General features: G+C 44.0%; 7 protein-coding genes across 14 annotated transcripts; 3 read left to right on the forward strand and 4 right to left on the reverse strand.

Annotated features, from left to right (window-relative positions):
- The first annotated feature begins 4,331 nt into the window (after positions 1–4,331).
- LOC137310398 (protein spire homolog 1-like) lies at positions 4,332–285,281 on the forward strand. Of its 5 annotated transcripts, XM_067978235.1 has the most exons (18): positions 4,332–4,818; positions 38,492–38,526; positions 116,840–117,070; positions 164,461–164,586; positions 177,379–177,462; positions 189,281–189,445; positions 202,595–202,681; positions 207,521–207,650; positions 222,376–222,417; positions 226,957–227,120; positions 243,028–243,118; positions 245,024–245,166; positions 248,267–248,440; positions 255,850–255,987; positions 279,217–279,287; positions 281,030–281,057; positions 281,173–281,318; positions 283,951–285,281. In XM_067978235.1, exons 1-18 carry the CDS (start codon positions 4,530–4,532, stop codon positions 284,216–284,218), a joined length of 2,412 nt encoding a protein of 803 aa, XP_067834336.1. In that variant the 5' UTR covers positions 4,332–4,529; the 3' UTR covers positions 284,219–285,281. The 5 variants fall into 5 exon arrangements, with proteins under 5 accessions (XP_067834336.1, XP_067834347.1, XP_067834344.1 ...); XM_067978246.1 differs by lacking the exon at positions 248,267–248,440; XM_067978243.1 differs by lacking the exon at positions 222,376–222,417.
- Positions 285,282–290,767: 5,486 nt separating this feature from the next.
- On the reverse strand, positions 290,768–312,897 carry si:dkey-29h14.10 (uncharacterized). Its single transcript, XM_067974980.1, has 7 exons — positions 312,765–312,897; positions 310,475–310,732; positions 306,040–306,096; positions 304,152–304,205; positions 299,590–299,751; positions 298,552–298,851; positions 290,768–291,927 (listed from the first exon to the last, which is right to left on the reverse strand). The coding sequence occupies exons 1-6, from the start codon at positions 312,805–312,807 to the stop codon at positions 298,574–298,576; spliced, it is 852 nt and encodes a 283-aa protein (XP_067831081.1). The 5' UTR covers positions 312,808–312,897; the 3' UTR covers positions 290,768–291,927; positions 298,552–298,573.
- Positions 312,898–338,781: 25,884 nt separating this feature from the next.
- Positions 338,782–355,451, reverse strand: prelid3a (PRELI domain containing 3A). Of its 3 annotated transcripts, none has more exons than XM_067974999.1 (6): positions 355,177–355,451; positions 350,410–350,578; positions 349,018–349,107; positions 344,955–345,025; positions 344,058–344,160; positions 338,782–339,131 (listed from the first exon to the last, which is right to left on the reverse strand). In XM_067974999.1, exons 1-6 carry the CDS (start codon positions 355,206–355,208, stop codon positions 339,060–339,062), a joined length of 537 nt encoding a protein of 178 aa, XP_067831100.1. In that variant the 5' UTR covers positions 355,209–355,451; the 3' UTR covers positions 338,782–339,059. The 3 variants fall into 3 exon arrangements, with proteins under 3 accessions (XP_067831100.1, XP_067831109.1, XP_067831090.1); XM_067975008.1 differs by lacking the exon at positions 355,177–355,451 and adding an exon at positions 352,492–352,601; XM_067974989.1 differs by lacking the exon at positions 355,177–355,451 and adding an exon at positions 352,288–352,467.
- An 8,030-nt stretch (positions 355,452–363,481) lies between these two features.
- Positions 363,482–429,820, forward strand: afg3l2 (AFG3-like AAA ATPase 2). Of its 2 annotated transcripts, none has more exons than XM_067978248.1 (17): positions 363,482–363,715; positions 367,819–367,918; positions 369,275–369,349; positions 370,847–370,959; positions 374,902–375,054; positions 381,518–381,592; positions 383,830–383,954; positions 386,660–386,933; positions 389,780–389,917; positions 398,629–398,782; positions 408,517–408,624; positions 409,780–409,905; positions 415,784–415,894; positions 418,242–418,357; positions 423,956–424,156; positions 428,213–428,407; positions 429,005–429,820. In XM_067978248.1, exons 1-17 carry the CDS (start codon positions 363,626–363,628, stop codon positions 429,248–429,250), a joined length of 2,400 nt encoding a protein of 799 aa, XP_067834349.1. In that variant the 5' UTR covers positions 363,482–363,625; the 3' UTR covers positions 429,251–429,820. The 2 variants fall into 2 exon arrangements, with proteins under 2 accessions (XP_067834349.1, XP_067834350.1); XM_067978249.1 differs by having other exon boundaries at positions 383,833–383,954.
- Positions 429,821–454,279: 24,459 nt separating this feature from the next.
- On the reverse strand, positions 454,280–461,279 carry LOC137310473 (tubulin beta-6 chain-like). Its single transcript, XM_067978251.1, has 4 exons — positions 461,148–461,279; positions 460,418–460,526; positions 460,100–460,210; positions 454,280–455,602 (listed from the first exon to the last, which is right to left on the reverse strand). The coding sequence occupies exons 1-4, from the start codon at positions 461,202–461,204 to the stop codon at positions 454,536–454,538; spliced, it is 1,344 nt and encodes a 447-aa protein (XP_067834352.1). The 5' UTR covers positions 461,205–461,279; the 3' UTR covers positions 454,280–454,535.
- A 43,368-nt stretch (positions 461,280–504,647) lies between these two features.
- Positions 504,648–527,783, forward strand: LOC137310489 (cathepsin Z-like). Its single transcript, XM_067978252.1, has 6 exons — positions 504,648–504,869; positions 513,237–513,400; positions 513,899–514,078; positions 519,149–519,299; positions 520,073–520,238; positions 522,332–527,783. The coding sequence occupies exons 1-6, from the start codon at positions 504,730–504,732 to the stop codon at positions 522,443–522,445; spliced, it is 915 nt and encodes a 304-aa protein (XP_067834353.1). The 5' UTR covers positions 504,648–504,729; the 3' UTR covers positions 522,446–527,783.
- Positions 527,684–562,541, reverse strand: LOC137310505 (inositol monophosphatase 2-like). Its single transcript, XM_067978255.1, has 8 exons — positions 562,122–562,541; positions 555,770–555,903; positions 543,175–543,279; positions 541,744–541,789; positions 536,636–536,744; positions 533,148–533,256; positions 530,006–530,157; positions 527,684–528,993 (listed from the first exon to the last, which is right to left on the reverse strand). The coding sequence occupies exons 1-8, from the start codon at positions 562,206–562,208 to the stop codon at positions 528,851–528,853; spliced, it is 885 nt and encodes a 294-aa protein (XP_067834356.1). The 5' UTR covers positions 562,209–562,541; the 3' UTR covers positions 527,684–528,850.
- Positions 562,542–563,670: the final 1,129 nt, after the last annotated feature.

The raw sequence follows: 563,670 nt of genomic DNA on the forward strand, positions 1-563,670 counted from the left end.
CTTAGGTTAGGAAATAGTTTAGATTTGGTCAGTGCTCAGGGATAGGAGGATGTGACTGCGCGTCAGGCAGATAAAGGGACCCCAGATGCAGTGGTGGAGGAGCCTCAGCCTTTGTCCTTGTCCAACAGATATGAGGTACTTGCTACCTGTATGGATGAGAATAAAGACTGCAGGGAGGATGGGCAAATTGACCACGGCACAGTCATACTGGAGGCCATTTAAGTGGGGGGAGCGAAAAGGAATGTGGTAGTGTTAGGGGATAGTACAGTCAGGGGGATAGATACTGTTCTCTGCAGCCATGACTGGGAGTCCCAAAGGCTGTGTTGCCTGCCTGGTGCCAGAGTTAGGGACATCTCCTCACAGCTGGAGAAGAACTTGGAGCAGGAGGGGAAGGAATCAGTTGTCGTGGTCCATGTAGGAACCAACGACATAGGTAGAACTAGGAATGAGGTTCTGCTGAGGGAATTTGAGGAGCTAGGGTCCAAATTAAAAAGCAGAACCTCAAAGGTAATAATCTCTGGATTACTACCTGAGCCATTGGCATTGGGACAAACAGATTAGATGTTAAATGCATGGGTGAAAGAGTGGTGTAGGAAGCAAGGGTTTCAATTCATGGGGCACTGGCACCAGCACTGGGGAAAGAGGGAGCTGTTCCGTTGGGACAGGCTCCACTTAAACCAGACTGGGACCAGTGTCCTGGTGAATCGAATAACTAGGGCGGTAGATAGGGTTTTATAATAATAATAGGGTGGGTGGAGGGTTCAGGTAAGGGTAAATTTATGAGTCTAAAGAGAAAGATCAAGACTGTAGAGCAGAGTAGCGTTTTGGGTAAAAACAAGCAGAGTGTGTCAGGAAGGGACAGAGAGTTTAACAAAGGTAATAGGGAATTAGTGACTGAGGTCACATCAGGGAAAAATAGAAAAAAGTTAAAATTATACGCGCTATATTTGAATGCATGAAGCATTCGTAACAAGATAAATGAATAAAAGGCACAAATAGAGATAAATGGGTTTGATCTAGTAGCCATTACTGAGACGTGTTTTCAGGATGACCAAGGTTGGGAACTAAATATTCCAGGGTACATGACTTCTAGAAAAAATAGGCAAAATGGAAAAGGGAGGTGGGGTGGGGTGGGGTAGCCCTGATAACAAAGGAACAGACAAAGGCAGTAATGAGAAAGGATCTTAGCTCAGAAAATCAGGATGTAGAACCAGTATGGGTGGAGCTAAGAAATAACAAGGGGCAGAAAACACTGGTGGGAGTATTTACAGGTCCCCTAACAGTAGCTATAGTGATGGACAGAGTATAAATCAGGATATTAGAGGAGCATGTAACAAGGGTAATGCAATAATCATGGGGGACTTTAATCTTCAGATAGGCTGGGTAAACCAAATTGGCAAAAGTAGTTTGGAGGATGAGTTCATGGAATGCATTTGAGACAGTTTCTAGAACAATATGTTGAGGAACCAACTAGGGAACAGGCTATTTTAGATCTAGTATTGTGTGATGAGACAGGGTTAATTAGTAATCTTATAGTTAAGGATCCTCTGTGGAAGAGTGACCATAATATGATAGAATTTCATATTGAGTTTGAGAATGATGCAGTTAAGTCCGAAACTAAGGTCTTAAATTTAAACAAAGCCAATTATGTAGGTATGAGGGGTGAGTTGGTTAAGATAGATTGGGAAATTAGATTAAAAGATATGATGGTAGATGAGCAATGGTGAACATTTAAAGAAATAATTCATAATTCTCAATGAATATACATTCCCTTGAGGAATAAAAACTCCATGGAAAAAGTGGTCCAATCATGGCTAACTAGAGAAGTTAAGGATAGTATTAGATTAAAAGAAGAGGCTTACAATGTTGCCAAGAAGAGTAGTAAGCCTGAGGATTGGGAGGGTTTTAGAAATCAACAAAGGATGACCAAGAAATTGATAAAGAGAAATAAAATTGAATATGAGAATAAACTAGCAAAAAATATAAAAACAGATTCTACAGGTATGTAAAAAGGAAGAGATCAGCAAAAGTAAACGTGGGTCCCTTAGAGGCAAAGACAGGTGAAATTATAATGGGGAATAAGGAAATGGCAGAGACATTAAACAAATATTTTGTATCTGTATTCACATTAGAAGACACAAAAAAATATCAGAAATAGTGGGGAATCAAGGGTCTAATGAGAGTGAGGAACTTAAAGTAATTAAGATTAGTAAAGAAAAAGTACAGGAGAAATTAATGGGACTAAAAGCCAACAAATCCCCTGGACCTGATGGCCTACATCCTAGGGTTTTAAAAGAGGTGGCTGCAGAGATAGTGGATGCATTAGTTTTGATCTTCCAGAATTCCCTAAATTCTAGAACGGTCCCCATGGATTGGAAGGTAGCAATTGTAACCCCGCTATTCAAGAAAGGAGGGAGAGAAAAAGCAGGGAACTACAGGCCAGTTAGTCTGACATCAATAGTAGGGAAAATGCTGGAATCTATTATTAAGGACATAGTAACAGGACACTTAGAAAATCATATGGCCTACTTCTGCTCCTATGTCTTACGTTCTTATGTTCTCTTCTGACTGACCTCTCATCTTCTACCCTCCATAAACTTAAGCTCATCCAAACCTCTGCTGCCCATATCCTGACTCACACAAAGTCCCGTTCACCCATTACCCCTTGCATTGGCTTCCTGTCCAACAGCACATTGATTTTAAAATTCTCATCTTTGTGTTCAAATCCCTCCATGACCTCACCCCTCCCTATCTCTGAAACCCCCTCTTTTCCTACAACCCTCCGGGAACTCTACGTTCTTCCATCTCTGGCCTCTTGTTCATCCCCCACTTCCTTCACCGCACCATTGGCAGCTGTGCTTTCAGTCGTCTAGGCCCTAAGCTCTGGAATTCCCTTCCTAAACCTTTCTGTCTCTCCACCGTTCTCTCCTCCTTCAGGACTCTCCTTAAAACTTACCTCTTTGACCAATCTTTTAGTCACCTGGCCTAATTGTTCCTTTTTTGGCTCTGTGTCAATTTTTGTCTTATTACTTACCTGTGAAGCACCTTAGGAAATTTTACTATGTTAAAGGCGCTATATAAATGCAAGTTGTTGTTGCTAATGCAATAATCATTACACTTACCTCCACACCTTAAATAAAATGGGAAAGTACATTTTTCCACAATATAATATACTCTCACTTTGTTCATAGCAGAGCCTTTCATTTCTGCATCTTGAAAGCTGTGTCTGAGTCTTTAATTCAGCAGATTGTCAGCACCCGAAAGAAAAAAACAATTTAATCCCTCTCATGTCCTGATGGGCCTGCCAACTATTTCCAGTATTTGCAGGTTTTTTACTAAGGATTTCTAACAACAACTTGCATTTATATAGTGTCTTTAATGTAGTAAAACTTCCTAAGGTGCTAAACAGTAGCATTATTAGACAAAATTGGACATCGAGCCACATAAGGAAGTATTAGGACAGGTGACTTAAAGCTTGGTCAAAGAGGTAGGTTTTAAGGAGCGTCTTAAAGGAAATAAAGAACTTGCATTTATATAGCGCCTATCATGGCCACAGGATATCCCAAAGCACTTTACAGCCAATTATTTTTAAAGTGTAGTCACTGTTGTAATGTAGGAAATGTGGCAGCCAATTTGTGCTCAACAAGCTACCACAAACAGCAATGTGATAATGATGAGATAATCTGTTTTAGTGATGTTAGTTGAGGGATAAGCATTGGCCAGGACACCAGGGAGAACTCCCCTGCTCTTCTTCGAAATAGTTCCATGGGATCTTTTACATCCACCTGAGAGGGCAGTCAGTGCCTCGGTTTAACATCTCATCCAAAAAACGGCACCTCCGACTGTGCAGCACTCCCTCAGTACTGCACTGAAGTGTCAGCCTGGATTATGTGCTTAAGTCTCTGGAGTGGGACTTGAAGCACAACCTACTGACTCAGACGTGAGAGTGCTACCACTGAGCCAAGGCTGACAGGATGGGAGAGTAGCTTGTTTGACCCGCGTCCCCTTTTTGCTCTCATGTTGCCTCCTTAATCCAGGGGCGAGAAGTTACTTTTTACATATTACATAGAATGTTACAATGTAGCAAATGATGCAGTGTATCAAAAAGTCTAGAGAGAATGTAGCAAATTATGCTGTGTATCAAAAAATCATGAGAGAATGTAGCAAATGATGCAGCGTATCAATAAGTCATGAGAGAATGTAGCAAATTACGTTGTGTATCAAAAAGTCATGAGGGAACTCGGCAGGCGTTTGGACCACGCGGTTTGATCGCTCTCTGTGTCCTAGGCGTTAAGAAGCGAGTCATATGATTGGATTTAAGAAGGAGCCGCTGGAAGAGGCTGGTGTGTCTGTGTAGGTGGATCGGGTGGAAGTGAGGAGATTGCAGCGTGGCGGCGGCGGCGGCGGCGGGGATGATGATGATGCGGCTGGAGAAGATGATGCTCGCCTTGTTCCTTCTCCCGATGGTTTAGGGTTGATCTTGTGTTATCATTTCCTATCCCTCGCACCGTTGCCCTCCGTTGGACCCGATGGCAGAGCGATGCGCCGAGACCCCGGCGGCGGAGCGCGATGCCCAGGCGGACTCGGACTCCCAGGAGCTGTCCCTGGAGCAGATCCTGAAGCTCTACAACCAGCCGCTGAACGAGGAGCAGGCGTGGGCCGTCTGCTACCAGTGCTGCAGCACTCTCAGGCGGCAGCGGCGGCGGCGTCCCCCTCCCGAGTCCGCCGGGGACTGGCACCCGTACTGGGGCAGGCTGAGCGGGGCCAGGGCGGCTATCCTGCACCGGGACGGCAGCATCAGCATCCGCATCGATTCAGGTATGAAAATGCAGCAAACCAAACAAATTACAGATCGTGTGACAGAGGGCAGGGTAAGGGTCAGCATCCCAGGCGCGTACTTCCACAAGAAATCCATGATACAGCACTGTGTGGAAATAAATTAATAAATATTTATAGAAAGCACAAGAGGAATCAGCATCAATGTAAGAAAGGGTTGATTTAAAATCAAATAAAACAGACAAAAGTGTCAATAAATTAGGATAACATACTGCACGAAATGGATTCTATATATCCATATATTTAAATATTGATTATAAAAATGGTGAGTAGTTGGAGGTGTTCAGTAAAGGGGCGAATCGGATGGGCGGCAGAGTCAGCAGTACAAGAGGCCTCTGAAAATAACACGGTGCCCGATCGGGAGAAAAAAAAAATCATCAAATTACAGGGAGGTGAAATTATATTAAAAAAATACTCGTTCCGTGAAGAAATTTAAACAAAAACTAAAAGAAAAAACAACAAAGCCGGAATAAGCAGCTCACAGCGCAAGGGAAAGTCAACATGCAGCCAGCTTCATTGTGACAGCAAGATTATTACTGAGACAGCGAGAGCAAGGTCAGTCAGCCTCGGGTAAACAAACTGCAAACATGAGAGGTGGGCAGAGAATCCAGTAAATATAATAATCATTAATACAGAAAGACTGATGAATGGACCAGTAATAAGCAAGGCAACGTATAGGTGAAAGTGGGGAAAATACCAATCACACAATAAACGCATCAATTCAATTTATAAGCAAAAAAGAATAATTAGACCATAAGCAAAGCCATCGTTTTACGTCGAAGAACGGACGGAATCGACAAATCACAGAATATCATGAAATAAAAATTGACTGTTCAGTCATTCTGATTGTAGGTAACAACAGCCCCTTTGTGTTTTATGGGCAAAGCCACTAATTTTGATGGGAAAAACAAACAGAATCCAGGAATGGGTCTCCCCCCAAACACCGGAATTCCCTGTAATAAAACCGAAATTTGACTGACTCAGTAAATGACTGGCTCTGATCATAATTATTAACAGCGGGGCTACAAGGCAGCCGGAAATCCAGCCAGAAATAGGGAAATAATAGCTACAACCTGTATGTTTATTGCATCTTTAACATGATAAAATGTTGCTGAAAAAAAATAACTGGGCAAGGTGCAGTCTTTGGGATGGAGAAGAATTGGGTGGAGGTGGGGGGGATGAGGGGGTTGGTGACTGAAGCCAAAATCAAAGAGGTAGGTTTTAAGGAGGCTTTTTTAAGGAAGGCAGCAAGGCAGAGGGAGAGATTTCCAGGGTGCGCGTGGGTCCTAGATGGCCAAAGACTCGGCCATCAAAGGTGCAGTGAAGGGAGAAGGGATGTAAAGGAGGCCAGAGTTGGAAGAGCAGAATTTGAATATAGGAACAGTAGCTATTCAACTCCATGAGCCTGTTCCGCTATTCATTTACCTCAACTCAATTTACCTGTCTTTGTTCCATATATCTTGATGCCCTTACCAAACAAAAATCTTTCAATCTCAGTCTTGAAAATTTCAATTGACCCATCATCCACAGTGTTTTTCAGATTTCCAATACCCTTTATGTGAAAAATTGTTTCCTGATTTCACTCCTAAATGACCTAGCTCTAATTTTAAGATTATGTCCTCTTGTTCTGGATAGTTTGTCTGTGTGTACCCTATCAAATCCCTTAATCAGATCACTCTCAACCTTTTAAACTCAAGACAAATCAAGTTTATGCAACCTGTCCTCATAATTTAACCCTTAAAACCCTGGTATCATTCTGGTGAATCTTCACTGTATTCTTTTTAACAGAAACCACCAAGTCCTGGAGCTTTGTCTATCTGAAGTCCCATTATTTTCTTCATTACCATTTTTTTTTCATATTAAATCCACTAAGTTGACGACTTATTTTTTTGGTGTCAGCCATGGCTCAGTGGGTAACACTCTCGCATCTGAGTCAGAAGGTTGCAGGTTCAAGCTCCACTCCAGAGACTTGAGCACATCATTTAGGCTGGCGCTACAGTGTCAGAGGTGTCGTCTTTCGGATAAGATGTTAAACTGAGGCCCCGTCTGCCCTCTCAGGCCGACGTAAACGATCCCACGGCACTATTCGAAGAAGAGCAGGTGAGTTCTCTCGCTGTTCTGCCCAATATTTATCCCTCAACCAACACCTAAAATACAGATGATCTGATTATTTATTTCATTGCTGTTTGTGGAACCTTGCTGCATGCAAATTAGCTGCTGTGTTTCTTACATTACAACAGTGACTATACTTGTATTTCATTGGCTGTAAATCACTTTGGGACATCCTGAGGACATGAAAGGTGCTATATAAATACAATTCTTTCTTTCTTTCTTTGTTCCCTTGTGCCGCTGGTATTTTGTCCTTTTCCTCCCCTGTGGAAACGGATACAAAGTACTCGTTTAACAAGCCTGCCATTTTCTTATTATCCATTTGAATCTTGCCTGCATCAGTCTTTAATGGGCCCACATTCCACTTTACCACTCTCTTTCTCTTAATATATTTATAAACGAGTACTTTGTATCCGTTTCCACAGGGGAGGAAAAGGACAATATACCAGCGGTACAGGGGAACAAAGAAAGAAAGAATTGTATTTATATAGCACCTTTTGCTGTTAGCTTTGATATCCCTTGCGAGTTTTTTTTCTATATTACTTTCTTTGTATCCCTTTGTTGCTTTTTAAGGCTGTCCCAGTCTGCTGGATCTCCACTTTTACTTGCATTTGTGTACGTCTTTTCATTTAGGTTGATACAGTTGCTTACCTCATTTGTTGACCATGGTTGCTTAACTACACAAGTTGAGCCTTTGCCTTTTAGGGGTATGTACTGGTTTTGTATTGTACCAAATACGTCTTTGAATACTTCCCACTGTTTGTCTGTAAGTTAACAACTCAGGCCAGTTTACTGTGGTTATTTTATTTCTCGACCCTTCACAGTTTGCCTTCCTTAAATTTATAACCTTGGTTTATGACTTTCCCTTCTCACTCTCGACCCTAATATTAAATTCAATAATTTTATGGTAACTATTTGTAAGATGCTCCCTTACCGTCGGATTGCTAAATAATTCTATTTTGTTAACTCATCGCTAAATCCAGTATGGCCTGTTCCCTTGTTGGTTCTAAAACATATTGTTCTAGAAAACTATTTGGAATACATTCAAGAAATTCAAATGTGTTAGCTGTGGCTCAGTGATAGTACTCTTGTCTGTGAGTCAGAAGGCTGTAGGTTCAAGTCCCACTCCAGAGACTTGAGCACATAATCTAGGCTCACATTCCAGTCCAGTACTGAGGGAGTGCTGCTGTATTTAAGATGAGACATACATAAGAAATTGGAGCAGGAGTAGGCCAATCGGCCCCTCGAGCCTGCTCCGCCATTCAATAAGATCATGGCTGATCTGATCCCAACCACAAATCTAAAGAACACAAGAAGTCGAAGCAGGACCCGGCCACATAGCCCCTGGGCCCTCTCCGCCACCCACAGGGCATTGACCGATCCGAACTCAGCTTCATGTCCAATTTCCTGCCCGCTCCCCATAACCCCTAATTCCCTTTACTTCTAGGAAACTGTCTATTTCTGTTTTAAATTTATCTAATGATGTAGCTTCCACAGCTTCCTGGGGCAGCAAATTCCACAGACCGACCACCCTCTGAGTGAAGAAGTTTCTCCTCATCTCAGTTTTGAAAGAGCAGCCCCTTATTCTAAGATTATGCCCCCTAGTTCTAGTTTCACCCATCTTTGGGAACATTCTTACTGCATCCACCCGATCAAGACCCTTCACAATCTTATATGTTTCAATAAGATCGCCTCTCATTCTTCTGAACTCCAATGAGTAGAGTCCCAATCTACTCAACCTCTCCTCATATGTCCGCCCCCTCATCCCCGGGATTAACCGAGTGAACCTTCTTTGTACTGCCTCGAGAGCAAGTATGTCTTTTCTTAAGTATGGAGACCAAAACTGTATGCAGTATTCCAGGTGCGGTCTCACCAATACCTTATATAACTGCAGCAATACCTCCTTGTTTTTATATTCTATCCCCCTAGCAATAAAAGCCAACATTCCGTTGGCTTTCTTGATCACCTGCTGCACCTGCATACCAACTTTTTGATTTTCTTGCACTAGGACCCCCAGATCCCTTTGTACTGCAGTACTTTCCAGTCTCTCGCCATTAAGAAATTAACTTGCTCTCTGATTTTTCCTGCCAAAGTGCATAACCTCACATTTTCCAATATTATATTGCATCTGCCAAATCTCCGCCCACTCACCCAGCCTGTCTATATCCCCTTGCAGGTTTTTTATGTCCTCCTCACTCTCTACTTTCCCTCCCATCTTTGTATCATCTGCAAATTTTGATATGTTGCACTCGGTCCCCTCCTCCAAATCGTTAATATAGATTGTAAAGAGTTGGGGACCCAGCACCGACCCCTGTGGAACACCACTGGTTACTGGTTGCCAGTCCGAAAATGAACCATTTATCCCAACTCTCTGCTTCCTGTTTGATAACCAATCCTCCACCCATGCCAGAATATTACCCCCAATCCCGTGATTTTTTATCTTAAGTAATAATCTTTTATGTGGCACCTTGTCGAATGCCTTCTGGAAGTCTAAATACACTATGTCCACTGGTTCCCCTTTATCCACCCTATACGTTATATCCTCGAAGAACTCAAGCAAATTTGTCAGACATGACTTCCCCTTCATAAAGCCATGCTGACTTTGTCCTATTAAATTATGCTTATCTAAATGTTCCGTTACTGTCTCCTTAATAATAGACTCCAAAATTTTACCCACCACAGATGTTAAGCTAACTGGCCTATAATTTCCAGCCTTCTGCCTACTACCCTTTTTAAATAACGGTGTTACATTAGCAGTTTTCCAATCTGCCGGGACCTCTCCTGAGTCCAGGGAATTCTGGAAAACTATCACCAAAGCATCCACAATCCCTACTGCCACTTCCCTCAAGACCCTAGGATGGAAGCCATCAGGTCCAGGGGATTTATCCGCCTTGAGTCCCATTATTTTACTGAGTACCATCTCCTGAGTGATTTTAATCGTATTTAGCTCCTCCCCCCCGAGAGTCCCCTGTTTGTCCAGTGTTGGGATATTCTTAGTGTCCTCTACCGTAAAGACTGAAACAAAATATTTGTTCAGCATTTTTGCCATCTCCATGTTTCCCACCATTAATTTCCCGGTCTCATCCTCTAAGGGACCTATGTTTGCCTTAGCCACCCTTTTTCTTTTTATATAACGATAGAAACTCTTGCTATCTGTTTTTATATTTTTTGCTAATTTCTTTTCATAATCTAACTTCCCTTTCTTAATCAATCCTTTAGTTACTTTTTGCTGTCTTTTGAAGAATTCCCAATCTTCTATCCTCCCACTAAGTTTGGCTACCTTATATGTCCTTGTTTTTAGTCGGATACTATCCTTGATTTCTTTACTTAGCCACGGATGGCTGTCATTTCTTTTACACCCTTTTTTCCTCAGTGGAATATATTTATTTTGAAAGTTTTAAAATAACTCCCTAAATGAACACCACTGCTCATGTACCGTCTTACCCTTTAATCTATTTTCCCAGTCCACTTTAATCAATTCCGCTCTCATACCATCATAGTCTCCTTTATTCAAGCTCAGTACGCTTGTTTGAGAATCAACCTTCTCACCCTCTAATTGGATATGGAATTCAACCATGTTGTGGTTGCTCGTTCCAAGGGGATCCTTAACTAGGACATTATTAATTAATCCTGACTCATTACACAGGACCAGGTCCAAGGTTGCCTGCCCCCTTGTAGGATCAGTTACATACTGCTCAAGAAATCCATCCCTGATGCACTCAATGAACTCGTCCTCAAGGCTGCTCTGCCCAATTTGATTTGTCCAGTTAATATGATAATTAAAATCCCCCATAATTATGGCTGTTCCCTTATTACATGCCCCGACTATCTCCTGATTAATACTTCTTCCAGCAGAGTTGCAACTATTAGGAGGCCTATATACTACGCCCACTAATGTTTTTTTTCCCTTATTATTCCTTATCTCCACCCAAACTGTTTCATTATCTTGATGCTTTGTCCCAATATCATTTCTCTGTATTACAGTGATTCCTTCCTTTATTAACATAGCCACCCCACCTCCCCTTCCTTCCTGCCTGTCCTTCCTGATTGTTAAATACCCTGGCATATTTAATTCCCAGTCGTTGTCACCCTGCAGCCATGTTTCTGTAATGGCCACAAGATCATACCCATACGTAGTTATTTGTGCCGTTAACTCGTCCATTTTATTACGAATGCTACGTGCATTCAGATAAAGAACTTTCAAATCTGTTTTGTGACGCTTAGTTCCTGCTTTTTCCTTTTTTAACACTTTACCTATTACTCCATACCTTCTGTCCCTTCCTGTTACGCTTTCCTCTCTCTCCCTGCTCAGGTTCCCAACCCCCTGCCACTTTAGTTTAAACCCTCCCCAACAGCACTAGCAAACACTCCTCCTAGGACAGCAGTCCCGGCCCTGCCCAGGTGCAGACCGTCCGGTTTGTACTGGTCCCACCTCCCCCAGAACCGTTTCCAGTGTCCCAGGAATTTGAATCCCTCCCCCTTGCACCATTCCTCTAGCCACGTATTCATTTGAAATATCCTCCTATTTCTACTCTGACTAGCACGTGGCACTGGCAGCAATCCTGAGATTACTACCTTTGAGGTCCTATTTTTTAATTTACCTCCTAACTCCCTATATTCTGCTTTTAGGACCTCATCCCCTTTTTTACCTATATCGTTGGTGCCTATGTGCACCACGACAGCTGGCTGTTCGCCCTCCCCCTCCAAGGCCCCATCTGCCCTCTCAGTTGGGTGTAAAAGATCCCACGGCAATATTTGAAGAAGAGCAGGGGAGTTCTCCCTGGTGTTCTGGCCAATATTTATCCCTCAACCAACATCACTAAAACAGATTATCTGGTCGTTATCTCATTGCTGTTTGTGGGAGCTTGTGCGCAAATTAGCTGCCACATTTCCTACATTACAACAGTGACTACACGTCCCGAAGTCGTGAAAGATGCAATTTCTTTGTTTTTATTGGCTTTACTACTTCTGCTATTCTGCATCTCCAGTCTATTTGAAAATTAAAATCTTCCATTATACCCACTTTGTTTTTTCTACATGCTTCCCTGATCTCTGTATTTATACATTCCTCCCCCACTACACTACACCTGTCAGGAGGTCTGTAGACTACTACTACCGGAGTCCTGCACCCTTTGCTCTTCCTTAACTCTACCCATACTGTTACCATTGCCCGATTACCCTTACTGAAATCCCTTCTTTCTAGTGGGGTAATTGTACCTTTTATCAATATTGCTACTCCCCTTCCTTTCCAAATTTCCCTATCCTTTCTAAAGATCTGAAAGCCTGGAACATTTAGCTCCCAATCATGCTCAGGTTGGAGCCAGGTCTCTGGAATGGCTACTACATCATACCCTGTAAGCTGAATTTGTGCTTCTGACTTACTTGTTTTATTTCTAATGCTACGTGCATTTGTGTATAGAACTCTTATTTGGGTAACTGTCCCCACCCTGCACATATGTCCTGCTGGTCTTTTTCTCACACTTTTTGACTTAAAGTGTGGATTTTCCACTCCCTCCCCTCCCCCAACTAGTTTAATTCTTTCCCCACTGCCTTATTCGCCCTTGCAGGGAATGGAGGTTGCAGAAGTAAGGAAGGGCAAGGCCATGGAGGGACTTGTTGATGAGGATGAGGATTTTGAAATTGATGTTGAACCAATGAAGGATGGTAAGGATAGGGTGATCAGGTAATGGGACTTAGTATTGGAGTACTGGATAAGATGCAGAGAGTGGAGTTTTGAACAAGTTGGAGTTTGTGAATGCTGGCAAGGAGAGTTTTGGAGTAAACAAGCCTGGAGAAGACAAAGGCAGCAGTCGGACACAGTTAAACAAATAATTGACAGAGGCCCAGATTACTGGTCCCCCGAATGCCTCCATTTTAAAATTCTCATCCTCGTATTTAAATCCCTCCATGGCTTCGCCCCTCCCTATCTCGGTATCCTCCTTCAGCCCTACAACCCTACGAGAACTCTGCATTCCTCCAGCTCTGGCCTCTTGTCCGTTCCCCACTTCCTTCACCCCACCATTGGCGGCCGTGCTATCAGCTGCCTAGGCCCTAAGTGCTGGAATTCCCTCCCTAAACCTCTCTGCCTCTCTACCTCTCTCTCCTCACTTAAGACCCTCCTGAAGAACATAAGAATATAAGCAATAGGAGCAGGAGTAGGCCATACGGTCCCTCGAGCCTGAACTGCCATTCAGTAAGATTATGGCTGATCTTCTACCTCAACTCCACTTTCCCGCCCGATCCCCATATCCCTTGATTTCCTTAGTGTCCAAAAGTCTATGGATCTCACTTTTGAATATACTCAACGACTGAGCATCCACAGCTCTCTGGGGTAGAGAATTCCAAAGATTCACAGCCTCTGAGTGAAGAAATTTTTCATCATCTCAGTCCTAAATGGCTGACCCCTGATTCTAAGACTATGCCCCCTAGTTCTAGACTCTCCAGCCAGGGGAAACAGCCTCTCAGCATCTACCCTATCAAGCCATCTAAGAATTTTATACGTTTCAATGAGATCACGTCTCATTCTTCCAAACTCCAGAGAGTATAGGCCCATTCTACTCAATCTGTCCTCACAGGACAACCCTCTCATCCCAGGAATCAATCTAGTGAACCTTCGCTGCATCCCCCTCTTAGGCAAAAACAGTACACAGCACTCCAGATGTGGTCTCACAAAAGCCTTACATAATTGTAGCAAGAGTTCCTTACTCATGTACTCCAACCCTCTTGCAATAAAGGCCAACATACCATTTGCTTTCCTAATTGCTTGCTGTACCTGCATGTTAACTTTCTGTGATTCATGTACAAGGACACCCAAATCCCTCTGATTACCAACATTTACTAGTCTCTCACCTTTTAAAAAATATACTGCTTTTCTGTTCTTCCTACCAAAGTGAATAACCTCACATTTCCTCACATTATACTCCATCTGCCACCTTCTTGCCCACTCACTTAACCTGTCTATATCCTTTTGCAGCCTCCTTGCATCCTCCTCACAGCTTACTTTCCCACCTAACTTTGTATCGTCAGCAAACTTGGATACATTACACTCGGTCCCCTCATCCAAGCCATTGATATAGATTGTAAATAGCTGAGGCCCAAGCACTGATCCTTGCGGCACCCCACTAGTTACAACCAGCCAACCCGAAAATGACCCGTTTATTCCTACTCTCTGTTTTCTGTCCATCAACCAATCCTCAATCCATGATAATATATTACTCCCAATCCCATAAGCCCTAATCTTGTGTAACAGCCTCTTGCACCTTATCGAATGCCTTTTGAAAATCCAAATATTCGACGTCCACTGGTTCCCCCTTATCTACCCTGCTAGTTATATCCTCAAAAAACTCTTAATAAATTTGTCAAACACAATTTCCCTTTCATAAAACCGTCTTGTCTCTGCCTAATCATATTATGATTTTCTAAGTGCCCTGTTACCACGTCCTTATTAATAAATTCTAGTATTTTCCGTACTACTGATGTCAGGCTAACAGGCCTATAGAATCATAGAATCATAGATGTTTACAACATGGAAACAGGCCCTTCGGCCCAACATGTCCATGTCGCCCAGTTTATACCACTAAGCTAGTCCCAGTTGCCTGCACTTGGCCCATATCCCTCTATACCCATCTTACCCATGTAACTGTCCAAATGCTTTTTAAAATACAAAATTGTACCCGCCTCTACTACTGCCTCTGGCAGCTCGTTCCAGACACTCACCATCCTTTGAGTGGAAAAAATTGCCCCTCTGAACCCTTTTGTATCTCTCCCCTCTCACCTTAAATCTATGCCCCCTCGTTATAGACTCCCCTACCTTTGGGAAAAGATTTTGACTATCTACCTTATCTATGCCCCTCATTATTTTATAGACTTCTATAAGATCACCCCTAAACCTCCTACTCACCAGGGAAAAAAAGTCTCAGTCTATGGTTCCCTGTTTTCTCTCTCCCTTCTTTCTTGAATAGTGGGGTTATATTTGCTATCTTCCAATCCACGGGGACAGTTCTAGAATCTAGGGAACTCTGGAATATCAAAACCAATGCATTGACTATCTCTGCAGCCACCTCTTTGGCCATGCGCTTGGTCCCCTATCCTAATGTCTCCGTCTTTGGCTCGATGTGAATTTTTGTCTGATTACGCTCCTGTGAAGCGCCTTGGGATGTTTTACCATGATAAAGGCGCTGTATAAATGCAATTTGCTCTTGTTGTGGGCACAATCTTATAGGTAAGAGTGGAACCAAGTGAGGGCATTCCCACCAAGCATTGGAAGTGGATGGTGGGCTTGAACGGGTCAAAGGATGTAGAGAGATCGAGGAGGACAAGGAAGAATAGGGCACCTCGGTCACACTCACAGAGAATGTTGCTTGTGACTTTGTTTAGGGCCATTTCAGTGCAGGGGAGGGGAGGAAACCTCATTGGAGGGATTCACACAGAGAATTAGACGTGGACCTGGCAGGTGACAGCACACTCTTGGAGAGGGAAGGGAGACTGGAGTTAGCAAGGGCAGAGGAGTTGAAGGTTGGTTTTTTGAGGGCCAAAGGCAGGTATATGGAGTTAGATCACAGATCAGCCATGATCTTATCAAATGGCGGAGCAGGCACAAGGGGCTGAATGGCCTACTCCTGTTCCTATGTTCCTATGTCCTAAGTTCCTAGGGGTGATAGCAGCGGTTTTGAAAGAAAGGGGGACAGAGGGGAGGGAACCATTTTGAATGTTGGTCGTCATGGGGAGCAGGAAGGGAAATTCAGTGGTCAGGCATTTAGTGGGAAAGGGGTCAAAGGAGCAGGAGACCTGTCTCGTAGCTAAGATGCTATTGAAGAGCTCTTAGGCCTCTTCTTGTCACTTTCCCCTGAGTTGTGCACATAGATTCTGTTTTGTTATGGTAGCCAGTTTAAAATGCCATGTGGCAGCTTCTTTTATATGGAGGCTCTTAGCTAAATGAGCATTGCTTGACCACTAAAATTGCATACTTGATTTATATAGAACACTAAGGTTAGGACCAGATTTAAGATAATTGGCAAAAGAACCTGGGGAGAGATGAGGAAAATTTTTTTTAAGCAGCGAGTTGTTAAGATCTGGAATGCACTGCTTGAAAGGGTGATGGAAGCAGATTCAATAGTAATTTTCAAAAGGGAATTGAAAAGGAAAAGTTAGCAGTGCGATGGGGGAAAAGCAGGGGAGTGGGACTAATTGGATAGCTCTTTCAAAGAGCCGGCACAGGCACAATGGACCGAATGGCCTCCTCCTGTGCTGTAACATTTTATGATTCTATAGATCTGTTACTGTTACACAGCTGAGTATGTAATTCACCAAACGTCTGCCATGCCAATTGACACATTGGGCCCAATTTTTGAAATGGTGATGGGGTGGGGGTGGGGGGGTGAGGGTGAGGGTGCGCCTGGCAAACTCGAGTAAAAAAAAAACTTAGCTTTTCTGATGTGATTGCGATGTAATTGATGGTGATTAAAATTGTTTCTGGGTTTCGTGCCCGGCAACCCCTGATTGACAGGCCGGCCGCCGACAGGAGCTGCAACGCCGGGGGGGGGATGATAGAGAGAGAGAGAGAGAGAGAGAGGTCATCCAGCACTGGAATGGAGAGTGGAGGGCGCTGAAGATCGGAGAGGGGGAGAGGGAAAGATCGGGGGGCAGAAGGGGAGATTAGGAGGGAGAGGGGGAAATCGGGGGGGGAGAGAGGGAGATTGGGTGGGGAGAGGAGGAAATCAGGGGGGAGATTGGGTGGGGAGAGGGGGAAATCGGGGGGGGGGGGGAGACACCGGGTGCTGAGAGGGACATCAGAGAACGGGACATCAGGGGGAGACATTGGACATCGGAGCAGGGTGGAAAAGTAGGTTTATTTTGTTTTTTTAACTCTGTGCAATGGTTTTTTATTTAATTTATTTTGTTTATTTTTGCCTGATCCGGCCCTTCACGTCTGGTTTCATCAGGCATGAATCGGAAGCCGTGGGAAAGCTGCCCAGGTAAGTTTAAGATCGTTTTAACGATCTACTACGTCAGAAATAAAGTACCTTAAGTACCTCTATGAGGTACATTTGGTTCTTTAACTATCAATTAAAGCCGGCGGGACTTCTGGATTTGTGAACCGCGCGCGTACACAGGTGCATCAATGGCAACCCCGGAAGCCGGCGGGTTGGAGCCGGCTTCTGAACCCGCTCGGGATTTTTGCCATTTTTGCAGCCCCCCTGCCCCGAACGCACCCGCAATTTGATTTTAAAATTGAGCCCATTGTTTGGTTTTTGTCATACATCAGGACCATGCATGTGCTACATCTCAAGAGTGTTTCATTATTTTCCTCTCTCCCGAAGATGCTGTTTACTGGGTTATAACTCCACAGGAAACGGCGGCCTCTACAGTTTGTTTTACCCAAATGGTTATTCCTTGTTCATGAATCTAGATGGTGTCTTTTGGTGGGCTATTTGACCACAGAGGGCATCATATTCAAACCTGATCCCGCCCTCCTGCAACATCCACACACATACATTTTCTGGCATGAGTAACCCCAGCTGATTTTTCCCAACCCGGGGCATGAAAGGCCAACTCTATGTAGTTCCCCAGCTGAGATCAACTATCTCATTATAGACCAAGGAATGAACCTGGGACCACTGTTCTATATAGTCCCACACCACATCATATCACACCACACCACAACAAAACACACCACATCACACCACAACACACCACAACACACCACAACACACCACACCACATCACAACAAAACACACCACACCACATCACACCACAACACACCACACCACATCACATCACATCACAACAAAACACACCACATCACACCACACCACATCACACCACATCACACCACACCACATCACACCACAACACACCACAACACACCACAACACACCACAACACACCACATCACACCACAACACACCACAACACACCACACCACATCACACCACAACACACCACACCACATCACATCACATCACAACAAAACACACCACACCACATCACACCACATCACACCACATCACACCACAACACACCACACCACATCACACCACAACACACCACATCACACCACATCACAACAAAACACACCACACCACATCACACCACATCACACCACATCACAACAAAACACACCACATCACACCACATCACAACAAAACACACCACACCACATCACACCACATCACACCACATCACAACAAAACACATCACACCACATCACACCACATCACAACAAAACACACCACATCACAACAAAACACACCACATCACAACAAAACACATCACACCACATCACACCACATCACACCACATCACACCACATCACACCACATCACACCACATCACAACAAAACACACCACACCACATCACACCACATCACAACAAAACACACCACATCACATCACACCACATCACACCACATCACAACAAAACACACCACATCACAACAAAACACACCACATCACAACAAAACACACCACATCACAACAAAACACACCACACCACATCACACCACATCACAACAAAACACACCACATCACAACAAAACACACCACATCACAACAAAACACATCACACCACATCACACCACATCACAACAAAACACACCACATCACACCACAACACATCACAACAAAACACACCACATCACATCACACCACAACACACCACATCACACCACATCACAACAAAACACACTACACCACATCACATCACAACAAAACACACCACATCACACCACATCACAACAAAACACACCACACCACACCACATCACAACAAAACACACCACACCACATCACATCACAACAAAACACACCACATCACATCACATCACAACAAAACACACCACATCACACCACATCACAACAAAACACACCACACCACATCACATCACAACAAAACACACCACATCACACCACATCACAACAAAACACACCACACCACACCACATCACAACAAAACACACCACACCACATCACATCACAACAAAACACACCACACCACATCACATCACAACAAAACACACCACATCACACCACATCACAACAAAACACACCACACCACACCACATCACAACAAAACACACCACATCACATCACATCACACCACATCACATCACAACAAAACACACCACATCACAACAAAACACACCACATCACAACAAAACACACCACATCACAACAAAACACACCACATCACACCACAACACATCACATCACACCACATCACAACAAAACACACCACATCACAACAAAACACACCACATCACACCACACCACACCACATCACACCACATCACAACAAAACACACCACATCACAACAAAACACACCACATCACACCACAACACATCACAACAAAACACACCACATCACATCACACCACAACACACCACATCACACCACATCACAACAAAACACACCACACCACTTCACAACAAAACACACCACACCACATCACATCACAACAAAACACACCACATCACAACAAAACACACCACACCACATCACACCACATCACAACAAAACACACCACATCACATCACACCACAACACACCACATCACACCACATCACAACAAAACACACCACATCACATCACAACAAAACACACCACACCACATCACATCACAACAAAACACACCACATCACAACAAAACACACCACACCACATCACACCACATCACAACAAAACACACCACATCACAACAAAACACATCACATCACAACAAAACACATCACACCACATCACATCACAACAAAACACACCACATCACAACAAAACACACCACATCACATCACACCACAACACACCACATCACACCACATCACAACAAAACACACCACACCACATCACAACAAAACACACCACACCACATCACATCACAACAAAACACACCACACCACATCACAACAAAACACACCACACCACATCACAACAAAACACACCACACCACATCACATCACAACAAAACACACCACACCACACCACATCACAACAAAACACACCACACCACATCACATCACAACAAAACACATCACACCACATCACATCACAACAAAACACACCACATCACAACAAAACACACCACATCACAACAAAACACACCACACCACATCACACCACATCACAACAAAACACACCACATCACAACAAAACACACCACATCACAACAAAACACATCACACCACATCACACCACATCACAACAAAACACACCACACCACATCACAACAAAACACATCACAACAAAACACACCACATCACATCACATCACAACAAAACACACCACACCACATCACACCACAACACATCACAACAAAACACACCACATCACATCACACCACAACACACCACATCACAACAAAACACAACAAAACACACCACACCACATCACAACAAAACACACCACATCACATCACAACAAAACACACCACATCACACCACATCACAACAAAACACACCACACCACACCACATCACAACAAAACACACCACATCACAACAAAACACATCACAACAAAACACACCACACCACATCACATCACAACAAAACACACCACATCACACCACATCACAACAAAACACACCACACCACACCACATCACAACAAAACACACCACATCACAACAAAACACACCACATCACACCACATCACACCACATCACAACAAAACACACCACATCACAACAAAACACACCACATCACACCACACCACATCACATCACAACAAAACACACCACATCACACCACACCACACCACATCACAACAAAACACACCACATCACAACAAAACACACCACATCACACCACACCACATCACAACAAAACACACCACATCACAACAAAACACACCACATCACACCACACCACATCACAACAAAACACACCACATCACAACAAAACACACCACATCACAACAAAACACACCACATCACAACAAAACACACCACACCACATCACACCACATCACAACAAAACACACCACATCACAACAAAACACACCACATCACAACAAAACACATCACACCACATCACAACAAAACACACCACACCACATCACAACAAAACACACCACATCACATCACATCACAACAAAACACACCACACCACATCACAACAAAACACATCACAACAAAACACATCACATCACATCACAACAAAACACACCACACCACATCACACCACAACACATCACAACAAAACACACCACATCACATCACATCACAACAAAACACACCACACCACATCACAACAAAACACACCACACCACACCACATCACAACAAAACACACCACATCACACCACAACACATCACAACAAAACACACCACATCACATCACACCACAACACACCACATCACACCACATCACAACAAAACACACCACACCACATCACAACAAAACACATCACACCACATCACATCACAACAAAACACACCACATCACACCACATCACAACAAAACACATCACACCACATCACAACAAAACACACCACACCACATCACATCACAACAAAACACACCACATCACACCACATCACAACAAAACACACCACACCACACCACATCACAACAAAACACACCACATCACAACAAAACACACCACATCACACCACATCACACCACATCACAACAAAACACACCACATCACAACAAAACACATCACACCACAACACACCACATCACACCACAACACACCACATCACAACAAAACACACCACACCACATCACACCACATCACACCACACCACATCACACCACAACAGAACACAACAGAACACAACACATCACATCACACCACAACAAAACACACCACACCACAACAAAACACACCACATCACACCACACCACATCACACCACATCACAACAAAACACACCACATCACAACAAAACACACCACAACACACCACATCACAACAAAACACACCACATCACACCACATCACACCACATCACACCACAACACACCACATCACAACAAAACACACCACATCACACCACATCACACCACAACACACCACATCACACCACAACACACCACATCACAACAAAACACACCACATCACACCACATCACACCACATCACACCACAACACACCACATCACACCACAACACACCACATCACAACAAAACACACCACATCACACCACAACACACCACATCACAACAAAACACACCACATCACACCACAACACACCACAACAAATCACACCACATCACACCACATCACACCACAACACACCACATCACAACAAAACACACCACATCACACCACACCACACCACAACAAAACACACCACATCACACCACATCACACCACAACACACCACATCACACCACAACACACCACATCACAACAAAACACACCACATCACACCACAACACACCACAACACACCACAACAGAACACAACAATACACACCACAATACACCACAATACACCACAATACAACAAAATACACCACAATACACCACAATACAACAAAATACACCACAATACACCACAATACACCACATCATACCACAACACCTGCAACACGCCACAATACACCACAACACAATACATCGCTCCAACACCACAATACACCAGCAGATTTGTATTCCAGCACAATCTGTAACCTCATGGCCCGGCATATTCCTCACTCTACCATTACCAACAAGCCAGGGGATCAATCCTGGTTCAATGAGGAGTGTAGAAGAGCATGCCAGGAGCAGCACCAGGCGTACCTAAAAATGAGGTGCCAACCTGGTGAAGCGACAACACAGGACTACATGCATGCTAAACAGCGGAAGCAACATGCTATAGACAGAGCTAAGCGATTCCACAACCAACAGATCAGATCAAAGCACTGCAGTCCTGCCACATCCAGTCGTGAATGGTGGTGGACAATTAAACAACTAACGGGAGGAGGAGGCTCTGTAAACATCCCCATCCTCAATGATGGCAGAGTCCAGCACATGAGCGCAAAAGACAAGGCTGAAGTGTTTGCAACCATCTTCAGCCAGAAGTGCCGAGTGGATGATCCATCTCGGCCTCCTCCTGATATCCCCACCATCACAGAAGCCAGTCTTCAGCCAATTTGATTCACTCCACGTGATATCAAGAAACGGCTGAGTGCACGGGATACAGCAAAGGCTATGGGCCCCGACAACATCCCGGCTGTAGTGCTGAAGACTTGTGCTCCAGAACTAGCTGCACCTCTAGCCAAACTGTTCCAGTACGGCTACAACACTGGCATCTACCCGACAATGAGGAAAATTGCCCAGGTATGTCCTGTCCACAAAAAGCAGGACAAATCTAATTCGGCTAATTACCGCCCCATCAGTCTACTCTCAATCATCAGCAAAGTGATGGAAGGTGTTGTCGACCGTGCTATCAAGCAGCACTTACTCACCAATAACCTGCTCACCGATGCTCAGTTTGGGTTCCGCCAGGACCACTCGGCTCCTGACCTCATTACAGCCTTGGTCCAAACATGGACAAAAGAAAGAATTCCAGAGGTGAGGTGAGAGTAACTGCCCTTGACATCAAGGCAGCATTTGACAGAGTGTGACACCAAGGAGCCCTAGTAAATTTGAAGTCAATGGGAATCAGGGGGAAAACTCTCCAGTGGCTGGAGTCATACCTAGCACAAAGGAAGATGGTAGTGGTTGTTGGAGGCCAATCATCTCAGCCCCAGGACATTGCTGCAGGAGTTCCTCAGGGCAGTGTCCCATGCCCAACCATCTTCAGCTGCTTCTCAATGACCTTCCCTCCATCATAAGGTCAGAAGTGGGGATGTTCGCTGATGATTGCACAGTGTTCAGTTCCATTCGCAATCCCTCAGATAATGAAGCAGTCCGTGCCCGCATGCAGCAAGACCTGGACAACATCCAGGCTTGGGCTGATAAGTGGCAAGTAACATTTGCTCCAGACAAGTGCCAGGCAATGACCATCTCTAACGGGAGAGAATCTAACCACCTCCCCTTGACATTCAACGGCATTACCATCTCCGAATCCCCCACCATCAACATCCTGGAGGTCACCATTGACCAGAAACTTAACTGGACCAGCCACATAGATACTGTGGCTACAAGAGCAGATCGGAGGCTGGGTATTTTGCGGCGAGTGACTCACCTCCTGACTCCCCAGAGCCTTTCCTCCATCTACAAGGCACAAGTCAGGAGTGTGATGGAATACTTTCCACTTGCCTGGATGAGTGCAACTCCAACAACACTCAAGAAGCTCAACACCATCCAGGACAAAGCAGCCCGCTTGATTGGCACCCCATCCATCATCCTAAACATTCACTTCCTTCACCACCGGTGCACTGTGGCTGCAGTGTGTACCATGCATAGGATGCACTGCAGCAACTCGCCAAGGCTTTTTTGACAGCACCTCCCAAACCCACGACCTCTACCACCTAGATGGACAAGGGCAGTAGGCACATGGGAACAACACCACCTGCACCTTCCCCTCCAAGTCACACACCATCCCGACTTGGAAATATATCGCCGTTCCTTCATCGTCGCTGGAACTCCCTTCCTAACAGCACTGTGGGAGAACCTTCACCACACGGACTGCAGCGGTTGAAGGAGGCGGCTCACCACCACCTTCTCAAGGGCAATTAGGGATGGGCAATAAATGCTGGCCTTGCCAGCGACGCCCACATCCCATGAACAAATAAAAAAAATAACACAATACACTGCAACAATACCATTACATCACACCACAATACACCGCACCATCACTACACCAACACCACATCACACCAACATCACACCACACCGCACCACACCGTACATTTATTCCCAGGCCATTGTAGGAGTTCCAGATAATGTGTTTAATGGTTAAATTGTTAAATCCTGAATGAGATGCAGATAGTTATAAAGCCAGCTCTGGACTATGAACAGCAGGTACATTGTCATGTTATCTGATCTGCTTAAAGTCTAAAACAGGATTGCAGACAGTGATGGTAATTGTAAAGGAGACGAAAGAACCTAGATTTTATGTGATTTTGTTCATCCAGTGTGTTACAGTTTCAGCCATTAATCACAGAAGCAGCAGACTAATAATATACTGACAGTATGTGCTGAATCACTGATGTGTGATGGGAGGAGCTGTAAATCATTTGTGATGATTGGTCATGCATTTATCATTATTAATTAAATCTGTAATGGGAAGTCCAGTGAATCATCAGTGACTTTAAAATCAATGGGCTGGATTTTGCTGTGAGCAGTGAAGGAACAGCACCTTCCTCTCATTAGTCTTGGACTCGGCCATAGACTTTTCATGGGCTTTTGCACGGCAAGTTCCTCTCATGAGGCCCTCAATCCAGCACGGCCCCCTCTGCAGGGCATCGGGGACCTGTGTGAACGGGACCCGCCGCTGTGTATCTCCTTAACCAAACAGATTGAAGCATGTTGATAAGCCACGCGGAGTCAGAACCAGGAAGTGTAAGTTTCAATAGTCAATTCAATGTCAGATCAGGTACAGAAATCGAAATAAAGAGGGAGTAAGAGACAGAGATAAAAGAGACAGAGATAAAAGAGACAGAAAGAAAAAGTAAAAAAAAAATGTACAAATTTTAAAAAAAAATGTCCAACAACAATTAAAAGCTAAAGGAATGAGACTCCACACTTGTAAAAGTTAATTTTCACTGCCAAAGAGGTTGTTTGGCAGTAATTAACACTTACCACGCCGTTAAAAGGGTGCTTAGACTTAAATAACTCGCCGAACCTTTTTTTGGTGAGATTAGTTCATATCCATCAGGTCAGTGCAGGAACTTCACGCTGTTCCATTCATTTGAACGGTGAGTCAGCCGGCGAGATCTCCTTCCTGCGAAACATACGGAGGAGCAGGGCATCAGGTACAGCAACTTCCCGATTCCCTGCGCGTGTGCAGGCGCCAGAAGTTGCTGTACCATTTGCACTGAAATAACGGTGAGCCCTGTTAGCCTCGCCATTATTTTCAGAGCAAAATCCGGGCCACTGTCCCATTTCTGCAGGCCGTCATTTTAAGAACATTGCCCTTTTTGCAAGGGAGTTGTTTGCGTGTTCAGTTGGATGTTAAAAAGCTGTAATGTGAAGACCGCTGCACTGGCGTTCTGGAAGGATGAGATCAGAAGGGCTGAAGGGCCTTCTTCATTCGAACGTCCCTTGTCGCCAGTGATTTCAATGGAACTAACAGCGCTTTCAGCAAATGAATCCCATCATCTGTGCTGCACAAAACACAGCTGATATATGGCGCAGACTGATGGGACGTGCCTTGTCAGTGGCATCAGAGAATATGACGGAAGAATCAGAGTGCCACTTGGCACGCGCATACATATACAGGCAAAATCCCCCTAATCCAAGTAATCAGGCTGAGACCTCCTTCTCTGTATTGCTTAGGGCTAAACTGCACTTGAGTACATAATCTAGGCAGAAACGTCAGTGTAGTACTGAGGGAGTGCTGCATTGTCAGAGGTTCCAGCTTTTGGATAAGACATTACACGGAGGCCCCGATTTACCTGTTCAGATGGATGTCAAAGATTCCGTGGCACTTTTTTTTTGAAGGAGAGCAGGGGAGTCCTTCCGATGTCCTGGTCCAAGGAGAGTGTGCACGGCACAAGATCCGCCCAGTTCTCCCCCTAAATTGCATGGGGGGTGATACGTACGTCATTGGACCCCAATTTATATACAGTAATGAGGCTTCTCCCTGAGTTGGCCCAGTAAATATGGTGGTGGAGCGGTAACAGGACTGTAAGTAGTGCACAGCGATTTTAACACCGCTACTGCTCCGTTTCCGCCAGTGTGGCCCGACTTAAAATTGTCTCTTCTGCTTCGTAATCTAACTCTTCTTTCAGGATCTGACTTTTGGCCAAACCCCCACCTTCCACTAAGAGCTTCTGCACTCATTCCATGTTATCTCTTATCCCTGGCACATTGAGGCAGCACACCATTCATGATTCAACTATACAACTATAGAAGCCACTGGCGAATCTCCCACCACCACTGCACTCCTACACTGAACTCTTTTCTCCCACCCCCTTATAAAATTACTTTTTTTTTTCTACGACTGCCCTCCCCAAGTTATCATCCTTAGAACAAGTATTCAGTACTGAAAACTTATGTGCCCTGAGGGGATTGTTGCACTTCTTAGTATCATAGTAGGTACAGCACAGGAGGAGGCCATTCGACCCACCGTGCCTGTGCCGGCTCTTCGAAAGAGATATCCAATTAGTCCCATTCTGCTGCTCTTTCCCCATTGCTCTGTGAATTTTTTCCCTTCAAGTATTTATCCAATTCCCTTTTGAAAGTTACTATTGAATCTGCTTCCATCACCCTTTCAGACAGTGCATTCCAGATCATTACCACTCGCTGTGTAAACAAATGATTCCTCATGTCGCCTCTGGATCTTTTGCCGATCACCTTAAATCTGTGTCCTTTGGTTACCGACCCTTCTGCAACTGGAAACGGATTCTCCCTATTTATTCTATCAAAACCGTACATGATTTTTAACACTTCTATCAAATCTCCTCCTAAACTTCTCTGTTCCTAGGAGAACAACCCCAGCTTTTAGGTACATCAAGTTCTCTTACCCAGGAGTGGACTTAGTCCCCCCGAATTCTTTGGGATTCTCTCAGAAAAGAGGGAGGGGGATGCTGATAACACAGTGCTATGGAATCATTCATGGGGACGCTTGGGATGTCTCGCGATTTGTCATATAGCCGGTCTGCCCCGCTCTTACTTCTGTTCTCACTGAGATCGGCTAAATCAGCAGAGACCAGGGAATCTAAACCAGGGACCAGCATTCGTTTTGAATGGCTCAATTCCACATTGGGCAGTGGAATTTTTAATTAAACCAAAGTAATATTGGTAATGAATTGAGTAGCATTTAGATGTTTGCGGAGAGTAAAAGGTTTGAAGAAATAGTAGCTGCCTGTTTGATTTACCACTCCTCCGAGTTCCTGATCTCTGTGGTGTCCATCAAAATAAAAGAAAGATATTGCTGATAAGAATTTGTGTCTTGCAAGCCAAAAGTTCCTGTACAAACAGCAACAACAACTTGCATTTATATAGTGCCTTTAACGTAGTAAAACCAAGGTGCTTCACAGGAGCGTTATCAGACAAAATTTGACACTGAGCCACAGTATTAGGACAGGTGACCAAAAGCTTGGTCAAAGAGGTAGGTTTTAAGGAGCATCTTAAAGGAGGAGAGAGAGGTAGAGAGGCGGAGAGGTTTAGGGAGGGAACTCCAGAGCTTAGGGCCGAGACAGCTGAAGGCAGTATCAGAGGAACGCAGCAATCTCGGAGGGTTGTCGGGCTGGAGGAGGTTACAGAGATAGGGAGGGGCGAGGCCATGGAGGGATTTGAAAACAAGGATGAGAATTTTAAATTTGAGGCTTTCCTGGACCGGGAGCCAATTTAGGTCAGCGAGCACAGGGGTGATGGGAGAACAAAAAAATTGTATGCTGAGCCAAAGAAGGAGATATTAGGAGGAGTGACCAAAAGCTTGATCAAAGAGATTAAGGAGGGTCTTAAAGGAGGAGAGAGAAGTGGAGAGGCAGATGGTTTTAAGAAGGGTTTTCCAGAGCTTAGGGCCTTTGTGGCTGAAGGCACGGCCTCCAATGGTAGGGTAAATGGAGTGGGGTGGGAAGGCACAAGAAGAGGTGGTAGTTTATTATGTTTGTTCTAAATAAACCTGACTCTGGCAATACACAGTAGTATTGTCACTGGATTTCAGTAAAGCATAATAATGGGGGCATGTGAAATTTTTATGCTACATACCGCTGAGCTTATAATTTGTCCCTCCAAACTTGTTTTATTTGGAGTGAGCATTTTTGCACTCTCTAATACTATGGTGAAGTACTGGTGATGGTGGTAGTAGAAACAGTTTGAAGGCATGAGACTTCCTGGGGTCCGGAGTCAATGTTGAGGACGCTCGGGCTACTGCCACCTGACTGTATACCACTGGGCCCCCCCTTCTAGTGGGTCTGTCCAGCCAGTTGGACGGGACTTGCCCAGGGATGGCGATGGAGGAGTTTGGGACATTGGCTGATGGATATGATTCTGTGAGTATCACTATATCAGGCTGTTGCTTGACTAGTCAGTGGGACAACTCCCCCAACATAGGCACCAGTCCCCAGATGTTCATGATGAGGACTGGGCTGGGTCGACCGGGCTGGGTGTGCCTTCGCCGTGTCCTGATTTGATGCCTAGGTTTATTTTTCCAATTTCCCTAAATACATCTGTGCTTGGGTGTACCCTCCAAACCAGTACACTGTAAATCACCGTCAGCTGCACTATGGTTCAGGACCCCATTGCTCTCATCTCCATTCTGTTCTAATGAACAAATACCAATCTGCGATCTTGTTAACCTGCTGTGAAGATGCAATCTCAGTCCTCTCCAACAGGTAAATTGTTATTCGGTACAGTAACTTGACCTGACATACAGGTGTGCCTCAGGTGTTTTACAATCCTGTGACCTTAGCTGTAAACATTAGGGTAGATTTGTACCTCACAATCAGTGCCTGGAATGTACTAGTGGAACCTGGTAGAAATGCTATTTACTGACAGTCAACACGAGCCAAATACCAGCTGCAGATGGAATCTTGTAAAATCTGCATAATTTTTTCGGGGTGTGATGCACCTTACGAGCTAGTGAGTTAGGAGCCAACCAGAGCTTTGGATCTCCGTGTCCTTGTGTTCTGTCATGATATTTTAATTCGGAGCTACCAAATACCTTCAAGAAAGGAAAGAAAGAATAAATTTATTCTTTCATATAGCACCTTTCACGACCTCAGGACGTCCCAAAGCGCTTTACAGCCGAAGAAGTACTTTTTGAAGTGTACTCACTGTTGTAATGTAGGAAACGTGGCATTCAATTTGTGCACAGCAAGGTTCCACAGACAGCAGTTTGATAAGGCCAGATAATCCTTTTTTTTTAGCGATGAAAGGATGAAGTGCTTTGTTTCAGGAAGGCAGAAATCCACTTTGGGAAATCCCCCAAAAAGCTTGCAAAGTAGTATCTCGCCCTAAAACATTTCATGATTCCTGGAAAATGTTGAGGGCTCCAGTGAACGTAGCTCAAGAATCTGAAATATTTCAGTTGAATTATGTGGGTAACTTTGCGAGTTTGCAGTGCCGGCAGTTAACTTTGCCCAGCGGTGTGCACATCAGGAAGTAACGGTCCTGCTGCCCACGATTAGCCACTTATTCATTTTAATGGCAGAACATTGATGGCTGCTTGGCTGCGATTTCCCGATTATTGTGCGGCTGGTGGGCGAGGCTGTCTGCCAGCAGCGTGAATTTGGAAAATCAGCTCTTCTGGTTTTATAAAACTGATATAAAGTGTGAACATCTTTTTTTATTTTTTAACTCTCTTCTATCTCCCAGTCTCTCTGGACCATATGCTTTTCATGGCTGAAGCAAGTTGCCAGAAACCTTCCAGGCCTTGTTTACTGGGACTGCGCACAACTAAGTGCACAAGAGCGGCTTGGCATGACTAGCTGTCTGATTTTCCTAACCCTCTTTTTGGGGAAAGACTTGAGTCTAGATTTTCTGATAGTGTTCAAATAACACCAATCATAAAATCTAAGGCCATGGTCTCCACTTGCTGCCTCCTGAGAATACAACTCCTGAGAATAATACAGTTAAGATCAGGAACTCACTGTGTGGGGAACCAGTGGTTCTGGTTTGTCTTAATTTAACTGCGTAGAGATTGTAACATTCTCTCCCATATGATCATCATATGTCTCAGGTTACAATCATTTTTGGCCTTTTGATTTTTTTCTTAATGGGTAGCTACTCCTCTTGGCTACCAATAAAATACATCCCTTCCTGGTAAAGATGCGAATGATGATCCAGTTACCTGCTGCTAAATTATATGGATCATGAATGGACTGTAAAAGTATACACTCTGATAATCACTGTCTTGTTAAACTTATGATGTGGAGATGCCGGTGATGGACTGGGGTGGACAAATGTAAGGAATCTTACAACACCAGGTTATAGTCCAACAATTTTATTTTAAAATCACAAGCTTTCGGAGATTATCCCCTTCGTCAGGTGAAGGTTAAACTTAAACAGAATAGGTTTCCATAACAATGAATATGGATTGCCTTGGCTTCTAAGATTTGTATCTACGGGACAAGGAGGTAGATTTAGTGGTATAAACTGGGCGACATGGACATGTTGGGCTGAAGGGCCTGTTTCCATGTTGTAAACTTCTATGATTCTATGATTCTACTTAAAGGGCCACCGTTGTCTGTTTGGGCTAGTGGAAGGGCCAATACAGTGCATGTAAGTCCCAGCTGAAATTTTGCTCAACGATACAACTTGCATTTATATAGTGTCCTTAACACAGAAAAAAGTCCCAAGGAGCTTCACAGAAGCGTAACTGGACAACAATTGACACTGAGCCAAAGAAGAAGCCAATAAGTGGGGTGACTAAAAGCTTGGTCAGAGGTAGGTTTAGAGGAGGCTCTCAAAGGAAGAGAGGCAGAGAGGCGGCAAGGAGCATCTACACTTGGCTGCTGTCTGTTGATTGTTCACCTGTTTTTGCCTGATGACCACACATGTGGAATTTCCAGCAGGAATCACTACATAGTATCAGGAGTGGGTACTGAGGCCAATTATAGGGCACTTGCCGCTGTCCTGGCTGAGATCAGTTAACCCAGACCCCACTGGCCATTGAACCCGGGCCTACTCGTCTCTCTGGGTAATTCCTTTACCCACTGAGGTATTCAATGTACTATTGTTAATTAATTTAATTATTGCAAAATGTGGTAGGTAGGTACCAGCGAGAAAGCTTGGGTTTAATATGATTTGGACAATGTAGCTCCCTGCTACTCCCAGATCTCCACCTAAACTACTCTTCCACCTGTCACGAATCAACATGCGATGGCAGCCCAGCGATGACTCTTTCTCTGATATTCCTTGCACTTCTAGGAAGAGTTTTGACCTTGTACTTAATGCCTTTTGCACAGTAGTGCAGCTGAGATAAGGAACTCAGCAGAGTAGGGGGATCATATCCAAATCCCTCCTGACTACGGGCACTAATGTTCTTCTCCAATAGGTTGCTCTGCTGTGCAGTTGAAGAATACTTTTGAAGAATACTTCACTTCAAGCATTTGAAGAATACTTGTTATATTGCCTTTGCACTCCCTTAGTCGCTAATCAATACTTTCATTCATACCCATCCATTTATAGGAACATAGGAACAGGAGTAGGCCATTCAGCCCCTCGTGCCTGCTCTGCCATTTGATAAGATCATGGCTGATCTGCGATCTAACTCCATATACCTGCCTTTGGCCCCTATCTCTTAATACCTTTGGTTGCCAAAAAGCTATCTATCTCACATTTAAATTTAGCAATTGAGCCACTACCAATTGCCGTTTGCGGAAGAGAGTTCCAAACTTCTACAACCCTTTGTGTGTAGAAATGTTTTCTAATCTTGCTCCTGAAAGGTCTGGCTCTTAATTTTTAGACTGTGCCCCCTACTCCTAGAATCCCCAACCAGCGGAAATAGTATCTCTCTATCCACCCTACCTGTTCCCCTTAATATCTTATAAACTTCGATCAGATCTCCCCTTAACCTTCTAAACTCTAGAGAATACGACCCCAATTTGTGTAATCTCTCCTCATAACTTAACCCTTGAAGTCCGGGTATCATTCTAGTAAACCTACACTGCACTCCCTCCAAGGCCAATATGTCCTTCCGAAGGTGCGGTGCCCAGAACTGCTCACAGTACTCCAGGTGCGGTCTAACCAGGGTTTTGTATAGCTGCAGCATAACTTCTGCCTCTATCTATATCTTCTTTCTATAGTATAAAAGCAGTATATTTGGCACTCATTTCTTGCCCATCACACTTCAAATGTCACATTTGAATTTCTATACCATACTTCAAAAAAGTATAAAGAAGCAGAGAAATACTCTCGGAACACAAAATACTGGTGCCAGAATGTCTGCAGCCTCTGTATTAACTTACCCAATGTTTAATAATCAGCAGTCAAACTTTGTAGCCTTAAACAAGCAGACACCTTTTTTAACAGATGAATAATACATTGTGTTTTACATTATTTAACATTCCTGTCCTAATAAAACAGTGAATCCTTTGAAATAAAAACAGAAAATGCTGGATTCACTCGGCAGGTCAGGCAGCATCTAAAGAGAGAGAAACAGAGTTAATGTTTCAGGTCGAAGACCTTTCATCAGAACTCTACTTCCTGTGACTTTCAGTGAGCAATGCCACAGGATATCTGTTAGTATATATATATATATATATGTGTGTATAAAAGTCATATATCCATCTAAATTCAGATGTCACACTTCAAAGTGTCAAATGGTTACAAATAAAGTGAGTCATTTTGTGCTGTTTTTTCCCCTTGATAACTGAGTGTCTCGGTAGGGCAGGGCAGGCAGGGCTAGGCTGGGCTGGGCAGGGCAGGGCTGGGCAGGGCAGAGCTGGGCGGGGCAGCTTCCAATTTACAAAAAATCATTCAGCAGCTGTCCTCCAACTGATCTCAGGATGTTCTTATTTAGACAACTTCTTCACATGCAGCACCTGAACAAAGGCTGTAATGGGACAGGCGAGGTTAATCACAGTTTCCTTAGCATCTAAGCCTTAAAACCACGCTTCAGAATTCAAACAATGTGTGAGTAATGACACAGCAGATTAGCTAGTATTTAAAATAAACACACTAAAAGTGTCTTTTGTTTAAGGAGACTGGTCTGCTACCTTTAAGGAAATCAGACTGTCTGAAAGATTGGAAATCCAGTGAAGCCTCTTATCATTGTTTTTTGTTTTGTGATGATTTTGGAATTCTAAATCCCCACATTATCTCTGTGCAATGAATCCCATTTTCTGTCCTACCTGATCCGGTCTGTCATCGTAGTGTTTTTAAATATAGGTTAGACCATCTCAGCCATCCACAGCTAAACCGAATGTCAGCCGATTTTATATAGAGCCCATGTTCCCGTCCAGCCTGGCGGACCCTGCACCTGAACTTTTAAATGCATGGCCAGTAGGACAGATGCTTTTCTCTCCAAACTAAACAGTAATGCTTGTGAATTCCAGCTGTGCCTGTTGCTGATCCTCCCCCCGCCTCCCTCAGAGTCTGGAGTGAGGTTCATAGGATCTTGGTTGGTTTACAAGGTGAAGCAAATTGGTTATATGGAATTTTGTACTTCACATTGGTGGGGTGGTGGGGGGAGTTGGGGAAGACGGGAACAATTGATGCAATCAGCTAAGTTCATTACTGGCGTATCTCATATTGCATAGAATGTACAGCACAGAAACAGGCCATTCGGCCCAACTGGTCTATGCCGGTGTTTATGCTCCACATGAGCCTCCTCCCGCCCCACTTCATCTAACCCTATCAGCATAACCTTCTATTCCTTTCTCCCTCATGTGTTTATTTAGCTTTCCCTTAAATGCATCTATACTATTCGCCTCAACTATTCCTTGTGGTAGCGAGTTCCACATTCTCACCATTCTCTGGGTAAAGAAGTTTCTCCTGAATTCATCGACCAATGGCCGTGCCATTGGGGGCAAAGAAATCTGCTGCTCAGCTGCCTTGACCTCCTTCCTGACATAGACCACAAGGTGGATAAGTGCCTCCTCTGAGAAGTGTTTGAGGATTATAAAAAGCATAGAAATCTGAGTAATAAGATCGTTAACACATTATGTACTATATGTGAATGGCTCTGACCTTTTAACTAATCCTTTAATCCAATGTTCCCTGTTTCATAATATTTGAATAGTTGATCATTTTTGAGTAACTCGCCCACGTGCTGTTTCCTAGCCTTGCAATACTGCTCATGAAGCACGTCTTATAAGATGCATGACTGAGGCATGGGTGATCGACTCTTCCTTGTGGTTTTTGCTGCATACAATTTGGAATATTCATAGCCTCCTTTCTGTGGTATTTCCTTTCCTGCCTGCCACATGATAGCACAGGCAAAATCAGGAATTCACCATGTGGGCAATTGTAACAGAGCTCTCCTAATATAATTTACACTGATAAACTAGTTATGATTCAGTGTGCGGCACTGTCTATGGGTGAAAGAATTGTACACGATACTTGTGCATAGATATTAGAAATAAGTTGAGTAATTTGGATAATGCACTACGGGGAATGTTTTATGCAGTTGTTAATTAGAGTTTCTTGCAGAATGTGTGTGATTAATATAAGTACTCTGTTTGGTAGCTTAGTTTATTAGATTAAATATGATATCCTCTTATAATTGCTCTATTCTGCAGATGAATCTACAGGTGTGGCTAGCAATTTCATGCACCGCTGAAAGGTCTTTCATAACATACAAAACTCAAAACATATTATCATATGTGTCAATCATTTAATTATTCAGCATCATTGCTTAGTGTACCCTTTTAAAGACACCCTTTAAGGTTGTAGTAGGAGCCATGTGCCTAGAGAATAGGTAGGATGTCTCCCCAGTGATTATGAGTAAGACATTCTTTGGCTTATGTAAAAGGCTCATCATGAGTTCTGCATCATTCACTTTTGTGAAAGAATGGCTTTAACTCTGCGCTCTGTTTCTTCGGACATCTGTTTTGTCAGGAGCAAAAGAAGCAAAGGACTGAGTCACATTGATATAGGTGGGATAGCGTAGATCTGGCCTGCTGAATGAGCGGACTCCAAGGGCTAAATGTCTTTTTCTCATTCCAAATTTCTTACATTCTTGCACTTTCTCACCCTGTCTCGTAAAACTTCTTGCCTTTTGCTGAAAAGCATAGTCACATGGTTTAGAATATTAGAACACATAGAATAAGCAAACACTATTCAGTCCATTGAAATCATTCCTTTCACAGAACACTTACAGTAGACTCTACCCAACCCATTTCATCTCATGAAGAAAGGTTTGACAAAGTTTCTTTCTGGCTCCTCCCCTACAGAAAGGCCAATTGAGCAAACCTTCAGGATATCTTTCCAACCCTACATCCTGCATTCACTAGCCTTGGCATTCCTCTCCCCCAACAGTTCACAATTAACCAAAGTCACAAATTACATTCCCTGTGTAGATGACAAGGTGCAACATTAAAGGTTTTTACGCAAGATAAGGGCTCATGGGGTTGGGGGTAACATATTAGCATGGATAGAGGATTGGTTAACAGACAGAAAACAGAGAGCAGGGATAAACGGGTCATTTTCAGGTTGGCAGGCTGTAACTAGTGGGGTGCCGCAAAGATCGGTGCTTGGGCCTCAGCTATTTACAATCTATATTAATGACTTAGATGAAGGGACCGAGTGTAATGTATCCAAGTTTGCTGACGATACAAAGCTAGGTGGGAAAGTAAGCTGTGAGGAGGACACAAAGAGTCTGCAAAGGGATATAGACAGGTTAAGTGAGTGGGCAAGAAGGTGGCAGATGTAGTATAATGTGGAGAAATGTGAGATTATTCACTTTCGTAGGAAGAATAGAAAAACAGAATTTTTTTAAATGGTGAGAAACTATTAAATGTTGGTGTCCAGAGAGACTTGGGTGTCCTGGTACAAGAAACACAATATGTTTGCATGCAGGTACAGCAAGCAATTAGGAAGGCAAATGGAATGTTGGCCTTTATTGCAAGGGGATTGGAGTACAAGAGTAAGGAAATCTTACTAAAATTGTACAGGGCTTTGGTGAGACCTCACCTGGAGTACTGCGTACAGTTTTGGTCTCCTTATCTAAGGAAGGATATGCTTGCCTTAGAAGTGGTGCAGCGAAGGTTCACTAGATTAATTCCTGGGATGAGAGGGTTGTCCTATGAGGAGAGATTAAGTAGAATGGACCTATACTCTGGAGTTTAGAAGAATGAGAGGTGATTTCATTGAAACACATAAGGTCCTGAGGGGGCTTGACAGGGAAGAGGCTGAGAGGTTGTTTACCCTGGCTGGAGAGTCTAGAACTAGGGGGCATAGTCACAGGATAAGGGGTCAGCCATTTAAGACTGAGATGAGGAGGGATTTCTTCAATCGGGGGGTTGTGAAACTTTGGAATTCTCCACCCCAGAGAGCTGTGGATGCTCAGTCGTTGAGTATATTCAAGGCTGAGATAGATAGATTTTTGGACTCTAGGGGAAATCAAGGGATATGGGGATTGGGCAGGAAAGTGGAGTTGAGGTTGAAGATCAGCCATGATCTGATTGAATAGCGGAGCAGGCTTGAGGGGCCCTATGGCCTACTCCTGCTCCTATTTCTTATGTTCTGTTACTATGATCTTGATGCATTAGTCCTCTTCAACCTCTCTGCAGCCTTTGACAGGGTCAACTAAACACCTCACCTCTGTTGTCCAGCTCAGTGGGACTATCCTCGCTTGGTTCCAATCATACTAGAGTATCTCCGGCAATGGCTTCTCTTTCCCCTCCAGCCGATTATCTCTGGAGTCCCCAAGGATATTGGCCTCCTCCTCTTTCTCATCTACATGTTGCCACTTGGCAACATCATCTGTAGACATAGGGGTCAGCTTCTACATCTATGCTGATGACACCCAGCTCTACCTCGCCACCATCTAGCTTGATTTTTCCACTGCCTTTATGTTTTGAGACTGTTTATCAGACAGATTCATGGATGAGCCGCGATTTCCTCCAGCTCAATATTAGGAAGACCAAAGCCACCGTCTTTGGCCCCCACCACAAACCCCGTACCCCCGCCACCAATTCCAAACCCCTCCCCAGCTATTGTCTCAGGCTGAACCAGAATGTTTGCAGTCTTGGCGCCCTTTTCGACCCTGAGCTAAGCTTCCAACCCCATATCCTTTCCATCAACAAGACCACATCCTTCCTCCTTTGTAAAGTCGCTCGCCTCTGCCCCACAGCCCAGCTGTTGCTGAAGCTCATCCATGCCTTTGTCGCATCCAGACTCAACTGTTCCAATGCTCATCTGGCCGGCCTCCCATCCTCGACCCTCTGTAAACTTCCAACTCGTCCAAAACTTTGCTGCCCACATCCTATCCAGCACTGAGTCCCGCTCTCCCATCACTCCTGCCCTCGCTGATCTACATTGGCTCTCAGTCCCCATGCGCCTCAGATTTAACATTCTCATACTTGTGTTTACATTCCAGCAGGACCTTGCTTTTCTCTAGCTCTGTAATCTCCTCCAGCCATACAACCCCAGCAAACTCTCCATTCATCTGACTCAGGCCCCTTGTGCGGCCATGCCTTCAGCTGCCTAGGCCCAACAGTCTGAAATTTCTTCCATAATTCTCTCTGCCTTTCCATCTCCCTCTCCTCCTTTAAGACCCTTTGTAAAGCCTATCTCTTCAGACAAACTTTTGATCACCTCTCCTAATATCTCCTCCTTTGGCTCAGCGTTCATTTTTTTCTTGGGGCGTTTCTTTTTGTTGAAGGCGCGATATAAATGCAAATAGTTGTTATTGTGATTTTAAATAAATGGCGTGATCGACATTGGGTTAACTTGTGTAAGCAGCAGTGTGTGCAAGGATTGTACAGTAGATTCCTTTAGATGCAACACTGAACTCTTGTTTTGTTGCTTGCAATGGAAACTGCCTTGTAGAGTTACTGCAATGTGTCCATAAAAATCTATATTATTAAGAAGTTAACTTTTTTTAACATTCGTTTTTGTTTTCTAGATAAAGGGGGAGCAACCCGGTGTACAGAACCAGAGGTAAGCATTTTCTGAAATGCTCAAACTATTACTGATTGTTCTGTGAAGAAGGGTCTACTGACAATTGTTTTCTCCTTTTCCTCCTTCTCCCCTTTTCCAATCCCAACTTGATTAAATCTAAACTTCAACTCTTACTCCATAGATCTGCTTGCAGATTTTTGAATCCATTACAAAGGGGAGAGATTTCTTTGACCATGTCAGGAGGAAATGGAAATATTGGGGGTAATTGGGTTGATAGTATAAAATGGGCAGTATCGATTCAGCCGCCTGTTATACATAGGAACAGGAGTAGGCCATTCAGCCCCTCGAGCCTGTTCCGCCATTCAATGAGATCATGGCTGATCTATACCCTAACTCCATTTATCTACCTTGACTCCATAATACACTTGACTAGCAAAAATCTATCGATCTCAGATTTAAAATTATTAATTGAGATAACATCTCTTGCTTTTTGTGGGGGAGAGTTCCACACTTCTACCACCCTTTGTGTGAAGAAGTGTTTCCTAACTTCTCTCCTGAATGGCCTGGCTCTGATTTTAAGGTTATGTCCCCTTGTCCTAGACTCTCCCACCAGTGGAAAATGTTTCTCCCTATCTCCCCCATCAATTCCTTTCAAAATCCTAAAAACCTCAATCAAATCACCCCTTAACCTTCTATATTCCAGGGAATACAAGCCTAGTTTGTGTAATCTCTTCTCATATTTTAACCCTTTTAACCCTGGTAACATTCTGGTGAATCTACGCTGCACTCCTTCCAAGGCCAATATATCCTTTCTAAGGTGCGGTGCCCGGAACTGTACACAGTACTCCAGATGTGGTCTAACCAGGGTTTTGTACAGCTGTAGCTAAACTTCCCCTTTATATTCTAATCCTCTAGATATAAAGGCTAACATTCCATTATCCTTTTAATTAGTTTTTGTACCTGACCCCACTACATTTTAGTGATCTGTGTACATGGACCCCTAAATCTCTTTGGACCTCCACTGTTCCTAGCTTTTCACCATACTTGGATCTATCCTTTTTTGGTCCAAAATGGATGACCTCACACCTACCTGCGTTGAAATCCATCTGCCACAGTTTTGCTTGCTGGCTTAATCTATCAATTTCTCTTTGTAATTTTATGCTCCCGTCTACACTACTTACTATGCCACCTATCTTTGTGTCATCGGCTTGGATATATGGCTCTCACAGTTTTTATTTCCAGTTGTTCTCTTGCTTGTTTACACCAGTTGATTTTCTTTTTTGAAGATATTCAACTCATCTTCCTTGATTATTACTCTTGTTACTCTAGGAAATGTTCGGCCCATTGCTTTGTAGTGCCTGCTGGCTTTTGTGGTACAATGTTGGATAAGAAGACTTACAATTCACAGCCTCGACTAACATTCCAATGCTGTTTGGATTTTACCAGCTCTGGGCTGGGCTACTAAATGGCTTATTGTGTAACAGTAGAGTGCTTAATCTGTGAGAACGGCAAAGAAAATCACGTGTTTGTGCTACCAGAACTCAATCAGATGCCCAAGCGACATAAAAGGTGACGGACTTAGGGTTGGATTTTCCTCTGCGTTTCTACCCAATATTGGTTGGGGTACCAGTGGAAAATGGAGCAAAATCAGACAGCGAGGTTTACCACTGACTTCCCGCCTTGTGCTCCATTTCTCGGCCAGTCCCGCCCTCTGCTGGCCTCCCAACCAACTGCATGTAAATGCCGGTGGGGAGGGGAAATGGGGCCCAGCTACCCGGCTCATTTCCCCTCCAGTGGTAAAAGGTTGCGGTAGGCCTGGGTTAGTGGCGGCACAGCCATGAATTTTCTAAATGGGGGAGCGGGGGGGGGAGGAACTCAAGCATTTACCTTTGTAGGTCATAGTCTTGGATAGTTTGTTCATCTTCAGGACTTTTCTACACCCCCCCCCCCCCCCCTGTTTAACGACCCTCGCTGCCTGTTTGGGTGCTGCAGTACTGCCCCTTTCCATGTGCAGTGACGGATGTACGGGCCGATGTCTCCTTCTTGGTGGTAGGAGTCCTGCCGAGAGCCCGTCCTGCACTGCAAATCACTCTTGATCCAGGAAAATGGGTCATGGATCGCAGTGGGGTTGGAGAGGACCATCAGAATTCCTGCCCCGCTGCTACTCTGAGGGAGATCCAGACTTAGACCTTAGACTCAAGAAAGCGGCAGTGACGAGCCAGCGCCCCACTCTGACTAGTTATCTCCCCGTGCAAGCCATGCACCAATCAGCCACATCTGGCAATAAGCCATTTGCTTTCTGCCTCCCAATACCAAGCTTTGTACTTCTGCTGAGGCTGGGAGCAGCACAGTCTGAGACCTAAGCTTATTAAAAGAGCATCGTAAGTACTGCTCCATGACTGTGGCAACAAATAGCCATTTTCGTGATACAAACGGGTGTTATATAAAGATATGAAAAGCTACGGCTGAGGTTTATATCGGATTATCCTGAGGGGAGCTAGGTATGGTCGGAAAATTGTGCTGGAGGACTGCAAGGTAGAAAATATGACACCCTATTTAAAAAAAGGAGACAGAGATAAGCTGGGAAATTATAGCCCCGTTAGTCTTAACTTCAGTTGCTGGTAAATTACTAGTGTCTGTAATGCTGGATGAAGTGACTAGGCACTTGGAGAAACATGAGCAAATAGTGCCAGTCAGCACAGATTTCTGAAAGGCAGGTCGTGCCTGACCAACTTTGTTTAATTTCTTTAAAGAGTTCTGCAGAGAATAGATAAAGAGAAATTCTTCAGTAAAAGTGATATATATGGATTTATAAATTAAAAGAAATGGGGAGTGAGCAGAAGAGTGGCTGATGTGGAGAAAAACACTGGCACAGACTTGATGGGCCAAATGGCCCATTTCTGTGCCGTAAGATTGTCTTTGGGGTTGATCTCAACCCCGGGCTTGCGATGGGAGATGTGATTGTACCGTCCGCCCGATGTGCTCAGCGTGAGGCCCGGACCATTTTGAAGGATCGACCGGCTGTGACGGCTGAACCAGCGCTCCCACGGGCAACTCGACGACCGTGATGGGTCGGAAATCCAGTGGCTTCTCCGTGGAGCCGAGCCAGAAGCTTTATCTTTGGAGGGGGAGACAATCTAGGGGTTGGGTGTCTTTGCCATTTTAAAAATGGCCCAAATGGCAGGATCTCTGCGAGTGCATTGATGGTGTCAGTATCACTCTTTCTGGCTGCATAAAAATCTTTTTAACAAAAGCAGGAACTTATCTACCTTTGGAGGGGCCTTCAACACCTGCTATCTCGAAATTGCATCACGGGCCTACGTATGCCTACGGACCCTAATTAGCATATTAGAATTAGGCTCCTGCCTGAAACAGGTGGGCGTCAAGGCCGCCCATGTGGAGGCTTCCGGAAAAATGGCAGTGGGCGGGAACAGAGCGGTAAGTGTACCCGCGCACCACTTGGGGCTCTACCGCCACGTTCGTTTCCGCCAGGCCGAGGTAGTTAGAATTGACCCCAATGATTCTATGATGCCACAACATTGCTTGCGTCACAACAACAACAAATCACCAGCCACCTAGAACAAAACTATGCAAAATTTTTCTCGGCCAGTTTAAAGATTGCCTGAGCAGCGCGAGTGAGATCCGGTGAAATGTGTTGGTGGTATTAGTATCAACACATTCTTTGTCTTTCATTCCCTTTATAAGCAAAGTCAACATTTCTGTCAGAAAGTCTGCATTTGCTCATGCCTGTCCCTGGCTTTCGCCTCAGTGTGATACTTTCGATACTTGTTATTTTTGCTATTCTGTTATTTATAATTAGCCACAACGCAGAGAAAGGTATGTGGAGGCAAATACTTTATAATGGGCGACATCAACCAAGGGCAAAACGTTTTGTTTTATTCAGTTTACCAGTTATAGCAAAATAAGCACTGTGTAATAGAAGCAGTGACTGTACAGTAAAATGTTGAAATGTATTCACGTATTTTTTCTTTCAAATTGAAGTAAAAACATTTTTTGCAATAAATCTACTTTTGGTTTGTGAAAGTATTCCTGTTCAGACTGTGTAATATGATGAAGCATCGCAGGAAATGAATGCATTGGAATAGCTGATGTAACCAGGCCTGTTTGCGATCTGAACCTATCAATTGGATGTTTGTTGAGAGGTTTGGAAGCACTGTAGTTTTTTTAAAAAGAAAATTCTCTGATGCAGAAGGTTTGAGGAACCTCTGTTTCCACTTTTAGGGGGAGACCAAAAGTAGGGGTCATAAATATAAGTTAGTCACTAATAAATCCAATAAGGAATTCAGGAGAAACTTCTTCACCCAGAGAGTGGTTAGAATGTGGAACTTGCTACCACAAGGAGTAATTGAGGCAAATAGCATAGATGCATTTAAGGGGAAGCTGGATAAACACATGAGGATATGCAGACAGGCTTAGATGAATTAGATGGGGAGAAGGCTCGTGTGGAGCACGAACCAGCATAGACCAGTTGGGCTGAATGGCCTGTTTCTGTGCTGTAAATGCTATGTAATTCTATGTAATCTCCACTTTTACTCTGTTAGATTTGTTTCATTTGCTATTGTGTTATTCTTACAGGTCTTTGTCTTCCACTTGAAATTTAGCGAGTAATTTATTCTGTAATATTAATAGTCGATCTGTTTGAAACTGATAGGGTGAAAGTAACATTTTCGATATAGCCTTCTAGTCCTGATGGTGAAAGTTCAGCCCACAAGAAAGAGCATGTTACTTTGAATTCCGGTACTGTGTATATCCGAATTCTGGATAAAAATGAACTGACCTGCCTATTGAGACTCACCTATTGAAGGCACAGGTCTGACTCCATATACACAATGTGCCTATGTTCCATTCCCCCAACGTTTCACACAAGTCAGTGCCAATGTACAAAAAAATGATTAATCCAAAATGGTATTTAATATTGCATTTGGTCTATAGGAAGTAATTCATTACAGATAGGTTTTATATTTATATTACAACAACCTGCATTTGTTTACATATTATTTGTAATATAAGTTTAGATCCTCTTTAATAATTCCAAAAAGTTAGTATGCAGTTGCAGCAGGTGATCAAGACGGCCAACGGAATGTTGGCTTTTATTGCTAGGGAGGTATTGCTGCAGTTATATAAGGTATTGGTGAGACCGCACCTGGAATACTACATACAGTTTTGGTGTCCATGCTTAAGAAAAGACATACTTGCTCTCGAGGCAGTACAAAGAAGGTTCACTCGGTTAATCCCGGGGATGAGGGGGTGGACATATGAGGAGAGGTTGAGTAGATTGGGACTCTACTCATTGGAGTTCAGAAGAATGAGAGGCGATCTTATTGAAACATATAAGATTGTGAAGGGGCTTGATCGGGTGGATGCGGTAAGGATGTTCCCAAGCATGGGTGAAATCAGAACTAGGGGGCATAATCTTAGAATAAGGGGCTGCTCTTTCAAAACTGAGATGAGGAGAAACTTCTTCACTCAGAGGGTAGTAGGTCTGTGGAATTTGCTGCCCCAGGAAGCTGTGGAAGCTACATCATTAAATAAATTTAAAACAGAAATAGACAGTTTCCTAGAAGTAAAGGGAATTAGGGGTTACGGGGAGCGGGCAGGAAATTGGACATGAATTTAGATTTGAGGTTAGGATCAGATCAGCCATGATCTTATTGAATGGCGGAGCAGGCTCGAGGGGCCGATTGGCCTACTCCTGCTCCTATTTCTTATGTTCTTATGTTCTTATAATACTAGGTTTTATAGGTAAATACATAGGTTTTATATATAGAAAGCTCTTTCAAAGAGCTGGCACAGGCACGATGGGCCGAATGGCCACCTCCTGTGCTGTACCTACTATGATACTATGATATTCATATTACAAATATATATGGATTTTTGCTGCGAAATAACCTATTAGGCTGCATCTATCCATTACAATCTTACTAATTAGGGCTGAAGAGGATGTGGCATTTTATTTCTTAGATAACATGACCTGGGTCAATGTGTTGGGTGTCAATAGGAACATAGGAACAGGAGTAGGCCATTCAGCCCCTCGTGCCTGCTCCGCCATTTGATAAGATCATGGCTGATCTGTGATCTAGCTCCAAAAACCTGCCTTTGGCCCATATCCCTTAATACCTTTGATCTATACTTCCCTTTATCGAAATCCTCTGCCTGCCATTCCCTCTACAACTTAATATTAAAAATGCATGTTCACAAAGCTTGATGTGAGCCTTAAACTGAAAAGGAGGAAATTAGTACTGCAAACGAGATTGATCACAACCTCTCTGTAATGCTGCGTACTCCTAACACATTTTCTCCACATACATATTCCATTAACTTCTAAGTTACAACTTGCTCCCCCAAGCATTTTATTTATCAGTACTGAAGATGGTTAAAAGGCAGCCACAATTAGTCAACTGTTTCTCAGTTAGTCAAAGCGGGCATCTCGCAGCGGCGTCCTGGAGGTTAATCTTTAATTCCTGGAGACTCCAGGGCGATCCTGGAGGATTGGTAACCCTAGGGGGTGCATGTCTGGCCTCTGTTGATGACCTGAACCTGGAAATACAGGCGGGTTCCTGTCATTGCAGATGGAGGGCACTTCAAGTGCTTTGCAACTAGGCTTGGGTGGTTGGGGGGGCGTCGGTGGTGGTGGGTGTGAAATAGGAAAATTGTCCCTTATATGTTTGGACTTTCTGTCTATAAATTCAGTGGTAATGCTTGGATTTGTGTTGTGAAATCTTGTAGTCTATTATATCACTGAACTTCTCAGACAAACAATCTAACCTACAGGGAGAAGATTTTGAATCAAAAGGTAACCTTATAAGAAATGTTTTGTACAGATTAATGCCTGCGTTAAAAAGTTCGCAGAGGTATTTAGTACAAAGGCATTAAGCGTTTATATGGGAGCAGCACTGGTCAGAAAATGTACCTGGTGTAGATTAGTGCACATGCCTGAGTTGCTTTTGGGAAATTAGTGTGGGAGTGGAGGGGAGTTGTTACTTAGGGGTTTTCCTGAATGTTAATTGACTGTTGAAATTGGCAGCAGACGTCATTAATGTTTCCATAGCCGTTGCTGTATTACCAAATCATCGGAGGCAAGGTTTGTCTCATTTGGTTCAGGGGTTTATGCGGGGAACGCAGCGTGTAGGCCAGATGTGGGCTTGTCAATTCTTCCTTTAGTGGGCTGAAGAGTTTCTTCAGGATTTAATGCTCAACTATTGTACTGGGTAATACCAATAGTTGTTACTGAATGATTCAGCTAATTAAACTTTTTTTAGCACTTTGTTTTGTTTTAATTAATTCAATAATTAGTCCGTACCTCATGAACATAATTGACAGGCACCAGGAGGGTAAGCCTTTGCTGCTAGTGTGGGCCCTGCTCTCTGCCACTTCCCCTAGATGGTTTACCCTGCCATTTAACAACAGAAGGCATACAACAACAACTTGCATTTATACAGCGTCCCAAAGTGCTTCGCAGGAGCGATTATCAAACAAAACTTGACACCGAGCCACATAAGTAGTTATTAGGACAGGTGACCAAAAGCTTGGTCAAAGGTCAAAGCTTGGTCTTAAAGGAGGAGAGAGGTAGAGAGGTTTAGGGAGGGAATTCTAGAGCTCAGGGCCTGGGCAGCTGAAGTCACCGCCGCCAATGGTGGAGCGAAGAAAATCGGGGATGTGCAAGAGGCCAGAATTTGGAGGAGCGCAGAGATCTTGGAGAGTTGTAGAGCTGGAGGAGGTTACAGAGATAGGGTGGGGCGAGGCCCCAAGGAGGGACAGGAAAACAAGGATAAGAATTTTAACACAGCAATATGATATAATCACAAGATAATCTGGTTGCTTTTCTGCGGCTTGGCCACATTCTAACATACTTTCCATTGCAAAATGGCCGTTGAATCCATTGTTTGTTTTGAGGAACAGGGACACAGCCTGCAGAGGTGTGGTTGGAAACCACCAGTTCAGGTGGTGGATGCCTGCCTGCCTCTTGTCTTTCACTGTACCATTGGTTTTATGATAAATCTTCTGCCACTCCCTGTCTGGATTCACATAGTTCAAAGGAACGATTTGGGCTTGAATTGTTTTTGCCTTATGGCTGAATTCTCTCTGCTACACAAAATTGTATCACAAACAACAAAATTCATCGAGCAGGGACTGCGTCTTTTGTGGTATTTTTTGTTGTCTGTAACCAGAGCTATTACTTCGGACTGCCATAGATTGGGATTGAGTAATTAGAAAATGGAAGTTAAATCTCCCCCCCCCCCCCCCTCATAGATCCACAGGAAACTTGATATTGGTTGTATACTAAATAACAATGGTCTACTTGCTGCCTCTGAAGAGAGTCTTGTATCCCCAAAACCCTTGCTTTCATATCTGGATATTGTTCTTAGTACTCCTTTTATTTTGATTTTCATCCTTCAGCTGCCTGGGCCTTAAGCTCTGGAATTCCCTCCCTAAACCTCTCCGCCTCTCTACCTCTCTCTCCTTCTTTAAGACACTCCTTAAAACCTAACCCATTGACGAGGATTTTGGTCACCTGTCCTAATATCTCCTTATGTGGCTCGGTGTCAAACTTTGTTTGATAATTGCTCCTGTGAAGCCCCTTAGGATGTTTTACCACGTTAAAGGCGCTATATAAATGCAATTTGCAGTTGTTGTTGTTGCTGTTACTCCCGGTTCATTGGGCTGGGGTCCTGTACCAGCATTCAGCATGAGGCTGATCTGCTTGGTTTTACTCACTACCACCGCCTCTGGGATAAACCGTTGGATTAATAATTGGGATTGAGCTATAAGACGTGGATTGGGACGTTTGGTTCAGAGCTCACTCCTATCTAGTTTACTCAAGGCGCTGCTTTTACATTGGTTTTAGCGCGATAGTAGCGCCAACTGCTCCCAATCCCAAGGTCTCCTGCAGCTGGCGGCACCAGCCAAGTAACTTTAGCGATTCGGGCAAATTTAATTTGGTGTTGTGACCGGCTGCACAAAGTGAAGGCGCCAGGAACTGGCGGCAATACCAAACGGTTGACTCTAAAGCCGCTTATGACTCAGGACTTCCAACTATCAATTAATATCTTTAAAACTAAAAAAAAAAGCTGGATGAATTACCAGTTACGAACAAGATTATAAGGATATAGGCACAGATGAAATGACTAAATGCTGTGTGGGACATGTTGGCTCCTGAACTGCTGGCACCTTGGGAATGCCATACCAAGGAAAGCAACTGGCTGAGGGTATATAACGTAGAATGTAAGGTTAAACGAGTATTGTGCTTTTTGCTTGATTTAGTTTGGTGGAAGGGAGAAACTTTGCAGAGCAGATTAAAGCATGGAGCCTGGTGCGCAGCCTCTGTATGGCAGGAGTCCATGGGTCCTGCAGCAGCTGCATATGTGGCCTTAACCCTCCCTGTCTTCTGTCGCTACTCACCTGCCGCTACCTCCACTGGCGCTTCACCCTGACTCCCCCCCCCTATCGAATTCCACTCGAGCAGTGGAGTGGCAGCCCTTAAAGAGCTTCTGCATGCCCTATTCCTTACATCCCTGTCCCCCCCACTTCAGGTGGCTTAATCCTCCCTGGAAAAAAAAAATGCAGGGCTATGGGGAAAGAGCAGGGTGAGTGGGACTAATTGGATAGCTCTTTCAAAGAGCCAGCACAGGCACAATGGGCCGAATGGCCTCCTACTGTGCTATATGATTCTATGAGTTTATTGAAATTATGTAAAGCGATGGAGCCTGCGGAGTTCAGCAAGGTCGGGCTGCCATTCTCCTTCTTGAGTGCGTATGGGAGCAGGGGCCATTTTTTAGCCCATCCATAGAATCAGCCCTTAAATGGGAGATTTTATGGGTTGAGTGGAGTGCACTGATCTTATTATGGCCAAGAGCTCTGACAACACTGCCAGTACCAGTCTAGCAGTGGCAATGGCACAGACACTAGCGTATGGGTTGCCTTGTTTGGTACTAGTCTGTTGTTTTATTGCTCAATCGCTAAAAAAATTGTACACTCCCCGCGGCCCAACCACCCGCCCCCAACCACCCCCCCCCCCGCCATCCTCCATTCAAACCCACGTTATTAAAACTGGACATTGCTTCTGAATCTGTGGATGAAACAATGGCTGTCAGACCCGTTCGTTCTGTAGCTGACACTGCTCGCATCATTGGCTGCAATATCATTAAAATGACTACATAATTGGATGTTATTTGACTGCAGAATTTTCCCTTTTCGGCAAGGCACGTTTATCTACTTGTCTTGGTTTGTAAATGCCAGCAGTTTCTCTGGATGAGCACTGACATCTCTTCAACACTGTCATGTAAAACGTAGGTTGAAAGCTGAGGGCTAATGATGGATTCATTGAACATTTTCCCTTTGAGATAAAAGCAGCTCACTTCCTTGAGGCATTCTGGCAGGGGCACCATGCTATCGGGCCTCAGCTGTTCAGTTGCAGTGATTTTAATGTCTGTCAGACAGAGGCTGGACTTCATTGTCTGAAGCTCGATCTGGAATTATTTGCATTCGTTTGAAAATTTCTAATAATGTCTCTTCTTTCTACCCAAATCCAATTTTTGGGGGATTTCTTTTATTTCCCGGGGTTCGGCAATGCATTTATACAAAGACATGAAAAGAAGAACAAGAAACACTGCCAGGCCCATGAATGCCTACCCTACCCTACCCTACCCACTTGGCAGTGGAACCTCATGACTTGCCCTCTCGTAATGTTAACTCCTGCTGGAGAGGGAGAAAAAAAACCCAGTAAAATATCACGCGCAATTTCCTGCGTGTTTGCGCCCAGAGACGCATGTAATCGGGTTGTGGAAGATCGAGGAAACTCGGTCGCAAGTGCGTTACGAATGTAATTATGCTACGCCCACATTTCCTCACTCTTTTACGCCCCTCTATCGATCCCTGCGCCCGAACACGTCTCGGCTTATTATAATGGCTCTGCTCCCGGGCCGTACACATGAATTTCCTGCAGTTACACTGGTGTAAAATTAAGCCCAAAATTTTAGGTGCTGCAGGAAACAAAGCCGTTTTTCTGGTGTTTTATTGCGATGTTTTGACCAATTTATTTTTTGTTGATCCTCGCTGAGATCTGCACTGTGTTTTCTGTTTCATTGAATGCACTTTTATGGCATCAGCACAAGTTACATTAGAACTTGAAAAGCTTCTGCGAATGCATGTTCTTAAATGTGCTGTGCCCAATGCGCATGAGTCATGGTTAGATGATTTGTATCTTTAATTTTCATGCTTATGGAAGGAATATACAGTGGCCATTTGGCGCTTTGCTCGGGGCCCCGATTGTTTATGATGATTTCCACTTATTTCCGCCCATGTTTATGTTTTGGCATATGTTAATCAATTGGCAGGAAATTTGGGTGTAAATAGACAGCGGCAAAATGGGTACATGAATAACCGGAATTTTGGGTGTAACGCCCCAATTACGCCCCCCCACAGGAAAATCCACCCGCTTGTGTCTAATTTCAGGAAAAATTTTGGGAACCCTCTCTCCAACGACATAGAATGATACAGCAAAGAAGGAGGCCATTCGGCCATTGTGCCTGTGCCGAAAGAGCTATCCAATTAGTCCCACTCCCCTGCTCTTTCTCCAATAACCCTGCATGTTTCTCCTTTTCAAATATATATCCAATTCCCTTTTGAAATTTACTATTGAATCTGCTTCCACCACCATCCTGCCTGTGGAAACAGTTTCTCCCTATCTACTCTATCAAAACCCTTCATAACCCATAGGGGATAGCTTGCTGGGTCAGTACCCAGGCTCACTGGATCACGTGGGCCCAACAAATAACTGAAAGTTGGGCGGCCGGTGCGCATGCCTGTAAAGGAGTAACACAATTTTCCTACCAGTTAATTTAAATGGAAGGTAGATTGCGTGGGCTGCTCTGCAGTTGTGCACTCTGGCTGCCTGATTCTCCGATATTTGCTGCACTCTGGTAATCCAATGCACTAGAGTGCAGACCCAGAAAAATCTCCCCTCGTAAGTCAACTCAGCAAGCTCCAGGAGATCATGATCGCCTGTAATCACTAGGCAAACATAATTTACTGACACATCCCCAATGTCCTCCTCACTCAGGAATTTTCCAATCCCTTCTTAAAGGACTGTTGTTGACCCATACTCATCACATCCTGCGAGATCCATTTGGCAGCTTCCTGGCACCTAACCTGGCTCTTTGCCAACATACCTGCCCTCGTGTTGTACTATCGTTACCCATTTCAAATAGTTTACGCAAATCCAACACGTCAGTCCTGCTCATAATTTTAAAAAGCCTCCAATGGTATCCCGCCTGAACCTACGAATGGGAATTTCCTCAGAGCTGCTCCCGTTCCGCCCCTGTAACTTCTCCGGAAGTGCTGGCACACGGGGTTTCTGCCGCATTTCCGGTGAAATTACAGTGGCGGAGCGGGAGCAGCTCCGAGGAAATTCTCGGCCTATGTTTCCCACAAAAGTGAACAACTGTTCCATATTTTAAATAGTGGCCAAAGTCTTCACATCTTTCATTGCGAGTTGATGCATATTGAAGGTTGGAAAATTAATGTCCACCAGGATACCAGTGGAATTTCTTTTCATGTGCAGTATTTAAGTGGCTATTACTCTTGTTGTTAAGAGTGCAACAGACACATTTATTTGTATCGCCAACATAATAATAATAATGATGGGAAGGGAACTCACTTTGTTTTGAAAGTATGGGATAGGAGGGGTTTATGATAGACTAGATAGGGAGAAACTGTTTCCACTGGCAGGAGGGTCGGTAGCCAGAGGACACAGATTTAGGATATTGGGCAAAAAAATCCAGGGGAGATGAGAATTTTTTTACGCAGTGAGTTGTTATGATCTGGAATGCACTGCCTGAAAGGGCGGTGGAAACAGATTCAATAGTAACTTTCAAAAGGGAATTGGATTAATACTTGAAAAGGGAAACATATGGGGAAAGAACAGGGGAGTGGGACTAATTGGATAGCTCATTCAAAGAGCTAGCACAGACATGATGGGCCGAATGGCCTCCTTCTGTGCTGTATGATTCTATGATATTAACATGAGAGTGCTTCCCTGGGCTGCTAGGCAACTCTTGACATTTCAAGTCAGCCACCAGAAAGTTGGGCAGTTGACCCATGGATCAGACGCTCAGAACAGTCGAGCAGTTTGATGGGTAATACAGAAGTGACAGCCTCCGCTGGACTGAGTCAAACCAGTCCAACTGGCAGCCACACATTCCTGAGCGTAAACCAACCTGTACGAGCGAAGCCCTCATCAATCGAACCGCTCGCAAATTAAATTCTCAATGAATCGAATGAGGAGAATGTAACCCTCCCTTTATATAAATAGCTCAAGTCATCTAATCCTGTTTTGTCTGTCACGGACTGTCTCTCCCTTCGCCCCCCCCCCGAGAACTGAAGACAGATCCGTGGTTAGCCAGAAATAGTTCTGATAACAAAGGTGCAGGGTTCAGTTCACTTTCATTGAAATCGGAGCTCTCATCTTTCAAATTGACAAGAATGGAACCTATACCAGGAGTCGTGTGTAGGATGTTAAACTGCAGCTCTTTAATTACCTATTGATGGCCACCTACTGCAGGCTGATTGACCCTTTGATAGTCTCTGTAGGTATCCATCCACAGATCTGAAAACTACTGTGAAACTAGATATGTTCTTGATAAACAAAAGCAAAAATACTGCGGGTGCTGGAAATCAGAAATTAAAACAGAAAATGCTGGGAAACACTCAGCAGGTGTGGAGAGAGAGAAACAGAGTTAACGTTTCAAGACCTCAAACGTTAACTCTGTTTCTCTCTCCATATATTCTTGATAAATATACTTTAGCTAGGTTTGTAATTTGCAGCAGCCTCCTGAAACTTTATTTATCACAAACATAAGTGGCCGGTTTCACCGCTCACTGATGATTCAGTTTCTATCGGAGACAAAGAACCTTCACCTCTAAGGGGTCTTTTACATTCTCGGGGTCTCCAAAAATGCTTCACAGCCAATGAATTACTTTTGAATTGTAGTCACTTTTTTTTGTAGGCAAATGCGACAAGTTAATTTGTGCATTGCAAGGTCCCACAGACAGTGAATTAGATAAATGACCATCTAACCTATTTTGGGGGTGCTGGTTGAGGGAGGAATGTTAACCAGGACACCAGGAGAACTCACCTGCTCTTCTTTGAATAGTGTTGCGGGATAATTTTATGTTCACCTGAGCAGGCAGATGTGACCTTGGTCACCATGGCACCTCCAGCAATGCCGCACATGATAGGTGGAAGTTAAAGATCTCATGGGAGTTTTTGTAGAAGGACAAGAAGTTCTCCTATTGCCCTGGCTGCACTTTTTCCCTCAATATCAACAAAAATAGTTGAATTGGTCATTTGTCCCATCACTGTAAACTGTAAACGGGCAGTAAGAGGAGGGGTGGGGCCGATTAGGAACCATAAAGGAGATCTACTCATGGAGGCAGAGGGGATGGCTGAGGTACTAAATGAGTACTTTGCATCTGTCTTCACCAAGGAAGAAGATGCTGCCACAGTCTCAGTAAAGAAGATATAGTTGAGATACTGGATGGGCTAAAAATTGATAAAGAAGAGGTACTTGAAAGGCTAGCTGTACTTAAAGTGGATAAGTCATCCAATCCGGATGGGATGCATCCCAGGTTGCTGAGGGAAGTAAGGGTGGAAATTGCGGAGGTGCTGGCCATAATCTTCCAAACATCTGTAGATATGGGGGTGGTGCCAGAGGAATGGAGAATTGAAAATGTTGCACTCTTGTTCAAAAAAGGGTGTAAGGATTAACCCAGCAACTGTAGACCAGTCAGTTTAACCTCGGTGGTGGGGAAACTTTTAGAAACAATAAACTGGGACAGAATTAACAGTCACTTGGACAAGGATGGATTGATTAGGGAAAGCCAGCACTGATTTGTTAAAGGCAAATTGTGTTTAACTAACCTGATAGAGTTTTTTGATGAGGTAACAGGGAGGATAGATGAGGGCAGTGCAGGTGATGTGGTGTATATGGACTCTCAAAAGGCGTTTGATAAAGTGCTGCATGGTAGGCTTATCATCAAGATTGCGGCCCATGGAGTAAAGGGGACAGTAGCATCATGGATACAGAATTGGCTAAGGGACAGGAAACAGAGAGTACGGTTGTTTTTCGGACTGGAGGGAGGCGTACAGTGGTGTTCCCCAGGGGTCAGTGCTGGGACCTCTGCTTTTCTTGATATACATGATGTGGAGATGCCGGTGATGGACTGGGGTTGACAATTGTAAACAATTTTACAACACCAAGTTATAGTCCAGCAATTTTATTTTAAATTCACAAGCTTTCGGAGGCTTCCTCCTTCGTCAGGTAAATGTTCAGGAGCTCCTTGAAGCCTACGCATTTATACTTCACAGAACAATACATGGTGTTTACAGACTGCCCCTGCAACTGCCCGTTGCCAAGGCAATCACCGTGTTCAGACAGAGAGGTGTCACCTGCAGAACCCCCGAATACACATTCAACAAAAAAACAAACAGGAAAAAAAAACAGAGAGAGGCAGAAACATCCGGAAGGCAGAGAAAGCCAGCAAATGACCCATTATATTAAAAACAGATAACATTTGTTCGCTGGTGGGGTAACGTGTAGCGTGACATGAACCCAAGATCCCGGTTGAGGCCGTCCTCATGGGTGCGGAACTTGGCTATCAATTTCTGCTCGACGATTTTGCGTTGTCGTGTGTCTCGAAGGCCGCCTTGGAGTACGCTTACCCGAAGGTCGGTGGATGAATGTCCATGACTGCTGAAGTGTTCCCCGACTGGGAGGGAACCCTCCTGTTTGGCGATTGTTGCGCGGTGTCCGTTCATCCGTTGTCGCAGCGTCTGCATGGTCTCGCCAATGTACCATGCTCTGGGGCATCCTTTCCTGCAACGTATGAGGTAGACAGCGTTGGCCGAGTCACAGGAGTATGAACCATGCACCTGGTGGGTGGTGTCCTCTCGTGTGATGGTGGTATCTGTGTCGATGATCTGGCATGTCTTGCAGAGGTTACCGTGGCAGGGTTGTGTGGTGTCGTGGACGCTGTTCTCTTGAAAGCTAGGTAATTTGCTGTGAACGATGGTCTGTTTGAGGTTGGGTGGCTGTTTAAAGGCGAGTAGTGGAGGTGTGGGGATGGCCATAGCGAGGTGTTTGTCCTCATTGATGACATGTTGAAGGCTGCGGAGAACATGGCGTAGTTTCTCCGCTCCGGGGAAGTACTGGACGACAAAGGGTACTCTGTTGGTTGCGTCCCGTGTTGGTCTCCTGAGGAGGTCTATGCGATTTTTTGCTGTGGCCCGTCGGAACTGTCGATCGATGAGTCGAGCGTCATATCCCGTTCTTACTAGGGCGTCTTTCAGCGTCTGTAGGTGTCCATCGCGTTCCTCCTCGTCTGAGCAGACCCTGTGTATTCGCAGGGCCTGTCCATAGGGGATGGCCTCTTTGACGTGGTTAGGGTGGAAGCTGGAAAAGTGGAGCATCGTGAGGTTGTCCGTGGGCTTGCGGTAGAGTGAGGTGCTGAGGTGCCCGTCTTTGATGGAGATTCGTGTGTCCAAGAAAGAAACTGATTCTGAGGAGTAGTCCATGGTGAGCTTGATGGTGGGATGGAACTTGTTGATGCTATCGTGTAGTCTCTTTAGTGATTCCTTGCCGTGGGTCCATAGAAAGAAAATGTCGTCGATGTATCTGGTGTATAGTGTTGGTTGGAGGTCTTGTGCAGTGAAGAAGTCCTGCTCGAACTTGTGCATGAAAATGTTGGCGTATTGGGGTGCGAATTTGGTCCCCATGGCTGTTCCGTGTGTTTGGGTAAAGAACTGGTTATCGAAGGTGAAGACATTGTGATCCAGGATGAAGCGGATGAGTTGTAGGATGGCTTCCGGAGATTGGCTGTTGTTGGTGTTGAGTATTGATGCTGTCGCAGCGATGCCGTCATCGTGGGGGATACTGGTGTATAGTGCCGAGACGTCCATCGTGGTGAGAAGTGTTCCTGGTTCAACTGGTCCGTGGGTACTGAGTTTTTGTAGGAAGTCTGTAGTGTCGCGACAGAAGCTGGGGGTTCCCTGTACGATGGGTTTCAGGATGCCCTCGATGTATCCAGAGAGGTTCTCACACAGGGTTCCGTTGCCTGATACGATGGGACGTCCGGGTGTGTTGGCTTTGTGTATCTTTGGGAGGCAGTAGAAGTCTCCCACGCGGGGATCACGTGGGATGAGAGTGCATAGGATGCTTTGAAGGTCTGGATCGAAGGTCTTGATCAGTTTGTTGAGCTGGTGGGTGTGTTCTTTGGTCGGATCTGCGGGTAACCGTCTGTAGTGTTCCTGGTTGTCCAGTTGTCGGTATGCTTCTTTGCAATAGTCTGTTCTGTTCTGTATGACTATGGCTCCTCCTTTGTCCGCTGGTTTGATGACGATGTTGCGGTTGGTCTTGAGAGCGTTGATGGCGTTGCGTTGTGCTCGGGTGATATTCTGGACTGTCTTCTGAGTGCGGCTGATGAATCTGGCATTGACGCATTTGCTGACAGCTTGAGCATACATGTCCAGCTGAGGGCAGCGACCCTCCGGAGGAGTCCAGTTTGACTCTTTCCTCTTCGGTTGCTGTACCGCGGATCCCTCTGTCTGCTGTTCCGGATCGTCGATTGTCTCATTGGGTTCGCTGCTGAAATCTTGGGGTTTGTGGTAGAATTCCCGGAGCCTCATTCTCCTGATGAATTCCTCTGTGTCCGCCGCGAGACTAGTGGGGTCCATTTTGGTAGTGGGGCAGAAATTGAGCCCTCGGCTGAGAACTTCGATTTCGTCTGGTTGAAGGGTGTGGTCGGATAAATTGACAATAGACTTCTCTGTGGTTGCAACCGTGGTACCAGGGGAAGCTTGGTCGTTGCTGGTGGTGATGCCGAGTTTCTCAAGCTTCCTGCTCTTGGTTTTCATGTAGGCAGCGTAGTTCCGTTGCCTCGTCTGTTTGGCGGTATAACGTAGCTGGTCTGCTATGTCCTGAGTACAGGTTGAGAGTATGGACTCTATCTTGGTTTCGAGGTTGTGGCGTCTGCTGTAGAGTTGGTGTATGAGATGGTTGCGGAGTGTGCGAGAGGTACGGCGGCAGAGTCTCTCAGCGTAATCCGAGTTGTATGTGGACCTGAGTGGGTTCGTGATCTGGAGTCCTTTCGGGATCTTGTCTGCTTTCTTGCAGCTCTGTAAAAACTTGATGTCTGTGTCTAAATGCGCAATCTTCTTGGATATCCTTTCCACTGTGAGCCGGCAGTTTGTGGTGTCGATGGTAGTCATGATGTGGAGATGCCGGTGATGGACTGGGGTTGACAATTGTAAACAATTTTACAACACCAAGTTATAGTCCAGCAATTTTATTTTAAATTCACAAGCTTTCGGAGGCTTCCTCCTTCGTCAGGTAAATGTTCAGGAGCTCCTTGAAGCCTACGCATTTATACTTCACAGAACAATACATGGTGTTTACAGACTGCCCCTGCAACTGCCCGTTGCCAAGGCAATCACCGTGTTCAGACAGAGAGGTGTCACCTGCAGAACCCCCGAATACACATTCAACAAAAAAACAAACAGGAAAAAAAAACAGAGAGAGGCAGAAACATCCGGAAGGCAGAGAAAGCCAGCAAATGACCCATTATATTAAAAACAGATAACATTTGTTCGCTGGTGGGGTAACGTGTAGCGTGACATGAACCCAAGATCCCGGTTGAGGCCGTCCTCATGGGTGCGGAACTTGGCTATCAATTTCTGCTCGACGATTTTGCGTTGTCGTGTGTCTCGAAGGCCGCCTTGGAGTACGCTTACCCGAAGGTCGGTGGATGAATGTCCATGACTGCTGAAGTGTTCCCCGACTGGGAGGGAACCCTCCTGTTTGGCGATTGTTGCGCGGTGTCCGTTCATCCGTTGTCGCAGCGTCTGCATGGTCTCAACCGGGATCTTGGGTTCATGTCACGCTACACGTTACCCCACCAGCGAACAAATGTTATCTGTTTTTAATATAATGGGTCATTTGCTGGCTTTCTCTGCCTTCCGGATGTTTCTGCCTCTCTCTGTTTTTTTTTCCTGTTTGTTTTTTTGTTGAATGTGTATTCGGGGGTTCTGCAGGTGACACCTCTCTGTCTGAACACGGTGATTGCCTTGGCAACGGGCAGTTGCAGGGGCAGTCTGTAAACACCATGTATTGTTCTGTGAAGTATAAATGCGTAGGCTTCAAGGAGCTCCTGAACATTTACCTGACGAAGGAGGAAGCCTCCGAAAGCTTGTGAATTTAAAATAAAATTGCTGGACTATAACTTGGTGTTGTAAAATTGTTTACAATTTTCTTGATATATATTAATGATTTAGACTTGGGTGTACAGGGCACAATTTCAAAATTTGCAGATGACACAAAACTTAGAAAGATAGTAAGCAGTGAGGAGGCTACTGATAGACTTCAAGAGGATATAGACAGGCTGGTGGCATGGGCAGACACATGGCAGATGAAGTTTAATGCAGAAAAATGCAAAGTGGTACATTTTGGTAGGAAGAACGAGGAGAGGCAATATAAACTAGAGGGCACAACTCTAAAAAGGGTACAGGAACAGAGAGATCGGGGGTGGGGTATATGTGCACAAATCATTGAAGGTGGCAGGGCAGGTTGAGAAAGCGGTTAAAAAGCATATGGGATCCTGGGCTTTATAAATAGAGGCATAAAGTACAAAAGTATGGAAGTCATGATGAACCTTTATAAAACACTGGTTAGACCTCAGCTGGAGTATTGTGTCGAATTCTGGGCAATTTAGAAAGGACGACAAGGCCTTGGAGAGGGTGCAGAGGAAATTTACTAGAATGGTACCAGGGACGGGGGTTTGGTTATCTGGAGATACTAAAAAAAATGGGATTGTTGTCCTTAGAACAGAGAAGGTTAAGGGAAGATTTAATAGAGGTGTTCAAAATTATGAGGGGTTTTGAGAGAATAGAAAGGGAGAAACTGTTTCCATTGGCAGGAGGGCCGGTAACCAAAGGACACAGATTTAAGATAATTGGCGAAAAAGCTAAGGGGAAGATGAGGAGAAAAGTATTTTACACAGCGAGTTGTTATGATCTGAGATGCACTGCCCGGAATTGCGGTGGAAGCGGATTCAATAGTAACTTTCAGAAGGGAATTGGATCTCTAATTAAAAAGTTAAACTTTGCAGGGCTATGGGGAAAGAGCAGGGGAGTGGGACTAATTGGATAACTCGTTCAAAGAGCCGACATACGCACGATGGGCCGAGTGGCCTCCTTCTGTGCTGTCTGATTCTGTGTTAATGTCCCAATTTATTTAATGGGTTAACTAGTGAACTGTAAACTCAGATTAAGATTATTTGTGGCCTGGAAAGGTTTAAAAATTAATGACCCACCCATGAACGATGATCCTCTTCACTCTCATGGTTGGAAAATTAGCTTGCACATCAACTGCTGATTCATCAGGTCATTTATCAGTGCAAAACTCCCATCTTGTACTTTCCACATTCTATGGGACTTCCAGTTTTTTTGAGGAGTAGTTACGATTGGGACTTGTTCCATGCCTGTGGGAGCTTGATGCCACTAACATACAGTAAAGCTTGTTGAGTGAACTCTGGTTCAACTAACTTGTTATTGTGAACCCCAAATATTTTGGTTGAATGAGATTTTACTGCGTTTTTAAGTTTGTGAGACGTTCACATGACCTTGCAACACAGAGCATCCTCTGTCCCAATAGTCTCAGCAGTCACTCATCAGACCAGTGAACAAATGAGCCAGAAATGAAACAAAATGGGCCAAAAATGGAATAAAAAGCACAGTCGGAATATGCATTTGTATAATTACTGGAGCAAAGCAAACGTTGACGCACTAAACCGTTCTCTTTTTGTTTATATTCCGAAAACAACCATTGCTTTTTTTTTTGCCATTTACCGAATAGGCTTCTGCCATAGAGCGGGTTGCAAGGTTAGAACAGTAAAACAACAATTTGCTATTGTTATGTTGCTGTCTTGTGTACTGCGTGAAGCTTTTATAATGAGGCTGTGTCTACCCATGTGGGTCTGAATTCTAGCCACGGAGATGTGAATGTGCTGCTGTGTCTGATAAAGCAGTCAGCTGATTGCTTCAGACTAAGTGATCCCTTGGGAAGAGACAGCAGTGAGCTTCAGACAGCAGATTGGCATCAAATGTTTGAAGCTTGCTGGAATGTGTAAATGTGTGTGAATTTGTATATATATGTATATGTATATATGTGTGTAAAAATATCTATATGTGAATATATAGGTGTGTAAATATATGTGTATATATGTATATGCATCTGTGTATGTGTATGTATATATATATGTGTGTATGTGTGTATATGTATATATATAAATGTGTATATATAATAACCAGTTTCAATAATCTGTGCCTGTGTGGTCTGCAGAATCTGGAAGATTAGTTTTGAAAGAGTGGTTGAATGTTGGTGACAGATATTATCATGTCCCCTCTGGATTAATGTCAGTAATTCACAAAGATGGGAGTCCGGAGTTTAAACTCCCAAATAAGTGTTAAAACAAAATAACATTTTTTTGCCTCATTCTTGCCAGTAAACAAGTAAGTTGGGTTTGTAAATATTCCGATATGGTCAGATCGATGCTGGGTATTTACACCACCATCCTGTGGGGTTGTAGAACTGACCAGGATTGGCTGCTGGGTATCGGCTTATCTTGTCCGAACTGCAGGTGACATTTTAATGGCGGTGTCATTGTCATCCAGGCAAGTGGAGAGTATTCTGTGAGCTTGACTATGTCAGGCTGTTGCTTGACTAGTCTGTGGGACAGCTCTACTAACTTTGGCACCAATCCCAGATGCTAGTGAGGAGGGTCGACTGGGCTGGGCGTGCCTTCGTCGTATTCTGATTTGATGTCTAGGTCGCAGCCGAGTGGTCCGTCCGGTTTGATTCTTGTTTTCCTTTCTAGCAGTTTGATAAAACTGAGTGGCTCACTGGGCTACTTTAGAGGGCAGTTCAGAGTCAACCATGTTGGTGTAGGACTGGAGTCTCATATAGGTCAGACTGAGTAAGGACGGCAGTTTTCCTTCCCTTAAGGGCATTAGTGAAGGTTTTTACAACAATCCGACAGCTTCATGGTCACTTTTACTGATATCAGCTTTTTATTTCCAGATTTTTTTAAATTACATCTTACGTAGTATTTACAGTCTGGAAATGGGCCATTCAGCCCAACTGGTCTATGCTAGTATTTATGCTCCACACAAGTCTCCCCCCACCATCTCATCCTATCAACATATCCTTCTATTCCTTTCTCTCTTATGTACTTATCTAGCTTCTCCTTAAATGCATCTATTTTAATCTCAATTCAAATTCTCAAACTACCAGGGTGGGATTTGAACTTGGGGGCAGAGGGGAAGATCGGGGAGGGGGGGAGAGGGGAAGATCGGGGAGGTGAAGAAGGGGAGATCGGGGGGACATCGGGGGGGGGGGGGGTGAAGAAGGGGAGATCAGAGAGGGAGACATCAGATATTGGAGCAGGGAGGAAAGGTAGGTTGATTTTGTGTTTTAACTTCGTGCAATGGTTTTTTATGTAATTTGCTTTGTTTCTTTTTGCCTGATCCGGCCCTTCATGCCTGGTTTCACCAGGCGTGAATCAGAAGCTGTGGGGAAGCTGCCCAGTAAGTTAAAAATCGTTCCAACCATGTAATCTGTCACACGTAAACTGCCTTAAGTACCTCAATAAGGTACGTTTAGCTTTTTAACTATCATCCCGCCGGCTTTAATTGCTGGCAGGACTTCTGGATTCGGGACACCCGCGTGCACACAGGTGCGTCCGTGGGGAACTCGGACGTCGGCGGATTGGCGCCGGGCTCCGAACCCAAACGGGATTTCCCCGATTTTTGGAGCCCCCCCCGCCCCCAACGCACCCGCAATTTCCCGGTAAAATCGCGCCCCAACGTCCTAATGCACTTACTATCTCTCTGGGCCATTGTTAGGTCCCGGGGTTGACTCTGTAGTCTTGCTGGTTATTTTTCGTCACTTCTCCTAGGGCCAGAGTGAACTCAATAACTAATCTGTCCCCTGCCTATTTAAAGGAATACTCACTGAAATCACAGTTGAAAAGCTTACCTGAGTGTTTGCCAGCTCTATACTGGGGATAAAACAAGTTTTAACTTCCCTACACAGGATATTTTAATAAATGTTAAGTAATCGATGGTCGTTTAACTCACCCCATGCTCATTTTTAGGAACCCAATCGCACTCTAGGATAACAGGGATAACATGGAGTGCAAAAGTCCTTGACTTCAGTGGCAAGCTGAGTACTGAATGAAAGTGAAACGTTACTATAGTGATGACACACTGCTTTGTGAAGAGGTGATCCTCTTATACTTTTCGTGGATTAGCAATCGGATTCTTGAGTCACTGGACCATTCCTATAAGTGGGAGATGGCAACGAGAGGCTTGGACAGTCTCATGTTGCTATTGTGTGAATGAAGCTGCCTCAGCAGCAACATCTTGCATTTAAATACTGCTTTTAACGTAGTTAAAAAAAAAATCCCCAGGTGCTTTGCAAATGTTAGACAGTATTACCGTACTACATAAAGTAACACAGTGGAGTGTGTGCACTCCATGAAACCGTTGACTATAATGACTGTAGGTTTTGTAAAATGATAACATTCTGTATTTTCCCTTTGTTAACTACCAGAAGAAAAAATAGAATCAGGTTACTCAAATGAGTTTTTTTTTTAATCTTATGCCATGATTGTGGATAATTATTCTATGCATTTAATACATTTGTATAATTCTGCTTTATGTTCTTCAGAATTCGTAAGTTAAAATCGAGGCCTTTGTGTATTAATAGGTAGCGTGTATTGTGGAAACTGCGCAGTGCTTGACGTTTCAAAATGTTAATGGGCAAAGAGTTTAACCATTCTGAGGTCTGTGATATTATAATCCCATGTAACTGGGTTAGGGGAAGCCTGCTAATGAGAACCTGAGCTGCGATCCAACACGTACTTGGCTGATTCGAATCCAGAATATTCAGCATCAGACTTTTGCACTTGTGATTTAAACACGTCCATGATTTTTCTGGATAAAGTTTAGATGAAAACCTGAGGCCCCGTTGAACCAGCTGGAACACACTCAGCTGGTTAGGAGCTTCTCTGTAACATGCAAAACCTTAATATACGCAGTACAATGTCATCATCTGACAAGATGTGGAGATGCCGGTGATGGACTGGGGTTGACAATTGTAAACAATTTTACAACACCAAGTTATAGTCCAGCAATTTTATTTTAAATTCACAAGCTTTCGGAGACTTCCTCCTTCCTCATTTACCTGAGGAAGGAGGAAGTCTCCGAAAGCTTGTGAATTTAAAATAAAATTGCTGGACTATAACTTGGTGTTGTAAAATTGTTTACAATCATCTGACAAGGAAGGGGATAAGCACATAGTGTTCCTGACTGTCAATTCACGCTGCAGCAACTCCACATGTATTCTACATTTTAGCAGCTGATCCAATAAAACTCCCCAAAGGGAACATTTTCAGCATTTCCATTCTTGTCAATCTTTTTGACTCCTCTTTATATATTAAAAAAAAGCTTGAATTTTTAAAACTGTAATATCCACCCTCTCCGTTGCACCCCCGGAACCTCGGGTTTGACAGCAGGGCACCTTGTTAAAAGGCAGTCTTTGGGGTTTCCTGAAATTCATTGGGAATTGGTTTATTGTTTAGCAGTATTTTCCTTAAAGGTTTTCTCTTTCAGGAAAACCTCCCAGGATTGCATGCAAAAAACGATGAAATTAATACTCAAGGGGTAATTGTCCCACGTCGTGCTCCCGGCGGAGAGCCTTGCCTCCCGGAAGAGCTTTTCAGGAATTTGGATGACATTGGTCGGAAAATCGTGTGCAGCGCGTTTCATGAATTTCCAAAGTACAGACGAAGCTTCCCGCTGAGAGCATAAATGACCCCTTTTTAGCGGCAGTTAGGTTGTAACATGAGGCGGGTGCAGTTCAACGTAGATAAGTATGAAGTAGTACATTTTGGGATAGAAAAATAAGGAATGTAAATATATACTAACTGTAAAATTCTGAATGTCTGGAGAAACCGAGAGACGTAGGGATGCAGATGCAGAGGATTACAGGTGGAAAAAGGGAAACAAAAATTTTGTGTTTTATAGATAGGAGCGTTGAATTCAAAAGCAAGAAGGTTATCATAAATCTGTACATCTGTGCTGGTTAGGTCACAGTCGGAGTACTATGTGCAGTTTTGGACACTTTATCCTATCAAGCATTTTGGAGACTAGGCTGATACCAGGAAATGGAGATATGATGGGAGACTTGGAAAAATTAGGACTGTATTCACTGGAGCAGAGAGGTTCGGGGGAATCCAATAGAAATGTTCAAAGGGTTTGAGAGATTAGAAAGCGCTCAGTTAATCTGTAACAAGAGCTGTTTTTAACATTCATAAGACCCATGAGAACCAGAGACGAGATGAAGAGAATTTTTTTACTTCAGCGAGTTGTTATGACCTGGAATGCACTGCCTGAAAGGGATGTGGTAGCAGATTCAGTAATAACTTTTACTTGAAGGGGAAAAATTTGCAGGGCTATGGGAGAAGGGCAGGGGACTGGGACTAATTGGATAGCTCTTTCAAAGAGCCGGCACAGGCATGTTGGGCCGAATGGCCTCCTTTTGTGCTGTACGATTCTGTGATTCTATGGTGTTAGTGCGGGCATTTCTCGAAGCATGCATTTTGTGCAACTGGCTGTAAGTTGAATGTAAATCTTCCAGGACTGGCTAAGACTGGCTGTCTGAAAGATCTGTTTCTTACTGAATCCAATCATTGCCAGTAAGTGTGACCCAATGAAACCAGAGACCGGTAGTTAAAAGTCTCTTGTTCGCAAACTGGAATCTTTTACATTTGGCTTGCAGTCGGCTGCACAATATCCATGCTTCGGGAACTGGTCACAGTGGTGCAGGCCAGAAATGTAAATGCAGCTAAGGAGGTATAAACTCGGGATTAGCACTACTCAGGATTAACACCTCGAAGCATCAAGGAGGGATATTAGAATATGGAATACAATAACACAAGTGGCTATTAAAATTGATTCAATGACAACATCTGATAGGGAATTAGATAAACACTTGAAGAAAAATGTTGAAGGGTAAGGCTGGGAAATAGGATTCGAATAGATAGTTCCAGTGTAAGCTAGACCTTAGCTCAGAAAATCAGGATGTTGAATCAGTATGGGTGGAGCTCTGAAATAACAAGGGGCAGTAAACATAGGTGGGCGTAGTTTATAGGCCTCCTAACAGTAGTTATAATGTTGGACAGAGTATAAATCAGGAAATTAGAGGAGCATGTAACAAGGGTAATGCAATAATCATGGGGGATTTTAATCTTCATCTAGACTGGGCAAACCAAATTGGCAAAAGTAGTTTGGAGGACGAGCTCATGGAATGCATTCAAGCAGTTTCCTAGAACAATGTGTTGAGGGACCAACTAAGGAACAGGTTATTTTAGATCTAGTATTGTGTAATGAGACAGGGTTAATTAGTAATCTCATAGTAAAGGATCCTCTGTGGAAGAGTGATCATAATATGATAGAATTTCATATTGAGTTTTAGAGATGATGTAGTTAAGTCCGAAACTAGGGTCTTAAATTTAAACAAAGCTAATTATGTAGGCATGAGGAGCGAGTTGGCTAAGATAGATTGGGAAATTAGATTAAAAGATATGATGGTAGATAAGCAATGCCGAATATTTAAAGAAACAATTGATAATTCTCAAAGAATATACATTTTCTTGAGGAATAAAAACGCCACAAGAAAAGTGGTCCAACCGTGGTTAACTAGAGAAATTAAGGATAGTATTAGATTAAAAGAAGAGGCTTACAATGTTGCCAAAAAGAGCAGTAATCCTGAGGATTGGGAGGGTTTTAGAAATCAGCAAAGGATGACCAAGAAATTGATAAATAGGGAGAAAATAGAATGAGAATAAACTAGCAAGAAATATAAAAACAGATTGTTAGAGCTTCTACAAGTATATAAAAAGGAAGAGATTTGCAAAAGTAAATGTGGGTCCCTTAGAGGCAAAGACAGGAGAAATTATAATGGGGAATAAGGAACTGGCAGAGATGTTAAACAATATTTTTGTATCTGTCTTCACAGTAGAAGACACAAAAAACATACCGGAAATAGTGGGAAACCAAGGGTCTAATGAGAGGGAGCAACTTAAAGTAATTAATATTAGTAAAGAAAAAGTACCGGAGAAATTAATGGGACTAAGAGCCAACAAATCCCCAGGACCTCATGGCCTACATCCTGGGTTTTAAAAGAGGTGGCTACAGAGATAGTGGATGCATTGGTTTTGACCTTCCAGAATTCTCTAGATTCTAGAACAGTCCCTATGGGGTGGAAGGTAGCAAATGTAACTCCGCTATTCAAGAAAGGAGGGAGAGAGAAAACAGGGAACTATAGACCAGTTAGCCTGACATCAGTAGTAGGGAAAATGCTAGAATCTATTATTAAGGACGTGGTAACAGGGCACTTAGAAAATCATAATATGATTAGGCAGAGTCAACACGGTTTTATGAAAGGGAAATCATGTTTGACAAATCTATTAGAGTTTTTTGAGGGTGTAACTAGCAGGGTAGATAAGGAGGAACCAGTGGATGTAATATATTTGGATTTTCAAAAGGCATTCGATAAGGTGCCACACAAAAGGATGTTACACAAGATTAGGGATCATGGAATTGGGGATAATATATTAGCATGGATTGAGGATTGGTTGACGGACAGAAAACAGAGAGTTGGAATAAACGGGTCATTTTCAGGAGAGTAGGAATAAACAGGTCATTTTCAGGCTGTAACTAGTGGGGTGTCGCAAGGATCAGTGCTTGGGCCTCAGAAATTTACAATCTATATCAATGGCTTGGATGAGAGGATCAGGTGTAATGTATCCAGGTGTGTTGACGATACAAAGCTAGGTGGAAAAATAAATTGTGAGGAGGACGCAAAGGGGCTACAAAAGGACATAGACAGGTTAAGTGAGTGGGCAAGGGGGTGGCAGATGGAGTATAATGTGGGGAAATGTGAGGAAATGTGAGGTTATTCACTTTGGTAGGAAGAATAGAAAAGCATTATATTTTTTAAAAGGTGAGAGACTAGTAAATGTTGGTATTCAGAGGGATTTGGGTGTCCTTGTACATGAATCACAGAAAGTTAACATGCAGGTACAGCAAGCAATTAGGAAAGCAAATGGTATGTTGGTCTTTATTGCAAGGGGTTTGGAGTACAAGAGTAAGAAGGTTTTGCTGCAATTGTACAGGGCTTTGGTGAGACCACCCCTACAATTTTGGTCTCCCTACCTAAGGAAGGATATACTTGCCTTAGAGGCGGTGCAATGAAGGTTCAGTAGATTGATTCCTGGGACGAGAGGGTTGACCAATGAGGAGAGGTTAAGTAGAATGGAGTTTAGAAGAGTAATAGGTGACTCTCCGGAGTTTAGAAGACTAGAGGGCTTGACAGGGTAGATTCTGAGAGGTTGTTTTCCCTGGCGAGAGAGTCTAGAACCAGGGGGCATAGTCTCAGGACAAGGAGTCGGCCATTTACGATTGAGATGAGAAAAAATCTCTTCACTCAGAGGGTTGTGAATCTTTGGAATTCTCTACCCTGGAGGTCTGTGAATGCACAGTCTTTGAGTATAATCAAAAGTGAGATTGATAGATTTTTGAACTCTAAGGGAATCAAGGGTCATGAAGATAGAGCAAGAAAGTGGAGTTGAGGTCGAAGATCAGCCATGATCTTATTGAATGGTGCAGCAGGCTCAAGGGGCCGTACGGCCTACTCCTGCTTCTATTTCTTACGTTCTTATGTTCTAGCACCAGCGCAGGCACATGCACGATGGGCCAAATATCTGCTTTTGCCTAGGATTCTGTGATTCTCTGAGGGTGAAATCACAATACCTTGATGTATCAAAAATGCATGCATTTTATGAATGAAATTTTGGGCTAGAGGCAGACTGACCATATCTGGTGAAGGTGATGACGAGCCCAAAGTCGTTACTACCAGGACCCTGGTTAGAATGGAGGGATGAGAGGGGTGGGGGGGGAAAATAAAAATCACTTCCATAGCAATGTTTCTCAACCTGTAGCAGCACTAATTGTGTGTCAATAAATCTGGTAATTTATAGACTTGTGCTTGTGATTGGTCCTTTTGCCAATGGCCTTAAACCTGTGTGCTCAGGTTACTGCCCCTCCCGCCAGTGGAAACAGTTCACTGGTCTGGTGGGAGAGCACCTAGTTTGCATGGGGCAGGCGGGTGCCTCTGTCCTTGTGGGTACATCTTTGGTGCCCGCCTGCCCCGTGCAGCTGGAAAATTCAGCACCTGCCTGCCATGGAAATGGTGGTGGGGGGGGTGGTGTTGGTGTGGGCGGGGAGCTGCATAGACACCCCAAACCCCAGCCCACGTCCCCTTCAGCTCCCTGTACAAGGGGATTGGTAGAGAATTATTTTAGAAATAATTTGTCCTTTCTTTATCCAGGAGTGGCGTACACCCTCCCCCTCCCAATTATGCTCATTTTGAGACTGTTACGCCTCATCTTGTCGGGTCTCAAATGTGCTGGGGTAACAGGAACTCCCGGTGTAGGCAGTCCCGACATCATCTAGCTCTGTCTCCCTGACGACAGTTACCATGTAAACAGCGAGTGCAGGCTCTGCCCTCTACAAGGGCATTCCCGGAAATAACAACAACATTATATATATATATATATACATTACATTTATATAGTGCCTTTAACATAGTAAAACAGCCCAAATTGCTTCACAGGAGCATTATCTCACACAGAGCCGCATAAAGAGATATTAGGACAGTTGATCAAAAGCTTAGTCAAAGAGGTAGGTTTTAAGGAGCGTCTTAAAGGAAGAGAGATAGAGAGGCGGTGAGGTTTAGGGAGGTAATTGCAGAGTTTAGGGCCTAGGCAGCTGAAGGCATGGCCACCAATGGCGGAGCGATGGAAATCGGGGATGCGCAAGAGGCCAGAATTGGAGGAGCGCAGAGATCTCGGAGGGTTGTAGGGTCGGAGGAGGTCTCAGATCGGGAGGGGCGAGGCCGTGGAGAGATTTGAACACACGGAAACGGCGGTAACCCAACGGATTGGAGGTCTCTTCTGCTTTCCAGGGGGTTCTTCCGGTCTCCTGCCTGAGTTACAATGGGAGTCCTGTGGAACTGCCAGTAAATTCAGACCATTATACCCAGTTGCTTCTTGCTTATAAACTTTTTACTTTGTAGTGTAATTAAAGTGAGCAATATGAAATCTACTTTGAAACGCTTGTCCTGCACAACCTGCGGATTCCGACATGTTGATTGTTCTGGATCTTCCATAATGGGAGCTTGGCTGAAAACATCCTCATCTGCCTCGCTGCTCACCAAAAAAAAAAGCTTTTATTAGCGAGAGCTGGACCTGTTTCTGGCTGGGGCAGAGATCACCTCTTACAACAGGTAGGTACTGCATAGAATTATGAGGGCCAGAGTTATCTCCCGGACTAGTTTCGATCGCCGGAGGCGGGCGGGGGAGTGGGGGGGAAGGGGTGTCGGAGAGGAATTTCCCAGATTTTACCCCTCCCCCCCCAAATTGGCCTGTGTTTTTTACGCAAGGTATCACAATTGTGTGGGACAGGCTGGATGGACCAGAGGGTCTTTTCCTGTCTGTCGTCGTTCATATTACTGTGTTGCTTTTATTTTTTTAAACCGTACAAGTAAAATCTCCTTTACTCTTTAACTGTTGCCTGATTTAGAACCTCTTTGTCCTGGGGGGGGAATCTGTCTCGCAAGCGAGCTGAAATTGGAACCAGGCAAGTAAAGGAGTGACCCTAAAGTAAAAAAAAAAGAAAAATAAAAAACTGCAAATAAACACAGCAGGTCAGTCAACAATTGTAGAAGGAAGAAAAGATAAGTTTATGATGTTTCATGTGTTGTACCCTGCATCAATACCGAGCGCCGCGAGGTTTCCAGCTCGCTTGCGGTCTGAGTTTCTTTATTTCTAAGAAAAAAATTGATTTCTGTGTTTAAGGAAGCACATGACTGTTTCTGTGGAGAATATTGTGAGGTTGAATTCTGTTCTTTCAGCTGGTTACTCAGTAATGACATTCTTCAAGGGAGTTCATGTGTAACAGGCTGTTCCCATTTGTGCTTTTTCTCCTTGGGCACTTGTTCCACAGTCAGATGCCACATATCTGATTGAGAGGGTTGCTGTTCTGATGTCACTGGTGACTTGTTCACTGGGCTGGTTTCTAACGATATATCTTCCCAAGGGAGGGATTAGGGCTGCACCGCATAGAACAGCTTAAGAGAGAAAACGTTGATGCTGCAATCTTCATAGAATGATACAGCACGGAAGGAGGCTATTCGGCCCATCGTGTCTGTGCCGGCTCTTTGAAAAGATCTATCCAATTAGTCCCACTCCCCTGTTCTTTCCCCTTAGCCCTGCAAAGCTCTCCTTTTCAAGTATCTTATTATTGAGTTACTTGTCTCTTGTAGAGATTTGCATTAGGATGTAAATGAGAGACCTGGGTAGGATAGGGGATAGGTTCCCTCTGTGTTACCCTAATTGGCTGATCCCTCTTTCAGGTATTTGCTGTTTACTTTGCAATAGCACCAACTTGTATTTAGATAGTAGGTAGTTCTTGACTTTGTGCGATAGTGTAAACCAGGCGATAGTGAATCAGCAGCGTGTTTTACATCTCTCCCGATTTTTATTTCTACTGAAGTCAGCAGAAATAAAAATCGATGGAGAGATGTAAATCGGGCCGCTGACTCGCTTTCACCCATGCCAAGATCTACCCCACTGTCTTTAACGTAGTGAAACAGTCTAAGGTGCTTTACTAAGTGGAACTAGACACTTAGTAGTCTAGTGTCTATTGGGAGGAGAGTAAAGAGAGGTGAAGAAGTAGGTTTTCAGATGGCGTTTGAAAGTAGGGAGACGTGGCAAGGCAGCGGGATTTGGGAAGGGAACTCTAGAGTAACAACTGAAGGCTGAGCCACCAATGATGGGTCAGAGGAAAGGAAGAACATTAACCATTGATTATTTCCCTATTTGTTACCACGTCTCACCTAGTTCTGGCAGCTCTGCTGAGAGGCCAGGCTGCCTGGTTTCAACCCTCTTCCAATGCTCTCTCTGACTGGCTGCCAGGAGTGAGGAAACTTGTCTACAAACTTGGGTATACGGCTCTCTTTCTTCATCTAGGTCATTTATAAATATAGTGAAAAGCTGAGGGACATCACTAGTCACATCCTTTCAATTGGAGTACATACTCATTATCCCTACTCTCCATCTCATACTTCATATCCAATTCCCTACAATAGGTTGCCTCCAATTCCATGTGTTCTCATTTTCGTTAACAGTCCCTTATGTCAGATGTGAGCTCGCAAAAGATTTATCAGACTGACTTATAATTTTTATTTATGCCTAGCTCATGTTTTATTAACTGAGTGCTGTAGGGCATTTTCTTTTAAGGGTAATATTTATTGAGGAAAAAAAATAATAAAAGTTAAAAACATGGCCTAAGATTATTTGACTTACTGTATGCCGATCTCAGGTAGTTTAAGTCTATTCCGCAACGGAATCCAAACAGTGTGGTACTGCAACAAGCATCTGAGATCCTTCTCATTGGCTTGTGACTGTGTAAATTGAAGCTTAACTATATTTTATTAATGATTTTTTTTACTGATATGAATGTAATAATTACCGAACTGGTAAAGTCCATGTATAACAGTCAGTCAGTGTTAATACACAAATTGGTACCAGGACTGATGACCAATTTAACAACAAATTATTCAATACCGTGTTCTATGCCCCAAAACAGCAGTGCTCAGTACATGGAAAATTATAACCTCGAGCTTAAGAAACTTAAGAAACTTAAATGAAGGGCAAAGGCTGTCGGCGTTGAATAATTTGTCGTTAACTTGTTATCATTGAAGATGAAAACCTACCCCTTGTATCGCTTCGGTTTTCACTATTGGCCATATGCAATTCACAGGACAACGCGTGTAACTTTGCATGCTACTCACCTACAATTCCTAAATATTTGCAACACTCTAATGTAGATGAAAAATAGGACTAATATTATAATTTCATAGCATCATACAGCACAGAAGGAGGCCATTCAGCCCATCATGCCTGTGCCGGCTCTTTTGAAAGAGCTATCCAATTAGTTCCACTGCCCTGCTCTTTCCCCATAGCCCTGCAAGTTTTTTCCCTTCAAAGTATACATCAAATTCCCTTTTGAAATCTGCTCCTACCACTCTTTCAGGTAGTGTTTTCTGGATCATAATAACTCACTGTGTAAAAAATTTTCTCCTCATCTCTCCTCTGGTACTTGTGCCAATTATTTTAAATCTGTGTCCTCTGGTTACCAACCCTCCTGCCAGTGGAAACAGTTTCTCCTTGTTTACTCTATCAAAACCTTATAATTTTGAACGCATCTATTAAATTTCCTCTTAACCTTCTCTGCTCTGAGGAGAACAATCCCAGCTTCTCCAGTCTCTCCACTTAACTGAAGTCCCTCATCCCTGTTATCAGTCTCGTAAATCTCTTCTGCACTCTCTCTAAGGCCTTCTTAAAGTGTGGTGCCCAGTATTGGACACAATATCCAACTGAGGCCTAACCAGTGATTTATCCCATTGGTTTCTCGCTGGGCGGGTTAGGTTAAAATTATTTCCTTAACATAACTGCCTTGCTTTTGCATTCTATGCCTCTATTTATAAAGCCCAGGATTCTGCAGGCTTTTTTAACAGCCTTATCAATTTGTCTTGCTGCCTTCAAAGATTTGTGTATGTGCACCCTCAGGTCTCTCTGTTCCTGCACCTCCTTTAAAATTGTTCCATTTAGTTTATATTGCCTCTCCTCATTCTTCCAAAATGCATCACTTCACACGTCTCTGCGTTAAATTTCATCTGCCATGTGTCTGCCCATTTCACCAGTCTGTGTTTGACCTCCTGAAGCCCGCTGCTATCCTCCTCACTGCTTTGTTTATTTGTTTTCACAAACCTTAGAAAAATTGCCTCTAATTGTTTCGGGTCAGCTGGGACAATGTGCATTGGTGTTCCTCACTGGTCTTAAATCATAGAAAAGGTCCAAACAGTAAATGCCAACGAGGGATGTGACGAGAGTTGTGATAGAACCTTTTAAGCACGTGATTATTAAGCACATGATTAGCTTTCTGGCTACTTTGCGATGCTTATTGTGAATACAAACTAGCCCTGGTGCTGAGATATTATTGATTCAGTCAGCAGGAGCAGGGGGATGTTACTGATTTGTGATAATTGCAGATGATTCTTGATTCTTGTCCTCCCAATCTACGCACCGTGTATCTGTATATCTGTGTGCCTGTATCTGTAAATCTGCATATTAAATTTTTTAATACGCAGCCTGGTTACACAGAGAACAATGGGTGGGAAGGAGCAATTGCAATAATATAATCTAACGAAAGGTTTGACGTTGCAAATCGCTCAAGCGGTTTATTGTCATTTCAGTCCCAAACTGAGATTGTTTTCATTTGTTGTCGCTCTCTGCCACCCAGTACTTTTTATATTGTGCAGCAGTGTGATTTGTAACCACAGTAATTAGGTCTTGCCCATTGATACGGTGTGCGGGCTTTTTCTTTGGTGGGTGCCACGGCCTAATTCAAAAGGGAGCAACTTTCAGCTGACATCCCCACTAAAAGGTGAAATTTAAGGTGTAATCACTGAAAGGTCACGAGAACTAAATCTTCATTTTACTTGAAAGTAACACTGCCCTATTCTATATATTAAAAATAACACAGCTGTATGTATCATGTATTTATCTACCCCTTAAGAACAACAGCTTTGCACCAGTCAATAAATTACATTTTAAAATCCTCTTGCCTTATCACAACTGACTAATTCTGTGTGTGCATGTGCGTGTGTGTGCATATGTGTGCGTGTGTGTGTGCGTGTGCGTGTCCGTGTGTGTGCATGTGTGTGTTTGTGAGCGCCTCTCCTCCGATGTTCAGTTGGGTGGGAATGCGCTCGGCTGGTTCCATTCTCATCTATCCAGTCGTAGCCAGAGAATTACCTGCAATGGCTTCTCTTCCCACTCCCACACCGTTACCTCTAGAATTCCCCCAAGGATCTATCCTTGGTCCCCTCCTATTTCTCATCTACATGCTGCCCCTCGGCGACATCATCCGGAAACACAACGTCAGGTTCCACATGTACGCTGACGACACCCAGCCCTACCTCACCACCACCTCCCTCGACCTCTCTATTGTCTCTGATTTGTCACTCTGCTTGTCCGACATCCAGTACTGGATGAGCAAAAATTTCCTCCAACTAAATATTGGGAAGACCAAAGCCACTGTCTTCGGTCCCTGCCACAAACTCCGTTCCCTAGCCACCCATTCCATCCCACTCCCTGGTCACTGTCTGAGGCTAAATCAGGCTGTTCGCAACCTTGGTGTCCTATTTGACCCTGAGATGAGCTTGTGACCACATATCCGCTCCATCACCAAGACAGCCTACTTCCCCTCCGTAACATTGCCCATCTCCGCCCTTGCCTCAACTCATTTGCTACTGAAACCCTCATCTATGCCTTTGTTACCTCTAGACTTGACTATTCCAATGCTCTCGTGGTTGGCCTCCCATCTTCCACCCTCCATAAAGTTGAGCTCATCCAAAACTTTGCCGCCCGTATGCTAACTTGCACCGAGTGCCGTTTACCCATCACCCCTGTGCTCACTGACCTACGTTGGCTCCTGGTCCGACAATGCCTCGAGTTTAAAATTCTCATCCTTGTTTTCAAATCCCTCCATGGCCTCGCCCCTCCTAATCTCTGTAACCTCATCCAGCTCTACAACCCTCTGAGATCTCTGCACTCCTCCAATTCTAGCCTTTTGCTCATCTCTGATTTTAATCGCTCCACCATTGGCGGCAGTGCCTTCAGCTGCCTAGGCCCTAAGCTCTGCAATTCCCTCCCTAAACCTCTCCGTCTCTCCACCTCTCTCTCCTCCTTTAAGAAGCTCCTTAAAACCAACCTCTTTGACAAGCTTTCGGTGTCCTAATATCTCCTTATTTGGCTCGGTGTCAAATTTTGTTTGATAATTGCAGCTGTGAAGTGTCTTGGGATGTTTTACTACATTAAAGGCGCTATATAAATGCAAGTTGTTGTTGTTGCATGTGTGTGAGTGTTAGCAGATCTTTTATAGACTTGCTGTTTTATAACATGTCCTCCGTAACAGTAGAAATGAGTGGAAATGTAAAGGTTGATTTTAAGAATCCGACTCTCCTGGCATGCAAACACATGTGCCATGAGTGCAAATTTGGAAAATCCACCCTATAGGGCTCAGAGGGCTTTGATCTTTCCAAGGGTTATCAAGAAATCCAGGCCATCAGGGCCTCAGGAGAAAGATGTACGTGATTTCCGTTTCTATATAATTTTGGGGAACATATTGTGCTTAAAGTATGGATGTACCTGCTAGACCCCTGTACATCTGTCTCCCTGATTGCTACCAGTATAATTTCCTTATTTTATGAGACTGAAGCTGGGGTGAGTTACACTGCAGTTCCTGGAATTGATGTGATGAGATTTTTGTGTTGAATTGACCTTGAGAACTGCAGTTTAACCAGGGAGTAAAGTTGCCAAACCAGCAGGGCTTCAACTTCTAGCACACGTTTTGAGACCACCCTCAGTATAACTGCAATTACTGTGAAGCAACTTTTTGAAAGCACAAATTGTTAAACTATTTAGTGTTACCTTAGAGCTGGCTAGCCCAACAATTCTTTCTCCTGCTCCAGAGACCTGAGCACAAAATCCAGGCTGACACTTCAGTGCAGTACTGAGGGAGTGCTGCGCTGTTGGAAGTGCCGTCTTTCAAATGAGACGTCAAACTGAGGCCCTGTCTGCCCTCTCAGGTGGATGTAAAAGATCCCGTGGCACTATTTCGAAGAAGAGTGGGGGAGTTCTCCCTGGTGTCCTGGCCAATATTTATCCCTCAAGCAACTTCACTAAAAAAAGATTATCTGGTCATTATCACATTGCTGTTTGTGGGACCTTGCTGTGTGCAATTTGGCAGCCACGTTTCCTACATTACAACAGTGACTACACTTCAAAGGTACTTCATTGGCTGTAAAGAGCTTTGGGACGTCCAGTGGTCGTAAAAGGCGCTATAGAAATGCAAGTCAGTCAGTCAGTTCGTCCTATCATTCTTTCTTTCCTTCACCAAAATTTGAACTATAGTGAGAATACACACAGCTCTCTGCTCTGATTGACCAGAGTGAAGATGAGCCAGGAGTACAACTCCTTGCTGCTCCCACTGCAGGTACCAGTCTCAAACTGGCTTAATTAGGCTGCAGAGACGTGACAATCCTTAGTTGAGACTAAAAGGTAATGGCCCTTAAGTGAAAGGGCAGAACAGCAGAGCTCAAACACAGCAACATTAAACAGTTCCGTCATTACAATTCTGAATGCTCACAAGCTTAGAAATGAGATTCACATATTTGAGTTTAGTAAATGGTCAAAAATCTATTAAAGCATTTCAGAAATCAGCTGCATACGGTATGATTCACCACTGAAATAATTAGTTTAATGCTGGAGGAAGCATTTCTTCAAAGCCAGCCTTAGTATTTCTAAAGACCTATCCACCCATTCCAGACATGAAAGTGTTGTTGTCAGCTGCATATAACAGGAGCCAAGCTGCAGATAGTGAGTCATCGCTCCTAAATCATTGGACAACTGGATTCTGTGTTCGATCTGAATGGCAAAGATAAACTATCCCGAATGAAGAGGAAGTGTGACGCAGATTATACTTAAAAGAATAAAATGGGTGATTTTTGTTGTGCTTTTCATCAATGTGGTGGTTGTTTATGCTGGGAAATGAAATATTTTCCCAGTTTGGGCACCCATTATCAGCATTGAGCATTCCCAGATTAGGTACCGTTCGGATAGGTTCAGAGGAGGGCTCCCTCTACTCTGCCCCAACAGTGTGCCCCAGCTTCAGAACAATCTATCACTGAATTAACATAACATTTTTCAATTTCTCCCTCCAGCGGTCCCACAAGCTCCGAGTGAGATTGCCAATTTTAAGGAGCAATTAGAACCGTAGAATCATACAGCACAAAAGGAGGCCATTCGGCCCATCGTGTCTGTATTTTTCAAATATTTATCCAATTCTCTTTTGAAAGTTTCTATTGAATCTGCTTCCACCACCCTTTCAGGCAGTGCATTCCAGATAAGGCCACTTAAGGGGCAGTTTTTGCACTGTGGACTCATACCCCGCTAAGAACTAGATTGAAGCAGTTCAGCTTCACTTCACGAAAGGCCCCTTACAGCTATCCGAGAAAGGACAGTCATTCCACCGTGTTGTCTGGACTGGATCTGAGCCCATGTCCCAGAGGGGAAAAACCGGTGTTAACATAAATGTGCCATCCAGCACCGCCGTCCCCGCCACCCCACCCCCCCTCGTCCCCAAAAGAACAGATTGTTCTTGTACTTTTTGGGCTGGCTGTAATGCTCATACTAAATGCACCTCAGAGCTGTTCTCTGTTTGACCCTGCCTTTTGCCACTCCTGTGTGCTGCCGCCACATTTGTCCAGAGATTGAATGGAACCACTGCACTATTTGGGCCTTCAGCTGCCTGGGCCCTAAGCTCTGGAATTCCCTCCCTAAACCTCTCCGCCTCTTTACCTTCTCTCTCCTGCTTTAAGATGCTCCTTAAAACTTACCTCTTCACTTGCCCAAATATTTCCTTATGTGGCCCGGTGTCAAATTTTGTCTGATAACGCTCCAGTGAAGTGCCATGTGACATTTTACTACGTTCAAAGCACTATATGAATGCAAGTTATTGTTACTCGGGTTTGGGGAACCATATATCTATACGGTTATATACGGCTGATATTGATAGCACACCACTGAGGTGCTTCAAAACACCAGTTGGCAGAACAAGTAACAAGCTTTTGGTGAACTATATTTTTGAACATTCTGTTGACTGGAGTGGAATTTTCATGCCCTTTTCCTATACTGCTCAACATGGTGCCACTGTTAAGGGGGAAAAGACATTAAAATCCAGGACATAGTTTGTGTGGCTAAATAGTGTTAGAGTCAAATAATAGCAGCTGATGTTTTACATCATCCACTCTTGTATTTCTCAAGGCAACGGGAACCAAATTCTGCCAAACCAAACAGTTATTTCAGTTGTTGAAAGAGTGGGGGAGTGGGACTAATTTGATAGCTCTTTCAAAGAGCCGGCACAGGCACGATGGGCCGAATGGCCACCTTCTGTGCTGTAAGATTCTATGATGACTTGTTGGATGCATGCTTTAAGTTTCCAATGTGCCCCTTTAAACAGCACCCTGTAATATTCCACAAAACATTTATTTTGGAAACTGCAAGAGTCCTTAAAGAAAACTTGCCCTCATACCCGCAGAGGTTATTTTTTTTGACAATCGTTTTGGTAAATGTTTTAATTCCAGTTTTAATTTTATTAGGTTAATATCACTAATTTAGCTAAACAAGATGTGGAGATGCCGGTGGTGGGCTGGGGTGGACAAATGTAAGGACTGGCACAACACCAGGTTATAGTCCAACAGTTTTATTTTAAATCACAAGCTTTAGGAGCTTTCCTCCTTCGTCAGGTGATGTTGCGAGGTCTGGTACAGAGATCGGGAGTGCATCACAATTCTGGGAAACAGAGGTTATGCCACACTCAAAATAAGAATGGCACTTAGGGAGTGTAGTATGAGCACTCCTCTGGATAATTACTGCAGGTTTTATGTGGGTGTGTGCCTGCTCTTTAAATGTTTACATTTAATTATTGAACATGTAATTACGACTACATTATACTCCAGGAGAATCTATATTGGAATGTTCAGGAGACCTGACAATTGAATTTTGAAATTACTTGTGTGCTTTTTGTGTGGTGTTTATATCCCAAATGTACATTATAAAATGATAACTATCAGGAAAGACTGAGCAGGCTGCGGCTCTTTACCCCAGAAAAGAGAGGGCTGAGAGGTGACCTATTAGAGGTGATGAAAGTTATGAAAGTGTTTGATAGGGTAGATGTAGAGAAAATGTTTCCCCTTGTGGGGGAATCCAAAACTAGGGGTCGCAAATATAAGATGGTCACCAGTGGCTCTGTGGGTAGCACTCTTGCCTCTGAGTCTAGTAGGTTGTGAGTTCAAATCCCACTCTCGGGACTTGAACACAGAATCCAGGCTGATACTTGAGTGCAGGGGGTGCTGCACTTTGGGAGGTGCTGTGTTTCAGATCAAATGTTAAACCGAGGCCCTCTCAGGTGGATATGAAAGATCCCATAGCACTATTTCAAAGAAAAGCAGGGGAATTCTCCCTGGTGTCCTAATCAACATTTATCCCTTGACTAACACGGATTATCTGGTCATTATCAATTGCTGTTTGTGGGAACTTGCTGCGTGCAAATTGGCTGCTGTGTTTCCTACATTGCAAGAAGTGACTACACTTAAAAAAAAAAGCACTTAATTGGCTGTAAAGCTTTTGGGATGTCCTGAGGTTGTGAAAGGGTGCTATATAAATGCAAGTCTTTCTTTATAAATCCAAAAAAGGAATTCAGGAGAAACTTCTTTACCCAGGGAATGGTTAGAATGTGGAACTTGCTATCACAAGGAGTAGTTGAGGCGAATAGTATAGTTGCATTTAAGGGGAAGCTGGATAAACACATGAGGAAGAAAGGAATAGAAGGATATGCAGAAAGGGTTAGATGAAGTAAGGTGGGAGGAGGCTCATGTGGAGCATAAACACCGGTATAGACCAGTTGTGCTCAATGGCCTGTTTGTGTGTTGTTAATTCTATGTGACATTTGTTTTTCCTCTGAGCTGTCACGGAACAGGATGACAGCCCTAATATCTCTGGGGCCAGTGTTAATGCTACCTTCATTCTTTACTGTGTTTATTAATAGAAAAGAACACTTTCTACTGAATATTACAGCCGCCAGCAGAAAGTGCAGACTGAATAAAAGTATTCCCTTGACTCCTGCATGAGTGTCCTAGGCTGATCTTTCTTTACAATAACAAGGTCTCTCATAAATGAATGTTTTATGTTTCCCATTCGAAGCTTGCAATTTTTATTTTCCGAACTGCCAAGGGTAATACAATTTTCTGGAGCAGCCTAAAGTTACTCGAGGGCTCTGACTCTGTGTCTGGATTGTGCAAAGCTACCGGAATAAGGGAAAGATTATTTTTTCTGGTTGGGGAGTCAATGACTAGGAGGTCATCGATTTAAAATTGCCACTAAGAGAACGGGGAGTTTCCTTACTCTGGGAAGTTGTTGGACTGTGGAATGCATTTGCCAAGGGAGCGATTGAGGCAGACAGCACTGGATCCTTTCAGGGAATAGTAGATAAACGTTTGGAGCCAAGGTGTTCCACAGGAGAGAGAGCAGGACAGTGGGATTACTTTTGGATTGCTGCAATAAAGAAGCGGTACAGACATGACGGGCCGAATAGCCTCCTTCTGTGCTGTAAACTTCCGTGGTTCTCGGAGTTCAGCCGATCTTAGGCCTAGAAAATAAATATAGGAATTGTCCGACCAGCTTGAAAATCCTTAACGGATGCAAGTTTGTAGCTGTGTCGGTCGTTTCCACTTTAGTGAGTACCTGTTAACAGGTGCCCCACTTAAGTGTACAATTGATTTTATTTTTAACGATACGACTTTTTGTTGCATTAATTTTCTGCAGAAGCAGATTCTACTAGCGGGCCGCTACTTTCTGACATCCTCCGACTTGTTTTGAATAATCTTCAGTCGAAGGGTTGCACGTGTAGATCCTGCTGAGGCAAGATATTTTTGTTTCAAAAGGAGAAACTTACACATACTGCCGATGTCAGCAGCTTGTCTGCCAGCTGCCATCAATTACTGCGTAGATGATGGCAGAGTAATTGGGAATTAGTTGTTTTCTGTAATAAAACTCAAGATACTGTTTAAAGAAAGGCAGGGCCCCCAAGTCATATGTTATAGAAATATTAGACATAGAAGGTAATGTTGTTTGACCGAGCGGGGCAGTTAGAGGTGGGAGGTCATGTGATGAAACCTCCAGGAACACGTCCAACCGGAGTTGGCAACCCTAGTCGTACTGCAGGCCTTGCAACATATAGAACCTGCTGTATAGGACTTGTATAGAACCTTGGTTAGACCACACTTGGAGTTCTAGTCTTCATATTATAAAAAGGATATAGAGGCACTGGAGTAGGTTATACCTATCAGGAAAGATTGAGCAGGCTGGGGCTCTTTTCTCTAGAAAAGGGAAGACTGAGGGGTGACCTGATAGAGGTCTTTAAGAATATGAAAGGGCTTGGTAGGGGTAGATGTAGAGAAGATGTTTCCACTTGCAGGGGAGACCAAAACTAGGGGACATAAATATAAGGTAGACACTAATAAATCCAATCGGGATTTCAGGAGAAACTTCTTTACCCAGAGAATGGTTAGAATGTGGAACTCACTACCACAAGGAGTAGTTGAGGTGAATAACATAGATGCATTTAAGGGGAAGCTAGATAAACACATGAGGGAGAAAGGAATAAAAGGTTATTTTGATAGGGTTAGAAGAAATAGGGAGGTAGGAAGCTTGTGTGGAGCATAAACACCGGCATGGGCCTGTTGGGCCGAATGGCTTGTTTCTGTGCTGTACATTCTATGTAATTCTATGTAACATGGCCACTTAGGCCCCGATTTTAACTGGGGGCCAGCTTTCAGCGGGTGAGTTATTGTTTCCGTTCAAAACTCACCGCTGCAGCAAAAAATGAGTCCCGGGTTATATTAAGTACTGGGCTTCATTTAAATGCCACCAGCTGACTTCCCACTCATTTCCGGGGGCGGGAAGGGCATGTTTGGGTAGGGCATGTGGCTTATGTCTTCCGAAGTGAATACTTGGAAGAAGTAATCATTCAGAAGTTACTAGCTTGCGCTGATCCTCAGTTTTTGAAACCGTTTGCATCTTTTGTGGTTCTGAACGCTTCTCTGTCTGCCCTCTTACTGTTGTAATACTGAAAGAATTTTTTTTACTTTCATGTTTAGCTGCTGTACTTTTTTCTAGGTCTCTTTTTGCCTCTATAATTACCCTTTTAATATGTATTTTCTCACATTCATCCCAGTGAATCCCTTCCCCTTTCACCCTGCAGGATTTGTAGAGGTCATTTTCCTCTTTATATCACCTTAAATTTGTTTGTAAATCCATTTTGGGGCACTTTTGTTTAGTCTGAGCTTGTGGATTTTCAGTATGCATTTATCCGGCATGCTCGGCATTATTCCTTTAAAGAAGTTCCACCTCCCCTCTACGGATATATTAATTCAAGCAGCGGCTCAGTTTTACGGCCTTTCGCGCAGCTTACTCGAATGTAAAGTACCATGGGTACGGAATGTTTGAGAGCCTCCTGAGCGCAATGGAATTGTCAGCAGTAAGTGTGAATAATAAAGAGTTGGGGCTGAATTTTCCTCCGCTATTCCATTTTCATTCTCACACCCCATCAGGGGAGCGCCCATTCACTGGCCCTCCACACGTAAATGGTGGCTGGGAGATGGGGCCCAGCAACCTAGCTGTTCTTCCAGACTTCTGCCATTGGCACCGCCGACCTCAGGGAGGTCCAGGTGAGTGATGGCAGTAGACCCTAGGGCAGTGGCAGAAGGCCCCGTTTGGAGGGAGAGGCTCCAGCAGTGGGCACCTCACCATCTTCTCAGGCCCTAACAATGTTTAGGCTTTGGCTCAATCTGAAGCCTAAACTTTAATTCTTCTTCACCTTTTCGGGGAGCTGCTGCTCCCTTTAAGAGTCGATCCACCTCTTCTGGTGCGGCAGTGGGTGTCTTGCAGCTGAAGGTGGTTGGGCCTAGGACACTGCCCTGAGGAACTCCTGCAACAATGTCCAGGGGCTGAGATGTTTGGCCTCCAACAACCACAACCATTTGCCTTTGTGCTAGGTATGACTCCAGCCACTGGAGAGATTGTCCCTTGATTCCCATTGGCTTCAGTTTTACTAGGGCTCCTTGGTGCCACACTCGGTCAAATGCTGCATTGATGTCAAGGGCAGTCACTCTCACCTTACTTCTGGAATTCTGCTCTTTAGTCCATATTTGGACCAAGGCTGTAATGAGTTCAGGAGCCGAGTGCTCCTGACAGAACTCAAACTGAGCATTGGTGAGTAAAGTGCCGCTTGATAGCACTGTTGACAACTCCTTCCATCACTTTGCTGATGGTTGAGAGTGGGTTGATAGGACTGTAGTTGGCCAGGTTTGGATTTGTTCTGCTTTTTGTGGTCAGGATATACTGGGCAATTTTCCACATTGTCGGGTAGATGCCAGTGTTGTCGCTGTACTGGAACAGCTTGGCCAGAGGCGCGGCTAGTTCTGGAGCACAGATCTTCAGCACTACAATCGGGAGGTTGTCGAACCCCGTAGCCTTTGCTGTGTCCACAGCAATTAGCCATTTCTTGATATCATGTGGAACAGGAGTAGGCCATTCAGCCCCTCGAGACTGTTCAATGAGATCATGGCTGATCTGTATCCTAATTCCATCTACCCACCTTGTCTCCATATCCCTTAATACCCTTGGCTAGCAAAAATCTATCGATCATAGATTTAAAATTATTAATTGATTTGGATTGACTGCTTTTTGTGGGAGAGAGTTCCACACTTCTACCACCCCTTATGTGAAGAAGTGTTTCGTAACTTCTCTCCTGAATGGCCTGGTTCTGATTTTAATGTTATGTCCCCCTGTCCTAGACTCCCCCACCAGCAGAAAAGGTTTCTCTCTATCTACCCTATCAATTCCTTTCAAAATCCTAGAAACCGCAGTCAAATCACCCCCTAACCTTCCATATTCCAGGGAATATAAGCCTAGTTTATGTAATCTCGCCCCATAATCTAACCCTTGGTGTTAGTGGAGTGAATCGAATTGGCTGAAGACTGGCATCGGTGATGGCGGGGACCTCAGGAGGAGGCTGAGAAGGATCATCCACTCAGCCTTGCCTTTTGCACTCACGTGCTGGGCTTCGCCATCATTGAGGATGGGGATGTTCATGGAGCCTCCTCCTCCCGTTAGTTGCTTAATTGTCCACCTCCATTCACGACTGGATGTGGCAGGTCTGCAGAGTTTTGGCCTGAATCGTTAGTTTTGGGATTGCTTAGCTCAGTCTATAGCATGTTGCTTCCGCTGTTTGGCGTGCATGTAGACCTGTGCTGTAGCTTCACTGGGTTGGCACCTCATTTTCAGGTACGGCTGGTGCTGCTCCTGGCATGCTCTTCTACACTCCTCGTTGAATCATGGCTGGTCATCTGGCTTGATGGTGATGGAGGTGTGAAGGATATGCCGGGCCATGAGATTACAGATTCTGCTGCTGCTGATGGCCCACAGCACCTCATGGGCACCCAGTTTTGAGCTGCTAGATCTGTTCTCAATCTATCCCATTTTGCTGGATTATCCCTCCAATTAGCTGGATTAGCTCACAGTGCAGTACTCAGAGTAGTTCACCGGCTATTTAACTAGTTGACCAGCATTCTTGCAATTGCTTTCAGATTGGTCACAAGTATCGTTGGTTTTAACTCACCTTGACACATCCAAGCTCCCAGAAAGTGAACAGAGTAAAGTTGAGCGTGTGAAAGTGAGTTTTAAAAAAAGAGCAAAAAGTTTAATACTGTTTGAATGCACTGTGTGTGAAGAGCAATCTCACCTTTTTGTGCAGAAATCATCCTAATTTAAAAAGGAACCTTCCCTAATGGAATAAAAGGTCTGGAGCTGGATTAATGACTGTCAAGGAAAGATCCCTGTCCCAGGTAATCCAGCTCTCCTGACCAGCAGGACTTTCAGATGATGAAAGTATTCCCTGGAATTTAGAAGGTTAAGGGATGATTTGATTAAGTTTTTTTAGGATTTTGAAAGGAATTGATAGGGTAGATATAGAGAAACTTTTTCCACTGGTGGGGGAGTCTAGGATAAGGGGACATATCCCTAAAATCAGAGTCAGGCCATTCTGGAGAGAAGTTAGGAAACGCTTCTTCACGCAAAGGGTGGTAGAAGTGTGGGACTCTCCCCCACAAAAAAGCAGTAGATGCTAGGTCAATTAATAATTTTAAACCTGTGACCGATAGATTTTTGCCAGCCAAGGTTATTAAGGGATATGGAGCCAAGGCGGGTAAATGGAGTTAGGATACAGATCAGCCATGATCTCATTGAATGGTGGAACAGGCTCGAGGGGCTGAATGGCCTATTCTGTTCTTATGTTCCTTTGAGCAGCCCATCATTGGGAGAGCAAGTGGGTGGGAATCAGAGATATGTCAGGAGGAAGAAAGAATAATAGTTAATAAATAATAAACAAATCAACTTTCAATCTGCATGCTAAGGATTTCTAGAACATGCTGCTCCTAGAATGGATGTTGGAAAGGTGGAGCAATGTAGAGCTGGGGAATCAATATTCATTATTCATTCGAGGGGAGATCAGTGAATGGGTGTTAGAGGGGAGAATGAATGGGTTTTAGAGGGGAGATCAGTGAATGGGTGTTAGAGGGGAGAATGAATGGGTTTTAGAGGGGAGATCAGTGAATGGGTGTTAGAGGGGAGAATGAATGGGTTTTAGAGGGGAGAATGAATGGGTTTTAGAGGGGAGATCAGTGAATGGGTGTTAGAGGGGAGAATGAATGGGTGTTGGAGGGGAGATCAGTGAATGGGTGTTAGAGGGGAGAATGAATGGGTGTTAGAGGGGAGATCAGTGAATGGGTGTTAGAGGGGAGAATGAATGGGTGTTAGAGGGGAGAATGAATGGGTTTTAGAGGGGAGAATGAATGGGTGTTAGAGGGGAGATCAGTGAATGGGTGTTAGAGGGGAGAATGAATGGGTGTTAGAGGGGAGAATGAATGGGTTTTAGAGGGGAGAATGAATGGGTGTTAGAGGGGAGATCAGTGAATGGGTGTTAGAGGGGAGAATGAGTGGGTGTTAGAGGGGAGAATGAATGGGTGTTAGAGGGGAGATCAGTGAATGGGTGTTAGAGGGGAGATCAGTGAATGGGTGTTAGAGGGGAGAATGAATGGGTGTTAGAGGGGAGATCAGTGAATGGGTGTTAGAGGGGAGATCAGTGAATGGGTGTTAGAGGGGAGAATGAATGGGTTTTAGAGGGGAGATCAGTGAATGGGTGTTAGAGGGGAGAATGAATGGGTGTTAGAGGGGAGATCAGTGAATGGGTGTTAGAGGGGAGAATGAATGGGTGTTAGAGGGGAGATCAGTGAATGGGTGTTAGAGGGGAGAATGAATGGGTGTTAGAGGGGAGATCAGTGAATGGGTGTTGGAGGGGAGAATGAATGGGTGTTGGAGGGGTAGGGCAGTGAATGGATATTAGAGGGGAGATTATGAGTGGGTTTGATCAAGGCTTGTCACATGAGTAGAGAAATTTTATATCAGTAATTGCAATATGGAAATTCCAAATGCAAACAAATTTCCCAGCACTACCTAAATGGAAGATTGTGAGTCTGTCATATGCTCTGATTAACACTATTCTTGGAGATCAAACCACACAATCTTCAATTTCTGCCTTTTTTGATAACCCTGGGTCCCTGCTGCTAACAGTGTAGGTTGTTCTGAACTTTGACCATAATGGCTGCACTCTGCTCCCTCTCTAGAGGGATGACAGTAACCCTTTAAACAGCAGCATCTGCACTGCACACTCTTACATGAAGTACTTAGAGAAAAATCCTCTGTAGTGTCTAAAGGAAACAAAAGTTCAGTAATTACAGGAGCCGCACTGCAAACCAATTTGGGTTAAGGTTTGTCAAAGCAAGAGAGATGTTTGAGTCAGAAATTGCAAACCTTGTGTTTTGATCTCTGAACAACTGAAAATAGATGCTTTTAAATCGCATGCTCACCCTTTTACTCATCTCACCCTCTTAATGTTGCACACTGCGTAATTAACATCTGTATTAAAGCTGATGCAATTGGAGTACTGGATTACTGTGCGCAGTTCTGGTCTCTGTATTACAAAAAGGATATAGAGGCACTGGAGAAGGTGAAAAAAAGATTTACTAGGATGATACCAGAACTGAGAGGTTATAACTATCAGGAAAGATTGAACAGGCTAGTGCTGTTTTCTCTAGAAAGGAGAAGGCTGGGTGGTGACCTAATAGAGGACTTTAAAATATAAGATAGTCACTAATAAATCCAATAAAGAATTCAGGAGAAACTTCTTTACCCAGAGAGTGGTTGGAATGTGGAACTTGCTACCACATGGAGTAGTTGAAATGAATAGCATAGATGCATTTAAGGGGAAGCTGGATAAACACATGAGGGAGAAAGGAATAGAAGGATATGCTGATAGGGTGAGATGAAGTAAGGAGGGAGGAGGCTCGTGTGGAACATAAACACCGGCATAGACCAGTTGGGCCGAATGGCCTGTTTCTGTGCTGTAATTCCAAGTAATTGTTTGATACCTTTCTACAGGTTTGGTTTGTTTAAGATCTAGGCCCATGAATAAATCAATAATTACAGTAAATGCTGGCGTTCAGTTGATATTAATAAGAGACATTTGTATTGAAGTAACTCGGAGAGACCTCTGTTCATTCCTGGATCTGTTTATCTATCAGTCATTTCTTAACTCAAACACAAAACAATTGGGAACTTTTAAAAAAATATTCATTCTTGGGATGTGGGCATTGCTGGCAAAGCTGGCATTTATTGCCCATTCCAAGTTGCCCATTTGATACAACTGAATGGCTTGCTAGGCCACTTCAGAGGGCACTTAAGAGTTAACCACATTGGTGTCGGACTTGTGTCACATATAGACCAGACCGGGTAAGGACGGCAAGTTTCCCTCCCTCCCTAAAAGGCATAAAGGGTGCTTCCTCAAGGGTGCAGTGTCTTGAAAGGTTTCTTCCAGCCGGTAGAAGAGAGTTTCCCACCCTAAAATATAAACAGAAAATGCTGGAAAACACACAGCAGGTCAGGCAGCATCTGTGGAGAGAGAGAAACAAAGTTAATGTTTCAGTTCGATGAACTTTCATCAGAACGGGAAGATGTTGAAGATGAACTGCTTTTCAGCAAGTTTCCCACCCTATTTCTGTAACCTTCAGTTGTGTGCCCTATGATCTCCTGTGTCTGGTCTCTTGTATGTCCCCTTCTGTCTCTGTTCTATCATCAGTGCCGATGCCTTCAGCTGTCTTGTCCTTACTCTCTGGAAATTTGGGTGTGTTTTTGTGTGTGTTATGTTTGGGGGAGGGGGGGAGTGTTTGGCAGAATATAACTACTTGCATTTTGAGTAGAATTCAGAGCATCAGGACTTAAGCCCCTGAAAGATTGTGCCTTATTGCTTATTCGTGTAATGGTTGCAGAACAAGCTGGTATTGTCACCACTGGGAAGTGCTACAGACACATGCTGTGTTTCGGTTTAGAACCCATATGATTTGCCTTCGCGAGAAGAAGCAACTTGTTCTGCTGCCCAAGCCTGACTGAGGCAATGGTAGAATTACTTAATCTTTGAGTGGGCCTGCATTCAAGCAGTCAGATGACTGAGTTCATGACTGGCTTCGGGCTTTGAGTTTCAAAAGAGCAGAACATTTGAATACAGAACACACCAGGGTAGATCCTGACTTTGTGCGGTGATGTAAATCGGGTGACAGCGAGTCGGCAGCCCCCATTTACATCTCTCCCCATTTTCACCTCGATGGAAATAAAAATTGGAAGAGATATAAATCAGGCTGCCGATTCTGTCGCACAAAGTCAGGATCAACCTCGCTGTGTGATTCTGTACGATTACATCTGACGAGGATGGGAAAATGGTACTGATTTATTTTGTTTGGAACATTGCTCTTAACCCATTGTGCACTTCATAGATAGGAAATTTTAAACTTCTCATACTTGTTTTCAAATCCCTCCATGGCCTCGCCCCGCCCTATCTCTGAAACCTCCTCCAGCCCTACAACCCTCCGAGATCTCTGCTGCTCCTCCAATTCTGGCCTCTTGCTCATCCCTGATTTTAATCGCTCCACCATTGGCGGCCGTGCCTTCAGCTGCCTAGGCCCTAAGCTCTGAAATTCCCTCCCTAAACCCCTCCGTCTCCCAACATCTCCTCCTTTAAGATGCTCCTTGAAACCTACCTCGTCACCTCTCCTAACATCTCCTTATGTGGCTTGGTGTCAGATTTTGTTTGATAACGTTCCTGTGAAGTCCCTTTGGACGTCTTACTACGTTAAAGGCACTATATAAATATATTTGTTGTTGTTGAAATGTACCCAGAGAGATGTACAAATAACCATTGAATGAGTGAAATTTTACTCAATTTTGGCAGGGAGCTGCTTATTCTATGGTGGTTGTTTTATATTTTCTTTGTTTTAGGAAGGGGACATTGGGCTCAATTTTAAAGGGCGGCGGGATGGCAGCGGGGTTGAGGGGTGAACGGGTGCGCGGCAAACCCGGATAATAAAAACTTACCTTTCCCCACGTGATTGCGACTTAATTGGTGGCCATTAACGTGGCTTCCGGGTTTGCCGTCCGAAAGCTCCGCAGTGGGCGGACTGCGCACCCGCATGACAGGCTGTCAGCTGGAGCATCTGGATTTAAAGGGCCATTGCTCCAATGGATTTTGCTGGAGCAAAGAGCAAGAAGACACAATGGAGCAGCACAGGGGCTAGGCTGCTCCAAGATTTAACGATGCCTCACTTCAGCTGCTACTGGCCGGGGTGATGAGGAGGAGGGAGCTATTTTACCCGGCTGACAGGAGGAAGTGCCCTGTCTCTGCCACCAAAAAGGCCTGGCTCGAGGTGGCAGAGGAGGTCACCAGCAGGAGCAACATCTCCCGCACATGGGTCCAGTGCAGGAAGTGTTTCAGTGACCTAACTAGGTCAGCAAAAGTGAGTACACTTACTGATTCTCCCGCATTCCATGTTCCACATCACCCCCACCCCCCAACTCATTCTGCACTGCCAAGACTACTCCATCACATCACTCCTCACACTCACTTAAAGCTCATCCTCAACTTATTTTCACTTCTTGAGCACTTCCTCACTCCCCATTTGTGACCCCACCACTACCACTCATCCCAATCCTGATCCAATGTGATGAGTCTGTCTGACACTCACCCTCTGATGCACCTCTTTCACGGTCAGCCTCACCCAAACCAATGCATTCATCGGCTGACCACTTCGCCATCACTCACTCACACGTCTGTACTTTCTCCCCTTCGAGGAGAAGAGAGCTCAGAATGCACGTGAGAGGGTGAGGATTGGAGGGGGGCCACAACAAATAGTGGTCCTCACAGAGGCGGAGGAGGAGGCCCTGGAGATCAGCCATACCCTCGAGTGCCTGTCCGTCGGGGATGCCAAGACTGGCACCCCACAAACAGCTGGTGACACGACTTTAACATTCATCACACACAACATGAATTAATGTTAACAATGATCGTCATGTTGAACACCTCAGTATGCTCATCGAAACATGACACATCTGTGGCGATGCCTAATATCGCCTTCTGTTCTCTTACAGGCCCTTCAACGACCACAGTGACGGCAGAGGGCAGTTCCTCAGAGGAGCTCCAGGCCTCTGAGGGCGCACCTTAGTGAGCCATCCACCAGCGCAGATACTCACACCTCGGTGGGTCGTAGTAGTCAGTTAGTTGGGTTGAAACCTGGTGAGACACCACACACGATTCACTCCACGTGATATCAAGAGTGCTGAGTGTACTGGATACAGCAAAGGCTATGGGCCCCGACAACATCCCGGCTGTAGTGCTGAAGACTTGTGCTCCAGAACTAGCTGTGCCTCTAGCCAAGCTGTTCCAGTACAGCTACAACACTGGCATCTACCCGACAACGTGGAAAATTGCCCAGGTATGTCCTGTCCACAAAAAGCAGGACAAATCCAATCCGGCCAATTACAGCCCCTTCAGTCTACTCTTAATCATCAGCAAAGTGATGGAAGGTGTCGTCGACAGTGCTATCAAGTAGCACTTACTCACCAATAAACTGCTCAGTCTGGGTTTCGCGAGGACCACTCGGCTCCAGACCTCATTACAGCCTTGTCCAAACATGGAGAAAAGAGCTGAATTCCAGAGGTGAGGTGAGAGTGACTGCCCTTGACATCAAGGCAGCATTTGACTGAGTGTTGCACCAAGGAGCCCTAGTAAAATTGAAGTCACTGGGAATCAGGGGGAAAACTCTCCAGTGGCTGGAGTCATACCTAGCACAAAGGAAGATGGTAGTGGTTGTTGGAGGCCAATCATCTCAGCCCGAGGACATTGCTGCAGGAGTTCCTCAGGGCAGTGTCCTAGGCCGAACCATCTTCAGCTGCTTCATCAATGACCTTCCCTCCATCATAAGGTCAGAAATGGGGATGTTCGCTGATGATTGCACAGTGTTCAGTTCCATTCGCAACCCCTCAAATAATGAAGCAGTCCGTGCCCACATGCAGCAAGACCTGGACAACATCCAGGCTTGGGCTGATAAGTGGCAAGTAACATTCGTGCCAGATAAGTGCCAGGCAATGACCATCTCCAACAAGAGAGTGTCTAACCACTTCCCCTTGACATTCAATGGCATTACCATCGCTGAATCCCCCACCATCAACATCCTGGGGGTCACCATTGACCAGAAACTTAACTGGACCAGCCATTTAAATACTGTGGCTACGAGAGCAGGTCAGAGGCTGGGTATTCTGCAGCAAGTGACTCACCTCCTGACTCCCCAAAGCCTTTCCACCATCTACAAGGCACAAGTCAGGAGTGTGATGGAATACTCTCCACTTGCCTGGATAAGTGCAGCTCCAACAACACTCAAGAAGCTCGACACCATCCAGGACAAAGCAGCCCGCTTGATTGACACCCCATCCATCACCCTAAACATTCACTCCCTTCACCACCGGCGCACTGTGGCTGCAGTGTGTGCCATCCACAGGATGCACTGCAGCAACTCGCCAAGGCTTCTTCGACAGCACCTCCCAATCCCGCAACCTGTACCACCTAGAAGACAAGAGCAGCAGGCACATGGGAACAACACCACCTGCACGTTCCCCTCCAAGTCACACACCATCCCGACTTGGAAATATATCGTCGTTCCTTCATCGTCGCTGGGTCAAAATCCTGGAACTCCCTTCCTAACAGCACTGTGGGAGAACCTTCACCACACGGACTGCAGCGGTTCAAGAAGGCGGCTGACCACCACTTTCTCGAGGGCAATTAGGGATGGGCTATAAATGCTGGCTTCGCCAGCGATGCCCACATCCCATGAACGAATAAAAAAAAACACAAGTGAGTGCGAGTAGACACCGGTGGCAGGGGCATCTGTGGAGAGTCCGCGTCGGTGGTCGCACTCCTCTCCAGTCTCTGCTCAGCCGGACGCAGATGCTGAACCCTGGGGGCCATTCTTTAAAAGGAGAATGATCGAGGGACAGCAGCACATTTGCTAGGTACTGGAACAGGTGCCACGTGCACTCTCCACAATAGCGCAGAGGATTGTGGAGTCCAACTCCTGCATTAGTGGAATGGTGGCATGGATACCGGAGGGAATCTGTGAGATTGTGTCACAGGAATGTGAGGGAAGCTCTGAGATAGTGTCACAGGTAACTGCGGAAATGTCTGAGATAGTTGTCACAGGTAAGTGCGGGAATGTCTGCGATGGAGAGAAGGCTAGCCTCCGTTGAGCTTCATGCATGGCTCACAAATGAGTCCATTCAGGCCCTGACAATGGCCTCGCGAACTCAGGGTGAACAACATTCTGCCACCTTAAACAGGCTGACAGATACTTCAGAAATGGCCTTCCATGGCATCACACATGTCCACCAAACTGTTCTCCAGCAGGTTGGTAGGAGTGATGTGGGCCTGGCCCAGGAGAGGGATGATGGCGAAAGGGGACATGGAAGTGGGGACGCCAATCAAAGCGCTCCCGTTGGCCCCCACTCAACCAGTTGCCCCCCTCTCAACCAGTACCCACAATGCTGCCTCCTCTCCAGGTCGCTACGTCAGCCCCTGCACAGGTGCAGGTGTAGCAGGCTTTGGAGGGGCCCTCAGGGGCTTCAAAACCCAGAGGGTGTAGGCCGAAAGCATCTAAGCAGCCCGGGCATGGACATGAGCAACCTGCCACTACCTCCGCTGCAGCCACAGGGGATGCACCACGTAGAAGCGGTAGGAAGAGAAAGGCTAAGGATTTGTGATCACGAAGGGAATGCACAAGGGTGTCTGACAGACTGTCATTTTTTCATTTATATTTGGTTTATGTTAAAGTCACATTAATGTTATCATTCTCACCACTACTGCCACATCCTGCCCATTCTTGACTGGCTTTTGTGATAGCGTCCTTTCACGTGCTTCACCATGAATGGCGACACTTGATGCCAGTGGGTCTCTTTACAGTGGGTGTATGTGTAGTTGCAGGACTGTTTTGTGCAGGGAGTTGGCGGGGGGGGCGGGTGCTGGTGTTGGCACTGGTCTTTCCAGGTGGTGTGAGGACTGGACTCTTCTACTCACTCTGATCTTACGAGAACTGTTCACATATCAGTGACTCCCTGGCCTCACGAGCAGCCAGGTGAGCCGCTGCTCTGCCCTTGAGTTTGTCCTCCTCCTCCTCCTGCTCCTCCTCAATGTGGATGGTGGATGAGGGGATGGGGCCTCAACAACCGGTACCCCTGTCTGTTGCGCCGTGTTGTGCAGGACACCACACACTACTATAATGCGACCCACTCTCTCTGGTGCGTATTGAAGCGCTCCCCCAGAACGATCGAGGCACCGAAATCGCATCTTGAGCAGCCCTATCATATGTTCAATTATAGACCTGGTAGCGATGTGGTTGTCGTCGTATCGACGCAGTTGCTCGCTGATGGGGTTCCTCAGAGGTGTCTTGAGCCAAGTGTGCAGCGGGTATCCCTTGTCCCTGAGGAGTCAGCCCTTAAGGGTATACAGTGCATGGAAAACGCCCGGGATGTTGGATTCCCTCAGAATGAATGAATCATGGCAGCTGCCAGGGAATTTGGCACACACATGAAGAAATCTTTTGCGGTGGTCACTAACGAGCTGAGCGTTGATGGCGTGATAACCCTTTCTGTTGATGAACAGTCCTGGCTCGTGTGGAGTTGCTCGGATTGCTGTATGCGTGCAATCGATTGCACCCTGTACGCGTGGGAAGCCAGCCGCAGAGTGGAATCGTCTGGCTGAGGTCGTCCGGGGGAAGTTGACGTATGTGCAGACGACTGAGAAACCCTGGCGATGTCACTGATGGCATCCTGGAATGATCCAGAGACAAAGAAGTTGGAAGCTGAGCCTCGGCCTGTAGACCCTCTGACGAGGGTAGTGCCTCCTGCGATGTCGCTCCCTCTGTTGTTCCCCTCTGTGCTTTTGTGCAGGTGCCTGTGATGCAGCACTGTGTTGTGGAGCTCAAAGTGGCAGAAGTGCATGCTGTGCCTGTCGAGGCTGGTGATGTGGCTCCTCCTCAGATGTACTGGTGAATGCAGCCATGGCGCCCCCCCATCCTGATGGCGTTAGTTTGAGGGGGTCAGAAAAGTTGGTAATTATGTATAAACAGAACAATTCTGAGTGGAAACCAGGAATTTTCAGTCTAAACACAAAGATCTCCCAGCCAAAAATTTGTCTGAGAGAACTGAGTGCCCTGCTGCAATAACTCACCTTTTATCCCCATCTGTCAAACAGGCATTTAAATTTCCAAATGGCTGCCGGCTGAAACACGACTCCTTCACCATGGCATGTTTCAGAGGCCATGGGAAACACGCTGAGGCAGAGTTAAAATCCTTCCCCTGCCTCAATCAACATAAAATTATATAGTTTAACAAGTTGAACTCCCTTAATTACTGGATTAAATATCAGCTGGCTTTAATTGCCGACGGGACTTCCTGCTTCCTGAACCGCACGCGCGCCCAAGTGCGTCTGGGTCAAACGCGGAAGTCGGCGGGTTGGAGCCGGGGTTCATTCCCCGCTCCGGATTTCTCCGATTTTCTTTGCCCCTCCGCCCCCAGCGCACCCGGACTTTGATTTTTAAAATTGAGCCCATTGTGTTTTATTAATAGATCAGAAGGTGCTGTGCTTACCAGGGGGGAACGCACAATTTTGTATGTTTAACTTCGTGCTGTCATGATTCAGCCATGTTCAATAACCATTCCTCCGGGCTGTGCAATGGTCAGTTCTGCCCATCGATTAAAAAATGACTTCTGTCTCTTGCCGTACGCATTAGTTGAAAGGTCATCAAGTCCCTTTTTCCAACCTGCAGTTCTAGTTTATCTAATTCTATCACAGCTGCCATTGTTAGCTGCTGCCTGTAACCAACTCAATCATGGCCAATTGCTACATAAATCTGTCTCTGATATATCAGATCCAATGTGTGACTTTAACCATAAATCTTCCAAGTGCAGAACTGTGGTATTCATGGGTTGAGCGTGAATCAACACATGAGGGGTGGGGTGTGGGGGGGGGAAGGAATGCAATCAATGTTTATTTAAAAAATTGTTTCAAAGGAATCCTGGAAAAGAAAACAGAGCTTGTTAGAAATCACTTACTGACATATGTTGGTCTCTAGGTCTGCTGCAAAGGGACATTTTTAAACCTAGTCCTTACAGCTGTGATGTGCACACGTGGCTGTCAGTATTTTGCTTGCAGCCAGGATCAGAGAGAACATAAGAACATAAGAAATAGGAGCAGGAGTAGGCCGTACGGCCCCTCGAGCCTGCTCCGCCATTCAGTGAGATGATGGCGGATCCTTGACCTCAACTCCACTTTCCCGCCCTATCCCCATTACCTGATTCCTTGTTTATTATTTATTACATTGAAATGCAGTTATGATGATTCATTGGCATGGCACCATACAATTGTAAAGAATGTCGTTTGAAGATGACAGCCTGAATTTCAAGACCAAAGATCTGAAATAACTTGCCTCTAGGAAATGACGAAGTCAATTCTTTTCGGGTGATGAGGCCGGTTCATTTCGGGTGTGTTCCTCCCACTTTGCTTTGTGGTTATCATTCCAATGCAGCGAAAACTCTGTGATGATATCAGTCCGTGCACTGAGATTTGATCTTATTGAGAAACCTAAAGACAAGAACATCGGTAAGGTTGAAAACGGTAGGAAGGAAGCCAAGGTAAATGAAGAAGTATTGATGAGGTGGTGCCAAGCACAGGTTGTAAGATCTCAGGAGGAAGGAGAGACTGAGGGAACCGAGTAGGGTTGCCAACCCTCAGGATTGTCCTGGAGTCTCCAGGAATTAAAGACACAGTTACGAGCAACCCATGAGAAAAATCATAGGGACGTTAAAAAAAATTGTGTGTGAATTTTTCATTTTCTTTGAACATTTATTAGTTATAAAAATATTGGAGATGGGATAAAAAGGCAGTTTGACTGACAGTCAGTCAGGTAATTAAGAGCCTGTTTGCCTTCCAGTTGGCCGGGGAAGGAGTTGTGCTGCAAGGGATGGACGAGTCGGGCGACCAATGGCGGGAGCGTGGGAGCGGGGCGATTGGAGGCAGGAGCTCGTGTGATGAAACGACCAGGAATGTGTCCAACCAGAGTTGGCAACCCTAGAACCAAGGAGTTTCATAGCTTTAAGGTCCTAAGTGAAAGTGAGTTAGAGTAGGAGACAGAGGGGTACATATTGACATTCATATAGTGCGAGTGAGATATACGGGTGCTTGTTGTTATGGAGCTGCCTTTTCTAAAACAAAACCAAATGCTGGAGAATGGAGAAGATTTTCCATCCAGATCAGGCAGATTACCTGAATGGAATTCTGATTAGGCATGTACTTCTTTCTGAAGACATGGTGATTTGCTGAAGCAAATTTTCACCTTGGTGGTCCGATCTAGAAGGTGCGTTTTATAGAATAAACAAAATATTGCATCACTCTGGATTACTAAAGTTCCTTCATTCTGGCATAAACCTGTTGTGACTGTAGCAGTTCCGAAAAAGGATTGTGTCACAGAATCATCTCCTGGGGAGCAGTGGAATATACCATATATTCATGGGCGAGGATGACCTAATTCAGAAAGTAGGTTACGAAGGTCTTGCCCCATAGAATAACCTCTTCTAAGCAATAAATATTTAGGTTTCAGTATATCCTTTAGAGTCTAAAATTTAGAAAGTTAGAGTGGGCTGGGTGGATGAGTGAGCACTCTTCCAGATCATCCGCACCCCCTCCACCGCCCCTCTCCCATATACTTGAGGGTTGTTGATACTTGACCACCTTGACACTGAGAGGGTATTGGACACAAACACTTTTATCACCAACAATTGGACATTGCTCCTACTTTCTGTTTCTAGATTGGCTACACTACTAAAGCAAGCTAAACCAGGTATGTCCTGTCCACTAAAAGCAGGACAATTCCAATCCGGCCAATTACCGCCCCATCAGCCTACTCTCAATCATCAGCAAAGTGATGGAAGGTGTCGTCGACAGTGCTATCAAGCGGCACTTACTCACCAATAACCTGCTCACCGATGCTCAGTTTGGGTTCCGCCAGGACCACTCGGCTCCAGACCTCATTACAGCCTTGGTCCAAACATGGACAAAAGAGCTGAATTCCAGAGGTGAGGTGAGAGTGACTGCCCTTGACATCAAGGCAGCATTTGACCGAGTGTGGCACCAAGGAGCACTAGTAAAATTGAAGTCAATGGGAATCGGGGGAAAACTGTCCAGTGGCTGGAGTCATACCTAGCACAAAGGAAGATGGTAGTGGTTGTTGGAGGCCAATCATCTCAGCCCCAGGACATTGCTGCAGGAGTTCCTCAGGGCAGTGTCCTAGGTCCAATCATCTTCAGCTCCTTCATCAATGACCTTCCCTCCATCATAAGGTCATAAAAGGGGATGCTCGCTGATGATTGCACAGTGTTCAGTTCCATTCGCAACCCCTCAGATAATGAAGCAGTGCGTGCCTGCAAGCAGCAAGACCTGGACGACATCCAGGCTTGGGCTGATAAGTGGCAAGTAACATTCGCGCCAGACAAGTGCCAGACAATGACCACCTCCAACGAGAGAGAGTCTAACCACATCCCCTTGACATTCAATGGCATTACCATCGCCGAATCCCCCACCACCAACATCCTGGGGGTCACAATTGACCAGAAACTTAACTGGACCAACCACATAAATACTGTGGCTACAAGAGCATGTCAGAAGCTGAGTATTCTGTGACGAGTGACTCACCTCCTGACTCCCCAAAGCCTTTCCACCATCTACAAGGCACAAGTCAGGAGTGTGATGGAATACTCTCCACTTGCCTGGATGAGTGCAGGTCCAACAACACTCAAGAAGCTCGACACCATCCAGGACAAAGCAGCCCGCTTGATTGACACCCCATCCATCACCCTAAACATTCACTCCCTATACCACCGGCGCACTGTGGCTGCAGTGTGTACCATCTACAGGGTGCACTGCAGCAACTTGCCAAGGCTTCTTTGACAGCAACTCCCAAACCCGCGACCTCTACCACCTAGAAGGACAAGAGCAGCAGGCACATGGGAACAACACCATCTGCACGTTCCCCTCCAAGTCACACACCATCCCGACTTGGAAATATATCGCCGTTCTTTCATCGTCGCTGGGTCAAAATCCTGGAACTCCCTTCCTAACAGCACTGTGGGAGAACCTTCACCACACGGACTGCAGTGGTTTAAGAAGGCGGCTCACCACCACCTTCTCAAGGGCAATTAGGGATTGGCAATAAATGCCGGCCTCGCCAGCGACGCCCACATCCCATGAACAAATAAAAAAAAGCTGACACATTCTCTTCCCCTCCCCCCCCCCCCCCCCCCCCCCCGAACTAGGTAGCATCACCCACAACATAAGAAAATAAGAAAAGGTCGGGACAAGAAAAGAGTATTCAGCCCATTGAAGATTACTGCTCCAAAAGTAGGAAACTTTGAGGAAATGCAGAAAATGGCCTCACGTAACAGAACAAAACATCGTTTTGCAGGTGTGTGCAGGAAGTGATCGTGTACATAAACAGGGAAACGTTGGGTTCCTCTGCAAATCACAGTGACATTTTATCCTAATTAAATATGAAGTCGCACAAATTAGACAACATTGAGTTTTTTTTTGGACTTATCCAAAAATGGCTCAGTTTAGGATACTTGGGAGCGTGAAATTCCTGCAGGCCTGTTTGGCTGACTCAAGGGTAGCAGACTGTAACCCTCGTGCCTAAAACTGCTGACTCCCAATTGCAGGGATGGTGTTCATTTGCATGTTGGGGATAGGTGCATCACACCTGTAAAGGCACTTCCGTGGCACCTGCTCCTGTCGGTCCTCGCAAGGCGGAGCAGCCCACAGCCCCAAGGTGCCCCAAGGCCCTTCTCGGGTGGAAGAGAACAGGGCTAACAAGTCTTCAGCTCCCAGCAGAGTCATTCAGTCTCCAGACAGAACTGGGTCAGGTTTGGGACCTTTCAAAAGGCCTCAGCAAGACTCACGCCAGCTCTCAGCCGGCAAGTGGTTCTGCTGAGGCCTCTTAAGAGCATAAAGGGCAGAATTTCCCAGATTGCCCCGGAGCTCTCCTGGCATATAATGTTGATGTGGGCGCAGGGTTGGTGGGAGATGGAAGATCGGCCCATGGCCCTCCAGCCAGGATTTAAAGGACCAGTGCAATCAAGGCGGAATCCCGGAGGAGCCGCTTCCGCCCCCAAATTCCTGCTCCCTTCCCACCCCCTCACGTTGGTAAATCATCCATTCCGCCTTCTCAAATCAGCAGGAATTTCAGTGCCTGGAAGTCTGGAATCATCCTCACCAAATGTCTCACTGAAGCTGCTTTTATATTGCAGGCTGGGTCTTGGGAGAGTGACCAAAGTGCATAACTCGCCTATGTTTCTGTTCTAATCGTGCAGCCAGTCTCCAGGTGAACCAGCTGCGATGTCAGTCCTGGTATAATGTGCATGCACAGACTGGCAGTGACAGTTTGGTCAGTGAGCATGTACAGTGTCACCACAATGAAATCGCCACACCCAGCAACAAGAACATGGTGCCTCAGGAGCTGCACATTTACTGGAGCCAGGAAGGCCCGGCAGTTGACAAGGCCAAGTAAAAAATGGGTCTTTCTGACTATTGAGATTAGAAAACGCAGTGAGTTTAGCTTGTGGTTGCGTCTGTTTGTGTAACATATTTGTGACGAGAGGTGGTATAAAAGCAGCTTCACTGTTTCTGCCTGGTGTTAAAGTTTGCTTAGTAGCGAGCATCGTTGACTTCATTTTGGCAGCTACACAACTAAGAAAGGTGGTGCCTCTATGTTTTCCCTGGGGACTGGATGGAAAGGTGGGTTCATTTTCAAATGAGGTAAAGACATGTGCCATGATGAGCTACAATCCTGCCCTTCACCTCTGCCGTCTAGTAAGCACGAAAAGGGTAAATTCAGTGATGGGCTCAAAGGGAGTCTGGGTCGGAGAATCGAGGTTACAGTTTTGTGTCCCTAATGCAGGCTCTCTTTAAGAGTGACTCACTACCAGGAGTACAGAATGGCTGAATTTACTTTCACTCGTTGCAGTTGTTAGGATTTTACATTAAATGAGTTTGTATAACCTCAATTCAATTCCCAGTAGGCTCAAGTCCACAAAAAAAACATAGTTCAGTACGAGTTAGCACTAAATTGTTTTAAATAAAGAAATCTCAAGAGAAACCACAGTGATAGCAGGTGTGGGAAAAGCAAGTGGCTTACTGGTAGAGTGGGGGGGTGTGTTCATCTGGGATTGGGGATAAGGTAAGTAGTTGGGGAATGGTAGAGTATGCCTCACTTTGGATCTCGATGGTCACAAAGAAAGAAAGAATTTGCAGTTTGTATAGTGCTTTTCGTGACCTCAGGACTTCCTAAAGCGCTTCACAACCAATTAAGTACTTTTGAGGTGTAGCCACTGTTATAATGTAGGGAAAGATAACTGGAGGCGAGGAAGGTCGTTCAGCCCAACTTAATTCCTCCATCCAGAAAGCACCCCGCAGTCTCCCCTGGCAACATCCAATTCTTATTTGAATGCTTCCAGGGTTTTCGCCTCCACGACTCTAAGCAGGAGTCCATTCCATGTGTTGCTCTTTGTGATGCTAGACTCTAAGTATAGGTGTGAAAAGCAGCACTTTATTCTGTTATCAGCATTGGGTTTGTCAAATCCAGAACTGTGTTTCAGTCAAGATTGGGGTGGGGCAGACAGAATTGGGGGGGGCAGACTGGATTGGGGGAGACAGACTGGATTGGATGGGGCAGACTGGATTGGGGGGGCAGACTGGATTGGGGGGGCAGACTGGATTGGGGGGGCAGACTGGATTGGGGGAGACAGACTGGATTGGATGGGGCAGACTGGATTGGGGGGGCAGACTGGATTGGGGGGGCAGACTGGATTGGGTGGGCAGACTGGATTGGGTGGGCAGACTGGATTGGGGGGGCAGACTGGATTGGGTGGGCAGACTGGATTGGGGGGGCAGACAGGATTGGGGTGGGGCAGACTGGATTGGGTGGGGCAGACAGGATTGCGGTGGGGCAGACTGGATTGGGGGACAGACGGGATTGGGGGGGACAGACGGGATTGGGGGGGACAGACTGGATTGGATGGGGCAGACTGGATTGGATTGGGCAGACTGGATTGGATGGGGCAGACAGAATTGGGAGGGCAGACAGAATTGGGGGGACAGACTGGATTGGGGGGGCAGACAGGATTGGGGGGGCAGACAGGATTGCGGGGGGGCAGACAGGATTGCGGTGGGACAGACTGGATTGGGGTGGGGCAGACAGGATTGGGGTGGGGCAGACTGGATTGCGGTGGGGCAGACTGGATTGGGGTGGGGTAGACTGGATTGGGTGGGGTAGACTGGATTGGGGGACAGACGGGATTGGGTGGGGCAGACGGGATTGGGTGGGCAGACTGGATTGGGGGGGCAGACTGGATTGGGGGGGCAGACTGGATTGCGGTGGGGCAGACTGGATTGGGGGACAGACGGGATTGGGTGGGGCAGACAGGATTGGGGTGGGGCAGACTGGATTGGGTGGGGCAGACAGGATTGGGGGGGCAGACAGGATTGGGGGACAGACGGGATTGGGGGGGACAGACTGGATTGGATGGGGCAGACTGGATTGGATTGGGCAGACAGAATTGGGGGGGCAGACTGGATTGGATGGGGCAGACAGAATTGGGAGGGCAGACTGGATTGGGGGGACAGACTGGATTGGGGGGGCAGACAGGATTGGGGGGACAGACTGGATTGGGGGGGCAGACAGGATTGGGGGGGCAGACAGGATTGCGGTCGGACAGACTGGATTGCGGTGGGGCAGACAGGATTGGGGTGGGACAGACTGGATTGGGTGGGGTAGACTGGATTGGGTGGGGCAGACTGGATTGGCTGGGGCAGACAGGATTGGGCTGGGGCAGACTGGATTGGGGTGGGGCAGACTGGATTGGGGTGGGGCAGACTGGATTGGGGTGGGGCAGACTGGATTGGGGTGGGGCAGACAGGATTGGGATGGGGCAGACTGGATTGGGTGGGGCAGACAGGATTGGGGTGGGGCAGACTGGATTGGGTGGGGCAGACTGGATTGGCTGGGGCAGACAGGATTGGGGTGGGGCAGACTGGATTGGGGTGGGGCAGACTGGATTGGGGTGGGGCAGACTGGATTGGGGTGGGGCAGACTGGATTGGCTGGGGCAGACTGGATTGGGTGGGGCAGACTGGATTGGGTGGGGCAGACTGGATTGGCTGGGGCAGACAGGATTGGGCTGGGGCAGACTGGATTGGGTGGGGCAGACTGGATTGGGTGGGGCAGACTGGATTGGGGAGGGGCAGACAGGATTGGGATGGGGGATTCTGACGTTTTATTTTCTTCTGATGAAAATGATCGAGACAACCCAAATAACGAATGCTTCTAGACAAAAAAGGTCACCGAAATAAGCGAACAATTTGGGCTTCCTTTTAAAAATTTGTCTTGTTTACATTTTAGCAATTTTCAGGGAACCCACTCATAAACTCAACTGTCCCATAAGTGCGGATTGGTGGCAGCCCAAACTGACATTCCTCAGCTCGATGAGCCTTAAAATTGACCAAAAATAGCTGGTGCGCTTTTTTCTGTTGACTTGAGGAGACTGGTACAACTAACAAATACTGCAGTAGTCTGTGTTGCAGTCCTGATATATTACATATTAAAATAGGTGTGATTAACCTTTTTGCAGACTAACTCAGGAGTACTACAGGTGTCAGTGAGTTCTGAAGACATTAGAGATAATGATGGTTGACTCAAATGTAAGACTTGATTATAAAAAGTGCAGAAGTTATCGTCAAGCCAGCTGAAGATTGAAAATTACAGCAAGTGCACTTTCTCTTTTCTAGCCAGGTGAAGAAAGTTACAATTAGTGTACCAAACGTAGGCCAAAATGGAAAGTTCCAGTAAGTATATCAGCATTATCATAGAATCATACAGCGCAGAAGGGGGCCATTTGGCCCATTGTGCCTGTGCCGGCTCTTTGAAAGAGCTATCCAATTAGTCCCACTCTCCTGCTTTTTTTCCATAGCTCTGCAAAATTATCCATTTCCCTTTTGAAAGCTACTATGGAATTTGTTTCCCCCACTCTTTCAGGCAGCACGTTCCAGATCATAACAACTCGCTGCGTAAAAAAAAAAATTCTCCTCATCTCCCCTCTAGTTCTTTTGCCAATTATTTTAAATCTGTGTCCTTTGGTTATCGACCCTCCTGCCAGTGGAAAAAAGTTTTTCCTTATTTACTCTATCAAAACCCCTCATGATTTTGAACACCTCTATTAAATCTCCCCTTGGCCTTCCCTGCTCTAAGGGGAACAATCCCAGTTTCTCCCGTTTCTCCACATAACTGAAGTCCCTCATTTCTGGTACCGTTCTAGTAAATCTCCACTGCATCCTTTCCAAGGCCTTGACATCCTTCCTAAAGTGTGGTGCCCAGAAATAGAGAATTTCAGAATTAAAAATTTGCGGGGGGCTATGGGGAAAGGGCAGGGGAGTGGGGCTAATTGGATAGCTCTTCCAAAGAGCTGGCACAGGCACGATGGGCTGAATAGCCTTCTTCTGTGCTGTATGATTCAATGACATGAAGTCTTCTTTTGCGCTCCCGATTCTTCACCGTCACTGTTGCTTCTTGAACCATCTTTGACACTGGGAATGAAACAAGGACCTCACAAAATATCAAATTGTTTTGGATGGATTCATTTACAAATGAATCACTATCGCCTGTGTAATACTTCCTAATGATTTTTTTCACCTTCGTTTGGGCTGCTTCCTGCGTGGGTGAATCCCACATCCCTTGTGGAAAATGCTTCATCTACTGCAGCATTCCTGCAGATAACAGCAACAGCAACTTGCATTTGTATAGCATCGTTTAGCATAGAGAAATACTGCAAAAGCATTTCACAGAGGTTTAATGAAATAATGGATGCTGAGCCAAAGATGCAGATATTAGGAGGGGTGACTGAAAAACTTGGCCAAAGAGGTGGGTTTTAAGGAGGATTTCAATGGAAGAGAGGTAGAGGGGTTCTGGGAGGGAATTCCAGAGCTTGAGGTTTAGGTGATTGAAGGCACGGCTGCCAATCATGAGGCATGAGGAAGGGGAATGCACAGTACGCCAGTGTCAGAGGAAAGGAGAGTCAAGGGGGTTGTAGGGCTGGGAGGAAGTTACAGAGATGGGGAGGGGCGAGACCATGAAGGGATATAAAGATGAGGATGAGGCAGTGGGGAACGAGGAGCCAATGGAGGTCAGAATGGACAGATCAATAGAAGTGTGAAGATACATTTTGCAGGAAGAATGAGGAGAGACAATATAAACTAAATGGTACAATTTTAAAGGGAGTGCAGGAACAGAGGGAGCTGGGGGAGTACGTACACAAATCATTGAAGGTAGTAGGACAGGTTGAGAAGGCTGTTAAAAAAGCATATGGAATCCTTGGCTTTATTAATAGAGGCATAGAGTACAAAAGCAAGGAAGATATGCTAAACCTTTATAAAACACTGGTTAGGCCTCAGCAGGAGTATTGTGTTCAATTCTGGACACCATACTTTAGGAAGGATGTCAAGGCCTTAGAGAGGTGTAGAGGAAATTTACTAGAATGGTACCAGGGATGAGAGACTTCAGTTATGTGGAGAGACTGGAGAAGCTGGGGTTCTCCTTAGAAGAGAGCGGGTTAAGAGGAGATTTGATAGAGATGTTTGAAATCATGAACGGTTTTGATAAAGAAGGAGAAACTGAGTGGCAGTAGGGTTGGTAACCAGAGGATACAAATTTAAGGTGATTGGCAAAAGAATCAGAGGTAAAAATTTAAAAACAATGGATGTCCAAAGGGACTTAGGGGTTCAGGTACATAGATCATTGAAGTGTCATGAACAGGTGCAGAAAATAATCAATAAGGCTAATGGAAAGCTGGCCTTTATATCTAGAGGACTAGAATACAAGGGGGCAGAAGTTATGCTGCAGCTATACAAAACCCTGGTTAGACCGCACCTGGAGTACTGTGAGCAGTTCTGGGCACCGTACCTTCGGAAGGACATATTGGCCTTGGAGGGAGTGCAGCGTAGGTTTACTAGAATGATACCCAGACTTCAAGGGTTAAGTTACGAGGAGAGATTACACAAATTGGGGTTGTATTCTCTAGAGTTTAGAAGTTTAAGGGGTGATCTGATCGAAGTTTATAAGATATTAAGGGGAACGGATAGGGTGGATAGAGAGAAACTATTTCTGCTGGTTGAGGATTCTAGGAGTAGGGGGCACAGTCTAAAAATTAGAGCCAGACCTTTCAGGAGTGAGATTAGAAAATATTTCCACGCACAAAGTGTGGTAGAAGTTTGGAACTCTCTTCCGCAAACGGCAATTGATACTAGCTCAATTGCTAAATTTAAATGTGAGATAGATAACTTTTTGGCAACCAAAGGTATTAAGGGATATGGGCCAAAGGCAGGTATATGGAGTTAGATCACAGATCAGCCATGATCTTATCAAATGGCGGAGCAGGCTCGAGGGGCTGAATGGCCTACTCCTGTTCCTATATTCCTATGTTCCCAAGTGACATGTGGAAAAAAAATTACGCAGTGAGTTGTTGGGATCTGGAATGCACTGCCAGAAAGGGTGGTGGAAGCAGATTCAGTTGTAACTTTCAAAAGAGAATTGGATAAATACTTGAAGGGAAAATATTTCCAGGGCTATGGGGAAAGAGCAGGGGAGTGGGACTAATTGGATAGCTCTACTAAAGAGCTGGCACAGGCACGATGGGCTGAATGGCCTCCTTCTGTGCTGTATCATTCTATGATTCTATGAAAGCTGTTTCTCTGACATCACTGTTCAGTTTAGGAATGACACTTGCATGTGAGAGGAATCATAGTTTAGTGACATTTGGTAAAATACTGCAGATGAACCTGTTCTGGTTACCAATCTGGAATAAATAAAGCAAGCTGGTTTTTCAGGATTACTTTAATTCTTTTGAGTCACTGCATTTCAAACAGCTTCATCAACATGTTCTGTGGTATGCAGACCTTCTACATACACAGTACTGTACGTTCCCTTTCTAAAGTTTCTGCCATCAGTTTTCCTTGCCTTGTATTCCTATACATTTCTTTGTGTTTCCACTTGCGGGGGAGACCAGAACTAGGGGCCATAAATATAAGATAGTCACCAATAAATCCAATAAGGAATGTAGTTGAAACTTCTTTACCCAGAGAATAGTTAAAATGTGGAACTCGTTACCACAGGGAGTAGTTGAGGCGATTGGCATAGATACATTTAAGGGGAATCTAACACATGAGGGAGAAAGGAATAGAAGGATTAGGATACAGTGGCATAGTGGTTATGTTACTGGAGTAGTAATCTAGTAGGCCTGGACTAATATTCTGGAGATATGAGTTCATATCCCACCATAGCAGCTGGGAAAAGATTCAGTTAATTAAATAAAATCTGGAATAAAAAGGTAGTAACAGTGGCCATGAAACGACCTGATTGCTGTAAAAACCCATCTGGTTCACTAATGTCCTTTAGGGAAGGAAACCTGCTATCCTTACCTGGTCTGGCCTATATGTGACTCCAGACCCACAGCAATGGCCTAGCAAGCCACTCAGTTCAAGAAGGCAGCTCACCACCACCTTCTCAAGGGTAATTGGGGATAGGCAATAAATGCTGACTTTGCTAGTGATGCCCACATCCCATGAATGAATTTTAAAAAATGCTGATAGAGTTAGATGAAGTAGGGAGGGAGGAGGGAGAAATTGGACATGAAGCTGAGTTCGGATCGGTCAAGGCCCTGTGGGTGGCGGAGCGGGCCCAGGGGCTGAGTGGCCGGGTCCTGCTCCTACTCCTTGTGTTCTTTAGATTTGAGGTTAGGATCAGATCAGCCATGATCTTATTGAATGGCGGAGCAGGTTCGAGGAGCCGACTGGCCTACTCCTGCTCCTATTTCTTATGTTCTTATGTTCTTATGCTTGTGTGGAGCATAAACCACTGGCATGGGCCAACTGGCCTGTTTCTGTGCTAATGCTAATGTAGCCTCCCATACAACCATTCTGTTTCTGCTGATTGAAATGAACTGACTGTCCTCTCATCTCTTTTCAAATTCACTAGGAATAACAGTGTGCATCCATTAATGCATCTGTGGTAGTGAGTGACCACTATCACTTTCCAGAGTTATAAACAGCCAGTATAACAGTACTGACACCATCTGTACAACGAGAGCATGAGTTAAATACTCTATAGGAATTTTGAATCCTGCATGTATTTGTGGCTGTGTATAGAGCAGCAGCAAATGAAAACGCCCAAGGTTTTCGAAATAATATTTCAAGCAGCTGCAACAGGAGGATTTTGCTAGAAAAATAACAAGAGAGATTGTGCATTGTAAAAATCTGGATCAGCATTCGAGGAGAAAGATAAGTTAATGTTTCGGCATGACCATTCATCAGATCTTGCGACAGATGTGAAGTTATTACCCAAAACAATGATTGTTGTCAGCAAATTCTGACAGTATTATGAAATGAGCTGCATCTGAAGTGCCTGAGACTTCACTATTTACTATGGTAAACCACAGCGAAAATAGCCTCAGTTGTACTGTATAGTACAGTTTTATTGTATTCCTTGCAACGCTGCAAAGCAGTTTATACATTGAGGCAATGCATAACTACTGGTATAAGTGTTGCACAGGTGTCTTATTAAATTGGTCTGCGCGTGTAACTGGCAATTCTCCATATGTGAGCCTAGATAATTGTAAACAATTTTACAACACCAAGTTATAGTCCAGCAATTTTATTTTAAATTCACAAGCTTTCGGAGGCTTCCCCCTTCGTCAGGTGAACGATGTGAAATGAAATCCTCGAAATGAAATCGCATTTATAATTCACAGAACAATGCTTGGTGAGTACAGACAGTTTTTTCAACTGCCCGTTGCCAAGGCAATCAGTGTGCAGACAGACAGGTGTTACCTGCCAGGTCTCACAGAATATACAAATCACCAAAAAAAACAACAAACAAAAAAAAACAGAGATAGAGAGGTAGAAACATAGAAAAGACAGCAACTGACCCGTTATATTAAAAACATATTATATTTAATATAACGGGTCAGTTGCTGTCTTTTCTATGTTTCTACCTCTCTATCTCTTTTTTTTTGTTTGTTGTTTTTTTTTTGGTGATTTGTATATTCTGTGAGACCTGGCAGGTAACACCTGTCTGTCTGCACACTGATTGCCTTGGCAACGGGCAGTTGAAAAAACTGTCTGTACTCACCAAGCATTGTTCTGTGAATTATAAATGCGATTTCATTTCGAGGATTTCATTTCACATCGTTCACCTGACGAAGGGGGAAGCCTCCGAAAGCTTGTGAATTTAAAATAAAATTGCTGGACTATAACTTGGTGTTGTAAAATTGTTTACAATTGTCAACCCCAGTCCATCACCGGCATCTCCACATCATGAGCCTAGATAGTGAGTGCTGGTGGGACACCCAGTAAACCTCATTCTAAAGTGGCACTACAGTGAGATTTAATGCTGTTGAGTGCTCCCATTCCAAATGTTCTTCACACATTTTCAATTGAAATATGCAGGCACCTGTGACTGTTGTTAATAGTTAAAAGTCACAGCAGATTAAAGTGATATTAGTGGCAAAGCCTGCTCTGCCATTCAGTAAGATCATGGCTGATCTTCGACCTCAACTCTACTTTCCTGCCTATCCCCATGTCCCTTGATTCCCTTAGTGTCCAAAAATCTATCAATCTCAATCTTAAATATAGTCAACGATTGAGCATCCTCAGCACTCTGGGGTAGAGAATGCCAAAGATTCGCAACCCTCTGAGTGAAGAAATTTTTCCACATCTCGGTCCTAAATGGCCGACCTCTTATCTTGAGACTATGCCCCCTAGTTTTAAACTCTCCAGCCAGGGGAAACAGCCTCTCAGCATCTACCCTGTCAATCCCTCTAAGAATTTTATACATTTCAATGTGATCACCTCTCATTCTTCTAAACTCCAGAGAATATAGGCCCATTTTACTCAATCTCTCTTCACAGGACAACCCTCTCATCCCAGGAATCAATCTAGAATCATAGAATGGTTACAGCACAGAAGGAGGCTATTCGACCCATCGAGCCCGAGCTGGCTCTTTGTAAGAGCAATCCAGTTAGTCCCATTCCCCCGCTCTTTCCCCGCAGCCCTACAAATTTTTTCCCTTCAAATATTTATCCAATTTCTTTTTGAAAGCCATGATTGAATCTGCCTCCACCACCCTTTCAGGCAATGCATTCCAGATCTAGTGAACCTTTGTTGCACTCTCTCTAAGGCAAGTATATCCTTCCTTAGGCAAGGAGACCAGAGCTGTACACAGTACTCCAGGCGTGGTCTCACCAGAGCCCTATATCTTGAAGGCAAGGGAAAAGGAGATCTTTTAATACATTATTAAAGGCCTTTCTATGGGATGGTGGGGGAAGGGCTTGTCTTGTGACCAGCAGGAACTTTGTGAATGCAGGGTGCTGATTAAAACCTCATTGTACAATTAAGAAAGCTGATAAAGTGCATTAAGGTTTTTCACAGCTCGATAAAACAAAAGTTTAAAGTCACATTTTAACAATCTTTTCTGCTGAATACCATTAAAGCAACTTGGATAAATTTAATTACATGCCAATCCGAAAACTAGAAGGTGTATAACTTTATCACCGGATGGTGTATAGACATAAAAATGTTCTTCAATTTTATATCACAGTTTGTATCCCACTGCCATGGGGCTGGGGCATATCACGTACATTAATCTGTGGGAAAGCAGACTGCAGAAGATGAGTGACTCCTTTAAAGCCTGTACCCATGTGACACACCAAACTGTGCAAGCGGGGAGCAGAGTTTTGACTCCTCAGTCTTGCCAAAAAGTCTTCTAGAGTTCTCCAATGAAAAATCAATGCAGGAAATGCAACCTTGCTTTAAGAGGTGCATCTCTGCTTTAAGTAGTCACCTGGGCGGGCAGCTCGCCTAAATTATTGAAATGAGGCCGAGACCCAATTTTGGGCTGGCCTCAGGCCTCCCGGTTGGGGCGAAAATTATTCCAGACTGATTTCTACCCCATTATATGATAGACTTGACAACTGTCTGCTCTTAACTGAGATCGATGGATATTTGGACACTAAAGGAATATAGGGATCGGGCGAGAAAGTGGAGTTGAGGTAGAAGATCAGCCATGATCTTATTAAATGGCGGAGCAGGCTCGAGTGGTCGTATGGCCGACTCCTGCTCCTATTTCTTAGGTTCTTATGTCCTTAACTACACGTGTCTGCCAAGAGACAATTCCACCAGTTTTCTTTTCATGACTTGACCAACACTTAAAAACCAGCTCAGTCAGAGCACTCTCTCTGGCTGCTAAAGGCTATTAGTCAAAGGAGTTTGAATAGACTCGGCTTTTAGAGGATGTACACAATTCTCTGTAAATACCTCAACAGTATGTAGTTGGTGATAATTCGGAGATCTCACTCGGGGAGCAAGGAATTCAGGGTAAATGATGTAGAAATTTAAACGTAATGCCTGCACAGCAGGAAATATTTTTCTGAACTTGGAATTAAAGGATCATTAGTATCTACTGCCTTCGCTATGTTTATCCACACCAACCATGTCTGGCGCAGTCTCGGTGTTTGACTTCCTCTCTAAAAGTGGATAACATAAGAGAACGTAAGAACATAAGAAATAGGAGCAGGAGTAGGCCAATCGGCCCCTCGAGCCTGCTCCGCCATTCAATAAGATCATGGCTGATCTGATCCTAACCTCAAATCTAAAGAACACAAGAAGTAGGAGCAGGACCCGGCCACTCAGCCCCTGGGCCCACTCCGCCACCCACAGGGCATTGACCAATCCGAACTCAGCTTCATGTCCAATTTCCTGCCCGCTCCCCGTAACCCCTAATTCCCTTTACTTCTAGGAAACTGTCTATTTCTGTTTTAAATTTATTTAATGATGTAGCTTCCACAACTTCCTGGGGCAGCAAATTCCACAGACCTACTACCCTCTGAGTGAAGAAGTTTCTCCTCATTTCAGTTTTGAAAGAGCAGCCCCTTATTCTAAGATTATGCCCCCTAGTTCTAGTTTCACCCATCCTTGGGAACATCCTTACCGCATCCACCCGATCAAGCCCCTTCACAATCTTATATGTTTCAATAAGATCGCCTCTCATTCTTCTGAACTCCAATGAGTAGAGTCCCAATCTACTCAACCTCTCCTCATATGTCCACCCCCTCATCCCCGGGATTAGCCAAGTGAACCTTCTTTGCACTGCTTTTAGGCTTCCAAGAACTGAGCCTAGTTCCATCCTCCTTTGAAGTGGACTGCACCCCTGTGTTGACTCTAACTATTGTTCATCTTAGGGTTACCAACTCTTACTGGATGTATTCCTGGAGGATTTATCACATGACCCCTAACCGCCCCACCCCGTCAAATAGCCCTTTTGCCCCATTTCCCATCTTCAAGTAATTAAGAAACAAAAGAAAATGGGGGAAAAACACTTCTTTTTTAATGCTTCTATGATTTTTCTCCTGGATTGCTCGCAGCAGTGAGATTAAACTGTAATTCCTGGAGACTCCTGGACAATCCTGGAGGTTTGGCAACCCTAGTTCACCTCCAATCTCCTTTTCTTCTCATTACCTGTTAGAATCCCTTCAATCCAATCCCTTTCCTCCCCACAACACAAAGACTATCTGGTCAAAGTCACCAATGACATTTTGTCTGACTATGATTGTGGCACTTTATTCCTCCTTGTCCCCCTTGACTCATCCATGGCCTTTGAAACGGTTGACAACACCATCCTCCTCCACTGTCTTGCCTCCGTAGTCTCCCTCTGTGGCATTGTCCTCTTGTGGTTCTACCTGGGGATAAAGCTTTTTAAAAAATGGCTGCAGGAAAGTAGCAGGGTTCTCTTGCAGCTCACTCCAGTGAGGGAAACTAGAAATTCCTTTACACAGCGGGTTGTTGGAGCACAGAAGGCTTTGCCTCATGGAGTGCTTGGGGCCATTGCAATATTTAAGGGAACATTGGCTTAATATTTGAAGCGGAGGAAGATACAGGGCAATGGAGAAAGAGCAGGGCAGTAGCTTTGGATTGCTCTAGCAAAGAGCTGGCACAGGCACAAATGGACCGAATGGCCTTCCTCTGTGCTGTGAACTTCAAGGATTCCAAATATTCCCATTTATATGCTCCTCTCTGGACCCCTGCATAACTCCAGTTGACCTGCTAAACAGTACAGTCATGAGACCAGTGGTGAGAAGGGAATGTCCTGGAGTGAATCCCTGTGGTCTAAATTGCCCCAGTAGGTCTAAACCAACTTTTGTTTTACATGATGCCAGTTGAGCCCCACACCAGTTAGGTGACGTTTGTCAGATTCTAGTTTAATGGGAATTATAAAGAAAACTGAATGAGAGCCTTTGGATGAGACGTTAAACCAAGGCCTCGTCTGCCCTTTCAGGTGGATGTAAAAGATCCCATGGCACTATATCGAAGCACAGTTCTCTCCGTTGTCCTGGCCAATATTTATCCCTCAAAAAACATCGCTATAAACAGAATATCTGGTCGTGATCACGTTGCTGTTTGTGGGACCTTGCTGTGTGCAAATTGGCTGCTGCGTTTCCTACGTTACAACAGTGACTTCACTTCAAAAGTACTTCATTGGCTGTAAAGCACTTTGAGACGTCCTGAGGTCATGAAAGGCGCTGTGTAAATGCGAGTTCTTTCTTTCTTTCACATTAAAAAGTACTTGTGATTTATACAGGAATCAGTGCTTACCCCTCTTGTAATGCAGTCCTCCCAGGCAGCCGATAAAGTGGTGTTAATATGTTTCTAATATTTGACTGTGGGTTGTCTGACAGACTCGTGAGTCACCTGTAGTTGTATTCCATTAAGCGATTGTAGCTGAAAGGAAACTGGCATTAATTTTGTCAGGTCACGGATGAAACCTTTAGAATACAATAGTTTTGGTAATCTATGAAGGCAGCAGAACGATAGTCTGCTTTGTAATGTACTCTTCACTTTAGAAACACTTTAGTTCCCCCTCATTCTTCAGTCTATTTTTACCCACTGCACTTCAGGAAATTCTCAAAGGATGCTTTCTAAAATAACTTAAAATCCTCTGCGAAATGCTAATTTCCTGAAACCAAACTGTGTTGACTCACGTACTCAGACATTTAAATGTGTTAAGCAATAAAAGATCCGTAATAAACCTAATGGCCCAGAAAATCTGTATGTTATGCTACACACTAATGAAAATACATTTTTCAGTATAAAAAAAATCATTGACCTCGATTTTTACGGGGGGACGGGGGAGCCTGATAGCAGGCGACAAACCCGCCAAGGTTGGGGACGTGGAGGCCCTTCTGACCTTAACGACGGGGGGGTTCATTTGAATAAATCTCTGCAGAGTGCTGCCCGACACCCGGCCAGATTGACTACCTGTCCGCCGGGCGGGAGTGGGCATCTGGTGGTAGGAGGCCGCAGCCAGGGACCTGTGTGAATGGTCCCCGGTAGTCGGGGGGGTGGAGGGTGGGGCGTGGGGGGGAAGGCTCCGGGCAGGATCAAGGTGGGGGGCGATGATCGGGAGAGGGGTAGCCCGACACCAGGGTGGTGCAAGGCTTCCTTGTGAGGCCTGGAGGAGCACCGCTGGCCTACATGGAAACCTAAAATAAAGGCTTTAAACTTACTTTCTGGACCTCTTCTGACCCAGGACATTGCGTCCCTCCCCTCCCCTCCCCCTGCTCAGGCCTCCAAACAAAATAGCAGATTGAGTCCCAGTGACATCATTGCACCTGATTTGCATATTTAAAGTTGGACCCCGGTGTCCTGCTCGCCTGCAGGTTAATATGGGGACACGACGAGTAGAATCATAGAATCTTACGGCACAGAAGGAGGCCATTTGGCCCATCGTGCCTGTGCCAGATCTTTGAAAGAGCTGTCCAATTTAGACCCACATCCCCAGAACCCTGCAAATTCGTCCTCTTCAAGTACATGTCCAATTGCCTTCGGAAAGTTCCTGTGGAATCTGCTTCCACCAACCCTTTCAGGTAGTGCATTGCAGATCTTAACAGTTCTCTGTGTGAAAAAAATTCCCCTAATTTCCCCTCGTTCTTTTGCCAATTATTTTAAATTTATGACCTCGGGTTAATGACCCACTTGCCAGAGGAAACAGTTTCTCCCTACTTGCTCTATCGAAACCCCTCATGATTTTGAACACCTCTATTAAATCGACCCTTATCCTTCTCTGCCCGAAGGAGATGCACTTTGGCAGGAAAAATCAGAGAGCAAGTTATTATCTCAATGGCGAGAGACTGGAAAGGACTGCAGTACAAAGGGATCTGGGGGTCCTAGTGCAAGAAAATCAAAAAGTTAGTATGCAGGTGCAGCAGGTGATCAAGAAGGCCAACGGAATGTTGGCTTTTATTGCTAGGGGGATAGAATATAAAAACAGGGAGGTATTGCTGCAGTTATATAAGGTATTGGTGAGACCGCATCTGGAATACTGCATACAGTTTTGGTGTCCATACTTAAGAAAAGACATACTTGCTCTCGAGGCAGTACAAAGAAGGTTCACTCGGTTAATCCCGGGGATGAGGGGGTGGACATATGAGGAGAGGTTGAGTAGATTGGGACTCTACTCATTGGAGTTCAGAAGAATGAGAGGCGATCTTATTGAAACATATAAGATTGTGAAGGGGGCTGATCGGGTGGATGCGGTGAGGATGTTCCCAAGGATGGGTAAAACTAGAACTAGGGGGCATAATCTTAGAATAAGGGGCTGCTCTTTCAAAACTGAGATGAGGAGAAACTTCTTCACTCAGAGGGTAGTAGGTCTGTGGAATTTGCTGCCCCAGGAAGCTGTGAAAGCTACATCATTAAATAAATTTAAAACAGAAATAGACAGTTTCCTAGAAGTAAAGGGAATTAGGGGTTACGGGGAGCGGGCAGGAAATTGGACATGAATTTAGATTTGAGGTTAGGATCAGATCAGCCATGATCTTATTGAATGGCGGAGCAGGCTCGAGGGGCCGATTGGCCTACTCCTGCTCCTATTTCTTATGTTCTTAATCCCAGCTTCTCCAGTCTCTCCACATAACTGAAGTCCCTCATGCTGGTAAACCTCCTTTGCACCCTCTCCAAGGCTTTGACATCCTTCCCAAAGTATGCCCAGAATTGTACACAATACTCCCACTGATGCCTAACCAGTGATTTGTAATCTGAAGGTAGCGGGATCAGAGGGGGTAAGTGACTCACCTTATTTTAACTGACCCCCCCCCCCCCCGAGCCCGGTTTTCACCAGGCGGGGTGGGGAGGCAATTAAAATCAGGGCCGATTACATTTCTAGCTTGAAGCAGTGAAAAGTCAATAGAATGTGAAAATGAATGTTTGTATCTTGTCAGATTTTTGAGGCTCATCCAGGGAGTTGCTGAGTCTTACAGCCTAGGAAGGACACCAGGTTCATCCTCCAATCTGTGCTGAGTGAGCTGATCCTAGCTGAGGCTGCAGTTAGCATGTTACGTTTGGCCTCAGTATTCCTGAGTTAGGGAGAGGGAAGTCGGCCAGATTTTCATACCTTTGGTCATTTGTAGCAACGGTTGCTGCAAGAGTCTGTGGACATGGGGTGAGGACAGGAGCGAGCTCTGTTGTGGTGCTGAAACAGCTCGGCTGCACCCCCTGTACCGGATCAGTTGGATGAGGTATTGGAGGATGGTTGGCTCCCAAGGAATTGTAGGCTAGCGTCAAATCAATACCTTTAGGAAAGGGAGGAAATCGATGCGGAAAAAAAAAGGCAAAGGGGACAAAGTAATTTGTGAATTCCTGTGTATCGTTGAAAGGTTGGAGTCAGCAGCATTTTGGGAAAGTTAATTCAAAAAGAGCCACGTGCCATGATAATATAACGTACGGAAATGGCTGGTTATGATACAAATGGAATCATCATGTGTGTTTATGAAACAGAAGGGAAATATCTCCCTCACCGCCATACAGGAGGTGAAGCAATTCACTGAGCCTGTGCAGTACTCCAGCTTCAGAGGATTGGATCTCCCATACCCTTTGCAGAATTCAGCCATTTTCTGTAGTTTAAAAAAAAATGATCTGCAGTTGTTTGATGGCGACTGTCAATAAAGTAAAATTCGTAGAATCAGGGGAACTGCCGAACACATCCTTGTAATATTTTCTGATGTCTTTTGTACAGTGTCCCTGTCACCAACTGTAGTTCTCCCGGATTCAGTGGCATCCTTGTATAGTGAATTGGTACTGGTGCCGCTGGAGGTACTGAGAACCCCAGGCAGAAAATATAAACATTGCCACGAGGAAAAGGGAGCCATTGTTTCTGGCTGTGGACAGGCTTAGTGTTCATCCCACCCTTACAGGCCAACAACGCACTTGCTGGTTCATAAGGACTTCCCCAACCCCTCTTGAGAAAGTATCTGCAGCCAGGAAGTAAATGATACCGGGGCTAAAATGGTTAAATTATGAGGACAGGATGCATAGACTAGGCTTGTATTCCTTTGAACATAGAAGATTAAGGGGTAATCTAATTGAGGTGTTTACGATGATTAAAGGAGTTGATAGGGTGGATGGAGAGAAACTATTTCCTCTGGCGGGGGAGTCCAGAACAAGGGGCCATAACCTTAAAATTGGAATTAGGCCATTCTGGGGTGATGTTAGGAAGCATTTCTTCACACAAAGGGTAGTGGAAATCTGGAACTCTGTCCCCCAAAAAACTGTTGAGGCTGGGGGTCAATTGAAAATGTCAAAACTAAGATTGATAGATTTTTGTTAAGTTAGGGTATTAAGGGATATGGAGCCAAGGGGGGTAGATGGAGCTAAGATACAGATAACCCATGATCTAATTGAATGGCAGAACAGGCTCGTGAGGCTGAGTGGCCTACTCCTGCTCCCATGTTCCGATAAGTGTTTTTTGTTATCCTTCTAAAATCGATTTTTCATCCCTTTCACACAGGTGATTGAATCTGTGGGAATTCTTGTTTACAAAGCCTTGGATTGGGGCCTGAAGGATAATGAAGAACGAGAACTCAGTCCGCCACTTGAACAGTTGATAGATCGCATGACAAATATCCTGGATGAGGGACTGGCAGCGGAAGGAAACCTGGACGAAGGATATGATGCTCATGATGAAGAGGAAGAGCAGGGAGAAATTATCACCATAAGAAATTTTAAACACGTGATGATGGTGAGTCCTCGTTTTATTTGAAATGATCGTATCCTGTCTGACATGTTGTAGGCATTTGAGTTGTGTATCGGATAGTCATTTATGGGATACTCACAATCATGTGTAATAGCTCTCACCAATCAACACTAACTCCGCAGACCTATTTGCAATCAGTGAGATTTGTTACAAAAATGCGTAGTGCAACACTGTGGGTCAGCACAGTACATACAATGTAGGTTCAGGGGTCAGTGTAGGGTTGCCATCTCTGGTTGGACATATTCCTGGAGGTGCCATCACATGACCTGCTGCCTCCAACCGCCCCGCCCCCCACACTCCTGCCATTGGTTGCCCGATATGCCCATCCATGCAGGACACCGCCTTCCCACGGCCAGTTGGAAAGCGAATAAACTCTTCGTTACCCAATTGGATGATTCTTGACTTTCAGTTAAACAGCCTTTTTCCCCCATGTCCAATATTTTTATAAGTAGTAAATAAAAGTGTTCAAAGAAAATTTTTAAAAACACAAAATTTTTTAATGCCGCTGTGATTTTTCTCCTGGGTTGCTTGCAGCAGTGTCCTGGAGATTAGTCTTTAATTCCCGGAGACTCCAGGGCAATCCTGGAGGGTTGGCAACCCTAGGTCGGTGCCATACCGGGGGAATGACAAGGATGGGAGAGGGTAAGAGTTTTACTATGGACAAGGGAATCAAAGTTGGAGGAGAGGAAGTGATTGAGTAGATTGACTTGGAGCATTAAGAAAAATTAAAAGATAAATCTAATTCTGCATGAAGGTATTCTATTAGTTAGCCCACACAAATAGCTATGTGATTGGTGAATGCAAGTGCACCCTGAAACACCCTGAAAATGCTTCTCAAGAACTCTCATTCATTTCAATATTCAGTGTATCTGATATTTATAGATATTTGCCTTTATATTACCTTTATTTTTCGCTATCTACATCTCTATAAAGTTGATAAATTACAACACGGTTGATCCAGATAAACTAACCTCTTGCCAAGAATTCCAATGAACCCAAGAGTTCTATGCATTCCCACTTTACAGATTTCCTGATCAGAGCTTAATTTGTTAATGCGTAATCCTGATGCAAGCATTAAACATTCCCTGTTTACCCATGTTTAAATTTCTCAGCACACTGAATATCATCGATCATCATTTACACACTAGCATCTTTGTCTAAATGATCACTTATTGTATAGATGAGTTTTGTTACCAATTATTGTGCAGCATGACTGATTTAAGTGGGCAGAAGATAGGACGATGATATTTCCAGCTGCGTCACTGGTTCCAGCTGGAGAACAAGTAGACCATTGGTAGCTTAAACAGCTGTTGTTTCATTGACAGTTTAATTGCAGGAATTTTATGGCAGTAATCTGCTGAAACTATTTTTGTTAAATCCTTAGATTTAAATTGGGCGGTATTCTTGTAAAATGTATATAGCAAGGCATGTTAATTAATAAATGGAGCACACAATGACTTTGTTGTTTCTAGTGTTTCGCTCTTGTAAAGGAGAAAATTCTGCTCGCATCCATCTGATTTCAGGCAGATTTGGGGTGGTTGGGTGTAGTAATTTGGGTGGAGAGATAAAATTGGTTAGCAGTCAGAAGTTCATGGGTTAATCAGTGTGACAGAAAAGAAAGAACTTGCATTTATATAGCACCTTTCACAACCTCAGGACATCCCAACGTGCTTTACAGTCAATGAAGTACTTCTTGAAGTGTTGTTACTGTTGTAATGTGGGAAATGTAGCAGCCAATTTGCGCACAGCAAGATCCCACAAATAGCAATGGGATAATGATCAGATAATCTGTTTTTTAGTGATGTTGGTTGAGGGATAAATATTGACCAGGACACCGGGGAAAACTCCCCTGCAGGGTGTGAAAAAGTGTGTAAATGACTATCTTGTCATTTCAGGGACTCCTGGCCCGGAAATGTTGATTCCCTAACTTGCCTTTACCTTCTCCTTCCCCCCATTCCCCCGCTAGAACACTCACTGGTATTTCTACCCCAGTCATAGGCCTTCCCTGTGTTATCTGCTTCAACCCTGCATTCAGTTCCCTTGTAGGAGCTTAACGGGCCTTTTAAATTGTTGTTGGGGCTCCTGTGCCAGTGCAATCTTTTTGTGCTGGGCACACATGTGGTTTTCCTGGACTATAATGGTAGGACTGAAGAGAGAAAGAAGGCACAATCATTGGACCATGATAAGGGTAGATAAGGGTAGGCGATATAGAGCAGCGTGACATCCCCCACAAATGTCTACACGTATCACACGTAGAACGATCTGCCGCCTGGGATGCTGCAGTTTTGCATAAGAAATGCTAAAGATAGTGAAAAGGCTAGCATCTGAGCGATAAGTATTTTGCCCTAACAAATCACTCGCTCTAGTCATCATAAATGGCCGATCATTACAAATTTCAAACGAGAGTCCCTCCAGAAGAGTGTGTTTGGTTCCATTCTGTGTTGTGTCTTCGTCATTGACCGGATGGGTGTCATCCTCTGTGCTGACAACACTGCCCTCTACTGAGTGGGTGACTCTGCATCTGATAGATCAGCTGTTAGCATATCACATAGAGAGAGACAATGGAGAGCCTCCGTCAAAAGAGATGGATGGCGATGTTGCCTAGAGTACCTTCAATTGCAAATGTTCAGCTCCTTGGCTGGATAATCTCATTTGATCAATGCTGAGGTAAATGTAGGCTCGATGGGCTGAATGGCCTACTTCTGTGCTGAAATGACTCTATGTGATGAAGGTGGTTGGATATGCTGGAAGAAAAAGGAGGATCCTCAAGAAAGTTCAGTACCTCAGCATCCTCAGTGCTCTACAACTCCCAAACTCAACTGATAATTATATATTTAACAGCTTTTCATGATATTTAAAAATGATTTGGATGAAGGAATAGAGAGCTGTATATCTAAGTTTGCTGATGACACTAAGTTAGGTGGCACAGTGAGTAGTGTAGATAGGAGCAGAAAGTTGCAAAGGGACATTGATAGATTAAGTGAGTGGGCAAAACTGGGGCAGATGGAGTTCAATGTGGGAAAGTGTGAGGTCATCCACTTTAGACCTAAAAAAGATCGATCAGTGTATTTTCTAAATAGCGAGAAGCTAGAAACAGTGGTTAAACGTAGAGATTTAGGGGTCCATTTAGAGAAATCACTAAAAGCTAGTGGACAGGTAGAAAAAATAATTTAAAAGGCCACTGGAATGTTGGCCTTTATCTCAAGAGGGCTGGAATACAAAGGGGTGGAAGTTATGTTACAGCTGTAGAGAGCTCTGGTGAGGCCCCATCTGGAGACTGCATTCACTTCTAGGCATCGCAACTCAGGAAGGATGTATTGGACTTGGAGGGGGTGCAACGCAGATTCACCAGAATGATACTGGGGCTAAAAGGGTTAAATTATGAGGACAGATTGCATAGACTTGGCCTGTACCCCTTGAATATAGAAGATTAAGGGGTGATCTAATTGAGGTGTTTAAGATGATTAAAGGATTTGATAGGGTAGAAAGAGAGAAAGTATTTCCTCTGGTGGGAGGGTCCAGAACAAGGGTCATAACCTTAAAATTGGAGCTAGGCTGTTCAGGGCTGATGTCAGGAAGCACTTTTTCACAAAAAGGTTAGTGGAAATCTGGAAAACTCACCCCCAAAAAGGCGTTGAGGCTGGGTGGGTCAATTGAAAATGTCAAAACTGAGATTGATAGATTTTTATTAGGCAAGGGTATTAAGAGTTACGGAACCAAGGCAGGCAGATTGAATTAAAATACAGATCAGCCATGATCTAATTGAATCAGGCTCGATGGGCTGAGTGGTCCTATGTCCTTCCTATGGCCACTGTCTGAGGTTGAACCAATTTGCACACAGCAAGGTCCCACAAACAGCAATGAGCTAAATGGCCAGATCATCCATTTTTTAATGATGTTGATTGAGGGATAAATGTTGGCCAGGACACCAGTCCTAGTCCCCTGAACTTCTTCGGGATCTTTTATGTCAGTCTGAGAGGACGGACTCTGAGGGTCTCGGTTTAATGTCTCATCTGAAAGACGGCACTTCCGACAGTGCTGCACTCCCTCAGTACTGCACTGAAGTATCAGCCTAGATTATGTGTTCAAGTCTCTGGAGTCAAGTCTTGAACCCACGACCTTCTAATGCAGAGGTCAGAGTGCTACTCACTGAGCCAAGGCTGACACCTGCATTTGCGGTCTGTGCTCACGGGGTCAATGGATATGGGAGGGTGTAGGGGGAACACCTCCAGGGCAGATAGACTTCCCTGGAATCCTTTTGTTCGTCCTTTTTCATTTGCTGCCTGGATCAGAGGAATGCTGAAAAATATACCAGTTTTGACAATTTGAGTTGCAGCACTCTAAATTGTAGCAGTTCACCTTTGAGAGAATACTTCCTCAGAGGCCTAAACGTGACTGGCTTTTAATACCCAATGCATATAGCTGGACTGTGCAGATGGCAGAAATCAGTTGTTGAGAATAAGAAATTGCAGGAGATTTTATTTACATACGCTAATGAAGCTGTAGAACATTGTGTGCGAGGGCACTGTCTGTTGATGTAAACAACCCCCTGGGAAATAGCGCAATACGTGACTGCAGCTAGTGAAGCTCTCGTGTTCCATTTCTTGGCCCCGCTTTTGTCTGAATCCTTCAGGCGGGAACCATCCCACCAAGTTGGAAAATCTATCCCCATTATTTTTAAGATATGAATGAGATAAAATGCACAACGACCACAAATTGCACCCCCAATCAGTTCACCTAGTTCATCTTTCCATAGAAACCTACAATCTCATCATCACAGCATCCTATTGAATGAAGCCCATTCCCGGTATTAATCACTCTTCCTGACATTAGTCCTGAACTTGCCTTTTAATAATTTGGTCTATAGACCTTTGACCGACAGTCATGGTTTACAGTAATACACTCAAATGAACTTACAAAAATCATAGCAGACTCCTGTATCATCAGGTACCTTTGATCCTTCTGCTGCAACGTTTGCAGAGTTCATAGCCCTTATTTTCCGAGGCTCCGCGCTAACAGTTGAAGGGCTTGGAAATTCTGACTCCTGACTTCACCCACATGATTTGCGTTGTGCCCGATTTTGTTCTGATGGGCGCTATTTAGGGGAAATGAAGACACCTTGCTGCAGGCATGTGCAATCCACATTACCAATTGGGTCACATCCCTAGCATACTGCAGAAATGGACCTGGCCTGCTTTGGGGTGCTTCTTAAGTTAATTTGTTGTTTGATTGAATGTTGAAGTCTATTTTTTTTTTGGCAGTGAGTATTACTTTGCCTGTGCATTAAAAACAACTTGAATATTGCTCCCCCTCCACATTATTGCCTTTTTGGCAAAGACATCATTTTGCTGAGACATGCTTTCCTGGAACCTTGGCAGTTACTGCAGTATATATTGCAGCTACCCAAATTGGGAATCTTCTTGGGGTATTGAGTGCCAATGGTCTCGGTGGTGCCAGTTACAGCACTCATGAGAAATGTTGCTCTTTGCTGGACCTCTCACTGCTTTGGGGCTTCCCTGGAGATGACTGTGAAGGTGCTACTCGCTCCACGGCACTCTACATTTGAGAAAGTCTCTCCTGCAGGATTGCAGCGATGTTGGACATGGACCACCACATCCTGCAGCAATATCAGAGATGCACTGCTCCACCACCCGCTGCAATCTGCTCCTGATTGCCTCAAAGTAATCAAATCCTTCCGTGGCCTCACCCCTCCCTATCTCTGTAACCTCCTCCGGCCCTACAAACCTCTGAGATGTCTGCACTTTTCCAATTCTGGCCTTTTACAACCCCGATTTTCATCGTTCCACCATTGGCAGCCTTCAGCTGGCTAGGCCCTAGGCTCTGGAATTCCCTCCCTAAACCTCTCCATCCCTGTACCTCTCTTCCTTTAAGTCGCTTCTTAAAACCTACCTCTTTGACCAAGCTTTTGGTCACCTGCCCTAATATCTCTTTATGTGGCTTGGTGTGAAACTTTGTCTGATGACGTTCCTGTGAAGTGCCTTGGGGCATTTTACTACGACCGGCAGGAGACTTATCCGCCAACTTCTCACTCCGTTCCCTTGCCTGATAAGGACATCTTCTCGATTCTTGTATCATCCTTGTGAATCTTTTTTACACCCTCTAGAATGCGTCTGTATCCTTTCTATAATAATGGAGACCAGAACTGTGCACAATACTCCAAGTGTAGTCTAACCAAGGTTCTATACAAGTTTAACGTAACTTTCTCTTTTTTTCAATTCTGTCCCTCTAGAAATGAACCCGTGCTTGGTTTGCTTTTTTAACGACCTTATTGACCTGTGTCGCCACTTTTAGTGATTTGTGTATCTGTACCCCTAGATCCCTCTGCTCCACCAACCCATTTAGACTCTTATTATCCAAGCAGTATGTGGCTTCTTTATTCTTCCTACCAAAATGCACCACCTCACAGTGCTGAGGTGCCTGGCGTTCAATACAGCGTAAGACTCGGAAGGCTGATGTGTGAATTATTAGTTAATGATCCGTGAGGCTGACATAATTTTTCAATCATTGAAGCCCATTTTCAAACTTCAGTAAACAAAGCTTAATTCACTGGTGGCATGATATCTTCCCCCTGCCATACAGTACATAGGATACATAAATTTAAAGTTAATAATTTTTTATTTTTATATATCCTCAATTTTTTTGTTACACGAGGCGGGATACAATGAAGCCTTTCTTGCTAGGCCACAGGAGGAACAGCACTGACTTGCACTGCAGTTGAAGTAATCCCCTGCAGATTGTCTGTTTGGCTTTCTACAGGCTGGAACAGATGACCGAGAAAACGAAAGGTCACAATCACAGTAGGGGGAAGGTAGGCCGGTAGTCTGGTTGCTATGGCAACTCTGCATTTTTCATGTAATGAGGAAAGACACTAAAACCCCTTTATTAAACCCCAGTAGTGTAGAAACCTACATGAGTCATTTCATTTTTTTTAAAAACCCTGCATTATTTAGTTTGTTACTGGAGATTTTTTAACAATAGATTTCATGAAGAGGCTAGGAGCTTTTGTAGCTAATGGATATGAAAAATTCATTATAATGGGCATTATACAATATTTTCGCATCTGGTGTTGAGAACATTACAGCTGTGTATTGGCATTTGCGTAGTGCAATTCCCGGTGTGTAAGATGCAGAACTATTTGCTTCCGTCTTAGGTTGGACTAAAGACTCTTCCTACCTCTGAGATGCACTATAATTCAAAATTATGTCCGTCACTAGTCTGAACTGTGATGTGTATGATCTGAATTTTAATCTGATCCCATATTAGTGCCAGAATATTTATGTTGGATATTTACCAGTTAGATATCGAATTGCATGCAAACTGGCTTGGCATGTAAGGGGTGAAAACGCTGGAATCATTTTAAAAGCACTTTGAATGCTGTGATGGGGGCACTAAAGGGTCTTCCTGGAAAGATAAGGTAGGCCCGATGGCCTCCCTCATCTGACAACGAGGAGTAATTTGCCATCCCAGCAACCGTTGACAGTTATTGCTGCTGTGACAATCCTATTTGTTTGAACTCAGCAGTGGTCATTGCCAGGTTAGGCTGGAGGACTCGGCTCTTGGTGGGGCTGAAGGGGTTAGAATGTGGAACTTGCTACCACATGGAGTGGCTGAGGCAGAATAGCATCGATGCATTTAAAGGGAAGCGAGATGAATACATGAGGGAGAAAGGAATCGAAGGATGTGCTGGTAGTGTTGGACAAAGTAAGGTGGGAGGAGGCTCGGATGGAGCATAAACACCTGCATAGACTATTTGGGCCGAATGGCCTGTTTCTGTGCAGTAAATTCTATGTAATTCTATGTATGGCAGGGGGAGGGGTAGTCAGTTTCGACCAATAGCTGATACTGGAGTCATGCTTTCAAAAAGAAACACAAGACACCAAAATGTCACTCTGGGTTTTGGAAACAGGACTACACAGGCAGTGAGGCAGGCAAGTGATGTGGAAAGGTTGAAAATACAGGAGACTGTTGGGAGAGAGGTTCTGCTTGGGTCTGTAGAAAATTAAAAAGCAGGACTTCAAAGGTAGTGATCACTACCAGTGCCACGTGCTAGTGAGTATAGGAACAGGAGAATAGACCGGATGAATGCGTGGCTGCAGGGATGGTGTAAGAGGGAGGGATTTAGATTCCTGGGACATTGGGACCGGTTCTGGGGAAGGTGGGACCTGTACAAGCGTGACGGGTTACACCCGAGCAGGACCGGGACCAATGTCCTCGCGGGGGTGTTTGCTAATGATGTTGGGGAAGGTTTAAACTAGAGTGGCAGGGGGATGGGAACCTGAGCGGGAGTCAGAAGGGAGTAAAATTGAGAGCAGCAAGAGAGGGGAAGACCCAGGGGAAATTTACAATACAAATAGTACAAACAGTTGTTCAAGAACAAGTGAAAGGGAAAAGCGTAGAGCAGCGGAAAGAAAGTGTACTTTAGGCACTACAGATAAAGTAAAAACGAGAAGGCGTAAGGCAATTAACCCAGCATCAAAGCTGAAGGTCAGACGAGGGTGTGTGACCCAACTAAGAGTTCTATATACAAATGCACGGAGTATAAGGAATAAATTAAATGAACTACAGGTTCAAATTCAAATTGGAGGGTATGACATGATAGTTATTACTGAGACATGGCTGCAGGATGGTCAGGATTGGGAACTAATTATACCAGGTTATAAGGTCTACAGGAGAGATAGGGAAAATGGAAGAGGGGGAGGAGTAGCCTTAATGATTAGAGATGAAATCACTTCAATGATAAAGGGGGATATAACGAGAGGTAAGCAGCCAACAGAGAACTTACGGGTTGAATTGAGAAATAGGAAAGGATCTAAGACTATAGTGGGAGTTGTATATAAAAGCCCTGGCAGCAGCTCTGAAGTGCTAGATTGTATAAATGCAGAGATTAGACAAGCATGTAAGAAAGGCATAGTGGTCTTAATGGGGGACGTTAACCTTCACATAGATTGGGAAAAGCAGACTAGCAACTGTCAGAAAGGTAGTGAATTTCTTGAGTGTGTCTGGGATTGTTTTCTGCAGCAGTATGTCCTAGAGGTAACAAGGGGGCAAGCCATACTACATTTAGTAATGAGTAATGAACCAGATATAGTTAACGGCTTAACTGTGCGTGAACATCTATCCAATAGTGATCATAACATGATCGAGTTCAATGTAGTGTTTGAAAGGGTAAAAAGTGAATCAGCTGCTAAGATTCTAGACTTGGGCAAGGCCGACTTCAATGGGATGAGACAGAGACTGTCCACAGTAAACTGGGCAAATCTGTTAATCATAGAATCATAGAATCATAGATGTTTACAACATGGAAACAGGCCCTTCGGTCCAACATAGAGTCATAGAGTCATAGAGTTATACAGCACAGATAGAGGCCCTTCGGCCCATCGTGTCCGCGCCGGCCATCAGCCCTGTCTACTCTTATCCCATATTCCTGCATTTGGTCCGTAGCCTTGTATGCTATGGCATTTCAAGTGCTCATCCAAATGCTTCTTGAATGTTGTGAGGGTTCCTGCCTCCACAACCCTTTCAGGCAGTGAGTTCCAGACTCCAACCACCCTCTGGGTGAAAAAGTTCTTTCTCAAATCCCCTCTAAACCTCCCGCCTTTTACCTTGAATCTATGTCCCCTTGTTATAGTACCCTCAACGAAGGGAAAAAGCTCCTCAGTATCCATCCTATCTGTGCCCCTCATAATTTTGTACACCTCAATCATGTCCCCCCTCAGCCTCCTCTGCTCCAAGGAAAACAAACCCAATCTTCCCAGTCTCTCTTCATAGCTGAAGCGCTCCAGCCCTGGTAACATCCTGGTGAATCTCCTCTGCACCCTCTCCAAAGCGATCACATCCTTCCTGTAGTGTGGCGACCAGAACTGCACACAGTACTCCAGCTGTGGCCTAACCAGTGTTTTATACAGCTCCATCATAACCTCCTTGCTCTTATATTCTATGCCTCGGCTAATAAAGGCAAGTATCCCATATGCCTTCTTTACCACCTTATCTACCTGTTCCGCCGCCTTCAGGGATCTGTGAACTTGCACACCAAGATCCCTCTGACCCTCTGTCTTGCCTAGGGTCCTCCCATTCATTGTGTATTCCCTTGCCTTGTTAGTCCCTCCAAAGTGCATCACCTCGCACTTTTCCGGGTTAAATTCCATTTGCCACTGTTCCGCCCATCTGACCAACCCATCTATATCGTCCTGCAGACTGAGGCTATCCTCCTCGCTATTTACCACCCTACCAATTTTTGTATCATCAGCGAACTTACTGATCATACCTTTTACATTCATATCCAAGTCATTAATGTAGACCACAAACAGGAAGGGACCCAGCACCGATCCCTGTGGTACCCCACTGGCCACAGGCTTCCAGTCACAAAAACAACCTTCGACCATCACCCTCTGCCTTCTGCCACTAAGCCAGTTTTGTATCCAAAGTGCCAAGGCACCCTGGATTCCATGGGCTCGTACCTTCTTGACCAGTCTCCTGTGGGGGACTTTATCGAAGGCCTTACTGAAATCCATGTATACCACATCCACTGCGTTACCCTCATCCACACGCCTCGTCACCCCCTCAAAAAATTCAATCAAATTAGTCAGACATGATCTTCCCTTGACAAAGCCATGTTGACTATCCCTGATTAATCCTTGCTTCTCCAAGTGGAGACTAATTTTGTCCTTCAGAATTTTTTCCAATAATTTTCCTACCACTGATGTTAGGCTCACTGGCCTGTAGTTCCCCGGTTTTTCCCTACTCCCCTTCTTGAATAATGGTATTACATTAGCGGTTCTCCAGTCCTCTGGCACATCCCCTGTGGCCAGAGAGGTTCTGAATATATGTGTCAGAGCCCCCGCAATCTCCTCCTTTGCCTCACACAGTAGCCTGGGATACATGTCCATGTCGCCCAGTTTATACCACTAAGCTAGTCCCAATTTCCTGCACTTGGCCCATATTCCTCTATACCCATCTTACCCATGTCCAAATGCTTTTTAAAAGACAAAATTGTACCCGCCTCTACTACTGCCTCTGGCAGCTCGTTCCAGACACTCACCACCCTTTGAGTGAAAAAATTGCCCCTCTGGACCCTTTTGTATCTTTCCCCTCTCACCTTAAATCTATGCCCCCTCGTTATAGACTCCCCTACCTTTGGGAAAAGATTTTGACTATCTACCTTATCTGTGCCCCTCATTATTTTATAGACTTCTATAAGATCACCCCTAAACCTCCTACTCTCCAGGGAAAAAAGTCTCAGTCTATCCAACCTCTCCCTATAAGTCAAACCATCAAGTCCCAGTAGCATCCTAGTAAATCTTTTCTGCACTCTTTCTAGTTTAATAATATCCTTTCTATAATAGGGTGACCAGAACTGTACACAGTATTCCAAGTGTGGCCTTACTAATGTCTTGTACAACTTCAACAAGACATCCCAACTCCTGTATTCAATGTTCTGACCAATGAAACCAAGCATGCTGAATGCCTTCTTCACCACCCTATCCACCTGTGACTCCACTTTCAAGGAGCTATGAACCTGTACTCCTAGGGTAATGGGTAAAACGACTGATGATCAGTGGGAAATGTGTAAAGAAACATTTAACGTGATACAGAATCGGTTCATACCCCTGAGGGGCAAGAACTCTACTTGCCAAAAAAAGCAGCCATGGACAACTAAAGAGGTAAGGGAGAGTATAAGACATAAGGAAAGGGCATACAAAAAGGCAAAAAATGGCACAGATCCTGGCGAATGGGAAAGATACAAAGATCAACAAAGGGTCACAAAACAGATCGTAAGAGCTACAAAAAGAGAATATGAAAAGAAACTCGCAAGGGATATCAAAACCAATACAAAGAACTTTTATAGTTATATTAGGAAAAAGAGGGTGGTCAGGAGCAGTGTTGGCCCCTTAAAAACTGAAAGTGGGGATATTGTCATTGCCAATTTGGAAATGGCGGACATGTTGAACAATTACTTTGCGTCAGTATTTACAGTCGAAAAAGAGGTTAGCATGCCGGAAATCCCAAGAAAACTAATATTGAATCGGGGACAGGGACTCGATAAAATTAACATAAGTAAAGCGACAGTAATGAAGAAAATAATAGCACTAAAGAGTGACAAATCCCCAGGACCAGATGGTTTCCATCCCAGGGTTTTAAAGGAAGTAGGTGAGCACATTGCGGATGCCCTAACTATAATCTTTCAAAGTTCTCTAGATTCAGAAACTGTCCCTCTGGATTGCAAAATTGCACGTCACTCCGCTTTTTAAGAAAGGAGAGAGAGGGAAACCAGGGAATTATAGACCAGTTAGCCTAACATCTGTTGTGGGGAAAATGCTGGAGTCTATAATTAAGGATAGGGTGACTGAACACCTGGAGAATTTTCAGTTAATCAGAGAGAGCCAGCATGGATTTGTGAAAGTTAGGTCGTGCCTGACAAACCTGATTGAATTTTTTGAAGAGGTGACTAAAGTAGTGGACAGGGGAATGTCAATGGATGTTATTTCTATGGACTTCCAGAAGGCATTTGATAAGGTCCCACATAAGAGACTGTTAGCTAAGATAAAAGCCCATGGAATTGAGGGACAAGTACAGACTTGGTTAGGAAGTTGGCTGAGCGAAATGCGACAGAGGGTATGGATAATGGGTAGGTACTCACATTGGCAGGATGTGACTAGTGGAGTCCCGCAGGGATCTGTCTTGGGGCCTCAATTATTCACAATATTTATTACCGACTTAGATGAAGGCATAGAAAGTCTCATATCTAAGTTTTCCGATGACACAAAGATTGGTGGCATTGTAAGCAGTGTAGATGAAAACATAAAATTACAAAGGGATATTGATAGATTAGGTGAATGGGCAAAACTGTGGCAAATGGAATTCAATGTAGACAAATGTGAGGTCATCCACTTTGGATCAAAAAAGGATAGAACAGGATACTTTCTAAATGGTAAAAAGTTAAAAACAGTGGATGTCCAAAGGGACTTAGGGGTTCAGGTACATAGATCATTGAAGTGTCATGAACAGGTGCAGAAAATAATCAAGAAGGCAAATGGAATGCTGGCCTTTATATCTAGAGGACTAGAGTACAAGGGGGCAGAAGTTATGCTGCAGCTATACAAAACCCTGGTTAGACCGCACCTGGAGTACTGTGAGCAGTTCTGGGCACCGCACCTTCGGAAGGACATATTGGCCTTGGAGGGAGTGCAGCGTAAGTTTACGAGAATGATACCCGGACTTCAAGGGTTAAGTTACGAGGAGAGATTACACAAATTGGGGTTGTATTCTCTAGAGTTTCGAAGGTTAAGGGGTGATCTGATCGAAGTTTATAAGATATTAAGGGGAACAGATAGGGTGGATAGAGAGAAACTATTTCCACTGGTTGGGGATTCTCGGAGTAGGGGGCACAGTCTAAAAATTAGAGCCAGACCTTTCAGGAGTGAGTTTAGAAAATATTTCTACACACAAAGTGTGGTCGAAGTTTGGAACTCTCTTCCGCAAACGGCAATTGATACTAGCTCAATTGCTAAATTTAAATGTGAGATAGATAGCTTTTTGGCAACCAAAGGTATTAAGGGATATGGGCCAAAGGCAGGTATATGGAGTTAGATCACAGATCAGCCATGATCTTATCAAATGGTGGAGCAGGCACGAGGGGCTGAATGGCCTACTCCTGTTCCTATGTTCCTAGGTGCAAAGATATTACTCTGTTTAAAATAGGGAAGACGATCCACCAGAGTGGGGGGGGGAGGCGGTAGCTCCATATGTTCTTACAAATACAAGTTGCATCAATTAAACTTGGGTAAAGAAGTTTCTCCTGAATTCCCCATTGGATTTATTAATGACTATCTTATATTTATGGCCCCTGGTTTTGGTCAATATTTTATGTTATAAAATCGCTACAATTATGCGCACGTCCTCCTGTCTGTTACATTTCAGGTGTCACGCTCTGGTGTCACGTTTTGTTGATTGGCTCAAAATAAGACATGACATTCAGAATGGAAGAGGTTGGAAAACTACAAATCAAAAGTGAGCAAAGCTCTCCATTGAGAAACTGACAATTTTGAATGACAAGTTCGGAGAATCAACCAATAAGAGAAATGAGAAGACGAACTTAGCAATTCACTCACATACTTTAAAAAAATCAGTCACCATTTTGTTTACAATATAAAGCTCTGTTTGAAATTCAAGTCTGCTCACAGTACTCCAGGTGCGGTCTAACCAGGGTTTTGACTCCGATCGTACGAATTGCTCCGTATGTTTCACCTTACTGTGGAGTAATTCAAACCAGACTTCGCCTCATCATTTGTTCACTCAAGTCCGCCATCGGGTAGACTGAAGAAGTACACGTGCCTAAGACACGGAGGTGGTCCAAGGTCCAGGTCAAGAGGGAGTTTCAGTGTTACACTGAAGGGTCTCATTACTGTACAAGTAGATCTAGGGCAGTGTGAGCCAACTCCCGTAAAAGTAAAACTTAAGAAGGTATCTACAGCAGACCTGAATTTCAAACAGAGCTTTATATTGTAAACAAAATGGTGACTGATTTTTTAAAAGTATGTGAGCGAATTGCTAAGTTCGTCTTCTCATTTCTCTTATTGGTTGATTCTCCGAACTTGTCATTCAAAATTGTCAGTTTCTCAATGGAGAGCTTTGCTCACTTTAGATTTGTAGTTTTCCAACCTCTTCCATTCTGAATGTCATGTCTTATTTTGAGCCAATCAACAAAACGTGACACCAGAGCGTGACACCTGAAATGTAACAGACAGGAGGACGTGCGCATAATTGTAGTGATTTTATAACATAAAATATTGACCAAAACTAGGGGCCATAAATATAAGATAGTCATTAATAAATCCAATGGGGAATTCAGGAGAAACTTCTTTACCCAGAGTGTGGTTGGAATGTGGAACTCACTACCACAAGGAGTAGTTGAGGTGACTAGCATAGATGCATTTAAGGGAAAACTAGATAAACACATGAGGGAGAAAGGAATAGAAGGATATGCTGATAGGGTTAGGTGAAGAGGGGTAGGAGGAGGCTCGTGTGGAGCATAAACCAGTTGGGCCGAATGGCCTGTTTTTGTGCTGTACAGTCTATGAGATTCTATGTAAAATATTAATTTTATAAAAGGTATTGAAGGATGAAAAGATATTGGTGGATGACAACATCTTCCTTCTAAAATATGAATTTTATAAAACTCAACAGTAGCTGATTTTCTTTTCATTTTTTGTTCAGTAATTCTTGGATTTCTGCTGCTTTAGTCCCTTACTGGTTTATGAGGTGACAGGTGAAAGTACAGCAGTACGATGAATATTAAAGGACTGGTTACTGCGATGATGAATCTGTTTGTATAACTCTTTAACTGTGATTAGACACAGAGGGAGCAACAATTACACAATTAGTGTCTGCTGCTCCTGTTGTATCAACATACCCGGTGTTCCATGGTGGACGGTCTAGAGTAGGCTACCCCAATATTGCCCAACACCATGGTGGCACAACTAAAATGCACAAGAATGGATTTGGCAAGACTCCAGCCAATCTAGAGATTAGAAGATTAGAATTTCTTCCCACAGTGTAACGGATATGTAGAATATACTTCCATAGTGGATAGAGCTCAGTTGACTAAATCCTTTGAAAGGCAATTGGAACTGGTTATGGAAGTGATTGAAATGTATAGGCCTATAAGTATAGATACAGATAATCCAACCATGTGAGGAGCACTGTGTGACACCAGTTCTGTTGCACTCATAAATATTTATCTGTGGAATGCAACAGTGCGAGCTGAATAATAATGGATGATTTTTTGGGAAGTTTTTTGTTCAATGTAGGGATAAATTTCTGGGAATTTTCTGTTCTATAATTATTAACTTCCTTCAGAGCATTAGATAAATGAGGGAGAGTCCAAAGGTGCTATGAGGAAAATCTTTTTTACACCGCGAGTGGTTGGGATCTGGAATGCATTGCCCGAGGGAGCGGTGGAGGCAGATTCAATCATGACCTTCAAAAGGGAACTGGATATGTACTTGAAACGAAAAAATGTGCAGGGCTATGGGGATAGGGCGGGGCAGTGGGACCAGCTGGATTGCTCGTGTATAGACCCGGCGCGGACTCGATGGGCCAAATGGCCTCATTCCATGCTGTAACCTTCTATGATTCTATGACAGTAAAATTGCACACATTCTACTAAGGGACAGACTTGATGTGCTCCCTGTAATATGATGACAACACCCTTTAAATGTGTTAGAGACGTTGTTAGTATAGATTTTCAGAGAAATAATCTGCAAGAAAATTGTAGATGCTTTTTCCAACCTGATATAATTATCAATAGCTGGAAAAACAAACCCAACACTCAATGATAATCTCACAACACTGCAGAAAGTTCTGACACGTACAGATAGATAGACAGTGAAAGCAGTTAAACAATAGCTTTAGCAAGTTGCTGACTTGAGCTGTCCTATCTTCCGTACAGCCAAGCGGGATATCAATGAAGATGAGGGAGAGAAGGGGAGGGAGACATGAGAATCTTCAGCTGCAGTTTATGTAACTGAGCAGAAGAAGTTGGATGGTGGTTTGTTTTGACTTGTGCAAAGTTAATGAGATATGAACTGCTAGCTCTGTTTTGGCTGGATTTTAAAGGGTAAAGACTGAGAATAGATACAAAGCAATGTCTGCAGTTTGAAGATGTAGAGAAAGTAGGTATTAATGCAATCTAATGAAGCCCTTTTTAAACAGCTTATAATTTTTGTGCTCATTTGTGTGAAATGAGACAGTCATTTTGTGGAAATTTATTACTGACAATTAGCTCTCATGTCATGTTAAGAAGAAGCTAAAACTGAAGCAATTTGTTTGGCTAAATATTTTATAAATATATAGCATGTATACTATTTTATAAATATATAGCATGTATACCAATTTATAAATATATAGCATACATAATATTTTATAAACATATAGCATGTATACTATTTTATAAATAAATAGCATGTATACAATTATAACTATATAGCATGCACAATATTTTATAAATATATAGCATACTTACTATTTTTAAGCATATTGCATGCATACATACAACTTCATAAATACATAGCATGTATATTATTTTATAAATATATATCATGTATACTATTATACATATATAGCATGCATAATATTTATAAATATATATCATGTATACTATTTTCTAAGCATATAGCATGCATACATACAACTTCATACATATATAGCATGTGTACTATTTTATAAACACATGGCATATATACTATGCTAAATATGTAGCTTGCATACCATTTTATAAATATATATACAATACTATTTTATAAAGAGAGAGCATGCATAATATTGTATAAATATATAGCATGCATACTATTTTATAAATATGTAGCATGCATAATATTATAAATATATAACATGTATACTATTTTATAAATATATAGCATGTATGCTACATTATAAATATATAGAATGCACACTATTTTATAAATATATAGCATGCTACATTATAAATATATAGAATGCACACTATTTTATAAATATATAGCATGTATGCTACATTATAAATATATAGAATGCACACTTTTATAAATATGTTGCATGCATAATAATGTATAAATGTAAAGCATGTATACTATTTTATAAATATTTAGCATATATAAGTTAATGGGAACGTTTGTTTCAAGGGAACATTTGCTCAGTCACTAATAACCAACTTCCAAAAGACCGCAGCTCCGACAATGCAGCTCTCCCTCGGAATTGCACTGGTTTGTCAGCCGAGATCGACAAAGTGAAGATAAAGTGTCGAAGCTGGGGGCTTGTAGGTGTTTGCTCGGGAGTTGAAAAAGAATATCTTCGATTTGGCCAGTATTAAGCTGGAGAGAGTTTAGGTTTGTCAAGGTCTTTGGTCAGATAGGCAGCTTGAGAGAGCGGCAACAGTAATAAATTCAATGAAGGAGGCGAAACAGAGCTCAGTATATTCAACATAAATCAATATGCACTGACGGGCAAAACACCAATTTTTTATGGACATAACTCCAGGCCATTAAAGTGCTAAATACATTTTTGGATTATCGGATGTAAGTACTTTGACAAAAACAATAGCCAGAGTTTCATATACTCATTCAAATAATAAGGGGTGTCATTAAGAGTCAGAGAGTCATAGAGATATACAGCACGGATAGAGGCCCTTCGGCCCATCGTGTCCGCGCCGGCCATCAAGCCCTGTCTAATCTAATCCCATATTCCAGCATTTGGTCCGTAGCCTTGTATGCTGTGGCATTTCAAGTGCTCATCCAAATGCTTCTTGAATGTTGTGAGGGTTCCTGCCTCCACAACCCTCTCAGGCAGTGAGTTCCAGACTCCAACCACCCTCTGGGTGAAAAAGTTCTTTCTCAAATCCCCTCTAAACCTCCCGCCTTTTACCTTGAATCTATGCCCCCTTGTTATAGAACCCTCAACGAAGGGAAAAAGATCCTTAGTATCCATCCTATCTGTGCCCCTCATAATTTTGTACACCTCAATCATGTCCCCCCTCAGCCTCCTCTGCTCCAAGGAAAACAAACCCAATCTTCCCAGTCTCTCTTCATAGCTGAAGCGCTCCAGCCCTGGTAACATCCTGGTGAATCTCCTCTGCACCCTCTCCAAAGCGATCACATCCTTCCTGTAGTGTGGCGACCAGAACTGCACACAGTACTCCAGCTGTGGCCTAACCAGTGTTTTATACAGCTCCATCATAACCTCCTTGCTCTTATATTCTATGCCTCGGCTAATAAAGGCAAGTATCCCATATGCCTTCTTTACCACCTTATCTACCTGTTCTGCCGCCTTCAGGGATCTGTGAACTTGCACACCAAGATCCCTCTGACCCTCTGTCTTGCCTAGGGTCCTCCCATTCATTGTGTATTCCCTTGCCTTGTTAGTCCCTCCAAAGTGCATCACCTCGCACTTTTCCGGGTTAAATTCCATTTGCCACTGTTCCGCCCATCTGACCAACCCATCTATATCGTCCTGCAGACTGAGGCTATCCTCCTCGCTATTTACCACCCTACCAATTTTTGTATCATCAGCGAACTTACTGATCATACCTTTTACATTCATATCCAAGTCATTAATGTAGACCACAAACAGCAAGGGACCCAGCACCGATCCCTGTGGTACCCCACTGGCCACAGGCTTCCAGTCACAAAAACAACCTTCGACCATCACCCTCTGCCTTCTGCCACTCAGCCAGTTTTGTATCCAAAGTGCCAAGGCACCCTGGATTCCATAGGCTCGTACCTTCTTGACCAGTCTCCTGTGGGGGACTTTATCGAAGGCCTTACTGAAATCCATGTATACCACATCCACTGCGTTACCCTCATCCACACGCCTCGTCACCCCCTCAAAAAATTCAATCAAATTAGTCAGACATGATCTTCCCTTGACAAAGCCATGTTGACTATCCCTGATTAATCCTTGCTTCTCCAAGTGGAGACTAATTTTGTCCTTCAGAATTTTTTCCAATAATTTTCCTACCACTGATGTTAGGCTCACTGGCCTGTAGTTCCCCGGTTTTTCCCTACTCCCCTTCTTGAATAATGGTATTACATTAGCGGTTCTCCAGTCCTCTGGCACATCCCCTGTGGCCAGAGAGGTTCTGAATATATGTGTTAGAGCCCCCGCAATCTCCTCCTTTGCCTCACACATAGCCTGGGATACATTTCGTCCGGGCCTGGGAATTTATCCATTTTTAGGCCTGCTAAAACCGCCAATACCTCTTCCCGCTCGATGTTAATATGTTCGAGTATATCACAGTCCCCCTGCCGTATTTCTATGTCTACATCGTCCTTCTCCATAGTGAAAACAGATGCAAAATATTCATTTAGAACCCCTCCTACATCTGCCGGCTCCACACACAGATTGCCATTTTTGTCCCTAATGGGCCCTATTTTTTCCCTAGTCATCCTCTTACCCTTAATATACTTATAAAACATCTTAGGATTTTCCTTTATTTTGCTCGCCAGTGTTATTTCATGGCCCCTCCTTGATCTCCTAATTTCTTTTTTAAGTATCCCCCTGCACTTTTTGCACTCCTCTAGGGCTTCCTCCGTCTTTAGCCTTTTGTATCTGCCAAAAGCCCTCCTTTTTTTCCTAATCCATTCTCGTATATCCCCTGACATCCAAGTTTCCCTGGAGTTCTTGGAACCACCCTTGACCTTTACGGGAACATGTTGCCATTGTATGGTCTCAATCTCCCTTCTGAAAGACTCCCATTGCTCCGATGCGGATTTTCCTACAAGCAGCTGATCCCAGTCCCTTTTGGCCAGATCCTGCCTTATCCTATTAAAATCGGCCTTCCCCCAATTTAGAACCTTTATTTCCGGCCCCTCCCTGTCCTTTTCCATGACCACCTTAAATCTCACCGAATTATGGTCACTGTCACCAAAGTGCTCACCTACTAGCACTTCTTCCACTTGGTCGGCCACATTCCCTAGAATTAGGTCCAGTACCGCCCCCTCTCTTGTAGGACTTTCTACATGCTGGCTCAAAAAGCTCTCCTGGATGCACGTTAAGAATTTTGTACCCTCTAAGCCTTTTACACTCTGAGTATCCCAGTTAATATTGGGGAAGTTGAAATCCCCCACTATTATTACCCTATTATTTGCACAATTTTCTGAGATTTGCCTACATATCTGTTCCTCTATCTCCCCCTGACTGTTTGGGGGCCTATAGTACACTCCCATCAAAGTGCTTGCCCCCTTTTTGTTTTTAAGCTCCACCCATATGGCCTCATTAGAGGAACCTGCTAATATATCATCCCTCCTTATGGCAGTAATTGATTCTTTAATTAATATTGCGACCCCCCCCTCCTCTTATACCTCCCCCTCTGTCTCGCCTGAAGATTCTGCACCCCGGAATATTGAGCTGCCAGTCTTGCCCCTCCCTCAACCATGTCTCTGTGACAGCAACAATATCATACTCCCATGTGTTTATCAACACCTTCAGTTCATCCACCTTATTCGCAAGACTCCTTGCATTAAAATAGATGCCGTCCAGCCTTGCCCATACATATTTGCCCTGTCTTCCAAGCTGACTTGTTTTTTTCTCAATATTTGGCTGCACATCACCCCCTATTGTAGCTCCACTCTGTATCCCATCCCCCTGCCAAGTTAGTTTAAACCCCCCCCCCCCAACAGTGCTAGCAAACCTCCCCGCAAGGATATTTGTCCTGCTCTGGTTCAGGTGCAACCCGTCCGACTTGTACAAGTCCCACCTTCCCCAGAAGCAGGCCCAGTGATCCAGGAAACTGAAACCCTCCCTCGTGCACCAACTCTTTAGCCACGCATTCATCTGTTCTATCCTCCTATTTCTATACTCACTAGCCCGTGGCACTGGGAGTAATCCAGAGATTACAACCTTTGAGGTCCTGCTCTTTAATCTGCTACCTAGCTCCCTAAATTCTTGATGCAGGACCTCATCTCCCTTCCTACCTATGTCGTTGGTCCCAATGTGGACCACGACCTCTGCCTGCTCCCCCTCCCCCTTGAGAATGCCCTGTAGCCGCTCAGTGACATCCATGACCCTGGCACCAGGGAGGCAACAAACCATCCTGGAGTCACGTTTACGGCCACAGAAACGCCAGTCTGTTCCCCTTACGATAGAATCCCCTACCATTATAGCTCTTCCACTCTTTTTCCTCCCAGCCTGTGCAGCAGAGCTACCCCTGGTGCCAGGAAGTTGGCTGCTGCTGCCTTCCCCTGATAAGTCATCCCCCTCAACAATATCCAAAGCGGTATATTTGTTTGAGAGGGGGACGGCCACAGGGGACCCCTGCACTGCCTGCCTGCTCCTCTTACTCTGCCTGGTGGTCATCCAATTACTTCCTGCCTGTACCACCTTTACCTGCGGTGTGACCATCTCACTAAACGTGCTATCCACGATGTTCTTAGCATCGCGAATGCTCCATAATGAATCCATCCGCAGCTCCAGTGCCGCAATGCGGTTTGTCAGTAGCTGCAGCTGGATACATTTCATAGAATCATAGAAGTTACAACATGGAAACAGGCCCTTCGGCCCAACATGTCCATGTCGCCCAGTTTATACCACTAAGCTAGTCCCAATTGCCTGCACTTGGCCCATATCCCTCGATACCCATCTTCCCGCACACATGGTCGTCAGGAACACCGGAAGGGTCCCTGATTTCCCACATAGAGCAGGAAGAGCGTAACACGGGGCTGGGCTGTCCTGACATGACTTACCCTTTAACTAATTAATTCAAATTAAATGAATCCCACCAATTTCACTTCAATTAAAAGGTATACTCAAGGGCCCTTGCTGAACAGCAGTCCCCCACTACACAACAGAGACCCGAGAATCCACAAACTCTAACCTTAGACAAATTCAGCAGGAAAATACTCACCAGCCAATCACTTACCTCTTCCTTGGTGACGTCCCACTTGGATTACTTTTTGCTTCTTATTTATCTTCGGTCCAGGAGTTAAGTCCCTGAAAACAAAATATAAAATCGAACCTACCCTTTAAATTCCCTCTACCCCCCAAAAGGTTAGAGGAGGTGGGAGGGTGGGAGTCACTACTAGTGTAGTGTCTCGGGTTTAGCAACCGCTCCACCTATATACGGGTACCAATGAATTGGCCCCGCCCCCTGCCTTTGAAAAAGCCGCGAAGCTCCTTCCCCGCTGGGGAAAAAGACTCACATAGGTGAGTTTAATTACTCACCTCAGGCCTCCGCTGCTCCCTTTATCGACTCGCCGACGCTCCAACCAGGTCCGCTCCTCCTTCCCCGCTGCCGACCGCTCTGTGGGAGAGAGAAAGCAAGGCTCCTCCTCCGCCGCTGTCGACACTGGTCTCTATTAAATTACCATTTTAATTGAGAAATGAGATACCCATACAGCCACTGTGCCACCTTGTTTTTTTTTGGTGCTTTACCCATGTAACAGCATGGATTATTAGCCCTCAGATTTTCATCATAACAGGAGTATCATTACATTCAGTAACGTAGCAATTAGCTTAAGAGATTCGTTTTTTTAAAACTATAAATAGAATTCATTATAAGCATGTGCTGTAAATAGTGTTTCAATTCATTCCATTTCATTATCAACATCTATTCAATGTAAATGTACTGTAAAGAGTATACATGTATTCAATGTAATAGTCCATCGTCAAGGCCACCGACTTCTATCTGCACAACATTGCCCACCTGTGTCCTTACCTAACCCCCATCACTGAATCCCCATCTGTGTCTTTGCCACCTCCAGGCTTGATTTCTCAAATGCTCTCCATGCTGACCTCTTCAGCTGTACCTTACAGAGACTCCAACTCTACCAGAACTCTGCTGATATCCTCTCCTGTACTACGGCCCATTATCCCCATCCTTATCGAACGCCATTGGCTTTCCATGACAGAAAGAACTTGCAATTTATTTAGCGCTTCATCACGTCCTCAGGATGTCCCAAAGCGCTTTACGACTGATGGATTACTTTCGAAGAGTGACCACTGTTCTTTTGTAGGCAAACGCGACAGCAAGGCCCCAAAAACAGCAAATGAGATAAAGCACCAGTCAATCTGCTTTGATGGTGTTGGTTGAGGTAGGAAAGTTTGCCACCTCACCGGGTGAACGCTCTCTTCCTCTTGGAATAGTGAAATCCTCATTCTTGTTTTTGAATTCCTCCCCACCTATGTAATCTTCTCCAGCCCTATAGCCCAGAACATACCCTCTACACTTCCAAATCTGAGTCTACAATGAGTCTCCCCTCCCTCGACTCCACCATCAGTGGCAAAGCTTTTATCCACCATATCCCCGCACTTTGAAAATCTCGTCCTAAACCTCTCTCGTCCTTGTTAAGCTCTCCCTTCCTCAATTCGAAAACCTCCTTAAAAACTAGATTTCATCACGCCTTCAACTTATTTTCTTTTCTTCCCCCTACCCTCACCGCTCTAAAGTACCTTGGAACATATCATTACATGAAAGGTGCTATAAAATGTACTAGTAGATCTCTCAATGAACAAGGGGAGACACTTTTGCAAGGGGGTTTGGAGGATGCTGGGATGTGAGTGGGAAACAGGGGTGTATATTTCCACTGGAAGGATTTGGAAGAAGTTTGTAAGAGTTCTGCTCAGAAACAGTGATGTAAGTGTTTTTCTTACCCAATGCAGGTATTTAAGTAAATTATATATTTTTTTCACATACTACAATTAAATGTGTGTGTAAATTTTAAAAAAATTACAATATGTCTCACTGGGAGATGAGGCTCCTTACATAGATATATTAAATTGCTACCATGCCCCATCTTTATAATGAGGGCCATGATTTAGAAAACTTAAGCGTAATTTGCATTATTCCTTCTTTAACAAATATCTCTGCAATAGTACAGTGTGTTATGGTAGAGGTGGAAGGCCATGAGCAACTTTGTGAGGATGAGGGAATTCAAGACGGCATCAAGGGAGCTGTTGAACAGGTGCAGAACAGAACAATGTTATGTCAGGAGGAGGAAGTTGGGAGTTGAGAGAATGCTAGTGAGGGAGCTGATGATGGGGGGAGATTTTTCTAGAGGCAGAACTTAACGCATCTCTATAGTTAATGCCTTGAAAATAGTACTCGCATTGACTTGCTGTGATAGTTAACTCAGATAAAATTCCAGGCATCCCAGGCTGGATCCCCAACGTAGGCCCACACCTGCCAGTGCCTGGTCCCACTCGGTGTATCGGCCCATCGCTCTTCCGCCTTGCCTCGGACTCAGGAGTTCCGGGCCTGGAGGTCCCTGTTGCAGTCATCCCACCTCCTCTGCTTCTGGCCTAGTCTGGCGCAGATTGATGCTCTGTCCCTAACAAGATCCTGCAGAAACTCCCGGGGAAAGCCAAGACCATGTGTACCTGGGTTCCAGCTTAATTCACGGCCATTCTGCTGCACCCCTGTCGGTACTATCTACAGGATGCACAGCAGCAACTCTCCAAGGCTTCTTCAACAGCACCTCCCAAACCCCCGATCTCCACCACCTAGAAGGACAAGGGCAGCAGGGAACACCATCACCTCTAAGTTCCCCTCCAAGTCACACACCATCCTGACTTGGACATGTATCGCCCGTTCCTTCATCATCGCTGGGCCAAAATCCTGGAACTCTCTCTCTAACAACGCTGTGGGTGCACCTTCACCACATGGTCTGAAGTGGTTCAAGAAGGCGGCTCACCACCACCTTCACAAGGGAAACTAGGGATGGGCAATAAATGCCGGCCTTGCTAGCGACGACCCAAATCCCGAGAATGAATTTTTTAAAACTACGGTGGAGTGTGGTAGAAAGGCCGTGGTTTAGGTCTCAGAATGCTGCATGCGGAGCATTTAGACCGATTTCATTGGTTCCTCTCCTATTCCTTGCTATTTCTAGTCATGATGTGGAGATGCCGGTGATGGACTGGGGTTGACAATTGTAAACAATTTTACAACACCAAGTTATAGTCCAGCAATTTTATTTTAAATTCACAAGCTTTCGGAGGCTTCCCCCTTCCTCAGGTGAACGATGTGAAATGAAGTCCTCGAAATGAATTATAAATGCGATTTCATTTCGAGGACTTCATTTCACATCGTTCACCTGAGGAAGGGGGAAGCCTCCGAAAGCTTGTGAATTTAAAATAAAATTGCTGGACTATAACTTGGTGTTGTAAAATTGTTTACAATTGCTATTTCTAGCCATTTACTGATTGCAGATTATTGATTGGATTTTTTTTGAAATTGCTGATTGTAGTTTTTTTTTGGTGGGTTCTGCATTTAAATCAATTGAGATTTTTTGCAGTTTCATGAATATAAAACTTTAAGCTCTGAACGTGAGTGTGACACAGAGCTGCACTGTGTCCTGAGTGTGATACCCAAAGTGTAACACGGGAAGTGTGATGGACAACGCGAGGTAGAATTTCCCTCAGATTTTCCTGGTCTCCCGCTGTAACTCTGCCGATCTCGGCGGGAGATCGCGAGAATCCTGGTGGAAATTTCTGGCAAACGTGTTTACTGTGAGTTGGAGATTATAGTGTTGCAAGGCGGGGGAGGGGGAGCGAATGCCCATTTACGCTGAAAGATGTGGAAAGAAGTGAGAGAGGCAATCAAAGACAGAGAAGCAAGTGTTCTTTGATTGGTGCCTGGAAAATAAATGAGTATTGTTTTCTTCCCCCCTCCAGCTTGATAAATACACTTTTGTCTGTAACATGGAGAAACATAAGAAATAGGAGCAGGAGTAGGTCATACGGCCCCTCGAGCCTGCTCCGCCATTCAATAAGATCATGGCTGATCTTCGACCTCAACTCCACTTTCCAGTCCGATCCCCGTACCCCTTGATTCCCCTACAGTCCAGAAATCTATCTATCTCAGCCTTGAACATATTCAACGACTGAGCATCCACAGTCCTCTGGGGTAGAGAATTCCAAAGATTCACAACCCTCTGAGTGAAGAAATTCCTCCTCATCTCAGTCTTAAATGGCCGACCCTTTATCCTGAGACTATGCCCCCTAGTTCTAGACTCTCCAGCCAGGGGAAACAACCTCTCAGCATCTACCCTGTCAAGCCCCCTCAGAATCTTGTATGTTTCAATGAGATTACCTCTCATTCTTCTAAATTCCAGAGTCTGTAGGCCCACTCTACTCAATTTCTCCTAAAAGGACAATCCTCTCATCCCAGGAATCAATCTAGTGATCCTCCATTGCACCGCCTCTCAGGCAAGTATATCCTTCCTGAGATAAGGAGACCAAAACTGTACACAGTACTCCAGGTGTGGTCTCACCAAAGCCCTGTACAATTGTAGTAAGACTTCCTTACTTTTGTACTCCACATAACTGATGTCTTTCACCCCTGATACCATTCTCATAAATCTCCCCTGCATCCTCTCTAAGGCCGTGACATCTTTCCTAAAGTGTGGTGCCCAGCATTGGCCACAATACTCCAGCCGGAGCCTAACCAGTGTTTAATAAAGATTTAGCATAACTTGGCGAAATTGGGCCGTGTAACGCCCATTTTGTAGGCGCAATGCGGACTCGTAAGCCCCGGAAATGGCGAGCGAGTTGCGCCCGCACACTTCCAACGTGAAGTGCGCAGGACACCATCGTGGTAAGGGTGGTTGTGCGCGCACACCTAACGAATGCCAGCAGCTTGTAAAGTAGGGAGATTATGACGTAAATCAGTGTGGAATGCTGATTTGAAGCAGCCGGCGGCATTTTGGAACTCCACTCTCCAGCCTACGCACTGTCTTAACCTTGCTATAAAGGCCAACATGCCATTTGCCTTCCTTATTGCCTGCTGTAGCTGCTTGCTAACTTTTTGTGTTTCTTGTACAAGGACACCCAAATCTCTCTGAACACCAACATTTAATAGTTTCTCACCATTTAAAAAATATTCTGTTTTTCTATTCTTCCTACCAAAGTGAATAACCTCACATTTCCCCACATTATACTCCATCTGCCACCTTCTTGCCCACTCACTTACCCTGTCTATATCCCTTTGCAAGCTCTTTGTGTCCTCCTCACAGCTTACTTTCCCACCTAGCTTTGTATCGTCAGCAAACTTGGATACATTACACTCGGTCCCTTCATCTAAGCCATTAATATAGATTGTAAATAGCTGAGGCCCAAGCACCGATCCTTGCGGCACCCCACTAGTTACAGCCTCCCATCCTGAAAATGACCCATTTATCCCTACTCTGGGAGATCTGGGGAGTAAAATGGTGGCTCAGGCTGACACTTCATGGCAGCACGGAGGGAGTGCTGCACTGTCAGAGTTGTCACTTTCAGATGAGGCCCCTTATTCCCTCTCAGGTGGTCGTGAAAGAGCCCATGGCACTATTTCGAAGAAGAGCAGAGGAGTTTTCCCCGGTATCCTGGCCAATATTTATCCCTCAATCAACACCTAAGAGCAGATTATCTGGTCATTTATTTCATTGCTGTTTGTGGGAGCTTGCTGTGCGCAAATTGGCTGCCGTCATTCTCTACATTACAACAGTGACTACACTTCAAAAAGTACTTTGTTGGCTGTAAAGCGCTTTGGGGCATCCTGAGGCTCATATTATATAAATACAAGTTCTTGCTTTTTGGCCTACACGTGTGACAGAAAGGATGCAGGGACAGGCTGCCCACACAGCAGCAGAACGAGTGCAGCCTGCGACAGGTCCATCTCAGGACCTGGCTGTCGAGAGACGATGGCCACCTCAGTCCCAGAAGATGCTCCTACTGGACTTCTGCACTCCCGTCACTCAGATAGCACCTAGGAGAAGCACAAAATTAAGCTTAAGTGTGCGGAGGTCACATAGTAGCACCGAGGGAAAGTACATTGGTTAGTGACTCGCGCCCGTGCGCACACAATTAGTTTGAATAAAGTTATGGTGGCACTGAAGTTGTGTGTGCAGACGTTCTTGAAAAGGCGTGGATGCTGTTCTCGTTCGGTGGCATGAATGTGAGCTGTGTTCGTTATTGCACATGGAGAAGGGTCTGTAGATGATGGCATTATTATGGAAGGAGGATGGAAGATGTGGACAGGACTGCCAATGCATTGGAAAGATGTCATAGTCAAAAGGAGGCCTGTATGAGACTGGTGGGAATGCTTTTTGCAGCTGGCAATGGGTTATATTCCGCATCCACTTCAGATTGCTGCTGCACATCTGGCTGCTCCCCTTGCTGTCTTTGGGGGCTGCAAGATGAGGCTGTTTAGTTGTGTGATATGCAGCACACAACCACCATCCCTGAGACCCGAGCAGGACACCCCGCCTCCACCCCCACTCCCCACATGAAGTGTCCATTCAACATACCAGTAATGGACTTTATTGCATCTGTGTTCAGCTCATAGAATCATCGAATGATTCGGCACAGATGGAGGCTATTCGGCCCATCATGCCTGTGCCGGCTCTTTGAAAGAGCTAGCCAATTAGTCCCACTCCCCTGCTCTTTTCCCATAGCCCTGTAAATAGCCCTTCAAGTATTCATCCAATTCCCTTTGAAACTTATTATTGAATCTGTTTCCACCACCCTTTCAGGCAGTGCATTCCCGATCATAACAACTTGCTGTGTAAAAAAATGTTTTCCTCATGTCGCTTCTGGCCCTTTTGCCAATTACCTTAAATCTGTGTCCTCTGGATACCGACCCTTCTGCCACTGGAAACAGTTTCTCCTTATTTACTCTTTACTCCTTATTCTATCAAAACCCTTCATGGTTTTGAACACCTCTATCAAATCTCCTCTTAACCTTCTCAGCTCATGGCAGAACAACCCCAGCTTCTCCAGTCTCTCCAAGTAACTGAAGACCCTCATCCCTGGTACCATTCTTGTAAATCTCCTCTTCACCCTCTCTAAGGCCTTGACATCAGTCCTAAAGTGTGGTGCCCAGAATTGGCCACAATACTCCAGCTGGAGCCTAATAAAGGTTTAGCATAACTTGGCAAAATTGGTCCGTGTAGCGCTACACGGACTCCCAAGCCCCGGAAATGGTGTCCGAGGTGCACGCGCACACTTCTGATGTGAAGTGCGCAGGACGCCATCTTGGTAAACATGGTGCACCTAACGAACGCCAGCATGTAAAGTAGGGAGATTATGACGTAGATCAGTGTGCAACGCTGATTTGAAGCAGCCGGCGGCATTTTGGAACTCCACGCTCCAACCTCGCACAGCTGAACAGGACATAAATGGCATGAAGGACCCAGCAGCGCTATTTAAAGGGATCATGCAGGAATTACAGGTTAGTTGCTGCATTAGTTATTCTGGTTGTCGGTACAATTGTGCTTGTTTGTGGAACTTTCCTATACTTGGAGACGGTTGCAATGTTCTATAGAGAGTGGTCTGGCTGGTCTTGCAGTACTGTTAGTGGCATTTAAAATAGTGTGCAGACCAAAGTTACTTCCAGACATGGGTGGCCTGATAGGGCTTCCTCTGGGAATGGAACATGAGTGGGAGTGTGCAGAGAGGCCACACAGAGCAGGACGGGCTACCAGAAGAGGGAGGAGGAGGAGGAGGAGGAAGAGGCAGGGAGGCAACAAAGTAGACAGGCCCTGTCTGCCAGGGCTGTGCGTCATCAGGTGATTAATGAGCGAAACCAGTAACCTCAACAACACCTCCCTGTTAATTGTACCCATGTGGTTTATATCAGTTAGTGTTAATTGCATTCAGGTGGTGGGTATCAATTGGGGACTCTCTTGTATCCATTTATAGGAGGGAGTTTATCTAAGAGTGCACAATGTGTAAGGGTGATCTCTGTGAATAAAGGCTTGGAAACAATTGAAGCCTAGGCTGTAGTATTCTATCCTTCACTACCTGGCTATCTGATTTTTATACATTCCCCATTCACCAACAGTCCCAAACTCCTCTCCCACATGACCATCAAATCGTTCTCCTTATGATTACACATTGCTTCCTCCCTCAGCTCATCGCAGAAATGAAAACCAACACCAAATACAAATTCATAACCACGTTTATAGATTTAAACATGAAATGATTGAAACAAACTGATACTATTCACCCTTGTGCATTGCCTTAATGCCTGTCACTCGTGTGCCTTTACCTTTCCTCGTGCTCCTACGAGGTGCATCCCCAGTGGCCGGAGCATGGGTGGTGGGAGGCTGCTGACCTTCAATTGAGGAGAGTGCAGATGGCCTTGGAGGACGACCTCGAGCAGCTCTGGGCCGGGAGGGCCCGTCTTCAGACTGCACCATCTCGGCCTGGGCTGCAGCAGTCTGGCCTGGCTGGCTGACAGGCAACAGCAAGAGCGCTGACGGAGTGGCAGGGTGGGAGCAGGAATGCTGTCATCCTGAGAGAGGGCAACAGGTTCGTCTTCCATGGTGCCCACTGCCACTCTCTCGGGGCGGCGCCTCAGCATTCCTGGTGGAGAACAGATGGCTGGAGTGCTGTGAGGCCCTGGAAGCCCTGTTCCACAGTGGTACCCAGAGCCACGATAGCAGCAGTCTGAGCTTCCAAGGCAGCAGCCAGACCTTGGATGGCAGATATTTGTGTTGCAATGGAATCTGAGACATTGTTCATTAGACGCTGCATTATGGTGGGTTCCGGAGGTTTGCTGATGGGGGCGACAACCCGTTCCATGTGGGAAAGGATGGACTCCAAGCCCTGTGCAAAGCCCTATCCCAAGTTGGAGGTGGACTCCTCGATGCCCCTTGAAATTGTGCACAGGCTTTCTGACAGGCTTTCCAGTGCACCACCAGTGTAGCCTGACCCATCAAAGTCATCATCTGACTCCTCTGCAGCAGATCTAGTGGGCAACCTCGCCCTTTGGCGAGCTGGCACCTGTGGTATCCGTTCCCTCCGCCACGTGCAGATCCCTCCTCTATCCCAGCCTCTAATGTACGCGCAGTGTCAGTATCTGAGCTGGTGGCTGCGAGTGTGAGATCGAGCGACGGTGTGTCTGCACCGTCACCATCGTCTTCCTCTGCCTCCTCTGACGGTGCCGGTTCCAGGTCTTGGGTATCTGAAATGACAAAGGGACACGGGTTGAGTTGTGGCGCAGGGAGAGGAGAAAGCAAGACGTGTGTGCTCACACCATCTGCAGCACGTGAGTCAGAAAAGATTGTGGCCTGAGGGAGAAGTGGGAAGCGAGAGGGAGGATTAGGTATGTAGAGGCCCTCGTCATCGATACCTCCAGCGATAGCCAGGGCCTCAGTGCCGGCCCTTCCAATGATGGACAGCGCCATCTCCTCCATGGGGGTGAGGACGTATAGGCATGCTTGACCTCCCCTAGTTCTTCGCTGCTGCCTGGTGTTGTGTTCCACCTTCGCCTGCAAGAACAAAGGAAGTGTGTGAGTGAGTGTCCTTGTGAGGGTGTGATGATTCCCAGGGTTGAGTACTGATTGAAAGAGTTTGTTGGTAGTTGGGTGAAGGGGGGTTTAATGCGTGGAGCAGTGGATGAGGCTAGTGGTGCAGTTGGTAGGAGATGCTATGTGACAGTTGAACTCACTCATCTTGACCACTCGTGTCAAATCATTGAATCTCTTCCTGCACTGCATCCATGTGCGTGGTGCGACGCTCCTGGCATTTACCTCGTCCGCTACAGCCTCCCACTGCCTCTTGAGGATATGTCTGGAGGGCCTCCTGCCCCCCCTGCGGATATAGGATGCTCCTCCATCTGTCCACCTCTTCCACCAAGGCCTCTAGTGCACCGTCCGAGACCCTTGGTGCCGCTCTCTCCCAGGCGCAGCCATTCTTCAATATCGTCCAGAACAGAGTCACTTCCCAAAGGACTTCCTGCAGCCACAGTGCATCTCCCCTTTAAGAGGTGCAGGCTGCCTTTAAGTAGAGATAGCCACTCCCGATATCAGGGCTCCTTGCTGGTGCGTGCAGCCAATCAACAGCACAGGTAGGGCTGTCTGCATGCAGCAATCATTGAAATCATCAGGCAGCACTAATGTTACGTGCTGCCTGCATCGCTACAGCTGGGTGTGGGTTAAACGGACACCGCGATCCCAGCGCCCGTTTTCGGGGGTTATTCAATGTAACCCCTGAACCCTCTATTTATAAAACGAAGGATCCTGTTTGCCTTTTTAACAGCCTTCTCAACTTGTCCTGCTACCCTCAAAAACTTGTGTACGTACACCCCCAGGCCTCTCTGTTCCTGCATCCCCTTTAAAATGGTACCATTTAGTTTATATTGCCTCTCCTCATTCTTCCTACCAAAATGAATCACTTCACACTTCTCTGTGTTAAATTTCATCTGCCATGTGTCTGCCCATTTCACCAATCTGTCTAATTCTCCCTATCCTCCTCACTGTTTACTACATTTCCAAGTTTAGCATCATCTGCAAACTTTGATTTATGCCCTGTACACCCAAGTCCAGGTCATTGATATATATCAGAAAGAGTATGTCCAGGTATCATGAGCCATGGCTGCACAGGAGAATCTTAATCACCCAAGACTTACCTTTCTAGGTAGAAGAGTGCTGACACATTGGACTGGTCTCAAATGCAGGCATCACGGCAACTTGTAAGCTAAGTGAGCATTCAGTTGCATCGTGCTGTTCTATAAGTCGCAAAATTGGGGAGCAGGACTGTGTCAGGAGTACACCTGGGCCATGCAGATGGGCTGGGACAGGAACATTGCACAACTCTCTCCATTAACATTTCCAACAACGTTCACCTGAGGAAGGAGGAAGCCTCCGAAAGCTTGTGAATTTAAAATAAAATTGCTGGACTATAACTTGGTGTTGTAAAATTGTTTACAATCCATTAACAGGTGCAGTGCACCTCAGGTACGTAAGTGCCATGGAAGAAAATCAACCTGAATGTATTATTCTGCTGCTGAGGTGTGTGTGCATCCTGTTCTAATTGCGTTAAGTAGGCACTGCGTGAATCAATGCAGACGTCAGTTGAGAGTTTGGAGACATTGGGGATCATTTTAACCTAATCCTTCCGGCGGGAAACTCACAGGATCGGATTGATCGCCGATTGTACACCCTGCTTGATTTTACTCTCCACTAACTTCAAATGGAAAGTAAAACGGGGCGGAATGTAGAACGGGCAGTGGACTGATCCCGTTGGTTTCCTGCTGGGCGAGTTAGATTAAAGTTACCCCCATTGGTGCTCCAGTATGTCATTGTGGGACATTCTGCACATTCCAAATCACTGTTTTTGTTTCTTAGTACTTTTTTTGAAAAGTAACATAGAAATTTGCATCAGACAATGTGTGACATCTGTAGTATGACAGAAAGTAGTGGGCATGCGCAATAGTGCCAGCGGATATCCCATTGCAATGCTTGCAGTGAATCGAATGATGCAATGCCTTATAAGGGTATGGTCGTGCAGTGGCTGGACTGATGACCCAGAGGCTGTGAGTTCCAATTGTACCATGGTACATCGTGAAATTGAACTCACTAATTCTGATAATTTGTGGGTTGCTGGATTGTTGTTTAAAAATCCAACTAGTTCACTAATGTCCTTCAACAACAACAACTTGCATTTATATAGCGCTTTTAACATAGTAAAACGTCCCAAGGCGCTTCACAGGAGCGATTATCAAATAAAACTTGACACCGAGCCACGTAAGGAAATATTAGGACAGCTTGGTCAAAGAGGTAGGTTTTAAGGAGCGTCTTAAAAGGAGGAGAGAGAGGCAGAGAGGTTTAGGGAGGGAATTCCAGAGCTTAGGGCCTAGGCAGCTGAAGGCACGGCCGCCAATGGTGGAGCGATTAAAATCGGGGATGCACAAGAGGCCAGAATTGGAGGAGCGCAGAGATCTCGGAGGGTTGTAGAGCTGGAGGAGGTTACAGAGATAGGGAGGGGCGAGGCCATGCAGGAATTTGAAAACAAGGATGAGACTTTTAAAATCGAGGCACTTCCTGAGAATATATAAAAAGTAAATTATATTATGTGGTGCACATTATATTCTGCTGCTGAGATGAAGTTGTGTCGCCTGTTAACATATTAACTCTGTTCTCTCAGGGTTGCAAAATATAATTTATGTTAACTAAACACTGGGTGAGTTCATTCCAAGGTTCTTTGCTATTCTGGTTGGAGCTCAGTACCCTGGATTTGCTTTTTGTGAAGGTCAATTAAGAGGCTGCAGATATTGTGGCTCTAGTATTTTTTGTTCCTGGAGAGTTTTTCTATCTATTCCAAATGTCTTATTTCTTTATACTTTTTGAAGTTTCTAGTAGGGTTGTTACATGTCCTAACAACCCTCTGTGTAAAGAAATTTCTACTAATCTCTCCCTTTGTTCTTTTATTGTTGATCTTACATTTTTTCTCTGGAAAGGAGAAGGCTGAGGGGTGACCAGATAGAGGTCTTTAAGATTATGAAAGGGTTTGATAGGGTGGACATAGAGAAGATGTTTCCACTTGTGGAGGAGACCAGCACTAGGGGCTATAAATATAAGATAATTACTCATAAATCCAATAGGGAATTCAGGAGAAACTTCTTTATGTTCACTATCACAAAGAGTAGTTGAGGCGAATAGTATAGAAGCATTTAAGAGGAAACTAGATAAACACATGAAGGAGAAAGAAATAGAAGGTTATGCTGATAGGGTTAGATGAAGAGGGGTGGGAGGGGGCTTGTGTGGAGCATAAACACCCGCATGGACCAGTTGGGCCAAATGGTCTGTTTCTGTGCAGTACACATTAGGAACATAAGAACAGGAGTAGGCCATTCAGCCCCTCGTGCCTGCTGCACCATTTGATAAGATTATGGCTGATCTGTGATCTAACTCCATATACCTGCCTTTGGCCCATAACCCTTAATACCTTTGGTTGCCAAAAAGCTATCTATCTCACATTTAAATTTAGCATTTATGTAATTCTATGTAAATTGATGCCTTCTAGTTACTGTCTCACCAACTTTGTAGGCCTGGAAATGGAGGGTTTCTGTCCAGTGAAGGAATGTCGGTGGGACAGGAGCTGCTCTGAGGAACTTCTTGGCCGCTTGTTGTTTCTTTTCATGAAGTGTTATCTCTACTTTCACAAGGTTAATTTTACCGACAATGGTTAGTGTAACTTTGAACAAATATTATTTCTGTTAACACATTAGAAAGCCCTTGCTTGATTTATACACATCCACGCACGTCTGTACTTCTCAACTAGTCTCTGATAAATTTAAAATCAGGTTACAGATAAGAATTTAATATAATGCTTGCTCCAGGCAACGCAACCTTATTTTCTGTTCAATCGTTGATATCACACATCTGGTGCCTGTGTAACACAGATACAAGCATTTTTATCTTCTTACTGCATTTGTATTGAAGTTAATTTTGTTGTTAGGAAAGATTCTGTTGGATTTATGCACACAAAGGCCTGAATTATTGAACTTGCCCAATAATGAAAAGCCTTGTAATGAGGCCTAAAAGGGCTGACTGCTATAATGGTGCTATCCTTTTCTGCATGTGTGTGAGTGTGTATCTTTATCCACATCTGTGCATATAACATGTACAATACCTGCAATGCCATCTGTGTATAACCTTTTTCCAGTGTATGAGTTCATTATCAGAGAGTAGGTTTGCCATCTCTGGTTAGACGTATTCCTGAAGGTTTCATCACATGACCTCCTGCCTCCAACCGCCCCACTCCGTCCAACATCCTTTTTTTCCCATCTCCGATATTTTTATAACTAATAAACGAAAGTGTTCAAAGAAACCACACAATTTTTAAAATCTCCCCATGATATAACTCCCTGAATTGCTCATAGCAGTGGCCAGGAGATTAATCTTTAATTCCTGGAGACTCCGGGGCAATCCTGGAGGGTTGGCAACCCTATCAGAGAGTGTTTACTGTAGTCTGGTGTTGGCCTGGCTTGTTCAGAGGCTTGTCTGTGCTTTTAAGTCAAAGGAATAACAAAAAAAAAAGGCAGGCCTACTTTGCTAATACATCAGACTCTCACCTAGGAGATGACATTCACACTTTGGCTTCTCCTAGAGTGTGAGATCATCAACCTTGACTGCAGCTGGGATCCCAAGATCACAAATATAAATACAGATGTGGGTAGTTATTTAGCCCATCTAGCTCATCCATCTATAGAAATCGACATTCCCCATCACAGTATCTAACGGCCTCTTGGTTGATTCCAGAGTTTTTGTCTCCACCATGCTACCCATGACCCTTATTCTTCAGCCCATGACCCTTATTCTTCAGCCCATGTGCCTTATTCTTCAGCCCATGACCCTAATTCTTCAGCCCATTTCCCCTATTCTTCAGTCCATGACCCTAATTCTTCAGCCCATTTCCCCTATTCTTCAGTCCATGACCCTAATTCTTCAGCCCATTTCCCTTATTCTTCAGCCCATTTCCCTTATTCTTCAGCCCATTTCCCTTATTCTTCAGCCCATGTCCCTTATTCTTCAGCCCATGACCCTAATTCTTCAGGCCATTTCCCTTATTCTTCAGCCCATTTCCCTTATTCTTCAGCCCATGTCCCTTATTCTTCAGTCCATGACCCTAATTCTTCAGCCCATTTCCCTTATTCTTCAGCCCATGACCCTTATTCTTCAGCCCATGACCCTTATTCTTCAGCCCATTTCCCTTATTCTTCAGCCCATGACCCTAATTCTTCAGCCCATTTCCCTTATTCTTCAGCCCATTTCCCTTATTCTTCAGCCCATGACCCTAATTCTTCAGCCCATTTCCCTTATTCTTCAGCCCATTTCCCTTATTCTTCAGCCCATGTCCCTTATTCTTCAGCCCATTTCCCCTATTCTTCAGCCCATGTCCCTTATTCTTCAGCCCATGACCCTTATTCTTCAGCCCATGACCCTTATTCTTCAGCCCATTTCCCCTATTCTTCAGCCCATGACCCTTATTCTTCAGCCAATGTCCCTTATTCTTCAGCCCATGTCCCTTATTCTTCAGCCCATGTCCCCTATTCTTCAGCCCATGACTCTTATTCTTCAGACATGGTGTAACTTGAGAAAGTGCTCAGGATCAACTATTTTCTAGCCCACCTAGCATGTCAAATAATGTAATGGAATCTTTAGCATCCATCTGAACCACTGGAACAGGCAGTTAGAACTCTTCCAAAAGCTGAAGAAGATTGACAAAATGATTGAAACTTTCATAGTGCTTTAATAGAAACATAAAGAATGGTAAATAACAGAAGGAGGACATTCAGCCCATCGTGCCTGTGCCGGCTCTTTTAGAGGGCTTTCCATTTAATCCCACTCCCCTACCCTGTCCCCATAGCCCTCCAAATTTTTCCCCTTCAAGTATTTATCCAATTCCCTTTTGAAAGTTATTATTGAATCTGCTTCCACCACCCTTTCAGGCCGTGCATTCCAGATCGTAACAACCCGCTGCGTAAAAAAGATTTCTCCTCATCGCGCCTCTGGTACTTTTGCCAATTACCTTAAACCTGTGTCGTCTGGTTACCGACCCATCTGCCACTGGAAACGGTTGCTCCTTATTTACTCTATCAAAACCTTTCATGATTTTGAACACCTCTATTAAACCTTCTCTGCTCTAAGAAGAAGTCGTTTGTAAGGCAAATTTCTCCAAAAATGTCCCAGTTAGCAGAAATTGTGCACTCTTACAGTATTTCTCCAACAAATGCCCAATTGTTCCTTCAGCAACACCTCCCTTCCCTCTTTTATCACTGCTCGGTCAATACCCTGGATCTCCGTACCCAACACCATCATGGGAGCACCATCACCACAGGAACTGCAGTAGTTCAAGGAGAAGGCCTACCACCACCACCTTCTCAGGGCAACTAAATGTGGCCTTGCTCACATCCTGAGAACAAATTTTTAAAAAAATCCCTAAGTTGGTATTGTTTTAAGGAGCATAACCAGGGCGACGGTTGACTAAGGCTTGGGGCTAAAGCCTGGGCTAAAGGCACCAGGGCAAATTTCCCTCTGCTCTGCTCCCAAAGAGCCCATAAAATGAGTGCAATGCAGAAGAAAATGGGTGATAATCCTTTGCTCCCATTCTGCTCCTGAATAGCACCACACTCAAATTTCCTCTTGTGGCTTTTCTGGTGTCTGCACTTGATTGCCCTTGAACAGGGCCCAGGAATGTAAATTACATGCCAGTGAATGTCAGAGCGCCTTGCACCCAGATTTCCTCTCGTGACTCCGGCTGCACATCTGGAGCAGTCTGTTGCAAGAGAAACCTGGCGTTACTGCATCCCGATCCGCTGCGTTTGTCTTAAGGCTGGTATTGCTTAAAAAAAAGGTGCTGATCCAAGCCTTGGGGAGGCAACAACAAAGTTAGCTTTCTCAAAAATGCAGCAACAGCTGCACCGTCATCCTGGTTCCAGAACGGTCCAAAAATAACATCAACAACATCTTGCATTTATATTGCACCCGTGACGTCGTAAAAGGTCCCACGACGCTTCACAGAGCGATTATCAAACAAAATTTGACACTAGGCCACATAAGGAGCTATTAGGGCAGGTGACCAAAAGCTTGGTCAAAGAGGTAATTCTAAGGAGCGTCTTAAAGGAGGAGAGAGAGTTGGAGATGATTAGGGAGGGAATCCCAGAGCTTAGGGCCTACGCAGCTGAGGGCAAGTGCCGCCAATAGTGGGACGAAGGAAATCGGGGATGCACAAGAGGCCAGAGATGGAGGAATGGATTTAAGCAGGAGCTTCTGTCCTGAGCCTTCTCCTGCATCAGTCCTTGAATGCTGCTGCTTCACACGATGCCTATGCGTTCACAATTTTAACTCCCATAAGTAAAGTCTAGCCCTCAAATTCTACAGAAACCTTTCCTTTGGGTGGAAATGGCGGAGGTACTGGCCATAATCTTCCAAACATCCGTAGATACGGGGGTGGTGCCAGAGAACTGGAGAATTGCAAATGTTACACCCTTGTTCAAAAAAGGGTGTAAGGATAAACCATGCAACTATAGGGCAGTCAGTTTAACCTTGGTGATGGGGAAACTTCTAGAAACGATAATCTGGGACAGGATTAACAGTCACTTGAACAAGTGTGAATTGATTAGGGAAAGCCAGCATGGATATGTTAAAGGTAAATTGTGTTTAACTAACTTGATAGAGTTTTTTGATGAAGTAACAGAGAGGGTAGATGAGGGCAATGCGGTTGATGTGCTGTATATGGACTTTCAAAAGGCATTTGATAAAGTGCCGCATAATAGGCTTCTCATCAAGATTGAAGCCCAGGGAATAAAGGGGGCTGTAGCAGCATGGATATAGAATTGGCTAAGGGACAGGAAACAGAGAGTAGTGGTGAATGCTTGTTTTTCGGACAAGAGGGAGGTATACAATGGTGTTCCCCAAGGGTCGGTACTAGGACCACTGCTTTTTTTGATATAGGTTAATGATTTGGTCTTGGGTGTACAGGGCACAATTTCAAAATTTGCAGATGACACAAAACTTGGAAGTGCAGTGAACAGTGAGGAGGATAGTGATAGACTTCAAGAGGACATAGACAGGCTGGTGACATGGGCAGACACGTGGCAGGTGAAATTTAATGTAGAAAAATGTGAGGTGATACATTTCGGTAGGAAGAATGAGGAGAGGCAATATAAACTAATGGGTACAATTCTAAAAGGGGTGCAGGAACAGAGAGATCTGGGGGTATAGGTACACAAATCGTTGAAGGTGGCAGGGCAGGTTGAGAAAGCGGTTAAAAAAGCATGGATTTTATAAATAGAGGCATAGAGTACAAAAGCAAGGAAGTCATCCTGAACCTTTATAAAACACTGGTTCAGCCACAACTGGAGTATTGTGTCCAGTTCTGGGCACCGCACTTTAGGAAAGATGTGAAGGCCTTATAGAGAGTTTGCAGAAGAGATTTACTAGAATGATTCCAGGAATGAGGGAGTTTAGCTACGTGGATAGACTGGAGAAGCTGAGGTTGTTCTCCTTGGAACAGAGAAGGTTGAGAGGAGATTTGATAGAAGTTTTCAAAATCATGCAGGGTCTAGACAGAAGGGCCAAGAACCAGAGGGCATAGATTTAAGGTGATTGGCAAAAGAACCAAAGCTGATATGAGGAAAAACTTTTCACACAGCGAGTGGTTAGAATCTGGAATGTACTGACCAAGGGGGTGGTGGAGGCAGAGTCAATCATGGCCTTCAAAAGGGAACTGGATAAGTACTTGAAAGGGAAAAATTTGCAGGGCTACGGGGATAGAGCGGGGGAGTGGGACTAGTGGATTGTTCTTGCATAGAGCCGGCACGGACCTGATAGGCCGAATGGCCTCTTTCCGTGCTGTAACCTTACTATGAGTCTATGATTCTTTACGAAAGCGTGAAAGGTATCTTGTTAAAGAGTGCGCTGCCACTCCTAATTTAAAAGAAGATTATGTTGCAACTGCAGCGAGTAAAATCTATTTGAAAAGGTTTTGTTAAGTCACCGACCTGACTTCCTCATGACGTCTACACTGCCAAACAATCCTGAGCTTATTTCCTCCATATCATATTAGTTTCTCAATCGTTCTAACATATTAATGACTGTGATGAGTATTGATGGTTTGTGCTGAAGGCCATTGTTCAGAAAACTTCTAACTGAGCTTTGCTAACATAAAAACAGTGTACAAGTGCCTGAAGATCCCCTTCTCTGTGGCGTCCCCACATATGCCACATGGAAACTATGACCAAAAGGAAATTTGAGTGCTAAGCTTCTGGTCCCCACAGGGTGCGGTCCAGCCACGTCGCTCCGGGTCAGTGCCAGGAGAGGAAGATCGGCCCTCCTGGTGCAAGATAAAGTGGAACAAAAGTAGCACTGGCTGTATGAGAGCACAAGAGCAGTTACGAAATGTACTGTCGGAGTACCCAACCACTGATGAAGATGTCTGGGAAGATCTGGTGGTACCTTTCAAATTACATTCAAATTACTTTGCTACGTTGACAAAGGGTCACCGACCTGAAATGTTAACTCTGTTTCTTTCTCCACGGGTGCTGGCGGACTTGCTGAGTATTTCCAGCATTTTCTGTTTTTATTTCAGAGTCTTCTCCGAACTGAAACTTGCAGTGCGGTGTGTGGCACAGAGTGCACGCAACTAACAACTGCCCATTAATTGCATTCCCTGAGTGCGGTAGCACGCACAAGGCTACCAGTTGCCTTTTAATTGCCGTATATCGGGGTCTAAATTCAACATCGTTGAGCCCATTTTTTGGGCCTAAGACGGAGCGTAACAATCACCAATTTAGTAGGGCAGAGATCCGCACTCCATCTGCACGAGCAATCGGGCCACTGCTAAATTGGTCAGTGCCTTTATTTTAGGTGCACAGAGAGCTGGGCGAGGGGAGAAAGGACTGTCGCCCTGTGTTCTTGACAGAGATGGAGAAATGAAGAGCTGTACTCACCCTTGCTACTCTTGTGAGGTCATTGAAGTAAAATTGAAGTCAATGGGAATCAGGGGGAAAACTCTCCAGTGGCTGGAGTCATACCTAGCACAAAGGAAGATGGCAGTGGTTGTTGGAGGCCAATCATCTCAGCCCCAGGATATTGCTGCAAGAGTTCCTCAGGGCAGTGTCCTAGGCCCAACCATCTTCAGCTGCTTCATCAACAACCTTCCCTCCATCATTAAGTCAGAAATGGGGATGTTTGCTGATGATTGCACAGTGTTCAGTTTCATTCGCAACCCCTCAGATAATGAAGCCGTCTGCGCCATCTCCAACAAGAGATAGTCTAACCACTTCCCTTGATATTCAAAGGCATTACCATCGCCGAATCCCCCACCATCAACATCCTGGGGGTCACCATTGACCAGAAACTTAACTGGACCAGCCATATAAATACCGTGGCTACAAGAGCAGGTCAGAGGCTGGGTATTCTGCGGCGAGTGACTCCCCTTCCGACTCCCCAAAGCCTTTTCACCATCTACAAGGCACAAGTCAGGAGTGTGATGGAATACTCTCCACTTGCCTGGATGAGTGCAGCTCCAACAACACTCACCAAGCTCGACACCATCCAGGACAAAGCAGCCCGCTTGATTGGCACCCCATCCACCACCCTAAACATTCACTCCCTTCACCACCGGCGCACTGTGGCTGCAGTGTGTACCATCCACAGGATGCACTGCAGCAACTCGCCAAGGCTTCTTCGACAGCACCTCCCAAACCCACGACCTCTACCACCTAGAAGGACCAGGGCAGCAGGTACATGGGAACAACATCACCTGCACGTTCCCCTCCAAGTCACACACCATCCCGACTTGGAAATATATCGCCATTCCTTCATCGTCGTTGGGTCAAAATCCTGGAACTCCCTACCTAACAGCACTGTGGGAGAACCTTCAGGGACTGCAGCAGTTCAAGAAGACGGCTCACCACCACCTTCTCAAGGGTAATTAGGGATTGGCAATAAATGCTGGCCTTGCCAGCGACACCCACATCCCATGAGCGAAAGAAAAAGGTCATTGAAGCGCTTTCTGCACTGCATGCAGGTCCTGGGGGTGATGCTTCTACAGTTGAAAATCTCTGCGATCTCTCTCCCACACCCGTGCTGTTCAGTGGGGTATGGTGTTGGTCCATGCTGTGTTCAGGAGGATCATGGCAGTGATTCATACATTTTATGGCTCATGGTACCTGCGTCTGCATGGCCAGGGCTCAAACCTGCACTTGTCAGTTGCTTAATGTGTCACCTGTGGCTCAGTGGGTAGCACTCTTGCCTCTGAGTCAGAAGGTTGTGAGCTCAAATCCCATGCCAGAAACTTGAGCACATAATCCAGTCTGATACCCCAGTGCAGCACTGAGGGAGTGCTGCATTGTTAGAGGTGCTGTCTTTCGGATGTGATACTAATCCGGGTTTCTGTCTGCCCTCGCAGGTAGACGTAAAAGATCCCATGGCACTATTTTGAAGAAGAGCAGGGGAGTTCTCCTCGTTGTCTTGACTAATATTCATCCCTCAACCAAAATCACTAAAAAATAGATTATCTGGTCATTATCACATTGCTGTTTGCAGGACCTTGCTGTGTGCATTGGCTGCTGCGTTTCCTACATTACAACAGTGACTACACTTCAAAAGTACATATTGGCTGTAAGCGCTTTGGGACGTCCTGAGGTTGTGACAGGTGCTATATATAATTCAAGATATTTCTTCCTCTTTTCTTTAATAACTAACTAGTGAGTACCAGCCTTTGGAAGAAGGTGGGAAGGATGTCTTCAGGGTCACGTTTGCTTCAAGGTGACATACCTGACAGTGGAAGATTGGAACCTTCTGTAGCAGACTCAATAATCTGCTACCTGAACCAGGCAGGTCATTGTTAATAATTGGTCACCTGAGGGGTAAGCCTGTCACTGTGGGTGTTGATCCTCCCCCTGAAAACCAATACCCCGGTAGGTAGGCTGGACCTGGCTGAGCAAAACAGGTGAAGCATACCAGTACTCTGTTAATCGGATTTGTTTCTGCAGGGAGAGAGAGTGCAAGAAAATCAAAAAGTTGGTATGCAGGTGCAGCAGGTGATCAAGAAAGCCAACGGAATGTTGGCTTTTATTGCTAGGGGGATAGCATATAAAAACAGGGAGGTATTGCTGCAGTTATATAAGGTATTGGTGAGACCGCACCTGGAATACTGCATACAGTTTTGGTGTCCACACTTACGAAAAGACATACTTGCTCTCGAGGCAGTACAAAGAAGGTTCACTCGGTTAATCCCGGGGATGAGGGGGTGGACATATGAGGAGAGGTTGAGTAGATTGGGACTCTACTCATTGGAGTTCAGAAGAATGAGAGGCGATCTTATTGAAACATATAAGATTGTGAAGGGGCTTGATCGGGTGGATGCGGTAAGGATGTTCCCAAAGATGGGTGAAACTTGAACTAGGGGGCATAATCTTAGAATAAGGGGCTGCTCTTTCAAAACTGAAATGAGGAGAAACTTCTTCACTCAGAGGGTGGTAGGTCTGTGGAATTTGCTGCCCCAGGAAGCTGTGGAAGCTACATCACTAGATAAATTTAAAACAGAAATAGACAGTTTTCTAGAAGTAAAGGGAATTAGGGGTTACGGGGAGCGGGCAGGAAATTGGACATGAAGCTGAGTTCGGATCGGTCAATGCCCTGTGGGTGGCGGAGAGGGCCCAGGGGCTGAGTGGCCGGGTCCTGCTCCTACTTCTTGTGTTCTTTAGATTTGTGGTTGGGATCAGATCAGCCATGATCTTATTGAATGGCGGAGCAGGCTCGAGGGGCCGATTGGCCTACTCCTGCTCCTATTTCTTATGTTCTTATGTTCTTATTCCACATCAGGCGTCCAGAATCTCCTGTGGCTTTGCTTGAAGTCCTTAAGTATGGTGATGGGCTTCCACACTGAGCTGACCAAAAAAAAACAAATTGTATATTCATTACTGTAACGGTGGAAATAGTCAATCAGGCTCTTCAGCTGTTTACATAAGCTACGGGGAGGCTCTACCAGGAATTTAAGATGGTTGTGGAAGTTGCTGCATTAAGAATAGCAACATTCTAGTTAACTAAAGGTCCAGGGCACTTGTACTCCATGCGACAGGGTCATTATTTAAGTAAAATAACGTTTTTCTATGTGATCAAATAAGTGACAAGAGCTGTGGGCATTTAACGGAGTACTTGAAAAAAATCCTAACCGCCCCCCCCCCCGACAACTGTATAAAGCCTGGCTTGTTCAGGCTGGCTGGGTAATGGAGAGAATTACTGGAAGCTCTAAGGGTGTTTATTTATCGTGCTGCTGTACTGGCAGCTATACAACAAAATCACTCTGGGTAGATTTCCATTTTGTGCATTAGTGAAGGGCAGGTCTGACACTGCCTCGAGGGCTTGAGATGCTGTTTTATATATATTCTGTAACCCGGAATGTTGTTTTAATTTACATCCATTTTAACCACACTGCCTCATTGCCAAGTGAGATTTATAGTGTGTGCCAATTTATCCGCATTATAGCAAAACAAATCACTCACATTTTTGACATTACAGAAATGGAATAAAATTCTACCTCTGGCTTTTTCTTTGAGGCTTCCTGATCTGAACTGGAGGCTTTACCGTGGCATGTTTTTACAATCTCAATTGTACTGCGCTATAAAAATAAGTCAACAAAAATACTGCAATTTACTAATAATTTCAATGCTTCCTACTTTGTAGCAAAGTTATATCAAAGTTATTCAGAAATTTCACTGAAGAAGTAACCTAATAACGTTTGTATAAAAGGAAAAGCAATGCTGAATATTTCATTTACGGAGGTGGGGTTTGTGGGATTTGTCCGCCTTGTTCGGTAACTTTACTGAAATTAGTTTTTGCAGCTTGGCCATTCTGTGCCAACTCACATGTTGAATAATGTGGTTGTTTTTCTTTGGCGGCTATACGCCGTCCTGTGGGGGCATGTGCGTTGTTTTATATCAGTTATTTTCCCCCTGCCCTCGTTCCTGCACTCCTGTGGCTGAGAGGACTGAATGGACAGTCTGTTCCCAGGCCTCAACCAACAGCTCTGGCTCAGTGGGTAGCACACTTGCCTCTAGAGAAGGAAGGTTGTGGGTTCAAGTCCCACTCCAGAAACTTGAGCATATAATCTAAGCTGCCACTCCAGTGCAGTACTGAGGGAGTGCTACACTGTCGGAGGTGACATCTTACTGATGAGACATTAAACTGAGGCTCCGTCTGTCCTCTCAGGTGGGCATAAAAGATCCCATGGCACTATTTTGAAGAAGAGTAAATAGATAGGGAGAAACTGTTTCCATTGGCAGGATCGGTAATCAGAGGACACAGATTTAAGATAATTGGCAAAAGATCCATGGGGAAATGAGGAGAATTTTTTTATGCAGCGAGTTGTTATGATCTGGAATGCACTGCCTGAAAGGGTGGTGGAAGCAGATTCAATAGTAACTTTCAAAAGTATACTTGAAAAGGAGGAATTTGCAACACTATGGGGAAAGAGCAGGGGAGTGGGACTAATTGGATAGCCCTTTCAAAGAGCCGGCACTGACACGATGGGCCGAATGGCCGCCTTCTGTGCTGTATGATTCAATGATTGTATAGGAGCTGCGGCGTTCTCCTTGGTGTCCTGGACAATATTTATTCCTCAACCAACACCCAAAAACAGATTATTTGGCCATTATCACATTGCTCTTTGTGGGACCTTGCTGAGTGCAAATTGGCTGCTGCGTTTCCTACATTAGAACAGTGACTACACTTCAAAAGTACTTCATTGGCTGTAAAGTGTCTTGGGACGTCCTGAGTTCGTGAAAGGCGCTGTATAAATGCAAGTCTTTCTTATTGTGTGAGATTGAAGTGATGGAGACTTTCCACCTGACTAGCCCACCCACCTCCCACCATCAGGCTGTGATCATGCCCCCGGACTGGGAGAACTGAACTTGTGTCCCCTCACTTTATGCATGTTGGTGCTCTGCTGTGTGCAGATTGATTTTATATATGAGAATTGTTTTTTTTTTGGAGGGGCTTGACCTGACAACATTTGAGAACCAGTGAATTAAAATGTATGGTAGACTATGAGCAAGTGATTTGTGCTGCAGAGGACGGTATTAGTTGAAGCAGGATTAACTTCCTATTGCAGAACTTTCCTGGAACTGAACCTCTTCCAACCTTTACCGACGACAGGGTAGATTTTGATCTTCACCGCCTGGGTGGTAATCTGGCAGAGCGGATCCTGCCCAATTTTCATTCTGCCGATGATGGAAATCTACCTCGACGAAACACATTCAATCACAAACAGGTTAGGTAAGTATCTTAGACACCACTCAGCCAGGCTATTAAAAATTTTTAAAAACGGACCTTTTTGTGATTGACTGAAGGGTATCCCAGCTGTTGATTGAAGATGGCTCAGCTCCATGGTGCTCTCATGTCCTACTAGACCCAATAACAGGCACCAATAACAGTAAAAACTGTGCAATTAAGGTCAGAAGAAATTCATGAACATTGAAAATCTGTCATAAAAACTGGAGAAATGCTCAATGGGTCAATCAGCATCTGAAATAGAGAAGATAGGTTAACGATTCGGATTTTCTGTCAGTGGAGTTAAAGGTACGCGACTAAAGTTTTTCTTCCTTTCTCTTTTGTCAGTTGTGTGCTGCTCACCTAACGACCCCGCCGGAGGCTCCGAACCATTACCAGGCCGTGTGTCGGGCACTGTTTGCAGAGTCCATGGAGTTACGGACCTTCTTGGCCAAAATAAAAAGTGCTAAAGAGGTAAGAGATCAGCTAACAGGTAAAGAGGAGTCGTAGCTGGTAGCAGAGATTGTTGGTAACCAGCTTCTGAATTTCCAACAATGCTGTTTTTTAAAATAATCTCCAGGAGATGTGCAAGAGCAATCTAGAGTAACTTGGCCTTTTTTGTGTTCTTTCCCCTTTCCTTCCTTCCTCCTTCCCCCCCACATGGGGCAGCACCTAGTCTTTGCTCCCTAGGCTACCTTCAAGGTCTGGATGAAATCAGAAACTTTTTATAGATATGTGTTACGTAGAAATGAACAACACAGAAACAGGCCGTTCGGCCCAACAGGTCCATTTTAGAGTCTATCCTCCACACGAGCAGTAGTTCTTATCCCACATGCCCGCCCTGTTCCCATATCCCTTTATCCCTTGTTCCGTCAACTACCTATCTAACCTGTTAAATGTTGACGTGATCCGTAAACTTGAGCTCATCCAAAACTCTGCTGTCCGTTTCCTAACTCACACCAAGTCCCGCTCACCCAAAATTCTCATCCTTGTGTTCAAATCCCTCCATGGCCTCACCCCAACCTATCTCAGTAACTTCCTCCAGCTTTACAACCCTCCAAGATCTCTGCGCTCCTCCAATTCTGACCTCTTGCGCATCCCCAATTTCCTTTGCTCCACCATTAGCAGCCATACCTTCAGCTGCCTAGACCCTGAGCTCTGGAATTTCCTCCCTAAACCTGTCTATTTCTCTCTCCTTTTTTAAGTTGCTCCTTAAAACCTTCTTCTTTGACCAAGCTTTTGGTCACCTGTCATAATATCTTGTTAAGTGACTTGTGTCAAATTTTGTCTGATCTCACGCCTTGGGATGATTTACTACGTTAAAGGCTCTATATAAATGTTGTTGCTTTATTCACATTCATAGAATCATAGAATCATAGAAGTTACAACATGGAAACAGGCCCTTCGGCCCAACATGTCCATGTCGCCCAGTTTATACCACTAAGCTAGTCCCAATTGCCTGCACTTGGCCCATATCCCTCTATACCCATCTTACCCATGTAACTGTCCAAATGCTTTTTAAAAGACAAAATTGTACCCGCCTCTACTACTGCCTCTGGCAGCTCGTTCCAGACACTCACCACCCTTTGAGTGAAAAAATTGCCCCTCTGGACCCTTTTGTATCTCTCCCCTCTCACCTTAAATCTATGCCCCCTCGTTATAGACTCCCCTACCTTTGGGAAAAGATTTTGACTATCGACCTTATCTATGCCCCTCATTATTGCACCAGTAGTGCATTTCATGGTCTCACAAACCTGCTCCTGCACTCTGTTCTAAATCTCTTACGTTTAAAGCTGTGTCCTCTCATTCTAGACCTTTCAACCACTGGAAACATTCTGTCTCCGTCTACCTAGTCCTAACCCTTCATAATTTCAAACAACATCACTTGTTGCTGAATATATTGAGTCGTCCATTCAGACTAAAGGAATTCAATATGTGCTTTATAATGGGTGCAGAGGTCGACAGGTTCAGCTCAGAGATCAATCAAACAGAGCAATCGATTGGGTAAAACTCTTATCTGGTCTGGAGGGATAAAGCTGTTAACTGCAGGTGAAAGATTGTTAAAGGTAGTTAATGGGATATCGTATTTTATAATGGACAGTTATCTATATAGAAAAAAGGTCTGCTCCCAACCCTTGGTTTCTTACCACCTCGAGGTGTATTGATGACCTTTGGACTGAAGTGGTGCTCCTGCCTCACCAATCATCATTTTACTAACCCAGGCCTGTGCCATTGTAGATATTTATTTTCTTTCTTGCCCCCCTCCCCTCCCAAAAACAATGTGTTAGAATAGAATCATAGAAGTTTACAACATGGAAACAGGCCCTTCGGCCCAACATGTCCATGTCGCCCAGTTTATACCACTAAGCTAGTCCCAATTGCCTGCACTTGGCCCATATCCCTCTATACCCATCTTATCCATGTAACTGTCCAAATGCTTTTTAAAAGACAAAATTGTACCCGTCTCCACTACTGCCTCTGGCAACTCGTTCCAGACACTCACCACCCTTTGAGTGAAAAAATTGCCCCTCTGGACCCTTTTGTATCTCTCCCCTCTCACCTTAAATCTATGCCCCCTCGTTATAGACTCCCCTACCTTTGGGAAAAGATTTTGACTATCGACCTTATCTATGCCCCTCATTATTTTATAGACTTCTATAAGATCACCCCTAAACCTCCTACTCTCCAGGGAAAAAAGTCTCAGTCTATCCAACCTCTCCCTATAAGTCAAACTAAGATGTCTGGGAAGATCTGGTGGTACCTTTCAAATTACATTCAAATTACTTTGCTACGTTGACCTGAAATGTTAACTCTGTTTCTTTCTCCACGGGTGCTGGCGGACTTGCTGAGTATTTCCAGCATTTTCTGTTTTTATTTCAGAGTCTTCTCCGAACTGAAACTTGCAGTGCGGTGTGTGGCACAGAGTGCACGCAACTAACAACTGCCCATTAATTGCATTCCCTGAGTGCGGTAGCATGCACAAGGCTACCAGTTGCCTTTTAATTGCCGTATATCGGGGTCTAAATTCAACATCGTTGAGCCGTGTGGTTGATAGCGAGCAGGAAAGCTGTAGATTGCAGGAAGATATCAATGGACTGGTCAGGTGGGCAGAAAAGTGGCAAATGGAATTCAATCCAGAGAAGTGTGAGGAAATGCATTTGGGGAGGGCAAACAAGGCAAGGGAATACACAATAAATGGGAGGATACTGAGAGGTGTAGAGGAACAAAGGGACCTTGGAGTGCATGTCCACAGAGCCCTGACGGTAGCAGGACAGGTAGATAAGGTGGTTAAAAAAGCATACGGGATACTTTCCTTTATTAGCAGAGGCATAGTATATAAGAGCAGGGAGGTTATGCTCGAACTGTATAAAACATTGGTTAGACCACAGCTTGAGTACTGTGTACAGTTTTGGTTACCACACTAAAGGAAAGATGTGATTGCACTCGAGAGGGTACAGAGGAGATTTACGAGGATGTTGCCAGGGCTGGAGAACTTTAGCTATGAGAAAAGATTGGATAGGATGGGGTTGTTTTCTTTGAGAAAAGATTGGATAAGCTGGGGTTGTTTTCTTTGGAACAAAGGAGGCTATGGGGAGATTTAATTGAGGTATATAAAATTATGACGGGACTAGATAGAGTGGATAGGGATAGGACTTAGCAGAGGGGTTAGTGACCAGACGGCATAGATTTTAAATAATTGGTAGAAGGATTAGAGGGGAGCTGAGGAGAAATCTTTTCATCCAGAGGGTGGTGGGGGTCTGGAACTCACTGCCTGAAAGGGTGGTAGAGGCAGAAACCCTCAACTCATTTAAAAAGTACTTGGATGTGCACTTGAAGTGCTGTAACCTACAGGGCTACGGACCAAGTGCTGGAAAGTGGGATTAGGCTGGATAGCTCTTTTTTGGCCGGTACGGACACGATGGGCCGAATGGTTTCCTTCTGTGCTGTAACTTTCTATGATTCTATGACATTTTTTTGATAATTTTTTGACATCGGTCTGATTTTACAGGAAAAAGATTGAGAGCTGCATGAGAAAGTTGAATTGAATTCAAGTTTCTTGTCAGGGTCTCGGCATGAGGATAAGTAATTTTCAAATTGAATTACATAGTAGGAGCAAAAGCTGTAACAGAATCTCATTCAGTCAATAACTGGTGTTGCACAAATGTTTGATTATAGAGTTGGCCACGTGGGATTCTGCGCTGCATCTTGATGCGCATTGCCAAACATGCGGGGGGAATCGATCTTTAACTCACTGCCAGGGCGTGAAACTAGTGTTGCGGATCAGACGTCTGCACGTTCAACTTAATTCCATAACGAGCGGCCAATCCGTAACGCCAGTTTTACGCCCAGGCGGAAAGTTGAATGTTTCAATAATTTCAACAAAAGCGACTGATTTGTAGTGAAGTTAATATTGCAACGCAAGGGTCCAGAAAAGGCCAACTGACCCGACAAGCTGTCCTTTGTACTCGGTCTCAGCAACCCCTCCCCCACCCCACTTTTCCGTCCTATTCCCATACTTCTCAATCCCCTCTTCTCAGGAAACGCACCTTCTTGTCTCTTGAAACCTTTTATACTATTTTCTTCAGTGGACTTCTTTTGAATTTGTGTGAAATTTTATCAATCACCTTCATCGTTTTGAGAACTTCTATCAGGGTCACCATGAGGCTTTTTTCCTTGCCAGTGAAAACTAGCCCATCTTCTTTAACTTAGATTCCTGACACCTTCATTATGCCATTCCTTCTCAAAGACAATAACACCCTTACTATAGTATAGCGACCAGTGTTACACACAGTTCTCCAGATGGACTTTAGCTATTGCTTGAAACATTAACAACAGCAAATATTTTGATATGGATTCTTTCCTGCTAGAGAGTCCACACTCTGTTTTGTATTTTTCATTGTTCCTCTCTCCACAAATTCACCAAGATAAATATAGATGAGGGTGGCCATTCAGCCCATCTGAGCTGATCTGTCGAGGACGAAAGTCACTGTGCCCCTAACTGGGTATTAAATGAACCTAAGGTTTTTGCCTCCATTATCTTACCCAGAAGACCATTCCAAGTATTGATCATTCATAGAATCATACAACACAGAAGGAGGCCATTCGGCCCATCACGCTTGTGCTGACTCTTTGAAAGAGCTAACTAAATAGTCCCACTCGCCTGCTCTTTCCCCATAGCCCTGCAATTTTCTCCCCTTCAATGATTATATCCAATTCCCTTTTGAAAGTTACTATCGAATCTGCTTCCACCACCCTTTCAGGCAGTGCATTCCAGATCATAACAATTTGCTGCGTAAAAAAAATTCTCCTCAGCTCGCCTCTGGTGCTTTTGCCAATTACCTTAAATCTGTGCCCTCTGGCTACCGACCTTCCTGCCAGTGGAAATAGTTTCTCCTTATTTACTCCATCAAAACCCCTTATAATTTTGAACACCTCTATTAAATCATTCTGCGCATGAAGAAATTCTTCCTGACGTTTGCCCTAAATTTAACTAGTTTCAACCTATGGCTCTTATTCTAATGCCTTGACTTACACTGAAACTGTGCTCTGGATTTACTTTGTCCATACTATTTGCTATCATAAGTGTCCATAAGGCCCCGTCTCAGTCGCTTCTTCAAAGCTAAAGATCCCCGATTTCCCTGTCTTGCCTCGTAATTTGGTGGCTTGAATGTTTCTCTTGTGTCTCGGTAACTAAAACTGTCCACATTGCTGAAGGTGCAGTACAACCACGGCACTGAAGTTTGCATAGGACTTACTCCGACTCATTTTACTGCTAGCAATATAGTTCGGCACCGTATTTGTTTTGTTTATTGCCACTCCACATGACTGTATGTAAATACCGAGTCCCCTATGCCCCCAGATCTCTTTCACCTTTAGCTAGTTCTGCAACATAGTGCATGTATGACACACATTCTTCCTTTAACTAACACCGTCGTAAGTTTGTCTGTATTAAATTTCATCTGACACCGTTTTGCCCGTTTACAGATTTTATTTAACTCCTTTCAGAGGTCCCTGGCTGCTTACTTAGAATTAACCATCCCCCCGCCCCCATTTAGAACTTAACCAATATGCATTGAATTTCTGAATCAAGTCATTGATGCAGATTAAAACAACAGGAGCCACAGCACCAAAGCACAATAACGTTGAAATAAGGTCGGAGTAGTTCCGTGCCATTCTGACACAGCACAGGAGGTCCAGGAAGGGCCTAACAGTAATACAGTTGCACCAAGCCCTTCAGTTCCTAAAGGAGCTAAATGGGTGGCCAGAATTTTTTAATTTGTAAAGGTGGCCTCCCTTCAACCTGCTCTAAACCGGTGCTCTGTGGCTGGGCTTGTGCTCTGGCTTGTGTGCTGGCTCCTGACTCCCTTTGTGCTCGCTGCCCGCACTGGGTGCCTCGGGCAGATCTCCACGCGTGCTTTTCTGGGATGCTCACCATTGTATAAATCACCCCATCGATTAGAGGCAGCACTGCTATTGGAGGAGAAACACCCTCGCAGTTATATTCGGAACTTGCTGCTAATTTCAGCGACGCCATTGGCAGCAAATTGCTAATGAAAATGGGTTATAAGAAGGGAATATGGCACGATTGAAGTTATTTCATTGGGACTCCTTGATCTTACCTAGAGAATTGTAAACAATTTTACAACACCAAGTTATAGTCCAGCAATTTTATTTTAAATTCACAAGCTTTCGGAGATTTTCTCCTTCCTCAGGCAAATGTTTCAAGATCTCCTTGAAGCCTACGCATTTATACATATTGAACAATAATAAATGGTGTTTACAGACTGCCCCTGCAACTGCCCGTTGCCAAGGCAATCACCGTGTTCAGACAGAGAGGTGTTACCTGCAGAACCTCCGAATACACATTCAATAAAAAAACAAACAGGGAAAAAAAAACAGAGAAAAAAAAAACACAGAGAGAGGCAGAAACATCCGGAAGGCAGAGAGAGCCAGCAAATGACCCATTATATTAAAAACAGATAACATTTGTTCGCTGGTGGGGTAACGTGTAGCGTGACATGAACCCAAGATCCCGGTTGAGGCCGTCCTCATGGGTGCGGAACTTGGCTATCAATTTCTGCTCGACGATTTTGCGTTGTCGTGTGTCTCGAAGGCCGCCTTGGAGTACGCTTACCCGAAGGTCGGTGGATGAATGTCCATGACTGCTGAAGTGTTCCCCGACTGGGAGGGAACCCTCCTGTTTGGCGATTGTTGCGCGGTGTCCGTTCATCCGTTGTCGCAGCGTCTGCATGGTCTCGCCAATGTACCATGCTCTGGGGCATCCTTTCCTGCAACGTATGAGGTAGACAACGTTGGCTGAGTCACAGGAGTATGAACCATGCACCTGGTGGGTGGTGTCATCTCGTGTGATGGTGGTATCTGTGTCGATGATCTGGCATGTCTTGCAGAGGTTACCGTGGCAGGGTTGTGTGGCGTCGTGGACGCTGTTCTCTTGAAAGCTAGGTAGTTTGCTGCGAACGATGGTCTGTTTGAGGTTGGGTGGCTGTTTAAAGGCGAGTAGTGGAGGTGTGGGGATGGCCATAGCGAGGTGTTTGTCCTCATTGATGACATGTTGAAGGCTGCGGAGAACATGGCGTAGTTTCTCCGCTCCGGGGAAGTACTGGACGACAAAGGGTACTCTGTTGGTTGCGTCCCGTGTTAGTCTCCTGAGGAGGTCTATGCGATTTTTTGCTGTGGCCCGTCGGAACTGTCGATCGATGAGTCGAGCGTCATATCCCGTTCTTACTAGGGCGTCTTTCAGCGTCTGTAGGTGTCCATCGCGTTCCTCCTCGTCTGAGCAGACCCTGTGTATTCGCAGGGCCTGTCCATAGGGGATGGCCTCTTTGACGTGGTTAGGGTGGAAGCTGGAAAAGTGGAGCATCGTGAGGTTGTCCGTGGGCTTGCGGTAGAGTGAGGTGCTGAGGTGCCCGTCTTTGATGGAGATTCGTGTGTCCAAGAAAGAAACTGATTCTGAGGAGTAGTCCATGGTGAGCTTGATGGTGGGATGGAACTTGTTGATGTTATCGTGTAGTCTCTTTAGTGATTCCTTGCCGTGGGTCCATAGAAAGAAAATGTCGTCGATGTATCTGGTGTATAGTGTTGGTTGGAGGTCTTGTGCAGTGAAGAAGTCCTGCTCGAACTTGTGCATGAAAATGTTGGCGTATTGGGGTGCGAATTTGGTCCCCATGGCTGTTCCGTGTGTTTGGGTAAAGAACTGGTTATCGAAGGTGAAGACATTGTGATCCAGGATGAAGCGGATGAGTTGTAGGATGGCTTCCGGAGATTGGCTGTTGTTGGTGTTGAGTATTGATGCTGTCGCAGCGATGCCGTCATCGTGGGGGATACTGGTGTATAGTGCCGAGACGTCCATCGTGGTGAGAAGTGTTCCTGGTTCAACTGGTCCGTGGGTACTGAGTTTTTGTAGGAAGTCTGTAGTGTCACGACAGAAGCTGGGGGTTCCCTGTACGATGGGTTTCAGGATGCCCTCAATGTATCCAGAGAGGTTCTCACACAGGGTTCCGTTGCCTGATACGATGGGACGTCCGGGTGTGTTGGCTTTGTGTATCTTTGGGAGGCAGTAGAAGTCTCCCACGCGGGGATTACGTGGGATGAGAATGCGTAGGATGCTTTGAAGGTCTGGATCGAAGGTCTTGATCAGTTTGTTGAGCTGGTGGGTGTGTTCTTTGGTCGGATCTGCGGGTAACCGTCTGTAGTGTTCCTGGTTGTCCAGTTGTCGGTATGCTTCTTTGCAATAGTCTGTTCTGTTCTGTATGACTATGGCTCCTCCTTTGTCGCATAGACCTCCTCAGGAGACTAACACGGGACGCAACCAACAGAGTACCCTTTGTCGTCCAGTACTTCCCCGGAGCGGAGAAACTACGCCATGTTCTCCGCAGCCTTCAACATGTCATCAATGAGGACAAACACCTCGCTATGGCCATCCCCACACCTCCACTACTCGCCTTTAAACAGCCACCCAACCTCAAACAGACCATCGTTCGCAGCAAACTACCTAGCTTTCAAGAGAACAGCGTCCACGACGCCACACAACCCTGCCGCGGTAACCTCTGCAAGACATGCCAGATCATCGACACAGATACCACCATCACACGAGATGACACCACCCACCAGGTGCATGGTTCATACTCCTGTGACTCAGCCAACGTTGTCTACCTCATACGTTGCAGGAAAGGATGCCCCAGAGCATGGTACATTGGCGAGACCATGCAGACGCTGCGACAACGGATGAACGGACACCGCGCAACAATCGCCAAACAGGAGGGTTCCCTCCCAGTCGGGGAACACTTCAGCAGTCATGGACATTCATCCACCGACCTTCGGGTAAGCGTACTCCAAGGCGGCCTTCGAGACACACGACAACGCAAAATCGTCGAGCAGAAATTGATAGCCAAGTTCCGCACCCATGAGGACGGCCTCAACCGGGATCTTGGGTTCATGTCACGCTACACGTTACCCCACCAGCGAACAAATGTTATCTGTTTTTAATATAATGGGTCATTTGCTGGCTCTCTCTGCCTTCCGGATGTTTCTGCCTCTCTCTGTGTTTTTTTTTTCTCTGTTTTTTTTTCCCTGTTTGTTTTTTTATTGAATGTGTATTCGGAGGTTCTGCAGGTAACACCTCTCTGTCTGAACACGGTGATTGCCTTGGCAACGGGCAGTTGCAGGGGCAGTCTGTAAACACCATTTATTATTGTTCAATATGTATAAATGCGTAGGCTTCAAGGAGATCTTGAAACATTTGCCTGAGGAAGGAGAAAATCTCCGAAAGCTTGTGAATTTAAAATAAAATTGCTGGACTATAACTTGGTGTTGTAAAATTGTTTACCTAGAGAAGTCACAGCTAGCTGCTGTATTTGCAATCTCCCCAGCCTACCAAATTTTCACTCAGTGAGAAGGCCCAGCTCGTTGCGCGCTGTCAAACAGATGAATCTGACACCTGACTGAAATGTCAGCTGATTAATGATAACAGCCACCCCACTTAACTGGATGGTTGGGATATGGGGCGTCCACTAAACTAGTGGCTCAGTCCACAGGAAATCAAAATGAGGAAAATCGCTTCCTAAGGATTTGTTCCTATAAAAGCAGATGCCGAACTCTTCCTTCCATGCGCTACTTATGTGGCTTCTACTTTATAATCGTAGAATCATACAGCACAGAAGGAGGCCATTGGGCCCATCGTGCCTGTGCCAGCTCTTTGAAAGAGTTACCCAATTAGTCCTACTGCCCTGCCCTTTCCCCGTGGCCCTGCAATTTTTTTTTCCCTCTTGCAGAGATAAGTGCAGAGATTCATGTCTGATGCACTCTTTATCATCAGGGAAGATCATTCTTAATGATACCTGGCAGCTGTGGTTTATGAAGAATTTCTGAGGAAGAAGGTTCTGAGTTCACAATGCATTGGACTAAAAGAAGGGAGGGTTGATGTGTGGTTTAAATAGCACCCTGGGTCCCATCCACAGCAGAGGTGTTCATTTTGACAGGCACGATGGGAGAGTTAAATTTATCTCACTATTCAGTCTGTTAAATACAACACCTCCGCTGTAGATGAGTCTGTGGCTTTACTAAAACAGCCGCATTTGCACGGAGAACCTGGGCCAACAAAATGTGATTTATACTGGAAGAAACTGCAACAAGGATTTTTTTTTTAAAGTGTGTTTTAATCTTTTTAAATTAAAGGTTAGGATTTCCTCATGTCATTAATTAAAGGGCACTGTTATTGTTCCAAGAAGCTTTTAGACATGATGAAACCACCTAATCCTGGCATTCCATTTCCATGACTGCTGGAAAGAAAAGAAAGAACTTGCATTTATATAGCGCCTTTCATGACCTCAGCACATCCCAATGCGTTTTCCCAGCCAATGAAGTACTTTTTGAAGCGTAGCCACTGTTGTAATGTAGGAAAACGCGACAGCCAATTTGCGCACAGGAAGCTCCCACGAACAGCAATGAGATAATGACTAGAAAATCTGTTTTTAGGTGTTGGTTGATGGATAAATATTGGCCAGGACACTGTCGGCAACTGTAATCGTATCATTGTGTGACTTTGTTCACAAATACCTGATGAAAAATATCCCACTTCGAGATAGAAAATTCCGAAGGCAGCATCAAACCTGTCTGGTGTAACAAGTGACGTTGTTACATCTGGGTGGTACCTCTCTGATACAATGTTCATAATAACAATTTAGGTATGACGTGACTTACACTAGTCACAGAGTGTCTCACCTCCCTTATATCTGGTATATTCCTACAATGTTTATATTCTCCCGAACTCTGATGTATGTGCATGAGCTGCTGAGGTCCAGTTAAACATATCAGCTTAAGACTCAAAAGAATACAACATGCCTTTTAGAATTCTTTGGGGCGCTTCAGTTAAAATTAATACCTTAAGGTTTGGCTTAGACAGATCTCAAAATAGAGCTAGCAGCTTCATCCTTCCGATTGACGTGTGATTATTGGCCTCTGTGAAGAGCTCTGTCAGCTTTTGAAGATACGTTATAATTTCAGTCATTAAAGTCTGCTCTGGTATTATAAGCTGAAATTACTGCATATTCAGCGATCTCAATAATGACTATATCAAAAATAGTCCGTTCTTTTGCATTTATTGGGAAGGGGGTGGGTTGGGGGGTGGGCCAAGGTGTGTTATGTTGCCATACCACTTGTCCTCTCCCATCGTGTTAACTATAGGTTATGAGTCATTAGGTGTGCAATATTTGTGATTGTTTATTGGCGTTGCTTATATCTGTGCTCACACATACCCAAGGAGCTTTTATGTTGGCACTTGTTTACTTGAGCGACAACCAACTCCCTTATCCTGACAAAAGAACCGCCCAGCCATGAAAATGCAGGTATTGGCGGGGATGGGGAATGGCAGTTTCTGTCGGGCTTCACCATCTGAATTTTCTGACATTCTCCGCCGCGATTCTGCCAAATTTCAAGGGGGATTGCGGAGGAGAATTCCCTCCCCCACCCCCCCCACCAACCCCGTTTAAGTCAAATGACATAACCCTCTGATGTGGGGAAGCGTGACGTGTTCATTATTTTCTATTACTACGCAAAGTCAAGTTGAACTAAGTGAATCTGATCAGAACCGTTGCTCCATCTGTTCACTCACATCTGGCCTCATCCCACCAGGCGTTAATGCATAAGACACGAATATCCAGCTCTGATTACAAGGGGATGCGGGCTGTGAAATTCTCTGGGGGTCACCCCGCTGTACTTCTCAGAGGAACTCCTAGAGAAACAGCGTAAATGGCTGAAAATGGCCCTTTTCAGAATTTACGTCATTTTCCTGGGGTGGGTGTTCCATCAATCCATGGAATTTTAGGGCCACTAATTTCACACCCTTGTATTATGCGGTCATATAGTTAGATATTACAGGCACACCCCTAAATGTTAGAAGATCAGACCACTTACAGGAGTGACTAGCACCATTGTACCCGAGAGAATATCCTAAGACAAGACCCTAATATCGTGACCTTGTGCTGCTATGCACCATATCAGTTGAACTACTCCCATAGTCAGGGTTTTAAAATAGAATGAAGATCATTATAAGACTTTGTGGTCTTTAAACTTTTTCATTTTTTTTTACATTTGCGTGCATGCAGTGATTGATTGGGCAGGTAATGAGTACTAACTCTCGTCCGAAAATGGTCGATTGTGTTTCTGCAACGAATTGACTGGTGCCTTTTTTCAGTGCTATCGAGTCCTGCACACAGGAGGAAGGGAAAAGCACAGGCTCTGTTTTAGTCGAAAACCAGAACGTGGGTGCGTCAGCTGCTGCAACAGTCGGGCATTCTTCATTGGAAATAGCCAGGCATTCCCAATCTGTGCTGAGTTACATGGTCTCACGCAGGGCAGCAAGTAGAGGGCCACAATGGTCCTTAGTGCCCCTGGACTAGTAAAAGGGGTGGAAATCAACCAGGGTTCCACTTCCTGATCACTATACAGGAAGCGCGTGTGTATGGACAGTGGTTGAGGTCAAGATGATCATCAGCTGTAATGCCCTCCACAGTTGAACAGCCTGCTGACACTCACTGTTTACGTTCCCATGTGAAGAATGGCACTTGGTCGATATGCTGTAAGGGTGTTTGAAGCCGTACTTCAGTGAGAGTTCAGGGTAGGAGGGAAGAGAATGGGTAAAAGAGTTGACCGGGCAAATTTGGTTCCATTTACTAGCACAATGATGCAATGAAACGGAGGGTTTCTGGTTGGTGCTCTGTCCTAATCTGTTATCTGATTGATTGGCAGAATCTGAAGAAGATGCAGGCAAATAACACGGGTGAGAGCAGTCAATCCAACATGGAACTCAACGAGCTGAATAACTTTGACTGGGTAAGATGCTGTGACCAATCGATCAGTGCCTCTTTTTTTATTATTAATATTTTTAATATAACAAACTTCTTATTGTACATTCAACTGCAAAGTTCTTATATCTGTGTTAAGTGTGGCACCCATAGAATCAAATAGCACTCATACATTTCACATATATCGGGATGAATTATGGTGACCAAGTGTGACAGCAAATCCTCCCCATCACTACTTAGTCAAGTGCGACAGCAAATCTACCCCCGTCACTATTCACCAAAAACCACAAACAATTAGAGACTCATTCTCTGCCACTTGTATCCACTGGCTACAATATACTGACATTGCTTCCCCCAACCCCCCACCCCCAGTTCGGTCTTCACTCAACTGCCAAGAAGCAGCCCAAACCCTGCCTATAGATAGCAGTGCCAAACTGAACACAGCCATTTATATCAAAGCAGAACAAAGCTTGAAGTCCACAGCAGCTTGATCACCATCCGAAAGAAAAAGGATAGGCCAATGTTTCATGAGCAACCCCCATCATCAGCTGCTTGATACCGATACAGGATGATACTACTGCTTCATTTAGGACCTATCTCCCTTATAGGGATGAGTTGGGCTTTTCAAGACCAGTCTTCATGTTGTACATTTAGTGATGGGAGCCAACTACTCTACTTGTCCAGAAGTGGAAGTGGGGCTCCATATCCCAGCGCTCGTGTCCCTTTGTCCTGATCAGCATCACTTACAGTGAATCGAGTTGACCCCACCTATTTGTTTCTTGAAATTTGTCCCAACATATTCATTAATTTGCAGCTAAAAATAGGCCTGTGAAACAAAGTGCGCTCTGTAAATTACTTTAAAGCAGCGTTCAATCCAGCACATGATACAGTTGAGTAATAACTAAGTTTTTGTATGTCAGCATATGAAAACTGAGCAGCACTGTTCAAAAAAAAAATCGTCAGCTTGACTCCACTGGAGACTGTGCAGTGTAGATAAAGGAGCAACAGTGGAAGCTGCTACTCTCATCCATGCTACTGTGGAGGATAGTTTACCATGGTCACAGACACAGAGAGTGTCGTTTGTGACTTTCATTAGGGCCATTTCATTAGGGCTGTGGCAGGGCCGCAAATCTGATTAGAGAGAGATTCACAAATGGAGTTGCGGGAAAGATGGGCACGGATTTGGGAGGCGACAACACGTTCAAGGACTTTGGACAGTAAAGGGACGGCAGTTTGCAAGGACAGAGGGGTCAAAGGTGGCTTTTTTGAGGAGCGGAGTGATGATGGCAGTTTTGGAAGGGAGGGGGAGCAGTACCAAAGGAGAGGGAACCGTTTACAATATCAGCTAACATGGGGGCCAGTAAGGGAAGTTGGGTGGTCAGCAGTTTAGTGGGAATAGGGTCGAGAGAGCAGGAGGTGGGTCCCTTGGACAAGGTGAGCCCGGAGAGGGCATGAGGGGAGATAGCAGAGAAGCTGGATAAAGATGCGGGCAGTACCTTGGGGGAAGTTTGGACTTGTGAGCAACATGAAGGGGGGTTGCTGCAGAGGCAGCTGAACGGATGGCCTCAATCTTCGTGACAAGGAAGAACATGAGCTCCTCGCACTTGTTGAAGTTGAGGGTGGAAGGGGCAGGGGAGAGGGGTTTCAGGAGATGGTTGGCAGTGGAGAAAAGGATCCAGGGGTTATCTTTGTAGGGGTAATCCTGGAGTCGTGAGTGGTTTTGGTAGAGGAGAGCAAGGGCTGAGAAATTGATGTGGTCCAGTCAGATCTGGCAATGGATGGCTAAGCCAGTTGTGCATCAGATATGTTCAAGTCCATGCCCCGTGGGCATGAAGGAGCAAAAATGGGGGCCATACTTGTGGAACGACCAGAGTGGGAGAGAGGAAGGGTTTTGTTGGGGACAAGGGCATCAAAGGTGAGGGAGTGAGTGAGCAAATCGACAGTAACAGAAGTATCATGGTGAATGGAGGGCCAAAGTCTAGACAATTGGGAGTTTGAAAGTGTAGTTATAAGTGACTTGGGGGAGATTTTTTTCCAGGGGCAGACACAGAAGGGTTGGAAGTGGGTAGGGGGATGTATATGGTGAGGGATACAAGGAAGTAATCAGAGATGGCCTTGTCTGTGTTCGACAGGATGATACTACTGCTTCATTTAGGCCCTATTTCCCTTATAGGGATGAGTTGGGCTTTTCAAGACCAGTCTTCATGTTGTACATTTAGTGATGGGAGCCAACTACACTACTGGGCCATTTATCCTTTTGCAATATTGCTTATTTGGAGGCAGATGAGGGAAAGCAACTACAAGCCCCCATGGAAGCTGCTAAAGAAATTGACCTAGCCCTCTCCTGAGAGACAAACACCTATTTCATTCACCTACACTAACTTTTTTGATGCCCAGTCACCTTGTTGGGGCTTATTACCATGGAGCGTAGGACGCTTCCGGTGCACTGCGTATTAATTGCACCCAGACATCACTGGGAGGTGAGATTTGACCCATACAATATTCTCGGAATCCATTGGGCCATTAAAAGGTTTTACAGCCAGGAGAGAATTTCTGATGCCATTAATGTATAATGCTCCCAGAAGAGATTTCATGTATTTGCTCAAAGCCCTCTCCACCCCCACCCCCCACATGCCATACAAGGACCTATATAACACACACATATGCACTCACACACACACACACACACACACCCCCCCACCCCACCCCAGGATATGCCCACTACGGAACGCATGTAACAGAAATCAGTTTACATTTGCCCGGTTGGACCACGCTAACATTTTTTGTGGCAGAAATCTTGTGATGTGAAACAGGACAGACCCCTGTTTCCCAAAGGAACATAGGAACATAGGAACAGGAGTAGGCCATTCAGCCCCTCATGCCTGCTCCGCCATTTGATAAGATCATGGCTGATCTGTGATCTAACTCCATATACCTGCCTTTGGCCCATATCCCTTAATATCTTTGGTTGCCAAAAAGCTATCTATCTCAGATTTAAATTTAGCAGGGTTCTATCCTGTTTCAAATTATAACAGTCGCTACATTCAAATGGTCTGTCTCACTGTCATGGCTAACATGCAAAGAATGGCTGCCTTGGGTAAAGGTGCTGGAGGGTTGTCAGCATCTGTAATCCAGCATGAGGCGGGGAAAGGGAGGGAAGGAAAAGAGAAGAAAATTGTCGGGGACTGGCATTAGTTAGTGCATGAGAATCAAGCAATTGTTACTTTTTGAGGTACCTGGAAAAAGCTGGCCCCGATATATGCGGGGAGACAGGGAGGGTGTGGGGGAGTGCGGGGAGGGTGTGGGGGAGTGCGGGGAGGGTGTGGGGGAGTGCGGAGAGGGTGTGGGGGAGGGTGTGGGGGAGTGCGGAGAGGGTGTGGGGGAGAGTGGGGAGGGTGTGGGGGAGCGCGGAGAGGGTGTGGGGGAGAGTGGGGAGGGTGTGGGGGAGTGCGGAGGGGGTGTGGGGGAGAGTGGGGAGGGTGTGGGGGAGAGCGGGGAGGGTGTGGGGGAGAGCGGAGAGGGTGTGGGGGAGAGTGGGGAGGGTGTGGGGGAGTGCGGAGAGGGTGTGGGGGAGAGTGGGGAGGGTGTGGGGGAGAGCGGAGAGGGTGTGGGGGAGAGTGGGGAGGGTGTGGGGGAGTGCGGAGAGGGTGTGGGGGAGAGAGGGGAGGGTGTGGGGGAGAGTGGGGAGGGTGAGGGGGAGCGCGGAGAGGGTGTGGGGGAGTGCGGAGAGTGTGTGGGGGAGAGTGGGGAGGGTGTGGGGGAGAGTGGGGAGGGTGTGGGGGAGAGCGGAGAGGGTGTGGGGGAGAGTGGGGAGGGTGCGGGGGAGTGCGGGGAGGGTGTGGGGGAGTGCGGAGAGGGTGTGGGGGAGCGCGGAGAGTGTGTGGGGGGTGAGTGGGGAGGGTGTGGGGGAGAGTGGGGAGGGTGCGGGGGAGAACGGGGAGGGTGTGGGGGAGAGTGGGGAGGGTGTGGGGGAGAGCGGAGAGGGTGTGGGGGAGAGTGGGGAGGGTGCGGGGGAGTGCGGAGAGGGTGTGGGGGAGAGTGGGGAGGGTGTGGGGGAGAGTGGGGAGGGTGTGGGGGAGTGCGGAGAGGGTGTGGGGGAGCGCGGAGAGTGTGTGGGGGGTGAGTGGGGAGGGTGTGGGGGAGAGTGGGGAGGGTGCGGGGGAGTGCGGGGAGGGTGTGGGGGAGTGCGGAGAGGGTGTGGGGGAGCGCGGAGAGTGTGTGGGGGGTGAGTGGGGAGGGTGTGGAGGAGAGTGGGGAGGGTGCGGGGGAGAGCGGGGAGGGTGTGGGGGAGAGTGGGGAGGGTGTGGGGGAGTGCGGGGAGGGTGCGGGGGAGAGCGGGGAGTGTGTGGGGGGTGAGTGGGGAGGGTGTGGGGGAGTGCGGAGAGGGTGTGGGGGAGAGTGGGGAGGGTGTGGGGGAGTGCGGAGAGGGTGTGGGGGAGAGTGGGGAGGGTGTGGGGGAGAGTGGGGAGGGTGAGGGGGAGCGCGGAGAGGGTGTGGGGGAGTGCGGAGAGTGTGTGGGGGAGAGTGGGGAGGGTGTGGGGGAGAGTGGGGAGGGTGAGGGGGAGCGCGGAGAGGGTGTGGGGGAGCGCGGGGAGGGTGTGGGGGAGAGCGGGGAGGGTGTGGGGGAGAGTGGGGAGGGTGTGGGGGAGAGTGGGGAGGGTGAGGGGTAGCGCGGAGAGGGTGTGGGGGAGCGCGGAGAGTGTGTGGGGGAGAGTGGGGAGGGTGTGGGGGAGAGTGGGGAGGGTGAGGGGGAGCGCGGAGAGTGTGTGGGGGAGAGTGGGGAGGGTGTGGGGGAGAGTGGGGAGGGTGAGGGGTAGCGCGGAGAGGGTGTGGGGGAGCGCGGAGAGGGTGTGGGGGAGAGTGGGGAGGGTGTGGGGGAGAGCGGGGAGGGTGTGGGGGAGAGCGGGGAGGGTGTGGGGGAGAGTGGGGAGGGTGTGGGGGAGCGCGGAGAGGGTGTGGGGGAGCGCGGAGAGGGTGTGGGGGAGCGCGGAGAGGGTGTGGGGGAGCGCAGAGAGGGTGTGGGGGAGCGCGGAGAGGGTGTGGGGGAGCGCGGAGAGGGTGTGGGGGAGCGCGGAGAGGGTGTGGGGGAGCGCGGAGAGGGTGTGGGGGAGAGTGGGGAGGGTGTGGGGGAGCGCGGAGAGGGTGTGGGGGAGCGCGGAGAGGGTGTGGGGGAGCGCGGAGAGGGGGGTAGGAGAGCGCGGGGAGGGTGTGGGGGAGCGCGGGGAGGGTGTGGGGGAGCGCGGGGAGGGTGTGGGGGTGTGCGGAGAGGGTGTGGGGGAGTGCGGGGAGGGTGTGGGGGAGTGCGGGGAGGGTGTGGGGGAGTGCGGGGAGGGTGTGGGGGAGTGCGGGGAGGGTGTGGGGGAGTGCGGGGAGGGTGTGGGGGAGAGTGGGGAGGGTGTGGGGGTGTGCGGAGAGGTTGTGGGGGAGTGCGGGGAGGGTGTGGGGGAGTGCCGGGAGGGTGTGGGGGAGTGCGGGGAGGGTGTGGGGGAGTGCGGAGAGGGTGTGGGGGAGTGCGGGGAGGGTGTGGGGGAGTGCGGGGAGGGTGTGGGGGAGTGCGGGGAGGGTGTGGGGGAGCGCGGGGAGGGTGTGGGGGAGCGCGGAGAGGGTGTGGGGGAGCGCGGAGAGGGTGTGGGGGTGAGCGGGGAGGGTGTGGGGGAGCGCGGAGAGGGTGTGGGGGAGCGCGGAGAGGGTGTGGGGGAGCGCGGAGAGGGTGTGGGGGAGAGTGGGGAGGATGTGGGGGAGAGAGGGGAGGATGTGGGGGAGTGCGGGGAGGGTGTGGGGGAGTGCGGGGAGGGTGTGGGGGAGTGCGGGGAGGGTGTGGGGGAGTGCGGGGAGGGTGTGGGGGAGTGCGGAGAGGGTGTGGGGGAGTGCGGAGAGGGTGTGGGGGAGAGTGGGGAGGGTGTGGGGGAGCGCAGGGAGGGTGCGGGGGAGAGTGGGGAGGGTGGGGGGTGAGAGGAGAGAGTGTGGGGGAGCGCGGAGAGGGTGCGGGGGAGAGCGGGGAGGGTGTGGGGGAGCGCGGAGAGGGTGTGGGGGAGTGCGGGGAGGGTGTGGGGGAGTGCGGGGAGAGCAGAGAGGGTGTGGGGGAGTGCGGAGAGGGTGTGGGGGAGTGCGGGGGAGGGTGTGGGGGAGCGCGGAGAGGGTGTGGGGGAGCGCGGGGAGGGTGTGGGGGAGAGCGGAGAGGGTGTGGGGGAGTGCGGAGAGGGTGTGGGGGAGAGTGGAGAGGGTGTGGGGGAGAGTGGGGAGGGTGTGGGGGAGTGCGGGGAGGGTGTGGGGGAGAGTGGGGAGGGTGTGGGGGAGTGCGGAGAGGGTGTGGGGGAGAGTGGGGAGGGTGTGGGGGAGTGCGGGGAGCGCAGGGAGGGTGCGGGGGAGAGTGGGGAGGGTGGGGGGTGAGAGGAGAGAGTGTGGGGGAGCGCGGAGAGGGTGTGGGGGGTGAGTGGGGAGGGTGTGGGGGAGTGCGGAGAGGGTGTGGGGGAGTGCGGGGAGGGTGTGGGGGGTGAGTGGGGAGGGTGTGGGGGAGTGCGGGGAGAGCAGAGAGGGTGTGGGGGAGTGCGGAGAGGGTGTGGGGGAGAGTGGGGAGGGTGTGGGGGAGAGTGGGGAGGGTGTGGGGGAGAGTGGGGAGGGTGTGGGGGAGTGCGGGGAGCGCGGGGAGGGTGTGGGGGAGCGCGGAGAGGGTGTGGGGGAGCGCGGAGAGGGTGTGGGGGAGCGCGGAGAGGGTGTGGGGGAGTGCGGAGAGGGTGTGGGGGGTGAGTGGGGAGGATGTGGGGGAGTGCGGAGAGGGTGTGGGGGAGTGCGGAGAGGGTGTGGGGGAGTGCGGAGAGGGTGAGGGGGAGCGCGGAGAGGGTGTGGGGGAGTGCGGAGAGGGTGTGGGGGAGTGCGGAGAGGGTGTGGGGGAGTGCGGAGAGGGTGTGGGGGGTGAGTGGGGAGGATGTGGGGGAGTGCGGAGAGGGTGTGGGGGAGAGTGGGGAGGGTGTGGGGGAGAGTGGGGAGGGTGTGGGGGAGCGCGGAGAGGGTGTGGGGGAGCGCGGAGAGAGTGTGGGGGAGTGCGGAGAGGGTGTGGGGGGTGAGTGGGGAGGGTGTGGGGGAGAGTGGGGAGGGTGTGGGGGAGTGCGGAGAGGGTGTGGGGGAGAGTGGGGAGGGTGTGGGGGAGAGTGGGGAGGGTGTGGGGGAGTGCGGAGAGGGTGTGGGGGAGCGCGGAGAGGGTGTGGGGGAGCGCGGAGAGGGTGCGGGGGAGTGCGGGGAGGGTGCGGGGGAGAGCGGAGAGGGTGTGGGGGAGTGCGGGGAGGGTGTGGGGGAGTGCGGGGAGGGTGTGGGGGAGTGCGGGGAGGGTGTGGGGGAGAGCGGGGAGGGTGTGGGGGAGTGCGGAGAGGGTGTGGGGGAGAGTGGGGAGGGTGTGGGGGTGTGCGGAGAGGTTGTGGGGGAGTGCGGGGAGGGTGTGGGGGAGTGCCGGGAGGGTGTGGGGGAGTGCGGGGAGGGTGTGGGGGAGTGCGGAGAGGGTGTGGGGGAGTGCGGGGAGGGTGTGGGGGAGTGCGGGGAGGGTGTGGGGGAGTGCGGGGAGGGTGTGGGGGAGTGCGGGGAGGGTGTGGGGGAGTGCGGGGAGGGTGTGGGGGAGTGCGGGGAGGGTGTGGGGGAGTGCGGGGAGGGTGTGGGGGAGCGCGGAGAGGGTGTGGGGGAGCGCGGAGAGGGTGTGGGGGAGAGTGGGGAGGGTGTGGGGGAGCGCAGGGAGGGTGCGGGGGAGAGTGGGGAGGGTGGGGGGTGAGAGGAGAGAGTGTGGGGGAGCGCGGAGAGGGTGCGGGGGAGAGCGGGGAGGGTGTGGGGGAGCGCGGAGAGGGTGTGGGGGAGTGCGGGGAGGGTGTGGGGGAGTGCGGGGAGAGCAGAGAGGGTGTGGGGGAGTGCGGAGAGGGTGTGGGGGAGTGCGGGGAGGGTGTGGGGGAGCGCGGAGAGGGTGTGGGGGAGCGCGGGGAGGGTGTGGGGGAGAGCGGAGAGGGTGTGGGGGAGTGCGGAGAGGGTGTGGGGGAGAGTGGAGAGGGTGTGGGGGAGAGTGGGGAGGGTGTGGGGGAGTGCGGGGAGGGTGTGGGGGAGAGTGGGGAGGGTGTGGGGGAGTGCGGAGAGGGTGTGGGGGAGAGTGGGGAGGGTGTGGGGGAGTGCGGGGAGCGCAGGGAGGGTGCGGGGGAGAGTGGGGAGGGTGGGGGGTGAGAGGAGAGAGTGTGGGGGAGCGCGGAGAGGGTGTGGGGGGTGAGTGGGGAGGGTGTGGGGGAGTGCGGAGAGGGTGTGGGGGAGTGCGGGGAGGGTGTGGGGGGTGAGTGGGGAGGGTGTGGGGGAGTGCGGGGAGAGCAGAGAGGGTGTGGGGGAGTGCGGAGAGGGTGTGGGGGAGAGTGGGGAGGGTGTGGGGGAGAGTGGGGAGGGTGTGGGGGAGAGTGGGGAGGGTGTGGGGGAGTGCGGGGAGCGCGGGGAGGGTGTGGGGGAGCGCGGAGAGGGTGTGGGGGAGTGCGGAGAGGGTGTGGGGGGTGAGTGGGGAGGATGTGGGGGAGTGCGGAGAGGGTGTGGGGGAGTGCGGAGAGGGTGTGGGGGAGTGCGGAGAGGGTGTGGGGGAGTGCGGAGAGGGTGTGGGGGAGTGCGGAGAGGGTGTGGGGGGTGAGTGGGGAGGATGTGGGGGAGTGCGGAGAGGGTGTGGGGGAGAGTGGGGAGGGTGTGGGGGAGAGTGGGGAGGGTGTGGGGGAGCGCGGAGAGGGTGTGGGGGAGCGCGGAGAGAGTGTGGGGGAGTGCGGAGAGGGTGTGGGGGGTGAGTGGGGAGGGTGTGGGGGAGAGTGGGGAGGGTGTGGGGGAGTGCGGAGAGGGTGTGGGGGAGAGCGGGGAGGGTGTGGGGGAGAGTGGGGAGGGTGTGGGGGAGTGCGGAGAGGGTGTGGGGGAGCGCGGAGAGGGTGTGGGGGAGCGCGGAGAGGGTGCGGGGGAGTGCGGGGAGGGTGCGGGGGAGAGCGGAGAGGGTGTGGGGGAGCACGGAGAGGGTGTGGGGGAGTGCGGAGAGGGTGTGGGGGAGAGTGGGGAGGGTGTGGGGGAGAGCGGGGAGGGTGTGGGGGAGCGCGGAGAGTGTGTGGGGGAGCGCGGAGAGGGTGTGGGGGAGAGTGGGGAGGGTGTGGGGGAGAGTGGGGAGGATGTGGGAGAGCGCGGAGAGGGTGCGGGGGAGAGCGGGGAGGGTGTGGGGGAGTGCGGGGAGGGTGTGGGGGAGAGTGGGGAGGATGTGGGAGAGCGCGGAGAGGGTGCGGGGGAGAGCGGGGAGGGTGCGGGGGAGTGCGGGGAGGGTGTGGGGGAGTGCGGGGAGGGTGTGGGGGAGTGCGGGGAGGGTGTGGGGGAGTGCGGGGAGGGTGTGGGGGAGTGCGGGGAGGGTGTGGGGGAGTGCGGGGAGGGTGTGGGGGAGTGCGGGGAGGGTGTGGGGGAGTGCGGGGAGGGTGTGGGGGAGCGCGGAGAGGGTGTGGGGGAGCGCGGAGAGGGTGTGGGGGAGCGCGGAGAGGGTGTGGGGGAGCGCGGAGAGGGTGTGGGGGAGAGTGGGGAGGGTGTGGGGGAGTGCGGAGAGGGTGTGGGGGAGAGTGGGGAGGGTGTGGGGGAGCGCGGAGAGGGTGTGGGGGAGTGCGGGGAGGGTGCGGGGGAGAGCGGGGAGGGTGTGGGGGAGTGCGGAGAGGGTGTGGGGGAGTGCGGAGAGGGTGTGGGGGAGTGCGGAGAGGGTGTGGGGGAGTGCGGAGAGGGTGTGGGGGAGTGTGGGGAGGGTGTGGGGGAGTGCGGAGAGCGCAGGGAGGGTGTGGGGGAGAGTGGGGAGGGTGGGGGGTGAGAGGAGAGAGTGTGGGGGAGCGCGGAGAGGGTGCGGGGGAGAGCGGAGAGGGTGTGGGGGGTGAGTGGGGAGGGTGTGGGGGAGTGCGGGGAGAGCAGAGAGGGTGTGGGGGAGTGTGGAGAGGGTGTGGGGAGGGTGCGGGGGAGTCTGGAGAGGGTGGGGGGAGAGTGGGGAGGGTGTGGGTGAGTGCGGAGAGGGTGTGAGGAGGGTGCGGGGGAGTGCCGGGAGGGTGGGGGGGAGTGTGGGGAGGGTGTGGGGGAGTGCCGGGAGCGCAGGGAGAGAGCGGGGAAAACCCGACAAGGCCAGGGTCGTGGACCCCACTTCCTTCCTGCGGCCCCCTGCTCGTCTGCTCAAAAGAGCAGGTTAATATGGGGACACAATGAGAAGGAATTGGGATCGGAAGGGGGGTAAGTGACTCCCATTATTTTAACTCCCCCCCGCCCCCGGCCCGGTTTCTGCCAGGTGGGGGCAGTTAAAATCGGGGCCTCAGAAAGTTTGTGTGATGAACATTTGTTCAGAAAAAGAGGCATTTGGAAAAAGTAGTTATCAATCTGTTAACATTTTAAGTCTGCAAGCATCATTGAAGATTGAATCATTTTATAGTAATATCTGCTCTCATATCATGAATGAAAAAGTTGTGCCTGTTCTCAGATTGATGTCTCCTTCAATAATTACATAATAACCTGCCTGGAGACAATGTGAGTTGCAAATGAAATTGTGGAACGACTGGCCAATGTACTGTTCTATGACTTATTTTGTGCTGGTTTTTCCTATACCCACCAATAAAAGACCATATCCAGCCCATCTGCCCAACACCTGTTCCCTTCCCTCCATCTCTCCAAGCACCTGCTTTTCAGACTGCTAACGTACACCAGGTATACTACTGCTACTCTGTCTCGTAACCAGTGAATTTATTTAATTCATTCTCAGGATTGCTGGCAAGGCTGCATTTCTTACGCATCCTTTGTTGTCTTGAGGGCATTAAAACATAACCATGTAGTGAGGGACTAGAGTGACATATAGGCACGGACCAGGTAGGGGTGGCAGGTTCCCTTCCCTGAAGGAAATTAGTGAACCAGTTGGGTTTTTACAACAAGCTTTCGTGGTCATTTTATCTGGTGCCAGCCCAAAAATGAACAGATTTAATGAATTCAATTTCCCACCTTGCCACATTGGGATTTAAGCTCACAACCTCTGGATTGCTAATCGTAGCATCATAGAATCTTATACCACAGAAGGAGGCCTTTTGGCCCATCGTACCTGTGCCGGCTCTTTGAAAGAGCTATCCGATTAATCCCACTTCTCCGCTCTTTATAGCCCTGCAAATTTTACCTTTTCAATTATATATCCAATTCCCTTTTGGAAGTTACTATTGAATCTGCTTCCACCGCCCTTTCAGGCAGTGCGTTCCAGATCATAACAACTCGCTGTGTAAAAATATTTCTCCTCATCTCTGGTTCTTTTGCTAATTTTCTTAAATCTGTGTCCTGTGCTTACCGACCCTCCTGCCAGTGGAAACAGTTTCACCGTATTTACTCCATCTAATCCCCATATAATTTTGAACATCTCGATTAAATCTCCCCTTAACCTTCTCTGCTCTAAGGAGAACAATCCCAGCCTCTCTAGAATCTCCACATGACTGAAGTCCCTCATCCCCCATCCTGCAGATGGGCATGTCCATCCAAATTGCCATCCTCCTCCCCCTTGATAGACAAGCTTTTTGTTAGGATCGGCCAACTTTTTAACAAATTCTATTTTATGTAATGTAATACTTTTTTTTCCAACTTTCTTCTACACTCAGTAGACTCTTCCCCGTGCCAAGAGTGAGCACTAGTCTGTCCCATCCCTCCAGACACTGTGTCAGATGCCACTTTTCTTTTTCCCTTTCTAATAGAGGCACAATTCTCATTGGGCGCTGCTGCTCGGCAACAATTCCAAAACATATTGAAAATTCCTTTTCCTTTCATGCTTGGGGGGATCAAAACTGCGACTTCCAACACTAAGGACGCTTGTCTTTCACTTCCAGGCGTGCTTTTGGGTGCAAGTGATGAGAGATTTGCGGAATGGCGTGAAGCTGAAGAAGGTGCAAGAGAGACAATACAACCCCCTTCCTATTGAGTACCAGCTCACACCGTATGAAATGCTCATGGACGACATCCGATCCAGAAGGTACACCCTGCGGAAAGTCATGGTGAGTCATTGATACCAACCTGCTCGTGCACTGAGCTCGGCTTGGTTAAAAAAAAGGGGCGCCTGTGTGAACGAATTAAGGGTCATGGAGGGCTCCGATTTAAATATATTCATGAGGCGCCCCCCCCCCCCCAACTTGTCCCGCCTCCCTGCGACAGGCTTCTCGGCCGCCTCCAAAAAGTGCGTGGTTAAAATGACGCCGGGCGGGAGCTCATTGGGAACGCAGCAGCAAGTACTCAACCGCTATTTTAACCACTCACCCTCCCCGTTCCCCGTTGGACGTGCATGGTTAAAATCTAGGGCTTGTGAAGTAGCAACATTTAACCAACCATCGTGTGTTAGAATTTTTATATGCTGGGGGCAGGGAAGGGCCATGAGATTTTTATTACCTTTTGTAGTTTACAATGTGTACTGAATATCAATGCTTTAGTTTCGGTGGTTTATTTCTCAGCTCACTACACGTATCTACACACCGAAAGTCACACAGTTCCTCATGTGATATACGCACGTACATACTCAGCCTCTTAAACTGTTCGCTCTCACGGCAGTGCTTTCTGCCACTGAGCATTGTTTAATCTGTGTTGCAATATCCACTTTCTGAGGGTTGTGGTTATTTATTATAATAATCTAAAACAAAAACAAAAATTCTGGATTGCTGTTTGAACAACAGCCAGCCACTACCATGTCAATCACATGGCTCCACCTCAGAGCAGTAACTTAGTATCATGAAACAGTCAACAGAGCTGGACCGAGTTAGGTGATTAACGCCACCATTGTTGTCGAGTACTAAGCAGTGGAGTAGACCAGTAGAGAGATCATAAGAAAAGTCAGGGACATGAAAAGGTCACTTGACCCAACAAAAATCATCCCTCTCCTAAAACTGCTGCACTTTGAAAGCCCTACCTCGCAGATTGTTCCAAACATTTATCACTGTCTGAGTAAAGGAGGACATTATTTGTGTACGGTGTAAGTCAGTTTGCAACAGGTGTAAGTCTCACTAGAATGGTAATGTGCCAATAGCACTCAGTTGTCTGTATAATTATTTGCATAATTATTAACAGATGGTTGCAGATTTGGACAGATGGGGGGAGCATGCTAGTGGTGAGAGTCGAAAATTGCATGCGGGTACAATTTCAAGGGATTCAGACAATTAAAAGTTGTTAGCAGGATAGGTGTAGATAAATTCTTGCAGCCTTTGGAAATGCTTAATAGGGATCTAAACTTATTGGCAGCCTTTGCAAGCATGATTCAGCAGGTAAAGTGATAGAGCAACCCAGTCCCCAACACCCTGTTTGACGGCTGCTGAAGTGGAGGTGATGTTGCATGATGTGACTTGAGAAGGGTGGCACTTCACTGCACCATTCCCATAGATCAGCATTTCAGCATGCCCGCAGCACGGTGGAGACATGCGTGAGGCTGCAGCTGATCGGTTTGGGCATTGGCTGTACCAGTCCCTCGCAGCATTGTAGCTGATTCTGAATTCGCGTCTCTGATGACGCAGTCCTGAATTTACAGTTTCCTATGGTGGTTTCTAGCTAGGTGTTCTAGGGCTGCAGATGAGGTTAGTGGCAACTTGGTAGGTGAGGCCAATTAGGGTGCCCTGGATGTTGATCACCCTGGTGTGCCTTCATTCATACTGTGACACTGAAAGTATGTGGTGTGCTTTTGAGGAAGTGTCCGACATCACAGTCACATATCCTGCTGGTGACCATTGGGTCTGCTGTCCCAGTTTCCTTTGGGACTAGCAGCCTCCATTAATCATCTGTCAAAGTGAGGTATCCTCACCTCTGATGTGGGCGTGTGAGTACCAGCAAGTGGGCATACATCACCTCGCATGCCTGGCATCTCTCCATTGTTGCTTCTCATCTTCTTAACACCTAAGCTAGAGGGATTGCCATTAGAGAAATCCATTGGTGCCAGTAATGGCGCTGGGGGCAATAACAAATTTTTTAGAATTGGCACAAAGGTACACGAGAAACAAGGTGCCTGCAGAGGAAAAACAACAACAAAAAAAATCACGAATGGGCCATAAAAACACTTCCCTGTATATTACTGTGCCCTTTAAATGAACTTTTGCCTGACATGTCAGTCACTAGCAACGCTGGACACCGCTTTACACAATAAATGGGAGGATACTGAGAGGTGTAGAGTAAGTGAGGGGCCTTGGAGTGCATGTCCACGGATCCCTGAAGGTAGCAGGACAGGTAGATAAGGCGGTTAAGGAGGCATACGGGATACTTCCCTTTATTAGCCAAGGCATAGAATATAAGAGCAGGGAGGTTATGCTAGAACTGTATAAAACACTAGTTAGGCCACAGCTAGAGTACTGTGTACAGTTCTGGTCTCCACCATCACAGGAAGGATGTGATTGCACTAGAGAGGGTACAGAGGAGATTTACGAGGATGTTGCCAGGACTGGAGAATTTTAGCTAACAGGAAAGATTGGATAGGCTGGGGTTGTTTTCTTTGGAACAGAGGAGGCTGAGGGGAGATTTAATTGAGGTGTACAAAATTATAAAGGGCCTAAATAGAGTGGATAGGAAGGACTTATTTCCCTTAGCAGAGAAGTCAATAACCAGGGGGCATAGATTTAAAGTAATTAGTGGAAGGATTAGAGGGGATCTGAGGAAAAATTTTTTCACCCAGAGGGTGGTGGGGGTCTGGAACTCACAGCCTGAAAGGGTGGTAGAGGCAGAAATCCTCATCGCATTTAAAAAGTACTTGGATGTGCACCTGAAGTGCCGCAATCTACAAGACTACGGGCCAAGTGCTAGAAAGTGGGATTAGGCTGGGTGGCTCATTTTCGGCTGGTGCGGACCCGATGGGCTGAATGGTCTCATTCTTCACCGTAAATTTTCTGTGAAGGGCCCCGATATTAACGGGGGGGTGCGCACGGTGTATGCAGGAGAGCCCGGTAGCGGGCGAAGAACCCGGCAAGGACGGGGACGTGGAGGCAGCAGTGCTGATCTTAACGTTCGGGATTGGGTTGCTCAATCCCGATATTTTAATCCTCACCATCACCCGCCCATTGGGGATGGGCGGGGGGGGTGCGGGGGTTGTGGATAAACCGAGGCCCTAGTTTCCGGCCGTTGTTTACATGAACAGCAGTAAATTGCCTGCAGGATGTGCCTGCCCACGTTTCCATATTTAAGCGAAGCTCCTGATTGTGTTGGGTGGGAGGTTCCCGTGTCTGCCCCATCGATTTCACCCATTTTTATGCTCCATTTTGCCCCATCAGCACCCGTTTCCAGAATATATCGGAGTCTAAAATTGGCCCCAAGAAGTTCTTCCTCATACTTTCTTCAAAGATACTTTTCACTAGGTACTTTTCTGAGGTAATCTGGATCGACCTTATCTACCTGTAATATTTAATATTTCACAGACCTTTAGTGAAGTTCTTCTTTAATTGGCTCCATTCCAGACTGTAGAATTTGAATTTCATAAATCTTTGCTTGTGGTTCATTACCTTTACACTTGTTGCTCTTCTTGCACCTTTTCCAATGAATTCAGTTTTGTGGCATGGTGACCATAATTGAAAACAGTATTCCAGGTGTGGTCCATTGTAAATGCCAGTTGCAGCCATTGTTCCAGAGTGGAGACGGGCACAAATGGAGACGGGCCCCTCTATAGTAAAGCACGTGAAAGCTACATTGTACAGATTGACCTGCCACAGTCAGATTAAAGCTTATTAGAGGACGTATGAGGTTAATAAAACAAGATTAATAGCAGCCTTCGCTCATGGTAAACCCCCAACTGATAAAGGCATAATATTGTTTGAATTTTGAAAAACAACAATTAAACTTGTAAATTCAGTCAAGATGTGATTTAAATAAAGCAAAATGATGGAACGCAGTGGTTTTACTGAAAAATCACTAATGAAATAAAAACAGAAAATGCTGGAAAACACTCAGCAGGTCAGGCAGCAACTGTGGAGAGAGAGAGAAACAGAGTTAATGTTCCAGGTCGATGACCTTTCATTAGAAATGGACGATGTTAGAGAATTAACAGCGTTTAAGCAAGAACAAAAGGGAAAGTTCTATGATAGGGTGGGGGGCTGGAGCGATTTAATGACAAAAGGGATGATGGTGCAAGGCAAAAGTGGGTGGTAAAGGGACAAGTAAAGAAAGAAAAGATGGGTCCAGAGGAGATGTAAATGGTAACAGCAGAATAGTAGAGGGGGAGGGAAGCATGGAAAATCTGACTAATCACTAATGAGTTGGACCTCCGAATCTCTCTTGCTCCATGCGTGGTTTATTTTTCAGTAACCGCCAAGTCCTGATGTGTCTTCTACATATATTTTAAACCATTTTCTGTTACTCTGTAATAGACTATTTTCACAGTACGGTTAATACGTATTGATCTGTCTGAGTCTGCCCCAGGGCAGCACAAATAAAATTAATTATAACTATTTGCCCTGGTTAACACTATTGATGTGCCACATGCCTCTAATTAGACTGGAACACATCTTTTAGTCAGTTTGACCCTGGGTTTCTTTTTACAGAACTGCCTCACTCGTGGGGAGTGATAGTCGTTCTGGTTTAAAAATATTGCTATTTTAATGGATGTCATTCATAAAAATAAATACATTTATTTAGACGTGTTTACAGACTTTCTAGTTAGTCCTAGTTAGTGATGAGCAGCAATGAGAGTACAGGGTCTGAAAACACGTGGGCCAGTGATAGGAACATAGGAACAGGAGTAGGCCATTCAGCCCCTCGTGCCTGCTCCGCCATTTGAGAAGATCATGGCTGATCTGTGATCTAACTCCATATACCCGCCTTTGGCCCAAATCCCTTAATATCTTTGGTTGCCAAAAAGCTATCTATCTCACATTTAAATTTAGCAATTGAGCTAGTATCAATTGCTGTTTGCGGAAGAGAGTTCCAAACTTCTGCAACCCTTTGTGTGTAGAAATGTTTTCTAATCTCACTCCTGAAAGGCCTGGCTCTAATTTTTAGACTGTGCCCCCTACTCCGAGAATCCCCAACCAGCGGAAATAGTTTCTCTCTATCCACCCTATCTGTTCCCCTTAATATCTTATAAACTTCGATCAGATCACCCCTTAACCTTCGAAACTCTAGAGAATACAACCCCAATTTGTGTAATCTCTCCTCGTAACTTAACCCTTGAAGTCCGGGTATCATTCTAGTAAACCTATGCTGCACTCCCTCCAAGGCCAATATGTCCCTCCGACGGTGCGGTGCCCAGAACTGCTCCCAGTACTCCAGGTGCGGTCTGACCGTGATCCTGGTGCTTATGCCAGGATCGTGCCTGCTGCTGACCCTGCAGCAGGGGGAGGTTCTCCGATCCGCTGGTCGCTGGCGGGAGCCCGCGTGACTTGTGGGTGAATTTCAGGTGGCCAACTGTCCCCACAGGCTGGAAAATTGGCCCACTGGTGCCATCGGAAGGCGGTGCTGCATCCTCCTGGTACGATCATTTCATAAGAACATAAGAAATAGGAGCAGGAGTGGGCCAATCGGCCCCTCGAGCCTGCTCCGCCATTCAATAAGATCATGGCTGATCTGATCCTAACCTCAAATCTAAATTCATGTCCAATTTCCTGCCCGCTCCCCGTAACCCCTAATTCCCTTTACTTCTAGAAAACTGTCTATTTCTGTTTTAAATTTATTTAATGATGTAGCTTCCACAGCTTCCTGGGGCAGCAAATTCCACAGACCTACTACCCTCTGAGTGAAGAAGTTTCTCCTCATCTCAGTTTTGAAAGAGCAGCCCCTTATTCTAAGATTATGCCCCCTAGTTCTAGTTTCACCCATCCTTGGGAACATCCTTACCGCATCCACCCGATCAAGCCCCTTCACAATCTTATATGTTTCAATAAGATCGCCTCTCATTCTTCTGAACTCCAATGAGTAGAGTCCCAATCTACTCAACCTCTCCTCATATGTCCACCCCCTCATCCCCGGGATTAACCGAGTGAACCTTATTTGTACTGCCTCGAGAGCAAGTATGTCTTTTCTTAAGTATGGAGACCAAAACTGTATGCAGTATTCCAGGTGCGGTCTCACCAATACCTTAAAAACTGCAGCAATACCTCCCTGTTTTTTATATTCTATCCCCCTAGCAATAAAAGCCAACATTCCGTTGGCCTTCTTGATCACCTGCTGCACCTGCAAACTAACTTTTTGATTTTCTTGCACTAGGACCCCCAGATCCCTTTGTACTGCAGTACTTTCCAGTTGCTCGCCGTTAAGATAATAACTTGCTCTCCGATTTTTCCTGCCAAAGTGCATAACCTCACATTTTCCAATATTGTATTGCATCTGCCAAATCTCCGCCCACTCACCCAGCCTATCTATATCCCCTTGTAGGTTTTTTATGTCCTCCTCACTCTCTACTTTCCCTCCCATCTTTGTATCATCTGCAAACTTTGATATGTTACACTCGGTCCCCTCCTCCAAATCGTTAATATAGATTGTAAAGAGTTGGGGACCCAGCACCGACCCCTGCGGAACACAACTGGCTACAGGTTGCCAGTCCGAGAATGAACCATTTATCCCAACTCTCTGCTTCCTGTTAGATAACCAATCCTCCACCCATGCCAGAATATTACCCCTAATCCAGTGATTCTTTATCTTGAGCAATAATCTTTTATGTGGCACCTTGTCGAATTTCATGGCTCCCTCTGTAATGGAGCCAGTGAAAAGGGCCCTACTTCTTTCAGGGTAACGTTTGTTGCACTTCTTCCCCCCTCCCCCAGTCACATCGCCTCTAATGAGAGTGAGGTGGAAAGGGGTGAACGGAGGTTCTGCCATTTACAAGGCCATCACGGATACTGGCGGCGCAGTCCACGTTCCAGTGTATCTGGGTCCTGGCCTGTCTGCAGCACTCCTGTTAAGAGTTACAATGGGAATGCGCCAGAATGGCCATGGAACTCTGGTCCCGCAGTGCCTCAGAAATCCAGCTCTGGTTTTTTTTAAACTGTGTTTGCTGCGGACACAGTGCATGAAATGAAACTCCATCTAGCATGGAAAGTTTAGAAGTCTTCTAGGATCTTGTTTTTTTTTTACGAGGCTGTTGCTCGTGTTGAATAGATTTGGACCAAGCATTGCTAAACTGCTTCCTGTGTTACTGGGAAATACTGATGTCTGATTTCAAAAAATCTTAAGAGACTCAAATATTTTTGCTTCTTTTATTGTTTTTAACAAAGATATTTGCACCACACGTGGTATTTTGAACCCCACAGGTTTACAGTAACATTAATCCAACTGTAGGGAGTAGACCAAAGTAACCGTGACCTTGTACGATAGCTCATAAGGGGCTTGTGGCCTGACCACCCTCCACCTTGCGCTATTTTGTTATCACCTTGCTTAATTAAATGTTACTTTTTCTAATCCACATCTCTCCTGTCGGTGCTGACTGTCGCTGGGGTATAGTTCCATGGGAAAAGGCCTGAAATTGCTGTTACGCGTATTTGGCTGTGCATGCCGTTATTTGAACTTTCCATATAGAAGCTGCTGCTTCATACATAAGGGGAGGATGTTAATCTGCTGTTCCATATGAGAGGTCAATGGAGGGGCCTGTAGTTCCATACAACATACACCTATAGCTGTATCTATTAGGTTTTATAGGGTGAAGTCACTTGAAATCGGACAAAATGCTGGAATATGGGATTAGAGTAGACAGGGCTGATGGCCGGCGCGGACACGATGGGCCGAAGGGCCTCTATCCGTGCTGTATGACTCTATGACTCTCTATGACTCTATGACTCTCTATGAAATACACCTAATATTTAACTGAAGATTGGGATGAATAATACACTGTGAAACTGAGAGAGCAATAAAGGGCAAATTACATCAATGGTGCAATGTGAGCTATAAAGCGAACACTTATAGGTTAATAAGTTGAAGATTAATTAAAGCAGTATGCTCCCTGTACAGGTTTAAATGAGATTCTAAACCAAAGGGAATAGAAATTATTCAAATTCCAGGCCTAATTGCTGTGCGACATTGAATAATGATTATACTGTGTTAGTTTGGAATCCCTTCATTACTGCAGTTACATACGAACAATTACGGACAGGAAAAGACCCTCTGGTCCATCCAGCCTGTCCCACACAATTGTGATACCTTGTGCATCACAATATATAAACACTCCCCATCCCACCCAAAACCATGTAATCTCCTGGGAGAGGTGAAAAACCAGATAAAAACCCAGGCCAATTTGTGCGGTGGGGGGGGGGGAAACCTGGGAAATTCCTCTCCGACCCCCCCACCCCCACCCCGGCGATCGAAACTAGTCCAGGAGATCACTCTGGCCCTGAATTCTATGCTTTACCTGTCGTTTGTACGAGGTGTTCTCCGCCCCAGCCAGAAACAGGTCCAGCTCTCGCTTGAAGGAATTCAGCGAATCGCCGTCCACCGCACGAGCCGGCAGCCTGATCCTGAGGCCCACTATTCTCTGGGAAAAGAACCACCTCCTGACATCTAACCTCGCTCTGGCCTATACATCTTAAAATTATGACCCCTGGTCCTCCCTAACCTATTTAATTGGAACAAACTGTCAACTCGAACACAATCTATTCCCTTCATCGTCTTATGAACCTCGATCAGATCACCCCTAAGTCTATGCTTCTTTGAAGTGTGGAGACCCAGCTCTTTTAGCCTAGCTTGATAACTAAGATGTTTTAAACTGGGAATTAGTCTAGTGGCCCTCCTCTGCACCCTTTCCTAAACCTCAATATCACCCACCATGTGAGGAGACAAACTGGACAAAGTATCCCAACTGAGGCCTGACCAAGGTCTTGTACTGTAGTATGCTTTATCTTATAGTCAGTTGTCCTATAAATGCACCCTAACACCACATTCACTCTAGCTATCACTTCATGGCATTGCTCATGAACCTTTAGCGATTAATGTACTAGAACGCCCAGATCTCTTTCTCCACCTTTTTTAATGCTTTACCCTGAAGGGTGTATATATGTTGAGCATTCGCCCTGCCCACATGAATAACACTGCACTTCTCCAAATTGAACATCATTTGCCAGTCATGAGCCCAGTCCCCCAACACATCAAGATTAGTCGGAAGCAGTCGAAGATCGTCTATAGTTGCTGTCAAAATGGATTAAATTACCACGCTGCTGGCATGTACAGTCTTATTGATTTAGAAATGGACGAGAACATATTTGAGTCAAGTGGTAACCTTCATTTTAGGACAGTTAGATACCATAGAATCTTACAGGACAGAAGGAGCCCATTCGGCCCATCATGCCTTTGCCAGCTCTTTGAAAGAACTGTCTAATTAGTCCCACTCCCCTGCTCTTTCCCCATAGCCCTGCCAATTTTTCCTTTTCAAGTCTATATCCAATTCCCTTTTGAAAGTTACTATTGAATCTGCTTCCACCACCCTTTCAGGCAGCGCACTCCAGATCATAACAATTCGCTGCATAAAAAAATGTCTCCTCATCAACCCCTGGTTCTTTTGCCAATTATCTTAAATCTGTGTCCTCTGATTAGTGACGCACCTGCCAGTGGAAATAATTTCTCCTTATTTACTCTATCAAAAGCTCTCATAATTTTGAACACCTCTATTAAATCTCCACTTATCCTTCTCTGCTCTAAGGAGAACGATCCCAGCTGTCTGAAGGGCCTGCACATGCTGTAATCCTGAGAGGGTGGCATCAATTTAAACCATTTAAATTGATGGTTGTAAAATCATGTGTAGCACACACCCAACTTTCCAATATGCACTTCTGTCAGTTGAGGCTGCCCGCCAATAATGTGAAATTGAAAACGACTCCATTATGTAATCTTTCTCACGATGTATTTCTCCTTCTAGAGTAATAATTTACTCCGTAGGGATATAGAAATCAATTACTTCAAGGAAGCTGGTGATGCTTGTTTTTCACAAGTTTGAAAATGATATAGAATTGATGACTCACCCCCTGACCATTCCATGATTTCAAGATCCATAGGAACAGGAGTAGGCCATTCAGCCCCTCTAGCCTGTTCCGCCATTCACTTAGATCGTGGCTGATCTGTATCTTAACTCCATCTCCCCGCCTTGGTTCCCTAACCCTTAATACCCTTGCTAACAAAAATTTATCAATCTCAGTTTTGAAATTTTCAATTGACCCCCAGCCTCAATAGTTTTTTGGGGGAGAGCTCCAGTTTCCACTACCCTTTGTGTGAAGAAGTGCTTCCTGACATCAACCTTGAACTGTCTAGATCTAATCTTAAGATTATGCCCCCTTGTTCTGGACTCCCCCACCAGAGGAAATAGTTTGTCTCCATCTACCCTATCAAATCCTTTAATCATCCTAAACACCTCAATTAGATCACCCCCTTAATCGTCTATACTCAAGGGAATACAAGTCTAGTCTATTTTTTATTATTCATTCATGGGATGTGGGCATCGCTGGCAAGGCCAGCATTTATTGCCCAATCCTAATTGCCCTTGAGAAGGTGGTGGTAAGCTGCCTTCTTGAACCGCTGCAGTGGCTCACCACCACCTTCTCGAGGGCAATTAGGGATGGGCAATAAATGCCGGCCTTGCCAGCGACGCCCACATCCCGTGAACGAATAAAAAAAATTAAAAAAAGTCCGTGTGGTGAAGGTTCTCCCACAGTGCTGTTAGGAAGGGAGTTCCAGGATTTTGACCCAGCGACAATGAAGGAACGGCGATATATTTCCAAGTCATGCAACCCATCCTCATAATTTAACCCTTTTAGCCCCGGTATCATTCTGGTGAATCTGCGCTGCACCCCCTCCCAGGTCAATATATCCTTCCTGAGGTGTGGTGTTCTCTTTCAGTCTGCTCTATGCCTCAGAAAACTCTTTGCTTCCCTGTCTATTTGTGCCCAGGATTCCAGTGCACCACAGACGTTTGACGTACAGAAGGAGGCCATTAGGCCCATTCCTATCATATCTGTGCTGCTTGAGCAGTCCAAAACTAATCTCAAGGCCCTGTTAGCTTCCCATAGCCCTTTAGATTCCTCATCCCATTCCATTTTCCCAAGATTCGATCTTGGGTTGATTTTCATCTACAGGTGTAAGTCAGTTCGAAACGTTTAAGAACTAATACACAGTTCTTAACCATTAAGAATGGAACAGTCAAGTGCTAATAGTGCTCAGTTCTCCAGTGTGAGTTAATTTGCATATTTATTCACAGCAGCAGATGTAGAATCAGATGGGTTTAGGGAGCACAGCAGTAGTGGGAGAGGAGAATGCAAGTGACATTTAAAGGGATTGGACTAGTTAAAGGGAAGATGCACAGTACGGGACAAAAATTCAGAAAGCTTTTGGAGAGGACCAGAAGGCATCTCAACACATTGGCAACCCTTGGCAAGGCTGAAGGGGCACGGCATTAAGAAGTGGCAGGCAAAAATAAAGGGAAGGGAGACCCTGTGAAGTGTTGGAGCAGCCCATTACCCAACCTCCCTCCCATCATTTGATGGCTGTTCATGTTACGGTGGTGCAGCATGTGTTGCTTGTGAGGAGGGTCACCCTCTGTGCCACTCCAGATCACCAATCCAATAGGATAGCAGTGCAGGAGTTAAAGTACAAGTTTCAGCCCAAAATTGATCGTCACTAGGTTGGCCTGGCATTCCAAGATGGTTTCTTCACTTCTTCCGAACACGTCACCTTGGAGGTTACTCTTTGAGAGATTTGTTGCTGCCAGTAATGGTGCTGAGGGCCAAAAGAATAATCATTAAGAACCACTGGCATAAAGGGTCATGACAGCCCAAGTGCCAGCAGAAAAAGAACTAAAATTAGGGGTTACGGGGAGCAGGCAGGAAATTGGACATGAATTTAGATTTGAGGTTAGGATCAGATCAGCCATGATCTTATTGAATGGCGGAGCAGGCTTGAGGGGCCGATTGGCCTACTCCTGCTCCTATTTCTTATGTTCTTATGTTCTTAAAACTAAAATCAAAAACGGCCCAGAAGTGGCTGAAAACACTTCCCTTTGGGTTGTGCGGCCTCTAAATCAACTCTCGCCTGAACTGTCAGCCCCTGACAACCCTGGACGTCATGGGGGTAACTTTGAACATGGGGTGGAGCGGGGAGGTGGGGTGGGGATTAAAACTGGCGGAATCAGATCGACTGCTGAATGGAAAGGAAAATCGGAGGAGGTGTATAATGGGCAGCCGTTCCGATATGGCCAGTTTTATGCCCCCGCTGAAGTTGAAAGTTAATCCCCGTGTACCCTGGTGGTGGATTACACTCGCAATCCTGCACCCTGCGAAATTGAATGCGAGATGACCCAACTCCCTTGATGATGTTCCTGCCCGATTTTGGTGGGAGCTTTAGATGCCTTCACGAAAAACTGTTGTAGAATTACATGAATTGGGCGTCAGCTGGGCTGGGACCCATCAACCTCTGGGAAATATTTACAAACAGGATGGTCAATGAACAGGTCGATGTCCGTCATACAGAAATAACTGGAACAGAAACGGAAACAAAAAATTCAACTTCTTGTTGGGGAGAATCGCAGGGCGATCTCGTTTTATGTTGCCGCAGATCCCTCTAGCTTTCCCCAGCTTCCCCGGCAGCACTTTCTCTTGGAAAAGGTTTATTGTAGTTTGTTTTGGACTTAAATGTTTGAGATTTGAATGTATTTTCCAAAACAAAGCAAGGCACAAGTACAGATATAACCTCTGTCTTAATCTCCAGTTCAAGGTTACGAGCAATTAAACGCAGCATCCTTGCAGGCACAGTTTCATTGATTTTGACACTATTAAAAGGAAAATACATTCTCACAGTGATAGCCTCGGGCAGCATGGAATGTGATGTTTCCCATGATTTTAAAAACTTGGAGGACGCTGAAAAGATACATTCATGTTATATTCCAGCCGAGGCTGAGTTTACTTTCTTGACCTAATTTTGTTGATATCTGAAATGTTTCTTTATTGGAGACTAAGGTCAGAATTCTGGACAAATGTAAGGTTATGATAAATGTAAAACAATGCAGGAAATCATATTAACCAGCCAATAGGTGTGAACAGTTTTTCAAAATGACCCGATTTTAACTGGAGGCGAGGGGCTTGGGGCTGGCCAGAATGTGCCTGTTAGAATAGTGGGTAGCATGAGGCCAGTGAGGATACCCTATCCAAAATGCTCCTTTGGTGTAGTAATGCTCTGTTTGAAAAGGTGGTGCGATTTCTGTGTGACTAATTCGCATTCCTCTGCAGGTTAATGGTAACATCCCTCTAAAACTGAAGAAAAGCGCCCATGAAATGATCCTGGATTTTATCCGCTCGCGGCCTCCATTAAATCCTGTGAGTACGGCAGATCTTTTTACGGATCGTAACAACTATGATTGACTTGCAAGGCACCATGATAAGTTTGGGCGACGCCAGGAGTGTGAATCACACGATTAGAAAGTTACTTGAGCCGAGATTTCTGTAACTGACTTGATTTCCTTGACTGGAATTTTAAACATTGTCCATTGGAGTGGAGTTTGTGCTTGTCAAACCCGTTCATGTTTATTGATTAATTAGTGGATTCCCCATGGCATTGCCCATATAGAGTGAAGCCAAAGTGAATTCAAGTATAATAATATTAAGACAAAATACAATAATTACATAAAACGTACAGCACAGAAACAGGCCATTCAGCCCATCAGGTTGATGCCGGTGTTTATGCTCCACACGAACCTCCTCCCACCTTACATCATCTCACCCTATCGGATAACCTTTTATTCCTTTCTCCCTCATGTACTTATCTAGCTTCCCTTTAATTAACTATAAAATATAGAACATATAATATAATACATTATATACTAAAAGAACATATTAAGTATAATGTAATGATATTTAATAGAATGTATAATAGACAAAAACCATCATGAAAAGAATGTAAACTGTAATTTTAAAAAAGGGATGAAGATGAGAAACTTTGATGATTTAAGTATGGGGAGACCCACAGTATGAAACTGTGGAAGACATTTTGATTGAAGTGCCTGTTCGACCTGGAAAATCTGAAAAGAAATGAGATGTAATCTGGGGAGTACAGAGCTAGCTCCATCTGTCAAACGTGTACAATTAATGAACGATGAAGTATATGAACATTGATTTGTGTTAAAGTGGGGTGGATTGTGCTAGCCTTGCTTTGACCACCCTAACACGGTTTCAATGGATTTCCCTGTGTCCAAATTGAAATGAATTGTGTAATGTCGAGTGTAATGTATTCAAGTCTGCTGACAGTACAAAACTAGGTGGGAAAGTAAGCTGTGAGGAGGACACAAAGAGTCTGCAAAGGGATATAGACAGGTTAAATGAGTGGGCAAGAAGGTGGCAGATGGAGTGTAATGTGGGGAAATGTGAGGTTATTCACTTTGGTAGGAAGAATAGAAGAACAGAATATTTGTTAAATGGTGAGAAACTATTAAATGTTGGTGTTGAGGGAGACTTGGGTGTCTATGTACAAGAAACACAAAAAGTTAGCATGCAGGTACAGCAAGCAATTAGGAAGGCAAATGGAATGTTGGCCTTTATTGCAAGGGGGTTGGAGTACAAGATTAAGGAATTCTTATTACCATTGTACAGGGCTTTGATGAGACCTCACCTGGAGTACTGTGTACAGTTTTGGTCTCCTTATCTAAGGAAAGATATACTTGCCTTAGAGGCGGTGCAGCGAAGGCTCACTAGATTAATTCCTGGGATGAGAGGGTTGTCCTTTGAGGCAAGGTTGAGTAAAATGGGCCTATACTCTCTGGAGTTTAGAAGAATGAAAGGTGATCTAATTGAAACATATAAGATTATGAAGGGGTTTGACAGGGTAGATGTTGAGAAGTTGTTTCCCATGGCTGGAGAGTCTAGAACTAGGGGGCATAGTCGCAGGATAAAGGGTCGGCCATTTAAGAATGAGATGAGGAGGAATTTCTTCACTCAGAGAGTTGTGATTCTTTGGAATTCTCTACCCCAGAGGGCTGTGGATGCTCAGTCATTGAATAGATTCAAGGCAGAGATAGACAGATTTCTGGACTCTACGGGAATCAAAGGATATGGGGATTGGGCAGGAAAGTGGAGTTGAGGTCGAAGATCAGCCATGATCTGGTTGAGTGGCGGAGCAGGCTCGAGGGGCCATGTGGCCTACTCCTGCCCCTATTTCTTATGCACTTATGTTTTTAAGAGGAAGTACAGTAAATCAAAAAAGGCAAATCAAGCACTGGAGTTCATTTCTAGAGGGATAGAATTGAAAAGCAAAGAAGTTATGTTAAACTTGTATAGAACCTTGGTTAGACCACACTTGGGGTAACAGATGCGCACAGTTCTGGTCTCCATATTATAGAAAGGATATAGAGGCATTGGAGAGGGTGCTAAAAAGATTCACAAGGATGATTCCAGAACTGAGAGGATATCTTTATCAGGAAAGGCTGAACAGGCTGGGGCTCTTTTCTCTAGAAAAGAGAAGACTGAGGGGTGACCTGATAGGGGTCTTTAAGTTAATGATAGGGTTTGATAGGGTAGACGTAGAGAAAATGTTTCCACTTGTGGGGGAGTCCAAAACTAGAGGTCATAAATATAAAATAGTCGGTCTTAAATCCAATAGGGAATTCAGGAGAAACTTCTTTACCCAGAGAGTGGTAAGAATGAGGAACTCGCTGTCACAAGGAGTAGTTGAGGCAAATAGAATAGATACATTTAAGGGGAAACTAGATAAGCACATGAGGGAAAAAGGAATAGAAGGGTATACTGATAGGGTTAGATGAAGTAGGGAAGGAGGAGGCTCGAGTGGAGCATAAACGCCGGCATAGACCAGTTGGGCCGAATGGCCTGTTTCTATGCTGTAGTTTCGATGTAAGTACCAGGAAGGCCAGTGGGGAACCGCACTGGTGTTGAAAGGCTGACTTCTAGAAGATTTTCTTAGGATGTGCCAGGAACAACATTGGGGAGCAGCAAAAGGAGCTGGGGGCCCAACTTCTAAAATTTGATTGTGTTGGGAGTAAAGGTAGGCTGAACAAGAGGCCCAATGGGACCAGCGACCCAGGCAGTGAAGATAGAAATCAGGGGACACTGGAGAATGGGCTGCTGAGCGGGCAATGGAAAGGGACTCAAAGAACTGTCTGGGGGCAGACACGCCAGGCAGCGGCACATTAAATTCAAACAACAAATTTTAAAATTGAAAATGAAGTTAAAAACCAAGTTACCTGAGAAAAAAAATTACTTTTTTATTAAAAACAACATGGCGGAAACGTTACAGCGGTTTGCTCGCAGACGCTGTACCTAGATGGTAACTCAGTGGCCAGAGCGTGGAACTTCAGGCAGACTTAAAACAGGTTCTTACAAGTATTCTAGCACCACTGCCTGTCACATTAATGTGAAAATCCCACTAAATGTGTGACAGTTCAGGCATCACCAGAGACCATAAGACCATAAGAGAAAGGAGCAGGAGTAGGCCATTCGGCCCCTCAAGCCTGCTCCACCATTTAATGAGATCATGGCTGATCTGATTTTCACCTCAACTTCACTTTCCCGCCCTTTCCCCATATCCTTTGACTCCCTTGCTGATCAAAAATTTGTCTAACTCAGCCTTGAATGTATTCAATGACTCAGCCTCCACAGCTTTTTGGGGTAAAGAATTCCAAAGATTCACAACCCTCTGGGAGAAGAAATTCCTCCTCATTTCTGTCTTAAATGGGCGACCCCTTATTCTGAGACTATGCCCCCTAGTTTTAGATTCCCCCATGAGGGGTAACATCCTCTCAGAATCTACCCTATCGAGTCCCCTCAGAATCTTGTATGTGGGCAGAATTAATATTGAAAAACCCACGGAGAGTGTTGATATAGGAATTTTAAATGCAAGGGTGACAGGATGTGCTGTTCTTAATAATATAAAGATTTCTACACTAACATTTTAGCCGATGATAATTTTTTGACAGTGTCCCTGTGAACAGCATCAAAATGAATATGGATGATCTGAACTAGTAGGCAGTTATAACAGAGGCCAGAAAGTTTAAAGAGGCATTTGGGATGAAATTGGTCTTCGGCAATAGAGCAAAACAGACGATAGCAAATCGACAGCCTGTTGTACACCTCACCCGAATTTCTTCTTCATTGAAGTCAATGGAATCGGGCGGGTGTAAAACGAGCTGCCGATTCGCTATCTCCCATTTGCTCACTTTCACTCCCATTATCTCCTTTTCAGGGAATTGTTTTTTATTTCCTCTTGTTGATTCGGTTTCTTGAACAGCTAGGAACAAATTGGAGCTGCAGTGGTTTCTGCTGAAAGGAGGTTGCCCATCAGTGAGTCTAGTGCAGTTTTTGCAGATATGTTATTTTTTTCAGCTATCACTATATGCAATTGATGTGGTTTCATCATGAATAACATTCTTCATTTCGTGCATGCAAACCATTACTAAAAAGCTTAACAAACTTCATTGGTGGCAATATCCCTTCTAGAGACTACCAAACCATATCACTAGCAGATGATAAATTAACGTCAATTTGTTAATATTGAAACATCACAGAAGGAACAGCGGATAGCGGTATGAGGGTAGTTGGTGGACACCGTTTCACAAAGACTCAACTTGTTAACTGGGGAGGGAGATTGAATCTACGAACCTGCTGCAGAAAGATCTCTCACATCACACACTACTACAAACAGCACTGTTTTTTGTCCATGGGCACACTGGAAGAAGAGTAGGGGATGGGAGGAGTGACAATTTTCTGAGATGGAGTGCCCGACCTCAGCTGCAGCTATCTGGAAGGGAGAAGGAATAAGATGATGATTTTGCTAACATCCCTGTCAGTGTCCCCTGATCAGTTATATGCCTGGAGAAGTGATATTAAAACCTAGCTTTTGGTCACCTGTCTTAATGTCTCCTTATGTGGCTCGGTGTCAAATTTTGTTTGATGATGCTCCTGTGAAACGCCTTAGGACGTTTTACTATGTTAAAGGTGCTATATAAATGCAAGTTGTTGTTGTAAGAGAAATATATATGTATATAAATGTATACATATATATATATATATATTTGTCAATAGCCCTCATGGGAAAACATAAAATGACGATTACCTGGATTTTGTCATCGCTGTTCGTTGGCTAAGAGTTTTTCTTGTTTTTTTTTGTTCCGAGTCAGACTTTTAACTGTTGTTATTTTCTCTGGGGCACAGGCATCCGCACGGAAGCTGAAGCCAACTCCACCACGCCCACGAAGCCTTCATGAAAGAATATTAGAAGAAATCAAGTCTGAGCGAAAACTGCGGCCAGTATCACCCGACGAGATCAGGCGCAGCAGATTTGGTGAGACCGCAGAGCTGAAATTGCCATTTTACACAAGTGTCTGTTTAGAGATTTTTTTTTCTCTTTATTTGCCAAGAAGTAACAAAGATACACCGAGAGACCGTATACATTTCCATTTAAAAGTCAACATAGGATCCTGCAATTCTTTTTTGTAACATTTTTAATTAATCTTAACGAGGAGGAAAAGGAGAGAACCCAAAACAAGAAGTTAAAAAGTGCTGAGGTTGACAGGCACAGTTTGAATAACGCCTCCTGTTGGCTGATTATTACATAGCTGTCTTTAAAAATGTGCTGCGTAATGTTTTAAACCATGATTTCAAACAACTACTGTACTACGTGCAGTTCAAAATCACCTGCCGGTAGCTAATCCCAGAGCAGCATTACTAAAGGTGGCTGCAGCCTGTACAACTCTCCTGGCTGCTGGGACCATGTGACTGTGAGCAATATCCATGGGAACCGGTTGGAGTCAATAAGAGAAGTAGGAAGTAGAAACAAATTGTATTTAAATAGCACCGTATCATGTCCTCAGAATGTCCCAAAGCACGTCACAACCAATGAATTACTTTTGATGTGCAGTCGCAGTTATTATGTTAGATAAGTACATGAGGGAGAAAGGAATAGAAGGATATGCAGATAGAGTTAGATAAAGTAGGGTGGGAGGAGGCTCGTGTGGAGCATAAACACCAGTATAGACCAGTTCAGCTGAATGGCCTGTTTTAATGCTGTACATTCTATGTAATTCTATGTTGGCAACAGCAACAGCCAATTTGTACACAAAGAGCAAAGAAATGAACAGCCAGGCAATCTGTTTTTGGTGGAGTTTTAAAAAAAAATGTATTCACTCTCGGGATGTGAGCGTCGCTGGCAAGGCCGGGATTTATTGCCCATCCCTAGTTGCCCTTGAGAAGGTGGTGATGGGCCTTCTTCTTGAACCGTTGCAGTCCGTGTGGTGAAGGGACTCCCACGGTGCCGTCAGGTAGGGAGTTCCAGGATTTTGACCCAGCGACGATTATATATTTCCAAGTCAGGATGGTGTGTGACTTGGAGGGGAACTTGAAGGTGACGGTGTTCCCATGCACCTGTTGGCCTTGTCCTTCTAGGTAGTTGAGGGAGGAATGCAGGTCTCAGAGTCAGGAAAACTCCCTTCTCTTCTTCGAACAGTGCCATGGGATCTTTAACATTCACCTGAATCAGCAGACAGGGTTTCGTTTTAATGTCTCATCCAAAAAATGGTGCCTTCAAACATCCATTCCTCCCACTGTCCTGCACTGAAGTATTAGCTTAGATTACAGCCCACAACCTTTTGACTCAGAATTGAGAATGCTACCAACTGAGCCAAAGTGACACGTGTAACGAACATACAAAATTGACGGGCAGGAAAAGACCAGTTGGTCCATCAAGCCTGCCCCACAAACCATGGTGGCCGGAGCATCAGGACTAAACACTTCCTCCCTCCCCACAGCCATGTAATCTCCTGGCTGAGGCAAGAAAAGAGAAAAATCCTAGGGCCAATAAGGGAAAAAATAATCTGGAAAATTCCTCAGGCAATCGAAACCAGTCCAGGAGTTCACCTGGACCAAGTGTTATCTATAAAGACACTTACCTTCTATATGATGTGATCTCTGCCTCAGTCAAGAACCAGTCCAGCTCCCTGTTGAAGGTAACCAGCAAAGCTGGACATTGAAAGTACCACTGATCAATCAATGTTAAAAGTCCATGTTCTGGGATTCAACTCAAGAGCATTTGATTAAAGCTGCGACAAGTTATTTTAACCCTATGTAACTTGCCAGTTTTCAAATATTGTGTGCAATTTGAGGCATCCTACCTTCAACATGATATTAATACAATAGAGTTCAAAGAAGAGTGGTAAGTATTTTGAATCAAACTTAATTAGGAGAGGCTGACAGAACTGAACTTGTTCTCACTAGAGAGAAGAAATGTGAAAGGGATGCGCTCCACATCTTTAAAGTGCCAAGAAGAATAGGTAATGGAATGCATAAATTAATGTTAGCAGGTTATTTAATTCAAACTACGTTTATAGAACTAGTAGGCAGGAATACAAATTAAGCAAGCTTCGGACAAGGGCTTAAGGTGAGAACATTTTTTCCCACTACAGAGCAGTGTTGGTGTGGAATAGATGGAGTGAAACTGGACACGGGTATATTACGTGTGTTGTAATGTTACATTGATGTCATGGAGAGATTTCCAAGGCGAAAGTTTTGGGTTTTTGGAGTTTTACTGTTGATTACTCCTCTCCTCGCAAGCTGGGAGTGCCCATGACGACGCAAACTGTATATGATCTGTTGGTAGGAGTTGGGTTTGAGAGGCTGAACAGCTCAGGGCAGATTTCCCTCTTTTCGTGCTTGGGAATAAATAATTCTCACAGGTATTGGCAGCGAAATGGCAGAAATGATAAAATAATTGCTTTGCGTCTCAGTATTTAGCAGGGAGACTAACATGGTGGACATGACATTAGAAGAAGAGATCAAAAAAGATATAAAGACATTTAAGATAGAAAGGAGGGAGATAATTGATAAACTAATCAAACTTAGAGAGGATAAAACCCCATGCACGGATGGATTGCATCCGTGCATATTAACAGAGTTAGGGAGGAGATAGCAGAGGCAGTATTACATATATGTAAAAATTCATTAGAAAAGGGAATAGTGCCAGAGGACTGGGGGACAGCTAATGTGATTCCTATATTTAAAAAAGGAGATAGAACCAGTCCAGGGAATTATAGACCAATTAGCTTAACTTTGGTGGTAGGAAAGATTTTTTACATTTTTTTTTATTCGTTCATGGGATGTGGGCATTGCTGGCGAGGCCAGCATTTATTGCCCATCCCTAATTGCCCTCGAGAAGGTGGTGGTGAGCTGCCTTCTTGAACCGCTGCAGTCCGTGTGGTGAAGGTTCTCCCACAGTGCTGTTAGGAAGGGAGTTCCAGGATTTTGACCCAGCGACGATGAAGGAACAGCGATATATTCCCAAGTCGGGATGGTGCGTGACTTGGAGGAGAACGTGCAGGTGGTGTTGTTCCCATATATCTGCTGCTCTTGTTCTTCTAGGTGGTAGAGGTCGCGGGTTTGGGAGGTGCTGTCGAAGAAGCCTTGGCGAGTTGCTGCAGTGCATCCTGTGGATGGTACACACTGCAGCCACAGTGTGCTGGTGTTGAAGGGAGTGAATGTTTAGGTTGGTGGATGGGGTCCAATCAAGATAATGAAATCCTTACTCAAAGATGTACTAGAATAACATCTAGAATCCGAAAAAATAATAAAGAATAGTCGGCACTGATTTTAAAAGGGAAGGTCATACTTGACCAACCTTATTGAATTCTTTGAAGAAGTAACAGAAAGAGTAGACAAGGGTAATGTAGTAGATGTAATGTATTTGGATTTTCAAAAGGCCTTCTATAAGGTACCACTTAGTAGACTCATGACTAAGGTCGGAGCATGTGGAGTCAGGGGACAAGTAGCAGAATGGCTACCAAGCTGGCTACAAAACAGAAAACAGAGAGTAGAGGTTAAAGGTAGTTACTCAGTCTGGCAAAAGATAGGAAGTGGTGTTCCATAAGGATCAGTGCTGCGACCACGGTTGTTCACCATTTACATAAACGATTTGGACTCAGGAATCGGAAATACAATTCCAAAATTTGCGAACGACACCAAATTGGGCGGTATAATTAATACCAAGGAGGACTGCAACAAAATACAGGAAGACATTAATTAACATGCAGAATGGGTGTGTAATTGGCAAATGAATTTCAATATAGATAAGTGTGAGGTATTACATTTTGGTAGGAAGAATAAAAGTCTTATTTGGATAATAAGAGTCTAAATGGGGTAGAGGAGCAGAGGGATCTGGGGGTACAGATACATAAGTCACTATTAATAGCGACGCAGGTTAATAAGACCATAAAAAAAGCAAACCGAGCACTATGGTTCATTTCTAGAGGGATAGAATTGAAAAGCAGAGAAGTTATGTTAAACTTGTAGAGAACCTTGGTTAGACCACACTTGGAGTACTGTGAACAGTTCTGATCTCCATATTATAAAAGGGATATAGAGGCACCAGAGAAGGTGCAAAAAAGATTTACAAGGATGATATCAGAACTAAGAGGTTACACCTATTGGGAAAGACTGAGCAGCTGGGGCTCTTTTCTCTAGAAAAGAGAAGACTGAGGGGTGACCTGATAGAGGTCTTTAAGATTATGAAAGGGTTTGATAGGGTAGACGTGGAGAAGATATTTCCACTTGTGGGAGAGACCAGAACTAGGGGCCATAAATATAAGATAGTCACTAATAAATCCAATAGGGAATTCAGGAGAAACTTCTTGACCCAGAGAGTGGTGAGAATATGGATCACAGGGACTGGTTGAGGCGACTAGTATAGATGCATTTAAAGATAATCTCATGAGGGAGAAAGGAATAGAAGGTTATGCTTATAGGGTTAAATGAAGTCGGGAGGGAGGAGGCGCGTGTGGAGCATAAACCACTGGCATTGACCTGTTGGGCTGAATGGCCTGTTTCTATGCTGTACATTCTTTTTAATACTATGTAATCGGCTGGTCAGAACACATAGAAGAAAATTGGTTAGGGGGATGGGGTGGGTGGAGATTGCATGGTTGTAATGAAGCGCGCTTAATATTCCCTCCCCTTCAAATTACATAGCATTACATAGAACTTACAGCATAGGTACAGGCCATTCGGCCCAACTGGTCCATGCCGGTGTTTATGCTCCACATTAGACTCCTCCCACCCTACTTTATCTAACTCTATCAACATGTCCTATTCCTTTCTCCTTCATGTACTTATCCAGCTTCCCCTTAAATTCCCCTATGATAGCTCTCATATCCCTATATGGTCCTTCACTTAGATTTGTCCAGGTATTAGAAATCAGAAGAGCTCTGGTAAACTCCAGTCAGTTCTCAACTTATCGCCTGACATTCTCTACCTACATTTGGTACTGAATGATAATACTAACGAATGCACAATGAAAATTTGCTGCCTTGAGAGAAGGATCCGTAACAGAAGCTCTCTGAGCTCTCCCTCTGTTGATTTCAGGTTAATGTGTTTTAAAATGAAATACCTATAATGATTTCCCATTATTGTCTTATAGCAGTGTCATTGAGGCGAAACAAGAACACAGTACTCACTGATATCTTTACGTAGAGGTCTGAAGCATGCGCACGTATCTGCATATTCATGCGTGTGTATGTCTGTCTTTTTTTTTATTCGTTCATGGGATGTGGGTGTCACTGGCGAGGCTGGCATTTATTGCCCATCCCTAATTGCCCTTGAGAAGGTGGTGGTGAGCCGCCTTCTTGAACCGCTGCAGTCCGTGTGGTGACGGTTCTCCCACAGTGCTGTTAGGAAGGGAGTTCCAGGATTTTGACCCAGCGACGATGAAGGAACGGCGATATATTTCCAAGTCGGGATGGTGTGCGACTTGGAGGGGAACGTGCTGTTCCCATGTGCCTGCTGCCCTTGTCCTTCGAGGTGGTAGAGGTCACGGGTTTGGGAGGTGCTGTCGAAGAAGCCTTGGCGAGTTGCTGCAGTGCATCCTGTGGATGATACACACGGCAGCCACAGTGCACCGGTGGTGAAGGGAGTGAATGTTTAGGGTGGTGGATGGGGTGCCAATCAAGCGGGCTGCTTTGTCCTGGATGGTGTCAAGCTTCTTGAGTGTTGTTGGAGCTGCACTCATCCAGGCAAGTGGAGAGTATTCCATCACACTCCTGACTTGTGCCTTGTAGATGGTGGAAAGGCTTTTGGGAGTCAGGAGGTGAATCACTCGCCGCAGAATACCCAGCCTCTGACCTGCTCTTGTAGTCACAGTATTTATATGGCTGGTCCAGTTAAGTTTCTGGTCAATGGTGACCCCCAGGATGTTGATGGTGGGGGATTCGGCGATGGTAATGCCGTTGAATGTCAAGTGGAGGTGGTTAGACTCTCTCTTGTTGGAGATGGTCATTGCCTGGCACTTGTCTGGCGTGAATGTTACTTGCCACCAACCAACCCAAGCCTGAATGTTGTCCAGGCCTTGCTGCATGCGGCCACAGACTGCTTTATTATCTGAGGGGTTGCGAATGGAACTGAACACTGTGCAATCATCAGCAAACATCCCCATTTCTGACCTTATGATGGAGGAAGGTCATTGATGAAGCAGCTGAAGATGGTTGGACCTAGGACACTGCCCTGAGGAACTCCTGCAGCGATGTCCTGGGGCTGAGATGATTGGGCTCCAGCAAACACTACCATCTTCCTTTGTGCGAGGTATGATTCCAGCCACGGGGTAGTTTTCTCCCTGATTCCCAGTGACTTCAATTTTACTCGGGCTCCTTGGTGCCACACTCAGTCAAATGCTGCCTTGATGTCAAGGGCAGTCACTCTCACCTCACCTCTGGAATTCAGCTCTTTTGTCCATGTTTGGACCAAGGCTGTAACGTGGTCTGGAGCCGAGTGGTCCTGGCGGAACCCAAACTGAGCATCAGTGAGCAGGTTATTGGTGAGTAAGTGCCGCTTGATAGCACTGTTGACGACACCTTCCATCACATTGGTGATGATTGAGAGTAGACTGATGGGGTGGTAATTGGCCGGATTGGATTTGTCCTGCTTTTTGTGGACAGGACATACCTGGGCAATTTTCCACATTGTCGGGTAGATGCCAGTGTTGTAGCTGTACTTGAATAGTTTGGCTAGAGGCGCGGCTAGTTCTGGAACACAAGACTTCAGCACTACAGCCGGGATGCTGTCGGGGCCCATAGCCTTTGCTGTATCCAGTGCACTCAGCCTTTTCTTGATATCACATGGAGTGAATCGAATTGGCCGAAGACTGGCTTCTGTGATGGTGGGGATATCAGGAGGAGGCCCAGATGGATCATCCGCTTAGCACTTCTGGCTGAAGATGGTTGCAAACACTTCAGCCTTGTCTTTTGCACTCACGTGCTGGACTCTACCATCATCGAGGATAGGGATGTTTACTGAGCCTCCTCCTCCCGTTAGTTGTTTAATTGTCCACTGCCATTCATGACTGGATGTGGCAGGACTGCAGAGCTTTGATCTGATCCGTTGGTTGTGGAATCGCTTAGCTCTGTCTATATCATGTTGCTTCCGCTGTTTAGCATGCATGTAGTCCTGAGTTGTAGCTTCACCAGGTTGGCACCTCATTTTGAGGTATGTCAGGTGCTGCTCCTGGCATGCTCTTCTACACTCCTCATTGAACCAGGCTTGTTGGTAATGGTCGAGTTAGGAATATGCCGAGCCATGAGGTTACAGATTGTGCTGGAATACAATTCTGCTGCTGCTGATGGCCCACAATGCCTCATGGATGCCCAGTTTTGAGCTGCTAGATCTGTTCTGAATCTATCCCATTTAGCACGGTGGTAGTGCCACACAACAAGTTGGATGGTGTCCTCAGTGAGAAGACGGGACTTCATCTCCACGAGGACTGTGCGGTGGTCACTCCTACCAATACTGTCATGGACAGATGCAAATGCGAAAGGTGGATTGGTGAGGACGAGGTCAAATAGGTTTTTCCCTCGTGTTGGTTCGCTCACCACCTGCCGCAGGCCCAGTCTGGCAGCTGTGTCCTTCAGGACTTGGCCTGCTCGGTCAGTAGTGGTGCTACCGAGCCACTCTTGGTGATGGACATTGAAGTCCCCCACCCAGAGTACATTCTGTGCCCGTGCAACCCTCAGTGCTTCCTCCAAGTGTTGCTCAACATGGAGGAGGACTGATTCATCAGCTGAGGGAGGGCGGTAGGTGGTTATCAGCAGGAGGTTTCCTTGCCCATGTTTGACCTGATGCCATGAGATTTCATGGGGTCCAGAGTCAATGTTGAGGACTCCCAGAGCCACTCCCTCCTGACTGTATATCACTGTACCGCCACCTCTGGTGGGTCTTTCCTTCCGGTGGGACAGGACATACCCAGGGATGGTGATGGAAGAGTCTGGGACATTGGCTGAAAGATATGATTCTGTGAGTATGGCTATGTCAGGCTGTTGATTGACTATGTCTGTGTCTCTCTTTATATATTTGTCTCTGCATGTCTGTGTATCTCTTCCTCTGTATAGGTAACTATGAATTTGTGCTCCCATGGTGTGAGTCAGTGGGCACATAACATTTCCTCTTACGCGTTTATGTCTGTGTGTCTCTCTATATATGTGTGTTTCTCTGTGCATATGTGTGTGGCTGTACATTCATGTGTATGTTTGGGTTTTCATGTGTGTTTATATGTGTTTCTGTGTATGTCTGTGTATCCATGTGTGTTTGTGTGTCTCTGTGTATCTAAGTGTATTTGTATGTGTCTGTGTATCCATGTGTGTTTGTGTGTGTCTCTGTGTCTGTGTGTCCATGTGTGTTTGTGTGTCCCTGTGTCTGTGTATCCATGTGTGTTTGTGTGTCTCTGTGTCTGTGTATCCATGTGTGTCTGTGTGTGTCTCTGTGTCTGTGTATCCATGTGTGTTTGTGTGTGTCTCTGTGTCTGTGTGTCCATGTGTGTTTGTGTGTCTCTGTCTGTGTATCCATGTTTGTTTGTGTGTGTCTCTGTGTCTGAGTATCCATGTGTGTTTGTGTGTCTCTGTGTCTGTGTATCCATGTGTGTTTGTGTGTCCCTGTGTCTGTGTGTCCATGTGTGTTTGTGTGTCTCTGTGTCTGTGTATCCATGTGTGTTTGTGTGTCTCTGTCTGTGTATCCATGTGTGTTTGTGTCTGTCTCTGTGTCTGTGTATCCATGTGTGTTTGTGTGTCTCTGTCTGTGTATCCATGTGTGTTTGTGTCTGTCTCTGTGTCTGTGTATCCATGTGTGTTTGTGTGTCTCTGTGTCTGTGTATCCATGTGTGTTTGTGTCTGTCTCTGTGTCTGTGTATCCATGTGTGTTTGTGTGTCCCTGTGTCTGTGTATCCATGTGTATTTGTGTGTCTCTGTGTCTGTGTATCCATGTGTGTTTGTGTGTCTCTGTCTGTGTATCCATGTGTGTTTGTGTCTGTCTCTGTGTCTGTGTATCCATGTGTGTTTGTGTGTGTCTCTGTGTCTGTGTATCCTTTTGTGTTTGTGTGTCTCTGTTTGTGTATCCATGTGTGTTTGCCTGTCTCTATATATATATATATGAGTGTCTGCAAGCATATATTAATCTTTTTCAACACCCCTTCCCTAATTGCACAGTGTGCAGTGAGCTGCAGCCATATGTCGACATGAAATAATTAACTCCTGCAAACGTCGGTTAATTTTTAATAACTGCTAGTAAATCTATTGAGCTTATGATGGGCTAATGGCCTTTCTCTGTTCCTGAAACTTCCTGTGTTCCTATGCTATACGTTACCTGGGACTGATTGATACTGTTACTGGGTGTTTGAAATGAAGAGTGCTTTCTTGATGAGCACAAAATTCACTAAGAAAAATTGATATTCCTTTTCCTTTTACTCTCCAATTTTTCTCCCCACCCCTTCCTCTCCTCAATACTCTGTTTCACTCACGAAGTGTCAGCCCTGGCTCAGTGGATAGCACTCTCACCTCTGAGTCAGAAGGTTGTGGGTTCAAGTCCCACTTTGTAGACTTGAGCTCAAAATCTAGACTGACACTCCAGTGCAGTACTGCGGTGCTGTCTTTCCAATGAGATGTTAAACTGAGGCCCCGTCTGCCCTCTCAGGTGAATGTAAAAGATCCCATTGCACTATTTTGAAGAAGAGCAGGGGAGTTCTCCTTGGTGCTCTTGCCAGATTTTATCCCTCAACCAACATCACTAAAAAACAGATGACCTGGATATTATGATATTGCTGTTTGTGGGACCTTGCTGTGCGCAAAATGGCTGCTGCCTTTTCCTACATTACAACAGTGACTACACTTAAAAAAAAAGTACTTCATTGGCTGTAAGGCGCTTTGGGACGTGAATGGCGTTATATAAATGCAAGTCTTTCTTTATTTTTTTACCCCAGCAAGGAATCAACAGCTTCTGGGGGTGGGGGGTGGGGGGTGGGGTGAATAGAATGCAGCGCTAAAGAAATGAGGAATGGGTGGGCAGAGCAAGTGCTGTGATTTGCATGACAGTAAAACATGTTTTTGTTACAAGATGGAATACCATCATGGTTTTCCTGCATTGTAAACAGCAATAAAATGTAGCCCTTTTGAAATGCAGCCCTTCTGAACTGCTGGCTGAGCTCCGACAGAGGGCCAGGATCTGTCCCAGTATGTAGGGAGCGTGGAGGTGGAGATGACTTAGACATCAATTAGAGTTCAGTTGCTCAGGGACATAAACCTTGGTTTGAGAGAGCAGTGGCTGCAGTAATTAAATGCTAATAGTCAGAAGGGTATTGGATTTTTAAAGGTTTTTTTTAATTAAAAGTAGGTTTAGCAGTAGAGACTGGGCTCCTATTCCGTTGGTATAAGTTTGAATACAAGCCTCAACGACAATAACTTGCATTCATATGGCGCCTTTAACGCAGAAAAACGTCCCAAGGCGCTTCACAGGAGTGTTCTCAGACAGAAATTGCCACTGAGTCACATAAAGAGATATTAGGACAGGTGACCAAAAGCTTAGTCAAAGAGGTAGGTTTTAAGGAGGAGAGAGAGGCAGAGGGGTTTAGGGAGCGAATTCCAGAGCCTAGGGCCTAGGCAGCTGAAGGCACGGCCACCAATGATGCAGCCACGAAAATCGGGGACGCGCAAGAGGCAAGAATTGTAGGAATGCTGAGATCTCAGAGGGATCTGGAGGAGTTGTAGGGCTGGAGGAGGCTATAGAGATAGGGAGGGGGCGAGGCCATGGAGGGATTTGAATTTCTTTTGATCTGGATTCTCCTCTCACAAGCAACTTTCCCTCAATTACTGGCCTGATTTGTGAACTTGAATACTTCAGAGTGGTGGAACACCTCATTTAGAATAACCCGTCTGGTTTACATTTTCGGGTGGTCAATTTGAATAAACAAAAACTGGTCAGGAAACTTAAAATCTATGTAAAGAAATTTTTTATAAATTTTATTTAACATTGTGTATGGTTATCTTAGTCTCTAATGACTGAGTAGGTAGTGATACTAAGCCATTCAAACCAGGAAGATCCCAGATTGACGACTTGGTCTGCACTAAGTTAACTGATCTCAGTATACTCAGTACTGGAGACACAAAATTTGGACTTGGGCTCTTGTTACTCCTGAAAATTGCATGTGTGTGGATATTGGGGAATGGCAGGTTTAGGCTCAGTTCTCTTGCTATCCACAATTCAGAACAGATCTGGCAGCATCAGCAGCAGCAGAATTGTATTCCAGCACAATCTGTAACCTCGTGGCCCGGCATATTCCTCACTCTACCATTACCAACAAGCCAGGGGATCAACCCTGGTTCAATGAGGAGTGCAGAAGAGCATGCCAGGAGCAGCACCGGACGTACCTAAAAATGAGGTGCCAACCTGGTGAAGCTACAACTCAGGATTGCATGCATGCTAAACAGTGGAAGCAACATGCTATAGACAGAGCTAAGTGATTCCACAACCAACGGATCAGATCAAAGCTCTGCAGTCCTGCCACATCCAGTCGTGAATGGTGGTGGACAATTAGGAACATAGGAACAGGAGTAGGCCATTCAGCCCCTCGTGCCTGCTCCGCCATTTGATAAGATCATGGCTGATCTGTGATCTAACTCCATATACCTGCCTTTGGCCCATATCCCTTAATACCTTTGATTGCCAAAAAGCTATCTATCTCACATTTAAATTTAGCAATTGAGCTAGTATCAATTGCCGTTTGCGGAAGAGAGTTCCAAACTTCTGCCACCCTTTGTGTGTAGAAATGTTTTCTAATCTCGCTCCTGAAAGGTCTGGCTCTAATTTTTAGACTGTGTCCCCTACTCCTAAAATCCCCAGCCAGTGGAAATAGTTTCTCTCTATCCACCCTATCCGTTCCCCTTAATATCTTATAAACTTCGATCAGATCACCCCTTAACCTTCGAAACTCTAGAAAATACAACCCCAATTTGTGTAATCTCTCCTCGTAACTTAACCCTTGAAGTCCGGGTATCATTCTAGTAAACCTACACTGCACTCCCTCCAAGGCCAATATGTCCTTCCGAAAGTGCGGTGCCCAGAACTGCTCACAGTCCTCCAGGTGCGGTCTAACCAGGGTTTTGTATAGCTGCAGCATAACTTCTGCCCCCTTGTACTCTAGTCCTCTAGATATAAAAGCCAGCATTCCATTAGCCTTCTTGATTATTTTCTGCACCTGTTCATGACACTTCAATGATCTATGTACCTGAACCCCTAAGTCCCTTTGGACATCCACTGTTTTTAACTTTTTACCATTTAGAAAGTACCCCGTTCTATCCTTTTTTGATCCAAAGTGGATGACCTCACATTTGCCTGCATTGAATTCCATTTGCCACAGTTTTGCCCATTCACCTAATCTATCAATATCACTTTGTAATTTTATGTTTTCATGTACAACTAACGGGAGGAGGAGGCTCAGTAAACATCCCCATCCTCAATGATGGCAGAGTCCAGCATGTGAGTGCAAAAGACAAGGCTGAAGCGTTTGCAACCATCTTCAGCCAGAAGTGCCAAGTGGATGATCCATCTGGGCCTCCTCCCAATATCCCCACCATCACAGAAGCCAGTCTTCAGCCAATTTGATTCACTCAACGTGATATCAAGAAAAGGCTGAGTGCACTGGATACAACAAAGGCTATGGGCCCCGACAACATCCCAGCTGTAATGCTGAAGACATGTGCTCCAGAACGAGCTGCACCTCTAGCCAAACTGTTCCAGTACAGCTACAACGCTGGCATCTACCCGACAATGTGGAAAATTGCCCTGGTATGTCCTGTCCACAAAAAGCAGGACAAATCCAACCCGGCCAATTACTGCCCCATCAGTCTACTCTCAATCATCAGCAAAGTGATGAAAGGTGTCATCGACAGTGCTATCAAGCGGCACTTACTCACCAATAACCTGCTCACTGATACTCAGTTTGGGTTCCGCCAGGACCACTCGGCTCCAGACCTCATTACAGCATTGGTCCAAACATGGACAAAAGAACTGAATTCCAGAGGTGAGGTGAGAGTGACTGCCCTTGACATCAAGGCAGCATTTGACGGAGTGTGGCACCAAGGAGCCCTAGTAAAATTGAAGTCAATGGGAATCAGGGGGAAAATTCTCCAGTGGCTGGAGTCATACCTAGCACAAAGGAAGATGGTAGTTGTCGTTGGAGGCCAAGCACCTCAGCCCCAGGACATTGCTGCAGGAGTTCCTCAGGGCAGTGTCCTAGGCCCAACCATCTTCAGCTGCTTCATCAATGACCTTCCCTCCATCATAAGGTCAGAAATGGGGATGTTCGCTGATGATTGCACAGTGTTCAGTTCCATTCGCAACCCCTCAGATAATGAAGCAGTCCGTGCCCGCATGCAGCAAGACCTGGACAACATCCAGGCTTGGGCTGATAAGTGGCAAGTAACATTCGTGCCAGACAAGTGCCAGGCAATGACCATCTCCAACAAGAGAGAGTCTAACCACTTCCCCTTGACATTCATTGACATTACCATCGCTGAATCCCCCACCATCAACATCCTGGGGGTCACCATTGACCAGAAACTTAACTGGACCAGCCACATAAATATTGTGGCTACAAGAGCAGGTCAGAGGCTGGGTATTCTGCGGTGAGTGACTCACCTCCTGACTCCCCAAAGCCCTTCCACCATCTACAAGGCACAAGTCAGGAGTGTGATGGAATACTCTCCACTTGCCTGGATGAGTGCAGCTCCAGCAACACTCAAGAAGCTCGACACCATCCAGGACAAAGCAGCCTGCTTGATTGGCACCCCATCCACCACCCTAAACATTCACTCCTTTCACCACCGGCGCACTGTGGCTGCAGTGTGTACCATGCATAGGATGCACTGCAGCAACTCGCCAAGGCTTCTTTGATAGCACCTCCCAAACCCGTGACCTCTACCACCTAGAAGGACAAGAGCAGCAGGCACATGGGAACAGCACCACCTGCACGTTCCCCTCCAAGTCACACACCATCCCGACTTGGAAATATATCACCGTTCCTTCATCGTCGTTGGGTCAAAATCCTGGAACTCCCTTCCTAACAGCACTGTGGGAGAACCTTCACCACACGGACTGCAGCGGTTCAAGAAGGTGGTTCACCACCACCTTCTCCAGGGCAATTAGGGATGGGCAATAAATGCTGGCCTCGCCAGCAACGCCCACATCCCATGAACGAATAAAAAAAAATAAAAATAGCTGCCAAGATTATCCAGGCTTCCAGGCTCACACGTGAAGAATGGTTATTTGGAGGAAGTACTGAAGAGTATCCTGTGGCTGTGGAATCATATTCCAGTAAAAATCAATACCTTAAGCAGAGAAAGGGCAAATAATTGAGAAAAACATCACTGCAGTATAACAAGGTTTGTTGCAGCAACCACATGGATTCTGATTCAACTGGTACTCTCGAGAACCAACACGTATCCTATCTGGACAGCAGGTCTCCATTCTCCTGCATTAATTGTTTTTTTCTTTCATTGAAACCTAGTTGCTTGTCCTTTCCTAAGGATTAAACACAAGTCATTCAAAAGGGCCAAACGCATATGAAAAGCTGGAGTAATGTTCTGTGTACTTTATCGTTCTGTCTTTTTCATTTCTCTGCACAATGTTGAAAATATGGAGTTTTAATGATGAGATGAAATTCTAACCCTGTATTATTTTTTCTGTTCTTCCTAACCATCCAATTGTTTTTCTTACAGTAAAACGACCACTTAGCATGTCTTACAGTTTTGACTTGTCAGGTAAAGGCAGCTCCAGCACCTGACATGTGGTGGCTATTGTCATGTCCCGCTTTTTGCTTTCTCATCTTTCACTTCATCCATGTTTATTTTGATCATTCTCAGCTCCATGGGTTGATTTAGCGCTGCTGTTGGCTTTGTGATTTGTGCTTGGCGCACGGGGCTTTTGGTGGTGTTGTTTCTATGTGTGTGGTGTTGGGGGTGTTTTCAGCCATTGCAGCAGCATATTGTAAATTGAGTTTAAGTCAAAAGGGAAAGAATGTGGTTAGAATGTGGAACTCGCCATCACATGGAGTTGCTGAGGCGAATAGCATATATAAGGGGAAGCTCGATAAGTACGTGAGGGTAGAAAGGAATAGAAGGATATGCTGATAGGGTTAGATGAAGTAGGGTGGGAGGAGGCTCGTGTGGAGCAAAAACACCAGCATAGACCTGTTGGGCCGAATGGCCTGTTTCTGTGCTGTAAATTCTATTTAATTCTCTGTACAGTTGAACAGTTAGAAGCAGCATCATTGAGAAGCATAAAGGAGATCTATGGCCTGACCACTTTTTTACTTGAAACTAGCTTGCCTTATCTCTTGCACGGGCTACCCTGCACCTTAGTAATGATGTATGTTCTGTCCATGCCCTGGTGTGACCTTACAGACATACAAAAGGAACTCAAGATCAGGCGTAAAAGCGAGTTGACAATAACAAAAATAGAGACATGTCATGGCACAGAATATGAGGGAATTGTAGTCTGTAAGGAAAAATTCCAACAAGAAGCTAAACTGAAAAATTACCAAAGAAGAATGGAAGACTGAATGGAAAAGAACATGGGTCAAAAAAGGGAACAAATTTAAGCAGAAGTTGAAGCCATAAAGTAAGGTGACAAGAAAAGGAGTAAATGGAGATCTGAGAGGAGAGAAGGAGCGACAGGTATGGAGAGAGGAAGTGAGATACTCCATCAAGACAGTCTGTGACAGGGCTGTACTATATCAAATTATGGTCTGAGCAGCATGAGTGAAAAGGCCGCCCAAATGGTCTCAAAAACCAGCACAGCGCCCCAGGCTATCTAAACGCTAACGACAGAGCAACACTTACAGACAGTACTAAAAAAAATGTACATTAGAAAGCAATGCTCCTCCAGTATAAATGGGAGGCAGCTGAAAGGTTGTAATGTAAAAAAAAATTGGTTTTGGCTTCGAACAGTTTAGAAGTGTCCAGGCTGCCACTGAAGTGGGCCTTGATGCTCTGGATTAGCTTGTCGCTGTTAGTGCAATAGCATGAAAATTGAATCCTATTGCTGAGAAGCTCCACAAACACTCTCAGGTCTGCTTTAACTTATCCATCTGTAGATCAGTGATGCCTCTATTCTTTCTCAAACCCAACCACAGAAGACCACTCCGCCCCCACCCCACCCACTGTACCACTGTTAAATTTCTATTTCTCGCACCAATCATCATTGTGGCTTCTGATTGAGAGTGCCAATTTGGTGCCAAGTTGAGATTTATAGTTACCAAAGCTCATTTTACATCTTTTTACAGAGAGAAGAGACTTTCATCCCCATCATTGGGGGTTGAATTTGAATACAGTTGAACGGGTAGCATGCTAATCCATTGGATCTTCTGCTCCCCCATAAAATAAAATCAAATTTGATGTATTCTATCTATTTTACTCATTTTTTTTCTTCTTCAAAGCTCTCCCCTTCTTTTATTCTCACCCATTCTTATGGAATCATCCTCATCATTCTGAAGCCAGCAACAGAGCCATGAATTAAGAATACCTGAGTAATGTGTGGACTGGAGCTGGCAGAATGTAATCATCCATAGACTGAAAGAAAAGTTATGGGTTTCTTTTCTGGCGGTCCTGGGTGTTTTGTACATGGATATGCTGCATGTTTCAGCTATTTCGTGACATTAACCAGGCAGCCAAAATCGCCACGGCTGGTATAAAGAAAGAAAGAACTCGCAGTTATATAACGCCTTTCACGACCTCGGGACACCCCAAAGCGCTTTACAGTCAATTAAGTACTTTGGAAGTGTAGTCACTGTTATAATGTAGGAAACGCGACAGCCAATTTGCACATAGCAAGGTCCCACAAACAGCAATGTGGTAATGACCGGATCATCTGTTTTAGTGATGTTGGTTGAGGGATAAATATTGGCCAGGACACCGAGGAGAACGCCTCTGCTCTTCTTTGAAATAGTGCTGTGTGATCTTTTACATCCCGCTGAGAGGGCAGATGGGGCCTCGGTTTAACGTCTCATCCGAAAGACGGCACCTCGGACAGTGCAGCACTCCTTCAGTACTGCACTGGAGCGTCAGCCTAGAATTTTGTGCGCAGGTCTGTGGAGTGGGACTTGAACCCACAACCTTCTGACTCAGAGGTGTGTCATTCAAGTAGCATAGTAGAGGCCAGAAACATTGGAATCATTTAAGAAACAATTGGATGCCGTCTTGAGGAGACTGAAGGAGCTTTCTGGACGGATACGCTGAGAGGGGCCTAATGGCCTTCCTCATCTGTATCTGTATTGTAATCTTGTCAATTGATTGTGCTTAATTTAAGTAAAAAACGTTTTATGGAGCCAAAACCGTGGTTACATCCATCATGTGATGTGTGTGACTACGGTTCATCGGCTGAACATATCGTTTATATTTTTCCTGCTTTATTGTCTAAAGAGATCTGTTAAAACACAGAACATTGTAGGAACTGTCGAGCTAGTGAGACTAGAAATAGTACATAACACATATGTTTGAGGAGCCATTGCTAGATACAGTTAGAGTTTTGAAAGTAATAGTCTTTGCAATATCTAAAGCATTAGAAGAATCTCTATCTGTTGAGAATTTGGTTTTCATGGGCCTGATAACCAGATAGAAGGACACCTATTGCAATTTCTCCCCTCCTGTTTTGAAGGTGCTGACTCATGTTGGGGTACAGCTCCACAGGTGCCACAACCCCACTGGCACTTCACCCAAATGACCTTTTTAATGTGTGAGCCTTGCAGGCAACATGACCTTGGGCGATAGTATACACCATCCTGTCCTCAGCCAGCGTCCCCACATAAGGATAGATCCTGAATTTGTGCGATAGTGTAAAATGGGTGGTGGCGAGTCGGCAGCCCGATTTACAACTATCTCCCCACTTTTATTTTCAAAGGAGAGATGTAAAATGAGCTGCCGACTCGCTATCACCCGTTTTGCATTATCGCACAAAGTCAAGAACTACCCCTTCCACTCTTTTCAGAAGACATCACTGGATAGAGGTCAGGAGTCAGAACCCTGACTGATATTCCCTTTTCCCCCACCCACGGCCCAAGCCTAGAGGTGCTGAAGGTAATTGTGATACCCCTACACAAACCGGGGATCTAATCTGAAAACTTCCTGGACTGTATGACTCAGTATCACACTGGGCAGTGCATTTACCCATTAAGCCTTCAGGGGAGTTACACAATTTTTAAGTGTGCCAGCACAGGTGTGTCTATATTTTGGACTCTTATTGTTGAAGAAATCAGCTGCTCTGTTTTTAATTATGCATGTTGCATTAAAAAAAATGGCTTTCAATGGCTTTCTTCCAATTGCTTCAATTATTTAAATGATTTTTCTTATCTCTAAGCCTCCATGCTTTGTTAAGAGGGCAGACAGGTGACCTTCTCTTTGGCCTCTGCCAATGTTATCCTATAATCAGTCGCTAAATGTTATGGGGTGGATTCACCTCCGATCTTGCTTCCTTCCTACTATTAAGCAGCACTTCTTGCTGACAGTCCAACCAAGTTGGAAACTTGGCATGAAAGGAGGGTGCAAGCAGTAGTCCCTGGCACATGGGTTGGAATACCAGTATCCCGTGCCATTATTTTATGAGATTTCTTTTAGGTTTTGTGTCGGAAGAACTGGAATGTCTCAACCCAGAGAAGATTTTGCCATTTGGAACATAGGAACAGGAGTAGGCCATTCGGCCCCTCGAGCCTGTTCTCCCTTCTATTAGATCATGGCTGATCTGAGGATTATCATGGGAAAGTTAGCGTGTCTGCCTGAGCGATGGCTATGGTGATGTCACAAACAGGCATGCCATTTGTAGGTGATGTACTTGTAAAATTTTGCAAAATAGAAAAAGTTTAACAACAGTCTTCAAGTAACAGAGTTCATTTGGGGAGAGGGGGTTACTCTGATTCATGATTAGAGTTGCTACATTTGCCAGGTTTACACATCGAACAGCAGCTAGGCCAGCAGAAAGGATCAAGGCTCGAGTCTGCTATGTGCTTATGAAGAAAATTTATTGAACATCATGATAACTTTAATAATTAATGTGTACACATCATGTGACACAGGAGTAGGAAAGATGCTCTTAAAAACTTGACTTATGGTGGTAGGTTTGCATTTTTAGACATTTTCCAATAACTCATTCAAAAACCATAATGCCTGTTCCAAAACCAGACAGGGTGGCAACTCTAACCTTAATATTGGTGATACGGAGGCAGCAGAATGAGGGCAGCATAGAAATAGATTCCTGCCAAATAGCGTCCTGGAGTAGAACTGTTATATTCACTGCTCCTGTGTTAACAGATGTGTCGACCCCAGAGAGGAGTAGGAAGACCGAGCCACCTCCTGTGGCCAATGGCGCAGTTATGTCTCAAACTACAGAAAATGACGCCCGCACCTCACAAGTGCAAAGAAAGAAACTCCTGAAGGCGCCGACTCTTGCAGAGCTGGACAGCTCCGACTCCGAGGTAAAAGAAAATCTGCTTTTCAATCCAGTGCCTGTTCTCTGTTGTTCTTCAACTTATTCATTTATTTGTGTGTGTGCGTGTGCGTGCGCGTGTGTGTGTGTGTGTAAATATGTTTGTATGTGTATGGGGGGATTTCTTTCCTGTACTACTCACCTACACCTTCTAATAAATCAGCAATGGAGATAGCCACAGAGTAAAGTATTTAAGGGGCAGCTAGATAAGTACACTGAGGAGGAAGGAATCGAAGGATATGCTGAAAGGGTTAGATGAAGAGTGGTGGGAGGAGGCTCAGATGGAGCATAAACACCGGCATGGATCAAGTAGTCACTGTGGTGTCTGCTTTTTCAGAAGATGGAATTCCAGGTAAAGTTGATGTATATTCAAGGCCTCTAGAAGCTGCAGCAACTCAACACTAATTTCTGTGGAAACTGCAACCAGGTTCTTTGGCATGAGAATGTAGATTCTGCGGCAAGTCTGCCCAGGGTTGGAGATATTTCAATCTCAATATAGTATTTATACTGTATAAAAACTGCTAAACTGGTAGCTTTTGTTTGGAATAATTGTGCACTTCTGAACAGTTTAAAAGCAGTTTATTATGCTTAGCCTTTTTGTCCTTATGTGCTACTTAAGTCTTTACAATAATATTTAACACCTGTCTCCCCTACTTTTTCGCTATTTACAGTTTCTTTTTACCCCACCATTGGTGGCCATGTCTTCAGCTGCCTAAGTCCGAAGCTCTGGAACTCCCTCCCTAAACCTCTCCGCCTCTCTACCTCTCTCTCCTCCTTTAAGACGTTGCTTAAAACCTACCTCTTTGACCAAGCCTTTGGACACCTGTCCTAATATCTCCTTATGTGGCTCGGTGTCAAATTTTGTCTGATAACGCTCCTGTGAAGCGCCTTGAGACGTTTTGCTACGTTAAAGGTGCAATATAAAAATGCAAGTTGTTGTTTATACCCTTTAAACTTTTTGTCAAATGTTTATCCAACTCCCTCTTAAACAAGCACTTCGATTAAATTGCTTTCAGTAGCAACTTGAGGTCACGTTCCATCTTGTAATAACCCATGGTAGGAAAGTTTTTTCTAACCCATCCTTAACGCTCCTAGTACTTACTAATCCTGAGCTTATGCCACCTTGTAATTGATTCAGTGACCAGTGGAAATAACCTTCCAAATCCTTTCATAATTTCATGAACCATTCTGTAAGAGCTCTGGACTGCTGCTGCAATGAATAACAGCCCTAGATCTTTCAAATCTCTCATCAAAATTGGAATTTCTGCGATGGTTGGGGGGGGGGAGGGGTGGGTTTCTCCCAAAGATCGTCAGAAGCCCTGGAGAAACAGCCCCAACACCTCAATGTTATAGGAAACAATTCCCTCCAGTTTGGGAAAGCAGGAAACTCGGGTAAGATTCTTGACTGCACGAATATTGGGTGGGTGGGAGGCACATGCACCTCTTAGCAGCCAGTTCAAAGGTAAATTCGGCAGAGGTCTGAGAGCTGCACCAACGAATGGTACTAAGAGGAGGACCGAGACCGAGATGGGATCATTATTTCTGATTCTGTTTTTATGAGAAAAAAAGTGCAGAGAGTACTGTTAAACTAGTGTGAATTTTAAGTCGACTATAGTAGTCAAATTTAGAGCATTTTGATGTATAATATTACAACAATGACAACTTGCATTGTTATATAGTACCTTTAATGCAACAAAACATCCCAAGGTGCTTCACAGGACCGATTTTCAAACAAAATTTGACACGAGCCACATAAGGAGATATTAGGACAGGTGACCAGAAGCTTGGTCAAAGCGGTAGGTTTTTAAGGAGCATCTTAAAGGAGGAGAGAGAGGTAGAGAGGTGGAGTGGTTTAGGGAGGGAATTCCTGAGCTTAGGGCCCAGGCAGCTGAAGGCACGGCCGCCAGTTGTGGAGCGATTTAATATTGGGGATGCGCAAGAGGCGAGAATTGGAGGAGCGCAGAGATCTCAGAGGGTTATAGGGCTGGAGGAGGTTACAGAGATAGGGAGGGGCGAGGCCATGGAGGGATTTGAAAACAAGGCTGAGAATTTTTAAATCGAGGCGTTGCCAGACAGAGAGTCAGTGTAGGTCAGTGAGCACAGCGGTGATGGATGAACAGGACACAGTGCGAGTTAGGAGACGGCTAGCAGAGTTTTGGATGAGCTCAAGTTTATGGAGGGTGGAAGATGGGAGGCCGGCCAGGAGAGCATTGGAATAGTCAAGTCTAGAGGTAGCATAGGCATGGATGAGGGTTTCGGCAGCAGATGAGCTGAGGCAGGGGCGGAGACTAATCTTCAGTGGCTTGTGTTGTGATTTTCAAATTCCTGCTTGTTTGTCATTGATCAGAAGTTCACATTCTGTGTTAGACCAGTCACAGTGACTGTACTATGAAACAGCTCTGAGTTGTTCAATGTACTTGATAGAATGAATAGTGCTGCTCAGAGTGAGGCCTCAGGGCGTTTTGTTGTGTTTGTTTTTTTTAAAAAAAGCTATCCCTTGTAGGATCTTATGCTCTGATCATCTGATGTTGCTTTGCGTGTGCAGAATTTCTGTGGCACTAATTCAGACTGTCAGGGTCCACTATTTGTGTTTTTTCAAACTTTGCCCTATTAAATTGTTGCACTGAGCGTCTGTTTCTTTTTCATCCTCATGTTACCTGATTTAGATGAGGAAGAGGAGTTCATGAGTGGCCAACAGACGCTGGCCACCATTACACCTTGGCCTTTAATGGCGAGCTCCATCCCTTTAGGAGCTGCCCTGCTGGATTTCACTTTCACCAGCCAAGTGTGTTACTGGCCAAGTTATTTGCCAGTAGCCTATTCAAATTATCGAGAGAGACTCCCGTAACAAAATTCATTGAGGCCCGCCCCCTGAATCTGCACTATGGTCATTTCAACCTCACTTTTGACATTTTCAAAATTGGGTCTAAAATATATAAGAGCAGGATAGAAGCTGTGGCTCAGTGGTAGCACTCTCGTCTCTGAGCTTATCCAAAACTTTGCTGCCCATTTCTTAACTTGCACCCAATTCACCCATCACCCCTATGCTCGCTGATCTACATTGGCTCCCAATCTGGCAACGCCTCGATTTTAAAATTTTCATCCATGGCCTCGTCCCTCCCTATCTTTGTAACCTCTTCCAGCCCTACAACCCTCTGCGATCTCTGCGCTCCTCCAGTTCTGGCCTCTTGTGCATCCCCGATTTTCATCGCTCCACCATTGGCGGCCGTTCCTTCAGCTGCCTAGGCCCTAACCACTGGAATTCTCTCCCTAAACCTATCCAGCTCTCCACCTCTCTCTCCTCCTTTAAGATGCTCCTTAAAATCTATCTTTTGGTCACTTGTCCTAATACCTCCATATGTGTCTCGGTGTCAAATTTTGTTTGATAACGCTTCTGTGAAGCTCCTTCTCTAGTTCCAGTCTCATCCCTTCAAAATTAGCTTTTTTCCAATCTATTACTTTGGTCTTTGTCTTTCTTATGTCTTTCTTAATTATTATTTTAAACCTTATTATGTTATGATCGCTATTGCCTAGATAAGAACTTAAGAAATAGGAGCAGGAGTAGGCCATATGGCCCCTCGAGCCTGCTCTGCCAGTCAATCAGAGCATGGCTGATCTTCAACCTCAACTCCACTTTCCCACCTGATCCCCATATCCCGTGATTCCCCTAGAGTCCAAAAATCTATCCATCTCAGCCTTGAATATACTCAACGACTCAGCATCCACAGCCGTCTGGGGTAGAGAATTCCAAAGAGTCATAACCCTCTGAGTGAAGAAATGCCTCCTCATCTCAATGGCCCCTTATCCTGCAACTATGCCCTCTACACTTACTTCTCTTATCTGTTCTGGTTCATTTCCCATTACTAGATCCAGCAATGATTCGTCTCTTGTTAGGCTTTTCACATACTGGGTAAGAAAGGAGTCCTGTACACACTATAAGAATTCCATTACCCTTTCCTCTTTCCCTACTTCTTCTTGTCAGTTTATTTGGAGGCTTCCTCATTCCTCAGGTGAATAGTGTGGAAATCACACTATTCACCTGAGGAAGGAGGAAGCCTCCGAAAGCTTGTGGAATTTAAAATAAATTTGTTGGACTATAACTTGGTGTTGTAAAATTGTTTACAATTGTCAACCCCAGTCCATCACCGGCATCTCCACATCAATTTATTTGGAGGTAGTTGAAATCTCCCATTATTATTATTCGATATTTTTTAATCATTTCAAAGATTTGCCTACATATTTCTTCCTCCACTTCCCTTCCACTAGTAGGTGGTCTGTAGAATATACCTATTAATGTGATCGATCCCTTCTTACACTTTGCTCAATCCATATGGATTCTGTTTCTATCTTAATATTACTTATGTCCCTTTTTTCTATTGCCATCGATCAAGAACACAGTCTAAGGGATCAGAAGTTGGCACACAATCTAAGAACATAAAACATACCCAGGCACTTTAGGTACTTTAGGCACGACAGATAAAATGAAAACTAGAAGGCGTAAGGCGATTAACCCAGCATCAAAGCTGTGGCAGGGGGTTGGGAACCTGAGCAGGGAGACAGAGGAAAGCGTATCAGGAAGGGACAGAAGGTATGGAGTAAAAGGTAAAGTGTTAAAAAAGGAAAAAGCAGGAACTAAGTGTCACAAAACATATTTGAAAGTTCTTTATCTGAATGCACGTAGCATTCGTAACAAAATGGACGAGTTAACGGCACAAATAACGACGTATGGGTATGATCTTGTGGCCATTACAGAAACATGGCTGCAGGGTGACAACGACTGGGAATTAAATATGCCAGGGTATTTAACAATCAGGAAGGACAGGCAGGAAGGAAGGGGAGGTGGGGTGGCTATGTTAATAAGGGAAGGAATCACTGTAATACAGAGAAAAGATATTGGGACAAAGGATCAGGATAATGAAACAGTTTGGGTAGAGATAAGGAATAATAAGGGACAAAAAACACTCGTGGGCATAGTATATAGGCCTCCTAATAGTTGCAACTCTGCTGGAAGAAGTATTAATCAGGAAATAGTCGGGGCATGTAATAAGGGAACAGCTATAATTATGGGGGATTTTAACTATCATATTAACTGGACAAATCAAATTGGGCAGGGCAGCCTTGAGGAAGAGTTTATTGAATGTATTAGGGATGGATTTCTTGAGCAGTATGTAACTGATCCTACAAGGGGGCAAGCAACCTTGGACCTGGTCCTGTGTAATGAGCCAGGATTAATTAATAATGTCCTAGTTAAGGATCCCCTTGGAATGAGTGACCATAACATGGTTACATTCCATATCCAATTAGAGGGTGAGAAGGTTGGTTCTCAAACAAGCGTACTGAGCTTGAATAAAGGAGACTATGATGGTATGAGAGCGGAATTGATTAAAGTGGACTGGGAAAATAGATTAAAGGGTAAGACGGTACATGAGCAGTGGTGTTCATTTAAGGAGTTATTTTACAACTTTCAAAAAATATATATTCCACTGAGGAAAAAAGGGTGTAAAAGAAATGACAGCCATCCGTGGCTAAGTAAAGAAATTAAGGATAGTATCCGACTAAAAACAAGGACATATAAGGTAGCCAAACTTAGTGGGAGGGTAGAAGATTGGGAAGTCTTCAAAAGACAGCAAAAAGTAACAAAAGGATTGATTAAGAAAGGGAAGATAGATTCTGAAAATAAATTAGCAAAAAATATAAAAACAGATAGCAAGAGTTTCTAAAGTTATATAAAAAGAAAAAGGGTGGCTAAGGCAAATGTAGGTCCTTTAGAGGATGAGACCGGGAAATTAATGGTGGGAAACATGGAGATGGTAAAAATGCTGAACAAATATTTTGTTTCAGTCTTTACGGTAGAGGACACTAAGAATATCCCAACACTGGACAAACAGGGGGCTCTCGGGGGGGAGGAGCTAAATACGATTAAAATCACTAAGGAATTGGTACTCAGTAAATTAATGGGACTCAAGGTGGATAAATCCCCTGGACCTGATGGCTTACATGCTAGGGTCTTGAGGGAAGTGGCAGTAGGGATTGTGGATGCTTTGGTAATAATTTTCCAAAATTCTCTGGACTCGGCAAAGGTCCCGGCAGATTGGAAAACTGCCAATGTAACACCCTTATTTAAAAAGGGTAGTAGGCAGAAGGCTGGAAATTATAGACCAGTTAGCCTAACATCTGTGGTGGGTAAAATTTTGGAGTCTATTATTAAGGAGACAGTCGCGGAACATTTGGATAAACATAATTTAATAGGACAAAATCAGCATGGCTTTACGAAGGGCAAGTCATGTCTGACAAATTTGCTTGAGTTCTTTGAGGATATAACGTACAGGGTGGATAAAGGGGAACCAGTGGACGTAGTGTATTTGGACTTCCAGAAGGCATTCGGCAAGGTGCCACATAAAAGATTATTGCTCAAGATAAAGAATCACTGGATTGGGGGTATTTTCTGGCATGGGTGGAGGATTGGTTATCTAACAGGAAGCAGAGAGTTGGGATAAATGGTACATTCTCGGACTGGCAACCTGTAGCCAGTGGTGTTCCGCAGGGGTCGGTGCTGGGTCCCCAACTCTTTACAATCTATATTAACGATTTGGAGGAGGGGACCGAGTGTAACATATCAAAGTTTGCAGATGATACAAAGATGGGAGGGAAAGTAGAGAGTGAGGAGGACATAAAAAACCTACAAGGGATATAGACAGGCTGGGTGAGTGGGCGGAGATTTGGCAGATGCAATACAATATTGGAAAATGTGAGGTTATGCACTTTGGCAGGAAAAATCGGAGAGCAAGTTATTATCTTAATGGCGAGAAACTGGAAAGTACTGCAGTACAAAGGGATCTGGGGGTCCTAGTGCAAGAAAATCAAAAAGTTAGTTTGCAGGTGCAGCAGGTGATCAAGAAGGCCAACGGAATGTTGGTTTTTATTGCTAGGGGGATAGAATATAAAAACAGGGAGGTATTGCTGCAGTTATATAAGGTATTGGTGAGACCGCACCTGGAATACTGCATACAGTTTTGGTGTCCATACTTAAGAAAAGACATACTTGCTCTCGAGGCAGTACAAAGAAGGTTCACTCGGTTAATCCCTCGGTGGACATATGAGGAGAGGTTGAGTAGATTGGGACTCTACTCATTGGAGTTCAGAAGAATGAGAGGCGATCTTATTGAAACATATAAGATTGTGAAGGGGCTTGATCGGGTGGATGCGGTAAGGATGTTCCCAAGGATGGGTGAAACTAGAACTAGAGGGCATAATCTTAGAATAAGGGGCTGCTCTTTCAAAACTGAGATGAGGAGAAACTTCTTCACTCAGAGGGTGGTAGGTCTGTGGAATTTGCTGCCCCAGGAAGCTGTGGAAGCTACATCATTAAATAAATTTAAAACAGAAATAGACAGTTTCCTAGAAGTAAAGGGAATTAGGGGTTACGGGGAGCGGGCAGGAAATTGGACATGAATTTAGATTTGAGGTTAGGATCAGATCAGCCATGATCTTATTGAATGGCGGAGCAGGCTCGAGGGGCCGATTGGCCTACTCCTGCTCCTATTTCTTATGTTCTTATGTTCTTATGTCGGCATCAACCAGTTGGGCCGAATGGCCTGTTTCTGTGCTGTGGACCCTATGTAATTCCACAACTCCAGAAAATCCTCCAAGGAACAGGATCAGGCTAGGCCTAAGTATTAGAGTTGTATATAAGTGTAGTGAGCACAAATGAAGAGTCTCACCTTTATCCTTGACAGTCTGCAGCCCTCTGGTTTGAAGATTGACTTTGTAATTTCAGAATCATGACTTCCTCCCCTTTTTCCTGCTTGTTTCTGACCTCTTCAGTTTGCATCACCCATCCCTTCATTTTACCCCTTCTCTTTCTAATACCTTTCCACCGTCTGGCTGAGTTGTTATCACAACCCCTTTTGGCTTTTCCAATGCTGTTTCACTTTACAACTGTGATGATCTTTTTATATCATCGAGCACTTTTTCTCCTCTTTCAGCTTTAAAAAAAAGTATATTCACAGGCTAGTATACTGCTTCCTTGTGATAGGAATTTCTTTTTTATTCATTCATGGGATGTGGGCGTCGCTGGCAAGGCCGGCATTTATTGCCCATCCCCAATTGCCCTTGAGAAGGTGGTGGTGAGCCGCCTTCCTGAACCGCTGCAGTCCGTGTGGTGAAAATTAAATAGACCTTCGACCTTTACTTGGTTTCCTTCACTCCCCCCTCTCTGCCGTTAGTTTTCACTCCTCTGAAGGGAATCACTTACCACCCAGTTTCCATTTCTGATAAAACAATAGAAGTTTACAGCACAGAAGAAGGCCTTTCATCCCATTGTGTCTATTCCGTCCCAGGTCTTCACAGAGCAAACCAAAATCAATCCCATTGCTTTGCGCTCTTCCCATCCAAGAGTCTATATCCAAAATGTTAACCCATCTTTCCTCTTTACAGATGCTGATATTCTGATGTGTGTTTCCAGCATTTTTCATTTTATTTCTGCCGTAGACCGCATTTTAGCAATTAAGTCAAACTTTTTTTCCTCTAGTCAGATGTGCCACCTAGCGGCCAAGCTGTGAAATAATAAACTTTATAACCCTTTTTTATTATTATTGAGGAGCAAGTTGAAGGGCCAAGACCCACACGACAAAGGTTGAAAGGAATGAAAAAGAAGGCACGGTCAATCAGGAAGTAGTGATTAAAGGATGTTAAGATTTAGTTTTAAAACCCTAGAAGGAAAACACTGAGTGAGGTAAGGAACTCCAGTTTTGAGGTCCTAGAAAAGAACAAAATGGAGACAGTGCGTTGAATTTTGTTTTCAACTTGGTAGGGATGGATGTAGGGGAGAGGGATATAGAATGCGTCTTTGTAACTTAGAAGGAATAGGAAAGGAAAGTTCAGAAATACACTGACCATAATTGTATAGATAAAATAGGGAAGTAAAAGGAAGGTTACAACACAGAGAGAGAGAGAGTTTCTAGGCTGAAGGAGAAGATGGGATCACTTATCAAACAAGCTTTTTTTCAGAGAACGCGAGACAGGTAGAAGGACTTGCACATGCACTGAAGTCTTGGATAAACCTAAGCTGGTAATGCCTTTTTTATTATTTGTTATCAGGATGTGGGTGATGCAGGAAAGGCAACATTTATTGCCCGTCCTTATTTCTCTGAGAAGGTGTTGATAAGCCTTCTTAAACAGTCTGCAGTCCTTGTGTCGATGACACTCCTTTGATGGTGTTTGGTAGGGAAGTCCAGGATTTTGACCCCGTGACGATGAAGGAACGGGTATAACTCCCACGACATTACTGTTGATGTCCTTCTCGGTGATAGAGATTGTGGGGCTAAGAGGTGCTATCAGAGTAAGCTTGGTGAATTGCAGCAGTGCATCCTGTAGATAGTACATATTTAAGTCGGTGGTGGAGGGGGTGGATATTCAGTCCAGTGGCAGGGGGAACCAGTCAACTTCAATGCTTTGTTCTGGATCGTGTCAATCTTCTTGAGTGTTGTTGTGGCTGCACCTAGCCAGACGATTGTTGAGTATTCCATCACACCTGACTTGAGCACTGTAGATTCTTTGAGAGTTCAGGAGGTGAACTCATTCCAGAGTACCCTAGCTCCGCCCTGCTCATTTAGCTACATTGTTGATGTAGCTGGTCCAGTTAATGGTGGTGGACAATTAAACAATTAACGGGAGGAGGAGGCTCTGCAAACATCCCCATCCTCAACGATGGCAGAGCCCAGCACGTGAGTGCAAAAGACATGGCTGAAGCGTTTGCAACCATCTTCAGCCAGAAGTGCCAAGTAGATGATCCATCTTGGCTTCCACCCGATAGCCCCAACATCACAGAAGCCAGACTTCAGTCAATTTGATTCACTCCACATGATATCAAGAAACGGCTGAGTGCACTGGATACAGCAAAGGCTATGGGCCCCGAAAACGTCCCAGCTGTAGTGCTGAAGATTGTGCTCCAGAACTAGCTGCGCCTCTAGCCAAGCTGTTCCAGTACAGCTACAACACTGGCATCTACCCGACAATGTGGAAAATTGCTCAGGTATGTCCTGTCCACAAAAAGCAGGACAAATCCAATCCAGCCAATTACTGCCCCATCAGTCTACTCTCAATCATCAGCAAAGTGATGGAAGGTGTCGTCGACAGTGCTATCAAGTGGCACTTACTCATCAATAACCTGCTCACTGATGCTCAGTTTGGGTTCCGCCAGGACCATTCGGCTCCAGACCTCATTACAGCCTTGATCCAAACATGGACAAAAGAGCTGAATTCCAGAGGTGAGGTGAGAGTGACTGCCCTTGACATCAAGGTAGCATTTGACCGAGTGTGGCACCAAGGAGCCCTAGTAAAATTGAAGTCAATGGGAATCAGAGGGAAAACTCTCCAGTGGCTGGAGTTATACCTAGCAAAAAGGAAGATTGTAGTGGTTGTTGGAGGCCAATCATCTCAGCCCCAGGACATTGCTGCAGGAGTTCCTCAGGGCAGTGTCCTAGGCCCAACCATCTTCAGCTGCTTCATCAATGACCTTCCCTCCATCATAAGGTCAGAAATGGGGATGTTCGCTGATGATTGCACAGTGTTCAGTTCCATTCGCAACCCCTCAGATAATAAAGCAGTCCGTGCCCGCATGCAGCAAGACATGGACAACATCCAGGCTTGGGCTGATAAGTGGCAAATAACATTAGCACCAAACAAGTGCCAGGCAATGATCATCTCCAAAAAGAGAGAGTCTAACCACTTCCCCTTGACATTCAACGACATTACCATCGCTGAATCTCCCACCATCAACATCCTGGGGGTCACCATTGACCAGAAACTTAACTGGACCAACCACATGAATACCGTGGCTACAAGAGCAGGTCAGAGGCTAAGTATTCTGCGGCGAGTAACTCACCTCCTGACTCCCCAAAGCCTTTCCACCATCTACAAGGCACAAGTCAGGAGTGTGATGGAATACTCTCCAGTTGCCTGGATGAGTGCAGCTCCAACAACACTCAAGAAGCTCGACACTATCCAGGACAAAGCAGCCCGCTTGATTGGCACCCCATCCACCACCCTAAACATTCACTCCATTCACCACCGGCGCACTGTGGCTGCAGTGTGTACCATCTACAGGATGCACTGCAGCAACTCGCCAAGGCTTCTTCGACAGCACCTCCCAAACCCACGACCTCTACCACCTAGAAGGACAAGAGCAGCAGGCACATGGGAACAACACCACCTGCACGTTCCCCTCCAAGTCACACACCATCCCGACTTGGAAATATACCGCTGTTCCTTCATTGTTGCTGGGTCAAAATCCTGGAATTCTCTTCCTAACAGTACTGTGGGAGAACCTTCACCACATGGACCGCAGCGGTTCAAGAAGGCGGCTCACCACCATCTTCTCATGGGCAATTAGGGATGGGCAATAAATGCTGGCCTCACCAGCGACGCCCACATCCCATGAACGAATTAAAAAAAAGTCAGGAGTGTGATGGAATACTCTCCACTTGCGTGGATGAGTGCAGCTCCAATGGAATACTCTCCACTTGCGTGGATGAGTGCAGCTCCAACAACACTCAAGAAGCTCGACACCATCCAGGACAAAGCAGTCCGCTTGATTGGCACCCCATCCACCACCCTAAACATTCACTCCCTTCACCACCGGTGCAGTGGCTGCAGTGTGTACCATCCACAGGATGCACTGCAGAACTTGCCAAGGCTTCTTCGACAGCACTTCCCAAACCCGCGACCTCTACCGCCTAGAAGGAGAAGAGGAGCAGACACATGGGAACAACACCACCTGCACGTTCCCCTCCAAGTCACACGCCATCCCGACTTGGAAATATATCGCCATTCCTTCATCGTTGCTGGGTCAAAATCCTGGAACTCCCTACTTAACAGCACTGTGGGAGAACCTTCCCCACCCGGACTGCAGCGGTTCAAGAAGGCGGCTCACCACCACCTTCTCAAGGGTAATTAAGGGTGGGAAATAAACCAAGCCTGGATGTTGTCCAGATCCTGCTGTAGGCTGGCATAGGCTGCTTCATTATCGGAGGAATTCTGAATGGAGCAGAACATTGTGGAACTGTCCACACTCCTGTCTTTATGATGAAGGAAATGTCATTGACAAAGCAGCTGAAGATGTTTGGGCTGAGAACTCCCTCAGTAATGTCCTGGGGCTGTGATGATTGACCTCCCTCAACCACAACCTATTCCCTTTGTGTCAGGCATGACTGCAACCACTGAAGGGTTTTTCCTTTGACCTCAGTTTTTCAACTGCCCCTTGGTGCCAAGTGCTGTCTTCTTGAAGACAGTTAGTGCGACCTCTCCTAAGGGATATGAAGCCACAGCGGGTAAATGAAGTTAGGATACAGATCAGCCATGATCCAGCAGAATGGCGGAACAGGCTCGAGCGGCCTATTCCTGTTCCTATGTCCCTATGGCATTCAGATCTTGTATCCATGTCTGGATGAAGGTTGTAATGATGTCTGGGGCTGAGTGATCCTGGCAGAATCTGAATTGTTTGCAGGTGATGAATTGATGATTCCTTCCATCACTTCACCGAGACTGGGAAGAGGCTGATAGGGTGGAAATTGCTGTGTTAGATTTATCCTGTTTTACGTGGGCAGGACATAACTGGGCACTCTTTCACATTGTCTGGTAAATGTCAGTGTCATAGCTGTACTCGAACAGCTTGGCTAGGGGGTTGGCTAACTTTGATACACAAGTCTTCAGCACTACAGCTGGGATTTTGTCAGGGCCCATGGACTTTGCTGTGTCCAATGCCCTCAGCCAATTCTTAGTGTCACATGGAGTGAATCAAAGTAGCTGTATACTGACATCGATGATGGTGGGAACATCAGGAGGAGGCTGAGTGGAGTCGTCCACTTGGCACATTTGACCTGAAAACATTTGCAATCTGTTAAACCTTGTCTCTTGCACTCATATGCTAGGCTCCATCATAGTTGAGTTATTAAGGCAAGTCAGTCTATTTATTGTCTGATCCTTTTTCAATTTACTAATTTGCTTCTTAGGTGCCACGTCAATGTGAGTCCCTGGAGCCTGTCTGCACTGTGGGCATGTCCATTATGGATTCATTTTGATTTTATGGAATGGTCGTTCCTCTGGAACTCAAATCCCGATATTGTGAAACAAACAAAATGAACACTTTGGCAACACATCACTTTTTAACGAAGTTCTTTAAATCAAGTAGAAACAAATTGAGTGAGAGACACTATAAAAGGCTGCACTTGCATGTCTGCCAGCTTCCATTTACGGAGAGGTATTATGTTATTAGCAAAGGACAACACTTTTCGATGGTGATTTCTTTTTGTCAACAGGTGGTGGGTAACCCATTGCCATGTACATAGAATTATGTGGAATTACAACAACAACAACTTGCATTTATATAGCGCTTTTAACATAATAAAACGTCCCGTGGCGTTTCACAGGAGTATTATCAAACAAAATATGATACTGAGCCACATAAGGAGGGATTAGGACAGGTGACCAAAAGCTTGGTCAGAGAGATAGGTTTTAAGGAGCGTCTTAAAGGAGGAGAGAGAGGTAGAGAGATGGAGAGGTTTAGGGAGGGAATTCCAGAGCTTAGGCCCTAGGCAGCTGAAGGCACGGCCGCCAATGGTGGAGCGATTAAAATCAGGGACGCGCAAAAGGCAAGAATTGGAGGAGTGCAGAGATCTCGGAGGATTGTAGGGCTGGAGGAGGTTACAGAGATAGGGAGGGGTGAGGGCCATGGAGGGATTTGAAAACAAGGATGAGAATTTTAAAATCTAGGCGTTCCAGGACCGGGAGCGAATTTAGGTCAGCGAGCACAGGGGTGATGGGTGAACGGGACTTGATGCAAGTTAGGGTACAAGCAGCAGAGTTTTGAATGAGCTCCAAGTTTATGGAGGGTGGAAGATGGGAGACCGTCCAGGAGAGCATTGGAATAGTCCAGTCTAGAGGTAACAAAGGAATGGATGAGGGTTTCAGTAGCAGATGAGCTGAGGCAGAGGCGGAGACAGGTGATGTTATGGAGGGGGAAGTAGGTGGTCTTGGTGATGGGGTGGATATGTGGTCAGAAGCTCATCTCAGGGTCAAATAGGATGCCAAGGTTGCGAACGGTCTGGTTCAGCCTCAGACAGCGGCCAGGGAGACGGATGGAGTCGGTGGCTAGGGAACGGAGTTTGCGGCTGGGACTAAAGACAATGGCTTCGGTCTTCCCAATATTTAGTTGGAGGATTTTTTGTTCACCCAGTACAGGATGTCAGACAAACAGTGTGACAAATGAGAGAAAGTGGAGGGGTCGAGGGAGGTGGTTGTGAGGTAGAGATGGGTGTCAGCGTACATGTGGATTCTGACGTGTTTTCGGATGATGTTGCCAAGGGGCAGCATGTAAATGAGAAATAGGAGAGGGGTAAAGGGTAGATCCTTGGGGGGCTCCAGAGGTAACAGTGCGGGTGCAGGAAGAAGAGCCATTGCAAGTAATTCATTGGCTACGACTGGATAGATAAGAATGGAAAACAGGCGAGTGCAGTCCCACCCAGCTGGACAACGGAAGAGAGGGGTTGGAGGAGGACGGTGTGGTCAACCGTGCCAAAGGCTGCAGACAGGTTGGGAGAAGGATGAGGAGGGAGAGTTTACCATTGTCATAGTCACACAGGATGTCATTTGTGACTTTGATAAGGGCCGTTTCAGTACTGTGGCGGGGCGGAAACCTGATTGGTGGGGATTCAAACATGGTGTTGCGGGATAGAAGGGCACAGATTTGGGAGGTGACATCACGTTCAAGGACGTTCAATTACACAGAATGTACAGCACAGAAACAGGTCATTCGGCCCAACTGGTCCATGCCGGTGTTTATGCTCCATATGAGCCTCCTCCCACCCTGCTTCATTTAATCCAATCAGCATATTCTTCGATTCCCTTCTCCCTCATGTGCTTATCTAGCATCCCCTTATCCCTTTAAATGCATCTGTGTTATTCACCTCAACTACTCCTTGTTCCACATTCTCACCACACTCTGCGTAAAGTCATTTTTCCTGAATTCCCTATTGGATTTATTAGTGACTATCTTATATTTAATGCTCCTAATTTTAGTCTCCCCACAAGTGGAAACATCTTTTCTACGTCTACCCTATCAAACGCTTTCATAATCTTAAAGATCTGCGTACAACGGTCTTCAAACCAAGTTACTGAGCAATTTACACAGATAGAGCTTCTGTTTGCCTGATGTGAAATGCATACTCTTTCCCCCCTTAGAGACAACTACAGTTACTTAAGTCCAGAGAGCTTAGATATAGGTTGTCAAGAGCCAAAGCTTAGGGTGGCCCAGGTGTGTGCAGGACTACGGTTGGAGTTTAACCAGCTAAATCAATACTGAGCACTATCAAGCTTCTTGCTGCTTGTCCATCCAGGACCAGTCTAGCTGTTGGCTGGGCATTGGCTTGCAATATTATTTGGAACTGACTGCCTCTCCAGGGCGCATTAATGAACCTAGCTGGTTGGCTAAGCACATACATTGTCCTGAAATACTGCGGACCTGCCCGACAGAGGGACTGGATTACTGAGTCTGCCACAAAGAGTTGATTTGGTTCCAATTTTCCGTTGCTGGACGTGTCATTTTGGAGCTACCTCGAGCCCAAAGAGCCCCCGTGTAGCTCCCTCTGCCAACAATGATAGTGGCCACTTCAGTTGTTAGAAGGTTGCTTTCACTGGGCAGACACCAGGTACCAGGAACCCCTCGCGAGCAACATGATGAGCAGCTCAACTCACCATAAAATCCATGAGTGAATTGCCCCCATCCACACACACCATAACTTACAAAAAAAAAACAGTGCTCTGTGGTTTGGAATGCTCAACAGCACAATGACACACTTTTAATTCTTTGTTTGGTCTCACGAATTCTTTCTGTTTAACAGGAGGACAGAGTTAAGATGCTGAGGAGCAGTTCCAGTGGATCAACTTTTAAGGTGGAAGACAGCTCCCCAGAGACTCCGAACGGCAAAAAAAGTAAGCACGGTGGAATCTATTTACACATGCAGTGGGTCACAGCAGACGTATTACATATAAGCAGGCTCACATAGTTCTGTTATAATACTTCCAAAAATGTAAGGAGAAAGAAATGGAACTTGATAACAACTGGGAATTAATTAGAATTGCATAGAATGTACGGCACAGAAACAGACCATTTGGCCCAACAGGTCCATGCTGGTGTTTATGCTCCACACGAGCCTCCTCCCTCCCTACTTCATCTAACCCTATCAGCATATCCTTCTATTCCTTTCTCCCTCATGTGTTTATCTAGCTTCCCCTTAAATGCATCTATGCTAGTCTCCTCAACTACTCCTTGTGGTAGCACGTTACACATCCTAACCACTCTCCGAGCAAAGAAGTTTCTCCTGAATTCCCTATTGGATTTATTAGTGACTATGTTATATTTATGACCACTAGCTCTGGTCTCCCCCACAAGTGGAAACATCTTCTCTATGTAAATATGCAAATGGAGAGACTGCCCGGAATTTGCTTCTGTGTGGCTACAGTGAATTCTGATAATATTGTTTTCAGAGCTGCCCTGCCCGCACTGTTACCACCAGATGGGCTGGATTAAAGTCAGGGGTATCGTTTCTTTAGCAAAATCGATGGAAACTGTTAATGAATTTTATCTGCCAGAGTCCCTGTAGGAGGAAAGTGCAAAGCAACAAGCACTTTGCTGGGTGCATGTCCCCCTCATTGTTAGTCTTGTTACCTTTAATAAAAATATATATGTAAACATTTGCTGTATAAAAATTAACTTACTAATGTTGGGTGTGGGTCCCTGATGCCACACGGAATTTAATTTGATGGCATCATGGTGATGGTCTCTCTATATTTTTTTTTATTTATTCGTTCATGGGATGTGGGCGTCGCTGGCGAGGCCGGCATTTATTGCCCATCCCTAATTGCCCTGGAGAAGGTGGTAGTGAGCCGCCTTCTTGAACCACTGCAGTCCGTGTGGTGACGGTTCTATATGGGGAAGCAAATGTGCTTTTTTCTTACAACACGCTATAATGGTGCTGGCGATCAGCTTTTGAAGCACTTAAGAAAAAAAACCAGCAATTTTAGCACATGACATTCACTCCCCCCATAAAGGACATCTGCCAGTAATATCTGCAGTGGGGTGGTGGGGGGGGGGGGTTTCCGATCTACCGATCGGCGGGAACCCCAGAGAAATGGCGTGAATGGCCAAAGTTAGGGCGGGAGATTGGGGAACCGTCGCGAATATTTTACCCCACCATCGTCAAATCTAATGGTGGCTCTAAAGCCTGACATAATAATAAAAAATAATTTTTTGTACGATCAGTATTCGTAATTATTTTTATTAAACTGCCAAGGCTAGCAATAAGGGATCATTTATAAGAAAGAAAGAACTTGCATTTATATAGCGCCTTTCACGACCTCAGGACGTCCCAAAGCGCTTTACAGCCAATGAATTACTTTTGAAATATAGTCACTGCTGTAATGTAGAAAACGCGGCAGGCAATTTGTACACAGCAAGATCCCACAAATAGCAATGAAACAAATAACCAGATAATCTGTTTAAGTGATGTTGGTTGAGGGATGTGTGTAGGAAAGTACTTACTTCCTATATATCTTCCTTGCTCTTAAACTGTGAATAGGGATCCTAAGTGGTTGACATCTGCTTTCTCTGTACCCGAGGAGCAACATCTGCCTGTCATCATGCATCTAGTGATCAGACTGAGAAATCAGTAAGTTGCCCAATTGAGAAAAAGGAGACCAAATGACAGATTTTGCCAGGACTTGAGCTCCCATTATTCAGGTTAGGACTCACGCCTTCAGCCCTAATGTAAAGGTTCATAGATGGCGTGCTGGATTGCAGATGGCGTATCCATTTTTATGCTCCTATTATATCCACAGCTCCTCCGATGTTTCTGCCCATCTCCTCGACTCCGCAGCCTGAACGAAGGAAGCCCCCTCAGCGGCGGCACTCCATCGAGAAGGAAACGCCAACCAATGTGCGCCAGTTTCTTCCTCCGTCACGACAAAGTTCCAAGTCTCTGGTAAGTGCAACAAGAATAAAGGTTGCGATGGGGTTCCCGCAAGTCCTCCATCACTTGTGACGATGTATCTAACTCTGAGCACGTTTCACAACAAAAAACTTCTAAGGAACTTCCAGAGGATGCATTTCCATTGCGTTCCATTACTACTACTACTACTACTACTACTACTACAACAACAACAACTTGCATTCCTATAGCGACTTTAACATAATAAAACGGCCCAAGACGCTTCACAGGAACGATTATCAAACAAAAATGGACACCGAGCCACATCAGGAGATATTAGGACAGGTTACCAAAAGCTTGGTCAAAGAGGTAGGTTTTAAGGAGCGTCTTAAAGGAGGAGAGATAGAGAGGCGGAGAGGTTTAGGGAGGGAATTTCAGAGCTTAGGGCCCTTAGGAGCATCAGTGTCAAATATTCCTGTTCTACTCTGTCCAGCTCGGTTTTACATCAGGTGCCATTGATGGCTCATTTGGGAAATATGTAGTTCGGGGCTTGGACCCAGCACTACAGTGGACCTATATACGTAATCCTTCTGCAGTACAGGTCAATGGCGATTTGGAAATTACAGCATAGAAGGAGGTTATTTGGCCCATTGCACCTGTCTCAGTGCTAGTTCTTCAACTGGAGTTGCTTAGCTTAATCCCATTTCCCTGCCCTTTCCCATATCCCTTTTGTATTCTTCCTTTTCAAATATTTACGCAATTCCCTTTTAAATGATGTTATAGTCTTGGAGAAAAATTAGAAGTGCTGTATCCCAGGGACCAGTGCTGGGCCCACTTTTGTTCTCCATGTATATAAATTATTTGAATTTGGACACAGGGAGCATGCTATTGAAATTGACCGATGACACAAGGGGTCGATTTTAACCCTGCCCACCCAGCAGAACCTGGGTGAGCGGGCAGTTAAAAACGAGTAGGTTATTTACCCACTCTAAAGCAGGAGGGAGCCTCATAAATTTATGCAAGTCGGAGTTCTATTACGTCAATAGGATCTTAATTTTAACAGGGGTCCGAAGACGGAAGAGACCCTTCTGGTGAGCAGCATGAGTGCTCCTCCGAGCCCTATGAGCAAAGTTACGGCCTTCCCTGCCCCGGACTCGCCTCCCCGTTCCCCTATCCCTACCCATGAGACCCTCCCGAAACTCCCTTCCCACCACTTATTTGGAAGCCATTGGGTGACCCCAGACTGCCCAATCTTTGCCTGCCGGCAGCCATTGTATGCCCTGTTCATGCCCGTTCTGGCACTTAAAATTGCTGTGGCCCCCTGTTGACTGTGCTGCGCGGGAAATGGACTCATCAGAGCGGTTTCCGGCCCCAAGTTAAATTCTAACGCAAAATTGGAAGTGGGGCGGGAAGAATTGACAAATAATGAGCAGGATTATGGAAAGACTTCGGGACAAAGGATGGTAGAATGGGAAGACAGTTGGCAAATGCAATTTAAAGTGGAGACGTACGAGATAATATGTTTTGGGAAGAAAATCAAGGAATGGAGTATATGCTGACTGGAACAGACCGAGTGGCTCAAATACGTAATTGCTTGAAAGTTCGAGCGCAGGTAGATAAAGCCACAAAAAGGCCAATTGCATTTTGAGTTTTTTGCACAACAGGTCAGAAAACATTTGTGAAGAGATAACGCAACATTAAGAAAGGCAGGCTGCAAATGCAGAGGATCTGAAATTAAAACAGAAAATGCTAGTAACACCTAGCGGGTCCATCAGTCCTGGCAAGAGAAAGACCAGGTCCACATCGTGCACTTAGACCTACCAGCAACCTGCCTCCACTCTACCTGGACATTGACAGACCCACCACCACATTCTCTGCTTTCAAGGAAATAGAGGATATAACTAAGGTCTGAAGTTACTAAAGTCAACACTCAGACCAGGGGCCTGCAAAGTGCCCAGCAGAAAGACAAGGTACTAGGCCCGATTTTAACCTTGCCCACCCAGCGCGAATGGGGCAGGCGGATATTTAAAATGGGGGTCGGGCATTTCCTGCTACGTTCCTGACGCGTTCGCACCGGCTGCCATTTTAGGCCTGCTGTTCTTAGTCGCGGGAAAGGCACTTGCCACAGGCCCCAGAAGGAAACCTTGGGCCTCCCCTGCCCCCTCCCATGATCGCCTTCAGACCCTCCCCCACCAATACTTACCTTATGCTGGGGACCGTTCCCTCAGGTAACCCCGGCAACAGCCTCCTGCCGCCCAAAATCCCGCTCCCAACCACCTGCCAGGTAGTGATTGCCGCCGGGTTAGGGGGGAGGCCGACCTCCAAAATGTTAATGAGGCCCTGGAGTTAAAATTGGCCCTGGGTCTCCTACCGACAACGTCAGGGGGGGGGTTTTCCATCCTGCCCCTGCCCCCCACCAGTCAAACTCCCGCCGCAATTTAATGTCTGAAGCTTCATTGGAACAGTGGAGACCCAAAACTAAGTGGTAATGGGAGGTGGAGTTAAATTGGTGAGCTCACAGTCACATTGCAGACAGATCCGAGGTATTCAATGAAGTAACCACCTAGTTTTCGTTTGGTCTACCCAATGTAGAGGAGACCTACCGTGAGCAGCAGATGCCATTTATTTCAAAGTCAAAATCTACCCTTATATGTTTATTTTTAGTGGTGTCGCTTGAGGGAAGAATGCTTGGTCAGCACTGGGAGTGAAATAGTGCCATGGGACCTTTTACATCCACCTAAACCATCAGAACAGGTGTCAGCCTAAATTATGTGCTCAAGTCCTGATGTGGGTCTTAGAACCTACAACCCTCTAGCTTAGAGGCGAGATTGCTACCAACTGAACCAGACTGGCACTCTAGCAGTGTGAGTAAGGTTGGGACAATCAAATGTAAGGGCAGTGCAAACTAGATGCAAATTTATGATAATTTTGAAGATGTTTTTACAATCTTTGTCTAAAAGTTTCATATCAAACTTGTGCTTTCATAAATTCTTTGGAAACGCTGCAGATTGTCGCAAACTCCTGTTGCTATCGTCATTTTTGATACTGAAAATGTATAGCTTTGGTTAGAAACAATAATTGTAGTTTGTTTTTATGGGTTCCTACAGAGAACCCCCATGCAAGTTTCCCATGTAACCATCTATCTGTTGTTCAGGTATCCAGACTAAGCAGTTTATTACCTCGGATGAACCTCCAATCGTTTTTCCCAACCATGCAAACAGCCTCCATGCTCAATTATTGTCATATGGAAGCCGCCATGTTTGGTATAATGGGGGCTGTGTGTTTTCTGTGTGAGAGAGTCTATACCAGCAGGTGGAAAATACCAAAGGTTTGCAGCTTTGCCCTCTCTGAAATACTCCTTTTTAAAAAAAATTGCTTTTTTCTTTCTCACTTTACTAGCAGGAGCAATGCCAGAATGCATTACTAGATCACGTGCCATTGCTACCTGTTTTGGTGGGCATACCGTATCTGATTGACACTGATTTATTCTTTTCTTTGCTGTTTTATCTTTTTAGAGGGTGAGATGATGTCTAGTGTCAATCATTTTTACTTGATAAATGTGTTTGCTTTATGTGCTGTAGGCCAAGAAACATTACCCTCCTCATAGTTAACATCTGTGTTTTGGTTTTATGGCAAATTGCAATTACTCTTGTAATTAAGGTGATGTTTCCTTGATTGTAAAAGTCTGACGTTCAAGATTTTGTTAACCTCAAAGACAATCTTCTTCCTGTTGAGAACACAAAACTGAGAGGTTTGGTTTAAATCTCTCTTTATTTCCTTAAATATGAAGCATAATTGAGCAAAAGAGTCCCCCCTCAGCTCTTTAACTCTCCCCGGTTAAAGTGTTAGATTGTTCAAGTGTAAATGTTTTTGGGGCCTACAGCCACATTGAAAATTTGAATCTTTGATTTCCCGCTCTCTCGTTATGGTTAAAACAAATTAAAGACTAATCACATTGCAGAAAATGATGCCTGTGAGCACTTTGTGTGATATCTTTAACAGTGCTGTCTGTGTGTGTTTTTGAGAGTGATTCCTCGATCTATATTGTTTGTTCACGACCCTGCCCATTTCTGTGCGTGAAATATTCTCTTTTTGAACTTACTTTTTTTGAATGGATTTCTTTGCAATGATTTTGTCAGTCGGTAGGATGGAGGGACAAAGTTTCTGACAGACGTGCACAAGATGTAGGGTTTTTTCCCCCCTGTTAGCCAAACTTACCAATCCATTTGAAGGAAGTTGGATACTAACTCTCTGTGTTAGCTACATGGGCATCACACAGTGCCTGGTAAAATCTGTCCTACTCTCTCCGTTGTGGAGAAAGATGAGGTCAAAGTTGACACGGTCAACCGTGGTTGCTGGAGAATGGTGATGAGCAGAGACGAGGTGCTATTAAACGAAGGTGGATCATTCCTAGGCCATTTTCGGTATCTGACTAAAAAAGCAGCTTTGGACTTTAGGCCTGGCTCTGTTGACTGCAGGAAATTCCAGACCCATTCAGAGAGAAACTGAGAAGGGGAGGTTTTAATTTTAAATCACTGGGCAAGATCGAATCGGGCCAGGACCTACTCCGTTAATGGTAGGGCGTTGGGGAGAGTTATAGAACAAAGAGATCTAGGAGTACAGGTTCATAGCTCCTTGAAAGTGGAGTCACAGGTGGATAGGGTGGTGAAGAAGGCATTCGGCATGCTTGGTTTCATTGGTCAGAACATTGAATACAGGAGTTGGGATGTCTTGTTGAAGTTGTACAAGACATTAGTTAGGCCACACTTGGAATACTGTGTACAGTTCTGGTCACCCTACTATAGAAAGGATATTATTAAACTAGAAAGAGTGCAGAAAAGATTTACTAGGATGCTACCAGGACTTGATGGTTTGACTTATAGGGAGAGGTTAGATAGACTGAGACTTTTTTCCCTGGAGAGTAGGAGGTTTAGGGGTGATCTTAGAGTTATACAGCACAGATAGAGGCCCTTCGGCCCATCTTATAGAAGTCTATAAAATAATGAGGGGCATAGATAAGGTAGATGGTCAAAATCTTTTCCCAAAGGTAGGGGAGTCTATAACGAGGGGGCATAGATTTAAGGTGAGAGGGGAGAGATACAAAAGGGTCCAGAGGGGCAATTTATTCACTCAAAGGGTGGTGAGTGTCTGGAACGAGCTGAAAATTGTACCCGCCTCTCTACGAGCAGTAGTAGAGGCGGGTACAATTTTGTATTTTAAAAAGCATTTGGACAGTTACATGGGTAAGATGGGTATAGAGGGATATGGGCCAAGTGCAGGCAATTGGGACTAGCTTAGTGGTATAAACTGGGCGACATGGACATGTTGGGCCGAAGGGCCTTTTTCCATGTTGTAAACTTCTATGATTCTATGATTCTATAAGACAGCATTGTAAATGCAATGTTTGGAGAAGTGATTTCTGGGACAAGGGGAAAATCAAATGTCAGTTACATTTTTTTTTACGGAAGTGGCAGAGTTTTTGCACTTGCAAGTTTGTTATATCTTTATTCCTTCCTCTTCCCTTCCCCCCACCCCTGTATGCAGCTACCGATCCCACATTCAGCAAATCTTCCTTCATCAGAAATGCTGGTCAGTGTTATCTATTCTCCAGTTTTATAAAAAATTTTACTCCACTGAACAAAAAAAAAGAGATTTTATTTAAAAATCAAAATTCTGGTGAAATTTATAGAGAAAAACCATTTACCACATGCAGTTATTACACTGCTGTGAACTGTTACCCAGAATGCACAGTGTGGGTGAGTGGGCTGCTCCTCGTCTACAATATTACAAACTCGATTTATTTACAAAATCATGGGATTTATTTCATGGCACCAGACAAAGTATTGTGTTACAAGCATGGAATCGTACAGCACAGAAAGAGGCCATTCAGCCCATTGTGCCTGTGCCGGCTCTTTGAAAGAGCTGTCCAATTAGTCCCAATCCCCTGCTCTTTCCCTGCAAATTTTTACTTTTCAAGTATTTATCCAATTCTCTTTTGAAAGTTGAAATTAACTGTAAAAAAATTGCCACTTTTGATAAGAGTTAACTTTCCCCTTCTCCTACCATTGTGAATGGCCATGCAACCTGAGATCCACCATATTGAACTGCACGCAGATTGATTACTCCATTCTAAGATAGTTGACTATGTTTGCCACTCAAGTAACTAATCATACTATTGACAAAATTACCTGATATACAAATAATAGAATAATAGCTCTTGTGGTAGAGTAATGAAATTCATTAAGAAGGCCCAAGTTTGAGCCTTCAGCTTTGAATGTTACTCAGATTCCATTGCTCCAAGAATCATAGAATCATAGAAACTTCAGGCCTGCTCCGCCATTCAAAATGATCATGGCTGATCATCTAACTCAGTACCCTGTTCCTGCTTTTTCCCCATATCCCTTGATCCCTTTAGCATTAAGAAATATATCAATCTCCTTCTTGAATATATTTAATGACTTGGCCACCACTGCCTTCTGTGGTAGAGAATTCCACAGGTTCACCACCCTCTGAGTGAAGAAATTTCTCCTCATCTCGGTTCTAAATGGCATACCCCGTATCCTGAGACTGTGACCCCTGGTTCTGGACTCCCCAGCCATCGGGAACATCCTCCCTGCATCTAGTCTGTCTAGTTCTGTTAGAATTTTATATGTTTCGAAGAGATCACCTCTCATTCTTTTAAACTCTAGTGAATATAGGCCTAGTCAATCCAATCTCTCCTCATACGTCAGTCCTGCCATCCCAGGAATCAGTCTGGTAAACTTTTGTTGCACTCCCTCCATGGCAAGGACATCCTTCCTCAGATAAGGAGACCAAAACTGCACACAATACTCCAGATGTGGTCTCACCAAGGCCCTGTATAACTGCAGTAAGACATCCCTGCTCCTGTACTCAGATCCTCTTGCAATGAAGGCCAACATACCATTTGCCTTCCTAACTGCTTGCTGCACCTGAATGCTCGCTTTCAGCGATTGGTGTACAAGGACACCCAGGTCTTGTTGCACCTCCCCTTTTCCCAATCTATCACCATTCAGTTAATAATCTGCCTTTCTGTTTTTACAACCAAAGTGGATAACCTCACATTTATCCACGTTATACTGCATCTGCCATGTTCTTGCCCACTCACCCAACTTGTCTAAATCACATTGGAGCCTCTTTGCATCCTCCTCCACAGCTCACATTCCACCCCAGCTTTGTGTCGTCTGCAAACTTGGAAATGTTACATTTAGTTCCCTCATCCAAATCATTGATATATATTGTGAATAGCTGGGGCCCAAGCACTGATCCCTGCGGTACCCCACTAGTCGCAGCCTGCCACCCGGAAAAAGACCCATTTATTCCAACTCTCTATTTCCTGTCTGTCAACCAATTCTCAATCCATGCCAGTATATTCCCCCAATGCCATGTGCTTTAATTTTGCACACTAACCTCTTGTGTGGCACCTTATCAAAAGCCTTCTGAAAATCCAAGTACACCACATCCACTGGTTCTCCCCTATCTATTCTACTAGTTACACCCTCAAAAAACTCCAGTAGATTTGTTAAGCATGATTTCCCTTTCATAAACCCATGCTGACTTTGTCCAATCCCGTTAATGCCCTCCAAGTGTTCCATTATCACATCTTTTATAATAGACACGAGCATTTTCCCCACTACTGATGTTAGGCTAACTGGTCTGTAGTTCCCTGTTTTTTCTCTCCCTCCTTTTTTAAATAGTGGGGTTACATTTGCCACCCTCCAATCTTTTCCTGCACCTCCTTTAGAATTGTACTATTTAGTTTATATTGCCTCTCCTCGTTCTTCCTACCAAATGGGTGAAGTTTGCCAGTTCTTCCTCCACACTGCTGGACGGAACCCCTTTGCTGTAGTAGCCTTGCGGAGGAAAGGGGATATCGAAGGAAAGGTCTGAGGACCAATCATGCCCGGCAAAGCAGCCCACATCCTGGAACAACATGAAGAGGCAGCCACATTGTAGTGGTCTGTGGTACAAACTGTTCCACCATCCCAGCGCAAAAAATTAAGCAATGCAGTGGTTGATAGCAATGGGGCTTTTATGGTAACGGAGGAGGAATGAGATTAAAAATAATAAATGCAATCTAGACAGGACAATATATTGTATTAGAATGATCTATACACTTTCTATTGAATCATATACTATTGTATTTGTTTGCTGTGCTGTGGAAATTATTAATAATTATTTTGGTGAAATGTGATTTTTTTTTTTAATTGGAAACCTAGATGAAGAGCCAAGGCACCACAAAAGATTGAAAAGAGTAGAATAAAAAAATAGGTAAATGAAATAGTAATTAGGAATCACCAAGTTTGGATTTTAATAGCCTGTATCTTGTAAGAGAAAAGGGAGACTGAGGGAACTAAGGAGTTTCACATTTTAAGATCCTGGAACAAATGAGTGAGAATATCAATTAGTTACAGAAGGCTCTGGTAGAAATTAGAGACGGCTGTAAAGGGTTCTAGTGAAATTCTGTTTAATTCTAGCCCTGAATTCATGCAACTTTATAATTGGTAGACGGGACAAGAGGCAGACTCCATCCAAAAGTGTTCTTTTCCATATAATGTAAGATTTTCTCCTTTGATCTTGTAAGGTGTGGCTATTTAACTGAATGCTGAAAACCTCTATCATTGCCCTAAAGAAAGCTGGTGGATTCAGGTGAGGAGAATAACGAGAAGAATAGCTGGAAATTTTGAAGTCTTCATTATCATGGTTCTGGCCTGCTAGCTCCACAATGAAATGGACCTTTTCTTTAAATCTACGCAGTATGAGGCTGATCTATCCTTCTAGGACTTTCTGTTTGTGTCAGCATTACATATGTCTCCATCATTAACGCACACCAACATGCTTTGATTAAGAAGTTTGCAGATGATACAAAAATTGGCCGTGTGGTTAATAGTGAGGAGGAAACCTGTAGACTGCAGGAAGATATCAATGGACTGGTCAGATGGGCAAAAAAGTGGCAAATGGAATTCAATCCGGAGTAGTGTGAGGTAATGCATTTGGGGAGGGCAAACAAGGCATAACAATAAATGGGAGGATACTGAGAAGTGTAGAGGAAGTGAGGGACCTTAGAGTGCATGTCCACAGATCCCTGAAGGTAGCAGGACATGTAGATAAGGTGGTTAAGAAGGCATAGGGGATACTTCCCTTTAATAAAAACAGAAAATGCTGGAGAAGCTCAGCAAATCAGGCAGCATCAATGGAGAAAGAAACAGAGTTAACGTTTCAGGTCGAAGACCTCTCGTCAGAACTGGAAGAACATAAGAACATAAGAAATAAGAGCATGAGTAGGCCATACGGCCCCTTGAGCCTGCTGCGCCATTCAATCAGATCATGACTGATCTTCAACCTCAACTCCGCTTTCCTGCCCGATCCCCATATCCCTTGATTTCCCTCGGGTCCAAAAATCAATCTATCTCAGCCTTGAATATACTCAACGACTGAGCATCCACAGCCCTCTGGGGTAGAGAATTCCAAAGATTCACAATCCTCAGAGTGAAGAAAGTCCTCCTCATCTCAGTCTTAAATGGCCGACCCCTTATCCTGCAGTTATGCCCTCTAGTTCTAGACTCTCCAGCCAGGGGAATCAACCTCTCAACATCTACCCTGTCAAGCCCCCTCAGAATCTTATATGTTTAAATGAGATCACCTCTCATTCTTCTAAACTGCAGAGAGTATAGGCCCCTTCTACTCAACCTCTCCTCATAGGACAATCCTCTCATCCCAGGAATCAATCTAGTGAACCTTCGTTGCACCACCTCCAAGGCAAGTATATCCTTCCTTAGATAAGGAGACCAAAATTGTACACAGTACTCCAGGTGAGGTCTCACCAAAGCCCTGTACAATATAAGAGCAGGGAGGTTATGCTAGAACTGTGTAAAACACTAGTTAGGCCACAGCTAGAGTACTGCCTATAGTTCTGGTCACCACATTACAGGAAAGATGTGATCACATTAGAGATGGTACAGAGGAGATTCACAAGGATGTTGCCAGGACTGGAGAATTTTAGCTATGAGGAAAGATTGGATAGGCTGGAGTTGTTTTCTTTGGAACAGAGGAGGCAGAGGTGAGATCTAACTGAGGTGTATAAAATTATGAGGGGCCTAGATAGAATGGATAGGAAGGACCTATTTCCCCTAGCAGATGGGTCAAAAATAAGGGGGGATAGATTTAAAGTAATTGGTGAAAGGATTAGAGGGGAGCTGAGGAGAATTTTTTTCACCCAGAGGGTGGTGGGGGTCTGGAACTCACTGCCTGAAAGGGTGGTAGAGGCAGAAACTCTCATCGCTTTTTAAAAGTACATGGATGTGCAACTGAAGTACCATAACTGACAGGGATACGGACCAAGAGCTGGAAAGTGGGATGAGGCTGGATGGCTCTTTTTCGGCCGGCCGAATGGCCTCCTTCTGCGCCGTAAATTTCTATGATTCTATGATTTGGTTAGGTATCTGAGATTGTGCTTAAATCACATATTGTAAGTCAGAAAATGGCTTCCCAGCTAATCTTTGACATACCCATTGCTCGTCAGTAATTCAAAAAGGTCTGCTAATGGTTTGTGTGCGTTCTCCTCTGAGGCAGTGAGTGGTGTGCATGTATCCTTTACCCACCTTTCCTGTTTTTATTTGGAGTGATTTATACCAAAAAAAAATACAAATTAAAAAAGAATGTGCTAACTGGATATTGAAATATGATTGGTTAGCAGGTAATGTGTTCCTTGTGTTACAGGAGGAGTTCTGCTACCCTGTGGAGTGTCTGGCGCTGACTGTGGAGGAAGTGATGCACATCCGACAAGTCTTAGTGAAAGCAGAACTAGAGAAGTACCAGCAGTACAAAGATGTCTACACTGCCCTGAAGAAGGGAAAGGTTTGTTTAGTCCTTTGAAGAAATTTGTTTCACTCAATTCCCCTCATTCTTCTTCATGATGATCTTCTATTTTATGCATTTCTTTTTACATTTTTTAAAAATACTTTTTGCATTTTTCTCTCTTGCTCCATTCCCCCCTCTTCCCACCCTCCCGCCCTATGGGAGAATCCGATAGTCCAACCGATAGACATCGCGGCCTAGAAATTGGATCGCACAGCACCCGTTTTTTTTTTTCGACGGGGAACGAGCACCGAAGGGTCCAATATGGCGTGTGGTGCTCATTCCGTGAAAAATCTTCACTTTGCTGAATGTGGATCCAGAAGGAGCAGGACTGTTCCTCCTGGCTCCACATTGAAACTGGAGGTCGCTGCGGGCCTCCGCTCGTTCCCCTCCCAATCTCCCCCACGGACTCTCGGTAGGTCTGGTCCCTGCGTCCCTGCCGGCCGATCGCTTTCTTCACAATCGGAGCACTGCCACGTGTGCGTGAATTCAGTCTGTTATTGTAAATGTAAGATAGTCACTAAAAAACCCAATATGGAATTCAGGAGAAACTTCTTGACCCAGAGAGTGGTAAGAATGTGGAACTCGCTACCACATGGAGTAGATGAGGCGAATAGCATAGATGCATTTAAGGGGAAGCTAGATAAGTACACGAGGGAGAAAGGAATAGAAGGATACGCAGATAGGGTTAGATGTAGTAGGGAGGGAAGAGGCTTGTGTTTTTTTTTTATTCGTTCGTGGGATTTGGGCGTCGCTGGCGAGGCCGGCATTTATTGCCCCTAATTGCCCTTGAGAAGGTGGTGGTGAGCCGCCTTCTTGAACCGCTGCAGTCCGTGTGGTGAAGGTTTTCTCACAGTGCTGTTAGGAAGGGAGTTCCAGGATTTTGACCCAGTGTGGAGCATAAACACCGGCACCGACCAGTTGGGCCGAATGGCCTCTTTCTGTGCTTAAATTCTATGTAATATGTATGAATTACTCTTCAAATCAATAAGGTTCTTAAACATTTAAGTCAGGTGTCATAGGTTTATTAAGCATACAGTGCATGCAATAGTGCTTAAACATACACTTAAAAGGCAGTACTTACAACAGAACCTTGCTGGTTAAGTTGGGGATCCAAACGTGTTACAGTTCTGAGCTCAGTATCTTAAGCCTTTATGAATCCAAATACTCATTACAAACTGCCAGTTTTTATACATTTCTCTCACTCCCTCCAAGTGACAATCCACACAATTCTGCATTACATAATTATTTAAAGGTTAAAATACAACTCCATAATAAGGAGAATTTAATTGACTTATCCCTTATCAATAACTTTAGTTTTCCTTACTTAATGAGCTTTTTTTTCCCATTGGGCTAACTTCATTTTTCCCACACTGTTATCAAATGATTGAAGTACTCTGAAACTTCTGAATCAGTGACCAATGGCTCGTCTTTAATTAAGTCTCTTATTACTTCATCCTGAAACTGACCATTGCTACAGGGTCAACCCTGGCTTAACAACCCAGTGGTATTACAAATTGACTTATACTCCTCTGCTTAACAGGCATATGCTAAAGGTTAACATTACTTTAGTATAAAGAGAAATCAATAGCAGTATAGCATTAGTAAACTTCAGGGCAGTCTGATTAATCCTTTCCTTACATTATCCTCCCCAAGCCATTATTTCATTGTTTTCTCACCACATCTAAACCTCTGTTTCAGCTCTTTCTGAACTCCTAACTAAAGTCTACCAACTAACTAAAAATAGATTCCTACTTGGCTCGGAAGATCAGGAGGTAGAATCAGTATGGGTGGAGATAAGAATTAATAAGGGGCAGAAGTAACTTTTAGGCCCTCTAACAGTAGCTATACCTTTGGACAGAGTACTAATCAAGAAATAATAGGAGTTTGAAACAAAAGTAATGCAATAATCTTGGGGGACTTTAATCTTCATATAGACTGGACAAATCAAATTGGCAAAGGTAGTCTGGAGGATGAGTTCATGGAATGTATTCCCAAGACAGTTTCCTAGAACACAACGTTATGGAACCAACCAGGGAACAGGCTATTTTAGATCTTGTATTGTGTAATGAGACAGGGTTAATTAGTAATCTCATAGTAAAGGATCCTCTGGGGAAGAGTGATCATAATATGATAAAATTTCACATTGAGTTTCAGAGTGACATACATAAGTCCGAAACTAGAGTCTTGAGCTTAAATAAAACCAATTACATAGGTATGAGGGGCAAGTTGGCTAAGTTGGATTGGGAAATTAGATTAAAAGATATGATGGTAGATAAACAATGGCAAACATTTAAAGAAATATTTCAAAATTCTCAACAAATATACATTCCATTGACAAATAAAAACTCCAAAAGTGATCCATTCGTGGCTAACTAAAGAAGATAAGGAAAGCATAGATTAAAAGAGGCTTATAATGTTGTGAGCCTGAGGATTGGGAGAATTTTAGAAACCAGCAAAAGATGACCAAAAAATTGATAAAAAAGGAGAAAATAGAATATGAGAGTAAACTAGCAAGAAATATAAAAACAGATTGTAAGAGCTTCTACCAGTATGTAAAAAGGAAGAGATTAGCAAAAGTAAACTTTGGTCCCTTAGAGGCAGAGACAGGAGAAATTATAATGGGCAGTAAGGAACTGGCAGAGACGTTAAACAAATATTTTGTATCTGTATTCACAGTGGAAGACATAAAAAGCACACCAGAAATAGTGGGGAACCAAGGTGCTAATGAGAGTGAGTAATTAGTATCAGTAGAGAAAAAGTACTATAGAAACTAATGGGATTAAAAACCGACAAATCCCCTGGACCTACATCCTAAGGTTCTAAAAGATGTGGCTGCAGATATAGTGAATGCATTGGTTGTGATCTTCCAAAATTCCCTAGATCTTAGTACGGTCCCAGCGGATTGGAAGGTAGCAAATGTAACCCCGCTATTCAAGAAAGGAGGGAGAGAGAAAACAGGGACCTACAGACCAATTAGCCTGACATCAGTCGTCGGGAAAATGCTGCAATCCATTGTTAAGGAAGTGGTTACAGGGAGCTTAGAAAATCAGAAAATGATTAGGCAGAGTCAGCATGGTTTAATGAAAGGGAAATGGTGTTTGGCAAATTTATTAGAATTTTTTGAGGATGTGACTAGCAGGGTAGAAAAAGGGGAACCAGTGGATGTCGTATATTTGGATTCTCAAAAGGCATTCGATAAGGTGCCACATAAAAGGTTATTACGCAAGATAAGGGTTCATGGGGTTGGCGGTAACATATTAGCATGGATAGAGGATTGGTTAACGGACAGAAAACAGAGAGTAGGGATAAACGGGTCATTTTCAGGTTGGCAGGCTGTAACTAGTGGAGTGCCTCAAGGGTCAGTGCTTGGGCCTCAGTTATTTACAATCAATATCACTGACTTAGATGAATGGACTGAGTGTAATGTATCCAAGTTTGCTGACGATACAAAGCTAGGTGGGAAAGTAAGCCGTGAGGAGGGCCCAAAGAGCCTGCAAAGGGATATAGACAGGTTAAGTGAGTGGGCAAGAAGGTGGCAGATGGAGTATAATGTGGGAAAATGTGAGGATATTCACTTTGGTAGGAAGAATAGAAAAACAGAATATTTTTTAAATGGTGAGAAATTATTATATGTTGGCATTCAGAGAGATTTGGGTGTCCTTGTACAAGAAACACGGAAAGTTAACATGCAGGTACAGCAAGCAATTAGGAAGGTAAATGGCATTTTGGCCTTTATTGCAAGGGGGTTGGAGTACAAGAATAAGGAAGTCTTGCTACAATTGTACAGGGCTTTGGTGAGACCACACCTGGAGTGCTGTGTACAGTTTTGGTCTCCTTATCTAAGGAAGGATATACTTGCCTTAGAGGCGGTGCAACAAAAGTTCACTAGGTTAATTCCTGGGATTCTACTCAATTTCTCCTCCTAGGAATGGACCTATACTCTGTGGAGTTTAGAAGAATGAGAGGTGATCTCATTGAAACATTTAAGATTCTGAGGGGGCTTGACAGGGTAGATGCAGAGAGGCTGTTTCCCCGAGCTGGAGAGTCTAGAACTAGGGGACATAGTCTCAGGATAAGGGGTCGGCCATTTAAGATTGAGATGAAATTTTCTTCACTCAGACGATTGTGAATCTTTGGAATTCTCTACCCCAGAGGGCTGTGGTTGCTGAGTCATTGAGTATGTTCAAGGCTGGGATAGATAAATTTTTGGACTCTAGGGGAATCAAGGGACATGAGGATCGGGCAGGAAAGTGGAGATGAGGTCGAAGATCAGCCATGATCTTATTGAATGGTGGAGCAGGCTCGAGGGGGGCGTATGGCCTACTCCTGCTCCTATCTCTTATGTTCTTATGGTTAAAGTTCAGTTAACATAATGAATAAAATTTTTATTTAGGCAAGTTCAAATGAAACATCCAGCTTGCAATGCGGTGAGTGACTATTTTTGCAGACCTGGGTCATATCCACTCTCGATCCTTTTTTCTCATAAAAATAAGTGAAATACTAGGAGTCTCTCTTAAAACCTTACAACCAATTTCCCAGAATCATCCACGCTGTTCTTTTCTGAACTATCTCCGACATGTTAATCTCCCTCGGAGGTTAGGGTGCCCAATACCTATTTTCTTGGTTTCACGTAGAATCATAGAATGGTTACAGCACAGAAGGAGGCCATTCGACCCATCGAGCCTGTGCCGGCTCTCTGTAAGAGCAGTCCAGTTGTTCCCAATCCCCCGCTCTTTCCCCTAGCCCTGCAAATTTTTTCTCTTCAATTATTTATCCAATTCCTTTTTGAAAGCCACGTTGGAATCTGCTTCCACCACCCTTTCAGGCAGCGCATTCCAGATCGTGGTTGGCTTGACTCTGTAATTGTACCATCTGATTTGAACAGAAGTGCAGTTTGAACCTACAGTGATGAAAGCTTTTATTTCACAGCATCTGCCAAGGAAATAACAACCCTTCAGGTAAATTTTCCCCTGCCTTGCTCCAAAATAGCAGCTGCAGAATGGGTACAATGTCGAGGAAAAATGGGCGCTAATCCTTTGAACCAGTTCTGCGCCTGAATGACACTGCACCTGGACGTCCTCTATGGGTTTTCTGGTGTCTGTAGCCGACTGTGCATGGAAAGGGTGCAGCAATGTGATTAATGTGCAGATGGGTGTTAGTAGGCTTCCCACACAGATTCCCGCACATGTTGCCAGGTGTAAAGAGGAACCTGGTTTCTCTGCTTTCAGAACTGCCGTTCAGGCACTTTTGACCTTAAAGTAACAGGCTGGTATTGGCAAGAAAGAGCTTTGTTTTTGGTAGTTTGACTAAAAATGATTATTTTTTTTGGTTCACATCTTGCTGCTGAATGCTTCTAGACTTGTACAGTCGGTGGTGGAGGCCCTGTTCAGTACTGCCATGCCCTCTCCCCTTTTGAGATGTGGCTCATTTAGAGTTTGATGAGGGAAAACAACCACAGGCCCCGCCTTGAGAGCTGCTGAAGAAATTTGCCAGGCTGAGCCATTACTTGCCTACAACCCGGGACAAAAATCCTCCCTCCCCGATCATACTTCATTCGCTCCATTCCACCTCGAGTTAAAAAAGAAGCCTCACAATCAAATCAGAACCCTCCTTCTATTCCTGCACTGTCATTCTTCATCCATATCCTGTTCCTTCATGTGCTGCTGACCAACTCCCTGCACGGTGCAATGCAAGGACGTCCTGACCTCCTGCTTGGGGTCCGCGGTGCCCAGGCCAATATTCATCCCTCAACCAACATTACTAAAACAGATTATCTGGTCATTATCACATTGCTGTTTGTGGAACCTTGCTGTGTGAAAATTGGCTGCCGCATTTCCTACATTACAACAGTGACTAGACTTCAAAAAGTACTTCATTGGCTGTAAATTGCTGTGGAACGTCCTGAGGTCATGAAAGGCGCTATATAAATGCAAGTTCTTTCTTCTTTCTTTCCTGCTGCCATCCCAGCCGTGGAACGGCAGTGCGCGCTCCTTCACGGGGCATGGCACATCTATATTTTAAAAAAAGATACGATCACGTAAATGTAATCTTCAGCTTCAAGCTGGCTAAAATGAATATCTCCAATACTCATCAGCAGCTCACACTTTAAAAATTTTAGGTTTCATGTACCGGAAAATCAAGAAAAGTCTTTTATAGGGCTTCTGTTGTGTCTGCCCCTTGAGGTTATTTTTGCCTCCAAAGGCCTTGGAAGTGCCCAAATTTCCTTGTTTCCCCATGGTTGCACTCAATAGCATGCAGCCATGAAGACAGGGCAGTCTTTCATTCTAACTCAGCCTGAGAGGAAGTTCGAGCGCTGCCCGCAGGCAGAGCCAAGAGAGAAAACTATTGTGCAGAGAGTGCTTTGAGAATACAGTGCATTTCACTGGGGACCTCTGGCTTGAAAATTAAGAGGAGCAATGATGAGACTTTGTAAGGAAGTCATGTTTTGCCTCTCTCAGGAGATTACATGGCTGGGGAGAGGAGGGGGGAGGGAAGAAGTGTTTAGTCACGATGCTCCGGCCATCATGAGATGTGGGGCAGGCTTGATGGACCAGCTGGTCTTTTCCTACCCATCAATTTTGTACATTCGACGGGAGTGCCTGAATGCTCTAAATTGAGTTTTTAAAGGATGACCAGACCTAGGTTCACTTTCTGTTGGTCCCAGCTGACTAATCCTGTTGAAAATCAGGAAAAAAACACAACGCTGTCATCATTTTACCATTTTTGGAGTGCCAATGAGAGAGAAAGCCAGACTGCTCCTGATGTTTTCCATTTCGGACACTGAACTCATTTGCAATAATTTCTTCTCTTGTTAAAAATAAGTTATTTTATGTGTAGGCCGTACACTAAAAATCAGTTCAAAGATCAAGTGGTTTCAGATGAATGCTTTAACAGAGGAAATGCTTGTCACGGAAATTTAGAGTCACTGTCACATGCTCATCGCCCAAAAAAAGAAATGGAAAATAGTTTAGTTCCCTAAAAGTCTCATGGTATTGACGAGAGGATGTGAGTGTGCCATGCAATATTTGAGCACCCACAAATGTCTATTCCCTTTTTCAGGTGGAAGTCTCTATCTTGTAACACATTACACCCAACTGTGAGAACATGGTTTATAAATATGTGTGTGTTATATCCTGGTGCACAAAATCAACCATTGCTCCTTGACTGGTCTAAAGAGACTGAGTTCATCTGTGGTTGGAGTTTAAAGGTTGTAGCCTAGAAATTGACTATGGTCTGTTTTCGGGCACAAAGCCATTGGCGCACAGACAGCATGTAAATAAGGCCCAGATTCGGGCCTAGGGTCTCATTTATATTATTTGGAGCCTGTTGCGCCTCCGTAGGCCATTTCACACCGTTGAATTTTGGGTCGGTGGGGGTGGGGGATGGGCGTGGTGGTTAGAACGGCAACAGGGGATGCCGATTGCAAGTACTGTGGAGTTCGGGGGAGCATTCCTGCACCTCCTGGGTCCACTGGAACGTTTTTTAAAAACAATTTTTTAAAGACTTAACTTTTGTTGGCAGCAATCGCTTAAGAATCCCCGGCGGAGCAGGCCCAGCACAATCCAATCTGGTAGAGGGTGCCTAAAAGAGACGATGGGCCCCTCATTTACAGTCAAATGCCTGTTTTAAGCGGCTGTCGGGGACCCTGAATGATGGCCCACCCCAATATCGGGTCAGACGTCTTTCAAGCATCCATGGGCGCAGGATGTTAGTCCCCGAAATTGCCCTCGTTGCTCCCCTTTTATGCCCATAAAAGGTCCAATTTCTCATATGTGTTCTTTGAACGCTTTTCATATGTTTTGTTATCGTGAGTTAAGGAAGAACTCAGCAGTTTGGTCACAAACATACAACCCACAGTAGATTACAGTCTTAGAACCAGAGATTAATTTGTACAACTGTTCTAGCTCCGTTTTGTTTCTATAAATTAGGTTGGAATAAGTTCCTGAGGCTGTAATACAATCAATGGGTTCAGATGACCTGAAGATGTGAAGCAAAGCTGAAGCATTTGTGAACATGCTGTGAGCTCTGAGATTGTGTTACATTCCTAACCTTACTCGCACTCTACTCTTTTTCCCATAATCTGTAGTGGTTGGGCTGTTAACCTCCCACCCTCCACCCTCCCTAAACTACAACGTGTCCGAAGCTTTACCACATATATTCTACCCACCGTAAATCCCGCTTGCCCATCTCCCTTGCCTCTGACCCACATTGGCTCCCCATCCCCAATGCATTAATTTTAAAATCCTTATGCTTGTTTATAAATTACTGATGGCCTCGCCCAACCTCTGTAATCTCCTCCGGCTCTTTATCTGCTCCTCCTGCCCCTTCTCTTGCCCACCACTGATGGCAAAGCTTTCGGCCAATTTGTTCCTATTCTCTGCAACTCCATTCTTATACTTCTGCAGCTCTCAATCTCTCCTTAGAACCTTCTCACAACCCATGTTTTCAGTAATCCCTCTCAATCTCTCCTATACTGACTCAGCATTCATCCCCTTGTGTGTATTGGTGAAACACTTTAGGACATTTCTTAATGTTAAAGGCACTATAAAAATGTTATTCTTTGTGTGAGTAGTTACACACCTTTCAAATCTATCATGGCTGCGTGATCTTCTGCAATGTGGCATTGCTGGCAAGGCCAGCATTTATTGCCCATCCCCAGTTGATACCATTGAGTAGCCACTTAAGAGTCAACTATGTTGGTGTGGGACTGGAATTACCTATAGGCCAGACCAAGTAAGCATGACAGATTTTCTTCCTTAAAGGACAGGGTGGTAATAGTAGGGGACTTTAACTTTCCCAACATTGACTGGGACAGCCATAGCATTAGGGGCTTGGATGGAGAGAAATTTGTTGAGTGTATTCAGGAGGAATTTCTCATTCAGTATGTGGATGGCCCGACTAGAGAGGGGGCAAAACTTGACCTCCTCTTGGGAAATAAGGAAGGGCAGGTGACAGAAGTGTTAGTGAGGGATCACTTTGGGACCAGTGATCATAATTCCATTAGTTTTAAGATAGCTATGGAGAATGATAGGTCTGGCCCAAAAGTTAAAATTCTAAATTGGGGAAAGGCCGATTTTGATGGTATTAGACAGGAACTTTCAGAAGTTGATTGGGAGAGTCTGTTGGCAGGCAAAGGGACGTCTGGTAAGTGGGAGGCTTTCAAAAGTGTGTTAACTAGGGTTCAGGGTGAGCACATTCCTTATAAAGTGAAGGGCAAGGCTGGTAGAAGTAGGGAACCTTGGATGACTCGGGAGATTGAGGCCCTAGTCAAAAAGAAGAAGGAGGCATATGACATACATAGACAGCTGGGATCAAGTGGATCCCTTGAAGAGTATAGAGATTACCAGAGTAGAGTTAAGAGAGAAATCAGGAGGGCAAAAAGGGGACATGAGATTGCTTTGGCAGATAAGGCAAAGGAGAATCCGAAGAGCTTCTACAAGTACATAAAGGGCAAAAGAGTAACTAGGGAGAGAGTAGGGCCTCTTAAGGATCAACAAGGTCATCTATGTGCGGAACCACAAGAGATGTTTCATAGAATCATAGAAGTTACAACATGGAAACAGGCCCTTCGGCCCAACATGTCCATTTCGCCCAGTTTATACCACTAAGCTAGTCCCAATTGCCTGCACTTGGCCCATATCCCTCGATACCCATCTTACCCATGTAACTGTCCAAATGCTTTTTAAAAGACAAAATTGTACCCGCCTCTACTACTGCCTCTGGCAGCTCGTTCCAGACACTCACCACCCTTTGAGTGAAAAAATTGCCCCTCTGGACCCTTTTGTATCTCTCCCCTCTCACCTTAAATCTATGCCCCCTCGTTATAGACTCCCCTACTTTTGGGAAAAGATTTTGACTATCTACCTTATCTATGCCCCTCATTATTTTATAGACTTCTATAAAATCACCCCTTAACCTCCTACTCTCCAGGGAAAAAAGTCTCAGTCTGTCTAACCTCTCCCTATAAGTCAAACCATCAAGTCCCGGTAGCATCCTAGTAAATCTTTTCTGCACTCTTTCTAGTTTAATAATATCCTTTCTATAATAGGGTGACCAGAACTGTACACAGTATTCCAAGTGTGGCCTCACCAATGCCCTGTACAACTTCAACAAGACATCCCAACTCCTGCATTCAATGTTCTGACCAATGAAACCAAGCATGCCGAATGCCTTCTTCACCACCCTATCCACCTGTGACTTCACTTTCAAGGAGCTATGAACCTGTCCTCCCAGATCTCTTTGTTCTATAACGCTCCCCAACGCCCTACCATTAACGGAGTAGGTCCTGGCCCGATTCGATCTACCAAAATGCATCACCTCACATTTATCTAAATTAAACTCCATCTGCCATTCATCGGCCCACTGGCCCAATTTATCAAGATCCCGTTGCAATCCTAGATAACCTTCTTCACTGTCCACAATGCCACCAATCTTGGTGTCATCTGCAAACTTACTAACCATGCCTCCTAAATTCTCATCCAAATCATTAATATAAATAACAAATAACAGCGGACCCAGCACCGATCCCTGAGGCACACCGCTGGACACAGGCATCCAGTTTGAAAAACAACCCTCTACAACCCTCCATGTTGTAAACTTCTATGCTTCTATAACCAGTTGTGTTTTTACAACAATCCATGGTCAATTTTACTGATATAAGCTTTTTATTTGCAGATTTATTTTTGAATTCGAATTCTTAAACTTCCATGGTGGGATTTGAACTCACATTCTTTTAGAATTATTCGTCCATCCCTCTGGATTACTTGTCCAGTAACATAACCACTACACTACCATGCCGTGTAGCCCTCATCACCCACATCCCTCTATCCAATTCCAACTCCATTTTCTTCTGCATCCACCCCTGGAATAAATTCTCCACCTAGTCAATTACAGCTGCACTTTCTAACTCCCAACTCATCTATGCATTTGTCACTCCCAGACATGACTATCCAAGGCTCTCCTGACCATCCTCCAGACTCCATAAACTTCAGCTCATCCAAAACTCTGCTGCATGTATTCTATCCCACAACAAGCCCTGCTCACCCATCACCAGGGCTAAAAGCATTAAATTATGAGGACAGGTTGCATTCCCTTGAATATGGAAGATAAAGATTGAGGTGTTTAAGATGATTAAAGGATTTGAAAGGGTAGATAGAGAGAAACTATTTCTTCTGGTGGGGGACTCCAGAACAAGGTGGCATAACCTTAAAATTAGAGCTAGGCCATTCAGGGTGATGTCAGAAAGCACCTCTTCACACAAAGGGGTAGTGGAAATCTGGAACTCTCTCTCCCAAAAAGCTGTTGAGGCTGGGGGTCAATTGAAAATTTCAAAACTGAGATTTATAGATTTTTATTAGGCAAGGGTATTAAGGGTTACGGAACCAAGGCGGGTAGATGGAGTTAAGATACAGATCAGCCACGATCTAAATGAAGAGCAGAACAGGCTCGAGGGGCTGAATGGCCAACTCCTGTTCCAATGTTCGTATGTTCCACCCCTATGCTCGCTGACGTATTTTGCTTCCCGTTCATCCAAGGCCTTCATTTAAAATTGTCATCCTCGTATTTAAATCCCTTCATGAGCTCACTCCTCCTATCTCTGTAACCTTCTCCAGCCCTACAACCATTGAAGAACCTTGTGTTCTTCCGTTTGGCCGCTTGTGCATCTCCCACTCCCTTTGCCGCACAATTGGCAACTGTGTCCTCAGCCATCTAGGCATTACGCTCGAGAATTCCCTCCCTAAACCTCTCTGCCTCTCCACCTCTCCTCCATTAAAGCCCTCCTTACAATCCACCTCTTTGATCAAGTGTTTAGTCACCCATCCTAATAGATAGAAACAAAGAAAATAGGAGCAGGAGTAGGCCATTCGGCCCTTCGAGCCTGTTCCGCCGTTCAGTATGATCATGGCTGATCCTCTATCTCAATACCATATTCCCGCTCTCTCCCCATACACTTTGATGCCTTCTGTGTCTAGAAATCTATCTAACTCCTTCTTAAATATATTCAGTGATTTGGCCTCCACAGCCTTCTGTGGTAGAGAATTCCACAGGTTCACCACCCTCTGAGTGAAGAAATTTCTCCTCATCTAAGTCCTAAATGTCCTACCCTGTATCCTGAGACTGTGACCCCTCATTCTGGACCCCTCAGCCAGGGGAAACATCCTCCCTGCATTCAGTGTCTAGCCCTGTCAGAACTTTACACGTTTCAATGAGATCCCCTCTCATTCTTCTAAACTCGAGTGAATACAGGCCGAGTTGACCCAATCTCTCCTCATACGACAGTCCTGCCATCCCAGGAATCAGTCTGGTGAACCTTCGCTGCACTCCCTCTTTTGCAAGTATATCCTTTCTGAGGTAAAGAGACCAAAACTGCACACAATACTCCAGGTGTGGTCTCACCAAGGCCCTGTATAATTGCAGTAAGACATCCTTGCTCCTGTACTTAAATCCTCTTGCAATGAAGGCCAACATACTATTTGCCTTCCTAACTGCTTGCTGCACCAGCATGTTTACTTTCAGTGACTGGTGTACAAGGACACTCAGGTCCCTTTGTACATCAACATTTCCCAATCTATCACCATTTAAATAATACTCTGTCTTTCTGTTTTTCCTTCCGAAGTGGATAACTTCACATTTATCCACATTATACTGCATTTGCCATGTATTTGCCCACTCACTCAACTTGTCTAAAGTGCCCTGAAGCCTCTTTGCATCCTCCTCACAACTCACAATCCCACCCAGTTTTGTGTCATCAGCAAACTTGGAAATATTACATTTGGTTCCCTCATCCAAATCATTGATATATATTGTGAATAGCTGGGGCCCAAGCACTGATCCCTTCTGTACCCTGCTAGTCACTGGCTGCCTCCCCGAAAAAGACCCATTTATTCCTACTCTCTGTTTCCTGTCTGTTAACCAATTTTCAATCCATGCCAGTATATCACCCCCAATCCCATGTGCTTTAATTTTGCACACTAACCTCTAATGTGGGACTTTATCAAAGGCCTTCTGAAAATCCAAATACACCACATCCACTGGTTCTCCCTTATCTATTCTACCAGCTACATCTTCAAAAAACTCCTGTAGGTTTGTCAAACACGATTTCTCTTTCATAAATCTATGTTGACTTTGTCTAATCCCGTTGATATTTTCTAAGTGTCCTGTTATCACATCCTTTATAATAGACTCTAGCATTTTCCCTACTACTGATGTTAGGCTACGAGTTCCCTGTTTTCTCTCCCTTTTTTAAATAGTGGGGTTACATTTGCCACACTCCAATCTGCAGGAACTGTTCCATAATCCATAGAATTTTGGAAAATGACAACCAATGCATCCACTATTTCCATGGCTACCTCTTTTAGTACTCAGGGATGCAGATTATCAGGCCCTGGGGATTTATCGGCTTTCAGTCCCATTAATTTCTCCAGCACTATTTTTTTACTAATACTAATTTCCTTTAATTCCTCCTTCTCACTAGACCCTTGGTTCCCTAGCATTTCCGGGAAGTTATTTGTGTCCTCTTCCGTGAAGACAGAACCAAAGTATTTGTTTAATTGCTCTGCCATTTCCTTGTTCCCCATTGTAAATTCTCCCGTTTCTGACTGTAAGGGACCTACATTTGAATTCACTAATCTTTTTCTTTTTACATACTTGTAGAAGCTTTTACAGTCCACTTTTATGTTCCTTGCAAGTTTACTCTCATACTCTATTTTTCCCCTCTTAATCAATCTCTTGGTCCTTTTTTGCTGAATTCTAAACTGCTCCCAATCCTCAGGCTCGCTGCTTTTTCTGGCAACTTTATATGACTCCTCTTTGTATCTAATACTATCCTTAATTTCTTTTGTTAGCCATGGTTGGGTCGCTTTTCCTTTTGTGTTTTTGCACCAGAAAGGAATGTATAATTGTTGCAATTCATGCACTCGTTCCTTAAATGTTAGCCATTGCCTATCCACCGTCATGCCTTTTAATGAAGTGTCCCAATCCATCATAGTCAACTCACTCCTCATACCTTTGTAGTTTCCTTTGTTTCGATTTAGTTTCAGATTGGACTACTTCACTTTCCATTTTAATGAAGAATTCTATCATGTTATGGTCATCTTCCCTAAAGGACCCCACACAACAAGATTATTAATTAACCCCTTCTCATTGCACAATACCCAATCTAGGATAGCCAGTCCCCATTTGGCTCCTCAACGTACTGGTCTAAAAAATCATCTTGTACACACTCCAGGAATTCATCCTCCACAGTATTATTGTTAATTTAGTTTGGCCAGTCTATATGTAGATTAAAGTCACCCATGATTACCTCCTTCTTTGCTTCGGCGTCCACTTTTGTCTGATTACACTTCTGTGAAATATGTTAGGATATTTTTCTGTGTTATAGTCGTTATATAAATGCAAGCTATTGTTGTAGTTATTGGGCCAAATCTTGCTGGAACAGGGCATCTCACGGCGTGCGCCATCAGTTAGATTTTATCCTGCACCTCTCAGCTCAAAAATAAATTTTGCCGCAAATCGCTGGAAGTGTGAGCTGACAACGGGGTGGCGAGGGCAACAGGGCATTTGGGACCTTGGTGAATGACAGGACCAACGGTGAGAAATAAACAGAGGAATGATGGAGAAGGAAATAGAATGAATTAGAGTCAAGTCAAATCGATAGGGTAGATGCTGAGAGGATGTTACTCCTCATGGGGGAATCTAAAACTAGGGGGCATAGTCTCAGAATAAGAGGTCGCCCGTTTAAGACGGAAATGAGGAGGAATTTCTTCTCCCAGAGGGTCGTGAATCTTTGGAATTCTTTACCCCAAAAAGCTGTGGAGGCTGAGTCATTGAAGACATTCAAGGCTGAGTTAGACAAATTTTTGATCAGCGAGGGAGTCAAAGGAGATGGAGAAAAGGCAGGAAAGATCAGCCATGGTCTCATTGAATGGCGGAGCAGGCTCGAGGGGCCGAGTGGCCTACTCCTGCTCCTATCTCTTGTGGTTTTATGATCTATAGGTACAGAAAGAGAAATAAAGAGAGAAAAAGAAAGATTGGATTAAGAGAGGAAAAAAGGTAGAAAACAAAAAGAAAAAAATGTAAAATTAAAATTTTTTAAATCTCTAAGATGAAGTTACTACCTGTAGGAATGAGACTGAACAGTTGATTGAATATTGATTGTTGCCTTTCTGGGCCAGCGCGGATGATTGGCAGTCATTAACAATTATCATGTCGTTAAAAGGAGACTTACGCTCTTAATCACCAGCCTTAACAATCTGTGGCGAGTTTAATAACAATTCATTTGCAAATCCAGCAGAGGCTAAGGGCGAAATGCCGTTTGTGTGAAGCAAACGGTGGAGTGACGTAAATCGAGCAGCAGATTCCAGAGATTCGCACCTCATGGCGTTTCTCTTAATCCCCTGAACTTGTTAGCCGATTTGTGCATTAATAACGGGGTGCACCGTTAACATGCCGTTATTTTCCCAGCAAGATTTGTGGGTGAATTGGAATGAGGAGGGGAAGAGAGTGCAACAGCAGTTCTGGTTAAACTTTTATAGAGTCATAGAGTTATACAGCACGGATAGAGGCCCTTCGGCCCATCGTGTCCGCGCCGGCCATCAAGCCCTGTCTACTCTAATCCCATATTCCAGCATTTGGTCCGTAGCCTTGTATGCTATGGCATTTCAAGTGCTCATCCAAATGCTTCTTGAATGTTGTGAGGGTTCCTGCCTCCACAACCCTTTCAGGCAGTGAGTTCCAGACTCCAACCACCCTCTGGGTGAAAAAGTTCTTTCTCAAATCCCCTCTAAACCTCCCGCCTTTTACATTGAATCTATGTCCCCTTGTTATAGAACCCTCAACGAAGGGAAAAAGCTCCTTAGTATCCATCCTATCTGTGCCCCTCATAATTTTGTACACCTCAATCATGTCCCCCCTCAGCCTCCTCTGCTCCAAGGAAAACAAACCCAATCTTCCCAGTCTCTCTTCATAGCTGAAGCGCTCAAGCCCTGGTAACATCCTGGTGAATCTCCTCTGCACCCTCTCCAAAGCGATCACATCCTTCCTGTAGTGTGGCGACCAGAACTGCACACAGTACTCCAGCTGTGGCCTAACCAGTGTTTTGTACAGCTCCATCATAACCTCCTTGCTCTTATATTCTATGCCTCGGCTAATAAAGGCAAGTATCCCATATGCCTTCTTTACCACGTTATCTACCTGTTCCGCCGCCTTCAGGGATCTGAAGGCGGCGGAACAGGTTTAACCATGGTTTATCATATGTCACAATAGAAAGGATCAGTGACTCAGGAACATTTCCTGCTACGAAAATAACATTCTAATAATATATATTGTGTTACAAATTCCAGAGAGATGAGCTGTTCATTGCAACGGTGTAATTTTGGCTATTCATTTATGTACATTTGGAGGCTGTTAAATCAAAGTTTAAACACAGCAGTTTCACAGAAATCCAGCGGGAAGCTGGGAGCAACAACCGAGTTGAAATATCCCGGAAAAATTACCGTACAATGTCGAATACCGGGTAACGGCAGAAGCCAGTACTTTCTAAATAATCCTTGGTACATCTAGGTAACAAACTTTCATACTACAGATACAGGCTCTGCTATAACACACAGCGAAATAAACCCAATGTCACTATATTTCAGACCATGTAGCACCCCAGTTCAAATCATATGATCCAGTATTGGCAACCTGTCATTTGTCATTGGCTCCTACCGTGCCTTTTTGGGTGTTTTTATTTTGCTGAATGAGCCCATTCTCCCCACAAACTCCAGCTGTACCTGACTAATAAAAAAGTTGGGTGTCTGTATGACTAAATGAATGTATGTAGAGTTCCTTTTCACTTTAACCATGGTAAAGGATCATTCAGCTCCCAGACTGTAAGAAAGAAAGCAGCCATGAAGGTCTGATCCCCATGCTCTCATCTGCAACTTTTCTTCTGTCACTGTTGTGCACACCATGTCAGACCAAAAATGTACAACTAGACTCAACTCTACACCCACCCTACATTTCCTGACCTGACACAGCTGTTCAGCCTCCCGTTCTTGGCCTGACCTGGTCCAATGTTATACTCACACCTCCTTGTTCCTGGCCCAATGTTACTCTCTCACCTCATTGCTCCTCGTCCAATGTTACTCTCACACCTCCTTGCTCCTGGTCCAATGTTACTCTCACACCTCCTTGCTCCTGGTCCAATGTTACTCTCACACCTCCTTGTTCCTGGCCCAATGTTACTCTCACACCTTGTTCCTGGTCCAATGTTACTCTCACACCTCCTTGTTCCTGGTCCAATGTTACTCTCACACCTCCTTGCTAATGGCCCAATGTTACTCTCACACCTCCTTGTTCCTAGCCCAATGTTACTCTCACACCTCCTTGTTCCTAGCCCAATGTTACTGTCACACCTCCTTGTTCCTGGCCCAATGTTACTCTCACACCTCCTTGTTCCTGGCCCAATGTTACTCTCACACCTCCTTGTTCCTGGCCCAATGTTACTCTCATACCTCCTTGCTCTGGCCCAATGTTACTGTCACACCTCCTTGTTCCTGGCCCAATGTTACTCTCACACCTCCTTGTTCCTAGCCCAATGTTACTCTCACACCTTCTTGTTCCTGGCCCAACATTACTCTCACACCGCCTTGTTCCTGGTCCAATGTTACTCTCTCACCTCCTTGTTCCTGGCCCAACGTTACTCTCACACCTCCTTGTTCCTGGCCCAATGTTGCTCTCACACCTCCTTGTTCCTGGCCCAATGTTACTCTCACACCTCCTTGTTCCTAGCCCAATGTTACTCTCACACCTCCTTGTTCCTGGCCCAATGTTACTCTCAAACCTCCTTGTTCCTAGCCCAATGTTACTCTCACACCTCCTTGTTCCTGGCCCAATGTTACTCTCACACCTCCTTGTTCCTGGCCCAATGTTACTCTCACACCTCCTTGTTCCTGGCCCAATGTTACTCTCATACCTCCTTGTTCCTAGCCCAATGTTACTGTCACACCTCCTTGTTCCTGGCCCAACGTTACTCTCACACCTCCTTGTTCCTGGCCCAATGTTACTCTCACACCTCCCTGTTCCTAGCCCAATGTTACTCTCACACCTCCATGCTCCTGGCCCAATGTTACTCTCACACCTCCTTGTTGCTGGCCCAATGTTACTCTCACACCTCCTTGTTCCTGCCCCAACGTTACTCTCACACCTCCTTGTTCCTGGTCCAATGTTACTCTCACACCTCCTTGTTCCTGGCCCAACGTTACTCTCACACCTCCTTGTTCCTGGCCCAATGTTACTCTCACACCTCCCTGTTCCTAGCCCAACGTTACTCTCACACCTCCTTGTTCCTGGCCCAACGTTACTCTCACACCTTTTTCCTGGTCCAATGTTACTCTCACACCTCCTTGTTCCTGGCCCAATGTTACTCTCACACCTCCTTGCTCCTGGCCCAATGTTACTCTCACACCTCCTTCTTCCTAGCCCAATGTTACTGTCACACCTCCTTGTTCCTGGCCCAATGTTACTCTCACACCTCCTTGTTCCTGGCCCAACGTTACTCTCACACGTCCTTGTTCCTGGCCCAATGTTACTCTCACACCTCCCTGTTCCTAGCCCAATGTTACTCTCACACCTCCATGCTCCTGGCCCAATGTTACTCTCACACCTCCTTGTTGCTGGCCCAATGTTACTCTCACACCTCCTTGTTCCTGCCCCAACGTTACTCTGACACCTCCTTGTTCCTGGTCCAATGTTACTCTCACACCTCCTTTTTCCTGGTCCAATGTTACTCTCACACCTCCTTGTTCCTGGCCCAATGTTACTCTCACACCTCCTTGTTCCTGGCCCAATGTTACTCTCACACCTCCCTGTTCCTAGCCCAATGTTACTCTCACACCTCCTTGTTCCTGGCCCAACGTTACTCTCACACCTTTTTCCTGGTCCAATGTTACTCTCACACCTCCTTGTTCCTGGCCCAATGTTACTCTCACACCTCCTTGTTCCTGGCCCAATGTTACTCTCACACCTCCTTGTTCCTGGCCCAATGTTACTCTCAAACCTCCCTGTTCCTAGCCCAATGTTACTGTCACACCTCCTTGTTCCTGGCCCAATGTTACTCTCACACCTCCGTGTTCCTGGCCCAATGTTACTCTCACACCTCCTTGTTCCTGGTCCAATGTTACTCTCACACCTCCTTGTTCCTGGCCCAACGTTACTCTCACACCTCCTTGTTCCTGGTCCAATGTTACTCTCACACCTCCCTGTTCCTGGCCCAATGTTACTCTCACACCTCCTTGCTCCTGGCCTAATGTTACTCTGACACCTCCTTGCTCCTGGCGCAATGTTACTCTCACACCTCCTTGTTCCTGGCCCAACGTTACTCTCACACCTCCTTGCTCCTGGCCCAATGTTACTCTCACACCTCCTTGCTCCTGATCCAATGTTACTCTCACACCTCCTTGTTCCTGGCCCAATGTTACTCTCACACCTCCTTGCTCCTGGCCCAATGTTACTCTCACACCTCCTTGTTCCTGGTCCAATGTTACTCTCACACCTCCTTGTTCCTGGTCCAACGTTACTCTCACACCTCCTTGTTCCTGGTCCAATGTTACTCTCACACCTCCTTGCTCCTGGCCCAATATTACTCTCACACCTCCTTGCTTCTGGCCCGTCCTGATTCTGTTGCCTCTGTGCTCCCAGGCTGACTTTGCTGCCATGTTTTGATGCAGGCTGACCCAACGTTGCAGTTAGCCCCTCACCATCTGTGATATATTAACATATTATTTATAATAACAATAAGGTTGGAGTGTGGCAGAGGCACATTCCTTTCCCTGAAGGAGATGAGTGAACCAGCGAGGTGTTTTTGACAATCTAGTATCTTTCATGGTCATTTCACAAATTACCAGATTTATTGAATTCAGTTTGCCATAGTGGAATCATGAGCTCACAACCTTTGGGTTACTAGTTTGGTGTCATAACCACTACACTACCATAACTTACAATATCAAGGTCAACTGTTCAATGTATTATCGCTGTCTAACAAATCTGGTATGGATTAGAATTGCAACTGTGAATCCTTCAGGTGCTGGATTCATTGGTGATTCACAGCACTTGAGTACTTTTTCAACACATTTGGAGAAGGTTTAGCCCGTGTGCTATTTGTAACAAAACCGTAAACTTTTTTTTTCATAAACAAGGTTTATAATCTTGTTACACCCAGAACGATCTTCCCCCACTGTCATTAATTAAAACGTTGTAACAAATCTGGCAGGAGGGTCAGAAACCAGAGGACACAGATTTAAGCTAAATGGCATAAAATCCAGGAGGAGAAATTTTTTTACGCAGCGAGTTGTTATGATCTGGAATGCACTGCCTGCCAGGCTGGTGGAAGGAGATTTAATAATAACTTCCAAAAGGGAATTGGGTATATACTTGAAAAAGAAAAATTTGCAGAGCTATGGGGAAAGAGCAGGGGCGTGGGGCTAATTGGATAGCTCTTTCAAAGAGCCGGCACGGACACGATGGGCCGACTGGCCTCCTCCTGTGCAGTATGATTCTATGAAATGTGTGAACAGCCTGCACGCACCGTTCAAGCCCGCGGTTCCCTATATCAGAGGGAAGTGACATATCTTCCAACAGAAAGGGAAGTGAAATCAGATGGTGAATAGGACTATGCTGCTTTCACATACCTGCGACCAACCATTATGGAGAGCAGGTTACCAGTCAGCTAATTACCTTCTAATCGGAAATAGCTGTTGGTGCAGGAAGCTCAGTGAGATGGGAAATATATGTGAGAATGTGGACAAAATATTTAGGCTTTAGTGGTTTTCTTTTTGCTCAGCAAAGGTGAGGAAGTCACAGTTGGAGAACGAAGCACATTTTGCACTCGGTTTCATCACTAAACACTCATGGGTCAAGTAGAACATAACCAGTCAATCTGCCTCTGCTCTTTCCCAACAAAGTGCCGGAACATGAACCTCAGTAGAGGTCCCTGTATTGCACTCGTGTGAATGCTTCGATTTCATCTGACAAGGTTTTTTAAAAAAATTAAGAATATGAATGTGATTGTTTGAATCCACATATTCCCTCTTGGAATAGAAAGCTTGGACTCACACTCTGTTTAGGATTAAGAATTAGTGTCCGATCAGTGTAGATAAACAACGTCTCTCAAGAGTTTATGAGAAAAACCATGAGCAAGCATTCAGAAAAAGGAAGGGAAGCTGAGGGTCAGGTCAGCAGTGACCAATGAAACGTGAAGAACTTCCAGAACAGACTTTCGTCTCTCAACCTGGGAAAAAGTTTGTTTTAATCTGGTTACTTCTCATCACTGGGTCTGTTCAGCAACAGTTTCTGTTCATATTTTTCGTCACAGCTATTTTCTTTAAATTATGCCGTAAATGTTTAACCTTTTGCCTCCAGCTGCCTAGCTCTGGAATTCCCTCCCTAAACCTCTCCGCCTCTCTACCTCTCTCTCCTCCTTTAAGTCACTCCTTAAAACTTACCAGTTTGACAAAGCTTTTGATCACCTGTCCTAATATCTCCTTATGTGGCTCGGTGTCAAATTTTGCCTGATAACGTTCCTGTGAATCACCTTGGGATGCTTTTACTATGTTAAAGGTGCTATATAAGTGCAAGTTGTTGTTGTTGTTGTTTACAGTGTAGATGCTCTCTTGGGGCCATGCAATGCAAACTGTGCTGAGCTCTCCTAATGTCTTACTAGATAAACGAGCTGCCTCATGATACTGAGCTTTACAGAGCAGGGAGACCCTAGGTTTGGTCACAGGTGCATTGAGTTACTTGATCTTAATAGTTAGAATGGGAGATGAAAGATCAGCCACATTTCTTGACCTGATCGCTATCCAGTGACAACTTGTGTAGGTGAGGACAGAATCAGTTTGGCCACAATGCTTCCCACAGTCAAAAAGCCTGCCAGTACTCACAAAAGGCTGACAGATAAACAATTGGGTGAGGTACTTGGTCAGCCAGGTGCTGACACACAGGGAAATTAATTGCCATATTTAAGAGTCTCCAATTCAGGCTACTGGAAAATCTATGCCCTCTGTTTGCCTAATATGGGGCACACCGTCTCCCGACAGGAACACCTACCGAACTCCATAGAATGTAGTTGGAGGTTGGAAGATCCAAGGCTGAGGGACATCCAGGGTAGGGGTATTGCTGGAGTTTAATGAACTAAAACAGTACAGGTTACCAGAGCAGATGACTAGGCAGTCCCCAGTTGCTTTTCCAGTTAAGACTACCTTACCCATTAGGGCTCTGGCTTGCGGGGTTATCTGGAGCCGAGTGGGAAGAATCATGGCCCCCCAACAACAAAGACTACCCCTCCACATTCCATTAGTGAGCCATTCTGGGTGGTCGATCATCAACAGTGCCCTAGATTCCTGTGGATGTGCAAGGCTTATGTATCGAATTACCAGGTTAGGCTCAAGCGTCCAGCATTCTGCATTTGGGGGAGAAGCCAAAGGTTTTTATTTGGGTGCCTAGCCCTGTGCGAGCACTCACAGAGCTGCCTCGCACAGACCAAAGAGGAGGGGGAAAGTTTGTAAATAAAAGTCGGCACTTTTACAGGCCGCCTGGTCGCCTCTGCTACGACAGGCCACCGAGACTTGCCGCTGTAATTTTCCATCCCTATTTCAGCACAACTCTCCCAACAGAGCCTGCAAGATGACATCCTGTATTTATCTATTCCCCAGACGAGATGTTTGGCTGGGGTCAAGGGAAGATATCTGTGGCAGATGGAAGTCCCATCCCACCAGAGGATGCACCTTAATCAGAGGGGGTCAGAAAGTCCCGGCCGCTGCCTTCAGAAGGAAGGAGGAGAAAAGGGGAGAAATTTGATGGAAAAAAAAACAATGTGGTGTGATTTGTCTACAATACTTGAAACATATGTGAAATAGAGGATGCTCTTTGGGGACCCATTCCTCACAATGGCCCAGAAATTCGGGCATGCTCATTTGTGGGCACTCCCTGACGATACTTTTAGCCTTTATCAATATGGCGTGTGGCGCATTGGCCTCCTGCCCCCCATATTGGAGGCTTAGGAGGCCGTCTAACGGACGAATCTCTGGGCCAATATTTAACCAATGGGTCAATAAAATATCAAAATGAGGAAGATTTTTTTTTACAAAATATAAAAATTAATCTGTTTACAGCCAGTGTAGATTATGACTGTTTTGATCACATGGTGCTGTTGTTGTATTGATCTAAGTGTCATTGCTCTCTCTGCAGTTGTGTTTCTGCTGCCGAACGAAGAGGTTCTCTATCTTCACTTGGTCGTACACCTGCCAATTCTGTAAAAGGTTTGTCACACACTCCTCTTTGACGTTATTTTCCTCATTATTCTTTCTTATGTTCCACCTTGTCATGCAGCTGCTTCCCTCATATTCTTCAAGAGGGAGAATGGGTGAAAAGTTTACAAACTATAGGAAATGTTGGGCACTTTATATTGTCAGTAATTTCCTGCTTACAAGTGAGAATTTACTGACAATATGAGGTGTCCAACATTTCCTATAGTTTGTAAACTTCTCACCCATTTCACCGGTCCTCTGCTGGTGAACGCTAATTGTTTTTGAGAACTGGCTATCCTCCGATGCAGGCCCATGGATCGTCCTTTTTGAGGATATCGCTCCACAACTAAGAAAGTGGCCTCATCCCAGGCCACTACCAATGCCACACTTAACCAGCCATTAGAAGGTCTGCAACAACGGGCTGGTGGGACTCTCAAGGGGAGATCTTGGTACCTTCTCACACAGCATGGCAAAGGTTGGGAAGTGAGCAGGAGAGGAGGCTTCATCCTGTGTCTCCCCACTCCATTGCACAACAAACACCAGTACACCAGAACACCACAACAAATACCAACCGGCACGGACTCCATGGGCTGAATGGCCTCCTTCCGTGCCGTAACCTTTCTATGATTCTATTTTGGCAATTAGTGAATCCAACGAGGGAAAAAAACTTATGTCCTTGGGCTCAGTACAGTCCCCATCGCTCGTAGCGGGTGAGTTCGTGCAAAAGTGATTTGCCAGCTACACGCGATGGTTGATATAACGTGGTAGCGTTAATTTCAAGTGCGGTAATTTTGTTGTGTTTGACCTGATGGGCTGCTATGTCAGTGCAGTTGTTCTTTTAAGTCATTAATTAAATGGGTTTGCAATCTGCTTTACTCTTTTTCCAGTTTTAAGACTTTGTAGATGTTGTTGTTCCTGTCATAACAAAGTTTCTGTTTAGATGGTTGATTGAAAAGAAAAAGCATGAAATGTATTTTTGTCTCTGCTGTAAATAAAATTACAACTGGATTACACTATTATATCCCCACAATGTGCTGTAGAGTAACTAGCTATCTTATCGTTTCAATGTAAAGTGAATAAAATGCATTGTACATTGTTTATGCACAACTGGCTGCAAACCATATAATGTTTTTCTCTCATCAAAACTGTGATAGCTTAAGGAAAGTGAAGTCTGCCTCAATAAGGCTATTTTATTACATGCAGTGCACCTTAACGAGATGCTATTTACTTACCAAAAGCAAAATACTGCGGATGCTGGAAATCTGAAATAAAAACAGAAGATACTGGAAATACTCAGCAAGTCAGGCAGCATCTGTGGAGAAAGAAACATCGAACTGAAGCATTAACTCTGTTTCTTTCTCCACAGATGCTGCCTCACTTGCTGAGTATTTCCAGCATTTTCTGTTTTTATTTGCTATTTACTTATATTTGTTCTTGCATTCAGTGCAACGAGGTGCAAATGTGAGTAAACACAACTGTTTCTGCCCAAAATAAATGGAGCACTTAAGGCGCTGTGACCGGTAACTTCGAAATTGACGTTAATGTAAATCGATGATGATTATTGCTTTTTGGCCGATATAAACATGGATGTTTTAAGTGGTGAGGACTGTATATGTACCACAGGATTAAAGTTCCCCGTAAAATGAGCAGCTTCGTCATTATACAGTCCCGCACATCCAGCAATGCATTAGTTAATGAGTAAACAAACTACTTGATCACTTAACCGTTTTTAATACTCGATTATCTTTCCACAGACCGGTGTGTTCACAGTGTTGTAAGAAGGTATGTTCACATTGTTCACAATCCGTATCTGAATTAGTTTATCTTTCTGCGGCTGTCAAAAAACAGCTCTTTTTTTCAAAGAAAAATAAAGGAGTACTTTGTTTTTGTGGTTTAGATGCGACTACCCTCCAAACCATACAGCAATCTTCCAATCTTCTCCTTGGGACCATCAGCCTTGCCAAAAGAGGGGAAAGTATCAAAGCCAGAGAAGCTGTCAAGCAGCCGACGTCGACATGATAGTCAACACAAAAGTCTAGTCAGGTACAAAAACACCTTACCGCTTCCCCTAGATGCGAAAACCAAAACCATTTCAGCTCTGCCTCAATATTAGTTATTTTATCAGAGTTGCTTGGTCAATTAAAACAAAATCAAAATACTGGAGATGCTGGGTAATCTGAAATAAAAACAGAAAATGCTGGAAAACACTCAGCAGCATCTGTGGAGAGAGGGAGAACTGGTCATCATTCTGATGAAAGGTCATCGACCTGAAACATTAAACTTTGTTTCTCTCCCCATAGATTCTGCCCCACCTGCTGAGTGTTCTCCAGCCTTTTCTGTTCTTATTATTGTTTGGTCAATTCTTGGAGATTTAGTAATAACTTACATTTCTATAGCACTCGCTGTGTATCAGAGTACTGTACAGGGCAGAGGATAGTGACAGGGCACCAAGAGGGCAGGAGCAAAAAGGAAGAGAAGATGGTCAGCAAGGACCAAATCATGGCTGAAGAGGAAGATCTTAAGGAGGTAATTTGAAGGCAGGGAGGGAGGTGGCAAAGTGGAGATACTGAAGGAGGGAGTTTCAGAGGGCAGGAACAAGGTGGCTGAACAGGTAGCTACTGAGAGAAGGAAAGGAGGCCTGGGTTGGATGTTGAAGGATCCCCCAAAAGGCTGTGGATGCTGGGTCAATTGAAATTTCCAAGACTGAGAGCAATAGATTTTTGTTGATTTTCTTTCTCGGATCCAAGGCGGATGACCTCACACTTCCCCACATCAAGTTCCATCTGCCACAGCTTTGCCCATTCACTTAATCTGTCCATGTCCCTTTGTAACTTCCTGCTCCCATCCACACAACTTACTGTACCATCTAACTTAGAGTCATCTGAAAACTTGGATATACAACTCTCTATTCCTTCATTATGTCATTGATATATCTGGTGAAAAGCTAAGGCCCCAGTCACAAAAACACCCGTTGGTCATTACCATTTGCTCCCTGCCACTGAGCCAATTTTCGATCCAACGTGCCACTCTCCCTTGGATCCCATGGGCTTGTACTTTTTTGACCAGTCTGCCGTGTGGGGCCTTGTCAAAAGCCTTGCTAAAACCCACGTAGACTACATCAAATGCACTACCCTCATCGACACTCCTTGTCACCTCCTCAAAAAATTCAATCAAGTTAGTCAGACACGACCTTCCCTTAACAAATCCGTGCTGACTGTCCTTGATTACTCAGTGCCTTTCTAAGTGATGGTTTATCCTGCCCCTCGGAATTGATTTCAATAATTTACCCACACCGAGGTTAGACTGACTGGCCTGTAATTATTCGGTCTATTCTTCACTCCCTTTTTAAACAATGATACAATGTTAGCTATCCTCCAATCCCCTGGCATCACTCCTGTATCCAGGGAGGATTGGATAATGATGGTCAGATCTGTACTAATCCCTGCGACACTCTGCTTTTTTTACCAACTTGCTGTGACTATCTTAGAGTTAATTCTCTAGGACACTGGAATCCAGTGGAGTTCAGTGAGGACAGAGAGGGTAGGGCTGTGTGTCTTAGTACGGCTGAGGACATGAGCCACAGCATTCTGAATGGCTTGCGGTTTACAGATAGTAGAAGTGGGAATGCTAGCTAAGGAGAATGATGGAGCACTTCAGCGGTGAGGGGGATAAAAGCATCAGTTAGGGTTTTAGTGCAGGAGAGGACGAGGTAGAGGCAGGTGATATTGAGGAGGTGAAAGTGGTCTTGAAGACAAATGGGAGAGGAAACTGAGTTTATGGTTGAACTGTAAACCAAGGTTCCACACCTCTGGGCTAAGCTTGAGGCAGCAGTAGGGGAAGAAGATGGATTCAGGCCAGAATTGTGTAGATATTTGCAGGAGCTGAAGAGAACGGCTTCAGTTTTGCTGACATTAAGGTGGAAGAAGTCTTGGCTCATCTCTTGATGTTGGATAGGCAGTTGGAGACAGTGGCAACAGCCGTGTTTCTCCAGCAAGCTGCTTTTATCATATCTTTTAAATAAACTACACAGAGTTACATCAAGTCTACAGCACAGACACAGGCCATTCGGCCCAACTGGTTCATGCCAGTGTTTATGCTGCAGACGAGCCCCCTCCCACCCCTCTTCATCTCACCCTATCAGCATATCCTTCTATTCCTTTCTCCCTCATGTACTTATCTAGCCTCCCCTTAAATGCATCTATGGTATTTGTCTTGAATCAGTGCCTCTGAGTAGTCCTTGAGAGCAGTATAAATGCCATTGCACAAAAGGAGAAGTAGAATGGCATTTTCAAATTTTTCTGTGGCTTTGAATATTTCTCTATTTGCATTTGTGGTTGATTTGATGCAAACCCTTAGTTCTGAAGTTTAGGACTAGTCACACATACAGCAAGTTGAGCAGGGCTGTCCATTTCCCTTCTGTCTTAGAGCAACAATTAAAGAGCAAAAGGGTTTGCAGTTTTAATCTCCCGTGTGTGTCAAAATGAACAAGTGAGATGATGGGGAAAATTCACCTAACAAAAAAATGGCCTTTGAGTATTTCCAGGGCATCGCCAGGTCCCAGCTCTTAACAACCACAGTCTGATCTCGGTAATTTCCCCTTCTACACACACAAAATAGCTCTCAACATCCATCTCATCATTGTGTCTCTAACATGAGGTGGTTTGATCTTTTACAGACTGCCATCAGTGTCCAAATCTACTGAGAAGTCAACCGATAACCTGGAGTTTCCCAAAGAGCTGATGGAGGACTGGAGCACGATGGAAGTTTGTGTTGACTGTAAAAAATTCATTTCCGAAATCATAAGCTCCAGTCGACGGAGTCTTGTCCTGGCTAACAAGCGCGCCAGGTTAAAACGGAAAACTCAGTCCTTTTATATGTCCTCAACAAGCACGTCAGAGTTTCGACTGGCAACACCCAAGGAGCGAACTATCAAAGAGGTTTAGACTTGTGCCTTTTTATTTCCTTCCTTCTTCCTGAAGCTATTTTTTGAACTGGCATCTCAGAACAAAATAACTGGAAATGGATCCACAAAACACAGGAACACAGACTGACTATGCTAAAATTCATATGTATCTAGCTTTCACCTAATAATAAAAGTCAGGGTTCATTTATATGGCCATATCTTTGTGAATGGGTCTTATCAAGTATGAAATAATGTAAGTTACTTGTATATAATTGTAATATATTTTAATAACAGGAGGGTTTCTCCCCCACTGACATTGGGAGTGGACATCTAATGCCACTTGCTGCAGTTGAAAATTGACAACTTGTATAATATTTAATCTGTGCGGTATATGTACATGGAATGTACTACAAAAGGACTTAGTTTAATCTTGAACATCTTATTCGATGTGGTCAAAAATTTTTTACTTAAACTTTGTGGCTAAGGTTTATAGATTAGGGAGAAAGATAGTTTTGGATGTGAATGGCACTGGGAGCTCATTTTTCTATGATTTCAAAAAAAGCGCTTTTACTTTTTAACTGGCTAATGATGGATTTATGACATTGTCCCCTCTTTGTTTTCATAAAAGCGCCAGAAAATTGTCAGTATTTGTCAAACTGACGCTAGACACTTGAATGCCAGCTTATACAAGACAGTTTTTGCACTTATATGAAATACTTGATCCACGCTCTCTTTTGAAACTTGTTTGAACTTAAAAGATTTTCCCCATGATAATAGCATTGTGACCAGTTACCCACTGAGCTGATCAGGCCGACACAACACAATAACTAACATAGCTAACCCTACTGTTGCCTTTCAGTCTTGGCTTATTGGTTACTAGCCTGAATACTTAAGGAATGGATTGCCATAACTTCCCTGCCCTATCACTCCATTTCCCCCTTCACCAAACTGTGCACCTGTATGTGTTGCATTATATAGTTTCTAAATTATACCGTAGAGCTGATGTGAACAAGACATGCCATTCAGTTCACTGTACTACTGAGTTTCCTGTATGTTCTATGTAAATGCAATGACTGTTCATGCATTAATTAAAAAAAACACTGTAACCTTTATAAAGAATATTGTCTTTCATTTAGCTATAATGATAGGAACAGCCAGTTTTCACTGTGCAGATACATGTAGAACTGTTTCTAACCCAGGGATAGGAAGGATACCAATTTCTATTGACTTTTGAGCACTTAAAATCCTCAGTAAAATATCCACCTTTACAGCATCTAAAATCGATGTGGATCATACTGAGGACATTGGATTTAGGCTCACCATGGATTACTATAGTGGTGAGAAAGAACATATGTTTACTGATTGTATTTTGAGAATAAACTCAAGTATTCGTCATTTTCATTCTGGTGGAGTAAAACGACTAAATTAGCACCTTCTATTAATGGTAACTGAGAAAATTTTTTGGCATTTATTTTAATTTGAGTTGTCTCAGGAATATGAGGGTTACCTAGGGTTTGGCACAAAGCCATCTAATAGCTGTTTGACACATAGACAAATGTATAGGTAGGAAACGGCTTTAAGATATAAGAGAGTGAGAAATGTGTCCAGTGACAGAGAAATACTTCAACTACTGGATTTAGAGGCATGAGGCTTATGTGGGACAAAGAATTCTCCCTGTTTCTTTCATTTTTTCTAATTTAATTTGTTAGTTCTACTCCAAGATCAGCTATTTACTATTTGCAGAGATCAGTTTTCTATCACCAAGTGATGCTACCTCATTGCTTCTCAAGACCACAAGATAACTACAAACAAGGAAGCACATTTGGCCCGTCCGGAAAGACCCTAAACTTCCCCATACCCATTTTAGCATCCATTTGTTTCTTAAATGATTCCAGGGTTTTTGCCTCTACTACCATGTTTGTGTGAAGAATTTCTTGATATCGCCTTAAATTTATCTTTTACTAGTTTGAACCTGTATCCACTTATTTTTTTATTATTATTCGTTCATGGGATGTGGGCGTCGCTGGCGAGGCCGGCATTTATTGCCCATCCCTAATTGCCCCTTGAGAAGGTGGTGGTGAGCTTTAAAGTAATATTTTGGGATTACCTTTTTCATTCTCTATAAAATCACCTCTTGGGCACCTCTTCTACAGGCTGAAAAGCCCGTGTTTCTCCAATCTTTCTCGTAACTAAGATCTTGGACACTGGGATCAACAACAGCATTTATATAGTGCCTTTAGCATAGAAAAACACCCAAGGTGCTTTACAGAAATGTAATCAGACAAAAATCAACATCGAGCCAAAAAAGGAGATATCAGGAGGGGTGACTAAAAGCTTGGCCAAAGAGGTGAATTTTAAAGAGGCTCTTAAAGGGAGGAGAGGGAGATGTTGAGATATAGGGAGGGAATTCCAGACCATAGAGCTAAGATGGCTGAAGACACGGCCACCAATGGTGGGGCGAAGGGAGTGGGGGTTGCACAACAGGCCAGCGTTGGAGGAATGCTGAGTTCTCAGAAGGCTGGAGAAGGTTACAGAGATGGGAAGCAGCAAGGCCATGGAGGGATTTGAACACGAAGATGAGAATTTTAAATTTGAGGTGGTGGGATCAGGGGTCAATATATGTCAACGAGCACAGAGAAGATGGATGAGGGGGTGTGATGTGGGATAGGATAGGATATGGGTAGTGGAGTTTTCGATGAGCTGAAGTTTATGAAGGGTAGATTATGGGAGGATGTCCAGGAGAGCATTGCAATAGTCAAGGCTGGAGGTGACAAAGTCACGGCTGAGGGTTTCAGCGGAAGATGGGATGAGGTAAGAGCGGAGACGGGCAATGTTACAGAGGTAGAAGTAGGCGGTCTTTGTGATGAAGCAGATGTAAGGTCGAAAGCTCAGCTCAGGGTCAAATAAAGTTGCGAACAGTCTGGTTCAGCCTGAGACAGTGACCAAAAAGAAAGATGGAATCGGTAGCAAGAGTACGGAGTTTGTGACGGGGGCCGACCACAATGATTTTGGTATTTCCAGTGTCTAACTGGAAGAAATTGCGGCTCATCCAGGATTAGAATCATAGAATCATAAAAGGGTTATAGCACAGAAGGAGGCCATTCGGCCCATCGAATCCGTGCCGGATTTTTGCAAAACAATGAACAGGTGCAGAAAATAATCAAGAAGGCAAATGGAATGCTGGCCTTTATATCTAGAGGACTAGAGTACAAGGGGGCAGAAGTTATGCTGCAGCTATACAAAACCCTGGTTAGTCTGCACCTGGAGTACTGTGAGCAGTTCTGGGCACCGCACCTTCGGAAAGACATATTGGCCTTGGAGGGAGTGCAGTGTAGGTTTACTAAAATGATACCCAGACGTCAAGGGTTAAGTTACGAGGAGAGATTACACAAATTGGGGTTGTATTCTCTAGAGTTTCGAAGGTTAAGGGGTGATCTGATTGAAGTTTATAAGATATTAAGTGGAACGGATAGGGTGGATAGAGAGAAACTATTTCTGCTGGTTGGGGATTTTAGGAGTAGGGGGCACAGTCTAAAAATTAGAGCCAGACCTTTCAAGAGCGAGATTAGAAAACTTTTCTACACACAAAGGGTTGTAGAAGTTTGGAACTCTCTTCCGCAAATGGCAATTGATACTAGCTCAATTGCTAAATTTAAATGTGAGATAGATAGCTTTTTGGCAACCAAAGGTATTAAGGGATATGGGCCAAAGGCAGGTATATGGAGTTAGATCACAGATCAGCCATGATCTTATCAAATGGCGGAGCAGGCACGAGGGGCTGAATGGCCTGCTCCTGTTCCTATGTTCCTAATCCAGCTGGCTCCACTCCCCTGCCCTTTCCCCACAACCCTGGAAATGTTTCCTTTCAAGTACTTATCCAGTTCCCTTTTGAAGGCCATGATTGAATCTGCCTCCACCACCCCCACGGGCAGTGCATTCCAGATCCTAACCACTCGCTGTGTAAAAAAGTTTTTCCTCATGTCACCTTTGGTTCTTTTGCCAATCACCTTAAATCTATGTCTTCTGGTCCTTTACCCTTTCACCAATGGGAACAGTTTCTCTCTATCTACTCTGTCTAGACCCTTCATGATTTTGAATACCTCTATCAAATCCCCTCGCAACCATCTCCAAGGAGAACAATCCCAGCTTCTCCAGTCTATCCATGTAACTAAAGTCCCTCATCCCTAGAATCATTCTAGTAAATCTCTTTTTTTATTCGTTCATGGGATGTGGGCGGCACTGGCAAGGCCAGCATTTATTGCCCATCCCTAATTGCCCTCGAGAAGGTGGTGGGCCGCATTCTTGAACCGCTGCAGTCCGTATGGTGAAGGTTCTCCCACAGTGCTGTTAAGTCGGGAGTTCCAGGATTTTGACCCAGAGACGATGAAGGAACGGCGATATATTTCCAAGTCGGGGTGGCATGTGACTTGGAGGGGAACATGCAGGTGGTATTGTTCCCTTTTGCACCCTTTCTAAGCTCTTCAAATCTTTCCTGAAGTGCGATGCCCAGAACTGGACACAATACTCCAGTTGTGGCCGAACCAGTGTTTTATAAAGGTTTCATGACTTCCATACTTTTGTGCTCTATGCCTCTATTTATAAAGCCCAGGCTCCCATATGCTTTTTTAACCACTTTCTCAACCTGCCCTGCCACCTTCAATGATTTGTGCACATATACCCCGAGATCTCTCTGTTCCTGTACCCCTTTTAGAGTTGTGCCTTATCGCATCGCATTTTTCTGGGTTAAATTTCATCTGCCACGTGTCCGCCCATGCCACCAGCCTGTCTATATCCTCTCGAAGTCTATCACTATCCTCCTCACTGTTTACTACCCTTCCAAATTTTGAGTCATCTGCAAATTTTGAAATTGTGTCCTGTACACCCAAGTTTAGATGTTGGACTGTCTGACAGCACAGAGGTAGTAACAGGGTCGAGAGAGGTGGTAGCGAGGCAGAGCCGAAATACCAGAGACACGTTCAGCAACCCAGAACTCAGCAGCCTTGAGGGGAGGTCTACCTCAGTCCCAAGGGGCACATTGTAGTGTGGCATAGCCATCCATATCAAACTCATTACCACAAGGAGCAGTTGAGGCAAGTAGAATAGATGCATTTAAGAGGGAACTAGATAAACACATGAGGGACAAAGGAATAGAAGGATATGTTGATTGGGTTAGGTGAAGTAGGGTGGGAGGAGGTTCGTATGGAGCATAAACACTGGCATGGCCCTGTTGGCCAATAGGCCTGTTTCAATGCTGTATATTTTATGTAATTCTATGTAAAATTACTTGAATAATTGCTGCAATGACTGCCTGCTGTTTGGTTATATTTAAGAATGGGATATGGTTTATTGTAGTCCTTATAGAATCACAGAATGATTACAGCGCAGAAGGCGGCCATTCAGCCCATCGAGCCCATGCCGGCTCTTTGTAAGAGCAATCCAGTTAGTTCCATTCCCCCGCTCTTTCCCCTGCAAATTTTTTACCTTCAAGTATTTATCCAATTCCTTTCTGAAAGCCACAATTGAATCTGCTTCCACCACCCTTTCAGGCTGCACATTCCAGATCATAACTACTCGCTGCGCAAAGAAGTTTTTCCTCATGCTGCCTTTAGTTCTTTTGCCAATCACTTTAAATCTGTGTCCTCTGGTTCTCGACCCTTCCGCCAATAGGAATGGTTTCTTTCTATTTACTTTATCTAAACCCTTCATGATTTTGAACACCTATCAAATCTCCTCTTAACTGTCACTTCTCTAAGGAGAACAACCCCAGCTTCTCCAGTCTATCCACGTAACTGAAGTCCCTCATCCCTGGAACCATTCTAGTAAATCTTTTCTGCATCCGCTCCAAGGCCTTCACATCCTTCCCAAAGGTAGGGGAGTCTATAACGAGGGGGCATAGATTTAAGGTGAGAGGGGAGAGATACAAAAGGGTCCAGAGGGGCAATTTTTTCACTCAAAGGGTGGTGAGTGTCTGGAACGAGCTGCCAGAGGCAGTAGTAGAGGCGGGTACAATTTTGTCTTTTAAAAAGCATTTGGACAGTTACATGGGTAAGATGGGTATAGAGGGATATGGGCCAAGTGCAGGCAATTGGGACTAGCTTAGTGGTATAAACTGGGCGACATGGACATGTTGGGCCGAAGGGCCTGTTTCCATGTTGTAACTTCTATGATTCTATGATTCTATAAAGTGCAGTGCCCAGAACTGGACACAATACCGAACCAATGTTTTATGGTTTCATGTAACCACGAGCTGTGAAGATAAATAGTCTCGCTTGGAGAAAGACTGGCTGGTGAGATGGGGCTGATCCGCACCGGGACAAAAGCTGTGACAAATACTTGATTAGGCATCTCAATGGAAATTAAAATCGGGAGAAATGTATAAAGGGCGGCTGATCTGCTATCACCCGTTGTACACTATCACCCAAAGTCAAAATTACCCCCACAGACAGCAGTTAAGGAGCTTAATGTACATGGTGCTGGAAGTCAGTAGAAATTGTGTGAAAGCTGTAGTGTAATAATGTGGCAACAGACCGCCCATCACTCCTCTGTGACATCTCAACTGAGGTGATAAATCACATGATTCATATCGAGATATTAACTTTTATTTTGCAGTTCGTGTGTCTTGTACATATATTTACATTAAAATGAAAATAGAAATTACAGTACCATTCACAGTTGTAATTGCTTATAAATTGCATCCGCTTACAGAGAACAGTGATTTACATAAATACTTTTATTCCTCTAATGCCAGCACAGTGGCACTGGGTGCCGGTGAGCTGATGTTCAGTGCCGTGGTGCAGGGACAGACACAGGTTTAAGTTCAACAACAAACCAACTTCTAGTTTGAGCTTTATCACGTTGGAGAATTCTAAGTGGAAGCTGCAGCATCTCTCTACAGGACGGAGGGACAATGGGAGGAGAGAATCATGCCCGGGCAGTCCTTAGGGCTTACCGCAGCACCTACCTCTTTGACAAAGCTTTTGGTCACCTGTCTTAATATCTCCTCATGTGACTCATTGTCAAATATTGTCTGATAACGCTCCTGTGATGTGCCTTTGGACGTTTTATTACGTACAATCCTTCAACTCTGGCCTCTTGCGCATCCCTGATTTTCATCGCTCCACCATTGGCGGCCATGCCTTCAGCTGCCTTGGCGATAAGCTCTGGTGTTCCCTCCCTAAACCTCTCCGCCTCTCTTCCTCTCTCTCCCCCTTTAAGTCGCTCCTTAAAACCTATCTCTTTGACCAAGTTTCTGGTCACCTGTCCTAATATCTCTTTATATGGTTCGGTGTCAAATTTTGTTTGATAATCGGTCCTGCAAAGCACCTTGGGACGTTTTGCTACATTAGAGGCGCGATATAAATGCAAGTTGTTGTGCAGAAGTGCCAAGGCTTACGAAGCTGATGGCACAACGAAGGAAGTGAACAAACCTATATCTTGTTATTTAATACATTGAAACTCCTAATTTACTACCTGACTTCATCATCCCACATTGAGGCCCTTCAACACCTGTCCTTTCAAAGATGTATAACTCACAATAACATTGTCTATTCTTTAAACATTTCTCGGAATCCCACATTCTCAATAAGGTGTTTCGCAATAAGATCTGAAAATAACATTAAAAATCCAAGTTTGGCTGATATTTGAAGATTGCTGAGTCCCACACACTGTTACCAGTCACATGTGGTGGCATTCTCTGGGCCATGCTGCTTGTGGTATTTCACTTTCTTCAAGAAGTCACAGAATTTCACGCTGAGAAAAAAAAGAATTTCTGTAAATTGCTGAGTATAAATCTCATTCATTTGCATTGATAGATCTCACCGTGACATATATTCAAATCTCACTATATCAAACTAACACGTGTCCAGCATTCTGCACTTTATTGATGAATTAGTATCTGACAAGAATATTTCTAGGTAGTACGACCCGAGAAAGGAAGCTGTTAAGATGCACACTTCACCTACTCTGCTCCGCTGTTCAAGTAGTACCAATTGACAATCAAACTTACAGCAGTATATTTGAGACAGTTTCCCCTCTCTTCGTCTCCTGAACCCATACAGTAGAGTCAGAGGACGGTCAAAGTGGACAAACTGTAGTCACCAGAGTAGCTTCTTTAGAAGTTTAATGTTGCTCAACAATGTCGATTAATCTCAGATTAATCTGATGTGATACAGGAGCTGTTGATTACATACCAATCATATTTTTCCCATATCACTTTAAATCAGGCTTTTAGTAACATAAGAATCAGAATACTGAGAATAGTCAATCTAGTCAATGCCGATTCCCACTCACTGCCAATTGAACTCATTGCTCACGTGACTATTTGCTTTACCTAATTAACTGTATGCCCTACAAACATTAGAAATCAGGAGTAACTGTAAAGCCAGGTCAACAGGAAACAATTATATATTCTATCAGAATCAACTACGTAAGTTGAAGTCCAAAAGCTGCAGTTATATCCTGTAGCTAGTCTGCTTAATTTTTTTTTTTTCAAGGAGATCTTGAAACATTTGCCTGAGGAAGGAGAAAATCTCCGAAAGCTTGTGAATTTAAAATAAAATTGCTGGACTATAACTTGGTGTTGTAAAATTGTTTACAATTGTCAACCCCAGTCCATCACCGGCATCTCCACATCATAATTTTTTTTTGGCCAGCTGGGTGTCTGGTGGGTGCAAAAACCCATCACCATGCTAAAGGATCTCCAAACCAAACTACTGAGAAATCCAGGCAGGTAGAGGTTCTGCTGGCCTGATATGGAGTACATACACTTTCCATAGGCACAGACATCTTATTTAAACTCAGACAATTTAGACACAGGTTGGCAAAAGCTATGGCCTAGTGTGTGAAAGAGCACCGTTAGGGTTTAACCGGCTAAGAGTCCATAGCTTACCAGCACAGAGCACTTGTCTAGCTGGAACCATCCTATCCATCTGGGTGCTGGCTTTCAAGGTTACCTAGAGCTGAATTAGAAGAACGCCAGCCCTTGGTGACAGGTCTACCCTTCCAGGTTCCATCAGTGAGCCAAGCTGGCTGGTCAATCAATAGCATCTCGGATTACTTTAGGCCTGTTCGACTCCAGTACTGGATCAATCAGTCTGTCACAGAGAATCGTCTTGGCTCCAATTTCCCATTGCCAAGCAGATCATCGTGGGGCCAACTTGATCTTATTGAGACCCCATTTACCTCCCTCCCAAGTTAAATAGTCATTAGTTGGTCATTAGTTTGTTTCAGAAACAGTATGTCATCCTTGCATCACTCCCAGCACAAAAGCACTTGTAACAGGAATTATCCATCCATAATTACATCAGCATATCAGAGAAGCGAAGGTTAGTTGCTGCTGGGGACTTAAGCTAGAGAGAAAAAACACACAAAACTGAACCAAAAGCAGAAAGTTCTGGAAATGCTGGATGTGTCAGTTTGGGATCTCAAGAGGAAGATGGGCAATATATGGCCATCAACCTCCTGCTGATTACCACCTACCGCCCTCCCTCAGCTGATGAATCAGTCCTCCTCCATGTTGAGCATGACTTGGAGGAAGCACTGAGGGTAAGCAAGGGCACAGAATGTACTCTGGGTGGGGGACTTCAATGTCCATCACCAAGAGTGGCTCGGTAGCACCACTACTGACCGAGCTGGTCGAGTCCTGAAGGACAAAGCTGCCAAACTGGGCCTGCGGCAGGTGGTGAGCAAACCAACACGAGGGAAAAACCTACTTAACCTCGTCCTCACCAATCTACCTGTCGCAGATGCATCTGTCCATGACAGTATTGGTAGGAGGGACCACCGCACAGTCCTCGTGGAGACGAAGTCCCGTCTTCGCACTGAGGACACCATCCAACATGTTGTGTGGCACTACCACCATGCTAAATGGGATAGATTCAGAACAGATCTAGCAGCTCAAAACTGGGCATCCATGAGGTGCTGTGGGCCATCAGCAGCAGCAGAATTGTATTTCAGCACAATCTGTAACCTCATGGCCCGGCATATTCCTCACTCTACCATTACCAACAGGCCAGGGGATCAACCCTGGTTCAATGAGGAGTGTAGAAGAGCATGCCAGGAGCAGCACCAGGCGTACCTAAAAATGAGGTGCCAACCTGGTGAAGCTACAACACAGGACTACATGCATGCTAAACAGCGGAAGCAACATGCTATAGACAGAACTAAGCGATTCAACAACCAACGGATCAGATCAAAGCTCTGCAGTCCTGTCACATCCAGTCGTGAATGGTGGTGGACAATTAAACAACTAACGGGAGGAGGAGGCTCTGTAAACATTCCCATCCTCAATGATGGCGGAGTCCAGCACGTGAGTGCAAAAGACAAGGCTGAAGCGTTTGCAACCATCTTCAGCCAGAAGTGCCGAGTGGATGATCCATCTCAGCCTCCTCCTGATATTCCCACCATCACAGAAGCCAGTCTTCAGCCAATTCGATTCACTCCACGTGATATCAAGAAACGGCTGAGTGCACTGGATACAGCAAAGGCTATGGACCCCGACAGCATCCCGGCTGTAGTGCTGAAGACTTGTGCTCCAGAACTAGCCGCACCTCTAGCCAAACTGTTCCAGTACAGCTACAACACTGGCATCTACCCGACAATGTGGAAGACAAGTGCCAAGCAATGACCTTCTCCAAAAAGAGTCTATCCACCTCCCCTTGACATTCAACGGCATTACCATTGCCGAATCCCCCACCATCAACATCTTGGGGGTCACCATTGACCAGAAACTTAACTGGACCAGCCACATAAATACAGTGGCTACAAGAGCAGGTCAGAGGCTGGGTATTCTGTGGCGAGTGACTCACCTCCTGACTCCCCAAAACCTTTCCACCATCTACAAGGCACAAGTCAGGAGTGTGATGGAATACTCTCCACTTGCCTGGATGAGTGCAGCTCCAACAACACTGAAGAAGCTCGACAACATCCAGGACAAAGCAACCCGCTTGATTGGCACCCCATCCACCACCCTAAACATTCACTCCCTTCACCACCGGCGCACCGTGGCTGCAGAGTGTACCATCCACAGGATGCACTGCAGCAACTCGCCAAGGCTTCTTCGACAGCACCTCCCAAACCCGCGACCTCTACCACCTAGAAGGACAAGAGCAGCAAGCACATGGGAACAACACCACCTGCACGTTCCCCTCCAAGTCACACCTTCCCGACTTGGAAATATATTGCCGTTCCTTCATCGTCGCTGGGTCAAAATCCTGGAACTCCCTTCCTAACAGCGCTGTGGGAGAACCTTCACCACACGGACTGCAGCGGTTCAAGAAGGCGGCTCACCACCACCTTCTCAAGGGCAATCAGAGATGGGCAATAAATGCTGGCCTTGCCAGCGATGCCCACAGTCGATGAACGAATTAAAAAAAATATTTGGTGATTTGGCGCAAAACATTAACAAATGTTTTGCTTTCAGATGCTGACTGACCCGCTGTGCACTGCCAGCTTCTATATCAGGTACTTGTTACCTTGGAAATGTTATCCTTTTTTACCAATTTTGCCCATGATGTGTAGTGTTATTGAAAGTTTAGCTATAACAGAAGCTACTGTAGAATATGTACCTACATATTTTGGTGGCCAAATTCATCGTCGCTGGGTCAAAATCCTGCAACTCCCTACCTAACAGCTTTGTGGCAATACCTTCACCACACGGACTGCAGCGGTTCAAGAAGGCGGCTCACCACCACCTTCTCAAGGGCAATTAGCGATGGGCAATAAATGCCGGCCTTCCCAATGATGCCCACATCCCATGAATGAATTTTTTAAAAATAGGAGAGTCTAACTAGAGGCAACTGTAACAAAGACAAATATTTCATGCATGTTATTCTGGTAAATTGCAGGAAGCACAGAAGTGCTTTGAGAAGCATTGCTGATTTCCTATAGCTTATTGCATAAGGCTGTTTCAGGCACCCCATCAACAACAGTATCTGAGAAAAATCAGGACCTTCAATCTGGGAAGCTTCTCCGCTAAAATTCTGTGCAGAGACTTCTTGAGTTAACACAGGTGCAATTACAGCTGCTTCTGTGCTCATGCCATAAACATGAAAGGTTGGCCTAAGCACCTAACAATTCTTGTGGTACTGATTTAGAACTGATATCAGGAAGTTCTTCTTCACGTAAAGAGTGATCAACATGTGGAATGGACTTCTTGGTAAGATAGTGGAATGATTTAAGAAGCAACTAGATGCTGTGATGAGAGAAGTTCAGATTCTTTCTGGATGGATGAGTCAGGCGGCTTCCTCACCCATATCTGTCTTGTGATCTTGTGAATAGAACAGTATTCTATCTATACTGAGTCATAGAATACTGTAAATTAAGAACTATTTTATGGCGCTGTGCATTCCTCCCATTCCACAGATCAATTCGTCAGGAAATTGTTGTAAAATTGACATCATTTATACAGTCCCAAAGTTGGTAAGTCAATTCCATCCTCATCGAGTTAATTACTCGGTACATTTCATCTCCCTAAGGGTAAATTCAGTTGTTTTTTGACCCTCTCTTTTTGTAGCTTCTCCCTCCATCCCCTCCCCAGTGCACGTCATTCTCCAGCTGACAAGGAAGGTGAGCAACTTGATCCTTTGCCTCTAACAAAACCACCCGTAAAACCGTTGTTGGGAGGAACACAAGAGTGGCCTGCCTTCAGATCTTCTCTCTGTATGGACAGCACCTCACCTTCACTTGCTAACTTAGTTACAGTTATTGGGAGTAGATTTTGATTTTGTGCAATAGTGTAAAACGGGTGATGGCAAATCGGCAGCCTGTTTTACATCTCATAGAATTATAAAATGATACAGCACAGAAGGAGGCCAGTCGGCCCATCGTGCTCGTACCGGCTCTTTGAAAGAGCTAGCCAATTAGTCCCACTCCCCTGGTGTTTCCCCATAGTCCTGCAAATTTTTCCACTTCATGTATTTACCCAATTCCCTTTTGAAAGTCATTATTGAATCTACTTCCACCACCTTTTTTTTTATTCGTTCATGGGATGTGGGCGTCGCTGGCGAGGCCAGCATTTATTGCCCATCTCTAATTGCCCTTGAGAAGGTGGTGGTGAGCCGCCTTCTTGAACCGCTGCATGTCCGTGTGAAGGTTCTCCCACAGTGCTGTTAGGAAGGGAGTTCCAGGATTTTGACCCAGCGACGATGAAGGAACGGCGATATATTTCCAAGTCGGGATAGCGTGTGACTTGGAGGGGAACGTGCAGGTGGTGTTGTTCCCATGTGCCTGCTGCCCTTGTCCTTCTAGGTGGTAGGGGTCGCGGGTTTGGAAGGTGCTGTCGAAGAAGCCTTGGCGAGTTGCTGCAGTGCATCCTGTGGATGGTACACACTGCAGCCACAGTGCGCCGGTGAAGGGAGTGAATGTTTAGGGTGGTGGATGGGGTGCCAATCAAGTGGGCTGTGCAGGCAGTGCATTCCAGATCATAACAATTCGCTGCATAAAAAATGTTTTCCTCATGTTACACAGAAACATGGAAAACAGGAGCAGGAGTAGGCCATTCGGCCCTTCGAGCCTGCTCCGCCATTCAATATGATCACGGCTGATCCTCTATCTCAATACCATATTCCCGCTCTCTCCCCATACCCCTTGATGCCTTTTGTGACTAGAAATCTATCTAGCTCCTTCTTAAATATATTCAGTGAATTCCACAGGTTCATCACCTTCTGAGTGAAGAAATTTCTCCTCATCTCAGTCCTAAATGTCCTATTCCGTATCCTGAGACTGTGACCCCTCGTTCTGGACTCCCCAGCCAGGGGAAACATCCTCCCTGCATCCAGTCTGTCTAGCCCTGTCAGAATTTTATACGTTTCAATGAGATCCCCTCGCATTCTTCTAAACTCGAGTGAATACAGGCCGAGTCGACCCAATCTCTCCTCATACGACAGTCCTGCCATCCCAGGAATCAGTCTGGTGAACCTTCGCTGCACTCCCTCTATGGCAAGTATATCCTTTCTTAGGTTGCCTCTGGTAATTTTGCCAATTACCTTAAATCTGTGTCCTCTGGTTACTGATCCTTCTGCCACTGGAAACAGCTTCTCCTTATTTACTCTATCATAACCATTCATGATTTTGAACACCGCTATCAAATCTCCCCTTAACCTTCTCTGCTCTATAGGAGAACAACCCCAGCTTCTCTAGTCTTTCCACGTAATTGAAGACTTTCATCCCTGGTACCATTCTAGTAAATCTCTCCCGATTTTTATTTCCATTTTATTTCCATTGACTTCAATGTTCTACACTATCGCACAAAGTCAAAATCCACCCCGGTGAGGGTCAAATTTCACCACATGGGTGTGATTCTTCCATCTTACCGGTGTATGGCACTGTCTACCGATCCTCAAACAACATATAGTCACATATTTTATAGCCGCTTACCTGCAGTGTTCAATTTCGTACACTACTTTTGGCTACTTGTTAATTGCTCTGTATCTTCTTTCTCTTCACCGTCATTTTCTTCAGACTCTTCTAGCTCCTTCTCCTCATCCTCATTATCATCTTCATCGCTGAATTCCTCCACTACTGTGAACGTATTTCTGTCTCCAACAGTCATATTTCTCAATTTGGATTTGACAATTTCTATATCATTTTCCACTTGGATGGCTTCTGTGCTACTTGTGCCCATTTCATTGGAAGTGCTGCACATGTGAGACTCGGGGAACACATCCAGGTCCTTTCCTAATCAGAGAGTTGAGCCAAGGTCAATGATTAGACACGTATCCAAGAAAAATATAGACAACTACTGTTAACTAAATCAGGATGCCAGGAATAAATGAATGCTTCAAAGAATAAAAATCACAAAGTAATTTAATTTTCTCTGGTAGCGCAATGATTAACTTTTTTGCATAAAATTCTTTTCTACATTATTTTAACACAGTTGTCATTTTGTTTATTTAAAGCAGGTTAACGACTGAATTGCAATAACACAGTAATTTTACATGAACACGTTCAGCAGTGCCCTACCAGAGGAAATGTACTCCCTTAATCTATCCAGTTCAACCATGCAACTGGGTGATCTAAAAGAAAACTAGATTTCCCCTAACCATTTCCTATGTGCTGAGAATAGTTTGTGGTTAGTGGTTCATTCTCATTCAGTAATGCTCATTAAATTCTAGCTTCTTTAGGACAATATTGCCTATTGGGATCTGGCCCCTTCAGATTGGTGCTGTCTAAATGAAGCATCATTATTAAAGATATCAGGCCACTTCAGCTGCTTTTAATTCATTTTATGTTATTCTCATTTGATTACGAATGGCTGCCAGTCTAGACTGTTGACTAAATCAAATGGTTCTGACTGTAAAGAGCTCCTTCTTTTTAGCTCTGGGATATAATCATGGACCAGTAATAAAAGCTCATCGTTTTAATCTCAGATTGAAGAAAGAAAGAAAGCAACTGTCAGGAAAGGAGTCCACGTACCATGTTCTGTGTTTGTACTCGTTGCTGGCTCCACAAAGTTATCTGAGTCAGATAACGACGTACTCGTCATAATGGACACATTGTTGTTAGAACCAAAGATGCAATTGTTCAGACTTGAGTTGCAGATGCAGATCTTGCATATTACTGGAGACTGGAACTGTCCTGTTAGGAAAAAAGAAATTTAAAAACTCAGCCGACCACCTCATATTGTACAACAACAACTTGCATTTAACGCAATAAGACGTCCCATGGTACTTCACAGGAACGTTATCACACAAAATTTGACACCGATCCATGTAAAGAGATATTAGGACAGGTGACCAAAAGCTTAGTCAAAGAGGTAGATTTTAAGGAACATCTTAAAGGAAGAGAGAGAGGCAGCGAGGCGGAGAGGTTTAGGGAGGGAATTCCAGAGCTTAGGGCCTAGGCAGCTGAGGGCACAGCCGCCAAAGGTGGGACAAAGGAAATCGGGAATGCGTAAGAGGCCAGAATTGGAGGAGTGCAGAGATCTCGGAGGGCTGTAGGAGGTTCCAGAGATAGAGGCAAGGCCATGGAGGGATTGGAAAACAAGGATGAGAATTTTAAAATCAAGGCGTACCACAGATTATGTCTCATTTTGAAGGTTGGAAGGACTACCCAGACTAATTTGGGGAGAAAATATGAATTAAGGCAAGGCGCTGTGGTAAGTAATTTCAGCGATCGGGGGTGTAATGTTACATGACATGGGAGTTGATGCCGTTTTTCCCAGGTTACCGCAGCTCTACTGCCGAAGTTACTCAAGACGATCAGGAGCACTCCTAAGGAAATTCCCCCTCAATATTTCTGAAAGGTGAACCTTTTTCAAGTGGCACCGTAATTTTCTTTTTTTTTGGCAAAATCCAGCATCATCGGTTCTCACCTAGGATTCTTCACTATTTGTCCCATAGCCACAGTGATCAGTAGCCTCGCTGAAATTTGATCCTTTCCACCAACCACCCCTCCCCTGAAACTTCTGGCCTATCAGCCCTATTCCTCCCACCCAACAAGGCAGCCATCTTGCAATCCCCACTGAGCAGCAAGTAAACTCCACGCCCACCCCCCCCACCCAACTAAGTATTATTTTGGCAAGTTGAACCCCACCTTCCTCCCCCCAAATTGATTAGCACTTTGGCAATGAGAATTCCCCCAAAACTGAGTAGAATTTTGCCCATCCGAACCCAATCCCCCATCCCCCACTAATTACACTAATGGCCATCATTTTTGACATTCACAACTCTTCTCCCCCAAGCAGCAATGTGACCATCCAGAACCCCTCCTACTGACTGAGCTGCTTTCGATTGCTCCCCCCCTCACTGAGCTGTTATTAAACCCCTCCCTTCTTCACTCCCTCTTTCCCCCATCCCCTCCCCTTTACGTTTCCCCTCCCAGGAAAACGGGGGGTGGGCGGGCAGGCATTTTAAATCACAGGTGGGACTTGCCCGACGAAGTCCCACTATCTTTTCACAGGTTTTGATGTCAATGTGCTTTTCTGTGCAGGCGGGAGGGACACATGCGGAAACCAGCTTTCCTTAATATGCAGATCTGGCTCCAATGACGTCATGGGGGGCCCGACAGTTATTTTCACTAGAGGCCTGCACGGGAAACTGTTGTGGCTTTTCCGGCCATGGCCAACCGAGTGGCAAGAGTAGTTGGGGCCAGAAGAGACCCAAAAATGGTAAAGTTTTACTTTTTTTGACTTTCCTCATAGAGCCAGAAGGAGTAGGAGGCGAATTGCTCCTAGGGTTATCTGAGGTCAACGAGAAGATATCGGGATAGAAATTGGTCATTGCTGTACCTGTCTTCTCGACGGGTAACAGGGAGCAAAAATTACCAATTTCACAGGCTCTGCACCCCTAGGACATCTTAAAAACATCCAACGCTATATTGGCCTCAGACCATTTTCAGGCATTCGGGGCGGCCACCTAAAACAGGCACCCCTTGCAGGCTAATGAGGGGCCTAACACCTGTTTTAGGTCCCTTCCGAGGAATTGGGCCTGCTCTGCTCATAAGAACATAGGAAATAGGAAATTCTCTGGACTCGGCAAAGGTCCCGGCAGATTGGAAAACTGCCAATGTAACACCCCTATTTAAAAAGGGTAGCAGGCAGAAGGCTGGAAATTATAGACCAGTTAGCTTAACATCTGTGGTGGGTAAAATTTTGGAGTCTATTATTAAGGAGACAGTAGCAGAATATTTGGATAAACATAATTTAATAGGACAAAGTCAGCATGGCTTTACGAAGGGGAAGTCATGTCTGACAAATCTGCTTCAGTTCTTTGAGGATATAACGTACAGGGTGGATAAAGGGGAACCAGTGGACGTAGTGTATTTGGACTTCCAGAAGGCATTCGACAAGGTGCCACATAAAAGATTATTGCTCAAGATAAAGAATCACTGGATTGGGGGTAATATTCTGGCATGGGTGGAGGATTGGTTATCTAACAGGAAGCAGAGAGTTGGGATAAATGGTTCATTCTCGGACTGGCAACCAGTAGCCAGTGGTGTTCCGCAGGGGTTGGTGCTGGGTCCCCAACTCTTTACAATCTATATTAACAATTTGGAGGAGGGGACCGAGTATAACATATCAAAGTTTGCAGATGATACAAAGATGGGAGGGAAAGTAGAGAGTGAGGAGGACATAAAAAACCTACAAGGGGATATAGACAGGCTGGGTGAGTGGGCAGAGATTTGGCAGATGCAATACAATATTGGAAAATGTGAGGTTATGCACTTTGGCAGGAAAAATCGGAGAGCAAGTTATTATCTTAATGGCGAGCAACTGGAAAGTACTGCAGTACAAAGGGATCTGGGGGTCCTAGTGCAAGAAAATCAAAAAGTTAGTTTGCAGGTGCAGCAGGTGATCAAGAAGGCCAACGGAATGTTGGCGTTTATTGCTAGGGGGATAGAATATAAAAACAGGGAGGTATTGCTGCAGTTATATAAGGTATTGGTGAGACCGCACCTGGAATACTGCATACAGTTTTGGTGTCCATACTTAAGAAAAGACATACTTGCTCTCGAGGCAGTACAAAGAAGGTTCACTCGGTTAATCCCGGGGATGAGGGGGTGGACATATGAGAAGAGGTTGAGTAGATTGGGACTCTACTCATTGGAGTTCAGAAGAATGAGAGGCGATCTTATTGAAACATATAAGATTGTGAAGGGGCTTGATCGGGTGGATGCGGTAAGGATGTTCCCAAGGATGGGTGAAACTAGATGAGGAGAAACTTCTTCACTCAGAGGGTAGTAGGTCTGTGGAATTTGCTGCCCCAGGAAGCTGTGGAAGCTACATCATTAAATAAATTTAAAACAGAAATAGACAGTTTCCTAGAAGTAAAAGGAATTAGGGGTTACGGGGAGCGGGCAGGAAATTGGACATTAATTTAGATTTGAGGTTAGGATCAGATCAGCCATGATCTTATTGAATGGCGGAGCAGGCTCGAGGGGCCGATTAGCCTACTCCTGCTCCTATTTCTTATGTTCATATGTTCTTAGGAGTAGGCCATAAGGCCCCCTCGAGCCTGCTCCATCATTCAATAAGATTATGGCCGATCTTCTACCTCAACTCCACTTTCCCGCCCTATCTCCATATCCCTTCATTCCCTCAGTGTCCAAATGTCCATCGGCCTCAGCCTTGAATATACTCAACGATTGAGCATGCACAGCTCTCTGGGGTAGAGAATTCCAAAGATTCATAACCCTCTGAGTGAAGAAGTTTTTCCTCATCTCATCCTAAATGGCTGACCCCTTATCTTGAGACTATGACCCCTATTTCTCGACTCTCCAGCCAGGGGAAGCAGCCTCTTTTGGGCACTCTTCTTTTAATCTAATACTATCCTTAACTTCTCTGGTTAGCCATGGTTGGATTATTTCTCCCGTGGAATTTTTATTCCCCAAGGGAATATATATTCGTTGAGCATTATGAGTTATTTCTTTAAATGTTCGCCATTGCTTGTCTACCGGAATATCTTTTAATCTAATTTCCAAATTGACCTTAGCCAACTCATCCCTCATAACTACGTAAAGTTTTCCGAGCGTGGATGCAGCCTCTTAAGCGGCCGCCATCAGAAAGGTAGGTACATTTTTTTAAGGGTAGATGTTGAGCAAGGAGGAGCCGGAGTGCGAAGGGATGGCCTTCCAGTTTCCATGCACGCCATCAGTTGAAAACAGGCCACCCCATCTTCTCATAGGTGGGGAAGCCTGTCTGTAGATTGCAAATAATTCACTTTCTTTCTCTTCTTTATGCGCAGCACTGAAATTTGCACAAGTCACAAAGTGTGACACCCGAAGTGTAAGGGGAGTATATCAGATCTTTTATATACAGACTAGCTGATCTCCACTGGTAGTTTGGGATCTGAAACATTTTGTTTAGTTGCTACTCTGGCCTATTCCATTAAGGTCACTAATCAGATACTCCTCTGTGGTGAGGTAATCGAAACAAATTGTTCAGTTTTGGTATGTTGTTGTTTTACACTAAGTGCGACATCTGAAGCGTGACATCTGGATGCTCTCAAAATGTTTATATAAATAGATAAAGAACTCACTCTGAGGGGACGATGCTTCTACAAGGCTTGGCAGCATTGAAACATGAGGTATTTCTGTAGAAAAGAAATATGACAAATTAGAAAGTGGGCTTTTATGCATTCTCTGTCCCTTTGCCCAGCATTTGTGGAACTCCTGTAGCTGCTTTAGCCCCACTCTCTGGATTGCCTTCTGTAAACCCCTCTGCCTCTCCCTTCCACTTTAAAAGGCTTCTCAAAACCCATCTTTTGAAATAGGCTTTCAGTCATCCCTCCTTAACTCTCCCTAACTATTTTCATTTGTGAAGTACCTTGAGACATTTTTACATTAAATTCACTATGTAAGTGCAAGTTAACATTGGTATGTAATAAAGTGTACCAATCTAACTATTTATTGCAACTTAAAGCAGAACAACTCAGACATTGTTGAAATATTCTTGGAACTCTAAATTGGAACTGTAAATAAGAAAAGGATTTGGAGTCAGCTGTGGCTCAGTGGGTAGCACTCTTGCCTCTGAGTCAGAAGGTTGTGGGTTCAAGTCCCACACCAGGGCACAAAATCTAGGCTGACACTCCAGCATTGTTGGAGATGCCGTCTTTCAGATGAGACGTTAAACCAAGGCCCTGTCTGTCCTCTCAGGCAGACATAAAAGATCCCATGGTGCTATTTCGAAGAAGAGCAGGGAAGCTCTCCCCGGTGTCCTGGCCAATATTTATCTCTCAACTAACACCTAAAGCAGGTTATCTGGTCATTATCACATTGCTGTTTGTGGGACCTTGCTGTGCGCAAATTGGCTGCCACGTTTCCTACGTTACAACAGTGACTACACTTCAAAAGTACTTAATTGACTGTAAAGTGCTTTGGGACATCCTGAGGTTGTGAAAGGCGCTATATAAATGCAAGCCTTCCTTTCTTTCTAATATTTGTCTGATTTCAGCACCAGTGGAAATAATGTGCTTTAAATTCCAGTCCTGAGTTCACACACGTGCTTCGTCCAGGGACCAAGAAGGAAAGCTGACATATGTGGGGAAGGGGGAAAGGAGTGCGGGGGGGGGGGGGGGAGAGTGAATGGTGGTCGGTTCCAGCATTGCTCAAGCATCAATGAACGGCTTTGACCGCATCCACAGAAATGTCTATTGGCTTGACTGTAATGAGGGAAGTAGGCAAATAAAAATAATATTTTTTTTTAAAAAGAACATCTTTAAAATATTCACCATTGGAAAACACTATGATGTGCTGGCAACAATCAAATATTTATTTCTTCCAGGATTCATTAGCTGCCTTTTTTTAATTTAAGCCTCACTGATAATTAAATACATAAATAGTTTGGCAATGCTCTACATTGTTATGCAACAGAACGACAAAAACTTCTTCAATTCAATCTTGTAGTACCAGTTCTATGGTAGTTTTAATTGTACATCAATACTGCCAGCCGTGAGAACTAACACTGATCTATCAGCCTTTTCCTACCCCAGCCCTTTAAAATGTAATTCACTATCGTCGGACGGGAAGGTAAAACTTGGCTCTTATTCTTACAATACCTTCTGGGCAAAAAAAAATACAGATTTATGAAAAAGGGCAATTATTTAAAATTTCTTTGGCTAAGTTTTAAGAAAGTGAGCATGAAGACTGATCTTATGTAAACGTTTTATCTGTTCAGATAAAAATAAAAAGACCAAAGTTCTGCTGAAGATCCCTACCTGGAGCATTAACCTGTCTTTCGCTTTTTAGAAACTAAAGGGCCTCTCAGTTTTTTTCCAGTATTTTGTGTTTTCATTTTATCCGGGGATGTGTCTTAATATTAGTTACCTTTGATCTTCCCATAGGGCCCTACTGCAAACTATTGGAGATAATTAAGGACAATTCAATCTCCAATTCTGAAAGTATCTTGAGACATCAATAAGTACTTACTGGAAGGAGTTGGCCTCAGGAAAGAAGAAGCTGCAAGTGTGTTACTAGTAGAATTAACTGTAGAGAACCAGAAGAGAAAGGTAAGCCAAACTCAGCATCAACATTTCACAATAATTAAAACAAGTAAATACATTTCTTCCTACATAAAATAACTAAAAGTAATATCAAATTATTAAAATTAGGTTTGTACTTTTTCATCATTGGAATTTCATAACAACAATTTGCATTTATATCATATATTGCGTCTTTAACGTAGTAAAAACGTCCTAAGGCACTTCACAGGAGCTTCATCAAACAAAATTTGGCACCGAGCCATATGTTGTTCATGGTCATTGTGATGTAGCCAAGCACACATTATCAGTCCCATGCAGTGCTTTGTTGTATGCAAGTGTAAATTATTGATCACTGTACTAACAGGAGAGAATTATCTGTTTGGGTGGATTTCCTGTATGGAGTTATTTTATTTGCTGTATTATATTATATTACACAGCACTATATTAGAATGACTGCCACTCATCATATAACGCTGAGCACACAGTTACACAACGGCCGCACCTGGTCTCTGCTGGGCAGATGTATGAGGATTGACCGTGACGTGTAGTTACCAATGAATCTTGGCAGCTCTGTTAATCTATCATTAGGTTCCTAGGATAGTCCTCATGCATGCCGAAAGCATATTCTGCAGTCCCCAGTTCCCAACTGTGAAATGCTAATGGCTACAATCAGCTATAGGGTTCTGGAAACAGCAAGCTCTCAAATATACTTGTGGATGTTTTAGTTTATATCCAGATCAGAATTTTCCATTTCTCGCTCAGCAAAGGGACCCTAAGTTGTCTTGGAAGATCATGGGGTAAAATAACATCAGCTGATAGCTGGATAAAGAATATCAAATTCACCACAGTCTAACTGCAGTGAGTAATCTGAAACCAGAGAATACAATCACCATTCTACAGAGAATACTTAAAAACAAATTAAAGGACTTTCAACATTTTCTGTTGTCACAAAGAAGAAACTCTCCCCTGACAAATTCCACAGTTAAGACTAATTCAGTCACTTTGTGATTTTCTTTCAATACATAACACCATGGACCCATTACGTTGGCTTTGGTATTAAATTATTGAAATGGTTTAGAATCCTAGAGACCATTGGACAGCAACGGGATTGCAGAGGGAGTCTCAAATTCTATTTCAAGATATATAAATACCCAACTGCACTGTTTTTTGTAAGTTGACCGAATATATACTATTGCCTCAAACTAAGGCAATAGTATATTGCCTTAGTTTGAGGCAATAGTTAACTCTATAACCCATTGAGAGTGCCGTAATATCTGACCCTCATAGATTACATTAGATATATCGTTAGCTCAATATCAATTTAGCAGTGCAGTTTGAAATTCCGATGGTATTGACTTCAGGTATTGTTAAAATGTTAATTTTTGCATACTTTGGTTTTTATTACTCAATAATTAGAGAAAAAGAAAGAGGAAGCTGCTGTATCATTAGCTTACCAATGGTGATTGATTAATTGTGACATTAATTGATTAGAAAAACCAAACAGCCTACTCAGACCAGAACACCATAGAAACGTAGAATGTTGAAGCACAGAAAAAAAAGCCTGCACCAATATTTTCCTCCACATGAGCCACCGAGTTTAATCACATTCTCCTGCTCACTCCCCTAACCCATTAGTATTCCTCTTTTTCAAGCAACTAATCTAATTCTCTTTTTAAAGAACTTATAGACTCTGCTTCAACAACAGAATTCAATGACAGAATTGCACTGTCTAGCAACCTCCGTGCAAAGAATTTGTTCAAGCCTCCCCTTTAATTGTTTTATAATCAACCTTAAGTTTATGTGCTGTCGTTACCATCTCGCCAACCAGTGGAAACAATCTGTCACTATTTACCTTATCAGAACCCTGCATAACCTTGAAGCCATTTATCCATTTACCCCTTAACATTCTCAGAACTAGTCTAAAAGCCCTAAATCCCAAGTTTCACTTCATAACTGTAACCCCTCACCGATGGTAACATCCTAATGAATCTTCACTGCACCTCTTCCATTGCTTTTATATCCTTCCTTTAATGAGGTGCCCATAACTGTACATTATAGTGCACCTGCAGACTAAGGTCTTGTACAAGTTTAACATTACTTCCTTGCTTTTGTATGTTATGCTTCCAGATACTATTTTGTGGAATTGGTGGGATGTTATCGATGTGGATTAAAAACTGTCTGCATAGGCAGAAAGTGGTTATCGATGGTTGCAGATCTGCTTGGAGACTGGTTACCAGTGATCTCCCACAGGGATCGGAGTTAGGGCTGTTGCTTTTCACTATCTTCACTAATGACCTGGATATAGGTGTTGGGGAAACAGTCCGCAAGTTTGTGAATGATACAAAGATCTGTGCAAGTGTTAGGAATGTAGATGAGAATAAACTACTCCAAGCAGATCTTGAGACAACAGGGGACTGGGCCCATGTTTGGCAAGTGGCATTTAACTTGGATAAATGCAGCGTTATGCACGTGGTAAGACCAATGCTAAATATACTTATACCTTACATGGTAAAGTACTTAAGTCTGTAAAGAAGGAAAGAGATCTTAGTATAATTGTACATAATTCTCTTAAGGTTCAAGGCCATGAAGCAACAGCCAAAGCAAAAAGGATATTAGGTTGCATTGACAGGACGATTCAGTATAAAACAAAACACACCATTTTGTCCTTGTATAAGGCTTTGGTTAGGCCTCTATGTCCAGTTTTGGAGCCCTTACATGGTGAGAGATAGAAAGGCATTGGAAAAGGTTCAGAGAAGGCTCATTAGAATGATACCCAGCTTAAAACACATTTGTTACCCTGATAGGCTTAAAAAGCTGACTCTATTTACATTTGAGAAGCACAGGCTCTGAGAGAGGTGTTTAAAATAATGAAAGGAACTAGACTGTGTTCATACAGATCGACTCTTCCAGTTAGATTGCTCAGGAAGGACAAGGAGTCATGCGTTTAAGTTATGTAAGGGTAGAACTAGGTTGGATTTCGGGAGGTTCTGCTTTTCCCAGAGAATAGTTGGCCTACGGAACCAGCTCGTGCAATGGGTACAGATTCACTGCATACCTTCAAAACAGAGTTGGACCGATTCCTGGCTGGGACAGAGGTCATGGCATACAAAAGGTAGGTGCAATAATAACGAATATAAATCATGGTCACTGTGTTCTCCTGGACTCTCTAGTTTTGATCGCTTAAGTGGGTCAGAGGGGAAATTTCCAGATTTTTTTTCTCCCCGAAATTGCCTTTGGATTTTTTTTTTCTGTTTTTTGCCTCTCCCAGGAGATCACATGGCTGCTAGTGGGTGTTGGGTGTTGTAAATTGGGGCATCTTGGCTGTATGGAGAAGGCTCGATGGACCAGCTGTTTTTTTTAGCTGTCCATGGTCAGTTGTATATTCATATTTATCTTTTTTATGGCCATACCCACTTGTGGTGTAAGCTTTAAAGACCTTTATATCTTCACACCAAAGCTTCTTTGCTCCTTTACTCCATTTAGAATCTCACCATTTAAGATTTATTTCCTTTCCCCATTCTTACTTTATTTATTATTTTACATATTTATACATTGAACTGCATCTGCCATCTATTTTCCTATCCTGCTATCCTCTCTATGCCTTCCTACTTTCTTTCACAATCTACGTCACAATTCGCCACCCCCCTCCCCCATTTGGCATCAGCATTAAATTCCAATATTGTTCCCTCAGTTCGTATGTCCAGATCATTTATCTATGTAGTATAACAACAAGTTGCATTTATATAGTGCCTTTAGTGTAGAAATATGTCCCAACTGCATGACGCAAAACAGACGCTGGGCAAAGGAGGGAAAGATTAGAATGGGTGAGGTGGGTTTTGAGGAGGGTCTTAAAGGAGGAGTGAGATAGATGGAGATGCAGAGTGGTTTATAGGAGAGAGTTCCAGAGAGTGAGACCTAGGTGTCTGAAGGCAGAGAAACAGAAAGTTCAGGGGTGGCTGTAGGGCTGGAGGAGGGAACAAAGATAAGGAAGGGCACAGAATACAAAAGCAAGGAAATAATGTTAAACTTGTGCAAGCTCTTAATTAGTCTACAGTTGGAGTATTATGTACAGTTGCGGGCATCTCATTAAAGAAAATTTGAAATAATAGCAGATACTGCTAGAAATACACAGCAGGTCAGTCAGCAACAGTAAAGAGAAAGGACAAGTTAACGTTTTGGAGGTGTACCATTCATCAGAACTAGAAAAATAAAAAGTTAGGCAAGCATTTTAGTAAAGTTGGAAAAACATAGAAAAGGATGGTAAAGGGGCGAAATAACAGCTACTCAAATCATAATTTTGAAGGGTGGAGGAACAGAGTCTGAACACAAGGGACTGATAGCAGCAAGCACGGGGCTAGAAAAGGAGCAAGCACAATATTTACCTTGCTTTCCGACTATTTGTTCGCTCAGATGTGGATCACACATTTTAAGCGCCTGGTAGAAGATGCCACAGGCTTTCTGCCCTTTTCGGATGACGGCAGAAAGTAACTCGGATGCCTTTGGAAGCATTTCAGACTTGGAGTTGATGACATTAAGTTCATATTGGCTGAGAATCCGGGTACTGTACAGGAAATATGTGATCTGTTCTACCACTGCTGGGGGCATTGACGTACCGAGCTTATGGTAATGCCTGCGCAAATCTATCAATCGCAAACAAAAATATAGTTCATTAGCTTAAAAAAATATAAATCATTACATAGGAAAACCAAATGATATATTTAAAGCATTCATTCAGTGACTATTTAGAACCATTTACATGGTAATTTAACTTTAGGGCTCAGATAACCAATATAACACTGTAACAATTTTTCTGTGTTGCTGGGGTAAAGGTGTTATCTGTGCAGTGCAGTAGACTAGGGCTGATTGGATATGTGGGGATGGATATGAGGAGTTTTGACACGTTAACTCTTGGATTAAGCACCCAGCTGTGCAGAACTCTCCCTCAGGAGATTAAGTGGGTTGGGTAGAGTTCACGATAAGATAATTTGTGAATGATCTGCAGAAGAAGTGGGTTGGATGAATCAAATAGCCCTTGCTCATTCCATACTTTCTGATGATCTTATATAATTGATTCAAGTGTTGCTCTTAAGCTTTAGCATGTCACCTGAACCCAAGTCTGTCTCCAGTATCCTCCATATAAATAAAGTGACCATGTAAATAAAGTAATCAACTGCACCCTCCAGGTCAGCATTTTATAAACTCACCATGATCATATCAAAATTGATAAACCTTCAGTGAGGATAACATCACACATGGAATTCTAGATTTTATTAATAGAAGTTTTATCACAAAAGGAGCAGAATATAAAAGCCAAGAGGTATTGATGAGTATATATATCACCTTAATAAGATCTCAGTTAGAGCACTGTGTGCAGTGTTGGGCTCCACATTATGATCTACAATTTTATTTTTAAGAGCATTATTCTACCTCACTACGCCTTCATTTTCTCTCTCCGCTGCAAGAACAATTTACATTTATATAGCGCCTTTAATGTAGAAAAACGTCCCAAGGTGCTTCAAACAAGTGCAATCAGACAAAAATGAACACCGAGCCAAAGGAGACATCAGGAGGGGTGACTAAAAGCTTGGTCAAAGAGATGGGTTTTAACGAGGGTCTTAAAGGAGGAGAGGGAGTTGGAGAGGCAGAGAGGTTTAGAAAGGGATTCCAGAGCTTTGAGGCCCAGATGGCTGAATGCACGTTCGCCAATGGTAGGACAAAGGGAGTGGGGGATGCACAAGGCAATAGTTGGAGGAACACAGAGTTCTGGGAGGGTTGTAGGGCTGGAAAACATTACAGAGTTAGAGAGGGGCATGAAGGGATTTGAACATGAGAATGAAAATTTTAAATTTGAGGTGTTGGGGGACAGGGAGCCAATGTTTCTGGGAAGCCATAAAAAAAGTAAATGGTCATTCATCTAACTGCTGTGGTAACAGTAGTTTAACAGTTAGCTTCAAAGCCTCATAATTATCCAGCCATGCCAAATGGGTTACATTTTACAGCTATTCATAGAGAATGGATGAAAAATCTAGCTACATTTTATTTATATATCACTTGGGGTATATTTTCAATTCGAGAAAAGAATGTGTTTTAACATGTCACTTTTTCGATGACAGCGGAAAGTGATTCTTAAATCCAATGGGGCTTTGGTGGTTTTCACTCCTTTGTATGAATTAAGAATAACGTGTGGACACTTCTTCCCCATGCGCTTTACTCTGCACAGACGATCAGAAGCGTCCAAAATCACCAGCACGCGATCATATGACTAGTTAGAAACGTCTAAGGACACCAGAAAATGTATCCCACTTCACCCACTGTAAGCTTAAAAATAAAGAACAAAAGACAAACTCGAGAAGCCGCCTAGTTGGTCACAATATATATTGGTTTTATGAAAAATTCTGAAGCATTTGATGTTTTGTTCGGCTCCCTACCGACTCAGCCTGTACTTTTCTCTTAGGCAAAATATCTATGGTTTCAATAATAACAACAGGATCCCAAACAAAATTTTAAAATATCGTTTATTTCCTGCTGCTCTGGTTGTATTCATGAACTGCATCAGGCCTGGGTGTGAACACTTCACCCAGTAACAAGAACCTGCAGACTTACTGTCAGGTTTCTCTCTCTCTCTCTCTCTTGGACTAATACCACCAACACATTGAGAATGAGAACTCTTACCGGATTGTGCCATCCCGCCTGAGGTCACTTCAATGCCAGACATCTGGAACCTGAGATGTGAAACAGTTCGAGCCCTTAACCTTCTATTGAGGCTCCTTTTATTGAGGTTGGCTTGCGATGAGAGCAGAGACTGCTGCCCCCTCTTGTAACTGCCAACCAGTTTCCTCGGATTGAAATGTTATTGGAGAAGTTTCACTGCTTATTGCTCTCACTCTACGTCACAGGGGAATCCCCAAGGATCTTTTGGCTCCGGGTGCAAAGAGCACGGAGTTTCCTCGTTCTGGGGCTCAGCCTGTTTGGATCCGTTGCTATGCTACAGATCGTTAAAAGAACCGTCGATCTCATTCATTTGGAGTGAGATTCGTTCGTTTTTGTGGGTTTTTTTTTCTTAAAAATGTGATTTATGTTCATGCATCTCGCCCCTAAAAGCTAAACGAGTTCGCGTTTGATCATAAATCTCTTAAATTCTTCTGTATGTAAAAGCTTTGGTACAGTCAGACTGAAAGCAAAACAATTTGCCAGGGGAAAAAAAAAACTTTTATTACACTATGGAACGAAACTCACAGCACCGAAAGACGGTCGCAATCCGGGATTTCCGTATGTTTAACATAGTATCATAGGAGGATGCATCACAGGAGGCATTTGGCTCAGCGTGCCGGCTCTTCGGTCGAGCTATCCAATTAGTCCCACTCCCCTGCTCTTTATACTCATGAAATGATTTTTTTTAAAGTGTTGTTAATGAAGTGCCTGCGGTTTTAAAAACAACAACGAATAGATTTTGGTAAGTAAAAGCAGACACTGCTGGAAACACTCAGCGGGTCAGGCAGCATCTGCAGAGAGAGAAACAGAGTTAATGTTTCAAGTCGGTGACCTTTCTTCAGAACTGGAAGAGATTAACAGTTTTTAAGCAAGAGCAGAGCCAGGGAAAGAACGAAAGGGAGAGGTCTGTGATAGGGTGGAGGCCAGGAGTGATGAAAGGGATGATGGTGCAACGCAAAAGGGGGGTAATGGGACAAGTAACCAAACAAAAGATGGGTCCAGAGGAGATGTAAATGGTTACGACAGAATAGCAGAGGGAGAGGGAAACATGGAGAATCTGGCAAAGACGAGAAGGCTCCCATGGTCCTGGAATCTGGCGGAGACTCCACCTGGCTGGTCGTGTATCCATAGGGGATCCTTATCTATTTCAGATTTCCAGCATCCGCAGCATTTTGCTTTTGTGTTAGATTTTGATAAAGTTAGTTTCTATCTTCTCAAAAGTTAAATGCACCCCAGGCTCTGAATACCTTTACCAACATATTGCTGCATGGACTGAACCATCATATTCCTCCCTAATTGGATTAACCTTCTATTTATTAAAGCAGTCTGTAATTATTAAATCTGTCTCAGTTTTATCCATGTACAGTAAAAATATCAAGCTTTTTACATTTTAAATTTCTCACCAACTTCTCCTGCCCTGAAGGTGTCAGCTCTTTTCTGGGGTATAGTTACTCTGAAATATAGTTACTCTGTCACCATACCCCAATTCTTTGCCAAAGTGGCTATTATGCATGTGAGCCTTGATGTGTGCCCCAATTGCCAACCTGACCTGAAGGAAGCATTAAAGCCAACCCTAATTCTGTGCCCACTCAATATTTACACAGATGCACTTCCAGCAGTGTTCTTTGGTTAGCAACCAGCTTGTGTTGTCACAGGACTGGGGCAACTTTCACCATCTATCTCTCCTGTGCATTGTATACCAAACAATTTGTAGGAAAACTGTACGAGTCACAATATGCTCATAAAAGCACATTTAAACTGTCACTATTGTAAATGCAAGTTGTTGTTACGTTAAATACGTCAATATCACAAGCAATTTTGTAAAACTCAGATGTCCCACAGCCATTATGAGGTAATCTGCTCATTACAGCAGAAACAAGAAAATCATAGTTTCTATACTAAGCTAAATTTTAATTTATGTAAAGAATCTTACAACACCAGGTTATAGTCCAACAACTTTATTTGAAAATCACAAGCTTTCGGAGGTAATCTCCGAAAGCTTGTGATTTTCAAATAAAATTGTTGGACTATAACCTGGTGTTGTAAGATTCTTTACATTTGTCAACCCCAGTCCATCACCGGCATTTCCACATCATAAATTTTAATTAACTTACCTTAACTTTGAATATTCTTTTTTATATTTTTATCAATTACAGAAGTATTTGGCTAACTTTTTAAAAATTCATTCATGGGATGTGGGCATCACTGGCAAGGCCAGCATTTATTGCCCATCCCTAATTGCCCTTGAGAAGATGGTGGTGAGCCGCCTTCTTGAACCGCTGCAATCTGTGTGGTGAAGGTACTTCCACAGTGCTGTTAGGTAGGGAGTTCCAGGATTTTGACCCAGCGATGATGAAGGAACGGTGATATATTTCCAAGTCGGGATGGTGTGTGACTTGGAGGGGAATGTGCAGGTGGTGGTGTTCCCATGCACCTGCTGCCCTTGACTTTCTAGGTGGTAGAGGTTGAGGGTTTGGGAGGAGCTGCTGAAGAAGCCTTGACGAGTTGCTGCAGTGCATCTTGTAGATAGTGCACATTGCAGCCACGGTGCACTGGTGGTGGGGGGAGTGAATGTTTAAGGTGTGGATGGTGTGCCATTCAAGCGGGCTGCTTTATCCTGGATGGTGTCGAGCTTCTTGAGTGTTGTTGGAGCTGCACTCATCCAGGCAAGTGGAGAGTATTCCATCACACTCCTGACTTGTGCTTTGTAGATGGTGGAAAGGCTTTGGGGAGTCAGGAAGTGAGTCACTTGCTGCAGAATACCCAGCCTCTGACCTGCTCTTGTAGCCACAGTATTTATATGGCTGGTCCAATTAAGTTTCTGGTCAATGATGACTCCCAGGATGTTGATGGTGGGGGATTTGGCGATGGCAATGCCATTGAATGTCAAGGGGAGGTGGATAGACTCTCCCTTATTGGAGATGATCATTGCCTGGCACTTGTCTGGCACGAATGTTACTTGCCACTTATCAGCCCAAGCCTGGATGTTGTCCAGGTCTTGCTGCATGCCGGCATGGACTGCTTCATTATCTGAGGGGTTGCGAATGGAACTGAACACTGTGCAATCATCAGCGAACATCCCCATTTCTAACCTCATGTTGGAGAGAAGGTCATTGATGAAGCAGCTGAAGATGGTTGGGCCTAGGACACTGCCCTGAGGAACTCCTGCAGCAATGTTCTAGGCTGAGATGATTGGCCTCCAACATCTCTAACTAATACTCTTTGGAAATTTTAGACTGATTCACTTTGTGGATTACAGAAAGCCTCTTGTTCTTCAAAAGCCATAGACTCATTGAGCTGATAAATCTTTTTATAACAGTAACTGACTACTAAGTTTAAAATGCTGTCTATTATACACATATTTGAACAAAAATCACACAGTATGTTTGTATTTGAATTGATTGGCTTGGCTCCAACCTGAAACAAACTGCCTAGCAACAACCAAAAAATTGGGGGAACAATGTATTGAGTTTTAAAAAAAATATTCTTGGGCTGTGGGCGTCACTGGCGAGGCCAGCATTTACTGCCCATCCCTAATTGCCCTTGAGAAGGTGGTGGTGATCCTGCCTCTTGAACTGCTGCAGTCTGTGTGGTGAAGGTGCTTGCACATTGCTGTTAGTTAAACTGGGATGTTTGGCGTGAATGAAGCTGGTTTTGAGCAGTTGAGTGCAGCGGGCACAGAGTGACCAACTTGAGAGTTTGGTAAGTGTAGGAGTTTTAAGGTTAACCTCTTTTAAAATCTAATAGTAATTGCTATTAGCTTTTAAGTAAGATCAACTGTTTAAGTTAAATTTTAAACTTTAAATTTTTAAGTTTGTCAGGCTCAAGCAAGCTCTCCTACTGAGTGCAGCAGGCACAGATTGAGGAACTTGAGAGTTTGGTATGTGTGGGAGTTCAGTGAAGTGGGGAAAGAGGTGCTCCTTTGTTTTGCCTTGCTTTTCTTAACTTTTCCTGCAGAGCAGCGGGGGACCTGAGCAGCAGCAGACCGAGAGCGGGGATAAATTGTTTGGTGAGTATTTGACTCGTTTAACTTTCAAAACAAGTGTAACTTAGTAATTGTAAGGTTTTAGTAGTAGTAGAAGGTTTGCTAGCAGTTGTAAAGTTTATTGGGAGTAGTAGGGTTTATAAATTATAAACTTAATTAAGAATAAATTAATTAACACATAATAAAGATAACAGGGCAGGTGATATGCAGAACACAGAATGTGGGAGCTCCTGGACGCACGTGATCCAGGGCAAACACATCTGCAGTAAGTGTCTGCAGCTTGAGGACTTTCGGCTCAGAGTCATTGAGCTGGAGGCCGAGCTGCAAACACTGCAACATATCAGGGAGGTGGAAAAATACCTGGAAATTTGGTTCCAGGAGGCGGTCACACCCCTTAGGATAAGGTCGTCTAAATTGGTCAGTGATCAGGGACAGGAGGGTGTGACTGCTAGCGAGGCAGGTAAGGGGCTCAAGAAGGTAGAAGTGGAGAAGCCTCAGTCTTTGCAATTGTCCAACAGGTTTGAGGTGCTTGCAGCCTGTATGGACGAAAGCGGGGGCTGCACGGTGGATGAGCAAACTGACCGTGGCACCATGGTCCACCCGGAAGCCATTCAAGCGGGGGGAGTTAGTAGGAATGTAGTGGTAGTAGGGGACAGTATAGTCAGGGGGATAGACACAGTTCTCTGCAGCCAAGAACGAGAGTCCAGAAGGCTGTGTTGCCTGCCAGGGTTCAGGACATCTGCTCTGGGCTGGAGAGGAACTTGCAGTGGGAGGGGGAGGATCCAATTGTTGTGATTCACGTAGGTACCAATGACATAGGTAGGACGAGGGAAGAGGTTCTGCTTAGGGAGTATGAGCAGCTAGGAACTAAATTAAAAAGCAGAACCTCAAAGGTATTAATCTCTGGATTATTACCTGAGCCACGAGCAAATTGGCATAGGGTATATAAGATTAGATAGTTAAATTCATGGCTCAAAGAGTGGTGTGGGAGAAATGGGTTTCGATTCATGGGGCACTGGCACCAGTACTGGGGAAAGTGGGAACTGTACCACTGGGACGGGCTTCACCTGAACCATGCTGGGGCCAGTGTTCTGGCAAATTGTATAACTAGGGTGGTAGAGAAGGCTTTAAACTAAATAATGGGGGCGAGGGATCAAGTAAGGGAAGATGAGATAAATTAAAGAAAGAAGACAAGGCAAGAAAGCAAGGTAGCAATAAGGGAAATGATAATCAGAGAGTGGCAGGAAGGGACAGAGCATGCAAATTTAAGAGTGCACCAGCAGATAAGGCTAGAGGTTGCAAAAATAGTAAAAAGACAGCACTAAAGGCTTTGCACGTAGCATTCATAAAAAAATGGATGAATTGACAGCTCAAATAGAAATAAATATGTACGATCTGATAGCCATTACAGAGACATGGCTGCAAGGTGACAAAGGCTGGAACCTGAATATTCAAGGGTACTTGATGTTTCGGAAGGACAGGAAGCTAGGAAAAGGTGGAGGGGTAGCTCTGTTGATTAGGGATGACATGAGTATAATAGAGAGAAATTACCTTAGTTCTAAAGACCAAGCTGTAGAATCAGTTTGGGTAGAGATAAGAAATAGTAAAGACAAGAAGTCACTTGTGGGAGTATTTTATAGGCCCCCTAACAGTAACCACACTGTAGGACAGGGTATACTGGAAGAAATAATGGGGGCTTGTGAGAAAGGAACAGCGATAATCATGGGTGATTTTAATTTACATATAGATTGGAAGAATCCTATTGGCAAAGGTAGCCTGGAAGATGAGTTCGGGACAGTTTCTTAGAGCAGCTTGTTCTACAGCCAACCAGAGAGCAGGCTATTCTAGATCTGGTAATGTGTAATGAGACAGGATTAATTAATTGCCTCATTGTAAAGGAGCCTCTAGGTAGCAGTGATCACGATATGATTGAATTTCGCATTCAGTTTGAGGGAGAGAAGAGTAAGTCTAAAACTAGTATTTTAAACTTAAATAAGGGCAATTATGAGAGCATGAAGACAGAGCTGGCTAAAGTGAACTGGGAAGTTAGGTTAAGGGATATATCAGTAGAGATGCAGTGGCAGACATTTAATGAGATATTTCATAACACTCAGCAAAGATACAATCCAATGAGAAAGACTCTAGGGGAAGGACGTACCATCCGTGGCTAACTAAAGAAGTTAAAGATAGTATCAAATTGAAAGAAAAAGCATACAATTCTGCAAAGATTAATGGCAGGTCAGAAGATTGGACAGAATATAAAAAACAGCAAAGAATGACTAAAAGAATAACAAGGAGGGAGAAATTAGAGTATGAGAAAAAGCTAGCTAGAAAATATAAAAACAGATAGTAAGAGTTTCTACAGGTATTTAAAAAGGAAAAGAATAAGTAAAATGAGTGTTGGTTCTCTAGACAGTGAGTCTGGGGAATTAATAATGGAGAATAAGGAAATAGCGGATGAATTGAACAGATATTTTGCGTCCGTCTTCACTGTAGAGGATACAAATAACATGCCAGAAATAATTGTGAATCAAAAGGTGAAAGGGAGGGAGGAACTTAAACATTTACAAGGGAAAGGGTTTTGAAAAAAATATTAGAACTAAAAGCTGACAAGTCCCCAGGTCCTGACAGACTTCATCCTAGGGTTTTAAAAGAAGTGGCTGCAGAGAAAGTAGATGCATTGGTATTCATTTTCCAAAATTCCCTAGATTCTGGAAGGGTCCCATCAGATTGGAAAATAGCGAATGTAACTCCTCTATTCAAGAGAGGAGGGAGACAGAAAGCAGGAAACTACAGGCCGCTTAACATCTGTCATAGGGAAAATGCTAGAATCTATTATTAAGGAGGTTATAGCAGGGCACTTAGAAAATCTCGATGCAATCAGGCAGAGTCAACATGGCTTTGTGAAAGGTAAATCGTGTTTGACTAATTTATTAGAGTTCTTTGAGGAAGTAACAAGCAACGTGGATAAAGGGGATCCTGTGGATGTGGTGTACTTGGATTTCCATAAGGCTTTTGACAAGGTGCCACGTCAAAGGTTACTACACAAGATAAGAGCTCATGGTGTAGGGGATAACATATTAGCATGGATAAAGGATTGGTTAGCTAACAGGAAACAGAAAGTAGGCATAGATGGGTCATTTTCCGGTTGGCAAGATGTAACGAGTGGAGTGCCACAGGGATCAGTGCTTGGGCCTCAACTATTTACAATCTATGTCAATGACTTGGATGAAGGGACCGAATGTATGGTTGCTAAATTTGCTGATGACACAAAGGTAGGTAGGAAAGTAAGCTGTGAAGACATAAGGAGTCTGCAAAGGGATATGGATAGGTTAAGTGAGTGGGCAAAAATTTGGCAGATGGAGTATAATATGGGAAAATGTGAACTTGTCCACTTTGACAGGAGGAATAGAAAAGCAGTATAGTATTTAAATGGAGAGAGATTGCAGAACTCTGAGGTACAGAGGGATCTGGGTGTCCTAGTACATGAATCACAAAAAGTTAGTATGCAGGTACAGCAAGTGATTAGGAAGGCAAATGGAATGTTGTCATTTATTGCAAGGGGAATGGAATATAAAAGTAGAGATGTTTTGCTACAGTTGTACAGGGCATTCGTGAGACCACATCTAGAATACTGTGTGCAGTTTTGGTCTCCTTATTTAAGAAAGGACATAATTGCTTCGAAGGCGGTTCAGAGAAGGTTCACTCGACTGATTCCTGGGACAAGGGGATTATCTTATGAGGAAAAGTTGGACAAGTTGGGCCTGTATACATTGGAGTTTAGAAGAACGAGAGGTGATCTTATTGAAACATATAAGATCCTGATGGGACTAGAAGGGGTAGATGCCGAGGGGATGTTTCCCCTTGTGGGAGAGACTAGAACTAGGGTCCACAATTTAAAAATAAAGGGTCTCCCATTTAAGACGGAGATGAGGAGAAATTTTTTCTCTCAGAGGGTCGTGAGTCTGTGGAACTCCCTTCCCCAGGGAGCAGTGGAGGCAGGGTCATTGAATATTTTTAAGGCTGAGTTAGACAGATTCCTGATTAACAAGGGAGTCAAAGGTTATAGTAGGTAGACGGGAAAGTAGGGTTGAGGTTGCAATCAGATCAGCCATGATCTTATCAAATGGCAGAGCAGGCTCGAGGGGCCGAATGGCCTACTCCTGCTCTTAAATTCATATGTTCATATTTTTTTAATACCTTATGTACCATGACAGAATTAAAGAGCCAACACCAAGCTAAACCGTAGACAAAATGCTTTATTGTTACCAACAATGTCTTGATTTCATTATTGGATTCCTGAAAAGTGGAAATGAAACTCTGAATGAATTCCTACTGTCAGAATCGCAGATCTAAAACTAATTCTAACCACTCATTCATTACTGAGTAGTTAAATGAATTGTCTCGATGTATGGTGATGCTCTGACCCATACTCCAGATTAGAATCAACAGCCTCCAGTATCATCCCTTGCTAAAGTTACTTTCTTGGGAACAAATTCATTTCTGATGTATGTTGGTCATAAAACTGTTGAACTTAATTAAATTCCTTTATCTTTTGCTATTGGATCATAAACTAAACAGGTCTTTATAGATCAATGAACAAGGGAAAAATCAGCTGTTTGCATCATCTAACATCTTCTAAGATCTTCTAAATTTTATCTTGTGAAAATTTGAAACCATATATTTATATTTTATTCAGTGTACTTCTTCCTTGAGACATGTTTAAATTTAACAACTTGATACTTTCCCCATAAAAATTCTTCCACAAATATGTTTTACTTTTTTTCTGGACCTGCATTCATTACTTATAAAAATGACTTCAGAGCGAAATAAGAGATAATTTATGTTCCAAAATAATTCCTGTTTAATTATTGCTCAATTTTCTAGTCACCGGTCATATTTATCAATTCATCAGCTCAGGATTTTTTTTTAGATTATTGCTCCAAAGCAGTAAATGGAGTTGATGGAAAACACTCTGAAACTTGCTTTCCCTGTGTAGATTAGTCAGATTTGCAGTGGGATGAAGTGATGAAATTCTAAGTTATTCAGAGGAACTAAATTTAAAAGATATTGTACAATTAGACTAAAAGAAAAATAGCTTGGGGTGGATTGAGTAATATCTTACACCATGAAACTCACTGCATTCAACACCAGTCACAATCTAGGATTCCCATGAGTAATATACATAGATTCAATGCGTGATAAAAAATTTTTTTTAAAGGATTTGAAAGGAAATTCATGCTGAGTTCTGAAAACAGTAACAGTTTCAAAATTTAACCTCCACTCCTTAAGGGTTAAAAGTTATCTATTTCCTGATTATCCTTATCAACATAAGACACATTTCTGCATGTTCTGAACCACTGTCTTCCTTCCTATTTTAGCCCAAACCTCTTCAATTAATGCGACCTGTAACTAGTCATAGTGGCCAGTTTGTGTTGCTGAATTGCAGATTTACATCAAAGTAAACTGTACAATGTAATATTGATGCAAAGGCACTCAATCCAATTTTGGGAAGTGGTGCAAGGCCACCTCTTAATGATTGTGTCATATCATTTCAGCTTCATACTCTTCCTGATATAACTACAGCCTGGTGCAAAGAAGTTCCCAACAGTAAATTGAACTTTCTGAGAATCTTAACATTGACATTTTGAAATCGATCCCATCATTTCCTTTAGCATTAAATAGAGCTCTCTGCTGACATTAACCAACAAAATATCTCAGGTTTGCTACTTCTGCGTTGCTCTTGGAAGAAGGCTACAGGAGAATGGCACCCTTAAATTTCTCAATTTATATCGATCGACTGGTACAAAGGTGGAGCCTATTTTTGACGATGTGGAGATGCCGGTGATGGACGGGGGTGGACAAATGTAAGGAATCTTACAACACCAGGTTATAGTCCAACAATTTTATTTTAAAAATCACAAGCTTTCGGAGATTATCCCCTTCGTCAGGTGATGACATGGAACACTAAAACGAAATGACAACTAAATTGTTGATAATTGGATACTGATTGAACTATGTTGCTTTGCATATTTTATTCTGTAGATAGTAGGCACGAGAGAGGAGTACAGCTCAAATTTAACTTGTATCCCAGTGGAATGGAATGCATCTGAAGAGCTACAAGGAGATAGGCACCCAGATACCCTCTGTTAGATAAAATTATACAATAAACACAAGGCATCGAGTACAACAGTATCACAGATGATACTTTGAATCAAGGTTTCATCTTCTGTTCAGGTAGAGTTGTATTCCCTAGAATTTAGAGGATTAAGGGGTGATTTGATTGAAGTTTTCAAGACATTAAGGGGAAATGATAGGGTAGATAGAGAGAAACTATTTCCGCTGGTTATATAGTCTAGGACTAGGGGACATAGCCTAAAAATTAGAGCCAGGACTTTCAGGAGTGAAGTTAGGAAACACTTCTACACGCAAAGGGTGGTAGAAGTTTGGAACTCTCTTCTGCAAACGGCAAGTGATGCTCGCTCAATTGTTAATTTTAAACCTGAGATTGATAGATGTTTGTTAACCAAAGGTATTAAGAGATATGGGGCTACGGTGGGTATATGGAGTTAGGTCACAGATCAGCCATGATCTCACTGAATGGCAAAACAGGCTCGGGGGCTAAATGGCCTACTCATCTAGGGTACGGTAGCATAGTGGTTATGTTACTGGACTAATAATCCAGAGTCATGAGTTCAAATCCTACCATAGCAGCTGGGGAATTTAAATTCAATTAATTAAATAAAATCTGGAATTAAAATACTAGTATCAGTAATGGTGGCCATGAAACTACCGGATTGTTGTAAAAACCCATCTGGTTCACTAATGCCCTTTAGGGAAGGAAACCTGCCGTCCTTACCTGGTCTGGCCTATATGTGACTCCAGACCCACAGCAATATGGTTGATTCTGAAATGGCCTAGCAAGCCACTCAGTTATAAAATCTCGCTACAAAAAGTCATAATAAGAACAAAACCAGACGGACCACTAGGCACTGGACACGACAAAGGCAAACCAAGCCCAGTCAACCCTGCAAAGTCCTCCTCACTAACATCTGGGGACTTGTGCCAAAATTGGGAGAGCTGTCCCACAGAGTAGTCAAGAAACAGCCTGACACAGCCATACTCACAGAATCATACCTTTCAGCCAACGTCCCAGACTCTTCCATCACCATCCCTGGGTATGTCCTGTCCCACTGGCAGGACAGACCCACCAGAGGTGGCGGTACAGTGATATACAGTCAGGAGGGAATGGCCCTGGGAGTCCTCAACATTGACTCTGGACCCCATGAAATCTCATGGCATCAGGTCAAACATGGGCAAGGAAACCTCCTGCTGATTACCACCTACCGTCCTCCCTCAGGTGATGAATCAGTCCTCCTCCATGTTGAACACCACTTGGAGGAAGCACTGAGGGCAGCAAGGGCACAGAATGTACTCTGGGTGGGGGACTTCAATGTCTATCACCAAGTAGTGGTTTGGAAGCACCACTACAGAGCGAGCTGGCCGAGTCCTGAAGGACATAGCTGCCAGGCTGGGCCTGCGGCAGGTGGTGAGCGAACCAACACGAGGGAAAAACTTACTTGACCTCGTCTTCATCAATCTACCTGTCGCAAATGCATCTGTCCATGACAGTAGCGGTAGGAGTGACCACCGCACAGTCCTCGTGGAGACGAAGTCCCGTCTTCGCACTGAGGAAACCATCCAACGTGTTGTGTGGCACTACCACCGTGCTAAATGGGATAGATTCAGAACAGATCTAGCAGCTCAAAACTGAGCATCCATGAGGTGCTGTGGGCCATCAGCAGCAGCAGAATTGTATTCCAGCACAATCTGTAACCTCGTGGCTCGGCATATTCCTCACTCTACCATTACCAACAAGCCATGGGATCAACCCTGGTTCAATGAGGAGTGTAGAAGAGCATGCCAGGAGCAGCACCAGGCGTACCTAAAAATGAGATGCCAACCTGGTGAAGCTACGACTCAGGACTACATGCATGCTAAACAGCAGAAGCAACATGCTATAGACAGAGCTAAGCGATTCCACAACCAACGGATCAGATCAAAGCTCTGCAGTCCTGCCACATCCAGTCGTGAATGGTGGTGGACAATTAAACAACTAACGGGAGGAGGAGGCTCTGCAAACATCCCCATCCTCAATGATGGCAGTGAGTGCAAAAGACAAGGCTTGAGTGGATGATCCATCTCGGCCTCCTCCCGATATCCCCACCATCACAGAAGCCAGTCTTCAGCCAATTTGATTCACTAGACGTGATATGAAGAAATGTCTGAGTGCACTGGATACAGGAAAGGCTACGGGCCCCGACAACATCCTGGCTGTAGTGCTTATGACTTGTGCTCCAGAACTAGCTGCACCTCTAGCCAAGCTGTTCCAGTACAGCTGCAACACTGGCATCTACCTGACAATGTGGGAAATTGCCCAGGTATGTCCTGTCCACAAAAAGCAGGACAAATCCAATCTGGCCAATTACCGCCCCATTAGTCTACTCTCAATCATCAGCAAAGTGATGGAAGGTATCGTTGACAGTGCTATCAAGCAGCGCTTACTCACCAATAACCTGCTCACCGAAGCTCAGTTTAGGTTCCGCCAGGACCACTCGGCTCCAGACCTCATTACAAACATGGACAAAAGAGCTGAATTCCAGAGGTGAGGTGAGAATGACTGCCCTTGACATCAAGGCAGCATTTGACCGAGTGTGGCACCAAGGAGTCCTCGTAAAATTGAAGTCAATGGGAATCAGGGGAAACCTCTCCAGTGGCTGGAGTCATACCTAGCACCAAGGAAGATGGTAGTGGTTGTTGGAGGCCAATCATCTCAGTCCCAGGACATTGCTGCAGGAGTTCCTCAGGGCAGTGTCCTAGGCCAACCATCTTCAGCTGCTTCATCAATGACCTTCCCTCCATCATAAGGTCAGAAATGGGAATGTTCGCTGATGATTGCACAGTGTTCAGTTCCATTCGCAACCCCTCAAATAATGAAGCTGTCCGAGCCCGCATGCAGCAAGACCTGGACAACATCCAGGATTGGGTTCATAAGTGGCAAGTAACATTCGTGCCAGACAAGTGCCAGGCAATGACCATCTCCAACAAGAGAGTGTCTAACCACCTCCCCTTGACATTCAACGGCATTACCATCGCCGAATCCCCCACCATCAACATCCTGGGGGTCACCATTGACCAGAAACTTAACTGGACCAGCCATATAAATACTGTGGCTATAAGAGCAGGTCAGAGGCTGGGTATTCTGCGGCGAGTGACTCACCTCCTGACTCCCCGAAGCCTTTCCACCATCTACAAGGCACAAGTCAGGAGTGTGATGGAATACTCTCCACTTGCCTGGATGAGTGCAGCTCCAACAACACTCAAGAAGCTCAACACCATCCAGGACAAAGCAGTCCGCTTGATTGGCACCCCATCCACCACCCTAAATGTTCACTCCCTTCACCACCGGCGCACAGTGGCTACAGTGTGTACCATCCACAGGATGCACTGCAGCAACTCGCCAAGGCTTCTTCGACAGCACCTCCCAAACCCGCGACCTTTACCACCTAGAAGGACAAGAGCAGCAGGCACATGGGAACAACACCACCTGCACGTTCCCCACCAAGTCACACACCATCCCGACTTGGAAATATATCGCCGTTCCTTCATCGTCGCTGGGTCAAAATCCAGGAACTCCCTTCCTAACAGCACTGTGGGAGAACCTTCACCACACGGACTGCAGCGGTTCAAGAAGGCGGCTCATCACCACCTTCTCAAGGGCAATTAGGGATGGGCAATAAAGGCTGGCCTCGCCAGCGACGCCCACATCCCATGAACGACTAAAAAAACTCATGTTCCTATGTTCCTAAACTAATTCCACAATTAATCTCTAAAGAGATCAAATAGCCTGACACCAATGATTCTGAACAGATATTTTGAAAGAGGATCCCTTGCCCTATGTTGCTGCAGCGCATGTGATCCAGACCGTGTTAAACCAAATAGATGGATGTGTTACTCTATCAAGGCGCTCTGGAAAAGCAATAGTGAAAAAATAAAACCACGGAGGTTCTCTATGAATAAACTGTTACTGTTGATAATAGTTACGGGTAGAGTTACCTATCTCCTTGTAGCTCTTCAAATTCATTCCATTCCACTGGGACACAAGATAAATTTGAGCTGTACCCCTCTCGTGTCTATTATCTACAGAATAAAATATGCAAAGCAGCATAGTTCAATCCCGTGACATGTCTCAGCATTCAGGTGATATTCATAAACTCTTTCAGCTTCATTCTCACGGTTGTTGCGGTTACCTGAAGTATTCACCATCTGCAACAACTTGTATTTATCTAGTGTTCCTTGTTGTAATTTGGGCTTCTTCTCAACCTTTTGACTCAAGCTAAATGGAAAAGTCAGCTTCCATAGGTAAGCCTGTATTCATGTGAATCAAAGCTTGGACCTTGTGTGTGTAATATTTGAGCTAGGATTGCCACAGTTGAACACTGAACCCATGTACCATTGGGGTAAGCACTGAAAATAATACAGATCTCTCAGAACTGATGAAGGATACCACACTGCAAGAGAAGTGGTGGAGAGGTGTCAACAGCATACACGTAGAAGCTGTCTCCATGCTCGTGGACGATGTTGTCAGGGGTCAGCATGTAGACAAGAGGCCAAGGATTGATCCTTGGGGAGACTCGCAAAGTAATGATGTGGGGATTGGAAGAGAAGCCAATTGCTACAGATGCTCTGTCTATGGTTAGATGAGTGAGTGGAACCAAGCAAGGGCAGTACCACCCAGCTGGACAACAGAGGAGAGGTTTTGGAGGTGGAACTGGTGAGTTCAGATGTGCTTAAGGCCATTGAGGATAAAGAGTCGTTCAGTGCAAAGACTGACTGAGCACAGAATGGAAGTGATTTCTGCAAGCAGGGCGCTGGGTGGCCTGTGAGGATGGTAAACAGTGATCATCTTGATGGTAGATGAGGTCGTCAAACATGGAGAAAGTGCATGAGTCTGGGAATAGGTCAAGAGAAGACCTGAAGATGAGTGCCACACTGCCTCCTCAGGAAGAACTAACTAGATACATGGTTGAATGCATAGTGGGGCAGAATGATCTCAGTAAAAGGGAAAGAGCTGCCATTGGTGAGTCACATTTTGGTCAGGTCCAGAATGCCAATTTATTCCTATTCCAACATATCACTGCTCCTCTGCCTTCCTCTCCTACTACTGCCCCCATGAATAAGCCCACAATTACAAAGCGATATTGATAGATTAGGTGAAAGGGCAAAACTGTGGCAAATGGATTTCAATGTAGACAAATGTGAGGTCATCCACTTTGGATCAAAAAAGGATAGATGGTAAAAAGTTAAAAACAGTGGATGTCCAAAGGGACCTAGGGGTTCAGGTACATAGATCATTGAAGTGTCATGAACAGGTGCAGAAAATAATCAATAAGGTTAATGGAATGCTGGCCTTTATATCTAGAGGACTAGAGTACAAGGGGGCAGAAGTTATGCTGCAGCTATACAAAACCCTGGTTAGACCGCACCTGGAGGACTGTGAGCAGTTCTGGGCAGCGCACCTTTGGAAGGACATATTGGCCTTGGAGGGAGTGCAGCATTGGTTTACTAGAATGATACCTGGACTTCAAGGGTTAAGTTACGATGAGAGATTACACAAATTGGAGTTGTATTCTCCAGAGTTTCGAAGGTTAAGGGGTGATCTGATCGAAGTTTATAAGATATTAAGGGGAACAGATAGGGTGGATAGAGAGAAACTATTTCCGCTGGTTGGGGATTCTAGGAGTAGGGGGCACAGTCTAAAAATTAGAGCCAGACCTTTCAGGAGCATTAGAAAACATTTCTACACACAAAGGGTGGTAGAAGTTTGGAACTCTCTTCCGCAAACGGCAATTGATACTAGCTCAATTGCTAAATTTAAATGTGAGATAGATAGCTTTTTGGCAACCAAAGGTATTAAGGGATATGGGCCAAAGGCGGGTATATGGAGTTAGATCACAGATCAGCCATGATCTTATCAAATGGTGGAGCAGGCACGAGGGGCTGAATGGCCTACTCCTGTTCCTATGTACCTACCCTTTCTGCCTCTCTTGGTATTCTCTGAGGGCCGGTTGAGGCTACCGTCACTGCCTCCGATGAGCAACAACCCCATCCTCCTCTCTTGCTGACCTTCCCACTCTGAGTGCTTGCTGGAGGCTGGACCCATCAAACTCCTTCCTGTCCCACTCACCCCACCCACCACTGACTCCTTGGACTCTGCCAATGGAACAACATGCACCACCCACTCTGCATTTCCCTCCAGAATGTCTGTCCACTCTAGGTTATTATCAACCTTTTTTCTGGATTATTGCATTAACATCCTGGCTTTGACTGAAACTTGGCTCACAGGTGGTGAGACTTACCGAAGCCTTCTCACCTGAGTATAATTCTACCGCCTGACCTGTTCAAATCTCCACAGTGGTGGTGTGGCCATTATCTCCACCTTGATCTCTCCCCCATTCCTCTGGTGCATTCTCTTTCTTTGAACATCTCATCTTGTTCTACCCATCTCAACTATCCTTTAAAATCTTTGTTGTCTCCCACCCTCTAAGCCCTACCTCAAGTTTCTCAATTAGACATCCTCCATCCGCAGCCTTTGCACTGAGGAGCTACTCATTCTTGGTGATTTCAATCTCCATCTCAGTTCCCACCCCTTGCCCTCTCTCCTCTCCTCTCCCATCCTCACTAAACCAGTTCCTCCATATAAATTCTCCTCCCCATAGTCACAGCCACCCCCTTCACCTTGCCATCTCCTGTGGGCTCTCTACTCTAACAGTCTCAAGAACATAAGAAATAGGAGCAGGAGTAGGCCATATGGCTCCTCGAGCCTGCTCCGCCATTCAATAAGATCATGGCTGATCTTCAACCTCAACTCCACTTTCCCGCCCGATCCGCATATCCCTTCATTCCTCTAGAGTCCAAAAATCTAATAAGAACATGAGAAATAGGACCGACAATCACTGACAAGGTTATCTCTGACCACTTCCTCATATTCCTCGCTAACCACATCCCCTGACCTCCTTCCAACTCCACTTCCTTCTGCATCTACCATTGGAATAAACCCTCTCCCGAGTCATTTGCAATTGCACTTTCAAACTCCCAACCTAGCCTTTGGCCCTTCATTCACAACAATATTTCTGCAGTCGTCTATTTGCTCAATCACTCCCTCACCACCACCATTCATGCTCATCCCCAGAAAACTCTTCACTCTCTTCAATCCAGTGGTTCCCCTGGTATGGCCCTCATCATGGCTCCCTCAAATTCAAGAGGTGCAGACTTGAGCATATTTGGCACACAACTGGCTTAGCCACCCATTGCCACATCTGGCTGGACCACATCAAGCACTCACTCTCATCTGCCAAAATTGCCCATTACCTGAGGATCATCATGGACAGCAAAGATAACCCCAGCTTCTTTTCTCCACTACAACAGCCTCCTTAAACACCTTTTCCCCCCTTACCCTCAACCACTAGTGCGAGGAGCTCATGGACTCTGTCACTATGATTGAGACCATCCATTCAGCTGTCTCTGCTGCTTCCCCCGTCTAAACCCTGAACCCGCATCTCCATCTACTTTCCCTTTCAATGTCCCCTCATGCCCTCTCCGAGCTCATCTTATCCATGATAACCACCTCCTGCTGCCTTGTCCCCGCTCCGACTCAACTGCTGACCATATAACTACCCTTCCTGGCCCCCATGCAATATGACATTTAAATGGTTCCTCCTCCTCAGGTACTGTCCGCCTCCCTTTCAAAACCACCATCATCACCCCACTCCACAAAAAAACTCATCCTCGACCCCTCTGTCCTTGCAATCTACTGCCCCAATTTCCAATCTCCCTTTCCTCTCCAAAGTCCTTCAACAAGTTGCTGCCTCATAAATCTGTGCCCTCTTTCCCTCAACTCAGGTTTTCATGCCTATCACAGAACTGAAATGGCCCTAATTAGTCACAAATGACATCTTTGACACAGTTGACCATACCATCCCCCTCTAACGCCACTCTTCCGTTGTCCAGCTCAGTGACACTGCCCTTACTCGGTTTCACTCTTACTTATCCAATCGTAGCCAGATCATCTCTAGCAATGGCTTCTCTTCCTGCACCTGCACCATTACCTCTGGAGTCCTCCAAGGATCCATCCTTGGCCTCTCCTCTTCCTCATCTACATGCTACCCATGGCCATATCATCTGCAGACAGGGATCAGCTACCAAAACTACAGTGATGACACCCAACTCTACATCTTCACCACCTCTTCAACCCTTCCACAATTTCTTGTTGTCAGACTGCTTGTCCAACATCCAGATCTGAATAAATCACAATTTCCTCCAGCTAAACATTGGGAAGGCCAAAGCCATCACCTTCAGCCTCCACCACAAACTTTACACTCTTGCCACCGATTCCATCCCCCTCCCTAGCCACCATCTCAGGCTCAAACAGACTGCCACAACCTCAGCATCCTATTCGACCCTCAATTGAGCCTCCAACCCCATAATCCCCTCCATCACAAAGACAACAACCTGCCACCTCCATAACATTGCCCACCTCCATCCATACCTCAACCCATCTATCGCTAAAACCCTCACCCGTACCTTCGTTACCTCTAGAATTGACTAATCCAATACTCTCCTGACTGGCCCCCCCATCCTCCACCCTCCATAAACTTCAGCTCATTCTAAGCCCAAATGTTATCGTGGACCAAGTCCTGACCACCCATCAAACACTGCCTTGCTGATCTACGTTGATGCCTGCTCCCCTAATGTATCAAAATTAAAATTCTCATCCTCATGTTCAAATGCCTTCATGGCCTTGTCCCTCCCTATCTCGGTAGTCTTCTCCAGTCCTACAAATTCCCCTGATACCTCTGTTCCACTAACTCTGGCCTTGTGCATTCCCCCCTCTTTTCACCCCACCACTGATGAGTGTGCCTTCAGCTGCCGAGGTCCCAAGCCCAGCACTTGCCTCCTTAAACCTCTCCACCTCTCTCTCCTCCATCAAAACCCTCCTTAAAATTCACTTCTTTGACCAAGCGTTTGGTCATCCGTCCTAATATCTCCTTCTTTGGCTTGATGGCCATTTTTAAAAAATGATGCCACTGTGAAGCACTATGGGATGTTTTCTACATTAAAAGCATTACATAAATGCATGATGTTATTATTATTCAGATAGGATAAAGTCATGGAGGTTTTGGGAAAAAAGGAAATGGCAGGAAACACCCAGATAACTTTCAACAAAAAATGTGTACTTTGTTAGTAACAAATCAATTTTATTAACAATCTTGGCAGGATAATTTCTTTAAACTTCTTTAAACTGACTTCTCAAAAGGTACCAAAAATCAGATAGCTTACTTGAAAAAACACCAAACCGTGCCAACTGCAAGTGCCAAAAAAAAATTAAAGCTTCAGGAATAAACTTTTTAAAATTATTTTGTCAACAAAATTCATGGGGTGTAATCTATAGAACGTAACTTTTTGGGGTAGAGGCCCAGGTCAAAAGTGGCTTCTCTTTGTAATTATATTAGACACCACCTAGTGGCCCAACCTGAGAACTGTGAATCTCACCACATGAATCTGCTGAATATAAGTAACTAGACACAAAGCAGTTTTTGGAGGTCACAAAACCACATGATAATTACAGATGAGGAAGGGCATTTGGTTCATCTTAATTCATCCATCCAGAAAGATCCTAAAGCTGCCTCCCCCCCTCCCACCCCATCTGTAGCATCCAGCTGTTTCTTAAATGATTCCACCACTACATTATCTGGAGTTTTTTTCCACACATTGATTACTCTTTGTGTGAAAATTAATCTTTTGATATCAGTCCTAAAATTACTTTTTACTAGTTTGAACCTGTGTCCCCTAAGTTCACTCCCACAGTTTCATTTAAAGAAATATTCCTGGTTGACTCTCAGATGCCATCTTTCCAGGGTGAAAAGCCCAAGTCTATCCAATCTTCCCTCATAACTCAGAGCCGTGACACTGGGGATCAGCTTTGTAGCTCTTTTCTACACTGGCTCCAGCACTTGAATATCTCTCTTGTTTCCTGATGACCAGAACTGGACATAGTATTCAAGGTTCGGTCCACAGCACTATACAGTTTGATCATTACTTCCTTTGACTTATATCATCTGGTTTTACCTATGTAGTTCAACATCCTATTGGCTTTGTTGATTGCTGCTCTGCATTGGTTGGATATGTTTAACATCGCGTCTGAGACTCCTAGGTCTCTCAGCTTCACCCTTAGTTATTTCAACACAATTCGTGGAGCATGCGTGTTGTCTATTTTTCCTCCCGAAGTGTAGCACTTCACACTTATGTGCATTAAATTTCATCTACTATCTTTTGCCCTTGCATATTTTGTCCAACTCGTTGTAATTTCTGAGCTGCCGCCATTGATTCCATTGCCCCACCCAGTTTGGTATCATATGCAAATTTGATCATTTTGCTTTGAGTTTCTGATTGCAGGATATATGCCATATATGTAAATAAAAACCAGTAATGGTCCTGGAATTGAGCCAAGATCCCCACTCAGTATCTCCCCCCACTCCAACATTACTTCTCTTATAACCTGGTGTTGTAAGATTCTTTACTCTTATGAGTACTCATTGTTTCCTACCTTTCAGCCAGTTTCTTATCCATTCCCAGGGATCAACCTGAATCACCACAGGTTTGAGTTTAATTAATCAACTTTGGTGTCACTTCCTTAAAGAAGATGAGGAGATTGGTCAAGCAAGATCTTCCCTTTCTGAATCCATGTTGACTACTGTTAACTAGTGTAAGGAATCTTACAACACCAGGTTATAGTCCAACAGTTTTATTTGAAAATCACAAGCTTTCGGAGATTATCGCCTTCGTCACTCACTCACCTGACGAAGGAGATAATCTCCGAAAGCTTGTGATTTTCAAATAAAACTGCTGGACTATAACCTGGTGGTGTAAGATTCCTTACATTTGTCCACCCCAGTCCATCACCGGCATCTCCACATCACTGTTAACTAGATTATTGTTGTACAGATGATCCTGTTTACTCAATTCTATTATTTGGAATTGAAGACTAATGGGTCTATAGTTGCCTGTGGGGGTTTTGTCACCTTTTTTGAATACGGGTGAGAATATCTAAGAATCCCCTCTAATGAAAATGCATATAAGCTTTCAGTAGTTCAGTGAGATACCTCCATAGCAAGTAGCAGTGTGGTGAACTAAGGGTTAATATAAGTAGCCCATTTTGCTCGCTAGAATTAGAAACAATGAGCTTCTTCTTTGACCACCTGTTTACGTTATTAATTTCCTTTATGTATAAGCATGCCTTGTGTTAATCAAGTGAAGAGATAAGATAAAGCTGAATTCTGGTGTAGGGGTCTTGTACAGCTGCATTAATGAATGGATCTCCCTTTTCAGACAAGGCCGAAAAACATACCAAGCCAGAGATAAGGAAGCCTCCCTTTTCCTTGGCATGCACAATACATGCGAGTGGTCGGCCATTATGTCACTCAGCCTGGCTTGACCAGACTCAGCTTATGATTGATGTTAACCCTTTGATAATCATGTCCCTCCCCTGTCTGAAAATGTATAATTGTATGGATCTTCGCATGTAACTTCGCCTGTTCTATGAGATTGACAAGACTATCAGAGTTGAAATCGATTCTGTAGAATAGGTCAGCTGCTGCAGCTAATAAAATTGTGTTGAACTTTAAAGGTGTATTCGACTCAGTTTTTGCTGAACCAGACTAAGGGTAAAAGAATCCGGTGTGTCACGGGCATCTCCTTGGCCTGTTTACAATTTTCTAGCACCTCCCCCGTATCCAGATTCTCTCAAAATGATTCTCAGTGCTTCAAAAATCCCCTTGGTCTCTCTCAGCACTCTGGATAAATGCCATCTATCCCTGGGGATTTATTTGTTTTGAGCCCATTTAGCCTGTCTAGGTCTTTCATCTCATTTATAACAAAATCACCCTGATTTCACTTGATCTTTGTTTGGAGTGGGCATGTTGCTTTCCTCTTGTCTTGTGAATATTTGGGAGGAAAAGTTATTCAGAATATTTACTATTTTGTACTCATCCTCAGTTTCAAATCTATTTGCATCGTTTATGGTTTTTACCTCTTTTCTGACTGCACTCTTACTGCTGCGCTACTGAAATTTTACTGTTTTGCTTAGCTTCGGCTGCTTTTTTTCCAGGTCTCCCTTTGATTACCCTTTTAATGTGTTTCTACATTCTATTCATCCCATTGAGCCCCTTCTCCATTCTTCATGTAGGAATTGTACTGGCCACTTTGCCACTTCCTCTCATTTTTGTTTGTTAATCCATTTAGGGTCACTTTAGACTTGGTCAGAGCTGGTTGGTTTGGGGAATGTATTTATATTGCGTGCTCTGGATTATACCTTTAAACATGTTCCACTTGTCTTCTACTTAAGTGTTGTTGAACAAACTTCCCCAATTTATTTGTTTTAGTTGTTTCCTCATTTCATCAAATTTAGCCCTTTTAAAATTATGTACCTGGATCCTGATCTCAGGTATTTCTGACTCCTAAATCACATTAAACTTTTACCATTCTGTGGCTGCTATTCCCCAGGAGTGCTACAACTTCCATTGTACAGTTTCTGGGTCATTAATGAATGCCAGATTATACTGCTGAGCTGCTCATTGATTTCAATTCTTTGTAATAAAATGATTGAGAATAAATAAAAAGACTTGCATTTATATAGCACCTTTCACGACCTCAGGATGTCCCAAAGTGCTTTACAGCTAATTAAGTACTTTTGAAGTGTAGTCGCTGTTGTAATGTAGGGAAACGCAGCAGCCAATTTATGCACAGCAAGGTCTCACAAACAGCAATGTGATAATGGCCAGATAATCTGTTTTAGTGATGTTGGTTGAGGAATAAATATTGGCCAGGACACCAGGGAGAACTCCCCCTGCTCTTCTTTGAAATAGTGCCACGGGATCTTTTATGTCCATCCGAGAGGCAGGCGTGGCCTCAGTCTAAAGTCTCTTCCAAAAGACGTCATCTCCGACACTTCAGTCCTGCACTGGGAGCGTCACCCTATATTTTGTGCTCAAATCTCTGGAATGGGACTTGAACCCACATCCTTCTGACTCACAGGCGAGAGTGTGACCACTGAGCCATGGCTAACTCCTAATATTAAGAAATAGAGTTCATACATTATAATAATGTAGCTAGTAATGGAGTAGAGACTTGTAGGTGTGGAACAGATGGTCTCCGAGCTTGAAAAATCAACATGGTGCTGCAAAACAAAGTCACGCATCTTCCTGCCTGGCCCCCTCACATCCTCTGATCTGAAGGAGGAGGGTCTAACCACAGGTCTATTACCAGCTTCTTGGGTTGGCTCTAGAAAAGGAATCCACAGGCTTTTAAGCCTTATTACCATGGCAGTGTGGGGCCTTCCTCTGTTGCAGATGCAGGCTCTGCTCTGCTCTGGTTGGTGGGTGTGGGGGGGGGAGGAGAGAGCTCTGAAAATTCCAGAGCAACAGAAAGCGTGCAGAGACCCGGGGTAACAGATCTGCAGCCCTTTTCTCCTTACCTTTGTACACACGCAACAAGCATTTCTCATGACCAACGGTCAGAAAAATCAGCATGATCAAGATGATTTAAGTAGGGTACAGTAATTTAGTGACTACGATACTAGACTAGTAACCCAGAGGTTGAGAGTTTTAATTCATTTTTATTCATTCTCAAATTGTGGACATTGCTGGCAAAGCCAGTATTTTATTGCCCATTCCTTGTTGCCGAGGTGGTGGTGTTGGGCCGCCGTCTGTAGAATTTGATGCAACTGAGTGGCTTACTAGGCCACTTTAGAGGGCAATTACGAGTCAATGACGTTGGTATGGGACTGGAGTCACATATAGGCCAGACTGGGTAAGGATGGCAGATTTCCTCACCTTGGCAAGTTGTGAAACTGAATTCAATAAATTTGGTAATTTGTGGGCTGGCACCAGAAAAATGATCATGAAAGCTGCGAGGACACAGGTAAAATAACAAGCTCAAGGATAGGATGAGATTAGAAGGAATTCTTCACTCCCCCCTCACCCCCGAAAAATCATGCATGAGTAAAGATTATTGAGGTAAGGTACATAAAGCTGCACAATCTATTCCAAATGTCACCTTACCAGTGATCAACACAAGATTTGCTCATTTTGACTTCTAATCAAATACCTTTGCAGCCCTGTTAATGATTAGCCTCTAAACTGCTCATTAGTGGAATAGAAGCACAGAATTTGAAAGCTTTCTTTGCAAAAAGAGATTTAAAAAACTTTCCAATCCAGCTAATCATAACTCTGAGTTTCTTTGAGGGCTCCGCTGGACTCCAATCATAGCCCACAAGAAAAAGGCAGAGATCCAATTATGCCAGGGCCCTGTGGAATCGGAGTTCCTGGTCCACCTAGTAATGAGAAGAGTCTCCGCCTGCCCCTTACAAGATCAATAACACCAAGGCAGTGGAGCCAGAGGGGGCTCCCTATGTTGGGAGATCCCACTTCCTCAATTCAGAAGGTGCCTGACATACTACTGGAAGTTGGCACGCCAAAAGAGATGATGCATATCAGCCTTCAGATGGGTGCAAGTGGGCCCCATTGCGGGGGGGGTGGGAGTCCCAGCTGAAGGAAGAATCCTGGACCCCCAAAGGGCAGTTACATGTTTTTTTATACCATTTGAACGAACCTCCTTACACAAGAGGCTGAAGATGTGGACTCAGGGTGGGGACTGGGTATCCACCGCTGTTGGCCGACATCCGCCAACATTTCCAGCCACATGGGGCAGACAGGCACTTGCGATGCGTAGGTAGTGTCGCAGGTGTCCACCTAGTCCCAGGCAAATGAGATGTTCTTCCGCTGACCCTGCAAACTCAGTTTGCTACAGTGCCAGTGGATATGATCCCAACAGTTACATAGGGATCGCGACCTGCAGATTTGCTGGGTCCATTTTCTTTTGCGGGAAGCAGTACAACCAATTTTGTTTGCTTCTTCTCTTGTATATTTTGACGTCGTCTAATGCATCAGTGTGCAACTCTAAAGAATTTGCAAGAATGTTGTCTGATATAATCTAGTTACTAAAATTTGGTAATGTTAAAAAACACACAAAAATTAGAATATTTCAGAGAAAATATTCTGTATTTTTAAGCACATTTCAGTCAGTACTTAAAAAAATGCAGCAATGTTCAATAGACTATCTAAATTCTATTAAAATACTTTTTAAACATTTACATTAGAATCAAATGAAATTGTTTCAGAGAAACAATTATGCAAAAGTAGTTCAAATGACAAGCTCAGTGCTACAGAAGTTTGCAGAGTGGATTAGCAGAATAATCCTTCCACCCAACTGAGAATTAATTCAGAACCCAAATATGACAAACATACCTTTCACAAAGTGGCTTTACACTTTCGCAACCACTTCAACACATTATTGTCGATTATTGGTCGAAGTGGCATTGATAAGAGTTCACACGATAATAGCTCCAGTTCAGACAACATACTTTAGTTGATTTTATCAAAATGAATTTGAAACAAAGATTTATAATTTAGGAGTGAAATATTAAAAGCATGCCTCAGGATTTTTGATAGGTGATCCATCTCATCTGGATAGATCTGCCACAAAAGATACATAACCAAATTCCAAATTAAACACTGATAAAAGTAAATTAATAAAACTCACTGATCTAGGAATGCAAGACTATGTAAACAGCATTCTGCAATACATACATTTGGTTTTGTTAACTCAAAGCCTATAAGGCAGTAACACTAACAACTCCACATTCAAGTATTATTCCAATGCATTGCACCAAGTGCAAGACAGTGCGCAGTTCTTCAAGTGTATACTTTTGTCCATCGTCTCTGACTCTGCTGTGAGGATAAGTCTTTTTTTACGTGCACCCAGTAGATCAGTTATCTGGATGTTTGAGACTAGTGAAGGATGCTACAAAAACGCATCTTTTTATAAAGAATCCCAAATGTGGCATTCCACATTCACAGGCTTGCCTGCTGTTTATTTTCAGAAATTGAAGTGATCTGAATGCTGTTCAAAACATTCAAGGTCAACTTTGTAGCTTATATTCTTTTTTTTAAAAAAAGGCATGACTTGTACCTTAAAATGACACAGAATGTAAGTTACTAAGGGAATCTCCTGAACAGAAGTCCAAGTGCAGCACAACAATGGGCTAACCATCAGTCTTCGGCAGCTGCTGCAGCCATTGCTGACTTCATGCTTTCTCAGGCAGACACTGCCAATTCTTCAATCTCCACATTTATCTTGCCTAGCACCCACTCCATTGCTTCACAGCCCTGAATGGGAACATATTAGACAGGATTAAACAGAAAATAGGACTGAAGGAGCTAGTGAGCATGAATTTATCAAATATATATATATATTTTTTTTTAAAAAGTGTTCAAACCTTTCATTGCTCAAATGATATATAGAATACATTTAAGTATTAAATCTGAATACTCAGCACCTTAAGACAATGAGGAACTCTTAAATTTTGCAAAGCCACAGAATCCAGTTCTCAAGTCACCCAGTAGAGGGCACTCGACTTGCTACTTGAGAGAATTTAGATAAGTCTGATATCATTACCTGGTTCACAATAGCTCTAAATGTACATTCCCCCAGGATTAGTACCATGTCTGGTGCCCTTTAAACCACAGATATGAGAAAAGTGTCATATGTAAGTGTATTGTAATTTAATTTTTGAGAACCACCCTATCAAAGGATTACTCAGAATATAGCACATACATTGCTTGGATCTAAATCACCAATTTCTATTCAACACAATAGAAAGGCACAAAAATTAGTTTTGTAGCACTAACATACCCAAGACCCGGAGAGTATTGGAAAGCTGCAATGGAATCCAGTACACAAAGGAGTTAAAACACAAGGCATCCGAGCAAATATTTAAGCAAATTGTAGCTATTACACAAATTAAAGCTGAAAACCAGGAGACAAATAAACACACAGCTACATTCAAAAACTCTTTGCAATGCCTAGCTCCTGATTTAATTGATAAAATAAGCTTTTCTATGAAAAGAAAAATATTCTGCAGTTGTATTAGCTATAGTACACAATAGAGTATTTAGTAACAGAGAAAAAAAACGGTTTCCGAATACATGCTTAGCCTACTATTGAGCTGACACAAACTGGAGAGAAGATAATAGTATCACTAGGAGAACAAAGGCAGAATGGCTACAATTATAAAATGGACATTGGATAGATTTCACAACAGAATAGCACCACACAAATTACGCTTCCACCATGCATTCACAGAATCATAAGCAAATACTAGCGTGAAAACAAATCATTTACACAAATAAAAAGCTCAAGGGCAAATTCTACCACTTATGCATCCATTCCAACTTGTGGGTATTAGTATAAAATTGGCATCTTGCCAACGAACAGAAATCTTGATTCTAAAAATAAGTCTACATTATATGAGCTATGCATTGTTTCTCACAACATGCATTAATAAGTATATTTCATAGTTTGCAAAACCCTTGTAAAAGGGTCATCTTGGAGATGATTTTTTTTTTAAAGTAAAAGCTATTCATTCCATCCAGCCTGCTCAATCTACCTGATCATAGATCCACTCAATATAAGAGAATTTCTTTCATAAATACTCCATAATTCCCAAAAGACAATCAAGCAAAAAATATCTGCCGATCACCAATCCCACTAATTAACCCTGATGAGTCACTTGTGGAAAGCATTTCCTTGTTCCTGGCAGCTCATTGAATTCCATGAGGTGTTTCAAGCATGATGTATGTAAGCACTGCACATAGTATTGCACCAAGATTTTCTCAGTCTTTCTACATATGACAATCAAGGTAGGCAAGGAGAAAAAATACTACAGAGAAATGCAAGCTGGTTACAGGATTTGGGAATGAAGTCTACATTACTATTTAGTGGCTGGACTCAAATTAGGTCTAACCTCAAATCAAAGTAAGATAGTTCTGGCAGATTCGGCAATAGTAGTTTTGAGAGCCAGATTTCACTTTGCCACATTAAGAGAGTGTTTTGGCTCCTCTTCTTCTCTCCCTCGAGATTAAAAATTAAGCCTTCTGTATCCAAAGCACTGAATACATTCTCCTCATTTGACAGAAAAATCCAGAGCCAGTAACAATTTATTCTGAACAGAAGGCCGCTACTACTACAATTAAAAAAATCTTTATTTTTTATAGCACCTTATCACTCTAAAATATATCAAGTGCTTCATACAGTAAAATTACTTGAAACAAAGTGCTTCATGCTTGACTCTGATATAGACAAACCTCCTGATGACCTAGGTGTGAAGTCACTAATGCGGCTTGTAAACTGCAGTGTTGGACAGCCCAGGACTCTGGCTTGATTCACTATTGCTACCAAAGTTGGCCCAAGATGAACAGAACCAGTGTTTTAATAACCCACAAAGGACCGATTATTATAATCAATAGATTTTTTTCCAAACATGCAACACTTAGGAAAATGTATATAGCTGAAAGAAAGTCAAACATTCCACATCTTCGATACAAAATAGAAAAAGTTCTAAACTTGATAAACATACAAACTAAGCATGCAGCCCATGCATTGCAAACAGGAGCCTATTCCATGCAATAAAATGTCATTAGGCTATTAGGTATTTCAATAGTTACCACTGGTTAGTACAATTTGTAGAAGTGAAAGCTGTTAGCTAACAGCACTTTCAGAGTTTTGAATTATCCACTCAATAGCATCCCACCCCTAGAGCAACACAGAAGAGACATATCACACACACAAGAACAAATAGAGTTTGCAGTATTTTTACCATATGAAGAAAACAAATCTGTTCAGGATCACTTAAAGAGAAGCAGTCAAATTTAAAAGGAACCAAATAAAATCTTCACATAGTCCTTTAGGTGCTGAATCCCAATGAGCTTTTTCATGTGCATTTAATAGTCATGTAAGGTATTTAGTAATTTCCAATTGTATGGCAATGTCAATTAGATAGAACTACTTGAAAACATTTTCATACAAAGCCAGTATGAATGCAATACAGATGACAGACCTGTTTCAGGTGTTTTGATGCAGGTTCTATGGCAGATATTATCAAATAACCCTTCTATCTGCAATTACCTAAATTCATACAAGTAGAGACTACGACATCTGTGCACATTCACACGTTTACACAACTCACTGTACAGTATGTTTAATCAACTAATGGTACTTTTGAGATTTTGAGGCGCTAAACATTCAGAGTGTTATTTTTCTTCTTTCTGTTTATTTCCTATGGAAGTCAATGTCCTTTATCCGATTAAGCCAATTGGTTTGAATTAGACCATCATTTACCAAACTCTTTAGGAATGATCCGGAGATGGTATCAGACCTCCATGTAGAGAACATCTGGGCAACAGTGATCATAGCATCATCAGATTTAAGTTGATTAGTGAATTTAACATTAATGCTAGGTTTTAGAAAAGGTAAATTTGTAAGAATGAGGGGGTAAGGCTGATTTGGAGATGATACTAGATGGGGAAAACTGCAGTTTTGATGACAAATGGAAGGTTTTAGAGCCACACAAAATGGCCAAGGAAACCATGCATGTCCCTCAGATTAAAAGGGGGATGAATGATAAAATGAAACAAAAATGGCTTAATGGTGATGTCCAAAAACTGAAGAAATACTTTGCCAGATACAAGGAGAATAGCTTATGAGAACAGTTTGTTGAGATTTGGGATTGTTCCCATGGACTGGAGAGAGGTCCATGTGATTCCTAGATTTAACAAAAGGGAGCAAGTTGGAATGTGGGAATGATAGCCCAGTTAGATTGATGTCAGTTACAGGCAAACTGCCAGAAGGTTCTATTAGAGGTGTGCTGTATGATCATTTGGAAAAAGCAGATGTTCTGAGAATCCCAACATGGCTTTTGGAAGTGCAGGTCCTGCCTCAACAACTTGGTCAAATTTTTTGAAGAGATTAAAGTTGATGGATGTTGGTAGCCCAGTTAATATTGCGTACCTTGATTTTTAAATAGCCTTAAATAAAGTGCTGTACAGAAGACGTTAAGTAAGGTTGTATCCTATGGGATTGGCAGTCAAATTTTAAGCTGGATTGTTGTTACATTTGCATTGGTAGAAGGTAAGTTATTAATGGTAGCAGCTCTGCAAGCAATGCGGTCACTAGTGGAATCAGTGTTAGAACCGTTGCTCTTTGTCATCTTTATCAATGATTTTGATCAAGACATCAAGGGTAAAATCTCTCTATTTGTTGATGACACAAAGGTTTGTGCTGGAGTTAGGACTTTAGTCAAAATAACTAGACTGCATGCTGATCTAGATACATTGGGGGCATGAGCTGAGGTGTTGCAACACAGATATATGCATGGTTATGTATTTGGGCTGAGGTCATTCTGTGATGTGTACACAATGCAGGGTTACCTTCTTAATGCTGTGGAACAGGAGAGGAAGCAGTAGTTCATGGAGCACTGAAGGTCCATGACCAGTGTCATGGGATCATAGCAAAATCAAATATAGTGTTAGGATGTACAGCTAGGACAGTTAAATACAAAATTAGAAATACAAGATCTTGGTATGGTTGCATCTAGAATTGTGCCCAGTTTTAGTCCCTTCACAAGCTGGAGGATATTGAGGCTCTGGAGAGGGTCCAGGAGAGCCAGTAGAATGATACCTAATCATAGAGCTTAGTTATTGGGATAGGCTTAGGAAACTGGAGCTTTTTTTTTTTAAGTTGAAGAAATATAGACCTCAAAGGAATATGTAAATGGTCCTGTAAATGATGACGGGAATAGACTCTGTTTGGGTGGATAGGTTATTTAGACTAGATAGGGGAGGGAGGACTGGGGACATCAGCACAACATAAGATAGAGTTAGGTTAAATGCCAGAAAGTACTTCTGGAATAAGTTGCCAGTATGTGTCAGGAGTGTGGATTCATTGCAGGTCTGCAAAAGGAAGCGGGACGACTCCTTACGAAGAGGGCCTAGCCGTGATTGGTGCTATCAGTTACTAGTCTCCTGGAGCTTTCTTGATTGACCTATAGAGATGGGAGAGGAATTTCTCAGATTTTTTTTTCCTTAAATGGCTTAAGGTTTATTTCCTGTTACCTAGCTGGTTGATGGCAAGTATTTTTCCAATATCTAAAGATTAGAAGCACTTGGATTGCAAAAGGTTCAATTCCTATTCAGAAGAGTTATGGCATTGTATAGACCAAAAATACAAATCTATTTAAAATGAATCTGCACACGTACCTTTCTAGCATTAGCAGAAATTGTGTTGGCCATTAATCCTTCCAAATAGCTACTTAAGCTAACTCCTTTCACTGTGATAATTGCCTCCTGGGTCAAAATGGTCCTAAAAGTCAAAAATGTTTACACAACTGTTGAGTGAACCAATATTTCAGTTGTAGAGATACTATTAAATCCAAATATTCATATTTTAAATATCTTGGCATGCTTAAATGTAAAAAATGTTTGCATTTACTAATAGGATGTCCTTATACTCCAAAACTTTGGTTTACTGTATGTAAAATTTCTTCATTTTGGTTTTAATCTATTTCCCTCCCCAGTTCCTTATTTTTTTAACAGCATTCCCAAAAATTGACTTGCCAACTAGCATATTTCCATAAATCTGAATTTGAGTTTCAAGATTTGGTTATTTGACCCTTTCAAGAACACAAGATAGTAGCATTTGGTGCAGTAAGTAACATTATCCGATCCAATGAAAATCACAAAAGTGTCTTTTAAAAAAAAATGAAATTCCTCTGCCAACTGTGATGGACAGCCTAGTTCCCCATTTCAGTTCTGGTCTATCCACAATTTCTCCCTGGTCTTTCCATCTGCTTTGTCATATCCTTGCATTTCAGCAACCTTGTCATCTGTGTTCAGGCAAGATCCTGCATTAGCTCAATCCAATTGAAAATTAAAATTCATAGCTCCTCAAATCTCAATCCGCCATCTCCCATTAAACAAAATACAATGTTTAAAACAAACAGTTTGATGTAAATTGTTAGGTTATAGCATTTAAACTTTGCTTCTTTAGATAGATAAAAATATCAAAAAAGCTAGATATAACCAGTAAGACAAATTAAAACTGAATGCTATCTAGTAATATTGATAAAAAACATACAGAACACACATTCAACTCACTTTTCTGGATTCTCAGGATGAGGTCGATATATCAGTCTTTCATCTACTGACACAAGGTTAGTAAGAGTTATCTGTGACAAAAAAATTGAACAGGATTGGATCACAAGAGAAATGATGTATTCCCAATCACAGAATCTTAACTGTTCGTTCAACATCAAGTATATAGAATCCGAGGGCTGTGCACGAACAAAAAAAAGTTTGTTCAAACATTAAAACCCCTGCCTCACCTTCTTTGAACAGTTTGAGTTTAAAGCAAATACCATATAGTGCGATGACTGTGTAGCCCCGTACTGGAGTTTCCACCAGTATTGGGAAAGGGTAGTAATTGTAAGTCACTTTTGGAGAGAAGAAAGGAAAAGCGAAGACATTTCTACTTTTCAGTCCAAGTTCGTCGAATTATTGGATCATGGGATAAGCCTACCCTCAGCCTGAGAGAAGATCCTATCCATTTTGAGAGTTTTGAACCCATTGCTACAATGGATTCTAGATAACCAGTTGTTTTTGAAGCTTCCTAAACAACATCGTGCTGTTCCAGTATACCCATGACATGGACGACTGCCCAAGTATGACCTAGCCACAAAAAACAGGATAAGTCTAACAAGGGCAATTACCATCATACCAGCCTCCTCCCTAGTAGAGTGATGGAGGGAGTCAATAGCAAAATTAAGTAAAATCTACTCACCAACACTCAAGTGTTCCAGCAGAACCATTCGGCTCCAGATCTTATCATAGGCATGGATACAAGAGGTGAATGGCAGAGAAGAGGCGTGATTATCTGCCCTCAATGAGGCAGCATTTAATGGAGTACAGCACCTAAGAGCTCTAGCAAAACTACAGTCATAGGGGTCAGGTGGCTGGAGTCATACCTGACACAAAGACTGTCACAGGCCAATCATCACAACCCCAGGATATCACTGCAAGAACTCCTCAGGGAAGAGTCCTTGGCCCAACCGACTTCAGCTGCTTCATCAATCACCTTGCCTCCATTATAACATTAAGAATGGGGCTTTTCACTGAAGATTTTACAGTGAACAGCTCCATTCACAACTCCTCTGATAACGAAGCAGCCCATGCTGGCCTACAGCAGCACATGGACAACATCCAGGGGTCGGCTGACAATTGGTGGGTAACATTCACACCACATTAGTGGCAGGTAATGAGGTTAGATACATAGGGAGGGGGCGAGGCCATGGAGGGATCTGAAAACAGTGATGAGAATTTTAAATGCGGACCGGTAGCCAATATAGGTCAACGAGCATTTAAAATTCTCATCACTGTTTCCAGATCCCTCCATGGCCTCGCCCCTCCCTATCTATCTAAATTCCTCCACTCCTACAACCTTCTAAGAATTTTGTGTTCCTCCAATTCTGGCCTCTTGTGCATCGCCGACTTCCATCGCTGCACCATTGGTGGCCTTGTCTTCAATTGTCTAGCTCGTAAGCTCTGGAATTCCCTCCCAAAACTTCTCTGCTTCTCTTAAAAGACTCCTTAAAACCTACCTCTTTGACCAAGCTTTTGGTCACCTGTCCTAACGTCTCCTTCTTTGGCTCAGTGATTACACTCCTGTAAAGAGCCTTGGGATGTTCTACTACATTAAAGTCACTATACAAATGCAAGTTGTTGTTTCTGCTGCATTTATGGGTGAACGGGAAATACTACTCAAGAAGCCCAACACCATCCTAGATAATACAGATCACTTGATTTGCACCCCTAGCCATTGCACTCAGTATCCACCTCCTCCATCGCAGGTTCACTGTGACTGCAGTGTGTATGAACTATAGGAGGCACTGCGGCAACTCACGAAGGTCACTTTCACAACACGTCCCTCCTCTGCAATCTCTACAACTGAGAAGGACAAAAGCAGCCATGTCATGGGAGTATCATCATCTCCAAATCAACCATTCTGCTTTGGACATAAGCTGCTGTTCCTTCATTGCTGCTGTGTCAATATCCTGGAATTCCCTACCTAATAACATTAGGTTATTACCTAATAACATTGAATACGGAGTTGGGATGTCTTGCTAAAGTTGTACAAGACATTAGTAAGGCCACACTTGGAATACTGTGTACAGTTCTGGTCACCCTGTTATAGAAAGGATATTATTAAACTAGAAAGAGTGCAGAAAAGATTTACTAGGATGCTACCGGGACTTGATGGTTTGACTTATAGGGAGAGGTTGGATAGACTGAGACTTTTTTCCCTGGAGAGTAGGAGGTTTAGGGGTGATCTTATAGAAGTCTATAAAATAATGAGGGGCATAGATAAGGTAGATAGTCAAAATCTTTTCCCAAAGGTAGGGGAGTCTATAACGAGGGGGCATAGATTTAAGGTGAGAGGGGAGAGATACAAAAGGGTCCAGAGGGGCAACTTTTTCACTCAAAGGGTGGTGAGTGTCTGGAACGAGCTGCCAGAGGCAGTAGTAGAGGAGAGTACAATTTTGTCTTTTAAAAAGCATTTGGACAGTTACATGGGTAAGATGGGTATAGAGGGATATGGGCCAAGTGCAGGCAATTGGGACTAGCTTAGTGGTATAAACTGGGCGACATGGACATGTTGGGCCGAAGGGCCTGTTTCCATGTTGTAAACTTCTATGATTCTATTGTGGGAGCACCATCAGCACAAGGACTGCAACGTTCAAGGAGGAGGCACAGTACCATTTTCTCAGAGCAACAAATGTGAGCAAGCCGGTGTCACCCACATCCAGAGAACAAAGAGACAAAAAGTACAGTACCATCTACTTGTCTTCTCTGAATAAAGGAAGATCTGGTAGATTCTCTTGTCAGAACATCCAAGATTTTTATACATTTTTGTGAAGCAGAGTATCGAGCTACATTCCTCACATTTGCACCAAAGCCTCATCTGTCGAATCACTTTGAGCAACTCGTTTATGAATAAATTCAACTCGATGTGCTTGGGAAGAAGCTTGTACTCATTGCTCTGCAATTAAAGGTGTCTACCCTAGGTATTTAATCTTAATACTATTTCTGGAGCCCAGGTGTTTTCCGCGCATTTGAAATTTAATAAACTGAGTCTATACCTGAAAAACCACAGGGAAATTTAGCTATAGGTTGTAAAAACAGAGGATTAACAGTGTCATGGAATCTCTGTAGAGTACATCAGGTCTGCACAAGACTAGTACAAATTACTGATGCTGTATTGTGGAAGCTCACAAGCATAAAGCAAGATAAAAGCCTGGGAAGGCATACGATGTGGATAAATTCACCTGGTTCATAAATATGCATGCTTAAAGATTTCATTTTTCAGAGAAATGTCTCTTTAGAGTTTAAGTAGACATTACTTCAAAAAGCTTCATGAAGCACCAGTAAAATCTAAAAACCAAAGAGATGGTCCCAAAAAGTTCAAAAAGAGAACAGAACTTCCTTTCAGACACAGGTAGTTTACGTGGAGGTAATGGATATGATCAACACCAATGTTACGGTGCTGATCAGCAGCAAGAGGACCTGGCCTTGGCTGAGGAATCCACATGCTGATGTGCTTCTTAAAGAAAGAAATTGCCTTTATATTGCGCCTTTCATAATCTCAGGGCGTGTCAAAAAACTTCACAGCCAACTAAATACTTCTGAAGTGCAGCCACTGTTGTATGCAGGAATTATTTCCCTGAAAACATGTAAGGGATAAATATTCCTCTCCAACAACATTCTCACTCCATTATCCTCGACCTTTCCTGTCCTATTTCCTCACCAGTAAATTGTTGCAATAACCTGTACTTGAGCAAGATCCTCACCAGTCTTAAACAACTTGAATCATACCAGAGGTTCATCCAATTCTGTCAAAGCTGATGCAAATCTCAGGCCTGTTAGTGCCTATGACTTCAAAGAGCTCGAGATGTCATTTACAAAGAGGTCATTTGTAAGGATGGAGGAGAGCACCTAATTCAATAAAAGCGACAGTATTCCTGGTGTTTCTATTGTCAAATAACACCAGTTTCTAATTTTTAAAAGTTGCATGGAGGAGGAAGAAAAATTGAGTACATGTACATGTACATGTACATGACTATATGGTTGTTCCATTGTATTAGGAGTTTCAAAGTCATGTACTTACATTAGAAGAACTGAGTTCCATTTTCCGTTCAACTGGGTCTACAACAGAATGTTCTTTAATGTACGTTGTGGTCCTATTTGTACCCAAGATCTAGTTTTAAAAAAATTACAAGGGTTATTATATGAAGCTAACCCACTGTTGCATTTATTGTGTTTCAATTTCTGTATAATGTTGTCAAATTCCATTGAATGCAGAACCAGAATGTGATGCAAATGTAAGGAATAAAGTGTACTTAATCCTACACACGTCTATTGCAGTTTTTTTAAAAACTGAATTACATTTCCCTAAAAGAAAATGTAATTACCGGGGATATGTACTTATAGCACAGTGCGCGCTGGATTAACATAGATGAAGAAATTTCCTTACAACACATCTTACTGCAAACACTGAAAACACAGCCACATTTATAATATGTTTACAAATCATTCTAAGACTAGCTAGCTACAAAATATTTGCACTGAGTCTGAAAACTTCCTGGTGTGGTTAATTGGTGTTTGTGCTGTCACTACAGAGGAATGTTATACCTAATGCAAGAGTTTGTAAAAAAAGAAATCCCCACAACCTAAATAAAATGCAGCAGAAAATTCACCCTGAAAAAAAATTGTTCACCCTTCTTTATAATACTTTACCAGGGAACCTTTAGACAACATGACAAACATTTCAATACCTTCCAAGAACGGTCAGTTACTCTACCACTCAAAATCTTCAGATTATATATGAGGGTTTAGGCAAGTTGGCTTAGTTACTTGTAGCTTTACACTGAAAATCAGAGACTTTAACCCCCAAGAACAGTTGGGTTGGAGTTAAAAATAATTGATTTTTGGGTCACAAACGCAACCCGTCTCCATTTCCGGGTTTAACATGGACGCGTAAAAGTACAGGCTTCTCACTGGGAATGCAAAGTCAGAAAATTTTGCTGTCCCGACCCAAAAAACAACTATTTTTAACATCCCATCCACCAGTTCTTGGGGATTAAAATTACCCCCCATGTATTTTCAAATAAATTACCTGACATTCTCATCATTGTGCTGGAAATGACGTCAACATCATTAATTAAAACATTAATTATGAATTAAATACAAGAAGTTTACTAAAAGCAATCAAAGTCACAAATCAAAGTCTAAGTCACCATGTCCCATCAATTTTCATATGGGAAAATATTTCAGTTTAATAATTTTCCAGATTTAATTCAGAAACCAGGTTGCTCTGCACGACCTTTTGACAGTCCGATTGTGCCAAATTTCTAGAAATTTGTACGTTAACAGATCCATATAAATGAAGATCTTGGACCTTAAAAGCTCCCACTGATTTTGACTATTTTGGACAAACAACACTAACCAATATCAAAATAAAAGCTGAAAATAATGTACAAAATGTTGCTGACATACTTACAGCCTTAACAATGCTGGGGAGTCCCCACTCAGTACTAAGCAGACGTTGGCTATGCAATCTTCCTTGAGTATCGAGATTTCTCTCCAACACATCCACTCCCACTACGCTGGGATTCATGGGATTAGGGTATTTTCGCATGGCAGCTTTGATGACCGTCTCCCATGGATGGCTAAAAGGACATAAAAACAAACATAAGCACATCTAATATAAACTGGCACAACTATACACGAAACGGAAGGAAAGAAGCGGGTGCAAAAGAAATGCATTTCACAGAAAGGGAATTCCAAAACTATCACCCAAGACAGGCTTATGGTCTGCTAAGATGCAGGTATACAAGAGATATGCCACCTCCCATCCCCACTTTAAATTTTCACTTGCACTGCAAAATAAGACAAGGCAGTACACCACAGTATAGAAATTAACTGTAAAAATATTAGGCAGTTTAATTCTAGCAGAAAATACAGGGGTTTCCTTTTTCTATACCAGAGCCTGTTCCACATCACATTTGTTCACAAAAATGTATTGTATTTTTCCCATAATCTATACCAAATGAACTAGTAGCACTGTGTGTTATATGACCTGAAATTATGCAGCATCACACAATTATTACCTTATCTCTAACTCACTCAGTCTAAAAAAAACACAAATGTTTGCATGGATAAGTAATTTGTTTCCTCTCCTGGTCTTCTAACTAGGTGCACGCTAGGTGATCTGTATGATCACACCTAAGTCAGAAAGAACTCTTCAAACTAATTTTCACTTTTTCAAATGGGAATATGTAAGTGGACAGAACAACAGCAGATGAAATTTAATACTGACAAATGTAAGGTACACATTGGAAAGAAAATCAGGCAACACACTACTCCATGAATGATGCTGAAATAGCAATGGATGAAGTTGAAAAAGACAAAGAATAAAGAAAGACTTGCACCTTTCATAACCTCAGGACATCCCAAAGCACTTTACAGCCAAATAAGTATTTTTGAAGTGTAGTCAGTGTTGTAATGTAGGAAATGCGGCAGCCAATTTGCGCACAGTATGGTCCCACAAACAGCGATGTGATAATGACCAGATAATCTGTTTTAGTGATGTTGGTTGAGGGATAAATATTGGTCAGGGCACCAGGAGAACTCCCCAGCTCTTCCTTGAATAGTGCCACGTGATCTTTTACATCCAACCGAGAGGGAATACGGGGCTTTGGCTTAACATCTCATCCGAAAGATGAGCTCTCCCTCAATACTGCACTGAAGTGTTGGCCTAGATTACTTGATCAAGGCTCTGGAGTGGAACTTGAACCCACTGCTTTCTGACTCAGAAGCGAGAGTGCTACCCACTGAGCCAAGGCTGGCACCTAACAACCACTACTCGGGGCTGGAATTTTGAGTTTTAGACAGGTTGGATCTACCTGCAGTCTGAACCTATTACCCAGACAGCATAACTAGGTTCTCTGTCACATCTGTTCCCCAGATGAACTACAAGGGGTTGGGCACAGCTGGATAAGGGATGCACTAAACAATTAAAACGCCTTCCAAGGGGACATTTTATTTGTTTACACATACACCCTTTTTCAAAAATAGCAAACGCTCCTTCAGTAGCGCAGACCCTCTTGCAGTTCGTGAGGAGATATTTTGTAACGCATTTTTTTTGCGCAAAATACGTTCAGTTACAGCCACAAGCTAAGGTTTTCAAGAGTAAAACAGAATTGTGCAAAGACAGTCAACACCCGCTTCATACCCATTCCCTACACCCACCCTCCCTGGCCACTGAGACCCATACCCGTTAGTTCAGTGGGACGAGCCGGACCTCCCTCTCTCTCTCTCTCGTCCCGGGCCCGATTTAAATACCCCCCACCCCCGCTCAGATTCTCTTGAAATTCACCTGAACATGTGCTCCGAGCTCCAAATCTTCATGTCGCCGCTGAACAGGCCGCACTCTGGTCCCAACAGTGCCGTTAAATCAGCCGAGCTCTCTCTCCCCTGCCCACCCCTCACTGCTGCCGCTAACAGGCCCGCCACCGTCGGTGACTGAAAGCGGTCAAACAACCGCGCGCGCTCGCTCTCTCTCTCTCTCTCTCCCCCTCACCTGGCGCCGTTACTCTCCGCTCAAGCGTGACTGAAGCCGGTAGAGAAATCGGGAACTCTGCTGCACTCCTGTCGCGCTCGCCGCCTCTCGCGCCGCCCCCCCATGCCATGCCATGCATGCACGCGCGCGCTCGCCGCCGCCTCTCGCGCCGCCCCCCCATGCCATGCACGCACGCGCGCGCTCGCCGCCGCCTCTCGCGCCGCCCCCCCATGCCATGCATGCACGCGCGCGCTCGCCGCCGCCTCTCGCGCCGCCCCCCCATGCCATGCATGCGCGCGCGCGCTCGCCGCCGCCTCTCGCGCCGCCCACCGTTAGCGACCTCGATTACGTCATCCACCTCCCAACGCACGCTCTCACCCCATTCAATTCCTGATGTGGAGATGCCGGTGATGGACTGGGGTTGACAATTGTAAACAATTTTACAACACCAAGTTATAGTCCAACAATTTTATTTTAAATTCACAAGCTTTCGGAGGCTTCCTCCTTCCTCAGGTGAGCGATGTGAAAATCGTTCACCTGACGAAGGAGGTAGCCTCCGAAAGCTTGTGAATTTAAAATAAAATTGCTGGACTATAACTTGGTGTTGTAAAATTGTTTACAATTGTCAACCCCAGTTTACAACATTCAATTCCTGCCAAGGCTCTCCGTTTGCACGGTACGGTTAGTATGTAAATTCATGTGATCACTTGCTTGATTTGTGTAAAGCTAAGATTAAAAGTCAAAACAAAAACCGACAACTGCGCAACTTCACGAATTAAGGAGGTAATAACTGTTCTAATTATAATTTAAATTTTTTTAATTTTTAAAGGTAATACAAAGTCAGCATAATTAAAATAGAGTACACATATACAGTCAAGCAAGAACCCTTCACCCAAGAGAAGGAAAATTATACCAGAAATGGTTCATCCATGTGCTATTCTGTCTAAACATTTGGGTCCAACTGGCACAATATTTTCATTCCACTCAAAAAGTAGGTACTTCAGCTATTATACACATGAACTTTACAAGGGTGGATGATACAAACTCGTTTCTACATCTTAGATAATGCCCCATTCCATCTTTCAAACCAACTTCCCTTCATATCCCCTGTCTAAAAAGAGTAGAAACATATGCACTTTCCACACACTTATTCCTTAAAGAGGAACGAGTCTTTTGTCAAAGTGTATCTATCTATTAAGAAATTATTGACCTTTAGAAAAGCATCATATTACTTAACTGAATAAACATCCACCACATTAGGTATGCTTATATTCAGGCCGTTCTGTTAATGTCACTGCTGGGGAGGAATCTTGATCATCCTGGAGTAGGCCCATTCATTTTGATGGCAGCAGTGACTTCAAACTGACCGAGGACATCATCTGAAGCCATCCATTTCCAAGGAAAACTACCTTCTGGGTATCTTTAATATAATCTTCACAATATAGTAATTGAAATTACCAATTAAACTCTCCCAATAAACTCAGCAAATTTAATCTAGGCATAACCGACCATGTAGGAAGGTTCCAGCTTTGATCCTTGGTCTGTGTTGAGCTACCTAATCAAGTCAGTGGTAGGGGAAATACTCCTGATTGCTATTCAAGTACCCCTGCTGGGAGTGGCCGTGTCTGCATTTTTGCATAGGACTGTATTTGTTTCTCCCATGATCAAATAGTATACTGACGCTCATCATCAAGGCTCACACATGAATAATAGTCACTTGGGTGAGATATTGGACGGTGCCCACTGCCCACGGAACCATACTCAAGCAGAGAGGGAAAAGAACAGGACAGACCCTGCTGAGAAAATGGAGAGGAAAAAAGTTGCTGATGTCTATAATAGTGCATCAAATTCGATTAATGGTTTGACAGGCACCATGCTTCCAAGAGCCACAAATATTTTAAAACGTTCTAACACTAAATACTGAGAACACCTGAAAAGCTACTTATCAAAAAGAGGAATGTTGTTTGGGCTCCTGTTTATCATCCATTTTATACTGATTGTATTTTTGTCTGCCCCTCTAACCATTAATGGAATTTGATGCAGTAAGAGATTCCAGGTCACTTTAAACTCTTTCACTCATATGACCTGGCCAAAGATCAGTGAAAGGCTTGCGAGCAGAATACTGTATCAAACTAGAACATGATCTTCCATTTCCAACTTTTCTGTTTCAAAACTGAAAACATTGGTAAGCAGCAGTTAAAAGAGAAAAATAGGCTAACGTTTAGGCTGAGACACTTCCTAGGATGATTCCCACCTGAAGTGTTAACTGATATTTCGGTTTCCGATGTTGATTAATCTGTGCCGTTTGCTTTTGTTACTTCCAGCATTCAACGATTTTTTAAAAATCGTGCTGTAATCAATGTTTCGCTGATGCTCAGTCTGCTGTAATTTAACCTCTGTTATAGAGTCTTCCATAAAAGAGTTTGATTTGATTTATTATTTGGAACTCCTGAGATCGCTTGTTGCGAAATAATCCGATGTCAGCCCTTGTGCTTTTTCGACGACTATGCTGATAAAATGTCCTGCAACCTCTTGCTACGTTTACAGGACAAGTCACGGCTCTTTTGGCCTGTCCTATCGAATCTCACACACTAGGAGTGAAAGTCATTTCATTTATAAAATGTAACATATCTGGATTTATCGCACTGAAAAAACAAACAAACTGCAATCTCGTAATTTTAGATGCGTTTTTGTAATCTACCTCACCCTTTGTGATGATACATCTCACTCCTTAACATTTCGGCCCGACGTTGACAGCTTTGGTTAGTCTGATCACACACAATGTTGACAGGTCTTGTCACACAGCAAGCAAGAATTTGGCAGTGGCCACTATAAAAGCTGATAGTCGGGCAAATAGGGTTCAATGTCAACAATAAAAAGAAAAATGAAAAAAAGCAGGAAAAAAATAAATATGAAACAACAAGAAAAATATCGACAAATACGGTAAAACAAAGTATGGAGAAAGCCCATCGCAGGCTACCTGGGCTTGGGCTCGGGTCAAGTTGACTTTGTTGAGAGGGTTTGTGATGACGTAACTGTGCGAGGGAGATGACGACCGGTGGGAGGGGCGAGGGTTGGTGTTTGCGTGATGACGTAATACGCACCCGCTGGACACGTGTGTTGCGGTTGAGGGGGGCGTGGTCCGGGGCTTTTGCTCAAGTTCTTGCTGTTCACACATTTTAAAAACGTCGATGAAATTTATTGTTAAACGTTTTAAAACACGATGTGGAGATGCCGGTGATGGACTGGGGTTGACAATTGTAAACAATTTTACAACACCAAGTTATGGTCCAGCAATTTTATTTGAAATTCACAAGCTTTCGGAGGCTTCCTCCTTCCTCAGGTGAATGTGGAAATGAAATCCTCGAACCTCTCGCATTTATAAATCACAGAACAAGTTTTAAAACACGGGGAACAACAACAACAAAAAAGAAATGGCGCACCGATGCAGTGGTGCTGTACAAAAGCTTTGCTTCCGCTTCTCAGTACAGACCGGAGACTGGTAAGAGTGATTGAGGGCTTTAATCAGGGTCAACTCAGGGACCATCAGGCTGTGTCTAAGGTAATAATTTTTAAAAAATTTATATGGTGGGTGCACCTCTTCCTCCCCCACCCTCTCCAACGCAAATACCTATGTACTCTCAGAAATCCCTGGCAAATAACTGGACAACATCCAGCCTTAGGCTGATAAGTGACAAGTGACATTCACGCCAGTCAAGTGCCAGGCAATGACCACCTCCAACAACAGAGAGTCTAACCACCTCCCCTTGACATTCAACTTACAAATTTTCCACTGCATTTTCTTTCTTGGCAACAAACCATCGCCGAATTCCCCCATCAACATCCTGGGGGGTCACCATTGACCAGAAACTAAACTGGACCAGCCACATAAATACCTTGGCTACAAGAGCAGGTCAGAGGCTAGGTATTCTGCGGAGAGTGACTCAGTTCCTGACTCCCCAAAGACTTTCCACCATCTACAAGGCACAAGTCAGCAGTGTGATGAAATACTCTCCAATTGCCTGGATGAGTGCAGCTCCAACAACACTCAAGAAGCTCAACACCATCCAGGACAAAGCAGCCCGCTTGATTGCCACCCTCTCCACCACCTTAAACATTCACTCCCTCCACCACTGGCGCACCATGGCTACAGTGTGTACCATCTACAAGATGCACTGCAGCAACTCGCCAAGGCTTCTTCGACAGCACCTCCCAAACCCACGTCCTCTACCACCTGGAAGGACAAGGGCAGCAGGCACATGGGAACACCAACTGCCACCTGCACGTTCCCCTCCAAGTCACACACCATCCTAATTTGGAAATATATCGCTGTTCCTTCATCGTTACTGGGTCAAAATCCTGGAACTCCCTACCTAACAGCAATGAGGGAGAACCTTCACCACACGAACTGCAGCGGTTCAAGAAGGCGGCTCACCACCACCTTCTCAAGGATAATTAAGGATGGGCAATAAATGCTGGTCTTGCCAGCGACGCCCACATCCCATGAATGAATTTTAAAAATTATTACATGGTAACAAATAACGTGCTAGTAAGTCAACCACTGCGGAAAGAATATTGAATACAACATTTTCAAAATATTGTCCTTGTTATGTATAGTACGCTCAGCCCCCAATGGACAGAAATCTGTTTACCTTGTGGATCCCCTAAGATCCTCTCACTGACCCCAATTTGAAAACCTATGCTTTATACCAGAAGAGACTCTCTCCCTCTCACCCCACCAAACATTTCCTGCTCCCTCTATATGGGTACTGTAATCCAAACAATTCTACAAAAATGCAGTTGTAGTACTCAAAGAAAATTGACTCAATTTGATCAAGAGGCTGGTTTGATTCAGCTTTTGAATATTACATAGAAATTACAACATGGAAACAGGCCGTGCAGCTCAACCACTTAATGTCGAAGGGCGTGGAAGTTTAAGGTGTAGCACCTCACATTTACTGACTGAATTCCATTTGCCACCTTTTGCCCATTACATCCTTTTATCAATATTCTCTTGCAGCTTCCTTTGATTCTCAGAATTATTTACTATGTCTCCTCTTTTAGTATTGTATGCAAATTTGAATACTAGCCGAGGTACTAAATGAGTACTTTGCATCTGTCTTTACCAAGGAAGATGATGCTGCCAGAGTCTCAGTAAAGGCAGATATAGTTGAGATATTGGATGGGCTAAAAATTGATAAAGAAGAGGTACTTGAAAGGCTAGCTGTACTTAAAGTAGATAAGTCACCCTGTCCGGATGGGATGCATCCTAGTTTGCTGAGGGAAGTAAGGGTGGATATTGCAGAGGTACTGGCCATAATCTTCCAAACATCCGTAGATACGGGGGTGGTGCCAGAGGACTGGAGAATTGCAAATGTTACAGCCTTGTTCAAAAAAGGGTGTAAGGATAAACCCAGCAACTATAGGCTCGTCAGTTTAACTTCAGTGGTGGGGAAACTTTTAGAAATGATAATCCGGGACAGAATTAACAGTCACTTGGACGAGTGTGGATTGATTAGGGAAAGCCAGCACAGATTTGTTAAAGGCAAATCGTGTTTAACTAACCTGATAGTTTTTTAAATGCGGTAACAGAGAGGTTAGATGAGGGCAATGCAGTTGATGTGGTGTATATGGACATTCAAAAGGCATTAGATAAAGTGCCGCATGGTAGGGTTATCATCAAGATTGCGGCCCATGGTATAAAGGGGGCAGTAGCAACATGTATACAGAATTGGCTAAGGGACAGGAAACAGAGTAGTGGTGAACGGTTGTTTTTCGGACTGGAGGGAGGTACAGTGGTGTTCCCCAGGGGTCAGTGCTGGGACCCACTGCTTTTCTTGATATATATTAATGACTTGGACTTGGGTGTACAGGGCACAATTTCAAAATTTGCAGATGACACAAAACTTGGACGGGTACTAAACAGTGAGGAGGATAGCGATAGATTTCAAGAGGTTATAGACAGGCTGGTGGCATGGGCGGGCACATAGCAGATGAAATTTAATGCAGAAAAATGCGAAGTCATACATTTTGGTAGGAAGAACGAGGAGAGGCAATATAGACTAGAGGGCACAATTCTAAAAGGGGTACAGGAACAGAGAGATCTGGGGGTATATGCGCACAAATCGTTGAAGGTGGCAGGGCAGGTTGAGAAACCGGTTAAAAAAGCATAAGGGATCCTGAGCTTTATAAATAGAGTACAAAAGTATGGAAGTCATGATGAACCTTTATAAAACACTGGTTTGGCCACAACTGGAGTAATAGTGTCCAGTTCTGGGCACCGCACTATAGGAAAGATGTGAAGGCCTTGGAGAGGGTGCAGAAGAGATTTACTAGAATGATTCCAGGGATGAGGGACTTTAGTTACATGGATAGACTGGAGAAGCTGGGGTTGTTCTCCTTGGTACAGAGACAGTTGTGAGGAGTTTTGATAGAGGTATTCAAAATCATGAAGGGTCTAGACAGAGTAGATAGAGAGAAACTGTTCCCATTGGCGGAAGGGTCAAGGACCAGAGAACATAGATTTAAGGCGATTGGCAGAAGAAACAAAGGTGACATGAGGAAAAACTTTTTTACACAGCGAGTGGTTAGGATCTGGAATGCACTGCCCGAAGGGGTGGTGGAGGCAGATTCAATCATGGCCTTCAAAAGGGATCTAAATAAGTACTTGAAAGGAAAAAATTTACAGGGCGACGGGGATAGGGCAGAGGAGTGGGACTTGCTGGATTGCTCTTGCACAGAGCCAGCATGGACTCAATGGCCTCCTTCCATGCTGTAACCTTTCTATGATTCTATTCTCTCTAGCCCTACATCTAAATCATGGTTATACACAGTGCACAGAACACTGTGGGACACCACTACTTACATCTAAGCACTGTGAGAAACTGCCCTTAACTCCTACTTTCTGTTTCCTCCTTTCTAAATAGATTTTAATTTAATTTGCTATCCTTCCCCTAATTCCATACCCCTTAATTTTCTCCAATAGTCTCACACGTGGTACTTTATCAAAGGCTTTCTGAAACTCCAAATACCATATCCCGCTGCATTCTCCCCATCCACCATAGCTGTCACTATTACAGACCTTCTAACTCAATCATAGAAGCTACAGCACAGAAGGGGACCATTTGGTGCATTATGTCTGTGCTGGCTCTTTGTTAGTGCAATCCAAAACTAATCCCACTACCCTGTTCTCACTGACTCCCCAGCCAGAGGAAATAGGCTTTTCAATTGACTTTTCATTGTTTTAAAAACCTCTAATGAATCTCCTGTTATCCTTCTCTGTTCCAGGGCAGAAATTGCTCGGAGCGACGAAAACAACAGTGCTTGCCACTCCATAGATTTATACTAACCCTTTATATCGAGCACTTCCTCGAATAGGAAGCGGAGAAGAGCCCAGTGTCAGTTCAGGTGAAGCTAGGACCTGTGGGAGAAGTGAGAGGATCACACTCTCCCCTTGAGCAATCAGACTGCAGCATTTTGGCCAAGCTGTGGTCACTGTCTCCGCAGGCTTCCAACATGAAAACCAGGAAGTGAAAGGTACAACATTAAAATCATTGTAAAAACAATTGTAAACAGCGAAAAAAAGAGTAAGAAATAATTGAATTAAATAAAAGAGACAGAAGGGAAAAGTTAAAAGAATATTTTTTTTATTGACCAGTGGCTATTAAAATAAGGACTAATGAGACTCCACATTTTTAAAAGTTAATTTTTAGTTGTTTGGCAGTCATTAAGACTTACTGCGCTATTTCTTAGTTTAGACTTGGTATTTTTAAGCGTATCTATTTTCTGGCGATATTTGTTACTTTCCAGCTGGGCAGATGAGCAAGTTGGCACTTTTTCAATGATTTCCCTAATTGCAGCATGCAATATGCCTTTAATTCGGAGCTGTCATATCGCCGGCGAACCTAGGAGCAAGTTCCCAATTTTAGCGTTTCACTGCGCATGTGCGAACGCCGGAGCTTGCTTCTCCATTTCGCCACTAACAACTAAGCACTGTTGAGTTCACTGTTATTTTGCAAGCAATTTCTGCCAAAATATCTCAAGTCCCTCCTCATAGCTATAGTTTCCCAAACCTGGTAAGTCTATCCTGCATGACTTTAACATCCTTTTATAATGGGGTGCTAAAAATTGCTTTGTACAAATTTTGATTCTCATTTACCTGCTCTCTATTTGTTTGCTTTTTGTATGCTTACTATTTCCTTTCATATTATCTGCTAGCCTTTTTTCATATTCCTTTTTAGTTCTCCCAATCTCCCCTTTCACCTCCCTATTACACTTTCTATTCTCATGAATTTCTTTAGTTTTTTTAGCCCTAATTTTATCATTTTAAATTTTCAATTTGGTTTTAATCTCTCTACTTATTTATGGAATTCTATTCTTTGATGCACCCCCTATTGCCTTATAGGAGTGTATCCATTTTTACTCTATCCATCTCATATCTGAAGCTTTCTCACTGCTGATCCAGATATATTTGCTAACCTTTCTATTCAGCTAATTTGAGCCAGATCACTTCTTCTCTGGCTGAACTTTGCCTTATCTTTGACTCTTCATTATTCTTTTCTATTCTTACATTGAACCCAACTATGTTGTGGTCATTATTTCCCAATTTTTCTCCAACTCTCATCAGTTATTTCCCCCACTTAGTTTCTCTGAAGTAAATCAAGCAATGTTGATTTCTTTAATCAGTACAAGTTACGAAAGCATACAGTTAAGTTGGATGCAAGGAATTACTTTTCGCAGAGAGTCATTGACCTCTGGAATAAGTTGCCAGCCTGTGTGGTGAGTGTGGATTCACTGCAAGTATTTAAAAGGGAGCTGGACAAGATCCTGCAAGTGGAAGGGATCACAAGTTAGGTGGGTTAACAGGGATAGTGATACCAGTTAACAGGGATAGTGATATCAGCATCATGGTCTCATAGAGATTGCTTGATTGACCGTGAGGGTCAGAGGGGAATTTCCCAGACTTTTATTTCCTAAATTAGTATATAGTTTTTTTTCTTTCTTTTGCCTCTCATGGGAGATTTCATAACTGCGGGGCAGGGGTGGAGACATTGGTTTAATGGTGTGACTTGGTTGCACATGTCAGCACAGGCTTGGTGAACCATCTGATCTTATCCTGTCCTTTTTCAGATGTTTTTAATATTAGTGGACTAGAAACATAGTGACCTAGGAAGCAGTCTTGGATGCAATCTAAAAGGTGTTTCCTACTTTGACTATATGCATTATCTTTATTCCAGTCTATCTTGGGATAGCTAAAGTCACCCAATGTTATTGTCATGTTGTTCCCGCATATCTCTCAGAACTGTCTGCAGATATTCTTCACTATCTCATCTCCATTGTTTGCTAGCATGTAAATGCACACCAAGAATTATACTATTTCCCTTCCTATTTCTTAACTATCAATATGGATTGTGTGTTAATAAAGGATTCTATCACAGGGGTTGCATTAACACTGCCATCCCACCTCCCTTTCCCCCACCTGTCCTGAGAATGTTATCCTGACTCCATTTTTTGGAACGTTGACCGTTATTCTTTATCCTGGCTTTCTTTTACATTTTTGATATCCTTTGCCCCTTCTACAACAATGTTTTTGTTTCTCACTACCCCAAAGCCTCTTTCTTTCTTTCCCTTTTTCCTCTGATATTTTCTCATTATTTCAGCTAAAACTTGTTTCTATTCCAACCACTTTATTAATCCTGTTTGCCCTTTTTAGTCTGAAACCTAAACCTTCCTTGTCCTCCCTGCCATATTAGTTTAAATCTTCCCCCACTACTCTATTTACCCTCTCTGCAAGGGTATTAGTACTAATTTGGTTCAGATGAAGCATGTTCCTTTAGTATAGCTTTCCATTATTGCTGAAAAATGTGTACATTTAATATGCATATACTTACCTCATTATTTTACTGGTTTTTTTTTATTAAGCAGAATAAATGAATAGTTTGATAGATACTAAGTGGGATAGAAAAAAATACTCCTGACCACTATTCAAGTTAAATCATGATGCCAAGACATGGGGACATAGGTACAAGCCAGTTCAGGATGTCAAAAAGTACTTTAGCTAAAAGAATGATTAATACCTGGAATGGGATTCCAAGTAGAGTAGTGGAAGCAAAACCTCTGGAGAAATTCAAGGCACAGTTAGATACTATGATGGGGAAACAGGTTTCTAAAGAAGGATAAGCTAATGGAATCTGTTGTCTGTGATCTACCTTTCTCTTTGGTATGCTGACTGATCTGTGCACCTTCTGTTATTTCATATTTCTAGCAATCACAGTTTTATAATGCTCTGATGTTGCAGTTGTTGATTTGCTGATACTCTGCTGCATTTCAAGTTTTCCTGCAGCGGTTTTGATAAGGCAAGTTTAGTTGGAATTTTAAGGAGTTTTATTATCTAATCTGAGTGAGAAACAAACCTATAACAGCAATGTAGTTTCAATGATTGTGTTGATAAAATGTCTTACAACACATAATGTTAATCTGAGAACATTTTGCCCCACTTATACTAAGCTCCACCATTAGCCAGACCTGTAGAATTTCAATTACTTGGATTGGACACGCTCATTTGGCTTAAAACCCAAACATCTGGATTTAAACCCACTCTGAAAAAATAAACTTGAGTTCCAATTTTTTTTAGATGGGCTTGCAGTTTGTCTCACCTTGTGCGATGATAAATCCTACTCCTAATATTTCAGCACGGTGTTGGTTTTTTAGCACGCGAGCATGGGTCACTCAAGGTCGCCGTAAGTTGGCGGGAGCACGAAATTGTAGGAATCGAGCAGATAAATTAGAATGAAAAGAACAATGAAAAACACAAAGAGACAAAACGACGGGAAGTAAAGGCAGCAACGACACAGGCAAAGTAAAATTATGGACATGGCAAACCAGCCAGAGGAGTTGAGCAAAAGTTTGTCTCTGAAGTTTGTTGAAGTTAGTGACGTAACTGTGTCGGGAGGATGACTCGACTCGGGAGGACGACGTCATGACGTCATGCGCAAGCGCGTCGGGCGATTGACGCCGGCCCCCTTTCGGGATGAGTAAGTGCGAGGAGGAGCGATGGCGGCGGTGGCGGCCCGAGAGCTGCTCAATGTTTAGACATTTCAAGCGTGGATCGGACTACTAACTGTTTTTAATACGAGGGGGAGGGGAAAAGCAAACAATGGCGCACCGCTATTTCCTGATGGCCAGGTGCTGTCGGGGACTGTGTAAAAGTTTCGCCCCTCAGCATAGCAGCCGAGCCTGGAGACTGGTAAGAGGAGGAGGAGGGCTTTAAACAGGGTCACTCGGGGCACTGCCAGGCTGCGTGTTTACACCAGAAACCCACCGTCCCTGCACAAACACTTAGGCCGTTCAATTTTTGTGCCGCGGTCCCCTGTTCAGGTCCTTCAAGTGTAATTTAGACCGCCTGACTGCGGGACGCTGGCGGATTTTAGGCCTTTACGTTTGTACAATGACGTCGATATGTTGAGTAACAACACTGCAGGATCACATCATAATCCCTTTCCCTTCCCCCTTATATATTGGACTCCTATAGCACCAACTTCCTAAAACTAAAATAAACTTCAGTGAGTCTTTTGCAGAATAATCTTTAATTCCAGTTTAATTTGCAGTTGTTAGGGTATGATTTTTTTAATATAATGAGACCATTTTTTCTTAAGGACCAACTTGCTGAACTATTGCAGTATTTGTTATTTCATTACAAGTTAAGATTAACAGCAATTTACACTTATAGCACACGTAAAAAATAGAAAAATGTCCCACGGTGCTTCACAAAAACGTAATCAGACAAAAATTGACACCAAGCCAATGAAGGAGATATTTTGATGGGTGACTAGAAGCTTGGTCAAAGAGGTGGGTTTTAAAAAGGGTCTTAAAGGAGGAGAGGGAGGCAGACAGAGAGATTTAGGGAGTGAATTCCTGAGCTTACAACAATAACTTGCATTTATATATTGCCTTTAATGTAGTAAAACATCCCAAGGTGCTTCACAGGAGCATAATCAGACATAAAATGACATTGAGTCAAAGAAGGTGACATTAGGATAGGTAACTAAAAGCTTGGTCAAAGAGATAGGTTTTAAAGGAAGAGAGCGTGGTTGGAAGGCAGAGAGGGAGGGAATTCCAGAGCTTAGGACCTAGATGGCTGATGGTATGGCCACCAATGGTGAGGTGAGGAAGTGGGGGTTGCACAAGAATCCAGAGTTGGAGGATTGTAGGGCTGGAGGAGGTTACTGAGATTAGGAGGGGCAAGGCCATGGAGGGATTTGAACACGAGGATGAGAATTTTAAAATTTGAGATGTTGCTGGACTGTGAGCCAATGTAGGTCAGTGAGCACAGGGGTGATGGATGAGCCGAAATTGGTGCGGGGTAGGATGCGGGCAGAAGAGTTTTGGATGAGCTCAAGTTTACGGAGGGTGGAAGATGGGAGGCCGGTCAGGTAACCATTGGAATCATCAAGTTTGGAGATAACAAAAGCGTGGCTGAGGGTTTCAGCAGCAGATGGGCTGAGGAAGGGGTGGAGGCGGGCAATATTATGGAGGTGGAAGTAGACGGTCTTGGTGATGGAGAGGATATGGGGTTGGAACCTTAGCTCAGAGTCAAATAAAGTTGTGAATGATCTGGTTCAGCCTGAGACAGTGGCTAGGGAGCGGGATGGAATCTGGCTAGGCAACGGAATTTATGGCAAGGTTCGAACACAATACTTCAGCCTTTCCTATGTTTAATTGGAGGAAATTTCAGTTCAACCAGGATTGAATGTCGGACAAGCAGTCTGACAACACAGAAGCAGTGGAGGGGTCGAGAGAGGTGGTGGTGTCGTCAGCGTTCCTGTGGAATCTGATGTCACCCAGGGGCAGCATATAGATGAGAAATAGGAGGGGCAAAGGATAGAGCCTTGGCGGACTCCAGAGGTAACAGTGCGATGGTGGGAAGTGAAGCCAGGGCAGGAGATTCTCTGGCAATGACTGGCTAGTTAAGAGTGGAACCAAGCGAGGGAAGTCCCACGCAGCTGGACAACGGAGGAGAGGCATTGGAGGAGGATGGTGTGTTTAACCATCTCAAAGGTTGCAGACAGGTAGAGAATGATGAGGAGGGATAGTGCACCAAGGTCACTGTCACATAGGATGTCATTTGTGACTGATTAGGCCATTCCATGCTGTGGCGGGGCGGAAACCTGATTGGAGAGGTTCAAACATGGAGCTGCGGGAAAGATGGGCACGGATTTGGGAGGCGACAACATATTCAAGATCTTGGGAGGGTAGAGATGGGGTGGTAGTTTGCAAGGTCAGAGGGGTCAAGGATGGGTCTTTTGAGGAAGGAGGAGATGATGGCAGATTTGAAAGGGAGGGGACAGTACCTGAGGAAAGGGAGCCGTTTACCATATCATCTAACGAGGGCCAGGAAGGGAAAGGTGGTTAGTTAAGTGGGAATAGAAAGAGCAGGAGGTGGGTCTCACGGACAAGATGAGCTTGAGAGGTCATGAGGGGAGAAACTAGAGAAAGAAGTGAGTTCCGGGCTAGGGCAGAGGGGTTCCTTGGGGGAAGTTTGGCTTGTTGGGTAAGGGGAAGGGAGGGATGCGGCAGAAGCAGCTAGACGGATGGTTCGACCAAGTGGAGAAAAGAAGCTGGGGGTTATCTTTGCATTCCAGAATGATGCTGGAGTAGTGAGCAGTTTTGGCAGAGACGAGCAGGGCCCGATCGTGCTTGATGTGGTCCAGCCAGATCTGGCGATGAATGTCTGAACCAATTGTGCACCATAAACGTTCAAATATGCATCTCTTGGACTTAAGGTACCGAAGATGGGGCCGTACCAAGCAGCACGACCAGGGTGGGAGAGAGTAAGGGTTTTACTGAGGACGAGCATCGAAGGTGGAGGTGAGGGTGTGATTGAGCAAATCGATAGCTGTAGAAGTATCATGGTGAATGGAGGGCCAAAGGCTAGACGGTTGGGAGTTTGAAAGTGCTGTTCTAAGTGACTTGCAGGAAAGTTTTTTCCAGGGGTGGACGGAGAAGTGGGGTTGGAAGGGGCAAGGGGGTGAGTGGTGAGGGATGCGAGGAAGTGATCAGATGTCCTTGTCTGTGATTGAGACAACGGGAATAGAGAGGCCACATGAGAGGAGGTGGCCGTGAATATTGGTAGGAGAGTTTATTATGGAGGGAGAGGTTAAGGGAGGACAGAAGGGCAGTGAACACAGAGGAGAGAGTGCAAGCTGAGTTGAGATAGAAGATGAAATCACAAGAATGAGAAGTCGCTTGGTGCAGAGGCTGAGGGAGAAAAGCAGTGAGCTTAGAGCCATAACGACTGAAGGCACGGCCACTAATGGTGGAGCGATGGGAGTAGAAGTTAGTTACTGTCTCCTGTTCCTAGCAGCAGGAGGCAACCCATTCTTCCAGTGCTATCTGTCCAGAACAAGATATTTCTTTCTATTCCTTTCTACCTCATGTACTTATCTAGCTTCCCCTTAAATGTATCAAGAAATTATGCTAATCCGTAGCAGTCGAGCATTTTATGATCATTTTAAACCACGAGATGTGTGTTCTAAACTCGCTCCCTCAGGTTATTTATATATTAAAAAAAAAACAAGTATCAGCACGTAGTATTTTTTTTGCACTGCTGTGTTTGAAGACTGAACTCTGCCTGGGGATTACCTCTCGCTCTCTCCTCTCATCCTTGTCAAGAATCCAGAGCTACAACAACCAATGCAGAGAACCAGGAGAGCTGGCTCAGATACCCGGCAGAGAATTACAGCCACATAGACCAACCCGAGCTGCTCAGAGGAGAGTTATAGGAACCAAGATGTTGGGAAAGTTAATGGAATATAAAGCTCCCATTTGGTTTAGTTTGGTGGTGTTATAGCTGGGCCCTGAGAAAATGACTCTTGTGACCAGCTGCAGTGGTTACCTAATCGGTACATTTAGCCAAATCGGTGACATATGCTGAATATGAAGAGCAAATGGCCTAGTCTTAAATAGCTTACAGCTCTTCACTACAGAATCACTTGGAATTTCTGATATAGGTTGACTATTGAGTGTGTATTTAAATAATATGTATTACAAATATTGCATTTGGGTGGTACAACTTGCCTTGGACTATCTCCACGTAGAACGAAACAGTTGGGAGGAGTTCGATTTTTTTTTAAATCTAGTTTTCTTAAGTGGTAATGTTTGTGCATATCACCAAAGCACAAAATTGGTTATCATACAATAAACAGTTACTGAACGAAGTAAATTATTTATGTTTGAGAGAAATTCTTGAATCTATGAGCAAGGTGATGTGATGACCTATCATATATTCTTGTGACGTTCTCTGTTGTAGTACCTGGTTGAAGAGATTTGTGAGATTTATTGTTCTTGCAGTTCTCAGATTGTGCACACAAATGTGTAGGCTTGGATAGGAACCGTCTACTGGTAAACGTGCTAGGTGCCTATGGACGGCTCTGCTCACAACCTCCGAAAGGTGAGATATCTTGAAATTCTAATTAAATGTTGTAATCACTGGGTATATCCACAAATGGGTATGTTTTATTGAGCTGCCAAAAATATTTTTGTGATTGACACTTTCTCCCCCTCTCCATAAAATGGAATACAACATGCTTTTTTTTAAAATGAGGTATTTAACATTTTTTTAGTGGGTTTGAATTCTGAATTCTGAATATTAACTTTTTTTTCTTTTGTGATCTACATGATTATTTAGAAACTGTTATTGGAGTGGCGTATTGGAGTATTAGGCCACAGGTTTGCATTTGCATTTCTCTACACAGAGTTAGTGATTTCAGCTATAGAATTGTAGACAGGGAGGCATTTACCTGCATAGTGGGACAGTGTCACCCTGTAGGCTTCTGAGAATCAGTTTCCAGTTGGTTTCAGAGCGGTATAGGCGCAGGGCCGGGAAGGTTGCCCACCTGCCTACCATTTCAACTGGGGGTATTGTGAAAACACCCAAGAAAGGAGAAAAGGAAAATAATAGCTTTTTTGAAATACTAAAAACAAATTATATAGATTTCATTTGCTTTGCATCCATTTTGTTCACAGAATACTATGGAACTACGAATTGGCATTATTTAAATCAGAAAATAAAACTAGCATTGCAAACAGAATTATAGCTTAATGCTCTCTGGATTGTAATCTATGCTCGTGAATGGGCTAAATGGAAATACTGTAAAACTTTCTAACTTTTTAGTAAACAATTAAGTAAACTATAGGCTATATTCATAATCTCCCTACTTGTACCCAAGTACATCTCCTGGATTGAGGAACATAGTATTAGCATCCATAGATATGTCTATGGGCATACCAATTCTAACCAAAAAGGTAATTGTAGGTCCAGGGGCTAACTGGTCAGTATATGTCACGTCTAGCATAATTTCTACTCAGTTAATAACTCAATGTCTCATATTTTCCAGTTGGCAGTGTACTGATGATTCCAAGACCACAAAAAAACATTTGATGACAAAATCAACCTGTTTTTATGAAATGGATATGGGGTTAGGGTTGAGTTAACCAGTAAACGAGCAGCAGGATTAAGGGATATATCACCTTGGACTATGTCACATGATACCCACCACTGTACCAGGAGATATACCAGGATTACCCTAATTGAAACTGTACCTCCAACGTTAGGGTGAGTCATGGGTTCCAATGTTTTCTCCTAGGAGGTACACCAGGATTACCCTAATTGAAACTGCACCTTCAATGTAAGGGTGAGTCAAGGGTTCCAATGTTTTTCCTTGGTATTGTCTAAAAGGGCTTAACTAAGCTCACACTGCATGTAGTTCTTAAACTGACTTTTATATTAATGTATTTTTTTTCACAGGTTTTGAAAAATATTTTCCAAACAAAAAATCCAAAAGAACAAGTGAATCCAAAGGATCATCCAATGAGGTGAAAGGTATTAAATGTAGTTTATTGACGTCATGTCATAATTTATAAGTGATTTGCATTGGATAAATTTTAAAAAGGAACGTCTTTTTCTTCTGACTATTATATGCAGGCCTTTTTAACCTTCAGCTGAAATTCTACAAATAATTACAAAAACATCCACATATGTGAAAATAGTTCTTACTAACCAGAATCAAGAATTGCCTTTAATAAGTGGCATTAGCCTGCAGCAGGATAGAAGACCATGACATGTGAAACCATTTCCTAATGGATAGAAGTACAAAGTTACGAATATTTACCGCAGCTCCACTGGTTTCCTGCCCCCACATATTCTTGCTTTCAAATTCCTCCATGGTCTTGTTCCCACCCTACCTCAGCAATTTCCTTGAGCCGTACATCCTCCACAAACTTTACTCGGACACTGGATAACTCCTTATTTCCCGCTCCAACTTCAAGGACCACTCATCAACCACTATACCCCTGCCCTCTAACCTTCTGCCTAAATCCCTCTGACTTCACACTTTCTTACCTGCTTTCAAAAACTGCTAAAAGCCCTTTTTTGGACATTATCTGTGGGCACTCCCAATTTTTTTCTTTTTCCCTCTTGCTGGTTGCCTGCTGTTTTCATCCACTCTATAAAGGTTTCTTTAAGGTATCATGATGTATGTGAGAAGTGCTGTACAAATGGAAGTTGCGGGTTTCTTGTTACAAGCTGAACAATTACTTTGAGGGTTAGAGGTAACCTAAATTATGGAATAATGTTTCTTTTTATATAAAGAATAAATGATGCTTGAGTGAGTTATAGCGCTGCAATACACTCTTGAGGATTGGTTCATGTCATAAATCGCATGACCAAAGTTTGAGCAATTCACAGTCATTAAACCTTGAGTACGTTACAGGCTGCCATTGGAGCTTGTATCTTTCCTGCTTTTACCAACGTTATGGAACAATGAGACAAGGAATATTTGACATTGTCCTTGTCCACAGTTAGTACAGGGGGCAAGTAATTGAGCACTTGACTCCCAACTGAAAAAGCAGTGAGCTTGAGTTGAGGGTTACTTGTCATTTATGTTTTCTGGTTTTAAGAGATGTATGACCATTTATTTTATTAGTTGGCCTGCTAGTTGGAGTAAGTTGTTACATCTCTTGGTGGGGGGAGGAGAAAATGGAAGTTGCTTCACATGAATCATGGTGTCTGTTGACTGACTTATGGACCGGCAGGTTGTCCTGCATTCTCACCTGTGGGAGGAAATTAAAACGGTGCCGACCATTCTCTTAGAATTTTCACTTGGGGTAAAATTAATATACAGAAAGAGTGACCTCCTTAGAATATTGCACTTGTGAGAAAACTCTCCTAACACAAGTAGTTTAGAAAGTCTTTCTGACTGGCCAAATAAAGTGAATTTTCCACTATTTTTTATCGAATATCCACAGTGCGTGCAAACCTAACCCATTAGAAATGGAGATTAGATTGTTCCTCATTGATAATGTATTGCATATTTCACAGAAACAAAATCCACAAATCCTCAGCGTCTTGGGAGCAATGGTGCAGGTGGTGGAAGTGGAGGAAAGAAAGGAGGCAGAAAGGATGAGTCCACCTGGTGGGCCAGATTACAGAAGGTAATTGTTGGTAATTTTTGTTTTAGTCTGACTGTACAAGCTTAAATTCCCAGTGCTCCACAAACTTTGATTAGGAATAGTTTCAACCCTTTTGGAAGTTGTCGCAGTACTTTTTGTGATAACCATGACATTTCTGCTATGAATTTAGTAACTTCGATTGTGTGAAACTTTGTGCTCCGAGTGGATTTTCTTTGGGGGCAGTAATTATAACAATTCAATATACAAAGCGATCTTGTTGCTTTACAGTTTTTGGTTCATAGGTAAAACTGTATGGTCTTCAATATCTGTCTGAAACTTGAAAAATTGCTGGCCAGAATCTACTAATTACTGATAACTTTCCAGTTGAATATTGCAGTACCAGCTATTCACCCATGGGCTCAGCTGGTTAAGGTGTTGATTGCTGAGCCATGAAGATCAGATTAGTCTTAAATGCAGTTTTGCTCTGTGCTGAGGTAACTGATCTCAATTGGGGTGCAAGACAGCAGCAAAAGTTAACTTCAGTACCCTCGGGTTAGAAGAAAATCAGCCAGGGTTCCTGCTCCTGATCACTATCCAGTGACCCCCCCTGCTGGAAGTTTAAATGAAAACGTTCCACAACAACTAGCCTTGTGTTTTACATGAACATGTTTTATATGTTTACAAATACGGGAAGAAAAGTAAAGCTGATAGTTTGTATTATAGAGAGTTGTCTTAGAACCTCATTGATTGCTCATTAACAGCCTGTAGTGATTTTAAAAGTGGGACCTTTCTGACTGAGTGAAGCACAACAGGCAGGGTATTTGCATCCTGGATGGGATGTAATTGGGAAGCATAGAGATAACAGTGGAGCAGCTGGGCATTCTGCCCCAGACTTTTGCAAATGACTGTGTGAGCTTCCCTGAGATGCACAGTGGTTTGGGGAGAGACTTGTCCACTATTTTTTCTCCAATGGCTACATGGATTTATTCAGGAGGATGGCAAAGGAAATCTGTATCTTCCATTTCTGTGGCACTCCTTTTCCCCTCCTCTCCCAAAAAGTGGCCAGATTTAATGCATAAGGTCCATTGTGGAAATAGTTATTTTGAGTAATCCTGCTTTTGGTGGCAAGTCAGTGCTTTAGTACAGTGTAATAGTGATATTAGTTATCTTTTTCTTAAGTGATTTTGGGTAACACCAAAATAGCTGTTCAGTGGGTTAAATGTGATGGGGATTGGGGAATGGAACTGGATGGGTTTGCACACTGTCCTGTGCCATCTTTGATATGGGTTCAAATGATGGATCAAAATCTTCTTTGTTGGCTGTAAGGTTCCTATGTGAAATGAGTTTGAGCAGTATTTAACCGAATTCCCAGTGGACACAAGTCCACAGCTGTCTATAGATGAAATCATCCATCGGTGCAGTGGACCTCAGTAATAATCACATAATGCAACAGGCCATTTGGTTTGTGCTGGTGTTTTTCTGCACAAGGACGTAGTCTAATGCGACTCTCCAGCTTGCTCCCCAACCCTCGATTTGGTCCATGTTTGGTCATTACAGTCAACTGAACACTACATCCTAGCATATCATATGCTGTTCTACTTAAAACTTCTCTGAGTCTCAAAAGTATTTCAGTAGAGACATATAACTGCCGAGGAACAAAGCACATTGTTTTAATTATACATTTGCTTTACTTTACTTACGTTTAGAGCTCTGCTTTAAAATGAGAGCTCTAAATGTTTAAAGTGATGGCAAATGGAGCTGTGAATTGCTGAATATACAGTAACAATTAGTTTTGCATTCAACAGCACATTCCCCATACCAACAATTTAATCACTTAGAACTCAATTTTAAGCAGGAGGAATTTAAAGTGGTGTTAACCAGAGCACACGTTGAATGTAACACCAACTGGTTAATTTAAAACCAACAACACTTGCTGTGTTCAGTGAACACCAAAGCATTTTTCCCCGAATTTCTTGCAGGTTGTCAGACAGGTAGAGAAAAGCCAAGTGTCAGGAGTGAGGGGAAAGAAAGCTTCAGGACTAAGGTGCAAGCAACTTTGAGCTTTAACTAGATGTCAGCCGTTGCTTTGTAAACACAAGCAGGTTAATAGTACTGTGCCACTAACGGTCTATTGTTTCAGATCTACGTGAAATTTTTAGCCTGTGCTGAAACCATAGATTAACGTTAAAAGTGCAGTAGCATTAATCTGATCAACATAACCAAAAGCCACCGATCATGAATACAAATTCTACATGGATTTTACCAAGGCTTTTGGCAAGTTTCCACATGGCACACCGGTCAGAAAAGTAAAAGCCCTTAGGATCCAAAGGAAAGTGGCAAATTGGATCCAGAATTGGCTCATTGGCAGGAAGCAAAGGGTAATGGTCGACGGGTGTTTTTGTGACTAGAAGGCTGTTTCCAGTGGGGTTCCTTGAGGCTCAGTACTAGGTCCATTGCTTTTTGTAGTGTATATCAATGATTTAGACTTAAATGTAGGGGTCATGATTAAGAATCATACATGATACAAAAGTTGACCGTGTGGTTGATAGTGAGGAAGAAAGCTGTAGACTGCAGGAAGATATCAATTGACTGGTCAGGTAGGCAGAAAAGTGGCAAATTGAATTCAGTCCGGAGAAGTGTGAGGTAATGCTTTGGGGAGGGCAAGGCAAGGGAATACACAATAAATGGGAGAATACTGAGAAGTGTAGAGGAACAGAAGGACCTTGGAGTGCATGTCCACAGATCCCTGAAGGTAGCAGGGCAGATGGATAAGGTGGTTAAGAAAACATACGGGATACTCTTCTTTATTAGCCGAGGCATAGAGTATAAGAGCAGTAAGGTTATGCTAGAACTGTGTAAAACACTAGTTAGACCACAGCTTGAGTACTGCGTACAGTTCTGGTCACCACATTAGAGGAAAGATGTGATTGTGCTCGAGAGGGTACAGAGGAGATTTACAAGGAATTTGCCAGGACTGGAGAATTTTAGCTATGAGGAAAGATTGGATAGGATGGGGTTGTTTTCATTGGAACAGAGGAGGCTGAGGGGAGATTTAATTGAGGTATATAAAATTGAGGGGCCTAGATGGAGTGGATAGGAAGGACCTATTTCCCTTAGAGGGGTCAAAAACCAGGGGGCATAGATTTAAAGTAATTGGGAGAAGGATTAGAGGGGAGTTGAGGAGAAATGTTTTCACCGAGGGTGGCGGGGTCTGGAACTCACTGCCTGAAAGGGTGGTAGAGGCAGAAACCCTCATCGCATTTTAAAAAGTACTTGGATATGCTCTTGAAGTGTCATAACCTACAAGACTATGGACCAAGAGCTGGAAAGGATTAGGCTGGATGGCTCTTTTTCGGCACAGACACGATGGGCTGAATGGCCTCCTTTTGTGCCTTAAATTTCTATGACTCTGATATGCGGCAAGGACAGAACACTCATGACATCCTAATGTTCTCTACAAAAGGTAAAATTGAATTCCACTAAACTTGTAGACAGTCATATTAAGAGACACCATAGAATGATAACAGGCAATGAACCTTATTACCTCAAAGAAATGTTTTTTTTTAGGAACTGTAAATGCTTGTATGTGAATGTTTTCAATTTGGGCTCACTGCTAGGTTAGCGCCCATATCCATGTTGTTGCAGATAGGGAGGCCGGCTTGGGTCAGCCTGTAGAAATCTCTGTGAATGTCGTCTGTCTTGTTGCTTAATTCACCATCTGCCAGGTGTGCTGGAGCAATATGGGAGACTGGGACTAGTGGGATTTGACCTCCAAAGATGAAATCCAAATGTTAATATCAGTAGTGGGTGTTGCTCCAGCAAATGCTCCTATGTAACTTTCATATGCAATTGGTTTAATGTTCAGTATTTCAATAAAGCAGATATTTATTGCATATAAATAGTCTTTATTTAATCTGTATAGATAAATGCTTTACTTCAGTTACATCATATACCATTTGAGATCCCTTTATTTTTACTTTCTAGGGTGATATTCCCTGGGACGATAAGGAATTCCGATTTTACTTTATAGGAGGTGCTGCATTTTGGGCAACTGTTGTTTATTACGTTTTCTTCAGGAATATTGGCAGAGAAGTTACCTGGAAGGACTTTGTCAATAATTACCTTTCTAAAGGAATTGTAAGTGCTAAAAATACTGTGAATGCCTCATTATTGTAAAATGTACTGTATTATTCTATATAGAGAAGGGAACTTTAGCATATGTAAAATGTGCAGATGTATTCATAATTAGAATTATTTTTTCTGTCAAATACAGTCTACAAATATTCATTCAATTGGAATTCTTTTCATTCTGAAATACTACTTTCTAATATTCAGCAGTATAAATATATAGATGACATGATTAGGGACATTGGGTTATGATCTCTGAATAAGTCAAAATCTAACTTTATTACATGAGTTTCCAGGATTGTTAACTGTAATTTGGGGGATCATATTCCAGGTTCTTTCAGTACTCTGAAAATGTGTCTTGGAGAATGTTTCTCATTGTAGCACCTTTAAAACATTGACAAACACTTAAAGGACACTAGGAACCACTGCAGCACAATGTATTTAGAAAAAGTGTAATTTTTTTGGCAGCAAGGATATCTTTTTAAAAAAAAATTATAGAAGAGTTACTCTATCTGTATAAACCTTAAAAGTGAGGCAATTGTTGCCACTTAGAATCATAGAAAAGTTACAGCACAGAAGGAGGCCATTCAGCCCATTGAGTCTGTGCCAGCTCTATGCAAGAGCAATCCAGCTAGTCCCACTCCCCCGCCCTATCCCTGTAGCCCTGCAATTTTTTTCCTTTCAAGTACATATCCAATTCCCTTTTGAAGGCCATGATTGAATCTGCCTCCACCACCCCCTCTGGCAGTGCATTCCAGATCCTAACCACTCGCTGTGTGAAAAAGTTTTTCCTCATGTCACATTTGGTTCTTTTGCCTTAATCACCTTAAATCTATGTCCTCCGGTCCTTGACCCTTCCGCCAATGGGAACAGTTTCTCGCTATCTACTCTGCCTCGACCCTTCATGATTTTGAATACCTCTATCAAATCTGCTCTTTTCCAAGGAGAACAACCCCAGCTTCTTCAGTCTATCCACGTAACTAAAGTCCCTCATCCCTGGAATCATTCTAGTAAATCTCTTCTGCACCCTTTCTAAGGCCTTCACATCTTTCCTAAAGTGCGGTGCCCAGAACTGGACACAATACTCCAGTTGTGGCCCAACCAGTATTTTTTAAAGGTTCATCATGACTTCCTTGCTTTTGTACTCTCTTTATAAAGCCCAAGGTCCCGTATGCTTTTTTAACCGCTTTCTCAACCTGCCCTACCACCTTCAACGATTTGTGTACATATAACCCCAGATTTCTGCTCCTGTACCCCTTTTAGAATTGTGCCCTTAGTTTATATTGCCTCTCCTCATTCTTCCTACCAAAATGTATCACTTTGCATTTTTCTGCATTAAATTTCATCTGCCATGTGTCCGCCCATGCCACCAGCCTGTTTATATCCTCTTAAAGTCACTACACTTCCAAATTTTGTGTCATCTGCAAATTTGGAAATTGTGCCCTCTACACTCAAGTCCAAGTCATTAATATCTGTCAAGGAAAGCAGTGGTCCTAGTACCGACCCCTGGGGAACACCACTGTATGCCTCCTTCCAATCTGAAAAACAGCCATTAACCACTACTCTTTTTCCTGTCCCTTAGCCAATTCTGTATCCATGTTGCTACTGCCCCCTTTTTTCCATCGGTCGCAATTTTGATGATAAGCCTACCATGCGGCACTTCATCAAACGCCTTTTGAAAGTCCATATACACCACATCAACTGCATTGCCCTCATCTACCCTCTCTGTTACCTCATCAAAAAACTAAAGGAGTTTAAATCAGGTTAGTTAAACATTGTCCTTAACAAATCCGTGCTGGCTTTCCCTAATCAATCCACACTCATCCAAGTGACTGTTAATTCTGTCCCGAATTATCGTTTCTAAAAGTTTCCCCACCACTGAGGTTAAACAGACTGTCCTACAGTTGCTGGGTTTATCCTTACACCCTTTTTTGGACAAGGGTGTAACATTTGCGATTCTCCAGTCCTCTGGCACCACCATATCTACGGATGCTTGGAAGATTATGGCCAGTACCTCCACAATATCTACCCTTACTTCCCTCAGCAACCTAGGTTACATCCCTGCCGGACCGGGTGACTTATCTACTTTAAGTACAGCTAACCTTTCTAGTACCTATTCTTTATCAATTTTTAGCCCAACCAGTATCTCAATTCCATCTTCCTTTACTGAGACTCTGACAGCATACTCTTCCTTAATAAAGACAGATGCAAAGTACTCATTTAGTACCTTGGCTATGCCCTCTTCCTCCATGAGTAGATCTCCTTTTTGGTCCCTAATCAGCCCCACCCCTCCTTTTACTACCTGTTTACTGTTTACATGCCTGGAGAAGACTTTTGGATTCCCTTTTACGTTGGCTGCCAGTCTATTCTCATACTCTCTTGCCCCTCTTATTTCCTTTTTCACTTCCCCTCTGAACCTTCTGTATTCTGCCTGATTCTCACTTGTGTTACCAATCTGACATCTGTCATATGCCTCTTTTATCCGCTTCACCTTACTCTTTATCTCTTTTTTGTCATCCAGGGAGCTCTGGGTTTGGTTGCCCTACCTTTCTGCCTCGTGGGAATGTGCCTAGACTGTACCCGAACCATCTCCTCCTTAAAGGCCGCCCATTGTTCAATTGCAGTTTTGCCTGCCAATCTTTGATTCCAATTTACCCGGCCAGATCAGTTCTCATCCCACTGAAATTGGCCCTCTTCCAATTGAGTGTTTTTACTTTAGAATGGTCCATGTCCTTTTCCATAGCTATTCTAAACCTTATGATACTATGATCACTGTTCCCTAAATGTTCCCTTACTGATACTTGCTCCACTTGGCCCGCCTGATTCCCCAGAACCAAATCCAGCAATGCCTCCTTCCTCGTTTGCCTGGAAACGTACTTGTCAAGAAATTTCTCCTAAACACACTTCAAAAATTCCCTCCCCCTTTTTGCCCTTTGTTATTACTATCCCAGTCTATATTACGATGAAGTCCCCACTACTTTATAGCTTTTGCACCTCTCTGTAATTTCCCTGCAAGTTTGCTCCTCTATATCCTTCCTACTAGTTGGTGACCTACAGAATACACCCAGCAGTGTAATGGCACCTCTATTGTATCTTAAATCTAACCAAATAGATTCTGTCCTTGACCCTTCCGGGACATCCTTTCTCTCCAGCACTGCAGTATTCTCCTTAATCAGTACTGCACCCCCCTTTCTTTCCTTTTCTATCTTTCCTGAACACCTTATATCCAGGAATATTTAATACCCAATCCTGCCCATTTTTGAGCCAGGTCTCCGTTATCGCCACAACATCATATTCCCATGTGGCTAATTGCACGTGCAGCTCTCCAACCTTGTTTAACACGCTTCGTACGTTTACATACATGCACTGTAAACCAATCTTAGACTTTCTTGTACTCCCTCTTAGTCTGATCCACCTAACACCGTACTATTTCTTGTTCTAGTGCTATCTTTCTCTTCCAGTCCTTTGTGCACCTTGTTTCTCCTTTCCAATGCTACATCCTGGTGCTTATCCCCCTGCCAAATTAGTTTAAATCGCTCCCCACGAGCACTAGCGCACCTCCCCGCGAGGACATTGGTCCCAGCTCCGCTGACGTGTGAACTGTCCGGTCTGAACAGGTCCCACCTCCCCCAGAACCAGTCCCAATGCCCCAGGAATCTAAAGCTCTCCCTCCTCCACCATCTCTCCAGCCACTCATTCACCTGCTCTATCTTCCTATTTCTATGTTCGCTAGCGTGTGGCACCAGGAGTAATCCAGAGATTACTACCTTTGAGGTCCTGCTTATTAATCTCTTTCCTAACTCCTTAAGATCTGCCTGCAGGACCTCATCCCTCTTTCTACCTATGTCGTTGGTACCGATATGGACCACGAGCCCTGGCTGTTCACCCTCCCCCTCCAGAATGTTCTGCAGCCACTCAGTGACATCCTTGACCCTGGCACCAGGGAGGCAACATACCATCCTGGAATCATGTCTGCGGCCGCAGGAACGCCTGTCTGCTCCCCTAACTTTCGAATCCCCTATCACAGTCGCTCTCCTGACCTGTCTCCTCTCCCCCTGTGCAGCTGAGACACCCATGGTGCTATGGCCTTGGCTCTGGTTGCACTCTCTAAGGGAACCCTCTCCCTCACCAGCATTCAGAACTGAATAGAGAGCGAGATGCCCTCAGGGGACTCTTGCACTACCTGCCTGGCCCTCCTTGTCTGTCTGGCGGTCACCCAGTCCCTCTCTGCCTGCACACTCTTAAGCTGTGGGGTGACCACCTCCTGAAACGTGCTATCCACGCAGCTCTCAGCCTCACGGATACACTGTAGTGATGCCAGCTATTGCTCAAGCTCTGAAATCCGGAGCTCGAGCTCCTCACCTGACGACACTTCCTGCACCTGTGGTTGTCCAGGACACGGGAAGCATCCTGGAGTTCCCACATGACACAGGATGTGCATTCGACAGGACTGAGGTGCCCTGCCATGCCTCTATTTATTACATCATTAACTAGACTTAACAGAAATAAACTTAAAGACTTTGTAAAAAAAACAATCACCAGAATAAAAACACTTGCCAGCTACTCATCAGTAAGCTCCTTCCCTTGTGCTGACTTTAGGTGTTTTTTCAGCTCTCTCTCCTCACATCACTGATCCTGCGCTCCGCTCTCTCCCCTCTCTCTCCTTTTATCGCTGATCCTGCATGCTGCTCTCTCCTTTTATGGCTGATCCCGCGCTCCGCTCTCCTCACTCGCTCCTTTTATTGCTGATCTCGCGCTCCGTCCTCTCTCCTTTTATCGCTGATCCCATGCTCCTCTCTCTCTCTCCCCTCTCGCTCCTCCTTTTTCATGGAGTCATCTAAGTGTGTAGATTCTCACTTCCTCAGCTCATTGCTGTAAAATAACTGCTACTTAACATCTATTTTACTTAGCTGTCTTGTACCTGATGCTCTTATTTGGTTTCTTTTATCTTTAGGATTTTTTTTAAGTAGCTTTTAGAGTGACTGTGGCAACCTTTATACTGTGCCACTGCTGTGCTCGGATGTGAAACGTGCTATAAAAACAGAAAATGCTGGAAACACTCAGCGGGTCAGGCAGCATGTGTGGAGAGCGAAACAGATTTAACATTTCTGTGAAATGTGCTGATGGGTTTGATTAATTAATTTTGATGGCCTTTAATCCAATTCAATTGATCTGGTTGGTTCTGTTAGCTGTTAGTCCTGCTCTCAAACGGATCTGATTTGGTTTTCATTGCTTACAGTACCATTCTTCATCCGTACTACTAGATTGATGCCAACAACCTCCAATCCCAGTGAAAAAGCTGATTTTTCTTGTGAAATGCTGACACATGGATAGAAATGCTGACCGTCTGCTTAAAACGCTGATATACATTCACTGAGACACCTGTTTTTGCATTGAAGTCTGGCATTCTCTTTTCTAATTGGAAACAGTGTGCATGTTGAGCGTATAGTACAGTGGCATTAGATTCAACAACGTGATCTGCTTACCGGCATTTTAAATAGTTGAACCAGTGAATCCCATCCAGTGTTCAACACAGTCAGAAAATATCGGCTTGGCTCTGCAGAGGCACTTCATATTCTATTTAAAATAAGAGTTCTAAATGTTTAAAGTGCCAGTGAGTGGAGTGCTTGTTGAAGGTTTAGTAAACAAATGTTTTGAAAATAAGCACTACCAAACATAAAATAGGAAATTCCACATCCGGTCCAAGCTTCTGCCTGTGTTGGGTAATTTCCCCAGTTTGGAATCTTCCTTCTTTGGAGCAGCGCTCCCTGATTGCCTAAAAGTGCTTTCTGTCAGTGTTCTGCAAGCAGGTAGTAGACCAAGCTATGGGGTTACTTTTCAGATCTCCAGGTATTATATGGTCTTGTGACATCAGAATGCTCTATAACATTACATATACATGCTAAACTGGTTGTGATAGTAAGCAGACAATTTTGTAGAAGGACTTCACTGCAGAAAGGTTGACTGGCAGTAATTTCCAAAAAAAGGGAACATTTTTGGTGGGGATTCCCACACAGATGGGTTAAAAAATGTGTAGAGGAAGGCAACGTTTGCTGAAATGAAGAGTATGTTCATTTGGGGGGAGGGGGAAGAGAATTACATTCTCTAGCTGGCATTATAGGCAATTTCATAAAAGAAGCTGGGAACAGAATTATTCATGGAGATACAGGATGCACTGTTTTTGTAAAATCTTTAAACATTTTAAAGAATGCTTGTTTTTGGTTAGAATTAATGGTGTTCTTTAATTAAAGTTGGGTTACTGGGCTATTCAGAATCTAGATGGATGAAAAGAATCAGGATTGCTTTTTGAAAAATTGCTCCTTTTACCGTCATCAACTGAAGGTTTAAGAAATGGGTTTATGAAAGATACATTCCTTTGGTTTCTTTGAGAGTGTAAAGAGGATGAAGGTAATTTGGTGGATGGATAAGGTTTTTTAATGACCAACTGTATTTTCTGTTTTGTTTTTGCTAGGTGGACAGGTTGGAAGTAGTAAACAAACGCTATGTTAGAGTAGTTTTTGCTCCAGAAAAATCACCCATGGATGGGGTAAGTTGGGCATTTACAAATCCAAAATTCCACATAGAAATTCCACCTTAGTGCATATCGTAGACCAATATGTAAAGGCAATAAGCGGTGAATTACCAACTAATGCACTTGCAATAACTGTATCACAGTTTTTTAACCCTTCAGTATGGATGTCATCATGGTTTGGTTGTACAGAATATGTTGTCAATATTATGGAGTAACACTGTCTCATGAATGTTAATCTTTTTTCAAAAGTATGCCAATTTTAATCTCACCCCAGGCTACAGATGACTTTTATAAACTGCTAAATGTTTGTTATTGTGGTATGATGTCACTTGATCACTGAGAATCACTTGTGGGCAGCCATTGTTCCAAACAAACAAAAGTCATGTGATGTGAAGCCCATGTCTGCTATAATGATGTTGGTTACTCTAGAGCAATCTCGCACAGAATACAAACATTTATGATATGGAGCAAATGTGCCTCAAAGGGATTCTATCCTTTTCATTCAATTTCACCAGAATGCCACTTTACTGAAATGGTTAAATGCAGGGTTCCATGGAGAAACCCCATGAATAGGATTATCACAATAATCAGTGGATAGAAAGTAATCTTATTAGGGGTTGTATAATATCATAGCGCAATAATGAAAATTGAGCAGATTACAGGAGTTATTTCAAGCCTGAGATGAGATTGACACAAAAGTCGTGGTTTAACAATCAGCAACAAGGACCTTAAGGGACTTAAGGAGCACATGGGTTAGCTGAATGGGCAGGCAGATGGTAGGTGGATTCTCATTGTGGAGAAGCGTAAGGTGATGCACCTTGGGAGGAAAAACAAGGATACACTCAAAGGAAAGATGCTGAAGGGTGTTGAGGAAAACAGAGGTCTAGGGGTGTCAGTAGATCATTCTTTGAAAGTGTGATTGCAGTAAATAAAGCCTTAAAATATGCCAATAGCATTTTGGATTTTATAAATAGAATACAAGAGGAAAGAGGCCATGAGTTAAGAGTACTGTGTAGCTTTGGGTGCCTCATTATAGAAAGGACATCAAAGCCATATAAAGCTTAGAACATAGATTCACCAGGATCATACCAGGATTGAGAAACTATAGCTATGAGGAGGTACTTGAGATATTGGGCTTATTTTCACTGCAGCAGCGAAAGCTAAGAGGAGATTTAATAGAAGTTGTCTTTAAATTTTCATACGGCAAATAGGGAAGGACTTTTTCCCTCAATAGATGGTTCATCAGTTTAAAATTTTGAGTCATGCGAGGGGTTAGGTGAATTTTTTCTATGCAAAGAATTATTAGGGCATAGATTGCTTTGCCACCAGGAGTAGTTCACCAGATATTTCTCTTAAGATCTCTACCAATGGCCACTCCTGTAAGAGAGCCCTTATACCCTATGAAGCAAAGTGTGACTTAGGTGCAAAATTTCTAATAATGCAGTGTTGACCAGCAGTAGAATAAAAACCCTTGTTAGAATTAGGTTACCAAACTGAGACAAGCTCTCTCATGTTCTGCTAGTCTTTGGAAAAATAAACACTCTTATCAGACCCTTTTGTCTTGGGCTATAAATTGCGAATCAGGTGTAAGTGCTGGCTTGGCTCAGTGATAGCACTCACTTCTGAATCAGAGGTTGCGGATTCAAGGGGACTTGTGTAGATTATCCAGGCCGACACTTCAACGCAATTTTGAGGGAGTGCTACATCATCAGAGGCGCCATCTTTCAGAAGAAATGTTAAACTGAAGCCTCGTCTTGTCGAGTGAATGTAAAATATCCATTGGTAGCATTCGAAGAAGAGCAGTGGAGTTCTGTTGGTGTCCTCGTCGACAATTGCCCCTCAACCAGCATCACCAAAACAGATTAACTGGTCGTTTACCTCTTTGCTGATTGCTATCAACAAATTGGCTGCTGTGTTTGCCTACATAACAGTGACTACACTTCAAAAGTAATTTGTTGGCTGTTGGGATGAACTGAGGACATAAAAGGCACTATATAAATGCAAATTCTTTCTCACAATTAAATTGAATTTGAATTAAAAGTGAAAGTTATGCAGAACTTATTGTGATATTGAGCTGCTGTGCCACCAAGCTGCTCTGGAAAAATGAATTGAAATTATTTAATTTTTAAGCAAACCAGTCTTAATTGTTAGACCGATGAACTAATAGAGTGTAGACCTTTCAGATTCAACATAAGTGAGAATATAATCAGTATATTACTCATATACTTTAACCTATTTCGTTATAATTACAGCAGTATGTATGGTTTAACATTGGTAGTGTGGACACCTTTGAGCGGAATCTGGAGACTGCACAGCAGGAACAGGGCATAGAAGGTGAAAGTAGGATACCTGTAGTGTATTCTACAGAGAGTGACGGGTAAGGAATGGGCCTGTTAATATTTAATTGCTTTATTTTGCAGGGTGTGATTTTGGTTTTTAACTTTTTTTTAGTTAGAATAGATTCCCTTACTATTCTCAATTTCCTCCTATAAATATTAGTTTTGTATAACAAAAGTAAAAATAAAAATTGAGAACAAAAAAAATCTGCAAACACTTGGGTGTAGAAAAGTTTACAGAAGGAGGCAGATAGATAAAAGGGCAAACCGCTATCTGAGCGGGTAGGACAACCCTTTTCTCCTACCTACATATGGAGCCAAACCATTATGTAAATTAGGATGTCTTTACAAGCTAGCAGGAAAATGACTTGATGTCTACATCAACTTTTTTTTTATTCGTTCATGAGATGTGGGCATCGCTGGCGAGGCCGGCATTTATTGCCCATCCCTAATTGCCCTTGAGAAGGTGGTGGTGAGCCGCCGCCTTGAACTGCTGCAGTCCGCAATGAATTCAATACCTGCTTCTAGTTCTAAGTAAGCTACTGGCGTGTTGCACTTCTGACTTGGAAATGTGAGTTCAAATCTAATTTTCAACTTGGAAAGTGAGTCCTGCTAGTCTTGGGCAGATTGTCTTGGCAAAGGAGGGAAAATGTCCGCTGGATATGCACTGTAGAAGAGTTTTTCTGGGCACGTTAACCAATATTGCAGCTGTGGAGATATTTGCAAGGTTGACTATTCTCCCCTCCCATGAAGGGATTAAAATAAACTTTAATAATCCTTTCCTTTGGCAGATTTAGATTGATCTTTTTGCAAGTTAACTACAAATATAAACACTAGGTGGCAATGTCATGAAAAAATGATTTCAGTGCAGTACATTTCCCCTTCCAGTTTCCCTGGTTCTCATAAGTCTGGAATAAATAACTGTTTTAATTCACTCTTGGGATGTGAGCATCACATTCAAGGCTGGCATTTACTGGCCATCTCTAGTTGCCTGCCAAGGCTGTGGTGGGCCACCGCCCTGATGTTGTTTGATATGACTGAGTGGCTTGCTAGGCCACTTCAGAGGGCAGCTAAAAGTCAGCCATGTTGGTGTGCAGCTGGAGTCACATATAGGCCGGACCAGGTAAGGACGGCAGGTTGCTTTCCCTAAAGGATGTTAGTGAACCAGTTGAATATTTCCAGCAATCCGATAGTCACTTTACTGATACCAGCCTTTTATGTCCAGATTTTTAAAAAACTGAATTCAAATTCTCAAACTTCCATGGTGGGATTTGATGTCACATTTTCTGGATACTAGTCCAGTAACAAAACCACTATACTACCATAGCGTCACAAAGCCTTCCCTCCTCTTTGTCTCTTTGTACTGATTTGGACACTTCAATCTAAAATTAATTTCTGAAAAATTGTATATCATTTTAAATTACGTTATTAAATCTAAACTGAAAGTGGAGAGTCTCAGCAATTTTCCGGGAAGGCACTTCCATCGTCGTAGCTCCTGAGATTCCATGGACAAACAATTTGATCCATATAGCAAATCTTGCACAACCATAGATTGCATGCTACCTCCATTCATTGAAAAGCATGCAGTTGTTCCTGCTGTATAGTATTGTAATATTCTCATGTCCAAACTTCGGTTTATCTTCTGGAATGGATATCTTGTGTATGTGATAAATTAAACAAAAAAAAGAGATCTTCCTAGGTACTGGTTAACTTGTAAATTATTGTATGTTCTACTATCCCACCCATTTGGAGCCATCCCTAGCTGAAAGGACAATTGAGGATTTGTTGCCTAACTCTTGGCAACATTGCTCCGTAACTAGCTACAGGACCTTCCATGATGCCAGGCTAAGATTAGGAGCTCGCTGTGGGGAATCAGTGACATAAATCTATGTCCATTCTAATGCACAGAGCAATGCTACTCCAGCATTATCTGCCATCATGCTAGTTATAGTCATGAGTTGATTTATGGCACTTGAGTCTGAAAATCACAATTTAGTAATTTGTCAGATATATGGAGTTGCCTTTTTAGAAAGCTTTGAAGTTTCAGCATTTTGAATATTTGCAAGTTCTTTGGAAATGTCAAAATAGTGAATTGCAAAAAAACTCACAGTAACAATAACTTCTGAGAATTGTGGACTATAGAGCATTTATTTATCACATTTTCTAAATACAGCTAAACATTTTTGCTCTAATTTGGATCCAAAAATGCTGTTGCAGTATGATTCATCTTAAAATTGTGTACAAACGTTCCACTATGTGGCTGGAACTTGAACCATTTGGATTGTGAATCTAGTGCCATCGAGCATGTGCCAGCAATTTAGAATCAGGACTGTTATATTTATAAAGTGATGTCCATCAAACATTGAATCAGCTTTTTATTTGGTTGTACAAATGTCTATTTTTTGCATTGCTGATGTCCCAAATTAATTTGTTGCAAATTTCAGAAATGCTGATTTTCTTTAAGACATCAGATTTCATAGAATCATAGAGTAACACAGCACAGAAGGAGGCCATTCGGCTCTTTGAAAGAACTATCCAGTTAGTCCCATTCCCCTGATAGCCCTGCAAACTTTTCCCCTTCAAGAATTTATCCAATTCCCTTTTGAAAGTTATTATTGAATCTGCTTCCACCACCCTTTCAGGCAGTGCATTATAGAGCTGGTATATTTCTTGCACAAAATCATTTATTAATGATTTCTCATATATTAATATGTTCTGTTTTTAATTGATTATCTTCTTTTCTTAGCTCATTTTTACTGAGCATGCTTCCTACTATACTGATCATTGGGTTTCTGCTGTTAACCCTGAGAAGAGGAGCAGCAGGAGTTGGCCGATCTGGACGAGGCATGGGCGGACTGTTTAGTGTTGGAGAAACAACAGCAAAGATGCTCAAGGATGAAATTGATGTAAAGTTCAAGGATGTGGCAGGATGTGAGGAAGCAAAGTTGGAAATAATGGAATTTGTTAATTTTCTAAAGAATCCAAATCAGTATCAAGAACTTGGAGCAAAAATTCCAAAGGTGAGGTGCCTTTTCTTTAAACAAAATCCAGCTTCAAGATGATAAAGGTGTGAAGCTACTACTAGTAGCATTTGAAAACAAGGTAGTGCCATTAACCTATTGCCATAGTTTTTACTCTTACATTGGGGCCCCTATTGTATACAGAGCTTTGAGGGGGGAAAAAAAGCTAATTTCCTAGTCTTTCCAAATGTGGGCAGGCAGTGCACAATCTAAGTTTAATAGCTTTGTTCACTTGGATGCTAACCAGAAATAACTGTAATAGTAAGTGATCTGTGTTATCTCTATGATCCCTCAATCCTCCTCTACAGATATTGTATCAGCTTCTATTAATACTCCAAATTGGACTGAATCAACTTCTCTAGGAGTTTGTTCCACATGCCCACTTCAAAAACAGAATACATAGTTCACTACCTATATTCCTCAATTGATTTTCTTGCCAAATACCTTTGCAACTTCTAAAGTTGACTGATGTTATCAGCATTGATTGCCTCCCTGGGCAGTCCCTTCCAAACTCTTTGAGTGAAGTAGTTATTTTTGATCTGACCGTTCACTTTCCCTTTCCTGAGTTTCATTCCATGCCTCTTTGTCATCCTTGGGCCATGGTGAACCATTTCTCAGGGTTCAACTTGTTGATATTCTTAAGGATCTTGAATACCTCAATAAGATCCCCTCTTGGTTTCTTCTAGTGTAAACAAACATAGCTTCTGTTGTCTCTCCATGTAGCTCAGGTGTGTAACTTCAGGTGTCAGACAGTTAGTTCTTAACTGTACTTTCTCCAGTGCCATGGTATCCTTCCTGTAATATGGTGACAAGAACTAACGGGGCAAGATAAAGCAGAGAGGTGTGAAATATTGGATAAGGTAAACATAACAAAGAGAGGAAGTACTAGTGGGACTGGAATCCTTGAAAGTTGATAAGTCACCAGGGCCGGATGGATTGTTTCCTAGGCTATTGAAGGAAACCAGGGAGGAAATAGCGGATACTCTGAGGATCATTTTCCAATCCTCACTAGATACAGGGGAGGTACCGGAGGACTGGAAGACTGCAAACGTAGTACCGTTGTTTAAAAAGGGTACGAGGGAAAAGCCGAACAATTATAGGCCGGTCTGTCTTACCTCGGTGGTGAGCAAACTATTAGAATCAATACTGAGAGATAGGATAAACTGTCACTTGGAAAGGCATCGTTTAATCAGGGATAGTCAGCATGGGAAGGTTATGCATTACAAATCTGATTGAATTCTTTGAGGAAGTGACCAGAAGGATTGATGAGGGTAGTGCAGTGGATGTTGTCTACATGGATTTTAGTAAGGCATTTGACAAGGTCCCACATGGCAGACTGGTCAGAAAGGTAAAAGCCCATGGGATACAGGGAAATATGGCAAATTGGATCCAAAATTGGCTCAGTAACAGGAAACAAAGGGTAAAAGTCGATGGATGTCTTTGCAAATGGAAATCTGTTTCCAGTGGTGTGCCACAGGGCTCAGTGTTGGGTCCTTTGCTGTTTGTGGTATATATTATTGATTTGAACTTGAATGTAGGGGGCACGATTGGCAAATTTGCAGACGACACAAAAATTGGCCGTGTAGTTGATAGTGAAGAGAATTGCTGTAGACTCCCAAGAAGATATCAATGGGTTGGTGGAGTGGGCAGAAAAGTGGCAAATGGAGTTCAACCCGGTGAAGTATGGGGTAATGCACTTAGGGAGGGCAAACAGTAAAAGGGAATACGCAGGAAACGGGAATATATTGAGAGAGGTAGAAGAAGTGAGAGACCTTGGAGTGCATGTTCACAGGTCCCTGAAGGTGGCAGTACAGGTAGATAAGGTTGTGAAGAAGGCATGCAGAATGCTCTCCATTATTTGCCGAGGTATAGAATACAAAAGCAGGGATATAATGATGGAACTGTATAAAACGCTGGTAAGGCCACAGCTGGAGTATTGTGCGCAGTTCTGGTCACCACATTACAGGAAGGACGTAATTGCTGTGGAGAGAGTGCAGAGAAGATTTACAAGAATGTTGCCAGGGCTGAAAATTGCAGCTACGTGGAGAGATTAGATAGGCTGGAGTTGTTTTCCTTTGAGCAGAGGAGGCTAAGGGGAGACTTGATTGAGGTGTACCAAATTATGAGGGGCCTAGATAGAGTAGACAGGAAGTACCTGTTTCCCCTAGCGGAGAGTTCAAGAACTGGAGGACATAGATTTAAACTGATTGGCGGAAGGATTGGAGGGGACATGAGGAAAAATTTTTTTACCCAGAGGGTGGTGGGTGTATGGAATTCACTGCCCGAATTGGTGGTAGAGGCAAGGACCCTCAACTCTTTTAAAAAGTACCTGGACCTGCACCTAAAGTGCTGTAAGCTGCAGGGCTGCGGACCGGGTGCTGGAAGGTTGGATTAGAATGGGCACCTGGTTGTTCTTCGAGCTGGCGCGGACACGATGGGCCGAATGGCCCCCTTCTGTGCTTTATCTTTTCTATGGTTCTAACTGTGTACAGTACTCCAGGTGGGGATGAGCCAATGCCCTATCTGGGATCAGTTTCCCATCCTATCTTTTTTGAAAGGTTTTATTTATGATTATTGATTTTAAGAAGATGTTGAGCATAAATAATAGGAACAATTTATATAGTTGTTTGAAGGAGCGCCTTTGATGTTGCATTCAGTTAACTAATAACATAACTGGACCAGCATTGGGTTAAGTAACAAGAGGCATGTGTGTGAAAGATTATGATCTACATAAACAAGTTATTTGCTTTTTAGGATCGGAGAGTTGTACTTCGCATTGTACTTGTAAATGAGTTGATGAACTTCTCTAAGCATGGCCTAAAGAGAATTAAACATTCTTTTCGTAGGGAGCTATTCTCACGGGTCCTCCAGGCACTGGAAAAACTCTTCTAGCCAAGGCTACTGCAGGAGAGGCTAATGTTCCATTCATCACTGTGAATGGCTCTGAATTTCTGGAGATGTTTGTTGGTGTGGGGCCTGCTAGGGTAAGCCTTTTGTGTTTTATTGTATAAGTCCAAATGTTACAAGTGATTTAATGGGCTCTTATAGATAGCCATCCTGTGTTTTCTGTAAAAGAACTGAACAGAGGAGTCTTCAGAAGGAAGGCATTCCCATCCCTGAAGGGAAGTATGAAAAAGAAGGAACAAATTGGTAGTTTACAATAAAGATACTAACTCCTTCTGGCCTACTTACCACAGGATGTCAATAAATGAACCTAGCTATGAAGATAAATGTAGTCAAAGGGCGCTCTGCAGCCCAAAGAAACCAAAAGGGAACCAGATTTGTCCCCTGAAATAATACTAATTGAGTTTTGCATCACCGCTTGACCAGTATTGCTTTAGGAACATAAAAACAGGAGTTTTTATGTTCCTAAGAACATGAGGGCCATTCAGCCCCTCAAGCCTGTTTCATCATTGAATTAGATTACGGCTGATCTGTATCTCAACTTCATTAAGGAAGGCTCTGTAAACATCCCCATCATCAATGATGGCAGAGTCTAGCACGTGAGTGCAAAAGACAAAACTAAAGTGTTCGCAACCATCTTCAGCCAGAAGTGCCAAGTAGATGATCCATCTCGGCCTCCTCCCGATATTCCCCACCATCACAGAAGCCAGTCTTCGGACAATTCGATTCACTCCATGTGATATCAAGAAACGGCTGAGTGCACTGGATACAACAAAGGCTATGAACTAGCCGTGCCTCTAGCCAAGCTGTTCCAGTACAGCTACAACCCGACAAAGTGGAAAATTGCCCAGGTATGTCCCGTCCACAAAAAGCAGGACAAATCCAATCAGGCCAATTACCGCCCCATCAGTTTGCTCTCAATCATCAGCAAAGTGATGGAAGGTGTCGCCGACAGAGCTATCAAGCGGAACTTGCTTACCAATAACCTGCTCACCGATGCTCGGTTTGGGTTCTGCCAGGACCACTTGGCTCCAGACCTCATTACAGCCTTGGTGCAAACATGGAGAAAAGAGCTGAATTCCAGAGGTGAGGTGAGAGTGACTGCCCTTGACATCAAGGCAGCATTTGACCGAGCGTGGCACCAAGGAGCCCCATTAAAATTGAAGTCAATGGGAATCAGAGAAAACTCTCCAGTGGCTGGAGTCATACCTAGCACTAAGGAAAATGGTTGTGGTTGTTGGAAGCCAATCATCTCAGCCCCAGGACATTGCTGCGGGAGTTCCTCAGAGCAGTGTCCTAGGCCCAATCATCTTCAGCTGCTTCATCAATGACCTTCCCTCCATCATAAGGTCAGAAATTGGGATGTTCGCAGATGATTGCACAGTGTTCAGTTCCATTCGCAACCCCTCAAATAGTGAAGCAGTCCGTGCCCGCATGCAGCAAAACCTGGACAACATCTAGGCTTGGGCAAGTAACATTCGTGCCAGGCAATGACCATCTCCAACAAGAGAGAGTCTAACCAACTCCCCTTGACATTCAACGGAATTACCATCGCCGAATCCTCCACCATCAACATCCTGGAGGTCACCATTGACCAGAAGCTTAACTGGACCAGCCACATAAATACTGTGGCTATAAGAGCAGGTCAGAGGCTGGGTATTCTGCAGCGAGTGACTCACCTCCTGACTCCCCAAAGCCTTTCCACCATCTACAAGGCACAAGTCAGAAGTCTGATGGAATACTCTCCACTTGCCTGGATGAGTGCACCTCCAACAACACTCAAGGAGCTCGCCACCATCCAGGACAAAGCAGCCCGCTTGATTGGCACTCCATCCACCACCCTAAACATTCACACCACACCATGGCTGCAGTGTATACCATCCACAGGATGGACTGCAGCAACTTGCCAGGACTTCTTACAGTTCCTCCCAAACCCACGACCTCTACCACTTAGAAGGACAAGGACAAGCGTAGCAGGCACATAGGAACAATGCCACTTGCATATTCCCCTCCATCCTGACTTGGAAATATATCGCCGTTCCTTCATCGTCGCTGGGTCAAAATCCTGGAACTCCCTACCTAACAGCACTGTGGGAGAACCTTCACCACACGGACTGCAGCGGTTCAAGAAGGCGGCTCACCACCATCTTCTCGAGGGCAATTGGGGATGGGCAATAAATGCTGGCCTTGCTAGCGACGCCCACATCCCATGAACGAATTTTAAAAAAATCCCATGATACCCTTACCCAACAAAAATCTATCAATCTTAGTCTTGAAAATTTCAATTGATTCAGCATCCACAGCCTTTAGGGGAAGAGTTCCAGATTTCCACTGTCCCTCTGTGGAAAAGTTGCTTCCTGATTTCATACCTAAGTGTCCTAGCTCTAATTTTAAGATTGTGCTTCCTTGTTCTGGATTCCCCACTGGAGGAAATGGTTTCTCTGTATCTACCCTATCGAATCCCTTTATTATTTTAAACACTTTGATTAGATCACCCTTCACCTTCTAAACATAAAGGAATACAAGCCAAGTTTATGCAAACTTGTCTTCATAATGTAACCCTTTCAGCCTCGGTATCATTCTGGTGAATCTGCGCTTTACTCCCTTCAAGGCCATTATACTCTTCCTAAGGTACGATGCCGAAAACAAAACAGTATTCCAGATGGGGTTTGACCAAGGTTAGATAGAACCATAGAAAAAATACAGCACAGAAAGGGGCCATTCAGCCCATCGTGTCCACGCCGGCTCGAAGAACAACCAGGTGCCCATTCTAATCCCACCTCCCAGCACCCCTTATTCTGAGCCTATGCCCCCTAGTTTTAGATTCCCCCATGAGGGGTAACATCCTCTCAGCATCTACCCTATCGAGTCCCCTCAGAATCTTGTATGTTTCAATAAGATCTCCTCTCATTCTTCTAAACTCCAATGAGTATAGACCCAACCTGTTCAATCTTTCCTCATAAGACAACCAAATTTTGTGAAGTGCTATGAATTAGCCCTTTAGCAACTGGGCTGATATTGTCTTACTTTTCTGTTGGATCCTCATAAAGAGTAAAGTGCGCAAACTGGCTGAATTTGAACTTTAGTCTCGGGTGAGTGGATCCAGTAATGACTTCTTAATGCTTCTCTGCCACATCAAATAGAAATCAATTCAGTATCTTTTATGAGGAGATTTGATTTCAGCTTCCACTCTGTCCATGTGGCTATGGTGTTGAATATCATATATGTTAAGGAAGGTTATATTTTAGTACAGCTGTACTAGACTGAATTTCATCATTATTGAACTGCAACAACAACTTGCATTTATATAGCGCCTTTAACATCGTAAAACGTCTCAAGGGGCTTCATAGGAGTGATTATCAAACAAAATTTGACACTGAGCCACGTAAGAAGGTATTTAGACAGGTGACCAAAAGCTTGGTCAAAGTGGTAGGTCTTAAGGAGCATCTTAAAGGAGGAGAGAGAGGTAGAGAGGCGGAGAGGTTTAGGGAGGGAATTCCAGAGCTTAGGGCCCAGGCAGCTGGGAGGCACGGCTATCAATGATGGTGCGATTAAAATCGAGAATGCGCAAGAGGCAAGAATTGGAGGAGCGCATAGATCTTGGAGGGTTGATTTGTTGTTAATTTTTTCTGTGTAGCTTGCTGTGATCTGTCACTTTTTTTTGCGTTACTGATATCTGTATCATCTGTCTATAAATTACCATGGTTCCCTTTGTTGTATAAAATCTACACATCACTTTGTCCCCAAGTATTGTATCCACTTTTTGTAGATAATCAGTAGTCAAAGCAACATAAAATGAATGCAGATTTGGTATGAATATATTCTGATTAAGCATGTCGTGCTTCTGCACTACTTTTCCAGATTGAGGTTAGATCATTGAAAAACAAACTCTTACGGTCAAATCCATCTTCTTTCTGTCTGACAAAGACTGCATGCAGAGTATATTAATGTGATCAATTGCATATTTATGCCAGCTGCTTTCTCTGTTTGTCCAATTGTTTTCCCCTTATCTTATTTTTGCTTTTGATTTATTGTGGTATTGGATAAGCCCTTTAACTTATATATACTTGGTTGGGTTCCATTGTCATTTGATATATTGACAATTTGCTTTTAATATTTAAATGAGATCCTATTTACGTTTTTGGTTTTGTTCAAGCTGATTAATGACTATATTACTATCATCTGTTGGTAAAATCTGAAGTCATTACCTGTTCCCACACCCTGACCGACAATCAAATGTATACCTTTTTTTAATAGAACTGCTGTAGAGACATTTTCAGTCACTCCAGTGAGATGCAGATAAACAATGCAGAGTTATACTGTGTTAACATCACGTATTTGAAGGGTGGGGTTGGCAAAAACTTCCAGGTGAAATCCTGATTTGTGTTGCAGTTTGGAGCCTTATGATTGCTCTCTGGCACATATTTTTAACGCTTAAGACTTCTGTGCAACATATCTATTAAATTTGGTACATGCGGTACAAGTTCCATTGAAACTTACTATGTAATTAGCTTTTACAGGAAGTCCCATTATAAAAGTAACTCGTGTCTGTCTTTTCTCCACAAATCATTTAAAATGCTTTCTAATAAAAAAAATCATTTTTAGTACCTGAAATTTCTAATGCACAAAATAAGGTTTGAAACTAATTTTTTGGAATAAGATCACTTACTTCCCAATAGCATAATTAAATGTAACCACACTGAACTATCTTTTCTTTTAATTAATAATGTTACTTGAAGGCCTCAGCCTTTCCCAAAAGCCTGGAATTGGACTTGAAATTTTTGCCTAGAGTTGTGATGGTAGCTAAATTCAGATTGTGCAGTCTGAGCATGTGCAGTGTACCCACACTCCAAGGATACATCAATACCATTCATACAGTTGAACTGCTGAAATATTCTTTTCTTTAGCTTCTAGCAGTTTCTGTTATGCTGTTCTTCAAAATTATTTGAAGAAAGAGTGGAGTACAAATTTCAAAACTTTATTCAGGTAAAGTTTGTTTGTTTTGGGTTTTTAAAATGGGCTATTTTTTAAAAAACAAAATGGCTATTTGTGTGTCCATATGTAAGAGACACACCTGTAATAGCTTTTATTTTGCGTTCTGTAACCGTCAGAAAGCACATTAAGCTGTGAGAGAGCCATAGTGTCTTTTCTCATAATTTGATTTCATTTTACAAACAAAACAAATGAGGTGAATTTTGAAGAAAGTTGTTGCTAATTACCATCTGATTATTACCTGTGTTGTGGTGATAGAAAATGTTGACGTAATTAGTGACTAGATGGAAGTCAGAGAAAGGGAGAGTAAAGCCTCCAATTCACATCTGTTATTGTTGGCGCTCAGAAAATGTTAGCATTCTAATTAGTGAAACTTTAGCAACAACTGAGACACCAAACGCAGGAATAAGAGTGCCTTTCAGCTTCCTAATTTGAGATCCCCCCCCCCCCCGCCAAACAAAAGAGTTGAATTTTGATTAGTGTAATTGTTCACCTGTGTTTTGCTGATAGTAATTGAAACATTTAGATTTCCTTATAACTATATAAGGAGAGACAGACAGACAGACAAACACAGATGCACATCCAGGAACCCATGACAAAATATCAAATTCATTGTTTACAGCGATCTCTTAGAAAGTCACAAACCAGTGCTGCCTGGCATGGGATGCTGCCCACCAATTACCAGGCCTTAATCCTACCCTTTCCTTCACTACTGTTAGACACCACAAATCCACCAGTAAGCCAAACCTCACATTCTAACCCGGGCTGTACCAAACCTCAGATTCTCCCTCCACAGTTTTGGTGAACCCCAGCATCTTCTGCACAGTAATGTCAGATCAAAGGGCACCCATGTTGCCAAACTCTAGCAGGCCCCACTGTAGTGCTGTCAAAGTACTGTTAAATTATTGGAAGCAATTCTGAGGTACAGTATTAATCGTCATTTAGAAAGGCACAGATTAATCAAGGTCAGTCAGCATGGATTTGTTAAGGGAAGGTCATGTCTGACTAACTTGTTTGAATTTTTTGAGGCAGTAACAAGGAGGGTCGATGAGGGTAGCGTGTTTGATATAGTCTACATGGATTTTAGCAAGGCTTTTAACAAGGTCCCACATGGCAGACTGGTCAGAAAAGTAAAAGCCCATGGGATCCAAGGAAAGTGGCAAGTTGGATCCAAAATTGGCTCAGTAGCAGGAAGCAAAGGGTAATGGTCGACGTGTGTTTTTGTGACTCTAAGGCTGTTTCCAGTGGGATTCCGCAGGGCTCTGTACTAGGTCCCTTGCTTTTTGTAGTATATATCAATGATTTAGACTTAAATGTAGGGGGCACAATTAAGAAGTTTGCAGATGATACAGAAATTGGCTTTGTGGTTGATAGTGAGAAGGAAACCTGTAGACTGAAGGAAGACATCAATGGACTGGTCAGGTGGGCAGAAAAGTGGCAAATGGAATTCAATCCAGAGAAATGCGAGGTAATGCATTTGGGGAGGGCAAACAAGGCAAGGGAATACACAATCAATGGGAGGATACTGAGAGGTGTAGAGAAACAGAGGGACCTTGGAGTGCTTGTCCACAGATCCCTGAAGGTAGTAGGACAGGTAGATAAGGTGGTTAAGAAGGCATACAGGATGCTTTCCTTTATTAGCCGAGGCATAGAATATAAGAGCAGGGAGGTTATGCTAGAACTGTATAAAACACTAGTTAGGCCACAGCTAGAGTACTGCGTACAGTTCTGGTCACATTACAGGAAAGATGCAATTGCACTAGAGGGTACAGAGGAGATTTACAAGGATGTGGCCAGGACTGGAGAATTTTAGCTATGAGGAAAGATTGGATAGGATGAGGTTGTTTTCTTTGGAACAGAGGAGGCTGAGGGGAGATTTAATTGAGGTATATAAAATTATGAAGGGCCTAGATAGAGTGGATAGGGAGGACCTAGTTTCCTTAGCAAAGAGGTCAATAACCAGGGGGCATAGATTTAAAGTCATAGGTCGAAGGATTAGAGGGGAGGTGAAGAGAAATTTTTTCACCCAGAGGGTGGTGGGGGTCTGGAACTCACTGCCTGAAAGGGTGGTAGAGGCAGAAACCCTCATAGCATTTAAAAAGTACTTGGATGTGCATTTGAAGTGCTGTAATCTACAAGGCTATGGACCAAGAGCTGGAAAGTGGGATTAGGCTGGATAGCTTTTTTTCAGCCGGCGCAGACATGATGGGCCGAATGGCCTCCTCCTGTGCTGTAAATTTCTGTGATTCTATGAGTAAAACTATGGGAGATTTGCCAGTATAATATACGTAAAATATATACATACTCAAAATTTTTGATGGAAGCGAAGATGAGATGTTTATCATGCACATTAATCAGTGTAAAAAATAAAGAAGTGATTATAAATCTGTTGGGTTCAGTACTTAATTCGGCAGTCTTTATTCAGAGATCCAGCAGTAAAACTGCAAAGTTGAAGCATCATGTTACATCAATAGGGACTGCTTCCGAGATCAAAATCTCAATTATTGTAAATGGAATGGAGGTTTGGAACCCTGTATTGCCTAAATATAGATAAACCTGAACTGCTAATAGGACTCGATGTAAACTGGAAATTTGCATTCTGTGATCTCAGCACTGTCATCATTCCTCTTTCAATCTCATCATGTGTTATATACTGTTTATTAAACTTACATGTTTCTTATTGTTATCAACAGTTTAACAGGTAACATTACTACATGTATTGCATATACAAGAGAGAGAGAGAGAATGCACTGAGGAAGTGCTACATTGTCAGAGTTCCTTTCCTTTGGTTGCAACATTATATCAAGGCCCCGAATCTTCCTTGAAGTAGTTCAGGTGGATGTTAAAGGGATCCTGTGGCACTATTTGAAGACTTCTCTTGACATCCTGGCCACCATTCCTCCCTCAATCAGCATTACCAAAAACACAGATGTACTGTTTGTGGGATGTTGCTGGGGCAGAATGGTTGCTGCACTTAGCTATATAACAACAGTAATTGTAATTCAAAAATAACGAATTTTGAGATCTTGTGATCCATGTATATTTGAGAAGAGCTAACACTAGCACAGGCACTATCAGCCAAATGGTCGTTTCCTGTGCTGTGATTTCTGTGGTTCTACGATGGACCTTCATAATCGCATCATGGAGACAGCTTCACTTGTGACAAATCTGCATTATCAAGTATCTTCTGTTTTCACCCCTCATTTTCAGTCCCTCCCCATGCCATGCAAGCAGATGCTGAGCCCTCTTCACATTTGTGTATCTCCCTGTGGGTGGCAGAAGAGGAGCCAGAGGTTTCTTTTCCCCCTTGTAGGGAAATACTAGGCTATTGTTTTGCTCCTCCCTGATGCCACAGCTGAGATCAGCAATTCCCCATATGGGAAATCCATGTATCCTAACACTCCTCAAGTCCCACTCCAGACACTTAAGCACAAAATCTAGGCTGACACTCCATTGCAGTGCTGAGGGAGTGCTGAACTGTCGGAGGTGCTGTCTTTCGGATAAGACGTTAAACAAGGACTGGTCTGCCCTCTCAGGTGGGCATAGAAGATCTCCATGGCACTATTCGAAGAGGAGCAGGAGCAACCAATATTGGCTGCCGCATTTCCTACATTACATTAGTGACTACATTTCAAAAAGTACTTCATTGGCTGTAAAGCGCTTTGGACGTCCTGAGGTCATGAAAAGCGTTATATAAATGCATGTCTTTCTTTTCTTTCTATATATTAATGAAAACAAACCAGCCTGGTTTCAATAAGTTTACACTGTGTGCACATCTCAAGTAACCTGTCTCTTCTAGGTGCGAGACCTGTTTGCAATGGCTCGTAAAAATGCTCCTTGTATCCTTTTCATCGATGAGATTGATGCAGTTGGAAGGAAAAGGGGTCGAGGTAATTTTGGAGGGCAGAGTGAGCAGGAGAACACTCTAAATCAACTCCTGGTAGAAATGGATGGTAAGTAAAAGTCGCTGGTTAAACTAGGTGCAGCTTTGACAAGCGGCAGTGCTTCAGTATAAACAAAACAATGAAACGTGTGTAGATGTAAAATTTAATGTCTATTAGGTGGCATATCAATGTAAAACTTTTATTGTTGGAAGTAATTCTGCGGACGCAACCGAGACTCCAGGATGGTATGTTGCCTCCCTGGTGCAAGGGTCAGGGATGTCTCGGAGCGGCTGCAGGACATTCTGGAGGGGGAGGGTGAACAGCCTGTTGTCGTGGTGCATATAGGTACCAACGATATAGGTAAAAAACAGGATGAGGTCCTACAAGCTGAATTTAGGGAGTTAGGAGTTAAACTAAAAAGTAGGACCTCAAAGGTAGTAATCTCAGGATTGCTACCAGTGCCACGGGCTAGTCAGAGTAGTAATGACAGGATAGCTAGGATGAATACGTGGCTTGAGAGATGGTGCAAGAGGGAGGGATTCAAATTCCTGGGCCATTGGAACCGGTTCTGGGGGAGGTGGGACCAGTACAAATTGGACGGTCTGCATCTGGGCAGGACTGGAACCAATGTCCAAGGGGGAGTGTTTGCTAGTGCTGTTGGGGAGGGTTTAAACTAATGTGGCAGGGGGATGGGAACCGATGCAGGAAGTCAGTGGGAAGTAAAGTGGTGACAGAAACAAAAGGCAGTAAGGGAGAGTGTACAAAACATGACCGGACAGATGGTCTGAGAAAGCAGGGCAAAGACCAAGGGAAGTCTAGATTAAACTGCATTTATTTCAATGCAAGAAGTCTGATGGGCAAGGCAGATGAACTCAGGGCATGGATGGGTACATGGGACTGGGATGTTATAGCTATTACTGAAACATGGCTAAGGGAGGGGCAGGACTGGCAGCTCAATGTTCCAGGGTACAGATGCTATAGGAAAGATAGAGCAGGAGGTAAGAGAGGAGGGGGAGTTGCGTTCTTGATTAGGGAGAACATCACGGCAGTAGTGAGAGGGGATATATCCGAGGGTTCGCCCACTGAGTCTATATGGGTAGAACTGAAAAATAAGAAGGGAGCGATCACTTTGATAGGATTGTACTACAGACCCCCAAATAGTCAACGGGAAATTGAGGAGCAAATATGTAAGGAGATTACAGACAGCTGCAAGAAAAATAGGGTGGTAATAGTAGGGGACTTTAACTTTCCCAACGTTGACTGGGACAGCCATAGCATTAGGGGCTTGGATGGAGAGAAATTTGTTGAGTGTATTCAGGAGGAATTTCTCATTCAGTATGTGGATGGCCCGACTAGAGAGGGGGCAAAACTTGACCTCCTCTTGGGAAATAAGGAAGGGCAGGTGACAGAAGTGTTAGTGAGGGATCACTTTGGGACCAGTGATCATAATTCCATTAGTTTTAAGATGGTATTAGACAGGAACTTTCAGAAGTTGATTGGTGGAGTCTGTTGGCAGGCAAAGGGGACGTCTGGTAAGTGGGAGGCTTTCAAAAGTGTGTTAACCAGGGTTCAGGGTAAGCACATTCCTTATAAAGTGAAGGGCAAGGCTGGTAGAAGTAGGGAACCTTGGATGACTCGGGAGATTGAGGCCCTAGTCAAAAAGAAGAAGGAGGCATATGACATACATAGACAGCTGGGATCAAGTGGATCCCTTGAAGAGTATAGAGATTGCCGGAGTAGAGTTAAGAGAGAAATCAGGAGGGCAAAAAGGGGACATGAGATTGCTTTGGCAGATAAGGCAAAGGAGAACCCAAAGAGCTTCTACAAATACATAAAGGGCAAAAGAGAAACTAGGGAGAGAGTAGGGCCTCTTAAGGATCAACAAGGTCATCTATGTGCGGAACCACAAGAGATGGGTGAGATCCTAAATGAATATTTCACATCGGTATTTACGGTTGAGAAAGGCATGGATGTTAGGGAACTTGGGGAAATAAATAGTGATGTCTTGAGGAGTGTACATATTACAGAGAGGGAGGTGCTGGAAGTCTTAACGCGCATCAAGGTAGATAAATCTCCGGGACCTGATGAAATGTATCCCAGGACGTTATGGGAGGTTAGGGAGGAAATTGCGGGTCCCCTAGCAGAGATATTTGAATCATCGACAGCTACAGGTGAGGTGCCTGAAGATTGGAGGGTAGCAAATGTTGTGCCTTTGTTTAAGAAGGGCGGCAGGGAAAAGCCTGGGAACTACAGACCGGTGAGCCTGACATCTGTAGTGGGTAAGTTGTTAGAGGGTATTCTAAGGGACAGGATCTACAGGCATTTGGAGAGGCAGGGACTGATTAGGAACAGTCAGCATGGTTTTGTGAGAGGAAAATCATGTCTCACGAATTTGATTGAGTTTTTTGAAGGGGTAACCAAGAAGATAGATGAGGGCTGTGCAGTAGACGTGGTCTACATGGACTTCAGCAAAGCCTTTGACAAGGTACCGCATGGTAGGTTGTTACATAAGGTTAAATCTCACAGGATCCAAGGTGAGGTAGCCAATTGGATACAACATTGGCTTGACGACAGAAGACAGAGGGTGGTTGTAGAGGGTTGTTTTTCAAACTGGAGGCCTGTGACCAGCGGTGTGCCTCAGGGATCGGTGCTGGGTCCGCTGTTATTTGTTATTTATATTAATGATTTGGTTGAGAATTTAGGAGGCATGGTTAGTAAGTTTGCAGATGACACCAAGATTGGTGGCATTGTGGACAGTGAAGAAGGTTATCTAGGATTGCAACGGGATCTTGATAAATTGGGCCAGTGGGCCAATGAATGGCAGATGGAGTTTAATTTAGATAAATGTGAGGTGATGCATTTTGGTAGATCGAATCGGGCCAGGCCCTACTCCGTTAATGGTAGGGCGTTGGGGAGAGTTATAGAACAAAGAGATCTAGGAGTACAGGTTCATAGCTCCTTGAAAGTGGAGTCACAGGTGGATAGGGTGGTGAAGAAGGCATTCGGCATGCTTGGTTTCATTGGTCAGAACATTGAATACAGGAGTTGGGATGTCTTGTTGAAATTGTACAAGACATTAGTAAGGCCACACTTGGAATACTGTGTACAGTTCTGGTCACCCTATTATAGAAAGGATATTATTAAACTAGAAAGAGTGCAGAAAAGATTACTAGGATGCTACCGGGACTTGATGGTTTGACTTATAGGGAGAGGTTGGATAGACTGGGACTTTTTTCCCTGGAGAGTAGGAGGTTTAGGGGTGATCTTATAGAAGTCTATAAAATAATGAGGGGCATAGATAAGGTAGATAGTCAAAATCTTTTCCCAAAGGTAGGGGAGTCTATAACAAGGGGGCATAGATTTAAGGTGAGAGGGGAGAGATACAAAAGGGTCCAGAGGGGCAATTTTTTCACTCAAAGGGTGGTGAGTGTCTGGAACGAGCTGCCAGAGGCAGTAGTAGAGGCGGGTACAATTTTGTCTTTTAAAAAGCATTTGGGCAGTTACATGGGTAAGATGGGTATAGAGGGATATGGGCCAAGTGCAGGCAATTGGGACTAGCTTAGTGGTATAAACTGGGCGACATGGACATGTTGGGCCGAAGGGCCTGTTTCCATGTTGTAACTTCTATGATTCTATGATTCAATTCTGAGCTGAGATTTGCACAATTTCAACTGATAAACTGCACTTATCACAAACTGCCAGTGTAATCTCCCCAACCTCCCAGTCTACCAAATTGCATGGTTTCTTATTGAAGCTGAGTTGAGTAGGAAAGATGTAATATGTTAAGTGATCACATAATTACACAACACTAGAAGGGAATTATGGAATTCAAAATGTTTTGTTAGCTGCAATAATTGTCCATTTTAAATATTTTTATTGGATCACCTATAATTGGTGCACTTACCTTTTGGAAGGAAACACTATCCCAACATTAAGACCATTGTGTAGCATTTATGTATAAAATGATAGCCGATGAAGGACAATGCCATGTTAGTGCAGATTATTCATGTAGAGGTGTTATAATGGAGAAAAGGTTGTAATATTAATATTTAAGTTTCAACATTATACATGCTATATGTGGGAGTGCTTTTTGTAAATGTACCTAAAATGTTTTCGCACTGATTTTCAGGGAGCTATTCTTGTCTCGATTCACATTGCAGACAGTGCACAGCCAAACGGGAAAAAGTACTGTTGGTGTCCATCTTTCCCCACCCCTACATTTTCAAAAAAGGGGTTTCTGCTCAGGATAGGATAAGACTCCACTCAAGTAGCCTACATGTACATTTGATTTTCCCCTTGCCCCCTACCTTCCATTTTTACATGTCCCTATGCAGCCATTACTCCCAGAGCTGACTTGGCATCTGCTTCACGATCTATACCAGTACTCATGTGATCAACCACTAGGTGGTGCACAAGAATGATCCGAGGTGACTCACTATGTCCTGTTTCTGCCGATGAAAACAGAAGCTCTCCATGTGTGGAATTTTATGGCCCAACACTCATAGAATCATAGATTACAGCATGGAAGGAGGCCATTTGGCCCATCGAGTCCACGCCGGCTCTATGCAAGAGCAATCCAGCTAGACCCACTCCCCCCACTCTTTCCCTGTAGCCCTGCAATTTTTTTTCCTTTCAAGTACTTATCCAGTTCCCTTTTTGAAGGCAATGATTGAATCTGTCTCCACCACCCCCTCGGGCGGTGCATTCCAGATCCTAACCACTTGCTGTGTAAAAAAAACTTTTTCCTCATGTCACCTCTGGTTCTTGACCCTTCCGCCAATGGGAACAGTTTCTTTCTTTCTATTCTGTCTAGACCCTTCATGATTTTGAACACCTCTATCAAATCTCCTTGCAACCATCTCTGTTCCAAGGAGAACAACCCCAGCTTCTCCAGTCTATCCACGAAACGAAAGTGCCTCATCCCTGGAATCGTTCTAGTAAATCTCTTCTGCACCCTCTCTAAGGCCTTCACATCTTTCCTATAGTGCGGTGCCCAGAACTGGACACAATACTCCAGTTGTGGCCGAACCAGTCTTTTATAAAGGTTCATCATGACTTCCATACTTTTGTACTCTCTGCCTCTATTTATAAAGCCCAGGATCCCGTATGCTTTTTTAACCGATTTCTCAACCTGCCCTGCCACCTTCAATGATTTGTGCACATATACCCCCAGATCTCTCTGTTCCTGTAACCCTTTTAGAGTTGTACCCTCTAGTTTGTATTGCTTCTCCTCAATTTTCCTACCGAAATGTATCACTTCGCATTTTCCTGCGTCAAATTTCATCTGCCACAAGTCTGCCCGTGCCACCAGCCTGTCGATAACCTCTTGAAGTCTATTACTATCCTCCTCACTGTTTACTACCCTTCCAAGTTTTGTGTCATCTGCAGATTTTGAAATTGTGCCCTGTACACCCAAGTCCAAGTCATTAATATATATCAAGAAAAGCAGTGGTCCCAGCACTGACCCCTGGGGAACACCACTGTACACCTCCGAAAAACAACCGTTCACCACTACTCTCTGTTTCCTGTCCCTTAGCCAATTCTGTATCCATGTTGCTACTGCCCCCTTTATTCCATCGGTCGCAATCTTGATGATAAGCCTACCATGTGGCACTTTATCAAATGCCGTTTGAAAATCCATATATACCACATCAACTGCATTGCCCTCATCTACCCTCTCTGATACCTCATCAAAAAACTCTTTCAGGTTAGTTAAACACAATTTACCTTTAACAAATCCATGCTGGCTTTCCCTCATCAATCCACACTCGTCCAAGTGACTCTTAATTCTGTCCCAGATTATCGTTTCTAAAAGTTTCCCCACCACTGAGGTTAAACTGACTGGCCTGTAGTTACTGGGTTTAGCCTTACACTCTTTTTTGAACATGAATGTAACATTTGCAATTCTCCATTTCTCTGGCACCACCCCCGTATCTATGGATGTTTGGAAGATTATGGCCAGTATCTCCGCAATATCCACCCTTACTTCCCTCAGCAACCTAGGATGCATCCCATCCGGACCGGGTGACTTATCTACTTTAAGTACAACTAGCCTTTCAAGTACCTCTTCTTTATCAATTTTTAGCCCATCCTGTAACTCAACTGCATATTCCTTTACTGAGACTCTGGTAGCATCTTCTTCCTTGGTAAAAACAGATGCAAAGTACTCATTTAGTAACTCGGCCATGCCCTCTGCCTCTGAATAGATCTCTCTTTTGGTCCCTAATTGGCCCCACCCCTCCTCTTACCACCCATTTATTGTTTATTGCCTGTAGAAGAATTTTGGATTCCCTTTTATGTTGGCCACCAGTCTATTCTTTGAGGGGGTGACACAGTGGATGTGGTATACATGGATTTCAGTAAGGCCTTCGATAAAGTCCCCCACAGGAGACTGGTCAAGAAGGTACGAGCCCATGGAGTCCAAGGTGCCTTGGCACTTTGGATACAAAACTGGCTTAGTGGCAGAAGGCAGAGGGTGATGGTCGAAGGTTGTTTTTGTGACTGGAAGCCTGTGGCCAGTGGGGTACCACAGGGATCGGTGCTGGGTCCCTTGCTGTTTGTGGTCTACATTAATGACTTGGATATGAATGTAAAAGGTATGATCAGTAAGTTCGCTGATGATACAAAAATTGGTAGGGTGGTAAATAGCGAGGAGGATAGCCTCAGTCTGCAGGACGATATAGATGGGTTGGTCAGATGGGCGGAACAGTGGCAAATGGAATTTAACCCGGAAAAGTGCGAGGTGATGCACTTTGGAGGGACTAACAAGGCAAGGGAATACACAATGAATGGGAGGACCCTAGGCAAGACAGAGGGTCAGAGGGATCTTGGTGTGCAAGTTCACAGATCCCTGAAGGCGGCGGAACAGGTAGATAAGGTGGTAAAGAAGGCATATGGGATACTTGCCTTTATTAGCCGAGGCATAGAATATAAGAGCAAGGAGGTTATGATGGAGCTGTATAAAACACTGGTTAGGCCACAGCTGGAGTACTGTGTGCAGTTCTGGTCGCCACACTACAGGAAGGATGTGATCGCTTTGGAGAGGGTGCAGAGGAGATTCACCAGGATGTTACCAGGGCTGGAGCGCTTCAGCTATGAAGAGAGACTGGGAAGATTGGGTTTGTTTTCCTTGGAGCAGAGGAGGCTGAGGGGGGACATGATTGAGGTGTACAAAATTATGAGGGGCACAGATAGGATGGATACTAAGGAGCTTTTTTCCTTCGTTGAGGGTTCTATAACAAGGGGACATAGATTCAAGGTAAAAGGCGGGAGGTTTAGAGGGGATTTGAGAAAGAACTTTTTCACCCAGAGGGTGGTTGGAGTCTGGAACTCACTGCCTGAAAGGGTTGTGGAGGCAGGAACCCTCAACATTCAAGAAGGATTTGGATGAGCACTTGAAATGCCATAGCATACAAGGCTACGGACCAAATGCTGGAATATGGGATTAGAGTAGACAGGGCTTGATGGCCGGCGCGGACACGATGGGCCGAAGGTCCTCTATCCGTGCTGTATAACTCTGACTCTATGACTCTCTCTTTGCCCCTCATTTCTTTTTTCACTTCCCCTCTGAACTTTCTATATTCTACCTGGTTTTCACTTGTGTTATCAACTTGACATCTATCATATGCCCCTTTTTTCCGTTTCATCTTACTCACTATCTCTTTTGTCATCCGGAGAGCTCTGGCTTTAGTTGCCCTACCTTTCTCCCTCACGGGAATGTGCCTAGACTGTACCTGAATTGTCTCCTCCTGAAAGCCTGCCCGCTGTTCAATTACAGTTTTGCCTGCCAATCTTTGATTCCAATTTATCCGAGCCAGATCTGTTCTTATCCTATTGAAATTGTCCCTCCTCCAATTGAGTATTTTTACTTCAGAGTGGTCCGTGTCCTTTGATTCTGTCTTAACCTTTGATTCCCTCTTCCTGTGGAGACTTTCTTGCCTCTGCTTGGTTCCTCTTTGTTGCTGTGTTTCAGATTGGGGAACTGCAGGAACAATCGTATCATCACTCCATGACAGGGCATCTGGTCTACAATGTTCTCCATCAACATCATTTTTCTTATCTGTTTTAGCAATCTTTGCTTTTGCTAAGAGAGACAGAAAAAGCAGAATGGCCTCATAATTTGGGCCATTCTTCCCAATTATTTTTGCAAAAAAATCCAGTTGCACTTCAGTAGATTGTTGTAAGAATGCAGTATTTAGGTAAAAACCTTAGTTTAAAATCTTTTGTTAATGAGGACTAGGCCTTTTGTGGGGGTTTTTTTAATGCAAGGGTGGGTGCATTGGCATAGCATGGTGGAATGACAGGACAAGGGATTATATAGAATCACAGTGCAGAAATAGGCCATTCAGCCCAACTGGTCCATGCTGGTGTTTATGCTCCACACGAGCCTTTTCCCACTCTACTTCATCTCACCCTATCAACATATATTTCTATTCCTTTCTCCCTCTAGTACTTATCGAGCTTCCCCTTAAATGCATCTATGCTATTTGCCTCAGCTACTCCACGTGGTAGCGAGTTCCACATTCTAACCACTCTCTGGGTAAAGAAGTTTCTCCTGAATTCCTTAGCGGATTTATTAGTGACTATCTTATATTTATGACCCCTAGTTTTGGATTCCCCCACAAGTGGAAACATCCATGGGATCACACCCATTACTGTGATTCTCCACACTCAAGAGTTCCCAATCTTTTTGTGGCTGAGAGTAAATGCTGAGTGAAGCTTCCTTAGCTTTTAAACAAAGAGAGAGGGAACATTGTATGGTGAATCACCTTTCTCTCACAAACCACCAAGTCACCAGTAACCTTTCTCAGCTGAGGAATGGTGTATAGCACAAGACTCGCTATTGCTGTTTGAATACGTGTGTTTTTTTAATAATCTGAGATGAAACAACACTGGCTGCTCCTGCATGTTCTATCAGCTTTTAACAACATTTGCATTTCAGCACTCAACAAAACCTCCTGCATCATCTGTTAATTCATAGTGTATTGGAAAGTATTATTGCCTGTGGTGATGGCACTGTCTTTACTTAAGAACATAAGAAATAGGAGCAGGAGTAGGCCATACGGCCCCTCGAGCTTGCTCCACCATTCAATCAGATCATGGCTGATCTTCGACCTCAACTCCACTTTCCTGCCCAATCCCCATATCCCTTGATTCCATCAGAGTACAAAAATCTATTGATCTCAGTCTTGAACATAAGAAAATTTTACTTAGAAAAAATACAGAGCTGTATCATATAGCACATGCACTCTCATTGTTGATAATACTGAGATTGCCCCAACACCGAGCAAAATGTCAAATTCAGGACCAGACTCAGTATACTGAGACAACTTGGCTATCTTTCAAACATAATAAAGTCTGAAACCACCTTTTATGAAATCCATTTGTATTTTAAACATTATGTGGAAAAGACAGCTGCATCAAGATTTATGTAAATATTTTAATATTACACTTTTTAAAATGGCTGTAAATTTAGAAGAAAATGTTAACTTGATATTGTAACTTTAACACTGTATTCAGATCACACAGTTTAAAAAAAATTAAAGTTGCACAGAATTAATTAATCTGTAAAAATCCTCCATTTGCTCATCAAAATACAGTAGGCAAATATGGAAGTGAAGCTTGAAACCAGCTGAACTGCAGGATGTGGCTGAGTGCTTGAGTGCCTTCCTGCTACTTTTCCTGTTGCGTTCAACTGTGTGTTCCCGATTAAAACACAGGAAATGAAACCCTGCCGACCTCGACACTTGTAGATGTTCTTGTATTAATTGGATCCTAATGTCAAATACTGTTGTTTTTGGCAGGTTTCAACACTGCAACCAATGTGGTGGTCTTGGCAGGCACGAACCGCCCAGACATCCTGGACCCTGCACTCATGAGGCCAGGTCGATTTGACAGACAAATTTTCATTGGTAGGTCTGAATACATCACATTAGCTTATTTGTTTTGGGCAAGTTGAAACTGACAGAGCATATATAATTTTATGTGAAAACATTTGTAGTGGAGAGTAAAATGGATATTGGAATTGGTGATGCGCAAAAAAACCTTTGTTCAATTCCTACAACAGATTCCATAGAAAGTTATCCATGCCCATTAAGCTCTGCGCCAGTGAAAATGACTCCAATTAAAAAATGTTGCCCTTCTACTGGGTAAATGTGTCGCACAATGGGTATTAAGTAATGCAGACCGTAAGGATCCAGGTTCAATTTCTAATCAGTGCTGAGTTAGTTGATCTCAGCTGAGGCAGTAGGCGGGGTGCTACAGTTGACCTTCATGCCTTGGGCTCTGGGGGGAGGCAGGGGGGCACAGCCAGGTTTCCTGCTCCTGATCACCATCTAGTGAGCTGTGCTGGGATGTGCGTGGGTATAGATGTCAGGTAAGGGCAAGGTCACGGTTGGCTTTTATGCGATCCCTTCCATGGTGAATGACAGCGATGTTACCTCTCACCTGTCTAAGCTCACACGGGAAGAATGGTCACTTACGATACAGTACTGGCAAAACCGCCAGTGGCTTCAAAACTGTACCCAGCAAGAGCGAGAAGCTTCAGATGAGGAGGGGAGAAAACTGGATTTAAAAAAAAAATTGTATTTGTTCCAAGTATTTGCCCCAAAACGTGTGAAACTTACATTTTAAAAGAGCTGCAGTAATCCAGAGAAAAGCTCTGGTTTGGTGCAGCCCAACCAAGCGGTCCCAGTTTGAATTAATTCCACTTTCTGGGCTGCGTCTGTGCTCGTGAATGGTTTATATAGTATTCAATTCTAGATTCATTTTTTTTAAAGCATTTTTGGGGGGTGGAACAGCAAGAAATGCAGTGCTTTGCACGTTATCTTTTTGATCTCATTAGGAAGATGACGAGCAGCAAGTCAAGCTTCTTGCCCGCAGGCAGGGAAAAGTAGAAGGCCAGTCACTCAGGACTGTTCTTGTGCATTTCCAAGTGAACCCACATTTGCGGCAGAACTACCTATTACAACAGCTCGTGGATAAATTGTGTTGATGCAGCCTGGTTTTTTTTTTATTGAAAGGCTCTGCAGTACTAATTGTGAAGTTTTAATTTTCCCCTTACAAAGGACCACCTGACATTAAAGGAAGGGCTTCAATTTTTAAAGTTCATCTCAAACCCTTAAAATTAGGAACTTCTATCAATGAGGAGAGTTTGGCAAGGAAACTAGCAGCTTTGACTCCTGGATTTACAGGTAAGTGTTAATAATCCTGTCAATAGAATGAGATACAATGTAAGTGGTACAAATATGATTTCCACCTATTAAAGTTGCATGCCCAAAAATTGCAGAATTTATGGTTGCACTTTTTCATTTTCTCACTGTTATACAAATCGATTATCCATATTTTTATTTTCCACATACGTTTATAGATCTCTCTAAGAATGGAAATTCACAGGAATATTTCCCCTTCTAAGAGCTTTGTTTACTGTAGCCTCTACTTTTTTTGAGGAACTGACATCATAAGAAATAGGAGCAGGAGTAGGCCATACGGCCCCTCGAGCCTGCTCTGCCATTCAGAAAGATCATGGCTGATCTTCTACCTCATCTCCACTTTCCCGCCCTATCCCTGTATCCCTTGATTCCCTTAGTGTCCAAATAACCATCGATCGCAGTCTTGAATATACTCAACGACTGAGCAGCCACAGCCCTCTGAGATAGAGAATTCCAAAGATTCACAACCCTCTGAGTGAAGACATTTTTCCTCATCTCGGTCCTAAATGGCTGACCCCTTATCTTGAGCCTATGACCTCTATTTCTAGACTCTCCAGCCAGGGGAAACAGCCTCTCAGCATGAATGGACTGTGGAAAACCCTACAAATGGTATACTTCGACGTTCAAAAAGCATTTGACAAAGTTTCACATGAAATGTTACTAGTTAAGCTTAAAACAGTGGGAATTCAGGGTAAATCGTGGGAATCAGTTATAAATTGGCTTAAGGCTAGAAAGTACCAGATACTAATTAGGAGTTATGTCAGGGTGGGAGGAAGTGCTGAATAGGGTGCTACAAGGACAGTGTTGGGATCCTTACAGTTTCTGATTTACATTAACTTACACCAATGACTTGGATTCCAAAACTTAATGCAAATTAGTTCTGCTGCCTTCATCTTTAGAAATACAAATCATTGAACTTGCATTTATATATAGTGCCTTTCACAAACTCAAGATGACCCAAAACAGTTCACAGCCAATTCAGTACATTTGAAGTGTAGTCACTTGTAAAACTGAAGTCAATGGAGATGAGGAGGAATACTCTCCAGCGGCTGGCGTCATACCTAGCACAAAGGAAGATGGTTGTGGTTGTTGGAGGCCAATCATCACCCGCTGCAGGAGTTCCTCAGGGCAGTGTCCCAGGCCCAACCAGCTTCAGCTGCTTCATCAATGACCTTCCCCCCATCAATGACCTTCCCCCCCCCCCCATCATAAGGTCAGAAGTGGGGCTGTTCACTGATGATTGCACAGTGTTCAGCTCCATTCGCAATCCTCAGATAATGAAGTAGTCCATGCCCGCCTGCAGTAAGACATGGATAACATCCAGGCTTGGGCTGATAAGTGGCAATCAACATTTGTGCCCGGCAATGGCCATCTCCAACAAGAGAGAATCTAACCACCTCCCCTTGACATTCAACAGCATTACCATCGCCAAATCCCCCACCATCAACATCCGAGGGATTGCCATTGACCAGACACTCAACTGGACCAGCCACATAAATGTTGTGGCTACTAGAGCAGGTCAGAGGCTGGGTATTTTGAGACGAGTGGCTCTCCTCCACCAAAAAGGCACAAGTCAGGAGTGTGATGGAATACTCTCCAGTTGTCTGGATGGGTGCAGCTACAGCAACACTCAAGCTCGACACCATCCAGGACAAAGCAACCCACTTAATTGGCAGCCTATCCACCATTTAAACATCCACCCCCTCCACGATTGGGGCAGTGTGTACCATCCACAGGATACACTGCAGCAGCTCTCCAAGGCTTCTTCTATAGCACCTTCCAATCCCGTGAATTCCAACACCTAGAAGGACAAGGGCAGATGCATGGGAACACCATCACCTCCAAGTTCCCCTCCAAGTCACACACCATCCCGACTTGGACATATATCACTGTTTCTTTATCTTCACTGGGTCAAAATCCTGGAACTCCTTACCTAATCACATTATGGGTGTACCTTCACCACACTGAGTTAAGCTGGTTACTTAACATTGAAGACCAGACCTGCGGCAGGTTTCTTGATTGTAATACAATCAAGAAACCTGCCGCAAAAGGGGAGATACAAGTGTTTAAAATATACATTGAGTGCCTCCGAGAGAGGCTCCAGTGTCTGTTCCCAACTTCAGCAGCTTCCATGTTGACAAATGAAAGTGAGAGAATGATCTGATGCCTAGGCAATTCTGTTCTTTAGATATGCCTTTTTTCAGTGCAGCCACTGTGTCACCAGCAGGGTCCCACAAAACAGTAAATGAAATGAATGACCAGTTAATCTGTTTTTAGTAGTGTTGGTTGAGGAAGGAATACTGGTCAGATACCAGAAGAACTCCCTGCTCTTCTTTGAATAGTGCCATTAGATCTTTTACATCCACCTGAACCTCAAGACTAGGCAGACACCTCATCTGAAAGGCAACACCTTCCTCAGTACTGCACTGAAGTATCAACCTAGATTATGTGTTGAAGTCCTGGCTCACCAAATGGCCAAAGACAGCTTAATTCTTCAGTCTACTAGAAGCGAGTGATACATAGAAAATAGGAGCAGGAATGGGCTGTTCGGTCCTTCGAGCCTGCTCTGCCATTCAATATGATCATGGCTGATCCTCTATCTCAATTCTATATTCCTGCTCTCTCCCCATACCCCTTGATGCCTTTTGTGTCTAGAAATCTATCTAGCTCCTTCTTAAATATATTCGGTGACTTCGCCTCCACAGCCTTCTGTGGTAGAGAATTCCACAGGTTCACCACCCTCTGAGTGAAGAAATTTCTCCTCATCTCAGTCCTAAATGTCCTACCCCATATCCTGAGACTGTGACCCGTCGTTCTGGACCCCCCATCCAGGGGAAACATCCTCCCTGCATCCAGTCTGTCTAGCCCTGTCAGAATTTTATATGTTTCAATGAGATCCCCTCTCATTCTTCTAAACTCGAGTGAATACAGGCCGAGTCCACCCAATCTCTCCTCATATGACAGTCCTGCCATCCCAAGGATCAGTCTGGTGAGCCTTCGCTGCACTCCTTCTATGGCAACTATATCCTTTCTTAGGTAGGGAGACCAAAACTGCATACAATACCCCAGGTCTAACTGCAGTAAGACATCTTTGCTACTATACTCAAATCCTCTTGCAATGAAGGCTAACATACTATTTGCCTTCCTAACTGCTTGCTGCACCTGCATGTTTGCTTTCAGTGACTGGTGTACAAGGACACCCAGGTCCCTTTGTACATCAACATTCCCCAGTCTATTACCATTTAAATAATACTCTGCCTTTCTGTTTTTCCTTCCGAAGTGGATATCTTCACATTTATCCACATTATACTGCATCTGCCATGTATTTGCCCACTCACTCAACTTGTCTAAATCGCCTTGAAGCCTCTTTGCATCCTCCTCACAACTCACAATCCCACCTAGTTTTGTGTCATCAGCAAACTTGGAAATATTACATTTGGTTCCCTCATCCAAATCATTGATATATATTGTGAATAGCTGGGGCCCAAGCTAATTGAACTGTGGCGGTTTCTCAGGAGGATATAAACGAATGTGGCAGAAGAAGGGAAAATAAACTAAATAAGGAAATAAAGTACATCAGAAGGAGGATGGAGTAAAATGAATAAGATTGTCAAACAGTGAGGGAGTTTTGAGTTGTCGGTATATAAATGCAGAGAGTATTGTGAATAAATTTGGTGTGCTAAAGGAGCAAATTACTGTGGAGGTATGTTGTGTTAACAGAAATATGGCTTGGGCTAGGGCAGGACTAGCAGATGAAAATTCCTAGGAAGGACCTTAAAGTCAATTTTAATTGCCATTTTAAAAACTGGGGGGTTTTAATGTTTTTTCTTAGGTTTTATGTTAGTAATGAAAGTCAGTAGAAAAAAAATAGATCCTGACAAATACAGGTAAATTTGGAGAAAATTAGTAAAAAAAAATCATTTTTAATTTTGAACATTGCTAAAACTCAAGACAATAAGCAAAGAACTAAAGAAAAAAAGCACAGTTCAAAAAAAAAAGACTTGCCTTTATATAGCACCTTTCATGACCTCAGGAAGTCCCAAAGCGCTTTAGAGCCAACAAAATACTTTTTTTTTGAAGCATAATCACTGTTGAAATGCGATAGCCAATTTGCGCAATGTGATAATGACCAGATAATCTGTTTTAGTGGTGTTGGTTGAGGGATAAATATTGACCGCAACACCGGGTAGAACTCCCCTGCTCCTCTTCGAATAGTGCCATGGGATCTTTTGCGTCCGCCTGAGAGGACCTCAGTTTAATGTCTCATCTAAATGATGGCACCTCCGACGGTGCAGCACTCCTTTAATTGGAGTGTCAGCCTAGATTATGTGCTCAAGTCTCTGGAGTGGGACTTGAACCCACATCCTTCTGATTTAGAGGTGAGAGTGCTACCCACTAAGTTACAGTCAAGCTAAAGGACAGCACACAAATATTTACACAATTTGTGGAGACATTTATGGGGCTCGCCATCAGACACTCACTTAAACCCTGGTTGTTTTTTTTTAAAAAGTAAAATGGAATAACCTAAGTTTATTGTTGTTGCTCCTGTCACTTAACTGCTACTATGATGATGTGGAGATGCCGGTGATGGACTGGGGTTGACAATTGTAAACAATTTTACAACACCAAGTTATAGTCCAGCAATTTTATTTTAAATAAAATTGCTGGACTATAACTTGGTGTTGTAAAATTGTTTACAATTGCTACTATGATGGTAGGATAATAATAGCTGTTGGAGATTTTTCCCTGGACAACTGTTGCAATCATGCTTCTAGAAAACAATGCCTTGGAATATAACCTGAAATCAGCCTTATATTGATTACTTCAGTCTCCAAGGAGCAATCAGTGTGGTGACTGTGTCAGTCCACAACTGTCCTTGCTCCATACCTAACTAAGAGTAAAAGACTGATGCTTGGTGCAGTGTAAAGAATATAGACCTCACAGCAGTACTTAAAGATAATCCAGGTCCCGTTAATAAAATATCCAAATTAGACTCCCTTTGTTTCTTTTCCTGCTTAAAATCAGATGCACGAACATTGCATCTTGACGTCAGCGGGGAGTGTACAGCACACAATTTATGTGCTGATGTCACAGATAAAATGTGTGCACATCTCCAGACCTGATTTCTGGTAAGCTAGCAATAGGAAATTTCAGGGGTTTTATTCTCAATATTCAGTAGAAAATTATTTTTATCGATACACCACCTATTTGGTTAGAATTAAAGAAAGAACTTGCATTTATATAGCTCCTTTCTCGACCTCATGACCTCCCAAAGTGCTTCAGTCAATGAAGTACTTTTGAATGTAGGGAAATATGACAGCCAGTTTGCACACTGACATGGTCCTACAAACAGCAATGAGATAAATGACCACATAATCTGTTTTAGTAATGTTGATTTAGGAAGAAAGGAACATAGGAACAAGAGCAGGCCATTCAGTCCATCAGCTATTCGATTAAATCATGGCTGATCTGTACCTCAACTCCATTTACCCGCTATTGATCCATATCCCTTGATACCCTTACTTCATAAAAATTTCAATTGACCCAGCATCCATAGCCTTTTGGGGAAGAGAATTCCAGATTACCACTATCCTTCGTGTGCAAAAGTTGTTTCTGATTTCACTCCTGCATAGCCTAGCTCTAATTTTAAGATTGTGTCCCCTTGTTCTGGATTCCCCCACCAGAGAAAATAATTTCTCTATCTGTAAATGGAGAAACTTGTAATGTCTGAAATTGTTGGTTTGCGTCCCAATTGTTTTCTGCCAGTGATGACTCTTGCTCTTGGAATGTCATGCTGGGATCTTATCCAGCTGCTGGAAGTGAATCATAGTTGTGTTCTTGGTGATTTATCTTTCTTCAGGAGCTGACATTGCTAATGTATGCAACGAAGCTGCTCTAATTGCTGCCAGGCACCTTTCCGAGGCCATTGTACAGAAGCACTTTGAACAGGCCATTGAGCGGGTAATTGGAGGTAAGGAGTATGGCTGTTTTTAGTATTGATACTTTACCAGCAACATTTGGGGGGCATCAGTGCTAAAACACTGAATTGTATGCATAGAGTTTAAAAAAACATATGGAGCAACACATTGACATTCCACTGCATTGTGCAGTGAGCTGGTAGGATGTGCATTCACAACAATGATTAGTCAGACAGCAACTTCTCATTCAATAACACAGGCTGACTACCTCCCTGAAATGTGTAAGGAAAAATCAAAGAGCTAGTCACCCAGTCTGCTGCTGCACATGTTGTCGTGAATAGTTATTGAGGAACAGGAGAAAATCTGGTGACACATCAATTGAATGCGCTTCTATGCTGTGAAATGGACCAGTGGTTACGTAGCTTCATCCTGAGATTCCCCACATCGAGTTCCAAGTCTCGACTAGGCCATCGGAAGATGTTCTGCCCCAGGCACTGGCGCTTCCTAGCGGGTTGTTGTAGAGTGGTATTTCCATGTGCTTGTCAGCTGGTTGCCTGTCCAGCCACTCGGTATATGGTGTAGAGAGATTCAAAGGAAAGGTGATAAAACAATTGTTGTAGTATTTCCTAAGTAGAAAGTATAGTAGCTACAATTTTTAGTTCAAGAAATATTGATTAAGAATTTTATTTGTAGTGTGGCTGAATAGTTTTAAGTGCTTCCCTTAGCAACAAAAAGCAAAAAAAAACTGCAGATGCTAGAAATCAGATAAACATAGAAAATGTTGTAAACACTCAGCGGTCAGTCAGCATCTGTTGAGAGAGCAAACAAGTTAACATTTCAGGTGTGATCCCTTTGTCAGAACTGGAAGGTACTACAGGTGAACAGGATTTAAGGAGAGCGAAGGGGAGGGAAAACACACGTACACGCACACAAGAGAGGAAATAGACTGACCAGTAAAGTAGTAGGCATAAAAAGAGAAGTCAAAGAAATAAAAGTAATTTACGAGACACTGAGAACGTGTGAATAGCTGAGAAGGTGGCGGGGTGTAAGGCAGGTAGAAATGGAAGCACTAAAAACTGGCAAAGCAAAGCAGGCTCCAGTAGTCCAATAGCCTGGGAGAAGAAAAAATGCAGGTTGACACCAAAGATACAGAGACCGTCCCATCAGCACGTGTTCCAACAGAAGGCCTCCAGCCCAATAAGCAACTCATCTGCCACCCCTCAAACGCCGGCACACCCAACCCTCGCTACCAGCAATTCCTTCATAAGTGAAAGGAGAAGCTTAAGTTATTAAAGTCAATATTAATGCCAAAGGGCTGGAACGTACCTAGTAGAAGGATAAGGTGCTGTTTTTTGAGCTTGTGTTGAGCTTCATTGGAGCAGTGCAAAAGACCAAAGACAGAGAGGGGAATTGAAGTGGTGATAGGAAGCTCAAGGTCACATTTGCAGACAGAAAAGTAGTCACCTAATCTGCGTTTGGTCTCCCCAGTGTGGAGGAGATTACATAGTGAGCAGCCAAGACAGTATACTAAGTTGGCGGAAATACACATAAATTGCTGTCTCACCTGAAAGGAGTGTTTGGGACCCTGGACAGTGGTGTAGCAGGAGGTGAACTGTCTCCAGCTCTGACTCATTCCATATGGAGTCTGGCTCAAACTTCAATCTTCCTGTTTCGGATCTACCTTCTACACTGTTCCACTTACGCTCACTTCAAGCCAAAGGAACAGCACCTTATTTTTCTATTGGGCATTTTGCAGTCCTCAGTCCTTAATATTGAACAATAACTTCAGACCTTCACTATAGCTTTCACTTTCTCTTTGGCAAGATGGGTATGCCAGCATTTGGGGGGAGGGGGAAGGTTGATTTTTAAATTTAGGGATAATAGAAACCAAGGCTAAAGTAATGAAGAGGATTGAGATTACAGTGCAGAGCGATTGAGGTAGTTTGCCAATCGCCACATCAGAAAGAGTTCAGGTATATTCAGGGGACAGTAGAGTTGTATGCCAACACCTCCACTTACTGGCCTCCCAGGTTGAGTAGTAGTGTTATAGGAGCCAAAGCACCACGGCAACACCTGAAGACTTCATGTGGGGAAGGCAGCAATTTTGCTTTTTGTGTGATTATATAGCCATAGATGGCAAACTAACATAATTCTGACCTGAATTCACTTTATTTCTAAATCGCAAGTAATTTGGTACTTTCTTGATTTGATTATCTTATTAGCGTTATGTTGCAAAGGAAGCATTTCTCCAGAAGAGTTGCACATTTATTCTGGTATGAATGTTTCCTCTAGCCAAAATGCTTATGAGTTCTCTAAAGAAATCTGAACTTGCAGGTTTTACACATTGTGAATTTTTATACTTTGCAACTTACCCCCTCCCCCACACCCTTTTTAATGTAGGGTTGGAAAAGAAAACTCAGATTCTACAGCCAGAAGAGAAGAAAACTGTGGCCTATCACGAGGCAGGCCATGCAGTGGCTGGCTGGTTCCTGGAGCATGCCGACCCTTTACTGAAGGTGAGATGAGCAAATGAATTGAAACAAATACTGGAAGCCTAATCCAGTGCTAAATCATGTTTATAAAACTGTTAAGAGATTTCTGCTTTGGAGGCAGGAAACGGATACATTGCTTCAGAATTGCAAATAAAGAAGCCCTAGAATATTCAGTGCTAACTTGGATGAGTCAATATTCTAATACAAGGCAATGAATTATTTAATATATGGAACGCCTTTCTACGTTAAAGGCGCTATATAAATGTAAATTGTTGTATGTGTATTTTTGTGTGCGTATTTATGCAGAAAATATACAGCAAGCCCATTAGTATATGAAAAGCGGAAGGCAGGTTAATATTTTGGGTGTGGACCCTTTGTCAGAGTTTTGATTGCACCTGATCTCTCCAAGGCAGTGATTATTGATCTCATAACACAAGATTCCCTCAGCTCAGAGGCCTTTGCACTGCTCAGGCCAGTATTGCTAAAGCAGTCCCATAATGATTGGCATTGGGCATTATAGTCAAAACAAAGTGTGAATATAGCCCTTGGGACATATTGGGAAGCCTCCCAAAACATAACCTAACAAAAAAAGGAAGGAAAGAATTTACATAGCACGTTTCATGACCTCAGGATGTCCCGGAGTGCTGATGAAGTACTTTGAAGTGTATCAGTGTTGTAAGGAAATGCGGCAGCCAATTTGTGCACTGCAAGGTCCCACAAACAGCAGTGAGATACATGGCCAGATAATCTGTTTAAGTGATGTTGATTGAGGGGTAAATATTGGCCAGGACACTGGGGAGAACTCCCCTGCTCTTCAAATATTGCCATGGGATCTTTTACATCTGCCCGAGAGGGCAAACGGGCCCTCTGCTTAATGTCTCATCAAAGACAGCATCTCTGACTATGCAGCACTCCCTCACTGAAGTGTCGGCCTAGATTATGTGCTCAAGTCTCCGGAGAGGGTCTTGAACCCAGAACCTTCTGACTGAGGCTACCCACTAAGCCAAGGCTGATACAAGGTTTCAAAAACAAGGCTGCTTTATACTCCTAGCCCCCACTCTGAAGGATGGGTAACCATCTCAATTTGCAAAGGTATGGCCCTTGGCAGTTTATCTATACTGGGAGCTTCTCCCTCTAAGAAATCATATTTCCTCTGCAGAGAAGGATTCAAGGAAATGGTATCGGGTGGGACCGATCAGGGACAAAGAAAGGAGATTTTCTTGTGGAGGCAGAGGGCATGGCTGAGGTACTAAATGAATACTTCGCATCCGTCTTCACTAGAGAAGCAGTAAGGGAGGAGGTAGTAGTGATATTGGATAGGATAAAAATAGATAAAGAGGAGGTACTTAAAGATTGGCAGTACTCAAAGTAGAAAGGTCACCTGGTCCAGATGGGATGCATCCTAGGTTACTGAGGGAAGTAAGAGAGAAAATTGCGGAGGCTCTGACCACAATCTTCCAATCCTCCTTAGGTTTGGGGGCAGTGCCAGAGGACTGGAGGACTGCAAATGTTACACCCCTGTTCAAAAAAGGGGAGAGGGATAAACCCAGCAATTTACGGGCCAGTCATCCTAACGTCAGTGGTGGGGAAACTTTTAGAGACAATAACATAAGTATGAGATATGACAATTTGGCAGGAAGGATAAGGGAGGCACATACTGTTGGATATTAAGAGTCTAAATGGGGTAGAGGGGCAGAAGGATCTGGAGGTACAGATACAAAAATCACTAAAAGCGGTGCCGTAGGTTAATAAGGCCATAAAAAAAGCAAACAAAGCACTGGGGTTCATTTCTAGAAGGATAGAATTGAAAAGCAGAGAAGTTATGTTCAACATGTATAGAATCTTGGTTTGACCGCACTTGGGAGTACTATGAACAGTTCTGGTTTCCATATTATAAAAAGGATATAAAGGCACTGGAAAAAGTGCAAAAAAGGTTTACAAGGATGATACCAGAACTGAGAGGTTATACTTATCTGGAAAGATTGAGCAGGCTGGGGTTCTTTTCTCTAGAAAAGAGAAGACTGAGGGGTGACCTGATAGAGGTCTAAGATTATGAAAGGATTTGATAGGGTAGACCTGGCGAAGATGTTTTCACTTGCAGGGGAGACCAGAACTAGGGGCCCATAAATATAAGATAGTCACTAATAAATCCAATAGGGAATTCAGGAGATATTTCTTTACCCAGAGAGTGGTAGAATGTGGAACTTGGTATCACAAGGAGTAGTTGAGGCGACTAGCATAGATTTAAGAACATAAGAAATAGGAGCAGGAGTAGGCCAAATGACCCCTCAAGCCTGCTCCGCCATTCAATAAGATCATGGCTGATCTTCAACCTCAACTCCACTTTCCTTCCCAATCCTCATATCCCTTGATTCCCTTAGAGTCCAAAGATCTATTGATCTCAGTCTTGAATATACTCAACGAACAAGCATCCACAGCCCTCTGGGGTAGAGAATTCCAAAGATTCACAACCCTCTGAGTGAAGAAATTCCTCCTCATCTCAGTCCTAAATATCCTCAGACTATGCCTTTTAGTTCTAGCCTCTCCAGCCAGGGGAAACATCCTCTCAGCATCTATCCTGTCAAGCCCTCTCAGAATCTTTTATGTTTCAATGAGATCACCTCTCATTCTTTTAAACTCCAGAGAGTATAGGCCCATTCTACTCAATCTCTCCTCATAGGACAACCCTCATCCCAGGGATCAATCTAGTGAACCTTTGTTGCACTGCCTCGAAGGCAAGTATATCCTTCCTTAGGTAAAGAGACCAAAACTGCACACAGTACTCTAGGTGTGGACTCACCAAAGCCCTGTACAATTGCAGCAAGACTTCCTTACTCTTGTACTCCAACCCCTTTGCAAAAAGGCCAACATACCATTTGCCTTCCTAATTGCTTGCTGTACCTGCATGTTAACTTTGTGTTTCTTGTACAAGGATGCCCAAATCCCTCAACACCAAAATACCCCTCTCACCATTTAAAAAAAAATTCAGTTTTTCTACTTTTTCTACCAAAGTGAATAATCTCACATTTCCCCACATTATATTCCGTCTGTCATCTTCTTGCCCTGTCGATATGCATTTAAGGCAAAGCTAGATAAACACGAGGGAGAAAGGAATAGGAGAATATGCTGAAAGGTGACGGAGGGATGAAGCTCATGTGGAGCATAAACACCGGCATGGACCTGTTGGGCCGAGTGGCCTGTTTTTGTGCTGTACGTTCTATGTAATTTGGGACAAAATTAATTGGCACTTGGAAAAGTATGGGCTAATAAATGAAAGTCAACACGAATTTGTTAAAATCGTGTTTGACTAACTTGGTTGAGTTCTTTAATGAAGTAATGGAGAGGGTTGATAAGGTTAGTGCGGTTGATGTGTGTATGGACTTTCAAAAGGCATTTGATAAAGTACCACATAATAGAATTGTTAGCAAAATTGAAGTCCATGGAATTAAAGGGACCATGGCGATGTGGATACAAAATCGGCTACGGGACAGAAAGCAGACAGTGGTGGTGAACGGTTGTTTTTCAGACTGGAGAGAAGTATACAGTGGTATTCCCCAGGGGTCAGTATTAAGACCACTGCTCTTTTTGATTTCTATTAATGACCTGGACTTGGGTATAGAGGGTATAGTTTCAAAGTTTGCAAATGACTCGAAACTTGGAAATATAGTAAACAATGTGGAGGACAATAACAGACTTCAGGAGGACATGTGAAATGGGCAGACACTTGGCAAATGAAATTTAATGCAGAGAAGTAGGAAGAATGAAGAGAGGCAATATAAACTAAATAGTACAATTTAAAAGGGGGTGCAGGAACAGAGAGCCCTGGGGGTGCCCATACACAAATCTTTGAAGATGGCAGGACAAGTTGAGAAGGCTTTTAAAAAAGCATATGGGATCCTGGGCTTTATAAAACACTGGTTAGGCCTCATCTGGAGTACTGTGAACAATTCTGGACACCACACTTTAGGAAGGTTGTCAAGGCCTTAAAAAGGGTGCTGAAGAGATTTACTAGAATGGTACCAGGGATAAGGGACTTCAGCTGTGTGGAGAGACTGGAGAAGCTGGGGTTGTTCTTCTTAGAACAGAGAAGGTTAAGGGGGAGATTTGATAGAGGTGTTCAAAATCATAAACGGTTTTGACAGAGTAAACAAGGAGAAACTGTTTCCAGTGGTAGAAGGGTCGGTAACCAGAAGAGACAGGTTTAAGGTGATTGGCAAAAGAGTCAAAGGCAACATGAGGAAATTTTTTTTAAGCAGCGAATTGTAATGATTTGGAATGCACTGCCTGAAAGAGTTGGTCGAAGCAGATTCAGTAATAACTTTCAAAAGGGAATTGGATAAATACTTGAAGGGAAAAAATTTACAGGGCTGTGGGGAAAGAGCAGGGGAGCGGCACTAATTGGATAACTCTTTCAAAGAGCTGGCACAGGCATGATGGGCCGAATGGCCTCCTGTGCTGTACCTATTATGATACTATGAAGAAGTGAGTCTGGTATGGACAGTATGGTGGGGAACTACAAAGCACACTGCTTGATCAACTCAACGCCCCTAAACAAGACCATCAGTTGACTTGGCAGAGTAAACAAGAGCCATGTTCCTGTCCATAGTGGGGTAGACTGGAATCCCACAGCCAGAAGAATCTATGTGGCTGATTTAGGATATTACTATCTGCCTACAGAGAGTTGGGATTGGGATTGGGATTACCCAGAGGGAGTTTGTGGGAGTGGGGGAAGGAGGGGCCAATCTTCCTGTTTCATAACCACCACCTGTCAGATCCATCTGGCCCACAAGGAAACCTTCAAAAAATTAAAACTTACCTGGATGTTGTCTGGCCACAATGCTGCCGACTGCCAGGTTTCTCTAGCGGGCCAGGCACTGAGCACCACTGTCGTGATCGGCAGCTAAGATCACGTTGGGGTCCAAATGATGTCATCGGACCCCAACGTTGAAGTAATTGAGGTCCCCATCTGCTTGTGGCGAACGGTCTCGACGCTACCGGAAACCCGACATTTAATATGGCAGTGGGTGTGAATCAGGAAGGCAGCGTTAAGCAGCCGACTGTCATTTTAACCACCCGCCCGCCATGTTTCCGCTGAGCGGGCAGGGTTAAAATCAGGCTGTAGGGTTTTACTCCTTGATAGTGGCCAAAAAGACAAGAGGGACTCTACCGTATATGAGATTTCAGTACTAAACCAGGTGAGAGATTACATTTTCACAGATTATCCAGACAGCATGCTCAACAGACTGGTTAAACTAAAAAAAAAAGCCTACTTCCATATTGTCATACAGGGGCACCACTGAAAAGCTCCTCAGGTTCCGTTTCCAGGTGCACAGTTATCAATTCAGGCTGTTCAACTTTGGCCTCTCCTCAGCACCCAGAATTTTCAGAAGTTGCTCGTCAGTGGTCATAGACATTTCAGGATGTGTCACTCCATGTATATCTGTACTTGGATGCTTGAAAGAAGAAAGAACTTGTATTTATGTCGCGCCTTTCACACCCTGAGGGCATCCCAAAGAGCTTCATAGTCAATGAGATACTTCTGAAGTCCAGTCACTTGTTTTGTAGGCAAACGGTGCGGTCAATCTATGCACAGAATTCTGAGATATTCTTACTGTTTCTTAGGTGTCCATCATCCCACGTGGAAAGGGACTCGGTTATGCTCAGTATTTACCCAAAGAGCAGTATCTCTACAGTAAAGAACAACTTCATGACCGCATGTGTATGACACTAGGAGGACGAGTTTCAGAACAAATCTTTTTTGGTAGAATAACCACGGGAGCGCAAGATGATTTAAAGAAGGTCACCCAGAGTGCCTATGCACAAGTAAGTCGATATTTTAACAACTTTTATGGAATGTAATGTGCTTCAGTTGTTCTATTCCAATTTACATTAGTCTGAAGAAAAAAGAAATAGGAAACTAGAGTAAAGATCAGACCAAATTAAGGAATGAGGGTAACAAACGGTATGGGAACAAATCCAGTTATAGAACATAAGTGCAAAATGACTGTTAAAAACAAAGGGAGGGGAACAATTACTAAAAACAAATTAAATTGCCTGTACAGCAATGTGCACAGCATCCAAAACAAAACTGGGAACTGAAAGCAATAATTCACAGCAAGGAGCCAGATGTGGTTGGGATAACTTAAACATGGCTACATAAGGAACAGGACTGGAAGTTAAATATTGCAGGATATAATGTATTTAGAAAGGATAGGGAACGAAGAAGGGAGTTGGAGTAACTGTACTAATTAGAGACACCATAATGGCAATAGAAAAAAGGGACATAAGTAACATTAAGATAGAAACAGAATCCATATGGATAGAGACAAAGGATAAGAAGGGATCAATCACGTTGATATATTTTACAGACCACTTAATATGGAAGGGAAGTGGAGGATGAAATATGTAGACAAATCTATGAAATGAGTAAAAAAACGTCGAATAATAATCATGGGAGATTTCAACTACTGCCGTTGACACCAAGGCAGCATTTGACTGAGTGTGGCACCAAGGAGCCCTAGTAAAATTGAAGTCAATGGGAATCGGGGAAAACTCTCCAGTGGCTGGAGTCATACCTAGCACAAAGGAAGGTGGTAGTGGTTGTTGGAGGCCAATCATCTCAGCCCCAGGACATTGCTGCAGGAGTTCCTCAGGGCAGTGTCCTAGGCCCAACCATCTTCAGCTGCTTCATCAATGACCTTCCCTCCAACATAAGGTCAGAAATGGGGATGTTTGCTGATGATTGCACAGTGTTCAGTTGCATTCGCAACCCTTCAGCTAACGAAGCAGTCCATGCCTGCATGCAGCAAGACCTGGACAACATCCAGGCTTGAGCTGATAAGTGGCAGGTAATATTTGTGCCAGGCAATGACATCTCCAACAAGAGAGAATCTGTCCACCTCCCTTTGACATTCAATGGCATTACCATCGCTGAATCCCCCACCATCAACATCCTGGTGGTCACCATTGACCAGAAACTTAACTGGACCAGCCACATAAATACTGTGGCTACAAGAGCAGGTCAGAGGCTGGGTATTCTGCGGCACGTGACTCATCTCCTGACTCCCCAAAGCCTTTCCACTATCTACAAAGCACAAGTCAGGAATGTAATAGAATACTCTCCACTTGCCTGGATGAGTGCAGCTCCAACAACACTCAAGAAGCTCGCCACCATCCAGGACAAAGCAGCCCGCTTGATTGGCACCTGATCCACCACCCTAAACATTCACTCCCTCCACCACCGGCGCACAGTGGCTGCAGTGTGTACCATCCACAGGATGCACTGCAGCAATTCGCCAAGGCTTCTTCGACAGCACCTCCCAAACCCGCGACCTCTACCACCTAGAAGGACAAGAGCAGCAGGCACATGGGAACAACACCACCTGCACGTTCCCCTCCAAGTCATACACCATCCTGACTTGGAAATATATTGCCGTTCCTTCATCATTGCTGGGTCAAAATCCTGGAACTCCCTACCTAACAGCATTTTGGGAGAACCTTCACCACCTGGACTGCAGCGGTTCAAGAAGGCGGCTCATCACCACCTTCTCGAGGACAATTAGGGATGGGCAATAAATGCTGGCCTTGCCAGCGACGCCCACATCCCATGAACGAATAAAAAAAAAACTACTCTCAAATAAACTGTCAAGATGAAGAAAGGAAAGGGGAATGGAGTTTTCACAGTGTGTTCAGGACTCCTTTCTTACCCAGCATGTAACAAGCCCAACAAGAGAGGAATCACTGCTGGATCTAGTAATGGGAAATGAACCAGAACAGATAAGAGAAGTAAGCATAGGGGAACATCTAGGCAATAGTGATCATAACATAATAAGGATTAAAACAATGATTGAGAAAGACATAAGTAAGACGAAGACTAAAGTAATAGATTGGAGAAAAGCTAATTTTTGGGGGTTGAGAATGGAACTAGGGCAGGTAAACGGGAAAAAATTTTGACAGACAAAGAAATAGAACAGCAAAACTTTATGTCTGTCTTCACAAAAGAGGGGGATGATGCAGACATTGTAGTTAAGGAGGAGGATTGTGAAATATTGAATGGGATAAACATAGTGAGGGAGGAAGTATGAAGGCTGAGAGGTGACCTGACACTGGTCTTTAAGATAATGAAAGTGTTTGATAGGATAGACATAGAGAAAATGTTTCCACTTGTGAGGGATCCAAAACTAGGGGTCATAAATATAAGACAGTCACTAATAAATCCAAATGGGAATTCAGGAGAAACTTCTTTACCTAAAGAGTAGTCAGAATATGGAACTCGCTACCGCAAGGAGTAGTTGAGGCAAATAGCATAGATGCATTTAAGGGGAAGCTAGATAAACACATGAGGGAGAAAGAAATAGAAGGATATCCTGATGGGGTTAGATGAAGTAGGGAGGGAGGAGACTCGTGTGGAGCGTAAATGCCGACATAGACCAGTTGGGCCGAATGGCCTGTTTCTGTGCTGCAGTTTCAATGTAACTCGATGTACTCTTCAACATTACTTTTGCAGTATTCATGCCCAATAAATTGCAAGTAAAATAAAGTTTTTATATATAAATTGTGTAGAATATATATATATAACTAACTAACACACACACACACACACACACACACACACACACACATTAATTTATATATAAAATATCTTGAGGGTATCCTTAGTTGTTGTCGACTGTCCTCAATCATGTTTGAATATAGTGTTTGGCTAAACAGTGTGATCAGAATTAAAATCTCCGCTGAACCTTCTCAGATTGTGGAGATGGACAAAGCAAGGATACAAGAAACCTGCATCCTTATCCCCTCTGCCGTAGGCTGGTGATCTCTGAAAATGGCTCCATTAATGACCCAACACTTTTGAGGGATGAATTCCTTTCTCTCTGAGGCTCCCTGAAACTCCTTGTGAGATGGCCTACAGATGGCTGGGATAGCCTGAGACCATACCTTTCCCCCTCCACCATCATGCTTTGGCTGGCTCTATATTATATCTACTGGATATCCATCCACTCTTTCTCCTCTTCCCTCACCCCCATTACATAACAAATACCCATATGTTTGATGCTACCTTATTCTACCCTTTTAAACTTTTGATTATTACATTGTACTATCCAAAAAAGGCATTGGAGAGGGTGCAAAAAATTTTTACAAGGGTAGATACCAGAACTGAGAGGTTACACGCATCAGGAAAGACTGAACAGACTGGGCCTCATTTCTCTAGAAAAGAGAATGCTGAGGGGTGACCTAATAGAGGTCTTCAAAATAGTGAAGGGTTTCAGTGGGGTAACCGTATTTAATGGGAAGCTAGATAAGTACATGAGGGAGAAAGGAATAGAAGGATAGAGTTAGATGAATTAGGGTGAGAGGAGGCTCATGTGGAACATAAACACTGTCATATACCATTTGCGCCAAATGGCCTGTTTCTGTGCTGTAGATTCTATGTAATTCAATGTACTGAGAGTCATTACCCTGCTCAACAGTATGTAGGATTTGTCTTTTTTTTAAGTTATGTATACTTTGTTTCCATCTCTTATTTCTTTGTATATGATAAAGATCCTAAAAGCGTCTAAATACTTTCCCCTTTAAACATGAAGAAAAGCTGAGTATGAAACATTGGGATTTTATAGTGTGAGAAGAATAACCCATTGTGTTGATGCTTTTTATTTGCAAAATCAGTCAAATCAAAAGTAACCTGGGTTAGTGCATGCTGCTGGAAAAAAATTACTGATACTAGGTGGGAGGGAACTACGGAGAATGAGGGTTTTTTTTGCTTGATTTACTGATTCAATGAGTCATTTTTAACAGTTGGGGTGGGTTGTTTGGCTTTAGTGAACTACATATTAATATGTGATAAATTCTCATGGTTAATTTTTCATGGTCTTTCCCTAGATTGTCCAGTTTGGTATGAATGAAAAGGTAGGACAGGTGTCCTTTGACTTCCCGCGTCAAGGTGAGATGACTTTAGAAAAACCATATAGTGAGGCCACTGCCCGACTGATAGATGAAGAAGTGCGAATACTCATCAATTCTGCGTATGAGAAGACCCTGTCACTTCTAACAGAAAAAAGAGAAGATGTTGAGAAGGTTAGAAAATATTAACATTAATGTAACCTTGAAACCACCTTATTGACAATTGTGAAGATTGCTTTCAGTGCAGTTGGAGGTGGCTAAGTTGTTTTTTGACTGACATCATAATCCATAGATTCATTTTCAATCCATGAATCTCTTAAATGGAAGGAAAATTGGATGGGTTCCTAAACATGCATGCGCTCAGATCTACTTGCTTTTCCAATATTCAGTGTGCCTGAGCAGAGACCCAGGAAAATCTCCCCTTATGTTTCCTTCATGGTTCTGCATTTAACACAAAATGCTCCCACACAAAAATAAGACAGCACTCCTCACAGGCAGCCGAGTAGCTCATATTGCAGAGTTTTGAAGCAATAACAACTCTCTCCAGATCAAATCCCAGATTTAAGCTTAGAAGGCACCTGACCTAATTAGGCCTGTTTCGCAATCTTGAGTCAGGCTATGACAGACCCTGCCTAACACGGTCTTGCCACAGAGCTCATGGTGTGGGGTTTTGAACCTGTCCCCCACCATTGCTGTTATAGCATTTTTTCTGTTTCGGGATCTGGTGCCGTTTGTTTCCAGCTTTCATTTGTGTTTCATTACAAATTGCAGATTGCTCAGCGATTGTTAGAAAAAGAGGTACTAGACAAGGCAGACATGGTTGAACTGTTGGGACCTCGACCCTTTGCAGAAAAGTCAACGTATGAGGAGTTTGTGGAAGGGACAGGAAGCCTCGATGAAGACACATCCCTTCCCGAGGGCCTCAAGGACTGGAACAAGGATCGTGAAAATGAGAAAAAGAATCAACAGAAGAGCAAATTGCAAGACGGGTCACTGGATGGATGCCATATTAAATGAGGCTAAAAAAATTATTTAGCTTTGTATTTTTTTTAAAATTGTGATCCTACAATAGGAGAATTGTGCCTCCTTGTCTGTGTTCAGACCTGTTGGTTAAAGAATTTTAACACCCACATATGACTCATCAGCTATGCTATCGACATTCATTGTGGCCTTGCCGGTAATTAATTTCCACTGGTCCAACTTGTTCTGTCAAAATGAACATGAAGCAAAAATAGCAATTTCCTGTTTTGAGATCTTAATTGTATTTTAACAAAAATTGCTGCTTCACTTTAGCACTTGAAGATCCAAGTCTCTGACGTTGCAGATGACATCTCATTTCATGTGAATTAAACTTTTATTTATGAAACAGCTTTTGCCATATATTTGAAGGTGAAAGATATTGTCTGCTGGATTAGCAGGAGCAGATGGCTGAGAATTGATTAACATAGACAATTTTCAGTACCCTGTGACCTCTTGGTTCTGCTTACAGTTCAGAGCTGTAAACGATTGAAAACTTGAATGTAATTAATAGTTCATGTAAATAATGTTTATTTTGAAACTTCATAAAGTGTACAAAAAAAAGTAAAATATTGTATTTCTTTTTATCGGTCTTAGGTTGGTACATAGGCATAATCTGTAAGGAAAGGCTGTGACTCCCATTATTAATACCCACATTAATCAAATCCATGGTACACCAAACCATTAACATAATTTAGAACTGAAACTCTATCACAACAATAAACCAATGAAGTTCTCAAACAGCTCTAACTTTCCTGAAGTGAATCTTAAAGGAACAGTTTGCTGATGCCAGGTGCACGTTACACTACAAAGAGTTGTTAGTCTTAGCTGTTGATTTATTGATGTTTTACACATAAGAATGGTTGTTCCAAAGTTTCTTACTAATTTCAGCAGTTTTCTAGTTAAGCCAGTGTTTAAATCAGATTTCCTTGTTTTCTCAACTAGCATATGTTGTACTCTCTCCCACACCCTTTACTAATCCTCCCCAGCTCATGTAGCTAAAGAAAGGGTTGGTTAATCTGTTCCCAGGCTGCTGCTATCAAACATACTCAGCTGTTTCAAGTAAGCAGGCATAAATGAGTTACTAAATCCTCTCCATCTTTTCAGAGAATAAATAGGAGTGTGGCCAGAGTAATGGGAACAGAGACCATTATATGAAGATTGCAACTTATTCCTGTGCTGAAGTACTCCTGAGAATTGCAGCATTCTACATTAGAGGCAAACTTCAACTAATGCACAGTGTTTACTTTGAAGCTGCTACATTGTGATTCCAAAAGTGCGGAGGCAGATGCCTAGGTGGGGATCAAGAAGTATGCAAAGGAGGATGTATTCCGAGTCAGGATGTTCAGAGGCCCGTGGGGTGCTATTTTTCACACAGCAAGATCCCATAAACAATACTGAGATGGTGGTGGTGTTTGACGTAGGAATATTGGCCAGGACACCAGAAGATCATAGTATCATAGAATGGTTACAGAACATTCGGCCCATTGAGCCTATGCCGACTCTTTGTAAGAGCAATCCAGTTAGTCCTATTCCCCTGCTCTTTCTCTGTAGCCCTGCAAATTTTTTCCCTTCAAGTATTTATCTAATTACTTTTTAAAAGCCACGATTGAATCTACTTCAACCACCCTTTCAGGCAGCGCATTCCAGATCAGAACTACTAGCTGCGTAAAAAAGTTTTTCCTCATGTTGCCTTTGGTTCTTTTGCCAATCACCTTAAATCTGCGTCCTCTGGTTCTCGACCCTTACACCAATGGGAACAGTTTCTCTTTGTTTACTTTATCTAAACCCTTCATGATTTTGAACACTTCTATCAAATCTCCTCTCAACCTTCTCTGCTCTAAGGAGAACAACCCCAGCTTCCCCAGTCTATCCATGTAACTGAAGTCCCTCATTCCTGGAACCATTCCAGTAAATCTTTTCTTCACCCTCTCTAAGGCCTTCACATCCTTCCTAAAGTGCGGCGCCCAGAATTGGACACAATAGTCCAGTTGTGGCCGAACCAGTGTTTTATAAAGGTTCAACATAACTTCCTCGCTTTTGTACTCTATGCCTCTATTTATAAAACCCAGGATCCCGTATGCATTTTTAACCGCTTTCTCAACCTGTCCTGCCACCTTCAAATATTTGTGAACATAATACCCCCAGGTGTCTCTGTTCTTGCACCCCCTTTAGAATTGTACTACTTAGTTTATATTGCCTCTCCTCATTCTTCCTGCCAAAATGTATCACTTCACACTTTTCTGCATCAAATTTCATCTGACATACTGCGGTACAGAGGGATCTGGGTGTCCTTGTACATGAAACACAAAAAGTCAACATACAGGTGCAGCAGGTAATCCGGAAGGCAAATGGTATATTGGCCTTTATTTCTAGGGGGATGGAGTATAAAAGCAGGGAAGTCGTGCTACAATTGTACAGGCTGCTGGTGAGACCACACCTGGAGTACTGTGTACAGTTCTGGTGCCCTTATTTAAGGAAGGACATACTTGCATTGGAGGCAGTTCAGAGAAGGTTCACTTGGTTGATTCTGGGTATGGAAGGGTTGTCTTATGAAGAAAGATTGAACAGGTTGGGTCTATACTCACTGGAGTTTAGAAGAATGAGAGGCGATCTTATTGAAACATACAAGATTCTGAGGGGACTCGATAGGGTAGATGCTGAGAGGATGTTACCCCTCATGGGGGAATCTAAAACTAGGGGGCATAGTCTCAGAATAAGGGGTTGCCCGTTTAAGATGGAAATGAGGAGCAATTTTTTCTCCCAGAGGGTCGTGAATCTTTGGAATTCTTTACCCCAAAAAGTTGTGGAGGCTGAGTTATTGAATACATTCAAGGCTGAGTTAGACAAATTTTTGATCAGCAAGGGACTCAAAGGATATGGGGAAAGGGCAGGAACGTGGAGTTGAGGTAAAAATCAGATCAGCCATGATCTCATTAAATGGCAGAGCAGGCTCGAGGGGCCGAATGGCCTACTCCTGCTCCTTTCTCTTATGACATGTGTCCGCCCATTCCACCAGCCTATTATGTCCTCTTGAAGTCTATCACGGTCCACCTCACTGTTTACTACACTTCCAAATGTTGTCATTTGCAAATTTTGAAATTGTGCCCTGCACACCCAAGTCCAAGCCATCAATATAAAAAAAAGCAGTGGTCCTAGTACCGACTCCTGGGGATCACCACTGTATACCTTCCTCCAGTCTGAAAAACAACCATTCAACATTACTCTCTGTTTCCTGTCAATTAGCAATTTTGTATCCATGCTGTTACTGCACCTTTTATTCCATGGACTTCAATTTTGCCGACAAGCCTATTTTTCGGGTCTTTTTTAGGTTGGCAGACTGTAACTAGTGGGGTACCGCAGGGATCGGTGCTTGGGCCCCAGCTAGTCACAATCTATGTCAATGATTTGGATGAGGGGACCAAACGTAGTATTTCCAAGTTTGCTGATGACACAAAACTAGGTGAGAATGTGAGTTGTGAAGAGGATGCAAAAAGGCTTCAAGGGGATATAGACAGGCTAAGTGAGTGGGCAAGAACATGGCAGATGGGTTATAATGTGGAAATATGTGAAGTTATCCACTTTGGTAGGAAAAACAGAAATACAGAGTATTTTTTAAATAGTAAGAGATTGGGAAATGTTGATGTTCAAAGGGACCTGGGTGACCTTGTACACGAGTCAGTGAAAGCTAACATGCAGGTGCAGCAAGCAATTAGGAAGGCAAATGGTATGTTGGCCTTTATTACAAGAGGATTTGAGTACAGGAGTAAAGATGTCTTACTGCAATTATATAGGCCTTGGTGAGACCGCACCTGGAGTATTGTGTACAATTTTGGTCTCCTTACCTAAGAAAGGATATACTTGCCATAGAGGGAATGCAATGAAGGTTCACCAGACTGATTCCTTGATTGTCATGTGAGGAGAGATTGAGTGGACTAGGCCTGTATTCTCTAGAGTTTAGAAGAATGAGAAGTGATCTCATGGAAACATACAAAATTCTTACAGGGCTCAACAGGCTGGGGAATCTAGAACCAGGGGGTCACAGTCTCAGAATAAAGGGTAGGCCATTTAGGACTGAGATGAGAAATTTCTTCACTCAGAGGGTGGTGGATCTTTGGAATTCCCTACCCCAGAGGACTGTGGAGGCTCTGTCATTGAGTACATTCAAAACAGAGATCGATAGATTTCTAGATATTAAAGGCATCAAGGGATATGGGATGGTGCAGGAAAATGACGTTGAGGTAGAAGATCAGCTAAGATCTTGTTGAATGGCAGAGCAGGCACGAGGCGCCAGATTGCCTACTCCTGCTCCTATTTCTTATGTTCTTATGTGGCACTTTATCAAATGCCTTTTGAAAGTCCATATACACAATATCAACCGCATTGGCCTCATCAACCCTCTCTGTTAATTCATCAAAAAACTCAATCAAGTTAGTTAAACATGATTTGCCTTTAACAAATTTGTGCTGGCTTTCCTTTATTAATCCATACTTGTCCAAGTGACTATTAATTTTGTCCCTGATTATCGTTTCTAAAAGCTTCCCCACCGCCGAGGTTAAACTGACTGGCCTGTAGTTACTGGGTTTATCCTTACACCCTTTTTTGAACAAGGGTGTAACATTTGCAGTTCTCCAGTCCTCTGGCACCAGCCCCACATCTAAGGAGGATTGGAAAATTATGGCCAGCACCTCTGCAATTTCTACCCTTACTTCCCTCAGCAACCTAGGATGCATCCCATCTGGACCAGGTGACTTATCTACTTTAAATACAGCTAGCCTTTCTAGTATCTCCTCTTTATCAATTTTTAGCCCATCCAGTATCTCAACTACCTCCTCTTTTACTATGACTTTGGCAGCATCTTTTTCCTTGATAAAGACAGATGCAAAGTACTCATTTAGTACCTCAGCCATGCCCCCTGCCTCCATGAGACAGATTTCCTTTTTGGTCTCTAATCGGCTCCGTCCCTCTTACTACCTATTTACTATTTATATGCCTTTAGAAGACTTTTGGATTCCTTTTTATGTTAGCTGCCAGACTATTCTCATAGTCTCTCTTTGGTCTAGTTCTCACTTGTATTATTAACCTGACATCTGCTTCATCTTACTCTCTATCTCTTTCGTCATCCAGGGAGTTCTGGCTTTGGCTGCTCTACCTTTCCCCCTTGACTAGACTGTACCCGAACCATCTCCACTTTAAAGGCCGCCCATTGTTCGATTACAGTTTTGCCTGCCAATCTTTGATTCCAATTTACCCGGGCCAGATCCATTCTCAACCCATTGAAATTGGCCCTCCTCCAATTAAGTATTTTTGCTCTAGATTGCTCCTTGTCCTTTTCGATAACTAATCTAAACCTTATGATACTATGATCACTGTTCCCTAAATGTTCCCCCACTGACACTTGCTCCACTTAACACAACTCTTTCCCCAGAACTAGATCCAGCAATGCCTCCATCCTCATTGGGCCAGACACATACTGATCAAGAAAGTTCTCCTGAACACACTTCAGAAATTCTTCCCCCTCTTTGATACTAGCTCAATTGCTAAATTTAAATCTGAGATAGATAGCTTTTTGGCAACCAAAGGTATTAAGGGATATGGGCCAAAAGCAGGTATATGGAGTTAAATCACAGATCAGCCATGATCTTATCAAATGGCGGAGCAGGCACGACGGGCTGAATGGCCTACTCCTGTTCCTATGTTCCTATGTTCTTTGCCCTTTACACTATTACTATCCCAGTCTATATTAGGATAGTTGAAGTCCCCCATTATCACTACTCTATAGTTCTTGCACCTCTCTGAATTTCCCTGCAAATTTGCACCTCTATATCCTTCCCACTAATTAGTGGCCTATAGAATACACCCAGTAGTGTAATGGCACATCTATTGTTTCTTAACTCTAAACAAATAGATTCTGTCCTTGACCCCTCCAGGACATCCTCTCTCTCCAGCGCTGCAATATTCTCCTTAATCAATACTGCCACTCACCCCGCCCCCCCTTTTCTTCCTTCCCATCTTTCCTGAACACATTGGGCCCGATGTTAGCAGGGCTGCGGGTTCTTGGTGGGGGGGCTATCGGGCGCGTGGGTAATGCGCCCGGCGAAATGAGTCAGCTCCCCGCGCGATCGCAGCATAATTGGATCCACTTACCTGCTCCTCCGGGTTCCCCACTGCTGATCTGCGCGTCGGGGGGGCTGCGTATGCGCAGTAAGATCTGTCAGCTGGAGGAGCTCTATTTAAAGGGGAAGTCCTCCACTGACAGATGCTGCAACAAACAGAAAAAATTACAACATGGAGCAGCCCAGGGGGAAGGCTGCTCCCAGTTTAATGATGCCTCACTCCAGGTATCAATACATGGGGTGAGGAGGAGGGGGAGGACAGAGATCTTCCCCCCGGCGGGCGGGAGGAAGCGGCCTGCCTCTGCCACCAGGAAGGCCTGGCTCGAGGTGGCAGAGGAGGTCACCAGCATCACCAACATATCGCCCACCTGCATACAATGCAGGAGGCGCTCCAATGACCTCAGTAGATCAGCCAAAGTGAGTACACTTACTCTTTCCCCTACACTCCGTCTGCCACATCACTGCCCCCACCCCACATCTCCTTCAGCACTGCCAACACTACTCTGTCACATCACCCCTCACACCCACTCAAACCTCATCCTCATCTTACCTGCACTTACTCACCTCGCCAGTACTCATCCCGCCACTACCACTCAACCCAATCCTCATACAATCTCATGGCTCCATCTCATACTCACCCTCTCGTGCATCTCTTTCACGGCCAGCCTCACTCAACCTGCCACTACCTGTGCTGCAGCCACAGGGCATGCATCACATATGTGCAGTAGGCAGCGTAAGGTAAACGTGTCGTGAGCATGAAGGGGATGCACAAGGGTGTTTGAGGGTTTGTCATGGTTGTTGCTTATATTGAATTTCTGACCAACTCACATTACATATTATATTGGCACCACTACTGCCATGTCTTCGCGAATCTTGTCTGGTTTGTGCAATAATGCCCTCTCCTGAGGATCACTATGAGGACCCACAACTGATGCCACCCATTGTGTCACTGCAGAGTGGGTGTAGGTGTATTTGCAAGGCTCTTTTGTGCAGACGACTGAGAGACGTCGGCGATGTCCCCGGTTGCACCCTGGAAGGATGCGGAGGAGAAGTTGTTGAGGGCAGTGGTGACTTTGACAGCGACAGGTAAGAAGATGGTGCTCGGGCCAGCCAGGAGCAGCTCGGCATGAAGGAGGCTGCAGATGTCCACGACTACACGTCGAGTGACTCTGAGCCTCCGTGTGCACTGCTGCTCAGAGAGGTCCAGGAGGCTGAGCCTCGGTCTGTGGACCCTGTGGCGAGGGTAGTGCCCTCTGCAACGCATCTCTCTCTGTGGTAGCCCTCCCTCCTGCTGTACAGGTGGATGTGTCACAGCACTCTGTTGTGGAGCTCCACGTGTCAGAGGTGGACGGCGTGGATGGCGAGGCTGGTGAGGCTGGTGATGCTGTTCGCCCTCCGAGGAGGTCATGACTGCAGCTATGGCGGCCCCCATCCGGAAGATGTACATCTGAGGGGGTCCGCAAGGTAGGTACATGTCTCTGGACCCCGGGGTAAGTGCGCAAGTTGGTGACTTTGATTGTCAGGAGGAGGGTGGTGGAGGCCAAACTTTGTCCCAAGTGACAGAGTGGCCTCCTGCAATGAGTGAGGGTCTCCCCCCACACCTGTCAAATGGACCTTTGCAGCTGCCACAGGCTGACAGATGCAACAGGTCCATTTGAACTGGGAGTGTTTCCCCCAGTGTGGGAAACAGTCCCAGTTTGCTCTAAAATTCCACCCCTCCGCACATAATCCCTTAATCAGGTCAGTTAATGACCTGAACAAGCAAAATAAATAGCGTCAAGTGGAACCCCGCTGGCTTTAATTGCCTGCGGGATTCCCACCAGCGGGGGCTGCGCGCGCACGCCGGTGCGTCAGCGGGGAACCCGGAAGTGCGGGTTCGAGGCAGGTTCCGGTCCCGCTCCGGGATTTCCCGATTTTCGGGGCCCCCCCACCAGGAACACACCCGCTGGCGGGTGCTAAGATGCTGCCCATTGTATCCAGGGATATTTAGTACCCAATCCTGCCCTTTTTTGAGCCAGGCCTCCGTGGCCGCAACATCATATTCCCATGTGGCTGCTTGCGCCTGCAGCTCTGCAACTTTATTTACCATCCTTCGTGCATTTACACCTATCTAAACCTATCTCAGACCTTCTCGTATTGTCTCTCAGTCTGATTCCACCTAATACTGTACTACTTCTTACTCTAGTGCTATCTGTCTCTCCCAATCCTTTGTGTACCTTGTTTCTCCTTTCTAATGCTACATCCTGGTCCCCATCCCCCTGCCAAATTAGTTTAACCTCCCCCCAACCCCGCCACAGCAATAGTGAACCTCCCCACGAGGACATTGCTCTGTTGAGGTGCAACTCGTCCGTCTGGAACAGGTCCCTCCTGCCCCAGAACTGGTCCCAAATTCCCAAGAATCTGAAGCCCTCCCTCTTGCACCATGTCCCTAGCCATGCATTAATCTGCTGTATCTTCCTATTTCTAACTCATAGGTGCTGCAAACTGAAATGTTGAGGGGAAATTAAGTGTTTGGGCTGAAAATGGAAACTAATGATCTTTCAGGCAGCTTTAGCAGTGGAGGGGATGGGAGGGATCTATTTAAGGTCATAGGAGGTACCGAGGCCAAGGATGCCAATACATGAGTGAAGCCATCAAAGCCAGCAGGTGGTAACTATCGGCTATCCTTAGAAGGGACATGAAGAAACTGTACTTTGAAATTGAAAGAAACTAGATTTCCATTGCCGCATTGAAAAGCATAGAGGAGGTCGAGAAGTTCTGGTTCAGCCATTGCACTACAAGCAGACTGGATGCTGTAAACATGGTTCAATGAGGAGTGTAGAAGAGCATGCCAGGAGCAGAACCAGACCTGCCTAAAAATGAGGTGCCCACCTGGTGATGCTACAACACAGGACTACGTGCGTGCTAAACAGCAGACGCAGACAGCTATAGACAGAGCTAAGCGATTCCACAACCAACGGATCAGATCAAAGCTCTGCAGTCCTGCCACATCCAGTCGTGAATGGTGGTGAACAATTAAACAACTAACGGGAGGAGAAGACTCTGTGAACATCCCCATCCTCAATGATGGCAGAGCCCAGCATGTGAGTACAAAAGACAAGGCTGAAGCGTTTGCAACCATCTTCAGCCAGAAGAGCCGAGTGGATGATCCATCTCTGCCTCCTCCCGAGATCCCCACTATCACAGAAGCCAGTCTCTAGCCAGTTCGATTCACTCCACGTGATATCAAGAAACGGCTGAGTGCACTGGATACAGCAAAGGCTATGGGCCCCGACAACATCCCGGCTGTAGTGCTGAAGACCTGTGCTCCAAAACTAGCCACGCCTCTAGCCAAGCTGTTCCAGTACAGCTACAACACTGGCATCTACCTGACAAAGGGGAAAATTGTCCAGGTATGTCCTGTCCACAAAAAGCAGGACAAATCCAATCTGACCAATTACCACCCCATCAGTTTACTCTCAATCATCAACAAGGTGATGGAAGGTGTCGTCGACAGTGCTATCAAATAGCACTTACTCACCAATAACCTGCTCACCGATGCTCAGTTTGGGTTCCTCCAGGACCACTCGGCTCCAGACCTCATTACAGCCTTGGTCCAAACATGGACAAAAGAGCTGAATTCCAGAGGTGAGGTGAGAGTGACTACCCTTGACATCAAGGCAGCATTTGACAGAGTGTGGCACCAAGGAGCCCTAGTAAAATTGAAGTCAATGGGAATCAGGGGGAAAACTCTCCAGTGGCTGGAGTCATACCTAACACAAAGGAAGATGGTAGTGGTTGTTGGAGGCCAATCAGCTCAGCCCCAGGAAATCGCTGCAGGAGTTCCTCAGGGCAGTGCCCTAGGCCCAAGCATCTTCAGCTGCTTCATCGATGACCTTCCCTCCATCATAAGGTCAGAAGTGGGGATATTTGCTGATGATTGCACAGTGTTCAGCCCCGTTCGCAACCCCTCAGATAATAAAGCAGTCCGTGCCCGCATGCAGCAAGACCTGGACAACATCCAGGCTTGGGCTGATAAGTGGCAAGTAACATTTGTGCCACACAAGTGCCAGGCAATGACCATCTCCAACAAGAGAGAATCTAACTATCTCCCCTTGACATTCAACGGCATTACCATCACTGAATCTCCCACCATCAACACCCTGGGAGTCACCATTGACCAGAAACTAAATTGGGCCAGCCACATAAATACTGTGGCTACAAGAGCAGGTCAGAGTCTGGGTATTCTGTGGTGAGTGACTCACCTCCTGACTTCCCAAAGCCTTTCCATCATCCTCAAGGCACAAGTCAGGAGTGTGATAGAATACTCTCCACTTGCCTGGATCAGTGCAGCTCCAACAACACTCAAGAAGCTCGACACCATCCAGGACAAAGCAGCCCACTTGATTGGCACCACATCCACCACCTTAAACATTTACTCCCTCCACCACTGGCGCACCGTGGCTGCAGTGTGTACCATCCACAGGATGCACTGCAGCAATTCGCCAAGGCTTCTTCAACAGCACCTCCCAAACCCGCAACCTGTACCACCTAGAAGGACAAGAGCAGCAGGCACATGGGAACACCTGCACGTTTTCCTCCAAGTCACACACCATCCCGACTTGGAAATATATCACTGTTCCTTCATCGTCGCTGGGTCAAAATCCTGGAACTCCCTACCTAACAGCACTGTGGGAGCCCCTTCATGACCCGGACTGCAGCAGTTCAAGAAGGCGGCTCACCACCACCTTCTCAAGGGCAATTAGGGATGTGTAATAAATGCTGGCCTTGCCAGCGATGCCCACATCCCATAAGTGAATTAAAAAAACATTGAGGGTGTAGATCTGAAAGAAATTAATGAATGTAGAGTAGTATCATCAGCAAAAGAATTGATGGGAAGGAATCATAGTGGAGGATATCACTGCTAAGAGGAAAATACAGAGTAAGAGTAAGAGAGAACTGACTCTGGAGGATCACATGAACTAATGGAAAAAGAGCTAGATGAGCTAAAATGATTTGAGAGGAAACTACATAGTCATGACCATAGCTTTAATGATCATATGGAGATGTCAAATGGAAATGTCCAGGTCAACATCAAATGGAAATGTCCAGGTCAAAATCCCAGTAGAACAGCCATGCTGCAGACCATAATGATGTTCATGGATTGGGCCAGAACCTTTGAGTTGTTGAATAATTGTTGAGTTAACAGCAGCTTCTATTAGGTTATAAGGTACTAATGTAATAGCAATAAGATTATAGGTAGGAAGGTAAGAGAGTTTACTTTTATTAGAAATTATGTGAACATGCAAATTTCCACGGGTGCGGAAAGGTAACTCAACGAGGGTTGAAAGTAAAAGAAATTAAAGAGACAGCAGAGTGCAGGAGTTGGGATTATGATAGAGTATTTTTGGGTTGGTGGGAAGGGATAAAATCAGGACCAGAGATGTTACTGCAGTCCATTGAGTGAAGAATTTGTCAGACTTGGTAGAGATAACTTGATGCCGGTCATAATGGTTGAACAGAAGTGGGAACTTGGATCAAGGTTTGATTGATTGGGAATTCTGTACAACAGAAATATAATTTAATGGTTTAAAATATTAAAGCCTCTGAACTTACCCTGGACTATACCAACTTTTCAAATTCTTTTAGTTCCAGTTCTCTCTCCTTGGCATATGACTATTGCATTCTCCAATACACTGGATGTGATGTAACACACATTGTTATGGGTCCCTCACTAACAAACCATATGAAAAACTGTAACACATCTCTCAGCCGTACATTTATTTTGTATGGCTCCCAAACAATGCTATAGGGAAAATCTAGTTACAAGGGTTTTCAGAAGCAATACAATATAGTGAGAGGTTCAAACTTGTTCTTTTTCTATACCTTCAAAAATCTGAACAGGATGAGTTCAAACCTATGAGTGGCTTATACTTTCACAGGATAGAGTTGGATGGGATATGGCCATTCAGCTCATTTTAGCCCATCCATCTGGAAAGAACCTACAGTCTCTCCATTCACAGCATCTAATTGAGTTCCGTTGTTTTTGCCTCCACGCCTCTATCCATAGATATGGAGATGCCGGTGATGGACTGGGGTTGACAATTGTATACAATTTTACAACACCAAGTTATAGTCCAACAAATTTATTTTAAATTCCACAAGCTTTCAGAGGCTTCCTCCTTCCTCAGGTGAACGGTGTGGAACCATAGAACCATAGAACCATAGAAAAGATACAGCACAGAAGAGGGCCATTCGGCCCATCGTGTCTACGCTGGCTCGCAGTACAACCAGGTGCCCATTCTAATCCCACCTTCCAGCACCCGGTCCGCGGCCCTGCAGCTTACAGCACTTTAGGTGCAGGTCCAGGTACTTTTTAAAAGAGTTGAGGGTCCCTGTCTCTACCACCAATTCGGGCAGTGAATTCCATACACCCACCACCCTCTGGGTAAAAAAGTTTTTCCTCATGTTCCCTCTTATCCTTCTGCCAATCAGCTTAAATCTATGTCCTCTAGTTCTTGAACTCTCCGTTGGGGGAAACAGGTACTTCCTGTCTACTCTATCCGGGCCCCTCATAATTTTGTACACCTCAATCAAGTCTCCCCTCAGCCTCCTCTGCTCAAAGGAAAACAACCCCAGCCTATCCAATCTCTCCTCGTAGCTGCAATTTTCAAGCCCTGGCAACCTTCTTGTAAATCTTCTCTGCACTCTCTCCACGGCAATTACGTCCTTCCTGTAATGTGGTGACCAGAACTGCGCACAATACTCCAGCTGTGGCCTTACCAGCATTTTATACAGTTCCATCATTACATCCTTTCTTTTGTATTCTATACCTCAGCTAATAACAGACAGCATTCTGTATGCCTTCTTCACAACCTTATCTACCTGTACTGCCACCTTCAGGGACCTGTGAACATGCACTCCAAGGTCTCTCACTTCCTCTACCCCTCTCAATATATTTCCGTTTACTGCGTATTCCCTTTTACTGTTTGCCCTCCCTAAGTGCACTACCTCACACTTCTCCAGGTTGAACTCCATTTGCCACTTTTCTGCCCACTCCACCAACCCATTGATATCTTCTTGGGAGTCTACAGCTATCCTCTTCACTATCAACTACACGGCCAATTTTGGTGTCGTCTGCAAATTTGCCAATCATGCCCCCTACATTCAAGTCCAAATTATTAATATATACCACAAACAGCAAGGGACCCAACACTGAGCCCTGTGGCACACCACTGAAAATGGATTTCCATTTGCAAAGACATCCATCGACTTTTACCCTTTGTTTCCTGTTACTGAGCCAATTTTGGATCCATTTCACCACATTTCCCTGTATCCCATGGGTTTTTACCTTTCTGACCAGTCTGCCATGTGGGCCCTTGTCAAATGCCTTACTAAAATCCATGTAGACAACATCCACTGCATTACCTTCATCAATCCTTCTTGTCACTTCCTCAAAGAATTCAATCAGATTTATAAGGCATGACCTTCCCTGAACAAATCCATGCTGACTATCCCTGATTAAACCATGCCTTTCCAAGTGACAGTTTATTCTATCTCTCTGTATTGATTCTAACAGTTTGCCCACCACTGAGGTAAGACTGACTGGCCTATAATTGTTCGGCCTTTCCCTCGTACCCTTTTTAAACAACGGTACTACGTTTGCAGTCTTCCAGTCCTCCGTTACCTCCCCTGTATCTAGTGAGGATTGGAAAATGATCCTCAGAGCATCCGCTATTTCCTCCCTGGTTTCCTTTAATAGCCTGGGAAACAATCCATCCGGCCCTGGTGACTTAACAACTTTCAAGGATTCTAGTCCCTCTAGTACTTCCTCTCTCGTTATGTTTACCCTATCCAATATTTTACACCTCTCCTCTTTAACTACTACGTCCGGATCATCCCTTTCCTTTGTGAATACGGAGACAAAATATTCATTTAAAACCCTACCCACATCCTCTGCTTCTACACACAAGTTACCCTTATTATCCCTGCTAGGTCCCACCTTTTCCTTATCTATCCTCTTGTTCTTAATGTACTGATAAAACATCTTTGGGTTTTCTTTAATCTTAATAGCTAATATTTTTTCATGCCCTCTCTTTGCTTTCCTTATTTCTTTTTTACGTCATCCCTGTACTTTCTATACTCCTCCAGGCTTTCTGCAGTATTTAGTTTTCTGTGACAGTCATAATCTTTCTTTTTCTGCTTTTTCTTGCCCCGTATACTTCTAGACAACCAGGGGGCTCTAAATTTGGCAGTGCCACCCTTTTTCTTTGAGGGGACGTGTCTGCATTATACCTGTAGAATTTCACTTTTTAGTGCCTCCCACTGGCTTGCCACTGATTTCTCCTCAACTAGTTGTGTCCAGTCCACTTCTGCCAAATTACCTCTTAGTTCTGTAAAATTTGCTTTCCCCCAATTTAAAATGTTTACTCCTGATTTAACTCTGTCCTTTTCCATAATAATGCTAAAACCAACTGAATTGTGGTCACTATCCCCAATATGGTCACCCACTGTCACTTCACCCACTTGCCCATCTTCATTTCCCGGGACTAAATCTAGAATTGCATCCCCTCTTGTTGGGCTTGTCACGTACTGGCTAAGAAAGTTCTCCTGGACACCGATCAAGAATTTTGCACCCTCTGTGCCCCTCACACTGTTTGACTCCCAGTTGATGTTAGGGTAGTTGTAGTCCTGACAATTATTGCCCTCTTATTTTTGCACTCAGAAATTTGCCTACATATTTGTTCTTCTATCTCCCTTTCGCTATTCGGGGCTCTAGTAGTGTGACTGCCCCTTTTTTATTTCTTAGCTCAACCCATATGGCCTCGATTGATGATCCATTTAGCATATCATCCCTTCTCACAACTGTAATTGATTCTTTAACCAATAATGCTACCCCACCCCCTCCTTTTTTATCACCCACTCTATCCTGCCTGAAGACTCTATATCCAGGGGTATTGAGCTGCCAACTATCCCCCTCTTTAAGCCAGGTTTCCGTTATAGCAATGATATCATGCTGCCATGTGTCTATCTGTGCCCTTAGCTCATCTGCTTGGTTTGTAATACTCCTTGCATTGAAGTATAACCCCGTCAAATTCCTGTGCTGAACACTATTTAACCTTTGCTTCTTTTGCCTTTCTGAGTCGCTAACTACGTCACTAACTGTTTTTCTACTTCCCGTTTCCTGGTCTGAATTTGTCCTATCTGTACCCGCCCTTTGGTTCCCATCCCACTGCCATACTAGTTTAAACCCTCCCCAACAGAACTAGCAAATGCCCCCACGAGGATATTGATCCCGGTTCTGCTTGGGTGCAACCCGTCCAGCTTGTACAGGTCCCGCCTTTCCCAGAATCGGTCCCAATGCCTCAGGAATTTAAACCCCTCCCTCCTATACCATCTCTCAAGCCTCGCATTCATCTGGTCTATTCTCCTATTTCTGCTCTCACTAGCACGTGGCACTGGGAGTAATCCTGAGATTACTACCTTAGAGGTCCTGCTTCTTAATTTATTTCCTAACTCCCTATATACTGCTTGCTGGAACTCATCCCCTTTTTTACCGATGTCGTTGGTACCAATATGGACCATGACCTCTGGCTGTTCACCCTCCCCCTTCAGAATGTCCTGCAGCCGCTCCATGACATCCTTGACCCTAGCACCAGTTAGGCAATATACCATTCTGGAGTCACGTCTGCGGCCGCAAAACGCATATCTGTTCCCCTTACGATGGAATCCCCTAACACTATTGCTCTCCCATTCTTTTTCCTCCCATTCTTTTTCCTCCCCTCCTGTGCAGCTGAGTCACTCATGGTGCCATGGTCTTGGCTCTTGCTGCATTCCCCTGATAAGCCATCTCCCCCAACAATATCCAAAGCGGAATATCTGTTTGAGAGGGAGATGGCCCCAGGGGACTCCTGCTCTACCTTTCTAGTCCTTTTACTCTGCCTGGTGGTCACCCATTTCCTTTCTGCCTGCGTATCCTACCCAGAAAGTCTGTTCCATGTGTTAAAGAAAGAAAGAGATTACATTTATATAGCGCCTTTTGTGAGCTCAGGACATCCCAAAGCGCTTTACAGTCAATTAAGTATTTTTGAAGTGTAATCACTGTTTTAATGTTGTAATGATGTGGAGATGCCGGTGATGGACTGGGGTTGACAATTGTAAACAATTTTACAACACCAAGTTATAGTCCAACAATTTTATTTGAAATTCACAAGCTTTCGGAGGCTTCCTCCTTCCTCGGGTGAATGTGGAAATGAAATCCTCGAAACCTTCGCATTTATAAATCACAGAACAATACCTGGTGATTACAGATAGTCTTTCCAACTGCCCGTTGCCAAGGCAATCACAGTGTGCAGACAGAGAGGTGTTACCTACAGGGCCACCGAATATACAAACAACCAAAAAAACCCACAAAAAAACCACAAAAAAACCACTGTTGTAAATCAGTCTTTCATGTTTGACAAACTTCCTCATATCAAACCTCAATTTGCCTTTCATTCATTTGAATTTATGCCCCCTTTGAATTTGAGTTAGTTTTCTAGATTTATTTCTTCTAAACTGTTTACTCTCTTATATACCTCTCTAAAGGCTCTAATTATCTCAGCCGCCTGCTGTCAAGGCTGTAAAGTTTCTCCAGACTTTCCTCATAACACAGTCATCTGATGCGAGAGCTCAGTCTTATGGGTCATCTCTGAATCATCCCCAGGCTCTTAATGTCTCCCTTGTGTCTCAGTGCTCAGAACCAGACAGCATTATAGGTTTGGGCTGATTAGAACACTATGCAGTTTAAGCATGAATTCCCCTGACTTCAGCATGACCTCAAATGTTGGAAAACATTATGATTTTTATTATTAGAATGAGCATTGCATTTAAGGGCAATGATCACAGACATGATTTCTGGAACATCCTTCTTTTGTCAAAGGAAACTCAAGGAAAAGCACATTATTAAAGTTTATCTGTCATGCATCGCACAACAAATATCCACCACTGTCACACACAAATCGATCTTTTCCGACCATCCTGATAAGCCGCCACTCTGCTCCATACTAAAAGCTGCTGTTCTGGAAGTAATTAACCTGTAATTTGACCAGTGGTGATATCACTAAGCTGAATTAAATAGATGATTTGCCACCTCCCGCACACAAAAACTATTATTTTGTCTCTTCGCCCTCTCCCACATAACATGCTAGTATGAGTTCAGATCTTCACCGAGGTTAGCTTTGGCAATTCGAACACAGGCTGCAGCAGCAGAACATTATTCTTCTCTGGAACAGGGAGGGGGATGAGACTGTAAGAAAAGGGGAAGAACACCCATCGGACCAGTCTTGCCTTGCAGCGGCACAGAGTGCATTCACTGACCAAAAATGGAATAGGGATTATTGGTAGCAGACAATTTAAAAGCAAGGGTCGAGTTAGTTCTGATAGATGAAGTGGGTGAACAATTAATGTGAGAGTAGGAGAACAGTTGGCTAATACAGGCCACAGCATAGTTAGGTTCATGTAAGAATGATGAAGAATCAAAGATAAGGGTGCTGGGCTTAAAGAAGCTAAAGTTCAGTGAAATAAAAGGGGATCCGACCCCAAATTAACTGGGCAGAAATGCTGGCAAACAGGTTGCAAGATCAACAGTGGAAAATCTTCAAATATGAGATACACAGAGTACTTCACACTTATCCATAAAAGAACATAGAGTACAAGAGTGAAGAAGTAATGATGATTTTACACAAAACATTGGTTAGGCCACAGCTGGAGTACTGTGTGAAGTTTTGGACATTAAAGCTGTGGAGTATGTTCAACATACAAAATAAATACATTCCTATAAGGCAAAAAAGGGAGTGTATCAAAATAGAGCGTTCCATGGATAAATAGAGATTAAAACTAAACTGAAACTTAAAAGTGTGGTATATGATAAAGTTAGAGCTATCAATACTAAAGATAATCAGGAGGAATATAGAATTGTGAAAAAGGAGATTAGAAGGGCTAAAAGATACTATGCAAAAAAGACTAACATAATAAATAAAGGAAATAGTATGGGTTTTTAAGCATATAAAAATAAAAGAATAGTTAATAAGAGGGTACTACCACTCAGGGATGAAGGAGGGAGTCTCATTGCGGAAGATGAAAGTGATATTAAATACATATTTTGCATTGTTTTTTGCAAGTGATAGTGGAAGTGAGAATATACCGAGGAGGATATGGAACAATTGATGGAGCTAATTGTAGGAAAGAAATGGTTATGATAAACTTACTACAGTTCAAGGGGGATAGGCCACCGGGCCCTGCTGGTAAATACCCTTATCTGTTGAACGAACTCAGAGAGGAGATAGCAGAGGCTCTGACCACAATTTTTCAATCTACCTTAAATGTGCAAATTGTGCTGTGGAAGTAGAGAGTAGCCTACGTGACAGTCGGGTAACTATAGGCTGGTTGGTCTAACATCATCTGTGGGGAAATTCTTAGAATCCATAATTTGAGCTAAAATTAGTGAGCAGTTAGAAATGTTTGGAATAATCAAGGACAGCCAGCACAGATCTGTTAAGTCATGTTTGACAAGTTTAATAGAGTTTTTTTTAAGAAGTGGCCTCTTTGGGTAGGTAAAGGGAATGCAGTTAGTGAAGTGTATATGGATTTTCACAAGGCGTTCGATAAGGTGTCTCATAACAGGTTTGCTAGAAAAATTCGGCATATGGTGTAAGAGGAAATGTAGCACCATGGATAGAGAGTTGGTTGACAGACAAGAAACAAAGAGTTAGGTTAAATGGGTGTTGCTTGGACTTGATAGATGAGGCGCTGGGCCCACTTTGGGAGGTTTGGCAAACAGTAAGGAGGACTGGAAAAGACTGCAGGATGACAGGATAGCAGAATGGGCAGATAGGTGGCAGATGCAATTTCATGTGGATAAGTGTGAAGTAATACATTTTGGGAGAAAAAACAAGCAATGGGAAGCTATACTCAGTTCAAATCATCCCAGAAAAGTGTGACTGCGGGTAAATACCATAAAAAAAGGCCTATGACATTTTACTGAGTCTGTATGGGTAGAACTGAAAAATAAGAAGGGAGAGATCACTTTGATAGGATTGTACTACAGACCCCCATATAGTCAACGGGAAATTGAGGAGCAAATATGGAAGGAGATTACAGACAGCTGCAAGAAAAATAGGGTGGTAATAGTAGGGGACTTTAACTTTCCCAACATTGACTGGGACAGCCATAGCATTAGGGGCTTGGATGGGGAGAAATTTGTTGAGTGTATTCAGGAGGAATTTCTCATTCAGTATGTGGATGGCCCGACTAGAGAGGGGGCAAAACTTGACCTCCTCTTGGGAAATAAGGAAGGGCAGGTGACAGAAGTGTTAGTGAGGGATCACTTTGGGACCAGTGATCATAATTCCATTAGTTTTAAGATAGCTATGGAGAATGATAGGTCTGGCCCAAAAGTTAAAATTCTAAATTGGGGAAAGGCCAAATTTGATGGTATTAGACAGGAACTTTCAGAAGTTGATTGGGAGAGTCTGTTGGCAGGCAAAGGGACGTCTGGTAAGTGGGAGGCTTTCAAAAGTGTGCTAACCAGGGTTCAGGGTAAGCACATTCCTTATAAAGCAAGGCTGGTAGAAGTAGGAAACCTTGGATGACTCGGGAGATTGAGGCCCTAGTCAAAAAGAAGAAGGAGGCATATGACATGCATAGGCAGCTGGGATCAAGTGGATCCCTTGAAGAGTATAGAGATTGCCGGAGTAGAGTTAAGAGAGAAATCAGGAGAGCAAAAAGGGGACATGAGATTGCTTTGGCAGATAAGGCAAAGGAGAATCCAAAGAGCTTCTACAAATACATAAAGGGCAAAAGAGTAACTAGGGAGAGAGTAGGGCCTCTTAAGGATCAACGAGGTCATCTATGTGCGGAACCACAAGAGATGGGTGAGATCCTAAATGAATATTTCACATCGGTATTTACGGTTGAGAAAGGCATGGATGTTAGGGAACTTGGGGAAATAAATAGTGATGTCTGGAGGAGTGTACATATTACAGAGAGGGAGGTGCTGGAAGTCTTAACGCGCATCAAGGTAGATAAATCTCCAGGACCTGATGAAATGTATCCCAGGACGTTATGGGAGGTTAGGGAGGAAATTGCGGGTCCCCTAGCAGAGATATTTGAATCATCGACAGCTACAGGTGAGGTGCCCGAAGATTGGAGGGTAGCAAATGTTGTGCCTTTGTTTAAGAAGGGTGGCAGGGAAAAGCCTGGGAACTACAGACCGGTGAGCCTGACATCTGTAGTGGGTAAGTTGTTAGAGGGTATTCTGAGGGACAGGCATTTGGAGAGGCAGGGACTGATTAGGAACAGTCAGCATGGTTTTGTGAGAGGAAAATCATGTCTCACGAATTTGATTGAGTTTTTTGAAGGGGTAACCAAGAAGATAGATGAGGGCTGTGCAGTAGACGTGGTCTACATGGACTTCAGCAAAGCCTTTGACAAGGTACCGCATGGTAGGTTGTTACATCAGGTTAAATCTCACGGGATCCAAGGTGAGGTAGCCAATTGGATACAAAATTGGATTGACGACAGAAGACAGAGGGTGGTTGTAGAGGGTTGTTTTTCAAACTGGAGGCCTGTGACCAGCGGTGTGCCTCAGGGATCGGTGCTGGGTCCGCTGTTATTTGTTATTTATATTAATGATTTGGATGAGAATTTAGGAGGCATGGTTAGTAAGTTTGCAGATGACACCAATATTGGTGGCATTGTGGACAGTGAAGAAGGTTATCTAGGATTGCAACGGGATCTTGATAAATTGGGCCAGTGGGCCGATGAATGGCAGATGGAGTTTAATTTAGATAAATGTGAGGTGATGCATTTTGGTAGATCGAATCGGGCCAGGACCTACTCCGTTAATGGTAGGGTGTTGGGGAGAGTTATAGAACAAAGAGATCTAGGAGTACAGGTTCATAGCTCCTTGAAAGTGGAGTCACAGGTGGATAGGGTGGTGAAGAAGGCATTCGGCATGCTTGGTTTCATTGGTCAGAACATTGAATGCAGGAGTTGGGATGTCTTGTTGAAGTTGTACAAGACATTAGTAAGGCCACACTTGGAATACTGTGTACAGTTCTGGGCACCCTATTATAGAAAGGATATTATTAAACTAGAAAGAGTGCAGAAAAGATTTACTGGGATGCTACCGGGACTTGATGGTTTGACTTATAGGGAGAGGTTGGATAGACTGAGACTTTTTTCCCTGGAGAGTAGGAGGTTTAGGGGTGATCTTATAGAAGTCTATAAAATAATGAGGGGCATAGATAAGGTAGATAGTCAAAATCTTTTCCCAAAGGTAGGGGAGTCTATAACAAGGGGGCATAGATTTAAGGTGAGAGGGGAGAGATACAAAAGGGTCCAGAGGGGCAATTTTTTCACTCAAAGGGTGGTGAGTGTCTGGAACGAGCTGCCAGAGGCAGTAGTAGAGGTGGGTACAATTTTGTCTTTTAAAAAGCATTTGGACAGTTACATGGGTAAGATGGGTATAGAGGGATATGGGCCAAGTGCAGGCAATTGGGACTAGCTTAGTGGTATAAACTGGGCGACATGGACATGTTGGGCCGAAGGGCCTGTTTCCATGTTGTAAACTTCTATGATTCTATGATTCTATGATTCTATATTTTATAAATAGAACATAGAGTACAAGAGTAAAGAAGTAATGATGATTTTACACAAAACATTGGTTAGGCCACAGCTGGAGTACTGTGTGAAGTTTTGGACATCCCTTATAGAAAGGACATTAAAGCTATCGAGCATGTTCAACATACATTCATCAGGATGATGCCAGTGATGGGAAACTTGATGAGGACAGACTTGAGAAACTGGGACTATTTCCAGGGGAGTTCAGAAGGCCAAGAGGAGATTGAATTGAGATTTTAAAAATTATTTAAATTTAATGTGATACAGAACAAGTTTATATCCCTAAGGGACAAGATCTCTAGTTGCCAAAAAAAAGCCATGGATAACAAAAGAGGTAAGTGACAACGTAAAACTAAAATAAAAAGCGTACAAAACTGCAAAAAATAGCACCGATCCTGGCGACTGGGAGTGATACAAAGAACAGCAAAGGGTGATAAAACAGATAGTAAGAGCTACAAAAAGGGAGTGTGAAAAGAAACTTGCAAGGGATATCAAAATCAACACAATTCTTTTTTACAATTGTATTAGGAAAAAGAGTGGCAGCAATGTGGACCCCTTAAAAACTGATAATGGTGATATTGTAAATGAAAATAAGGAAATGGTGGACATGATAAATAATTACTTTGCGTCAGTAATTACAGTAGAGGAAGAGGATAACTGCCGGACACCCCAAGGAAAGTAATTTTGAATCAGGGACGGGGACTCACCATAATTAATGCAAGCAAATTAACAGTAATGAAGAAAATAATGGCACTAAACAAATCTCCAGGACCGGATGGTTTCCATCCCAGGGTTTTAAAGGAAGTAGGTGAGAACATTGTAGACGCCCTAACTATAATCTTCCAAAATTCTCTTGATTCAGGAACCGTTCCTTTAGATTGGAAAATTGGACAGGGGAATGTCTATGGATGTTGTTTATGTTGGACTTCCAGAAGGCATTCGATAAAATCCCTCATCAGAGACTGTTAGCTAAAGTTGAGGCTCATGGAATTGCGGGCAAATTATTGACCTGGTTATGGAATTGGCTGAGCGGCAGGAGACAGAGAGTAGGGGTAATGGGCAGGTACTCAAATTGGCAGGATGTGACTAGTGGTGTCCCACAGGGATGTGTGTTGGGGCCTCAACTATTCACTGTATTTATTAACGACTTAGATGACGGGATAGAGAGCCGCATATTCAGGTTTGCCGATGACACAAAGATAGGCAGCATTGTAAGCAGTATAGATGGAAGCATAAAATTACAGAGATATTAATAAAGTGAATGGGCAAAACTGCGGGAAATGGATTTCAATGTAGGTAAGTGTGAGCTCATCCACTTTGGAGCTAAAAAGGATAGATCAGAATACTTTCTAAATAGTAAAAAGCTCGTAACAGTGGAGGTCCAAAGAGACTTAGGAGTCCATGTACATAGATCATTAAAATGTCATGGACAGATACAGAAAATAATCAAAAAGGCTAATGGAATGCTGGCCTTTACATCTAGAGGACTAGAATACAAGGGGGTAGAAGTTATGCCACAGCTACACAAAGCCCTGATTAGACCACACCTGGAATACTGTGTACAGTTCTGGGCACCGCACCTTAGGAAGGATATATTGGCCTTAGAGGGAGTACAGCGTAGATTTACTAGAATGATACCTGGACTCCAAGGGTTAAATTACGAGGAGAGATTACACAAACTAGGGTTTTATTCCCTGGAATTTAGAAGATTAAGGGGTGATTTGATCGAAGTTTTCAAGTTATTAAGGGGAACTGATAGGGTAGATGGAGAGAAACTATTTCCACTGGTTGGGGATTCTAGGACTATGAGACATAGCCTAAAAATTACAGCCAGGACTTTCAGGAGTGAAATTAGGAAACACTTCTACACGCAAGTTTGGAATTCCCATAAACAGCAGTTGATGCTAGCTCAATTGTTAATTTTAAATCTGAGATTGATAGATTTTTGTTAACTAAAGGTATTAAGGGGTATGAGGCTAAGGATAAAGATATGGAGTTAGATCACAGATCAGACATGATCTCATTGAATGGCAGAACAGGCCTGAGGGGTTAAATGGCCTACTCTTGCTCCTATGTTCTTATATTCCTATGATCGAGTAGGGAAAGACTATTTCCTCTATTTGAGGAATCGGTGATGAGGGCTCATCAATTTAAAATAATCACCGAGAGGGAAGAGAGAGGCTAGGAGAAATTTATTTCACAAATGATTGTTGGATCATGGAATGCTATACCATAAGGATTAGTTTAGGAAGAGACCTTTGCTTATTATAAAAGAAAATTGAATAAATATTTGAAGCAGAGAAAGTTACAGAACAATGGGGAGAGCATGAGTCAGTGAGATTAGTTTTGGTTTGCTTTAGCAAAGATCCAGCACAGATATGATAGGACGAATGGCCTCCTTCTCTGCTGTAAAATTCTGGAGATCTAAGAATTATAGGGAAAAGGAAAGACAAAATGCACGGTGGCGGATCAGTGAACACCATACTTGTTGTGGGGACTGGCTACTAGACTTCAACTTTCTACACAAGATTCCCTAAAACCTTCAAGTTTTAGATCTTAGCTGAAATATTTGGAGAGGTGCTAAAGAAGTCAAGGTGCTATCCTTTGAAGGAACAAAAACAAAAATTGCTGGAAACACTCAGCAGGTTAAACAGTATCTGTGGACATGATGTGGAGATGCCGGTGATGGACTGGAGTTGACAAATGCAAGGAATCTTACAACACCAGGTTTTAGTCCAACACTTCACCTGACTAAGGAGAAAGCCTCCGAAAGCTTGTGATTTTCAAATAAAACTGTTGGACTATAACCTGGTGTTGTAAAATTCCTTGCAAGTATCTGTGGAGACAGCAGGCAAGATGGGAAAAGATAACACAACCTCACATCCAGGAAAATAAACCTGTTGTTTTTTTAATCTTCTCCCTTGTTCTGTTCCTCTTTTAAATGCTGTTCATCTGTAATATCTTCCAGTTCTGAGGAGGAGTCCCAATCTATCTTGTCTGTTCTCTCTACAGATGCTGCCTGACCTGCTAAGCGTTCTAGTGTTTTTGTTTTAGATTGCCAACATCTGCAGTATTTTGCTTTTAGTTCACCCTGTGCAGGAATTCTGACACTGCCTTAACAGCTGGCGACAGAGCTTTGCTAGCAGGGTCTGAGGGTTGGTAGCTTCCCAATTCCTCACTTTGAGGTAGCTGTATAATGCAGGGGACCTGGTAAAAGGCAACAACATTCTGAAACATCAAGAAATAATTAATCTTGCAGCATGAAGGTTGTAGCATTTTAATAAGTTCAATCTGTAATACAAAAACCAGTTGCCATCTTATTTGTTGATCTACAAGTTACTTCCAATATTTACTTTGAACTTTTCATTTTCTTAAAGTTGTTAATTATAGCAAAGGCACATCAAACAGGGATTTGGTGATTAACAAAAGTAGTTTAAAATTAGAACATTATGTCTTATAACCCAGAAATCTTTTATAGATGTTAACAATGGCAAAATGTTGAAACGTAGAATTGTATAGCAATTGTTTCATTGAGTCTCATCTGGTTCTTCTTCATCCTCTTCAAAATCCTCGCATTCATCAGCTGTAGCATCTTGGTACTGCTGGTACTCGGATACTAGATCATTCATATTGCTCTCTGCTTCTGAAAATTCCATTTCGTCCATTCCTTCCCCGGTGAACCAGTGCAGGAAAGCCTTTCTGTGGAACATGGCTGAAAACTGTTCTGAGATCCGTTTGAAGAGCTCCTGAATGGCCGTGCTGTTCCCTATAAAGGTGGAGGACATTTTGAGCCCACGGGGTGGAATATCGCACACGGCCACTTTGACGTTGTTGGGGATCCATTCCACAAAGTAGCTGCTGTTCTTATTCTGGACTGCAAGCATCTGCTCATCTATTTCCTTCATTGACATGGGACCTCGGAATACAGTAGCAACTGTCAGATAACGTCCGTGACGAGGGTCGCAGGCGGCCATCATGTTTTTGGCATCAAACATCTGCTGGGTGAGCTCAGAGACCGATAGCGTGCGGTACTGTTGGCTGCCCCGGGCTGTGAGTGGGGCAAAGCCGGGCATAAAGAAGTGCAATCGAGGGAAGGGCACCATGTTGACAGCCAGTTTCCTCAGATCTGCGTTCAACTGGCCGGGGAAACGTAGCGAAGTTGTCACTCCACTCATCGTTGAAGACACTAGGTGGTTCAAATCCCCATATGTCGGAGTGGTCAGTTTTAAAGTACGGAAACAAATATCATATAGTGCCTCATTATCGATGCAGTAAGTTTCATCTGTATTCTCAACCAACTGGTGGACAGACAAGGTGGCATTATAAGGCTCAACTACAGTGTCTGATACTTTAGGAGATGGCATAACGCTGAACGTGTTCATAATTCTATCAGGATATTCTTCACGGATTTTGCTGATCAGGAGGGTCCCCATGCCAGAGCCTGTGCCACCTCCCAGTGAATGAGTGAGTTGAAACCCTTGGAGGCAGTCACAGTTCTCACATTCCTTTCTCACAACATCCATTACCGAGTCTACAAGTTCGGCACCTTCTGTGTAGTGTCCTTTGGCCCAGTTATTCCCTGCACCTGTTTGTCCTAATAGACAGAGATAAAGAAAGAATTACAAGTTGACTTGAGCTAATTAATACTAGAATAGTACTTCTATTTACACTACAAACGTGTGGACTACTTGATTATATTTTCTTATCACAAATATGTTTGTTTTGCTTAATTCTTATTCTAACCTTCCACACTGAGAATCCAACAGTACCCTTTGAGGTCAGCACAACTTTACAACATCAAAACTGTTTCAATTGTTGGAAGTTAACTTTTTAAAACTTGAGTTTTCATGTGTATGTTAACATGGCATAAACAAGATACACAAAAAAGCAACAATGGAGTCCCATGTTTATTCCAGTCACAAAGATTCATTCATGTGATTGATGCTGCCAGAACTTGTGAGATAAAATTGGCTACCCTACTATATCTTCTCAGAGACTCCTCACCTAATTAGGGTCTCCAACTGCTGGAAAATGGAGTCATTACATGTTCTTTCAATGTTGGTGGCTTTTGAAATGCCTTTATAGTGTTGAGCAATTAGGCATAAATACGCAAGAAATGTTAATGTCCACTGTAGGTGGTGGAGGACGAAGAATTGGACAGACTAACAAGTGTACTGGTGTCACTGGCCAAAGCTGCAGTCACTTTGAATTTGTCAAAGGTGGAAAGTAACTTACTCTCAGCAAAGCTGTCCAGTGAAACCTTCCCACAATAAATAGTATCACTGTGCGTCTGGCCCATAGGAACATGCACTACAGGACAGGAATAAGTATGTCCATTTTCCATTGTTCCTCCTCCCACATTGAAATGGAGCACTCCACTCACCCAACATTGGTCCATCCAACCGCTTAGATGAACATTAACAGTTCTTATCCAGTCTAGTCAGGGATTGGAACACAATCCTTTGAGTGGCAGAACATTTAGTGCTCTACAGCTTGTAGATCTGTTAAGTTAACTTGTTATTTTTATTTCCTAGAATTTGTCACTCACCACATTAAGACAGTTCTTTATACAGATGAAATTGTGAATGGTTTATTTTGTTTTAAAAATGTGAATACTAGATGACAGCTTCAATGGAGACCCAACAGCTAACTGAGTAGAACCGGTAGATTTTAGAATTGATCTTTATTTCTTTTCCTGTTAACTACCTTATCACATCACTCGTTATTTCCCAGCTGAGAATTTTTTAATCAGTCTCTAAGAAATAGCGGGATTGAGCATTGTCAGGTTTTCTGATTTTCCTTACTTCTGGGAAGGAACTTAATTTTAAAAATTTGTTCTTGGGACACTTGCAAGGCAGCATTTATTGTCCATCCCTAGTTGTCCAGCGGGCATTAAGTGTCAACCACATAATTTGGACTGGGGTCACATATAGACCAGACTAGATAAGGGTAATAGCTTCCCTTCACAAAGGCCATTAATGAATCAGTTGGGTTATTACAACAATCCAGCAACTTTTGTGCTCATTTTTCTGGTGCCAGCCCACAAATTACCAGATTCATTGAATTCAATTTGCCAACTTGCCATGGTGGGACTTGAACTCACAATCTCTTGAGTTGCTAGTCTATAATCACTAGGCTACGGTAGCTATATCTCTAACCTTTATTATCCTTCCAGAGTGAGATCAGGAATTCACCGTGTGGGGGAAATCAATCAACGGTTACATTTTAGGTAGAAATCCGTTTTACAACACGTTGTTTCACAGTCTGTGGAATAGCTGTACTAATGAGAACTGGTAGCTGATTTTTTTTTTTTTGTTATTTTTCTCATCTCAAATGATTTGAACTCCAGACAATAAATTGCACAATGTGCTGAGTGAAGTTGCAGCCACACTGCTGAATAAGCTGAACATTTTCAAACTGCTTGCATCAGCCACACTGTAGCTCGTCAGTCAAGCTTTTGAAAAGGGTGGTCGACCGCTGAAGGAAAAATGTGCTGAGCTCATTCCAGCTGCATCATCTCATTTTATTGGCCAACTGAAAAGAAGTGCAACCAAATAGAATACATTTACTTAAACCCCCTGGCACCGTTATAAACACGTTTTGTAGAATATATTTGTAAGTTATATACTCTGAAGAACACTCCTGCCATTAGACATTTTAGTGGCCATCTGGTTTCTGTAGGGTACATTTTGAGGCATTACACTTACAATATAAACCCCCCCCCGCCCCGTGTGATTCCATTAAGAGGCCAAGTAAATCTTTAACAGCTGCTGCATTGAAGTTTCTTTGCCAGTTTTTAAAACTCCATTATCTTAAATACAAGCTGCACAGACAAGGGTCAAAGGCTCAAAGTTCTTCCATGTAAGCAAAAAAAACCTTGTCTTAACAGTATCATTCCCCCGCAATGATGTAATTTTGTTCTCTTACACAGATGCCTATATTTGAAGACAGACGAGATCTAAAACTCCACCTCCAGACCATCAGTCGCGAGGACTAAAGATATTGTAAATTGGTTCCGAGTTTCTCCCTGTGCCACTGGCCTATAGCCACTTGGTGCAATGTCAATACACTATGGCCATAACATCACTGGCTGTTAAAAGCTTGATAGCTAAAACAGGGGGCTATTTTAATCTAACTCACCATTCGGGAAACTGACAGGATCGGGTGTAACGCTGGTTTTACACCCCGCCTGATTTTACTCTCCATTGAAGTCAGTGAAGAGTAATATCAGGCGAGGTATAAATCCAGTGTTCCACCCAACCACATCGGTTTCCCACCAGGCCAATTAGGTTAAAATTGCCCAGACAGTTTCTAGTCAAATCAGCCACTAGGATAGCATCGTGTTCAAAACAAAACTGGGCCACCATTTTCTGTAGAGGGAGCTTAGATGTTCAGCACAAAAGCAAAATAATCACATAAAACACCAGTGCAACACACCCAGCAATTGGGAGATACACTATTATTCTACATTTAGTACTAGATTCACTTCATGTCATTGTACTTAGAAAGCTGAACTTAAAATCATTAGGGTCAAAGGTTATAAATTGGTTACATGGCAAATTGTGAAATTAAGTTCACTTTTATTCTCAACTGAATCTAATTTGCATACTTTTCTATAAAACATTCCTGTTTTCCACTTGCGGTATCCAGCTGCCTCATGTCCACAGACATGGAGCTCACTTTGCTACACTAATGAATGATTAACACCAAAAATATATCGGCAGGACAAAAGTGCTGAGCTTCCCATGAAGCCAGGAAGTGGCAGAATCTGCCCAGAGATGTCAGCTAACTCAGACCATCATTCAAAGCTGGATTCTATTTCAGATTCCTTGGTTGGTGAAACAAGTATAAAAACAACTGGGACCTATTTCACAGTGTCATAATATCTGTCCCAAGCCATGTTCAGATATCATTCAGGGAAGGCAACTTGTCTAGATTCAATTCACCAGACCAATCTCATCTAATGCATACTTCTCCTCATCCTCCCAATTTGCTCACTTCTTTCCCCTCCAGAAGGCACTGACTCACTGCTACGGTTCCAAAGGAAATAACAGCCCTGCAGTACCTCAACCCCCTCGTTAGTCAGCAAGCTAATCAACCACGAGGTATATCACAGCCAAACCGAATTCCATTCTCACTGTCTGTATACACTTGTTTTCCAGCAAGGGGCATTGGATAGTGATCGGAGGTGAGCTAGTCATTTTACTCTCTCCTCTGCCTGGGATGAAGAGGCCAATCGTAACACCTTAATAAACGAACGCAATATAAAGTAGGAAACAAATCTCGGGCCTGCCTATTCTCTCTGGCTCAATAGCACATTGGGCAGCACATGTACTCAATCAGGAACCTCCTCTGCAGCGAAATTCAATCCATAAAGGAAACATAATTAATTGAATTCATAGATCAATTTGATGTAAAACAGGTCAGGAATTAAACTGTGTCACAAAAGGCAACCATTTCCCAGGCCTTTCTGACAGCCTTTGGGCTGATAGTCAGGAAGTTTGCCAGAGTGCTCCAGGGTGACACAACCCATCACGTCATAAGATAGCTCTGAAACATATGTCAGAGAGCCCCCTTTATTAAACAGATTGAAAAGCGAGACTTTCTGCTATACTGTGCACTATGGTAGCAGTCAGGGCAGATTTACAGTAAAGGCTGTACCAGGGATTAATCCTCTCTGCAAAACACCCACTGCAGCCAATGCTACACAAATAGGATTAGCTATATTTATTTGAGGGTATGCTAGTTTTCCAAGTCTCACATCTGCGAGCTCCAGTCATGTGATTTTTATTACACTCTCTACCTGCCTTGCTTTACATTTCGCAGTTATGCCAGCCCGAATAGATTTCATTTGGGAGTTATTTTTTTAACTCTAAATATTGATCCCATTCCTTCCCCTCATCCTCATGGACATTCACATCGTTGATTGGGTTGGGTTTTCAGGCGAAATCGACTTGAAACTGACAGCATTGGTTTGCACGGGGTCTGAAACGTGCAGTAACAAACCGCAGTGCGCGTGTAATCTGTACATCACTATTGTGAAAGGCCTAGAATTACAGGGACACGTATAATAAGGCGACAGGTCACTTACCGAAAATGAAGTTATCGGGTCTAAAAAGTTGTCCTAAACTACCCGATCGAACACTGTCCATCGTCCCTGGCTCTAAGTCCAACAAGATCGCTCTGGGAACATATTTCTGTGCTGAAAGATTGATTTTTTTAAAAAAAGTTACAATGTAACAAAGTTAGTTACTACATAAAAAGTTAGTTACTACCTAAAAAGTTATATATAAAAGACAAAAATCCATGAAAATATCACCCAGCTGTTGTACGAAGAATTTAGATTTCACCAAGGTGTCAAAAATCCATATTCAGATTGATACTTTTTACTGAATTAAATGAAACTCACACATCGCTTCGTTATAATAGACATTGATTCTCTCCAGTTGCAAATGTGAGTCTCCATTGTAATTTCCCACAGGATCGATCCCGTGTTCATCGCTAATCACCTCCCAAAACTGGAAAAAAAAGAGAAAATAAATGTAAGTATAGGGTTAGGAAGCCTGGCTGGATTTATGGATCCACTGCCACCGCCTTGGTCTTCAGCAATTAAACTTTTAACTCATGAGTATAAATCTTCGCACAACAGACTCAACCCTTCAGAATTGAAAATATGTTGCATATATTCATATAAAACCGCAGTGAGTTAAGGCAGCTGCGGATGTGTCCGATTCAGTCAGTGCCACTCCCTGACCTCGAGAATCAGAGAGAAAAAAATCGGACGTACTTCTTGAAACCGACTGCACAGATTGAGAGCAATAATCTAGCAAAAAATACAAAGCAAATTGCTTTGACTGAGTTACATTTCTCCTTACTCTTCAAATCGATCATCAAATGCAGTATTCATCCGAAAAGTCCAACAGGACTTTGATGATGAGATAAATAAGAGAGACAAAAAAAACCACACACACACACACACACACACATTCACTTAGAGTCACACAAGCTTTGAAGCCCCTCAAAATAAACTCGGGGTGAAATACCGAGTTCACCGCACCCACAGGGTAAATTCAGGACCAAAGTCTTTTGAGACTCTCCTTGCACTGGAAGCATTATACTGACAACGGGACTGCTATCACCTTGCTTCCGATCTGGTTTCCACACTGTCCGGCCTGTATATGGACTATTTCACGCATTGTGCTGCTCCCAAGTCTCCCTGGTTTGAACTGTTCTGATTTTTCTCTGCTTCCCCGTATCACCCTGTGATTCGCCTCTCCTCCTTTTATATCCACTACATACATGTCAGCTCAGACAAACCCTCAGCATTCCACCACAGCCTACCCTGCTCGGCATAGGCGTGATCCAGACCAGATCATCATCACTGGCGCGTTTCCAAACTGCTAACTTCTATTTCAGTAAAAAAAAAATAACCAACAGTTTAACATTTCGGCCAAGAGATGCAATCTTCTGTCTCATTTTTTTTTCAACCGAATTTATTTTTTGTTTCGTTAAAGCTGGAATGAACTTTCGATCATTGGAGTGGCACTCACCCATTTAAACTATTCTCCCAATCTGTGTATTACACAGCAAATGTTTAACTTATTTGAAAGTATTTTCACAGAATCATACAGTACAGAAGGAGGCCATTCAGCCCATCGTACCTGTTCCTGTTCTTTGAGAGGGCTACTAATTCCCCTGCTCTTTCCCCATAGCCCTGCAATTTTTTTCTTTTAAAGTAAAAGACTTATATTTATATAGCGCCTGTCACAACCTCAGGAAGCTCCAAAGCACTTTGCAGCCAATTAAATATTTTTGAAGTGCAGTCACTGTTGTAATGTAGGAATTACATATAAAGTCATATATCCAATTCCCTTTTGAAAGTTGCTATTAAATCTGCTTCCCCCACCCTTTCAGGCAGTGCATTCCCAATCATAACAACTCGCTGCCTAAAAACAAATTCTCCTCTCCTCCCCTCTGGTTCTTTTTCCGATTACCTTAAATCTGTGTTCTCTGGGTACCGAACCTTCTGCCAGTGGAGTGACATTTTCCTGTCATTATGTTTTTTAATTTATGCCAGAAACGTTTGCTAAAGAAAGCACCTGCTCTAAATTTGATATGTTTCGAGTTTGCCGAGATGTTAATAATATCCAGTGGTGCCCAGCTTTTCCGACTGGGGTCCATAAGGGGATCCCAGGGGATCCATTGGATCATCAGCTTTCTGTCCGTCTGGGAGCAGTAATACCCCACATTGCAAGCACGGTGTCTGTAGAATTCTGTATTTTATATTTGTTCTGCATTTGTTAACTTACTTGCACATCATTTCTGTTGCTATGTAGTAGTAAAAACGATAGCACTGTTTTCTTTAGGGTAGCTGGCACTGTCTTTCGGAACTTAAGATGGTGGGGAGGAGGGAGAGTGGATGTTGGGGGCTGCCCAAGAGTGTCTGGCATTATGTCAATATTTGCAGGATGGATGTCAGTAATTACAGTGAATTCCTGAGAATGTGCTAATATCTACAGGGAGTGTGTGGATTTTTGCAGAGAATGTGTCAATATTTGCAGGGGGTCTCTGGAGTGTCAGTATTGCAGACTGAAGAAAAATCGCATATCTTCCAGAGACTGACTCAAAAACAACACTGAGTGAGGCATGAGAGGACATAACCTGCTGGTTCTCTTCATGGGGAACAGTATTCGACATAAGGGGAAATTAAAGGGAGGAAGAAACAAAATGAAACAGAGAATAGATAAACTTCTGCTCACATCCAGTCAAGTTTTTTGTATTTTTCTTTCCTTGAATTATATTACAGCAAGCCACCAGGTTGCTAAGGCACATTTTATCTTGACACTGCTGTTACTTTAAAATGGTTTTATTTTTATGTTGTCGGACTCATGTTTTCATTCCTGTGTATGTTAAGGCTTCTCTTCCATTGGAAACCTCCATTACTGATAAAGAGGGGATGATTTGCTTGGAACTCGGAGAATTCCTCCTATCTATAGCTCTGTATCATTGGCCATAAGTTGTCTCATGGAGAGTAAGTTATTCTTTTAGTCCTTATTAGTCCAAGGTTGCGGTATCAAGAATGGGAGACTAGATGCAGAATGCAGCTGGTCACAGAGTGAAATATACAGGAGGAACTTAGACAGAACAAGACTGAGGCAAGAAAATGGAGAGAATAAGACCAAGTCAGACAGAAAGGAAGAGAGTTTGAGATGGTGCAAGGATAGTGTGACTAAAAGGGGAAGGAGCAGAGTGTGGGAGGAATGGATAGCAAGAAAGCCTTTAACTGTTTGACATCACAGTATTTTTTCAATGTCACACATTGAACTGATCAATTAAACTGGCCCTTCCAGATGCCACCTCAGGTTTAGCCCAGAGTTGTAGAACCTTGATATATTGCTTGACCCTGAACTCAGTCTCCTCCCCACATCTAATCTGTCACCAAGAGTACTTTCTTTCACCTCTGCCATATCACCCGACTTTGCTCCACCTGTCTCCTTCTACTGCCAAAACTCTAATCTACACTTTCATCACCACTCTCTACTTACTGGTTACTCCTGCTTCTACCACTCATACACTACAAATTATCAAGAAGGCCTGTGTGCTCATCCATACTAAGGCCCATGTCCCCATAGAATCATAGAAAGGTTACAGCACAGAAGGAGGCCATTCAGCCCATCGAGTCCGTGCCAGCTCTATGCAAGAGCAATCCAGCTATTCCCCTACCCTATCCGCGTAGCCCTGCAAATTTTTTCCTTTCAAGTACTTATCCAGTTCCCTTTTGAAGGCCATGATTGAATCTGCCTCCACCACCCGTCATTGCCAAACTTCAATAGTTTCCGGTGTCCCAGAGAATTGACTTTAAGAGTCTCATGCTCATCTTTAAATCTCTCTTATGGCTTCATTGCTCCCTATCTCTGTGATCTCTTTCAGCCTTATGTCTCTGTGTGCACCCCTTCTACACTGGCCCATTTCTTGTTGCCCGTATCCACTGCACCACCATTAGCAGGCACCAAATCAACCATTCCACAACCATCCTCTGGACCTCACTCCCTCAGTGTCACTACCTGGTCAGCTCCTTAAGAACATCGTCTTTGACTGTGCTTTTACTCCCTCTTGACTCTCTTCCCTTTCCTCCCCTTCTCCCCCACCCTCCACTCGATGTCCACTTACTATCCAGCATCCTGTAAAATGCTCCCAGGTGTATCTTTGCATTTAGTGGGTGCTATAGAAATGTAGGCTGCTGGTTGTTGTTATCACTGGACATAGAACTTGAGAAACGTAAGGTATGGAATGAGAAAAGGTCATTAGGCCCACGAGCTCACTTCTTCCAACAAACTACTTCAAATTTACACCATCAAGGTGGGCAGGGAGGGGGCAATCCAGGATTTTAGAAAGACCGCCACCTCATAATATTTTGTATCAATATTTATTATCCTAATTGTCTTGGGTTTGGTTCAGTTCACTTCAGCTCTGTTCAGACAGAGCCCCGATCAGGCTCCAGTACGCCATGACTGTGGTTATTGGGAGTAGAGTTGACCTTGCGTTCAACTTCTGGTCACTACCTTTAGGCTGAGTTGAGGATAGAGCCAGGTTACCAGAGCTGTTGTTGGGGTGTAGGTAGTAGAGGTCTTGAAAACCGTAGTTGATTCTCAGGAAGTGAATGGTTAGCAGGCACAGCCATATCAGGGGCTGAGATAGAGCTAAGGCAGGGGTTCTTGGGGCTGAGACTGATACTAGGAGTATGAAGTCAACTTGGGCCTCGATCTCAGAGTCAGGGCAGCAGGTATAATTTATCTCTGCACACTAAGGGTTTTATGAGTGTGTGGGAACTCCCTTGCATCATGATTCATCCATAATTTACTTAATCTCCTGAGAGAAGTAAATATCTACAGGCAAGTTTTGCAAGTGAAGAAGCCTCTGTGGAATTTCTTCCTGACCATGAAGGTAATTGAGTAAATACTCTGGACTGCACAATCCACATTATTTAACCGTGACCTGCTATATTCCACACCTTCTGCTCCAGATGTCAGCCTGAAAGGATCTGTAATGCTTTTGTCACATGTTCAGAAACACACAGAATAATGAAAAGCGATAAAGGTACACCAGAGTACCACCACCTCATTCCTAACATCATAATCAACAAGCAGACACCATTTATCACAGACATGAGAGCTAGATTTCCCAATTGGTGTCACCCATTTATTTTAAACAGACTAATGCCAATGTTAAAATAATGTCGATCATAAAATGTACTTGTGTCTCCACTCTGCCTTTTTAAACCAACCCCTGAATCTCGATACATGAACGGGAAAGTTGTCTGGTTAAAAGTGACTGAGTGCATCAGCCACATTCTAGTGCACACATTGTCCCAGCTGGGGCATCTTGCTGTGTGCGCTGAGTTGGATTATTTTCCTCACCCTTCAGCTCCAATTTTTGCACTGCAAATTTCCGGATGTGTGAGTTGATAATGACATGGCAAAGTCAACTGGGCATCTGGGACCTTGGACAATGGGACTAATAGTCCATCTCCTTAACCAATTAAATTTAAAGATTTGAATGGTTAGCAAAGCTCTGAAGTCGCAGCTTGGACATCTGATCATTTAAATGAAGTTTACATCACCGAATTACAGGCAGGAAAATGTGCAGTTCTAAGTTTTTTTGCCTATGGAACATGACACATATAAACATATGAATAAGACAGCCCCCTGACCAGGGTTCAGATTGTTTTTTAATTCATGAAATTCAGGAACTGAAGGCAGTTGTTGCCTACATGCAAAAGCTATATGTTTTATAACAATTCAAAGCATGTGTTACTTGTGGAATCAGCAGTGATTGTTGGTTATTTACAAATTAGTGGACCCACATATTTTGAGGCGAGGTGAGGGGTAACTCTAAATCCTGACAAGCTGAAATGAATTTAGCATCGACTTTACTCCCAGCCAGAATCCACAACAAATCAATTTAACAAATCAGTTTAACTTGCATCCTGGTTGTGTGATGTATGTGGCATGTGCAGAACAATGATCATTTAATTGCTAACTGGTTTGAAAGTGGAAGGCCATTGGAAACATAAATCACCCCATTTATGGGGTCCTTACGCCGTTGAATACCAGCCGTAACTTTCTGCGGCCAGTTTAATTTGTTTTAGCAGCTCAAATGCAGCAATTTCTTGAAACGCACGAGGAGATTGACGGCGAGCTCCCATTTTCTCGAGGCTAACAGCGGAGTGGTGAAAATCGTCCAGCAATTTATGGCGATTCGCAACTCATGTCATATCTCTTCCTCACAACAAATTGCTGGATTTTTTACACACTAATAATGGTGTGCCTTTAACTCACCCTTATTTTGCCAGCAAATTCTGGGCCAATATGTCTATGTGTTCCTGCAATGCCACTCAACCTCTCCGGCCCAGAAGGGGAACAATTGAAACTGTGGAGTCTCTGTTCTTAGAGGTTTTTTAAATTTAAATTTTTTTTTTACTTTTCCTTTCTGTCTCTTTTTTTTCTCTCTCTCTTAGTCCAATCTCTCTTTCCCTCTCTTTATTTCTCTTTCTGTATCTAATTTGATTCTAATTCACCCTAAATCCTTTGCTGTATTCCGTTCTCTATCCTTAAATTTAATTGGTTAAGGAGGTAAACTGTTGGTCCCGTTGTTCACCAAGGCCCCAGGTCTCCCGTTGACCTCACCGCACCGTTATCAACTCGCACTTCCAGCACAAATTTAATTGGAGCTGAAGGACGAGGAAAAAAAAACCAACTCACAGCGAGATGCCCCGTTCCAGCAAATCCTGGGCCACTGTCGTTGGTTGGAAAAACTACTTGTGTCTCCACTCCGCCTTTTTAAATAAATCCCATGAATCTTGTTACGAGTGGGAAACTTGCCTGGTTAAAAGTGCATCAGCCGCATTCCACACATTAGAAAGAATACGGCAAAATACTTCTATCAGGGAAAAGAGGACAATAACCGTTGCAGATCCTTACAGACACTACAGCCTCCAGTTCTGTCATCTTATTTCAAATGCTTTTAACGTTCATTGTATAAGCATTCTAATGTCGATTTGCCTCCTTTCATGTCCCTCAGTGTCTGCTTTTTCCTGAGCTCCAGTACTCGTATGTTCCTCTGTGTTACCATGTCTATATCCGCTGGTTAACTACCTGCTGCATCACACTCCCTTCCATTTGGGGTCTTGGTTACTCTCCCTCGCCTACCCCAATCTAGTTTAAATGATTTTTAATTGCTGGCTCAATGTTCCTCACAAGTCTCTTTGTTCCTACTTGACTTAGATCTTCCATGATTCCTTTTTATTCTGAAAATGCTCCCAATTGTTTACGAAAGTAGCATTGTTGTTTTGAGATCTGGTTGCCAGCCATTCATTTACAACCTCCATTTTTTTGGTGAACTCCCCTCCGTTACCAAATATAGGAAGAAAACCAGAGAACGTTAATTTGCATCCCCTATCTTTGAGTTTTAAGGCAATCCTTGTGTATGAGCCTTTTAAGGCCCTTAGATTATTTCTCCCTATGTCATTTATATACTTAAAAAGGAAAAAAAAATGCAGGGCTATTGGGAAAGAGCAGAGGAGTGGGACTAATTGGATAGCTCTTTCAAAGAGCTGGCATCGGCATGATGGGCCGAATGGCCTCTTTCTGCGTTGTATGATTCTATGATTTACCCTTACATGCACTACTACTACTACAGGGCCTGGCATGACCCCTTCAGTTTCCTCAATGTTACTATTCTAGTCCTAGGTAGACAGTCCATACTGAGGGCCTTTACAACAGGCTATCTGTTCTCCTGAGCAATGAGATAAAAATCGGGAGGGTTTGATAACGGGCAGTCAATCCACCCCACCAGGTTACTGCCCAGGCGGTGAAGGTAAGAATTCTCCCCATCGGGTCTACTGTAACTTTATGATTGTCATTAAAGCTGGACTCAGGAGCAGCATTAATTGAGAGATGTTATTACGGAGATCCTATTATTGAGTCTATTCAAACAAATGTTAATTGTAAGATTGGGGTGGATTCAGCTGTCCACTGCCACTTGTGCTGTCACTAATCACTCAACAACAGGGACTATGTTTGCAGCAGGGACCGCATGTGCTGTGGGTTTTGTCAACAGGAGAATCTTGTTTCATGAAAGATACTCTTGATGACGTGGAGTCTTCAGATCACACCTTACCACAGCCAGTTCAATTACTCTATACATGGGTCTTATGTTAAAGATAACATTTACCAAAACCTTATTATATTCTGAACTTTCTTTGCTTTTGTAGTAAGAAATCTTGCACACTACGGAAAGAGATCCTACTTATTTCACTTTTACAGCTTACAATTACATAAATAAGTGAATAACATCTTGCTTTTATAGAGCTCCTTTAATGCAGTAAAACATCCCAAGGCGCTTCACAGGAGTGGTCTCACACAAATTTTGACACTGAGCCACATGAGGAGATATTAGGACAGGTCTTGGTCAAAGAGATAGGTTTTAAGGAGCGTCTTAAAGGAGAGAGAGGCAGAGGGGTTTAGGGAGGGAATTCCAGAGCTTGGGGCCTAGGCAGCTGAAGGCACGGCCGCCAATGGTGGAGCAATTAAAATCGGGGATGCAAGAGATAAGAATTGGAGGAGCGCAGAGAGCATTGGAATAGCCGAGTCTAGAGGTAACAAAGGTATGGATGAGGGTTTCAGCAACAGATGAGCTGAGGCGGTGGTGGAGACGGGCAATGTTACGTTGGTAGAAGTAGGCGGTCTTGGTGATGGAGCTGATATGTGTTCGGAAACTCATCTCAGGGTCAAGTAGGACGCCAAGGTTGCGAATGGTCTGGTTCAGCCTCAGACAGTGGCCAGGGAGAGGAATGGAGTTGGTGGCTAGGGAATGGAGTTTATGGCAGGGACCAAAGACAATCGCTTCAGTCTTCCCACTATTTAGTTGGAGGAAAGTTTTGCTCATCCAGTACTGGATGTCGGACAAGCAGTGTGACAAATCAGAGACAGTGGAGGGATCGAGGGAGGTGGTGGTGAGGTAGAGCTGGGTGTCGTCAGTGTACATGTGGAACCTGACATTGTGTTTTCGGATGATGTCGCCGAGGGGCAGTGTGTAGATGAGAAATAGGAGGGGGCCAAGGATAGATCCCTGGGGGACTCCAGAGGTAACAGTGCGGGAGTGGAAAGAGAAGTCATTGCTGATAATTCTCTGACTATGACTAGATAGATAAGAATGGAACCAGGCGAACGCAGTCCCACCCAGCTGGACGACGGAGGAGAGGTGTGGGAGGAGGATGGTGTGGTCAACTGTGTCAAAGGCTGCAGATAAGTCGAGAAGAATGAGGAGGGATAGTTTACCATCGTCACAGTCACACAGGATGTCGTTTGTGACTTTGATAAGGGTCATTTCAGTACTGTGGCAGAGGCAGAAACCTCTGATTGGAGGGATTCAAACATGGAGTTGCGGGAAAGATGGGCACGAATTTGGGAGGCAACAACACGTTCAAGGACTTTGGAGAGGAAAGGGAGGTTGGAGATGGGGCGGTAGTTTGCAAGGACAGAGGGTCAAGGGTGGTTTATTTTGAGGAGGGGGGTGATGACAGCAGATTTGAAGGGGAGAGGCAACCGTTAATAATATCAGCTAACATGGGGGCTAGGAAGGGAAGTTGGGTGGTCAGCAGTTTGGTGGGAATAGGGCCGAGGGACTGGAGGTGTGTCTCACGGACAACATGAGCTTGCAGAGGGCATGAGAGGAGATAGAAGAGAAACTAGAGAAAGAACAACTAACATGTTGCAGGCTTTCGGTCAGTCTCATTTGCCCCTACCAAGGGGATGGAGCTCTACCTCCTCTATATCCCCTTTCCAACTGACCGACTTTCTGAGTGTAAGAACATTTTGAGTTCATTAAAGCAACCTTCTGAACAATCAACTGATCAGATGAACAAACTTCAAATTCATTCAGAATTTAATGGAAACTTACGGAAAGACGTGCAGCCCAGATACATACTCAACATTTGGACCTATTGTCAACACTTGCTGGTGTTGCGGAGAGTGGGGCGGAGGATCACATTTAAGGGATCACATTTCAGGAGGGATCACATTTCATCCAGAGCCTTGAGGCTGTGCAGGTCCTTACAATTTGTGATGAGTGTTCTTATACCACGGAGATACTTTGTACTGTGGTATCGAGGTATATTACCTTTAGTCACGTCTGGCCAAAAAAAATAATAAAATGTTGGTGTTTGAAAAAAAAATCCAAATACAATATAAATGCAGTTGGCCACAAAAATACAAAAGATTGATCCTGCTTTCAGATTGCTGCGTATTGTGCTAGACCAGGTGCTGATCAAAACACTGGGATCATTTTTACCCCTACATGCCTGGGGAAAACCAGGAAGATAGGCAGTGAAAATCGACTGGGATGACTCACTGCCGATGTCTAGCCTGGATCCTGCCGTCGTTAATTTTAACCTGCTTTTCTGAGCTGGCCGGGTCCTTCTTTAAATATACAGGTTGGGGTCCAATAATGTCATCAGGCCCCGATGTGATTTTAACTCCGGCCCCAGTGGGGAAGCTGCTGCAGCTCCCCTCCCCACCCAAATAAGATCAAGTGAGAAGACAGTCAGAAGAAGAAGAGGCCATTCAACATCAGTTTTTTACTTTCCTTAGTGGGGCCAGACCTCTAGGCCCCACGTGGAAAGTTTAGGCTTCTCCGGCCCGTGACTCTGCCTTATCCCCCCCCCGCCACCCACCATCCCTCATCATAAGACCCCCACCCACCACCCACTGAACCCCCGGTCCCCACGCCCAGCGGGTGGTCAAGGGCCGCCCGAGTTTCTGCATTCGGAAGCCGCTTCCTGCCCGTTCCAAACATGAGGTCGGCCAGTGACATGTTAACGAGGACTGGGTGGTTAAAATCGCCGAGGCCTCATTCTGTCGCGGGCGGGCGGGGAATCTAACCGAAACTAACGGGCTCCCACAGGGAATTCGCTGGCAGTTATAATCTTCTTCGTTTACTTTTCACTGCATTCAGTCACTACCAAAGACTTGTTCAGGACAGAGCATCTTAGTACTCACATTTTAATAAATATATGTGGGCCATTTAACTGTGAGCACAAATAAATATCTGGGAGGGAATGGGGTTGATGGTACTGAGGATAGGTAAAAACTGATTTAGTGAAATGCTCCATGGAACACAATAAGAGTGGTGAGGTGTGAGGATGAATGAACATTTTTAATTTTGTCTGATGACCCTTTGAGCATCAGGGAGCACTTACGCAGAATTTTCCCTCCAGAGACTCCCCCTCAGTGACAGGTAGGTTGTATATGCTTTATGGAAGGTGTGGGCTTGAGGGACCAAATTATGTTTTGTTCATTCATATTATATTTTAACTCAAGCTTTCCTTTTTCTTTCCATAATCATAAGATCTTTTTCTCGCTTCTGGTCTCTTGAGATCGGAATGGCACACACAATCCAATATCTTCACCAAGAACTGACCAAAATCTTCACATGGATCACCTGTGCAATTGTCAGACTTCAATTCCTCATCACTGGGATGTGAAGAGATTAATCACACTACAAATGGAAGGGGAGAAATCTGTATTTTTGCTCCACTTTAAAATAGACTTATCACTAAATTTGTGAGACCAAGTAGTGCAAAAGAAGTCCCACTATTTTCCCCTTAAAGGTTGAATAATTTTCCATGTCCATAATCACGACATAATCATAATCTTCTTAAATTTCATATTTCTCATCTTCAGATCCTCTCAAACCAAATGTAGTTTCCAGAGTGAAGGGCCAGGCCTGTCAATCCCATTGTTGAACCAGGTGCCAGGAGGGGGATGAGTGTAGGACGGGGTCACGTGTCCTCGATTTTCCCTTCATTGCTGTGGTGAAGCGTTTTCCTTTATGGCCTAACAGAGATTGGGAACTATCCATTCAGGGAATCCTGTGCCCAGACGCACATCAACAACAACAACTTGCATTTACATAGCGCCTTTAACGTTGTAAAATGTCCCAAGGTGCCTCACAGGAGCGTTATCAAACAAAATATGACACCGAGACACATAAGGAGATATTAGTACAGGTCACCAAAAGCTTGGTCAAAGAGGTAGGTTTTAAGTAGCGTCTTAAAGGAGGAGAGATAGAGAGCGCCGTAGAGGTTTAGGGAGGGGGTTCCAGAGCTTAGGGCCTAGGCAGCTGAAGGGACGGCAGCCAATGGTGGAGGCCAGAATTGGAGGAGCGCAGAGCTCTTGGAGGGTTGTAGGGCTGGAGGAGGTTACAGAGATAGGGAGGGGCGAGGTCATGGAGGAATTTGAAAACAAGAATGAGAATTTTAAAATCGAGGTGTTGCTGGATCAGGCACCAAAGTAGGTCAGCGAGCACAGGGATGATGGGTGACCGGGACTTGGTGCAAGTTAGGATACGGGCAGCAGAGTTTTGGATGAGCTCAAGTTTATTTAGGGTGCAAGGTGGGAGACCGGTCAGGAGAACATTGGATTAGTCGGGACTAGAGGTAACAAAGGCATGGATGAGCTGAGGCAGGAGCGGAGACATCCTACTATTCAATGGCACAACTCGTTAGTAATCACTGGACCCCTCTATTCAATCATTCTCTTTAAACAGTGAACACTGAATATGCCCTATTTAATATGGCTACATTATATAATTGTAAATAAAGGAAGGGGCCTAAGTAAGTCCTATTGGGACCCCCACTTTAGCACAGTGAATTTATGCACTGAATGCTGTGGTACTGAGCCATACAAACCAGGAAAGCTTCCGGTTCAATTTCCAGTTAGTGATGAGTTAGCTGTTCTCAGTCAGTGTCTGTGGATGAGAGAGAGGAAAATCAATCAGGCTTCCTACTCCTCATCACTGTCCAGCAATTCCCGCTGAAAGTGCACATGTTTGAACAGATAGTGATAACAGGATCAGGCTTGACTATGATGTCTTCCACTGACACTCACTGTTCAGGCACATACATGAAGAATGACCTCTTGTGTGAGTTACTGCACGCTCCTCAAATTCTGGCATCTTGTGCAACCCCGATTTCCTTCGCTCCACCATTGGCGGCCATGCATTCAGCTGCCTAGGCCCAAAGCTCTGGAAATCCCTCCCTAAACCTCTCTGCCTCTCTCTACCTCCTTTAAGATGCTCCTTAAGACCTACCTCTTTGACCAAGCTTTTGGTCACCTGTCCTAACATCTCTTTATGTGGCTTGGCGTCAAATGGTGCCTGATAATGCTCCTGTGAAGCACCTTGGAAAGTTTTACTGTGTGAAAGGAATGCAAATTGTTGTTGATGCTAGTGCCTGTAGATTTGCACCCCAACACGAGTCACTGCTTGCAGGGGAGAAAGATTCATCATATTTTAGTGAGCACTAGGTGCCCTGTTTCATTGATTCTCAAAGATCACCATCAGATAGTTCAAATTTGTGAGCTGCTATTTTAAAATTTAAATGCAGTGTCAACTACTTGATGATTGGTCAGCAAGCAAACATTAATCATATTGCTAGAATTACAATAATTACCCACCAATATAGACGCATCCCCCGGATAATGCAGGCAGTAAAACTTGGTGAGGTTTTTGAGACTCTTCAGGTCACACAATCGAAACAACTGGGACTCGAAGAAACTGTCAGAAGTTTTAAGTTAGCTTCCTGCCAGCTTTATTTTAGCCAATTAAAAAAATCTCTGTTCCAAGTTCAGACTAGACCAGTCATGTACACAGCAGCACAATCTCTGATGTAAAGTCTCACGAATGCTAGGAATGTAGAAGGTCGGTGAGACACACGGCTCCCTCATTCTGCTGTCCGCCTACATTCAGCACTGTGCTTTCTGTGGCCCATTTGTGGTGCTCTATAATTGGACTTGAAGCTGGAGACTAGCTGATTACAGTACGTTTTGGGCATCGTAGAACGATTTACATTACGAAAACGTTTCATGTCATCGCATTGAATTAGTGATGCCCAATGCTGGCAAGGTATTGGTGTCATGAATTACAGATTTAAGATAATTGGCAATAGAGCCAGAGGGGAGATGAGGAAATTTTTTTTACGCAACAAGTTGTTATGATCTGGAATGCACTGCCTGAAAGGGTGGTGGAAGCAGATTCAGTAGCAACTTTCAAAAGGGAATCAGATAAACACTTGAAGGGGAGAAGATTGCAAGGCTATGGGGAGAGGGCAGGGGAGTGGGACTAATTGGACAACTCTTTCAAAGTGCCGGCAGAGGCACGATGGGCCGAGTGGCCTCTTTCTGCGCTGTAAGATTCTATGGCAAAATACCACGTTCTAGCTGGCTCTTGAGCTGTAGATGAACAGGACATTTATAGCCGTGTAATTTTATGTAGAAATGTAACACAACTTGGTGTACAATATTTTTGACAAATATTTCAAGCTTTTTGGGGTCACTGAACAACACATCGGGTCTATTTAGCTCATTTCATCCACTCTGCTTGGATGAAAATATTCAAGAATTCTAACTGTTTTCAATGCCACACAAGAAATTTCCATATTAAATATTTTAAAAATTCATTCCATGCACAAGGCTTGTTTTAGTTTTTGTATCACTCCTACAATCCAACATTTCTTACAATCCTCTCCCATCAATTAAAAGCATAAACATTGGGAATTTCCATGGGGATTTAATGACCTTACCTGGGAACTTGTTCCACAAATCTATTATCCTTTTGTTGAAAAGGTTTCAACTGAGTTCCCTCTTGTTCCTAATTTCCATTTGTATTGGGGACGTTGCATTTGTTTTAATTCTGATGTGTCTTCCCTGGAGGTTATCTGCTCATTCAGGATAGCGTTCCGTATTTGGCATTAATTAGGCTCTTGTGTGCGAGCACTAACCCACTTCAATAATCAACCCCATTGCTGTGTCCCTGAAACAAGCTTTATGCTGTGGAAAGTTTTTGATTTTCTACTCATTTTTAAAATGCATTGGCAATAGGAACATAGGTACAGGAGTAGGCCATTCAGCCCCTCGTGCCTGCTCCGCCATTTGATAAGATCATGGCTGATCTGTGATCTAACTCCATATACCTGCCTTTGGCCTATATCCCTTAATACCTTTGCTTGCCAAAAAGCTATCCATCTTACATTTAAATTTAGCAATTGAGCTAGTATCAATTGCCATTTGCGGAAGAGAGTTCCAAACTTCTACCACCCTTTGTGTGTAGAAATGTTTTCTAATCTCACTCCTGAAAGGTCTGGCTCTAATTTTTAGACTGTGCCCCCTACTCCTAGAATCCCCAACCAGCGGAAATAGTTTCTCTCTATCCACCCTATCTGTTCCCCTTAATATCTTATAAACTTCGATCAGATCACCCCTTTACCTTCAAAACTCCAGAGAATACAACCCCAATTTGTGTAATCTCTCCTTGTAACTTAACCTTTGAAGTCCAGGTATCATTCTAGTAAACCTACGCTGCACTCCCTCCAAGGCCAATATATCCTTCCGAAGGTGCGGTGCCCAGAACTGCTCACAGTACTCCAGGTGTGGTCTAACCAATAATAACATGACCTCTCAGGAAATCTCTTTTTAAAAACAAAATCTTCCCATCTCTCTCCTGAAGACACAAACTCAGTCTGGGGTACAAGATACAGGAACTGGTAATTCTCTGGTACTTCATGGATTTGGCCATTCTTTACATGGAAGAACGTAGACTTGCATTTGTATAGCACTTTCTCACCTCTCTCAGAAATTTTTCAAAGCACTTCACATACAATGATTGGAATGAGTGTTCTTATGTAGGTAAATGTGACAGAGCTAAGCGATTCCACAACCAACGGATCAGATCAAAGCTCTGCAGTCCTGCCAAATCCAGTCGTGAATGGTGGTGGACAATTAAACAACTAACGGGAGGAGGAGGCTCTGTAAACATGCCCATCCTCAATGATGGTGGAGTCTAGCACGTGTGTGCAAAAGACAAGGCTGAAGCGTTTACAACCATCTTCAGCCAGAAGTGCAGAGTGGATGATCCATGTCGGCCTCCTCCCGATATCCCCACCATCACAGAAGCCAATCTTCAGCTAATTCGATTCACTCCACGTGATATCAAGAAAAGGCTGAGTGCACTGGATACAACAAAGGCTATGGGCCCCGACAACATCCCAGCTGTAGTGCTGAAGACTTGTGCTCCAGAACTAGCCGCGCCTTTACCCAAACTGTTCCAGTACAGCTACAACACTGGCATCTACCCGACAAAGTGGAAAATTGCCCAGGTATGTCCTGTCCACAAAAAGCAGGACAAATCCAATCCAGCCAATTACCGCCCTATCAGTCTACTCTCAATCATCAGCAAAGTGATGGAAGATGTCATCGACAGTGCTATCAAGCGGCACTTACTCACCAATAACCTGCTCACTGATGCTCAGTTTGGGTTCCGCCAGGACCACTCGGCTCCAGACCTCATTACAGCCTTGGTCCAAACATGGACAAAAGAGCTGTATTCCAGAGGTGAGGTGAGAGTGACTGCCCTTGACATCAAGGCAGCATTTGACAGAGTGTGGCACCAAGGAGCCCTAGTAAAATTGAAGTCAATGGGAATCAGGGGGAAAACTGTCCAGTGGCTGGAGTCATACCTAACACAAAGGAAGATGGTAGTGGTTGTTGGAGGCCAATCATCTCAGCCCCAGGACATTGCTGCAGGATTTCCTCAGGGCAGTGTCCTAGGCCCAACCATCTTCAGCTGCTTCATCAATGACCTTCCCTCTATCATTAGGTCAGAAATGGGGAAGTTCGCTGATAATTGCACAGTGTTCAGTTCCATTCGCAACCCCACAGATAATGAAGCAGTCCGTGCCCGCATGCAGCAAGACCTGGACAACATCCAGTCTTGGGTTCATAAGTGGCAAGTAACATTCGCGCCAGATAAGTGCCAGGCAATGACCATCTCCAACAAGAGAGAGTATAACCACCTCCCCTTGACATTCAATGGCATTACCATTGCTGAATCCCCACCATCAACATCCTGGGGGTCACCATTGACCAGAAACTTAACTGGACCAGCCATATAAATACTGTGGCTACAAGAGCAGGTCAGAGGCTGGGTATTCTGTGGCGAGTGACTCATCTCCTGACTCCCCAAAGCCTTTCCACCATCTACACAAGTCATGAGTGTGATGGAATACTCTCCACTTGCCTGGACGAGTGCAGCTCCAACATCACTCAAGAAGCTCGACACCATCCAGGACAAAGCAGCCCACTTGATTGGCACCCCATCCACCACCCTAAACATTCACTCCCTTCACCACCAGTGCAGTGTGTACCATCCGAAGGATGCACTGCAGCAACTCACCAAGGCTTCTTCAACAGCACCTCCCAAACCCGCGACCTCTACCACCTAGATGGACAAGGGTAGCAGGCACATGGGAACAACACCACCTGCATGTTTCCCTCCAAGTCACACACCATCCCAACTTGGAAATATATCGCCGTTCCTTCATCGTCGCTGGGTCAAAATCCTGGAACTCCCTACCTAACAGCACTGTGGGAGAACCTTCACCACAGGGACTGCAGCGGTTCAAGAAGGCGGCCCACCACCACCTTCTCAAGGGCAATTAGGGATGGGCAATAAATCCTGGCCTTGCCAGCGATGCCCACATCCCATGAATGAATTTTTTAAAAATCCAGCAGTCATTTTGCATAATCTAGGCTGACACTTCAGTGCACCACTGAGGGAGTTCAAATCCAGACCTTTTTGTATGGCAAAGTTGTGCAGAGTACAGCAGGCTACAGCTATGCATGATACACAATCTGGACCACAGTGCAAAGCGCCCCCTGACCTGTCTAGGTATCAAAAGCATACCTTTAGGATACAATGGTCTTCTCAATGATCACTCTTGTAGAGGCATGTGTCTCATTGTAGCAATCCTCTGCTGCTTCTCGATCCACTTTTAGTGGAGTCCTTATCCATGGGAGCAGGGGGGTAGGCTTTGACACTCACAAGCCAACCGTCGATGGTTTAGACATGGTTTTCTTCCCTGAACAGTTCAATGAGGGAGAGAATTTTAAGGATGAGTGACTTGTGACAACTTCCAGCATATGGGGTGTTGGCATATAGGATCCTTTACATTTCGTCACACACAATCTGCACATTGAGGGAGTGGAAGCCCTTACTGTTGAGGCAGTTGAGTGGGTTTTCTGTAGGAGCTTGCAAAGCAATGAGGCTGCCATCGATTGCACCTTGGACCTTGGGAGAGCCAAAACCCACATGAAATTGGATGGCCCTTTTTTGCTGCTGTCTTTCTGTGATGCCAAAGGTGATCAATTCCCCAGCTCTCCTGTAAAAGACATCAGTCACCTGCCAAAAACATGCCTGGAATGCATCCTGGATGATAGTATGGAGATCCCCCAATGCTTCCTGAAATGAGCCTGTGCCATAAAAGCTGAGTATGTTCATCACAGAGAGAGCAGTGCGGGCAGATGACTGTGGCTGCAGGACCTCGTGCAGTAGGTGGCAGTGCTGCCCTATTGTCTGTTTCGCAAAGTGCACACCTCCTCACTAAGGTCCTCATAGAACGAAAGACTTGCATTTATATAGCGCCTTTCACCACCTCAGGGCATCCCAAAACACTTTACCGGCAATTAAATACTGTTGTAGTGTAGGAAATGCGGCAGCCAATTTGCATACTGCAAGGTCCCACAAACAGCAAGGAGATAATGACCAGATAATCTGTTTTAGTGATGTTGGTTGAGGGACAAATATTGGCCAGGACACCAGGGAGAACTTACCTGCTCTTTTTTGTATAGTACCATAGAGATCTTTTACGTCCACCTGAGAGAGCAGACGGGGCCTTGGTTTAACTTCTTATCCAACAGAGCAGCGCTCCCTCAGTACTAGACTGAAATGTCAGCCTAGATTTTGTGCTCGAGTCTCTGGAGTGGGACTTGAACCCATAGCCTTCTAACTCAGAGGCAACCGTGCTACCCACTGAGCCACAGCTAACACTGTACGACATGTTGCCTTCGGAAGGACATATTGGCCTTGGAGGGAGTGCAGCGTAGGTTTACTAAAATGAAACCCGGACTTCAAGGGTTAAGTTACGAGGAGAGATTACACAAATTGGGGTTGTATTCTCTAGAGTTTAGAAGGTTAAGGGGTGATCTGATCGAAGTTTATAAGATATTAAGGAGAACGGATAGGGTGGATAGAGAGAAACTATTTCCACTGGTTGGGGATTCTAGGAGTAGGGGGCACAGTCTAAAAATTAGAGCCAGACCTTTCAGGAGCAAGATTAGAAAACATTTCTACACACAAAGGGTGGTAGAAGTTTGGAACTATCTTCCGCAAACGGCAATTGATACTAGCTCAATTGCTAAATTTAAATGTGAGATGGATAGCTTTTTGGCAACCAAAGGCATTAAGGGGTATGGGCCAAAGGCAGGTATATGGAGTTAGATCACAGATCAGCCATGATCTTATCAAATGGCGGAGCAGGCACGAGGGGCTGAATGGCCTTCTCCTGTTCCTATGTTCCTATGTTTTCTATGCTGTGAGGGTAATATCTGGCGGAGGTCTAACCTCCTTAAATGCTGCCTGACTCTTATTTGCTCCATCTTGTGCTGCTCCTCCTTTTCCTCCACGATAATGGCATACAAGGATATACCCATAAGTAATGACATTACTGCTGTTGAGAAGCCCTCGTTGTGGGTGGGTGGGTGAAAATCTCCTGGTGGTCTCATACTGACAGAAACAGTGAGGAGTATCCAGGTCTGCATGGGCAAAATCGCTACAGAAATCACTGCTGAAACTTTCCACGCTCTTCAAGCTCTCAAAACCTTCACATCTGCCTGTCTCAGCTGCTCCTGGCAACAGCTGAACCCTATAATTCTTGGTCTAACTTACCCCAAGTGCATTGTAAGTGTGAAAGCAGGAAACTCAGAGCTGCAGAGCCACTGGCCCTCATTATGATATATTCAAATGAGTTCACTCGGGACTCGGTGGGTAGAACATAAGTACATAACGAATAGGAGCAGGGGTAGGCCATCCGGCCCCTCGAGCCTGCTCCGCCATTCAATAAGATCATGACCGATCTTCAACTCTACGCCATTTTCCTGCACTATCCCCATATCCCTCGATGTCTTTAATATCTAGAAATCTATCGATCTCTGTTTTGAATGTACTCAATGACTGAGCCTCCACAGCCCTCTGGGGTAGAGAATTCCAAAGATCCACCACTCTCTGAGTGAAGAAATTTCTCCTCATCTCAGTCCTAAATGGCCCACCCTTTATTCTGAGACTGTGACCCCTGGTTCTAGATTCCCCAGCCAGGGGAAACATCCTCCCTGCATCTACCCTGTCGAGCCCTGTAAGAATTTTGTATGTTTCAATGAGATTACCTTTCATTCTTCTAAACTCTAGAGAACACAGGCCTAGTCTACTCAATCTCTCCTCATACGACAATCCCGCCATCCCAGGAATCAGTCTGGTGAACCTTCGTTGCACTCCCTCTATGGCAAGTATATCCTTTCTTAGGTAAGGAGACCAAAATTGTACACAATACTCCAGGCCCGGTCTCACCAAGGCCCTATATAATTGCAGTAAGACATCTTTACTCCTGTACTCAAATACTCTTGTAATAAAGGCCAACATACCATTTGCCTTCCTAATTGCTTGCTGCACAGGCATCTTAGCTTTCAGTGACTGGTGTACAAGGACACCCAGGTCCCTTTGAACATCAACATTTCCCAATCTCTCACCATTTAAAAAATACTCTGCATTTCTGTTTTTCCTACCAAAGTGCATAATTTCACATTTTTCCACATTATATTCCATCTGCCATGTTCTTGCCCACTCATTTAGCCTGTCTATAACTCTTGAAGCCTCTTTGCATCCTCCTCACAACTCACATTCCCACCTAGTTTTGTGTCATTAGCAAACTTGGAATTATTTGGTCCCCTCGTCCAAATCATTGGGTAGATCACAGGAAGGGCCAAAAAAGTTTGAAGAGATTCCGGGGGTATCAATTTTATAGGAACATAGGAACATAGGAACAGGAGTAGGCCATTCAGCCCCTCGTGTCTGCTCCGCCATTTGATAAGATCATGGCTGATCTGTGATCTAGCTCCATATACCTGACTTTGGCCCATATCCCTTAATACCTTTGGTTGCCAAAAAGCTATCCATATTTTGGGACAGAAAACTGGTGTAAACAGCTTTCATTCCATTTTGCTGCCAAAAGAGCTGGCAGAGGCACGATGGGCCGAATGGCCTCTTTCTGTGCTGTATGATTGACCCTATGATTCTATGACTTCAAAAACACCACGGAAATTTCAGGCGTAGCACTTCATAGCTCTACATAGACCAATATTTGAAGGCAGGACTTGCTCTTTATCAGCCTAACAGAAGGCAGGCAGCCCAATAAATATAACAGTGGAACTTTGGACTCTGAAGGAAGCAAATTTGTTTCCAATCCCAATCTGCACTTTATTTCCTGGGGTGCAGTGAAACATCTTCTGTATTATCCAAGCACTCTTCCTGGCCAACTGACTTGGGAGCAGCATTGGCAACACCAGGGGAATTGTCTATCCTACACCATCCTGTCCTCCTGGCTGATGAGGATAAAGTGGACATGGAATGGGGGAGGGGAAATACCTGAAGGGCACAGAGAAGAAAAACAGCATTTCTTTTTAAACCCAAACAAAAATACAATAAGAAAAATAGAAAGACTTGCATTTATACAGCACCTTTCACGACTCTCCGGACGTCCCAAACGCTTTACTGCCAATGAAGTACTTTTGAAGTGTCGTCACTGTTGTAAGAGCCTTTCAACATTTTACAGTGTTAAAGGCCCTATTTAAATACAAATTGTTGTTGTTGTAATGTAGGAAACATGGCAGCCAATTTGCACACAGCAATGGCCCACAAACAGCGATGTGACAACGACCAGATTATCAGTTTTAGTGATGTTGGTTGAGGGATAAATATTGGCCAGGACACTGGGGAGAACTCCCCCGCTGTTCTTCGAATATGGTATGGGATCTTTTACGTCCACCTGAGAAGGCAGATGTAGTTTCAGTTTAACTTCTCATCCAAAAGACAGCACCTCCAACAGTGCAGCACTCCCTCAGTACAGCACTGGAGTGTCAGCTTGGATTATGTCTCTGGAGTAGGACTTGAACCCACAACCTTCTGAATCAGAGGGGAGAGTGCTACCAACTGAGCCATGGCTGACACTCAAGGAGAGCCAGGATACATGATTTCCCATATCGGGAATTGCTGATACTCAGCTGTGGCATCAGGGAGGAGCAAAACAATAGCCTAGTATTTCCCTACATGGGGGAAAAGAAGCCTCTGGCTACTCTTGTGCCACCCACAGGGAATGCAGTGTAGGTTTACTAGAATGACACCCGGACTTCAAGGGTTAAGTTACGAGGAGAGATTACACAAATTGGGGTTGTATTCTCTAGAGTTTTGAAGGTTAAGGGGTGATCTGATCGAAGTTTATAAGATATTAAGGGGAACGGATAGGGTGGATAGAGAGAAACTATTTCCGCTGGTTGGGGATTCTAGGAGTAGGGGGCACAGTCTAAAAATTAGAGCCAGACCTTTCAGGAGCAAGATTAGAAAACATTTCTACACACAAAGGGTGGTAGAAGTTTGGAACTCTCTTCCGCAAACGGCAATTGATACTAGCTCAATGGCTAAATTTAAATGTGAGATAGATAGCTTTTTGGCAACCAAAGGTATTAAGGGATATAGGCCAAAGGCAGGTATATGGAGCTAGATCACAGATCAGGCATGATCTTATCAAATGGCGGAGCAGGCACGAGGGGCTGAATGGCCTACTCCTGTTCCTATGTTCCTATGTTCCTATGGGAGAGACAGAAGAATGAAGAGGGCCCGTCACCTGCTGTCACAGCATGGGGTGGGATTGAAAATGAGGGGTGAAAACAGAAGATACTTGATAACGCGGGTTGGTCACAAGTGAAGCTGTCTCCATGATGCAATTATGATTAAATTATATAGGTCCATCATAGAACCACAGAAATTACAGCACAGGAGATGACCATTTGGCCGATAATGCTTGTGCCAGTGTTAGCTCTTCTCAAATATACATGGACCTCATAATCTCAAATCACTTCACAAAATTCATTATTTTTGAATTACAATTATTATTGTTATATAGCTAATTGCAGCTGCCATTCTGCACACATCGCCATTGCGAGGCTGCTACGCACTGAGCCCCAGCTAAATTCTTGCACACAGCATAAAGTGTCTATCAACAAAATTCTTTTAAAGGTCCCATTTCAATGGGAAACTGTTCAACACAAATATTTAAACTAATAATTAAAATCTTAAGAAAACACTATAAAATTATAAACATGTTTAACAGCACAAAAATAGGGTCCCCCAATTGCTCAGTGAGTTTATTCAATCAAGGAGTAGCTGAGCCATACAGAACAGGAAAGAAAGAAAGGAAAAAAAATTACTTGCACTTAAATAGTGCAGGAAGTCCCAAAGAGTTTCACAACCAATGGAAATCTAAGATTCAATCCCCATGCCTGTATTGAGGTAGTTGATTTTAACCAGGATGTTAGTAGGAATTGTATCCATTCAATCATTGTTTTCTTCCTGTGTTTGTGAGAATGTTTCGCCCTTATACCTTTACCCCATCAACTTCAACATGAAGGAAGAAGCAAAGAGTAGAAGTTGCCCACCTACTTGTACCATGCAGATCATAACCTGCAGGAACTTGCTGGGAAAGGACATGAGGAACAAAATGTTTGTTAATTCAACAAAATAGCTTTGGCTAACGAACAGTACATGTTTGAGCAAAGGGTAAAGAACACATTTGCAGAGCTTAGATTTTAAGTAAAAAATCTTAAAGAGGAGTGAAGATTTGAATTTTAGTTTCACAGTGTCATCATAGTAGGTACAGCACAGTAGGAGGCCATTCGGTCTATCGTGCCTGTGCTGGCTCTTTGAAAGAGCTATCCAATTAGTCCCATGTAAGGAAATATAGGTTTAGAAGGTATTTAGGGGAACCAGGCTTGAAAGAGTTAACTAGTCAAGGCTTTAGCTGGAACTGCTCTCTCACAAAGTAGACTGCTTTTAAATTAACTTTCTGCAGCAGCAGGATGACTAACACTCATGAGCATCCTGTTATTGCAAATTAATGGGGGGAACATAACGGTACCCCCACTCCTTCAGACATACTGGAGTGCTGAAGCTAGCTAGAACTCCAGTTATCTTCAAGGCCTACAGGGTGATTCCTCAACTGCAGGGACGGGGAAATATTGTGCTAAGAATAAGGAGAGATAAGGGGGCCCACAAGGCACTGTCTCACCTCGACAAGTACTTGTTGTCTATATGATTGGTTAAATTAAGGGGAGTATTTTGGAAAATACCTGATTGGATGTATTTTACCGCGGTTCCATTTTTTGGGGTATAACTCGGGGGTGGGGGGGTCTGAGATTTTGTTAGTGTAGAGGACAGAAAAGAAAGCAACAGGCGGGTGAACGAGTACAAGCGTACGCGAATGAAGGAGCAGGGAACGGGGGAAACGGCTTCTACCCGTAATATAATTCTCAATTGTGAGTTTGTACCTCCCTAGCTGCAATGCTCTTTTATATCAATTGGAAGTTTATAGAACATGATAATTCCTAGATCTGGAAACACAGGGAATTAGAGCATTGGTGCCATACATCTGGAACAGTAGCAATGAGCTAAGTATAAGGCTATTCTTTATATTCTTTTTGCCTGTGAGTCTCCTCTAATAATTCCTCTAACAACAACTTGCAGCTATATAGCACCTTTATGGTAAAAAAAAAATTATGGTAAAAGGTGCTTTACCAATAAGTGTAATGAAAATGGATGCTGAGCCTAGAGGAAAGAGAGTAGGAGGGAGAACCAAATTGTGAGTTTTGATGTTGGAAAGGCAGTCTGAAACACGTGAAGTCAAGAGAGGTGGTGGAGAGATAGAGCTGGGTGTCATGTGGAAGTTAACCAGTGGTCTGCAGATGATGCCGTCGAGGGGAAGCATGTAGATAAAGAAGAGGAGGGGCTAAAGATAGATTCTGGGAACCCTATCGGTGACGGTACAGGGGGAGGGAATGAAGAGAAGTCATTGCTGGAGATGTGCTGGCTGCGTTTGGATTGATAGGAATGGAACCATGCAAGGAGCTGGACGAGAGAGGCGAAGCTTTTGGAGAACAAGGCATGTATTGAACTCTGCGAAAATGTGCGAGGAAAACAACAGGGTTCATGCACCATGGTCATAGTCACATTACTAGTCTTCAGCTTTAAACTTTCAACAGGCTCCCTAAGCTGGACTTAATCTAAATTGAAAGCTTACTCCCAGCATTTAGGAAAACGTCTACACTCATTTTATGGATCATAAGGCTTTCCTAAATAGGGAAGAATCCAAAGGAATTCCTTTCTTTTTACATCTGTGACCACAATTAACGCCATTCTATAATTTTAGAAAATATATAAAGCCTCCTGTCACTGGGTGTGTGCAGCGTGGCAGGTGTCAGATCAGCAGTGTTGCACACTGCAGCACATAAACAGCTGCAGGAGTGGCGCAGGACGTGTAAAAGGCTCCACTCAGCTCCAGGGATTTGAACATGTCATTTGATTCTCCAGTTGGCTGGCTCACTGGCCTTAGGATTTCGAACAGATCCCATTATGAGTATGCAAATATGAAAACTCTGGTAAGTGAATGCAGAATCAGTTCATTACAAATAACAGAACTCAGATATAAAACAAAAAGATTGTTTTTAAATTGTAGTTATTTCAACCTAACAAAATGATTGTCGCTTGATAAACTGTTGAGATCTGCAGTTTATTCTCCAAATTCCACATAAGAATTACACAGAAGAATTAGAACAAGGAAATAGGCCCAGCCAATCCGTGTTGGTGTTTGTCCTCCACAAGATAAATAGTTCTAATGCGTTGTCCACCCTGTTCCCATTTCCTTTTAATCCCCTCTCCTCAAACCACCTATCTGATCTATTCTTAAGTGTTGACACCGTCTCTGCTTCAATCACTAACTCTGGTAGTTCATTCCACAGCCTCACAACCTTCTCTGTAAAAACATTTCTTCTGCTCTCTGTCTTAAATCTCTTACATTTAATATTATATCTATGTCCCCTCATTCTAGACTCCTCAGTGACTGGAAACAATCTGCTTCAATCTTCTCTACCCCATCCTAGGGGGTTACCAGCCCTCCAGGATTGTCCTGGAGTCTCCAGGAATTAAAGACTAATCTCCAGTACACTGCTGCAAGCAACACTGGGGGGGGGGGAAATCACAGGGGTATTAAAAAAATGGTGTTTTTTAAAAAGTTCTCTTTGAACACTTTTGTTTACTAATTATAAAAATATCGAACATGGAAAAAAAAGCTGTTTGACTGATAGTCAAGCATCATCCAATCGGGTAACGAAGTGTCTATTCACTTTCCGATTCGCCATTGGAAGGCGGTGTCCCATGCGGTCTCCCAACTCTATACCCTTTAACCTTCTCCAATAGTAGGCTATCTAACCCTATCAGCATATCCTTCTATTCCTTTCTCCATCATGTGTTTATCTAGCTTCCCCTTAAATCCATCTATGCTATTTGCCTTAACTACTCTTTGTGGTAGCGAGTTCCACATTCTTACCACTCTTTGGGTAAAGAAGTTTCTCCTGAATTCCCTATTGGATTTATTAGTCTTATATTGATGACCTCTAGTTCTGGATTCCCCCACAAGTGGAAACATTTTCTCTATGTCTACCCTATCAAACCCTTTCATAATCTTAAAGACCTCTGTCAGGTCACACCTCAGCCTTCTCTTTTCTAGTCATTCCTGATAAGTATATCCTCTCAGATCTAGTATCATCCTTGTGAATCTTTTTTGCACCTTCTCCAATGCCTCTATATCCCCTTTACAATATGGAGACCAGAACTGTATACCGTACTCCAAGTGTGGTCTAACCAAAGTTCTATACAAGTTTAACATAATTTTTTTGGTTCGGCCACAACTGGAGTATTGTGTCCAATTCTGGTTACCGCACTTTAGGAAGGAAGTGAAGGCCTTAGAGAGGGTGCAGAAACGATTTACTAGAATGGTTCCAGGTATGAGGGACTTCAGTTACATGGATAGACTGGAGAAGTTGGGGTTGTTCTCCTTAGAGCAGAGAAGGTTGAGAGAAGATTTCATAGAAGTGTTCAAAATCATGACTGGTTTAGGTAAAGTAAATAAAGAGAAACTGCTCCCATTGGCGAAAGGGTTGAGAACGAGAGGACATAGATTTAAGGTGATTGGCAAAAGAACCAAAGGTGAGATGAGGAAAAACTTTTTTTACGCAGCGAGTAATTATGCTCTGGAATGCCCTGCCTGAAAGGACGGTGGAAGCAGATTCAATCATGACTTTCAAAAAGCAATTGGATAAATACTTGAAGGGAAAATATTTGCAAGGCTATGGGGAAAGAGCGGAGGAATGGGACTAACTGGATTGCTTTTACAAAGAGCCGCACGGGCTCAATAGGCTGAATGGCCTTCTTCTATGATTCTATGCTTTTCAATTCTATCCCTCTAGAAATGAACCCTAGTGCTTGGTTGCCTTTTTTATGACCTTATTAACCTGCATCGCTACTTTTAGTGATTTGTGTACCTGTACCCCGAGATCCCTTTGCTCCTCTATCATTTGGACTCTTATTATCCAAGCAATATGTGGCTTCCTTATCTTTCCTACCAAAATGCACCACTTCACACTTATCTATATTGAAATTCATTTGCCAATTGTATGCCCATTCTGCAAGTTTATCAATGTCTTCTTGCATTTTGACGCATTCATCTTTTATATTAACTACACCCCCCAATTTGGCGTTGTCCACACATTTTGAAATTATACTTCCGATTCCCGAGTCCAAATTGTTAATGTAAATTGTGAACAACAATGGTCCCAGCACCGATCCCTGTGGAACGCCACTTCCCACCTTTTTGCCATCTGAGTAGCTATCCTTAACCCCTACTCTCTGTTTTCTGTTTTGTAGCCAGCTTGCTATCCATTCTGCTACCTGTCCCCTGACTCCACATGCTCTGAGATTAGTCATGAGTCTACAATGTGGTACCTTATCAAAGGCCTTTAGATAATCCAAATATATTACTGCATTACTCTTGTCTACTCTGTCTGTTACTTCTTCAAGTAGGACTTTTCCTTCTGAAATCCGTGCTGACTACTTTTTATTATATTTTCGGTTTCTAGATGTTTTTCTATTACATCTTTGAGTAAAAATTCCATTACCTCTCCTACCACCGACGTTAAGCTAACTGTTCTATAGTTCCCTGGACTTGTTCTATCTCCCTTTTTTAAATATAGGAATAACATTAGCTGTCTGCCAGTCCTCTGGCACTTTCCTAATGAATTTTTATATATATATATGTAATAGAGCCTCTGCTATCTCTTCCCTAATTTCTTTTAATATTCACGGATGCAATCCATCCGGACCTGGGGTTTTATATGTTTGATTATTTTATCAATTATCTCCCCCCTTTCTATCTTAAATGTCTTTACATCTTTTTGATCTCTTCTAATGTCATGCCCATCTTGTTAATCTCCCTGCTAAATACTGAGGCAAAGTGACTATTCAGTATTGCTGCCAGTATCTTGTGCATCCCTTAGTGGCTCTATCCCTATCCTGATCGTTCATTTGTTATTTACGTGTCTGTAGAATTCTTTACTATTTCTTTTTATATTCCTTGATAATTTAATTTCGTAGTTCCTCTTTGCTTTCCTAATTGTTCTTTTGACATCTTTCCTAACCTCTTCATATTCCCTTTTGTCATCCATTCATTTATTGTTTATGTACTTAGAGTATGCCTTTTTCTTTCCTTTCAATTTTACCGTTATCTCTTTATTCATCCATGGTGGTTCATTATTGGCTAGTTTGTTTTTGTTTTTTTTAAGAGGAAAATATTTCTCCTGATCTCTATTGATCACAGTTAAATTAAATATTTCCCACGGTTGTTCTAACTCTTTGTCAAAAATTTTTTCGAATTTACCTTTCCTAGTTCCATTCTCATCCCCTCAAAATTAGCTTTTTTTCAATCTATTACTTTGGTCTTTGTCTTACTTATGTCTTTCTCAATCACTATTTGAAACCTTATTACGTTATGATCGCTATTGCCTAGATGTTCCCCTACACTTACTTCTCTTATCTGCTCTGGTTCATTTCCCATTACCAGATCCAGCAGTGGTACCTCATTTGTTGGGCTTCTCACATACTGGGTAAGAAAGGAGTGCTGAACACACTGTGAAAACTCCATTCCCCTTTCCCTACCTCTTCTTGCCAGTTTATTTGAGTTGAAACCTCCCATGATTATTATTCAATATGTTTTACTCATTTCATAGATTTGCCTACAAATTTCTTCCTCCACGTCCACTATTAGGTGGCCTGTAGAATATACCTGTTAACATGATCGATCCCTTCTTATGTTACATCCCTGTTCAAAAAAGGGGAGAGGGATAAACTCTGAATTTACAGGCCAGTCAGCCTAACATCGGTGGTGGGGGAACTTTTAGAGACAATAATCCGGGAAAAATAAGTTGGCTCTTGGAAAAGTATGGGCTAATAAATGAAAGTCAGCACGGATTTGTTAAAGGAAAATTGTGTTTGACTAACTTGATTGAGTTCTTTGATTACTTGTCCTGCCACCTTCAAAGATTTGTGTATGTGCAGCTCCAGGTCTCTCTGTTCCTGCACCCCCTTTAAAATTGAACCATTTAGTTTATATTGCCTCTCCTCATTCTTCTTACCAAAATGCATCACTTCACACTTCTCTGTGTTAAATTTCATTTGCCATGTGTCTGCCCATTTCACCAGTCTGTCTATGTCCTCCTGACGTCTGTTACTATCCTCCTCATTGTTTACTACATTTCAGAGTTTCATGTCATCTGCAAACTTTGAAATTATACCCACTATACCCAAATCCAGGAGAGGGTTGATGAGGATAGTGCAGTTGATGTTGTGTATATGGACTTTCCAAAGGGATTTGATAAATTACCACATAATAGACTTGTTAGCAAAATTAAAACCCATGGGATAAAAGGGACAGCGGATATAAAATTGGCTAGGGGATAGAAAGCAGAGAGTAGTGTTGAATGGTTGTTTTTCAGACTGGAGGGAAGTATACAGTGGTGTTCCCCTGGGGTCAGTATTAGGACCATTGCTTTTTTTGATATATATTAATGACCCCACTCCCCTTGCCCTGATCCTCCCCCTCCAACCCTGATCTCCCCCCCACACACTCCGATCCTCCCTCCCATCGATCGTGGACCCCCGCGATGACCCCTGATCCCGACATCTCCCCCATGACTGATCCCATCCCCCATGACCCCCGTGCCTACCCACGCCCACCCGTGCCTCCCACATCCATACAATCAAAAACTTACCTGCAGACTTACCTGAAGACGTCCTCTCCCTGGCTGGTCTCCCATCCGACTGAGACCAGCCTGTCATTCAGGCCAGTCAGTTGGGCGGGCGGGAAACCGACAAAAAAAATAAAAGACGTCCTTACATCAAAATCGTAAGGACGTCCAGGAAACCCGTACTAATGGGTTTCCCGACCTCGATTTGACCCCCCCGCCTCCTTCCTGGCTCGGTTTTAAAATTGAGTCCATAGAGTACAAAAGCAAGGAAATTATGCTAAACCTTTATAAAACACTGGTTAGGCCTCAGCTGGAGAATTGTGTTCAATTCTGGACACCGCACTTTAGGAAGGATGTGAAGGCCTTAGAGAGGGTGCAGAAGAGATTTACTAGAATGGTACCAGGGATGAGGGACTTCAGTTATGTGGAGAGACTGGAGAAGCTGGGGTTGTTCTCCTTAGAACAGAGAAGTTTAAGGGGAGATTTGTTAGAAGTGTTCAAAATCATGAAAGGTTTTGACAGAGTAAATAAGGAGAAACTGTTCCAGTGGCAGAAAGGTCATTAACCAGAGGTCACAGATTTAAGGTGATTGGCAAAAAAGTCAGAGGCGACATGAAGAAACTTTTTTTTTACGCAGCGAGTTGTTATGATCTGGAATGCGCTACCTGAAAGGGCGGTGGAAGCAGATTCAATAGTAACTTTCAAAAAGGAATTGGATAAATACTTGAAGGGAAAAAATTTACAGGGCTATGGGGAAAGAGCAGGGCAATAGGACAAATTGGATAGCTCTTTCAAAGAGCCGGTACAGGCGCAATGGGCCGAATGGCCTCCTCCTACTATGATACTATGATTATCCTTTGTCTCAATCAATATGGATTCTGTTGCTGGCTTAATATTACTTATGTCCCTTTTCTCTATTGCCATTATGTTGTCTCTAATAAGTACAGTTACTCCATCCCCCCCCTTGCTTCCCTATCCTTTTTAATTACATTAAATCCTGTTCTTAATGTAGCCATGTTTCAGTTATCCCTACTCCATCTGGTTTTTCGTTATGAATTACTGCCTCCAGTTTTCCCGTTTTGTTTCGGATGCTGTGCACATTGCTTTACAGGCAATTTAATTTGTTTTTAATAATTGTTTCTCTCACTTTATTTTTAACAGTCATTTTGTACTTATGTTCTATAACTGTATTTATTCCCTGACCCGTTTATGTTATCCTCATTCCTTACCTTGGTCTGACCTTTACTCTCGTCTCCTATTTCTTTTATCTTCAGACTTCTGTTATTTTCACCAGATCCCTCCCCCCGTCTTACTAGTTTAAAGTCCCGTCCGCAGCCCTAATTATCCTTTTTCGCTAGGACCCTGGTCCCATTCCCGTTCAGGTTGAGCCTGTCCCAGTGGTACAGCTCCTTCCTGGCCCAGTACTGGTGCCAGTGTCCCATGAATTGGAACCCCTCCTTCCCACACCAGTCTTTCAGCCACGCATTCACCTTCCTGATCTGTCTATCCCTTTGCCAATTAGCAAGTGGCTTGGGTAGTAATCCCGAGGTCCTGCTTTTTAATTTAGTTCCTAACTTCTAATATTCTCCTAGCAGGACCTCCTCCCTTTTCTTCCCTATGTCATTGGTCCCAACATGGACCAGGACAACTGGATTATCCCCCTCCCTTTCCAAGTTCCTCTCCAGTTGCTCCGAGATATCCTTTACCTTTGAATCAGGTAGGCAACACACCCTCTTGGACTCTCGGTCACGACTGCAGAGACCGCTATCTATCTCCCTAACTATTGAATCCCCTATGACTACAACCTTTCTATTCTGCTCCTCCCCACCACCTTGGACTGCCTCCTCCATGGTTAGCATTGTGGCTGTCCACCCCGCAACCTATACCCTTGTCGTCACAGATAGCAAGTATATCGTTCCTTCGGACAGGACCAGTGTCTGCGGGACCTCCTTCTCTACCTCCCGTTGGTTCCCCTTACCCTGCTGACTAACAAGTCACACTCTCCCCTTCCTGTACCTGTGCTTTCCTCTGAGGTGTGACTGTACTGTGGAGAAAACTATTCAGAAATTCCTCCTCCTGCCTTATGTGTCGGAGTGACTCTAACTCGCACTCCAGCTCAAAGACTCTGAGCCGGAGTGTCTCAAGGCAGAGGCATTTCCTGCTGAAGTGACAATCTGGGACAGTCTCGTTGTCCACAAACTCCCACATATTACTGTCCCGACACATAGCCCGCACTGCCATTTCTAGTTTTTATTATTTATTTATTATATTAATTTAGTTCTAGATATAATACAATTACTTGAGATATAGATTATGTTTAGTAGATGGATTTAGCTTGATTTCAGATTAATTTGTAATTAATCGGCCTTGTTTTTTGTTTATTAACTTTATTTTATTATCTCCTTAACACCTATTTACGTATACCAGACTCTAACTTAATAAAATTCGGATCCTTTTACTGTTCGTATCTTCGATTTAGCTAATTTTATCCCCTTAGAACTGATTAATTAATTAAACACTTAGCTTACTTACATAATAAATTAAACACTTAGCTCAATTATATAGTAAATTAAACCCTTAGTTGTAATTCCTCGGGTTCTGCCACTCCTCCCTCTGCCCTGATGTCACTTTTTCAGATGCAGAATTTTTTTTTCAGATTTTCCCCTGCGTTTGTTTTATAGTGCTCTGCTCAGCTGCTCTCTCCCACACTTCAAGTGCTCTGCTCAGCTGCTCTCTCCCACACTTCAAGTGCTCTGCTCAGCTGCTCTCTCCCACACTTCAAGTGCTCTGCTCAGCTGCTCTCTCCCACACTTCAAGTGCTCTGCTCAGCTGCTCTCTCCCACACTTCAAGTGCTCTGCTCAGCTGCTCTCTCCCACACTTCAAGTGCTCTGCTCAGCTGCTCACACTTCAAGTGCTCTGCTCAGCTGCTCTCTCCCACACTTCAAGTGCTCTGCTCAGCTGCTCACACTTCAAGTGCTCTGCTCAGCTGCTCTCTCCCCCCCGCCCCCCGCTTCAAGTGCTCTGCTCAGCCGTTTCTCCCACACTTTAAGTGCTCTGCTCAGCCACTTCTCCCCCGCACTTTAAGTACTCTGCTCAGCCGCCTCTCTCCTGCACTTGTGGTGCAGCACCATCAGTGTAGGACATGTGTAGCAGGCCCATGACTCGCCAGACAGTGAGCTCCTGATATCAGATGGAGCTATCAAAGGTGGAGAGGCAGAATATTGGATAACAAAGCTGAGCGATATAAATAATGAAACAGACACTTCATTCATCTGACCTTCCAGTCATTTCTCCATTAGTGCCAACTGTTATGGCCACAGTCATCTGCTAACTCACCCTGGTGGGTGCCTGTGGTAACTGGGGGAAGGGAAAAGTCCCAGCAGCAGCAAGATTGAGGAACTTCTAAAAATACATTAATAATCATTAAAACAATTGCAGAATGCAAATTCAATGTACATATATTTTTTAACTAAGGCTAAAAGGGATTTAAAAAAAACAACCTGCACTCTTATATTTGATTCTTATCAATTGCTCCTTCCAATCTCAGTGGTAAGGAAGAAGAAGTTAAATTCACTGTATCCCCTAGTTTAATAAAATAAATTTGTAGTATTTTTTGTCTTAAAGGTTGGTAGTGTCAGAACGTCAGTAATAAGTAAACAGTTTGCTATTTCCGATGTGAGCTGATTGGAAACATGTTCCCAGTTTGGACTCCAAACAAATGTTTGATGGCTCCAAAAGCCGAAGAGGTGTTTCTTGATATAGTTCCATGTCTGTAATATATGGTCAGAGCAGAGTCAATCTAGTCCTTAGTGTGGAGTTAGCTGCTCCGCAGACTGAAGCAATCTCCCTGCCACCTGTTCCCTTGCAAATCAAAATGAGAAAAACGATAGAAACATTCTGAGTGCTGGTGAAATTAACTCGACGAACCCAGCATTGAGGCCGTCAGAATCACTTCACTAAATTGGGGTGCTGCCCATTTGAAATACTTTGGGGTCTAAATTTATCATCCTTGCACCCCTATTAGGGGCCCTAAAATGGGTGCAATAATAACCAATTTAGCAGGGCAGAGGCACGTGCCTAACCTGCTTGGGAGATCAGGACACTGCTAACTCGAATGAGCCTTATTTTAGGCGGCCGAAATGAACGCAGACCTTATTTCAATATTGATTAATACTAAGGATGTTTCTCATGTTATTGGTGAATTTTGTTTTGATGGTGGTGGGGATGATGGCAGACAGTGACAGCTGGTATGAGAGTGAACTACATGATTGACACAAACTGGTGCTGCTGAATCACAAGAGTTGAACTCAAGCGATAGGAACTTACTGTGCATTCTACGGGAAAATGTGAACCCTGCTTACATCACATATCACACAGCAATAGGTCGACACTATTTTCGGTCTGTCCATTGTATTCCACCCTAGGGCAGGTCCTAACTCAAGTCTCACACATGAGATTCTTGAGCCACCTAGAATCATAGAAGGGTTACAGCACAGAAAGAGGCCATTTGGGCCATCGAGCCCGTGCTGGCTCTCTGCAAGAGCAATCCAGCTTGTCCCACTCCCCCGGCCTTAATAGGGAACAGTAGTTAAGGTGGTTTCCCATTGCTTCCCTCTCTCGGTTTTTAGCATCGGAGTACCTTCTCCCAGGTGGGCTGCAACTAAGGCTAAAAAGTCAACCTATGATGGGGGGCCACGCCCACTCATTGGATGCGAGTACCCCCACTGGACTTCAGCCCAGTATTCAGTGCTGGCGCCGGGGCTGTCTGGAGTGGGGCCCGAACCCACCCCATTTGTCTCAGAGGGCGGAATAATACCACTGAGCCGGTGATCACTCCATCCGGACACGAGTACCCCCACTGGGTGTCAACCCAGTACTTAGAATCATAGAAAGGTTACACCATGGAAGGAGGCCAGTCGGCCCATCGAGTTCGTGACGGCTCTATGCAAGAGCAATCCAGCTAGTCCCACTCCCCCGCCCTATCCCCATAGCCCTGTAAATTTTTCCTTTCAAGTACTTAAGTTCCCTTTTGAAGGCCATGATTGAATCTGCCTCCACCACCCCCTCGGGCAGTGCATTCCAGATCCTAACCACTCGCTGTGTAAAAAAGCTTTTCCTCATGTCACTTTTGGTTCTTTTGCCAATCATCTTAAATCTATGTCCTCTGGTCCTTGACCCTTCCGCCAGGATGCACTGCAGCAACTCGCCAAGGCTTCTTCGACAGCACCTCCCAAACCCGCGACCTCTACCACCTAGAAGGACAAGAGCAGCAGGCACATGGGAACAACACCACCTGCATGGTCCCCTCCAAGTCACACACCATCCCGACTTGGAAATATATCGCCGTTCCTTTATCATCGCTGGGTCAAAATCCTGGAACTCCCTTCCTAACAGCACTGTGGGAGAACCTTCACCACACGGACTGCAGCGGTTCAAGGCGGCGGCTCACCACCACCTTCTCAAGGGCAATTAGGGATGGGCAATAAATGCTGGCCTCGCCAGCGACGCCCATATCCCATGAACGAATAAAAACAAAATGGGATCAGTTTCTCTCTATCCACTCTGTCTAGACCCGTCATGATTTTGAATACCTCTATCAAATCTCCTCGCAACCATCTCTGTTCCAAGGAGAACAACCCCAGCTTCTCCAGTCTATCCACGTAACTAAAATCCCTCATCCCTGAATCATTCTAGTAAATCTCTTCTGCACCCTCTATAAGGTCTTCACGTCTTTCCTAAAGTGCGGTGCCCAGAACTGGACATAATACTCCAGTTGTGGCCGAACCAGTATTTTATAAAGGTTCATCATGACTTCCACACTTTTGTGTTCTATGCTCTATTTATAAAGCCCAGGATCCTGTATGCTTTTTTAACCGCTTTCTCAACCTGCCCTGCTACCTTCAATGATTTGTGCACGTAAACCTCCAGGTCTCTCTGTTCCTGTACCCCTTTTAGAGTTGTGCCTTCTAGTTTATATTGCCTCTCCTCGATCTTCCTACCAAAATGTATCACTTTGCATTTTTCTGCGTTAAATTTCATCTGCCACGTGTCCGCCCATACCACCAGCCTGTCTATAACCTCTTAAAGTCTATCACTAACCTCCTCACTGTTTACTACCCTTCCAAGTTTTGTGTCATCTGCAAACTTTGAAATTGTGCCCTGTACACCCAAGTCCAAGTCATTAATATATAATCAAGAAAAGCAGTGGTCCCAGCACTGACGCCTGGGGAACACCACTGTACACCTCCGAAAAACAACCGTTCACCACTACTCTCTGTTTCCTGTCCCGTAGCCAATTCTGTTTCCATGTTGCTACTGCCCCTTTATACCATGGGTCACAATCTTGATGATAAGGCCACCATGTGGCACTTTATCAAACGCCTTTTGAAAGTCCATATTCACCACATCAATTGCATTGCCCTCATCTACCCTTTCTGTTACCTCATTAAAAAACTCTATCCGGTTAGTTGAACACGATTTGCCTTTAACAAATCCATGCTGGCTTTCCGTAATCAATCTACACTCGTCCAAATGACTGTTAATTCTGTCCCGGATTATCATTTCTAAAAGTTTCCCCACCACTGGGGTTAAACTGACTGGCCTATAGTTGCTGGGTGTATCCTTACACCCTTTTTTGAACAAGGGTGTAACATTTGCAATTCTCCAGTCCTCTGGCACCACCCCTGTATCTACAGATGTTTCAAAGACTATGGCCAATACATCTACAATTTCCACCCTATTTCCCTCAGCAACCTAGGATGCATTCCATCCAGACCGCGTGACTTATCTACTTTAAGTACAGCTAGCCTTTCAAGTACTTCTTCTTTTGTCAATTCTTAGCCCATCCAGTATCTCAACCAAATCTTCCTTTATTGAGACTCTGGCAGCATCTTCTTCCTTGGTAAAGACAGATGCAAAGTACTCATTTAGTACCTCGGCCATCCTCTCTGCCTCCATGAGTAGATCTCCTATATGGTCCCTAATCGGCCCCACCCCTCCTCTTACCACCCATTTACTGTTTATATGCCTGTAGAAGACTTTTGAATTCCCTTTTATGTTGGCTGCCAGTCTATTCTCATACTCTCTCTTTGCTCCTCTTATTTCCTTTTTCACTTCCCCTCTGAACTTTCTACATTCTACCTGGTTTTCACTTGTGTTATCGACCTGACATCTGTCACACGCCCCTTTTTTCCATTTCATCTTACTCATCTTACTCACTATCTATTTTGTCATCCATTGAGCTCTGGCTTTAGTTGCCCTACCTTTCTACCTCATGGGAATGTGCCTAGACCTAAATCATCTCCTCTTTAAAGGCCGCCCACTATTAAATTATAGTTTTGCCTGCCAATCTTTGATTCCAATTTACCCGGGCCAGATCTGTTCTTATCCCATTGAAATTGGCTCTCCTCCAATTGAGTATTTTTACTTTAGAGTGGTCCGTGTCCTTTTCCATAGCTATTCTAAACCTTATGATACTATGATCGATTCTCCCTAAATGCTCCCCCACTGAAATTTGCTCCACTTGGCCCGCCTCATTCCCTAGAACCAAGTCCAGCAATGCCTCCTTCCTCATTGGGACGGAAACGTACTGGTCAAGAAAGTTATCTTGAACACATTTCAAAAATTCCATCCCCTCTTTGCCCCTTATATTATTCTTGTTATCCCTGTCTATATTAGGATAGTTGAAGTCCCCAGTTATCACTACTCTACGGCTTTTGCACTTCTGCAATTTCCTACAAATTTGCTCCTCTATATCCTTCCACTAATACACCCAGTAGTGTAATGGCACCTCTTTTATTTCTTAACTCTAACCAAATAGATTCTGTCCTTGACCCCTCCAGGACATCCTCTTTCTCCAGTACTGCAATATTCTCCTTAATCAATACTGCCACCACCCCCTCCTTTCTTTCCTTCCCTATCTTTCCTGAACACCTTGTATCCAGGAATATTTAGTACCCAATCCTGCCCTTTTTTGAGCCAGGTCTCCGTTATCACCACAACATCATATTCCCATGTGACTATTTGCGCCTGCAGCTCACTAACCTTGTTTACCACGCTTCGTGCGTTTATACACATGCACTGCAAACCAGTCTTAGACTTTCTTGTACTCTCTCTTAGTCTGGTCCCAACCACTACCATACTATTACTTGCTCCAGTGCTATCTTTCTCTCCTGATCCTTTGTGCTCCTTGTTTCTCCTTTCCAATGCTACATCCTGGTGCCCACCCCCCTGCCAAATTAGTTTTAAACCCCCACCCAGCACCACTGGACCTTCCTTTGAGGACATTGGTCCCAGCTCCGTTGAGGTGCAACCCGTTCGGTCTGTACAGGTCCCACCTTCCCCAGAACTGGTGCCAATGCCCAAGGAATCTAAAGCCCTCCGTCCTGTATCATCTCTCCAGCCACGCATTCATCTGCTCCATCCTCCTTTTTTCATATTCGCTAGCGTGTGGCACCGGGAATAATGCGGAGATTACTACCTTTTGAGGTCCTGCTTCTTAATCTCTTTCCTAACTCCTTAAAATCTGCCTGTAGGACCTCTTTCTACCTAGGTCAGTTGTACCGATATGGACCATGACCTCTGGCTGTTCACCCCCCCCCCCCCTAGAATGTTCTGCAGCCACTCAGTGACATCCTTGACCCTGGCACCAGGGAGGCAACATACCATCCTGGAATCACGTCTGCGGCCGCAGAAACGCCTGTCTACTCCTCTAACTATAGAATCCCCTATCACTATTACCCTCCTGACCTCTGAGCCATCCATGGTGATATGGACTTGGCTCTGGCTGCACTCTGAAGAGGAACCCTCTCCCTCACCAATATTCAGAACTGAATACTGGTTGGAGAGTGAGATGCACTCAGGGGACTCCTGCACTGCCGAGTTAGAAACCATATTCTAGTCTCCATTCACCAGGGCTGTCTGGAGTGGGGCTTGAACCCTTGACTTCTGTCTCAGAGGTGGGAATGCTAACCACTCAGCCAAAAGCTCGCTCTGAACTATAGTATTGTACAAGGCTTAAAGAAAAACACCTCAACTAATGAATAAATAAAAGGCCAGTCACCATGAAGGAGACGTACCTGAAAACTAAAAGTGCCTCAAAAGGCAGGCAACAACATTGGTGGAAAACAAACAGTCCAGCAAAGCATTAGCAACTCAATATTAGCATTGTCTTACGCACTGTCTTTGAAGCATAGAGGGGAGAGGTTCGTGTGGCAAATATGAAACAGTTATGTCTTGTTTTGGTCTGATAGCTATGCCTTTAAATCAAACACATGAGATTCTAAAAACCTCCATACAGCCTCAGCCAATTTTGTTACACATGTCCCAAAGCAGGTTGTTATAATCTCCCTGGTAACAAGGTTGAAATGAAATCCAACACACAATTTTCAAATATATACAAATTTTGTGATTGGTTCAGTTATGAAGATGGCAGTAAAGAATTCAGACTAAGCCTTGGCAACAGGCCGCGAGCTATAAAAAGAAACAGGGGAACAATCCTTGGAGTGTAGTTAAATTCAGCAAACTGAGATGTTCATAGAGAGGCAAGTAGATTTTAGCTAGCACCCAACAGATCGGAAGGAGACAAAGAAAGCCGTGTATATAACAGTTATTTATAGAAATACAAGTTGTTAATATTTAGATTTATTAACTTTTGTTATTTTCCTCTTCCAGTAGATTGGTGATATAAATTATGTGCATATTCACTTGTTCATTATTTGTTAAATAAATGTGCTTTATATTTTAAAACTAGCATGAAGACTGATGTGATGTTCCATTGCTTATCGCTAACTGGGGGTAGATCTTGCGAAGGCAGAATAATCATTCCAACAACTTAAAAATAACTGACAAACTAGGGTTGTCTGTTCATTTCCCCAGGTATGTTATTGAAATCAAGGCTAATGATGGCACTCTGAGACATCTAGAGTTGGGACTAACCTATGAGAGTGATTCAAAGCTACGAGAGCCAAATATTTTTAAAAAGAAACGTAGAAAAGAATTTTTCTTTATATTAAAAAGCCAAAAGCTATTTAGAGAGTGAAAATTAACGAGGATTTTTTTTTCCATGGGTTATTAGAACAAAGAATGCATCACCATAAGTGGCTATTACAACCAAGTTGATCACAACATTTAAGAGGGAATTAGATAAACACTGGAAGAGCAAAATACTAAAGGGAAAGAATAGGAAATTGCTATTAAAGGAGATAACTCCTTTGTTCAGATAGAACCAGCACAGGCACTGTAGACCAAATGGGCTCTTTCTGTACTGAAATGACTTTGATTCTATAATAGCAATGCCTTCTGCAATGTGCTCTGGGAGCTGTACGTTTTACAATTTCACAAAGCCTTGGTTTTCAACCTTTACATCTACAAAGACTACCATCATGGCCTTTTCAAAATTGTCTTAATCTTTCCTTCAGTACATCCTCCTTTTATGTTTGCGCTCACTCTCTAAATAGCTTTTGGCTTTTTAATACAAAGAAAAATTCTTTCAGCCCACTCTTTCCATCTCCCTGGTACAAGTAATAACTCGCAAAATTTACTTCAGCTTGTTTTCAAAGGCGAATGTTTCCAACGCCTTCTCTTGCCCACATGCATAACTCATACGTGAACTCAGAACTTAATGCATGCACTAATAAATATCAATGGGTTTGCCATTGTCTTGCTTCAGGGCATGATACTTACCTGCAGAATTTTCATTTTTTTTTAAATCAAATAAACTTTGACAGAATGAAATGCTAGAAATCTGAAATAAAAACAGGAAATGCTGGAAATACAAAGCATTTCAGTCAGCATCTGTAAGTATAATGTTCTGGGTGTCAGCTGTGGCTCCGTGATAGCTCTCTCACCTCCGAGTCAGAAGGTTGTGGGTTCAAAACTCACTCCTGAGACTTGAGCACAAAATCCAGGCTGACACTTCAGTACAGTACTGAGAGAGTGCTACACTGTTGGCTGTGCATGAGATGTTAAACTGAGGCTGTATCTGCCTTCTCAGGTGGATGTAAAAGATCCTGTGGCATTATTTTGAAGATTAGGGATGTTCTCCCTGGTGTCCTAGCCAATATTTATCCCTCAACCAACATCACTAAAAAACAAAAGATTATCTGGTCATTTATCTCATTGTTGTTTGTGGGACCTTGCTGTGTGCAAATTGGCTATCATATTTTCTACATCACAACAGTGACTACGTTTCAAAAAGTACTTTGGCTGTAAAATGCTTTGGGACGTCCTGAGGCTATATAAATGCAAGTTTTTTTCTAGAAAGAAAGGACGGTTTATGATGGTTTGTGAATGTATTTTGAATCAGACAGAATGCAAATTGTGCAGTCCCTTTGTAAGGTCTAACAGGCCATACCAAGAAGTAAGGCCACAAATAAAAAGCAGAGTGTCAAAAGAACTATAGCTGTCTGGTGCCAATAATGAGGTCTATAAACTTATTTTTATATAACCATTGCACTCTTACTGAACTCTGTACAGCAGCATATGGGTTTCTGTATATTTAATAAATGTGTGTTTGAAAGAAGTGAATTATATGATGTGTGGTTTGGCTAGTCCAAACTTTTACTGGGATTAGATTGACTAGATTTCAAGTTACTTAAATCAAGACATTCCACTTATAAAAAACACATTGTACATTTATGCAGAACCCATCAGATGCTACGCCAAGTTCGTTAAAAGCTGCCTGGCTATTTTTACAATGTATGTGGTATTGTGGTATTGGTTTTGAAAGGCCAGTTTGAAGAATGTTTTCCAAAGTTGACTTATTGCAGAACTGGAGGATGCAGATGGTTAGCACAAAACACTGCTTAACTTTGCGACTCTGTTCAAGCTCATGCACAGATCACAAACGCACAAAAACACTCAAACACCCCCTGGCAACATTAAGCAGTGAAGCTCAGATCTCAACTGCTGTGAAATATTTCTACCAGGAATAACAACGCTCAAGACACTCCCAATCAAACCAGGATTTTTTTTTAAAATGTGCTCAGCCATAACAAGTTCACTGTCGGACAATAACTCACTGCTTGTTGTGTAGCGCCATCTGCTGAATTTCTTGCATCTTTCAGAGTTACTATTTACAATTAAATGATACAGAGACCCAAAAGACACAATTGCCCTAAAAAATCTGTGCGCTACGATCCCAATGATTGTGCCGGGGCTTTGCGGGTCAGCGCAAGGGCACCTCATTTGTATGTGGCGGGTGGGCACCCGCGCAACTATGGGCACATCAGTTACATGGGTAAGATGGGTATAGAGGGATATGGGCCAAGTGCAGGCAATTGGGACTAGCTTAGTGGTATAAACTGGGCGACATGGACATGTTGGGCCGAAGGGCCTGTTTCCATGTTGTAAACTTCTATGATTCTATGATTCTATCTCTGCGAACACAGAATGTACTCTGGGTGGGAGACTTCAATGTCCACTAAGGGTGGCTCAGTCATCGCTGACTGAGCTGGCTGAGTCCTGAAGGACGTAGCTGCCAGACTGGGCTTATGTCAGGTGGTGAGGGAACCAACACAAGGAAGTCATCTATTTGACCTTGCCCTCATCAACCTATCTGTGCAAGGCATATCTGTCTACAATGCCATTAGTGGGAGTGACCACTGCACATTCCTTGTAAAGACAAAGGTCTAGAAATTCGATAGCGTCCTGTCTGTTTTTTGGTTACAAAACGGGCACGTAAGCCTCCAATATGGCGGGCAGGAAACGCACACTCATGCATGACATCATCCTGAGGAAAAAAAATAATTGACTCTTGTCCCTCTCAAAACAGAACAAAATACATTTGTTAATCATGGACGGGTTGGCAGTACAGCTCTCCTGATGCTTCAGGGGTAAATACACTTCCCCATGTGCCATTGAGCCATACAGACCAGGGAGGATCTATATGTTCATTCCCCAATCGGTGCTGAGTTGGCAGATCTCAGCTGGGGTGACAATGTAACAATTGGGCGTTAGTGGCCCTGCGGTAGAAAGGGGACAAAAAAGAACAGCCAGGGTTCCTGCTCCTTATTCCTACCTCATGACTCTTGCTGTAAAGCGTACGTATGCAGATGTCAAGTGAGAAAAGGATTGGGCTCAACCCTATTGCTGCTTCCCAGGCGGAACACCTGCCCACACTCAATGTCTTGGCTCATGCGGAGAATGAATATTTGTGTGAGGTACTGACACTGCAGGGCCTGTGGAATCTTACCCCAACAAGAATCAGTACTTCAGGATGGAGCATATATATGTTGACTTGATTTCCAAGTCACAGAAGCCTTATCATTTGGCTCTCTAGGCCACAAACCCCTGTTTTATAGAATCATACAGCACAGAAGGAGGCCATCCTGCCTGTGCTGGCTCTCTAAAAGGGCTATCCAATTAATCCCATCAACGACCTGGGGGTCATCATTGACCAGAAGCTTAACTGGACCAGCCACATGAATACTGTGGCTACAAGAGCAGGTCAGAGGCTGGGTATTCTGCGGCGAGTGACTCACCTCCTGGCTCCCCAAAGCCTTTCCACCATCTACAAGGCACATGTCAGGAGTGTGATGGAATAATCTCCACTTGCCTGGATGAGTGCAGCTCAAACAACACTCAAGAAGCTCAACACCATCCAGGACAAAGCAGCCCGCTTGATTGGTACCCCATCCACCACCCTAAACATTCATTCCCTCCACACCGCGCACCATGGCTGCGTGTGTACCATCCACAGAATGCCAAGGCTTCTTCAACAGCACCTCCCAAACCCACAACCTCTACCACCTAGAAGGACAAGGGCAGCAGGCACATGGGAACACCACCACCTGCACGTTCCCCTCCAAGTCCACACCATCCCGACTTGGAAATATATCGCCGTTCCTTCATCGTCGCTGGGTCAAAATCCTGGAACTCCCTTCCTAACAGCACTGTGGGAGAACCTTCACCACACGGACTGCAGCGGTTCAAGAAGGCGGCTCACCACCACCTTCTCAAGGGCAATCAGGGATGGGCAATAAATGTTGGCCTCGCCAGCAATGCCCACATCCCATGAACGAATTTTTAAAAATCCCACTCCCCTGCTCTTTCCCTTTAGCCCTGCAAATTTTTTCGGTTTTAAGTATTTATCCAATTCTCTTTTGAAAGTTACTATTGAATCTGCTTCCACCGCCCTTTCAGGCAGCGCATTCCAACGACTCAAAAAATTCTGCTAATCTCCCCACCCCCCACCCACCAGGACCTCTTTTTTTTTGCCAATCACCTTAAATCTGTGTCCTCTGCTACTGACCCACTCTCCTGCCAGTGGAAACAAGCTGATCGGGCCGATCTCCAAGCTTCTCTCACCCACCAACAGCTGATCTGCCGGATTCTCATGTGACCCTGTCCACCCTCCCTCTCCATCGGGAACATATTATGGCGTCTCAAGGACGTGGGGTTGTCTGCGCGATTTTCTTTCTCTCCTCCTTGTCTTTCGGGGCAGCGGGGCGATTCTTTAACCCCGATCTGCCGTGTTACAAACCGCTACCGCCAGCCGGGAGAGTCCGGGGCGTCAAGTAAGAAACAAAATTGATACAAAGTAGCAATTTGGTTGTAACCTGTGGACCGTGGGCGTGTCAGGGGGGGGGGCGTTTGTTTCCCTTTTGGGGTTACATGAAATTGCCAGGATAATGACTGCCTGTCCTCAGTGAGCGGGGAGATGGGGATTGGGGGGTACGGTCCGTGTACCCTGAAAATAAGATGTATCTGAGGCGGATCCCCTGTCGCTGCCAAAAACCCTGCGGCAGATCATTCAGCTCAGCACCGACTGCCAAAAGCGCTTGGGCACGGGGGGGGAATGTGTGGGGAAGAGTTGGAGGCTTCAGACCGACCAGCTGGCCAGGGATGTTTGCCGGGCAAAGAGCCTCTGTGTCCGGGTGGCCGAGGGAGAGATTGTGTGCTCACTCATCCACCCACTCTTATTTTTTTTAATTTTAATTCTACTTTTTCCTAAATAACATTCCTTTCGGTTCCAATTTTGATTCCTGTTTTTTTTAAAGTTTTAAACTTTGTACTTCCCTGTTTTCCTGGCTCCAGTCCCACCAGCTATTTTGAACATATTATGGCGTGAGATACTTTGGAGTGAGATACTTTGAAAACAAGTCATTGCTGGACTGAAAACCCCTGTTTGTAATCAACTGGGAGGTTTGTTTCAGCCCGCTAAAACCCAGAAACGCAAAAGATTGATATGCTGATTTAACCAACTCAATTTTGACGTTATTTTACTTGTCAACAGTTGTTAACTATGGGCTCTCCTGACGGTCTGGTAGGTAAAGCCAATGTGGAGTTGAGCCACACAGTCCTGAAGGTTCAAGGTTCAGTTCTTGATCTGTGCTGAATAAGCTGGTCTCAGCCTAAATATGCAGCTGGGGTATTACAATTGGCCTCTGGGCAAGGGAGGGGAAAAAGCAGCCAGGTGTCTCAATGGATAGATCGGCCTCTGCTGGTTTTTTTTATTCCTTCATGGGATGTGGGCGTCGCTGGCGAGGCCGGCATTTATTGCCCATCCCTAATTGCCCTCGAGAAGGTGGTGGTGAGCCGCCTTCTTGAACCGCTGCAGTCCGTGTGGTGAAGGTTCTCCTACAATGCTGTTAGGAAGGGAGTTCCAGGATTTTGACCCAGCGACGATGAAGGAACGGCGATATATTTCCAAGTCGGGATGGTGTGTGACTTGGAGGGGAACGTGCAGGTGGTGTTGTTCCCATGTGCCTGCTGCTCTTGTCCTTCTAGGTGGTAGAGGTTGTGGGTTTGGGAGGTGCTGTCGAAGAAGCCTTGGTGAGTTGCTGTAGTGCATCCTGTGGATGGTACACACTGCAGCCACAGTAATTTTCCCTCCTCGTCAAATAGCCTTCAGACACTTGCTGCCTAAAACTCACACTGAGAGATAGGATAAACTGTCACTTGGAAAAGCATGGTTTAATCAGGGATAGTCAGCATGGATTTGTTCAGGGAAGGTCATGCCTTACAAATCTGATTAAATTCATTGAGGAAGTGACAAGGAGGATAGTGCAGTGGATGTTGTCTACATGGATTTTAGTAAGGCATTTGACAAGGTCCCACATGGCAGACTGGTCAGAAAGGTAAAAGCCCATGGGATACAGGGAAAAGTGGCGAATTGGATCCAAAATTGGCTCAGTAACAGGAAACAAAGGGTAAAAGTTGATGAATGTCTTTGTGAATGGAAATCCATTTCCAGTGGTGTGCCACAGGGCTCAGTGTTGGGTCCCTTGCTGTTTGTGGTATATATTAATGATTTGGACTTGAATGTAGCGGGCATGATTGGCAAATTTGCAGACGCCACAAAAATTGGCCATGTAGTTGATAGTGAAGAGGATAGCTGTAGACGCCAAGAAGATATCAATGGGTTGGTGGAGTGGGCGGAAAAGTGGCAAATGGAGTTCAACCTGGAGAAGTGTGAGGTAATGCACTTAGAGAGGGCAAACAGTAAAAGGGAATATGCAGTAAACTGGAATATATTGAGAGGGATAGAGGAAGTGAGAGACCTTGGAGTGCATGTGCACATGTCCCTGAAAGTGAAGTACAGTTAGATAAGGTTGTGATGAAGGCATTCGGAATGCTCTCCATTATTTGCCGAGGTATAGAATACAAAAGCAGGGATATAATGATGGAACTGTATAAAACACTGGAAAGGTCACAACTTGAATATTGTGCGCAATTCTGGTCACCACATTACACAAAGGACGTAATTGCTGTGGAGAGAGTGCAGAGAAGATTTACAAGAATGTTGCCAGGGCTTGAAAATTGCAGCTATGAGGAGAGATTGGATAGGCTGGGGTTGTTTTCCTTGGCGCAGAGGAGGCTGAGGGGAGACTTGATTGAGGTGTACAAAATTATGAGGGGCCCAGATAGAGTAGACAGGAAGTACTTGTTTCCCCTAGCGGAGAATTCAAGAACTAGAGGACCTAGATTTAAGCTGATTGGCGGAAGGATTAGAGGGGACATGAGGAAAAACTTTTTTACCCAGAGGGTGGTGGGTTAATGGAATTCACTGCCCGAATTGGTGGTAGAGGCAGGGACTCTTTTTTAAAAAGTACCTGGACCTGCATCTAAAGTGCTGTAAGCTGCAGGGCTACGGACCGGGTGCTGGAAGGTGGGATTAGAATGGGCACCTGGTTGTTCTTCGAGCTGGCGCGGACACGATGGGCTGAACGGCCCCCTTCTATGATGCATCTTTTCTATGGTTCAATGCATCAGCAAGGAAAAGGAGACTATTGGCAAAGGAAATGCTAACATAGCGTAAGCTATCCCCTTTCGAGGTGTCGACAGTGTTACTGAACCACAAATCATCTGCGGCACACTGATGCTGCAGTTGGCGACAGTACAATGTTGCCGCATTTTCCTTTGTGTATAAAAGTATTGCAGGAAAGTACCATGTTCAACACACAAACCTTATTACATTTTAACCATGGCTCAGTTGGTAGCTCTCTTGCCCCTGAGTCAGGAGGTAGTGTGGTTCAAATCCCACTCCAGAGACTTGAGCGCAAAGTCTAGGCTGACGCTCCAGTGCAGTGCTGAGGGAGTGCTGCAATGTTGGAGGTGCCATCGTTCAGATGAGACTTTACACCGAGGCCCTGTCTGCCCTCTCAGGTCGACGCAAAATATCCCATGGCACTATTTCAAGGAAGAGCAGGGGAGTTATCCCCAGTGTCCTGGCCAATATTTATTCCTCAGCCAACATCACTAAAAAACAGATTATCTGGTCATTATCACATTGCTGTTTGAGGGAGCTTGCTGTGCACAAATTGGCTGTTGCGTTTCCCACATTACAACAGCGACTACACTTCAAAAATGCTTCATTAGCTGTAAAGTGCTTTGGGACGTCCTGAGGTCATGAAAAGCACTATTTAATGCAAGGTCTTTCTTTAGGGTCTTTTTTATCCTTAGTCTAGACTATTTGGGCTCTCGTATCTTAGATCACTCTCAATTGAGACCAACTCCCCATACCTTCAAGAGTGTCTATCCTAGCCTTGAGATCTAGGTAAGCTTTCTAGTTAATGTGCCTGGCATAGGAAACAGAAAACCCTGTGTCAATTATTTTAAAGTACTGGAATTTATGGTGTTCTTCCATAAGTTCTCCAGTCCTCGGAAGCGGCAAGGCATCATATTAGACCTTGTTTTAATTTTAAACTATTAAGTTAATTTATTAAACAGACAATACACAGTTAATCTAACAATTATATATCGTAGAATGTCTATTATCTAATTATTTTTGTGTGGAAAAACAGTAAGATCCACAATCTAATGGTAAGTTTCTCTGTTATAGTAACTTTTTATACAGACGTATTCCATTTGTTTCTTAACTTTTCTGACTAAGGGATCACGATAGTCTACCTTATGGGACTATAGGGAAAGAGTGGAGGTGTGGGACTAATTGTATAGCTCTTTCAAAGAGCCGGCACAGGCACGATGGGCCAAATGGCCTCCTTCTATCCTGTATGATTCCATGATTCTATGATTATCTTTTCCTATGAAACAGGCAATAGATCAGACAATCTATTACAAACTTGCTCAATGAATAGATCCAATCACTTAAATACATTTCACTGGTTGTTCTAGCTTGCTTGGAATTTCATAACTGATACTCGGATTCAAAAATAATTGGTTGTCATACTTTTAACTGAACAAATCTCAAAGTATGTTGCTTGTTCCCTTCAATCCTACAGTTTGAACAGTCTTGCAGCACATACCAAATTTAGCTAGGAAATGGGTTTGAGTTTTCTTTTACTACAGCTGGCTTTGAAGTCTTATGTATTGTGACTGGATTTAAAGAGAGCCACCAAGCCACATGAACAGTAGTGCCCACTCTGTTCCCATACCTCTTTAGTACCTTTTCTTTCAGCCACCTATCTAACCTATTCTTAAATGCTTCAGTCACTAACTCTGGTAGTGCATTCCACAGTCTCACAACCCTCAGGGTTTAAAAATAAAAGTTTCTCTGCCCTAAATCGCTTATGTTTAATCTTATTCCCACTTAACAGCTGAACACCCCACTTCCTTTCCTGACCTCCATGCTAGCTGACATTTATCAATGGTTCCCTCTCCTTGGGTACTGTCCCCCTCCCTTTCAAAACCACCATCATCACCCCATCTTCAAAAAACCTACCCTCAACCCCACCCCCCACCCCCCCCCCCAGTCTTTGCAAACTACCGCCCCATCTCCAACCTCCCTTTCCTCTCCAAAGTCCTTGAACATGTTGTCACCTACCAAATCTGTGCCCATCTTTCCCGCAATATCATTTTTGAACCTTTCGAGTTAGGTTTCTGCCCCTGCCACCGCACTGAAACAGCCCTAATCAAGGTCTCAAATGACTTCCTCAGTGATTGTGACTGTGGTGCATTTTCCTTCCTTGACCTCTCTGCAGCCACTGACATGGTCGACCACACCGCCCTCCTTCAATGCCTCTCCTCTCTTGTCCAGCTCAATGGCACTGTGTTCATTTGGTTCCACTCTTATCAAATCATAGCCAGAGTGTCTCCAACAACGCCTTCTCTTCTCGCTTCCACCTCGTTAGTAATTTCTAGGACCTCACATACAAACGGCTTTGTGGTTTGCCCAAAAAACAGTCAGCAAAAATCTTGCAACAAGTTCAAGGCTTGCTTTTCTGGTACGGGAGATAACTGAGCACTTAGCAATCTCATGTACCAAGGAACTTATGTTACTCTCAGATAAGGAGATCAATCATTTTACTTTCCTCTGAAGTGGCAATGATTGATTTATAGAGGCATATCCTCATGAGACAGGCGAGATAACAACAATAAGAACAACAACTTGCATTTATATAGGGTCTTTAATATGTTCATGTGGTTGGCCTAGCAAATATGTGGCTGATTGGGTATTTTGCTTAGTCTTTTCACCACCATATACAGAGCTGCCTGGTAGTAGCACCAAAATACTCTGGCCTACCTGATATTTACTGTGCCTAGTGCTGTGGTTGTACAAGCTATTTTGGTGATTGTCAGTAAATTTTAGATTCCATTGTATAAATTTGGCCAATGTAGTTAGGTCAACCCTTAATTCGACTATATTTCCACCTCATCTGTAGTTTTTCCTGACTATGTCTCTCTGATTAGTGTACATGGATTGTGCATTTGAGCACTCGTATAATAACTCAAATGGTGATAACCTTGTAGATTCTTGGGTTACCTTCCTGTAGGCAAGTGATAAATATGGCAAGGTTTTATCCGGGTTCTTGAGGTTCTTCTCCGTGCATGAGAGTGTAGCTTACAAATCGGTGTACCGTTAACGGTGTGTACCGTTAAAACTCTATCAGCCCGTTCATCTGAGGATGGTATGGATTGAATCAAAGTTTTTATTTGGCACTGTTGCCATAATTGAGTGACTAAGTGAGATCTGTAACTAGTTCCTTGTTCAGACAAAATTTCTTCTGGGAATTTAGTTCAAGTTAACACGACGCCTGCGTGCATGGATGTGAAGGTTACCACATCTGGATACCTGGATGTGTAGTCTACTATGGTTAATGTGTACCGGTTCCCTGATCGACTCCTGTTGGACATGGAACATACAACATCAAAGCCCACTGTTTTGAAATGTTCATTAATAATAGACATGGGCTGCAATGGAGCTTTGTTGCAGTCCCCGATTTACCCATACTTTGACATTGGTCACGCCTAACAAAATTCAGCATGTGTCTTTAGAGATAGTAGGCCAATGAAAATGTTTTAGCCACATTTTACCCCTGCAAGAGGGATCAGATGGTTAAATCTTCTTGGTACGCTTTTGGCACCATTATTTGTCGGAACACTTCCAGTTGCTATCCCTCAATAGGTTTGTAAAGCTAGACCAAAGGTGTCTCATAACTAGTCCATCCTTGGGTTCAGGCTGTGTGTCTCAGATACCTTGAGCTCGAACCCCCTGTAATGTAGGGTCAGTATGCTAAGCCTCTGATAACTCTAGGTGGTCTAAATTACTTAGGTTCCCCTGGTTGATTGATTCTCGTAGAATATTGCATGCAGAAACGTCTCTCTCATAATGTTACATGGCTTGACATCACTGTGAAAGTGGCTGTCTCCTCATCCCAAGACATGGCTGTCATTTTTAAAAATTCATTCACGGGATGTGGGCGTCGCTGGTGAGGCCAACATTTATTGCCCATCCCTAATTGCTCTTGAGAAGGTGGTGGTGAGCCACCTACTTGAACCGCTGCAGTCCGTGTGGTGAAGGTTCTCCCACGGTGCTGCTAGGTAGGGAGTTCCAGGATTTTGACCCAGCGACGATGAAGGAACGTTGATATATTTCCAAGTCGGGATGGTGTGTGACTTGGAGGGGAACGTGCAGGTGGTGTTGTTCCCATGTGCCTGCTGCCCTTGTCCTTCTAGGTGGTAGAGGTCGTGGGTTTGGGAGGTGTTGTCGAAGAAGTCTTGGTGAGTTGCTGCAGTGCATCTTGTAAATGATACACACTGCAGCCGTGTTGCGCCGGTGGTGAAGGGAGTGAATGTTTAAGGTGGTGGATGGGGTGCCAATCAAGCGGGCTGCTTTGTCCTGGATGGTGTCGAACTTCTTGAGTGTTGTTGGAGCTGCACTCATCCAGGCAAGTGGACAGTATTCCATCACGCTCCTGACTTGTGCCTTGTAGATTATGGAAAGGCTTTGGGGAGTCAGGAGGTGAGTCACTCACTGCAGAATACCCAGCCTCTGACCTGCTCTTGTAGCCACAGTATTTATATGGCTGGTCCAGTTAAGTTTCTGGTCAATGGTAACCCCCAGGATGTTGATGGTGGGGGATTCGGCGATGGTAATGCTGTTGAATGCCAAGGGAATGTGGTTAGACTCTCTCTTGTTGGAGATGGTCATTGCCTGGCACCTGTCTGGCGTGAATGTTACTTGCCACTTATGAGCCCAAGCCTGGCTGTTGTCCAGGACTTGCTGCATGCGGGCACGGGCTGCTTCATTATCTGAGGGGTTGCGAATGGAACTGTAAATGTGAGCTGAGTTGCCACAGCTGCCAGTGCTACCGTTAAATTGGACTATCTTGGCTCTGCAGCCTTTGCCTGCTTCTGAGCCGTCACTAAAGCTTTCTCCTTCTTAGCTAAACCGGTCTTAGTGTTCCCATCATTCAAATCAGTGCACAGAAAAACCTGAATGGATAGTCCTACTTTTCTTTTTTGTTCCCAACAATAAGTGGTACTCGACCTTGACCAGTGGTGCATCAATTGACCCAGTGAGATTATGAACGTGGTTCGTCCTCCATCTTAAGTATTGGTTGTCTACCAGGTGTAGTTGTTCCAATTTTAGGGTAGACCCAGTAAAGGAAAGACTTGCATTTATATAGTGCCTTACATGTCCTCAGCATGTCCCTTAGTGCTTCACAGGCAATTAATTACTTTTGAAGTGTAATTACTGTTATGTATCACCAATCCTTCAGCGGTTTATTCATTTATTAGGACTGAGTGTAGGAACGCTGTCATATCCCTTGCATCAGGTCTTATTGTGCACTCCACACGGCCTGATGACTTTTAATTTTCCAATTGGCCTACTCATTGCTCACACTGTGTCCCATTTCGGTTACAATTTGGGCACCTGTTGCCCTATGGTTTTTTTTGCACTCTGTGGTGCACCACTTGGCTCTCGGAGGCTCTGCATACAATATGGGCTGGGTTTGTCTCCCACCAGCTGACTGGTAGGAATCCGATTGCTACCAATTCCTTTGTGGCTACAAAATTGAATAAGCAGAAGTGTGGGGATAGATGAATGTACTTGATAAGGGAGCTTTTAAAGGAACTGTCCCTCGGGGGATTAAATGGGTAGGGTAGATTATAGCTTTTCTATGGAATCAGCAGGTTTATTGGGCTGAATGGCCTTTCTGCATTCCATGCTCTCTTGCGTAAAATATCTCTCTTTCCAGGACTTACCCTCGACCTTATGAACAGCTTAAAGTCTCCGAGTTGCCAAAGGTCTGGGATTGGCGCAATGTGAATAGCACAAGCTACGTCAGTATCACCCGTAACCAGCACATTCCTCAATACTGTGGCTCATGCTGGGCCATGGGAGCAACTAGCGCACTTGCAGGTGAGTTTAAGCCGCAACACTAGTCCCTGGTCTCTGTTTCCAACCCCCCTCCACCGCCCCCACCCAACTCCCCTCAATATGAAACAGAAAAATATTTGTTGAAGTAAACAGCTGTGATCTGATGGTAGTTATAAGAAAAGACATCTTGTGGGCTTGGGATAAAATTAGATCATTTCATGGTAGCTCAGAAATTGGAGGATACAAGTTTAAAGGTGGATCCCATAAATATGTAATCGAGTTCAAGGGATGTAAAGATTGAGATCCTTTACATTGGGTTCTAGCCCATTGGATGCTTGCTGCACTACATTTCATACAACCAATTGCAATGTGTTTTGCTTCGGATATCTCAGCTAATGAGATATCCCGATGTTTCTACGTTCCCATACCCTGATTCAGGCCATATGCGGAGATTAAATACTTAATAATATATGCTAATAGGTTCGTCCTAGAAAAATGTTCTGTGGTATGCAGGAGTCTGCTTTTATTTGGTTTCCACAGATCGTATAAACGTCAAGAGGAAAGGTGCTTGGCCGTCTGCATACTTGTCCGTCCAGAATGTTCTAGACTGTGGTAGTTCTGGCTCTTGCCATGGAGGAGATCATTTGGCAGTTTGGAGTTATGCTCATGATAATGGAATTCCAGATGAAACCTGCAACAACTACCAGGCCAAGGACCAAGGTACATTCTGGGCTCCTCCTAACGTTTTTTAACACAAGCCCGAATATCCTTTATGTGTACGCAAATACTTTTAAATAGACTTAAAATGTCAGCATTGATATTACTTTTATAGTTGATTTTAGCTTTTCTTGGTCCAGAAGACAGATTAACTTTTTGCATGTAGACCCTTCATCTAAGAAAGGTTAGAAAAATGTTACATAGAATTACATAGCATGTTCAGCTCGGAAACAGGCCATTCGGCCCAACTGGTCCATGCCGGTGTTTATGTCCACCTGAGCCTCCTCCCACCCCTCTTCATCTAACCTTATCAGCATATCCTTCTATTCCTTTCTTCTTCTTGTACTTATCGAGCTTCCCCTTAAAGGCATTCCTGCTATTCGCCTCAACTACTCCATGTGGTAGCGAGTTCCACATTCTAACCACTCTCTGGGTAAAGAAGTATATTTTTACCCAGTATATTTGAACACATTTTTCTTAAAGGAGGAAACAACACATAGAGGAAATAAATGGGCTCAGTAGCTTGTGAATTACAATTAGGAAAGCAGGAAACCGGCAGATAAAATTATTTATTTGCAAATTTTCCAAAAAGTAGTTTGCAGGCCAATCAATTGCCTCTCTGTGATTGCAATGCCTAGAATCATACAGGGGGGGGGGGGTGTTAAAATTCAACTTTAGGGGTGCAAAACGGGCAGGAGTGGATTGGTCGCCTGTTGTACACGCAACCTGATTTTCCGAAAATTGGGTGGGGTATATAATGGGAGGCCCATCCGTGACTGCTGGCTTTGTGCTCCCACTGAAGTTGAATTTCACGCCCATACAGTTTTGTAGCACAGAAGGAAGCCATTTCGCCCACCATGCCTGTGCCAGCTCGCTAAAAGAATTGTCTACCTAGTCCCATTTTCCTGTCCTTTCCCCATACTCTTTTCTTTTTCTTTTTCAAATTTTTATCCACTTCCCTTTTAAAAGTTATTATGGATTCTGCTTTTATCCCTGTTTTTGGTAGAGCATTCCATGTCCTAATAACCCTCTTTCTAAGAAAAAGAAAAATAATTTTTCAACCCGTCCTTTCGTTCTTTTGGTGATGATCTTAAATTAATACTCTCTAGTTACCGACTCACCAAACAATAGAAATAGTTTTTCACTATTTACCTCATCAAAACCCCTTCTAATTTTGAACATCTCTAGCCGATCCCCTTTCCTGTGTAAGAACAGTGGGATCAATATCCCAACAAGAATATTCATCAAGGGCGTCAGATGAATCCTTAACCTCTTCACCGTAACTCTTCGTCAAGGAACGGGCTATGCCTAGGAGTTAATGATGTCGAAATTTGGCTCATCGAACTGTCTTACATCAACTAGTTTAGTATTTACACTACCAACCTCCCATCAGCATTTGCACAAGTTACTGAACGTATGACTTAATGCTTTTTTGCCAATTAATAAAGAAGTCAGACAATAAAGTCATAAACTAACAATTGTTTATTAAATCTTAGAATCATAGTTAGCAGCACTTCAACTTAAATATTAACATAGGAACAGGAGTAGGCCATTCAGCCCCTCGTGCCTGCTCCACCATTTGATAAGATCATGGCTGATCTGTGATCTAACTCCATATACCTGCCTTTGGCCCATATCCCTTAATACCTTTGATTGCCAAAAAGCTATCTATCTCAGATTTAAATTTAGCAATTGAGCTAGTATCAATTGCTATTTGCGGAAGAGAGTTCCAAACTTCTACCACCCTTTGTGTGTAGAAATGTTTTCTAATCTCACTCCTGAAAGGTCTGGCTCTAATTTTTAGACTGTGCCCCCTACTCCGAGAATCCCCAACCAGCGGAAATAGTTTCTCTCTATCCATCCTATCCGTTCCCCTTAATATCTTATAAACTTCGATCAGATCACCCCTTAACCTTCGAAACACCAGAGAATACAACCCCAATTTGTGTAATCTCTCCTCGTAACTTAACCCTTGAAGTCCGGGTATCATTCTAGTAAACCTACGCTGCACTCCCTCCAAAGCCAATATGTCCTTCCGAAGGTGCGGTGCCCAGAACTGCTCACAGTACTCCAGGTGCGGTCTAACCAGGGTTTTGTATAGCTGCAGCATAACTTCTGCCCCCTTGTACTCTAATCCTCTAGATATAAAGGCCAGCATTCCATTAGCCTTCTTGATTATTTTCTGCACCTGTTCATGACACTTCAATGATCTATGGACCTGAACCCCTAAGTCCCTTTGGACATCCACTGTTTTTAACTTTTTACCATTTAGAAAGTACCCTGTTCTATCCTTTTTTGATCCAAAGTGGATGACCTCACATTTATCTGCATTGAATTCCATTTGCCACAGTTTTGCCCATTCACCTAATCTATCAATATCGCTTTGTAATTTTATGTTTTCATCTACACTGCTTACAATGCCACCAATCTTTGTGTCATCGGCAAACTTAGATATGAGACTTCCTATGCCTTCATCTAAGTCGTTAATAAATATTGTGAATAATTGAGGCCCCAAGACAGATCCCAGCAGGACTCCACTAGTCACATCCTGCCAATGTGAGTACCTACCCATTATCCCTACTCTCTGTCGCCTTTCGCTCGGCCAACTTCCTAACCAAGTCTGTACTTTTCCCTCGATTCCATGGGCTTCTATCTTAGCTAACAGTCTCTTATGTGGGACCTTATCAAATGCCTTCTGGAAGTCCATAGAAATAACATCCATTGACATTCCCCTGTCCACTACTTTAGTCACCTCTTCAAAAAATTCAATCAGGTTTGTCAGGCACGACCTACCTTTCACAAATCCATGCTCGCTCTCTCTGATTAACTGAAAATTCTCGAGGTGTTCAGTCACCCTATCCTTAATTATAGACTCCAGCATTTTCCCCACAAGAGATGTTAGGCTAACTGGTCTATAATTCCCTGGTTTCCCTCTCTCTCCTTTCTTAAAAAGTGGAGTGACATGTGCAATTTTCCAATCCAGAGGGACTGTTCCTGAATCTAGAGAACTTTGAAAGATTATAGTTAGGGCATCTGCAATGTGCTCACCTACTTCCTTTAAAACCCTGGGATGGAAACCATCTGGTCCTGGGGATTTGTCACTCTTTAGTGCTATTATTTTCTTCATTACTGTTGCTTTACTTATATTCATTTTATCGAGTTCCTGTCCCCGATTCAATATTAGTTTTCTTGGGATTTCCGGCATGCTATCCTCTTTTTCTACAGTAAATACTGATGCAAAGTAATCATTCAACATGTCCGCCATTTCCCCATTGTCAATGACAATATCCCCACTTTCAGTTTTTAAGGGGCCAACACTGCTCCTGACCACCCTCTTTTTCCTAATATAACTATAAAAGTTCTTCGTATTGGTTTTGATATCCCTTGCAAGTTTCTTTTCATACTCTCTTTTTGTAGCTCTTACTATCTGTTTTGTGACCCTTTGTTGATCTTTGTATCTTTCCCATTCGCCAGGATCTGTGCCATTTTTTGCCTTTTTGTATGCCCTTTCCTTATGTCTTATACTGTCCCTTACCTCTTTAGTTGTACATGGCTGTTTTTTTTGGCAAGTAGAGTTCTTGCCCCTCAGGGGTATAAACCGATTCTGTATCACGTTAAACGTTTCTTTAAACATTTCCCACTGATCATCAGTCGTTTTACCCATTAACAGATTTGCCCAGTTTACTGTGGACAGTCTCTGTCTTATCCCATTAAAGTCGGCCTTACTCAAGTCTAGAATCTCAGCAGCTGATTCACTTTTTTCCCTTTCAAACACTACATTGAACTCGATCATGTTATGATCGCTATTGGATAGATGTTCACGTACAGTTAAGCTGTTAACTAAATCTGGTTCATTACTCATTACTAAATCTAGTATGGCTTGCCCCCTTGTTGCCTCCGGACATACTGCTGTAGAAAACTATCCCAAACACACTCAAGAAATTCACTACCTTTCTGACAGTTGCTAGTCTGCTTTTCCCAATCCCAGGTTAAAGTCCCCCGTTAAAACCACTGCGCCTTTGTTACACGCTTGTCTAATCTATTAAGCATGTAAATAATTAGTAGATGACTTGGTAAATTGGCAAAATAAATACGAGTTTACAAATTTGGTTTGGTTATTTCACAGTAATTTGGCATTGATTGCTTGCTGATTATAAATTTGCAGTTGAGGTCAGTGTCTGAGATTGTTTGTTATAAATTTGTGAGATTATGAGTGGATTAAAAATAAATGTTGGGTGCAAATATCATCTGAAATGTGAAAATAAGAAAAGTTAGTGCCATTTATATATTTAAGTATAAATTTAAAAAGTTAAAATAAAGAAAACTTCCCTCCAACACCAGAAATTCAACAAGGGAGAGTCAGAGCTGATGACAAAAGTGCTCTACAGTATCGCTCAGTGGCCAGAGCTGACAACTGCGTGCAGACCCAAAGCAATTCTTAAAAGTTTTCTGGTATCACAGACTGTCACATTAATGGGAAAATGCTATTAAAAAGGTTACAGGTATCACAGGGTGGGTGTGGATACATTTAAAATGGAAAATCCCCTAGAGGTGTTTACATTAGTTTTTTCAATGCAAGACGTGACAGACTTGGCAATTTTAATATATATATTATATATTTTATGTACAGTGCCAAAAAAGGTAGACGTTTAAGCCTTCAGTCCAGTTGTACTGAACTCAAAGCCGGTTAAGCTGGGAAGCTGAAGCAAACAATGATTGTGCTGCATCATTAAATAGCTCCAAATAGTGTCAGTCTGTGACACTAGATACTTTAACAATTGCTTTGGGTCTGCATGCAGTTGTCGGCTCTGGTGTTGCTAGGGGGTGGGTGAGTTGTGTACACGGTGGCACTGTCGACTGGATGAGTCACGCTTTGTGGGCTTGATGGTCTTTCCTTGCCCCTTCTTTCTGTGCCAACTGGCAGAGCACCCAGTAATGGCCTCCAGATCCTCCGCTCATAATTTATGGCCTCTGGTTACTAGGGTTGCTTTTAGGGGAGGTTGTTTCTGGTCCATTACATATCGACATGCACCTTTTGACTATTAATCATACTATTATATTCCTTTGCTGTAGAGTGTATGCCATTTAATCAATGTGGCACGTGCACTACCTTTGGGGTCTGCAATGTGATTCAGAACTATACCCTGTGGAAGGTTGGGGATTATGGTGAAGTAAGTGGACGTGATCAGATGATGGCAGAAATCTACGCCAATGGGCCTGTCAGGTAATGGATGAGGTTGTTACTAGGCTTATTTAGCTATTCGATAAGGAAATGCGTTTGTGAAAATCGCACATGATCCAATACAAGCTCACGCTGTCGTAACTCGACATCTCAAAAGTCCCAATCACTATCAGCACCAATGATAGATCAGTAAACACCAGTTGTCACTCAAACCACACTTTGTCTTTTCCAGCAGCCTGCAACCAAGAAAAGATCAGCAGAGTTTGGGAATCAAGCCAAGTCCCTTGCCCATCTCTTTGGGCAGCCAAAGTTAAAGGGAAGATCTAAAGGAAATGAGAGAAGGGAATCAGCTGGGAAGCCAGCTAAGATTTGTGGAAAATTGGGAAAATTCAGAATATCAAGAAATCTGGGATTTCTTGATCTAATATGGAATCATACAGCACAGAAGGAGGCCATTCAGCCCATCGTGCCTGTGCCAGCTCTTTGAAAGAGCTAACCAATTAGTCCCATTTCCCTGCTCTTTCCCCATAGTGCTTGAAAATTTCTCCTTTTCAAGTATATATCCAATTCCCTTTTGAAAGTTGCTATTGAATCTGCTTCCACCACCCTTTTCAGGCAGTGCATTCCAGATCAGAACAACTCGCAGCGTAAAAAAAATTATCCTCACTTTTCCCCCCCCCTGGATTTCTTTTGCCTGTGTCCTCCGATTACCGACCCTCCCGCCAATGGAAACCGTTTCTCCCTATCTTATCTACTCTATCAAAATCCCCCTCGTAGTTTTAATTTTAACCTGCTGTGTTCTAATTGGGTTCCAGCTGTGGTATAATGGCAACAAAGAAACTGGATGCTTACCGCGGAGGAGTGTTTGCTGAATATGAGCCCCTTGCCATAGTCAATCACATTGTGTCAGTGGCAGGCTGGGGTGTGGATGAAGATGGGACGGAGTACTGGATAGTGCGGAACTCTTGGGGCGAGCCATGGGTGAGTGTGATGCTTGGTGTGTGATGTATTTCAGTGTGGTGCAGGGTAAGTATTTTCAGGGTCATTAAGTCCATTTGGAAGAAAGTAAATGAACCCATTGCAGGCCAGAGAAGTTGGGGGTGAAATCATCTTTACTGTTGCGGCCAAATCACTGCAGATATTAAATGGCACCGGCTCTATCTAGAACACAATGTCCAAAGAGGAATATCTTTCCCAACAATGCAACATCGTAAAACCTGGCTACTCAAGCAACTCTGATTCAAAATGTGCCCGCTGCAGCTCTGGCAGATTCTTCCATTGAGTCTGCCAATAAAAATAATTGCCAAAATAAGAAAGGTGAGCAGTTTTAGGGCTTTCCACAGGAGAATCTTTAAGGACATTTAGCCCATCGAGCTTGCTCTGCCATTTTGTTAGCTATGGCAGCTCTCTTATCTTATTCTTTATGTTCCTTTTAATACCCTAATTTTCCAAGTGTCTTTCTCCATTTTAAACAACTCAATTTATTCTGAGTCAGTGCGTTCCACATTCTCAACCCTAAGAAATGTTTTTCTGGATTCACATTTAGTTAGTTCTCATTTTAAAGTCATAAGTACATAAGAACATAAGAAATAGGAGCAGGAGTAGGCCATAAGGCCCCTCAAGCCTACTCCGCCATTCAATAAGATTATGGCTGATCTTCTACCTCCATTCCACCTTCCCGCCTGATCCCCATATCCCTTGATTCCCTTAGTGTCCAAAAGTCTATCGATCTCAGTCTTGAATATACTCAATGACTGAGCATCCATTGCCCTCTGGGGTAGAGAATTCCAAAGATTCACAAGCCTTTTGAGTGAAGAAATTTTTCCTCATCTCAGTCCTAAATGGCCAACCCCTTATCTTGGGTCTATGACCCCTAGTTCTAGACTCTCCAGCCAGGGGAAACAGCCTCTCAGCATCTACCCTGTCAAGCCATCTAAGAATTTTTTACGTTTCAATGAGATCACCTCTCATTCTCCCAATGTCCAGAGAATATAGGCCCATTCTACACAGTCTCTTCTCGTAGGACAACCCTCTCATCCCAGGAATCAATCTAGTGAACCTTCGTTGCACCCCATCAAAGGCAAGTATATCCTTCCTTAGGTAAGGAGACCAAAACTGTACACAGTACTCCAGGTGAGGTCTCACCAGGACCCTATATAATTGCAGCAAGACCTCCTGACTCTTATACTCCAACCCCCATGCAATAAAGGCTAACTTACCATTTGCCTTCCTAATTGCTTGCTATACCTGCATGTTAACTTTCTGTGCCCCCTTGTTCTTGAGTCTCCTAATAGAGGAAAGGGTTCCCTGTCGACTATGTAAAATTTAATTCCAGGCATAGATTACCCAGGAACAGGTATTTTATGTCTATTATATTACTGTTCTACTGAGACAAAATGATGTGCAAAGTAATTTCTGAATTTAAATTATGCGGATTATATTTATCACTAAATCTGATCCCTTCCACAATGATTTCTGCTTCTGTTGGATGGCAGGCTGGTTATAATTCCCACTAGGGGAATCAAGGGATATGGGGATCGGGCAGGAAAGTGGAGTTGAGGTCGAAGATCAGCCATAATCTGATTGAATGGTGGAGCAGGCTCGAGGGGCTGTGTGGCCTACTCCTCCTCATAATTCTTATGTTGTTATAGGAAATGGTGCACTTCTATAATGCGGCATCCTTGGTATGTAAACCCTTGTATGATGATGTTGCATCCTTGGTATGTAAACCCTTGTATGATGATGTTGCATCCTTGGTATGTAAACCCTTGTATGATGATGTTGCAACCTTGCTATGTAAACCGTTGTATGATGTTGCAACCTTGCTATGCAAAGGGCACATGCATTGAAAGACTGCATTGTGATTTATTTTTGGGCAAGTTCTATTTATAGATGATGGTCACCTACAATTGCATCATCTGGCTTTCTGAGAGCTCGAACTATAAACATATTGATGGATGGTGCCACAGATCAGATCCAGTGGACAATTTATTTTTAGCTACTACAAGTATTGATACAAATCGTCTGAGTAATTTGGAAAGGTTGATAATTGCTGCTGTCTGTAATCCCCACAGGGAGAGTTTGGATGGCTGCGGATTGTGACCAGTGCCTATAAGGATGGGAAGGGCAATCATTACAACCTCGCCATTGAACGGCAGTGTGGCTATGGAGATCCTATACTACAATGAGGAGCTGTCTTTACAATCACAAGGAACTTGTAGATTAGAGCAGCCATTTTTATTTTGGAATAAATTTGAAGTGGATGTTAATATAACCATTGCATAAAGCTGTGGCGTAAGACAAATACAATTGACTTGTAACTTGTGCCTTTGGACTGTTGTAATGAAAATAGTTGCTGCCATAGTGATGTGGAGCTCTGCAATTCTGTTTTAACCTTTCAAAAAGGAATAAGAAGATTTGATCCCATTCATTTTTTTACCTCCCTCTGGGGTATAATGCCACAAGTCACATGTCGCCATCCAAATAGCTATTTTTCATGAACAGGTCAGGATAGTCTGGGCAAAGAGGCTATTCAACTACAGCCCAATTCTGTTCTCGTCCGATTTCTATGCACACGCACTTCGCAGCAAAGGTCACTGGATAGCGAGCACGGGCAGAATTCCTTTTTACTGCAATTTTAAGGAACCTTACAACACCAGCTTATTGAGTGTTTTTATTTTACTTCTCTCCCTGACCCTGTTGTGCCCTATTCTATTTCTCAGTCAGGACAGAGCGAAGAGACTTCGTCCTCCCTGTCTGCCACTTGCTGTGGTCACTATAGGTTGTAAAAAGGAGCTTAGACAGTTCCTCGTGTGTATTCTGCTCTTTTCAACCCTCTCTTGCATTGGCATAAATGAAGATTCACTCTGGTAATCTCAGGATGCAAGACAGTATCTACTCCACGGTGCAGCTCAAGCATGAAACGTAGCCCCTCTCCACGGTGCAGCTCAAGCATGAAACGTAGCCCCTCTCCACGGTGCAGCTCAAGCATGAAACGTAGCCCCTCTCCACGGTGCAGCTCAAGCATGAAACGTAGCCCCTCTCCACGGTGCAGCTCAAGCATGAAACGTAGCCCCTCTCCACGGTGCAGCTCAAGCATGAAACGTAGCCCCTCTCCACGGTGCAGCTCAAGCATGAAACGTAGCCCCTCTCCACGGTGCAGCTCAAGCATGAAACGTAGCCCCTCTCCACGGTGCAGCTCAAGCATGAAACGTAGCCCCTCTCCACGGTGCAGCTCAAGCATGAAACGTAGCCCCACTCCATGGTGCAGCTTGTCTTTTCCCCCCAGTTTCCTCCCCTTCTCTCCACTCTCCTGAAAACTTGGACTTATTCTTGAGTCTGGCTCTGTCGGCACTCCACTACCCCACCTAATTGGGCATTCTTCGTTTTTGAGCTTAATGAGTGGTGGTAGATTGTTCAAACATGGAGGGTTGCACAGCTCCCAGTCCTCGTCTGACATTCACCACATACATTTTCCAGCAGGGAGCGACACACCAGAGTTCGGGGGCATGATTTTAACTCTGAGCCAGGAACCCAGCACGTGCGTACATATTCGCGCGAGGAACCCAGAAATCAAGTGAGTGCGTCGCATTCTGCGATGAGAAACCCAAATAGGTACGGTTAAATTCACTTGACATTTGTAATACAGTAAAAATTAAGTGCCTCAACTATTGCATTGAGGTACATTGCCCCTTTAAATATCGGCCCGCCTGCTTTAAGTGGGGATGGGATTTCCAGGTTTCTGTTGTGTGTGCGAATCATAACGCGCCAGGGTTAAACCCGGAAGTGGGCACGTTGGAGCTGGGGTGCAGTCCCACTCCAAAAACCAATTATTTTTACTGCCAACCCACCCTTTAAAATTAGCCCCCCCACCCCAGGACTAGGAACCCTGGATGATGTTTATCTTCTCTCTTCCATAGCTGAAAGACACTAAATCTGGTTGTAAACACTCCCTGTTGCAGCCTGACTGAGGTCAGCTAACTTGACTGAGGTCATGAATTGAACCTGGAGGAGTTGTGATCCTTATGGCATCACACCAGCGGGTGCATTTCCCCAGCGAACCATTGTTGTTGGCAGGGGGCTGTCTTATCGAGGGCGTGTAAAGGGGTTATAACTCAGCAGAAAGTTTGTGTAACTACATTAATCAGAGATATTCACCTGGTTGGATATTTTAAATAGAAGGCAGGCTTTACACTCTTAGTTGATGCTGTGTTGGTGTTTAGTCCAGCAATGAGTACGTTATATAATACGAATAGCCCCGCCATTATCATTTCTACCACAGTTTCCTTCATCACTTTAACTCATCTTACAGAAATGAAAGATTCTCGACCCTCTGGGAGAGGGTCCTGAATCTTTGGAATTCTTTGCCCCAAAAAGCTGTGGAGGCTGAGTCATTGAATACATTCAAGGCTGAGTTAGACAAATTTTTGATCAGCAAGGGAGTCAAAGGATCTGGGGAAAGGGCAGGAAAGTGGAGTTGAGGTAAAAATCAGATCAGCAATGATCTTATTAAATGGCGGAGCAGGCTCGAGGGGCTGAATGGCCTACTCCTGCTCCTATCTCTTATGGTGAAATTCATCCTGTCAATTTTGGCAAAAGAAAATCTGCACAAGTGCAAAAGGGGATTTCCTGTTAATGGACTGACACCAATTTGTTTGCTAAAATTATTGACATGAGTTACATGCCAGAGATATTTGAAGTTACTATTTTCCATGGTTTTTAAAAAAAATTTACTCAATTAGTCCTAAGATCATTTTTTTAAAAATCTGGTTTATTATTGCATTCAGATGTCCATATCTGCAGCTCTCATTTAAAGTGGGGCGCTGGGGGGGTGCAGTTTTTCAAGCTGGAAGGAAAGAAAAATGTGGTTAACTTCACCTATAGGATGCTGGTATGCACTCGTGCCAAGTTTCTATTAACTACCTTGGCCCTGCGTAGGACTGACTGAAGCAATTGCAAAAAGTGAATATTCACATAATATAAAAGTGCAATAAAGTGGCTCAATATGTTCTGAATATTCAGGCACCATAGGCTGACGGTCCTTTTTCAAGCAAAGCCCTTGGTGCAGTGGGTACTGATCTTTAAATTCACCTCTCTAACACAAAGTGCACATTCAAACCAAAAATACCGCTGACGTGCCATTTTTAAAGCTACAACTTTGATGATATCTTTAAGCTTAAGCACCTTCACTAAATATCAGCAACTGTTTTTCCAACTGGACTCTGATGCTTCAACAACATGTGGGTGATATGCAACAGAATAATTGTTTCTATATACTTTTATGATGTGGGTACAGCATATGTAACTTGTACAGTTCACGTCAGAATTTTTTACTGATGCCATTTTGAACCTAGTTTTTATTTTGCTTCACATCTTTGAAGATGTGAATGAATAAATAAATAAATGATACACACAAACATTTTGAATTTGTTTGAAGGACTTAAGAATTTGAAGTGTTAAGCTTTTCTTCTTGCTAAATTTTTTTCCGTTTTGCTGAAGATGTTATCTTCTTCCACCTCCGTAACATCGCCTGTCTCCGCCCCTGCCTCAGCTCATCTGCTGCTGAAACTCTCGTCCATGCCTTTGTTACCTCTAGACTCGACTATTCCAATGCTCTCCTGGCCGGACTCCCATCTTCCACCCTCTAGAAACTTGAGCTCATCCAAAACTCTGTTGCCCGTATCCTAACTTGCACCAAGTCCCGTTCACCCATCACCCCTGTGCTCCCTGATCTACATTGGCTCCCGGTCCGGGAACACCTTGATCTTAAAATTCTCATCCTTGTTTTCAAATCCCTCCATGGCCTCGCCCCTCCCTATCTCTGTAACCTCATCTAGTCGTACAATACTCCAGGATCTCTGCGCTCCTCCAATTCTTGCCTCTAGCGCATCCCTGATTTTAATCGCTCCACCATTGGCGGCCGTGTCTTCAGCTGCCTAGGCCCCAAGCTGTGGAATTCCCTCCCTAAATCTCTCTGCTTCTCTACTTCTCCACCTTTAAGACGCTCCTTAAAACCTACCTCTTTGACCAAGCTTTTGGTCAACTATCCTAAAATCTCCTTATGTGGCTCGGTGTCAAATTTTGTTTGATCGGTCCTGTGAAGTGCCTTGGGATGTTTTACAACATTAAAGGCACTGTATAAATGCAAGTTGTTGTTGATGGGGTGTGGTTCCACAGGGCACCTCTTATGAGTGACTGTTTCTATGTGAGCACTGGCAGTGAGTGTTGACTTGGTATTTGATCATATCACAGCTGAGCCCCATCCTGTTCTCACCCAACATAAGAGGCTCGCACACACACACACACACACACACACACGTGCATTTTCAGTGGGGGTGGGGGTGGGGGTGGGTCACTGGATAGCGATCAGGAAACTTGTGAAACTTCCCTCCATTTGCCCAGGAGCTGAGGCACATTATAGTACCTGCGGCTGCTCTGTCCAACATCAGCGAACTCAGTACAGGCTGGGTTTCAAACATGACCCTGTGGGACCTTGCTGTGCAGAAATTGGCTACTGCGTTTCCTACAGTACAACAGTAACCCCACTGCAAAAGTACTTCATTGGCTGTAAAGCGCTTTGGGTCGTCCTGAGGTCTTGAAAGGCGCTATATAAAAGCAAGTTCTTCTATGGAACATAGGAACAGGAGTAGGCCATTCAGCCCCTCGTGCCTGCTCCGCCATTTGATAAGATCATGGCTGATCTGTGATCTAACTCCATATACCTGCCTTTGGCCCATATCCCTTAATACCTTTGGTTGACTTTCCTGGTCGGCATAGCTCAGCTACTCCAACTACCGAACTGGCATTTATTCTACTATAGATTCAGATCCATGCCAGCCCATGATATGGCCGGGTGTCACTAGAGCTGTACTGAGTCACCAAAGCTGCTGCATGTTACAAATACTTAAGAGGGCAATGGGAATAATATGATTAGATCTCATTTAATACGTATGGAATTTTAAAAAAGCCCAATCCTGACCTAATAACGTTATTTGCACAATAAAACAAAAAAGCTCGGTCGCAGCTTGTGATGGTTCAGCTGATCGCAGAATGGCTCTGGAGGTAGCTGAAGCTCAGATCCCAGAAATACACTGCCACCATCTCCAACTGAAAGGTGGAGACAGTCGCCTTGGCAATATATAACCAACAAAGAAACCAGAAATACATGGACACTGCAACTTGGCTTCCAGGTCACACAAACCATGCTTAAGGTGGTAGAGACAATCACTCTAAAAGCTGTTACCAGGCTAAAAGTGGAATTTAACCACTTGTTACCCAGTCATCATTCCAAGTATTTTAAGTTGCAAAATCTTTGATTGTGATTTTGGACATTATTTGAATTGGTTAAGGCACTTTCCATACAGAATCTGAATGTGCTAAAGTGTAGAATTGTGTATCCAAATGAGTTTGAGATATGAAACAAAACAAAAATTTAAAGCTGTTTATTAATGAACCGTTCAGTTAAATTTTATTTCTATGCCAACATTGCATTTACAGTAAACTTAATAAAACCCTGAAATATAAGAATTTTTAAAATATAAGATTTTTTTTTAAAGTAGTAACTCTCTCTGTTCACACGACTGACTGCCAGACCCTGCTGTGTAAACTGCTGCACTCGTTGGTGAGTAAAATGAAAACAAGGTACAAAAATATTTGGGATTTTGATTCAAACATTTTGGGTGTGAAATTGATCTTTGGCAGTAGTGCATCACAGGCGGTAACAAACGATGAGCCCATTTTACACTTGGCCCAATTCTCTTTCTCATTGATAACGGGCTGCTGGTTCGTTATTGCCTGATTTGCTCTAATGCCGAAGATCAATTTTACCCCATTTAAATCTGATTCAACCAGTTTTCGTAAAGAAACACGTGGTTGGCCATGCAACAGGGAACAGCTTAAGTAAAAAAAAACAAACTTATTGGACCTGACCTTAATTTTCTCCACAGTCCCCATTAGTGGTGAATATTTTTTAAGTTGTTGAAATTGGATAGAAGATGGGAGATTAATCTGGAAATAAACCTTAAAAGTGATCTGTTATATAATGTAGCATTAGATTTTTGAAATATTTTACAGAAATTTTTCTTTTTTTTTAAAAACAGACTCTGAGTCTTATTTCCAGGTTCTTGCACAGTCCCTCCACACTTCAGAAAGTTACTCTGTCAGCTCCAGCCTAGCAAATTTTAAACCAAATCCGCCTGTCGGGAAACTGACGGGGTCGGGTGGAACGCCGGATTTAACACCTGGCCCGATTTTACCCTCCACTGAAGTCATCGGCGTTCCACTCGATCCAGTGGGTTTCCCCCCCCCCCAGTGAGTTAGGTTAAAATTATCCCCATCATCGGTCTGTCCAAACATTAAATGATAATAACAACAGTAGAAAATTAGACCAGCGCAACTCATATTATAGAAGATGCACATCGTTGATTCTTCCAGTGAGTGCGAGGCATTATTCGACCAGTTCACAGTTGATTTCTTTTTTTTAAAAATCACAGCACAGGATCCAGTGCAGGCATCGCAGCAGCTTGTCACTGTAAGCTATTTTAAAATTCAACAGTGTGATTCTGCTACAATTTCACCAACGAATGCACAGAGGTTTATTTGGACAGTGAGTCATTTGCGCCTCCAGTGCCATCATCCCGTTCGTAAGCCACAGGCTGAAGCTCCTGAACGATCTGATGAGCCATCTCAGAGGTACCAGCCGCCACCACTCTACGGGACATGAGGTCCAGTGGTCCTCCTAGAAATGAGATAACCACAACTGAAGCAGGCTCTGGAAAAATAGATTCAACTTTTCACAAATCCATATATAGGTTGGATGTTGTAAGCTTTGACAAGACTATTCTGGCACAAATGTCGACCTGTTTACTCAATAACACTCAACTTAATTCATTTCAATGACTTCCAACCCTGACTCCAAACAGAATCCAATCCTGACTCCAGCAATGATATCAAGAATACAAGAACTGAGAAGGTTTGTATCAAAATTATCCTCAAAGTGGAACTGCTTTGAAGCTAATCTCTCAAGTCACAATTGCCCGAGTTGAGTATCCAATCACTGGAAGGGTTCTGCTTCCCACCTGTTGAAAGCCATCAGAGGGTGGCATATTTGGAGCTTCACAGCACTGTACATGTGAATGGAGGGATGTGGGTTATATCTGTGATTCACTATCATTCAGTTGCTGATCTCAGCTGTTTCACTTGTTATAAATCGGATAGCCTGGTGGTGAAGGATAGAATACTAGAGCCTAGTCTTCAGTTGCTTCCAAGCCTTTATTCACACACCCTCCTATAAATGGATGAGCGTCCCCAATTGATACCCACCAGCTAAATACAATTAACACTAATTGATATAAATCACAAGGATACAATTAACACTCAGTGAGAGAGGCATCTAGCAGAGGGAATCTCATCACTAGGCTATTGTTCACGGTGCAGCTCTTATGGGCTGGCTCAAAAGCAGCATTAGGAGGGTGACCTGGGATCAGGTTGCCTTACATTCAGTTGCATTTGGGCCAGGGATATCAGAAACCAGGTAGGTGAGAAAATACCTTAAAAAGATACCCTCACAAAAAATAACCAGCTAACCTGGTGAAACATACTTATTTGGACTTTTGAGATTGGGATTGGAATGCTTCATGATACAAACCCTATAGGAAACAAATAGCTGTTGGATTCTCGGATGGATTTGATCCCACATCCAGGTAAAAATGAAGTGCCATTATAAGACAGAATTTAATAGTAACTCCTACCTGCCGTATCCATCATGATCCCACCAGCCTCCCTTACGATGACAGCTGCAGCAGCCATGTCCCAGCAGTGTAGGCCAAATTGGTAAAAGGCCTCGACGTCACCGGTTGCCACATGGCACAGATCAAGAGCAGCACTTCCTATTATCCTGATCCTAGGAGTCAGAGAAAACGAGAAAAAAGTCAGATTGGAATTGCAGTCAAAAATCTGCATTAATGAGATTGCGTTCACTGCCCACCAGACTTCAAGGACCATTATTGAAGGCTCCTCCCTTCATATATATATATATATATATATATATATATATATATATATATATCGGGTATTTGAGGTGCTCTCCTGTGTGTATAGACTTGTTCAGCTGACTACCCACAGTTTTAAACCACTGGGTGGTGAGGTAGGATCTTGAGAACAGAATTATACATAAAGGTTATATATTGGGATGTGGTTGTTTCAACAATCAACAAGCTTGCATTTATATAGCGCCATCAACGTAGAAAAAAACCTCCTGGATGCCTTTGCAGTAATCAGACAAAAATCATCACTGAGCTCAAGAAGGAAATATTAGGAGGGGTGACCAAAACCTGGAGTGGCGAGCCAGTCCCTATGGTGCTTGCTTATAGTCCAGCCAGATCTAGTTAAACTAGCATGGCTAAACTACTCGTGCGCCTGATACTTTCGACTCACAGACCTCATGGGCGTAATTATCCAGCATTTATGTCACATCGCGCCTGGTGTAGTTCCAGTAAACACCTGATCCTGATTTATATTCTGATAATATCAAGTTTATTTATGTTGTTTACTTTTTTTTAAGTTTTCTTACAATTTAAAGTCAGCTTTTTATTGTCTCTTTTGGTTTGTATTGAACTATTACGGGTACGGTAGCATAGTGGTTATGTTACTAGACTAGTAATCCAGAGGCCTGGACTAATATTCTGGAGTCATGAGTTCAAATCCCACCACGGCAGCTGGGGAATTTAAATTCAATTAAATAAATAAATGAAAACTAGTATCAGTAATGGTGGCCGTGAAACTACTGGATTGTCGTAAAAACCTAATTAGTTCTTTAGGGAAGGAAACCTGCCGTCCTTACCCGGTCTGGCCTATATGTGACTCCAGACCCACAGCAATGTGGTTGATTTTTAATCGCCCTCTGAAATGGCCTAGCAAGCCACTCAGTTGTTCAAGAAGGCGGCTCACCACCACCTTCTCAAGGGCGATTAGGAATGGGCAATAAATGCTGGCCTCGCCCGCGACGCCCACATCCCATGAACTAATAATAAAAAAAGAATTCTTGGTGATGTGGTTCACCTGGGCTCCACACAAGTTTGAGGCTCGCAGCGTTCACACCACAGAAGATCCTTATTGAAGAAAGTAAGGAATAGAATGTTATAGAATGTTATCTTCCCCAACTGCAAAATAAGCTCTGCTTTTAGTAATCAAAGCAATCAAAAAGGATAATGGAGTATTGGCCTTTAGCTCAAGGCGGCTGGAATACAAAGGGGAAAATGATACTTCAATTGTATGGAGCCTTGGTCAAACCCCATTTGGAGTACTGCATTCAGTTGTGGGCACTGCACCTCAGGAAGGATATATTGGCCTTTGAGGGGGTGCCGTGTAGATTCACCAGAAAGATACTGGAGCTTAGAGTATTAAATTATGAGGATAGCTTGCATAAACTTGACTTGTATTCCCATGAGTATAGAAGATTGAGGGGTGATCTGATCGAGATGTTTAAAATATTATAAAGATTCGATAGGGGTAGTTGGAGAGAAACTATTTCCCCTGGTGGGGGAATCAAGAACGAGGGGACATAATCTTAAAATTAGAGCCAGTCAATTTAGGAAGGAAATGAGGAAGCACCTTTTCACACAAAGGGTAGTAGAAATCTGGAATTCTCTCCCCCAAAAGGCTGTGGATGCTGGGACAATTGGAGCTTTCAAAACTGAGATTGATAGATTTTTGTTAGATAAGGGTATCAAGGGATATGGCCCTAAGGTGGGTAAATGGAGTTGGCGCACTGATCAGCCATGATCTAATTGAATGGTGGAGCAGGACTGAGGGGCTGAATGGCCTACACCTGTTGCTATGTTTAATGATTAATAAAAACAAATCAGCACCAACAGGTCAAAGAATAAAAACAGAAAATGCTGGAAAAACACAGCAGGTCAATTAACATCTGAAACCGAAAGACAGGTTACTGCCCCGGATTATACCTTCAAAATATCATCCCTTTTCAGATAACGACTGACCTGTGTATTTCTGATTTTATTTCTGATTTCTAACATTCACAATTCTTCCTTTTAGTTCAAGTCATCACTCCAGATGATGATTCTTATAAAAATATATGGGTAAAGGGCAAGGGAGTGGGGAGGTGGCACAGGAACGATGGGGCAAATGGCTGCTTTCTGCGCTATAAAATTCTATGGTTCTACAAAAAAGCAACAAGTGGTGGCGAGTAAATACAAGTTTGGAATTTAATCTGGAGGGCTGTTTAGGTGAAATTCAGACCGAATGAGCTTTGTTCTCATTTATACTTTCTAAACCTCTTGATTAAATCATAGTTTTATTACTTATGCCCCAGCAGCTCAGTTTTATGTATACGCAGGTTTTACTCTGCATTAAAAGGGTTCTGTGATAAGCTAAGCACATTACTAAGTACATATAAGATTGTGAAGGGGCTTGATCGGGTGGATGCGGTAAGGATGTTCCCAAGGATGGGTGAAACTAGAACTAGGGGGCATAATCTTGGAATAAGGGGCTGCTCTTTCAAAACTGAGATGAGGAGAAACTTCTTCACTCAGAGGGTAGTAGGTCTGTGGAATTTGCTGCCCCAGGAAGCTGTGGAAGCTACATCATTAAATAAATTTAAAACAGAAATAGACAGTTTCCTAGAAGTAAAGGGAATTAGGGGTTACGGGGAGCGGGCAGGAAATTGGACATGAATTTAGATTTGAGGTTAGGATCAGATCAGCCATGATCTTATTGAATGGCGGAGCAGGCTCGAGGGGCCGATTGGCCTACTCCTGCTCCTATTTCTTATGTTCTTACTGTAACAGGAACAAGTACCATGTCTCAATTGCAAAAGCAGTTTCAGACCTCTTTGAACATTAGTTAATATCTGCATTGTTTAGACGTTCTTACCCATGTGCGTGCACCCTAAGCAACCTCTCCATGTTATTAAACAGCTTCTTTACTGCTACAGGTTCACGAATTGAGCCAAGTTCAGTCAATATCAGGGCCTTTGTGATATCTAGAAGAGAAAATATCGAGAGTTCAGGAGGGTGTGTTGCCTACCCAGTGCCAGGGTAAGCGATACTTCAAAGCGTCTGGAAAGGAACGTGGAAGGGGAGGGAGAAGGTCCAGTGGTCATGGTCCATGTCGGAACCAACAACCTAGGAAAGAACAAGGAGGCGGTCCTGCTAAGGGAGCATCGGGAGCTAGCAGCTAAATTTTAAAAAAGCAGGACCTCGAGGGTGGTAATCTCCAGATTACTGCCCGAGCCATGTCCTCGTTGGCACAGGGAGAAACAGATCAGGAAAGTGGCTGAATGACTGGTGTGGGAAGAGGAGTGGGGCACTGCCACCAGTACTGGGACAGGGGTGAGCTGTACCGCTGGGACGGGCTGCACCTGAACCGGGCTTGGACCAAGGTCGTAGCTGAAATGATAAACAGGACTGTAACTAGTAGTGGAGATGGAGGGTGGTGGGGGGGGAGGTGTTCAGGTAGATGGAATGGTAACCTAAAGATAAGAAAATGGGTTGAGAGCAAAGGTCAGAGTACAGAGTTAAAGATAACATAATAAAATACTGAGAGAACAGAAAAGGTTATAGGAAGTAATAATAAGGTACCTGACAAAAATAATGCAGGAGTAATGAAAAATAAGAGCATATTAAATTGCCCGTCTAGCAATCTACAGAGCATCAGCATCAAAATGAGTGAATTAGATGCAATAATTATAAGTGAGGAAATAGATGCAACAGGGATAACGGAAACATGGCTGCAGACAGGACAGGATTGACCGTTAAATATTTCAGGCTATAATGTTTTTACAAATGATGGGTAAGGAAGAAGGGGTGGTGATGTAGCTGAGTTAATCAGAAACAACATAATGGCAGTAGCAAGAAAGGACATAACTAAGAGACAGAAACATATGGATTCAGATAAAGGATTGGAAGGGATGGGTCACACTCTTGGGGTTATACTACAGACCACCAAATAGTGGAAAGGAAAAGTAGGGAGAAATATGTAGGCAAATATAATCATAGGATGATGTGTTAATTGTATCTACGTGATTTATACATAGATAGTAATTGTATTCAGGTGGTGGGTATCAACTGGGGACTCTCGTATCCATTTGTAGGAGGGTGTATAATGTTGGGCTGTGTGAATAAAGGCTTGGAAGCAACTGAAGACCAGGCTCCAGTATTCTATCCTTCACCACCAGGCTATCCAGTTAGAACAATATGTATGGTACTTGCATTTTGTTAACTGAACACTGGATGGCCCTCTAATGGGAGGAAGCACATTGTAGCAATTACACGCTAAGGTCTCTTGTAATATTTTGGTTATTTGGCAGAATGTTCTGGAGGTTCTGAAAATAAAAGCAGCTAGTTATTACCACACCAATTTGAGTGTTCATTCGGATATAATATGGGGGATTTCAACTAGCCCTAAATAAACTGGTAGGGTGAAGGAGTGAAAGGGGAGAAGGGGATGGAGTTTTTACAGTGTGTACAAGATTCTTTTCTGAACCAATATGCAAGAAGCCCAAGCAGGGATGAAGCACTGCTAGGCCTAGTCATGGGAAATGAACCGGGTCAGGTAAGGGAAGTAAGTGTGGCAGAACGTCTATGGAGTAGTGATCACAACAACAACAACAACAACAACAACAACTTGCATTTATATAGTGCCTTCAATGTAGTCCCAAGGCGCTTCACAGGAGTGATTATCAAACAAAATTTGACACCGAGCCACAAAAGGAGATATTAGGACAGGTGACCAAAAGCTTTGTCAAAGAGGTAGGTTTTAAGGAGCGTCTTAAAGGAGGAGAGAGAGGTAGAGAGGCAGAGAGGTTTAGGGAGGGGATTTCAGAGCTGAGGGCCTGGACGGTTGAAGGCATAGTTGCCAATGGTGCAGTGATTAAAATCGGGGATGTGCAAGAGGCAAAAGAATTGGAGAAGCGCAGAGATCTCGGAGGGTTGTAGAGCTGGAGGAAGTTACAGAGATGGGTAGGGGTGAGGCCATGGAGGGATTTGAAAACAAGGATGAGGATTTTAAAATTGAGGCGTTCCCAGACCAGGAGCCAATATAGGCTAGCGAGCACAGGGGTGGTGGGAGAACGGGACTTAATGCAAGTTACAATATGGGCAGCAGAATTTTGGATGAGCTCAAGTTTATAGAGGGTGGAAGATAATGATTGAGGGAGAAGTAAATAGTGGAAAGAGGCAATGAGTGTGAGAGGAGGCTAGTGTGGAGTATAAACACCAGCATAGACCAGTTGGGCCGAGTGGCTTGTTTCTGTTCTGTAGATTCTATGTATTTCTATGTATGTGATTTTTTATTTAAGCACTATAATGCTTAAATTCTTTCCCTAGAAATTACCAGAGCAACACAGATGACATCTTACAATACCTAATGCTGAATAGGAAAGCACAGTTGTACACTAGCAGTTACCATAGGCGCTACTAGCTAATAGCTGCAACATTGTTCTCTTTCCTCTTCTGCCTATTAACAGAAATGACCACAGTGGGATTTTTGGCTCACATACTCGATGCCTGACTTAGTGATTGTTACATTTATGGAGGTAGTGGCATACTTCACTGTTTCTGTACACAATCTTGGGTAGTGCAGCGGTTTGACCTGCCAGTTTGCCATCGCACAGTGTCGTAACCCAGTGCTTGTACCATGGTGAGCTGCCAACCTCCCATGCCATCAGTTTCCTCCCTGTTCTCTCCGAAGTATGGAAAGTCAGTTTGGGTCAATGCTACATTCTCCTAATGGCTAGTTAAACATTTACGTTAGCAGGTTCTGGACAATATTTTGACTGCGTACCCTTCACTCCTGCCTTTGCCAAGCTCACTGGCTTCGTGTTCGTCAGAGTATCATCTTCAAGGTCATTGTCTTCAAATCCTTGCCTGGTCTCACTTTGCTTTATCTGACTGGTCCTCTCTAGCCTGCACCCACCATTCCTCTAACTCTGCATTACTGCTCATCTTATACTCCGCTATCAGTAGCCAATCCTTTCGTCACTGCACCTCCGGTCTTTAGAACTCACTCCCAAAGAAACTTCTACTTCTCTCCTTCCAAAAGTCTCTTTTTATAAAAACATTTTAACTCCATCCCTGGCCAATCTTTCTTCCACCTCGCCCTCACCCTGTAAAGTGCTCTGAGGTGTTTTTACACGTGAGGTGCACTAAAACATTGTCTATCCTGCATCACATGGAATAATACATGCAAATGAGATGGGAAAAAGAATAAAGGCAGGAGGGAATAAAGGGAGAATGGGAATTACCTATTGTCAAAGGCAATTCAATTACTTTCTTTTTTCTTGTGCCCGTGAATTCAAACTCTATCCAAATGGCCATTTCACATTTACATTTGAAAGCATGAGACAGAGAAAGTTAACAAACCTGTCTGATTAGATGCCTGAAGTTTCTGCCCATTACAAAAGGCTCCATGACCTTTTCTGCCAGTATATAACTTCTCTTCAACACAGCTATAAATTACACCAAGTTCAAGCTATTGGAAAAAAATGGGGGAAAATAATGTCATCAGCATCCTGGGGGTCATTCAGCATCATGTGTAGACCACAAATCACCATAATTAATGTGGAGCATAAAAATTATTCTCTGAAGTGAATGGAGGCAGAAGAAAATGGTTATTTAACACCCAACTCTTCAGAAAAATAAATGTTTTAGAAAATAAATTAATAAATCTGGGTCGGGGGGGGCGGAGGGAGAGGGAAACAAGATGTAGATGTTTTAACTCAAATGCCATTCTTGTACACTCAGCATCACTAATTATCCAAGAACAAGTATATACTTGTGTGTATATATATATATATATATATATATATATATATATATATATATATATATATCTCAATCCAACCTTTTAGAACCGACTCGTGAAAGAAAGTAAGACTTGCATTTATATAGCGCCTTTCGTGACATCGGATGTCCTAAAGTGCTTTACAGCCTATTAAGTACTTTTTTTTTGAAGTGTAGTCACCGTTGTAATGTAGGAAACGTGGCAGCCAATTTGCACACAGCGAGGTCCCACAAACAGCAATGTGATAATGACCAGGTAATCTGCTTTTAGGTGTTGGTTGAGGGATAATTATTGGCCAGGACGAACTCCCCTGCTCTTTTTCGAAATAATACCACGGGATCTTTTACGTCCACCTGAGAGGGCAGGTGGGGCCTCGGTTTAATGTCTCATCCGAAAGATGGCATCTCCGATAGTGCAGCGCTCCCTCAGTACTGCACTGGAGTGTCAGCCGAGAGTGGAGTAGGACTTGAACCCACAACTTTGTGACTCAGAAGCGAGAATGCTACCAACTGAGCCACAGCTGACACCCAGGACTTCCACTACTCACTATTTGCTTCCTTTTATATCAAAACTATTCTCCTTGGCCTTTTGGTGAATTCTAGCCCTCTTACCCATCTGGCATGCCTTTGGTCTGGTAATTTTGCTCCTTTCTCTTGCAAGATTTTACTTCCTATTCCCATCTATAACAGTGACTGCACTTCAAATGTAAATCACTGTAATAGTGGGCAAACATCCTGAGTTTCTCTAAATCACTTAAGATGGCCAGGGAGAGATTCATAAAGCTTTTCATGTGATTAGACACCTAATTCGGAAGATTAATGACGCTGTGTAGAATCCACAACATGGTAGAATGTACATGGTCTGTAAAGGAATGGGTCAACAGTGTTTTCTTGCTTTACGTTTTCATGACTTCTCTTTTTGTTCCAGTTTTACTCTCTTGTTTTGTAATCGACTTGTTTTGGGGTAAACTACTTCTATAATGTAAAAAAAATCCCCTCAAAAAGCTCTCCCATCTTCTCACTGGATCCTTCCCATTAAATAGTTCTTCCTATTTTATTCCTTTCACACAGCATTTCATTTCGCTAGTCTTCTCTCTTTAAATCCAATTTTTATTATCTGTTCCATCTTCACTTCAAACTTCAAAATAAACAACTTTATGATCAATAGATCCTAATTGCTCTCGCACTTCCACTTGTCTTATTAGTCCCTCATTAGTTTGGAGCAAATCCTATATTACCTTCCTACTTGAGGTTTTCCTTACCTGCTATTTAGAAAAAGATTCCTGAAGTACTTCAATAAACTCTCTTGCACATACGCATTGTCCCCGCTGTCATTCCTGCTTTCGTTACCTCCAGACTTGACTATTCCAATGCTCTACTGGCCGGCCCCCCATCTTCCGCCTTCCATAAACACTGCTGTCCGTATCCTAATTCGAGCCAAGTCCTGTTCATCCACCAATGGCAGCCGTATCTTCAGGTGTCTAGGCCCTAAACTCTAGAATTACCTCACTAAACCTCTCTCTCCTCCTCCTCTAAGATGCTCCTTAAAGCCTACCTCTTTGACCAAGCTTTTGGTCACCTGCCCTAATGTCTCCTTCTTTGGCTCGGTGTCAATTCTTGTCTGTGTGATGCACCGTGGGACATTTTACCAGGTTAAAGGCGCTATATAAATGCAGGTCTCAGTCTGCGTCAGGCAGATCAAAATCCCCCAAGATAACAACTTAGGCTTTCGCAATAATCTATAAGCACCTTGGGATGTTTTACTACGATAAAGGCGCTATATAAATGCAAGTTGTTCTCGTTATGGTCTCCCACAGTGGTACACCCACCTCATTTTTATTTTGCAGTGGCCTGTAACATATTCCTACCACTCTCTATTTCCTTCTATCTTCCAGATTCCCCCAAACAGATTCTGTGGCAGTGTCCAGTTCTTTCCTCTGAGCAGTTTTTAAACCTCCTCGGATAAACAATATTACCTCAACATCTTCCTTTCCCTTTCTATCCTTCCTGATGCTCATATAGCCCTGCTGATTTGTTCTCCACTCATTTTCTTCCTTAAGCCAGGTTTCAGTAGCGCCTATGATTAATCCTGTATTACCTCCCTATCTATCACTTCTAATCTATTTTATTTCTCCCGGCATTCAGGTAAATTCATCTAAGATCATTCCTTGTCCTCTTTGCTGTCTTCATTTGACTCCTTCCAATTAGTTGGTCCACACTCTTATCCCCTCGTCCCACTCCCTAGTAGAACCATAGAACCATACAAAAGATACAGCACAGAAGGGGGCCATTCAGCCCATCATGTCCACGCTGGCTCGAAGAACAACCAGGTGCCCATTCTAAACCCACCTTCCAACAACCGGTCCGTAGCCCTGCAGCTTCCAGCACTTTAGGTGCAGGTCCAGGTACTTTTTAAAAGAGTTGAGGGTCCCTGCCTCTACCACCAATTCAGGCAGCGAATTCCATACACCCACCACCCTCTGGGTAAAAAAGTTCTTCCTCATGTCCCCTCTGATCCTTCCGCCAATCAGCTTAAATCTATGTCCTCTAGTTCTTGAACTCTCTGCTAGGGGAAACAGGTACTTTCTGTTTACTCTATCTAGGCCCCTCATAATTTTGTACACGTCAATCAAGTCACCCCTCAGCCTCCTCTGCTCCAAGGAAAACAACCCCAGCCTCTCCAATCTCTCCTCGTAGCTGCAATTTTCAAGCCCTGGCAACATTCTTGTAAATCTTCTCTGCACTCTCTCCACAGCAATTACGTCCTTTGTGTAATGTGGTGACCAGAATTGCGCACAATATTCAAGTTGTGGCCTTTCCAGTGTTTTATACAGTTCCATCATTATATCCCTGCTTTTGTATTCTATACCTCGGCAAATAATGGAGAGCATTCCGAATGCCTTCATCACAACCTTATCTACCTGTACTGCCACCTTCAGGGAACTGTGCACATGCACTCCAAGGTCTCTCACTTCCTCTACCCCTCTCAATATATTCCCGTTTACTGCGTATTCCCTTTTTACTGTTTGCCCTCCCTAAGTGCATTACCTCACACTTCTCCGGGTTGAACTCCATTTGCCACTTTTCTGCCCACTCCACCAACCCATTGATATCTTCTTGGAGTCTACAGCAATTCTCTTCACTATCAACTACATGGCCAATTTTTGTGTCATCTGCAAATTTGCCAATCGTGCCCCCTACATTCAAGTTCAATTCATTAATATATACCACAAACAGCAAAGGACCCAACAGTGAGCCCTGTGGCACACCACTGGAAATCCTTCCCAACTTTATCACTTATGAATGTGTTTCCTTGGTTTAACCTGCTCTTTCCCCAGTGGGACAAGGGTCTGGCTACTCTTTTTACATGCTCTAGAGGCTGCCACCCTTATTTTATTCTTATACCATGTATTCAGCCACACATTGACCCGCCTAATCTCTTTCCAGTCGGTCCAGCATACGACATGGGGCAAGATTACTAGAAGTCCTTTTTTCCAATCTTTTTCTTAGCTTCTGAAATTCCCTTCATAAGACCTCAAGTCTACACTTACCTATGTCATTGGTTCTAACATGAACCAATGACCTCTGATTTCTCACCTTCTCATCATCGATTTTATCCACCCATTTGGCCAAGTCCCAAACCCTGGCACCTGGGAGCAAACGCCATTGGGACTCCCAGTCATGCTTCCAAAGCTGCTATCAATCCCTAGAACTATGTAGTCCTGTGCAACTACAATCTTACCTTCCATCATAGCTGTTCCCTGATCTCCTTAAGCAACCAGTTGCTGTCTAGTGGTCTGCTCGTGGTTACCAGCTCCTGTAGTTCCATCCTTGTCTAGAACGATTTTCGACACTGTGGATGGACAACTCCAGTTCCACAGAGTTGCGGATTCTGACTACTCTTAAAATGTTCTAGAAGCTGCTACCCACATCTTATTATTTGCTGCACTGTTGCCCTCGATGGTCAGAAATTCATGAAAGGTCCTTTATCCACAATGTGTAGTTAGTTGATTCTCAAGTCTGGCAATTCAAGGGACTCAACTGGTCAGCACTCTTGATATGTTAACAATCCAGGATGGCCCACATTCTGCAAGTCATGCACATTGTAAGCTCAGCATCCATAACAGCCATCTCAATCCATTTGTGTGGCAAAGAATGTTTAATTTTAAATTTTAGAAAATGTACCTTTATAGACCAATCCCTCAGCTCTAACTTGCTAAGTTCCAGCGCTCTTAAATAAGAAAAATATTTCGTGCTTAGCCAAAATCTCACTCCACCACCTGAAGGTTCCAGATTTGATCTTCAGTCTCTGATTTATTACCTGACCTCAGCTGAGGTGGGAAGATTGGTCACTACAATTAGCCTCAGTGCCTCTGGCCTAGAGGGGAAACTCTCCACTCCTCATTGCTATTCAATGACCCCGGTCGGAACGCATGAGGTGAATGGCAGGCAAGTTTTCAATCAGGCTTGGCAGTGATGCCCTCCATAGTCAAATGGCCTGCCAACATTCATCATCCATTTTCACACATGAAGAATGGCTATTTGGGGCAGGTACAACAGGGCAGGCCGTGATGCTGGAACTGTAACCCAGGAAGGATTTAACTTCTTAAAGAAAGGAGAGGAGGAAATTGAGGAGGGGAACTGGTGAAATTGACATGCAGTAAAGTTCATCACAAAATATTCTTTACCTCTTTTTTGACAGAAAATCCAATAGAAACTGCTACCACCGGTACTCTGAAAAAGAGAAGTCAGTGTCATCATTCTGTTTTATGTAGCAATGTTGAAATTCTTCTCAATAGAAAATGCCTTTTTTTTCTATGTAAATTAAACATCCACTAACAAAATTGCAAGAACATGCAGATTAAAAATGTCCAATTTTGTTACATGGTTGTTAATTACATAAGAATTTCACCCCCCTGCTCTTTTCATACTATGCCGGCTTTGGCTCAGTGGGTAGCACTCTCCCCTCTGAGTCAGTAGGTTGTGGGTTCAAGTCCAGGGGCTTGAGCACAAATTCTAGCCTGACACTCTAGTGCAGTTCTGAAGGAGTGCTGCACTGTCGCGGGTGCCGTCTTTCGGATGAGACGTTAAACTGAGGCCCTGTCTGCCCTCTCAGGTGGACCTAAAAGATCCCATGGCTCTATTTCGAAGAGCAGGGGAGTTCTCTCCAATGTCCTAGCCAATATTTATCCCTCAAACACCACCACAAAAAAACAGATTATCTGGTCATTATCATATTGCTGTTTGTGGGAACTTGCTGTGTGCAAATTGGGTGCCACGTTGGTACCCAATTTGCACACAGCAAGTTCCCAGTGACTACGCTTCAAAAGTACTTCATTAGCTGTAAAGCGCTTTGGGACATTCTGAGGTCATGATAGGTACACATAAATGCATGTCTTTCTTTTCTTGTTCAAAGTTGCAATTATTACTTCATAGCTTGTGTGGAATCAACTTTTCGTATTTGACAACTAAGGTCTTCCTGGTTTTGCTTAAGAATCAGCAAATAGTAAATAATGTAATAATCACTCACCGGTCTGCATGGCAGACCAGGAATAAAGACTGTACACTGTTAAAGGAGAAGGCAGCTCCATTGTACGTACATTTCATTAACAGCAACTATGCCATAGAGAGTTCCATTCTTCTTTAAATGTCTAGGGCCCATTTTGAGAGTCCTCGCACCCAACACAGAACCTGATCTGCCATCCTTTCTTAGGATTGACCACACTGCCGCTCCCAATTTGTTGTGCTAAACGTTGCAGAAAAAACTGTTATGGATGTAGTCTTTGCCTTGGGAAATGTGTCACTACATTAAGATATGCTTCCAAGTTTTAGCAGTGATTTTAGTGTGTGGTGGCCCATTTCAGGAAAGTCAAAACTCCCTTTAAAACACAACCTTAATACTTGCCCCTTAAAAATTTACCAACATTTTTTGTTTGCACATACAAAAGTAAACATTTCCCAAAGTAAAGGACAAAAAAGGCTATGCTTTTATGGTCATTATATAATGACACTCTAATATTGATTTAAGCATGGATACATAATATAGTTTTCTATGTAAGGAGACTGTTTCTTTTGAGGGGGAGGGGGCTTGAAATAATCTTTTGAAGCATAGATTATACCCGTGTACAAAGTTACATGTTCCATCGATGGGGTCTATTATCCAGGTGGGATCGTCTGTCAGACTGCATTTTTCACCAGCTGCAACAGATTCTTCCCCAATAAATCTGCAACAACAAAGCCTGATTCAATTAAAGAAAGTCAGTCGTCAATTATGTATTTTCATACAGCTATACACTATACTTTTTATTAACTACCAACTGTATGTAACGTAGTTTCTCAGGGTTGAATGGCTCAAAATGGGGCAGCACTTTCCTTCCTCTTTAAAGAATCACCAAATTGAGAATTCTGTCCACAGGTCAAGCTAAAATTTTAGATTATTTTTATTTAATTATTACTTTCATTTACCAGTATATATTTTGATGTGGCACAGTTTAACATTAACTGTACTGTAGCAGGATGATATGGTTATTCAATATTGAGGGCAAAACATGACCGCGTTCCTTCAATGAGAACATAAAATGAACAATGTGTAGTTTCCCCAGTGTTTTTACAAGACTGCGTCTCCACAATGAAGCCAGAAATATTCATTTGAAGCTCTGTGATGCTTAACAGCCGTTTGTAATGAAGAAAAAATAAATAGACTGCGAGGAAAGCAAACACATTGGGGCTGTGGTTATACAGTAGTTCTAAATCTCAAGTCAAATAGATAGCTACAGTATTGACTCTCAGCCAATAACTCCCTGTCTACACACTTTAGCTCTGAGTTCCGCCTTCACCAAAGCTCCAATCCCAATGTCCCCACTTTCTAAATACGAAGCAGTATCTAAATAAGCTCTTGTTCAGTTTATTAAATGTCCAGGAGGTTCATTAGATTTTTTCAGTTCGGTTTGACACCACAAAGGAGCTTTACTTCATAAGGTATTAGGCCAAACAACAACAATTTGCATTTATATAGCGCCTTTAACATAGTAAAACGTTCCAAGGCATTTCACAGGAGCGTTATCAAACACCGAGCCACATAAGGAGACATTAGGACAAGTGACCAAAAGCTTGGTCAAAGAGGTAGGTTTTAAGGAGAGTCTTAAAGGAGGTGAGAGGTTTAGGGAGGGAATTCCAGAGCTTGGGGCCTAGGGCAGCTGAAGGCACGGCCGCCAACTGTGGAGTGATGAAAATCGGGGATGCGCAAGAGGCCAGAATTAGAGGAGCGCAGAGATCTCGGAGGGTTGTAGGGCTGGAGGAGATGAGAGAGATAGAGAGGGGCGAGGCCATGCAGGGATTTGAACACAAGGATGAGAACTTTAAAATCTTAACATTTTTAAAGTGGTGCAAGACAGTCTCCTCCAAGGAGTCTCACGCTGCTCCCTTTGACTGTTCAGTAAGTATTTAACCCCAAGTATTATACAATTTTTGCAAGCTCCCCCTCTCAACATACAAGTGTCTTTTATGGTTGTATATATATTGGTGTAGCAACAGTGCGCCATACAAGGATACAGATTTCTTCTTCACCACTCGAGTCCGAGATGAAGATACAGAGCTGAGGATGACTTGAGAAGGGGGAAGTAGTTTTTCTTTCTCATTAAGGTTATCACAAAGTCACAGCCACGTTTTCAATTGCAGAATCCCATGGTCAAAGGACTATGGGCAATGCATGGCCTGGGGAGGGGGTTAGGTAGAGGAAAAGGAGAGTCTAAAAACTAGTCAAAGAAAGATTTTAAAAATCTGTAAGTGTTTTTAGAACTTGGACGTAAAAATGCTGATAACGCCTAGAGAAAGTTTAATTATAAACACAACTTTCTAATTGTGTTTTCTTCGTATTACTGAATGTTTTATAACATACACTGGCTTTAAATAATGAAAGAGATGCCTCACTGCAGTGGAGAGATACTGAACAGATTCCAAATAAAGATACTGGGGCAGAAAGAAAATTGATTATTCAATGTGCCCTCTTTAGTCAGAACTTGTAAATTGTTAGATCACAATGATGAGTCCGGAGCACCACAGTGAAGGCTCATTCCCCTTGAGGAGAGCTTCATTTATGGAAACACAAACATACAGAAACACAATATTTCATTAAACAAATTTGTCCAATATCATTTTTGTCAACTTGCTCATTTAGTCTCAAAAACCAGGTCATCTCCGGGTCAACCACTGATCAAAATACACAGCTTTCATTAAATGTACTGCAAACAGCAACAGAATTCCTTCATTTTTACACCAAACAAATTTAAACAATTTTTTTTCACATTCAGATAGGACAGTAGGGACTTTAAGTATAGCGGTCATAGGAGCGGGAATAGCCTTTTCAGCCCTTCGAGCCTGTTTTGCCATTCAATTAGATCATGGCTGATCTGTGCCTCAACTTCACTGACTTGCCTTTGATCCATTTTATACTAGAGAAGCAACCCAGAGATCGAGAGTTCAAATCCCACCATGATAAGTTGTGTAAATGAATTCAATAAAATTAGTCATTTGTAGCCCAGGAGCAGAATAAATCACCATGAAAGCTTCCAGGTTGTCATAAAAAACAAACTGGTTCACTAACGCCCTTCAAGGAGTTTAATCTCAATGCCCTCTGCAGTGACCTAGCAGGCCGCTCAGTTGTAAAATTCAGGACAGTTAGCGGTGGGCAATAAACGTAACCTTGCCAATGTCAACCACGTCCCAGCAACAAAAGAAAAACAGCGTTACGTTGAGCAGTAAAATACTATCGTCCCAGAATAAGATCTTGTTAGTTGACACGAAGCCAATTGCAGTGCCCAACAAACCATTTGAAATAATCATGAACAGATTCAGAAAAACGTGGGAGTTTAGTGATATACTGTAGCTGGAGTTACTACGAAGCAAGGCTATTACTTAGAAAGCAATCATTTGGATTCAAGCCCAGTCAAACTCAAATCCAAATATAGCACCACCATTTAAGGAGAAGAGTTTTGACTGAATCCAAAAACTGAAATTCCCTGATTCAAGTTAGCATTTACCTTGGATTCATTCTGCATACCGCAGGGTCCAATATTCTAAAACTGACTAGTTTTGGCTTTTTACCAAACTTTTATTTCCATAAATTTTCTTTGTTCCTTTCCTGGAGATGCTGAGTCCTGCTGGGATATGGCAGCCGTCTGATAACTTAACCGCGTGGTTATTCTTCACGTGTGGGCCTATACAATGAGTGATAGGAGGCTATAAAACCTGAAGGACATCTCAGGCATGGCCAACCCTGCTCTCACACTCAAACATTTTTCAGCAGGGGTCACTGATAGCAATCAACAACGGAAACCTTAGCTGATTTTCTCTACCCAGCCCAGGGAACTGAGGCCAAATGACGCACTCCAATTACTGTTCCGGCAAAGATCAGATAACTTGACACAGGCTGCAACTTAAACCTGGGATTTTCTCTGAATGGCTCAGGAACATGCCTATCAGTAACGTTTTTACCCACTAAGACACTGTTTTGTTTTCTTTCCCCTCCTTATTCTCAGAATAAGAATGGTTGGTGCTGCTTTGAAACTGGACATTTAGGAGGTACAGTGGTCACTGTTCTCTTAGGCCCCCCCCCCATAATATTTTGTTCCTCCTAGCAGAAGTGTCTATTAATCGTCTCTGTTAGGTATCAATTGCCTGGGGAATTGTGGGTGCAAACTTGCCCTACACCACTCAGACAATTTTGTTTACTTCCAATTATGCTAAAGGAGCACGGTTTGGGATCCAATTTCCTTTTAAGAAATAAATACCAATTGTTATTCAACATACACGATTGGAACAGTGAGTTTCACTTGATCCACAAACTCCAGTCTGATCACGACCGACATCTACGGTTTCTCAAAGGGTAAACAAGAACAGAACATCGCAATATTACTGCCCAACGACAACAACAACTTGCATTTATACAGCGCCTTTAACGTAGTAAAATGTCCCAAGGTGCTTCACAGGAGCGTTATCAATCAAAGTTTGACACCGAGCCACATAAGGAGATATTAGGACAGGTGATCAAAAGCTTGATCAAAGATGTAGGTTTTAAGGAGCATCTTAAAGGAGGAGAGAGAGGTAGAGAGGCGGAGGGGCTTAGGGAGGGAATTCCAGAGCTTAGGCACTAAGCAGCTGAAGACACGGCCGCCAGCGGTGGAGCGATTAAAATCGGGGATGCAAGAGGCAAGAATTGGAGGAGAGCAGAGATCTGGGGGTTGTAGGGCTGGACGAGGTTTCAGAGATGGCAAGGGGCAAGGCCACGGAGGAATTGGAAAACAAGGATGAGAATCTTAAAATCGAGGCGTTCCCAGACTAGGAGCCAATGTAGGTCAGCGAGCACGGGGTGGATAGGAGAACGGGACTTGGTGCGAGTTAGGATACGGGCAGCAGAGTTTTGGATGAGCTTAAGTTTATGGAGCGTGGAAGATGGGAGGCCAGCCAGGAGAGCATTGGAATAGTCAAATCTAGAGGTATGGATGAGGGTTTCAGCAGCCCATGAGCTGAGGCAGGGGCAGAAATGGGAGAAGTTATGGAGGTAGAAGTAGACGGTCTTGGTGATGGAGAGGATATGTGGTTGGAAGCTCATCACAGGGTCATAGGCTGCGAATGGTCTGGCCAGGGAGAGGGATGGAGTTTGCGGTGGGGACCAAAGACAATGGCTTCGGTCTTCTCAATATTTAATTGGAGGAAATTTTTGCTCATCGGACAAGCAGTGCTACAAATGAGAGACAGTGGAGGAGTCGAGAGAGGTGGTTCCCACAGAATGGTAAGGCTCACGTAGTCGTTCTGTTTACTTTGTGGGTCTGATTCAGAGCGCCAGGAGTAACTGCACGGGGCCCTGCTCAAAAGTTACATTCACAATTTTACATATCTGGTTGTGAGCCTAATCTCCATGTTGGGGGAAGCTCGATACAGGTAAGCACCATTGTTTTTTTTAAATGCATTGCAGGCCTGTACAAATGGGATGATAGCTCAGGCCTGCAGTAGCCAGAAAAATGGTGGCTAGTGGCAGCTTCTGCCACCAGAGGCTGCTATTTAAGTTTGCTGTCAGTGGCCTCTTGAAAGCCCAGCTTGTGAGGTAGGTCTTAATGCCCCCAGAAACAGTAGCACTGCCTCATTTATATATTACATGGGTTTGTAGGCAGCACTGTAATATAGGTAATAATAGTGGGGGATTTCAACTTCCCCAATATTAACTGGGATACTCAGAGTGTAAAAGGCTTAGAGGGTACAAAATTCTTAACGTGCATCCAGGAGAGCTTTTTGAGCCAGCATGTAGAAAGTCCTACAAGAGAGGGGGCGGTACTGGACCTAATTCTAGGGAATGTGGCCGGCCAAGTGGAAGAAGTGCTAGTAGGTGAGCACTTTGGTGACGGTGACCATAATTCGGTGAGATTTAAGGTGGTCATGGAAAAGGATAGGGAGGGGCCGGAAATAAAGGTTCTAAATTGGGGGAAGGCCGATTTTAATAGGATAAGGCAGGATCTGGCCAAAATGGACTGGGATCAGCTGCTTGTAGGAAAATCCGCATCGGAGCAATGGGAGTCTTTCAGAAGGGAGATTGAGACCATACAATGGCAACATGTTCCCGTAAAGGTCAAGGGTGGTTCCAAGAACTCCAGGGAAACTTGGATGTCAGGGGATATACGAGAATGGATTAGGAAAAAAAGGAGGGCTTTTGGCAGATACAAAAGGCTAAAGACGGAGGAAGCCCGAGAGGAGTACAAAAAGTGCAGGGGGATACTTAAAAAAGAAATTAGGAGATCAAGGAGGGGCCATGAAATAACACTGGCGAGCAAAATAAAGGAAAATCCTAAGATGTTTTATAAGTATATTAAGGGTAAGAGGATGACTAGGGAAAAAATAGGGCCCATTAGGGACAAAAATGGCAATGTGTGTGTGGAGCCGGCAGATGTAGGAGGGGTTCTAAATGAATTTTTTGCATCTGTTTTCACTATGGAGAAGGACGATGTAGACATAGAAATACGGCAGGGGGACTGTGATATACTCGAACATATTAACATCGAGCGGGAGGAGGTATTGGCGGTTTTAGCAGGTCTAAAAATGGATAAATCCCCAGGCCCGGATGAAATGTATCCCAAGCTACTGTGTGAGGCAAAGGAGGAGATTGCGGGGGCTCCAACACATATATTCAGAACCTCTCTGGCCACAGGGGATGTGCCAGAGGACTGGAGAACCGCTAATGTAATACCATTATTCAAGAAGGGGAGTAGGGAAAAACCGGGGAACTACAGGCCAGTGAGCCTAACATCAGTGGTAGGAAAATTATTGGAAAAAATTCTGAAGGACAAAATTAGTCTCCACTTGGAGAAGCAAGGATTAATCAGGGATAGTCAACATGGCTTTGTCAAGGGAAGATCATGTCTGACTAATTTGATTGAATTTTTTGAGGGGGTGACTAGGCGTGTGGATGAGGGTAACGCAGTGGATGTGGTATACATGGATTTCAGTAAGGCCTTCGATAAAGTCCCCCACAGGAGAATGGTCAAGAAGGTACGAGCCCATGGAATCCAGGGTGCCTTGGCACTTTGGATACAAAACTGGCTTAGTGGCAGAAGGCAGAGGGTGATGGTCGAAGGTTGTTTTTGTGACTGGAAGCCTGTGGCCAGTGGGGTACCACAGGTATCGGTGCTGGGTCCCTTGCTGTTTGCGGTCTACATTAATGACTTGGATATGAATGTAAAAGGTATGATCAGTAAGTTCGCTGATGATACAAAAATTGGTAGGGTGGTAAATAGCGAGGAGGATAGCCTCAGTCTGCAGGACGATATAGATGGGTTGGTCAGATGGGCGGAACAGTGGCAAATGGAATTTAACCCGGAAAAGTGCGAGGTGATGCACTTTGGAGGGACTAACAAGGCAAGGGAATACACAATGTATGGGAGGACCCTAGGCAAGACAGAGGGTCAGAGGGATCTTGGTGTGCAAGTTCACAGATGCCTGAAGGCGGCGGAACAGGTAGATAAGGTGGTAAAGAAGGCATATGGGATACTTGCCTTTATTAGCCGAGGCATAGAATATAAGAGCAAGGAGGTTATGATGGAGCTGTATAAAACACTGGTTAGGCCACAGCTGGAGTACTGTGTGCAGTTCTGGTCGCCACACTACAGGAAGGATGTGATCGCTTTGGAGAGGGTGCAGAGGAGATTCACCAGGATGTTACCAGGGCTGGAGCGCTTCAGCTATGAAGAGAGACTGGGAAGATTGGGTTTGTTTTCCTTGGAGCAGAGGAGGCTGAGGGGGGACATGATTGAGGTGTACAAAATTATGAGGGGCACAGATAGGATGGATACTAAGGAGCTTTTTTCCTTCGTTGAGGGTTCTATAACAAGGGGACATAGATTCAAGGTAAAAGGCGGGAGGTTTAGAGGGGATTTGAGAAAGAACTTTTTCACCCAGAGGGTGGTTGGAGTCTGGAACTCACTGCCTGAAAGGGTTGTGGAGGCAGGAACCCTCAACATTCAAGAAGCATTTGGATGAGCACTTGAAATGCCATAGCATACAAGGCTACGGACCAAATGCTGGAATATGGGATTAGAGTAGACAGGGCTTGATGGCCGGCGCGGACACGATGGGCCGAAGGGCCTCTATCCGTGCTGTATAACTCTATGACTCTATGACTCTATAAACACAACATTTAACTTCCTTCCCAATTCTACAGTGTGATGATAGCACAATGCCACTAACTAAACCTTTTTTTTTCCGAAATAAATTTTATTTCATTAAATTTAAAGATAAAGTTCAATGTAAAAAAACACAATTCCAGGCAATACAGTTCAAAACAATACAGATCGTACACACTCCGATCCCATCGTTGCAATTCAAAACACAGAATCTATTATAAAGGATGTGATAACAGGGCACTTAGAAAATAATAATAGGATTTGGCAGAGTCAACATGGATTTATGAAAGGGAAATCATGTTTGACAAACCTATTGGAGTTCTTTGAGGATGTAACAAGTAGAATTGATAAGGGGGAACCAGTGGATGTGGTGTATTTGGATTTTCAGAAGGCTTTTGATAACGTCCCACACATGAGGTTGGTGAACAAAGTTGGAGCAAATGGAATTGGGGGTAATATACTGGCATGGATTGAGAATTGGCAGAAAACAGAGAGTAGGAATAAACAAGTCTTCTTCAGGTTGGCAGGCGGTAACTAGTGGGATACCGCAGGGATCGGTGCTTGGACCCCAGCTATTCACAATCTACATCAATGATTTGGATGAGGGGACCAAATGTAATATTTCCAAGTTTGCTGATCACAAAAAACTAGGTGGGAATGTGAGTTGTGAGGAGGATGCAAAGAGGCTTCAAGGGGATATAGACAGGCTAAGTGAGTGGGCAAGAACATGGCAGATGGAATATAATGTGGAAAAATGTGAAGTTATGCACTTTGATAGGACAAACAGAAAAGCAGAGTATTTTTTAAATAATAAGAGATTGGGAAATGTTGATGTTCAAAAGGACCTGGGTGTCCTTGTACATGAGTCACTGAAAGCTAAGATGCCTGTGCAGCAAGCAATTAGGAAGGCAAATGGTATGTTGGCCTTTATTACAAGAGGATTTGAGTACAGGAGTAAAGATGTCTTACTGCAATTATATAGGGCCTTGGTGAGACCGCACCTGGAGAATTGTGTACAATTTTGGTCTCCTTACCTAAGAAAGGATATACTTGCCATAGAGGGAGTGCAACAAATGTGCGCCAGACTGATTCCTGGGTTGGTGGGATTGTCGTATGAGTAGAGATTGAGTAGACTGGGCCTGTATTCTCTAGAGTTTAGAAGAATGAGAGGTGATCTCATTGAAACATACAAAATTCATACAGGGCTCGACAGGGTAGATGCAGGGAGGATGTTTCCCCTGGCTGGGGAATCTAGAACCAGGGGTCACAGTCTCAGAATAAAGGGTGGGCCATTTAGGACTGAGATGAGGAGAAATTTCTTCACTCAGATGGTGATGAATCTTTGGAATTCTCTACCCCAGAGGGCTGTGGAGGCTCAGTCATTGAGTACATTCAAAACAGAGATCGATAGATTTCTAGATATTAAAGGTATCAAGGGATATGGGGATAGTTCAGGAAAATGAGGTAGAAGATCAGCCATGATCTTATTGAATGGCGGAGCAGGCTCGAGGGGCCGGTTGGCCTACTCTTGCTCCTATTTCTTATGTTCTTATGTTCAGTACATAGCTTCTAATACATGCTGTACAATACAAGGTGGGATGGCCTTACACGGTGGCCTTTCCCCATAGAGCCTTTGTGAAGGCTGCACCTCGCTTCAGTGCGTTCCGCAGCACGTACTCCTGGACCTTGGAGTATGCCAGTCGTGAACAGCTCTTTCAGCTGGAAAACCAGCAGGTTTCGGGCGGACCAAAGGGCCTCCGTCACCAAGTTCATGGTCTTCCAGCAGCAGGTGTGTGTGTCCCGGGGAACAGCCCGTAGAGCACAGCGTCCTGTGTTACCGAGCCGTTGGGGATGAACCAGGACAGACACCAACGCATCTCTCTCTACACCTTCTGCGCAAAGGGGCAGTCCACCAGGAGATGGACGATCGTCTCGACCCCGTTGGAGCCTCGAAGGCAGCTCGTGGTGGCGCTAAGATTCCATGCGTGCTGGAAAGACCGCACTGGGAAGGCCTTTCTCACCACCATCCAAGCTACATCCTGGTGCCTGTTGGTCAGTTCTGGCAACGAGACTTTCTGCCAAATGGCTTCGACAGTCTGGTCAGGGAACTGCCCGATCGGATCCACCCTCTCCCTTCCCTGCAGGACCCTCAGAACGTTCCGTGCCGACCACTGTCTGACAGCCTTGAGGTCAAAAGGGTTCCTCTTCAGGAACTTCTCCACCTGGGACAGGTGGTGGGGTACGTTCTAGCTGGACAGGATGTCCTGCGTCTGCTTGGCCAGCTTGGCCACACCCAACCTTCTCAGTGTGGTGCAGAAGTAGAAACTCAGCACGTAGTGACACTTGGTGTTTGCGTACTGGGGATCTACACACTTCCTGAGGCAGCCATACACAAAGGTGGCCGTCAGGATCAGGGCGGCACGGGTACGCCCTTCACCCCTTTTGTCTGTGGGCTTGTTCGTGGTGACCCTGCGGACACGGTCCAACTTAAGCCATCTTCCACTTTTACTGGAGGTCCGAGCGGCGGGGAATGGGCCAGACCTGGGCCAAATGGAGCAACACCGCGAGCACCTCACACCTTATCACCAGGTTTCTGCCGGCCATGGTGAGGGAGCGTTCCCCCCCCCTGCCCCTGCCCCCAGCACATACCAAGGTTCTGTTGGGCCTTGGCAACCTGTTCCTCCCAGTTCTTGGTGCAGGCCTGGGGCCCCCTGAACCAAATCCCCAGCACCTTCAGGTAGTCGGACCTGACAGTGAAGGGCACAAATGACCTGCCAAAAAATATGGCCTCGCTTTTACCGCCGTTCACTCTGGCCCCCCGAGGCCAGCATGAACCGGTTGCAGATGCCCATCAGCCTGTGGACCGACCACTGATTGGAGCAAAAAGACAGTGACAGCTTTAACCTGGGAGTCTCCGCTGCCTGGGATCGTCACCCCCAATACCTGCTGGATGCAGCAATCAGCTTGATACAACACACAATTCCTGGGATGGCAGGGCTTGATCCCTGGGACGGCAGGACTGTCCTATGAGGAGAGATTGGGTCGACCCGGCCTGTATCCACTCGAGTTTAGAAGAATGAGAGGGGATCTCATTGAAACATAAAATTCTGACAGGGCTAGACAGACTGGATGCAGGGAGGATGTTTCCCCTGGCAGGGGGTTCCAGAACGAGGGGTCACAGTCTCAGGATACGGGGTAGGACATTTAGGACTAAGATGAGGAGAAATTTCTTCACTCAGAGGGTGGTGAACCTGTGGAATTCTCTAGCACAGAAGGCTGTGGAGGCCAAGTCACTGTATATATTTAAGAAGGAGCTGGATAGATTTCTAGACACAAAAGGCATCAAGGGGTATGGGGAGAGAGCAGGAATATGGTATTGAGATAGAAGATCAGCCATGATCATACTGAATTGCGGAGCAGGCTCGAAGGGCCGAATGGCCCACTCCTGCTCCTATTTTCTATGTTTCTACAAACAAGACCGCAGAGAGAGGACAGCCCTGCCTGACTCCAGACCTGATCGGAAAGCTCTCCGACTCCCAAGTGTTGATTAGTACTCCGCTATAGATGTCCGCATAGAGCAGTCAGATCCAAACGCAGATTCCCTCCCCAAATCCCATTTTGGAGAGCACGTCCATCACGTACGTGTGGGATATTCTGTCAAAGGTCTTCTCCTGGTCCAAGCTGATGAGGTAGGTGTTCACCCCCCTGTCCTGCACCAACAAAACCACTCCCCACTGACTTGGGATTGTGGTCACTTCAATGTCAATTTGTTGAATCCAACATCAGGCTGCACCAAACTGCCAAAAGGCACTTTTACTTTGCTCTGCTCTCCCATCGCCACTCTTCCCCCATTTACTTTTCCATTTGACACTGTTCTTCATCAAACATTGGGACAGAAGTAGAGCTGCCAAATCTGGGGCCTGTTCCCAGGACCCATAAAAAAAAGTGGTTCTCCCCGTTGCCTGAAAAATGCAGGTCGGCCCGCTGAATGTTCCTAATCATATCTGACAGGGAGCGAATGTCGCATTTGCCATCAACTGCATTTTTACAAAGTAAAACACCTTAAATTGCAATCCCCTCAGATAACTTGTTTCCACCTATTCTTTTTAGACTTCCAGTTCATCGGAGTTACGACTATTATGTATGGGAAGGAGGCTAAAAAAATGTGGCACAGCATTTAAATCTTAGTAAACTATCTCAGCTATTTTAAAGTTTATTGACCACTTACTTCCAACAACAACTACAACTTGCATTTATATAGCACCTTTAACATAGTAAAAAGACTCAAGGCACTTCACAGGAACATTATCAAACAAAATTTGACACCAAGCTACATAAGAAGGTATTAGGACAGGTGCTTGGTCAAAGAGGTAGGTTTTAAGGAGTGTCTTAAAGGAGGAGAGACGTAGAGAGTCGGAGAGGCTTATGGAGGGAATTCCAGAGCTTAGGGCCTAGGCAGCTGAAAGCACGGCAGCCAATGGTGGAGCGATTAAAATCAGAGATGCGCAAGAGGCAAGAATTGGAGGAGCGCAGAGATCTCGGAGAGTTGTAGGGCTGGAGGAGGTTACAGAGATAGGGAAGGGCAAGGCAACTGAGGGATTTGAAAACATGGATAAGAATTTTAAAATCGAAGCGTTCCCGGACCGGGAGCCAATGTAGGTCAGCGAGTACAGGGATGATGGGAGAACGGGACTTGGTGCGAGTTAGGATACGGGCAACAGAGTTTTGGATGAGCTGAAGTTTATGGAGGGTTGAAGATGGGAGGCCAGCCAGGAGAGCACTGGAATAGTCCAGTCTGAAGGTAACAAAGCCATGGATGAGGGTTTCAGCAGATGAGCTGAGGCAGGGGCGGAGACGGGTGATGTTACAGAGGTGGGAGTAGGTGGTCTGACCATTTATTTCCATTGGTAAAGGTGTCCTCTTGGCCAGTGCATGCTCATTCTTCATTGGTAAGACTAATGATTGGCCTGTAAAATGGGGAAGGGTGAAAAAGAGGTTAAATTATAAACATTTGTTGAGCCCATAGCTGCCATTCAAAACCACCCACCTGTGTGAAGGAAACTTTTTCTTTAGAGTAGAGATGATTAGATTTTCAACGATCTGATCTGTTTCAGTTACAAGGTCTGCTGCTGAGGATTTTGTTTGCACTCGTTTTTCATTCCTTAACGCTTCCCTGATTATCTTAGAACAAAGATAAAGTCTGTATAAACATTGCTGTAGACACTTTATCAGTTACCTTTATATTTTTCCTCCTGTTATCCCTCCACACAAAGCCCCCCCACCCCACCACCTCTGAAGATTCTCATACTGTGTATGTTTTCATGGGCACCAGGCACCCTCCATCAGGTGTCAGCAGTGGCTCAGTGGGTAGCACTCTCGCCTCTGAGTGAGATGGCTTGTGAGTTCAAGTCCCACTCCAGAGACTTGACTACAAGATCTAGGCTAACACTCCAGTCCAGTACTGAGGGAGTGCTGCACTGTTGGGAGTGCCATCTTGCTGATGAGATGTTAAACCGAGGCCTGGTCTGCCATCTCAGGTGGATGTGAAAGATTCCATGGCACGATTTCGAAGAGCAGGGGAGTTTCCTTGGTGTCCTGGACAATATTTATCCCTCAACCAACATCATCAAAACAGGTTATCTGGTCATCATCACATTGCTGTTTGTGGGATTTTGCTGTATGCAAATTGGCTGCCATGTTTTATAGAATCATACAGCACAGAAGGAGGCCATTCGGCCCATCATGCCTGTGCAAGCTCTTTGAAAGAGCTATCCAATTAGTCCCACTGCCCTGCTCTTTCCTCGTAGTGCTGCAAGATTTTCCTTTTCAAGGATTTATCCAATTTCCTTTTGAAAGTCACTATTGAATCTGCTTCCATTGCCCTTTCAGGGAGTGCACTGCAGATCTTAACAACTCGCTGCATAAAAAAAATTCTTCTCATCTCCCCTTAAGTTCTTTTACCAATTACCTTATATCTGTGTCCTCTGGTTACCAAACCTCCTGCCAACAGAAACAGTTCCTTCTTATTTACTCTATCAAAACCCTTCCTATATTACAACAGTGACTACACTTCATAAATACTAAGAGATGCATTTGTTACCTGTCAAAAATGCTCCCCTCTCTCCTCAACCAATATATAACACATTAACAGAATGACCCCAATCAGTTCAATTGGGGGAGGCGCTTACAGCAGCCTGAGAGCCCACCTGGAGCAACCCAACTGCAGACTGTTCTCTACTGGCATGATGAGTATGCAGTCTTACTCAGCTGGTGTTTTTTTTCTTGGGGTAAGGCAGTTAAATGTGCATAGAACCTTGGTTAGGCCACACTTGGAGTATTGTGCACATTTTTAGTCTCCATATTATAGAAAGGATATAGAGGCATTGGAGAGGGTGCACAAAAGATTCACAAGGGTGATACCAAAACTGAAAGGATATCCTTATCAGGAAAGTAGCCATGATGTGGAGATGCCGGTGATGGACTGGGGTGGACAAATGTAAGTAGTCTTACAACACCAGGTTATAGTCCAACAGCTTTATTTGAAATCACAAGCTTTCGGAGACTTCCTCCTGACGAAGGAGATAATCTCCGAAAGCTTGTGATTTTCAAATAAAGCTGTTGGACTATAACCTGGTGTTGTAAGACTCCTTACACTTATCAGGAAAGGCTGAACAGGCTGGGGCTCTTTTCTCTAGAAAAGAAAAGGCTGAGGGGAGACCTGATAGGGGTCTTTAAGATAAAATAGGGTTTGATAGGGTAGACATGGAGAAAATGTTTCCACTTGTGGGGGAGTCCAAAACTAGAGGCCATAAATCTAAAATAGTCGCTAATAAATCCAATAGAGAATTCAGGAGAAACATAGAAAATAGGAGCAGGAGTAGGCCATTTGGCCCTTTGAGCCTGCTCCACCATTCAATATGATCACGGCTGATCCTCCAACTCAATACCATATTCCCGCTCTCTCCCCATACCCCGTGATGACTTTTGTGTCTAGAAATCTATCTAGCTCCATCTTAAATATATTCAGTGACTTGGCTTCCACAGCCTTCTGGGGTAGAGAATTCCACAGGTTCACCACCCTCTGAGTGAAGAAATTTCTCCTCATCTCAGTCCTAAATGTCCTACCCCGTATCCTGAGACTGTGACCCCTCGTTCTGGACCCTCCAGCCAGGGGAAACATCCTCCCTGCATCCAGTCTGTCTAGCCCTGTCAGAATTTTATGTTTCAATGAGATCCCTTCTCATTCTTCTAAACTCGAGTGAATACAGGCCGAGTCGACCCAATCTCTCCTCATATGACAGTCCTGCCATCCCAAGAGTCAGTCTGGTGAAGCTTTGCTGCACTCCCTCTATGGCAAGTATATCCTTTCTTAGGTAAGGAGACCAAAACTGCACACAATACTCCAGGTGTGGTCTCACCAAGGTCCTGTATAACTGCAGTAAGACATCCTTGCTCCTGTACTCAAATGCTCTTGCAATGAAGGCCAACATACCATTTGCCTTCCTAACTGCTTGCTGCACCAGTGTACACCAGTCACTGGGGGGCATTTGGTACCCGTGGAATTGTACCTGAATGAGGGGTTGATAAAAATTGTTGGGGAAAATGCACGTTAAGCATTCTTTGCCAAGATTTTTTTTTAAATAGACACCATTCTGTAGTTTAAAGCATGTCTGAAGTTTTTTTTGAGATACTAGCAGACCTCTCTTGACATTGTTGAAGGTAAATCAAGTGCTACACATTTTCTAACAGGAGCTTTATGCCGTAACATGTAATGTATTATTCTACGACTGAAGTGCAGCCAGATTGAACTTTGTTCCTTTCAGGCAACAAGGTCCAATTGCTGTAAATGTGCATATTCTGAGGTTAATTATTGTTGGTAAGGGACATTTGCAGATTTAAAGCTGATTGTTAATCCTCATTTGCCCTCCAAAGGTCAGAGCGAATCATAAGGAAGTGACAGGCTTTCGATCTTTATTTTGAACTATTGACACTTTAAACTATGACATCTGAAGTGTTACAGAAGCACACCAGATCCAAGGCTTATATAGATGAATTAGTTTCAGACATTATTTAACTTGGCATCTTCCTGCATTCTAACCTGTATCTATTTAATCTGAATAACAAAAGCACAACCAAAAACTAGAAAGTTTGTGGAGTGCAAAACACTGGGACAATTCTGAGATTTGAAGTGGGGGGAAAAAGAGGGGGCATATTGAAAGACAAAAAAAAAATTGATGGGAATTTGCACCCCCTCTCTCTCCCCACCTATGCTGCATAACAGTCTACGGTTTCATGCAGGTCTTCAACTGCACGATATACAAAGACTAACAGTGCAATTACTTTTTAAAATCTCATGGGGGGGGGTTCAGATGAAAAAGAAAGAAGAAAGAACTTGCATTTAGTTCGCGCCTTCACAACCTCAGGACGTCCCAAAGCGCTTTACAGCCAATGAATACTTTTGAAGTATAGTCACCGTTGTAATGCAGGAAACGCGGCAGCCAATTTGAACACAGCAAGGCCCCACAAACAGCAATGTGATAATCACCAGATAATCTGATTTTTACGGTGTTGGTTGAGGGATAAGTATCAGCCACGACACCGGGGAGAACTCCCCTGCTCTTCTTCGAAATAGTGCCATGGGATCTTTTACGTCCACCTGAGGGGGCAGACGGGGCCATGGTTTGACGTCTCATCCACAAGACGGCAACTCCGACAGTGCAGCCCTCCCTCAGCACCGCGCTGGAGTGTCAACCTAGAATTTGTGCTCAGGTCCCTGGAGTGAGTCTTGAACCCACAACCTACTGACTCAGAGGTGAGCGTGCTAGCCACTGAGCCACATCTGACACCTGAGTTTGTAACTGTCACTTCGACCATGAGAATGTATTGCAGTTGTGCAATCGTTCCCCAGTGTTCATTCTGCTCTACAAAAATATACATTATAGGGGGGTTCTGAAACACCGGTTTTAGCCTATTTTTAAAATTACTGATAGCCGCCAAAACGGTCAGAAAACCCGTCAATAAACATTTGTTGACATTTGCGCTGAAGGATTAATAACTATGACACAGACATTGAAAGTTTGCATGGCATTTCCTATGGCACTATGTAAACCGGTAGCCTGTGTACAAACAATAACACCCATAAGCAAGTAGGCAAGACAAACATCTGTCATTGCTATAACATCAAACAGTAAATCTCAAGCTCAGGATTCAAATGTCTCACCGACCTGTCAACATCAGGAAAATGTCAGTAAATTTTGTTTGATAACGTTCCTGTGAAGCGCCGTTTTACTACATTAAAGGTGCTATATAAATGAAAGTTGTTGTAAGATTTAGATATGACTAAAACAACCTGGAGATTACAATCCCATGAAATGAAAACAGAAAATGCTCATCAAGTCAGTCAGCATGTGAACAAGAAAGAAAGATTAATGTTTCGGGTGTGGAACCTTTCCATCTGAAACCTTAACCTTTCAGGTTGCACTCAAAATGTAAGTTATCTTTCTCTTTCAGGTGCTGACCGACCGACTGCGCATTTTCTATTTTTATTTCAGATTTCCAGTGTCTGCCGTTTTAAAAACTGAAAGCACCTGTGTTCTTTTGAAAGTCGGGTGCATCAAGATTCCAATTTTTAAACCAAAATGAACAAGTCTCACTCCAAGTATTTTAGAATGGACAGATCGGCCCTCAGGTTTTCAGACACTTATATTCACGTGGAGGTGTGTGGCCTATGAGGGCCCATTTTACTCCTGCAGCATGCTGCCAGTTCTCAGCTGCCCGTTAAAGGGCCAATCGGAGGCAGGCGTGTGGTTTGTAAGCTTCCAACGGCACCTCTTGGGACCCACAAAATGTTGGGTCTTGGTCCTGGACAGCATCGGAGATGCAGAGTCTGACAATGTACCACAAGTAAGCACACCCTGTGCCTGTTGCCATAAGCATATTATCATGTGAAATAAAACAATTAGCACCACCTGAATCTCTAGATCGGATGACAGTGGAATTCATTTAGAAGTATCCATTATTCTCTACACAATTTTAGCCTCCCAATGAAACAATCTTACATAGAATTAACAGCACAGAATCAGGCCATTCGGCCCAACTGGTCTATGTCGGTGTTTATGCTCCACATGAGCCTCCTCCCTCCCCTCTTCATCTATCAGCATATCCTTCTATTCCTTTCTCCCTCATGTGTTTATCTAGCCTTCCCTTAAATGCATCTATACTATTTGCCTCAACCAATCCTTGTGCTAGCGAGTTCCACATTCTTACCACTCTTTGGGTAAAGAAGTTTCTCCTGAATTCCCTATTGGATTTATTGGTGACTATCTTATATTTATGACCTCTAGTTTTGGACTCCCCCACAAGTGGAAACAATTTTTCTACGTCTACCCTATCAAACTCTACCATAATCTTAAAGGCCTCTATCAGGTCAACCCTCAGTCTTCTCTTTTCTAGAGAAAAGAGCCCCAGCCTGATCAGTCTTTCCTGATAGGTATAACCTCTCAGTTCTGGTATCATCCTAGTAAATCTTTTTTTCAACCTTCTCCAGTGCGTCTACATCCTTTTTACAATATGGAGACCAGAACTGTTCACAGTACTCTATGTATGGTCTCTCAGACTTTAATTAAGAGCATTTATGCAACAGTTTTAACCGTCACTGGCGTGATTTTAATTATCAGGGCATAATGTCTATTTTGTGTAAGGCAGCAGTTTAATCTCAAGGTCTAGCTGACATTCATGAACCTCTCAAGCTTTGTTCCTGGTTTGAGATCATCTGTACCACCTTGTCCCACCCAGTTTTTCTTCCAGCAGGCAGCTCTGCCTCCTTCCTGTTTAAGTGTTTGAATGTTCTGCAAATATATTAACGGAAATGCAAACAGGAGGCCAGCTATAGATCTTATAACACTGCATTACCATTTGCAGAAGTATCACGAACACACACACCCCAAGAGTATTTTTACTGAATTCAAAATGTCAATGGTATGCTGCACTGTACCTACAATTCCTTCAACAAACTCCCCACCCCATTTCTTGGCCTGTCAGTTGGTTACTACAAACCATGCTATTTGTGTTTAAAATCAAGATGTTTATTAAACATCCAACCAGGCAGAAAATTGGCCAGAAGCCAGAACTGGCGCTTTATTTCAATTTTTGGATGGTGTCGACCTTCAACGTAAAGTTAACGAGAGAGAGACCCCGGGTGCAGAAGGAGGAGGCGACTGGTCACCTCCATCCGCCAGCAAGTCAACAGGAAGCAGAAGGACTCCAAGTGCCACTAATAAATAAATAAACCAGCCAAGGCAGGCGGCATCTCCTGCCCTACTGATCGGCCTTGGGTTAAGAGCCGGTGATCCGCTCCGGACCCGTGCCGCTCCCCTATCAGATTTTGGATACTTTCTCACCTGGCCGGCTCCCAGCGCCACCTGCACCGCCGCTTCCAGACACTCCTCCAGCGGCTGCTGGCAGCTCCTCTCCCCCGACCCCGCCATCGTCCTTCTTTTTTTGCTGGCTGCTTCTTTGCTATACTTTAGTGGGGGAAGTGAGTGGATGGATGGTTGTCCCGGGTCTCTCTCTCTCACACACACACACAGTCGTCTCTCTACTGCTCTCTAGTGTGTGTGTCTCAGCTATCAGCTACCTGCACACTCATTGCTCAACCAGTATAAAAACTGCAGCTTCACAGTCCCCTACACACCGTGTGTGTTATCGGTTCTGTTTTGCCCCCCTCCTCCTGCCGAATGTCCCCCCAATCCTCTTGGGGGGGGTCTGCCAGCTTCAATATACCCGCACAACCTGTCACCGCAGCTCCTGTAACGCTGCTCAGTGGAAATGGTTGGGTTTATTACTGAAGGCACACTCGGCTCCTGGTGGTTTGCAATGAAACCGGAATTGAGATTGCTAAAACTGTCAGCTGAACACAGCTGAAAGCTGCTTGTGTGGGTGGAGAGTTTTTGTAAATAGATAGAAGCTGCCTTTTCGTCACTAACATCTGCGTTTATTTCTGTAAATAAGCGGTAGTGCTTGACAGATGTAACAGCAGGGCCGAGAGCAGCCTTGTACCCCTGTAATCCACTGCAGATTAAATTCCGGTAACTGCCTAGTGATTCCATCACATCTAATCCTTCCGTGAGGATGTTCTAGGGCTTCAGGCTCCCGATCCCTTGTCAAAATGTTTCTGTGTGGCTTTACACATTATCCTACATGGTGTCAAAAACTAAACACAGCATATCGCAACTGTACTGATATTTTGCTTGCATCTACATAAGAGATAGGAGTAGGCAGTTTGGCCCTTCGAATCTGCTCCGCCATTCAATGAGATCATGGGCTGATCTAATTCTGGCCTCAACTCCACTTTCCCACCCTTTCCCCATATCCTTTGACTCCCTTGCTGATCAAAAATTTGTCTAACTCAGCCTTGAATATATTCAATGACTCAGCCTCCACCGGTCTTTGGGGCAAAGAATTCCAAAGGTTCACAACCCTCAGAGAAGAAATTTCTCCTCATCTCCGTCTTGAATGGACGACCCCTTATTCTGAGATTATGCCCCCTTGTTCCAGATTCCCGTATGAGGGAAAAGAGCCTCTCAGCATTTACCCTGTCAAGCCCCCTCAGAATCTTAAATGTCTTATATCATCCAGTGGCACTGTCATGCATGAAAGTGACCCACAGGCAAAGCCTGTTGTCAATTTGTACCCGATTGGCTCAAATATCACATTCATAAAACAGCAATAAATCACACGTATGAATGATCAAGTATCATTTTTTTTTTGAAAAGCTTATAATAAACCTTGGCAAGTGTCTAACAATTAGCTTCCAATTAACCTCAGATTGTGTCTATTCAATAACAACAGCTTGCATTTATATAGCACCTTTAACATAGTAAAATGACCCAAGGTGCTTTACTGGAGCGAATACCAAACAAAATTTGGCATCGAGCCACAAAAGGAGAT

The sequence above is a fragment of the Heptranchias perlo genome, chromosome 3 (assembly GCF_035084215.1).
Source record: "Heptranchias perlo isolate sHepPer1 chromosome 3, sHepPer1.hap1, whole genome shotgun sequence".
Taxonomy (NCBI): domain Eukaryota; kingdom Metazoa; phylum Chordata; class Chondrichthyes; order Hexanchiformes; family Hexanchidae; genus Heptranchias; species Heptranchias perlo.

Excerpts from the sequence above, each read along its gene's own strand:
- afg3l2 (XM_067978248.1), top strand. The coding sequence starts at position 363,626 with ATGGCGCACCGCTATTTCCTGATGGCCAGGTGCTGTCGGGGACTGTGT. Across the intron at positions 363,716-367,818 it reads GCAGCCGAGCCTGGAGACTG|TTCTCAGATTGTGCACACAA; the intron begins GTAAGAGGAGGA and ends TTGTTCTTGCAG. Across the intron at positions 386,934-389,779 it reads TTGGAGCAAAAATTCCAAAG|GGAGCTATTCTCACGGGTCC; the intron begins GTGAGGTGCCTT and ends TTCTTTTCGTAG.
- prelid3a (XM_067974999.1), bottom strand. The coding sequence starts at position 355,208 with ATGTTAAGGAGTGAGATGTATCATCACAAAGG. Across the intron at positions 349,108-350,409 it reads TCCCCAGCATTGTTAAGGCT|ATCTTGGGTACAAATAGGAC; the intron begins GTAAGTATGTCA and ends TTTTAAAACTAG. Across the intron at positions 344,161-344,954 it reads CATCCTGAGAATCCAGAAAA|GACCATTTTGACCCAGGAGG; the intron begins GTGAGTTGAATG and ends TTTGACTTTTAG.
- LOC137310473 (XM_067978251.1), bottom strand. The coding sequence starts at position 461,204 with ATGCGTGAAATAGTCCATATACAGGCCGGACAGTGTGGAAACCAGATC. Across the intron at positions 460,527-461,147 it reads GAAACCAGATCGGAAGCAAG|TTTTGGGAGGTGATTAGCGA; the intron begins GTGATAGCAGTC and ends TTTTTTTTCCAG. Across the intron at positions 460,211-460,417 it reads CTATTATAACGAAGCGATGT|CACAGAAATATGTTCCCAGA; the intron begins GTGAGTTTCATT and ends TCAATCTTTCAG.
- LOC137310398 (XM_067978235.1), top strand. The coding sequence starts at position 4,530 with ATGGCAGAGCGATGCGCCGAGACCCCGGCGGCGGAGCGCGATGCCCAG. Across the intron at positions 189,446-202,594 it reads ACACCCTGCGGAAAGTCATG|GTTAATGGTAACATCCCTCT; the intron begins GTGAGTCATTGA and ends ATTCCTCTGCAG. Across the intron at positions 281,058-281,172 it reads GTTCACAGTGTTGTAAGAAG|ATGCGACTACCCTCCAAACC; the intron begins GTATGTTCACAT and ends TTTGTGGTTTAG.
- LOC137310489 (XM_067978252.1), top strand. The coding sequence starts at position 504,730 with ATGGCGTCTCAAGGACGTGGGGTTGTCTGCGCGATTTTCTTTCTCTCC. Across the intron at positions 519,300-520,072 it reads TACGCCAATGGGCCTGTCAG|CTGTGGTATAATGGCAACAA; the intron begins GTAATGGATGAG and ends ATTGGGTTCCAG. Across the intron at positions 520,239-522,331 it reads ACTCTTGGGGCGAGCCATGG|GGAGAGTTTGGATGGCTGCG; the intron begins GTGAGTGTGATG and ends TAATCCCCACAG.
- si:dkey-29h14.10 (XM_067974980.1), bottom strand. The coding sequence starts at position 312,807 with ATGTCTGGCATTGAAGTGACCTCAGGCGGGATGGCACAATCCG. Across the intron at positions 304,206-306,039 it reads CCTGAGGCCAACTCCTTCCA|AAATACCTCATGTTTCAATG; the intron begins GTAAGTACTTAT and ends TCTTTTCTACAG. Across the intron at positions 299,752-304,151 it reads AGAAGCATCGTCCCCTCAGA|GACAGTTCCAGTCTCCAGTA; the intron begins GTGAGTTCTTTA and ends TTTTCCTAACAG.
- LOC137310505 (XM_067978255.1), bottom strand. The coding sequence starts at position 562,208 with ATGGCGGGGTCGGGGGAGAGGAGCTGCCAGCAGCCGCTGGAGGAGTGT. Across the intron at positions 533,257-536,635 it reads TCAGGCATCTAATCAGACAG|ATATCACAAAGGCCCTGATA; the intron begins GTTTGTTAACTT and ends TTTCTCTTCTAG. Across the intron at positions 528,994-530,005 it reads GATCATGATGGATACGGCAG|GAGGACCACTGGACCTCATG; the intron begins GTAGGAGTTACT and ends TCTCATTTCTAG.